This window comes from Dama dama, chromosome 19 (genome assembly GCF_033118175.1).
Source record: "Dama dama isolate Ldn47 chromosome 19, ASM3311817v1, whole genome shotgun sequence".
Classification (NCBI taxonomy): Eukaryota; Metazoa; Chordata; class Mammalia; order Artiodactyla; family Cervidae; genus Dama; species Dama dama.
The window spans coordinates 70,882,856-71,459,571 of NC_083699.1; the positions used below are offsets into that span (position 1 = coordinate 70,882,856).

General features: G+C 44.5%; 2 protein-coding genes and 1 non-coding gene across 5 annotated transcripts; 2 read left to right on the forward strand and 1 right to left on the reverse strand.

Moving 5' to 3' along the window:
• Nucleotides 1–71,801: 71,801 nt before the first annotated feature.
• Nucleotides 71,802–336,281, forward strand: RUNX1 (RUNX family transcription factor 1). Of its 3 annotated transcripts, XM_061167359.1 has the most exons (9): nt 71,802–72,010; nt 72,146–72,262; nt 232,954–232,992; nt 238,877–239,130; nt 245,711–245,867; nt 265,881–265,985; nt 292,425–292,616; nt 325,396–325,557; nt 331,448–336,280. In XM_061167359.1, exons 2-9 carry the CDS (start codon nt 72,205–72,207, stop codon nt 331,921–331,923), a joined length of 1,443 nt encoding a protein of 480 aa, XP_061023342.1. In that variant the 5' UTR covers nt 71,802–72,010; nt 72,146–72,204; the 3' UTR covers nt 331,924–336,280. The 3 variants fall into 3 exon arrangements, with proteins under 3 accessions (XP_061023342.1, XP_061023344.1, XP_061023343.1); XM_061167361.1 differs by lacking the exon at nt 292,425–292,616 and having other exon boundaries at nt 331,448–336,281; XM_061167360.1 differs by lacking the exon at nt 232,954–232,992.
• Nucleotides 336,282–404,119: 67,838 nt separating this feature from the next.
• Nucleotides 404,120–404,192, forward strand: TRNAG-UCC (transfer RNA glycine (anticodon UCC)). The gene has a single exon. It is a non-coding gene; the product is annotated as a tRNA-Gly (tRNA).
• Nucleotides 404,193–423,001: 18,809 nt separating this feature from the next.
• On the reverse strand, nt 423,002–436,451 carry LOC133074100 (chloride intracellular channel protein 6-like). The gene is given in 6 exon segments (XM_061168043.1): nt 423,002–423,163; nt 432,420–432,601; nt 433,778–433,884; nt 434,469–434,539; nt 434,542–434,596; nt 436,381–436,451. Coding segments are annotated over 6 exon segments (633 nt in total). The 5' UTR covers nt 436,437–436,451.
• Between the last annotated feature and the right edge of the window lie 140,265 nt (nt 436,452–576,716).

The window sequence follows — 576,716 nt, forward strand, 5'->3', positions numbered from 1 at the left end:
TCCCCCTCCCCTTTCCCCTTTGGTAATCATGAGTTTGCTTTCTATGTCTGTAGGTCTGTTTTGTTAATAACTTCATTTGTATCATTTTTTTAGATTCCGCATGTAAGCAATATCTTACGATCTTTGCCTTTCTCTTTCTGACTTACTTCGCTTAGCATGATCATCTCTAGGTCCATCAATGTTGCTGCAAATGGCATTCTTTCATTCTGCTTTATGACTGAATAGTATTTCATTGTACAAATATATGATCCTTACTTTTCTAAAGCATGGATTTGCTGATTATAATTATAAAGTGAGTTCTTACCATCCTTCACGGGGGAGCATGAAGGAGAGGTTAGAACATGAATCTTGAAAGCAGGCCATGTCTTTGTGACCCAGAACTGTCCCAGGGCAGTGGGTGACTGGTCTAGTCCCACTGGAGCCCATCTTTCCTCATCTTTAAATTGGGGTGAGTGTCTAACCACCAAGAGACTAGCAGAATGATCCTCATCTCACACAACAGCCAGGATTCAGTAAGGTTAGGATATGACAGCATTGACAAAAATGTTATTCATTAGTATTAAATTTGCAATGATGTAATTAAACAGAGTGGAGTCACAGAACACTCTATGGTTTGCTAAGGCTGCCAGAACAAGGTAGCACAGGCTGGGCGGCTGAAACAACAGAAATGTACGGGGTCACGGATCTGAAGGCCAGATGTCAGAAATCAAGCTGTCGTCGACAGCACTGGCTCCTTCTAAGGCCAGTATCCTTGGCTTGCAGGTGACTGTTTGCTCCCTGTATCTTCACATGCTATTCCTTCTTTGCACTTCTCTGTGTCCAAATATCCTCTTTTCATAGAGACGTGAGTCATATTGGATTTGGATCCAGCTTCATGTTTTCATTTTACCTTGATTGCCTCTGTAAAGATCCTATCTTCACAGATGATTACATTCTGAAGTTTTAGGGGTTAGGACTTCAATGTATGAGTTTTGAGGGGACACAATTCAGCCAACAACCATCTCTGTAGCTGGAAAAGAAACCTAGAGATTCTCCATCCTAATAATCTTGAATCTACCATAATAACTGGAGGACAGATTCAGAAGGGTGACATACTCCACCAGGGACCCCAAGGAGAGCGGTAGCAAATGCAAGAATCAATCTTCCTAGATGATAAAATGAATGATTAACTCATTTCCTCAGATTTCAGTTCACTTTTATTTCCTTGCACACTAGAGTACACAAAGTTTTCAAACATGGATTCAAACTTTTCTCTGGGAATCAAGGTGAGAAGGCTGAGTTCATGCCCTTCCTCACACACAAATTGCCAATAATCAGAGAAGGGAAGGAAGTTCACAGCAGCTCAGGAGAGGAGAAAATCATTTCTAGCTCAGACAATAGTGTCACATGACCACGTTTAAATGCCAGTGTGTGAAAGTTCTGCATCTAAATATTAATACAAAAATCTGCACTTACGTCATGATCGGGAAGTTGTTGTTCCGTCACTCAGTCGTGTCCAGCTCTTTGTGACCCTATGGACTGCAACACTCCAGGCTTCCCTGTCCTCCATCATCTCCTGGAGTTTGTTCAAACTCAAGTTCATTGAGTCAATGATGCCATCCAACCATCTCATCCTCTGTCACCCCCTTCTCCTCCTGCCCTCAATCTTTCCCAGCATCAGGGTCTTTTCCAATGAGTTGACACTTTGCATCAGGTGACCAAAGTATTGGAGTTTCAGCTTCAGCATCAGTCCTTCCAATGAATATTCAGGTCTGAGCTCCTTTAGGATGGACTGATTGGATCTCCTTGCAGTTCAAGGGACTCTCAATAATCTTCTCCAACACCACCATTCAAAAGCATCGATTGTTTGGTGCTCAGCCTTTTTTTATGTTCCAACTCTCACATCCATACCTGACTACTGGAAAAACCGTAGCTTTGACTACAGGGATTGGGAGGTAGAAAGTTAAATTTTATGGTAGCAATAGATCAAGTTCTACGTGGCAGATATGCATTCAGTGCTTTCAGATAACATTTAGGTTCAATGTATGTGCATTTTAAATCAGTTAACTTTTAAAAATAATTTTATTTATGCATTTATTTATTGTGCTGGGTCTTCCTTGCTGCCCATGGACTTTTCTCTAGTTGTGGTGCCCGACCTTCTCATTTCAGCGGTTTCTCTTGCTGTGAAGCCCCGGCTCTAGAGCACAGGTTCAGTAGCTGTGGTTCATGGGCTTAGTTGCTCAGAAGAATGTGGGATCTTCCTGGACCAAGGATCCAATTAACCCATGTCTCCAGCATTGGCAGGTGTATTCTTCACCACTGAGCCACCAGGGAAGCCCCTAAATTGGTTAACTTTTTGAATTCTCTTCCTCAAGGCTTATGTCCACCCACGGAAAGCTAAAGGATGTCCCTTCATCTCAGAGAGTGGAAGGATGGGTAAATTATCCCCTAGACTGCACACCAAAAATTGGACAACCCAGTCAAGTCTTCAGATTCCTATGTCTAAAATGCAGTCTTTGTATGTGAAAAATGGGATACTTGGCCCTGTGTCCTTTTATCTTCTACTGAGGTGGTGCTGGAGAAGGCTCTTGAGAGTTCCTTGGACTGCAAGGAGATCCAACCAGTCCATCCTAAAGGAAATCAGTCCTGAATATTCATTGGAAGGACTGATGCTGAAACTGAAGCTCCAATGCTTTGGCCACCTGATGACAAGAGCTGGCTCATTGGATAAGACCCCAATGCTGGGAAAGATTGAAGGCAGGAGGAGAAGGAGTGACAGAGGATGAGATGGTTGGAAGGCATCATCAACTCAGTGGACATGAGTTTGAGCAAACTCAGGGAGATATGTGCTCCCTTAGCAGCACATATACTAAAAAAGTTCCGGGAGATGGTGAAGGACAGAGAAGCCTGGCATGCTGCAGTCCATGGGGTTGCAAACAGTCAGACACAGCTTAGCAACTGAACAACAAGGACATAAGGCTACTAAGGCCTCTGGGTCAACTAGATAATTTCTGACATAAACAAGGCCAGTGAAATGAGTCAGGTCACCATCTATTGTTTCCTCCAGATCAAATCTCAAGAAAAACTTTGTTGAAAGTTTAGTGTGGATGAAACATGCAGAAAGAGAACCAGAAGTCAACAACAAAAAAAGAGAAGGAAATGGAGTTCTATAGACCATTTCTCAGTGCTAATATAAAATCTACAATATGTTTTAAATGAAAGACTTGGAAAGTTTTTCCATGAACTTCATATAAGCTGTCATAATGGGGACTTGAGAATGAAATAGATGAGGAACTAATTTACCCACCTTGACTTTCTGGAAATGAATGTGCTGGTTTCCAAGTGTGCAGATTCTGCAGCCAGGTTACCAGAATCCAAGGGATGACTTCAGCTTCCGAGATCGTCCTTACTCCTTCCAACTGGAGGCCAACCAAGTCAGTGACTAACAGAAAAACCCAGTGTGTACTTTTCATCCCAGCCACTCAGGTAGATGGAGATAGGGCCTTAGGAATGGTCAAAGTACTATGTCCAAATACAGTCAAGACGAGAACGCGGCAGTTCCCACCATTGTTTCTCAGGCACTCTTAATGTTCATCCCCCAAACAAAAGCAACACATCATTCAGAAGCCTTCCAGTCCCCATGCCATGTGCTGCGTATCTTCCTAAAGAGCTGCTCTTGCCAGGCATTTGTTGAAGCTGGAAATACACTTCCCACTTTGGGCTGGTGAGTGGGTATAGGGGACTGGAGATGGAGATTACAAATAAAAGGAAATAGGAGTTTGGCTTCACTGGTGCCCACATCTCTCCATAGCTTGGTTGAAAGACCTGGAAGTGAAAGTGTTAGTCACTCAGTTCTGTCCACTTTTTGTGACCCCATGGGCCGTAGCCTGCCAGGCTCCTCTGTCCATGGAAGTCTCCAGGCAAGAATACTGAAGCGGGTAACCATTAGCTTCTTCAGGGGGATCTTTCTGACCCAGGGATCGAACCCAGGTCTCCTGCATTGCAGGCAGATTCTTTATGGTCTGAGCCACCAGGGAAGCCTATAGCTTGGTTATTACTCACCTTTTCCAAATCACCCTCTACTCACTCACTTAATGTCAAGTTCACAGAGTCTGTTGTTTTCCAGAGTCTAGGTTGCCCTCATCCTTGCACATGGATTCTCTTGTGCTTGCAATTGTAGTTTCCAGGATGTATTAAATCCATCACTGTATATGTTGCTCATATATTATGCCTCTTTTTTAAGTTCAGTCCCTTGTCTCTCTTTATAGCTTCCCAACTTGTTTCCCTATATAATAGACCCTGGAAGGCCCACTTCTCTTCTCCTTTATTATTTTAATTCAGATTTTTATTAGGTATCAACCAGAAAGCTGTTGATATCCATAGAAGAAGTGTAGACCCCTGGTGAAGGATGGGTCTATGACTCAGAACTGGCCACAAGATGAAGAGTTGCCTGCTGGGCACTTCTGAGAAAAATATTTTGATCCCTGGATTATAGTGAGTTGAATTGTATCCCTAAAAAAAGTTATATTCAAGTCCTAATGTCAGTATGTGTGAATGTGACCTCATTTGGAGATACAGTCTTTGCAGATTATGAAGTTAAAATGAGGTCAGAGAGGGTCCTAAATCCTGTGATGGGTGTCTTTATAAAGAGAAAGGAGAGGGAGATTCTGACATACAGGCACAGAGGAGAGACACATAGGGAAGAAGGACACGTGATGACAGAGGCAGAGATTGGAGTGAGGTAGCTACAAGCCAAGGAGTGCAGAGGATTGCTGTGGACCTCCGGAAGTTAGGAAGAAGGAAGAAAGAATGCTCTCCAGAGCCTTCACAGGGAGTGTGGCTTTACCAAAGCCTTGTTTTCAGACTTCTCTGAACTATAAGAGAGTATGTTGCTGCTATTTTAAGCCACCAGTTTGTGGCACCCTGTTAGGGCAGCCCTGGCAAATTAATACACTGATTAAAGGTGAGAGCAACACAAGGAGAGGTTTTCCTTTGCCTTAATTACACCCCTGATCTCTGCCCTCATTTGAGGTTATGATACATGAAGCTGGCAGTCACGTTGTGGCTGTGAAGCTTAAAACCCAAAATGTGTGCTAAGCAGGGCAGAGCAAAGCAACAGAAAAGAGTTGGGGGTACTTTGTAGATATAATGATGGCTTCCCTGGTGGCTCAGCGGGTAAAGAATCTGCCTGCAATGCAGGAGACACAGGTTCAATCCCTGGGAAGGGAAGACTCACTGGAGAAGGATGAATATCTGACCCCAACCAGCACAGCTTGAGCTATGTGACAAACACAATCATGCTTTTGTCAGCTCCTTTGAGAAGTATCCTGACTTGCAGCTGAAAGCATTCCTAATATACCACACTAGTGTTCTCCCACTGACTCTGACTTCCACATTGCTCTAACTCAACTACAGATCTGATCAGAAACTTCTCAACCATCTTTTCAATGATGCCCAAACTCCACATCCTGTCATTCATATGCTGCCATGATAAGGTCCAGCCTTATCTACTGTTCCATGGACTGGTTCCAACATAATTCTAGACACAAAGCTTATACTACATTTCATTAATACTTCTCCCTGCCTCCACTTTCTCAACTCATCCAATTCCACCTCCATTTCATTATCAATTTTCTTTCTAAAGAACTCTTCATATTATAGTGCTCTACTGAGTTCAGTTCTCCTTTTCCTGCTACCTGTTTGGAAGATAGATATTCAATTTTTATACTTTCTTTTTTTAATTCCAAACTAATTAGAATTTTTAATAGCAATTACTTTTTAAAATATTAATCAATATTTCCTTCTCCTCCTGAATAATTAAGAGAAAATCAATATTGCTCTAATTCTTATCACCCTACATCCTGTCTTGTATATTATGGTTTTCCTGTACTGAGTTTTAATTCTGCAGTGTTCTTTATACTGTAAGTCATCACAATTACTCTTGTTGGTCTATACAGTCAAAGTATGTTTGATTTTATTCCCATAGTCCCCAGTTTTTCTTTGTTCACATTCCTACGCACATCTGAGATCCAAGATATTGCTTCTGTGTTGATGTTCTGTCTTTCTGAAGTACAGTCTGTCCTTGAACAACATAGGTCTGAATTGAACAGGTCCATTTATACACAGATTTTTTTCTCAGTAAATATATTGAGAAAAAAAACTTGGAGATTTACAGCAATTTGAAAAATCTCATGGATGAATCACATAGCCTAGAAAGATCAAGAAATTAAGAAAAATTAAGTATATTGGGAATGCATAAAACACATGTCTATCTTTACATAGGCATAAGATGAGTAATACTGCATATAAAATTAATAATGTGTTAGTTTTCTTATTATTTTATAACTTTGTCTTGAAAAGTACATTATTGTACAGAGCATGCATGTGTGTTAATTTACTTCAGTTGTTTCTGACTCTGTGCAACGCTATGAACTGTGGCCCACCAGGCTCCTCTGTCCAAGGGATTATCCAGGCAATACTGGAGTGAGTCATTATGCCCTCCTCCAGAGGACCTTCCCAACGCAGAGATCGAATCTGTGTTTCTTATGTCTCCTGCCTTGGCAGTCAGGTTCTTTACCACTAGTGCCATATGGGAGACCCTCTCAGTACACGAGTACCTGTAAATAAATATAAATTTCTTTTTCACACTGTATTTTCATGTTTTATTCCTAGTGTTAGTAATAATATGACATTTATTGTGTTTTGTATTGGTATAGGCACTGACAGAATTTTTCTTGTAGACAATGTAAACTTATGGTATCAATAAATACAGTTCAGTACTGTAAATGTATTTTCTCTTCTTTATGATTTTATAATAATATTTTCTTTTCTCAAGCTCACTGTAAGAACACAGTATATATAATGTCCAAAATTATATTGATTGTTTAGGTTATCAGCATGGCTTCGGGTCAACCATAGGTTGTGCTAAGTCGCTTCAGTTGTGTCTGATTCTTTGTGACCCTGTAGACTGTAGCCCACTAGGCTTCTCTGTCCCTGGGATTTTTCAGGCAAGAATACTGGAGTGGGCTGCCTTGCCCTCCTCCAGGGGTTCTTCCCAACCCAGAGATCAAACCCACATCTCTTATATCTTCTACATTGGCATACAGGTTCTTTACTCATAGTGCCTCCTGGGAAACCCAACAATAGACTATTAATGGTTAAGCTCTGGAGGAGTCAAAAATTATATGTAGATTTTTGACTGCATGGGGTTGATGACCATAACACCAGCTGGTCAAGTGTCAATCATACATCTTTTAAAAGCTCTTTATGTGAGGCTTCCTTAGAAGTAAGACTCCTTGTATCTTGTATGAAAATGTGCTTACCCTCATTATAGAAAGATAGTTTAGCTGGGTAATGTTCTCTTTGCATTTATTTCCCTGTCTTTGGATGTTCATTATTGTTGAGAATTCTGCTTTTGATCTGATTACTGCTGGTTGAAATAACTGTCTTCTCTCTATGGCATCTTTGAAATATTTGGGTCAAAGTTTCATTTTGAAATTCTATACTATCACTGTAATGTTGCCTAGATACCAATTTCCTTTTTTTAATTCTGCTTGCTCTTTAAATCTGAGAAGTTTATCTTTCATGATGTCTGAGAAATCATCAGCCTTGATATTTTCAAAATTTCTTCCCTCTCAAGTATCTCCTTGAAATTTTGATGAGTCCTTCTTATTTCAATTTCCCTGTCATATATTCCATCTTCTCTCTGTGGGCAGTTTTACACATTGCTTCAAATCTATATTCTAATTTGATATTTTGACAGTAACTACTCCAGGAAAGTAGGAACAATGTCTCTCTTCTTTTCTCTGTGCTGTGCATGGAACCTAGGAGGGGTCCCCAACCATCTCTTGACTTAATAAATTAATTTCACATTTTGTAGGACACTGAGCTTTAGTAATACCAGATACTTACCAACAGTACTCAGCAAGTGCATACTACAGTGAGTTTGCCCTGACCTGTCTAACTCCAAAGTCTTTGAATTAACTAATGAGTCAGGAAACACAGTGAAGAAAACTTGGTGCAGAGACTGAAAACAAAGGTTCTGACACTTCTCCACACCTTTCCCTGATTGTCAAAATGGAAGATTTATCTCAGAGCTTTTCTCTCCCTCCAGTCTCAACATTTATATATTTAGTCTCTCAAAATAGCTCTATAAATGTCTCCAGGACATCTATGGGAAATGCTATGAGATTACTTTCACATTTATCAGTGGATGACAAGAAGTGGCAGAATTTTGTATCTTCCATTCACTTTAACAGTTTTTTGTTTTTTATTTTTTTGAAATACTGACTGTACTGGGCATGCTGGCAACTTGGAGAGTTACAGAGAAATTGTGATGGGACCCATCTTTGCAGAGCTAAAAGTGCAAAGTGGAATACTTCATCTGGTTCAAATTAGGAATCTAACATACCAGAGTTAAAATGTCCTATATAACTTTAAGGCCCCTTCTAGATAGTGAAATGCCATTTATATATTGATGTTTTAAAATGGAAAAGCAGAAAATGGAGAAGAAGCAAACTACATGTTTTATTCTGCTTGGGGTTTTTTTTTTTTGGCTTTTTAAAAAATGATTGATTTTCAATCATTTTTTAAAACTGAAGTATAGTTAATTTACAAACTTGTGTTAGTTTCAGGTGTAAAGCAAAGTGATTCCATATGATATACATATATATATGTATATATATACATTTCCATTATAGGTTTTACAAGATACATATACATTGTATATGTATATATTTCCATATATGTATATATATATATATTTCCCATGTATATATATATTTCCATATATATGTGTATATATATATATATTTCCATGTATATATATATTTCCATATATATGTGTGTGTATATATATATATATTTCCATTATAGGTTTTTACAAGATACATATACATTGTATATGTATATATTTCCATGTGTGTGTGTATATATATATATATATTTCCATATATATATGTGTGTGTATATATATATATTTCCATTATAGGTCTTTACAAGATATTGAATATAGTTCCCTGTGCTGTACAATAAGTCCTTATTGTTTATGTATTTTACATACGGTAGTGTGTATATGTTAATTCCAAACTCCTAGTGTATCTCTCCCCCTACCTTCACTACCCCCTTGGTAACCTTGTTTTCCATGTCTGTGAATCTATCTCTGTTTCATAAATAAGTTTACTTGCACCTTTTTTTAAGATTCTACATATGTGTGTATGTGGGTTTCCCTGGTTGCTCAGATAGTGAAAAACCGCCCGCAATGCAGGAGACTGGGCTTCGATCCCTGGGTCAAGATCTTTGCGATCCTGTGGACTGTAGCCTGCCAGGCTCCTTTGTCCATGGAATTCCCCAGGCAAGAATGCTGGAGGGGGTAACCATTTCCTACTCTGGGGAATCTTCCCCACTCAGGGATCAAACCTGGGTCCCCTGCATGGCAAGAAAATTCTTTACCACCACCAAGGAAGCCCCAAAGTGAAAGTATTAGTGGCTCAGTTGTGTCTGACTCTTTGTGACCCCATGCACAGTAGCCCCCCAAGCTCCTCTGTCCATAGCATTCTCCGGATAAGTGATATTATATGATATTTGTCTTTCTCTGACTTAATATTTATTTTTTATTAAAGTATAGTTGATTTATAACATTATATGAGTTTCAGCCATATACATAGTGATTCAATGTTTTTGTAAGCTATACTCCATTTAGTATTACCATAAAATACTGACTATATGCCCTGTGCTATATGTTACATCTTTATATCTTACATATTTTATACCTAGCAGTTTATACCTCTTATTTTCTCCCTGTAGCATCCCACTAGACCTAACACACCTCTGAGAGGCTTGCTGTAGGCTTTTTCAAAAGCCTTGGCTGCTGCCCTTTGCCTGGCCCACTAGGCAGGGCTGGGCTGGCTCCAGGCAGTGGCTATCTAGGGACAGGCGCCTTCCTGCTGTGTTGACAACATTGGGAACTGCTTGGAGAGCCACGAGCCACACTAATCACTGCTAGTTGGTCTGGGGATGAGTTTCTTCCCCGGCAAATAATTCAAGGTTCAAAGAACCAACATGTTGAAAACTCCAAGGAAAGCTGTTAATATGTGTGAATGATGCTGATGATAACAGCGCTTTTTTTCTCAGAAGACCACTTAGAAAAGCATTGTTCATATTTGCACAAGGCTGCTGAGGTCTTATCTTGCACTCCCCATGTGATCCCACTTATCTGCCAGCACTTACTCCACTGAAGACTATGCTCAAGTCCGATTCAGCACAGATGACCAATAAATGAGGATCACGCGGTAGAAAAGAACTTTTTCTCTCCCATATGCATCCTCTGGAGAATTGCGTATTTCAGTTAACAACAGTAAGAAAAGTAGCTTTCTAAAATCATCACAGTTGGGTTTGGATTGAGATTTTTAGTGTCCTCGGGTATCAAAAATAGCATGAAGTTCCTGTTTACAGGAACAGCTGAAATTATGAGATGAGATATCACAGATTCCTTTGAAAACTGGGACCATGTAATCTGAATAGTCATGATCATCTGAATAACCTATGGCTGAAGTTAGTTTTTCAAGAGAAATTAAGTACAAACTGCTAAGCATAAAATAAATAAGATAGAAAGATATAGTGTAGTGTACAGGGAATGTAGCCAGCATTTAATAATAACTTTAAATGGAGTGTAATCAATTTCCCAATCTATGCATTTTTTTTTCCTTTTTCCATGAGCTTTTATTTATTTATTTTTTTCCAGTGGGTTTTGTCATACATTGATATGAATCAGCCATGGATTTACACGTCTTCCCCATCCCAATCCCCGCTCCCACCTCCCTCTCCACCCGATTCCTCTCGAAACATCCCACCCTTGCCTTCTCCCACAGAGTTCAAAAGTCTGTTCTGTATTTCTGTGTCTCTTTTTCTGTTTTGCATATAGGGTTATTGTTACCATCTTTCTAAATTCCATATATATGTGTTAGTATGCTGTAATGTTCTTTATCTTTCTGGCTTACTTCACTCTGTATAAGGGGCTCCAGCTTCATCCATCTCATTAGGACTGGTTCAAATGAATTCTTTTTAATGGCTGAGTAATATTCCATGGTGTATATGTACCACAGCTTCCTTATCCATTCATCTGCTGATGGGCATCTAGGTTGCTTCCATGTCCTGGCTATTATAAACAGTGCTGCGATGAACATTGGGGTGCACGTGTCTCTTTCAGATCTGGTTTCCTCAGTGTGTATGCCCAGAAGTGGGATTGCTGGGTCATATGGCAGTTCTATTTCCAGTTTTTTAAGAAATCTCCACACTGTTTTCCATAGCGGCTGTACTAGTTTGCATTCCCACCAACAGTGTAAGAGGGTTCCCTTTTCTCCACACCCTCTCCAGCATTTATTGCTTGTAGACTTTTGGATAGCAGCCATCCTGACTGGCGTGTAATGGTACCTCATTGTGGTTTTGATTTGCATTTCTCTAATAATGAGTGATGTTGAGCATCTTTTCATGTGTTTGTTAGCCATCTGTATGTCTTCTTTGGAGAAATGTCTGTTTAGTTCTTTGGCCCATTTTTTGATTGGGTCATTTATTTTTCTGGAATTGAGCTGCAGGAGTTGCTTGTATATTTTTGAGATTAATCCTTTGTCTGTTTCTTCATTTGCTATTATTTTCTCCCAATCTGAGGGCTGTCTTTTCACCTTACTTATAGTTTCCTTTGTAGTGCAAAAGCTTTTAAGTTTCATTAGGTCCCATTTGTTTAGTTTTGCTTTTATTTCCAATATTCTGGGAGGTGGGTCATAGAGCAATGCATTTTTGATCAACTGGTGTCTATAGCCAATAACTGAAGATGTCCACTGAGTTTATCCTATAGGATAAGGAGGAAGGATTGGATTTGCAGTATTAAGTTAAAGGACTGGCTTTGATCTAAGTGAGATAATGGACTTCTGCACACACACAGACACACATGGACACATAGACATACCCAGAGACACAAACACATATACACAGACACATACACTTTCAGGTTTGCATTTACACACATAGATGAGATGTACATCAGTTCAGTTCAGTTCAGTTGCTCAGTCGTGTCCGACTCTTTGCAACCTTATGAATCACAGCACGCCAGGGCTCCCTGTCCATCACAAACTCCCGGAGTTTACTCAAACTCAGGCCCATCAAGTCGGTGATGCCATCCAGCCATCTCATCCTCTGTCGTCCCCTTCTCCTCCTGCCCCCAATCCCTCCCAGCATCAGGGTCTTTTCCAACGAGTCAACTCTTTATATGAGGTGGCCAAAGAATTGGCGTTTCAGCTTCAGCATCAGTCCTTCCAATGAACACACACATGTACAATAATGGAGATCTTTATACAGAAACCCTAGAGCAGGATTAAAAACATTGACTCTGAAGCTAGACTGACCAGATTTGTAACCCAATTCTTCTCTTAAGAGGTACATCACCTTTAAATATTCAACAGTATAGGAGAATAATAGTCTGTACCCAAAAAGGGTTCAAAGTCAGCCTGTATGTGTAAGGGACTAGAAGAGCAGCTAGCACTCAGGGAGTGTTACACAAGTGCTTAGTAAATAGAAGACTCTCTTTCTGTATTAGAAGGAGGATGTGGTCTCCTGTCTCTGTCTGGGCACCCAAGAGTCTGGCTAACTCAGACATTCCACCACCAAAAGTCAAGAGAGAAGTTAGATGGTGGTTGGTGATCAGTAGTCCCTGTCATATGTGCACTTGGGGGCTGATTTTCATTTTTGTTTGTGTGAATATTTGGTTATCATTTGTAGACAGCAGTGCCCAGGGGCCAGGGACAGTTTGAGACTGTCCCATAATTTTCTTCTCATTTATAACATGCTGCTTGGCACATAGTAGGTGATTAATAAATACTTGTTGAATGAATGGTAACTGTTACTTCTACTCCTAGTATAACTACTAATACAATTATTGTCAGACTTTGGTTTTGGAATTGTTATAATGAAATATGACTTCTTGGCTAGAAATTGTATCTTAAGAAGATAAGTCCAAAACATTTTAAATCATAGTAGTAAAAAACAATGTTGTTCTATACAAATGAAATAGAAGCTAAAAATTTTTAAGTCAAAACTAAAAAAAAATTAAAGAAGAAAAATAATCAAGGCTTTGTTCTGCAAAAAGAGTTCAGTTCAGTTCAGTTACTCAGTCATGTCCAACTCTTTGCAACCCCATGGACTACAGCTTGCCAGGCTTCCCTGTCCATCACCAACTCCCAGAGCTTGCTCAAACTCATGTCCATCAAGTCAGTGATGCCATCCAACCATCTCATCCTCTGTCGTCCCCTTCTCCTCCTGCCTTCAATCTTTCCCAGAATCAGGGTCTTTTCCAATGAGTCAGTTCTTTGCAACAGATTGCCAAAGTATTGGAGTTTCAGCTTCAGAATGAGTCCTTCCAGTGAATATTCAGGACTAACTTCCCTTAGGATTGACTGGTTTGATCTCTTTAAAGTCAAGGGACTCTCAAAAGTCTTCTCCAACACCACAGTTTAAAAACATCAGTTCTCTGGCATTCAGCTTTCTTTATGGTCCAACTCTCACAACCATACATGACTACTAGAAAAACCATAGCTTTGACTAGATGGATCTTTGTCGGCAAAGTAATGTCTCTGCTTTTTAACATGATGCCTAGGTTTGTCAAAGCTTTTCTTTCAAGGAGCAAGTGTCCTTTAATTTCATGGCTGCAGTCACCACCTGCAGTGATTTTGGGGCCCCTAAAGATAAAGTCTTTCATTTTTTCCATTGTTTACCCATCTATTTGCCATGAAGTGATACAACTGGATGCCATGATCTTAGTTTTTTGAATGTTGAGTTTTAAGCCAGCTTTTTCACTCTCCTCTTTCACTTTCATCAAGAGGCTCTTTAGTTCTTCTTCACTCTCTGCCGTAAGGGTGGTATCATCTGCATATCTGAGGTTATTGATGTTTCTCCTGGCAATCTTGACTTCAGCTTTTGCTTCATCCAGCCCAGCATTTCACAAGATGTACTCTGCATATAAGTTAAATAAGCAGGGTAACAATATACAGCCTTGACATACTCCTTTCCCAATTTGGAACCAGTCCTTTGTTCCATGTCTGGTTCTAACGATGGCTTCCTGACCTGCATACAGATTTCTCAGGAGGCAGGTAAGGTGATCTGGTATTCCTACCTCTTGAAGAATTTTCCACAGTTTGCTGTTCCACAGTTTGCTGTGATCCACACAGTCAAAGGCTTTGGCATAGTCAACAGAATTTGAAATAGCTCACCTGGAATTATTGAGTAGTGATGCTTCCTAAGGCCCACTTGACTTCACCTTTCAGGATGTCTGGCTCTAGGTGAGTGATCACACCATTCTGGTTATCTGGGCACAAGAGTAACATCAGATAAATACTGGGAAAATTTATGTGGAAACAGGGAAAATAATATCATATATTAATATGACTGAGAGAGTAATAATTTCAAGAATCATTTGCAAGAAGCCTAGAATTAGTGCTTATGTCCACATACTAATTATGTAGGCATAAACTATAGTTTAAATAAAAAGGTAAAGTGGATTTGGGCAAGGGAAAATAAGCATCACTACTTGCTATCCCCAGAATGTAAAGAAGCAGACCCTTGACTGTCTGAAGACACTGTAGTTTATGAGATGTCTGTTCAAGAGAAATCAAGTTCAATGTTAAGCCACTCAGGGTCATGAACACCTGAGGTGAAACATGTGACTGGGATGATGGGATCGTGCAGGACAGAGTTTGGTTGAAGATTAAAGGAAAGAAGCAGAGTGGGAATATGCTGAGACCACCCACCCAGATGGCGGAAGCGATGATGTTTTCCAGGCATGGATCAAACAACAGACACAGATGCAGCGAAAGGAGTTGGGTGATGGCAGAGGGAGGGGACGGGGTAGGAGGAACCGTGGGGACATCTGCTAGAAATTGACTTGCCAGAAGAGGAAGCAGTGCAGAGCTGCTTCTCTGGGTCTCTTCTAACCAACAAGGAAGTGGAGGGGCCCTGGGGGGAAAAAGCAGATTACTCCAGAGACAGCCAACAATGAGTGAGCTGGGTATTGTCAGATGGACAGCCTGGTTTCAAGAAGGCAGGGTTCTAAAAGTTGAGAGCAAAGACCAGTGGGACTCCAAGCCTTGATGGAATAGCAGGTTGCTTTTGAAAGAATAGAAATCTCTTATTAATAGCATAATCCTGCCTGGGAAGAAATTGAGGAAGTAGTTAAAGATGAGACCAAACAAGAAATTGTTTGTAAAGTCAGATGTAAAAACACTTGTTTTAAAAAAATGAATATAAATGAGAGTAAAGAACAGTGTCAAGAAGTCTCATGCTTTGAAGAGGTTTGAAAAAATATGCTAAGTCTAAAATGAGGGTCAAGAAAAAGAACAAGGACAGGATAGACCTTCTGGAAGGGCGGCTGGTAATATAAACAGACAATAGAGAGGCAGGATAACAAATCAGTTCAATTAAACAAGTATTTACTGTTTTCTATGTAAAAAGCCACCACCAGGAGCTCACAGACTGGAAAAAGGAAGTATACAAATCACTAGATTATGCATCAGGATGGTAAGTTTCCATAGTGTTAAGGGCTTCAGTTAGGAAATACTTCACCAAGAAGAATGGAGGGGTGGGTTTTGAAGGATGCTGGTAGGGACTATGAGCTGAGAAATGCTAATACTTTAAGGGAAAGCAGAGGAGGAGGACTCTGAAGAGGACAGTGAGAAGAAATGGTCAGAAAAATACAGAGAGCCTGGATGGGACTATCAGAGCAATCTGGGCTGGAGAGAATTTCCAACCACAAAGTCCCAAGAGAGACTGAATGATGTGAAATAGTAGTGCTCACCGATGGGAAGGTCCTAGTGATTTAAGCATGCTTTAGGTGGCATGATGGGACAGAAGGAAGGTCCCTAGAAGGTCCACGAGGTGGCACAGAGGACGCCACTATTTCCAAGCGTTTGTCTGTTATGAACGTAAAAAAAGAAAGTGTTCACCATAGGAAGACATAAGATCAAAGATGAATTTATGCTTCATCCTCATTTCACATTTTCATCTGTTTATACATGGGGGAATACTTCAACATAACAACATGTTCAGAGAGAAGAGAAAGTAGAACAAAAGTCACTGGAAACTGAAGATAGAGAGAAGGTAATTGATAAGGAAAGACCCTGGAGGAAGCAGATAGGGTATAGGAGTTGAAGGCCATGTGAGGACATTAACTGTAAGATGAGGACATCAGCTTCTCCATGGAAATTTTGGGGCCCTAAAAGCAGATCCACTTACCTTCACTGCTTGCGGCAGAACACGAAGGTATTATATCTTGTGGTCTCCATTTTTAGAGAATTAAGAAAGACGGCACCCTCTTAGAGGGAGAAGGGAGATGATCCCAGGGTATGTAAACACCGGAGGGAAGTAGCGGTCTCCATTCCCTTAAGAGAATCAAAGAGAGAACTGTCACAGGATTTGTGGAAAGAGAATTTGGTAGAGTTGAGATCTCAGCTCAGGCTGGAGACTATGGGTGTATAGGACCCCAATCTACATGGTATCCAAGTTTTACCAATAGTCTGGGTGCAGAAAAGCAGATGGTCATATGGATCCAGGGATGGGGCTTGTCAAGCAAGTGTGTTGGAGGGATAGGGACACCTGGAAATGGAAGATGAAGACAAGAGAGGGGTTGAAGTGGTGGGTCATGAGACCTGGGTTGCTCAGTGCTCAAAGTGAGACTAGTAAGAGATGAAGAGCCAATAGATCAGCCAAGAGACAAAAGAACAAATGCAGTAGGTATATAGCAGTATGAAAGAAGGAATAATACAATATTATTCAATATTGTATTATTGTATTATTCAATACAATATTATACAATAATAATACAATATTGTGGGCTGAGGAAGGGAGGACTGGGTATAATCTTCACAGAAGAAAGAATTCTAGGTCATAAGAAGATCCAGGACATGGCCCTGGAAGTGTGCCTGGAGGGAGGGAAGGTGAAAATCAACAACATTGAGAATGTCAAGAAAAGAGTTGAATGGAAATTAAAAAAAAAAAAAAAACTCATTGCTATGTTGGTTTTCTCTTACACAAGGGAACAACTTAAGCATGTTTCTATGCTAAGGAGAAGGATCTGGAAGAGAGGGAGATGGAAGCATGCAGCTGAGAGGGGAGATGGTTGAGTGATCAAGGTCTGGAGGAAATGAGGCAGAGTACAAACCAGAGCCCAGCTGCTAGGATTGGCTGCAAAGAGCTGAAACTAGGGCCAGGAGTTAAAGGTGAGTCTGTGTACATGACACATTCCTCTAGGCCTTTGAGGCAAGAAGTTGAGGGGCTGGTTGTCCTCAGAGGCCAGGCCATCTGCTGTGATAGAGGAAGTTAGTCAGGCAAAGGCATGGAGAAAGGAGGTGACGGTTTGGAATACCCACACTAGCTTCCTGGTGTGACTGCCTGAAGAATCTTAGTGATTTTTCTCCATCTGTGTGCTGCCTTCCAGGCTGGAGAACAGAGAAAGTCAGTGATGGAGAGATAGTTGACATTTTGTCAGGTCTGGATGACAAGAAGGCAGAGCGAACAGGGGATTACCAGTGGAGTGAAAAGGTTGGCTTAGAGTTCAACATTCAGAAAACTAAGATCATGGCATCCGGTCCCATCACTTCATGGCAAATAGATGGGGAAACAGTGGAAACAGTGGCAGACTTTTTTTGGGGGGGGGGGCTCCAAAATCATAGCAGACGGTGACTACATCCATGAAATTAAAAGACACTTACTCCTTGGAAGAAACATTATGACCAATCTAGACAGCATATTAAAAAGTAGAGACATTACTTTGCCAACAAAGGTCTGTCTAGTCAAGGCTGTGGTTTTTCCAGTGGTCATGTATGGATGTGAGAGTTGGACTGTAGAGAAAGCTGAGTGCCGAAAAATTGATGCAGTCCCTTGGACTGCAAGGAGATCCAACCAGTCCATCCTAAAGGAGATCAGCCCTGAGAGTTCGTTGGAAGGACTGATGTTGAAGTTGAAACTCCAATACTTTGGCCACCTGATGCAAAGAACTGACTCATTTGAAAAGACCCTGATGCTGGGAAAGATTGAAGGCAGGAGAAGGGGACGACAGAGGATGAGATGGTTGGATGGCATCACCGACTCAATGGATATGAGTTTGAGTAAGCTCCGGGAGTTGGTGATGGACAGGGAGGCCTGGTGTGCTGTCCATGGGGTCACAAAGAGTCGGACATGACTGAGCAACTGAACTGAACTGAACTGACAACCATTCCCAGTAAACCAAGGAGCTTGAACTACAGAAGGAGAGAAGTCAAGTCTGGTAGATCCTGATGGATGGACGGAAAATGGAGGAACCAAGGTCTGGAGGGACTTTAGGAAATTGCGGGTGGGAAGATTGAGCATAAAACTTTGAGGGAGTATAAAGCACAATGGGGAGCTGTGGCTTAACGGGATTTGTGAAGATTGTTTGGGTATTGGGCTTGACAGGAAGCATCTATGAGTCAATACTGAGATGAGATATCTGTGATAAGAGGAGACTCATTGCACTCGAACCAAGACATTGTGAGCATCTTTCTCTTACTCAGCAAAGCTAGAGGACTGGATGAACACTTGGCTCCATGTCAACTCTGAGAATCTGTGTGAAACTCCAGCCAACACACAATGAAGCACAGAAACTTATTTTGTATCAATTTGCACATAACTCATTGACCCCTTGGGGACATAGGTCATAATTCTTTTCATACGCTGCATGCTATACATGTGTGTGATGCTCTTTTAGACACAAGTTGTGTTTGGGGAAAAGGAGGAGCTAGTCTACATCATCACTGCACTTAAGCTTTAAGATGTAGGGATTAAAGGGCATTGATGTGATCTCATTAAATTCTCCGCAACATTTCTGGGGCATGCCCTTTGCTAGGTCCAGAGACTCAAAGATGAGGGCTGCCCATGTGCGAGGGCTGCCAGTCTGACTGAAGATGCAAGTGGAATTCACTGAAATGCAAAGGGGGCAATCTCTGTCTCTTTCTGTCACTTTTAAGTAATGGTGTAAATAAAACTCGTGGGGACAGAGATGAGAGTGACTGAATCTGCCTAGAGAGTCATGTCAGGGAAACATTTAATAGAAGGGATCACACTGGTTCTACACCTTCACAAGAGAACATGAATCAGAAGAGAAAGAGGGTGAAGATGGAAATGAAGGAAGGATGTTAAGTGGGGAAACCATTCAGGGGGTGAAGTTTAGACCATATGAAAGTGCAGGGTGTTTCCAGAAAACTGTGAAACATGAGATGTGACTGATGCTTAAGACCCAGGGGTGTAAGTGAATAAACCTAGAAAGATCCCCTACGTGGTGGCCGGGGATGCGTTTGAATCCTATACTAAAGAATTTGGCTTTTATGTTATGTGGTTGTGGTCAAACTGTGTTGCCTTCTGTGTAAGAATCCAACCTTTGATTAGTTCTGTTCTTGTGATACCTAATAAAATTTAAAATGTCAACTATGGGCCTAGGCAGCATTTGTTATGGTGAAAGTGAGCTGATGCAGCTCACATCTGGACTGGAAGGAACCATCAATAAACCCAGTTAGGGTGCCTCATTTGGGGGTTTCCCTGAGCCTGGTAACTCTTATAATTAGCCATGGCCTTTAAGGGGAGCCTGGGAGCTCCACCTCTGCAATTGTTACAAGATACCCTCCGTCAGGAAGATCCCCTGGAGAAGGAAATGGCAACCCACTCCAATATACTTGCCTGGGAAATCCCATGGAGAGAGGAGCCTGGCCGGCTACAGTCCATAGGGTCGTGAAAGAGTCAGAGACGACTTAGCAACTAACACTTTCACGCTGGTGAAATTTGAGAGTAGGAGGCTTTGAAACCAGGGCAGCTTCCCTACTTGTCCAAGGTGGATTCATCTCCCCGCTGTGTAGACAACTATTGCAAGAACGCTTGTGAGTATTGGACGTTTGTTGGCAAACTCTGACTCCCGCCCCACATCCTCTGAATAAGTGGATGTCAAGGGTATCCTAGGATAACTTGTGACTCTGAGGATTTAGTTGAACCTAAAGAAGAACTCTTGATGGGTATTGCGGTGGGTAACAAAGACCCAAAGGAAGCAGTTAAGTGAAACTGTAAAAAAAGAAAAGTCTAATATTATTCAGAATGATTTTTATTGTAACTACGGGGAAGAATTTTCCAGAACATGGAATTTCTAAATTAAAGCAGTTTTGGATGACTACACAAACTTCTCAAAAAATTTTTCCTCAAAATAAAACTTGGAGGGCGGTGATCCCAACATGTAGATGGGTAAGGGTTGAGAAGGTTCATATGACTAATGGAAACAGTAGAGCAAGCCACAGACAGTTGGGAAATTATCTCCCTGGTCCAAAAGATGAGCTGAATTGGGGCACTGTGACCTGGTTAGCCTCACGCTTCCACTACAACTGGATAATTGCCAGCACAGAACGAAGTTCAGATGCTAATCTCTTATTTCTTTTTTGCACAACATCTCTATGTGAAAAGTATAGAAAACTGAAAGGAATTTCATTTACTGACTCAACAAGTGTGTGCTAAGAGTCCTCTGTGCCAGACTGAGGGCCCATCATGAATATGAAGAGGCCCTACTCCTAACGAAACTGACCATCTGTCTGGTGAGGGAGACAGACACACAAACACCTAATTACATTCAATGTGCTAAGGGCTTGTAAGAAATACGCCTATATTCTTAGAGGAACCCAGAAGAAGGACCCATTGATTTCGTTTGGTTGGACCTTCCAGAAAAAAAATAACCTAAAGACTGAATTTTTAGGAGTTTAAGTAGTATTTTCTAGGCAGAAAAGAGTGTGTGTGTGCGTGTGTGTGTAAAGGGTGAATGGAGAAATAGGGAGGAAGATGCTGAATAAAGCAAGAGTAGCAAAGAAGTTCCACATCTCATTCATATCAAATGCCCGATGCTCAGAGCACTGAAGCTCTTCATGATGTTTCTGCAAGCATCAGGATCCCTGTGCTCTGATGAGGCAAAAACTATTCTAACCTGCTTCTGGAAGAAACACTGGCTGCCTGAAGCCTCATCTCAGACTGGCCAGTCCTTGACCAGGCAGACCGATGTTTCTGATGTTGTCATCACCAAGTAGTCTTCTACTGCATGATCCAAATCCCATGTACGTGGCTTAGAGATGCTTTCTGGTGATAAAGTCTGTAAGCAGCATATGGCCCCTGCCCTCATGGAACCAACTCACAGTCTAGGAGAGGGGGGATGAGCATGTAGTCAAGTAACAGTGGGATATACACTAAAAGTACAAGTACCTCCAGTCAGAGGAAGTGAGCAAAATAGTGATCCCTCGGTTTATCTAGAGTTAGATTATTAAGAGCCCTTTATTCTTTTATTGTGGAGTCAATAAAAGATTTCAGACTGTGAAATAATAGAGAGGCACTACAAGTGTTTCAAGATGGCAAGTCTAATAGCAATGCTGTTTCAGCCAAGATTCAGTGAGAAAAATAGAGCCCACCATCAGGTAGTTTTAACAGGGGGACTTAGCTACAAAGACTTTGAAAGAGGTGAACATCCCAAGTGATGACAGGGCTACCCAGAGATGAGCGAAAAGAAGGGTTAGAGGAAGAATGGGAAGCAGTGGGGTTGCCAGAGCTGGGAGTGGGAATCACAGGGGAGATTCAGCCACTGCTAGAATTGCCACAGAATTTAGAGAGAGGAAGAAATACTCCGCGTTTCTCAGCTAGAATCCTCTCCTCCAAACAGAATTAAAAACATTCATGTTTATGTACCCCTGCTGCTGCTGCTGCTAAGTCGCTTCAGTCATGTCCGACTCTGTGCAACAGCATAGACGGCAGCCTACCAGGCTCCCCTGTCCCTGGAACACTGGAGTGGGTTGCCATTCCCTTCTCCAATGCATGAAAGTGAAAGTGAAGCCGCTCAGTCGTGTCCGACTCCTAGCGACCCCATAGACTGCAGCCTACCAGGCTCCTCCGTCCATGGGATTTTCCAGGCAAGAGTACTGGAGTGGGATGCCATTGCCTTCTCCTTATGTACCACTAGGAAACCATAATTGAAAAAGACACATGTACCCCAATGTTCATTGCAGCACCATTTTCAGTAGCTAGGACATGGAAGCAACCGAGATGTCCACTGACTGATGAATGGATAAAGAACTTGTGGTATATATATATATATATATAATGGAATATTATTCAGCCATGAAAAGGAATACATTTGAGTCAGTTCTAATGAAGTGGATGAATCCAGAGCCTATTGTACAGAGTGAAGTAAGCCAGAAAGAGAAAAACAAATACCATATATTAACACATATATATGGAATCTAGAAAGATGGTACTGATGATCCTGTTTCCAGAACAGCTTGGAGATGCAGACATATAGAACAGGCTTGTGGAAACAGTGTGGGAAGGAGAGGAAGGGACGAATTGAAAGAGTAGCATAGAAACATGTATATTACCATATGTAAAATAGATAGCCAGTGGGAGTTTGCTGTATGGCTCAGGGAGCTCAAATCCAGTGCTCTGTGACGACCCAGAGGGATGGGGTGGGGTGGGAGGTGGGAGGGAGGTTTGAGAGGGAGGGGGCATATGTATGCCTGTGGCTAATTCATGTTGATATATGGCAGAAACCAACACAATATTACAAAGCAATTCTCTTCCAATTAAAAGTAAATACATTTTAAAAAGAAATGCAAAAATCTTTCACACTTAAGATACTACAATGAAAACAGAAAGACATGCCACACAGGTTGCCTGAATATATTTGCAAATCACATAGGTAATAAAAGACTTGCATCCAAAATATATAACAAACTCATAAAAGTTATAACTTGAATGCTAAAAGCTCAGTTTGAAAATGGGCAAGAGATTTAAATAGACATTTCACCAAAGCTGATATACAAATGATTAACAAGTACATAAAAAGATGCGCGACATCATTAGAGAAATGCGAAACAAAGCCACAATAAAATAACATCTACTAGGATGCTTGTAGTAAAAAAGAAAGACAAATATAAATGTAAGCAAAAAGAAACTGGAATCCTCATGTTTTATGGTAGGAATGTAAATTAGACTCTCTAATTTTCAAACGGTTTGGCATTTTCTTATTTTTATTGGAGTATAGCAAATTGACAATGTGATAGTTTCAGGTGGCCAACAAAGGGACTCAGTCCCTTTGAATGGATACATGTATCCATTCTCCCCTAAAACAAACCATAACCTTACCAAATGACCCAGCATCATTACTAGTTATTAAGGGAGATGAAAATATTTGCCAACACAAAGATTTGTTCATAAATGTTCATAGCATTATTCATAACAGCCAAGAACTGGACACAATACAAATGTTTATCAGCTAGTGAATGGACAAATTGTGGTACATACATTGAAGCAAATACTATTCAACAGTAAAAAATACCTCCAAACTACTGATACATGCAATAACATGGATATATCTCACAAACACTAAAGAAAGTGGGAGAATACATTTGCTGAATTATTTCATTTACATGAAATTAAATGAAAGGCAAAACTATGGGAAGAGAAATCACACTGGTGGTTTCCAAGGGCGGGGGTATCTGGAGAGGACTGATTGCAAAGAAGCAAGATGGGGCAAAAGGAGACTGCTGAGTCTGATGAAAGTCAAAGTGTTAATTGCTCAGCTGTGTCTGACTCTGCAACCCCATGGACTGTAGCCCACAAGGCTGTTCCATCCATGGGATTTTCCAGACAAGAACACTGGAGTGGGTTGCCATTTCCTTTTCCAGGGTATCTTCCCAACCCAGGGATCAAACCCGGGTTTCCCACATTGCAGGAAAACTCTTACCATCTGAGTTACCAGGGAAACCACAATCTAGTTTGTGGTGGTGATTGCACAGTTTTTTGGCAAAACTCATTAAGTTGCACACCAAAAAAAATGGTGAATTCTAATACATTTGAATTATACGTCAACACACCTGACTTTTAAAAAATAAGAAATATTAGACTAGTGTCAGGGAGAACACAGCCAACAGGGAAGAGCAGTGAGGAAAGGGAAAGGATTTGATGAGGGGAAGCCTACTTAAGAAAAAGGAACATGATAGAGACAAGCTTCCTGGAAGTCAGAGAGTTAAGAATTATAAATAGAGAAGGCAGAATGACAAAATGCAAGACTAGTCATGACAATGGAACTCAAAGTAGCCTCTTTGTAGAGACAAATACTAGGATAAAGAGGAAGGTTCTGGTAAGTCTGCCATGAATAAGAAGAAAGGGATGCACACAATCACTCACTCATTTATTCACTACGTGTTCATTCATTTATGCATGATGCACACATGCTTTGTATTCATTTCATACTAGCTGTGGGCAGTGGTCAAGACAAAGGAGAAGACAGAGTTGAATTCACTCTCTAGCACCAGATGTCTGCATGCAAAGCCCAACTTCAGACTGGGTCCTGACTTTACCCAGTAGCTGCTTCCACCCAAATTTGTTTCAAAATGTTGAACAGAGGTAACTTCATCCCCGAGAAGTGAGGCCATTTCTCAATTTAGCATGAATCTATATTAGCCTAAACCAATCATGAGAATTCTAATCCCCTTCACCAGTGAACAACAAGAGATAGGAACATGCTTTTGTTCTTCACATTGAGACACAACGGTAAATACCCCGGAGTACCTTCATGTTCTGAATCAAAAGACAGCTTCTTAAGGAGAATACTTTTTGTGTTAATACCTTCCTTCCTGCTTGGCTAACTGGAACAACATTGCATCCTCTGGAGCTATAGCAGCCATCTTATGATCATAAGGTGATAAGTCTGAAGACAAAAAGTCAACTGGCCAAAGATCTCAGTGAAGGTAGGAGAGAAAGAATCTGAGTCCTTGAGGACACAAACCATTTGCTACACCAAAGATAAAATCATCTACCTCCAAACTTTATGGAATGTAATAAATTGACTGTATTTCTGAGCCACCATTCATTTCTTTCTGTTCCTTGCCATCACAATTCAGATAACACCAATTCCAATGGGAGGTCTCAGAGTAGGAACTTAGCAATGATCTATGTGGTTGTACATGTAGCCCTTACTCCTGGGGCTCATCAGAGAGGTAGTGAGAAGACAGGAAATCTCAAGAATGTGGAGGAAGGAACAAGCCTGCTGGGCTGTAGGAGCTATCCCATCTCTGAGACAGGAATTAGTAGGGAAATGGAAGCTTACAGAGATGGGATACAAGATCAGTTCTAGTCTCTGGAGTCAATGAGTGATGATGAGAATCAGAGATTAGAGACAGGAAGAACCCATTGGGGAGGGAGGGAGCAAAAGGAGGTCCAACTAGTCAAAATGTTTTCCTCACCCATGGAGAACGAACTCAGAGTATCTCAGCAATGATCCCAGAGTACCCCAGCTTGTTCATCTTGTGGTCATTAAGTCAGTGGATTCAAGGAAGATATGTGATTAACTGTCACGTTATTTCCTAGCCCAGCCCATTAAAGTGTAGGCAGAGGGCACTGAGATGGAGAGAGGAAATTATGAGTTCAGATCTGAGCAGTCAAGGCACTTTGAGGGTAGTCACCAGGATCAGGCAGTTGAAAGTCCGAGGGGTCTTCGCTGACTCTCTTGGATTTCAACGCAGAGTTGAAACTGCCTTCCCAGGATCCTTTTCCTCCTGCTACTGCACAAGGAAACACAAAATGTTCACAGTGCAGCTCTGCAAGTGATTTCCCAGAGAAACAGGGCTAGAAGGGAAGCAGGGAGATGTTAGAAGAGTATCAGTTTTGGTTTCATTAAACAGTAGAAATTTTAAGAAACAGATGTGTTCTCTTGAGACAGCATTTTCAATAGCTTGTTCTATATTTTCTTCATATTATGGTTTTTTAAAAATCAATAACAACTAAGGTACAGGGACTATCCTTTCTTAGTTTCTTGGCTTATAGTTTGGTTCTGGAAATTGAAGCCCAATCTTACCTCTATCCAGCTCTCCATCCATGTGTCAGCTCGACTTTGTCCCGTTACACAACTCTTTTTATTAGTGTTATTTCTCTGCCAGGCCTGACCTGAAATGGGTGATCCTAAGCTTTCTAAATCCAAATCAAGACAGAGAGGAAGAAGATGAAGCTAGTGGGAAATACCAGCATCAATCAATGTCACAGCTCTTGGTCTGTACTTTCCTAGATATGTGATAACCGACAAGTAGGTTAATGCCCCCTGCATCACAGTTTTCTCATCTCTTAACAGGAAGTAGAGTCAGTCTTTCCAGTCCTACTTTACAGAGTTATTGCAAGAACAGATCAACATTGAATTGCCTCATTTTTTTTTTAAATGTAGAGGGGCAAAATTAAACTGAGACTATGTGCTTTGAGCACTAATGTGTCATGGAATTGTAAGGAATTAGCATTATTGGTTACTGTTGTCATTATTATTATTTAGTATATAAAGTACATAACAAATATTGTATGGAAAATACATAATAAATATTATTTAATACAGAAATGTGCAATGAAAAAGCATTTCAAAAAATTGATTACATTGTTCAAACAAAAGTTTTTCTTTAAAGCCCCTAAATTTATCTTTTCTAGTTTCTATATTTATACTCAACAAAGAGACAAATCAAAATAAAGATATAAAAGTATCAGGAGTATTTTTTCTTACTTTACAGCTTACCACATTCTGACAGGTTATTCCACTGAATGTGCTTTGCTGTGTTTTTTTTATTTTTTTTTTTTTGCACTGATACACATTGTCTCAGTAACTGTAGCTTTATAGTAAGTTTTGAAATCTAGCCATATAAGTCCAATACTTCTGTTCTTCTTGAATATAAAACTTGGCTAATCTTGACCTTTTGCATTTGTACATACATTTTAATGTCAACCTGTCAATTTCTACACATCTAAATACAAATTTGCTGTGATTTTCATTTAGATTATATCAAACTAAAAGTTCAACTTGGGGAGAATTGTCTTTTTTTGTGATAGTGAGACTTCTACCTCCTGAACATAATCAGTTGTTTTGTATTTACTTTAATTTGTTTATGTTCATTTTAATTTATCACAAACCACTTGTTTATAGTCTTCTCCCTGCTCTAGTCTGGATATTTTCTGCCAACATATTCCTAATAACTAAACTGTCCTTCAGCTGTATAATGAATGTCAGATTCTCTTCAATTAGTGTCCTTTTCGACAAGATATTAGAATTACACTCTATGTGTGTGTGCGCACATGTGCACAAGCATGTACACAGGCCAAAATAATCCAGCTTTTCTTGGTTCTTGACGGTAGTACTGGTCTGTTTCAAGCTGTTCCTTCAGAGTAACTGGCTGAAGCCATTCTCCAAAGATTTAAAAAAAAAAAAAAAACTCAAATAACCTTTCCATTAAATCCATTAAATACTTTCCATTAAATACTTCTTTCCCTTTTAGGAGATCCTGGATGAAGGGATTTGAAGACAATTTTGAAATTACCAAATTTCTCAATAGAATTCCATGCCACTGATAAAGCAATGACACATGTCAGGCATAAAATGTTCTCTGGTTTTAAAGTCCTACCATATATTGGACTATGAATTCTTACATTACCGTAAATGTGGTAGTCATTAGTGCCAGTTTCCAAATTTTCTAATTCTTCCTCCTTCTCAGCAATTCTGCCTTCTGGAGGATTGCCCATCCTGGCCCCTCTGTGGTGAGATATGACTAGCTCTGGACAATACGCTGTGAATATATGTGTGTGTCACTTTCTGGCTGGAGCAATTGCTCAACCCAATGAGACCCTATAGAACTCTTGTTTTCTTCTTCCACAGTGACCATAAATGTTCTGGTGTGTCCCAAAGTGAAAATGATGACAACGTGGAACAGAGCCCTTACATCAGCCTCACGGGATGAAAGTGCAGAGCCAGCCAGTCAGCTGTGTCTGATTCTTTGCAACCCTATGGCCTGTAGACCGCCAGGCAAGAATACTGCAGTGGCTTGCCATTTCCTCCTCCAGGGGATGAACATCTTGGGTGATAAATTAACTTTGCTTTAAATCACTGATTTGTGGAATTATTTGTTACTGCAGCATAACCCAGACTATGCTGATTGATACATTAAGGAAGGTAAAAATAAAAAGTATATATTTATCTACAGTTCCATTTCACTGATAAAATTTAAAATGACTCAAATTCCTGTCCAGAAAATTCCTTATAAATGTGAAGAATGTCCTATTTATTTCTCCTGGCCTTTTACCTTATATGGTTTATATAAACTATTCAATACAGAAGATATCTGAGAAATGTTTGACATGACTGGATAGATGACCAAATTAATGCCTTTGAATGAATCAGTATATAAGAAGACAGGAAGGCAGGATATTATGATCTCATTGATTTGGAATCAGATAAATATGAACTCAAGCCCTGAGTTTATCACTGATGTGTGACCCTGAGCAAGTTTCTGAATTTTCCTAACTCTCTGCTTCCTGAACAGTAAAATGAGAAAAATAATATCAACCTTTCGGGGTTATTCCAAGAATTATATGAGATAACATGTTAACCTCATTAGTGTATTTTCTGGAATTAAGACTCAAAAATGGAAGCTATCATTATTATTTTCTTCCAAACACTGTCTATATATATATATATATATATATATATATATATATAGAAAGCAATGTAGATGAGAATGTCAATATTTTAGAATTTACTCATGTATTCCCTCCAGACTTACATTAAAGTCCGAGAAAATAAATCTAGAAGACAAAGCAAAGCTAGTCTCTAGGAAGGTAAATCAAAATCTAAAATAATTAAATTCATTAATCCATTCAAAGTACTATGAAATTAAAATATAAAGTGTTGGACAATAAGATGGTGGAGGAGTAGCTGGATGTGGAGTACATCTTTCTCCACCAATCAGAATACACCTTCAGACTCAGAAGTGCATGCAGAACACCAGCTGAGAGAGGACAGGAGTACCTGACCAGAGGAAAAGAATATATATAAGCAAGTAAAACTCGGTAGGATGAAGGAGCTAGTGGGGGAAACAGAAGTGCTAGTAGGACTGGACCTGCCCTCGGTGGGTGGGGGAACTGAAGCGGGGGTCCGATCCCCATATTGGGGCAATTGTCTAAGTCAGAGAAGAAACATTTAAGGCTGAGAGTGAAACACCTGATCTGTGGCAGCCTAAATGGAATGAGAATCAGACAGTCCTTGCCACAGCCATACACACCCTGGACAGGGACGAGGGTCCCCTGGAAGGTGCAGAAGCCAGGAGCTGGAGTTTGGGGAGTGTGGAGCGGTCCCAGGGTGAGGGCTGCTGTTGACTATGGAGAGACAGATCGAGGGGAGGTGAGGGAGGAGATCGTGGTGGGAAGTGCCAGTGGAGGAAAGCCAGGCAGCCATGGAAGCAAGGCGATACTGCTGAGTCATGTATAAGGGGTGGAGCCATCACCATAGCCTCTCTCTCCCCACACGCCAGCATTGGCAGCTTAACAATAGACAGACTGGCCCATCAAAAGCCTGACACAATGAACTACAGAGTAGGACCCCACCCAGGGTGCCCCCTTTAAGTGACTGATGTGCCCAGTTACAGAGCAGGACCCCACCCAGGGTTCCCCTTTAAGTGACTGATGTGCCCAGCTAGAGTAGGACCCCACCCAGGGTGCCCCTTTAAGTGACTGATGTGCCCAGTTATAGAGCAGGACCCCACCCAGGATGCCCCTTTAAGTGACTGATGTGCCCAGTTACAGAGCAGGACCCCACCCAGGGTGCCCCTTTAAGTGACTGATGTGCCCAGCTAGAGCAGGACCCCACCCAGGGTGCCCCTTTAAGTGACTGATGTGCCCAGCTAGAGTAGGACCCCACCCAGGGTGCCCCTTTAAGTGACTGATGTGCCCAGCTAGAGCAGGACCCCACCCAGGGTGCCCCTTTAAGTGACTGATGTGCCCAGCTAGAGCAGGACCCCACCCAGGGTTCCCCTTTAAGTGACTGATGTGCCCAGCTAGAGTAGGACCCCACCCAGGGTGCCCCTTTAAGTGACTGATGTGCCCAGCTAGAGTAGGACCCCACCCAGGGTGCCCCTTTAAGTGACTGATGCACCCAACTGCAGGGTATGGCCCCAGCCAGAGGGGCCCCTCTGTATGCCTGACACAGAGAAGGACCCCAGGTAAGGGAGCCCTCCAAGTGCCTGAACAGGTGGAGCTACAGAGAAAGACTGGCCAAAGAGGCCTTCTGATCGCCAGCTACAAGAGGCTCAGAACAAGACTCTCATAGGACCATGACTCCTGTGGCAGAGGCACTCCATGTCCCTGCACGCTTGGCACCACCAGGGTCCCTGCAAGTCAAGCAGCTGCACCGCCTTCACACTTAGCTCTCACTGGGCAGAGCTGCCACGGGCAAAAGAAGTCTTGCGTCTATGCGCACAGGGTCACTTCGATAGTGTCCAACTCTTTGCGACCCTGTAGACTGTGGACTGCCAGGCTTCTCTCTCGGGCAGGGGCGGGGGAGGGGGTGGTTCTTCAGGGAAGAATACTGTAGCATATTGGCCAGTACTGATTGCCATCCCCTTCTAGAACCCTATATTTCCTGCTGCCCGAGCCTCCAACTCCCCTGAGTACCTGGTGCTGCCAGAACCCCTGTGACCCAAGCAGATGCACCACCTCCACACCTGGCCCTCACAGGGGCAAACCTAAGCCCTCCAGGGCAGCCTCAGGAGCTAAACCCTAGTAGATGACCCACATGTAGAGGTGGTAATAAAACCACAACTGAAATCCAGGGGCAGTGTGGCTAAGGAAGAAGACCCAAAACCTTCCCACCAGCTTTACAAGCTGTGGATTAAACCACACGATCAACTAGGCAGACTCTTTGTCTATAGAATATATAAAAGGTCACTGAGGGCTCCCACAAAAGAAAACACACTAGTTCTGATAGCTGTGGACACTGGAGGCAAGAACACATAGGAGGACCAGGTTAGAATCTGAGCTGCCCCCACAGCAGGTCCAGAGACCAACACAGTGTTGGAGGACATCCTAGGGAGGTGAGGTGGACTGTGACTCCCAGAAAGGGAAAGGACTCTGACGGCAGTGACTTAAGAAAAACATTTATTATTCTCAGGTTTTGACTTGTTCTGTAGATTCTTTTGGATTTTTTTCCCCTTTTTTCCCCCTCTGTTATAGTTGTTGATTTTATTGGCACTATGAAATCTAATTAAGCTTTTGAACTTTTTTTTTCCCCTCAGTCACATTTTTTTAATTGCTGTTATAAACCTCTGCCTCTATGTTGGGCTTTTGCAGTTCTGTGGAGTTTCTCTTTTTTTCTCTCTCTCTTTTTTAACTTTAATTTTTAATTTTTTAAACCTATTATTATTTTTTCTACATTTATTCCTTTGTTTGCTTTTCCTACTGTTCTTTTCCCCTTGCAGTTAATCTTTAAAGTGTATAAATCTTCTTTCTCTACCTCTATTTAACTCTGCATATCTATTCTTTCTTTCTTTCTTTCCTTTCCTCTCAACATATTTGTTAGTTTTAATTTCATTGCTTTATTCTCCAATTGGCACCGTGCTCTAGCTTTGTTTTCCAGTTTTTGCTTTAGTTAGTTCTGTTCTGGTAGATATAATTTTTGGTTTCTTTTGTTCACCGGGATGATCCATTATACTTTATTTTTGTTGGACTATTTGACTATAAAAGATGATTGCTCCTTGGAAGAAAAGTTATGACCAATTTAGACAGCTTATTAAAAATCAGAGACATTACTTTGCCAACAAAGGTCCATCTAGTCAAAGCTATGGTTTTTCCAGTAATCATGTATGGATGTGAGAGTTAGACTATAAAGAAAGCTGAGTGCCAAAGAATTGATGCTTTTGAACTGTGGTGTTGGAGAAGTCTCTTGAGAGTCGCTTGGACAGCAAGGAGATCCAACCAGTCCATCATAAGGAAATCGGTCCTGAATATTCACTGGAAGGACTGATGTTGAAGCTGAAACTCCAATACTTTGGCCATCTGATGCAAAGAACTGACTCATTGGAAAAGACCCTGACGCTGGGAAAGATTGAAGACAGGAGGAGAAGGGGCCAACAGAGGATGAGATGGTTGGATGGCATCACTGACTCAATGGACATGAGTTTGAGTAAACTCCAGGAATTGGTGATGGACAGGGAGGCCTGGCATGCTGCAGTCCATGAGATCGCAGAGTCGGACGTAACTGAGTGACTGAACTGAACTGATGGGTGTATATGCATGTGTGTATTTTCAGTCACACTTTTTATTGTTGCTACAAACCTCTGCCTCTATGTTGGGTTTTGCAGTTCTGTGGAGTTTTCCTTTTTGTTCATTTTTTCTTTCTTCTTCCTTTTTTTTCCCCTTTCTCTTCTCATTTTTATAATTTTAATTTTTTGAAATGCCTATTATATTTTTTCTACATTTATTCCTTTGCCTTTGCTACTGTTTTCTCCCCCCTTGCAGTTAATCTTTAATGCATATGCATCTTCTTCATCTACATATATTTAACTTTGCATATCTAGTCTTTCTTTCTTTCCTTTCCTCTCAACATATTTGTTAATTTTGTTTTCATTGCTTTATTCCCCACTTGGTACCTTGCTTTAGTTTTGTTTTCCAGTTTATGCCTTAGTTAGTTTTGTTCTTAGCTGGTAAATATAATTTTTTATTTACTTTGTTCACCAGGGCAATCTACTGTACTTTTTTTTTGTTGGACTGTTTTCACTTTGCTCATGGGTGTATATGTATATGTGTATATTCCATTATTTTAATTATTATTTGCCTGATTTTGTAACTGCCATTTGTCTGGGGTTAATCTTTGGTTTCTCATTTTTGGATATTTGCTTTAATTTCACTTAATGCCATAACAAACCACTTGTGAAATCTTTGTTCCTGACAAGAGATCAAGCCCTGAGCCTTTGGAGTCAGAGCACTGAATCCAAGACCCTAGACTTCCAAAGAACTAACCCTAGGGAGTATCAAATAGTGAGAACTCACACAAAGGAAACCAGTTGAATACAAGACCCAGCATCACCCAACCACCAGTACACCTCATTTAAACAACAAACAAAACAAAAATACAAACCCAATCATCAGCAAACAGGATTACCACCTCACTCAGCCTTGCCCATCAAAGGAAAACCAAACAAACAAAAACTCAGCACAAATCTCACCCTATATGAAGCTTACACAAACCACTGGACCAACCTTAGGAGGGCAGAAAACAAAGGGAAGAAGGAATTCAACCTTGAAGCCTGGGATAAGAGACCTCAAACACAATAAGTTAAAAAAAAAATAATGAAAAGGCAGAGAAATACTACACAAATGAAGGCACAAACTAGAAACACAGAAGTCCAAATAAATGAAGAGGAAATAGGCAAATTACCTGGAAAGAAATTCAGAATAATGATAGTAAAGATGATCAAAAACCTTGAAAACAAAATGGAGAAAATGAAAGAATCAATTAACAAAGGCCTAGAAGAATTAAAGAAAAAAACATACAGAGACAAACAACACAATTACTGAAATTAAAAATACTCTAGAAGGGATCAATAGCAGAATATCTGAAGCAGAAAAACAAATCAGTGAGCTGGAAGATAAAATGATGGAAATAACTTTTGAAGAGCAGAATAAAGTAAAAAGAATGAAAAGAACTGAGGATAGTCTCATCAACCTCTAGGACAATATCAAATGCACCAACATTTGAATTATAGGAGTACCAGAAGAAGAGAAAAAGAAAGGGTATGAGAAAGTTTTTGAAGAGATTATAGCTGAAAATTTTCCCTACATGGAAAAGGAAATAATCAAGTCCATGAGACACAAAGAGTCCCATACAGGATAAACCCAAGGAGAAAAATGCCAAGACACATACTAATCAAACTACCAAAGACTAAACACAAAGAAAGAATATTAAAAGCATAAGGGAGAAGCAACAAGTAACATATTAGAGAAACCCCATTTGCTTAATAGCTGATCTTTCAACAGAAACTCTGCAGGCCAGGAGGAAACGGCAGGATATATTGAAAGCACTGAAAGGGAAAAATCTACAACCAAGATTACAGTACCCAGCAAGGATCTCATTCAAAATTAATGGAGAAATATAAAACTTTTCAGACAAACAAAAGTTAAGAGAATTCAGTACCACCAAACCAGCTTTACAACAAATGTTAAAGGGACTTTTATAGTCAAGAAATACAAGAGAAGAAAAAAGACCTACAAAGTCAACCCCAAACAATTAATAAAATGTCTATAGAAACATATATATATACCAATAATTACTTTAAATGTAAATGGATTAAATGCTCCAACCAAAAGACACAGACTGGCTGAATGGATACAAAAACAAGACTCCTATATATGCTCTCTACGAGAAATCCACTTAAGACCTAAAGACACATATGGACTGAAAGTGAGAGGATGGAAAAATATATTCCATGCAAATAGGAAGCAAAAGAAAGCTGGAGTAGCAGTCCTCATATCAGACAAAATAGACCTTAAAATAAAGAAGATTAGAAGAGATAAGGAAGGACACTACATAATTATCAAGGGATCAATCCAAGAGGAAGACATAACAATTGCAAATATCTATGCACCCAACATAGGAGCACCTCAATACATAAGACAAACACTAACAGACATAAAAGGAGAAATTGACAGTAACACAATAATAGTAGGACACCTCACTCACACCAATGGACAGATCATCAAAACAGAAAATTAGTAAGGAAACACAGGTCTTAAATGATACATTAGATGAGATGGATCTCATTGATACCTTCAGGACATTCCATCCAAATGCAGAAGAATACACCTTCTTCTCAAGTGCACATGGAACATTCTCCATGATAGACCACATCTTGGGTCACAAATCAAACCTCAGGAAATTTAAGAAAATTGAAATCGTATCAAGCATCTTCTCTGACCACAATTACAAGATAGATATCAATTACAAGAAAAAAACTGTAAGAAACACAAACACATGGATATTAAATAACATGTTTCTAATTAACCAACAAGTTACTGAAGAAATCAAAATGGAAATCAAAAAATTTCTCTAAACAATGACAATGAAAACACGACAACTCAAAACCTATGGGATGCAGCAAAAGCAGCTCTAAGAGGGAAGTTTATAGCAATACAATCCTACCTAAAAAAAACAAGAAAAACATCGAATAGACAACTTAACTTTACACCTAAAACAACTGGAAGAAGAAGAACAAAAAAACTCCAAAATTAGTAGAAGGAAAGAAATCATAAAGATCAGAGCAGAAAGAACTGAAAAAGATATGAAAGAAACATTAGTAAAGATTGATAAAAACAAAAAGCTTGTTCTTTGAGAAGATAAGCAAAATTGACAAGACTTTAGCCAGACTCATCAAGAAAAAAAGAGGGAAGAATAATATCAACAAAATTAGAAATAAAAGAGAGGTTGCAATAAACAATGCAGAAACACAAAGGATTATAAGAGACAATTATGAACAACTACATGGCAATAAAATGGATAGCCTGGAAGAAATGGAAGATTCTTAGAAAAGTTCAATTTTCCAAGACTGAGCCAGAAAGAAATAGAAATTATGAACAAGCACTGAAACTGAAGCTGTAACCAAAATTCTCCCAAAAAACAAAAGCCCAGGACCAGGTTAGCTTCACAGGAGAATTCCATCAGACATTTAGAGAACTAATGCATATCTTTCTAAAACTCTTTCAAAAAATTGCAGAGGAAGGAACACTTCCAAATTCATTCTACAAGGCCACCATCAACCTGATACAAATACCAGACAAAGGCAACACACAAAAAGAAAACTACAGGTCAATATCACTGATAAACAGATACAAAAATCTTCAACAAAATTTTAGCAAACAAAATTCAGCAACACATCAAAAAGCTCATACACCATGATCAAGTTGGGTTTATTCCAGGAATGCAAGAATTCTTCAATATATGCAAATCAATCAAAGTGATACGCTATATTAACAAATTGAAAGATTAAAAACTAGATGGTAATCTCAATAGATGCAGAAAAAGCCTTTGACAAAATTCAGCACCCATTTATGATTAAAGCTCTTCAAAAAAAATGGGCACAGAAGGAACCTACGTCAGCATAGTAAAGGCCATATGTGATAAGCCAAAGCAAACATTATTCTCAATGTTGAAAAACTGAAAGCATTGCCCCTAAGATCAGGAACAAGACAAGAGTGTCCACCTTTACCATTATTTTTCAACATAGTTCTGGAAGTCCTAGCTACAGCAATCAGAGAAGAAAAAGAAATAAAAGGAATCCAGATAGGAAAAGAAGAAGCAAAGCTCTCACTGTTTGCAGATTACAATGATATTGTACATAGAAAACCCTAAAGATACTATCAGAAAATTACTAGAGATAATCAGTAAATTTAGCAAAGTTGTAGGATACAAAATCAATACACAGAAATCACTTGCATTTCTATACACTAACAATGAAAAATCAGAAAGAGAAAGTAAGGAATCAATCACATTCACCATTGAAACAAAAAGAATTAAATATCTAGGAATAAACTTACCTAAGGAGACAAAAAAACTGTACACAGAAAATTATAAGACACTATTGAAAGAAATCAAAGACAACATAAACAGATGGAGAGATATTCCATGTTCCTGGGTAGGAAGAATCAATATTGTGAAAATGTCTACACTACCAAATGCAATCTACAGATTCAATGTGATCTCTATCAAATTGCCAATGGCATTTTTCATAGACCTAGAACAAAAAATTTCACAATTCATATGGAAACACAAAAGACCCTAAATAGCAAAAGCAGTCTTGAGAAAGAAGAATGGAGCTGGAGGAATCAACCCTCCTGATTTCAGATTATACTACAAAGCTACAGTCATCAAGGCAGTATGGTACTGGAACAAAAACAGAAATATAGACCAATGAAACAAGATAGAAAGCCCAGAAACAAACCCATGTGCCTATGGATACCTTATTTTTGACAAAGAGACAAGAATATACAACAGGGAAAAGAGAGCCTCTTTTATAAATGGGGATGGGAAAACTGGACAGCTACATGTAAAAGAATGAAATTAGAACACTTCCTAACACCATACACAAAGATAAACTTCAAATGGATTAAAGACCTAAATGTAAGACCAGAGACTATAAAACTCTTAGAGGAAAACATAGGCAGAACACTCAATGACATAAATCCAAGCAAGATCCTCTAGGACCCACCTCCTAGAGTAATGGAAATAAAAACAAAAGCAAACAAGTGGGACCTGATTAAACTTAAAAACTTTCACACAGCAAAGGAATCTATAAGCAAGGTGAAAAGACAACCCTCAGAATGAGAGAAAATAATAGCAAATGGAACAACTGACAAAGGATTAATTTCCAAAATACACAAGCAGCTCATACAACTCAGTGCCAGAAAAACAAACAACCCAATCAAAAAGTGGGGAAAAGACAGACAGACTTTTCTCCAAAGAAGACATACAGATGGCTAATAAACACATGAAAAGATGTTCAACATTGCTCATTATTAGAGAAATGCAAATCAAAACTACAATGAGATGTCACTTCACACTGGTCAGAATGGTCATCATCAAAAAGTCTACAAACAATAAATGCTGGAGAGGGTGGAGAAAATGGAACACTCTTGTGCTATTGGTGGGAATGTAAACTGACAGCCACTATGAAAGATGGTATGGAGATTCCTTAAAAAACTAGGAGTAAAACCACTATATGACCCAACAATCCCACTCCTAGACCTATACCTTGAGGAAACCAAAATTTAAAAAGACACATGAATCCCATTTTTCATTGCAGCACTAATTTGCAATAGCTAGAACATGGAAGCAACCTAGATGTCCATTGGCAGATGAATAGATAAAGAAGCTGTGGTACATATACACAATGGAATATTACTCAGCTATAAAAAGGAATGCATTTGGGTCAGTCCTAATGAGGTGGATGAGTCTAAAACCTATTACACAGAGTGAAGTAAGTCAAAAAGAGAAAGCTAAATATCGCATTCTAACACATATATACAGAATCTAGAAAATGGTACTGAGGAATTTATTTACAAGGCAGCAAGAGAGAAACAGACATGGAGAATAGACTTGTGGACATGTGGAGAGCAGAGGAGAGGGTGAGATCTATGTAAAGAGTTACATAGAAACTTACATTACCATATGCAAAATAGATAGCCCACAGGAATTGACTGTATGGCTCAGGAAATTCAAACAGGGGCTATGTGTCAATCTAGAGGGGTGGGATAGGGATGGATGTAGGAGGGAGGTTCAAAAGGGAGGGGATATATGTATACCTATGGCTGATTTATGTTGAGGTTTGACAGAAAACAACAAAATTCTGTAAAGCAATTATCCTTCAATAAAAAAATAAATTAAAAAATATAAAGTGTTAATATGTGTATATATATATTGTACATGTGAGACATATTTAGAATTTGACATTTAAGATGCCTGGGTAGATAGATAGATAGCAGCCAATACATAGTAACTAGATACTGAATACAAGGGTCTTACTCATAGAAACTGGCAAAGATCTCTTGAATAGAATCACTGTGGTGCAAATGGGAAAGGCTTCTAGGAAGGCGCTGATTATTACTTGGACATGAAGTCATTAAAAGGAAAACATTTATAACTTGGAAAAACATACATCATTTATTCATGCCAGTGATGGTATGAAATTTTTAAAGATTCATCTTAAAGACACCATATAGTATAAGTAAACACTCCTGACAGCTAGTGTTAACAAAAGTTTTTTTAGAAAAACAACTTTTTGGCTCCAAACATGGAGCTGATGAAATGGTGATGCTATCTTTATATCTGAAGGCTTGCAGGGGCTGGGAGTCCAAGATGGCACACTCGCAAAGCTCACAGTTGATGCTGGCTGTCACCTGAGAGCATATCTGGGGTTGTCCATTGGGTCTATACATATCTTCAGCCTGGTGGCTGAGTCCTAGAGGCCAAGGTAGCAGGTGTCAGTTCTCATAAAGGCTAGATCCAGGACTGCCTTGGCATCACTTTTGCCAAGTCGCATTGGTCAAAGAAGCTTCAGGCCACCTCGTCATCAGGTGGAGGAGCAATATGCCTGCCTCTTGATTGGGAGGTGCCAAAGAATGTGCACCATTTATTTTGCCACACTCCAGTTCATAGAAGACACTGCATATACAAATATCCTTTTAACAAGTGGATAACTGTGTAGTTGGCTGCCTTAACCTGTTCCTGTTATACATATTTTCTCTTCCTTTACCTCTGAATATATCGATTTTCCATATGTTCCAGAATTTTAAATTCTTCCCTTCCACGTTCCCTTTGTATCCTCCCTCCTTCTCCTCCTTATCAGTTTCTCTCTCAATCATTCTTCCTTCATCTACCTTCCTGCCCTCCTCCCACCACACACACACACACACACACACACACACACACACACACACACTTCACCCATGATGGGGACTACAGCAGTCATAAAAAATGGAGACTTATCCATTCTGTTGCTGTAAATGCTTCTGGAAGTCATGTGTTTGCAAGTTGGCAATGCCCCCTTTGAAATTTGGAAGAGGGAAGAAAGAAAACAGCAGACACACATATTTCTTCATTGTACAAATTTGTGGTTGCAAGTCTACACTTTGCAAAATATGATTTTCCCTCTTTTTCAAATTAAAAAAAAAAAAACTGAAAGGATCTGTAAATCACAGAAGCATCGTTGAGCAACATCTTGATGATTTAAGTGTAAATGGATAAGAAACATATGGATTCCATTGCGCACAAGCACACACATTGGAAATGAGTGGGGAAAGCAGCTGGCAAAATGTGCTTCTGGTTTGGTAGAATCTGGACCACTCAGGAGGTGTGGTTCAGGACATCAGCAACCCAAATGCCAGCTACAAGTTGAGTTCATTTCATCTTGCTGCCAAGGCAGAGCAGGGGTTTCATTCACATTCAAATGCACTTCACCTAGATTTTTTTTTTCTCCACATTATAAACTTGGCAAAATTTGAAGATTCCTTCCATTTTGGGTTCACATGAGCTCTATGTCCTGGCATGAGGAAAGTAATCTAATACAAAATGACATAAAGTTTGGGAAAAATGACAATTTGATCTCATGTTCACTTTAATATGGAAAGGTTGAATAACTTTCGATTACAATTCACTTCAATTTTCATCTTCTCAATGAAGGGCAAGGGGCTGCCAAAGAGAGGTAAACTGGGACCATTTCAGCATCTGGTGTGGAGGGGGAGGAGTTGGGAGGGGGTTCTGCTAAGGGTCTGCACAGTCCTGCAAAGATTTAAGGATGGAGCACTTTTCACATTGACATGATCTTCTGTTCCTTTGACGATAAGTTAATTCACAGCTTTAAAAAAAAAGCACGTTCCTCTGACTTAGACATCAAACATTTGAGAAATGAAGACAGTATCTGATTCTAATCTCAAGAATTAAGGCTGGGGAGAGGAGCGGAAAAGCTGGTAGAAAGATAATCAGAGATGAGATGATAAACTACTTGTAAGGCTGTCAAATTCCATCCCTAGGTGAGATAACAGAAAGTATATTTCTGCCTGATGAGCCACCCCAGCCCCAACAGCGATCTGTAAAGGTATCTGTAAATAACAAGTCAACCGATCCTCTTGTCAAAACTTTGTGCTGTCCACCCCCTATCCTGCCCTAACTGGCCATTATCACATCTCACTGGGATGCTTCAACCACCCAAACCCTGACCCCCACCTCCAATCCACTTGCACACAGCAGTCAGAGCTCTCTTCTCAAAAGGGATCTGGTCACACCACCCCCCGGCTCAGCACCCTTCAGTGGCTCCTCAGTGCTCTGAAGCTAAGCCGTGACTTCTGCAGCATCTCCGAGGAGGAACAGGATGTTCGGTCCCCATGCTCACTCACCCCTCTAACCTCATATCTCCAGGACTATGAATCTCATATTCTTTTCCTCTTAATGAATTTTTCTCAGTTTCTCAAACTCCTCATGCTTTTCTTTCACTCTGTTTTATCTCTGCTTGTGTTTTCTCCCCTTCTTTTACCTTCCTCATCCCTGGTGACTCACACCTATAGTCCTCCAAGTCAGGAGAAAATCTTTCCAGGCCCCACAGATGTCAATCAAGACCCCTTGAGGTGCTCTCTCGATGCCTCCAGATGCTGTAACCCCCGCCCAGTTTGACCTAGATTGATGGGTCGATGGTAACTCTGGCAGCAGAGGCCACAGCTGGCCTGACCACAATGCCTGACACTTACAGGTGCTCAGGAGTACTGAAGAACAAGTTGAAATTTCAAGTCCACTTGCTCCAATGTGTAAATATGATAGTTAATTTATGTGTCATCTTGACTAGGCTACAGCACAATGTCATTGAGTCAAACACCAGGCTAGATGTGGTTGTTGTTCAGTTGCTCAGTCGTGTCAGACGCTTTGTGACCCCATGGACTACAGCATGCCCGTCTTCCCTGACCTTCACCATCTCCAGGAGTTTGCTCAAACTCATGTCCATTCAGTCGATGATGCCATCCAACCATCTCATTCTCTGTCACCCCCTTCTCCTCCTGCCTTCAATCTTTCCCAGAATCAGAGTCTTTTCCAAAGAGTCAGCTCTTCACATCAGGTGCCCAAAGTATTGGAGTTTCGGCTTCAGCATCAGTCCTTCCAGTGAATATTCAGAGTTGATTGACTGGTCAATGGATATTTATCCTAAATTGATATTTAGGATAGACTGGTTTGGTCTCCTTGTTGTGTCAAGAATCCTCCTGTACCACAATTTGAAAGCATCAATTCTTTGCTAGATATAGTTGGAGAGGTATTTCTTAGAAGTGATTAACAAGCAGATTATCCTCCATAATGTACACGAGCCCCATTCAACAAGCTGATCTTAAGAGCTAGAACTGAGGTTCCCCAAAGAAAAAGGAGCTCTTAAGACTACAGCATAGAAACACTGCCTGAGTTTCTGGCCTGCTGACCTGTGGAATCAGAGGATTCAAGACAATCACCTCAACTTTCACCTGAATTTTCAGTCTGTTGGCCTGCCCTGTAGATTCCAGACATACCAGGTTCACAATCCCATAAGCTAATTCCTTAAAATAAATCTTCCTTCTCTAACAGTTCTGTTTTTCTAAAGAACCCTGACTAATACAGTAAGGAAGATACAACTTTGATTTCTATTTTGACTCTCCATTCAGTAGCTGGATCCAGACACTCATCTTCCCCAATTCAGTAGCATCCTGTTGGCCAAAGTCAAAGTTCTAGGCTCTGCTGTGTTCACTCAGGGTGGGAAAGTGGGCCTTGGGTCTTTGGTAATCTTCTGTCTCTAGGCTTGAATCTGATGAAGTGATCATTTCCCCGCCTGGTTGAACATTTCCTTTGCCACTCAGGTGGCTGGTGCCTTCAGGTATGGCTTCCTCTTTTTCAACTGTCTCCATGCCTGCCTGGGGTGCACAGACATGATTTTACTGAATCTAGAACTTGGGAGCTCAGAGACAGCCAGAGATCTGTCTGCCTGGGTAACCCAAATAACTCTTTGGCTCTGAGCATTTCCTTCCTTGCCAGAGCTGTGTCCAGGGAAGAAGGCCCTACCAAGAGCTCAGCAGCTCTCTCTTAGGGACACATCAACATCTAAGTTTTGGCACTGGAGAGAGATCAATGGGGGCTCCCAAAATGTACCTCCATGAGCTAACCTCCAGAATCGTGAACATGAGTTTATTTGGAAAACATGTTTTCCCAGGTGGCGCTAGTGGTAAAGAACCCTCCTGCCAATGCAGGAGATGTAAAAGATGAGAGTTTGATTCCTGGGCTGGGAAGATCACCTGGAGGAGGGCACGGCAACCCACTCCAGTATTCTTGCCTGGAGAATCCCATAGACAGAGGAGCCTGGAGGGATACAGTTCATAGTGTTGCATAGAGTCAGACAAGACTGAAGTTGACTTAGCACACATGCAGTCATTAAGGATCTCCAGATTAGATCATCCTGGATTATCCAGGCCCTGAAACCAATGACAAGTCTCCTTAAAAGAGCTCAAAGAGGAAAAGACATAGGGCAACTTCCCTGCTGGTCCAATAGTTAAGAATCTGCCTTTCAATGCAGCAAACACAGGTTCGATCCCTGGTCAGGGAACTAAGATCCCAAATCTCTGCAACCAAGAACCAACACCAGCCAAATAAATAATAATTTTTTTAAAAAGTGGAAAAGATACAGACAAGAAGAAGGCACAGACATGAGCAGGCCATGTAAGATGGAGGCAGAGACTGGAATGGTGTAGCCATGATCTGGGGGACACCTGGAGCTTCCAGAGGCCTGGAGAGGCAGGACGCATCTTCCCCTAGGACTGTCAGAGGGAATATGGCTCCATCAGCACCTTGATTTCAGATTCCCAGCCCCCAGAAGAGGAAGGAGAGGACATTTCTATTGTTATAACCCACTCTGTCTGTGGTACGTGGTTATAGAGAACACAGGGAGCTTTACCCACTAATCTCCTTCACTTTGTGGAGAGATTTTGTAGTCAAGGCAAGGTGGGTAATAGACTATTGGTTGTTGTTGCTTTTAGTCACCAAGTCTTGTCTGACTCTTTGCAACCCCCCTGGACTGTAGTGTGTGAGGCTCCTCTGTCCATAGGATTTCCCAGGCAAGAATACTGGAGTGGGTTGCCATTTCCTACCACAGGAGATCCTCCCCACCCAGGGATCAAACCCCAGACTCCTGCATTGGCAGGCAGATTCTTTACCACTGAGCCACCAGGGAAGCCCAGGCTATTCTTACTCATCATCAAGTTTTTTGAATCTCGTGTACGTGCTAAGAATCATTTCCATTCCCCTCTGGGAGTAAGGTCCTGGAACTAAGAACATCAGTGAGAAACTAGTTGACTAAGTCTGGCTGGGATGGGGGTGAGTGAGACAGGCAAACAATATTACATCAGGGAAATCACTTTCAAGTGATCTCTTCTGAGAACTTTAAGAACATAATTTTTTTTTTTTCTTTTCTGAAATTGTCCTGAATTCTCACTTAGAGGGTAAACACCCAGTCCAACAGGTACATGACTTGGAGATTAATTCTAAATGCCACTTTCTTAAGATGGGAACCCACCTCCCCCATCTCTATTCCTAGTTTTGTTCTTCACGAGCATACGACCTTCATTGCCAGGTTCTCCTAGTGTGTAAACATGACTGCCTTTTGACCCAAAGAATTTCCATTAATGAGCAAATAACTTCTGCAGTGATAGGTCTTTAGCCCAGAGATTGTTCCTGGTCATTATTTGTCTGTATCTCTATCTGGAGATACTCTCAGTTCCATGGACTTGTCTGGCATACTTTTCCAAATAGCAGAAGACCTCAAGCATCCTCAAGGCTCTAAATTTTAATGTGTTGACCCAGGGACCTTTCCTGAGAATAGAATAATAAATTATGTATCACTGTTATTGCAGAATGATTTGAACATAGGCTTATCTTCAGGCAGACCTGGGTCCAAATTTCAACTTTGCCCTAATAAATGTGTGACTTGTAGCTAGTTATTTAAATTCTTGGTGCCTTAGTTTATTTATCTGTGAAATACAGAGAGTAACGTCCAACTTATAAGACAGTTGTGAAGTGTAATAGCCATAATGTGAAAAAGAATTAGCACTAATTTTGTCATCTTTTCTGTTTGCCATTTCTCATTCATTCCTAAATGGATTCTTTACCAACCATGATGGAAAACTATTTAGTCATTAAAAATTATTCTTCCTAAGAGTGTTTAATAATGTGAGGAAGGCCTGGGTCATATTACTGAGTCAAAAAGGTTATTAGGCAGTAAAGATGATATGATCTCCTCTTGTATTGGAAAATGCACAAGAACCTCAAAAAATTCTGACATTAGAAATTATACAAAAATACAATTAATTATATATAAAAAATACAAAAAATTATACAAAAATATACACCAAAACTTTATTAGTGGCTATCTCCAATTGACTGTACATTATGAGTTTTAAATCCACACAGTTTTCAAATGTTCTCTAGAATACACTTATAATCAGAAAAGCTTACTGAGTGTGGCCTTGTGTAAGTGACTTTGCCTGTTTGTATATTGGCACATTGGGCATAGTAACTTCTGAAGATCGAAGGGAAAAATAGAGATAAATGTCCTAGAAATCTTAATGTAAGAAATCAAAGTTTTTGTTGCTCACATAACAGCTGAGTTTTGAGTAATTGGTGTTGAGCTGAAAGGAAAGCTTTAGCACAAAGTAAAAATTTGATTGTTGCATGCCTCTTCTTTGCTATGCACTTGTAAGGAGATGTGTGTGTATGAATGTTGGGGCTGGTGTCACAGGCAGGCAACCCACGTGGTCTTACAAGGACTCATCTCAAAAGGGCCTCCCCCACTCTTGGTTTAATGCTCTTGAAATTCTGTTGTCGCCATCTTAAAATTCTTAATAAGTCTGTGGCCATCTTGAAATTCTTTATAACAAAGGACCCACATTTTCACTTTGAACTGGGCCTCACAAATTATATAGCCTCTCCTGAATATGAGTGACAGTGTGTATGAGGCCTTGTGTATATTTAAAGAAATTGAGTCTTTTATAGTAAGAATGATTCCTGGTGAATGGGAAAAGGAGGTACATTTCGCCAAACCTGGAAGAAGCTACAGGCAGAAATGTAGGAACCAGAACCCATTGGGAACTAGCCACGTGGGGAGTGGTGGCAGCTGGTTGTCTTTGTGAAATCTGTAATCTGTTGGCAAACAAAACCAGTTAGTTAAATTCTGATTAAGGCGTTCTTTCCTCTCAGTTCGAGTAGAACATTTCCGGGTTTGTTCATACTTCGGATAAGATTCTAAGTAAAATGGAAAAAAACACCTATAAAAATAGAAAATGCTTATTCTAGAATAAATCAGCAGGCTCTGTCCAGGAAGGAAGCATATTACCTAAAAAAGACACCAAAGCTATACAGCCTATAGGATCCATTTCTGCCACAGAAATCCTTAACATGATCTATTCATCCAGAGATAAAGGCATCTCAGGGATTTGTTTAAGACTTGGCTGGATGCCCCTGGTTTTGCTCACTCTGATGCTTTCTGAAGGCTGAGGTCATGGGGCTGGACGATGAAAGATGAGCAATGTTGGTTGGCTGTGGCCGCTTCATCTCAGCCCATGTGATTGGCTATTTTGAAATTGTATTTAGCATATCCTCGGACCTTGGGGGTGATATCATTGCAACTCACTGGGAGGAAGTTGGTTGCTACCAGTTTCTGAATTAATCAGTTCCTCTCTTAGTGAAGTAACAGATTTCACATCAAGGAATTGAAGAGCTAAACATTTGAAATCAGGGTTAACACCCTATGCATTTTTCAAACCACCTCTTTTTGAGCCAGAGTCTCCTCACACCTTTTTTTATAACTATTACCAGGGTATTTTTTAACCATAGTGGTTAATTCTTAATTATGGAAAGATAGGATGAAACAGAAAACCTTCTGCCACTCCTGTATCTGTCTTTTTCAAACTGCTCCAGAATTCCAGAAGCAATTTTAAATATCTCCAATAATGCACTCTGTTATTTGAGATTTATGCTGGCTTACTTTTAGGAATTGGGCACCTCCAAAGTTTACACCTAAACATGGGAATGTAAGAAAACAATAGGAAGGAATACCGGTTATTCAGTGATCACTTTTTTCCCTTGCTCCCCACAGAAAAGATGTCTGCATATCAGATAGAGGAATTTTTTTTTTTTTAAATTTTTTGATGTGGACCTTTTTCAAAGTCTTTATTGACTTTGTTACAATATTGCTTCATTTTATGTTTTGGTTTTTTGGCCCTGAGTCATATGGGATTTTAGTTCCCCCAGGGATTGAACCCATCCCCCATGATTGGAAGGCAAATGCTTAACCACTGAACCCCCAGGGAAATTTTTAATTTTATAATTTTTCTTCAGATTTCATACTTTAAAATGCCAACTTTATGCCCTGGCACTGCACAAAGATAAAATCTTTGCTTCCTTGTAGGTCAAGTTTATCAAGTAATTATCCTCTCTAACATGAAGAATCTGGGAACTCCAATGTCAGAATTTTAAAAGTCCTAGGAGAGGTCACTAATTTCCTGTAGCTAACGACTACAGAATAAATGCAGTCTGTTTATCTAGGACAGTGGTTTCTACACTGTAACTGAAATCATAATTTTTTTAAAACTAGATATAGGCTTCCCAGGTGGGGCTAGTTTTAAAGAACCTGCCTGCCAATGCAGGAGAATCAAGTGGCACAGGTTCAATCCCTGGGTCAGGAAGATCCCCTGGAGGAAGGCATGGCAACCCACTCCAGTATTCTTGCCTGGAGAATTCTCATGGGCAGAAGAGCCTGGCAGGCTACAGTCCAAGGGTCGTAAAGAATCAGACATGACTGAAGCAACTTAGCACACACAGGTAAATTCTGAAAAAACCCTCTCCAAATCGTTCTTCATCTTGTTACTTTGGAGCCAAGAGGGTAAGAGCCATCCCTTTCTGAGCCTGCTTTGAAAGGATCACTCAGGACTCTGCCTGTTTTAATTATATAAAGAGATTCTTTTAATTCACTTTTAAAAATCCTCACATCTATTCAAGATGTGCTCTAGTATTCAAATGATTTCCTTGAAAGGTGATCATGATTTGAGACCAGGGAAATCGTGTTTTCTTTACCCACTGAGGATCTTAGCCCTCCTGCTTCTCAACTGGACTGTATCACAACCCATAAAGCAGAGAGATAGCCAGAAGTGAGCAAAACCTTTCTGTGGTTTAGGCTGGATGAGCTCACCGAAACAGTGGCCTTTCCACAGGAACGTCAGTTTTGCAAAACAAAGAACCAAGTTCCTTAGCTGTCCAAGGAGCCCCATCCAGAGAAGGAATCAGGCCTCTGCTTCCTGTGTTTTTTCTCCCTAGCAGGTCAACCCCGCTTCCCCACCTAATCCCCCTTGCCTGTCTTTGCAGGATCATTGCGAGCTTAGAATAGAAATCATTTTGTCTGCATGTAGTGGAAAACACCAGTTTAAACAGGATGTCGGAGATCAGGACGGCTGACCCAGAACACAGGCCAGGGCAGACTTGAAAGCACGAGAGTTTCATTCACAAAGGTTTCCTGGGACCAGCTCTTTCTCAGCCTAAACAGAGTCACGCACAGACTGGCCCTGGCGCTCCCACACGGCTCCCAGAGAGGAGGCGACGGCTTTGAATGTCCTGCAGAGCCGCAGCCTCTGTGGATGGCAGCCCTGAACGCAACTGGGAGTAATTACCAGTTGGAGAGGGTGCTCCTTGCGAAGCCGGTGCTTCTGCCAGCTACTGCCCTTGCAGAGCAGGAGGCAAGGAGCATGGGCTGTCCCACGCCTCCTTGTTTCTTTCCCTTCAGTGGGACAGTTTCAACTGATTTTGATTACCCTGGCGCCAAATAAATGAAAACATTTCATAGACATATAATCATCCATCACTGTGAAGAAAGGAAGAATGTTTCATGTTCGGTATGTTTATAAATACACTTAATGAAAAAAGGACAGTGCTGTCTTTCCTCCACAACTTCGCTGCTGCTGTTGGCCAGAGGGTCCAGCAGCTCTGGGATCCTCCCCCATCCATCCCCAGAGACCCCACCACCCTCCCCTCCTACGGTTCGCCTTGACAGCACAGCACGATGGCACTCAAAGGAAGTCAAGAGAATGACCTGTTCCTCCAAGGCCGTCTTCTGAACTCTAGCCCCTCTGCCAAGACAGCAAAGAGACAGAGAGCCAGGAAAAGGTAAGTGCTGGCTTGTGCACTAGGAAGTCAAAAGCCAGCCGGCTTTTTCTCCACATCTGCCTGAAGGCAGCCCCAGTGAAAGAAGCAGCTCCTTTTCAAAGGAAATTAACGATTGTCTGGGCAGAACTTGTACAGCCCTTGCCTTGGGTTTGGTTAATAAATGAATGGCAGGTTGAACTTTCTGGAGGGTGTGGGTTGTGTCAATGCCAAGAAGACCAGAGGGGAAAAAAGCAAACCCATATTGTGGGTTTGCATGTCCCATTGGTTTATGTACAATGTGTACTGCCGTTTAAGCTAATTTGGGATGTAGTATTTTTACAGAACGTGGTAAATCTTTCGGGGAATCCAGAGCGACAAATTCTCTCTCTAACCCCTCTTGCTGGCAAGGTCTTTTAATTTCGGGTCCCATAGGCACTTGGGCTTCCCAGGTGGCGCTAATGGTAAAGAACCTGCCTGCCAATGCAGGAGACATGAGAGTCGTTGGTTCGATCCCTAGGTTGGGAAAATCCCCTGGAGGAGAGCGTGGCAACACACTCCAGTATCCATGCCTGGAGAATCCTTCTGGACAGAGGAGCCTGGTGGACTACGGTCCATAGGGTCGCAAAGAATCGGACATGAGTGAAGCAACTTAGCGCACACACACACACATATGCTCTCGGAAGTTGGTGATGGACAGGGAAGCCTGGCATGCTGCAGTCCATGGGGTTGCAGAGTCGGACACAACTGAGCGACTGAACTGAATTGACACATGCTCTTGGGCACCATAAACACCCCCATGGAGCCTCTCAGAGGCCTCAGTTGCTGACTAGAGTTCTGAACGTGGGAAAAAACAGTGAGGGCAGTTCCCTACACATATGAAATCAGTGCTGGGCCTATTTCCCCTAAATGTCATTTCTAGCAATGTGTTAAATATTTGCATTCACAGTTGGCTCATAAACAGGGCCAGATTCCCCGGGGGGTGGTGGGGGGGTGGGTGCGGTGGCAGGCAGGGGGGGTATGTAAGAGATTCCCTAAGAGTCTTTCATGCAAAATGCATCTCAATTTTAATCACAAGGGCTATCACAAGAGGGGGAAATCCACCCATTCAAATCCAATCGGTAAATACAATTGACTCGCCCTCTGTATCTGTATCCTCAGATTTTGCATCCCGCGTATGGATGGCTGACCATATTCATTGAATTGGGCAATTAAATAAGAGACTTGAGCACCCATGGATTTTGGTATCTGTTGGAGGTTCTGACCCTGGGTCGGGAAGATCCCCTGATGAAGGAAATGGCAATCCACTCCAGGATTCTTGCCTGGGAAATCCCGTGGACAGAGGAGCCTGGAGGGCTACATTCCACGGAGTCGCACAGAGTCTGACATGACTTAGCGACTGGGTAATCACACACGGGGGCTCCTGGAACCAATCCTCTATGGATACCAAGGGAGAACTGTTTCCAATATCACCAGAGACTGTTTCTCACTTCAACAAGGGCCGTAAAAATCATCCTAGACAGCAGTAAAGAGGGACGTGGCCTCACAAAATCTGGAAGAGGAGAAGCTGTGACTTTTTTTTTTTTACAGAGCTTGTTAATCCTTCAAGCAGAAACAAATAGAGAAGTTGGATGTTCTGCGTGCCTCTGTCCTCTGGTGTGGGAGGCACCCAGGGCAGGAGCATATGTCTGTGCTCTGAGAGCTGAGCATGACAGCTTTCAGAAGGGCTCCTGTGACACCCGCTACACGAGGCACGACCATCCTTGATTCTGAGGAGGCAAGGGAGAAATAGGTGGCTTAAGGAGATTTACATATTCTTTGCGGGTGCTATTCAGCATCTGTCAATAATGAGGTTTTCGGGTTGTCGAAAGGCTGCTCAACCTTAAGTAAAACAACAGCACTGATGATCCACACATGCATTGAGATTTATAATTTGCAAAGCAATTCAGGATGCTTTATTCCGTTAGATTCCCCCAACAACCTTGAGGAGACGGGGGAATGACATGACATGACAAGATATGACATGTTCATGACCCAGCATTTATGGAAAGGGCAAGGATCTTGAACCAGCTGCTCCACCCTTTCTGTTTTCCCCCATTTCATGACACCATTCATTTTTGTTTATTTATTCCAGTAGTGGCAGATTGATTTCAAAGATGGCCACAGCTCTTCACCCCTCCTGGTGGACATGTCCTTTATAATGGGATTCTGCTGCTCTTCCCGTTGAGATATGCAGCTTACTCTACTACCCCTTCAACAGTGCTCGGCCTACTCACTTGCTTCAGCCAACAGAATGCAGTAGAAATGATAACTTGTCAGCTCCCAGCCAGGTGTGTTTCTGCTGGCTCTCTGTCACTGCCGTCTCCATGAGAATCTCCCTAGGTTGATGTCCTGGAGGACGGGGGACCACACGGAAGAGAGCCTGGCTATCCTAGCTGAGGCTCTCCTAGACTAGCCAACTTCCAACCAGAAAGAGAGTCCAGCCAAGATGTGTAAAGTTGCCCACTTTGCCTATTCAACCTGCTGCTGATAGAAGATGCATGAGTGAGCACCACTGACTCACAGACCCAAGAACAATGATAAATGTTCCTTGGTAAAGGCACTCTGGATGGGAGGATATTTTTAATTAAGCATGATTATGGCAATAGATAATGGATACATTGGTCAACAAAAAAGTGATGGAACCCTATGACTTTCTAAGACCTAAAGGTACTGTAACAATGATTGATACAGACCCTTTGCACGTCACATATTATAGTCTTTCAGGGAAGATAAGTTGTGGGTATGGGTAGCCAGGCTGGTACACAATATTCATTGCATGAGTGGTTAAAAAGTGCCCGCATAACTGGGAGGAAGGAAAGATTTCATTTTGAATTACTTCACAGACAATCTAGTTAACTGCTAAATCATCCTCTTTCCTTGTTGAACAAGATATAAAATGACCTGAATTCATCCTACATTTTATAAAGACAAGGACACATGCAAGCCTGTCCATGGTCAACTCATATTATCCCTGAAAAATGCAATTTAAATCTCCAAAGGGAACATATGACCCCTTTGTAGTATAATTGAACGTCTTGTAAATAATGCATATTGTGGAGACAAGAAAGACAATAAAATTTGGGAACTACCTTCTACTAACCCTCTGAACTTGGGTGAAAATATTTCTATTAACCTCAAGCAAATGATCCCAGCACTGATCCACAAAGCATGTGAAGTTTGAATTCCTGTTGAAACAAATCTTCTCTTTCCTAATCTTAGCTGATTCTTGGATTAAGAATAAAAACAGAGTAAGGATGAAGGCTTGGAATACTCTGAGCACTATTTTATAGTGAAGGCTTGCATGGAATTTGGAGCCAGACTACCTAGGTTGGCAACTCTGGCTCCCCCACTTTCTATCTGTGTGGTCTTATAAATTGCTTAGTCTCTTTATGCCTCAGTTTTCCCATCTATAAAATGGGGATAAATATGGGGTTGTGAGAATTAAATTAGTGTAAAGCACTTAGCAGGGGTCAAACAGTGATCGTTGCTATTATAGACTTTCCTGGTGGCTCAGATGGTAAAGAAACCACCTGCAATGCAGGACACTCCAGTCTGATCCCCGGGTCAGGTCTGGAAGATGCCCTGGATGAGGCATTGGCAACCCACTGCAGTATTCTTGCCTAGAGAATTCTATTAAAAGACCATGGTGTTCCAAAGAGTCAGACATGACTGAGTGACTTTCACTCACTCATTCAGTCTAATTATTAAACACAATGGATTCCATTGTTGATGAAATCAAGATGTCGCCTGTCACATGTCACATGTCATGATGTGTCAAAGACATATCAAGTGCTTTCCTATCATTTCACTTTTAATTTTTTATAAAGGAAGAGTTTTTAAATTATCAAAGGTTATTAATTTGACATTGGAAATAAACATGACCATTCTTCGCCTTCTCCGTTCATAGAAGAAAACATTCTTAGTGAAAATATGGCCACCAGAGGAAGAAAAATTACTTCTTGTCATCATCATATTTTTAGTCTAACTCCTTACTCTGATTGAGACACAAACTTCATTTGCCCATATTTACATGAAATATTACATATATTTGTTTTAGAGTTTTGTGTTAAGTCACTTCAGTTGTGTCTGACTCTTTATGACCTTATGGACTATAGCCTGCCAGGCTCCTCTGTCCATGGCATTCTCAATGTGAGAGTACTGGAGTGGGTTGCCATTTCCTTCTCCATTTTAAGAGTTTAGACTTCTAAAAACAGAGTCATTTGGCAATTAATATGTGATATACCCAGGTTCCTGGATATTTTACTTTTAAAAAATTTTACTTTAAAAATTAAGGAATTTTACTCCCCTACTTCTGGAACCCAGTGTGTATAACATCCCAAGTGCAAGTGGATGATGAGGGAAGAGAAATAGAAGACTGACGCTGTTATCTGGAAAGTTCTAGCCAGACGTTAATGGCAATCAGAAATATGTCTTCAGTGTTTATTACTTGGATGTTTTTTGGAAGGAAAATAGCAGGAAAAAAATTATCTTCTTTTCCAAAAAAAAATAATAATAATAGAGTGTCAAAACCTGGAAAGATTTTGGTTACTTTAGATATCTTCCCAGAAGAGAAAAGTTACTGAGGAGTGAATAGCCAATAGGAGGTAACTAACAGTATTGAGAAGATAGAGGGAACTCTGGGGAAAGATTATTTTAATTAAAGGCACCTGATTATCATGAAAAGCTAAGGAGGCAGGAATGTGATTTAAGTTGTAAGGCTTATAAAGGTTACTAGTTAGGGTAACCACTGAGTCAATGAAAGTGAAAGTGAAGTCGCTCAGTCGTGTCCAACTTTTTGCGACCCCATGGACTGTAGCCTACCAGGCTCCTCTGTCCACGGGATTTTCCAAGCAAGAGTACTGTAGTGGGTTGCCATTTCCTCCTCCAGGGGATCTTCCCAACCCATGGATCAAACCCGGGTCTCCTGCATTGTAGGCAGATGTTTTACCATCTGAGCAACCAAGGAAGTTAATATCACCCTTATAAAATATTATGTCAATAGCACCTTATGAAATATTATAACTAGGGGCCAGGGCTTGAAGTGGAGGGTGGACGGTAAAAGCTAAGCAAAATGTTACCTTAAACAGCAGATAATGAATGTCTAGAATTTTATGTGTCTTTTTTTTTTTCATTTATTTTTATTAGTTGGGGGCTAATTACTTTGCAATATTGTAGTGGTTTTTGCCATATATTGACATAAATCAGCCATGAATTTACATATGTTCCCCATCCCGATCCCCCCTCCTGCCTCCCTCCCCATCCCATCCCTTTGGGTCTTCCCAGTGCACCAGCCCTGAGCACTTGTCTCATGCATCCAACCTGGGCTGGTGATCTGTTTCACCATAGATAATATACACGTTTCAATGCTGTTCTCTCAAAACATCCCACCCTCGCCTTCTCCCACAGAGTCCAAAAGTCTGTTCTGTACATCTGTGTCTCTTTTTCTGTTTTGCATATTGGGTTATCGTTACCATCTTTTTAAATTCCATGTATATGCGTTAGTATACTGTATTGGTCTTTCTGGCTTACTTCATTCTGTATAATGGGCTCCAGTTTCATCCATCTCATTAGAACTGTTTTCTGCTCTCTTGATAAGCTTTGGAAGACGGGAACCCTGACTTATACGCATTTCTGAACTGCCTCTCTACTTCCCCCAGCACCCAGCCCGGAAAGTACCGTAGACTGGATGTCATTCAAAGGTCTGTCCAGTGAATAAGTGAAAGAATGGTGAACTTAGATCAATGCATGAGTGTTGGATCCATAATCATTTAGTAAGGGGACAAGGGTTGTTCTAGACACAACTCTTACTTTTTAGTACATGAAACTTACACTCTGTGTAATAACCAACTAACACAAAAGGAAGAGTTGACCTCAGAGAAAGAGAGAAAACCACGAGTTAGGTGGATATTGGTTGTAGCCACTATATCAGACAGGATGGGCTAGGTTATGGCCACAAACTACCCAAATCTCAAGGCTTATGACCACAGCTATTGAGTTCTTCCCCACATTGTTTGCCAGCTACACGTTGGCTGTGGTTATGCTCCTTGTCTGCTGAAAAGCAGCCCCATTGCTGCCAAGCTCAGGGCAGATCGCGCAATGAAGGATGTTACATGTGATTGTGAGGCCCAGAGGACCTCAGAGAATATTCTGGATAAGAATCCAGTCTAACCACCCAATAGGATATTTTTGATTTCTAATTCAGGGTGGTAAATGTGCTTTATACACACTCTGAAAGCTGGCTCGTATCATTGATGTCATTCTGATAATTTTTAAAGAATTACTTAAAGGAAGAACTTCTTTTTATTGTATAGCCCAGGAAGCTATCCTCACTATCTTGTAATAACCTGTAGTGGAAAAGAATCAGAAAAATGTGTGTGTGTGTGTGTGTGTGTGTGTGTGTGTGTGCATGTGTGTGTGTGTGCACATGCGTGCTCAGTCATGCCTGACTCTGCAACTCCATGGACCATACCCGCGCCCCCAGACTCTTCCATCCATGGGATTTCCCAGGCAAGACTACTGGAGTGGGTTGCCATTTCTTTCACTAGGGAAACTTCTCGACCCCAGGATAGAACCCACATCTCTTGCATCTCCTGCATTGGCAGGTGGATTCTTTACCACTGAGTCACTGGGAAACCATATGTACATACATACACACACATCTGTAACCTCTATTCTAGACTGCATTGCCCCAGAACGGGCAGTTTTGTCTATCTTGCTCACTACAGCAGGGCCAGACATACAGAATATGCTGAATAAATGCTTGTTGAATGCATGGAAATTTCAGTCCCTGAGCTGTGAAAAGGAGGTGATGTTTTCAAGTGTGTCTCCCCATCCCCCCTCCTTCCCCTCTACTTCCTAATGTCACTTTGGGATTTTTCTGTCAAAGCCATACCTGGGGAGAAAAAGAGATCTAGTTTTCCTTTTAACAATTTCTCAAGGAAGCATTTCATAGATGACAAACTAGTTACATCCTGCCTCTTCCCCTTTATTAAATCTTCTTTCCAGCTTCATGCATGATCTGTACTGGGTGTTTACCCAGAACAACTCAGGAGAGAAAGTTCCTAAATTCCCCGTCTTTGGGCAGCACGGAAGTCAGCTGTCCCAGGACAGAAGTGGGAGGGAGCCTCAGGCTCAGATCCGGAGCCTGGCCCCCGAGAGGGGCGCCGAACGCCACGGGGCAGGTCAGCAGCCAGCAGTGGCCCATCCTCCGGAGTCTTGTTGCCTGAGCGCTTGCCTCCTGCCCATAGTGGTTGGTAATTGCTGGGTTCATTGTGTGCCTTTGGTCTCTCAGGTGTATTTTCTAAACCAACATAAAAGGGAAATGATAAGGGCAAGCGCACGAGGGTGTTTATGTTTTCAGCGCTAGCCAATTGCTTGAGACCAAAAACAAAAGTTAGTGCAGATGGAAGGGTGCAAGATTATGACTTGACTACAATGGAAACCCAAGCCTCTCCTTCTAGAACGTGCCCCGCTCCCAGCTGTCGTCCACCTCCGCTTAGCGGAGCTGCCACCCGGCAATTACCACGCCTGGGTTCTCCTTTGGAAAAGGAGCACGGAAGAACAATGCCGCAGCCCGTCGTCCTGGACAAGGAGGCAGGTGAGTGCAGCGTGAAAAAAAAAATAAGGTAAATGATCCCTTTGGCCATTGTTTCTTTACCGATGGACAAACCGCTAGCAAGGTGAGCCTGGTTTTAAATGCTCCTCCCAGACCTTGAAAGGGCTGCAAGAAAAAGGGTAAACAACAACAACCAAAAAAACCCATGCCAGCCTGCTGAGATTGAAGTCCACTGGCGTATTCTATTATCTTCTATATGCTTAAATTTACTCCCAAGGTCTGTGCTTCTTGGGTGATTTGTGTATAGATCCATGTCTGACATCTTGACCATCAATGAGAACTGCAAGGTAAAATACAGGTCACTCAGTTAAATCTGAATGTGGGTTAAACAGTGAAGAGCCCTTTGCTAGAAGTATGTCCCATGCGGTATTTGAGACAAACTACTCATTTCTTGTCTAAAATTCAAAGATAACAATGCATCCTTTTTTGTTTGCTTATTTTGTTTTGCTAAGTCTATCAGCTCTACCAGATTGCATTATAGAAGCATAGAGGTAAACTTGAACTTGAAAGTAAGCGATATGTTACTCCAGTATGGTTAGACCTTTAAGAAATTACAGTGAAATTATTAATGCTTAATTGTTCCAAATGTTTCCAGTCCATCCTAAAAGGGAGAATGAGCTAGAGTTTATTTACTCGTTGGGTGAGGGATATGAATAATGATGGAAATCTTGGAGTTAAAAGATATGTATTTCGATAGGTGAGAGATTCTGAATAGGAAAGAAGTCATCACCTCCTTCTCATCACCTTAATAACCAGGTCCTTGGTAGTCCAGGGACAGCACGGGGGACACAATAGTCAGCACAGAGTCATCCCTCCATCCGACTGTCCGTTTCCATTGGCACCACTGCAAAAGTTTCACTGGGAGTCAGGTCAGTCCAAAAATGATAAAACAATTTAATCAGCATGTTTTCATGGGTTCATCTGATTGACCTGAGAGTTGGAAACTAGGGCGCTGATGGTGATCCATGAATCCTAGATCCATGGAAAAAATAGGTATTGTTAGGAATACAAGTGGAAATGTATTTCTATTTCAGGCTTCAAATAAGAAACTGTCTGCATGTTAAGATGATGCAGCAAAAGAATTAAGCACTGACTTATCATTAAAACAGCTATCTCCTCCAGGTCTACCCTCTGTGTGGTCTGCTAGCTACAGGAATGAGGAACACTGAAAGATAATGTGTGGGCTTGCTCCCACATTGGTGGCCAAGCGAGGGCAGATCATAAACTGAAATCAGTATCCTGAATTCAGGTGTGCGTGTGTATGTGTGTGCACATGTGTGTGCACTTGTATGCATCCAAGTGTGTGGATCTATCTATTTTATCTATCTAGTTTTTGAAGCAAAATTTAATACAAACTACCATATTCTGGAAAAAAATCTTAAATTTCATTTTTCTCAACCTAAGATAGAACTCTAGATTCTTCTAAGGGAAAAGTCTATACCATGTAAGATGCAGTCAAAGTCAGAAACTTTCTGAAGAAGCGTTTTTCTGGGAAGTCTTCTGATTTCTTCCAGTTATCAGAGAAATAATAAAAATTCAATAAGTGCCTATCAGATAATCAGTACTATGTCAACTGTGTTGCACATGGAGTTAAAGGAAACTTCTGAAGAGACTCAAGCCGTAAGATATACTGCACTGACAGACCCAACTGCCTAAAGGCGCTATCTATATAGGTAGAACTAGGAGGTTCTGTGGATTCAGCTCCTGACCATCATGATAAATCAAATACTGAATAAAGTGAGTCACATGACTTTTTTGGTTTCCCAGTGCATATATAAAAGGTATGCTTACACTATACTGTAGTCTATTAAGCATTACGTCCTTAAAAAAATGTACATACACTCAATAGAAATGCTTTATTCCTAAAAAATGCTAGCCATCATCTGAGCCTTCAGAGCACAGTAACTCTTTGTAACAGTAACATCAAGATCGCTAATCACAGATTCATATCACAAATATAATAATAATGAAAAGGTTTGAAAGATGGTGATAACTTGGTAATAATAATTACCAAAATATGACTCAGAGACACAAAGTGAGCAAATGCTTTTAGAAAGCTGGCATTGTTAGACTTGCTTGACATAGTCTCAAACCTTTGATTTTTAAAAAACTGAGATATCTGCTAAGTGTAATAAATGGGAGCACTGTGAAATGAGGTATGACTGTTCAGATCTGGGCTGTATCTGTTCTAAACTGGCTGAACCATCATTGCTAAGGGGAATGCTGCTGCTGCTGCTAAGTCGCTTCAGTCGTGTCCAGCTCTGTGCGACCCCAGAGATGGCAGCCCACCAGGCTGGTACCTGGTATTCTCCAGGCAAGAACACTGGAGTGGGTTGCCATCGCTAAGGGGAATAAACAATGATAAATAAATAAATCTCACTGCTACTTACCCTGGAGCTTTGTGAACAAATATACAAGAGTCCTGAGCTTTCCTGGTGGCTGAGTGGTGAAGAACCTGCCTGCCAATGCAGGAGATACAAGAGACGAGGGTTCAATCCCTGGGCTGGGAAGATCTCCTTGAGAAGGAAATGGCCAGCCACTTCGGTGTTCTTGCCTGGAAAATCCCATGGACAGAGGATCCTGGCAAGCTAAAATCCATAGGGTTGCAAAAGAGGCAGACACAGCTTAGTGCCTAAACAACAACCACCTTCCTCCTTAGGAAAAGCGATCACACCTCCCAGGCTTCCTTGTGGTAAGTTGAGGCCAGATGACTAGCCAGGGAATAACCACCACACACATACAAATGTCCCACCATGGATATAATAAAGTTGTTTTGGACACAAGGAATTCATTGGGTCCAATCATAAAAACCACTTGATTTTTCTTTATTGTGATAAAATATATGATTTTATTCTTTTTATTGAGGTATAGTTGATTTACAATATTGTGTTAGTTTCAGGTGTATAGCAAGGTGACTCGATTATACACCCACATACATCTACATATTATTTTTCAATCCTTTCCCATTAGAGTTTATTACAAGATATTGAATATAGTTCCCTATGCTATACAGTAAACCCTTGTTGTTTGTCTGTTTTATATGTAGTAACGTGTGTCTCTGAGTCTCATACTCTCAATTTATCCCTCTCACCCACTTTCCCTTTGGTAACCATAAGTTGTTCTCTATGTCTGTGAGTCTTTCTGTTTTGTAAATAAGTTCATTTCTACTGTCTTTTAGATTCCACATAAAAGGGATATCACATAATATTTGTCTTTTTGTGTCTGACTTACTTCACTTAGTATGATCATCTCTGTTTCCATCCATGTTGTTGCCATTGTATATATATACACCACATGTTGTTTATCTGTTCATCCTTGGAAGTATGTTTAGGTTGCTTTCAGGCCTTGGCTATTGTAAAGTACTGCTTTGAACACGGATGTAGGTATCTTTTCAAATTATGAGTTTTTGTCTTTTCAGGATCCATGCCCAGAAATAAGATTGCAGGATCATATGGTAACGCTATTTTCAGTTTTTTAAGGAACCTCCGTACTCTTTTTCCTTGGCAGCCATACCAACTTACATTCTGACCAACAGCATAGGCATATTCCCTTTCTCCACACCCTCTCTAGCATTTATTATTTGTAGACTTTTTGATGACGGCTCATGTGAGGTCGTACCTCACTGTAGTTTTTATTTGCATTTCTCTAATAGTTAACAATGTTGAACACTTTTTGTGAACCTGTTGTCCATGTGTATGTCTTCTTTGGAGAAATGTCTATTTAGTTCTATCCATTCTTTGATTGGGTTGTTTGTTTTTTTGTCACTGAGTTGTGTGAGCTCTTTTTCTATTCTAGAAATTAAGCCCTTGTCAGTTGCATCGTTTGCAAATATTTTCTCCCAGTCCGTGGGTCATCCTTTCATTTTGTTTACATAGTTATCATTTTAACCATAAGTGTATAATTCGATGGCATTTACAATTACAGTCAATATTGTGCAACCATCACCACTATCCATCTCCGGATTTTTCATTTTGCCAAACTGAAACTCTGTACCAATTAAACAATGACTCCCCAATCCCCGTTCCTTTCAGCTCCCCTTAACTAGTATTCTACCTGATATCTCTGAATCTGACTACTCCTAGTACTTCACATAAGTGAAATCACACAACGTATGTCTTTCTGTGTCTGGCTTAATTTCAGTTAGCATGATGTTTTCAAGGTCTGTACGTATCATAACACATATCAAAGGTCATTCCTTTCTTTGGCAGAATAATATTCCATTGTCTGGATAGTCCAGTTTATCCATTCATTCCTTGATGGACCCTTGGGATTGTTTCTACCTTTTGAAAAGCAACTTGAATTTTGTCACTCACTGTCCTTCTAAAGCTAGGGTGACTCCTTCCCTGCCACTTCCCTTCGTATAGATAAGGAAAGTCACAGCAACACTCTTCATTGTACACAGAGTCCCAAATAACCAAGACTGCAACTTGATTGGATGCCCATGGCTGCAGGTGGAGACTTTTGGGCTTGGGCTGACTGCTGGGGTGATTAACAGAGTGTGGTCCAGCAACTTTCTTGCTACAGCCTAGCATTTGTCTGTCTACCCCCAGCCTTTGATAACGGAGGCTCCTCACAGGTAAGTGCTGGAGAGGATGAAGGGAGAGAGGGAGAGCCATCAGGAGATGCTTACTTGTCAGTCACTCTTGTAAGTGGCTTGGCTCCCTGGTCCTAGTAGATGTTCCATGGAGGTGTTCCATTGGTCTCTCCCGTTCACCTTTGTGGGTTCTACATGGGCTCTCTCATCAGGTTCCTCAGGCTGTGCCCCTCTCTAGGCTCTTGGCCCCCAACCCCACCTCAATCCTTTGTCCCAGGGATGCACACCATAACCTCTTTGGGGTTGAAATTTTTTTACTTGGGCAGCCCACCTTCTAGTGCAGAATTCCTTTTCCTTTTTCTCTAGCCTCTTCCCCTTGCCACCTTCCTCTGGCTCCTGGCTCCTCCCACTCCCTTCTTGTATGGATGTCCCACCTTCTATTTTCTTTCACTTTGAACACTTACTGATTCTGCCTGATTGGCTCAGCCAGCAGCCCAGCACTGCTTTCTGCACCTCTCTTTCTTCTACAACAAAAACTATCACCACAAGGATGCAATGTTACAAACCATCCCAAAACTATGGCTTCTAACAACCACCATGCATTACTGCTCGTGTGTCTATGGGGAGGTTGGGCAGTTGTGCGGGTTGTGGCTAAGTTTGGTTGCTGTGTTCTTCGGCATTAGGCTGGAGCTCATTAAGCAGCTGATGGTCAGCTGGCCACTGGCTGATGTAGGATGACCTCAGCTGGGACAATGGCACTCTTCCATGTGTTTGACCTTGCAGTACATGAGTCCAGGTGTATTCGAACATGCAAGCACTTTCCCAAACCTGTGCTTCCTTCAAGTTTTGTTACTGTCCCATTGACCAAAGCAAGTTATAAGGTTGAGCTCAGGGTCAGAGTGGGAGGGACCACGTTTGTGGCATTCCCCAGCCTCTTGTCTTAATATAGTCTTATCTATCCATCTGTCTGTCCATCTGTCCATCCATCCATCCATCCATCCATTCATTCAAAAAGTTTCCACATATCAAGCATAGCGATAGATACTGGAGATATAATAATGATCAAAAATAGTTAAGACCCTACTCTCAAGAGTCAACAGATGAACCAAATAACCAGAGGTACCACCACCAGATCAATTTGCCAAAAGTGCCAACTGTGCTCTATCACTTTCCTAGCCCAAAGCTTTTTACAGACCCCCATTATTACAGAATAAAAGCAGATTTCCTTATCCTGGCCTTGAGCTTTTCCTTTATGTGTCCCAGGAATTTTCTTTCTATATGAGTCCTTCTCTGGTCTCTGTCATTATCCTCTCTCACTATCTCCCAAACAGGCTGAGTTTACTTCTGATCTGCCTTCAGCCTCATAACTCTGCTTCATTTGCCTTTTTACCTATCAAAAGTGGACATATCTAGTGAAACAAAATGAAACCCGTATCTGCCAATGTCCAGCTCAGGACTCTGCCATTCCATGGCTACGGGCTTTTCGGTCACACAGTTTCTTCCTGACTCAAACACCACCTTCTCCCCAGCCCACAGTCTCTGCTCAGTTTTCTGAGCCAGACCCAGGGTCCTGGCTGGGGTAAGGCAAATGAGGTGCCTAGGGGGCAGTATTAAGGAAGCGCCCACTCACGGGGTCATGCACCATCAGTTCAGAGTCAGCGCTACCACAGTACAGTCAGTGCTTCCTTAAACACTGCATCCTAGGAGCCTCATTCACCTCTCCCCAGTCCCCGCCTTGGCCATACCTGTCATTTTTATATCTTCTATTCATTTCCTTTCTTAAAGTCAATGGTTCATAAGACTAGAAATCTTTTTCTAACAGTACCAAGTCTGCCTCACACAAGGTTAAGAAATGCTCAGTAGAATATTATAACTAAAGTTGCAGGGAAAGTAGGGAGTTCCTGACATTTGGTAAGGGCTCCCCTGGTGGTCCAGACAGTAAACAATCTGCCTGTGATGCATAAAGCTCAGGGAAAAGACTGGAAGAGACAAAGAATGAAGGGATAAAGCGGGCATTGGATAATTCTGCTGAAGATGGAGACAAGTCAATTCATCTTGTCATATGAATTACAAAGGAAAGCAACCCTGCTATGTTATGTAGCATCCTTGAGAGGTGTGATGCTCGCTGGATGAAGAGAAGCATAAAAATCGTGAGCCTGAGCAGGGGAGAGGGAGGGCCCAGATGTAAATTCATATAGATGGAAAAAAACCCATAGACATAGGGAGACCTGAGTTTTCGAATGAGTAGCAGTAGCGTTAGTTGCTCGGTTATGCCCAACTCTGCGACCCCATGGACTGCAACCCACCAGGCTCCTCTGTCCATAGGATTCTTCAGGCATGAAGTGGGTTGCCATTCCCTTCTCCAGAGTATAAAGCTAAATACATTCATGACTATGGCCATAGCCAAGACAAGGGGTCAAGAGAAGGGAAGCCCATGACATCACGGAAATGTGATTCAGAAAGGACCAATCAGAAGGGCAATGATGGGTTCCTGTTTAACAAAGACAAAGGCACAGCAAGAAAACATCTGCAAAATTTGGTAAAGTGCCTGTTCCCTGTAAGACTTTTCATTGACAATGACACCAGTGTAGACATAAGAACTAATATTCTCAAGGAACTCAGGACTTTTTAAGAGCCCCAGATGATTTGGGTACAATTCCAGGCCTTTTCCTTGTGGCTCAGTGGGTAAAGAATCTGCCTGCAATGCGGGAGACTTGGGTTCAATCCCTGGATTGGGAAGATCCCCTGGAGAAGGGAAAGGCTACCCACTCCAGTATTCTGGCCTGGAGAATTCCATGAACTGTATAGTCTATGGGGTCACAAAGAGTTGGACATGACTGAGCAACTTTCACTTCACTTCCAGGCCTTCCAACATTCATTAGATTGATTTTCTGAAACCCCTTAACGTCCTTTGGACAACTACTTCAGTAAGTTCTGGAGTCACCATTCATACCATACAGACCACATGGGCAAAAGCTAATGTCTTGAGTCTTCATTTTCAACATTAATTTGAGAATTGTAAACAAGCATGAGTAAAATCTGAAAAAGCACAGGGAAACCAACCAAGGGTAATACCTCCATAATAATTGAAAGTCATTAAAGCTCTGATGTGTCCTGCAAGGAAAGATCGTTGATTGACCTCATGATGGAAACCCAGATGATCATGCCTCTGTTTTACCTCTCTGTAATACTTTAGTTCCACTAACACTTGCCAGTCCTGGAAATGTCCTTATCCTGAAAGGAATATTATCCCAGATATAAATCCTATGTGAGAAACAGTATCTTCAATAAGATCTCTGCATGTATATGTATCTCTAAAGACCCCAGGTTCCAGTAATGATGTAATATGACCCCTCTTTCACAGGCAGCCCCAGAGGCTGAGGGAGTCATGGTCTCTTAGTTGGATGTAGCTGGAATGGCATAAAGTGATACCTTGGTTTCTTCTTTCTGCTTTTGAATAAACTAAAAACTTAAGAAGAAGATGAAATGAGAACCAGAACATGAACAAGATTTTTCTTCCTGCCCTCCTCCCAGAAATCCAGCCAGTGTCTGAACTGGCAGCAGGAGGGGAAGGGAATTTAAGGAGGAGGAAATTAAAGCACACACCACAAATTGTAAGTGTGATATTCTGTTTTCTCAGCAGAGTTGATATTTTTTCATTTTGACATTTTGAGGTTCTGTAAGAATTTGCAGCCTGCATCTGTAAGTCTGAATGATACTCTTCCAAAAGAACATTGAATTCAATCATTAAGTGATGAACACCAAGGATTTCTTTCTGCAGAGGAGATTTGCGACTCATTCTTACCCAGACCTCTAATTTAGGGGCCCAATGCCATGTCTTTATGACACTGGCAAGTGCAAGTATTAAAATTCACATATTGCATTTTTCCATATTGAAACATCGACCACGGATCTCGCTTATTCCATTCAAAACCACTTTGCATAGTCCAAAAATTAGTGATCCTCACAGAACCCTAGTGAAAAAGGCAGTATTATGCTTCATGCTTCAAGAGGCATGTGGAAGTTTGTTAATTTGCCTATCACCAGGAAAACAAGTAGCAATTACAGTAAGAGTCCAAAGTTCCTGGAGCCAGGTGCTTTGCTCAGGCCGGGCACATGCATCATTCTTCGCCACCCAAACTGAATCACTGAATCCTCCATCTCACTAATGTGAATTCTGGCATCTCTCACTCAGAATAATTTTAGTTTGCTCATTCCCCTTAGCTTTCTCTGCCTGGATCTTATGCTAAAATTAACCTCAAGGTTGGAGGAGCTGGAAAGTTCAGGACCAACCCAAAATGTTTTCCATCTTTTGACCAAACCTCGAATACTGAACATTTCTAACATTCAAAGAGGGTTTGTTGAAGTTTCCCAACTTTACCCCTCCTGGTTTCAAATGGCACCCGAAGCAGAAGAGCCAAAATGCTGTAAGGAGAAGCTATTCCAAACAAGATTCTTGGCCCAAGGCAGGCCTGAAAGGCTCCAGATGGATCTGATTGAAGTTGCCAAACTCCTGGGTGCCTGTTTAAAAGGGGCCTCTGGATTCTGGAAGGTCTGGCTGTTACAAGCGGGTACAGTATAAGGCTGGGTCCCCTTTTCTGGAACAGAGCGTCGGGTGTGACACTGGCAAGGCTGTGGCTGGACGGCAGGGGCAGGTAAGCAGTGGGGAGGGGGCCAGCCCCTCCCGGGACCCCTGAAGCCACCTGCAGTGCCGTGGCTCTGTGAACTTGTGCTGCGTGGCTGTGCGGTCACAGGCAAGGCTTCCCTCAGAGCAGGAATGTGCTTCCAAAGTGTGAACAAGGTGAAAACTGACACTCTGATGCCCCTGGAGAGGAAAAAGAAAAAAAATACGCCTTCTGTTTACATGCATGTGACTACCAGTCTGGCAGAGGGAGCATACAGGAGTCTCCTACGCTGTGGGTCCAGCCTCAGAAACGTGACCCAAAGCCAGCACTTGAGAAGTTTGAGTAGCCATTCAAGAAAGCTCCATCTTGTAGGACACAAGCCACGCCTCTTCCTGCTGTCTAGAAACATCCGGGGCTTACCAAATTAGGCCAAGGTTGATGCTTCCCAACTGTGGTGCTGGAGAAGACTCTTGAGAGTCCTTTGGACAGCAAAGAGATCCAACCAGTCCATCCTAAAGGAAATCAACCCTGAATATTCATTGGAAGGACTGAGGCTGAAGCTGAAATTCCAATATTTTGGCCACCTGATGTGAAGAGCCAACTCCCTGGAAAAGACCCTGATGCTGAGAAAGATTGAAGGCAGGAGGAGAAGGGGACTACAGAGGATGGATGGCTGGATGGCATCATCAGCTCAATGGACTTGAGTTTGAACAAACCGCGGGAGATGGTGAAGAACAGGGAAGCCTGGTATGCTGCAGTCTGTGGGGTCACAAGGAGTCGGACACAACTGAGCAACTGAACAACAACAAACAAGGAAGAAAAGTCAGGCCTTTCAGAAAGTGCAAAGGAAAAACTGATCTCAAAGTATGTGAGAAATTAAAACATAATTTCTTTTTTTTTTTCATTTATTTTTATTAGTTGGAGGCTAATTACTTTACAATATTGTAGTGGTTTTTGCCATACATTGACATGAATCAGCCATGCATTTACATATGTTCCCCATCCTGAACCCCCCTCCCGCCTCCCTCCCCATCCCATCCCTCCAGGTCATCCCAGTGCACCAGCTCCGCCCGAGCACTTGTCTCATGCATCCAACCTGGACTGGCGATCTGTTTCTTTCTTTACTGAATTCCTACACAGGCAAGGCTTCCCTCTGAGCCATGCTTCTCCAACTTGACTGGGTGGAGGAATTCCCCATGGGATCTTATGAAACTCTGGACTCTGGCCCTGTTGGCCTGGGGGGTGAGGGAAACCCGAGTTTCTGATTCCTAGCAAATTCCTATGTGATGTTAGTGCTGCTGGTCCACAGGCCACTCTGAGTAGCTCAGAAGCTTAACATCTTGTATTTGAAACAAGAGTCATTAAATAGCTCTTTATACCATTAGACAGCTTTCATTTGATGGGTTGGTTTCAATGCCTTTTTTAAAAATTCCTATTTCCCCATTGAGCAATATGTCTTCATCTCGGGAAGGTTAAGAAATAAACACAAACTCTTGCCTGTCTATAAAACTAAGTCCCGGGACTTCCCTGGTGGTCCAGTAGCTGGGATGCTGTGCTCCGGACGTGGGGGACCTGGGTTCAGTCCCTGGTCGGGGAACTAGATCCCACATGCCACAGTGAGGACCCAGTGCAGCCAAATAAATAAAATAATTTTTAAAAAACTATCCTCTTAAATTTGAATTGTACATTTATCCTAAGGGCCTTGTGTGCAAGACCGATGTCTCCACTCTGGACCCCACTACGAGGTTCCAGGAGACGAAACCATTAATGTTCAGGCCTGCAGAACTCTCCAGTTGTTTTAAATTTTTGGATTTGCCAAAGAGCAGGTTATATTCCTTCCATGAAGCTCTGACGTCCATGTCCCAGTTTAAAAATCATCACTCATCCTTTATATGTGGAATCTAAAAAAAAAAAAAAAAAAAGATACAAATGAACTTACTTACAAAACAAAAAGAGACTCACAGACTTAGAAAATGAACTCAAGCTTGCTGAGGGTGCGGGGAGGGATAGTTAGGGACTTTGGGAAGGTCATGTACACACTGCTATATTTTAAGTGGATAACCAACAAAAACCTACTGTATAGCACAGGGAATTCTGCTCAATGTTATGTGCCAGCCTGGTTGGGAGCGGGGTTTAGGGGAGAATGGATACACATATATATATATGGCTGAGTCACTTCACTGTTCAACTGAAACTATTACAAGGTTGTTAATCGGCTATACCACAACACAAAATGTTTTTGCTGTTAAAAAAAATCAAATTTGATTTAATTAAAAAAAAATCATCACTGAAGTCATTGTCAGCACGGCATGGAAGTTTCTGGATAGCACCTCTGTTGGAACACAAAGACTTAGAAAATAATGGAAAATGTGTGCTGGAGAGAGCTCATTTGTCCTCCTGAGATTTTAGACTATATACATACTATATACAGACTATATGGAGACTATATACAGACTATACACAGACTACATAAAGACTATAGAAAGACTATATATAGACTTTATACAGACTACAACAGACTATATAAAGACCAGATATAGACTATATACCAACTACATAGAGATTATATACAGACTATACACAGACTATATATAGACTATATACAGACTATGTAGAGACTATATACAGACTACACACAGACCATATAAGACTATATACAGACTATATAAAGACTCTATACAGTTTTGGGGGATCTTCTTTGCCTCCATTTTCTGGCCAGAGAATCTTAACGAAAAGCATGTTCAGAGACAATGTACAGTAATCATGAAATGAAAAAGTCTCATAGGATGTTTGGATTGCATTGAGCTGCACACAGAAGTATATACATTAATTATAGGATTATGCAAACACACATCTTTCCACCGTTGCTATTATTTTTAGAGAGCCACTAAAAATAATACCTGAGCACATCTGTCCCCCAGTAGAAGCTATAGCCAATCTGAGCAGGATGAAAACTGCCATCCAATTACTTGGCAAAGCCACGTTCGCAGCAGCCACTTGGGTACAAGTCCCGAGCCAGCAGCCCAGAGCCTGAGTCACTTGGAGGAAGCAGGACAGAAGGTGTGGGTCAGTGCACAGACTTAAAGAATCCTGAACAGTGTTATCTGAGAGACGGTCAAAGGTGTCCCCCTAGGTGCGTCATGGATGGCACACATGTCCTTTCGTCTTGGGCTTCTAAGGAAGTGGTAAGGCCAAGTTCACCAGCAGCCGGCTGAGTCTTTATTATTGTCACGACTTGGAGGATACCCAGAAAAACTCCAACTGTGGCCTCGGGGAGTTATCTGCTGTTACGGCAGATAACCTGGAGCAAGGCAGCTCCAGGCCAGCCTGCAGGCCTTCAGACTCTGCCTGCTGTGGCTCCGTGGCAACTCTAGCCCCAAGGGTCACAGATGATTACAACAAACCGTGTGTGTGTGTGTATGTGTGTGTGTGTCTGTGTGCGTGCTCAGCCGTGTCTGACTCTTTGAGACCCCATGGACTGTAGCCCGCTAGGCTCCTCTAGTGGAATTCTCCAGGCAAGAATACTGGAGTGGCTTTGCCATTTCCTTCTCCAGGGGATCTTGATGGATTTTTCACCACTCAGCCACCTGGGAAGCCCACAACAAATCATGAGGCCTCTGCAAATTCCAGCCTTACTTTCATCTTTAAACATGACCTGCCCTAGAAGACCCCACTGGGAAAGATCCATACTCTACTCCAACAAGGCCCACAGAGAAAAGCCAAGAATGTGGGCATTTAACGGGCACGTCCAAACTCTCCTGTCGAGCATCTGGACACCTTAGGCTGAAATTTTCTGGGAAGTTTCTGGAATGGAATACCCTAAGGACTAGTTGCATCACCACTTGAATTTCTAAGTCATTATTAAGTCTCAACCGACTCTGACGTGGCAGCTGCATGTTACAGCGTTGAGCTCGTAGGGTCCGTTCGGGGAGTACTCAGTATAGCAGAGAGAAAAGACCCTGGTATGGGGTTTAACCAGCCTCGACTTTATCAGGGAACCCAGAAACACACTGGTAATTATCTTAACAGAGGATTTCCATGGAGAGCACTAGGCAACATGCATGACATTGAGATCTTCATAAATTTGAAGAAATGCACACACTGTTATCCTTCTAAGTACTAATAAGGTGTCAAGCTTTGGCAAGCTAACTTCACACCCGTCTGGGAGAAAGCAGTCTCTCTCTGGAGTTTCAATTCCTGCTTTAGTCAAAACAGGAGTAAGAAAGAATCATGTCTATTCCTTTTAAAAGCCCTGTGCCCTGATCTCTGACAGTGTTATCCCTGGTGTGGGGGGAGCGAAATTGAGAGAAGGGGAGGGGGAAACCCAGGGGGTTATTCTAATAGTACAGACTTTATTACAAAATGTCTTTGCTGGCTATCACTGACCATCTTGGAATCCACAAGTTAGCAGTTCAAAACCCCTTGTCTCAGGCTTCCCTGGTGGCTCAGTGGTAAAGAATCTGCCTGGCAAGGCAGGAGACTCGGGTTCGAGCCCTGATCTGGGAGGATCCCACATGCAGCGGAGCAACTAAGTCCATGTACCGTAACTGCTGCGCCTGCGCTCTAGAGAGTAGCCCCTGTTCTCCACAACTAGAGAGAAACCCGAGCAGCAACAAAGACCCAGCAGAGCACCAACCCCCACCCCCACCCCCCCCACACACAAAAAAACCCTTACCTCATAGTGTCTCTTAACCATGTGCAATGAAATTATGAACAGAGTGCCCTGGAGCAGCAATCCCCAAACATTTTGGCACCAGGGACCAGTTTGGTGGAAGACGATTTTTCCAAGGACTGGGGGCAGGGGATGGTTCAAGTGGTAATGTGAGTGATGGGGAGCGGTGGGAAGCAGGGCGGGGGGGGGGGGGGCCGGGCAGCAGGTGAAGCTTTTCTTGCTCACCTGCCTCTCACCTCCTGCTCTGCAGCCCAGGGGTAAGGTGTTGGGTGGGGCGGTGGGGATTGGCGATCCTGCCCTGGAGGATGTATGCAGAACAGAGGAAAAGAACTAAAGTCATCAATGGGGAAAGGAGATGTTTACTTTGGAACTTCCAAATGAACCACATTTGATTAGTGAGGTGGTAAAACCAGTGGGCTGGGGCTTCCCAGGTGGCTCAGTGGTAAAAAAATCTACCTGCCAATGCAGGAGTTGTGGGTTCGATCCCTGGGTCGGGAAGATCCCCTGAAGGAGGGAATGGCAACCCACTCCAGTACTCTTGCCTGGAGAATCCCATGGACAGAGGAGCCTGGTGGGCTACAGTTCATGGGGTCTCAAAAGAGTAGGACAGAACAACAACAACAAAACCAATGGGCAAGAAAAATAAATATGTGTGCCCCAATGGCTGGCCCATGTGCAAGATTAGCTTGTTTTCAGGACTTCCAAGCAGGCGTGTCTTCTTCCTAAGCTACAGAATGAGCTGTCTAGTATTATTTTGTCAGTTCTTGTTCTGGAGGACCATCACCTTTGCCCTCCCTATATTTTGTGAAGTCTTCTTAATGCTCTCAAAGTGCAATTGCCATAGTGCTGGGCTGAGTTTTACCTACAGGTGTGAATTAGCCTACTAATTTGAATTGTACTTGAGAAAGGCAATACAGGGATCGTTCATGGGTGAAAACAAAAAGTGAACAGTGTTAAGGCAGCCACTGCTTTGACCCCCAAGTACAGAATTTCGCTTTTCTTTGTTTTCCTTTAGCTTCCTGAGTTCAGTGTGTATGTATGTGTGTAAGAGATAAACATAATTTTACCCCTTTATTGAAAAGATGTCCACTTAGGAGGAAGAAAACCACATACTTTTGGTTTTATTAAAATGGTCTTTTAGTCACAAAATTAAAATGCTTTCTTCTTTGCAGGCTTTAAAATACCAGTAAGTTGTTAGACCCTCTTAGGGGTCATATTCTCATCCAAACATTTCCTTTTATTATTTTTTCCTTTTATAGTTTCGCTTATGCTGTGATCATCTTTACCAGGGGCTGAGTTCTGCTGATCTGATGCCCAGCATCTGAAATGATGGGCTCCATATCCTGTCTGCACAGCAGCCCGATGCCAGGGTTGAATTACTATTGAATAAGCAGCAGTTAAATCTTTATCAAAATAATCAGGGGTTCCCAAAACCACAAATAACAACAACAGGACTCAAGTTGTACTAAATCAGCAAAGATCATTGATATAATAAGATTCTGAGTCACTTTTTTTCTGCAGTCTCTCTCTCTCTCTCTTTCTCTTGCAAAGTCTCCTCGGCTATTTTCTTGCACCGCCTGGGGGAGGGCAGGTGGAGGGAAGGAAGGGCATTGCTCAGAAAGTAAAAAAAAAAAAAAATTTGACATCACTGAAGTCACATGATTGGCAAGAACCAATTAAGATGGGCTATGGAAAGGGGAACAGTTAAATTTGTAATTTGGGTTGTGTGAAAACTTCTTTGGGCCTCATAAACAACCACAGAACCACAAGTTGGGTAGCCTGGCAGTGTCAGAAGTCTGAGCCCAGCATAGTGGTCAGCAGGCAAGACGGATCACTCTGACTGCAAACCACAGGGTTTCGCAGAGTTCTGAACATCATCAACCCACAGCCAAGACGCCGCATTTTTTTTTTTTAATCTTTACCAATTTGAATATTTGTCTTTGCAAAGGTACATTTTTTTTTCCTTAGGGCTCAGGGAGCTCTAGAGGTGTCGAGGGAAAAAAAAAACCAAAAAGGACCTGTAGGGAACCATGGTTGGGAGTGAGGTTAAAACGGTGACCTTTCTTGGTTTCTCACTCTTAAGGTAAAAGAACTCATTGAATCCCCCGCCTTCAGAAGAGGGTGCCTTTTCAGGAGGAAGCGATGGCTTCAGACAGCATGTTTGAGTCATTTCCTTCATATCCACAGTGCTTCATGAGAGGTGAGTACACTCTGAGATTTTAATATCTACTTTTGCTCGGCTCTGTAGATAATAAAGTGGCTGCCTGTTGTAACTGGGTGCGGACAGCCCCTGCCGCTCTCCCGTTTGTTTAGAGGGGAGGAATTCAAACACCTCCTCAGGCGTAAGATTTCAAGGCTATTGGATTACTTATTCATCAGATGGCCGCTCTTGAGAAATGTTTTCATAAATACTTAGTTAAGCTGTCGAGGGGTTCCGTCGGTGGGTGAGAACTTTGTCTGGGGCAAGTCAGTTGGGCTGTTCCTGATTAAAATCCTAGAGATCATAAAGCTTGCAGGAAGCTCTCTGGGTTTTCTCTGGTTGCCCCCCTGGCCTGAGATGGCTGTGGCTGAGTTGTCCCGCGCTGGGCAGGCAGTGTGGCCCACATGCCAGCCTGCACCAGGCTTTAGCGGACTCCTGCATCGCCGGCCAAGAAGGCTGGTGCCAGCGTGGGGCGGAGGCAGAGGTCGGCTCACCGCCCGGGCGGGGACACCACAGGGACAAAGTAGCAAGTCAGTTGTTTCCGAAAAGCGGATAGTAGAGGAGCCGGACAGGCTGGTCTAGGTTGAAAGCCCCAGAATGGGGCCTTGCTGGGTTATTCCTTGCAGCCTCAATGCAAAAGAGGCTGCCGGCATCTTTTGAGAAAGAATGAAAGTGAAGCATACACAAGTCTCTCCCACCGCCAAGAGCAAGGAAGAAGTTGCCTAAGTCAAGCGTCTGAAGTGGCAGCTGAAGTCATTGAAATTGCGTGCTTCCTAATAGAAGCAGCTAGTGTGGGGTACCTGCCTGCATGTTGCCAACCAGCCTCCCGAAATGCGCCGAGCTGTGGTTGAGCTCTGAGTGTGTGAGTACGTGTGTGGTGTGCACGGGCGTCTGGGGTTATCTTTGCTGGGTAAAAAGAGGGCCGCGCCTAAACAAACACAAAGAAGAACACAGAAATGTCACTAAGATATTGCCGTGTGCGTCGGGGCGAGCCCTTTGACCAGCGCCTGCAGTGTGTGGCTTGATGGTTTGGCAGAGCTGAGATGGAGTGGGATGGATGGGGTGGGGGGGGTGGGGATCATTCATTTTCTAGCTACAAACGCTCGCGCACCCAAATAGTGTCTGTGACTCATTATTTATTCATCGAGCCAAGTGAGCCGAAGAATGCAGAGGGCTGCCAGCCACTTTGTCACAACAAACGCTATTGTGGATGCCACAGAGCCTCTGTGTTTCCGGGTCCCTGAAATTTAAACACTTGACAAAGATGTGTGTGTGTGTGTGTGTGTGTGTGTGTGTGTGTGTTGTAGGGAGAGTAGGATTTCAGGAGAAGGGGAAGAAAGCAAGTCATTAACTGATTCAAAGCTTCAAATTAAAGGGTTTTCAAGTGCTTCTTTACTGGCAGCTGAGGACATTTTAGTGAAGTTGAGTCATGCGCTGGGTATGAGTCACACATCCTCACGGCGCTGAGCTCCGGCGGCACAAACGCCGGCCGCTGGGGGTGAGAAGCTGTGAAGAGCCCTCTCGCTGCATTTCCTCTGGGCCTCTGACAAGCAAAGGAAGCAATATTTGTAGAATAACAAAAAAAAAAAAAAAAAAAAAAAATCTTCCTGCCTTGACTCTGCTTTCAATACTCTCTCCAAATGATGATTGTTTCCTATTCTATCAACTCAGGAAGGCAGATTCAGGAAATTTTTCAACATTCCACTGGGTAATAGATGGGATTTCGGTGTGCAGTGCTGGCCTGCCTTCCTGTCCTTACTGGTGAGACAGCCGAGCTAAGTGAGGGGGGTCCTGGTGACCTGCTCAGACGCCGGCAAAGACAAGACGCTCAGCCCCTAACCCAGCCCCCTAACCCAGTGTCCCCAGGATGGACACCAATCGGACCTGCCCCTCAGGTTTAGCACTTGCCCCCCCCATCAGGCAGCATAGCTTTCAAGAGGAACTGTGTGCAGGGGGCCCTAGGACCCCAACCAAGACTCAGAAGGGCTCCTGGGAAAAGGTCTTTCATTCCTTCTGGTCATTAAAAGGAACTCAGGGACGATTACAATCACTCACTCAAGAATATAATACAGAGGCTGAATATCAGAGACTCAAAGTGAAATCTGGGCCATTTTTCACAGCCCAGTTTATCAAGGTGGTGATTCGTCAGGCTGAGGGTTTGCATCGTCTGGGTTCGCGGTCCACACCACTTGTTTGAGTCTGGAGAGGTAGCAAAACATCACTGCATTTGGTACGATGTGGGCCCTGCCTTAGAGCGCGATCCTAGAAGAATTGCCCTGCTCTCTGTTAAAGTCCGTATTCTCCTCGTAGCCGGTACCCTGTTTCCCCAGCCTGGCCGAGAGCAGCGGCCCGCACTGTGGTCATTTCTTGTCGCCTGTAATTTATAGTGTGTGTGCCCTCCCCATCTGCAGCTCCAAGTGAGCAGGGAAAATATCTTGTTTTCTTCCTGGGATGGCCCTTTATCAGTGCATGCAATTCTCACAGGAGGAAACCCATAACTCATTTTTTGAGCAAGATACCCAAGTGGAAATGGAGGCGAAAGAGAGGTGTGGGACCAAGCCAACCATTGTTCCCTTCTGTGGGACAGGCAAGCGAGAGTCTGAGAGCCTGGCATGCAAAACAAATGTGGTCTACCACAGAGAAGGCTGCTGCTGCGCCTTCTCACTGAATGTGCTCAGGCAAGAAGATGAGGCGTGATTGAAATTCCCTGGCATGATCCCCCGTGGTTCACGGCACGCCGTCCCTGCAGGACCCAAACTCAGGTCCCCTGGCGGGGTACCGCGTGAGGTCCCGCAGAGTGGAGAAGGCATGCGGAGGAAGAACATCAGCATGTATGTGTTTTTGCAAAATGCCTCAGGTAGCCGTGTTCTTAGAAGTGGCTTAGTGGTCTATGCAAAGCCTGAATGCTAATATGCCTCCGAGTTCCTAGAACCACAGGTAAAAATCTCGGCGGGGCTGACGCACCGCTGTCTTCTCGAGGTTATCTCTCAAAGGGAATTGCAGGAGCGGAGGCTGAACGCGTGAAGCGTGTCTCTCCATGGGCCTCAGTTTGCCACTTCTTTGCAGAGAAATATTTATGAAGACATCTCTGGCTCTGCTGGAGGTTTAAGATCACACAAAGCCGTTGATTCAACTGGGTATCAGACACCGTGTGAATTCCGTGTCCGTTTGCCAAGGCTGCCATAACAAACAAGCATAGACTGAGTAGCTTAAACAACAGAAATCGGTTGTCTCGTGATTCTGGAGGCCAGAATCTCACGGAGTGTCCTGGTGTAGCTTTGGTCTTGGGAAGGCTTCAAGGCATCGGGAGGTTGGTTTCTTTTGAGGCCTCTTTCTTTGGCTTATAGATGGCTGTCCTCTCCCTGTGTCCTCTTGCAGTCCTCCTTTGTGATTATCTATGTCATAATTTCCTCTTCTTACAAGGATACTAATCATATTGCATTAGATCCCACTATGAGGACCTCTTAATGATCTCTGCAAAAACCGTTTACTCTTAATGATCGCTGCAAAAACCCAGTCTCCAAATACAACCACCTTCTGAAGTGCTGGGAGTTAGTACTTCAACGTATGAACTTGGGGAGGACACGGTTTAGTCCCTGACGGTGTGTCTTAGCCAGTCTGACTCCCCTGGACCCAAAGGGAACCTGTACTTCTCCTAAGTGCCCTCCTGGATGTGGAGGAATCAGATCCCAGCTCCCCCCATGTGAGATGCAACTCTGCGTTCTGAAACTGCCCACACATTTTGAAACTGAGAAAAGAAAAAAAAAAAGGTGTTAAAATCTATCTAAACTCACAATCATACCCTTTGCCATTTAGTTCCTTTGCATGCTGAGAGACCTGTGAAAATGACAAGGCAATTTTGAAATGTTAAGCTTTAAAAGAGCAAAAGAACAGTCCCCCAAGAGATGCCAACCTCCTTGGCTCTGCCTCCTCCCCAGGGATCGTCCCTGTAATTCCAGACTCTCCCAAAGGCACACCCCACCCCTGGGGTTGGGAGATAGGCCACAGGAGGCCCCACACCTGCTCAGACTCCAAGGGCTGGCCCAGTGAGCTGCCAGGAGCAAAAGCAACTTTAGAAGGAACAGCTGAGCCAGGGGCTAACCGGCAAGCAAACAGCCTGGGAGAGCTTTGGGAAGCAAATTCATCACCAGGAGGTTTCTTTCTTCTCTTGAAACAGGTCCGAATTGTGGACTTTGAAAAGATCCACCCTTTTCCTAAGAAAGCGAATGATGCTGGGCCACTGCACACACAGAATCTAAGAGAGACAGGCTTGGGGGGTGTTGGTCTAAAGCCCAGAGCCCGGGAGTTTGTATGAGCAGTCAGGACGAAAAAAGAGAAGGGGCCAGGGTTGAACAAGGACCAGGCAGACTTAGTACGGTGACGTACTTTTCCTTTCTTTTCGGTTTTTCCGGCTTTTTGCCAAAATAGCATGGGACAGCTTCTTTCTTGAGCTTCGGTTTCCTCATCTCTAAAGTGAGGATGGTATCAGATCAGGCAAAAAGTTCATTCGGGTTTTTCCGTACGGTAAAACCCGAATGAACTCTTTGGCCAACCCGATAGGAGGACCTGTCGTTAAAGTGGCTGCAAGGACTACATTAAACAACCCAAGCACAGGGCTCGGTGCAGTCATAAAAACCGGGCAGTTGATGTCGGCCACAGTGACTGCGGTTCAGCTTTCCAGATGATGCTTAGTCAAGGCCGTCTACTCTCAGAAAGGAGAGGTCACAGGGGACTCCGGGTGGGGTCCCGAAGACAGAGACTCAGGGTGGGGAGGAGACAGTGTGGAGGGTCAGAACCAAGACAGGAGGGAAGGGGGTCTGCCATGCGGGTCCAGCCTAGGCCGAGGCGGGGTGGCAGGACCCCAGTAGGGTGTGGAGTTTGGTGAGTAAATTAGCCGTCCCTTCAACACCACGTCTCTCTTGCTCTATGAGAAAGGGGACAGAGAAAGGGTGAGGGCATTTTGTGTCACTTGGCGGGGTTAGCTTTTCAACGTCGTAGCTAGTTGGGGCATGTTGAGACAGGAATCCCGATGGAAGTTTCTCCTCTCTGAGGCCCTGGCATCACTTGATTCTCCTGAAGGCCCTTCCTAATGAAACAGCTACCTCCTCGCCTGGAGACCCTCCACAGGTTCCCCCGGATCCATGCTTCTGGGGATATTTCCGTGTATTTGTCAAAGCCCTGGAGAATCCAGTGAACAAAGGAGCCTGGCAGGCTATATATGGGGTCGTAAGAGTCAGACACAGCTTAGCGACTTCATGAGCACCAGCACCACCTCCAGTGAAGGCACGTTGGTTGCTTGTCGGGTTGGGGGTGGGAGTGAAGGCCACACCGGAAACTCAAGTGAATTTTCTGTTTCTCAGGTAACTTCCTAGTGACCTAGATGAGTCATTAGATGTCTCCGTGTCTCATCTGAGTTCTGCAAAAGGGACTAATAATGTTCTAGATGAGCTTGCCTCCAAATGACCGAGTTCCTGTTCAAAATCTTTGAACGTGACAGAGAGAGGTACCATAAAACGCATCACAAATTGTCTCAGTGTAACAACATGAAGTAATTTTTTAATTTTATTTCCTAATGGAAAACAGTGATCCTACCATTTCACATATGGCAAGCATTTTCCCATATTCTCTTAAAAAAATTTTTTTTCCAACTCTCATTCTTCAGAGAGCTCCCCAGAAGCTGCTCTGGTACTTAAAAACAAAGTGTTAGTCTCTCAGTACTGTCTGACTCTTTGCAACCCCATGGATTGTAGCCCCCCAGACTCCTCTGTTCGTGGGATTCTCCAAACAAGAATACTGCAGTGGGTTGCCATTTCCTTCACCTAGACCTTAAAGTTTGCAAAATATTCTTTTTCCAAAAATTTTGTTCCTTGAGCTCCCCTGTCCCTTATTCTCAAGGCCACCAATCCCTTCCTTCAGCCTCTTTGCTGAGTAAAAAAGGCCCCAAGTAATGTGTCTTACTTGGCCTAGTTAGACCCCCCAAAACAAATCAGTATGATGCCCCGGGGTGGTAGAAAGGGAGTGTCTCCTTCAAGAGCTTTACAGACAGCGCACATAATCGGGGAGTGCTTTCAGAGAATTATGGGTGGTTCCTGGACACGAGTTCAGTTTAATTCAGTCGCTCAGTCATGTCAGACACTTTGCAACCTCATGGACTGCAGCATTCCAGGCTTCCTTGTCCATCACCAACTCCCAGAGCTTACTCAAACTCATGTCCATCGAGTCGGTGATGCCATCCAACCATTTCATCCTCTGTCGTCCCCTTCTCCTCCCACCTTCGATCTTTCCCAGGATCAGGGTCTTTTCCAATGAGTCATTTCTTCGCATCAGGTGGCCAAAGTATTGGAGTTTTAGCTTCAGCATCAGTCCTTCCAATGAACAACCAGGACTGATTTCCTTTAGGATGGACTGATTGGATCTCCTTGCAGCCCAAGGGACTCTCAAGAGTCTTCTCCAACACCACAGTTCAAAAGCATCAATTCTTCAGTGCTCAACTTTCTTTATAGTCCAACTCTCACATCCATACATGACTATTGGAGAAACCATAGCTTTGACTAGGTGGACCTTTGTTGGCAAAGTAATGTCTCCATTTTTTAATATACTGTCTAGTTTGGTCATAGCTTTTCTTCCAAGGAGCCAGTGTCTTTTGATTTCATGGCTGCAGTCAGCATCTGCAGTGATTTTGGAGCCCCCACAAATAAAATCTCTCACTCTTTCCATTGTTTCCCCATGTATTTGCCATGAAGTGATGGGACCAGATGCCATGATCTTAGTTTTCTGAATGTTGAGTTTTAAGCCAACTTTTTCACTCTCCTCTTTTACTTTCATCAAGAGGCTCTTTAGTTCATCTTCACTTTCTGCCATAAGAGTGGTATCATCTTCATATGAGGTTATTGATATTTCTCCCAGCAATCTTGATTCCAGCTTGAGCTTCATCCAGCCCAGCATTTCACATGACGTACTCTGCATATAAGTTAAATAAGCAGGGTAACAATATACAGCCTTGACATACTCCTTTCCCAGTTTGGAACCAGGACACGAAACAGAGTCCGAAGCCTCATATAAGCTTTCACCTGCTGGACAAGTAAGCTAGACACTCCCCAGGATCACACAGCCTTCTCTTTTCATCAAAGGGACATCCTTTCATCCTCTCGTAGCTCCTTGAATCTCTCCCTTCCTCCTCCCCTCTATTATCCTGACAACAATGAATGATGCCAAAGAAAGAAAAGAAGGAATTCAGGTGGAAAAACCATGCATCCCAAAGACGACTGAAATGATGCATTTTCTTACAGTGACATAAAGAGCTTGAAACTCTCACTAGGGTTTACTGGTGGGAAGTATGTTCAGGTGTACATTAAGGGAAACTTGACTACAGTGGCTCAAGCAGCCAGGCCTTGGTCCAGCACGGGCGACAGGTGGTTCAGGAGTAAGTGGTCCACGGCTGGTACAGCGGGATGCTCTGTGTTCTGGTTCCACCATGAGATGCCTGCCTCTCAGATCTGTCCAGGCAGGAAGGACATGGGGGCCTCAAACCCTTCCTCTTGGAGCTCTGTCTTTTTATTCAAGAAAGGAAGCCCCTCTCTGCCAGCTCCCTCTTATGTACCTCATAGGACCGAACCGGGTCACAGGGTCTCTGGCTGCAGGGTGCCCGGGGCAGCAGACGTGGCACTTATCAGCTCACAGGGCAGAGGAAGGCAGAGGGGAAGGTGGGTGGGAATGATATCAGGGAGCCCAGGGCAACATCTGCCAGGCCACATTGTTCCCTGGCAGGTACCCTGGCATTGCTGGTGACGTCTCTTCTCCTATGACCTCCATGTGGGCTGTGCTTTGAAAATACACACAGGGGTGGAGTGAACTGGGAGTCTGGGACTGAAATATATACACTACTGATACATGTCTGCTTTCTCAGTCATCTCCGACTCTGAGACCCCATGGACGGTAGCTCACCAGGCTCCTCTGTCCATGGGATTCTCTAAGGCAAGAATACTGGACTAGGTTACCATCTCCTTCTCTAGGGGATCTTCCTGACCCAGGGAACGAACCCATATCTCCTGAGTTTCCTGCATTGGCAGGCAGATCCTTTTCCACTGAGCCACCTATGTAGCCCCGATACTATGTCTGATATAATACCTAATGAGAACCTACTATAGCAGCTTAGGGGATTCCAGTCAGTGCTCTGCGGTGACCTAATTAGGAAGGAAATCCATAAAAGAGGGGATATGTGTACACGTATAGCTGATTCACTTTGCTGTACAGTAGAAATCACCAGCATTGTAAAGAAACTATACCCCAATAAAACTTTTTTAAAAAGAAAAGAAAATACACTCAGAGAAGCCCTGAGTTATTCCTTCAGTCCTTAGAGGTTGCCAGTGGATACGGGGGGTGGGGAGGATGGTGCTTTTTCTTTTTTTGCTTTATGAAAGAAAATGAAAGCACCTTCAAGGAAAGGTCTTGAATTTTTTTTTTTTACTGAAGTATAATTGACTTACAATGTTGTGTTGATTCCAGGTATACAACAAAGTGATTCAGTTATATACATACATATATACATATATATATATATATACATATATATATATCTCAGATATATAGAATATATACATATATCCTTTTCAGATTTTTCTCCATCATAGGGTATTACAGGGTATTGAATATAGCTCCCAGTGCTATACAATAGACACTCATTTTTTACCTGTTTCATATACAGTGGTGTCAATCTGTTAATCCAAGCTCCGAATCTATCCCTCCCCACTTTTAGTATTTTTTCGGGAGTATAATTTCTTTACACTGTTGTGTTAATTTCCTCTGTACAACAAAGTGGATCAGCTGTGTGTCTACATGTATCCCTATGCCCTCTCTCTCGAGGCTCCCTCTCACCATCCCTTCCCACTCCTCTAGGTCATCTAGCACAGAGCCGAGCTCCCTGGGGTACGGAGCAGCTTCCCCCTAGCTAGCTATTTCACACAGGATTGTGTCTATATGTAGTGCTACTCTTCCGGTTCGTCCCACGTTCTCCTTCCCCTCCATGTCCACAGCCCGTTCTCTACATCTGCATTTGCAGCCTGTCATACAGAGCAATGTAAGTCAGAGAGAAAAACAAATATTGTGTGTTAATGCAAATACACGGAATCTAGAAACATGGTACTGATGAATGCTCTTTCATATTTGATTTACTGAAAGCAAAATAGGCAGGAGATGGGATGGAGTGGGACAAGGAGCCTGTCAAAAGGGAGTCAGGGTCACACCTATTGTCAGGGTCGAAACCCAGAAGCACACTTGACTCTCACAGTGTTACAAAAAACAACCAGCTTTGTATAGACCAGAGTATTGCTTATATAAAAGCCACCACACCTGGCCCCGGGGTTGATGTATCTACTAGTAACTGGAAATAGTTTTCTTTTTTTCTCTTCCTTGCTCTTTTGAATTCTCAAAACCCCATGACCCAACCCTCTATACCTTTAGTTTTGGTTTTTTTTTTTTTAAGAGAATTCTTTTCTACAGAATTTCTGGAGGGAAATTTTCTTTTAAGTCACCCTCCTTAAATTTACCCAAGGATGTTTTATCTCTGATTGAAAGACAACAACCAGATAATACCCCTCTATCTGGGAGATAGAATACTTATTCATACCTTGTATTTCCGCAAGTTACAGATTATTTTTGCTTCGTAATTACTGGCCTGTCTACTTCCTGAGTCTGGATGCAAATCTACTTCCCTGAAAGTCAATACCTTTAAAAAAAAAAAAAAAAAAGCCTTTATTCAGTTTTTCCCTGAAATAAGAAATAGTGTAAATCTTTCATCTTGCTTTGCTGCAAGATCAGTGAACGTGCAGAATCGTTGATTTTGTGGAAGACACTGCCCTCCCAGCCCTTGGCCCTTCTGTGTCTACTTTGAGATGGACTTCTCTTTAAAGAGTGGGCTCTCCCAGACAATTCAGGGGCCCCAAGGTAGAAGGTCACCCAAAATAGAAATCACAGTTGGCTAGTTGGGCTTGTTCAATGGCCTCTACTGCTTTCAAGACTGATGCTTCTATGTGTAAATTTGCCTCCTGTGCTAAACTGATTCAAAGCTAAGGACTCAACGTGTTAAGTCTTGAAGCCATGTCCATTGAAAGAAATACGTCACTGACATTTTGCAAAACTTCTGCCCACCTTCCTTGCCAACCATCTGATTTTTACTCCTGGTCTTTTGGATGTCCTCTGTGCAGACTAGGACTCCTAAAATAAACCCTTTCTGATAGGGAACAAAATTATAAGATATGAACCATAAATCAAATATAGCCTCGGACCTCAAAGCAAGCCTCTATTTCCTCTTCTCCTTGACAGCCATATTGGTCCTGAAAAGCACGTGGATTTTTCTGAAAATGTATAAGAATTCAGACTTTTTTATTAGTAGGATGTCTTAAAGAAAGACATAGAAAATATTCCAGTGGTCAACTTGTCAGATAGGGATATAGTAAAAAGAGCAAATGAAAGTCAGAACCCCGGGATTAATAGATACACACTACTGTATATAACATAGATAAACAAGGGTGTACTGTATAGCACAGGAAACTATATTCACTGTCTTGTAATAACCTACGAAGAAGGGTCTGAAAGACCTATGATGGAAAAGAGTTTATGTACACACACACACACACACACACACACATATATACACATAGCTGAATCACTTTGCTGTACGCTTGAAACTACACAACATTGTAAAACAACGTACTTCAATAAAAATAAAGTTAGAACTTTGAGCACATGGCTCACTCTTAGGTGGCCACAGGCTGTTGTGAGTGGAGTTTTTTCAAGGAGGCTAACCACGGTGTTAGAAAATCTTTCATTGCTCGGTGAAGGAACAATTTCCATCTTCTACACACACACATAAAAAAGATCACATTTAACCTTTGATGTTCATTTTTATTACAGCTTCAAAATGTGCAAAAGAGAATGTAGACTAAAATACATTAGTTTGGGTGCCATTTTTCCAGGAGCAGTTTCAACACCAACCACAGTTTGCAGTTTTATTACACAGCTTCTGTTTGCACTTTGAACTACGTGCTTGAGGCCGCTCACTCCACACCATCTGCAAGCTGCATCTGTGCAGCCCCATCCACCTTGCTAACAGTCACAGCTGAACTTGACATTAACCCACTTTGAAAGTATACAATCTGTAAACTCTGAAACTGCATATAGATGTATACACACACGCACACGTGCACACTCACACACACACACACACACATATATGTAGCCCATGCAAAAGTCTGGAGGAATTAGGAAGAAGGGAAAAATTAGCTGTATCTTTTATGAGTTTGCTCTCTTGCCTCTGCCTTTTGCAGCCTGCGGCTGAGTAGCATAGAGGGATTGAGTGATGATGAAATGATCCAGGCATGGATGGGTATGAAGAGAAACTCACACTGCTGTTTTATTATTATTGACTGACTCCACCATTCAGAAAAATCAGGATGGCTAGGACTCCCAAAATCTGAGAGAAAAGAAACAATTACTGAACAATTTGAAACAAATATTAGGGCTGCGAAAGGGATGGGGTCGTATAAAGAAGTACAAACACCAACAATGGAAATTCTGTTCAACTGCCAATCATCCCGCATCATTACTTCATATTAAAAAAAAAAAAAACTATGCCTCCAACATGCTTCCCACTAGATTGTGTTTAAAACAAAGAAGTAATTGTATCCTAGAGGTGGATGAATCTGTTTAAATAACAAATGAACTATGAGACATATAAACTATGAGATATTGTCACATGTGATACATTCTAAGGTATGTGTGTGTGTTTTCTATATATAGTTCTATCTAGTTTCTACTGGCATCTGAAATTATATAACTGAAATTATATATAAAAGTACATAACTATAAAAATATAAAAATTACTATATTTTTTGGCTGGAATCATGTTAGACACCTCTGTGCCTTAGGGTACAAGAGACATTCCCTTGTCAGAGGTCCTACTCTTGGCTCAGTGCCTGAGTCAGAACTGGAAGTTGGGTCAGCTCTGCTCCTGATCCTAGAGTTTTGCAGACACTGGACTTTAGGGACTGATTCCACTCAGGAGCCTAAATAGTCAGCAGACTCTTCTGATCACCTCCATTCCATCACCTTGGTCAGACGCCACAGCTCTTGTCAGGCTAAACCCCTTGCTCTGTGTGGAAACATCAAATAGACAGTTTCTGTGGAGCCCACAGGCCCCAAGATCCACCACAGGTGCGTGCGGGAGGTGGAGCCGCCCCACCGGTGCAGCCTGGATGCTCTCTCCTGCCCAAGGGCTCCGGGTGCCATCTCTTACCCAGAAACCCAGCACCACCTGAGCCAAGCACCCCCCTGTGCCCACCACCCAGCCTGAGGCAACTTTACGGTCAACCAGGTTGGTTCTGATGAGCATCTCTTGTGAAATCTGGACGACCAGCAGAAAAGCAAGTGCATGTGTTCACACAGAGGGACAGAGGGTGTAGGATGGTGTCCCGCCGAGGCTGCCAGCCTCCGGTTCTCAAAGGGCCCCCTGGGAAGTGGGGAGTGCTCTCTTCTGACCAAATTTGAACCCGGCTACGATTCCCATCAAGGATGTATGTCCTCATGACACTCTGCATTCAAAGCTGTTACTCTCAAAGGTGGCCTCCCTCAGGAGAAATATCAGTCTCTCTGTCTCTCTCTGTCTCTCTGTCTCCCTCTCTCTGTCTCTGTCTCTCTGTCTGCCTCTGTCTCTCTCTCTCTCTCTCTGTCTCTATCTCTCTGTCTATCTCTTGTGCACACACACGCACGCACACACACACACACACACACACACACACACACACACTCACACACAGAAGAAGGTATTCAAGTCCCATGCTTTCAGGATTCTAGTGGCTCCTCTTCGCCTGAAGCACTCAATTCAGCAAAGCTGCCTCTGAGTGGACCAGTAACCACTGAACAGCAAGGCAGTCGTTTCCAAACACTTTTGATCACATCAAATAGAAGTAAAGCTTATTTTAGCATGCCCCCTAAGCCTATGCATATTTATTTATTTAGAAACTACATGCCTGTCCTACGGTACTCATACTACCGTACTGTATAATTATAGTATGCTCAGTGTACAACACATCCCCAAAATAGAAATTAAAATAAGATGAAAACTAAAAAGGCAAATTATGATGGTTTTCCTTCCCCTCCCTTGCTCCTGCATGAATACCTCAGTTTAAATCAGGAGGTCCCCAGGCAACTATACATTTCATGCTCACTGAGACTCAGCTTGTCTCAGCACCCTTGAGTCCTTCAGCTGGAAGTTCCAATAGGTGTGTTTGGTTTGGTCTTTTTATTGATGTACAGTTGGTTTACAATGCTAATTTCTGATGTACAGCAAAGTGATCCAGTTATACACACACACACACACACACACACACACACACACACACACGTGTGTGTGTGTGTATATATTCTTTTTTGTCTTCTTTTCCATTGTTTCATCATAGGATAATCAATATATATAGTTCTCTGTTCTCTACAGTCAGACTATGTAGTTTATCCCTTTTACATGTAATAGCTTATGTCTGTTAACCCCAATCTCCCGCTCCATCCCTCTCCCAACCTCCCACTGGTGTTGAAGTATCAACTCTACTCCAAAAGGAACTGTGTATTCTTGAGCCCCAGGCTCTTCTCTATAAAATATCATTGGTGCAGAAGCCACGAGGTGGACAGACCTGACCAGCCAGTAGGTCAGGAAGCTGGGAGCCCAGAGCTTGGGGCCAGGAGATTGGTTTCTATCCCCTATGTGAACTTGACCTGCTTCCCCAACCTTGCAGAGCCTGGGTTTCTCATCTGTAAGTGGGCGCAATGATCCAGATGGTTGTCAAAAGGATTGGAGATAATATATACAAAGTAATGGACACAGAGAAGAAGTCAATAAGGAAGGGTAACCGTGGGAAATGCCACTGAAGGTGTCTAGAATGGAGGCAGGGCAGGAGCCTCTGCTGAGCCCAAAACATGGCCTGGTAGCTGTGCCAGGAAGAGCAGCACACAGCGGAATGGAGAATTGGGTCTCTTCCTCTCTCCACGCAGCCATGCAGAAATGGTCTTAGTGCTCCGCGGCAGAGGGCTGAGCTTACAAATGTTAAAGCTGACCACGTGCTTGCTAAGTTGCTTTAGTCCTGTCTGACTCTTCGCGACCCGATGGACTGTAGCCCACCCGGCTGCTCTGTCTGTGGGCTTTCCCCCACAAGAATACCGGAGTGGGTGGCCATGCCCTCCTCCAGGGGATCTTCCCGACCCAGGGACGGAACCCGCGCCTCTTGTGTCTCCTCCATTGGCAGGCGGCTTCTTTACCACTAGCGTCACCTGGGAAGTCCTCTGCAAAGCTATCAACGGGTAATGTTTATTGAGCGTGTGCTCTGCGCCAGCCCCTGGCACTGTATCCAACTTTTCCTTGTGTCACCTCATTAAATCCTTCACAGAAACCTGTGAGTAGGTCGACTCATTGCTAATCCTCTTTTTATTCGGGGGGCGTGGCATGCAGAGATGAGGGAACCTGCGGTGAGGCTTCTGGTCAAGGAGGGAGCCAGGTTCAAATGGAGGGGTTCTCTCTGCAGGGCCTACAGGGAGAAGAGTGGCTCTTACCATTCTCAGTTTGACACACCAGAGAGCTGAGCTTTATGGAGCTAAAGACTTGCCGAAGCCCCTGGACAGAAGGTGATACTGTGAGGAGGTGGGGAGGGGGCGTTGAACTTCAGGGAGCCTCAAGCTGGGGCCACTGTCCACCGGCAAAGTCCACTCTCCTGGATGGCTGACATGCCTCTGGACACACAGGGTGGCTTTAGGTGCCCACCATTGGTATGAATGCCTCCCCTGCCCACTAGCTACATCCTCAGGGCCCCTCCCCATCAGAGCTGCCCCCCGAGAGAGAGAGAGAGACACCCTCTCTCTCTCTTGCTCATGAAGGATGCCACTCTAAGCCAGCAGTGCTCAAACAAGCGTACATCAGAATCACCCATTCTCAAGATGATGGTGATAGGCTGGTTGGGGGAAACCATGACTAAGCCTTTCTTCCCAACCAGATAGTTGTCAGTTTAGCAGTCTGGCCATTTGTCTGGAGTAAGACTAGTTTGATTCAAGGAGGCACTTCCTGAAAAAAAACCTTTAGGGGGCGATTGTTCTGGGGATCATGTAAAGCTGACCCTGAACTTGGAAGGCTTTGGAGAGATAGCACCTCTTTTAAATGCTGTGTCTAAGGTGCCCCTCTTGCCCCATCCACATCCTGGAACTCACGTATGGAAGAACCCGCCAAACGATGCTCCCTGACAATCAGGGACCTCAGACCCCAGTCCATCCTTCAGGAAGCCAGGGAGCCTCTGGGAGCCCACCTGTCAAAACCATCACCCTGGCCAGGGTTTTCAGTGATGCTCCCAGCAAGCATGCACATCCAGCTAGTCCCATTGTTGGGATAAAAACTCCACCCAGAAGCAGGTGATTAGCAAAAGTAGTCTCATACCACCACCCACCCATTCACCTCCACACCTCACATCACAAGCCCTCAGTTGCAAAGCCAGAGACCCACTCCCTGGTGGGCCTTTGGGAATCATCTCTCTGTCCTTCTGCAAATATCTGTCATTTCAAAAGTCCACATCTCCAGCCCTCTGACATCATTACAAATCCTTCTCTCAAGCAGGTGGGTTTGAGGTTTTCTTTTTTTTTTCCTCTCTGACCTTATTTGTTAAAAAAGCATGTCTCATTTGATTATTCTCCAGCAAGTTACCACAGGGTCGCACAAAGTTCCTTCCCTTTCTCCTTGGGCTCCACGTGGCAAAGGACACAATAATTAATTACATGCCCCCCCCCCACCCCTTCACCCAAGCCAGCTCCCAGCCAGTCAGCAGAGAGTCGCCTGCTTGCCTAGAAGCAGGGAGCCCGGCCAGCTTCTAATTGTTGTTATGCAAACATCGTAATGGGAACAAATTAAAAGGCGCTCAGGCTAATTATTCTTCACAATAAAAAATATAATAATAAACTAATAAAGCTCCTTTGGAAAGGTGACTCTGTGTTAGACTCAATTTCCTTATACAGAGTATTAAGGGAAATAAAAATTTCACGGTGTGAACTGAAAGATTATCGCTGGGGAATTCTTGTGACTCAGAAAACACCCTCAGCATGCTTAGAACCAGCTGCCTACACCCCAGGGCCTGGCCTGACCCCCAGCTCCACTTCCCTTCCTCCTTCTTCCATCTTCCCTCCATGAGTTCCACTTAACCTTTACTCAGGTTGAGTTCTTTCTGGGGAGTCTTGGCCTCAGGTCCAAGCTGACCCCCTTCCAGCCACAGTGGCCTCTGTCTGAGGTCCAGCACCCCACCCCACCCCCAACCACCACCACCGTTTCGTGTGACAGATTTTACCCCCTCCCACGTCAGTTTCCAGGTGGCTCAGCTGGTAAAGAATCTGCCTGCCCAATGCAGGAGACATGGGTTTGATCCCTGGGTCGGGAAGATCCCTTGGAGGAGGAAATAGCAACCTACTCCAGTAGTCTTGCTGGGAAAACCCCATGGGCAGAGAAGCCTGGTGGTCTATAGTCCACGGGGTCGCAAAGAATTGGACACGACTATGTGGCTGAGCATGCAAGCACAGACACACATTGGGTTAGAACCCAACAGGTCATTGACACAGAAGCAGTCGTTTCAACACAGCCTCTTCCCTCTAAGTCAGCTTTCCCATAAGCACCTCACAACCTGAAGGAGTGAAAATCTGAGGGACCTTGACCCCACAGCTTCACGTCAGCCTGGACCACCCCTGTGGCCTGGGCCTGAGGACAGGTTCTGGAAAAGTCCACAATGGGGGAGAGAAGAGAGGGAGTCCTCCGTCTCCTCAGGGAACCTGCCCACTCTCCCACCTCCCTACCTCCCCACACCCCCAACCCCGACTCCCCGCGGCCCCCAGGCTCAGTTCCACCCTGCTTCCGTCACACTCCTCTTGGGAAAGCTTCCAATCTTCACATGAGATAATTAAATGACACTGTTGCTTATAAATGATGACAAGCACAGCTAACATTCGCCAATGGTTTATAATGTGTCAGGCATGATCCCTCCTTCATCTCTTTTAATCAAAAACTTGGGTGTAAGTACAACTCTTTTTTTTTTTTTTTTTTGAAAGTGAATGTTGTGGGTTTTTAATTAATTGTTATTGGAATCCAGAAAAATAACATAGATGATCTTATTTGCCAACCAGAAATAGAGACCCAGATATAGAGATAAGCACAGCTCTTAATCCCCAGTTGATAAAGATTTTAAAAGGAGGATGTAGCAGAGATGGGTGAAGAAAGCCTCCCGGCCACACAGCTAGTAGGAGGCTGAGCCTGGTGGGGAGCATGGACTCCGTGCCTTACTCACTCGCTCCCACCTTACAACACGGGGCAGAGCCTCTGGGTGTAAAGCCAGCTCTGTTTCCTGCTGTGTTGCCTTGGGCAGATGGCCTCACCTCTCTGGGCCTCCCTTCGCTTCACCTGCACAGAGTAACGGTGATGATGCTCACCTCATAGACAGTCGTGAGACATGTGTTAGGAACGACATGGGACACCTCGCATTGATATTACCACTTGTAAAACACTTTTTCTTTCTATCTGAGTTGCCCTTGTGCGTTAGACACCATTCAGTTTGATGTTCCCCTTTCCCTCTTTACACAGTAAGGCCCCCCCAAACCCCCAAAGTGGACCCTGATCCCATCATTCATGTGACTGTGTGTGGGTGTCTAATGCCTCCTGGCTGCTGGCCATGAAGGACTGACGTGTGGGGTGAGGTCTGGGGTGAGAGGAGCCTGGGGCTGACATGGGGTCCCTCATGGGGCTGTGTGCACCCTTCCACCCTGGTCAGCCCCTCCCTGGAAAACTAAGAGGCAGCTGCCTGAGATCTCTCAGTCCTAGTATTCTTATTTTTGGGGGGGAAGTTTTTGTTTCATTTTTGGGTTTTTTTTTTAATTGCAGCATAGTTGTTTTACAGTGTTGTGTTAGTTTCTGATGCACAGCAAAGTGAATCAGCTATACATACACATGTATCCAGTCTTTGTCACCTTAGAGCACTGAGTTGAGTTCCCTATGCTACACCTTAGCTGCTCACTAGTTATCTATTTTATAGATAATATCAATAGTGTATATATGTCAATCCCATCTCCCAATTCATCCCACCCAGCCCCCTTCCTCCCTTGGTGTCCATACGGTTGTTCTCTATGTCTGTCTCTATTTCTGCTTTGCCAATAGGTTCATCTCTATGATTTTTCTGGATTCCACATATACGCATTAATATACAATATTTGTTTTTCTCTTTCTGACTTACTTCACTTTGTATGACAGTCTCTAGGTTCATCCACATCTCTGCAAAGGACACAGTTTTGTCCCTTTTCATGGCTGCATAATATTCCATGGTATATATCTGTCACATCTTCTTTATCCATCCCTCTGTTGATGGACCTTTAGGTTGCTTCCATGTCCTGACTACAGTAAATAGTTCAAAAGAAACATGCACCGCAATGTTCACTGCAGCTCTGGTTTTCTAAGGCATCCAGCATCATGCAGCCTGACACTTTGCCCTCTGTTAACTTCACCAGTGTTGACATAGGGGTGGGCTCTTTCTTTGTTGAGGGGACCTGTGTGTCACAGGAACTGTAGCTGTGACCTAGGTCCACACCCACTAGCAACCAGTAGCTCCACTTCTCCAAGATGTGACAACAAAAACTGCAAACAGGGGCCAATGTCCCTGAGGCCTACAGTTACCCTGTTTGAGAACTACTGTCCAGAGATTCCTTAGGAACCAGTGTACTATGGTCACTTCTTATTTATTTATGGGCCAAAGAAACAAAAAAAATGTAGAGGAGACTGAAAATGTTTTAACTCTACATTCAGAAAACTAAGATCATAGCATCCAGTCACATCACTTCATGGCAAATAGAGGAGGAAACAATGGAAACAGTAGCAGACTTTATTTTCTTGGGCTTCAATATCACTGAGGATGGTGACTGCAGCCATGAAATTAAAAGACATTTTTTCCTTGGAAGAAAAGCTATCACAAACCTAGACAGAGTATTAAAAAGCAAAGACATTACTTTGCCTACAAAGGTCTGTCTAATCAAAGCTATGGTTTTTCCAGTAATCATGTATGGATGTGAAAGTTGGACCATAAAGAAAGCTGAGCATTGAATAATTGATGCTTTTGAACTGTGGTGTTGGAGAAGACTCCTGAGAGTCCCTTGGACTGCAAGGAGGCCAAACCAGTCAACCCTAAAGAAAATCAAGCCTGAGTATTCATTGGAAGGACTGATGCTGAAGTTGAAGCTCCAATACTTTGGCCACCTGATGCGAAGAACTGACTCACTGGAAAAGACCCAGATGCTGGGAAAGATTGAAGGCAGGAGGAGAGGGGATGGCAGAGGATGAGATGGTTGGATCACCAACTCAATGGACATGAGTTTGACCAGGCTCTGGGAGATGGTGAAGGACAGGGAAGCCTGGCATGCTGCAGTCCATGGGGTCGTGAAAAGTCAAATATGCCTGAGTGACTGAACAATGAACCACAACAATGATTTGATCCTCCACGGCATGGTTGTACTCCTACACCAAGTTTGAACCCTGATCCCACCCCATCCCTTCTTATTGATTCAAGCTGTCTCTAACAGCTAGCGGTCCATGAGCAGGAAGCTTGAGAGCAGAGTGATCAGTCATATTCCCCATAATTAAAAGCAGAAACTAAAACCATCCATGATTCCAGTCTACTGAGGACAAACCAAAAAGAACTAATATGCCAGGATTACCTTCCAGCAGAAGCCGGGCTGGTTAACTCAATCCTTATTAGTTTTTCTACTGAAAAAACTAGGGCAAGGGAGAGAAAATTAGGTACTCCTAGAGCAATGCCTACCCCACTCCAGTACTCTTGCCCGGAGAATCCCATGGACGGAGGAACCTGGTAGGCTGCAGTCCACGGGGTCACATAGAGTCGGACACGACTGAAGTGACATCACAGCAGCAGAGCAAGGCCTCTAGTTTGCTTTGGTTGATGTGCATACATATGTATTCAGTCGTGTCCAACACTTAATGACACTATGGACTGTAACCCACCAGGCTCCTCTTTTTCATGGGATTCTCCAGGAGAGAATACTGGAGTGGGTTGCCATTTCCTCCTCTAGGGGAGCCTCCCAACCCAGTGATCAAACCCGAGTCTCCTGAGCCTCCTATATTGGCAGGCAGATTCTTTACAACTGAGCTACCAAAGTTTCACTTTTCTACATGCTATTTTCAAATCCTTCTAGAAGGATATTTCTCCATGCTTCTCGGCACAATTTCCATCACACCCAAAATTTCTGGTAGCAGGATCATTAAGAGTCACCTAAATGGGCTGTTGATTAGTGGAGAGAAATCACTGTGCGAGTTATTCTTTACAAATGAGCCTCCTATACTGGCAGGCAGACTCTACAACTGAGCCACCTGGGTTAATGTACATAATGATTAAATTCAGAAAACAGAAGTAAGCTGATAAGAAGTGCTAAGAAAGCACTGTTGGAACCTCAAGTTTTTACTGAACAAGCACTATTATGTAGCATTTTCCATGGGCTGGGCCCTGCTCTAAGTGCCTTACACACAGAAACTCGTGTCATCATTGTCTCCTAGACAGCAGAGACAATTAGCCTCCTTTTTTATACATGAGTGGCTAGGGCACTGACTGGTCAAGAGATTTGTCCAAGGTCACACAGCTGAGAAGTGGCAAGGCTGATTTCAACTCTAGTCTGGTTTTGGATCTTGAGCACTTAACTATTGAACTGTGCCTCTTTCCATGAGATAGTCTTCTAGAGAGGGTCTAACCTGGACACTCACATTGTCTGGAATAAATTCAAAGTGAGTAATCTGAGTCTCTAATTACAGACATCATGGGATGGTAGACTATGATTTGATGATGAAAGAGCTCTTAACTCTTGACACTGTACTTGAAACACATGGTACTGTCAGTCTGAATCTTTCCAGTGCCTGATTTTTTAATAATTCATTTTCCTTCCCTTTTTGTAAAGGGACTGTTAGCAGGTCTTTGATGAGGCTCTTGAAATCTAGAAAATAGGTAACCCAAAAGACCAGCTAATGACTGATTCAAGGACCTATAAATCACTGACGATTTGGTCAAAAGTTTCAAAACTCCCAAAGCACATTCAGTTTCACTTTTCTACATGCTATTTTCAAATCCCTTCTAGAAGGATATTTCTCCATGCTTCTCTGCACAATTTCCATCACACCCAAAATTTCTGGCAGCAGGATCATTAAGAGTCACCTAAATGGGCTGTTGATCAGTCACCTAAATGGGCTGTTGATCAGTGGGGAGAAATCACTGTGAAGGTTATGAATGCTGGGTACTAGAGCAGGTCTCCCCGTATCCCCACCACAGACATGGATGGACATGATCTGTGTTTGATTTCTGAAGCAAGAGGGCTACCAGAGTGATGCTCTGATGACCAAGTCTTCTAGGACACCCACTAGAGGATCATGCAAAAGACCACATTCTAGTTCTGGCTCGTGTTTATTCAGCCCATGAAGCTACTGTAGCACTCACTGAAATGTTATCAATAATTCAAGGTTTTCTGTTTATGGATGCATTCTCCTAGAGACTAAATTCTTCGAGAGAGAAGCTTTTCTCATTCTCATTTTTCTCTTTATTCCCAATACATGGCAGTGTGCAGACACTCAACAAATGTTGGATGGTTGGATAGATGAACTGAGGGGTGGGCCGATGGATGAATAGATGGACAGACAAATGAGTAGATAGAACGTTGGGGCTCCATCAGCCTTGTACTTAACTGCTGAGCTGTAGAAACCCTAGTGGATATGAGCAAAAGAGTCCACAGTGACAATTTAACCCTCCATAGCATATTTGTATTCCTTCGCCTGGTTTGTACCCTGGTCCCACCTATACAACCACGTCAGAGAACAAGTAACTAGGACCTCCACCCAGAGTTGGTTCCCCCTTAAGACTTGTGATTAGCTAAGAATAGGAAGGAATGTGTGGGCATAATGTAGCAAAGAAGTGCAGGTGTCAGGGGCCAGTTCCACTTCTGTCCAAAGAGTGTCAAGCTAGAAGTCCTATGGATGTTCCTTGTGGGAGGCTAGGCAAGTGTAAGAAGAAACATTGAAAAGTGCTCCATAGTCAAGGGGTTTCTTTCTGTTCCTGAGTTGATTGGTTTGTGCTTTAAATAAGGTACATAAGTGGAAAGAGGAATGCCCATGACCGAGCGAGTCATAATCACAGGACTGAAAATGAGGCCCAGTCCATTTCCCACTGGGTCACCTCTACAAGACCAAACAAAGGCCAGAAAAGATGCTCTGCATTCCTGTCATCTGCTCAAAGAAACTTTTTTAAATGGGAAATCTTAACTATGTCTTTTTCTGTTCGGAAAAGGAAAGTATTGGAACATCAGAAACAGCTGGTGGATAACACGCAGTAGATGTGCCTGAAGTTCTAGGTCTTGCCTGTCTTAGTGAAGTCAGGGACTGAGCATGCCTGTGGACTGTCCTGCTGGACCTCAGACCCACTGTGCCCAGCACCATGTCTGTATATCCTTCAATTTATTATTGTTGTGTAGTTGCTCAGTCACGTCCAACTCTTTGTGACCCACCAGAACTGTAGCCCACCAGGCTCCTCTCTTCATGAGATTTTCCAGGCAAGAATATGGAGTAGGTTGCCATTTCCTTCTTCAGGGGATCTTTGCGACTCAGGGATCAAACCAGCATCTCCTGCATTAGCAGGTGAATTCTTTACCATCTGAGCCACCAGGGAAACCCATCTTTCAATTTAGGGGAGCGTTATCTTCAGTGAAATGTTGGGCAGGTGATGTTGTATTATGTGACTTCCCCTTCCATTCCAAGACTTTGGGCATCTGTTGCATAATTGTAGGGTCTGATACTCCAAATCACCCCTAACCATTACCCAAAAGTCCCTCTGCACATAAATCCCCTTTAGCCAAGCCTGAACTTTGGGCATGTGGAAGTGCCCAACTTTGTCCATACGCCATGTCTGTGAAAGACAGGAATTCTCTGAAGGTTAGACCTCACTCTTTGCTCCATTCAAGAATGTTCCTTAGTGGATCTTCTGTTCAAATAAATGCCTTCTTATCTTTGTTATTGGCATACTTCTCCTTAACATTTGGTCTCCTGGTTCCTTCCTCATGAGTTTATTTGTTCAGATCCTTTCTTTTATTGAGATCATATGCAGGGAACTTCTTGTCAGAGTAGTCCCTCCTCCTTACTTTTCCTGTTTTCTTCTCTATGTCTGTCACTTTTGAATATCTGAAATCAATGGTTCTTAACTAGAGAAAGAGGGTGAAAGGTGCAGGGGTAGTTTAGTCCCCCGGACACGTTTGGCAATGTCTAGAGGCATTTTGGGGCTTTCCTGTTTGCTCAGCTGGTAAAGAATCTGCCTGCAATGCAGGAAACCTAAGTTCAATCCCTGGGTGGTCACAGCTGGTTGGGAGTAGCAGAAGTATGTTGGCATCCATGGGGTAGAGGCCAGAAGAGCTACTGAATGTCATTGAAGGCACAGGACATCCTCACCATCAACAAAGAACTTGCTTGTTGTTCAGTCGCTAAATTGTGTCCAACTCCGAAGCGACCCCACGGACTGCAACATACCAGGCTCCTCTATCTTCCACTGTCTCCCAAAGTTTGCTCAAATTTATGTCCATTGAGTCTGTGATGCTATGAACCATTTTATCCTCTGTCGCCCCCGTCTCTTACCTTCAATCTTTCCCAGCATCAGGGTCTTTTCCAATGAGTCAGCTCTTCACATCAGGTGGCCAAAATATTGGGTAATCAGGTCCCACATATGAATAATTGAGAAATCCAACCACCAAAATCATGGTTGTAAAGATGTATTTCTGCCCTTTATTCCCTCTTAGTATTTTACTTTCTAAAAAGTGCAACCTTCCTTGATTTTTGAAATTGGGAAAATGACTGTGCCTTTAGAACAAGTATGTGTCAAAGGGTAAATGGGGAACCTGCAAGGCCTTAGAAATTATGTCACTTTGGGATCTCCAAGGACTTACATGGTTCAGGATCTACTGCAGGCATCTTAATATTATAAAAGGGAATTCTAATCGGTTTTCTATGTGGAGGAAGGAGCTATTACTGTAAAGAGATGGTCTGAAGACTATCATAAGGCCTTTTAGTATCAGAGGAAAAGGAAGAAGACAGAAGAGAACTGAATATGAGGAGTCAAGACTGAAGGAAGCATTGAACGTGATAGTGTTAGTCGCCCAGTCATGTCCAACTCTTTGGGACCCCATGGACTGTATCCTGCCAAGCTCCTCTGTCCATAGGATTCTCCAGGCAAGAATACTGGAGTCAGTAGCCACTCCCTTCTCTGAGGGATCTTTCCAACCCAGGAATCGAACCCCGGTCTCCTGCACAGAAGGCAGATTCTTTGCCATCTGAGCCACCAGGAAAGAACCCCCAAAAATATAAACTGCCATTTGTGACAGCATAAGTGTTAGTCACTTAGACGTGTCTGACTCTTTGTGACCTCATGGATGGTAGCCCAACAGGCTCCTCTGTCCATGGGATTCTCCAGGCAAGAATACTGGAGTGGGTTGCCATTCCCTTCTCCAGGGGATCTTCCCAACCCAGGGATCAAACCCAGGTCTCCAGCACTGCAGGCAGATTCTTAACCATCCAAGCCACCAGGGAAGCACTGAGAGACTCCAGAGCAGAGGCTGGAAAGAGGAAACCAGGAGAAGGAATTCTTGGAGCAGAGGCAGGGGCACTACCACGCTGACCAGATGCCGACAGGGCTGTGTCCGAAGCCTGAGAAGGAAGGTTTTCCTACAGAGGTTAGCAGATTCCCTTAAGAGAGAAGCTATTAACTGGAGAGTAGCAGCAGGGTGGGCCTAGAAGAGCAGCGGGCCTGAGGCTAAGATGATAGTAAAGGTGTGGGAAGCAAGGAATGGCCTAGAACACGAGGAGACATTCACCCACACTTGGGCTAGGGAGCAGGGAACCAGGGCTTACTGGAAGCTGCTGGGGGCTCAAATCTCCCAGCAGTCTCTGCACATTGTTGCAGCGCCTTGTGAACTATTATTGTCAGGCTGACTTTGAAGATGAAAACACGGAGGTTCAGGATTTAGATAACGAAAACCAGCATTACGAAGCTTAGAAAGGTTAAGAAAGAAAAACCAGATTTCATGACCAGTAACAACCCTGGCCATGTCAGGATTAAAACAGAGGTGTGCTTACAGCTTTCAGCCAAATCATTAAATTACTACCATTCTTTCAATCTATATGTCACACACTAAAATCTCTTCCAGCTTGAGCTTGGAGTCAGGCTATTGCCCACCACCAACAGGGCAAAAAAAGAAGGAAGGAGGCCAGTCGGATCAAGAGACACTGGGCGGAGGCCACCCAAGAAATCTAGCAATGGGGAGTGGGAGTGAAAAGCAAACAGTCGTCCCTCGGATCATAGATTTAATAGTCTAGCTTTCAAGTAGAACGGAAGCTATATTAAGGAAACTATATTAACAAAAGGAAATTCCTTCCCCAAGTCACACAGCAGACAGATGAGTGAGGGTCCAACTCCCTTTTTCTCACTTCCTCTCTGTCTTTTGTGATCATAGAACCAGTCTCAAGGCTCTCACCTCCCTTTCCCTTCCCAGCTCCTTCTGATCCTGGGACCCAGGGTGCCAGGTTCATCACACATGGTAAAACATGTCAGTAACGACTCATCGGTAAATTTACTGAACATGTGATGGGTGTGGGTGACACCGTGTTGACAAAATGGTCTGGAATGCAAAGATCATACAGCATGAAACATCTCTCCAGAAGCTTACTGTCCAGTGACAGATGCAAAGGCAAGCATCAGAAATAGGCAGTGAACAAAAAGAGAAGGGAACAACAGCCCAGTCCATTCCAAGAGCCATCACAGAGCAGGAAAAGAACTGATTGCTGAATGAGAAATCGCAATCGAAGGAGGGCTCAGAGAGGAAGAAGTCATTTTATACAGAGCTGGGAAGATGGAGGAGATGAAAAGAAGGAGACAGCCATTCAGAGTGGGTCAAGTAGTGCTCACGGGCAATGAAGAGGCCGTTTCAGCTCACAGGTGAACAGGGAAACTGAAGGCAGAACTTTGAACGCTGCCATTAAGAATGTTGGACTTGAACTTGCAGACCAGGCAATAGGTCAGAATCCCCTGGAATGTCTTTTAAAAATGCAGATTCCTGGATGCCTTGAGAAATAAGACTCAAGGGCCCAAGAGTCTGCATTTTAACTGCCCTGTAATCTTAGTTGTACTGTGAGAAATACTCGGTAACAGGGAGCCCTTGACTAGTTTTGATGCAGTCAAAATGGAATCTTCGTGAAATTTCAGGGCTTAGCGAAATTTAGCAGAAATTTTTTCCACATCTGACAGCACCGCCTTTGGCAGGACTTCTAGATTGTGAGCCCTCTCTTGCCATCTTATTCACATGCTGTGGGCTTCCTAATCCATTCTCTCAAAATCTAAGTCTTAGTGTTAATTCAACGTGACTCAAAAATATATACTTTATAGAAATACTGCAAGATCCTAAAGGAGGTCTGAGATCAAGTTGGGTCCAGAATATTCAAATGTGGGCTCCAAATTCTTACTGCTACCCAAAACTATACTGCTTCTGGAAAATGTGGACATTCGTTGAATTCCAACTGTGAGATGTAAATGTTTCCATCAATAGGAAACCCTGACTCGGTTGGGTTTGGGAGGTTGTGTTTTTACATCTCACCCTTGGGCTTCCTCGATGGCTCAGCTGGTAAAGAATCTGCCTGCAATGTGGGAGGCCTGGGTTCGATCCCCTGGAGAAGGGAAAGGCTATCCACTCCAGTATTCTGGCCTGGAGAATTCCATAGACTGTATAGTCCATGGGGTCACAGAGTCAGACACGACTGAGCGACTTTCACTTCATTTTCATCCCCCCTCTAACTGTAGGCTCAGAACATCATCGCCCCTGAATCCCTGAAGGTGTTGCCTATTAGGACTGAAGAACTCTCTTGGTTCATTCAAGCTTCCCTTCCATCTGGAACACAAAGGAAATTTCTTCTCCATTAGCAAGGCGGCCGGTGTTAAACCCAAACCCCAGGAATAAATACAGCTGGGCCGAAACTGGATGGCCTGCATTAGGGTTCCTTCTAAATGCAGACTCCTGCACGTAGCTTGTAGCCTATACAGAGACTGGCGGCAAGAAATGCAGGGGGAGTGACAAGATAGCAATCTCCCAGAGGCTGGCCATTCGCAGTGTGGTCTTTGGACCAGCAGACCAGCATTACTGGGAGCGGGGTTTAAAGGTGCAGACTCTCAGATGCGGGTCCCAGACCTGCATTGACCAGAGTCTGCAGGTTTCACAAGAGCTGCAGGTGACTGGCGTGCACTTCCCAGTTGGCTTGCAAATGAAAAATTTCATGCAGATTACAGTTTAAGAAGCACCTTCTTCTGTCTCCAACCTGTGCGCCTCTCCACGATTTGGGCTTCTCTGCCTGGGGTGCTTGCAGAGCAAGACTGGGCAGTGGAATCAGTTGCAGGGAGGGGCGGGGTGGCGGAGGGAAGGCGGGTTGCACTCGCTCCAGCCTCCTGGTCCTCCTTGAAGTCCTCCCAGCCTCTGCACCTGCAAGGTTGTCGCTTCTCCGGGAAGCCCCTTAAAGCAGAGACCCCCCAGCCCCCACCCCGCAACCAGGCCTTGCCTGTAGGGTGGGGCTGCACTACCTCTTTTTCTCTCAAAGAGCCTGGGATGCTGACAGCCTCAGATGGAGGCATCCTGTTTGTCGAAAAATAAACCGGCAGTTAAAGCAGGGTTGCGAGAGCGAGAAAACCACAGGCCTGCGCGCCGCTGATAACGCGCGGGCGGGCAGCTTTTGCAGAAGTTCCGTCGCTGCAGCGCGCAGCGCGCCAGGGCCCGCGCCACCGCCTCCTTTCCTGTCTTTGCCGCTGGCGTCCTCGCCGTTTCTGGCTGTTACCTCTGCGCCCGCTCTTTCAGTTACTTCACTCGTTTTTTTTTTTTCTAAAGGATCCCCTCACTGCCGCGCGACGAGGGATGGAGGGACGACTCTCCCGGCGGAGAGGTGCGCAGATTCACACGGGGGCCCGAAATGCACAAGCTGTCGCGCAAAAGACAGTTTTAGGAGAGACGGAAGTTTCTCTTTCCCCTGCAGTGTGTCCTGCTTTGACCTGGCTTTTAAAAAGCAGGACAAAGAAAAGGCGATCCAGATAAGACCTGAAGATCTAAATATTGTATAAAAGCGGAATAACAGAAGCAAATTTGAAAATATCACCCAAGTCCAATATCCAGATTGTTCTCTTGCTTGGAGCAGGCTAACCTGGCCTGATTCCCTGCGGTGAATAGCTAATTACCAATCTTCCCCTTTTGGGGGATATTAAAAGCTCTTTCCCCCTTCGCCTGTTATCAGATAAGCAAAGCAGATGAGAAGTCGGTGGGTAACCACAGGTACAACCACAGGATTCGCTGGAAACCAAACGACTTGACCCTCCAAGGCAAGGGTGTAATTGAGAATTAACCTGAAAATAGGTTCGCACAAGCTGTAAAACTCACTGTTCTCAAGTCAGTCACTGGGACTTCTCTGAGCTTCAAAAGGACAACCCCTCCCCGCCTCCTCTCTCTCTCTTTCTCTCTCTCTCTCTCTCTCTCTCTCTCTCTCTCTCACACACACACACACACACACACACACACACACACACACACACACACACACACACACACACACACACACACACACACACGAACATTACCAGCCACAGAATACAGCTCCTACTGGGGCTAACTGAAAATCCAGCAGAAGGAGACCACCATGCTTTCAAGGGGTCCTGATTATCACTGGGGCCGCTAGCTACCCTGAAGTTTCAAATTTGCTTCTGCTATTCCTCTTGGTCCCAAAAGGCAGGCTAGAAACAGCCCACACCCGTTCATGAATGTTTTGGTGTTCATGATGAGCAGCTACACGGGGTGAATAAGAATCTACCTATATTTAAGGATTTCCAGAGAATTCTGTCGTTTTTCCACTTCCTCCAGTAGACACTTCTTCCGATTTTCTTCTGCTGAGCAGTTCTCCGCAGGAAATCACTCCTCTGACTCCTTATTAGGGAGCGCCTGTTCCCACTTCTGTGACCTTTCTTCTTTTGTCTCAGGTGTGGCCTCATGTGATTGAAGTTCTTTTATTTATTTTTGTTGTTGTTGTTTTTTAGTTTTCCTTATTTGTTTAGTTATTGACTATCAAAGAAGAAAACAATTTTTTTTGAGTCCCATTTACTTTTATCTTGGGGGGGGTGGGTTGGGGGAACTCACTCTTAATATATCTTTTTAAAAAATTGATCAAGTTTTAATTGCAGTATAATTGCCTTACAGTGTTGTGTTAATTTCTGCTGTATAACAATGTAGATCAGCTACATGTATGTATATCCCGTCCCTCGAGAGCCTCCCTCCCACCCCACTAGGTCTCCACAGAGCAGAGCTAAGCTCTTTGTGCTATATAGCAGCTTCCCACTAGCAGTTTTATCTTTTGTTTGATCCAGATAAATACATGGCCCTATACATTCTGGCCGATCTAGGTATAGACAATGTAACTCAACTGGTACAATAAAATAAAGGAGTGAAAACTCAAGTCAAAGGATGGTTGATTCTTAGGGATAAAGGAGTGGTTGAGATGGGCTGACGTGAGCCAGGTAAGATTGATGAGATACAGTCTGATGGGGAGCATTGGCTGTCTCCTAAGACCGATTTAGGTCATAGGAGGTACTGGGGGGAGGGGGTAATACTGCTGCTCAGGTGGGAATGTCCAATGGAGAGCTCTAAATACACTTAAAGAGGAACTTTCTTTTGTGGGCAATCACCCAAATTGATGCATGATTATTTTTGTTACTTACTCTGCAGACCTCATTGCGATGCCCTAAATGGGCTTTCTATCTCATTTAAAAATGATCATAAACAGATGAATACAAAGATGGTGACTAGAAAATAATATATCTGATTTTAACTATGTATTCTGGAGTTTACACATCTATAATTGCAGTGTCCTTCAGAGTAGTCCTCTGGGGAAGTATACCATCATTCCAACAGCTGCCTTATTATTTTAAGCCTTTTGGGAGCTACACTTTTGAAATAATTTTCAGGGCAGTTTATTGGTAAAAGCAAGTAAGATAATCTCATGACTTTTAGATCCACCTCATTTTTGACCCAGACAAGCATTACCAGGCTTCATTAGCTACCTGGTTTATCACTAGTTTCTGGATTTTATGGCTTCTGGATGTTTCTAAAGATCATATCCATTGCTGATGTTCCAGACATTGTGGTCATTCCAGAAAGTATGCTCCATCCTCCTCTGAAAAAAGAGTTCTACCGGATGCTGAGAATTTTAGCATCACCAAAATATAATGTAAAATTGAATGAGGCAATATTAAAAAGTCAGCTTTAACTTACAGCCACACCCAGTTAAAAAAGAAAACAGAAACCAAAAAACAACCAGCCTGACGCACTGATGTCATGCTGTAGGACCTTTACTCTTAGGTTTCTTGCACTGGTAAGAAACTTTACCGTATAACCAATCATCACTATTTTAAAACTTAATAAGATGCAGAAAGTGCATTGAAATTCTGTAGTCTTTGGGGGAATGCTAAGCGATCAACTATTACCCAAGACAAGCTCTAGTTATTCATAGCAGGCTGATGACTGCATTGTGCTGTATCAGGGTATTGGTTTGGCTGCTATAACAGAGATTCCAAATTATTGAGGCTTCAACAAGATAGACGTGTGCTTCTCTCTGCCTTATAGAAGTCTAGGTAGATTGGCACGGGGTCTTCATAATCAAAAGAAACCAGGTCTTCTCCCCTCTAACATGTGGTTCTCAACTTATGGCTCAAAATGGCTTCTCTAGTCCCCAATATCACATCCACATCCCAGCCAAAAGGAAGAAAGAGTATGGTAGGAGAAGAGCTATCCTTTCCCTTTAAGATCAGGTTCAGAAATTTGCCACAACACTCCTGCTCACAATCCACCTTCTAAACAAACACTTAGGGGCCACCTAGCTGTAAGGGAAGCTGGGAAACGTAGTCTTTTGCTGGGCCGCCATATGCCAAGCTAAATATATATGTTTATATCTATTCTTATCTAATATATTAACACATATTTATATTTAAATATAAGCATATACATATGTAAAACAGTTAATATAAGTATATGATATAATATATAATAATATAATAAAATATTTAACACACAGCCATATTACTATATTATTATATAAAATATAATTGTTTGTTGTTGTTTAGTCACTAAGTTGTGCTGGACTCTTTTGTGACCCGGTGGACTGTAGCCCAGCAGGTTCCTCTGTCCATGGGATTTCCCAGGCAAGAATTCTGGAGTGGGTTGCCATTTCCTTCTCCAGGGGATCTTCCCGACCCAGGGATGGAACCCATGTCTCCTGCATTGGCAGGAGGATTCTTTAAACTGCAGGAGCCGCCAGGGAAGCTATATAACTGTATTAACTCTATTAACTGTACTAACTATAGAGTCCATGGAATTCTTCAGGCCAGAATACTGGAGTGGGTAGCCTTTCCCTTCTGCAGGGGATCTTCCCAACCCAGGGATCGAACCTAGGTGGATTCTTTTGCTTTTCGGGTGGATTCTTTACCAGCTGAGCCACAAGGAAAGCCCAATAATATAATAGAAATAGTTTAATGCATAGATTTTAAATATGTTAACATGTGATTTTAATATGATCATAGTAATAATGTATGTCATTAATATAACATATTAACATAATAATATAATACATTTCAGTATCTACTATATAAAGATGTAGTTAGTATATTTGTGTTTTGGATGTCATCTATATATTATCTATATGTACAACAGTACATATATGTATATGCAGTCTGACATCCCAGAGCTTCTGACACCCACAGGTGCTCCCCGAGTTCTCTCTCCAGCACCCTCAGTCTTACACACCCGGGGTCCCCAGTAGTCCCCCACTGTGGACCAGGTGATTCTGGGCCTGATTCCGGAGCATCATCCCTCTACCTTTTCGCCATGCACAGGCTTCTGTCCCATTGACATCTAGATGAATTTACAAGTGGGGAGCACCCAAGAGAGAAAGTAGCGGTGCTCAACTGGGACACAGAATGCAGGAAAAGCCTGTCTGGCCCCCAAGACCCTCAGCCTCACTAAGGGAAAGCAAGCCAGGTCACTGGCAGCCCCCCGAGCCCGCCCCCCACTTGCCATGTAGCGGCAGGTTCAGCCCATCTGCCCGCCACGCTGGGCAGGGGCGGGGGGCGGGGTGGGGAGAGGGTACAGAGAATCCCAGAAGGAGAAGGGAAACCTCTGTGGGTGAAGACGGGCCTCTTCTTCCTACAGCAAGGACGGATGGGTTTCAAACCTGTCACGCCTGACTCATCTCACAAGAGTCGCTTGCAAATTTTCAGGAATTTTGCCTGCTGGGAGTGTAAACACAGCATTCAAAATGAACTTACATAAGCTTGGAGTTCAACCGCTTCTAGGACAACATATATAATAAAATACTCAAAATTGGTGGCTGCCAGATTATTTTACTATGGTTTACGGTCGTCTGCTTTTGAGGTCATTTACGTCTGTGACCTCTAAATGGTGGAAACACGATGTTGTGGAAGCTGCTACAGTGGGGAGATGGTGCTGGTGGGTGATCGCTGACATCTACAAAAACCCTACAGGCATTTTGTCCTGGGGAGCTGCTTGCTATATGTAAAATATAAATAATTTACCTATTGTATATGCATATATTTTTTATTTATAGTAAACCAGCTGCAGGCTGTGCTTGACACCAAATGCATTTCAGGCCATTCTGGGTGGGTTTGAGAGGACCACAGACTCCATCAAAAGCAAGGCCGAGAAGAAATCTCTTTGTCCCTAATTCTCCAATTCTCAACCATCTAATTCACAACCCTAATTCTCACCATCCCTTGATTTCACACACCCAATACAGACCCTTCCACTCCATTTATCCTGTTCAAAGACCAGCCACGCTTCTATCTTCAGTGCTGTCCGCAAACCACAGGACCACTAAACAGCTCCCTCAGGAAAGTTGCTGTTACCCACAGGTCACCTCAGCCACCCCTGAATCTGTGCCCAGTACAGATTAGACAAATGATGATCCCTCAGCAAATTGGTTTTGATACTTGACTTGTTGTTGTTCAGTTGCTCAGTCGTGTCTGACTCTTTGCAGCCCCATGGACTGCAGCACACCAGGCTTCCCTGTCCTTTACTATCTCCCAGAGTTTGCTCAAACTCATGGTCTTGGAGTCGATGATGCCATCCAACCATCTCCTCCTCTGTGGCCCCCTCTCCTACCCTCAGTCTTTCCCAGCATCAGGGTCTTTTTCAATGAGTTGGCTCTTCGATACTTAGGTAGAAGATATCCAAAAATAAAAACATGCATTTCTCACTGAGTCCCATGTTAGTGTTAGGGTTTTTTTTTTTGCTGTTGTTCAATCGCTAAGTCATGTCCTACTCTTTGTGACCCTCATGGACTGCAGCGTGCCAGATTCCTCTGTCCTCCACTGTCTGTTGGGATTTGCTCAGATTCATGTCCGTTGAGTTGGTGATGCCACCTAACCATCTTATCCTCTTCCACCACCTTTTCCTTTTGCCTTCAACCTTTCCCAGCATCAGGGTCTTTTCCAGGGAAAAAGGATGAAGAGACCATTTTTCACCTGCTCCTGGAGCTCTTGCCAGCCTCTAACATGAGCACTCCCATCCTCTTGGAAACATGAGATAATGGCTCTGACCTTCCTTTTCCCTCCATTCCCCCTCCCCTGTGGGAGGAGAGATGCATTGGATGAGAGCCCTTGGGACCAGGCTGCCTGGAATGGGTACTTGTCCTTCAGCTTTGGTCCTCTGGGATGCTGCCCCAAGCGGGCCAGCCTTTCAGAACACCTACTCCTTGTCTAACTACCACTCACTTCAGAGCTCAGCAGGAGTGAGAAATTCAGGCCTCCATGGCTGGCTTCCTGGGTCCTTAGGGGTGCTTTCCCATGATCCACACTCAGGCACAGACCGTAGGAAAGCCTGCTGGACTCCTGGTCTCAGCACCAAGCCCCATCCTCCAACCTATCTCCACAAGCAAAATGATGACACCCCTGATGTCTCCACTGGATTTTACAGTCTATTTCTCAGCAACTTTAGAGTTTGAAGTGGGGAGGGCAGTACTGACTGAGTTGACATATTTCTATCATATCCTGTGTGTTCAGTCACTTCAGTCGTGTCTGCCTCTTTGTGACCCACTGGACCATAGCCCTCCAGGCTCCTCTCTTCAAGGGATTCTCCAGGCAAGAATACTAGAGTGGGTTGCCATGCCCTCCTCCAGGGGATCTTTCTGACCCAGGGATCAAACTCTTGTCTCTTGCATCTCCTGCACTGCAGGTGGATTCTTTATCACTGAGCCACAAGGATGCACCCACAAATATACAGAACACCCCTTAGTACCCTATTTACGTGACTACGTTTTTGGGTTTCTGTGGTTGTTGCTTACCTCACAGATAGCAAACAAACAAAATTCCCCCAATATCACTGCCTAGAAGGTTAGGATCATCTCATTTATTTGGTTACTTCAGTTCCCAAACTTTATGTAGTGCTTGCGACATGCCAGGCCTCATTCCAATGATTGTAAAGGAGAACTCATGTCATCCTCAGAGCAATCTACATGGTAGATACTGTTGTGAACCCTGTTTTACAGATGAGAAAACTGAGGCACTGACTAGTGCCCAGGGTTCTGAGTTTCAATTCAGGCTGTCCCCTGGGTTCAAGTCCACCTTGCCTAAGTATAACCCAAACCCCAAGGACAAGGTACCCAGGGGGTTCTGCCAGCCATGAAGTTTTCTCTCAAGAAAAGCCACATACGTCCCCAACTCCTGAATGGTTATTTCCCAGGTGACAGAGACAGCCAGCATGGATGTAAGCTGGGAATAACATGATACCTCAAAGTCCTCTGTGCACCTCATTCCCCACCTCCATCCGGACCTAGGGAGGGTTTCTGATGAGTCACAAACCAGTCACAAACCCCCTTCAAATGGGGAAGAAATAGTGGCCTTCCCATCACCTTCTCAAAGACCATGACAGAACCTTCTGTGGGATTCCACAGAAGCAAAGTCCTCTTTTAAAAGTTGTAGATTGTACTACTATATATAAAATAGATGACTACTAAGGACTTGCTCTATATCACAAGGAACTCTACTCAATATTCTGTAATGGTCTATATGGGAAGAGAATCTAAAAAAGAGTTGACAGATGTGTGTATGTAACTGATTCGCTTTGCTGCTCACCTGAAACTGACACAGCATTGTAAACCAACCACTCAGTTCAGGTCAGTTCAGTCCCTCAGTCATGTCTGACTCTTTGAGACCCCACAGACTGCAGCACACCAGCCTTCCCTGTCCATCACCAGCTCCCAGAGTTTACTCAAACTCATGTCCATTGAGTCGGTGATGCCATCCAACCATCTCATCCTCTGTCATCCCCTTCTCCTCCTGCCTTCAATCTTTCCCAGCATAGGGTCTTTTCCAATGAGTCAGCTCTTCACACCAGGTGGCCAAAGTATTATAGCTTCAGCATCTGTCCTTCCAATGAATATTCAGGACTGATTTCCTTTAGGATTGACTGGTTGGATCTCCTTGCAGTCCAAGGGACCCTCAAGAGTCTTCTCCAGGACCACAGTTCAAAAGCATCAATTCTTTGGCACTCAGCTTTCTTTATAGTCCAACTCTCACATCCATACATGACTACTGGAAAAAAAAGTCAACCATACCCCAATACAAATTATAAACAATAAAATTAGAAGTGGTAGTTTAAGTGTATTTCTGCTACTATTGAAGGGCAGATTCAAGGCATTCTCAGTCTCAATTAATTTAGTTACTTATTTTTTTTAAATCAAGATTTCCACCTACACCTTGGCCTAGCCCACAGAGAATAAGTCCTGGCTTAATTCGAAAACAGAGACGGACATTTAGCTTCCTCTTCTTCATCATCAAGATGACAGTGAGACTAAGAAGGTATTTTTCTGGGGTACATGGAAATGCTCTTGCATAACCAAACCATTCAAGTCTCATCGCCTTTGACTTTCTCCTCCCAGTCCTCAACTCTGCAAAGAACTCGACAAAGCCCCTCGGGAACATCCCTCAGAAATCTAAATGAGGGCAAACCCAACCCAACCATGCAATTACTGTTTCCTACCAGGCACCGCCACAGCTCAGGGTTCCTGGGTGCTGGTAAATGGATACTTCTGTGATGACACATGAACAAGAGACCGTTCTGTGTGGTTCCAGGCTCTCTGGAGAATAAGGTATAGGAGAAAATGACAAAAACTTTCTATAGAGAGTTTGAAATAGAAATCACATTACTTCTGTTTCAAAACCACCTATGAAAGTGAAGGATTTAGGGAGTGACACTTTTTCAGTTCTCTCTTTGCCATATGTACGGGATTGAATCATTTAGGGGGCGGGTATGACTGTGTTGATGTTTTGTATGTTTGGCAAATCTAAGATTGGAAAACCCTGGGATCCTGGTATGCCCCAAAGTGTGCAAATGGCCCATTATCTGCTTACAGTGGCCTGCTTTGCCATGAAAATGACATCCGACTGATAAGCAGCCCTATGCTAGAACATTCCGGGTGTAGGAGAAAGTTGGTGCTCTGTGTCAGCCAAGCAGTAAATGGGTTTCCCAGTGAGTCCAAGGGCAATATTAACTGTCCTTTGTTCTGGTGATGACCTTGGCGTCTGTAGGTTTGGGTTTATGATTAACCAGGCGAGAGGCTGGCTGGGCAGGTTGTCTATCAATCCCGTTTCCTGGATGGTTGCTGAAAATAGCATCTTACTCATCTTTCTGGGGCAGGGGGTGTGCCATATGACCCCATATGACCTACAAAAGCCTGGAATCTCAAGGAATTTTACCTCAGTCACTGACTGCAATTCCAGAGCATTTTACCCAAGTGTAGGTGATCTCAATAATTTTCCAAAGAACTTTAGGAATTTTAAAAACACGTGCTAAATTATTTTTATTTGCTATGCATGAGCATTTTATCTCAATCTGTGGCTAACTTGCTGTGCATGTTGACAATAGTGTACCAAGTTTCTTGTAAATACACAGGAGGCCTGTGTAGCTTCTGCCTCCAGCAGTTACCCTGTCATTGGGGATGAAAGACACAGGCACGCGGAATAGCTGGGTGATGTCATAAAACTGCAAGGGATTGAACAGTACCCGCAATGATGCAAGGGCAGCTCAAAGAACGGGCAGGTCACAGTGTGGCTGGCACCATCACAGAGGCCTCCCGCCTCGTCAGGATTTAAACATTCAGAGGAGAGTAGGGAAAATTTTTCCAGGAAAGTGGAACAGCATAGGCAAGGCAGAAATTGCTGAGTGATGAGTCGATCACTTTGACTAAAGGGGAATGTGGTATAGAGAGGTCAGGACAGGTTGGTTGGACCAGGCTAAACTGGTTCAGGTCAGTCCAAACCAGGGGGTAGGACTTCATCCCCAAGACAGCGGAGAAAGCTATGGTATGGAAATGTGAGCTGAAGGTGTCCAGGTAAAATTAGTCCCTGTGTTCCTCCAAACCTGAAAGCCATTCAAACTACATTTTAATTTATTTTTTAATTGAAGTATAGTTGATTTTACAATGTTTCAGGTACACAGCAAAGCAACTCAGCTCTCTCTCTTTATGTGTATGTGTATATATACATGCAATTCAGCTATATATATAGAATAAAGAATATATATCTATATAGAATGAAGAATCTGGAAAAGAATATATTCATATGCATAATATAATAATATTTATTTTAAAATAAAATATTTATTGTATGATGTATAAACATTTAAATAAGTATGTGTTAATATGTACATATGTAAATATATATGTATATGTATATATTCTTTTCTGGGTTCTTTTCCATTATAGGTTATTACAAGATATTGAATATAGTTCACTGTGCTATATAGTAGGTCCTTGTTCATCTTTTTTAAAAATTTTTATTTTATATTGGACTATAGTTGATTTAAAACGTCATGTTAATTTCAGGTATACAGGCAAGTGATTCAGTTACAGCTATGCATATATCTATTCTTTTAAGCTGCCTTTATTCAAACTACAAAGTTGGCTAAGAGTTCTTGGAGGGCCAGCCCTGGGTTAACTCTGAGGGCTCCAGAAAGATGAAGATAAGCTTCTGTCCCCAATGGGCTCCAGGTCTCATGCGGGTTCACTACAGATAGTTGAGTAGGTTGAGCACTTGCTCAAGGCAACCAGTTGAGGAGCAGTGGAGGCTAAAACCCAGTCTGGGTTCCACTGCCTGATCAAGAGTACCTGTGTGCGGTGTGACTGCCCAGAGGAAGAGGCGCCTTCTTCAAACAGAGGGACCATCTGCTCACCAACACACCTGGGGACCTACTTATGCCTAGAGTGCCTTTGTCTAGTCCCCAGATTGAGCAGTCACCTGGAAAATATCAGCTCACCCTAATAGTCAGCTTACTCATGGACAATTCCACTATCCAGCTTCCATTCTTTAGTTGAAGACTTTAGTTCTGTCTCTGGAAGGGTTGTTGGTCATTGGGACCCAGAGTGAAGGGCTCGCAGATCCCTTCCTGAAAGCTGGTGATGACAAAAAGTGAATCGGAGACCCAGAACGATGAGAAAGATTGAGGACACAGGCTCCCCAGAGCTTGGGTAGTTCCCCAAGCAGAGATTCAGAGCAAGTCACAGCAAGACAGATTTTAAGAACCCACTTGTCCTCTGCTCCTTTCAGAGATCAGCCTCTCCTGGCTCAGAGAGGTCAAGTGACTTGTCCAAAATCACCCAGGGCAGATGACAACCTGACCTCAGATCTCTTCACTTCCAGTTAAGCATGCTTGCATCATTTCACAACTGTGCCTGGCTCCTTCTCAATTTTTCTGGCTTGGACTTTCTGGCTCAAACATAGAAGAAAAGGAGCCTAATTACCTACCCAAGGGTGATGCCCTGACCATCTGCAAAGTGATGATTTCTAGATCCTGAAATCCCTCCTCCCCTCCTTTTACCTGCTCTGTCACTCAGCCTTTTCTGAGCTTCTCTGCTCCCCACTCTGTCTCAAGGCCACAGAGATGCTGCATCCACCAACATCCCCCCAACCCGAGACACACATAGCGACCATCCACATGGCTTAAGCCCTAGGGAATCTGAGGTAAGAGCCCTGCAGGCTACTCACTTATAGCCCCTTGGGTTGGGAGACAAGAAAGCGATCTGGATGCATGGGCACTCTGGGGGTGGGGGCACTGGGAGGCCCCCAGGCTTCTGTTTGGGGCTTTTTATCGCTGGATCCTCCTGGCCCCAGAAATGAAGTTCTGAAATAAACACACTGACCCTTGATTCATGGGCCTGGAAGGACTGGGGCTGCTTTACTGAGACTCTCCACTCCACCCTTGGTAGAAAGAACTTGACCGTCTAACTGGTAATGAGATACACAGAGGCTAGTGGAGGTGGTGGTAGCCAGGTTTGAATGTCAAATATTGGAGCTCATAACAAGTGTGAGAAAGCTGATGGCAGGGTTTAACCAGACAGATGTCAACGGCCTACCAGCTGTGCCTGATGATCATACTGGAAGGAGGAAGCAAAGGAGCATCTGTTGGGCATTTACTGTATTCTAAGCCCTGGATGACAGGAGTGTTCTACTTGTATCATCTCCCATTCATCTCACTGGAACCTGATGGGGTGGGTGCTGTCCTCATTTTAGGGATGATGAAACCAAGGTTCAGAAAGGTGAAGAGATCACCCAAGGTTGAGAGCTGTTTCATGACCCAGCAGAAAGTTAAGCTTGGGTCTTTATGACTCCAACCCATTAGGTGCTTCACTCCACATCACACAGCCCAAGAGCAATCACAGAAACCATTGTGTATGTGTCCAACTGACTTTGTTGTGAGTTTTATTTGATGACTGAGAGTAACCTCAACGGTGGTTCAGGCTTCAGAACAGCTCGAGTAGCCTGATCCTCTGATCCCCTGATCCATCAGAAGCCTGCAAAGAGCCATTCAGTGGGAAGGAGACAACACTGGGGTGCTAGGCAAGTGGAAACAGTGTCTGTTTGGCGAGTTTGCAAGGGCAGGCCTGGCTGTAGTTAACTGTATCCCCTTCACTCTCAATGTGGCATTGTCTTCAAAGACCCCACCCCATTCATGTGGGGGATGGCCACAAGGTGAAGGGCTGATCTGGAGCAAAGGTTGCGGGATGTCCACCTCTCCTTGTAAACAGTCTCTTCTCTCCTAAAGAGCAGTGATGAGTCAGTCATTTGGAACTTGAGTCAGGTTTTCTATTAAAATAAGATTATACATGGGAATCAGGTTTATGGACTGGTCCCCAACATATACCAAGTGCAGAAATCCCTGAAGATCTGGGTCCTAAGATAAAAGTACCATGTGCTGGAGGAGGAAGGGGTGGCAACACCTCCTTTCTGGACAGGGGCTAAGTATACAATAGGGTGGTTTGTTTCTCTTCTCCTCTTTCTTCTCCTGTACTAGCCTCTCTGGCTCCCCTCCCTGGGGCCTTCTGAGTGTCCCAGTACCCATCCTGGGACAGACGTCTCAGGCCATACAAAGGATGCCGCCTCTCAAATGTCCTACCGCCTTCTCTGTTGTCCAATCAAGAGACTGCTTATAGCCTAGATAAACAGACAGGTAGGCACAAGCCTCCGTAAACACAGGGATATCTTCTCATTCAAAGTGAGCCTTTAGAAAAGGTGCACTTTCCTCCCAGGGACAAAATCTTTAGGGCAACAGGAAACACACCTCACAGTGGTTTTGCATCAATCCAGGTTTGGCAACTCACTTGCTCTGTGAGTCCGGCCAAGTCACCTTGCCTTCTTGGGCACGTTCCTCATCTACAGGATGAAAGGGGCATCACCAAAGGGACGTTTTCCAAAGAAGTGTGCTCAGAACCTTGGTCCTAGAGATGCTTATGGCAGACATGTCTCTGCTTCCTGCAAAGCCCTCTCTGGAAGAGTCGCAAGACCTAGTGGTACTAGGTTGGCCAAAAAGTTCGTTCGGATTTTCTGTACACTATTTTGGAAAAACTGAGTGATATTTTTGGTCAATCGAATACATTACAGACTTTCAGAAGGTCTGTGGGAATGAATGCTTTCTCTGTTTTAACTCTGTTCCCCGAACTGATATAACAACAAACCCTCCTTTTATTAGTACTCCAGGACACACATACACATGTTGGGATTAGGTGAACAGATCATGTGTAAGATCTGTTTTGTGGCCCTCTCATTTGAAAATAAATTCCTGGTGAACACCTCCCGAGAGATGGGGTAGAGAATCTACTTCCTTTGAATGGTGAATCTACTTTGAATGGTGAATGACTTCTAAACGGTATCACAATTTATGGGGATCTGTGCATGTGTGCGTGCATGCTAAGTCATTGCAGTCATGTTGGACTCTCTGCGACCCCTCAGACTGTTAGCCCACCAGGGTCTTCTGTCTGGGGGATTCTCCAGGCAAGAATACTGGAGTGGGTTGTCATTTCCTACTCCAGGGGATCTTCTCCACCCAGGGATCAAACCCGAATCTCCTGCATCTCCTGCGTTGGCAGGTGGGTTCTTTACCACTGGCGCCACCTGGGAAACCCTTCTGGGGATCTGTGAATGGATAAGACAATGTATTTTGTTTAAAAATGGAGTAATACCATTAATGATGCTGATTCCTGTGTAACAAACATGCTGCCTGTAAGAGAGGCTGATAGGGAAGTGTCTCAAAAGGTTTGAGTGGTAGTGATAAGGCTGGTTGCACGTGGAGCCTCGCTCCGTAACACCCCGCCCACCTACACACACGCAGGACTTCCCTGAAGGGAAACCATTCAGATGCTGGTGCATCTGAGCAGGTTCAAGCTCCTCAGTCAGCAGGTTTTAGAATCCACCCCAGAAGGAAACATGAAAGGCAATGAGGAAATTGAGACCCTGACCTCATATGTCCATCTGTTCAGAAAGAAGTAGAGGATGGAAGGCAGGGTCACTGGGGAAGGTCAAGGTCAGCTTGGGGGTCCTTGATTGAGTCTCTGCTCTGACCCACGCTCCCACATTTGCTTTCTCTCCTTCTCCAAAGCTGTGATGAGTTGCATCCTCTCTCAACCTCACTGTTCCTGCAGGTAGGTCAGCTATGTGGGTTGCCCACTGTCAGCTCTCCCACCCAGACCTGGAGAGAAGCTTGTAGGAAATCTCGGGGTGGAGGATCAGCCCAGCTCTGAGCAGAGGCAGCCCCATGTAGCCATGGAGACACACACAGTCATGTCCGACTCTTTGCAACCCCATGGCCTGCAGCACGCCAGGCCTCCCTATCCTTCACCATCACCCAGAGCTTGCTCAAACTCAATGTCCATAGAGTCAGTGATGCCCTCCAGCCATCTCATCCTCTACACACAGTATCCAAGGCAATGTAACATCCTAGGTGCTGTGAGGGTCCACAGAAGAAGCCAAGGGCCCTGCAGGTCCTGGCAGAGTGTTTCCTCCCCTCTGCACAGAGGTCTTGAGCCCACCCGTGGGCGGCGGGCAGAGTCCCAGGGTCGCTCTGGCTGGCTACAATGGATTGCTATTCAGCAAAGCAGGGATCCTCACAACTGCTAGGCACGCAGTTTCCTTCCCCAACTCTGGAGGAAACCCTGACCAACTATGGCTCTGGGCCTTCCACACCCTGATGAGCCTGCTTTGTCTTCAGTGTCCCTGGGATCATGAATACTCTTGGGCTGGGGGAGAACGCATGCACACACGCGATCTAGCGGACAGGTCAGGAAGTCGGTCAGGAAAAATACGAAAGGACGCACCCAGAGACCTGACTCCCTCAGACGTGTTTTGGAGAGCGGTGAGCTAGGCTGGCCACAATCCATCCCCTCCTCACCACGGCCAAGGCTCTCAGCCTGCAGGGTCTCCCCTCCCGCCCTCCCACTTGTCTTCACATTCTCTTGTGGTGAAATTTTAGGCAGGTTCTAATTAGCGAGCCTGGAATTTGACCATGAGATGGAGTTAAACATTTTCACCTCTGCAGATAGGTTTGAAGACAGTATAATGTTGGTTCCTGGAAGGGAGTTCTGGTTTCCCATTTTCCTCCACAGAGGAAAACCTCCATTAAGTAGAAACTTCAGGAAGAGGGAAGCAAATTGGATTGTATGTTTGATTTGAACTTGACCAGAAAACTTTTGTTTCTACCTTGTTACTACCATCTCTCTAGAATCTTTAACTTCGATTTCCTGCCTAAATGCTACCTATAGTATTGAGTAACTATTGGTTGAGGTAGAGGACACTGATCTTTTTTTTTCTATTTCTTTTTTTCATGTTTACATACCAACTCTTTGGAGATAAACTGAGCAAAGCTGATCAGCTCCTCTTTATAGGTGTAGAAGCTGAGATAATGATCTATCAAATGTGCCAAGGCTAAGACTTGATCCTGGACTAGAAGGAAAGTTGTCTGATTCCTAATCCAGTCTGTATGGCATCAGTGGAACAAGACTTACCACTATGTAATTCAGTAGCTGCAGGAGATTGAAATATTAGACTGATTCTGTGTGGTCCTCAATGTGAAAACTGTACTTTTAAATACCTGAAGAGGTGGTTCATTTCTTTTTTTAAAAATCCAGTTAAAAATTAGAATTCAGCTGAGTCTGGTTTTTTAATAAAGTTTATCTTCTTTTTTTATTTCAAAAGCTGATTGGAATCTAAAAAGAGTGGATATATGTATACATGTAACTGATTCACTTTGCTGTATACCTCAAACTAACACAACGTGGTAAATCAACCATACTTCAACTTAAAAAAATTTTTTTAGAGAGTTAATTGGAGAAACTGTGAAAAATCAGAAAAGTATAAAGGAGACGTTTGCTTTTGCTGTAAACCTAATAATTATTTGTGCCCCTTGTTGGCCATTTTGGTGTCCTTTAAAGTGCATTTTTAGCTGACATCACATATGAAGTATTACTTTATAAACTACCTTCTTAAAAATACATTTATTTTATATTGGAGTACACTTGGTTTACAATATTGTGTTAGTTTCAGGCGTACAGCAAAGTGATATATATATCAGATCCTTTGCCCATAGAGGTTACAGTGAGTTCCCTACATGTGAACCTTCAAGCTGCAAACTTTCAAAGATGCGCATGTGCATCCGATTCCAGCAAAGAGCCAGAACCTGTGCCATCGAAGTCAGACGTGAGTGACACTGCAGGTTGCCCTCCGTCTCCTATTGCTGACGACCCTTCAGCTCTGCCATCTCCCACCTCCTCTCCCTCCTCCAGTCAGTAACTCTTCTTGCCTGTTCACTCCATGCCAGCCCCTGTGTACCAGCTGTTGTACTCTCAGTTCAGTTCAGTCGCTCAGTCGTGTCTGACTCTTTGCGATCCCATGGACTGCAGCATGCCAGGCCTCCCTGTCCATCACCAACTCCTGGGGTTTACCCAAACTCATGTCCATCGAGTCGGTGATGCCATCCAACCATCTCATCCTCTGTCATCCCCTTCTCCTCCCACCTTCAATCTTTCCCAGCATCAAGGTCTTTTCCAATGAGGCAGTTCTTCGCATCAGGTGGTCAAAGGATTGGAGTTTCAGCTTCACCATCAGTCCTTCCAATGAACATTCAGGACTGATTTCCTTTAGGATGGACTGGTTGGATCTCCTTGAGGTCCAAGGGACTCTCAAGACTCTTCTCCAACGCCACAGTTCAAAAGCATCAATTCTTCGGTGCTCAGCTTTCTTTATAATCCAACTCTCACATCCATACATGACTACTGGAAAAACCATAGCTTTTACTAGACAGATTTTTGTTGGCAAAGTAATGTCTCTGCTTTTTAATATACTTTAATGTATTTTTCAAGGTACTGTAAGATTGAAATGTTTTCTTAATTTTTATATTTTTTATGTATTATTTGTTTTAAAACTATTATAAACCTATTACAGTACAGTACTATATAGCCAATTATGTTAGTCAGGTGCCTAAGCTAACTTTGTTGGATTTATGAACAAATTGGACCTATGAACGTGCTCTTGGAATGGAATTCATTTGAATGTAGGGTCCTTACTGTATTAATAGAATATTAAGTAGCTTTCTCTTTGCTATGCAATGGGGCCTTGTTATAAACTAACTTTTATCTCTTAAACAGTATTATGAGCATTTCCATGCCATTAAAAATGACAAAAAGTTATTGTATTTATTGCATGACACATAATCTATTTAACCAGCCTTAAATCTTTGGTAATTCAGATTGTTTCCAGTATGTCACTATAATGATTGATGCTAGAGTGAACATTTCTGAACAAAATCTTTGGGTACATGTCTGATTATTTCTTAGGATAAATTCCTAGAAATGGACATTGTTTCAGAGGCTACAAGCCCTTTTTAAGGGTTTTGATGCTGACATGTTACCCTCTGGAAAGGGTATACCAATGAACATTCCAACCCATTGTGCATTCCAATCCATTTACCATCACAATGGTAAATTATGGACCCATAAAGAGGAAGAAAAGGCTGCCACAATGAAAGAGCAACTCGGAGAAGCTTGGAATGAGAGGGAAAGAGTATCAGAGCTGAGTTATTAAAGGCCCTCAGCCCCAAGCTGGAGGTGGGCAATAATCAAAAAAGATCCATGAATAAGTATCTAATGAACAAAATATTTGATATTCAGTTAGAAGCTAGATTTATAGAAATACTTACAGATGTCTGTGAATTAATTCTATCTAGAGAAGACTTCATAACATGTAAGCATCAGCTCTCAAATGCTTTGCCTCAGCCTAGCTTTCTGCCCTAGAGCACCAAGGTGAAACTCCAACTGTACCTGTAGACTTCCGTTCAGTTTCATTTACTTACAAACACAGGTGGACAGAAAAGGGGCAGAACATCTTTAATGAGCAGAAATGATGTTGAAATGTACATTATGATTGGGATAATCCATTTGCAGACGTGCTATATTGTGGACATTTATGTTGTGCAGTCACAACAAGAATTATGATTTCTATCAGGGATTGGCAAACTATAACCCGTGGGGCACGTATGACCACCACTTTATTTTGTGAATAGGTGTTTATTTGCATGTTGTCTATGGCTGCTCCCTTGCTAAAATTTCACAGTTGAGTCATTTTGGTACAGACCTTATCCACAAAGATATATTTGTTGTCTGGCACTTTACCAAAAGAAAGTGTCCCACACCTGATTTATATTCTACCTAAAAGCATACAAAGAGTTTCACTCTTCATTCCTCACTGTCTCAGGACAGAGAGCTGGCATTATTACTCATCTCAGGGTATGGATGTGTAAATGGATCTCTTCAAGGTTAGATTTTTGTTCAAGGTCAGGCTTAGGTTCTGTGAGGAGGAGCTGAAGTTTGAATTCAGAACTTTAGATCTGCAATCTGGTGCTTTCTAGTTCCCAGAGGGAAGAAGCTTCTCTATTTTGCCCCTTCTATTGTGTCTCTTTACCAACCACTGTGTGTCATTTCCTTCCCAAATTCTCTTTATGAGATCCTTCCCTTGGGAAATTGAATGATGTGTTGGTGGTTGTGGCATATACAAGTAGATTCTAGCCTGAATCTTATATATATGCATATAAAATAAGTGATATAAAATCTGAGTCCTAAGTATATTGACAGAGTTGGCATGTAAGTTCATCTTTCTTCCATGATTCAGACACCCAGGCCACCTTCAGAAATACCTGAGAGTTATCATGTGAAACTTTATTAGTTTATCATGGCCCAGAATTATAAATGTGGGTGACTGAATCCCCACAGGTCTTATCATATCCCTTAAAAGTGACTTTAGCCTCTCCCCCACCCTGCACTGTAAATTCACTCATATTCCAGCTGATTTTCTCTCATTATGGCAGAAAGGAAAAATTATATGGATATTTGAGATTTGCGGATGCTTGGATCCTGATAAATAGAAATGTACTGGATATTTCATCACTAACGCTTTAACTCTTAGAGAAAAGCACAGAGATGGATACACAAATAATAGATGCATCCACCAACCAATATTTTTAAGCCTCACTATCAAATGTGAACCTCATGTTAGATACGTTAGATATGGGAGATTAAGCTAACGATCGTATTTACTTTAGTAAACTCTTTAAAAAAAAAAAAAAACCCTAATTCAGAGTTTGTTTCTGAGCAACTACCTCCTTAATCCCATAGCACCTGCCAGAAGACATCCAATAACCCACTCTTTAGGTCAGAGAGAAACATACAAAAGAGAAAGCCTTGGCTGGAATGACTCATGTTACAAGCCAGCTGCTTTCCAGAATTCGTTAAGCTGTAGGGTCCAGATCTCCTTTTGTGGCTTTCTACAGACTTTATTTGAACAGAGAAATTACAGCAACACTACCCACATAAAAGCCAAGGAAAGAAACTAGTTGGGGTAGCGAGAGTGCCCAAAATTTTACTATACTTTGAAACAAAATGGCAGGGGTGTTAGCAAGCCTTCGCTTTGTTTTCTGGTAATAAATGCTCCTTTGCTTTCATTCACTGTTAAAACGATTAAAATGTGAATGTGCTAGATTCCATTTGACAATCAGCAGAAATTTTTTTGACCATCACTGAGGCAGTGACTGTCAGAGGCACTAAAACCTCCTCTGGCATTTTGGTTAATGTAGGTTTATCACCAATCATCCTTTGATTCCTTTGACCAACATCAAGTTGTTCAGAGTTCTTTTCCATTTCAGCTCATTGAGAGATCTATCTTAACCCAAAACATGAACATATCCTGGGCCGGTGAGAAGCAATGTCTGGTCTATATATTGATTTTCTCCCAAGTGACAACTCATGAATGAGTAGCGGTCTTCCCTGTGCCTCGGAGCTGAGGAAGGAGACAGATTTTCAGCAGAGTTGCCAAGATCAATTGTTTCTTATGTAAAGCTCTCTGTGTGTGTATATGTATTTTCTACTCAGGATGGTACATTCATCTATTGATTCCTTTAACAAACTTTTGTTGACCATCCTTCTCTACCAGGAAGTATTCCAGAGACTAGGAATGGGAGGAAATCCAAGATACAAACAGATAAAAACATTCTCATAAACAAAGACTGTGCCTTTATATGATAAGTATAGTAGGAATGTTCTAAGTACAGGAATTGTTAGTGCTTTGGGCCTCTGCTTATTCAAACACTATGATGGAAAAGATAATGAAAAGGAGATGAATGAACAGATTACATTTCCAGCAGTGGTTATCAGTCTCCCCAAATCTATGGTATGGGGTGTTTTTTAAAAGTATTTTCCTGAAGTTTATGGAGCAATAATCCCTTGCTATTGGTCTAAATGTAGAGGGGAAAATAAAACCTTGAAACCAGACCATGCAATGTGGTTTTCATATGCCCTAAAGCCAGAGTTGAAAGAGACTCCAACTTCATATCACCAAGCAATATACAGGCTATTACAGATTAAAATGCTTTCCCTGAACTATTCTAATGTAGGCTCTCATGCTCAACATCAGCCCTTTATGAAACTCTGTGTGAACACTCAGGAGATTTTCATCTAGAATATTTATACATGGGTGTGGTTTGTCTAACAAACCACTGATAGTTCTTCAGCATCCACGGAAGAACTTTTATGTGTCGGAGCAGCATACGCTCAGATGCTCATTTTTTGCATATGAGGAAATGAAACATAGAAATGTTAAACTATTTGGCCATGGTTCACATTTAGTTAGTGTCAAGATTTTAATCCAACCTGGAAAATAGGAGCCTAGAAACAAGTCATTCTTGAAGCATTTAGCTTCCATTTTCTTCCTCAATAAGCTTCATTTCATCTACTTCAACAGAAGTTGTTGATTCAGGCTGGAAACAGAGTTGAACAAAAACCATCTCTAATCAGCTCAGGTGGCTCTGCATTAACGGAATGTCCATTACCCTCCAGCTGGCCTGGCTCAAGGGAAGGTTTGAACGACCCTGGTATCCCTTATTTTTTCAATGATATCTGTTCATTGCCTTGTGTGTTTGTAGGTCAATGTACCATTTCCCAGAAATATAATAATATGATGAAGTATGCTCTTGCTATTCAGTTGCTAAGTTGTGCCAGACTCTTTGCGGCCCCATGGACTGTAGCCTGCCAGGCTCCTCTGTCCATGGGATTCTCCAGGCAAGATGATGTATAATTAATACTAAAACTGCATTGACCAGAGTGTCATTTTCTTTGAAGCATCAGACCAAACTGCATGGTCTTGCACCCCAACTTCATGGTGGTGAGCAACACACAGTTGATTTATGCAAAAACGTTACTTCCTCCCTTGTGGATTGATTGCCGGATGGCAGAGAACACACGAAGCCGGATTAATTTCAGAATCACTCAGCAATGTCACAGACCCAGTTTGGATTGTTCAAACACATGATCTATGAGAGATATTTATCCTCACATTGCCTTTCACTAGCAACTATTTGTGAGACTTCAAGAACAAAATGAATCATGGAAATAAAATGCATCATCAAAAATAAAATACATCATCGACTCAGCAGAGCTGGCCCAGGGTTAAAAGGTGCAGTAGGATTTCGCTTCTGGTTGATCATGTTTCCCTTTGACGCTGTTAGAAATTCTTTTGGGCCACCGGGGTGACCACTGATAACTGCCTGTAATTCAACACACATACATGACCAGCTCTCCTGCAAGTCAAGCATCAGCTTCTCTACTACAGCGGGGGGAGGGGCCTCAAGTTTGCATTTGGTTTTGTTTTTGCTTTTCTTTATTTTTTTCCCTTTATTTTTTTTTTCATTTATTTTTATTAGTTGGAGGCTAATCACTTTACAATATTGTAGTGGGTCTTGTCATACATTGACATGAATCAGCCATGGATTTACATGTATTCCCCATGCATTCCTATTTTTTTCCCTTTAGATCCATGGCTCTTTTTAATCAAAGTTCAGTTTGACATCCTAATATAAGTGTAATTTCATCTTTCTCCAGAAGCCTTCCTTTTTCACAGCCTCTAATGACCGTCCCATCATCAGTGCAGTTAGAACTGAGTCCACCTCTAGGCACCTGTCATACCTGTAATGAAGGAAAAGAAGGTGTAAGTGATGGAAGAAATAGTGTTTGAAGCACATCCTTGGCTCACTACTCCTGAAAACTGACCCTGATAGTAAATAGTTTTGAAGTTCACATTCAGAAAATACTTTGGTATAGCATAATTAGAAAATCTACTTAGAAAGATGTACACAACATAATTTTCCCCCTTTTTCTCCTTAAATGTCACCTTGATCTGGCTCTTCCTCTTCTGTCCTCAAGGAATTCCCTCAGGGAAGAGCTGAGACAAACCTGGTCTCTGATCCCTGCAAAGAACATGCTAAGCACACACTTGTCATTGATTCAACTCACCCTAGGTTTTTGAGTACCTTTCAAATGATGTTTGGAAACTGGGGCTAGTTGTCATGGGGAAGGGAGGGTCAGAAGACGAATAAACTAAATATTAAAGAAGTACACCTCTAGTTGGTTGGGAAGGGGGAAAACTTACATATGTGATGCTAACATGGAACCAACTTGAATGTGCCATCATAGCACCATGATGAAAGGAGGAGGATACATCAATTCTTACTATGGGAGGAGCTGGGGAAGTTTTTGGTGAATGTGGGTTTTAACTGCACTCTTGAGTTACATAGAACTCGCCCAAGCAAATGAGGCCGTGACAAGGATATCAGACATAAGAAGAAGCACCAATTAAAGACGTAGAGGTGGAAGAGGATGTTCACATAAAATAGCGTGGTCTAGCAATGGTAGGGAGATGGTAGGCAGGAAAGGCAGGGAAAATAATAGGGAATTAAGCTGAATCCATAAAACAGGGTTGGGTTCTCAAGGGTTTTGAATGTTAGGATGAAGAACTTAGACACAATGAAAAGCCAAAAACATATTTTAAGTTGAGGTATGAAGTAGTTCTGGATTGTATAAAGATCTTGCTGACGTTGCTTGGAAAATGTTTGGGATGGTGGTTATGAGAGAGGCTAGAGGATCCTTTTGAAGAATATTGAAACAACATATTATTTATTATTATATTTTTATAAATAGTAACATTTATTATTAAAGAATACAGGTGCCTGACCATGGAGGGTAGTAGCAAGAACAGAGAGAGAGGTGTGACAGGGTTGTGACCCAGGAGATTGGCAGTTGACTTAGCCTGAGGGAGGAACTCAAGGTCAGAGAGATGGTGATGTGAAAGTCTGGAGTCTGGTGACCCAAAATGTAAGTCATCCAGGGTGCGAAGCAAGACCAAGGTAGAACATGGGACCCAATGGGGTCTGTTTTTGGACTTGCTGAATTTGGGTCCCTTTCAAATATCTGTGTGATGACACGTGACCAAGGAGCAAAGGAGAGAAGTCTGGTCTGGAGGCAAGGATTCAGGAGTGGACATGCAGCCAGCCGAGGGCATGAGGGCACAGTTCTGCACAGAGGGCAGTGGCCCCCAAAGCTCAAGAGAAAATTCAGGGGCAGGCACAGCGTATGTTCAAGGAGCACTGGACGTGTGTATGGTCACACATTACTCTAGAAGAACACTGTCCAGTAGAATATAACACAAGCCCACATATTCAGCTTTCTTTTTGTTGTTCAGTCACTCAGTAATGTCCAACTCTTTGTGACCCAGGGACTGTGGCACACCAGGCTTCCCTGTCCATCACCATCTCCCAGAGCTGGCTTAAGTGCAGAGTGGCAGAGAGGTAAAGAATCTGCCTGCCATTACAGGAGACACAGGTTTGATCCTTGGGTCAGGAAGATCCCTTGGAGTAGGAAATGGCAGCCTACTCCAGTATTCTTACCTGGAAAATTCCTTGGACAGAGGAACCTGGTGAGCTACAGTCCATGGGGTGGCAAAGAGTTGGACATGACTGAGCGACTGAGCGTGCACATACACACACACAGACACACAAAACTATAGACAGCATAGTTCTGGAAGCTACCTGAGATAGCTCGAGGATAGGGTGACCACATCGTTTGTCCTCCTAACTGAGGCACTTTCAGGAGCGGGAAGGGATGAGGCAGGAGATGGGGACCATCCTGGTGAACCAGGCAGGGCGGTATCCTACACAAGACTCCAGGTAAGACCTCTTGTTTTCTCCCCTGTTATCCCAGCACCTTCAGTTTGACAGAGAAAGGGAATGGTCTGTATCCAAGCATTGATTCAGATCTTGCGGCAGTCTGTCTGAAGCACCACGCTGAGCCCTGTCCTCAAAGCTTTGGCTGACATGACTCCTCCACTGTGCACCTTGTTCCCACCCTGCAAGAAGAAAATGTTAATATCACATTTTCACTAACACATACTGAACGTGTATGTGTCCTGTCCTGGGCTGAGCCCTTCATATGTGACATCCTTGGCATTGGTATCACTGTTATCTTTATGAGGTTCAGAGGGAATACCTAACTTATTGCTGGACAGGGACTCAGATTCAGGTCTGGCTGACTCTAGTTGCCACACTCTCAGCATCTGAGCCACATGGATAATTTTCTTCCCTATTGGCTAGAGAGAGGGGATTATATGAAAGATGCTGGAAGACTTGAAAGAGAGTAAGGTGGCTTTCTTTTGCTAACCAGATGGACTGTCCTTCTCGTGCTTTCTGAGAAAAATACCAAGTTTGGTTTGCCTACTTGAGCCTTGTATGGAAGTGAAGCAGATCTTCTCTAAAAATATTATATGTATGTGTGCATGTTAGTCACTCCAAAGTGTCCAACTCTTTGTGACCCCATGGACTGTAGTCCTCCAGGCTCCTCTGTCCATGGGATTCTCCAGGCAAGAATACTGGAATGAGTTGCCATTTCCCTCTCCAGGGGATCTTACCAACCCAGGGATTGAACCCACGTCTCTTACGTCTCCTGCATTGGCAGAGGAGTTCTTTACCACTAGCTCTACCTGGGAAGCCCGTAAAAATATTGAGGACCCTGAATTTGTAAATTTCCAATCTTCAGCATACGTGTGTGCTTTCACCTCCCCCAGTAATCCTGTCTCTCAGCTTCAACGCACCCGATCCCTGGCTGTGAAGCGACATGTTAGTTCCTCAGTCCCTGAAGAAGTCATGGCAATGATGGATCACACTTGTTGTCAGTTTTGTCTTGGAGGATGACTTATGCTTGGTTTGAGCCTGCCAAGGATGATGTGAGAAACTTACTCATTGTCGTAGACCCCGGGAAGATGTTCCCAGCTGTGAAGAGGCAGCTGCAGTCAAGTACAATCCCAGGCATTCCTGCTGGGGGTGGGAGAGCTGGCTGCCACGTGTCCCAGTTGGGCAGGGAGTAAACGTGTCAAGGCCCTGTAGCTATCCTGCCAGGGTGGCAGGAAATTCATAAAATAGTGCCATCCCACACTCCGGGTCCTGGCACGAAATTCAAAGGGAGCTTCAAAGATATGCGCTGGGGAAGAGGTCCTGGCTGAGCCGAATGCCAAAGTCTTCCTTGTGCAACGTCTTCCATGGTGAGAAAAAGTGCCCTGCTGATAAGTGCTGACAGAGGATTTAGAGACCCACCCACTAGTGGCTCAGATGGTAAAGAATACGCCTGCAGTGTGGGAGGCCTGGGTTCGATCCCTGGGTTGGGAAGATCCCCTGGAGGAAGTCATGGCAACCCACTCCAGTATTCTTGCCTGGAGAATCCCCATGGGGAGCCTGGCAGGCTATAGTCCGTGGAGTCGCGAAGAGTCAGACATGTCTGAGCGACTAAGCACATAACACATACCCACGAGAGACAGAGCTTCAGGAAGGAAGCTTGAGGGCCAGTAGGACCAATCTGTGTCCTTTATAGGAATGGAGCTTAGATGCCAGGGACAAGGGTGGAATTGTGGAGACAGTCTGTTAAGTAGTATAGCATGTTTGGAAAAGGGAGGGTTTCTAGGCATAAAAAGAGACTGTGTAATGTGGAGTTTCATAACATTTATTAATTAAATAATTGTTGAGGTCTGGTGGGGAGAGGGGAACAGAAGTCTAATCTGACTCCAATTAGACTCAAGTCTAGAATTTAAAATGTGGTGCTTTGGAGGGCAGAAGAGGCTATTTCCTGGGATAAAAAAATGAGTCACACAGAATCCAAATGGTGTTTATAGACTGTAGACAGCTTTGGGGCTGGAGGGGGGTCTTTAAAAAGCAAAATGTAATCTCTGTCCCTGTCTATCTGTCTGTTTCTCTTCCTCTGTCTCTCCCCAACCTGTCTCTGTCTCTCTCTCCTTCCTCCTCTCATTTCTGTTTGTCCTATTTCCCCAATTACTCTGTCAAAGGGGATGCGTATGTTGGTAAAAGTAAGAAGTGCTACTCTAATAAAGAATATGCTTTCTACCTCTGTGTAGATCAATAAAATCTGCCCAGGACTAAGAGACATCAGGTTTCGAGGTTTTTGCTATTAATGGAAAGAGGCAAGAATGAGATCGTCTTTTAAGACGTCTTTTAATCCTGAAGCACAGAAATTTTAACCAAAACTAAGGATTTCCCAATCCCATTTTAGAAAGAGGCAAATCAAAGTCCCTTGGTGATGAGCAAGTGATGTGAATTTGAATTATGGACATCATGGCCAAGTTGTGCCCTTGAAGGCCTCGGTCTTGACCCTAGCTGAGGATGAGCAAAGACAGTCACCCCTCCAGAAGGCAGGCAACCTACAAGGGCTGGGCTTCAAGCTGCCTCCCATTGTGAACCTGAAAGCTGAGTGTTTCCATTTCCCCGGGACACGACCCAATCTCATGGTGAGATCCACAGCTGTAGAAGCAATAGGATAAATTGGAGGTGGGGGGGCGGGGACCATGTCAGGCTCCATTTCAAAGAATCCCTGGTCCCTTCAGAAAAATTAAATGGCCATTTCTACAATGAACTAGGTGATAAGAGCAGGGTCAAAACTTCTGGGTTCTGGCCTGAATTTTATCTGACTTGACTCATGACACACCCTTAGCTGCGCCCTGTAATCGCTGTCTTATTCTTCAGGCAGCATAAAAAGAGAGCAGTTTTCACTCAGGGTCCTTTGAGATTTGCCCTGATGCTAAGGTCTGCATCTTACACGCTGTCTGTCACCAGAGCTGCCGTTGCAAAGCAAGGGAGGTTTTCGGTATTCATAATAAGGGGATGTCCTAGTTATAGTTTCTGGGCCTTTTGGTTCTTTAGAATCATTTGATACAACAAACATCTGCTGCAACCAAAGATGCCTGTGGAGTCTCACCCCCATGGGTGTGACTGATGCTGCATGATGGCTAGCAGAGCGCAGGATGAGCACAGTTCTGTATTTTCAAGTTCTTCTTTCTTTGACTCGACCATTTCCTGAAGGCGGCTGCTATGGCAACCTCGTACCTTCATTTTCTCAAAGGCAAATGGTAGTGAAAATGGTTTTCTACTTGAAAGAGTAGAAATGGTTTTCTACTTTAAAGATGGGTGAGATTCATGAGTGCAAATGGATTATTTTAGAAATCTGTAGATAAATACACAGATAAATGTAAAGTTGGAAGGTCCACACTTGTGCCCTACATAAAGAATATATTTAAAAGAAAATTTCTAAAACATATTTGTCCTATTTTCACTGATTTTACCTCACAAGTGTTCTAAACATTCTATTCCACTGATGGAATGATCGCTTCAGGAACATCAGGCCTGTCAATGTCAGGATAGGAAGAGCTCATCTGTGATCTCAGGGAGGCAGCAGGCTTCTCCTTCTCAGGACAGTAGCTGTCCCCCTGAGAATGGAATGCAGGAATTGAGCCTTGCAGGGAACAGGGGTTGTCCCAATGCATTGACCCTGTCGCTGAAACTGGAGTTCTGTGCTGTTCTATTGGAGATATCACGGATTCATTAGGTCAGTGATATCATTCAAGAGAATGCTCCCAAGATGGATGCAAAATAAGACATAGATGAGTCATCTCTTTTAACAGACAGATTTCCTCCTTCTTGTTCACTCATCATGATCAAAGTGAAAATCATAAGTTAAGTATGTGAAATTGCAAATTTGTTTGGCATGTAGTTGTGTCTACACGTACTAAGTTTCCCACTCATGGGAGTCTCTCATTACCATTCAGCTCTCTTTTACTCACTTGTGTCCATTCCCATTATTTTCCTACCAGCTGTCTGCCTGCTCCCTTGGTATCGAGATTTGCTCTCACCCAGCCAAAGTCAAGTTCTTGGCCTCTCACATATAGTCATAACTGAATCTCCATGCACTCAGGTCCTTTGCCATGGAAGATTAAGATGCATTAAGATACCCTGATGACTTTTTCAGACCAGGAAGTGATTTCAAATATATTGAGATTCTTGGAGCAGTACATTGGAAAGAGAACTGATGGTCTGAAAATGGCCCAAAGTGAACATGACATTCAGATAGGAGGAAATACATGAACTCACCACTTACTTGGCTGTTTAATGAAGCTGTATTGTTCTTTTACCAACGTGTTTCACTTTAATGCTAAATTCTGTTAAGGAGGACATGAGGCTGCTGCTGCTGCTGCTGCTAAGTCGCTTCAATCGTGTCCAGCTCTGTGCGACCCCATAGCCGGCAGCCCACCAGGCTTCCCCGTCCCTGGAATTCTCCAGGCAAGAACACTGGAGTGGGTTGCTGTTTCCTTCTCCAATGTATGAAAGTGAAAAGTGAAAGTGAAGTCACTCAGTCGTGTCCAACTCTTAGCGACCCCATGGACTGTGGCCTACCAGGCTCTTCCGTCCATGGAATTTTCCAGGCAAGAGTACTGGAGTGGGTTGCCATTTCCTTCTCCAGGACATGAGGCAAAAATCCCATTAGTAGTCACTTGTTGCTCTTGTTTCAAGACAAAAGCAATAGACTTGAAAGTATTTATTATTCTTGTGTGTTTTACATTCATTCCTGCATTCAATCTATCTTTAGTGCCTACTATGTGCCTGACGTATTCTAGGTGCTAGGAATGTAGCAGTGAACCAACTGAAAAAAAAAAAAAAAGTCCCTGACCTCGTGAAATTGATATGCAAAAAGGGAAGTCAAACAATGAGTAAAGTATACCATGTGGGCAGCTGGTATTAAGAAAAATGAAGAAAAGTAAGGCAAATAAGAGGTGATTGGGAGTGCAAGGGTGGGAAGAGAGAGCCTTGATAAGAAGATGGCTAATGACATGTGACCTGGGTGTTGACACCATCATACTTACCTGAAGGAGCTGAGACAGGGAGACAGGCAGATAACAGGTGCCAGAGCATGTCAAGCACAGGAAACAGAAAATGAAAGGTCAATCAGAGTTCTAGGATGCGATATTCTACTTCTCTGAAAAACACCATTGGGGTTTTGATAGATTGCCTTGAATCTCTAGTTTGCTTTGGGTAATATCATCATCATCTTAACATTATCAGGTCTTCTGGCCCATGAACATGGAATGTCTTTCCATTTATCTTAATCTCCTCTGATTTTTTTGAGTAATGCTTTGTAGTTTTCAGTGTACAAGTCTTTTGCCTTCTTGGTTAAATTTACCCTTAAGTATTTTGTTCTTTTTGATAGTTTTGTAAATGAAATTGATTTTTAATTTCCTTTCTGGATTGTTCATTGAACGTATGTAACAACACAACTAATTTGATATGTTGATTTTATATCCTGCAATTTTGCTGAAACCATTTATTAGATTTAGTAGGGGCTTTGTGGATTTTTTTAGGGTTATAGGGTCATCTAAGAGCAGAGATAATTTTTTCTTGTCTAATTGCTCTGACCAGAATTTCCAGTACTATGTTACATAGAAATGGCAAAAGTGGGCTTCCGTATCTTATTCCTGATTGCAGAGGGAAAGCTTTCAGTTTTTCATTGTTGAGTATGATATTAACTGTAGCTTTTTCATATATGGTCTTTATCATGTTGAAGAAGTTCCTTTCTATTCCTAGTTTACAGAATGTTTGTTTAGAGGTGATTAAACAATTTTGATGAGAGATAGTTATAATGGTTACACAATAACCATTGTGAATATAATTCATGACACTTAATTGTTTACTTAAAAACAGTTAAAATGGAAAATTTCATGTTGCATATATTTTACAACTCAAAAATAAAAATGTAGTATACAAAAATTGAAGTTTGCACTTTAATTGGGTGAATTTTATGTGTATTATATCTCAAATAAAGATTAAAACAAAAAAACTTTTAAAAAAGCCAAATAGGAGAATATTGCAAATGGAAGCAAGAAATTATGGTAATTTGTGGGAATGATAAAGTGGCTGATTTAAAGGTTAAAAACAGTATTTGATGATAGTTTGGATAGAGGGCACGAGTGAAGAAAAGAGGCATGGAAGAATCAAATGTTCTTCTAGACCATTTAGAAGTTACTGTTGGTGTGGAAGCAAGGAGGACTATGGGAGGACTAGATTTGGGAGGAAACGATCCAGAGTTTAGACTCAGATACACTGGAGGCTGCCCTTTGCTTTCTGCTGCCTTATCCCCAGTTCATCCTGGCACTAGAAGAAGTGGCTCCACCACTAGTAACTAACAATTGTTCCCTGTATGTGCAAGCCTCTCATCAAGAGTTGCCCCAAACTCCAGCTCCCCCAGAACAGAACTCGAGTTAGGAGGCCACTCCAGAAGATAGGGGTGTGAGACACAGTTAAGAAAAATAACAAAGAATTTCCAAACATTGAGAGTAATTATTGCCAATTATAGAAGAACAAAGAACAGGAACCACTGGATCATGGAAACCTGCATGAAATCTTTGTGCCCACAGAACCTTACACACAGTAGGCATATGGTAAATGTTTGCTGATTGGTTGGTAAGTACTAGTTTCCAGTGAAAATCTGGGCGCATCTTCCATACAGGTTTGACAAAGTCAGTAGATTTAAGTTGCCTTTTTTGGAATTGATTATGGCTCTGCCCTGAATAAAAGTCAGTTAGTCATGTCCAACTCTTTCCGACCCATGGACTGCCCAGGTGCCACAATACTAGAGAATCCTCCTGCCGATGCAGGAGACACAGGAGACTCGGGTTTGATCTCTTGGTCGGGAGGATCCCCTGGAGACAGGAAATGGCAACCCACTCCAGTATTCTTGCCTGGAAAATCCCATGGACAGAGGAGCCTGGCAGGCTGCAGTCCATAGAGTCTCAAAGAGTCAGGCACGACTGAGCACACACATAGCTAATTATACTGCCCTGAGTAAAGGTCCCTTAGACATCTTTCAACCTATTGGTTTGAGATGTCTCGGTGTCTTACCTTTTAGGTCCTAACTCTAATGATCACTTATATTTCAATGAAAGAATAATTTATGTAAGATTCAAATATTGTAAATATGGCTCTGAGGTCTTAGGGGAGAAGTTTGTCTCGTTTTGCCCAATGAAGATGAAGCTCCACGTGGGCAGAGACAGCTGAAATAGAACAGAGCCAGCTGGAAAATTTCACTTAATATTAGACTAGCAGGTTCCTCTTTCTGTTGACTGGTGTCAGTGGTGAGTTCCTAAGAAAATCTAGTTTGATGGGATGGTCATATTTTGCAAAAGGGCTTCCCAGGTGGCCCTAGAGGTAAAGAACCCACCTGCCTATGCAGGAGATTCAAGAGACATGGATTCAATCCCTGGGTCAGGAAGATCCCCTGGAGGAGGGCATGGCAACCCACTCCAGTATACTTGCCTGGAGAATCCCATGGCTAGAGGAGGCTGCAGTCCATAGCGTCACACAGAGTTGGACACCACGGAAATGACTTGATGCACACATTTTGCGAAGGAGAAAGACCAGAATCTGCATGGTCTTATGCTTCACAGGAAAGAAGGAGCCAGGCCTTCTGTTCATTTCCACGTGCTTCCTGGGGCATGAAGGCCTCACCACGTGTGGTCACAAACCCAGTACTGAAGCAGCCGACCCCTTTCATCCGGGTCCACACATGGCGAACACTGGCTTGAGTGTGTGTGTTTTTAATACCACTCTCTCTTCCAGGGAGTTTGGAACACACGTGTTCCTTTTAACTCCCACCAGCCCCTGAGATCTGCCAGCCAGGAAGACCATTCTGGAAGAAGTTTGGAGAGGGTGAAGGAGCTGTTTTTTCAACTGCCTGAGACTCAGGAAGCACAGGTCTCCCCAGGTCAGCCCCTCAGCACTCACCCTCACATAGCAGAGCTCAAAGGCCTTGCTGTATCTTGGTTTTGTTGCCCATAAAACACAGATAGTAACACTTGCAAAACAGACCCTAAATGGAATGCATTTTGTGATCTTTGGAGGAAAGGCAGCCTGTTAACATATGCTGACAGTGTGTTTTTCTGGGGCAGGCCTGGAGCCACGGCCCCACATTGCCACCAGAGTTGTTTCTGGAACCCGTGCCAAGAGCAGCCCAGAGCACTCCAGCCTCCCAGGCCTGTCTCTGGGTCCAGCTGGCAGAAGATTAAGGGCCGCTCTTGCCCAGCTGTGTGTGCCCTGCTCACCCACAGGCCTGAATTCAAGGCCCCCAATGCTTGACAGCCACCGCAAGTCACCAATTCAACCCTGTAATAGACCTGCTTACTACCATATGTCTGCCTCAGGGTCAAGTCTATTAAACCTGCCATTTGGAGGGCAGAAGCAGTAAAGGCTGGCCCCTTCAAAGAGAAAGGTTTTGCTTTGGAACACAGATCCCCTGTTTGTGCTTCATGGGTGGATATTTCGGGGGATAAGAGGGCTTGTGGTTTGTTTGGGTCTTGAGAAGAAAGAAATTGACAAGATGGGCTGCAGACTGGACTCACGAGGATCTGGCTCCATCCCCGCTTGGCAGAGTTGAGGTTCGTGGTGCCCCAAGCCAAAGAGAGATTCTCTGGGGAGGAAGACTGATGATGGAGGGGGGGAGGATGGAGCGGATGTTGCCAGGAACTGCTTTTGTTATCTCTACGAGTCACACAGTGGCCTCTGGACATTGTGTGGTCCTGCCGAGGAAGCCACAAGGGACATTCTCAGGGAAGTTAGCCTGATCTATGTGGTCCCCACTCAGGTCCCCTTTTCCTAAGTCCCTTTTCTCTCCTCCCCATCCCCTCTCCAAGCCCATGTTGCTGCCCTAAATATTTCCTAGAGAGGAAATCAGGGCAGCAAAGATATTAATTTTAAGGGACTTAACCCTTTCCTGGCAGACCCAAAGTTTTGAAGAGAAACATAGAAGGAGGGGCAGTGCTTACCCCTGAGCTTCAATCTCAAGTGACAGACATTTCAGATACTGTCACCGGGGCAAGGCAAGGCGGGTAGAGGGAGATAAGGGGGAGATAAAGATGCTGAGTGCCAAAGAATTGATGCTTTCTAATAGTGATGCTGGAGAAGACTCTTGAGAGTGCCTTGGACAGCAAAGCGATCAAGCCAGTCAGTCCTAAAGGAAATCAACCCTGAACTTTCATTGGAAGGACTGACACTGAAGCTGAAACTCTAATACTTTGGCCACCTGATGCAAAGAACTGACTCCTTGGAAAAGACCGTGATGCTGGGAAAGATTGAAGGCAGGAGGAGAAGGGGGTGACCGAGGATGAGATGGTTGGATGGCATCACCAATTCAATGGACATGAGTTTGAGCAAACTCCAGGAAATATTGAAGGACAGGGAAGCCTGGTGTTCTGCAGTCCATGGGGTCGGACAAGACTTAGAGAGAACAGCAACAACAAAGATGCTGCTGGACACGTGATCACTGGCTTACTCGGCCCCAGTGTGAGTCTGGCCCTGACCTTTCCAGTCGTCCTTGCAGGATTTCACGTGCATCACAAATGCACCCAGAAACCAAAACAAAGACTGTAGGACAGCATCCCAGATGAAGGGGGAGGGCCAAATGATGGTCTCAGATTATAAAGAAAAACCGTCTTAGAAAGCCCAGAGGAAAATGCAGGGCCTGGCTGCCCGCCATCTGCACTGAGCCCCGAAGCAAGAGGAAATTGACTTGAATATCAGCATAAAGAGCTTAAGATAGAGGGAGGGAAGAATCTCCAACAGAAAGGCATTCCTGCCGGTTGCATAAGCCCTTCTCTTTGAAGGTCTGGAAGGTCTGACGGGTTCTATCATCGATGGAAGCAGATGATCAGCAAGATGCCTTCCAGCACTGGGACTACCTCACCATCTAATTTTAGCAATTCCTCTTGGCAGAGGATGGGTCCTCCCCCTTCCCAGGGCTATCTGGGGTTCCACACACCAGCTCCTACAGCTTCCTTTGATGTTGACGGGGGGCTCTGTGGACTCAAGGCCAGATATGCTGCAGGAAGAGACAGGCTCAAAGCCATTACACTGCCCTATCTCACGGCAACCATAAGAGGCCTGCAATTTTTTTTTCTTTTTTTTTAAATTATGAAGTTGCATCACTTGATTTGAAGTTAAATGTGGGCTGTCAGCTTTGGGATCGATACTCAGAAACGATCGTTAGGTCAACTGCCATCCAATATCCTCTCTTTCTTTGCAGGAGAGGATGTTTAAGGCATGACGTTATTTTGACTAATTTAAAGATTTCATTCATATTTTTAACTCATTATAACTGAACGCAATTTAAGCCCATCACGTAATGACAGAAAGTGGCCAGAAGCCATGGGAATGTGTTTCTCATTGTGGAAACTACAAGTTAGTCATTTTCTTCTCCCAAGTAAATGTCTTCGGTTTGGTTAAGGGAATTTTTTTCAAAGAAATCATAAGTTCCAAATTAGTTTTTTGTCTCAAAAGTGAACCCTATGGAAAATGTAGCAATGTTTCTGTAATTTTGCAAAATGTTTTGATAGTATCTATGTCCTATTTCTCAAGATCTAAAATCTTACTTTTGGGGTCTTTTTATTTGTTGGTTTTTTTCCCCCCCTGTTTTTGTTTTTAACCTCCTGGCCTCGAAATGTAAAGACAAGTGATAAGTTCAGGCGAAAGCTGTAAAGCAGAAATGCTCAAGTTACTAGATAATTTACAGCCACACTTTCTATAACAAGTATCTTTGCGAAACTAGCTTTTTTTCCACTTACAGTTTTAATAGAGACGAGATGGGTCGTGAAGTCAAGTGGGGGAGGAGAGAAAGAGAGGAGGAGCTTGGTATTCTTTTTCAAGCCAATTGTTATTTGTGTCGATATTGTTCCGAGAAGTCTGCTTTTAGGCCAAAGTTTCGGTCTACAAGTTCCTTGCACACCCAGAAACTTCTAGAGGTGTGTGATGGGCTCACTTGATAGATTCATCTTTGGGGTCTGAGAAGGAGGAACCATGGGCCAGAGGCAGGTGAGGTAGCATCTGGGCAACCACCTCTCCAGCCTGCTTCTAGGCTAGGAGCCTTCCAGTCTCTGACTGCAGCCCTGCAGGCGAAACCTCTCCTAAGATCTCCTTTGATTTCATCTCCTCTCCTGCACCAGACTGTGGGCCATTCTCACTTTGCCCTCAGTTTAACTCCCTCCTCATCCCCTCTGCAGCAGAGTTCTGAGCTCCCCAGCTGGGCGGAAAGGCAGAAGCAGAGATGGAACCTGGTGAAGCGGGGTCAAACTCTGGGGGTGTGATACTCTGGGGTGAATCTCTGCCCTGTAAGATGGAGGGTCCCCTGGCTCCATGGTCCTACCGAGTCTGAGTTCCTGTTACTCTGCACTCCTGGGGGCAGGCTGAAGATATATCAGGTTCAAGGTGTTTAAAAAAAAAAAACAGACCAAGAGCTTCAAATAATTCTCTATGTTCAAGCCGACGCTGAAGGTGGGGCAGCAATATTCTAGAAGGGAGGAGTAATAGAAGAAACCAAGAATACAAAGACATACCTGCACTTGCATGCCGAGAGGCAGAGAAGAGATGGAAAGAACTAAGAGACACTTAGTTCTTGTAAGTCTTTTCTGGAAATCGTGCCCCGTGTCAGCACAGGGCAAAGAGTCAATTAGAGCATTTGCATATTTAAATCTCAAATTATCTCCCAGAAAGTTATCCTCTGTATTCCAAAGACATCAAGTCTCCAATAGAATTGTAATGCTTTTTAAAAAAAACTTTTTTTTTCAATTAGGAAAAAGATGATTTTAATGCATTACTCATTCTATCATTTTTAGTTTACCAAAACCAACAAGAAATTAGTTCCCAGGTCATTAAATTCCACCCTTTGTGGTCAGAACCGAAAGGGTTGGACCGGCTCTGCTGGGAAGGGTGGAGTGTGGTTGTGTGGGGATCGTGGGGACACACTGGCAGGCCCTCCCCAGCCCTTGCTCAGGAGCCAGCTGCCTGACCCCCGCCTCCCCGCATCTGCTCGGCTTGCTTGACGCCCTGTGTTGACTTCGGCTACTGGTCAAGTTTCCCCTGGAGCCCCAGTGCCAAGGGTGCCAAGGCTGAGCTGACTCATGCTTTCCCGGACTTCCTGACACCCTGTTCACGGGCTTGTCGGCAGCTACAAGACACTCTGCCCCATCGGTGTCGCAATTCCAGCCAGGAAACCAAACTAACCGCCCCAGAATTTGGCTGAAGTCTCTGAGGGTGGACAAGAACAGAGGTTCTCAGTCAATATTTAGGCTGGGAGTCAAGGCCATTTTTTGTTTGTTTCTTTTCTTCCATTCTTTTCGCCCCTGCTTTACTGAGATATAATTGATATACATCACTGTGTAAGTCTGAGATGTACAGCATAATGATTTACACATATTGTGAAATGATTATCACAATAAGATTAGCTAACATCCACCATCTCATATAGATACAAAACACCAATGCTGATTTTTTTTTAGGTCAACTTACATCTATTGAGCAATTTCTCTATGAGCATAAAAATGTTGATGTATATGTGTATGAGTTTAAAACAGGAAAACTTTCATCCTATGCTCACCAGTGGAAAAATATAAAGCATCATTTCATTTAGACAGTTTGCATCTTGAGTAAATATACTATCTCCAAGTTTGTAAAATTTCTTCAAAGATTTATTTTAATTGAACTTTGGTTAATTAACAGTATTATATTAGTTTCAGGTGTATGACATAGTGAGTCAATATTTTTACAGGTTATACTCCATTTAAAGTTATTTTAAAATATTGGCTATATTTTTAATTTAAGAAAAACTTGAATGCCAACAGTCAAGAAAGCCCTGTTCTTCCTGGTTGCTCTGGAAGCATTTAGTGATCCAATGATTGTCAAAACAAGTTCCATATTTATTCAGTTAGAATCACAGTCTTTATTTTCTCCTTCATTCCTAAAGGGAGCTTTCTTCTGTTGCTGAAGTGGCTCTTGAGGTAACCTGACATGTTAACAGCCACTTCAGAGGGAATGTTGAGTGTGTGTGTGTATGTGTGTGTGCGCACACGCATGCAGTCATGTTCAATTGTCTGCGACCTCACTGACTGTAGCCCACCAGGCTCCTCTGTCCATGGGATTCTCCAGACAGGAATACTGGAGGGGATTGTCATTTCCTTCTCCAGGAGATCTTCCCAGGGATTGAACTCGAGTCTCTTGTGTCTACTTCATTGGCAGGAGGATTCTTTACTACTGAGACACCTGGGAAGCCCCTCAGAGGGACTATGACTTTCTGCATATCCACTTGCCTGAATTCAAAGTATGAGAGAAAATCGGCTTTTAGGAAAATTAGATAGTGGGGAATTTCAATGAAGAAATTAGACTAGTGCCTTTATTCCACGTTTTTCCCGCTACATTCCTCAGTCATGTGTGTGTGTGTGTGTGTGTCTAGTAATAAGCAAACAGGCCAATTTTCTCCTCCAATCCCACACTGGTTCAGATGTTTGACCTGAGAAGACAAACTGGGTGAAAAGTCCCTGAGGATGCAGGAGCCCAGAAGAAGCTTTTGCACGCTCCTCTCTCCAAAACAGTTCTATGTCTCTCATTTCTTCTGTTACCCATGACCATAGGCCCCCTGTCTTTTCTACTGTCCTATTCTATAGCTACGTCACTATGCTTGCCTCTAAAATCATCCTTGTTCATGTTCACGATCATGTTCATTCAATTTGGAAAGTTTGCCTTCTGTTCTTCCTGAAGTTGGCTCCATGTGCCTTTCTCAAAGCGGCCACCCCACTGCACCCCCAGGGGGGTGAAATCTACAGACAAGAGGCGTGTCCAATACCAGCACCTCTCATAGGCGTGTCCCCAGGGCCTGCAGATGCTCTTCCTGGCAGGGAAGGAGCGTGGCCCTTTCGGGGAACAGTCAGCCTTTCTGCCAGTTCAGCCTGGAGAACTGGCCCAGGGTATGTACTCTCCCTCCTGCGAGGTCTGGGCAGGCTGCCTGCCCAGTCATCTCTTTTATTGCTGGCCCTGAAATGGAGAAACTAGACTTGGATGGGCCACATTCTGGCCACACCTTAGGTTGGCCTTTGGTGTAAGTCTAGTGCGGCCAGCCCAAGGCCCTTCTGAGTCAGAGCTCGCAGGCTCCTGCCTGGACCACCAGGCAGACATTTGTCCGATTGTTATCACAGGCAAACTATTCAACTCAGTTTTTTGTTTTTATTTAGAATGTTTAATTTTGTGAAGCCTCATTATCTTTTGAGATGGGAATTTTTCTTCTTCCTATCCCTTGTCATTCTCTGAAATCACTTGTTTACTGATTTAGTCATAGCCTGTCTCCCCTAGAATGTAAATTTCACGAGGAAAGCGCATACATGCTGAATTGCTTCAGTCGTTTTCCACACTGCAACCTCATGGACCATAGCCTGCCAGGTTCCCTTGTTCATGGGATTTCCCAGGCAAGAATACTGGAGTAGGTTGTCGTGCTCTCCTCCAGGGGATTTTCCCAGCCCAGGTATTGAACCCATGTCTCTTATGTCATCTCCTGCATTGGTAGGTAGGTTCTCCACCACTCGCACCACCTGGCCATAAAAAGTTAGCTAGAGAAGAATTTTAAAAGCATACTGCAAAGAGCCATTTTTATATTAATTCTCATTCAATGTCTCCTCTGGTCTGAGGAGCCTGAATAAATGGGGCAGCATGCTTAAAGTATAAAGACTCTGCATAAACTCTTATCATCGATTCCCTCAAAGATTGAGACCTGATCAAATTCACTGTCTATTGCAATCTCTCACTGCCTATAACCGTGCCTAACTCATGTTCACTCATGGGCTCCATTTTGTAAAACATAAAAATTGAGGCACCAGGTGGCTGCCTCCAATCCATCCGGAGTTCAGCTGCTGGGAATGTGCCCCCAGGATCCTGCCTTGTGCCCCAGGCCTGTGTCCCTCCCAAAATGCCATCTCATGAAAGGACAGGCAGGCCCACCCTCTCCCTTGTCCAGGGAAAGGGTAGGGATGTCACAGCACCCCCCACCCCCGCCCCGGTGAAACCTTTTGATTCTCTTTCTGAGAGGTAGTTTATTACTTTTCTGTGTCTGCCATAACAACTGATCATAGGGCAGAGGACTGGAAACAATGGAAGTGTTTTCTCTCATAGTTCCAGATGCCAGAAGTCTGAAATTGAGGCAGGGCCACCCTGCTTCTGAAGGCTTCCTTCCTGGCATCTTTCTCACTCCCGTTGGTTGCCAGCAATAGGTGTTCCCTGGGGTCTGGCCACATCACCTCAGTCTCTGTCTCCATCATCATCATCTTCATCTCTCTTTCCTATGTGGGATGCTGTTCTTCTTACAAGGATATCAGTCATTGGATTTAGGGGACGACAGAGGATGAGATGGTTGGATGGCATCACTGGCTCAGTGGACATGAGTGTGACCAAACTCCAGGAGACAGGGAAGGACAGGGAAGCCTGGCGTGCTGCAGTCCACGGGGTCCCAAAGATTCGGACATGACTGAGCAAATGAACAGCAACAGCAGCTAATCCAGTAACCTCATTTTAGCTAGTTACTTCTGCAAAGACCCTATATCCAAAGAAGGATATGCTCTGAGGCTATGGGTGGGCATGAATTTTGGAGACACTGTCCAGCTGAGATCAGGCAAGTGGACCCCACGCACTTACTTGTTGTAAGTCATATGCATGTGAGCTCTGTGTCCTCAGCTGTAAAATAGGAATGCCAGTCATCCCTGCCTGTCTGGGTTATCATCATGTGCTTAGAAGGGTGACTGGCACACCTGGAGAGCTGTGTAAGGTAAGATGAGGTCAGCCAAGTGCCTGTAGATGCTTCACAGAGGTCAACTGGTCAACTGGACATCCATGTCATCCAGGACCCCTCTGGGGATGACAGGTAAAGAAACAGACTCACAGGGCCAGCCAAGAAGCACAGGGCAGGACACCCAACCAAGTCGAGGCCATGGTACATGGGGATAATCTTTATCTAGAAGAACTGAGCCGAGGGAAGAGAAGAGAAAGGGGACCTCTCACCTGGAGGGAGGGGTGGTGGGAGTAGGGAGGGGGAGGAGGCAGGAGGGACCTGGCGTGTTCAGAAATCCCCTCAATGGTCAAGATGCTTAGCAAGAGAGGCAGAGGAGGTGAGTCAAGTGGGTAGGCTCCTGGAGTTCTCGAAGCTCGCTTCTGGCTTTCAGCCGTCTTAATCTGTTCAGGCTGCGTTATCGAAAATACCATACACTGGGCAACTTATAAGCAACAGACATTTACTTCTCACAGTCTTGGAAGCTGGGAAGTCCAAGACCAGGGTTCTGGAAGATTCAGTGGTAAGAGCTGGCTTCCTGGTTCACGGATGATTATCGTCTCCGTTGTGTCCTCACATGGTGGAAGGGTCAGGGGCTCTCTGGAAGGGTCAGGGTATCTCTGGGGTCTCTTTTGTGAGAACCCTAATCCTGTCCTTGACGGCTCCACCTTCTCACCTCCCAGTGACCCCACTTTCAAATGCCATCACCTGGGACATCAGGATTTAACGTGAGTTTGTGGGGGACACATCCTTTCAGTCTATAGCATCAATAGTTCTCTAAGCCCTGGGTTGGTCAGAATAAACCAGTATTCCCTTGAACTACCCAGCCCTCAGGACCGATATGCAGGTTGCCTATGGCTTTGTGATCACAAAGGAAGCCCAGAGGTGAGGTTTCCTATGAAAGAGTTGCTGAGCTTTCATCTAGTTTTATGAAAAACGTCAGCAAAAAGTTCAGTGTCTCCCAGTGTTGTATCTATTAAAGGAGGCATCCCAGATGTGTGTGTGTGTGTGTGGGTTTGTGTATGTTTGTGTGTGTGTGGTGTATGTCAGCCTGACTCATGATATGACCACAGTAGGGCAATGAGGCTCACTGTCTTGAAGTCTTGCAACTAAAACCTGTCCTTCTGATCTACCTTGTTAAAAAATAATTTTATTTATTTATTTATGACCGTGCTGGGTCTTCAGTGCTGCACAGGCTTTTCTCTGGTTGCAGCAAGCAAAGACTACTCTTCGTGGTAGTGCTCGGGCTTTTCATTGTGGTGGCTTCTCTTGTTGCGAAGCACTGACTCTAGGGCACGCAGGCTTCAGTAGTTGTAGCTCACGGGTTCAGTTGCTCTGAGGTGTGTGGGATCTTCCTGGACCAGGAATGGAACCCATGTCCCCTGCATTGGCAGGCAGATTCTTTACCACTCAGCCACCAGGGAAGCACCTCTGATCTACTTTTATGACCCATCACATCTGCTTATGTTCCCCGCTGAGGCAAAGATGCACACCTGATTCTCTGAAATGCGAGGTCTAGACACATGGGTACCACATGGTCACACATGCAGCTCTTCCATCTCAAAGACCCCAGCTTTGACATGGGGAACCTCCAGAAGCAATCACGATGGTTAGTAGGGTCCAGACCTTACTTGCATCACCAGCAAACTAGAAGTAAGGGTCCAGACCCTTCTGCCACATGAGGACACAAGCTTCCAAGTCTTTATGACTTGGCCAGGGCCACGTGGGCACTCAGGACGGGGGTCGTTCTTCGGCCAGGCTATCCTGGCATCACCTGGGACCCTTCTCCCCTGGAGTGAGCCTCCCCACCAAGGCAGCACCCTCCAGACCCACTGAAAAACACTTGTCTTTTTCTTTTCTCTTCCTGGGTGTCTTCTGGTTCCACTGAATCCCTGTTTCAGCAGAACCGGTAACCATTTCTCATTTCTCATCCCTGTATTCCTTGGTGTCTAGAGCACTCCTGGTCAGGATGAGGTGCTTTTATTTTTTTCTTTTTGGTTTTATGAGGATTGTGTTTGTGTGTATGTGTGTGTGATGTCAGACTTCAAAGGAAGCCTCCCACCGTAAAGATCATGACCAGACTCACATTAGTGATTCTTTCTCATTCCTGCGGGGGAAAGGACGGTGGTGCTAACACAGGTCTCATCTCCCCCTTGACATGCAGTCTCTTTCAAGTGATTTCACAAAGCCCCCTTACTTTCTCTTTCGGGTCCTAAAATAGTATGTCAGGAATCAACAGCTGCCTACGCAGCCAAGAAGCTGAGCTCCCAGTGACTTCATTCGTCACCGCACCACCACCCCCCAAGTCCCCTAATCTTTGTGTTCCCCGCCTCGTGTCAGCACTCGGCTCCCCTCTCATATCTGGCTTTCCTCAGTCAATCCCTAAGTGCCCCTGTTCTCACTAAGTCACCGAAACCCTGGCCACAAGGCGGGCAAAACGAGATTTAATTGAATCTCTTGGCGATGATTCACAGAAGAAAAGCCCGACCGTCTGACCTGGAAACCACACAGTGGGGAGTTTAGAAACCGTCAGCGTAGTCAAAACAATGTTCCTGGTTCAGCCATTGAGTTAAGTTCAAAGGAACAAAGACATCAGTGAGAACGGTATCATGGCAAGGGCGGTCTGAAGAAATACACTTACCTGGACATGAAGCCTTCCGGAGTGAGGTGTCCAGGACTTTCAATCATGTTAGTTACAGGAGGACTGGCTCCAGGGAGGAGCTTCCCAGATGGGCAGAGAGAAGTCAGCAGGGTGAGGGGATGTATCAGGGTCCAAAGCTGCTGTAACAGGTAACCACAAATGAGTTGGTTTAAAACTATAGAAATGTATTGTTTCACAGCTATAGAGGCTGGAAGTTCAAAATCAAGGTGTCAGCAAGGGCATGTTCCCTCCTAAGGCTCTAGGGAAGAATCCTTTCTTGCTCCTGGTGGCTCCCAGTAATCCCTGACATTCCTCAAATTGTACTTGCATCACCCAGCCTCTGCCTCTGTCTTCACAAACATTCTCTTGTGTATGTGTGTCTCCTCTTCTCACAAAGACACCCATCATTAGATTCAGAGCCTGCCCTAATCTGGCATAACCTCATCCTAACTTAAACCAGTCACATCTACAAAGATCTCATTTCCAAACAGAATCACATTCTAAGGTTCCAGATAGACATGCATATTCAGAAACAAAGACCGTGGCTCACTAGCTGCCTTCCCCACATCATCCCCTGCTCATCTTGCAGAGTTAACTGTTCCTGGCCTTGATTTTGGATCCTCCTGGACTAGAACCTGAGCTTACCTCACAGCTCAGTTGGTAAAGAATCCACCTGCAATGCAGGAGACCTCGGTTCAATTCCTGGGTCAGCAACATCTGCTGGAGAAGAGATAGGCTACCCACTCCAGTATTCTTGGGCTTCCCCTGTGGCTCAGCCAGTAAAGAATTCACCTGTAATGCGGGAGACTTGGGTTCAATCCCTGGGTTGGGAAGATCCCCTGGAGAAGGGAAAGGCTACCCACTCCAGTATTCTGGCCTGGAGAATTCCATGGACTGTATAGTCCATGGAGTCGCAAAGAGTTGGACACGACTGAATGACTTGGTGTATAATGTTGAATCCTGACCTTTTGACTCTCATGTTTGAGGGAACAGTGTCAGCCTGTGACACATGACTGGTGTGGTTTGATGGAAAGGGCACTGAGTGTTACTGTGGGGAAATCTAGAAGGTGGAAGAGTGGGCAGTGCCCAGTCTACAGAGTCTGTTCAAAGAGTCATGGCCTGATAGACCAGCAGACACATTTCCTTAGAACTGTTAGTTACATCTGATGAGCCCTCACTGAAGAAGGAAATGTTGACTGCAATAAAACAACAATTGTAATAGAGGATAGTAAAATGATTGAATAAGATACTCATCTACCCCATACATTATAGTCTTTGTCTAAATTTTGGATCAGGGAATCAGGATGGAGGTTAGTGAAACGATGGCTTTGGGATGTTTTAATGTTCACCACAGGCTATTAGCATTCAGAGCAAAAAATGGTACCATTTCCAAGATCTTATATTCTGGAATGTTCCTCCATCTGTAGCCTCCACTCTCCCATCTACCATGTTCACTCCTTCATGGTGACCCCAGAGGTCTCTGGCCAACCCTTTTCTCAAGCCAGTCAGCACCTTGATAATCACTGTCCAGACATGATGGTCTGGACCCTGCAGTCCATCATTCCCTGGAGGTCTCATCAGCGCCTACACTCCCATCAACACTACTGCAAGATACTGTGATTGGACCATGAGCACTTTCAACCCAACATTCAGATGAATTCCCTTCCACCTCTCAGCAGAGTTCTGAAGTCCTCACCCTCATTCTTCAGTCACAAAGAAGGGCTGTAGCAAACTTTATAAACTTTATGGAGTTGGAGTTTATAGAGCTCTGCCATGGTTGGGTGTGAAATGAAGGATGGGCATTCAAGTAAGTCAAGACTTGAATTGTAAAATTTGTAAATTTATTAAATTAAATTGTAAAATTGTAAAAATTCCACAATGTCCTTTATCTACTCTCACTCTTAAGTCTCCTAAGTATTAGTGGAATTACCAAACCACCTGGACACAAGTTTTTTAAAACTTTTTATTTTATATTAGGGTATAGGCAATAGGAGAGGGCAATGACAACCCACTCCAGTACTCTGGAAAATCCCATGGGCGGAGGAGCCTGGTAGGCTGCAGTCCATGGGGCTGATAAGAGTCGGACACGACTGAGTGACTTCACTTTCACTTTTCACTTTCATGCATTGGAGGAGGAAATGGCAACCCACTCCAGTGTTCTTGCCTGGAGAATCCCAGGGACGGGGGAGCCTGGTGGGCTGCCGTCTATGGGGTTGCACAGAGTCGGACACGACTGAAGTGACTTAGCCGCAGCAGCAGCAGCAGAGCCAATTAGCAAAGAATGTTGTGATGTTTTCAGGTGAACAGTGAAGGGACTCAGCCATGTGTTCATGTATCCATTCTTTCCCCCAAACTCTCCTTCCATCCAGGTTGCCACATAATATGGAGCAGAGTTCTCTGTGCTCTACAGTAGGTCCATTTTAAATGTAGCAGTGTGTACATGTCCATCCCAAACTCCCTAACTATTCCTCTCCACTGACCAGCCCCTGCCCCCCAGCAACCATAACTTGGTTCTCTAAGCCAGGGACACAACTTTATTATTATTATTCTAAACTGTGCATCATTTTCTCACACTTTCCAACTTCCCTCTTTCTAGAAAGTAGCCCTTAGTCACCAGGGCTGAAATTTCAGACTTGACTTACTTGAATGCCCATCCTTCACTCCATACCCAACCATGACAGAGCTCTATAAACTCCAGCTCCATAAAGTTTCTAAAACTCTTCCCTCCCATCCGAGAACTAAGTGTGCTGTAGGTCCAAAACACAAGAGAGAGACAGTGTGGGTAGGACAACACAGTAAGAAGACTGTATCATTACACTTATTGTAATTAACCTTTATGTTACTCCCAGAAGGCATGTGGCATGCTATCAGATGTGTGAATGAGCAAAGAATCCAACATGTTGATAACTTATCATAAGGTGAAGGCCATTTAGTAGTAGTCATAAATTTATTTTTAATAAATAAAAGTCAATTTATTTTAGCAAGTATTAGTAATAGTCATAATAAATAAAAGTCATTGTATTTTAGCATGTATTAGTAATGGTCACAATACTAAATTTAACTAGCTTTTATTTTACCCCGATTAATAAAAGTCTATCAAGAGTTTTAGAGAAATAAAGGCCATTGTTTCTGGAAAGAATGACTCACTCAGTATTTTAACTTCGCGCTTCCTGTGATTCACATTGCCTTTAGAGCTTCTAACGCTTAACCTTCCTAGAAGTCATACTGAAAGACAAGAGAGATGCTTGGGGCATAATTTGGGGTGTCCCATAAGGCCTAAATCTTCCAAAGATTCAACTTTGCAAACTTGCTGGTTGACAACATGTATGTTCAGTGCCTTTTCCCTGTGTGGTCTGCTGGGCGCGGAGAAGAGCTGCAAGATCAGAGAACTAGGTGTTTGGGACATTCCCCAAGATTCACTTGGTTCACAGCATGATGGAGTAGACACCAGAACCAGCCAATCTGGCTTCAAATCTGGGTTCTATTACCGCCTGGTTTTGAGATCTTGGGGGATGGCTTAAGTCCTGTGAGTTTATTTCCTTTTTTACAAAGTGGAGATAATATCACAGTTTTATTCATGAGGCTAAATTTTTAAATTATAAAGGAGAACAACTGACAATGAAGCTAAGAGTCTAGTGGATGACAGCTTTCCCAACCAATCCATCTGTCTCTCTCTCAGGCATACATGAGTGTGTGTGCACACGTGTGCACAAACACACACACGCACATTTATACTAGTATCTTCTGATTTCATAACTGAGTCTTGGGCTGACCCTGGGACCCTCATAAGAGCTACATGTTCACCAATAGCAAATCTTCCTTTTACTTAAGGTCTGGTATCAGTGGTAGTTGCATGGGTAGATTGGATTTAGAAATCTGTTCCAGGACTTCCCTGGTGGTAAAATGGATAAGAATCTGCCTGCCAATGCAAGGGAGTTCTATCCCTAGTCCAGGAAGATTCCACATGCTGTGGGGCAACTAAAGCCCATGCACCACTGCAAAGAGTAGCCACAATGAGAGAAAGCCCTTGAGCAGCAATGAAGACCCAGCACAACCAAGAACCAATCAGTTAATTACTTTTTTAAAAAAGAAGCTCTGAAAGAAGTTCTGTCCCTGAAAGAGCTCTCTATACATCGTACATGGCAAAAGAGACCTTAAATCTTCAACTGGAAGGAGAAGGGCAATGTATAGTTGCAGTGATTCCAGGAGATAAGCACTGATATACTTGGGACAGGGAAGTGGACCCAGGTGCTCAGTAAATGTTGGACAGAAGGAAGCCCCTTCTGTCTGCACACAGCCCTTAACCTCCACACGTCCAAATGAATGTGCCCAGCCAACTGCCGGCAAGGTGCACTGCAGTCTCCCTTTAGAGAAGCATCTTTAGCAGCTGTCCTAAGACCCATCCTTTCAGGTTTTTGTTCAAACAACAGCCCCATGTTAACAAGAGCAATCTGAAATGGGGGCTTGTACTGCAGTGATGGCAATGACCTACAAATAATGAGAAAACAGGTCTCGGGACATTTTCGCTAAGGAAATAGACACAGCCATTGTGAAACTTGAAGCTGTATCATCATGGTGAACGGAAACTTTAAAAACTAGGTCATTGTTTAATAGTTTGGAACATCTAAACGATCAAACTAAATGGATCAAATGCATGATCAAGTGAAACACACCAGGAAAACTCAGTTCTCAATGTAAGAGGAAATAATGTTCTTCTCAATTCCATGGCAATGTGGATCCAGATCTTTGTAGAGTCTAGCTATGACTAAACCACCCAATGATAGGTAGCAAATTAACTATTAAACCTTTATCAGACTCTCAGATAAACTTCCAGGAAAAAAAAAATCATTCTTGGATGAGCTACGACGATCCACACAGAATCTATTCTTGGTGCCAGATCAAAGAACCCCATATTTTTATTGGTTTATTGCTTTTTTAAAGATTTTCTTTGATGTGGACCATTTTTTTAAGTCTTTATGGAATCTTTGTCCATATTGCCTCTGTTTTATGCTTTGTTTTTTTGGCCAGGAGGTATGTAGGATCTTAGCCCCCCGACCAGGGATCAAACCCATACCACCTGCATTGGAAGGTGACGTCTTAACTCCTGGACTGCCAGGGAAGTCTCTATTGCTAATTTTTTTAGGAAGTTCGAATAGTACTGTTATAGACTTGTCATATCTAATTTTCAGTGGGAAATCAGAAGAGTATTACCACATCTCAGTTATCCTTAACAACCACAGATCGGTCATTTTATCATCACCAGAATTAAATGTGTGATTCCGGGGCTATGTGGCCACAACAGAGTCTTCAAGAGGAAGCACTTACGTTTCTTTCACATCAGACTAAAGTAGAAATTAAGAAGTTCAAAATTCACTTCCCAAGGAATGTTAGTAAAACAACTCTCTCCTATTTAGACCCTCAGCTGCTGTTGATCTTAACGGGGGCCTTTCCACAAACTTCATCTCCCTCTTTGATATTTTAGCCTCTTAATCATTTTAAGTCAACAATCCATAGCTGACAGTTCTGCTGATAAAGTACCTTTATAATGATAGACTTGGTGTTTAAATTTCCGCCTACGTTTTCTCTAAGTTGGTGACCTAATTGTAGCTGATGCTTCCAGTAGAAATACTCACTTGTTAACCTCAAGTTATTTCTGGGCACAGCTGAAATAAAATAAATTGCTTTTTAAGCTTACGGGTCCAGATTCTGTGTCTTATTTTCCATTTCTCCTTGTCCATTTTTCCATGTAGGTTTTATCTGCTACCTATAAACCATGAAAAACAAATTATTCCATTCAAATCTTTGGAAAGGGCTGTTCACTGGCACAAAATCACATTGTCTGGTACTTTTTCTCTCATTTTGAATTTCTGGAAGGGAAATCCTCCTTATGAGAAGACTTAACTTTCCATCAGTAATGGGGAAAATGGTTTCTCTTGGGATGGAAGAGGTAGATTTATAAGGGAAAACTCAGCAGAAATAAAAATCGGCACAGCTGATTTTTAATCTGCATCTGTTTTTTTTTTTTTTCTTTTCCTTTTCTTTTTTTTTTAGTGATGTTGATCCTTATTCTGCCAGTAAGCTGGAAATAAATGAAGAGGGAAATTGAAAAAAATGGGAGGCCAAACGGTACAACACTCTTTGGAAACTGTTGTGCTGTTTAAATGCCACCCTTACAACCTGAAACAGAAAATGCACTCTTCATATCTTCAAAGCAGAATCCCCTGTCCCCAGTTTATCTATGGCTCACAACGCCTGCTGTAGGAGGGGGACCACACTGGTCTGGCTGATACCCATTGTCCTAGAGTCTTGGGTTGGCCAAAAAAGTCATTAGGGTTTTTCCATATCATGTTATGGAAAAATCTGAACAAGCTTTTTGACCAATGCAATAGTTCTTAATTAGTAATAGCACCTCCTTCCCAGATGGCACAAGTGGTAAAGAACCTGTCTGCCAATGCAGGAGACACAAGAAACGCAGGTTCCATCCCTGGGTTGGGAAGATCTTCTGGAGGAGGGGAAGGCAATCCACTCCAGTATTCTTGCCTGGAGAATCCCATGGACAAAGGAGTCTGGCAGGTTATGGTCCATAGGGTAGAAAAGAGTTGGACATGACTGAAGCAACTTAGCACCGCACGCCTATCTCCAGTCAAGCTGAAAAATATTCAATTTTGATGATGAGTTTCCTGCCAGGCTCCTCTGTCCATGGGATTTCCGAGGCAAGGATACTGGAGTGGGTTGTCATGTCCTTCTCCAAGGAACTTTCCAAGACTTAGCCCTAGGTGTTTGCAAGATGCCTTATTTAGACAGAAAACAAGACGAAATGGTTTCAGGGAACTTAGTCCATTGTTCATACAGAGAGATGGAGACCCAGAGGGGTCTAAGCCCTGCTCCTCAGTGACAAAGCTAGGATCAGAGTAACAAGGGCAGATCTTTATATGGCGCCTTTTGTCAAGCCAGGTGCTGCTCTGAGCTCTCTGTGTACATTGACTCATTTAATCCTGACGAAAACCTGCAGGGTAGGTCCAATCATTATCCCATCTGACTACAAGCAGCTTGCCCCAGGCCGTGAACCAGTGGAGGGCAGGGCCCCGCTTGGAGCCAGGCCACCTGGTTCTAGCGTCTGGTGAGTTCCACACCTCACTCTTCCATCCAGAGCCAACACTTCTGACTCTTGCTCCTACCTTCTTCTCTGTATTATGTTGCTTTTGGACCAAGGAGAGAAAAGATTGTTAGTAAAAACTTAGCCTGATTTTTCCAAGCTGATATTTTTATATTACTCTGACCATCATCCAAGTACTACCAAAGTCACTTAAAAACAGAGAAGGCTTAAAAATAGATATGACATAGACTTACCAGACAACTTCCCCAGTAGCTCAGCTGGTAAAGAACCCGCCTGCAGTGCGGGAGACCTGGGTTCGATCCCTGGGTTGGGATGAACCCCTGGCGAAAGGAAAGGCTACCCACTCCAGTATTCTGGCCTGAAGAATTCCATGGACTGTTTAGTCCATGGGGTTGCAAAGAGTCGGACACGACTGAGCAACTTTCACTACCAGATGATAAATACGTTTTCAGAGAAAATAACCAAAATATTGAACCACAGGTACTGGTACAATCACTTGGAAGGAAGGCAGCAGTAAGATGACCAAGATCTTACTTGGCCGCCCCCAGAGAGACTGGCTAAATATCAGCCCTGTGATGTTTTTCTTTTTTAAGTACAACTTTATTTTGTTTTTTGACCATGCTGTGCAGCATGCAGGATCATAGTTCCCTGACCTGGGATCGAACTCATGCCCCCTGCAATGGAAGTGCAGAAGCTTAGCTGCTGGACTGCCAGGGAAGTCCTAGCTCCATGCTTTTCATGTTAGCATTTGGTTGTCAAGGTCTGCTGAATGATACCATAAGCCCCCCAACAAATCATGTACACACCTCTTTAATTCTCTTTGCAGAGCAGCTGGTAAAGCATCCATGGAAAGATTTCTGTTAATAAATACTGTGTGATGGTGATAATAGACAGTACTTGCCTCTGACTTGCCAACCTATGCAAAAAAAAAAAAAAGTATTGGCTATAGAACTTATAGGAAAAAATGAAGAGGGTTTACAGCATATAAAGCTTGGAGCATATGTTTAAGGTCATAGCCAAATCCAGAAAGCATCTTTCTCTCATCCCATGGACTGTGTGAGTCACAGCTGGTACCCTAGAACTTGGGCATGGGAATATGCAGAGCATCCTTGAGCCTTCATGGCTCCCTGTTAGCCCTGAAAGTGAAAATGAAAGTTGCTCAGTCATGTCCAACTCTTTGCAACCCCATAGACTGTAGACCACCAGGCTCTTCTGTCCATGGGATTCTCCAGGCAAGGATACTGGAGTGGGTCGCCATTTCCTTCTCCAGAGGATCTTCCTGACCCAGGAATCAAACTCAGGTCTCCTGCATTACAAGCAGATTCCTTATTGTCTGAGACACCCGTGGCTGAAAACTTCAGTGCTCACAGCCTACTGGTGAGAGTGGGAATCTCAATGGAATTTTACTCTTTTCAACTTGAGAAAGAACATCTGTCTCCTAAAAGACAGGAAGATCTTACCTGGTCCAGCATGAATAAAAGAGTTATTTTTGTCTGAGAACTCTGGCTGGGGAGACTCCATGGCCACCTAAAAACTCCTTTTTGAATCCAGGTGGTTTAGGAAAACATGTTTCAGTATCAGAAAAGGGAGACTTGAAGCATGTAGAGGTTTAAATGATAAGGCAGCCCACACTTTATCAGCAGAACTGGCAGAAACATCAGACAATCCCTTAATTACCCTCTACAGCTGTTCTTAAATATTGGAATTTCTTAGCACTGATCTGGTTCACAAAAGGAGCAGCAAATGTTGCAAAATTTAGTGCTTTTTAACCAATAAACACATAGCAATGAAATATGTGAAGCTGCAGTAGACAAGTATGATAAATAAATAAATAAAAACTTTCCAATAAAGTAATGTTCTCCCAGTGACATCTTGTTATTCCAGTAAAAATAGAATCCTCAAATTTGGCAATAGTTTTTTCTTTCTGTAAAAGTACAAATAACAACACAATAAGACTGGGCTTTTTGACGTATACTTGAAGGTGGTTTAAAAAGGAAGATGTATCCATTTCATTTTTTACTTTGTGAAATACTATTCCCATTGACTTCCCCCGGTGAGGACTGCTAAATTTTGAGTTCAGTAGAAAACTAACCTAGAAGCAGCACCTACATACTCATCCGTGTAAAGTAAGTCATTGTGGTAGACCTTTTGGACAGATCATTCACTGGGGGTAAAGCACACTTTGGTGTTTTCTTGGTGAAGATTCTGAACATTTCAAGTAGTCAAATAAAAGACAAACAAATAATTATATGCTCAACCTCTCTCAAACTTTACATTAACAATTTGGTTTTATTTAGTTATCTTTGTTTTTTAATTTGTGTTTTATGGAAATATTTTTTAATTTACTTTTTAGTGAAGTAAAGTTGCTTTGCAGTGTTGTGTTAGTTTGAGGTGTACAGCAAAGTGATTTGGTGATTCCTTTTCATATAGTTTTCCCTTACAGGTTATTACAAAATACTGAGTATAGTTCCCTTTGCTATACAGAAGGTCCTTGTCGGGGGCTTCGCCAGTGGCCCAGGAGTAAAGAATTCACCTGCAATGTGAGAAACTTGCAGGAGACACAGGTTCGATCCCTGGGTCAGGAAGATCCCCTGGAAGAGAGCATGGCAACCCACTCCAATATTCTTGCCTAGGAAATTCCATGGACAGAGGAACCCCATGGGGTTGCAAAGAGTTGGATACAACTAAATGACTAACACACACACACACACACACACACACACACACACACACACACACACACAGAGTAGGCAACATGGTGTCATGAAAAGAGCTAGAGAAAACTTGGTGGTGGTGGCTTAGCCACTAAGTCGTGTCCGACTCTTGCAACCCCATGGACTGTAGCCTGCCAGGCAAGAATCCTGGAGTGGGTTGCCATTTCCTTCTCCAGGGGATCTTCTCAACCCAGGAATCAAACCCAGATCACCTGCATTGCAGGTAGATACTTTACCGACTGAGCTATGAAGGAAGCCCATTAAGGAGGAACATTTCCTTCTACTGCTTGATGGTTGGGTCTACCTAGTGTTACACTTGCCCTATGGTCATGTTGTCCAATCACTCTGAGCCTTGTTTTCACTTCTATAAAATATTGTGATACGGTGTGAGAATTTAACAACTTAAGATATCCAACACAGACTGGAAACTTAAGGCATGACATGCGTATGTAATGTCACAATCTGTTGCTTAAAACGTTTTCTCCTAGAATTTCAATGGCTGACCCAAAATAACAAAATTTTTAATGGACTTATAGAAAAGACAGTGAGATAGGCTTTGCTATTTTTGCACAGTGTTGATAATTCTGCTCCTTAAAAGAAAATCCCAAGAAGCTAGATAGTGTGCAGATAATTCTTTTCAGGAAGAATGTTGAAACAAAACAGGAGCAGACAGTAACCCAGGAGAGTGGAGTGGCCCTTACTAAGCTGGTGCCGTCTTTATCTGCCCCAGACTTCATTCCACCTTCATGTTCTTATGTTTGCACCCCTCATCTGAACCCCAGATTTCAGGTTTGGGAAACAAAACCAAATGGCCCATGAAACATAAAACAAGATCCAACTAAACACAGTGAGCTCTCTCTGGCTTCAAGTCAAAACGTGGCTGAACCACAAAGCATCACCTGGTTTTGAGTAAAAACCACACTGAACCACCATTTTTTTTATGGTTTCGATTTGAAAACGGGGTTTCATGCAAAGCTTGCCCTAGTTTCAGAAGAGTTCCTTGGCAGAGTACAGGCAAGGCTTCAGCTAGTGTGGACTCTGTGACATTGGCAGCTTCGGTCAGCCTGGTGGAGGCAATTTCTTCTCATTCTGCCCTTCGAATATCGCCCAGGTTTTGCACAATCTCAATCACATGATCATTAAGATGACTGAAAATCATAAGATGTATCAATAAGAAATACAATCAATCAGTTCATCTCTTTGTACTTAGCTTTTACAAAAAAAAGAAGACAATTTTTAAAAAGCAATGAATCAAAAAGAATTGGGAAGGTCTAAAGATTTATCTATGTATGGAGGCAAAGAGGAGATTTGAAGAAATTCTTAGAGTAATCAGGGCCAAAATTCCACATTCATGGGAAATAGTAAGATAATCAATGCAAAGTGGCCTATAAGAGTATATGGAGCTATGAAACCACTCAGTGCTTTTTTCCTTGTGTGTGTGTGTGTGTGTGTGTGTGTGTGCGCACAAGCGTGCATGCACGCATGCACACAGGCACATGCTCAGTAGTGTCAGACACTTTGCAACCCCATGAACTGTAGACCACCAGGCTCCTCTGTCCATGGGATTTTCCAGGCAAGAATACTGGAGTGAGTTGCCATCTCCTACCCCAGGGGATCTTCCTGACCCAGAGATTGAACCTATATCTCCTATGTCCTGAATTGGCCAAAGAATTCTTTTCCACTGAGCCACCTGGGAAGCCCTTTCCTCTCCTTAGAAGGAGATTAAAGTCATTCTTAGAAGCCAAGAGTGTCAGATGAGCCATTTGCCCTGGGAGGTGATGACATTTGGAGAAGGATTCATATGAAGGAACTCAAAGCAGAGTGCTCCGTGACGTTAAAGGAGCCCACCATTGTTCTCTCTGTACTTAAACAAGTACTTGAGATTTATAAGAGGATTATAATAGTGAACACATGGAAGAATGGACTGAATCTATAAAAAAGCATTTTTACATCAAGAAATGCAAAATTTCAAAGATTAACAATAAGAGAAAATAAATGGCCTTGTTGAAAAAGAGCTTATATCTGTGTAATACTATAAGATTCACACACAAAACTTCCCACATTGACATACTGGATCCTTCACCCCCCTCTCCCCCTCAAAAAAATCCATGAGGTAATCAGTGCAGGCCCAGGAAAGATGAGGTATTTGCCCAATCCAGGTCAAGAGGTCAGTAAACTGTAGGAATTTGACCTTCTCTCATTTACCTCCATCCACAGACAATAATGGACTTCCCAGTTAGCTCAGTGCAAAAAAGAATCTTCCGGCCATGCAGGAGACGTGGGTTCGAACCCTGGGTCAGCAACATCCCCTGGAGGAGGGCATGGCAACCCACTCCAGTATTCTTGCCTGGAGAATCCCATGGATAGAGGAGCCCGGCGGGCTAGAGTCCAGAGTCGGACATGACTGAGGAGACTTAGCACGCATGAAGCATGCACAGGCAATAATACATCCTTGACAGGATTACTTTACAGCAAGAGGAGACAATCAGATGCACTAATCATTGCAATATAATGTCCCAGGAACCAGGGTGGGAATATCTTATAAGGAGTTAAGAGGCAGGAATTAAAGATCCCTGAACCTGCCTCCTCTCTTTCTGCATAATAGAATGCAGGACAGAAAACTAGATACTCTCTGGGAGACAGAGCTGTAGGGAAAGAGACTTGTAACATGGTGCCATTCTGTGAGCTGCAAAAAGCCATCCAAGTGCCAGATTTGGTTTTGAACATATTGGTTTTGAGGGTCTCGTGAAATATACAAGGTAAGCTCTCAAGATCCTCTAGAAAGTTAGGTGGAGGTGTTCAGGGAAAGAGTTCTGGGCTGGAGACATGGATTTGGGAATGGGCTTCCCAGGTGGCATAGTGGTAAAAAAATATAACAACTGGCTGCCGATGCTGGAGATTCAAGAGACGCAGGTTCAGTCCCTGGGTTGGGAAGATCCCCTGGAGAAGGAAATGGCAACCCACTCCAGTATGCTTTCTTTCATGGGAAATCGCATGGACAGAGGAGCCTGGTGGACCACAGTCTATTGGGTCACAAAGAGCCGGCCATGACTGACCATACCAGCACACGCACGATGTAGAGGTAGTAGGTCAGTGATACCCCCCAGGACAGTCTGTGGATGAAGGAAGCAGCGGGGGTTTTGACCCCCAAGTCCTATACATGCAACTGGATGACACAGGACATCTAAGAGAACAGCCTTAGCAAACGATGACTGCTAGCCAAGGCCACATGCCACCAACTGAAAGGGCCATTCTCATTATCGTCCTTCAGAGCTGACCATGCACAATCCCAGACCACTTCTGCCTTGCATGTAATAGGAAGTCACATCGCTCTGTCCACTACAGGAGGCGTGCCTGTGTGCATGCTCAGTCACTTCAGTCGTGTCCGATCCTTTGTGACCCCATGGACTGTAGCCCACCAACTCCTCTGTCCATGGGATTCTCCAGGCAAGAATACTGAGGTGGGTTGCCATACCCTCCTCCTCCAGGGGACCTTCCTGGCCCAGGGATCAAACCCAAGTCTCTGGCAACTCATGCTTTGCAGGCGGATTCTTTATCTGCTGAGCCACCAGGGAATCACATCCACTATAGGACCGTCCATCGTAAATACCAAACCTACCATATTCACATACAAGATCAATCAAACCTTATTCACATAAAAGATCAATCAAGGGTGATCATATATTTTATGATAGGGTTCACAGTGGAATTCTATCAAATGGCAAATGTCTTTGGTGATGGTAGCAGCTGCCTCACCTCTCAAGTTGCAAAATGAAAATTACATTTTGCCCACACTTTGGGGGAACAGGTTTGCTTTGGCTTATTTTCATATGTTTGCTCTTTTAAGACAATGCATGTTATAAATTTCTGAGTGGATAAATGGGGCCAACAGATGTCAATTTCTCCTTCCATAATTTCTTTGGCACAGAACCTAGTAAAGTCTTCTGTTTTTTTAATCACCATGGATTTGAAGACATTTTGCTATAGAATATTGATATGGAGGCAGAAAGCAAATGTACGTTTCTCTAGATGAAAAGTATTAATTCCAGAGATCACGGTTGGGCTCTTTAGTTCAATATTTCATTAATCACTTGGAAGCTGGAGCAGAGGGCAATGAAATTTCCAGTTTTTTTTCTAGTGAAAAATGAGCTTATCCTGGTGCCATATAAATGGAATAAAGTAAGTAAAGATCTGGGTAGTGGATATGAGAATATCACATCAACTTCAATGTTGGCCTGTTATTTCAGGAAAAAAATTTTTGAACCATGTTTAGAAAATTATGGTCTCTAAGTTACAACTCTACAAAAGATCATTAAAATTGCCCCAGAAAATGTTCTTCCAGTAGAGACATCAGTGCAATGTACTGTTCCATCCAGGCAGGCCACAGAAATCCTTTAAAAGGGGCTGGTGAACCACACAACATGTTGTTATGCTTGTTCTGTGCAATATGTGGTGCTTGAGGTTTGATTGTTGCAATTCTTGGGCCTCGTAGAAGAATCATTTCTCCCTCCTCTAAGCTACTGGAGTTTCCCTCACTCTCTGTGTCTTGTTGTACATGCATCTTCTTCAATTCGGTGAAGGCAAAATATGCACATTCCCTTTTACAAAGACCTTGTTCATAGTATATACACCATACATTCCATCATAATAGATGGTAGAATGATGGGTGGATAAGTGGTTGTTTGGATGGATGGCTGGATGAATGGATAAGTTGGTGGATGGATGAGTAGATGGATGAATAAGTTGGTGGATGGATAAGTGGATGGATGGATAAGTTGGTGAAAGGATGAGTGGATGAATGGATGGAAGGATAAATTGGTGGTGAATGATGATTGAATGGATGGATAGATGAATCGGTGGTAGGTAGAAGGAAGGAAGTATAACAAAAATTTTAAATGTGCCTAGAAAGCAATTAAGGCCATTAAGATGATAAAGTGTTTCTTAAAGGTTAAAAAATATATATCATTCTTTAAACTGTAATGAATAAAAGAAAGGATAAAATTAACAAAATTCCAAATGTTTAGCCTTTCCTGAAGTGACGTGTTAGTTGTGTCGTGTCTGACTTTTTGCAACCCCATGGACTGTAGCTCACCAAGCTCCTCTGTCCACAGAGTTCTCCAGGCAAGAATACTGGAGTGGGTTGCCATGCCCTTCTCCAGGGGATCTTCCCAACCCAGGGACTGAACCTGGGTCTCCCGTATTGCAGGCAGTTTCTTTGCCATCCAAGCCACCAGGGAAGCCTTTCCTGGATTCTCCTTATTGCTGTACTATCTAAAAATGAGCTAAGAAAAGGAATTTCAGTTACACACCCCATTTCTTAATGTCAGTCTTGACTGAAACCTATTATGTGTTCCATAAGATTTTTTTGGTGAAAGGAATTGACCCAAAATAGTATTTCTTTTTTTTCCCAGAGCTCTAGGGAGCTTAACACTGTGTTAATAAGTCAATTAAAACTGCACAACCAGCATGGTACACATAAGCACTGGCTTTTTTGACATGTTCTTCAGCCTCTAGGAGCCTCAGTTTCCTCATGTGTAGAGTTGGGATAAATATAAATGCTTACCTCACCTTCTAGGATTATGAAGATCAAGATGGGTTATCTATGTAAAACCCTAGTTTATAAACAGCTGGTAAGTGGTGGCGCCAGTGCTGAAATTCAGAATTGCCTAACTCCTGAGGCTTTTTTTTTTCTTTTTTACTTTTTATTTTGAAATGAGTTGAACATACAGGAAAGTTGCAAGAGTGATACAAAGAACTTCTGTATACTTTTCACCTAGATTGACCAATTGTTCACTTCTTGCTCCACGAGCTGATGTTTTCCATCAGGGTGCTATGGGGTCTAGAATAGTTTGTAAAGTCGGTGCTGATCATTGTGCTGACCTCAGAGCGCCATTGTTTGATTTGGCTGAGCTCACAGATGTAAAAAAGAAGACCCATAAGCATAAAAACTGCAGCAAAGCCTCAAGGGACCTCCAACCAATGGGCAGCCCACCGCATAAGCGGTGACCCCTAAGGTTAGTCTTTGAACACTCAGGCACCCAGGATCAGAACAAAAACAGTGATTTCCATGCGCCACTCCTTGTCTTCACCCAGAAAAAGGGTTGAATTGACAAAATCTCTAAAGCAGGGGTCTCCAACCTCAGAGCCGTGGACCAGAACCTCTGGTGAGACCAGCAATGGTATTAGATTAGAAATAAGGAGCCCAATCAATGTAATGGGCTCAAATCATCCTGAAACCATCCCTGCCCTCCAGTCTATGAGAAAATTGTCTTCCATGAAACTGGTTCCTGGTGAAAAAAGGTTGGAATCTGCTCCTTTCTAAAGAATATTGTGCTCAGTTGCTCAGTCATGTCTGACTCTTTGCAACCCCATGGACTATAGCCCGCCAGGCTCCTCTGTCCATGGAATTTTCCAGGCAAGAATACTGGAGCAGGTTGCCATTTCCTTCTGCAGGGGCTAAAGGCTATTCACGGAGTATTAATTTGGAGAAGTGAGTGCTGCTAAATCCACCTCATCCGTGGAGTAGAGGTCATCTGCGGCGCTTCCAAAGGGTTACTGTGAAGACTAGAACACCCTCTGGCCCATCTCCTTGCAAACCCCAGCCCTGGAATAGAATCACGATTTCCCAGTGCTTAACACCGTTCTCAGAAGTGAGACATGGCCTTTCCAAAGAGTCTATTCGTCTAGCTACACAGAGACAAATCCTTGTCCAAAGGCATGAAAACCACTTAAATACCATGCGCAGCCCACAGAAACCATCTCCATACACAACAAAGGATGTGCTTTGACAAATTCTCTAAAGAGGCAAAGCATGAGGGCTGGGAGACGTTAACGTCTGCCATCCAGGCCTTCATGGAGAATGCACACAGACAGCAGCAGCCATGTCCAAATACCCAGAAAAGATATGACCCCTACCTTCTAAAAAGTTCTGTATCGCATAAAAACAAGCCTGGAGATGATCAGTTTTGCAGAGTAAGCATGACCTTCTCCTTTTGTCTCTCTTCCATTCTCATTCTACTTTTGACTTATTTGTGGAAAGTTATAATTAGATCGTGATTTGCCTTTTTTTTCTTCTTTTCTTGAACTGATAAAGTGCCGTGAATCCTGGACAACATCCATGAGTGCAGTCACTTATGAATTTTGCTATTTTTTTGCACATCGCACCATATGCAGGCCCGGCAGAGAGGCATGGTTCCGTATTGCTGGCATGCAGGAGAGCCACTGAAAGATATCATATGGTCTCCTGGCAGAAGTACAAAGTGCCTCTTGCTGTTTGATCTACTGTCTTAAACTTAAATGCAAAATCTGATAATTGGGTCAGGCAGGAGAAGAGACTGAGCAGTAAAGTTCTTTTCATTTCCTTTTGCTATTTCATCTTTTCTTCCCTTTATTTATTTATTTATTTATTTTTTTGCCTGCTTTTTCTCCAGACTCCCTCTCCCTTTTTTTTCCTCAGCCCCTGAAGGAGACAGATTGCCTTGTGAATAGGCTGGATTCAAAGAGGAGGTGGGTTTATGGCCAGAAACCCGTCAGAGGGTCTCCAGGCACCTCCGTCAGGTCCTCGCTAGATGCGTGTTAGATTTTTGCTCCGTTAGCAACAGTCTGGATAACCATCTTGAGCTTTGCAGAAGCCAAAGTCATGGCTGGGTTTGCTTGTTTAGAAATATCACTGCCCTTCCAGACTTGGATTTGTTTAATGTAAAAGGAATTCATCGGAGTCTCACTGGCTTAGGGCATTAAGTAGACAGAGGCTTGTACTTCAAAGGGCACATAGGAGATAAATGAAAACTGAGCCTCATCCTCAGACAGGAGACTCTCATACAAAAGGCCTGACTTAGACCCCTCTGCTCAATTGTTCTAAAAAGGGAAAGAGAACTTTTTGTTCTTGATTTCGCCACTCCAAGACCTATTGCAGAATTGACTGTGCGGTTACGGAATTGTTTTAGCTGGATGTAAACCCAAATATGGCCTCTTCCTAATATATACAAATTTAGCCCTCACTAAGGAGGGGACAAATTTAGAAGTGACAAAAGTATCAGCCTTACTTTTTCAAATCACAAAGGGCAGCTTCTCTCCCTTGGGTGAGTCACTAAAGGTTTCCCCAGGTCAAGCACTCTCTCACTGAGGTACATGCTTCATGGACATCTTGCAGCAGTGTTAGAATGTTCCAGAAACCTCCTTTCTGTAAGACCACCTGGGATTTGGTGAGAGGGGAGCCTGCGAGCAAGTCATCTATCTCTCTTCATGTGTGTGTGTTCAGTTGTGTCTGTCTGAATCTGTGGCCCTATGGACTGTCACCTGCCATGCTCCTCTGTCCCTGGGATTCCCCAGGCAAGAATACTCGAGTGGGTTGCCAATGCCTACTGCCGGGGATCTTCCCAACAAGGGATTGAACCCATGTCTCCTGCGTTTCCCATGTCTCCTGAATTGGCAGGCAGATTCTTTACCACTCAGCCACTGGGGAAATGCGTCTGTCCTCATAAGCACCCCCATACCGATGCTGTCAGCTGGACTAAGCATGAAAGAACATTCTAGCAAAGAGCATCTTGACCTTGAATAGAAAATGGAGTCCCTGGGAGGCCACCTGAATGGATTTTGCATCTGTGAGGACGTGGAGTGTAAGCCCTCCTCCCACAGTGAGCCTGTCCACTAATGGCTCCACAAGCCACTGCCTTCAGAGGGCCCTATCCCAGGCTCAAACCCTTCAGAGGGTAAGGCGAAAGGGTCCTTTTAATCAGGACCTCAATTTCTAAAGCTTCCCAGGGTCCCTCCTGCTTGTCCCCTCCTGCCTGGGACTTAAGGGTCCCTGTGGAGGGTTGTGTTTTTGTAGAAGAGTGTCTAAAGCAGCAAGCCACCCAGAGTAGTGCCGAGAGCTTACAACCAACTTGCTTGCTCAGATATGACAGGCAGGCCAGGACACAGCCCTGGATGCCCCTGCAGCCTGCCTCCTGAGGCTGTCCGGGACCCGGAAAGATGGCACAGAGCTGCATCCAGGGTGTAGGAGAGGAGAGGGAAATTCAGCAGCCCACCAAGGTGGATCGGTATTTTTCACCCTGGACGTTCAGGCTCTGGGAAGAGAGGGCTTGGAGCAGAGGAGCAGTCCATTTGTTCTCTGGCTTGTTCAGACTCAGCAGCTGCATTTCGGAGGCCTCCTAATCGATTCTGATCTGAATGGAAAAGAGCCTGTTTCTCCAGAACAGGCGTGACACAGTGAGTTTGCAGCTCTCTTGAACGGAAGCTGCCTTAGAAACAAACGCCTGCAGTCCTAGGGCTTCCCTTGTGACTCAGTGGTAAAGAATCCACCTACCAATGCAGGAGGCGTGGGTTCAATCCCTGGGGAGGGAAGATCCCCTGGAGGAGGGCATGACAACCCACTCCAGTAATCTGGGCCTGGGAAAGCCCATGGGCAGAGGAGTCTGGCAGGCTGCAGTCCATGGGGTTGTAAAAGACTCAGACACAGCTTAGTGACTAACCAACAACAAACTGGGAGAACGCAGCCTGGTTCTGGCAGTCTCCAAGTGCAGCCTTTCAATCCAATATTTAGTTTGCTCCCAGGGTCTCAGAGGACAGCAGTCCTAGCGTCAGTTAGTCACCTTGCTATCACTAAGACATCACGCCCTGTCATTTTACTTAATGTGACTATGTGTCACTTCTCACCACGATGGGGCTGGAGAATCTTTTCATCTAAAACACTGAATTAGACCTGCTCAACGTAACACCAGAAATGACTGTTGTATGCCCCCATGCACGCCTGCAAGAGGGTGGACTTGCAACAACACGGATCCCCTGTGGTTCAGGGGCTTTTAGAGGGAGTCAGCCACCCCAGCTCATTCCAACACATTTATGGGAGAGACAGATGGGTTACTACACTCACAGTGGCCCAGTGAGAGGGGTCCACCAATCACTTCTTCCATCCAACCCAAAGCTCAATGCAAAAGCAAAACACAAATTAAAAAAAAAAAAATTGAGGATTTGTAAATTTGCTTTCATTACACCCGTAAGATTTTTTTTTCCAGTTACTGAAGAAATGAGATGGTTATCTGAATGTGTTTGTCAATGGGCCCCTGCTTTCTAGTCTCCTGCTCCTCCCCTTCCTCACCTCCTCCACGTGCTTCAGGGATGAGAACCATTTCCCGTAATCGCAGTTTTCTTGTTGGTAGCCTCCATCACGATGAAAAGCGAAAATCGAAAACTCTTAGGTGGAAATTAATTTAGAAACAACATTACCACAATCTTTGTATGGAGTGTGTAACCATAATAGCCATTTCAGCGGGGAAAGCAAAAATAAATAGAAGGTCAAATGACATTAATTTCCATTTGCAGCAAACCCATAATTGGATCAATTATCAGATCCTCGGGGAGAAAGTAGGTTGTCATTGATTGGTGGGTGACACCCACATGGAATAGAAGGAAACACATGTGATGATGTCCATTGAAACTGGAAGGAGTGGAGAACCCAGTGGGACTGGTGGTGACTGCCCCCCACCCACCCAGGGCTTCCTCTAGACTGCAGAATGGTCTTTAGACTGAGGCATCCACTTCTCCATTCATTGATAGATGGCTTTGGGCAAGTTTCTTGACCTTTTGGGGCTCAATTTTCTCATCTGCTCATTGGAGATTCTAAAAGTACCTACCTGGGTGGGTTGTAATGATTAAACAAGGATTAAATATGGTTGTAAGGATTAAATCTTAGGCAAAATCTGGGAGATGGTGAGGGACAGGGAGTCCTGGCATGCTGCAGAACGTGGGGTTGCAAGGAGTCAAACACGACTTGGCGACTGAACAACAATAAAATAAATACTACACTTAAAGTGGTGCATGGTACTTGGCAAACTGAAAATGTTAGCTAATTGCTATTATTATGTCTTTTTATTATTATTTATTATCCATGAATCAATGATAATAGGAGTAGGTTTGGGCTGAGAAAATGCAAATCCAAATTTAAGCTCTCCTGTTTTCTGACCATAATATTTTGGGCCAGTAAACTGAAGCCTCAGTTTCCTTATCTATAAAATGGGCCTCTATCAGTTTGCCTAGTGTGCTGACCAACGACAATGAATAAGAAATGGGAAAGCAGTGTGTCTCTGAACTCGAGTTCTCAGAATTCGCCTTTCTCCTGGGGACCCTGGAATTGCTGCAGAGGAGAGAGTTCCAGCAAGGCTTCCTGAGACGTGACTGGCCCACCCCTGCCCTGGTGTGCAGGAGCAGGTTTGCCCCATTTCTGCACGGATTTCCTGAGCTGCTACCCACAGGACACATGGGTGTCTCCAGGTGTGACCCTCCAAGGATGTTCTTCCACTTTGCTCTGCAGCCTGAGGTCAGGTCAGAAAGCGGTGAGGAGCAAGGTAGACACTTCATCCGGAAATGCCCCAGTTCTCAGAGAGGAGACCCAGACCCAGAGGACGCCCCTGCCCTACTGCGAGTATGCATTCTCGGTGTCTCGAGTTTTCATCCAAAGAGCCCCGTAGCTGGTGACTCTGACCACCAGGAGTTCTAGGGAGGAAATAGGGCTCCACAGAAAGTAAACAAGAACATTCAGTTCTTTATACAAATATTCTCAAAGAACACACCAAAAATCCTTCCTCCCCTCCCCCTGCAGAGGCGGGTGGAGAGCTTTTTCCTTTTGCGCCCTTATAAATATCTATGCCTTTGCTCTCTTCTCCTAATGTCTTGTTGCCCCAAAAGTGGAGCCTTCCTAAAAACCGAAGTACCCGGCCCTCTGCAGTGGAGAAAGTCTAAACCAGAGGAAGCAAGCACATTGGAAGCCGATGAAAACACACCAGATGATTTTTATTTTAGTTTCCTGATGGGTCTGTTACCATTTTCTGAAAATTTGGAGATGAAGCGTGGAATCTAGACTCAGATTGGCATGCACGGATGTGTTTGTGTGCACAAGAGAGTGTGTGCATGGGTCAAAGTACGTGTCAAGGATGTGCGTGTGTCTGTGTGTGTGTATGAGTATAGCGGTGTGAGTGTTGCATGTGAGTGGAAGTGTGCATATCTATAAGCCTGTGTGTGTGTGTGTGTATGCATGCGTGTGCATGTGAATGTGCATTGTTCAATCACTAAGTCGTATCTGACTCTTTGCGACCCCGTGGACTGCAGCACGCCAGGCCTCTCTATCCGTCACCATCTCCCAGAGTTCACCCAAGTTCATGTCCATTGAATTGGTGATGCCATTCAGTCATCTCATCCTCTGCTGCCCTCTTCTCCTTTTGCCTTCAATCTTTCCCAGCATGCATGCCCAGAAAAACTATGAGTGGGAGTATATCTGAGTGTGCATGTGTGTGTATGCTGTGAGAGCACTCTGGGTGTGGACTCTGTTCCATCCATCCATCATGCCTTCAGGAGAATCCAGAGACTCGAGACCTCTTGGCTTCGATCGTAGACAAGGGGCCTGAGGTCAGGAGAGGGGCGGAGATCGCCTGAAGGCAGAGCAGGTTTGAGGCAGAGGCCTGATCCGAGAGCAGTTGCCTCTTCCAGCTCCTTGCCCATTGCGCTCCTTTTCCTTCCTCCTTGCCAACCTCTGAGACGCCACCCCCTCTGGGCTATTTTCTCACCTCCCCGCATGTTAACAGTGTGTTTCTCCAGTCTGTAGTCCAGGGTGGGCAGTGAAACACCCTGAACACCATGAGGGCCACAGCCTCCCCACCTGGGTCTTCGCGGCTCCCAGGCTGCTCACGGTGGCCCCAGGACCCTGAGCCTCATCGTTGGCTCTTCTCTGTGTTTCCCCCCAGTCCAGGTGCAGAGACCCTCTGCCATCAGCCATGTGAGCACAGGATCTGGAGGGAATGAATGAACGAACAACAGCCCAGCCTTCCATCTTCGTAGCTAACCTTTATTGATTTGAGCTAGAGGAAAGCAGGCTCTGAGAATATTCAGAGATCCAGGGCACAGCTCGGGTGCCAGGCTCTGCAAGAATGTGGTGTGTCTTCAGTGCAGGTGCTTAGTGAGAGTTCCTGCCATGATGCTCTGGATCACGTGACTGAAATACTAATGCCATGAGACACAGCCCTGCCCTCAAGGGGTCCACAGTCTTACAGATGCCAAACACGCTGTCATCTGGACTCTCAGCCTCGACTCCACATAATCCTTTGTGGAGCTTTTCAAAAACACTGAGAGCCGAGTGCTGGTGTCAATAGGACCCTTTGTTTCTTTCCTCTGTTTGCAGGGGCCTCTCCTGAGGACCACAGGGCAGGCACAAGGTTTGACTGGCAAAGCACAAGAACCTATATTCAAATATCATCCCCACGGCCGCGCCATCCAAGGTTGTAGGGAGAGTGACAACTGTGGGTGAATTTCATTTGCTTCTCAAAAGAAACACCACACTCTCGACTCTTAATCACCCTCTTTTATATGGTTGCAGTAGGAATGTGTATGTCTGGGGCTGAGGACATGGAATGTTACCTAGTGCTTAAACCTGGATTGGGGCCATTTGGCCAAAATCCTTTGGCTTGGTTGTCCAAACTGAAGCATAGCCTCCAATCATAGCCACCGAGGCAATGGACATGAACTTGGGCAGACCCTGGGAGATGGTGAGGGACAAGAAGGGCTGGCGTGCTGCAGTCCATGCGGTCTTGAAGAGTCAGACACGACTGAGCGACTGAATGATGACAACATAGCCTCCAAGTGCCAGAGAAAAGCAGTAAAGAAATAGCACTAATAGAGCCATAGAGAGATGTCAACTCTTTGTAGTTAAAGGAACATGGGGGCAAGATATTTACCTCATTTGTGCAAATTTCTGTAAGCTCTCTCTTTACCGGCTGCCTGATGACATTTGTCTCAAATCTCATCAAAAAGGAAGAGCTAATCAGAGCATTAAAAGCAGAGAAAGAAATTTCTTTTGGTCAAACAGAACATCCTGTTTTGAGTCCCAAGCAAAAGCTCTTAAGTCAAAAACGGTGCTCAGCCTTTTGCCTTTGGCAAAACACAGGCTCTTCTTTCTAAATGTTTAAAAATGTTTAGTGGGAGCAGAAAGTGCAATGAACTTCTTAAGACATCAAAAAACTATAAATTAATAAAACACATAAACAGAACTTCCATTAAACTGGGCAAGAACTTTGAAACACAGAAAGAGGCTTACTTAGAGAAGGACACTGATTCAGAAAGATAATTTGCTGAGAAAAGACCAAATATGCCTGACCACCCCTTCCCCCATTTCTCACAGAAGGTTTACTTGGGAAGGATTATCATCTGTGTATCGTGACAAAAGTTATTGCTCACTGCAGAGACTGACATTAAAAGGTGATGTAGATTCACACCATTATCAATAAAACCCAAGAGTTACCTTGAAATCACCTATATCACCCACTAGTACCATTGTCAAGGAAAGTTTCACAGTCAGAGTTTCAGGATAGCTAAATATCAAGATGAATCACAGAAATGTCACCCAAATTTTTCATCACATATCATCATTTATGACTCTCTGGAGTGGGCAGTCAAAACATGGAAGAAGCATATGAATTTCCTTGTTTCTGTCTTTTTTTTTTACTTTATTGTAAAAATTGAATTCAATTGTGGTTGATCTATATTATTGTACTAGCTTCAGGTGTACAACATACTGATTCAATATTTTTATAGATTGTGTTCCATTTAAAGTTATTATAAAATATTGGCTATATTCCCTGTGCTATGTAATATATCCTTGTAGCTTACTTATTTTATACATAGTAGTTTGTAGCTCTTAATCTTCTACTCCATGCCCCTAGCTCCTTCCCTCTCCCCGCCGGTAACCACTGATTTGTTCTCTATATCTGTGAGTCTGTTTTTGTTTTGTTACATCCAATTGTTGTTTTTTAGATTCCATGTGTAAGTGGTAACAGACAGTATTTGTCTTTCTCTGTCTGACTTATTTTACTAAAGCATAATATGCTCTAAATTCATTCATGTTTTTGCAAATAGCAAACTTTTATTCTTTTTTATGGTGAATAATATTCCAGTATATGTATATGTATGTGTGTGTGCATGTGTGTGTGTGTGTGTGTGTGTGTGTGTATACATATATATATTACATCTTCTTTATTCATTCATTTGCTGATGGATACTTAGGTTGCTTCTGTATCTTGGCCATTGTAAATAAAGCTTCTATGAACATGGGAGTACATGTATCTTTTTGAATTAGTCTTTTTGTTTTCTTTGTATGTATACACAGAAGTGCAACTGCTGGATCATTTTAGTTTTCTCTGTAACCTCCATACTGTTTTCCAAACCCATTGCATCAACTTAAATTCCCACCAGCAATGTCCTGGGATTCCTTTCTCTCCACATCCTAACCAGAATCTGTGATCTTTTTGATGATAGCCATTCTGACAGGTTTGAGGTGATATCTTGTTGTGATTTTGATGTGCATTTCTCTGATGATTAGCAATGTTGAGCATCTTTTCATCCATACTTGGCCATCTGTATGTCTTCTTTGGAAAATATCTATTCAGGTCTTCTGCCCATTTTTTAATTGGGTCATTTGTTTGTTTGTTTTATGTTCCATTGTTTGCACTATTTATATATTTTAGATATTAACCCCTTATAAGTCATATCACTTGCAAATATTTTCTGTCATTGAATAGCTTGTCTTTTCATTTTGTTGGTGGTTTCCTTTGCAGTGAAAATGCTTTTGAGTTTAATTAGGTCCCATTTGTTTATTTTGGGCTTTGTTTCCTTTGCCTTAGAAAACAGATCCAAAAAAGTAAGGCTATGATTTATTTTTGTATTTGGTATGAAAATTTTTCTAATTCTATTCTTTTACATAAAGCCGTACAGTTTTCCTAACACCACTGAGATTGTTTTCTTCCATTATATATTCTTACCTCCTTTGTTGTAGATTAATTGCCCATAAGTACAAGGGTTCATTTCTAAGCTTTTGATTCTGTCCCATTGATCTATGTGTCCATTTTTTTGTGTCAAATCGTGCTGCTTTGATTACTATAGTTTTGTAGTACATTCTTAAGTTAGGGAGCATAATATTTCTAACTTTCTTCTTTTTCCTCAAGATTGCTTTTGCTTTTCAGGTCTTTTATGGTTCCATACAAATTTTAGCATTATTTGTTCTAGTTCTCTGAAAAATATCATGGATAATTAGATACATAGTGTTAGTCACTCGGTAATGCCCAACTCTTTACAACTCCATGGACCCATCAGATTCCTCTCTCCACTGAATTCTCCAGGCAAGAATACTGGAGTGGGATCTTCCCAACCCAGGGATTGAACCCAGGTCTCCTGCATTGCAGGCAGATTCTTTACTATCTGAGCCACCAGGGAAGTCATAGGAATTGCATTGTCTATAGATGGCTTGCTTTGGATGATACAGAAATTTTAACAATATTAATTTTTCCAATCCATGGATATGGACTATCTATCCTTATTTCTTAAAACTGATTAGGTTTGGGGCTTCCCTGGTAGCTCAGTTGGTAAAGAATCCACCTGCAATGAAGGAGACCCTGATTCGATTCCTGGGTTGGGAAGACCCGCTGATGAAGGGTTAGGCTACCCACTCCAGTATTCTTGGGCTTCCCTGGTCACTCAGCTGGTTAAGAATCTGCCTGCAACGTGGGAGACCTGGGTTCGATCCCTGGGTTGGGAAGATTCCCTGGAAAAGGGAAAGGCTACCCAGTCCAGTATTCTGGCCTGGAGAATTCCATGGCCTATATAGTCCATGGACATGACTGAGTGATTTCACTTTCACTTTCTTTCAATTTCTTGTGGCTGCTATGGCATCTTATGCCAAAAGGATATTTTTCCTTTACAGTTATCTGCTAATTTAGAAAGGATATGGTTCCTGAATCCTAGGGGAACTTTGCAGGACAGTTCCCCAACTTTCCCTTCTCTTCTCATCCTCCCTCACCCAAAGACATTTATGACACCCCTTTATTCATGCTTCACTCAGGACCAGTTCTCCCACCTTCTCCAGTGTGTCTACAGACACACTAGTCTTTTTTAGTATATCCAAAAGGGGAACTGGGCGAAGGTACCAACTTTCAGTGATAGAATAAATAAATTCAGGGGTGTAATGTACAGCTTGATGACTGTAGCTAATTATATTGTTCTGTATATTAGAAAGTAGCTAACAGAGTGGATCTTAAAAGTTCTTATGGCAAGGAAAAAATTTGTAACTATGTGAGGTGATGGTTGACTTATTAACCATGAGTTATTGACGTTATCATTTCAGAATATATACACATATCAAATCATTATGCTGTATGCTTTAAGCTTATACAGGGTTCAGTTCAGTTGCTCAGTTGTGTCCAACTCTGTGACCCCATGAACTGCAGCACACCAGGCTTCCCTATCCATCACCAACTCCCAGAGTCCACCCAAACTCATGTCTATTGAGTCAGTGATGCCATCCAACCATCTCATCCTCCATCGTTCCCTTCTCCTCCTGCCCTCAATCTTTCCCAGCATCAGGGTCTTTTCAAATGAGTCAACTCTGCATCAAGTGGCCAAAGTATTGGAGTTTCAGCTTCAACATCAGTCCTTCCAATGAACACCCAGGACTGATCTCCTTTGGGATGGACTATCGATTACATCTCAATAAAACTGAGAGAAATAAACTTTAGAGATGTTGTAAGACCGGCAAGGTCTTCTATCCATCATCTTGTTATAAAAAAAAGGGTTGAGGAGAAAGTGCAGGCCAAACTCTAAATAGGGTATTCCTTTCATAGCACCCAGGGGGAGGCGCCATGCTTAAGAGGTGCTTCCTCTCGGGAAATAAGAGGTGCAGGTAGGTACACAGTCAGCTCAGAATGCCTTGGGTGCCTCTTCTCTGAGCTCCCAATATTACTACTTCAGCTCAAGGAAGCGTTGACTCTCCAAAGACAAGTGAGTCCCTGGCTGACTCCAGGTAATGACACTGTGCTGAGTTTGTCCCATTTTACAAGCCACCCTGGCTCTAAGCTTCCTGTCACAAACATTTATATTTCCTGCCCATTCATCCCTAATTTTCCAGGGAGTTGTGTGAGGCTTTATAATTGATCATGATCATACTCAGTACCCCATAAGGCTTTTCGTCTTCAAAGCAAACGTGAGTCAACCCTTGTAACACCCATGTTGGCCAAGTCGGGGTTTTTCTCCCTGTTTGGCACCTGGAGGCTCACGACGTCACAAAATTCAGGTGCACAAAGTGCCAGCTTCTTTCTGGAGTCACTTCTTCTGGCATCCCCTTCCAGAACACCGTCTTTTCAAACAAGGAAAGGTGTGGAGACCTGTCCTGGTGCCCACCTGTGCTCTGAAACCTATTGTCCTGCCATGTGGGAATCATTTCTTCTTCACCGTAAGGCTGGTGGGCAAATTCACAGCTGGAGAAAAAGAGAACATTGACCTCATGAATGGAATTTCATCATCTGAGAGGGATGAGCTGTACGCGCTGTTGGTATGCCCTGCATGTTTCTGTCGTCAGTGGCAGAGAAAAAGAAGAAACTGGAGACCATGAGGTCAAAAGTTCTAGCAACTCAGACCCATCATGCTCAGCTTCCAGGGGCCTTGGAACCACAGCCCACGAGTGAGGTGGTCACCCATCCTGGTAGGAGAACACATAAACTCACAACATCACATCTGGCGTGTGTCATAAAAACAATACCCATCATCGTCAAGTGGGTGACAAAATGGCCAGGTGACTCCTTTCTTGCTTAGTAGCCATAGGTTTAAGAAAAGTGTAGACATAAAGGGGGTAAAGACTTGAATTTGCTTAATATCAGGTTCACCAAAAACTGGCTTCTTTCCTGGTCACTACCTTTACTGTTCTGTGTGCTTGTGATTTTGCCTCAGTTGATTTTTCAAATGAGAAACTTGTTGGACTTTGAATTTTCAGGAAAATGCTGCCAATGGAAACCATCCTAACTAGAAAATCTCTCTCTGCACTTGGGTCGCAGCAAAGTGTACAGTGACTCTCCCTGGTGTTCAGGCTCCTCCCAAAGCTGCCCCTTTTAAGTCACTGGAGATCCTTCTCACCCCAGCTCAGCAGCTGCTCTTTCCAGGGCTTTCTACTGTGTCCAAAATCACCCCTCATCTCCCCTCCAAATAGAAGGGAAGAAACACTTCTTTTGCTAAATTTCATTTCACAAACACGCAAGGACTTACTACAAATGTGCTGTTGTGTTTTGAGTATTAGTTCACTTCATTTTTCTATTTTTGTTTGCATAAGCACGAGGAAAAAAAATATGTTACTTGAACTAAAAGAAATTTGAGCCAAACTCCTCTTGACAGTTAACCTGGTTGAAGTGCAGTTGACTTCTTGCCTATTCCGGAAAAGCAACCCAATGTTCCCAGTAGCTCCTTAATGCAATTACTTGATGAGAGAAAGGCATTTCATTTCCTAACCACTACAGGAATAAGCAATATAGCTGTCAATAATTTCTCAACAGGGCTTCAGGCATGGTGGGCACCAGACAACCACATTTGTATATGCTCATTAACGCATTTCCATCAATGCTTTAAAATTCACCTTCCTAAAGCCTGGGGGTCTTCAGGGATTTTGCTGATAGGGGAATGACCTTCTCCTTCTGTTTTCAGGTTGTTGCTTTGTTTCTGAATATGCACCACATCACAGTAATTTGCCTCAACTCTCCATTTAAGTCAAATGGTGTTACATTCAGTGTTCCTGCCCTCCTGGCTTCCTTTGAGGCCAGAGTGATGAGCCTGAGAAAACACAAAGTCTGTTCCCTCTTTACTTTTCCTGTACTTGCCCACTTTCCTGAGAAGAGTTGTTTACCACTGTGATTTCTAATGATGAAAGTAATCGCTCCCATTTATGGAGCCCTTGCCATATGCCAGATACTGTGCTGTGCATTTGTTCACATGATCTCATCTAATCCTCAAAACCCCTGAGAACAGACATTTTTAAACTTTAGTAAGTATAGGAATATCACCTGGGAGAGCTTATTACAAACAAGACTTCCGGCTCTCCCCCTGCTGCAAATATTTGGGTTTAGTAGGGTCCAGATAGGTAGTCTGTGAGATTACATTTTGTAAAATATTGCCCTAGGAAGCAAGTTCAACTATTATTACCATTTTATTGGTAAAAATCTTGGGCTTGAAGACAGTAGCAAACTTGCTCAATCTGACTCAGGAATCAAACCGAGCCTATATGAAGCCAACTCCGAATTCCGAACTCCTACCCAAAGGTGCACCAGTCCTCACTCACTCTATGAAGGACTGATAGTGATTTCCGTAATGTCAGAGTAGTTAACTCTAGGTGGCGTTGCTAACAGTTCCAAGTTCCAATGTCTTCTCACAACCAAGGCTTATTTCTTGCTTTGGCAAAGGCTAATGTTTTGAGGGTAACTCATCCACAAGGATCTCCTCCAGCCAGTGACCCGGGGCTCCAGGCTGCTTCCATCTGGTAGCTATGCCACCTGGAATACAAGACCCAGTGTCATCCCAATGAAGCGAGAGAATGCTGGGTGATCACCCAGGATGCTAAAGGGTCCCACCTGCAAAGGGTTAGATCATTTCCACCTACATCACATTTGGTCATAATTCAGCCAGGTGGCCCCAGTCTAACTGTGAGAGAGGCTGAGGAAATGGTAGGATCACATGTACATTTAGTGAACACCCAAGTGAGAGACCTGAGACTAGATATCAGTGTCCAAACTCCCCAGGTTTCATTAACCACAGGGACTGGACCTTGTTGCTTCATCCTCTGCTTTCTGCTCCTTTTGCCTCCTGCCTTTCAGACTCACCTCCAGCATGACTCCTGCAATGAAACTGTCTGTAAAGTACTTCCCTCACAGGTAGTAAGGTATAAAAGACATCCGTATTAGCCATTTTAAGCTGTTACAACAAAATATCATAGACCGTGTTGCCTAAGAAACAGGCATTTTTCACTTACAGATCTGGAGGCTGAGACATTCAAGATCAGGGTGCTAGCATGATCAGATTCTGGTGAAGACTCTCCTCCTAGGTTGTAGACAGCTGTCTTCTTGCTGTGTCTTCATGTAGGCAAAGGGCTTCCCAAGTGGCACAGTAGTAAAGAACCCACCTGCCAATGCAGATGTGAGAGATGCAGATTCGATCCCTGTGTCCAGAAGATCCCCTGGAGGAGGGCATGGCAACCCATTCCAGAATTTTTGCCTGGAGAATCCCACGGCCAGAGGAGTCTGGCCAGCTACAGTCCATGTGATCTCATAGAGTCAGACACCGACTGAAGTGATTTAGCATGCATGCATGCAGGGGAGAGGACAAACTCTCGGGTCTATTCTTGTAAGGGCACTAATCCTATCATGAGTTCAGTCAGTTTAGTCCAGTCGCTCAGTCGTGTCCAACTCTTTGCGACCCCATGAATTGCAGCACGCCAGGCCTCCCTGTCCATCACCAACTCCCGGAGTTGACTCAAACTCATGTCCATCAAGTTGGTGATGCCATCCAGCCATCTCATCCTCTGTCGTCCCCTTCTCCTCCTGCCCCCAATCCCTCCCAGAATCAGGGTCTTTTCCAATGAGTCAACTCTTCACATGAGGTGGCCAAAGTATTGGGAGTTTCAGCTTCAACATCAGTCCTTCCAATGAACACCCAGGACTGATCTCCTTTAGGATGGACTGGTTGGATCTCCTTGCAGTCATCTAAACCTAAATAAAAAGACCCCACCTCCTACTATTTGCACACTAGGGCTTAGGACTTCAACATATGAATTTGGTAGGGGAGAGGGACACAGGCATCTAGTCCTACTCCTTAACATCATCCCAGATGGGATCTCCTATAAATGGCATTTCCTCTCTTATTTTCTCCTCCCACCTCAAAAACAGCTATTTAACTGAGACGTAAAAATGTGAACTGTGTCTTATGCTTCTAACTGACTTGGAGAATTCACTACTGTATGTCTTGAAACCATCTGAACCACCTGTATGAAGTCCCTTTGGGAAGATGAGTTGATGAAACAGACCTGCCTGTTAGGGGATACCTAATAGTTGGCAACACTGTAAAATGTAAATACCTGGTCAGTCAATAGGAGCTGTGGACAAATTTCTTCTAATGTCTTTTCTAGCGAACTTCATAATGAGCTGTTACAGAGCAGGGCAGCATGTAGTCCTGTAGTCACTGACTGAATGTCAATAAAGGATTCATAAACAGAAACTTACTTATACTTTCTAGACTTCAATAGGATGTCAGTGCTTCCCCTAAATCATGCTGGAAGTTAGCACAAAGAGGGACACCTGTGGGATTCGGGTGGAAAATCGTAGTGAAAGTGAAAGTCGCTCAGTCGTGTCTGACTCTTTGCGACCCCGTGGACTATACAGTCCATGGAATTCTCCAGGCCAGAATACTGGAGTGGGTAGCCGTTCCTTTCTCCTGGGGATCTTCCCAACCCAGGGATTAAACCCAGGTCTCCCACATTGTGAGCGGATTCTTTACCAGCTGAGCCACAAGGGAAATCTTAGGGGGCTGTCTTAAGATTCTGCCTACTATAGATACTCTATAAAATGGAACTAAATCTTTGCATAATTATATGCATAATCAATAATTACTTAAGCTCATACATATGTGTTTTGAATTTTTTGCAGAACAGAATTGCATTTCAGTTATTTCCTCAATGCAATTTTTTCCCATCATCTCTATGCACCTATGTATAATTTCTATTATTCATAGTATGAAAGTGTTAGTACTTCAGTCGTGTCTGACTCTTTGTGACCCCATGGACTGTAGCCCACCAGGCTCCTCTGTCCATGGAATTCTCCAGGCAAGAATACTGGAGTGGGTAGCCATTTCATTCTCCTGGGAATCTTCCTGACCCAGGGATTGAACCCAGGTTTCTTGCATTGCCGGCAGATTCTTCACCATCTGAGCCACCAGGTAAGCCCAATTCACAATATAGTTTTAAAAATAAGATACTGGTTTTGAATACTAAACAAGAAATAGAGTGTGAGTTGTGATTTTTAACTTCAGATGTAATGAGGTGGCTATAAGACCCTGGACAATCACTTAACTTTGTGCCCATCTTTCTCCTTCATAAACTGTGTGGCTTAGACCAGATAATGTTTGGTTCAGTTCAGTCGCTCAGTCATGTCTGACTCTTTGCGACCCCATGAACTGCAGCACGCCAGGCCTCCCTGTCCATCACCAACTCCCAGAGTCCACCCAAACCCATGTCCATTGAGTTGGTGATGCCATCCAGCCATCTCATCCTCTGTCGTCCCCTTCTCCTCCTGCCCTCAATCTTTCCCAGCATCAGTGTCGTTTCCAATGAGTCAGCTCTTCGCATCAGGTGGCCAAAGTATTGGAGTTTCAGCTTCAGCATCAGTCCTTCTGATGAACACCCAGGACTGATCTCCTTTAAATGTTTGTTTAGCTCTGGGTAGATTATAAGCAGCTATAATAATCATTTGATTTTGCCTCAATTAGCTACAAGATCTTTAAGATCCTTTAGACTCAGAACATTCTACAGTCCTACGATGGCTATTGAGCAGTGATTCTGTAATGCTGAGTGCAGTATGTCACAACATTCACTGGTGTCCAGCCCGTTCAGAAGCACCCTAACTTGGTTAGCCTGGAAGAACTCTAAGCTCCTTGAAGGAAGTCTTCATGTATTATTTATCTTTGTGCCCCCAGGGCCTAGCTCAATACTTGCCAGAAGGGATATGACCAATAAATATTAGCTACCGGTTGGCTGAACAGGGCTGGGTGACAGCCTGGAGATGTCCCCTCCTCACCCCCTGCAGGGCTGTGACTGAGTACACATCTCAGGATGGGCCTGACTGGCCTCTTTTCTCACTGGTGTGGTGGTCTTGTCCCCTGTGGTTGTCTCCAGCCTTGGGGCTGCCTTCCTGACCTTGCCCTTAATGGATGAACGCAACTGCGGAAGGGCAGCCTGATCCTCTTTCCTCATTGGCTTGTGACAATTTCACAATGTCCCCTTCCTCCGTCTCCGGCCAAAGCTTTCAACCTAGCCTCTTTGGGATGAAGATTACATGTCTGTTTTTATTATGGAATAAAAAACACACACCATTCCTTTCTAGAACGGAGTCTTCTAAAACTCTTCTTCTGACAGGAAACACTGAGAGGTATGTTCAGATGAATGAAATGAAAGTCTCTCTCAGATGAAGTGGAGCCTGACCTTTCGAGGGAAAAAGAGGTCACATCAGTTGTGTCTGAAGCCATTGGGGTCATAATGAACACAATTCAGTCTCCCATTCAAAAATCTCATATTCTCTTTGGAAAGATGTTGTTGTTCAATTGCTAAGTCACGTCTGACTCTTTGCAACCCCATGGACTGCAGCATGCTAGGCTTCCGTGTCCATCACCAACTCCCAGAGTTTACTCAAACTCATGTCCATTGAGCTGCTGATGCTATCCAACCATCTCATCCTCTGTCATCCCCTTCTCTCCTGCCTTCAATCTGTCCCAGCATCAGGGTCTTTTCAAATGAGTCAGCTCTTCTCATCAGGTGGCCAAAGCTTGGCCAAGATGGGAATAAATAATTGATTACAGACCACGATAGGACCAAGTGTAGTGCATATGGGTGAATCTGAAGGTGGAAGAGCTTGTCTCTCCTCTTAGCTCAGGAGACATGTAATACCTACACGTTAGAGTCCTATAGGGCTCACAGGTGCCTTTGAGATGATTAGCAGAGCCTGGAGACAGCTGGGATGTCACCGCTCAACCTCATTTCAGACTGCCATCAGCGTCTGCTCATCAGTCACCAGATGATCCTGGCCAGATGTGTTCTCACACTCTCTCTTTGCAGAGCTATAGGCTTTGCTAAACTAACCTCCGCTCTCCTCAACCACTTCCGATGTTGATTTGTCCTTGTGTCTTGCTGTGTGATGTGACACTTCCGACCAACTTGGTATCTGTAGAGCATTCAGCAAGCCCAGCTACGGAAAGGTGCAAAGCTTTATTCTAATTTTCAGAGCATCACCACAAGCTTTGTGGAAAGTGTGACGGGGACTGAAAGGATGACAAGGGTGGGAATGTGTGAAGGGGGTATTTCAAGCAGCTGAAACAGCAGAGACAAAGGGGCAGAGAGGGGAATGCCGTGGGTGATTCAAACCATCACCAAATCCACTGGATTTGAAGGACACGGTCACCTGTTTGAGGAAGAGCGGAAACAAGAGTTAAGGAGTCAGAACACAATGAAGCATTTGAGAAGAGAGCAGTGTCACAGTGATAAAATTTCTTTGGAAAGATTAGCTTAGAGACTTAGTGAGACAGGAGGACGTTGGAGGGTGGGAAGGCATTGGAACTGGAGAGACCAGTTCAGAGAGAGAATCCAGGAGGGACTGCATTGGTGGGGTTGTCAGGGCAACCCAGGAAGTGAAACACATCCCTAGACACATTGAGAGGAGGATTGACAGAACTGGACAAGCAGCAGATGGGGACGATGCCCTCCATGACTATGTGGGCAAGTGGGAGAAGAGGGTGCCATGTCCAAACCAGAAAAACCTGGAAAGGAGACTACCAGGAAGAAGGAGTCAATGGGTTTCTCATGGGATAAGTTGAGTTCCAAAGTTCATCAAGAGACAAGGTGTACACACTTAGACTTTTTTGCCTGGCTCAAAGCTGGGCATGGGAGTATCATAAGGCTCACAGTTGGAGGAACTTCTGAGTGGTCACTTGGTGGATTATAATCTTTTAATTTCGGTGTGTTTTCAATATTTGATTTGCAGTAAGAGAATAATTTGTTCCATGAAAACTTATGTATTTTTTAAACTAAAATAGCTCAAGGCAGTTTGGGTTTGTCAGTAACTAAAAGAAAAACATATGGTGGTCAGTTTTCTGGTCTTCTAAGTGTGCCAACAGTGCTTCTGTTAATATTCTTTCTGATGGGCTGAAAGCTAGGAAGTGGTATTACTATAACCTCAGAGCCTTACTACTTTTTATGCAGACCTCATGTTTTAAGGATTGCTAATAAAACTGTTAGTAGCATGTAGGGCTGAGTACATTTGTAAAAGGAGGAAAGGAATAAGCTCTATTTCTTCATATGTTGATACAAAAAAAGAGAGAAAGAGAGATGAGGTATTCAGCTAACAAATAGTGACAGAGGGCTGGAGTTGAAGAAGGCAAGTCTGGAGGCAAGGATTGAAAGGGCGTCCCTGGTGGCTCAGATGGTAAAGAATCTGCCTGCAGTGCAGGAGACCTGGATTCGATCCCTGAGTTGGGAAGGTCCTCTGGAGAAGGGAATGGCTACCCACTCCAGCATTCTTGCCTAGAGAATTCCATGGACAGAGGAGCCTGGGGGGATACTGTCCATGCGGCTGCAAAAAATCAGACACGACTGAGAAACAAACATTTTCACTTTCATCTATACAGTAGTCAGCATTCAGGAAACACCCAGGATCTACAGGAAAGGGTGTACAGACAGAGAAAAGAAAGCCTTAAAGAAGGCTTCCATCAGGGCATGAGAGCAAAGAAGATGGAAGGAGGTGTCAGAGGGGTGGAGAAACCCTCAACTGCTACAGCGTCAAGGACACACCAAGGGTAGAGGATGGGCATGGTCAAGGATGTTGCAGAGAAATCTAGAAGGGAAGGATTGAATCAGCAGCTGTTGACACTGGTGACATTTAAGAAAGCAATTTCAGGAGAGCAGTGGGAGTAAAAAGCAGGATGCTGGGCTGCATAATGAGGAGATGGTGAGAATGTGGAGGTGGAAGGTGGGAGCACTTTTGTGGGGGATCTAGCAGAGAAGCAGAGAAAAGAAAGTGCACTCAAAGGAGGGAGGATCAAGGTCAAGCAAAAGTGGGTGACATGCCCACCTGGCAAGCCCCAATTTGTTTCTTTGTTGTTATCGTTCAGTTGCTCAGTCCTGTCTGACTCTTTATGACCCCATGGACTAGCACGCCAGGCTTCCATGTCCTTCATCATCTCCCGGAGCTTGCTCAAACTCGTGTCCATTGAGTCGGTGATGCCATCCAACCATCTCATCCTCTGTGGTCCCCTTTTCCTCCTGCCTTCAGTCTTTCCCAGCATCAGGGTCTTTTCCAATGAGTCAGCTCTTTGCATCAGGTGGCCAGAGTATTGGAGCTTCAGCTTCAGCATCAGTCCTTCCAATGAATATGCAGGGTTGATTTCCTGTAGGATTGACTGGTTTCATCTCCTTGCAGGGAAACCACTTCAGCATTCTTGCCTTGAGAACCCCATGAATAGTAGGAAAGGCAAAAAAAAACCTTGCTTTTAATCACAGGGAAATGGACCTGCATCTGACCAACATGGAATCATTTTACTCTTGAAAAAGCAGTAAACTCTAAAAAAGCTTTTTCCTTTTATTTTATGTAATTAGGATATTTTAGTCCACCTGAAACTATAGATTATACAAATATCATAACCAATGGCCATGAATAATCAATAAACATTCACCACTATATGGCTGGCACATGGCTGACACTCAACCAGTATTTTTTAGCAAATTGCTTGCCTTGATGATATCTATATTTGCCTGCCTGTTCTCAACAAAATGATTTATTTAGCTGTACTCATTAATCTTGGGTTTCCCTAGTGGCTCAGCTGGTAAAGAATCTGACTGCCAGTGCAGGGGATGCAAAAGATGTGGGTCAATCCCTGAGGGGGGAAGATCCCCTGGAGAAGGAAATGGCAACCCACTCCAGTATTCTTGCCTGGAAAATTCCATGAACAGAGAAGACTGTGGGCTACAGTCCTCGGGGTCATAAAGAGTAGAACACAACTGAATGCACAGGTAAGCTCCCAGAGGCTCATTAATCTTAGGTGTCCAAAAAGGTAATTTAGAAATAACATTGGAAACAAAAGATTACTCTCAAAAACGAGGCATCTTTTGCCAAGCTTTATAACCCAGGCTTTGATGTTATAACAGTTCCCAAATAAGTCAGTTCAGTTCAGTTGCTCAGTCGTGTCCAGCTCTTTGCGACCTCACGGACTGCAGTACGCCAGGCTTCCCTGTCCATCACCAACTCCCGGAGCTTGCTCAAACTCTAGTCCATCTAGTCCATCCATCATCCAAATAAGTCAGAAGTCATCTGTTAAACAAACAATTAATTTGAGAGTGGAAGTGTTAACACTGAAATTATTTATTATATTGCTAATATAATTAGCTCTTAGCTGACTGATGAACATTAGCCAGGGAAGATATTAGAGTTATAGATTTATTCTCAAAATGCTTACTTAGCCACTGATACTACTGAAAATAAAATACTTCTCTTTACTCACAGACACAACCTAATAATGCTGGTTAGTATATTCTCTAGTCATGTAAATACAAACACAATTCTTCTTAATTCTAATATTCCCAATGCAACATGGACCTTCTAGCACTCTCCATCAATATAGGTCATTTGATTTGGAGTATCATGTTAACCAAATGAGCTTCACAATAGAAGAAGCACTCATCTTAGACGAAGCACCCGACACACCATAATATTTCACGTTTTCATGTACTGTGCATTTTCATGCATGCCTGTGCACCCCAATACTAACCAATCCAGAGGAATACTTGCCCCGCCTAAACTCTCAGAAGAACTGCTCAAGAAAAGAAGTATAATTTGATCTTGTTTTACACTTTTCCCCCATCACTATGTAGCTCAAGGAAACTTTATCCAATAAGACTGACACACTCAAAGAATAAGAAAATGGTTGGGGAATATAGTAAGCACATGAAATAATTTCCTAAATCTCCTATCTTTCCTCCTACCTGAATGCAAAAGGAAAGAAAAGAAAGTATTTGGGGAAAAGAGAAAAGTTATTATATAAGCAAATACTCTATTTAGGCAAATCTACCACCAGCATACTTATCAAGTGACTGTTATTGTTTAGTCGCTAAGTTGTGTCGGACTCTTCTGTGACCCCATGGACCACAGCCCGCCAGACTGCTCTGTCCACGGGATTTCCAGGCAGTAATACTGGAGTGGGTTGCCATTGGTTGCCTTCTCCAGGGGATCTTCCCGATCCAGGGATAGAGCCTGAATCTCCTGCATTGGCAGCCAGGTTCTATACCACTGAGCCACCAGGAAAGCCCCTCAAGGGAGTAGAAGTGAAAATACTTGGCTCAAACACATTTGTATACAATGGACTTGGGAAGGTCAGAGGTTTTACCACACCCAGTTGTTGATGTATGGGATTTTTACTTGAGTTCATTAGAACAAGCCCCAAAGCACAATCTTATAAATCTCTGAGCCTGCTTAGAGAAGTGGGAAAACACCATCATAAATAACATAAGGCAAATGATGCAATCTAATACTTGGACCAACACTGGGACTGCTTCTCTCCCCATAACCCCGCTGGCCTTCTACAATCCTTTTTCTCTTTTGTATTAAGTAAAATAGGTTTTGAATAGTTGGTCCCCTGATCACTCTTCGGTGTAACAACTGGCAAACTGGCAATTCAAGTGAAGTGCTCTGCCAAATAAATATTAAAGATGCTTTTCAGGCTTTAAGAATCTACATTTTTAGGCACTGTGTGCTGGACTGGACCTAAGATCCATTATCGGATTCCTTTTGGAACCCATGGAGTAAGTCTGGTCAATACAGCAGAGGAGTCAAGGGGGGAAATTGTCCTCAAAACAGATTCTTTTCTGTGTTTACTTCCTGGGCAGTTGTTGGTGTTTTTCCACCCTCTGTGAAAAACACGGTCATAAAACCAAGAACAGCAGAAGAGTCAGGGTGAAATTAGTTTATTTTCACTTGCACATTCACAGTTGTTTTCTTCAGAATCTGACCTTAACAACATGATTGATGGATCCTGTGGACCTTTTCCATTTTTGTTTCCCAATTTCTTGGAAGCTTAGAGTGTGCCAACACAGACTGAGGAAAGAGGGCTAAAAGCTGGCCAGACTCACCTGGGGCTCTGAACTCAGGGCAGCGGGCAGTCATGACAGCTTTGAGGAACTTCACGGTCCAAGCCTGACATGACCATCCATTCGGGGAGGAGGGAAACTTTCCTCCAACCTGACCTAAGGCTTCAAGCCCACTTGCTGTCCCACTATTTTAGTGCATCAACTCAAAGTTGTACCATTGATGAATGGAGCCTCTTGGGTCCAAAAGAATGTGATCTACAACACAGAAAAACCCAGACATAAGTGTATACTGAATGTCAGCAACAGAAAGTCATCCGCATCATCTCATCCCTGTAAAGGGGACATGAACCCCACTAATTAAAATGCTGCTTACCCTCCCATGTGGATGCAAAGGATGTCTTGTACTCAATTGGTGGCCGATTGCAGCATTTATCACCATCTGTCTTCATAAGACTACTGGAAATATCAGTTAAGCACAATCAAGAATAGCTCTTAGAGCCATAATGGAAATTTACCTGAACTTGAAGGAAGGAAGCTCCTTAAGGCATCTGTGGAGTAATGGTCAAGTGACTACGAAATCTGCACAGTGGGCCAATAGACTGTGAAAATTCTGCACAATGACGCTTGTAGACAATCTTAACCAGACAGTCATCAGTGTATAAGTAATTGAACCTGAAACTTTTACTTGATTTCATTAGTGCAAGTCCAAAGATGGTACAGTCTTACAAATCTTGGAAAACTGCAGTATAAGTAACCTATAGAAGATCACCTAGCCTAATGATTGAACCACTGGGGCCTGGTTCCACGTTCCATCCCCAGGAACCCAGGGGTTCAACCCAACATAGGTCAGTGCCTCAAGGGAATGACTTCTAAACAATCCATTATCATAACATCTCTGGTATTTGAATCTTATTAATTCAATCCTGGATTGGGTTACAAGGACCAGGGGAGTGACGAACTCATAAGCGTTGAAGGTACTTTTTCTTCAATGTTTTATCATTCTCCTTGAGAAATCAGACCCCATTTGCATGATTCAGAGTGCCCTCTGAAAGAAAATCCACCATTTAAGGAGTTTTATGCATTGCTGAGATGAAGTAAGCTTGCAAGCTTTAACTTGCTGCATATGTCTCTCATTAAATAATCCACTGAACTTCAAAAAAAGAAAAGAAAAAGAAAATCAAGTCATCATCTATAGCTAAACATCAAACAATAAAACTATTATTAGCCCTCCATACCATTAAGAAATTAGATTTTATACCTTCATCTTTCAGATGTCTAGCTTTAGTAAAATGACCTTCAAAAAGAATGTGGGTGAATAGAGGTAAAATATTTTCTGCAGAGTATCTGGGCTGACATTTAAGAGAGTTTTTTTAGTAAGAGTCTTAACATGTCATACATGAAAAGACAAGAGTTTTGAAAGATTGATTGGTAGATTATGCTAAGAATCACAAAGTAAAGCATGCGCCTTTGGACTTACGTTTGGGTCGATCTTGTTGTCTCATTCTCAGACACTTTCTGTGTAGTATCGTCAGATACTTCACTCAGGATGGGTTGAACCGAGCACAAATCTGAGCCCATATGGAAGAGGAGATAACTATTCACACAGAGTATTTGGGAGAAGCCCCAGGAGTTTCTGTAAGAACAGAGAGGCTGAAATTCCCAGATGAGGGGAAGGCAGATTGGTCCTGGTGTCTGAGAATACAGCCAGCATCAGAGAGAAACCTCCAGGAGCTCTTTCTCCCATGACAGGCACCATCCACAGTCAACCTCAATTTTCTCCCTCAAGACGTGCCATTGTGTTCCGTTTACCTGCTTCTCTAAAACACATAGGGATACAAAATACTGCATTATTTTAGAATAATACACAATGATTCTGAAAGTGTGCGTGCTTCGTCTCTCGGTCTTTGTGACCCCATGGACTGTAGCCCACCAGGCTCCTCTGTCCATGGGGACTCTCCAGGCAAGCATACTGGTGTGTGTTGTCATGCCCCTCTTCCAGGGGATCTTCCCGACCCAGGGATTGAACTCAGGTCTCCCACATTGCAGGCGATTTCTGAGCCACCAGGGGAGCCCAGAGAAGGGGTTCATACAGATGGTCCGCAGTTCCAGTTCGTGGACGTGACGGGATAGCCTCCATTTTAAAGACACAGAAACTGAGTCCCAAAGTGGAAACTTCCCCATATCTCAGGAGGAGAAAAGCGGCTCTTAACTCCCAGTTCAGCAGTCATTCTCTCTCTCCATCTTTACTTAGACCCATGCCCCATGAACAGACCCTTGCCTCCCTCAGAGGCAGAACAGTGCTAACTTGCCAGTCTTGCCTGGGGATCCCTGGAGGCGCAGAGGCTAAAGGGAGCCAGGCTGACTCCTGGACAGCAGAGCAAACATAGGCATTATCCTAATTCGGGATAAAGGTTTGTCAGAAGCATCCTTCGGTTGTTCATATGTTGATCAGATGATTAAGGTTAGAGAAAGGCACTGGAAAATCTGCAGCCAGGATCTTTAGGATAGAGAGAGCTGAGGAAGGACTACTTCTTGGCCTTTCCAGGGCACTGGTAAGCCACAGCCTTCCCTCCGGGGTACGATCCGACCTCTCCGTCTCTCTGCCAGAGAATAGCACTGGGTCACTGCTCTCATCAAGAAGGAAAGCTAGGTTTGCATTCATCTGATTTTGAGTTGAAGAAGGCAAATACATTTTGGAGGAGCCAAAAGCATAAATCAAGGATTTCTGACCCCAGTGTAAGAGATACCTACTCATTATCAGTCTTTAAAGCACCAGAAATTTCCTACACTTCCCTGTGAACGGTGTAGGTGAAGCATCGTCTTGCTTCATTTGAAAAGAACAGTTCAGGGCTAAGTGGGTTTGACTACTGGTGAGGCTTCTAAAGTGCTCACAAGCTTCTTCCTCCTAACACAAAACTAAATGTAGTCAACTCATCTTTCCCCCGCACTCGCCTCTATAGCAACATGCGCAGTATGCTATCAAAAGACTGAGTTTTAAAATCCTGAGGATAATTATTCCTTTCATGTGCCATTTATTATTTTCTGTGTGTTTATAACTTGGCTTGAGAAATTCCAGATTTTGATGACTAACAGAAACCATGTAACTGGGACACTAAAGAACCAATGAGTCCTTAACCACTTGAAGAACCACAAACAACACTTTACTTATGGCTCAAGAATTCTAGGCTGTGGCTTATGTGGGCACTGCCATTATTAATTTGCCTCATTAAGTCATTAGTGTCTCTCTATCCCATTGGCAATTTCCATTCCTGAGATTCTCAGGAGCCACTTTCTGGCGTTATTTCTCAAGTCATAGCACCCACTGGACATCCAAAGCAAAAGCAGTAAGGATTGACTGTGGACAGTCAGGAAAATTATAACAATGAAACATCCCAATCTCTCTGCTGCAGATCAATAAATGGGTGGTTGGCTGTTGATTCCCAACTTTAAATGAAAAACAAAAGCAGATATAAATGGGAGAGGCATACTTGGTTATAAATTGCACAATCCTTAGGCTAACCTAATCCTTTCCTACCTGTCCCAGAGGTAGGAAAAAAAAACAAAACCTGGAAACAAAGTGATACAAAGATCACAAAACTTGAAATGTACCAGAGTTCCCCCAACCCCTTAGGGCAGCAGCTGGTGGGTTCTAGCATCCCCACTAAGGGTGCAGCTGTGTCTCCACAGGTTCTCATTTTTGTAGATATGTTTAGATTCTTTGGGCAGGAAGATTTAGGTAGTCTCTAGTAGCCCATTTCTTAGAGGAATGATACTTGATACCTGCAGTAGATTCTTTCCTGGGAGGCTGGACCCTGGACCCCAAGTTCTGATGTTTGTTTAAGGTACTCAAGACCGAGACTAAGACACCCCTGTTTCTCCTCTCTTTCTGACTGTGGCTTGCCGGGGTCGATTCTTTCATATGTGTGTGAGTGTGTATCCTAGCTATAGACCACACTTGATCATATGTTCTTATCTTTTAGCAATAGACAAGCCCAATGATGGACAATATGGTAGCAAACAGATGCTATTGACAATTACCAATCCAACAAATGTGACCATTTCTGCTGTGAAATCACACCTGTTCATCTTTTATTGTTGCCCACAGAAGCAGATGTTGGAATAAGAAGATGTACCTATTGAGCCTAGCAAAGTATTAAATCATGTTTCTTAGATTTTTTTTTGTTCCCTGGGATAAATTTTGTAATGAAAAATCCATTAGAAATCTAATACAGAAAGCACCTGTCCATTTTATTAATTATTTTCTTGTACTTTAAAGTATCAAATGCTGACACAGTATGATCATTAATTAATCATCCAATTTGTTTACAAATTTCATCTATAAAACCTTTGTGAAGAAAACATTTAAAATATTAAATTTGCCTTTATGTGAACTGAATCTAGAAAAAGAGTGATAAATACAAAATTTATTTAGAATCATTTTGCCAGTAAAATGCTTAAGTCCCTTTGGTCTCAACACTTTGCCAAGTAAGTAACAAAACCAAGATTAAACTTTGTCATCAGAATGTTCTCAGGAACCTATCTGATGAAGAGTTTCATCAGAGGCTTATTCCATTTTATTACTCTTTATAACTAACATAGAAAAGACAAGCAAAGACATAACAAAATTTTATTACAAATGATAATATCAAATACAAAAAGGTATTGATAAATTGGGAGACTGGAATTGATATCTATGCACTACTATATGTAAAATAGATAACTATTAATAATAAGAACCTATTGTATAGCCCAAGGAGCTCCACTCAAATGGTCAGAGAAGTCCCAATGGTCTGTAAGAGAATAGAATCTAAAAAAAGAGTGTCTTTGTGTATATGTATAATGGATTCACTTTTTCATACAGCAGAAAGTAACACAACACTGTAAATCAGCTATATGCCAATAAAAATTAATTTAAAAAGTAAGTATTGCAAAAAAAGAGAATGGCATTTGTTACATAGACTTTAATGAAGGCCAAGTTTCTAGCCTTTTTTATTATTATTGGTTTATAATCATCTTCTTTCATTAAGACTCTTTTAGAGCCTTTGGGTTCACAGCAAAACTGAAGGGGAAGGTACAAGGTTTCCCCATATGCTGTCTGCCCACCCACATTCACAGCCTTCTGCATTATCAACATCTCCCACCAACAGTGAGGTACATTTGTTACAATTGATGAGACTACGCTGATAGTACATTATGACCCAAAGTCCATAGTTCACAATAAGGTTCACCTTGGTCTTGTATGGGTTTGGAAAAATGTATAATAATGTGTATCCACTATGGTATCATATAGAATATTTTTACTGCCTTGAAAATCCATGTGTCTTCCCTATTCAATCCCTCCTTTCTGCCCTCAACCCCTGGCAACCTCTGATCTTTTTACTCTGTCTATAGTTTTACATTTCATAGAATGAGAAAGAGTTGGAATCATACAGTATGTGGCCTTTTCAGACTGGCTTCCTTTCACTTAGTAAAATGCATTTAAGATTCTTTTTGTAGATCAATAGCTCACTTCTTTTTAGTATTGAATAATATTCCATTGTCTGAGGTACCACAGTTTATTTACCCACTGAAGGATATCTTGGTTGCTTTCAAGTTTAGGTCATTATGGGAAAAAAAAAAAAAAAAAACTTCTATAAGCATTATTGTGCGTGGTTTTGTGCAGACATAAGTTTTCACCTCTTTTGGGTAAATATCAAGGAGTGAGATGGCTGGATCATGTGGTAAGAGTGTGTTTAGCTTTGTAACAACAACAACAACAAAAAAATACTGCCAAACTGCCTTCCAAAGTTAGCTGTATCATTCTGCAATCTCACCAGCAGTGGATGAGAGTTCCTGTCGCTCTGCATTTGGTGTTATCAGTGTTCTGTGTTTTGACAGTTCTAATGGGAGTGTAGTGATATCTTACTGTTGTTTCAGTTTATATTTCCCTGATAATACATGATGTAGAGCATCTTATTTGCCACCTGTATCTTCTTTGGCGTGGTATCTGTTGAAGTCTTTGGCCCCTTTTTTAATTGGGCTGCTTCTTTTTTTTTGAGTTGTAAGAGTTCTTTTTTTCAGATAACAGTCCTTTGTCAGCTGTGCCTTTTGCAAAGATTTTTCCCACTTGGTAGTTTCTCTTCTCATTCTCACAGAAGCACACGTTTGTAATTTGAATGAAGGCCAGCATATCAATTATTTCTTTCCTGGATTGTGCCTTTGGCATTGTCGCTAAACCAACCCAAGCTCATCTGGATTTTCTACCGCATTATTTTCTAGGAGTGTTACAGTTCTGTGTTTGACATTTAGGCCTATGATTTATTTTGAGTTCATTTTTGTGATGGACGTAAGGTCTGTATCTAGATCGCCCCACCACCCTGCACAGACCCTTTTTTTGGCATGTGGATGTGCAGTTGCCCCAGCACCACTGGTCGAATCCATCCTTATTTTTAAACAATGTGTGTTCAGCACTTTGGCAGATGTGGCCAGAAGGATCCCACAGATAGACAAGCATGAAGTTCCAAGAGAAAAAGGAAGGGCAGATGCAGAGCCGGACAAAAACGGAAAGGAACAAGCAAACAAGCAAAACTTGTCTGCACAGACCCTCAGCAAGGTGTCAGACTAAGAGACTATGTCTAAACTTAAGAGACAAGATCATTCCAATGAGAACCAATTTAGTTGTAAATTAAAGACTGGAATAGTTTAGTTAAATATCAAGTACTGAGAGAATTCACTTCCTTTTGGCTTTGAAAGAGATTACTCCTCAGTGGAGAAAGAAGAATATGACAACTTTAGTTCTCCGGGAAATGCAATTGGCATGGGACTGCTTGATAGAATCCATGTATGATACATACAGGCATTTAATATCTCAGAATCTTCTTGGTCACAGAGGGTCTTTTCACTGTGAATATTATATAACTCATGGTTTATTAATTTCTCCAATTAATCAAAGTGTAAACTTAGAAGCCATAAATTAGCACTCTGTAGATGGGGGCTTGGGAGGAAGGCTCAAGAGGGAGGGGATATGTGTATACTTATAGTTGATTCATGTTGTTGGACAGCAGAAACCAACACAGCATTGTAAAGCAATTACCCTCCAATTAAAAATACATTTAAAAGAAAAAAATTAGCCCTATGCAAGTTCTGAAATGCAGAATTGCCTGCACAATAAAAGCCCTTAAAAGCTTGCATAATAAGGTGTGGCATCTTTGGGGAGAATTATGTTAAAAAAATAGTAAATTTAATGTCTCATTTCTTTGGGGCTCGGAGGACTTTTGCATTACCTGAGTTGAAGAGAAAACACTTATAGACACAGGAAGGTCAATCCCACCTGGCTTTTTTTTTTTTTAATTTAAAAAAGATTATCTTCACTTAAAAAAAATAAAGTTGACTGACTTTAAAAAATAGAAACTCCAAATATGGAAAGTAGGCTCACTGATGCAGAAGGGGATGCTCCCTTACCATCCCCATACCCAGGGGACAGAGTACTTTTTCTTTGTGTTTTTTCACTATGAGTCTGCATTACTTCATGGAATGAAGGATGACACAAAAGGTGAACCCCAGCCTCAAAGCATTTTAGGATCCAGTGTTTTAGATTTTTCCAACTGAAGAAAACCATTCCTGGAAGGTTTAGTCATGGTGGTGTAGTTGCTAAGTCAGTCCGACTCTTGTGACCCTATGGTCTGTAGCCCTCAAGAGCCTCAGTCTATGGAATTCTCCAGGCAAGAATACTGCAAATTCTTGGAAATGGGTTGCCATTTCCTTCTCCAGGGGATCTTCTGGATCCAGGGATCGAACCCTGTATTTCCTGCACTGCAGGCAGATTCTTTACCGACTAAACCACTAGGGAAGCCCCGTGGAATGTTTAGAGGGACCTCAAATTAAAAGTGGCTGTTAATGAGTGCATCTTACAAGGTGCTTATGGGTTATGTCATTTGTTTTAAATCTATTTCATATGTTATTAATGCATTTAAAATTAATTATTATTCACTTTATTTATTCATTTCAAAGGAGATAAAATGCAGAGACTGAGGAATATAAACAGAACTAGTCAATGAACTTGTTGGGATCATTGCAGACACATTACCCCAGAGCCTCTGCGAGTCACCCAAGGCACTCCAGTTCTCAACAATAGGTGACTGTAGTTTTTTGGCTCAGAGCCATCATGTCACAATGGCACTCTCCCAGGTCCATCAGCGTCTTAAAAATATTACAGTACCAACAATAATAATAATAACGATAATTGTTTGAGTATTAAGAAAAGACTGCATGAAAGAGAGAATGTTGCATTAGTCAGTCGGGCAGAATAAATGATAACCTGGCCTTTCATTTAATGAGTCTTTATTAGGTGACAAAGATTGGACCCATCTGTGCATAATCGTTTGTGCTTTGGGCCAAACCTTCTGTCTGTACATGGAGGAAAAAGACACAGCACGCCTAGGTCAGGGGTACAATAGAATCCTTTGTCTCTCTCTGCTCTACGGAGAATTTTTTAAATACCTTTTTTGAAGCCAAACAGAGAATCATTTTTAGCTTTTAAATCAAATTAACCCCTTTTCCCAGTGAACAGTCGTAAATAGTAGTCTGGATAGGGAGAAAAAAATGTGTTCAACTCACAAGTATTTACATAGAAATTACAGGAGATAGTATATGTTCTGCTAAAATCAGAGATGAATGCTTCCAGAGCCTTAAAATAGAGCGTGTGATCTTCCACATGGGCTGGCAATTATTAGCAGGCAAACAGTTACTAAGTGGGCAACCTGCTTGCCAAGGCTATCAGAGCATCTATCTACCGAGGTTTCTGACCACACTGAGATATTTTTTCCTCTGTCCACTCCAGTGTTCTTGAGAACCCATCTCTGGGCAATTAGAGCTGAAACACCACACTTGTACCGGACTCCTACGTGTATGCAGTTACCAGCTTTTTTATCACCAACGCCCTCTACACGGATGCCCATCCTGTTTCCATTTAAATTCGTGAACATCTGTTACACAGGAGATGGGTTAGCTACCAAACACTACTGTTAGATTTCTCGCCAGCAAGTCTCATGCCTTCATGTGGTTTTTGTTTTCTTCTTTAAACAGTTAATTATGTTTTATTCGTTCTTCTATAAAAGCTAAATTTAGCCAAGTTTTATACTAATTTAAAACATTTTCTGGAAATGACAGAGGGCTATTGTAAAAAAAAAAAGAAAAAAACCAGAGAGGCTGAATTTTCAATGGTTGTCAGAAATGAATCTAAGGGGGTGAATGAACACTATGGCTTGGGTCTTTAAGTCTCAGGTTTTATTTGATGGATGTAGACAAATAGTGTTTGGGTTATAAATCAATTCATAGTTGGTGCTCACATAGGCATTCTGATCTAGAAGGGGGCGCTTGTGGACCTCTTCTAAGTGTGGTCTCTTAAGTATTGGTCTCTTCTAAGTGTGGTTGTTGTTCAATTGCTCAGCTGTGTTTTACTCTTTGCGACCTCATGGACTGTAGCACTCCAGGTTTCCCTGTCCTTCACCATCTCCTGGAGATTGCTCAAACTCATGTCCACTGAATCAGTGATGCCATCCAACCATCTCATCCTCTGTCATCCCCTTCTTCTCCTGCCTTCAATCTTTCCCAGCATCAGGGTCTTTTCTAATGAGTTAGCTCTTCACATAAGGTGGCCAGAGTATTGGAGTTTCAGCTTCAGCATCAGTCCTTCCAATGATTATTCAATATTGATTTCCTTTAGGATGGACTGGTTTGATCTCCTTGCTATCCAAGGGACTCTCAAGAGTCTTCTCCAACACAACAGTTCAAAAGCATCAATTCTTCAGCACTCAGCTTTCTTTACAGTCCAACTCTCACATCCATATGATTACCACCAATACCAAATCCCTCAATCCAGAGTGCTATGAAAAATGTTCAAAATCACATTTACCAGATATTTGATTTATCTTTCTTAAACTTTCATATTGTGTATGTTTGTGAAGGTATTATCTGAGTAGCAAAGGAGAAGGTAAGAAAACATGTGCTTCACTCAAGGTCATATAATGTTGAATTTTTAGAGTCAGGATTTAAGCCCAGGTTTCAGTCCAACTTCCATCCTGATGAGAAATGACCCATGATATGATTCTGTAAAGAGAAAGGGTGGTATAGAAGGAGAGCCCACAGCTGTGGGATCCATTTCTTGGTTCTCTTTATGTTCCTCAAGAGCAGTCAACTAGAATCAGTGAACATGTGAGGAACACATTATTTTAATTATAGAAATATATTTTGGTTTCCTCTCTAATCCTTTTTATTAATTTCACTCTTTTAAATGTCATTGGGTTAAGAATTCATTAGCTGTAAAGAGATCATATTTTAAATCGTCAAATGTTGAACACAGAAACAAAAGTGTGAAAGAGGAAGGTAGTGAGAGAGACAACATGAATAAAGTCCAGGGTGGGGAGAGGAGAAAGGAAAGAGGGGGGAAATAGGCAAGGACTTCTGCTTCCTGGTGAGCGGCTGAAGGTCTTTGACACGTGAGACCTCCATGGAGCACTTGGGTCATGTGCCTGTTCTCCAACCCAGTTCCCTCCCCTGAATCACCCCTTTCCATGATTCACAGCCACACAGCCACCTTCTCTGAGTCCATCACACCCTCCACTCTCACTGCTAGACCTGCAGAGCCAGCAGCCACAAACCGTGGCCCTCCACACTGCCCTTCTGCTTCTCCGACATGGCTTTCGTGATCCCTAAAACATCAGCACATGAGTCAGCCTCTGCAGTCACATTCTGGAGTCCTTTTAATTCTTTTGTGCCTCCAGAGCCAAGGTTCCCAGCACCTGGCAAGACAAAGCAAGCCAGACCAAGATACAGGTAGCCAGTTGGGCATGACATGAAGGTCAAAACCAAGCTGAACAAAGACAGCCTTGCCCGCTTCGGTAAACTCCCTTTGGCATTGCATTGCATGCCCAGTCAGACCAAAGACTAAGGCAAGACATAGAAATTTTTTATTTAAATAGGAACCTAGTGTAAAGTAATTAGCCTCCAACTAATAAAAATAAATGGGGGAAAAAAAGAAACATTAAAAAAAAAAACAGACAGGGACAATGGCATTCTGAAATAAATCTTGTAATCTCAAATGTCACAAAAAAAAAAAAAAATAGGAACCTAGACCTTGACAATTTTCTACATTCACCTCGGTACACATTGAATCTAGTAAAACAATGGAATCAGTTTCCTTTTCTGGTAATAAATCTTAATGACTCCAACTTGTCAGAAGTTGATTTTCAAAAAAGCACACCAAAACTTGGTGACATCCCACCACTTCTAAAATATCCCATGTCAAGTGTATCATTAGTAACTTAACGTGTTAGAGTCACTGAAACAAATCAATGCAAACAGCATCACCTCATCACAGCTTAGCTCTGGATGTCCTCTGACCTAGTTTTGTGGGTTTGGGAAACATGGGCTCCTACCTGCAGGGCTATTTGTAGCATGTAGCAATCTTGTGTCTCATGGTACTGAGTGTAGAAGGCAAGTGGGCTATAGGTTAGAAAAGAGGTATTTCATTCTAAACAATTTCACCATCAAGATGGTCTCAGTCAATAATTTTCCAAAATAAACAGTTAACATCTTGTGCATAAGCCTCTCCAATCCTTGGTTAAAGCCAGCAGCTTTGAACCCATACCACAATGCACCCATGTTTGTTCCATATTTTCTTACACAGATTATCTTGGATTGCTCCAAAGACACGTGTTCACTATACATGATCAGTTGACATGAAATTAACAGCCTGGGATGAGCATTTTTTAGAACAGATCACCTGGTAATGAGAGGCAGCATGAGAAAGTGAAATAGGACTGGGGTCTAATTCTGGGCTCTGCTACTTGAGTTAGTAACCAACTCTTTGGAGCTTTGGCAGGTGGTTCAACCTCTCCAAGGCTTGGTCTCTACTTCTGCAGAAAGTGGAAATAAACTCTCCCCATCTGCTGGAGAAGGAAATGACAACCCACTCCAGTATTCTTGCCTGGAAAATTCCATGGACAGAGAAGCCTGGCAGTCTACAATCCATGGGGTCTGAAGAGTCAGATACGACTAAGCGACGGAGCATGCATGAAATACTAGGTAGTCAAAGGTTTAATGACATATTGGATCACACAGAATATGTAGTTTGAGTCCTCAATAAATAGTCATTGTTTTAGATGGGTAAAGACATCTGGCATGGTTTCCTAAAGGAGCATCTTGGCCCAGCTATAGGGGAAAGTGATACATCGAAAATAGTTGCTCAGAGAAAGGAATCTACAATCTTTCAATGGTGTCATGATTGGAGAAACTTGGAGGACTACATCTGGCCTGGGCACATTTCCTCCATAGAGGCTCTACCAATGCCCCAAACTCAGAATTTCTGTAGTAAAAAACTATCAAAACCAGCTCCTCCTCCTAAATTTCATTCACTGACTCATTCATTCCTTCATCCCTTCATATATATACTATTCATTATCCAGTTTTATAATGTCTATGGTATATAAAGCATTCTATTTGGGAAGTGATACAAAGAAGAGCAAGACTCTATGAATAAATCATCCAAAATGGAAATATCATGGTTTTCATTGGCTAATGGGAAGTTCTAATGTTTCTTACATCTGCCTTTTCCTTGTCTCTTTCTATGAACTCCTAGTCCTTTGGGTACACTGTCCCACATCAATTCATCTTACAGATAAGGCCAAGTTGGTTGCCTATAAACTCAAATCTGATCATATTTCTATCATGCTCAAGACTCTTCCATGACTCTCCACTGCCTACAGAAAGAGACACAAATTTCAGCATGAACCCAACCTTCCAGTACTGCCTTATCTTCCACTATCTTCTCCAAATTCCTTAGTCCAGAGATTGGAAGTATCTGGCATGTAACCTTCCCCCCACCCCTTGAGTACTGCAGACATCAATAATTGATCACAGCACCCTTTCCTCCTGAGTCTGAGTCATGGTCTCAGAATCCTCAGACAGTACCAGTTGATCAGAACTGAGACTCCAGCTGAACCTTATTTGGCCATCCCTGCTGTAGTTCCTCTGGTCAGAAAAAAAAAAAAAAAAAAAAAAAAAAAAATATATATATATATATATATATAGAATCTACCTTAGGTTCAGACTGTTTGATTGCTACTGTTAGTTGTTTTTTTTTTTTTTTTTAACAGCAAGATATGTTGATTAACCTGTTTTCAAATATAAAAAATCCCTAGTAAACAGTCTATATCTTCCAGACACTTAGAAAAATAATAATATTATTGGAGACATTTTTAAGGAGTTAGTCATCTCTTGGCATAGGTGTGCAAGAATAACTACCACAAACCACTTCAAAATCCCCTGTATACATTCATCAGGATTTTAGGCTCCAAGAATCACAAAGAAAAACTCAGAGATAAATTAGAAAATCCTTATGCTGTGCTGTGTTCTGCTTAGTCCATTAGCCGTGTTCAACTCTTTGCGACCCCATGGACCTCAGCCCGCCAGGTTTCTCTGTCCATGGGATTCTCCAAGCAAGAATACTGGAGTGGGTTGCCATGCCCTCCTCCAGTGGATCTTCCCAACCCAGGGATCAAACGCTGGTCTCCCACAGTGCAGGTGGATTTTTTACCAGCTGAGCTACCAGGGAAGCCTGAGTTTGTAGGTTAGTAAATATGAAATACCCAGCAGAACCAACCATGAAATTCCTGTGAGACAAACTATCATCATTTTTCTACAAATGGAGAAAGAAACGGGTATGACCTTAGAATTGAGTAACTGGCTCTAGATATCGTGCATCTTCTATCCGTAAAGAACAAAGACTTGTGATATGCTTCTTTGTATCTGCTACAGTATATATATGAATACTCAAATATTAGAAATTTTCCAAGACAGTTCAAAGAATACATATATAGCACCATTCAGAGCTCTCAGGAGGCCACTGTGAGGAATCTCCTACACACATGCTTGGGGGTGTGTGTGTGTGTGTGTGTGTGTGTGTGTTTGGTGACGGGGAATAGAAAAGGACAGCAGAAAAGTGACTTGAGTAAAAATTACTATAGTTGGACCCTACTGAAGGGTTCAAGATGGTTCTTAGTTTTATCTCTTGAAGAACCAACATTTTTGTTCATGTCACTTGTTTTCTTTACGTGAATCATATATTGAGTATTTTTTTTAAATTGTCCCCATCAGTATTTTATCAAATCCAGCACTAGTTTCTCCCTTGGTGATTACGTTGTTCAGCCAAAATCCTTTTCCACTGAAGGACTGATCTGGGCACCTTGGTAAGCTCCATAAAAAATCAAAAATTTGAGAATCTACCTTAGGTAAAGAGCAAAGGAATCAGCATCTTCCCTGGATGCCTTTTTTTCTGTTGTCTCCCATCCCTCTCCCCACAAAAAAAAAAAAAAAAAAAAAAAAAGAAAGAAAATTCTGGGGCTAAATCTACTTCCATTAGTTTAAATGGAGTGAATTTATCAAAGTGATGCTGTTTCCAAGTTGACTGTTGGACTCCACTTTGCTTTTTCCCCTAAGATCAATAGAGTTGCTATAGGGGTGTTTTGTTATCAAACCCCTAAATAAATACACCTTTCTTCTTGGGACTTCCCTGGTGGCTCAGTGGTAAAGAGTCCACCTGCAATTCTAGATACCCTGGTCCCTGAGTCAAGAAGATCCCCTGGAGAAGGAAATAGCAACCCACTGTTGAATTCAGGAGTTTGTTGAAAGTTCTGACTTATATATCTGATTTTTCCAAATAAGGACTGCATTTAATAAGTTGCATTACTAACTTTGAGAATAAATCTGCATCTAACCTTCTAGTTTTTGGTGGCAAGTTGCTTCAGGCTGATCCAGAGTTGTCATAAAGGGGGGCATGCCTAGATGCTTCCTTACAGATTTCATAATCCTCTTTGGGGCAGAATAAGAACAGTTCTAAAGAGGATTTTACCCACAAAAGTGAAATCCCAAAGAGATCTAGAGAAAGAAACTTACAAGGTTGTATGGACCTTTCTGGGCCCCAGAATTCATCAATGCATTCTGGAGGGAGTGCCCCTTCTACAGGGCTTGACAACCACCATGGACCCCAACCACTACTGTGATTCAAGAAAGCACACTACTGCTTTGGTCTGTACATCAGATGCCCTTCTCCCAAGAAGGATGTAGTTTTGTCCAGAAAATCTTAAATTGTTTTAATTACCTTTCTAATTGTAACTTGACCCTTTCAGAGATGGATGTCAAGATAGAGAAATGATAACAATACTCAAAAATATTTTGCTTAAAATTCTTATCAATTATATGGTTGGTTGGTATTCATTTAGGGTGAAGAACTAGACATAAATCTAAAACTTTAGACTGTAGAGTAATGCTGTCCAGTGGAAATTTCTGCCACAATGAACACTTTCTGCAATCTTCTCTGTCCATTATGGTAGCCACCATGTGGCTACTAGTTGCTTAAGAATTGGCTATTGCAACTGAGGAATTCATTTTAAATGATACCAAATTCAAATTACCACATAAGACTAGTAGCTACTTTTAGAAAGTCTAGCTCTCGTCTGGTGGAGAAGGAAATGGCAACCCACTCCAGTGTTCTTGCTTGGAGAATCCCAGGGACAGGGGAGCCTGGTGGGCTGCCATCTATGGGGTCACACAGGGTCGGACACGACTGAAGTGACTTAGTAACAGCTCTCATCTGGAGTAGTAAATAGTCCTCAAATGTGCTTCTTTTTTTTTTTCAAATGTGCTTCTTAATGAAATTGACTGGGGAGTTTTTCAAAAATTTCAATGACTGGGTCCCACCCCCAGGGATTCTGATTTCATTTGGTCTGGGCAGTAGCCTTGGCATCATAATTTTTAAAACCTCTTCAGATAATCAAAGTTGAGAATCACTGTTCTAGAAGAGACATTACATTACTAGAGTTATTGTAGCAGACTAGACAATACATTAACGGATGCATTCAAACCCTTGAGTATCATCAATGCAACAACAGGTGGTTTGATGGTGTCCCTAAAGCAAAGTCTTTTCAGACAACCTGTTTCAAATATATACTATGCAGCAGGCACTGTCTAATCTGTTTTACTACACAGGCTCTAACATAGCCTGTGTACGATGCTACAATGCTCAAATATGGTATTCCTGCAAATCACCAAGTCAATGCAAAGGAACGTACTGAATTCAGAGTCCAACTGTACAAGCAAGTCTTCTCTAAACAAAGGAAAAGCCTCGAGAGAAAGGGGTTGTCCCATCCACCCAAGGTACAGAAGAGAAGAGGGACCACCTTTGGAATAAGACCTTTGCTTACCACCCACTGACTTCTATCCCAAACAGAGCATCTCTGGAAAAGTAATTGCCTCACATATGAAAAGTGAAAGTGAAAGTCACTCAGTCGTGTCCGACTCTTTGCGACCCCATGGACTATACAGTCCATGGAATTCTCCAGGCCAGAATACTGGAGTGGGTATCCTTTCCCTTCTCCAGGGGATCTTCCCAATCCAGGGATCAAACCCAGGGTCTCCCACATTACAGGTGAATTCTTTACCAGCTGAGCCACCAGGAAAGCCCAAGAATACTGGAGTGGGTAGCCTATCCCTTCTCCAGCGGATCGTCCCAACCCAGGAATCGAACTGGGGTCTCCTGCATTGCAGGCAGATTCTTTACCAACTGAGCTATCCAGTCAGCAAATGATAAACTGATTCCTGATTGAATATCAAATTACCCTACAATCGTGCACCAGAAGAAACCACACACGTAGCTTAGAGTCCATGCATTCTGTGTTGCAGGGAGTGTGGCAAGGGAAAAGCAAGCTGAAGTTCAGGCTACTGTCGTTTGTTCTTGAGTGCTGCTCTCCAAGACTGAGTTCTCTCCCTGGGTCGGCACCCCATAAACGCTGTTCTTTAATGCACTCATTTTCTTCATGAATTTTCTCCCTGCTCCAAACTTTCTGAAATGTTTGAATTCACCATTTTTGCTTTTTTGTTTGTTCAGTCGTGTCTGACTCTTTGTGACCCCATGGACTGTAGCCCACCAGGCTCCTCTGTCTATGGGATTCTCCAGACAAGAATACTGGAGTGTGTGGCCATGCCCTTCTCCAGGGGATCTTCCCAGCCCAGGGATCAAACCCGCGTCTCCTACAATGCAGGAGGATTCTTTACCACTGAGCCACCTGGGAAGCCCTTGACAGCACTTTTGCCAAGTGGAAAAGACCAGGACATCTGGGGAAAGAGATGCAGGGGAAAGAAAAAAAAAAATCACAGGGCTACTGAGCCACCAATCATAGGCAGTGTCTGCTTCTCTCACTATCCTTGCATTTGTCTATTGAGTAATTTTTATTTTCTATGGAAGGTGTGATGTCTTCAAGGAATGTTTGTTTTATCTGTCTGCCCAAGAGAAAAACTGAAATGCTCCATGTACAGAATGATAAACAACTACCTGGTTCTTCCTGTGCTTAGGGGAAAAAAATCCCCCTACTAAATCTTCAGTTCTTATTGCATTATTAAAAAATCCCACTTGGAACGACTCTTTCACATACCTTAACCTGATCTGTTCAAAACGTTGCTTATGAGAAGCCCCAAAAAGCTTTAGAAAAACCCAAGTTTGTGTTTGCTGTGTATCCACACGCTGACAGATTTAATCAATCAAGAATAAAAATGTGCTGTCTTTTCATGTTGGGCATACAAGACATTTGCCTTAAAAAAGACAATACATGCCATTTATTATGAAAGTAATGCCTGTTCATTTTTTTAAAAACCTAGAAATTATAACCAAGCAAAAAGTGGATCAAAGTTACTCAGAGTTTCACCTTCTAGAACAATTTTATGTGCATGTTCTACCCTTAGCATTGCCTTTCATCACCATGGAAGAGGATAAATTTAGTGGGGAGAAACCCAGCTTTTCCATGGCTAAATGAAATGCCCCTGAAGGCCCACCACAGCGCTGGCACTTGGGTAACACTCAAAACTCTGTGCCCTTCCGAATATTGTAAACCCCACCCCTACTCCAAGCACTCAGGCAGTAAATGAGGTTTCCTGAACACCTTTCTGAGCGGCGCTGTAATGATGCTAAAATAGCCCATCTATTTTCAGCCTCTAAGGAACTTGTGATTTAGTTGGAATATTAGTTTCCTGCAGCTGCCTTAACAAAGTGCCACAAACGGCAAGGCTTAAAACAACAGAAATGTATTGTCTTGCGGTTCCCAAAGTCCAAAATCAAAGTGTCGGCAAGGCCACACTCCCTCTGAAATCTTTAGGGGACAGCTCTTCATCGTCATAGCTTCTGGTAGTTGCCGGCAATCCTTGGGGCTCCTTGACTTCTGGCTACATCACTCCAATCTCTATCCCTGACATCATGCAGCCTTTAGAGTATCTGTGTCATCTTATGGAATCTCCTCTTCTTATAAGGACCTTAGTCATATTGGATTAGGGCCCACACTAATGACCCTCCTCTTAACTTTACTATAACTGCAATGACCCTATTTCCAAAAAGGTCACCTTCACAGATAAACTAAGAGTTAGAACTTCAATATATTCGATCCAAAGCACTGAGGAAGCAAAAAGTCTCCCGGGATCCAGTTAGAGAACAATAAAAGACCTGTAAAATGAAGTGTTCAGCTACATGACCCAAACTGCCGATGCTATGGAAATTATAGAATTATTCTAGAAGGATGAGATAGTTTTGAAAGGGTTGATGGATTTCATTGCACTTGGGTGGATCTTGGTAGGAAAGCTGGATAGAGGGAGAAGCAGACACTCCAGGGAAGGGGACACAATTTTAACTTTAAAAATTTAATTTTAAATTAAGTTTTAATTTTAGCATAATAAACAAGGTACTTTTCCAGCTAGCTCTTGCCCTTCTCTTGAGTCTCAGGCCCCTCCAGGAGACTTGCTCAGCGATGCTAAACCACACAGGAGCCCCTCAGACACCTTCTTCTTTTGCACCATCACACCTGTTCACATATTGCTCATTCTAACTGGAATGTCTCCTCACCAGTTCTTACCATCACCACCACCCCCGTTCAATTTCCGATTCATCCTTCCACAAGCCCAACCTTGACATCATAGCTCCGGGAATCTGGACCCCCGGAGAGAATTAGTCACCACTCACTCAGGGCCACCAGCACACCTTGTGGATGTTGACTCATAGCCTGGTGTCCCTTAAGGATGAGAACCATACCCCAGGAGTCTCTGTATTCCCAACACAGAGCACAGAGCCTAGCACTGTCAGTGGTCACCAAAGGTTTACTGAAATCTAGTTGAACTGAATTCTTCGTGGGCAGGAAATGAGGGGATGAGCCTCATTGCAGCCTAGCCGTGGGCCAGGATCTGCAGATGGACTGATGACTTAGCCATGGTGAAGAGAAGCAAGTAAGTCATCACTGGGGAAGAATCAAAACATACCAAGGGTATTGGAGGGGGTCACTGTGTGAGTGAAGGCCTGATGTGCTAGGAAAAGACAGAAGAGTCAATATAACCAGAGCATGAGACTCAAAAGGAGGAAGGCAGGAGCCATAGAGGTCCAGTGAGCAGGGCCTCAGTGATGAGTGACTGCAGAACTTTTTCTGGCATGGAAATGCATTTGGGTCTGAATATAGGAGATGTTACAGTAGCAACATGAAAGGTGATGGCAAACGGGTCAAAGCCAGATGCAGGGAAAAGTACTAATCAACTCTAGAGAGAACAGGGCAGACCAAAGAAATACTGGGGGTAAGAAGGAGTCAAGGAATGTGAACCAACCATGAGGAGGTAAAACTGACAGGATCGCAATGTTGAGAGAGAAAGAAGTGAGAGTCTCCCTTGAGGGACGGGTGACAGAATTTCTGCTCAGAGAAATGGGGACGACAGGAAGGTGTGGGGTCGGCCCCAAGTTCCGTTTTGTTCATGAGTGCTTTAAATTCCCACGGGACATCTAGGGTTTATAAAGTTAGCAACTAAGTGGTAGGGGTTACAGAGGTCATGTGGGGTTTTTTTGTTTTTTTTTTTTTGTTTTTTTTTTTAGTAATAACTATAATTAGAATCGTGTTTGAGATCAAATTCTGACTCTGGAGAATTGTGCCTCAGGTTTTCATAACATCGTGACTTAAAAAATGAACCCAGCTGCCAGTTCAGGGCAAGAGGGACCCAGGTCATCCCCGCTGGGTTGTTTTCACGAGTCCAGTTGTAACCTGGAAAGAAGTGGAAACCACAAAGCTAACGGACAGTGACAGCCTGCCTCTTGAAGAGGTCCATTTAAACACAGACGGTTCGTCTCTGCTGCTGCATGGGATGAAAGGGGATCAACAGCCCTCAGGGGTCCAGTCTCTCCACTTGGCCTTCTGGGCTCCCTGAACTGTGCAGACACCTGTCCTAATGGCCGGGGGTCGGCAGTCTCAGAGAGGGTGGACCGAGAACCTCAGTGCATAACTCCAAGGAGAGAAAGTTGACCTTGAGAATCTGACACAGAAGGAGGATATCGGCAAAGTCCATCTGCAATTTGGGGGACCTCTGTATGCTCCAAATCATGGCCCTGCCCATTCCTTGCTGTGTTACCATAAGCAAGTGGCTTATCTTCCTTGGGATTTATTTTACTCTATAAAACTGAACCATCTTGGAACCTACATCTAAGGCTGTTTGTGAAGACTTAGAATGTTAATACATGAGAAGTACTTAGGAGAGTGTCTGGCTTAGAAAAAACCATCAATCCATGGTAGATACATATTTATTCAGTAAAAATGATTTTTATGTTTTCCATATGTTTACACCAGAAGCTTGCAAGTGGCAGGGACCCAAATCAGGCAGAAAATATCGTGTGGTTTCCTACTGTTGGGGTTCTCCAGAGGTCACAGTTGCGACCCTACCCAGAAGGAAAATGAGGGAGGGAAACAGAAACCAGAGGCTCCCCTCCAAGCCTAAACACTGAGGGTTTCAGGAGGCAGTTGTTTTTAATGGCTACAATTTATTTATTTTGTATTGGGGTTAGCCAATTAAGGCTTCCCTGGTGGCTCAAATGGTAAAGAATTCACCTGCCTTGCAGGAGACCTGAGTTTGATCCCTGGGTCGGGAAGATGGGTACAGAATGGCTACCCACTCCAGTATTCTTGCCTGGAGAATTCCATGGACAGAGGAACCTGGTGGGTTACAGTCCATGGGGTCACAAGAGTGGAACCTTGACTGAGAAAGTAACACCAACTAAGTAACTATAGCCAATTAACAATGCTGCGTTAGTTTCAGGTGAATAGCAAAGGGACTCAGCCACATATAAACATGTATCCATTCTCCCCCAAAACGCCCCTCCCATCCAGGCTGCCACAGGACATTACGCAGAGTTCCCTGCACTACACAGTAGGTCCTTGTTGGTTATCCATTTGAAATATAGCAGCGTGTCCGGGCAACCATAAGTTCATTCTCTAAGTCTGCGAGTCTCTTTCTGTTTTGTAAGTGCATTTGTATCATTTCTTTTTAGACTGCACATATAAGGGGTGTCATACAATACTTCTCCTTCTCTGTCTGACTTACTTCACTCAGGATGACAATCTCTAGGTCCATCCATATTGCTGAAGATGGCCATTGCTTTTTAAGTCACTTAGGATGCTTTGACATTCTCTAATTCCTCCATATGCCTTCCTGAGTCCATGCATCCAGCTTACTGTTTCCTCTTCCTCGAATGCCCTTCCTCCCACACTACCCTCCACATTACTTTATGAGTTCTGGTTTGGAACACCCATATAACAGAGTAGTTAAGAACTGTAAAGTGCTGTGCTTCTTACTAGGTGTGTGACATTGGATAAATTACTCTCTCCAAGCCTTGGTTCTTTATCTATATTGTAGGGGCAAATAAAGCACCTACTTCATAAAACTATTAAGAGAACTGCACCAAACAGTATACTTCAGGGACCACCTATCTCAGGGGCTTCTCCTTTAGATATGATATCACCACCATTCAGAATCTCCCCTGACCATTCAAAACAGGTGAAACACAGCTGCATTCTCCATCTTTTTAGCCAGCACACACCTTTCTGAAGGCACACAGATTGCCAGCCTAACCCCTCAGTTAGAGATCTGTCTCCTTTAAAAGCCAGAACCATGCCTACTGGAATTCCCCCAAATCTCGTAGAGTGCTTCGTACCTGGTGGGCACTCGTCTGTCCCACAGATGAATGAATCTATCTAAAGGGTACAAAGTGTCCTAGAAAAGTTAAGTTAACCTTATTCTGTTACAGATTTTCAGGAGTGTGTTCACAGTTGAGCCTACCACATTTTTAAAAATCCGTTTGTCAAGAGAGTGAATAAGAATATTTATATTTGTTTAAGCATGTTCAGAGCAGCATTAATAAAAGTTGGAAGCAGCCCCAGGGTCCATCGACCACTGAATAGGTAAAAAAAGAAAAAATACAGTCTAACCATACAATAGGATATTATTCAGTCTTAAAAAGGAAAGAAATTTTCTGACACAAGTTACAATACAGATGAACTTTGAAGATGTCATTCTATGGGAAATAAGCCCATCACAAAAGGGCAAATATTGCATGATTGCCCTTATATGAGATGCCTAGGTAGTCAAAGCCATAGACACAGAACACAGAATGTTGGTGACAGGGGTTAGGAGGAAGGAGGAATGGGAAGTTAGTGTTTAGTGAGTACAGAGTTTCAGTTTGGGAAGATGAAAACTTCCTGGAGATGGATGGCTGTACAACAAAGTAAGCGCACTTCATCACACGGAGTTGCACATTTAAAATGGTTTAAATGGTGAATTATGTAGTTTACTACAATACAAAAGAGGGAAAGCATGTTTAAGAACCTCCTAGTAGTTTCACAAAGGGCTTATTTAGAGCATATGTGATGTCTGTGTGGAAACGTCTATAACTGTTCCAACCTCTGCAGTATCATCAGAGGATCGGGGCAGCCTGAGAACCCAGGCTTTTAATTCTAGATTTTAGATGAAGAACAGGATATTGCCTTTACTCTGCCAAGAGTTAAGACCTTCTCTGGAGATTCACTCTGAAAGATGCTTTCCAGCATCCTCTGGAATGTAACTGTGTGTGGCATAAAAGACAGGAACAAAGGTGGGACTGCTCGTGTAGATTTATTACTCACTGTCCCATTTGCTCAGAAATTGGAAAAAGTCTTGGTGTGTTTCTGGTTGAGAGTTATCCCCTTATAGGTGGTACCAAGAGCTTCAAGTACTTTTATGTCTGCTTCATCTTCTTTGACCAGAAACTGGGGACTACCACCATCTATGATGACTTAGCCATAAATAGCTTGGAAAGGCGGGAAACCTGGGGTCTTGGGAAGCCTTTGGTTTTAGAATCAGAAATAGACATTTTGCTGAAAAAGTAACGGACAGTTTTGGAACGGGCTTTGGAGATGAGGACACAAAATGTGCTAAGATGCTAAAATATATCCTTGGAAGAAAATAGCTGGGAATCCCCAACAAAATGGGGCAAATAGTGTGAAGGTGAGGATGTAAAGATGAAGAGCATTTTTTATTTTGAAAGCTATTATTTGCTTTGTCCACATGCAAAACATGGACCTTGAATCTGTTCAGCTTTCCCCTTCTGAATCCAGAAGGTCAGCTTTCTGGAGGAAGAGGTTTTTGCTCTTTGGTTCAGGGCTCTTATCCAGGTTCCTAAAATAGTGCCTGGCCAGGAGGACTGGCTCAAAACAATGTATTCCCTGAATGATGCTTAAAGCTAATTCTCAAAGATATTTGAAAATTACAGCACTAATACAGAATAGGGTGTGCCTGTTCTGTTTACTATTTGATTCACCCCTAAAAATGTTCATCTGAAATAGTCTTTTCCTAAAAATCTCCAAAGTTTGTCTCGGGCAAAAACCTAAATCTAATAATACTCAAGTATCAGTTTCCAAAATACCTGCCACTTCCTGGATCTAATTTTGTTTCAGTTCTATAAGTAGACCACCCAATCAAAGAAGGAAGTATTTTTATCTCCACACTAATTTGGTCAATCATTTTTCCCCAGAAGAGTCAAGCTCTGCTGGGCACATGAAGATATGGGGTGGGGAAAAAGCCCCAGAGGAATGAGGGCAGACCACCAGACCCAATGAAGCAAAGGACAGATCATGGTGCTGGTGAAACTTTATACAGCAGGGGCTTCCAGGCAAAGCTGGTAAAATAGTGTGCTGGGTCAACAGGTCAAGAAGTCAAAAGAACTGGGGAGGTCCCTTATCTGGTCTCCAGCAAAAGAGTGCAGATGTTAAATACAGTCGTAAATAAATTTAGTCATCGGGGTTCTCAGTGGTTCCCCAAGAGAAGAAAATGGCAACCCACTCCAGTATCCTTGCCTGGGAAATTCCATGCACAGAGGAGCCTGGCAAGCTACAGGCCACGGGGTCTCAAAAGAGTCAGACACGACTGAGCACGCACATGTCATCTCATTGGTTGCTAGATCAGACCTTCTTTCTCCCCTCTAACTGTCTTGTCTCGGTGGTCATCACTTCTCAAAAACTGTACTTCCGAATCCACACCAAGGATTAAGTTTTGGTATCAAGAGTGGGCACTTTAAGAAACCGATTAACAGTGTGCATTCTGGAGCCAAAGTGAGTTCAATTCCCAGCCCTGCTGACTGTGTGACCTTAAGCAAGTTAATCAATACCCTGTGGCTCAGTTTCTTCGTCCGTAAAATATGTATAATGATAATAATACCTACCTCATAGCACTGATGTGAAAGGACTTGGTATATTAGTTTGTAATGAATTGATATATTGCCATAGCTTCTGGCATTAAATATTATGCTATATCTCAAAATATACTATATTATGATTTTACATCTATTTTATGAATTTTTACTGTATGCAGTTTATTAAATTTGTGAAAGATTGACAGTACAGCCCTCATGATTATGAAACCATGATATTTCTTCCCAGCAAAGAAAAAAATTAGAGCATCTATAAGAGAGCAGAGTACATAAAATAAGCAAAAAATTTGAAAATAATCTGATAAATGTAGATCTTTCCACATTCCTGTTGCATCTGGGGATAACTATTTCACTGAGTGAAATGTTAACCTCTCAGTGCTGGTGACTGGCCAGACTTTTTCAGCTCGTAGCCAGAGGACAATTGTCACAGACCTATGTTGAGAAATGTTCCCAGGAGGTTTTCAAGGTGAGAAGTGTCACCATCTACTGAGTGCCCATAAGGGAAAAACTCAGTTTATTGCAGAGTGATTCTTAGGTCAAGCTGATCTTACCACAGCTTCATAACTTGGGCAAGAGCCAAGGATTTATAGCCATCTCTTATTCTCCCGTTTATGTGTCTGGGGTTCTGTTGAGCCATCTTACACGTTGCTTCCAAGTTCCAGTGGGGATAATTGGCTTGCCTTCCATACCTGCCAGACTCCACATTCATTTCAGCACTTACATGAGAGCTAAACACAGCAGACTTTCTCTCTCATTTTCTCTGTGTCTGCCCACCTTTCCATCTGTCTATCACCTTTGACATATTTCTTCCAAGGAAACAATACTAAGGGATACCATTATTTCATTCTATTTCTCATCCAGTATAAAGGCACCCTAGGTTCGACTTAGCATTATGACTCTGCCCAACATCTTTTACTGCCTAAGAATCAAACACTCACGCATTCAGAAGTGGAAGGTAGAATGCTAATATAGTAATAGAATTCTAGTTCTTTGAGTTCAACCAAAAGCCACTTAGTGATTCGTTATATGGGTTTGTTCTGTCTCCCAGCCATCCAGGCTAAAATCCTGGACCTCTCTTCCTGGGCCCGAGCCCCACCCCAATGTTCCATTCCAAGTTCTGACTCTTCTTTACCCCCCTCTTCTCCATCTGCCTTCCCTATCCATGGCTGCCACAAGCCCCTCACCAAGTCCACCTTCTTATCTCCTAAATAGTCTATGGGCTTCCAATCCCAGCCCACTCAAACTTGTCCTTCCCATGGGTCCCTGATGCTCTCCCTGAAGCAAGGGTGTGCTTAGGACTATTTGTGGTTGTTGTTCTGTCTCTAAGTCGCCTTCAGCTCTTCATGACCCCATGAACTGCAGCCCTTCTGGCTTCCCTGTCCTTCACTGTCTGCCAGAGCTTGCTCAAACTCATGTCCATCGACTCAGTGATGCCATCCAACCATCTCATCCTCTGTCGTCCCCTTCTCCTCCTGCCTTCAGTCTTTCCCAGCATCAGGGTCTTTTCCGATGAGTCGGCTCTTCATGTCAGATGGCCAAAGTATTGGAGCTTCAGCTTCAGCATCAGTCCTGTGGTGCCTCCATCATGCCTGCCTGTTCTTGGGAAAGAAGTCTCCTGTGACATTGTGATTTATCATAAAAAATCATATATTTGGTCTTTGTCCCATTTCTAACACAGAGCACCCAAAACCATTGGAATTTCCTGTGATGAGAGTGATAAAGGGGTCTCTTGTGGTGTTAATAAGGTACCTATGGCTGATTCATGTTGACATATGGCAGAAACCAACACAATATTGTAAAGCATTTATCCTCCAATTAAAATAAATTTAAATAAAAAAAATTTTTAATTAAAAGAGAAAGAATCCCTTAAGTGTATAGGGAAGCCCGCCCCCCCCCCAGCCCCATACATACATACATACTTTGGAATTGGAGTCAGAACTTTAATCTCCAAACCCCTCAGGGACAGACTTGGTTATAGGACTTCATATTATACAGGGAACAGAATGCATTCAGGGCAGGGGCTTGGCCGATGGCAGACAGAATAGAGTCGAGGTTCTGTCTATGCACTTATGGTCTCAGTGGCATTTCTTTCTTTGAAAGAAAGTGAAAGTGAAAGCCGCTCAGTCGTATCCAACTCTTTGCGACCGCATGGACTGTATAGTCCATGGTATTCTCCAGGCCAGAACACTGGAGTTGTTAGCCTTTCCCTTCTCCAGGGGATCTTCCCAATCCAGGGATCGAACCCAAGGTCTCCGGCATTGCAGGCAGATTCTTTACCAGCTGAGCCACCAGGGAAGCCCAAGAATACTGGAGTGGGTAGCCTAACCCTTCTCCAGCGGATCTTCCTGACCCAGGAATCAAACCGGAGTCTCCTGAATTGCAGGCAGATTCTTTACCAGTCTTTATACAGACTCTATAAATCTGCTGTTTAACTGAAGGGTTATTATGAGCATCAAACTAGATAATATCCATACAGGACTGACTTAGTACCTGGCAGCCCATAGTAAGCGCCTAGTAGATGCGACCCCTTGATGTGGCTGGCCTCCCTGCAGCCTCCAGTCCCTCCTGGACCTTCTGTTCCCCAGGCCAGCATCTACTGCAGCCACGTCCTGCATCCATCACATCCCCTGTGCGTCCTTCCTCCCTTGCTCACGTCCTGAGAGCTATCTTAAACTCTCTTCCCAAAGCCTACACTCTCTCCAGCCTCACACCTCCCTCCATCTATTCCTCAAAGCGTCCCCAGCCCTCTTCCAGATGGAGCTCGTTTCTCCCCTTTCCTAAGCTCCCTTGACACTGTGTTTATTCCTCCATCATCACATTCATTATAATCTACATTAAACAGTATTTGGCGATCAAACAGCCACTCCTTCTGGACTGTGCATCGGATCAGGGTTGGGGCCGTGCCTTTAGTAGATATTACTCCTTGAGAATATCCAGGCCAGGTCTTTGTATATGGGTGCAAAGTGCTTGCATGACTATGGAATTCATATTTTATTGATTGCATCAAGAACTTTAAGGGTATTCATTTTCTGTTTTATTATCTGTCTATTTTATTATTTTTGGCTGTGGTGGATCTTCGTAGCTGCATGCGGGCTTTCTCTAGGTGCAGTAAGCATTGACTCCTCTCTAGCTGCTTCTCTTGTTGCAGCACACAGACCCTAGAGCATCAGCTCAGTAGTTGTGGCAGATGGGCTTAGTTGCTCCACGGCATGTGGAAACTTCTGGGACTAGGGATCGAACCCGTGTCCCCTGCATCGGCAGGCAGATTCTTAAACCACTGGACCCTCAGGGAAGTCTGGTTGTAACCACTTTAAGGCAGCAGAAATCACCACCCTTTCCCCTGCCCTGGGACACAAACTTCTAGAACACTGAACAGGGGGTGGTGTGTCAGACATGTAAAACCAACAAGCCACTAGAGTTTCATTTCCCTTGTTGGGTCAGAAAATCAATCAGTGACTTCAGCAAAATCTTGAGACCGTCTTCCGTCTCCAGGGCCATGGTAAATAATTGATGTCCCTTTCCCCACCCCCTCTACCCAAAAGTCTTCTATTCTTAAACCTGAGTAACTTTCAGAATATGCATTATTGAATCTGCTTGGATGTCCTATTATCATACTTAAAGAATAAAGAAGACATCTTCCATCTCAAGGTAAAAGCTTTTCACTTCTCAGACAAAGAACGTGAAGAGGCTCTTGATATTCAACACTTGGGACCCTTGAGAATACTTTTTTTTTTTCATATATTTAAAATGTTATGGTTTGTTCTCCAGGTCAGCAAAATAACGCTGACTTAGAAAAAAAGATGGAATTTGCCAAGCACTAAAATTTGAAGACAATACTGTAATGAGTCATCCAAACATTCTGGATCTCTTGCCCTTATTTCTTTAGTCTGACAACACCTTGCACTTTGCCAAGAAGCAACAAACTCGGTAACAGATGCCATCAAAATAGAGTGGCATATACATATCAATAAGAACCTTTTATATTTGCATATAACTCTTCTTCAATAAGTTTAAAATGTTTTTCTCCTTTGTGGTTCACCATGGGGCAACCCTTCTATGAAATCAAAGCAGGTGCTGTGAGAATGGGTCTTTACACCCACTTGGGTTGGGCTCAACAAGGAGGAAGGAAGGATAACTCAAATAATCACTAAAGGAATGTCAAGTCCAAGTCGGTTCTCAGCAGGATCAGACTGGTGACAGCTGAAACTTACCTGCGCGGTGTTTCTTACTGCTCTCCCACCTCTTAAAAGGTCCACTCCCTTTTTTTTCCACCTGGCTTTTCATTCTTCCATTAAATTTTCCTCCTCGTAAGACTCAATCAGAATTTAAGATGTTCTCACATTAGTAAAAAGTAAAGTAGCACAATTGGGAAAGATTGAAGGCAGCAGGAGAAAAGGGCAACAGAGGATGAGATGGTTGGATGGCATCACCGATGCAATGGACATGAATTTGGGCAAATTTCATGTGACGGTGAGAGACAGGGAAGCCTGGCATGCTGTGGGGTTGCGAAGAGTCAGACATGACTTTGCTACTAAACAGAAAGTAGCATGATGTAGAAATGTTTTAAGGTTTTTAAATACTTTTATATGTCCCTCTTCTGATAGTTTGCAATAGAAATGGTTCAAGTTCAATATGTCCAAGCCATAATAAGGCAACAGATTGGCTAAATATAGTCAAAGATTAGTCTTATAGGATATTTCATCGGATCCTCATAACAGGGATATAAGGGAAGAATTGTTCCCATTCCATGATTCAGGAAAGTGATGCACTGACCAATCCAAGAGAAGTAACAGAGCCCGGAAGCCAGACTCAGCTCTCTGAGTTGAGTATATCAAGTTCACATGGGCTCGTTCTTCTATGAGCCTGTATCCCAGCTTCATGTTCAGATGCTCTATACTCTGTGAATACTAAAGATTGAAGCACGTCCAATCAATGACAGTTGATTGAATCCTGAGTCAATAATGTGACAGACAGAAGGGAGTGGCATAGACGCAGGCCCAAAGGCCAGCTATACTGCGGCTCAAAGCCAGGCTGCAGAACGAAGCTTAGACCTGGGAGAGCAAAGCTAATGCCCACCCTCCCCCGCAACAAGGCACTCAGTATCCCATAGACTCACTCTCGGTCTCAGGCACCTTGCACCAGCGCTGAGCTTGCAAAACACACCACACGAAGACACAGGCCAGAGTGTATTCCTCCTGCAGTCACCAGCCCCCGGAGGAGAAATGCAGGGGATCAAGTTCCCACATGCATCACTTCCTTCTCCCAAACCCTCCAACTAACCAAGTGAGGGGAAGAGACGAGAGCCTGTCTCCCTCTGTGTGTGTGTGGTGGGGGGGGCCTCCATGTGGCAGCCGGCTTCAGGAATGGGGAAGAGACCCTGGTTCCTTGAAAGTTTATTCTAAGGAGTTTTACATCACAGGCATCATCAATGCTCAAATATATACGACAACTTCCTGGCAGGTATAACACTTTAATATCCCCCATATCCTCATTGCAAAATTCTGTCACATGAATCCCTACAAAGACTGCGATGTCAGAAGTCCTTGTCCTGACTCTGCATGACCCAGGGCAAGCCACTTAACTAGTCTGTGTCTTCATGTCCCCATTAATAAAGTCTGCACCGTGGATGGGAATCCTCTCTATGCAGAATGCCTCCATCATGGGCAGCCATGAAGGATCCTCCAAATGTAGCTACAGAAAGACCCGGTCTGCCAGGAGATGGACAACCACCCCCAGTAGAGAGTTGGTCTGCCTTCTTCCAAGAGTCCTGAGCAAACCGTGTTTTGATGGCGTTCCTCCTGTCAGACATTGACTGAGAGAGTGAATTCCCCCCGCAGACACCAGGCAAATGTTAGTCCAGAATGTTGACCGTATTGAGTAACAGTAGGTTATTTCATGCTTCTTGAATGTTCAACATCTGAGCAGCTACACACACTGGAACCTATATTTTAGCCCATTGACAGGCCCAGAAAGTACATATGGTTTAGATTTTTAGACAATACTCCATGTAAAAAAAGAAAAGAAAAGAAAAAACCTTTCCTTTTATAGACACATATTTTTAGTCTCTGAAGCTAAACTCTGGGCTGAATTTAAGCCACGTTATTCTTCAACCCAATCAAGAACCTCAATGCAATTTCGTGTCAGTGGAATACATGGTTAACTGATATGTCAGAAAATCAATTAATTACTTTTAAGAAGCAGTTAAGAGTATCCTTACAAAGCTGCCATGTGAATTATTAAAGAATATAACCTAAAGGTCCCCACTGCCCACCCCTACCTGAAGCCCTGTGTCATAGGGCGGTTCAAAAGATGCCCTGAATTCCAAATGAAAATCATGCAAAGTTGAAGGAACCAAAAAGAGGAGAGAGAGAGAGGGAGAGAAAAAGTGACAAAGCTTAGGAGGCATGGAGCAGAAAAGTTGGAATTTGCTAATGCTGCTAAAGGCTACCCCATGATGCTAGCCATCTCTGGGTTTGCCAACATGTGTCCCTAAGCCTTCAGATAAGACTGCAGAAGGTCTACTCCGATCTGCTCATCTCCATGCATCGGTAGATGGGCAGCTCTGTGCAAAGCCCTACAGGCTTCTTTCTTTGCTGGAGTCTCACTCGCCCCAGACAAGCTCCTGCAGTTCTAGGCCTGTCTCCAGCCTGGCCTCGGCCCATGGAGCCACCTGGGTGGAAAGGCCAGAGCTTCTCCCAGGCCCTAGTTTGTATCAACTCAGATTATTTAGCTCAGAATCAAAGATGCTCATCCATCTGAGTCCTGCATACCCAGGAACAATGCTGAGACTGGCCTGGCACATCAGAGGTTCCCAAATGTAGAGAGAATCCCTCCCACCTCAGTTGAGCCTGCACCCCAAAGATAAGGAAAACAGGGGAAAACAATGGTCTGTAGGTATAGGATGAGGGCCTAGGCTGAAGCACGGGGATGAGGCGGGGCTACACAGATGAGTCTCCCTTGCTGTGTTTCTTTGGTTTTGATTTAACCAGAAACCTTTACCATCCGAGTGAGAAAAAAAAGACCCATACATTTGCATAACCAAAGCATCCACTGCTCCTGTTAGTAGGATGCCTCCTCCTCCGGCTGCGGGCCAGCTGTGATTATCTATCGCTGTGTCTGAAACTCACAGACCATCTGAGGTGCTTCTTCGGGTTGCTGACCATGTCAACCTCCAAAACCCTCAAGGCAACAAGAGTCAGAGGCAGAGGGGCAGTTCCCCGGGCTCCCCGATGGAGACCTGGAGATTAAAAGAAGCAAGTCATAAAGAGAGATGCTTTTTCACCACTCCACACCTGCAATCAGTTCTCCCCTCAATATGAGACCTGGGTTGCCTCGGGGCACAGCGGGCCGGAGAGGAGGTGACTGCTGCTGGTCCTCATCATTCATTGGCCTATTCATTCATTCATTCATAAAAAGTACTTAATGAGAGTCCCTGGATCAGGAAAATCCCCTGGAGGAGGGCAAGGCAACCAATGTGCCAACGTGCTTATTAGGAGTCCCAACCGGTGTGTGATTCATGCACAAGCCCACCCATAGTGCCCAGCACTGGCAGGTGAGGATGACGCCCACTGGGAAGGGCTGTCCATTGTGCCCGGGGGTAGAGGGGAGGCTTCTGTCTGGTGCTGGGTTTCAGTGGAGGACGGGGAGCTTTAGTGCCACATTGAGGACTCGTGATGGACAGGACGATGCACAAGGGAGCTTTCCGCCTCCACGTGTTGCTTTCATTAAGTGGTTCTTGACTCCAGAAAGAACCAGTTCATTTGTTCTTAGTCCCCAGAAGCCCAAATGAATTCCCCACTAGAAAAAGTAGGTATGTCTTGAAAACTATCTCCGTCATTGACGATTGGATCAGGAAAGGAGAAAAACTAGGACCTGGGAGAGCCCAGAGTCTCCAGACAGGGGGGATGGGGGAAGGTGAGGGAGCAACAGAAGCTCCCTCAAAGAACAGAGTTCTTTGCTCACTTGCCAGACACCAGGGAGACATGAGGCATGACTCAGGACCCCACCCAGAAGCTTTGGTTTTCCAGGATGGCCGGCTTAGGATAAGAGAAGTCTGTGAGTCCCTGGGGAAGGGAGAGCTAAGCCAGGAGTCCAGCTGGTTGGTGGAAGCTGATTTCAGGGTCAGTTGGTGTTCATTTCTATTTCTTTAAAACTGAATCTGTTGGCTTGTTTCTCTGTCCATACTGGCCTGGTGGTGTTCTTTCCACCATAAAACACTGCAGAGTGGCCCAAGTACAAACCAGCAGGGAAGCTTTCAAAAGGAGGAGAAAAAAGAAAAAGGGAAAGAGGTGATGAGAAGTGAGGAAATTTGGTGAGAGGACCCAGAACTCAAAAGAGCAGGTCTGAATCTTGAAGAGGTGTATCTGCTTCTCTTTCCAACCCTGAGAGAAGCTCACCTTCCCGCCAGTGAAGGAAGGATGGTCTGGCTGGCACCAGAGAGCCACGATCAACCCTCCTGACTCATCTCAGCACTCACCATCCTCTGCATCTCCCTCCGGGGACATGCAAGACATAAGATACATCATCTATGTTTGTTTGTTTTTGCTGTTGTTGTTCAGTTGCTAAGTCATGTCTGACTCTTTGTGACCCCATGGCTTGCAGCACTCCAGACTTGCCTATCCTTCACTATCTTCCAGAGTTTGCTCAAACTCATGTCCATTGAATCAGTGATGCTGTCTAATCTCATCCTCCATCATCCCCTTCTTCTCCTCCTGCCTTCAATCTTTGCCAGCATCGGGGTCTTTTCCAATGAGTCGGCTCTTTGCATCAGGTGGCCAAAGTATTGGAGCTTCAGCATCAGCCCTTCCAATGAATATTCAGGCTTGATTTCCTTTAGAATTGACTGGTTTGATCTCCTTGCAGTCCAAGGAACTCTCAAGAGTCTTCTCCAACACTACAGTTCAAAAGCATCAATTCTTTGGTGCTCAGTCTTCTTTATGGTTCAACTCTCACAACTGTGCCTGACTACTGGAAAAACCATAGCTTTGACTAGATGGAATTTTGTTGGAATTTTGATGTCTCTGCTTTTTAATACACTGTCTAGGTTTGTCATAGGTTTTCTTCCAAGGAGCAAGTGTCTTAATTTTGTGGCTGCAGTTGCCATCCACAGTGATTTTGGAGCCCATGAAAATGAAATCTAACACCTTTTCCACTTTCCCCCATTGATTTGCCATGAAGTGATAGGACCGGATGCCATGATCTTCGTCTATTTTTTAAAGAAGTGTAATATTGTCCCCATAAGCACTCAACCTTCTCTGTGTTGGGTATAGCGTGTGAGCTGCCTGGCACAGACAAATAAATAAATAAACAAAAAAATATTTTTTAAAAAAAAGAAGTTGACTCTGTGTCCCAGAAGGGAACAGTGCACCCTCATGTGGCCCCACCTCTCCTTTTCTAGTTGATTTTCACAGAAGAGTATTGAGATTTTGAGTAAAAAAAAAAAAAAAAAAAAAAAATGAAAAGAGAGGGACGAAGTTATTAACCTCTCTGGTGTGATCCAAATGAACTCAATCTGCTTGCCATATAAAGGAGATAGAAATGATGTGATGGACTGTAGCCCGCCAGGCTCCTCTGTCCATGGGATTCTCCAGGCAAAGATACTGGAGTGGGTGGCGATGCCCTCCTCTAGGGCATCTTCCCAACCCAGGGATTGAACCCAGGTCTCCTGCATTGTAGGCCGAACCTTTACCATCTGAGCCACCAGGTAATCCCATAAATGATGTGAGAGAGCATCAGGCCCTCTTGTGAGGATGGGTGCTCATATCAAATGAGAGGAGAGCAAGAATCTTATTTTTTGTGTGCACAAACTACACAGAAAAAGGAACACGGAGTTGTTCTGGAGTGCTGTCCACATAGGGGGTCCTGTGAACAAGACCCTCGAGGTCAGCCCCACCCTTTAGCACCATCCAAAACAGGGGGATGGTTAGCAGTTGTTTTGCTCCCTTAATGTTCAGGCTTAATTTGTTCAGAAATCAAAAGACAAATGATTTGCTTAGAGTAATCTGTTGCATAATATCTAAAAAGATAGATAACAAGATTATACCTCCTGTCCCTCCAGCATCCACGCCCACTTGTGCAAACACACACACACACACTGGCCCCCCAAAAGTCTATTATAGCAGAAAGATCAATGACTCTCTTCCTCTTTCTTTGGAATTCTAAGATAAACCTTTACATATACTGCATCATTCGTCACATTCGACGTATATGCAAAAGAAGTTCAAAGGCTGACTTTGACAAAGGGCATTTGGAGAAGGATGATAAAATGTGTCTGATAAAACACACACAAAAGACTTTAGCAATAAAGACTTACAAATTGGGAAAGCAGGACTTGGGCAGCGGGTGTGAAACTGTGTTATCTACAGCCTCAGCACTGAAAGATAGTGGCCCAGAGCACAAGGCTTTATCTGGCCTCCACAAGAATAGATTGCACCGCCCCTGAACAACCCTGTCTGCAAAGCCCAGGAAACACCTTGCAGAGGAGTTGATGCAATATTTGCTATCCTGGCCCTCAGTGACAGTTAAAGTAGTGTTACAACATAGCATTGAGCAACGACCTTGCTGTATCATCCAAGTCTTTTGTTTTATAGCACATTTTCCCCCCACTGGAGAGACAAATGGGACATTTTGGGGTGACATGTTTTTGGTTCACTACTTTCAGTTTAGACGAGCAAAGAGAGAAAAGAGACGTTCTCTCTTCTGCCTTTCCAATACAATTTTAAAAATCCCTTCCTGATTGACATTTCAGGTAGGAGTTGAGTCATATTCTTTTTTGCATCTTATTTCATTATTTCTTGAGATTTCCCAAAGATTCTCAGTATCTCTCCTTTGAGATTTATTACTCAGTCCCTGCAATTTCTCCAGGGGCTGGAGTTTAGTTTATGTGATTGCAATCAGGAAACCACTTTGAAAGAGAAGAAATCAATTTACTTTTTCGTGAGCTGTAAATTTTCTGTAAATAAAATTTCACAAGACTATCCTTGTTTTAAAAGGAGTACCAGCAAGGTTATTGAAACAGTAGCAGCTTTGGGGACAAGACATTAATTCACAGGTCCAGAGGTCCGAGGTGGGTCACTATTAGGGGATTTGGGAAAAACCACTCATTGTTTGGAGCCTTCTTTCTCTATAGAAAATGAATTGTTCATTGTTGTTCAGTCACTGAGTTGTGTTGGCCTCTTTGAGACCCTATTAACTGTAGCACACGAAGCTTCCCTGTACTTCACTCTCTCCCTGAGTTGCTCAAACCCATATTCATTGTGTTGATGAGGCCATCCAACCGTCTCATCCTCTGTCGCCCCTTCTCCTTCTACCCTCAATCTTTCCCAGCATCAGGGTCTTTTCCAATGTGTCGGCTCTTTGCATCAGGTGACCAAGGTATTGGAGCTTCAGCTTCAGCCTCAGTCCTTCCAGTGAATAGCCAGGATTGATTTCCTCTAGGATTGACTAGTTGGATCTCCTTGCAGTCCAAGGGACGCTCAAGAGTCTTCTCCAGCACCACAGTTCAATGAATGGATTGTACAAAATGTTCGCTCAGACTCTCTTCACCTCTCAAAATGATCAGAGGCCATTCCATGGAAGAGTGGCCTTCAAAACAGTTTCACTCTGATTTGTTTTATAATAATCCTTGACTTTCGATTATTGTGTCTGGTTTTTCCAAGTGCTTCAGCGGTGATGGTTGAGAGGGAGCTTCTCTATAAACCTTCTGCTGGTGGCAGAGACTCTAGACTTGGCCAGGAGGTTACAGAGGCACAGTCAGGTTAGGGGACCCACAGAGACTCAGAGAGGCTCCCCCACCGAGTCACTTGAACAAAATAAGTATCAAGAATAAAGGACATTTTAGGCCAGAAGCTTTCAAACATTTTTGAATTGCCAGTGACCGTAGGAAGTAAGTTGCAGGTAAAAATTCCATGGACAGAGGAGCCTGGTGGGCTACACATTCTACAAAGAGCTGGACACGACTTAGCGACTAAACCACCCACACCATGACTCAGGAGATGGTTCTAGCAATCGAATAAAGGGCCAGGAAGCAATACTTGTTCTGACTACTTGTGAAGTGCTCTTTAATTTATCTCATTCTATTTTTTTGCTTCCCTTTCTTGCATATGTACAATAGTAATAGTAGTTATTAGAGTCGTGTCTGACTCTTTGTGACCCCATGGACTATAGCCGACCAGGCACCTCTGTCCATAAAATTCTCCAGGCAAGAATACTGGAGTGGGTAGTCATTTCTTTCTCCAGGGGATCTTCCTGACCCAAGGATTTTTCACCTTGCAGGCAGATTCCTGACCGTCTGAGGCACCAGGGAAGCCTGTTGTGGTTGTTATTATGATTGTTTCATTTGACATCATTGAATGGGTCACAGTCTTTGATTTTGAAGTCACTGTTAGTAAGCTTTTCACAAGGCAATGTCTTTCTGCTGCTTTCTAAATCAGAGACGGACAGCTGAGCTCCTGACCCCCCCCACGGGTGATGCTGCGTCTTTTCCTCCTGTTGTGATTTTCTTGCTCAGTCGAGAGTGCCACCACCCCCCAAGCCTGTACACTAGGGAAGCACTGTCCTTAGGGTCAAGCCTTCCACTGCAGGCAGTTCATGACCCTCCGGGCTATGAGTACACCATCAAGTCCTAATAAATAATGAATACTAATGATAACCCTGAGACACCTATTTGCTTTGTACTCCCAACAAAGTCAGAAGGAGAACCGGGGCTGCTCCCTAAAAATGGCATCCGGCTCTCTAAATAAAGGGCTTTAATGCATTTTATATTTAAACCGTAAGGCCCTGGGCTCAAACCCAAATTGAGATGGGCTCTCATCCTTAAGTACCATTCTGGAATAAGCCGCTGAAATATTAATCCATCTCTCTGAGTTCAGGGCTTCGGAAGCAGCTCAGTTCTTGGTGTCACATTCCTCGAGGGGACCTGCTTCCACATGCCCTTGAACTGGGGAGGCAGAAGCAAAGGCTGTCCTTCTGGAAAGTCAAATGTCTACAAAACTTTTTTGGTGAGAAACATGAAGACCACATAGTTATTAAAAATACACACAATTCAAAGACTGATTTCTCAGTGAAGCTAATCAAGTTCTTGCTTTCACTGCTCCATCTCTACGTGGCCGAGGGCAAGCTCTTTAACCTCTGTAGACTTAAAGGGATAAGAGTTCCAGACTTAATAAGATCATGGAGAGAATTAAATGAGATAACACATCACCTACTCAATGGACACGCATGTGTGCTAAGTCACTTCAGTCATATCCAGCTCTTTACGACTCTATGAACTGTAGCCCACCAGACTCCTCTGTCCATGGGGATTCTCCAGGCAAGAATACTGGAGTGGGTTGCCATGTCCTCCTCCAGGGGATCTTCCTGACCCGGGGATCGAACCTGCGTCTCTTATGTCTCCTGCAATGGCAGGCGGGTTCTTTACCACTATCACCACCAGGGAAGCCCCAAAGGATATGAGTTTGAGCAAACTCTAGGAGAAAGTGAGGGACAGGGAAGCCTGGTGTCCTGCATTAGTCCACGGGTCGCAAAGAGTCAGATATAACTTAGCAATGAACAACAGCAACAAGGCCTGTGTAGCCCTTGTCCCAGTGCCTGGGCCTCAGAGCAGCTCCAGCTCTGAATGAGTGTTACCGATCATTCTTATTTGTCCACTAGCGTAAAGAAAGCTTTCAGATTTGGTGAATCAATTCTATAGCTTTCTCTCTTCTCAGAGACAAGTAACACTTGAAGGATCCCCAGAGGTCAAGTGACCTAGTCTCTTGTCTTCGGGCAAATGAATCCCCCAAACCTGTTAAAACCTAGCATAGCCAAAATCCAATTGTGTGTCCTGAGCTACTGCAGGTTGTTCCGGTATGATCAATTATTTATTTGACCTACTAACTCAATAGAAGCACTTATATATTAGTTCTCCTTAAAAAAATAAGAAAAAAATTATATTTGCTTTTAAAGATCCAAAAATTTGTCCCATGGGGAGTTTCACTTTTTGAGGGGTTGCTGATTTATAACACACACCAGAAATGCTCCTTTCTCTTCTGTTCAAAGTGAAACAAACAGACCTTCAGCAGAGAAAAGACTTTTGTTTCACAAGTTTCTGCCGAGGAGTTATTTAAGGTCTATGTACTTTGGATTTCAACATGCTAAAATTTTAAAGATCAACAAAGAGAAGACATTTTTCTGTAGAAGTTTTTATTCTTAGATTTGTGGAGGGGAGAGCTTACTTAATAAGTTTCAGGTGTCTCAGATGCTTCTAGATATTTATCCACACTTCTCTTGTTTAGCTCCAGATATTTCAACCTTAGGATAAACAAACAAAAAAATTCCACTTTTACTGTATCTATTCTCTGTAATACAGGGAAGAAGTGTGTATTTATTGCTGTAACTTCTCAGGGTGTATCTAAATTTGTATCTAAGTTTATTCATAAGAATTCTAGAACACATAAAAATGATAAGTAACAATAACATTCTCATAAAAGAAGTTTGGGTTTTGTTTTGGGATCTTTTGTTTTGTTTGGGTTTTTTTTTCCTGCTTTACCTTAAGGCATTATCACATTTTTGCTAAAGGAGTGTCTTTGGGAGAGAGTATGATTAATCGAACCATCATTTACCATAATTAGAAAAATAAACCATATACAAAAGTGAAAAGAAAGCTTCCATGTGAGTTCCCATCTCATTCCTGGTAAGCAAGGGGTTAACCGGATGTCTTCATCCATTTCCACTCTAATTGGGAAGGATGGGGGAAAATCATTTCAGTAACAGAATAAAAATTGCTAGCCTATAGATGCCTGAGGCAAAAAGAAAAGAAATGAATTCTCTTGTGAGCTTGGTTAGTGAGGGGGAAAACCTGACTTCGTGTCATTGTTTAATGTGCCAGTATTGAATAGTGATCTCTAGAATGGTGTGTGGATCCAAACAAGGGGTCTGTCTGCCCAGGTCTCCTGCGCTGAGGTCACTAGGCATTTTCTGGACACTCTCCTTCCCGGTTGTGCTAAACCTGGAGTCAGCTCAGGTTGACAACTCATCGTGGTGTTTACAGGCACAAAGGAGAGCCCTCACTGGCACACTGGGTTAAGTTTTCTTCTTTTCCTCCTTAGAAGTCCATGTCATTATCTCACGTCTTCAGCAAAAGAGAGTTCTTAGCTAAATAAATATTTCCTATTTCATAACTGGTAAGGAAATAGACTTGTTTCTCAAACAAACAAAAAAAAAAAAAAAGTGAGATGCTTCCTAAATGGAGAACTTGACAATTAAAGAACTTCTTGTAAATGAATGCTTTTTAAAAATTATTGAAATCTACTTTTATATAAATACTTCCTACATGCCCGTTTTCAAAACTTACCCTGGAGTACTTTATTTCCCAATACTTGCGAAAAGGTGACAAGAGAAATAAGAATTAGTCGTTTTGTAGTTGTGAAACATTAGTGAACTTCCAAATCAGTAGTTCAACTAGAAAAGAACCTGAGTTCATTCAGAGGTTTACTTGTCATCATATTTGGACTCTCATCTGTTCTTTTGTTCTTGCTATTAAAAAAAAAAAAAAAAACTACTACCAATTCTGCAAAAATATATGACAAAAAGTCTTGGAGTTTATGTATTTAATCATTTCTAATAAGTTTTGGATGATCTCCGTAGATTGCTTTCATTGAACATAGTAGTAGAAATTGGCAATTCGCTAACAGATAATAGATATTTTTCAGCTGTAATTTCATTAAAGATTATTTCACTCTTCCACTCTACCTTTTAAGAAGAGGTGAACTCTCTGAATTAGCACCATTCTTCTTTCAAAAAAGATAGAAAAATTTGTTTCATTTTTTTGAGTAGGTTTAAATTATAGCATTTTTCAGGCTTCCCAGGTAGCTCAGTGGTAAAGAATCTGCCTGTCAATGCAGGGAACCCAGGGGACCCAAAAAACTTGGGTTCAATCCCTGGTTGAGACGATCCCCTGGAATAGGAGATGGCAACCCACTCCAGGAATCTTCCTGCGAAATCCCACGGACAGAGGAGCCTGGTGGGCTACAGTCCGTGGAGTCACAAAGAGTTGGACATGACTGAGCACACACGCATAGCATTTTTCTAAGGAAGTCCAAGACAATCCTATCCTTAAGTTTAAATCTGACTTGACCGTTGTTTGATTGAGAAATAGGCAATATGTTTCCTAAGAAATCTTCCCCAAAATTGTTTTCTTTAATTAAAACAGATATTTCATTGACATACAGTTGCTGTACAATATATATGTTACAGGTGTACAATCCAGTTACTTACAGTTTTTAAAATGTTATATTCCATTTATAGTTATTATAAAATATTGACTGTTCTGTGTGTCATACAATATGTCCCTATTAGTTGTTAACAGAATTGTTATTATCTTACTTCAATGACTGGAGCATTATCCGTAGAAATGTGATTATTACTGGAATATTGATTATATAATATTATTTAATAGTATTACCTTAATATAAAAATATGTAAACATTACAACGCAGATCTTAAGATTTTTATGAAACTTAGAAAATGTAATTTCATAGAATGATTGCTTCCATTGTTGCTTATTCTTTTAGGTCTTTTTTATTGCATACTACAACATGAAATTTTCAAGTTTTTGTGGCGTATAATTCCATGACCTCACAGCAAGTAGGATAATGATAGTTTTTTAATCCATTATTCCATTCAAAATTCTGTTTTTCAAATCTGAAGACAGAAGGATTCATTTTGAGTGCCTGGAAAAACACTCTAAGATCAACATTTGGCAATTTATAATTTAATTGATCAATAAAATGGATATATCTCAGCTATCTCAGCAATTCCTTCACTCTTTTTATAAATAATATTATTTATTTTTAATTGTAAAATGATATTTCATTGGGAAAACATAATTAAAAACAACTTTATACACCTGGAATTAATATAATAAATCAACTATGAAGTGAAAGTGACATGAAAGTCGCTCAGTCGTATCCAACTCTTTTCGACCCCAAATTCTTCAGAATACTGGAGTGGGCAGCCGTTCTCTTCTCCAAGGGATCTTCCCAACCCAGGGATCAACCCGGGGTCTGCTGCATCACAGGTAGATTCTTTACTAACTGAGCTATCAGGGAAGCCTCAAAAATCAACTATACTTCAATTTAAAACAAAACTTTATAAAGAAGGAAAAAAATTCTTAAACTTAAAAAAAAAAACTTTTATATTGGGGTATAGTTGATTAACAAACAATGTTGTGATAGTTTCAGGTGAACAATGAAGGGACTCAGCCATCCATATACATGTATCCTTTCCAGCCCCCCCCCCGCCCCCCGCAAACTCCCCTCCCATCCAGAATAGCACACAGCATTAGGCAAATTTTCCCATGCTATACAGTAGGTCCTTGTTGGTTATCCATTTTAAATATCAGTGCTTACTCTTGATTCTTAAGTAGATTTCCATGTTCAGGACAGACTGGGGAGTCAGAACCCAAGGTTTATCTCAGGCCTTTACATTCTCTTTCTAAAAAGTTCTGCTATATTTGGAGAAATTTCTCTACAATCTATATGGGATCATAAATAGAAATTTTTTTATTTCAATTGGAAAAAAAGCTCCAATTTGATGCACAGTTGTAATAATCACAATGAGGAACCTTGTAGCTATTTATTCTACAAGAATTAAAGTATGTTATATATGCATATTATTTTTTAGTCATCATTTCATAATACAGTATAGAGTGAAACCTCACTAATTGGGTTGACATAGAGAAAACAGAATTAGTAAAAAGGGTGAATTTTAATATTTTTAAATAATTGTGGTAATAAATTATAGGTACTATTTATGAGTAAATATCTATTTCTCTCTAATCTCATGCTGCATTATTTTAGTTGTATCCAATTCTTTGCAACCCCATGGACTGTAGCCCGCCAGGCTCCTTTTTCCATGGGGTTCTCCAGGCAAGAATCCTGAAGTGGGTTGCTGTGCCCTCTTCCAGGGGATCTTCTCAACCCAGGGATCGAATCCTTGTCTCTTATGCCTCCTGCGTTGGCAGGAGGGTTCTTTACTGCTAGCGCCTCTCTGATCTCAGCCCTATGTAAAATATAGTACAGAACAGCAATGTATTTCTGTTATTTTCTAGAAGGTGCAGAATCTCAAAGTTATTTGTGTGTGTATTTAAATTGCAGCTTCTCAAGCCTGCTTGCAGGACTAGAAATGACATATGTGCAGTTGGAGGAACCCTATGTACACTGGTAACATTCTTAAAATGTGTTGTCTTGAGTTGATCCTATGTTTTCCTTTTTCTTTTCTTTCCCCTTCCCACTCAAAATCCAAGTTCACTCCGGCCATATGCTGACCTCATTCAGTACCAGACCAGGTCAATTTCTCACAGTTCCAAGCGGCACTTAAATCCAAAACTGGAAAAGCTTGTCCATGGCTCTCATTTTTCAGAGGAGGAAACTGAGACCTGCACAAAGTGACTAATCAAACAGACCTACAGTTAACCTCCAACCCTCCTCCCTGTGTCTAGCAGTTCAAGAACCAGTTAAACTGACTCACCTAGCTATTTTTAAACAGAAGTGATGCAGAAGGAAAAGAGTCAGACCTTCCCTTGTCATAAGTGAGAGAGTAAAGATAAATTATATGCACAAAGAATAAAATAAAGTGTTTGCTGTGGGGAGGAGAGTTCCCTGTTGAAGGAACCCTGGGAAAGGACAACTGAAATTCCTAAATATTCATTCAGACATTCTCATTTATTGTTCTTTCCTCAACTTAGAAAACTTGTGTTTTGTTTCTTTTTAGTTTGTTTGGGGGTTCTTTTGTTTGTGTTTATGTTACTTTTATTGGAGTGTAGCTGATTTATAACATGTTAGTTTCAGGTATACTGCAAATTGAATCAGGTATAAACTCCACTTTTTTTTTCTTTTTAAATTCTTTTCCAGTGTAGGTCATTACAGAGTATTGAGTAGAGTTCCCTGTGCTATACAGCGGGTTATTTAATCTTTAGTAGTGCATATATGTCAATCCCAAACTCCAGTTTATTCCTCCTCCTACCCCATCCCCTAGTAACCATAAATTTGTAGAAAATCTGTGTTTTGTTTCTAATTCATAGTGGCAGAAATGCTTTTAAATATACTAATTAAAATGTCTAAACTAAAGCAGACTCTAGACGTAATGTTTTTTAAATAGAAGCTACTTCTGTGATCTGCTAGAAAACTTGACTGCTGTCACATTCCCCAGTTAGGGGACTCAAAGCCATAGAAAAGTGTATACACTCAAGTGTGTTTCTCAAGAGTAGTGGACTTTAAGAAGCTCCTAGACACTTGGGTACTTTCCATAGAGCTTGGATGGAGGAAATCACTCCGAGAACTAATTTTATGTGTCATAAGTGGTTTCTCAGCCTTCCATTTAAAGAGCAGAAAATGACAGCGAAGGACAGGGAAGCCTGGCGTGCTGCAGTCTACAGGGTCAACAAAGAGTGGAACACAACTGAGCAACTAAACAACAACAATAACAAAGAGAATGTGGGGGAGGTTTAGGTCCCATCCAACCCACAACACCAAGGGGTGGAAACCAGGGGTGCTGGTTCTTAAGAGATGCTTAGACCTTCAAAGATTCCAGTAGCCCCCAAGGAACCAAAGCAATGAGGCAGGGCCTGTAGTTTCTGTTAACAAACCTGGCTTCATATTTCTTCATTGTTGTTGCTTCTGAGAACTAGAAGAAAAACAGGTGGACCCACTCCATAACTGAGGCCAGAAGCTGACTCACCATTGATGTGAACTCATTATTTCAACTGGAAGATGGCTAGCAAATTGATATCTTAAGTGGTTTGGTTTTGTTTTAAAACCTATATGCAGTATTTCAAAATAAACCTGTTCATTTGCTGTTGTTCAGTCGCTAAGTGGTGTCTGACTCTTTGCAACCCCATGGACTATAGTACGCCAGGCTTTCCTGCCCTCCACTATCTCCCAGAGTTTGCTCAAACTAATGTCCATTGAGTTGGTGATGCCATCCAACCATCTCATCCTCTGCTGCCCCCTTCTTCTTTTGCCTTCAATCTTTCCCAGCATCAGGGTCTTTTCCAATGAGTCAGCTCTTCACATCAGGTGGCCAAAGCATTAGAGCTTCAGCTTCAGTGTCAGTCCTTCCAATGAATATTCAGGGTTGATTTCCTTTAGGATGGACTGGTTGGATCTTCTTGCAGTCCAAGGGACTCTCAAGAGTCTTCTCCAGCACTGTAATTCGAAAGCATCGATTTTTCAGCACTCAGCCACTATTTGAGAATATCCCTCAATCACTTTGCAATTCTGTTTTGAAGTCATGAGCTGGTAAACATAAAACCTTTTGTTCTAATACATGTTGCCTGTATGAATTTCATAGAACACAAGCATGTTGGAAAAGAAAGGGTCAAGAGATTCCTTAGTAGTGTTCTTTCAGAGTCGAAGAAACCAAAGCATATTATATAGGCTGTGCCATCAGCGGCTGGTAAACTTTAAGTGGAAACGAGCAATGCATGAGGCAGACCTGTAGCTCATCCATGGCTGTGAAAATGCATTAGTGGCAACGACAGTGGTCCCTAACCTTTGCAGCTTAGTTGTTTTCACCGTGTATGTGTGTGTCCTTACGACACAGCCAATCAAGTGATGCTGTAATAAAATTCTGAACTTTGCTTCAGGACAGCTCGGAGAGAAAATATGAGTCAAGAAAGATGCATTACTTAATGGCCTTTGCTAATAGCAGGTTATAAACAGGGCTCGTTTGAACACAAGCTGAATAGCAGCAAAACTGCTCTTCAGAGGGAATTGTGTTTTGAGTGGTCGCCCTTGAACTGCCCAGTCTAATACAGTAGCCACTAGCCTTGTGACATTTGAGGGCCTGAAACACAGCTAGACTGAACTGAGATACACTGTGAATACAAAATACATACAGGAATTTGAAAACTTACTAAAAGAAAAATAATGTAAGATACCTTATGAACGATGTTAATATTGATTACATGTTGAAATCGTTTGGGCTGTACTAAGTTAAATTTATTATTAAAATTAATTTCACCCATTTCTCTTTACTTTCTTCATGTGGTTATTAGAAAATTTTACATTACATATATGGCTCATATTACATTTCTAGTGGACAGTGCTGCTCTAGAATAAGAGAGATGCCCACAGGGTTTAAAGGCAAATGGTCAAGAACTAGTAAAGAAGTTTGAGTGACAATGACGTAATGATGTGAATCTTGCAAGGTGGTTGAGTTGGCTGGCTATGACTGGCAATCTAGAGGCAAACTGGCCAATAACTGCATCTCAGTTTCTTCATCTGTAAAATGAAGGGAATAATGGTGGGCTGTTTACTGCTAGAAGGCTAAATGGAATAATGCATGTAAAGACTTCAGTGTGAGGTTTGATGCACTCATCAAAGGGAGCTTCAGTAATCATGATTGCCTTGGGCAACTCCAGCTGCTGTAACAAAATACTATAGACTGGGTGGCTTACACAACAGAAAATTATTTCTTACAGTTCTGGCAGCTGCAAGTCCATGATCAGAATGCCAGCATGGTTGCGTTTTGGTGAGAACCTTCTTCCTGGCTTGTATTAATACTTGGCTGCCTTCTTGCTGTGTGCTTGCATGACAGGGAGAGGGAGAGGGAAAGGCTCCAGTCTCTTCCTACAAGGGCACTAAGTCTGTCGTGAGCACCCCACCCACATGACCTCATTTAAACCCGATGACCTCCTAAAGGCCTCACCTGTTAAGATCATCACATTAGGGTTTAGGGCTTCAACATGTGAGTTTGAGGGGGGGCAGACACAGACATTCAGTCCATCACATTCATTTCAAAAATCCAATGGGAGAGATATTTCATGTTGATTTGCAATTTGTTTACAAACACTTTTTCAATACTACAGTCTACTGGGTGCTGGGCACCATTTTTGCGGATACCAAGCAGCTGGCCTTGCCAACTCTGAGTGGGGCCCTTGAACCAGGAGCAGTGGCATCACAGGGAGCTTGCTGGGAATGCAGGACCTCAGTCCCCACCCCACCCCCAAACCTATTGAATCAGAGTCTGCCCTTGACCTGGTCCCCAGGGGCTTGGGGTACACATTGCTTACACAGGGCTGTCTAGGACTTGAAGAGGAGGGAACCTCCCTGGCAAAGTGTTCAGACCCTAGTGGTTATGTGTTTGTGTGGGGCTGAGGGTGAAATCAGAAGAGAATGGGACAGTTACAGGGGTGGCTTGACAGAGGCCAATACAAGACACCCTTGTCCTCCCGTGATCCAGAACCAACTGTGAGACCGGCAAACAAGCAGAGCAGACAGACGTCAAACTATCAGCCTTATCACAGATAGGACTCTTGGAGGACAGGGACTTAGAGGTGTGGCTTCCTGCCCCTGAACCCCAGAAACAGAGACTCATAAGGACACAGGCGGTGTCTCCCCAAAACAATAAGAGGAGGGGAAGGCGTCTTTGGTGTGCTACTTTTCTATTGCGGCCAAGCTAGCAAATGATCACCAACTTCACAGCTTACACAACACTGGTTCCTCTTGTTTATTCTACCAGCATCTTGTCCTGTCCATTCCAGGCTGATTGCTGGTGTCCACCTCCACCCCATCCTCACTGGTCTTGACTGCTCCTAATGGCACGTGGGCGGGAAATGGGGGAAGATCCCTCCCTCTCCCTCACTTCCCTCCCCCCTTTTCTGTCCCCATTTTTTTTCACCTAAATGCTCACAGTCTTGCTTGGCAAGGTTGTAGCTCATTTGCTCCTTCTCTACTCCGTCTAATTCACCTATCCACCTCTGATTGATTTAATTTCCTAAAATATGTGTCCATCATGTTATTTCCCAGATTTCCAGGCTCTGAGAGAACCCGCTGCCCTCACACTGAAGTTCAGGTTGCTTTAGATTGTGTAAGCTGCCTCTGACCTGTCTGTGTTTGTGTCTGCCAGCGCTGTCACCTACAAACTGCCACACCCCAACCTGATCCCCAACTTACACCCCAACTATGCTGTGGGCCTGTGTCATAACGTCATCTCTGCCTCTCTCATGCTCATCCTTCTGCTTGGAAAGCCTTCTCTCCCAACCCCCCAGGCCCCCCCAAGCCTTACTGACCACCTGGTGAAAATCTACATGGCCTCCAAGAGTCATATCAATATCACTTCTAACCAAGAATCAGGTCTTTCCAAAGCCCACCAGATGGTGTCAACCCCTGTGTGTCCTTCCTCCAGCTTCCTGGACTCTACACACGCGTCCATCAGAGGCTTGATACTCCACGGCTCTCACTTATTGGCCCAAAGGGACCTTGACCTGCTCTCAGACTTTGTAGATGGCCGGAAATAACCTCAGGATATGAATCCTGAATACTTGGCGATTCTGCTCAGTAAAGAATTTCAGGGCTATTTTCTGACAGAGACCTTGAGACGAGGGAGGATAAAAGTCAAAAGATGAGATCAGAGTTGAATCATTCAGAAGGCTCAAAAGACACTGATAAAAATACACAGTTGTGGTCAAAAAGAAACATAGCTCATCACGTGTGTAGACCCAGATGCAGGGATGAGAATGTGTGCGTGTCCAGAAATCAAGAGTGAAGTAACTTTGGGCAGATTTGCTAAATTCTCCAAGTGTAAGGTTCTGGTCTGTAAAATGGGAATGAGAATAGTGTTGTTGCCAGGAATAAATCGGGCAAGGTAGGCTTTTTGGCCATGGCCTGGCATACAGCAGCCGTGGAGAGACTGGAAGGGAGCGCTGGCCAAAGTCAGCTCTCACTGTTGTGATACCCAAGACCTGTCTTCTCTTACAGTTCAGGTTCTAGCATCATTAACAACTCCTTGGGCAAATCATTTCAAATTCCTACAGGTGTGACTTCAGGTACAGACACCCACCTCCTCTCTCTCCCTCTTACCCCCCAACTTAATGATGCATGCTGTCTCCTTGAAGCTACTGGCACAGGACAAATGAAAAAAGCTCTCAACAGACCGCTGCACACCTTTCAAAATCCTCTCACTTCTGCCTTTGTTTTTAGGTTAAAAAAAAAAAACTTGGCTCTTCTCTCAGAATCACTGAAATATTAGGTGTGTAGACAAAACACTTGCCTTTCCACTCTGCTTCTCCTATTTCTCAATCTCAGACATGGAAAGGCTTCTCAGGGTCTCAGGAGAGAATTTCCAGGGTGGTTAATTCTGTTAGGTCTCTTTAGCATAAACTCAGCTGTCTGGTCAATCTTAACGCTGTGAATTTCCCCCGGCCCCCACACCTATTAAAACTAAACTTACTAACTTCAGGGTGTATTTGTTATTTTCTGCCTTATCATTCACAATTAGTGCAAATAACTCTTTCTCTGCTCTGTTTTTAAAAAACTTTTATGGAGTCACTTTATGTACTTGTAAATGACAATCTTGTGTGTATGTGTCTTTAAGAAGGCTCTTTTGAGAATTTTGTTGTTTAGTTGCTAAGTCGTGTCCAGCTCTTTGCAACTCTAAGGACTCTGGCTGTCATGCTCTTCTGTCCGTGGGATTTCCCAGGCAAGAATACTTCAGTAGATTACAATTTCCTTCTCCAGGGTATCTTCCCAACGCAGGGATCGAACCCACGTCTCCTGCATTGGCAGGCGGATTCTTTAACGCTGAGCCACCAGGGAAGTCTCCTTTGAGACTATACATACTTAATTCTTTTCATTTTTCATCACAGGCAGTCCTTCAGAACCCCTTATTATTTCAGTTGCCCTTTTTGCTTAGCAAAAACATAAAACTAAGGAGCTGAAAATCTTGTTCTCCTGCCTATTTAAACAGCATCTGGAAATCTGAAATAATTACCTCCTTTCTTAAAGGTTTTATTTAAGCAATATTATACTAATATTGTGCAGTGGAGTTGAAAGCTCTAGGTCTGCAGTATTTGAAATGTTGAAATCTTAAGGCTTTGGAAAATGCTATTTCCTCCATGTTAATCATTCAGTTCTGACCATTATCCATAACAAGGCTGATGAAATCATTTCAAATTCAGAACATTATACATAGATATACAAGGGAAAGAGAAATAGCTTCATATGGCTTTGCTTAGTGGATTTACCTGTGACTTTACCTGTAACTGTACATGCAGGAGTATATAGTAAGTGATCCATATGTGGAAATTATCATGACAATTATTTTCAGTAACAATTGATATCGCTGTCACTTTAAGAATACAAGCTTTCAGTATAAGCAATCTGCCCTCCTAGCAAAGAGAAAGAAAGGAAACCAAGTGGGAAGAAAATATTTCTAAAATATGTTATTATTGGAAGTAAATGGTTATAATGTTTGTCTACTAGTTTCTTTTAGAAGATATATTCCAAATTGTTATTTTTATCACTTTGAAAACTATTCATATTTTTACTTTTTTGCATTTAGCTTCTAGTATGGCACAGATTTTTTTTTTTTTTTTTGGCACAGATTTTTTTAATGTTTTTGTATTAAGTTAGGGTTTGAGAGCTTTTGATGTTGTTTGTTTTTCCTTACCTATAAACAATAATTTTTTTAATTTAATTTTTATTCTACATTGGTGTATGGTTGATTTACAATGTTGTATTAATTTCAGGTGGACAGCAAAGTGATTCAGTTACACATTTGCATATATCCATTCTTTTTCAGGTTCTTTTCCCATATAGGTTATTACAGAATATTGACTAGAGTTCCATATGCTATACAGTAGGTCCCTATTGATTATCTATTTTGTGTTTTATAGAGTGTATATGTTAATCCCAAACTCCTAATTTATACCCCCCCCCACCTTTCCCCTTTGGGTTTGGTTTTCACTTTGAATTGTGATCCACCCCTACATTATCCAAATGTGTTTTTAAGGTTCATGAAATAAATCACATTTGCATCCCATATAGAGCTTAAAAGAGGTGATTCTGTGAATGATAAAGACTTCAGTATTAACTAGCAAGGGGAGACATTGGTAGAAGGCACGTAAAAACCATATGCATATGTAACAGTTCATTTTTTATATGATGATTTACTGTTTTAAGTTATTTTTGACACAAAGCTGGACAATATGCTATAAAAATCTCCAGTGCTAAAAAGTGTGAGAGGCAACAAGCTCCCAAAAAAATGAGAGAGGGGATTTAGTTTTCATACTGGCATTGGTTCCAATTACAATTAATCAGCTTCAGTAAATTTGGTGTTTGCTGTCAATGTATTCACACAATTATTTTTATTTTCCTATTTTCTACTCTTTCAGAATGTGTACATGGAATGAATCCATCTAGAGACGTTCACGGTATGTTAGATTCTAAATTATATTCTTTACATGCATATTCATATATGCATATATATTACATTTATCCATGTATCTCTATTAACCCCAATAATCAAGACATTTTTTTTTGCTGATTCAGAAATATTTAAAAGCTGTTTTCCATACTATAAATGTCAAACATATAAAACATTCCAATGAAACCTTAAATGATACCCTCGGTTCTACAGCGTTTACCACAGGTGCATTGTGCTGTTATTAAATGACTATATATGACTCTCTCTAAAAAAAAAAAAAAAGCTTGGCTTCTATGTGTTATAACCTTGTTTATTACTTTTGCTATAGCAGTGCTAATGCAAAATTTTTAAGAGCAAAATGCTTATTAAGCATCCCTAATTTTTAAAAAGATTAATTTAAATTCTTCCTCAGTTTGTTACTTGTGACTTGTAAATTGATTTATAAAGTTCGTGAAATAGTCATCAACCACAGGATCCCATGGAAACGTTCACACAGAGGAAGGATGTAGCAAAAACGAAGGAATCTGGTCCCCCAAAGTAATTATATTTCAAAAGTGAAATCATCTCAAATCCACTGGGAGAAAGGGATGTTTAATTATTTAAATTCCAATGTTGAAAACCGGATAATGTGTATTATACATACATTTACATGTATGTTAGTCTCCATCAAAATTGTTCTCATTCCCTGTGCTATTAGAACCAACTAATAGGTCCACCTCTAGCAAAATACATTCTCTGATTTTTATTTTCATTAACATGGTCACTGAAAACAGAAATAATTCTTTTAGAAATGTTACATTTTTAGGAATGTAATTTTAGAAATATATTACAGAGGGGATTTTAAGAGAATGGTTGAGATTCTTATTTTTGCGAGCGTTCTGAAAGAGTAAAAAATGTGTAATATTTAAATGTTTTCTGAGACCCCCCCATCATTATATATTTACCTAAAGTTGTAGGGGAAAAAAAGTCAATAAGCTGTTTTCAGTGAAATTGTTTTATTTTCCCCTTCCAGCTAAGCAAATACTGATTTTTCAATTCACTGTGAAAACTCACATTTCATTCAATCAACTAGGAGCCTTTTGGAAAATTTCCCCCATGCAGCAAATTTGGAAGAATCTGTCACACAGCATCCATCCGCCCAACATATTGCTTCGTTGTAAATTTTGTATTGTATTATGACAAAAGCAAATATTAGTATTATTCCAGGGGAACACTACACGAGTGTATACAGAAATGTTTCCTTTCCTTTTCTCTTAGAAAAGCAAGGGGAAGGGAGATTCTACATCGCCGCTTAAATGAGCGCTCCTGGTGGAAAATGAGTACATGGTGTTACTCAACTCCATACGCTCTAGGTACAAAGCCTTTTAGATTAAGGGATTCACGATACCCACTTAGTTGGGTCCCAGGCTGCCAGCTTTCCATTTATTTTAGTTCCTCGATAAGGAGGGGCGGTGTGTTTTGTTGCTGATTTTCAAAGCGTGCACCCCGTTAGCGCAGTTACAGCCTGTGCACGGTGCTGAGAACCCCCAATGGCCGGCGGCCCCACTCAAATATAATCAGCAGCAGCTTTTCCTTGCTGCCACCGTCGTTGTCGGAGTTCGAACTTGGGATTTGCTGGTTGAGATTCTGAGCTGAGCAGCGTCTGAACCGGGTGCATCTATCGCTAAGCCTCTTCTCTTACTAAGGAAAGCTGATCCCCACTGGAAGACCGCGTTGCGTGGGGCGCCCGCGGCCCCTCGCAGGGTTGAGGGTTTCAGGCAAACGGTCGCAGCCCCAGAGGAGCTTTCTCTGAGCTTTCCGAGCAGGCGGCTTACACCCCACCCCCCGACCGCTACATCTTCCGAGGCAGAGCCCATTTTTGCCTCCACCACACTCTTTTGAGTCCCCCCAGCCCCGGTCCTCGGGGGTCTATGGGGATGCACTTGATCGGCTCCTGAGGAAATACACTCGAGCCCAAGCAGAAAGATTTCACTCGGCCCGAACTCGTCTCTAGAGCGGGCAGCGTCGAGCCCGGGCGCAGAAGAGAGACTGTGTGGCCCCCGGAACTCCGGCGCAGACGGTGGGGGGGCTCTGGGGACTGCTCGGTATTTGGGATCGCTCGGCCCGGGTGGAGAGAATACACTTTGGGGTGGGGGTGGGGGTCTTTACACTTGCAATGTCTGAAATTAGGCTTCTTCAAAAATTACTTTTAAAGAAAAGTACAAAGGCGTTTTGACACCCCGCAACCCCCAGACCCATTAAACAAAATACAGCTGAGTGCTGGAAGTTCCGGAATGTCCCAGGTTTTCCCGAGCGAGAGGAGCGAGGGGACGGGCGCACCAGGCGAGATTCGGGGCCTGAAGGAGGGGGCCGGGCCACAGGGCGCCCGGGACGCCCGCAGCCCCTACGGCTGGGACCAGCCGACGGAGGGGAGGGCCAAGGGATTTCGGGAGAAAAGACCCCGATGCGCGCGAGTCGGGACAGTTGGGACCCCTGCCCGAAGGTTCCCCTGCTGCCCTCCGGGACGCTGGGATAGCGGGTGGGGAGACGGAATGGGGCCGTGCAGGCAGGACCCGGCCGCCGTTTCTCCTTTCGTTTCTTCCCCAGTTGAAGTTCCTACCGGAGACCCAAAGGCCGCCAGAAGGACGGCGCGACAGCCGCGCCGTCGGGGGCGTTCCCCGGCGCGCGGGCTGGCCGCCGGGCGCCTGCTGCCCCCTGGCGCCCGCGCCGAGCCGTCCGGCCTCTCCCGGCCTGGGGCGAGGGAAGCGGCCGCGGCGCCCGGAAAGGCCTCCGCGGGCTGGCCCGTCACGGCCCCCGCCTCTAGCAGGCCCCTTGGCGCTGGAACCCTGGGGAGGCCGGAGCGGCAGCGGCAGCGCTCCGGCACCCCCAAATCGCGCGTCGGCAGGGGGAACCAAGGCGGGGGGTAGGAAGGGAGGGTCCCTCACCCCCGGGGCGGGGGGAGCGAAGGACCCCCGCCCAGGGCGGAGTCGACGTGGAGGGCTCCGTGCCAGGAGATGGGGGAGAGTGGATGAGCGCCCTCCCCCCTAGGGAGGGACCCGGTGGGCTCCGCGAGGTTGGGGGAGCAGCCCCGCGGCCGGGTGGTTGGGGGGGGGGGCGGGGCCCCTCTAAGCTCCGCGAAAATGCCCGCGGCGCCGCGGGGACGGGAGCGGGGGGAATGTTCCCGCCCGCGCGCAGAGCCGGGGTGGCTTCAGCTCCCGGGGCGGCTGGCGCGCGCGCGCGCGGGGGCGGGAAGCGGAGCCGGGGAGCCGTTTCCGGGGAGCCGGAGGTGGGTGCGGGGCGCGAACGACCTGGGCCCTGCGGCGGAACTCCGCCCGGAGGCTTTCCACTTTCTTTCCAGTCGCTTGTTCTTTGGGGGTCTTTTCTGAACTACCGAACTCCTTCGCTGGCCGCTAAGCTCAACTCCACCTGAGCGAGGCGCGCCGCGTCAAGACGCACCAAAAAACAAACCCAGAGAGAAAACACACAAAAAGCAGGTCGTGGAGACCGACCACCGTCTGGCCTCAGTAAATGAATCAGCGTCACTTTGCCGCGGCTGCCAACTGGCGCCGAGCGGCTCCCCGGGCTGGGCCCTCGGCCCTTCCCGGCCCCCTCGCGGCCGAATCCCATCCACGCCGGGAAAGCGGAGGCCTTGGGGCCGCCAGGGCCGTCCGGCCCCCGGGTCTCGGGAGCCTAGCGGCGGCCGCTTCATCTATCTCCATGACTCGCGGGACGCTTCCCTCCGGCAGATCTCTGAACCCGGACCATTCGGGGCTCAGCGCGCGGCCCGACCTCCGGCAGATCTCTGAGCCCAGACCATTCGGGGCTCAGCGCGCGGCCCCAGTCCTCCCCAGGCCGACCGGCCCTCTGCTCCACCTCCTGGGTCTCCGAACCACGGCCGCCGCGCGGCCGCTCACGGCAGACCCCTGGGGCGGTCGGACTGCCGGCCGCGCAAGCCCGCGGGTGTGCAAAGCCGTAGAGCCGCCGTCCGCACCGGGATGGGGGTCTCGAGCGAGCGTGCGTGCGGGGATGTGGATGCGGGGAGCGCGGCGTGGCCACCGCAGCAGCGGTGGACTCTCCACCCCGGCCGCGTACAGTAGCGCGCGGCGGCGGCGGGGGCGCGCGGGCCAATTCCAGGAGCCCGCGGCACCGAGCCGCGCCCTGCCTGATACCGGAAAGGCCTGTGATTGGCCGGCGGCCGCCCCTATGCAAACGAGCTGAGGGAATGGAATTCCTCGGGCCGGGCTTACAGTAAAAGCACGTTCATTTCCAGGCACTCTCATTCATAGAGCCAGCGGGCGCAGGCGGGACGAGCGCCCCGCGGCCGGACCCAGCCAGGGCACCACGCTGCCCGGCCCTGCGCCGGCAGGCACCTCTTGCTGGGGATACTGGGGACGCCAGAAGAAAAGTCAATCTTTGCCGTTTTTCCTAGAACCGCGTTGGAACTTCAATTTTGATTTTTGTGTGTGGGGCTTTTGTTGTTGTTGTTGTTTGCCTTTTCCTACTTTTGAATGAACTGGTTTCTTGGCTGGATGGTTCCATTTCTTTCCTGGGTGTGAACTTTTCTCCGGTTGTGTCTTTTGACAACAGCAGGAGAGAGTGCGCCGGGCTTCGTGGCGAGTGGTGAAGTGGCGCGTGTGCGTGGCAGGGTGTGCGTGCTTGTGTAACTCGAGCCGCCCCGTCTGTTGCGATCTGCGCTGCGGAGCCTTTCTCGCCAGGGCTCGCTCCACCTGCTGCGGTTCCGCGGTGAGTGTGGGTAAATTGGCGCGTCCGGGCAGTTCACCCGGCCGGCGCTGGGGCGACGTTGGAGGAAGCTCGTCTCGCTACTGCCCGAGTCGGGGCTGACTCACCGCAGTCGATGTAGACGGCGGCTGGCTTCCGAAGAGTGCGTGCCTGCGTGTGTCTGACTCCGCTGCAGCTCACCTCCCACCAAACCACAGGATCAGCCACAAACTTAACCAACATCCCCAAACCCGAGTTCTCAGATGTGGAGAACTGAACCCTGTCATCGACTTGGACTTTTTTTTTTTTAATTAGCTTTTTCTTTGATAAAGCTTGAATTTTCTGAACTGAGCATTTTGCCAGAATTTATTGAAAACATGACAAGTCCTTCTCGCCCAGCCCTTCAACTACTGAAGCTGATTCTCAAGGCTACTTAGAGAAGAAGAAAAAAAAAAAAAACCCTGCAGCGAACATTAATGGGTTTCTGTTGTGTTTAAATTCTCTACAGATTGTATTGTAAATATTTTATGAAGTAGAGCATATGTATATGTTTATATATATGTGCACATACATTAGAAGCAGGACCTTTTGGAAGTCTCAGCTCTCGCTTTTGAGGACCGAAGCCAGTTTTGCATGAATAAAAAGTGGCGCCGTATTTGAAGACACTCGTGTATTTTCTCTTGTGTTTGGACTTTAGACAAAACTCACCTGGGGGGGGGAAAAAAAGAACTGACAGGCAATTAACTACTGGAACTTCCAAATCCCGTATTTGTGGTCCTTCTGCTCTCCGCATAAATAGTTTAGGAAGTGTATGGGAAATTTTGCCTCCGGGAACTTCTGTAACAGCCAAAGACTGAAACTTCAAACTCTCAAAGCAAGACTCGGAAGAAGATAGGGTCCCTTGGCACTTGACTTTGGATTCTGGTCGCCCACTTTTTAAAGCACTAAGCGGTCGGTGCCCGGGTCTGAGCTGAGGCCGATCGTCAGAACTAGAACTTTTTCCGCCTTCCTGGACTGTTCATAACTTAGTCTCCCCCTCTCCCCCAGCCACCTTGCATCAGTAAAGGCCCCTGATCTTGTATGTTGGTCTCCCGGGAGCTGCTTGCTGAAGATCCGCGCTCCTGTCGCCGTCTGATAGGAGCTGTTTGCAGGGTCCTAACTCAATCGGCTTGTTGTGATGCGTATCCCCGTAGATGCCAGCACGAGCCGCCGCTTCACGCCGCCTTCCACCGCGCTGAGCCCGGGCAAGATGAGCGAGGCGCTGCCGCTGGGCGCCCCGGACGCCGGCGCCGCCCTGGCCGGCAAGCTGAGGAGCGGCGACCGCAGCATGGTGGAGGTGCTGGCCGACCACCCGGGCGAGCTGGTTCGCACCGACAGCCCCAACTTCCTCTGCTCCGTGCTGCCCACGCACTGGCGCTGCAACAAGACCCTGCCCATCGCTTTCAAGGTAACTCGGGCCGGAGCGGGTGGCGGGAGGACACGCAGAGGCCGGTCGATCGCCGGGGCGGTCGGGGAGGGCCGCGGCCAGGCAGGCGGGGCCGGCTTCTAGAAAGGGGCCGGCGCGGAGGCCCGTGGTCCATCCCTCTGCGCTCCGCACAAGGGGGATGCTGCGTTGCCGTGGCGACCCTTGGTGGGTCCGGGCCGGGGAGGGGGGGGTGGAGGGGGGCGGAGGTGGAGGGGCCCGCCTCAGTCGGCCGCCGCGGCCTCCGGGGGATGGTTGAAAAAAATCAGGGTGCCCCCCACCCCAAAGAAGTCCACGGAGCCGGCGGGACCTCCTCCCCGGGCAGCGGTCCTTCGCTTTGATCCAAAGTAGGAAAAGTTATAACCCGGCCGGAACCCAGTCTGTCTGCTCCGTACTTGACAACCAAGCCCTTCTGAAGAAGGCTTCAGGAAATAAAATCGAGATACTCTGATATACCTTTGGGTCCAGGAGAAGAAACTAGACCAGGAAAACTCTCTGGGCTTTTCCCCACATCCACCCCCTCTTTAACAGTACTGTAGGAATTAGCAAGTTCAAAGTCCACGGCGGACTCTGTTAAGCTTGCAAAAGTTTTCGGAGGAGTGTTTTTTTTGTTTGTTTGTTTTGTTTTGAGCTTCTAGCCTATTCCTGCCAGAAGCCGCAAGTAGCGAATCCTGTTTCTTTTCCGGGAACCCTCCTGAACGTTATCGCCGGCTCTCCTAGCTTGAAGCCCCGGGTCAGCGAAAGGAGGCAAGGCGGGCTGCCGTGAGCCTGGGGGTCTCATCCGCCTGCTTTGCTGTTTGAGGGGAGGGGGGCGGCGACGTGGACCGGGAAACTTCAGCCTTTTAGCTTCAGAGGTCCGCGTTCACTTTTCACCCCTCATCTTGCGCTAGCTTTCAGCTGTTTTGAAAAACCTTGGCCTTCAAAGGGGCTATATAAACAACCCCGGGCGTTTTTAAACAACCGCCCCACCACCCCTGGCAGCAAACAGAAGACGTTTCATTTCGGCTGTAGGGATTCAGTTCTTCTGTCTTGGGTGGGTTGAAGAAGGGGCAGCTTTTTTAATACAATAAGTGCTGTCATTTCCTGTTCTTTTAAAGGGGCTAAGGCAGGCAAGGGGTGGGGGGTGGAAGCTATAAAGATCAACTACTCTTTTTTTTGTTGTTTTTTTAATCTGGCTACATAATTGTCCTCTTTAAGGGGAGATTAAAGTTTTTTATGGTTCCAAGCCTGGGATGGATTTTTACCTAGTTACAATGAATAAATGTTCACTTTTAAATACAAGTTAACTATCGGAGTTCTTTTTTTTTTAAGCTTTAGACGCCTTCCAAACTTAGATTATAGTTTTTAAAACAAACAAAAAGTGCAGTTGGCTGCCTGTATAGAATTGCTTCAATTTTCTGAAAGAAGAGTTTTTGAGGAGGATAGAAAGGAGGATGAGTCTGAGCAGCTGCTGGACTCTTTCCTGTCTCTTCCTCCACCTCTGTAGATTTGGGTTGGGAGCCCATTTCAATTTTAAATCACTCTAATCCCTGTATATAAACAGACTCAGCGGGCAGACCTCCTCAGCTCTGACAGGGATGGGCCCTGGGTCACTTGCAGATAAGTGCAGAGGGGAGGAGACAGGCTGATAATCAACCCGAGGGTCCTTTAAACCAGGTGCCCTGGACACACCAAGGGAGTGTGGGTTCTCAGAGATCTGTGGCTTCCTTTGGGCTAACTCATAGTCTCCTCTGCCTCTCTCCTCCTCGGCTAGGGAACCCACACCCCAAATACTAACTGATTAAGAAAGAATCTGAAGGAGGTAGAGCCAGGTCATTTCTCAAGCCACCCCATGAAAGTATTTCCTTCTAAAAGAATGGAAAAAAAGAAAAAAAAAATCACATAAATTGCTTTCCTGAGCCATCAGGGAATTCCCTTTAGCAGAAATCTTAAAAACCCTAGGGGTTTCCTTTTTAAAATGACTTTTGACAATTCACTGTTTTAAAAAGATCTGTTTTACTGAGTGATAGTTTCTAGGTTCAAGATCAAGGTACAAACCTCTTGAAAAAAAGTTCAAGTGGGTCTTGAGAACCTTGGAAAGGACGGTAGAGGAATCAGACCGCTTGGTGAACAATCTGTCGCCACTCCAGTCCCCAGGAAGAGGGGCCTCTTTCTAAAGGAGACCTGCTCACCGCCTAACGGAAGGAGCAGGCAAAACTACCAGTTAGGGAACAAGCACAAAGATTAGGAATAAAGCAAGCTAAACTTTTGTGCCCCTGACTCCACTCTGTATTCATCTTGCACTACCTGCCTCCCAAGCACTTTCTATAGAAATTACTACTTTAGAATTTGGATTTTACGTAAGCCCCAGACAACCTCTTTAAGAAGGTAAGCACTAAAGAATTACTAAGATCCCTCATACTAAGGAGGAGAAAATGTAAAACCATGATAAAGTCTTCCGGTATTGATGAGAAGGAGCGCTGAAATGATTCTTTAGGCATCTTCTGAATATGTGTAAATCCTCTGCTTTAATCTTTGAAACTAAAAGGAGATTTAAAGGTGTGCGTTTTCCTTAAAATAGATGAAAACCATCCTAATTGCTTATCCTGGGCCCTAAAATATCCCCAACGCCCCCGTGTCTCTGGTGAAATTGCCTTTATTTTTTAGCCTAGGAGAGATCCCTATTTTACCACAGAGAAAAGTCTTAAATTTGCTACCTGTTACTTATTAGTTATCGAAGCAGTCAAAAAGCTGTTTGGATGACTTAGGATATGTTTTGTAAGACTGTAATATTAAAGTTTATTTAGGCCCTGGTACACCAGAGTCCGAAGGCATAAACATGCCTTCAGCAAGTTGAGAGGCCTTGGCCGCTGATAGTAATATTCTTTTCATAAGAAAGAAAGAAGTAACGTTTCTGTCGGTGAGATCATGATCTCCTAGCTATGCAGTAAAAGTCATCTCAGCTGAATGCTAAGTTCCACCCCACAGCTTTCTTTAAAATACTGGAAATTTAAGGAATTTGAAATAAATGAATTGTGACTATAATTTCAGCCTAACTAGAGTTGGTTTAAAATGCCAGTTTCAGCCGTGAACAGGCTGACCAAGAGCAGTGTGGGGAGGTTCTGTAATATAGAAGAGGCTTGATATTTTGCCCAACTTCCTGATACTTTAAAAACAGAGAAGTTAAAAAAAAAAAAAAAGAGAGATATCCTTTGGCCAGCAAGTCTCTTCTTGTCTGTTTGGTCTGTGTTAAAATGTAAACGTTTGTGTTTCCTTACCTATTGTTTATAGCTTTTCATTCCAGTTGTTTCTTTTATTCTGTTTGAAGTTAGATTTTTTAAAAAAATTCTCTGCATATTGCCTATCAGTGATAAAATCTATATCAAATTAACAGAAATGTTAGTTTTTAAGTTAAAAATATTTTTCTAGCCTAAGAATGCTTGCTAACAATTAGATGATATTCTTTATTAATGTAATTTTCCTGGATTTAATTCTTTCCCTCCTCCTCACCAAGAAAAATCTATAAAAGGCCAAGTAAATGATCTTTGAGCCCCGAAATATCTTGGACTCCTGCTTCAGTTTGAAAAATGGGAAAGGGAGTTAAACTCCTAATTTCTTTAGTCTTAAATTCCAGCATCAACAACTTTTTCTTGTTTAGCCACCGTGATGATTTTACTCTCTATTTCTGTTTGGTGACTGCCTCATGAATTTGCCCCATTACTGATGAGGATCGTTTTGAAAAGATGAGTGAGGCACAGACATGGAGCACTGTGAGAGGGGCCAGTGGGAGGAAGGTGATTTAGAATACATTTTGGTAATTATAAAACAAGATTTATTTATTTTAAGCTCTTTAACCAACAATGAGTTATTCAGTTTGAAAACCATGCGGTTGATCCGGTCCCTGTATACTTACTTACTGAATGTGGAATTAAAACAGAGACGCCAGGTCATCACAGGGAGATGGGGATGAGGAAGTAAAAATATGTTTTCAAGGAGGACATTTCAACATTGTGAGCTAATTTTACAGAGGGAAGTGAAAACAGTTGGGGGTGGGGGACAGACTGGGGGTGGATTTTTAAGAGACTGAAAAGAGCAGAATAAAGCAAGTCTATTTCATGGCAACAGAAAAAATGATAACAATAACTACATAACTGATCAAGGAGATTTATTTCAATAATGGTTTTGAAACAAAGGGGAATTGTCATATTACTGCTCTTAATTTAAGAGCAACAAACATATTTATAATGGGCTCTAACTACCTAATTAGAGGGTGCTTGGGGAAGAAATAGCTGTGCTTTTAAATTTCCTTTATAGAAAACACGTCCAACATTTGGATGGAAAGGACTGGAAAGAAAGATAAGAGTGCAAGTTGGATAAATAGGTGAGGAACATGCCTGCCTATTGCTATAAGAATTGAGTCTCCTGGTACAGTCCTGGGGTCGGAAGGATGACTACCTCTTATAGTGAGTTGGTTCAATTTCCCCGTCATAGTCCTTAGATTCCAACAGCTGAAGCACCCTAGGAAATAAAAGGAATAAATGGTCAACTAGATGACACGAGAAAGGGTGATGACTAAGCAGGCAATGAAGATGAGAATTTAGAGAAACATGGCTTTTCTATCATACAAGGGGGCCATGGCAGCCTTATATGCAGACAGAAAAATAAGACTGAAAAATAGGTGTTACCCTGCAAAAATTATGTATCAAATATTAGGTTAAAATAGGGAAGTGGAAAACAGGAGGAGGAATAACCACTGTGGAATGCTTTATTAACACAACTCAAAAATAAAACCCTATACCCATGAGCAATTACTCCTAATTCCTCCCTCCCTCAGCCCCTGACAACCAGTCATCTATTTTCTATCTCTGTGGATGTGCATATTTTAGATTATTCATATAAATGGAATCATACAATGTGTGAACCTCTTGTGAATGGCTTCTTTCACTTAATATACTGTTTCAAAGGTTTATCTGTGTTGTAGAACTTTGTTGTTATCTGTGTTGTATCAGAACTTTATTCCCTTTTGTGATGAGATAATATCAATTGTATGCATCTATCACAGTTTTAAAGTCCATTATCATTTTATGGACATTGGGTTACGGAATACTTTATTTTTGTTATAAATTTATTGTAATAAGTTTAAAAAATATAAAATAAACCCACAAAACGATTATAAAGTTGGAATGATGAGCACACATTTCACTAGTGACTGAGAAAATACCTATCAGGGGTATTGCAAGTGATAGGAGATGGTGATCACGAGTAGAACTTGTTTTGATTTGAAATTCTACGACCACTTTAAAAAATCCAAACAGTGGAAATAGTTTTGACCAAGAAAATAGTTTTTAGAAGGATCAAATGATGACCAAGAAATGGACACTCCTACATGAAGCATCGTTGGCCATGCGTTTTGCCTTAGAATTCCCGCTTTTTAAAAAATCACCTAAGTGTCAAAATATTTACTTACTAGTTTACTTTAATAGTCCTGATAGGAAATCCATTTCCATTCAGGTACACTGAAGGAATTCTTCTTCACCATCTGGGTTTGGAAAAAAATCTCAGTCATCTATCAGGTCCACGTTAAGACATCTCTGGAACTCACAGAATAAAAATGTGTTGAAATTTTGCTCTGAAATCAGAGCAGCACATCAAAGTGAGCACCCCTCTTCTCTCAGGTCTAATGATTTTGTCGTTAGTATTAAGCCAAGGGTATGTTTCTGATTTTTTTCTCTTGCATACCGCAATTCAGTGCTAATGAAAAGCAAGATCATAGAATCAAGTAGGGACAATAAGGATGAACTAATTGTGAAGGGAGAGTGTAAGTCACTCACGAATAGTCAGCAATTCAGTGGTAGCAATCAGATTTAATTTTAGCAGAAGTTTAAACACCTCAAAGGCAAAATCAACCCTCTTAGGCCTATTGGTGGAGGTCTGGACAAATGAAAAATGGGTTAGGCTATAAACTTACAAAAAAACAAGACATCGTGTTTCTCAAATGTGAAGAATTAAGAAGAGATGATTGTATTCATGAGAAGCCATAGCTTTTCAAGTCCCTTGCTATAGTGAGCCTTATTCCAGCCGTGTCGTGTGACCTTATATGTGGCTTTATTAGGTGAATGTTTTATGATTTAAATATCTATAATTTTACACGTGTATGTGTGCACGCATGTGTACTTAGTCACGCAGTTGTGTCCAACTCTTTGCGACCCCATAGACTGTAGTCCGCCAGGCTCCTCTGTCTGTGGAATCCTGCAGGCAAGAATACTGGAGTGGGTTGCCATTCCCTTCTCCATGGGATCTTCCCCACTCGGAGATCAAACCTGGGTCTCCTGCATTGCAGGCAGATTCTTTACCGTCTGAGCCACAAAGGGAGCCCATAATTTTACATAGTGGAATTTAAAGTAAATCTTCCCATTAATAGCTTTTCTGTTGTTTTAATTTATGGTATAAGTTATGATTTAGTTTGCTATTCCTTTGCAAACTAAAAAGCATCACAATATCCATTCAGTTTTAGAACAGTTGCACAAATGACGTCAAACTTTCTAACATGCCTGATATCTGTGTTTGTCCCTTGATGGGTGTTTAGGTGGTGGCTCTGGGGGATGTTCCGGATGGCACTCTGGTGACCGTGATGGCAGGCAATGATGAAAACTACTCAGCCGAACTGAGAAATGCAACCGCGGCCATGAAAAATCAAGTTGCGAGATTCAATGACCTCAGGTTTGTCGGCCGGAGTGGAAGAGGTATGTATCTGTCAGAACTGAACTTGAAACACCCAGTATTTACATGGCAACAAACCTAGATTTCAAAACATCTAGAAGTTTCTGTGATGGGATTCCCTAGAAGCATAGTCATTTCTTCCCATTATTGTTGCTACATCAACCTTGTTGTTTAATATTTAATGTTTCTAACAGAATCTGGCTTTACATTATTGCTTTCTGTTATTGAATTGGTTTAAGACTGATTTGAAGCAGATAAGACATGAATCTCAAACTCCAAGAAAACCTCTCAGATCTTTACTAAAATATAAAAATATTAAACGTACCATCATGGAAGCTAAGATTATATGACTGGGGTTGTCTTATGCAACTCTGATGATTTTCAGAAATTTCTTTACTGGAAGCCTTTAACTTCTGGTCCAAGTGCTATAAGTGACCGAGTTTCAAATGATCACTTCTAGTAATTTTAAGGGTTATATAGTAGATCATTTTTGCAATATGTTTCAAGGAAGCACTTTTTATGGTGAAATATGAAGAAATAGTGTTAGTAACTTCTGATTCGATAACGTGACTTTCCTATATATAATTTGGATGGCTTATTATTGTTTGTAGGGAGGGACTGGGCCCAGTTAATATTTTAGGTACTAATAATACCAAAGATTGAACTCTCTCAAGAAATTGCTATATCAGTGCGTTTCTATGTGTAGTTTTCTTTCTCCATACATGTTATCAAAGTATTCAACCAGAAAGCGAAATCTTGGCTTGTTGCAATCTCCTCTGGTTTCCAATCATTTTCAAATATTGTGTTTTCTTTATATTGTAAGAATCTTGGTCCTGTTTTATAAATAGCAGTAAGTACTATTTGTTTACTTGAAGGAGGTAAGATAGTTTGTTTTGAAAATCACATTTTTGTGATGCAGTGTTGAATAAGCTTATGAATAAAAGTAATTTTGAGTATGATAAAAAAATGACATAGAAAATACCTAAATAACAGGAGATGACTCGTATTGAAAAAAAGTAAAAGTACAACCAACAGACATTAACAGAAGAGTAATCATTAGTCTTTATAAAGGCATTTGAAAATCTGTGTTCTTGGGGAATTTGATTAGTCAGAGAGGAAAGGGAGTAAAGGCAAGTTGCTTTCTTTGGCTGTTGTGTTTGTATTATCCTAGCTGTCTGGGGAATTTTCAAAACAGAATCATAGGTGGAGAAAAAATTTTTAAACTTATAACATGGTTGAAAATGTTTCTTTATAGCACTATGTTAATAGTAGGCTAAGGCCAAGAAAATTACATCCACTTATTGAAAGCATGAATGATGTTATAAGGTATAAAGGCACAAGTTAGTCTATGGGTTCACTTGTTATATTAAAAGTCCTCACCTTTCAGTAAATGGAATTCCCATTGTGATTCAGAGACACATGTTTAGAAAACATCTCGGAGGTTTCAGATGAGTAGCTGGCAGAGTAGGTGAGAAGCCAGTAAAAAACAAAGGCCCGACCGTCTGGTCCAGTAACCATCTCAATTCAGTTCCTATGGATTTCTGTTGCTAAGAAGCCATAGCTGAGGATCACTGGGTTGTGTTTCCAGAGGAGGTAGTATTACATCGTGTGCGTCTGTGTAGGTCTATGGGTCGAGTTTTGGTTACGGAAGTTCTGGGAACTCTTTAGTGGTCCATGACAGCTTCCCCTAAGAAACGCAGTAAGTGGCCTTCCAGCAAGGGCCAAGAGGTTGGTGATGATAAAGAAGGACATGCTGAAAACAGCCTGCTTTCTGTGCTGGCGTTTCTCATCCCTCACTGGCCGTGTCTGTTTTGAGTGGGTGACTAAGAGGTGCTTGTGTTGACTTGGGGAACAGTGAACTGTTTCCCCAAGGTGTGGATTGTTTGCGTTTGGGTGCCTGATTAGTGCCAGGATGCCTTTGTGTCTGCAGAGTGGAATAGCTGCAACCAAGGCTGGGCTGTCTTCTGATGGTGTGGAATGAGACACTTAATTGAAATGCTGCAAACATGAACAGTATCTGTTTTGACCAGGCTCTGCTTCCCATGTGTGCTAATAAGCAATCCAAAACAGAGGAACCCCAAAATAAATGTTGTACCCAATTAGTTACCGTGCATATTGTTGGTCTTGAGTGATTTTTTTTGGGGGGGTTAAGTACTGCGAGACAAAATGAGCTGTCAAAAGGCCCAGTTTGACTCTGACTGATAATTTCTCTCCATAGTCATAAAATACAACTTTATTTTACTCTTTCAAGTCTTGAGTGTCAACATCAGCGCCTGCCAGGTTTTTTCTTTTTCGTTTTTTGCAATTTGCTTCTCATTATGAAGGGAGCAGATGACTTTCCCTCATTTTAACAATTAGCCTTAATCTCCCTTGCGGAATCTTGTCCTTTTAAAAGTTTCATAATGTTTTATTAAGTGATCTTAAGACTATCCCCTATTTCGTTTTCTGGTTTTGAAAATGTGTCTGAAAATACGACACTGGCATCAACACCAGCACACTGGGGCCGGGAAGGTCCTGGCTGCTGGCTCATCCGAACGTTTCAATGCCAGTTTCCCATTCTGTCCAAAGCCAGTGGTCTGATGAGTTTTCTCAAAGTGGCCTGATACTCCATTCTAAATAAAGGGTAGAAAAAGAAACTCCCTTTTCTCTTCTTAGCCTTCAGTCCCTCGGGATTGTAAAAGCTCCTAGAAATTGTCAGAGGTGGAACGTGGAAGGGTTTTTCTCTGTTCCACAAAACCAATCTGCCTGGGCGCTGGCTCATGTCCAGGATCGCGGTTCCTAACCTCGGGTTCAGCCTGCAACTGGGAAAACCTGCCCATCCGGCTTTGAAGGCCTTGCTGACAACACTGGCCCCTAAAAAATACTGGTGAAGGCTGCAGCAGTCTGGGCCTTCCTCCTTCCTTTCTTTTCTGTCCCTGACAACTTAAATCTCTCCTTCAGGGCTATCTCACCCTGGGAATTTTCTCCCTTTGATTCAGTATCACCATATAGATCCACCATTCCTTTACAATGGAAGGCGAGATAGCAGATCCCATGAGAGGGGGTTGTTATTCAGAACCATTCACACCTAAACACATGTCCTGGGGACTATCCCTTACCTCCAGAAAAATCCAAGTTCAGGATCAGGGGGAACTCTTCTTTGGTGACGTTCATTAGCGGCAGCTGACAGAGCTTCCATCCACCGTTGAAGCGGGTGCTACGGATATTTTCAGTTATAAGAAATTGTATCAATGGCTGCAGTCGAGAGACGTTGGAGAAATTTTAGCAATGAAATCCATGAGTGCTTCCGCCCCTGTTGGAGTACTTAATCAGTTGGAAAGGAATCGATCAATCAGGGAATAGGGCCTTAGTTAATTCATTTTAGAACCAAAGAAGAAATCTACCAGACTGTATTATCTATCGTATCGTAAATGGGGGAAGAGAATCCACTGCAGATTTCCTTCTGATTTTTCTAAGACTGAGATTTTTAATTTTCGGCACATCAGGAATCATTTTGAAAATCCTTGAAAGCCTTCTCCCCAGGGTGGAAAAAAATGCATGTATGCACTTACACACCCAGTTTCTTGTACAGTTGCAGTTTCAGGGCTGCTGAAGCTCCTTTATGGAGCTTTTGGGGATCCCATGGACCCGCTCTCCCCCAAGGCAAGAATCTGTGAATCTGGAACTTTACCTCGACCGTGGAGGGCCAGCCTAGCATGGTGCTGCACATTATAGTAATGAGGAAATAAATGAACACATGAATTAGACATTCTTCTTGCACCCTGTGCTGTTTTGGTTACACCTGCTTTTATTGTATCCAGGGCCTAGTTTGCATAATTAGGAAAGGAGATCCCATTCAAACTGCTGGTCCAGACCTTTAAGATGCCAGCAGGTATACACACAGATGGTCCGTTGCAAAGGAGAAGGGCTTATTTTGTCATTAAAGGGGCAACCTCCTCTCTAGTGACTGCCTGGCCACCTGGCTACAAACCTGCAACTCGAATTCCCAACCAGCCCAGCAAGGCCACATGGTCCCCCACCGTCCATTAGGACCGGGTTTAATTTCTTGGTGGAAATTTCTGTTTATATTGACCTCCATGGCAACTTTAATCTTGCCCACTTTCCAAATAGTACCCTTCTCAACCCTTTTATAAAATGAAATTCCTTCCTCACGTTCTTGCTGTGGACGACTTCCCAGACATAATATTTACCCTACCACAATCAGGGTGATTGTACATTTGTGTAATGTTTGTTACTGAAGGCATTTTCATTCTTAAGGTATTTGACTATATTTGGAGAACAGGATGGGGAGACTGCCTTTTAGATGAGTGAAAGACTGGTTGAAGGAAAGGTATACGCAGAGAAGGATAGAGTGTACCCGTATTCTAAACAAAGCGAGATGTGTCTTTATGGAGTGGTTATTACTAAGAAATGGTCTGGATGACTCACGATATTATCATCGGATCCCAGTCATTCTCTGTTTTATCACAGACTCATATAATAGGGGGAGGAAAATTCATCTGACAATCCCAGCGTTGTTTTGTGGATAACATTCAAGATAATGAGTTGGCAGTCAGACCTCTTGGAGAGAATACAAGGAAAAGACATGGGTTGTATTAAAATCACCTTTCCCGTTACCACCCCCATCCCCTGGGTGTTTTTGGATTGCTATAGATCTACCTTTTAAAATGATAATATACACACTGAAATCTGTTTTCAGACTTCCAGGTGGGCAAACACGGATAGGAAAAGACTCAGCCTCTGATACGTGCAGCCTCAGGCAGCCCAAGCAAATAACGCCTTTTGATGGCAGGTTGAAAGCTGGTATCCATGATCTGATGCAGAGTTCACCTCTAGAGATCAGTTTTCTCATTCTGTTTCACATTTGCCCATAAAAGAATAACAACATTTCCTCAAAGCAAGTTGCTGCCCACAAGCCCCCCATGACCACCACCCAGCAGTTCCTGTCCTTCTTGGCGTCTTGGCAAAGGCCAAGGAGGAGAGCTTTCTTGAAAAATGCTTGTGCCTGGAACACGCAGCTTCGCAATTGATCTCTTCATGGTTTTCTTGCTGATTTTATGAAGTGCCAGGCATTGTGGATGGTGTTAAGACAGCTTTTTTAAGTTGAGGTTATTTGTATGAACGATATTTAAGACTTGATGGGCAGAAGCTGGACTCTGCCTCCCATCCCGCTCCTGCCAGCCCCTTCCTTGCCAGCCCTCTCGCTTTAGGTTGAAGCAGCTCTTTTTGGTGGGGACAGAAGACTATCAGTCAGAAAGTGCTTCCGAGAGAAATAATGGTTGAGTGATTTTTAGAGCTTCCTGTTTCAGCAGCAAGCATTATAGACATAAACAGCGATCCAGCCAATGGCTTCAGTGCTGCACTGGTTCTAATAAATCAGTTTTGTATTTTCTTTTGTGCTGGTTGGTGAGGGGTGAGAGAGGGTGGAGAAGACTGGTCATGGAAGAACATATTCTGTTTCCTTTCCTTTATTATTTTTAAAGAAAAATGACTTGCTGAAAAGAGAGATGGTATACTGCCTGATGACTCTTTTCTTTCTGTTGGTGATTATGAAACACTGTCAGATCAGAAAGGGGATGTGTATGAGTAACCGTGTACTGTTAGTATGGAAGGGTTATGTAGTTTTGAAGGATCTATCGGACTTGCAGTCACAAGGGGTGTGTGTGTGTGTGTGTGTGTACGTGTGTGTGTGTACACCATGTGTGTGTGTACACGTGTGTGTGTGCGTACTTCCACTGAAAAAGACTTCCTGGACCAAATTATCTTTGAGGACTAAATCCATACTAATAACATCCCATCTGAAGCCCCCAAAAAGCAATTAACAGAAATTAATAAGTGAGCAGTGTAGCTTTAATGAGCTGCCTATGAATGACTACTTTCAAAGGTTTCTGGTTTTATCAATTCCATCTCAGGGCGTGGGGGATGAATTGCTGCTCTTTAAGATTTTTATGTTTATGAACGTGCATTAGTGGGTTTCCAGCAACACTTACCCTCTGTCATTGGTCCTGATGCGAGTGCCATATTCAACAGAGATGTATTATTTAGTCCATGTTGAGAACAAAGCTTTCCATGGCATTCCTGTTGTTGGCACTGATTTGAGATTCTAGCACGTTCTGGTCTCTATTTGGCTATATTGGGCAGTGTATCCCATTTAGAAACTCTATTTTGTCACTGAACTTCCTCCACCACCAAGGGTTTCAGGTTGTTGAAGACCCATAAATCGTAAGGTGATCCCAACAACCTCCTTCAGGAGACCCTGTGGCCATCCTGTCAGTGGACTCAGAATGTGTTTCCTCTGGTTTCCTTGGTGAGTAAGCTTTCATGTAGGAGCCACTTACACTGGTTTTCTCAAAGATGGAGATACATTTCCTATCTATTTCTCAACTTTGATGAATCTCTACTTTTACTTTGAGATTTCAGACCATCATTAAGGATGTCAGTTCAATTCAGTCGCTCAGTCGTGTCCGACCCTTAAGTGACCCCTTGGACTGCAGCATGCCAGGCTTCCCTGCCCATCACCATCTCCCAGAGTTTGCTCAAACTCATGTCCATTGAGTCAGTGATGCCATCCAACCATCTCATCCTCTGTGGTCCCGTTCTCCTCCTGTCTTCAATCTTTCCCAGCATCAGGGTCTTTTCCAGTGAGTCAGTTCTTCGCATCAAGTGGCCAAAGTATTGGAGCTTCAGCTTCATCATCCAATGAATATTCAGGACTGATTTCCTTTAGGATGGACTGATTGGCTCTCCTGCAGTCCAAGGGACTCTCAAGAGTCTTCTCCAACACCCCAGTTCAAAAGAATGTAGGTGCAGCCTAGTCTGCAGAGCGGTACCTCCTCCACCCCCAGCCCCACCCCCAGCCTCCCATCCAAGGACTCTCCTGGGTCTGGTGAATGGGAGGTCTGGCCAGCACCCTCCTGCGGGTGGTGTGTGGCCTTAACTGAGTCACCTTATGCAAACAAAGGAGACTTCCTTGGCTCAAACAAAGGCAGTGCACAGGAATATGGGCGTTTGAGCACAGTTGGTGATCTGTGTGCTTATCAGATCTCAGCAGAGGAAAGGTGGGATGGGCCTGTTTGGAGGTGGAAATGCTCCAGGTTGCTCCAGGCATTGATTTGGGGTTTTTAGAGATTTTTTCCTTGATTTCATTTGAAATCATTGTACAGAGTATAGTCACTGTCTGTCCGTCTATCTGTCTATAATGAATGAGAAACAGTTTAAACTCATATCCTAACACAGCTTTCACCTCTTTAAATGGTGTGTTTCCAGTAACTACGACCCTGGGTCGGTCCAGAGATTTTTCTGCCTTCCGCATCTCTGTTTGAAACCTCAGGGCTGGTTAGAGCTGGTAGATCTTACCTGTGTATCTGCTTATCAGTTTTCATGGTGGTCTCCCACAGTGGGTCCCCACATTTGGCAATATCGTCAAACATTTTTGGTTGTTTCCCACCCCAGGGTGGGAGAGCAGAGGCCATTCCGCAGTGCATAGGACAGCCCTACTGTGCAAAGCATTAGTCACGCCGTCGAGACTGAGAAACCCTGATCATGATCAGTGGTAGAATGTCTCCTCTTTTTTCCCTAGCGCTTTCTGCCACTTTACAAAATTTATGAAAAACTTAAATCAGAAAGTTCTCATAGAATTTTAAAAAGTAGAGAACATCACTAAATATGAAAGTCTTTCTCTAAATATCAAAATATACCAGAGTTCTGTATACACAGAACCGCACCATCTCTGCATCTCCTGGGTCGGGGGGTATGTGGCTGCCGGAAAAAGAGACTGCAGGTGGAGGGGGCTCCTCAGCAGGAAAATCTCTTCCTGGAGGACTGCCCCCTCCTTTCAGCCTCTCCCTTAGGAATGTCACTCAGGTGCAGGGGGGGACCATCAAAAGCAATCAAAGTGCACAGCTGGCTTCTCAGTGCCTGCCCCTATCCATCAGGCGTCAGTCAGGGGCCATAGAGCCACTCATCCAGGAACATGAATTGATGTGAGTGGACAGTGTCCACCTGAACTACAGGGCGCTAAAAGCAAGGTCCTGGTGTGCCCCACTGACCGATACCTTACAGAGACCGAAAAGGAGTCGGTTTGCACACCTGAGGGAAATGCATGGGAGGGGCAGCGACAGACGGAGGCTGACTTGCCGTCCATTCCTGGGAAGCCCTGGTTAGAGCTTCGCAGGGAACACCCGCAGACAGAGAGCTGGGTTCTTCCGGAGCTTTCTCCTACCAGCTCCGTGTTGGTTCTGCCATCACTTGTTTGCTACAAGAAGATTCAGGGAAAGATGGCTTAAAAAAAGGTCTGGGGAAAAAAAAAAAGAGTCCTCTGGTGTTCTCATTGAATCATGGTGGTGTCTCCTACGGGTGGAATTTTCTTTTCTTTTTTTTAATTTCTTTTTAACTGGAGGATAATGGCTTTACAATGTTGTATTGGTCTCTGCTGCACAACCGTGAGAATCGGCCATAAACATGCATATGTCCCCTCTCTCTTGAACCTCCCTCCCACCCCCTTACCCTACCCCTCTAGGTTTTCCCCGGGCCCTGGATTGAGCTCCCTGTGTTATATAGCAGCTTCCTACTAGCTATCTGTTTCATTCATGGTAATGCATATGTTTCAGTGCTACTCTCTCAGTTCATCCCACCCTCTCCTTACCCCCACTGTGTCCACAAGGCCATTCTTTATGTCTGCATCTCTATTCTGCCCTGCAAATAAGATCATCAAGCACCGTTTTTCTCAATTCCATATGTGTGTGTTCACATGCACTGCTTTTCTGACTTGACTTCACTCCATGCAGCAAGCTCTAGGTTCATCCATACGGGTGGAATTTCTTGAATATGCTTTGCTGTGACTGTGGACTCTGGTTGGTTGGTTGCATTTACTCTGCCTGGGGACCCTCGCTCAGAACTTGCCTGCCCCATCCACTTCCCCTGCGTGTCCCTCAGTCAGGTTATCAGCTCCCACATCCGGCGTGGAGGTCGGCTGTGTGTCACATCCTCTGAGACTGGTAAGAGTTAACTCTCCATGTGGGAGTTCCTGGGCGGCTGCAGGTGTGAAGGACCAGCTATGGCAGGCAGGCACACACGGGGGGCACACTGATGCTGAGACCCCAGTACCCGAAAAAGGATGAACGTGGGCCCAAGAGTCCCCAGGAGGCTGCCTGCCATGAATTTTCAAAACACAAGAGATTCCACCCTGAACTAGAGAAGCCCTGTGTGATATCAGTGGACCGGTGCCTGATACAGAGTGAGGACTCATTAAATATCCAAATGAGTGACCACCCCAGGCAGTAGAGCCTAGTGGTTACTGTGTGGACGGTCCTAGATTTGCTGCTGGGAGCATAGCGTCTCATCCTGGGCACCAACAATGTTTAGGGTTGGTTATTCTTTGTGGTGGGGGCCATGCTTTGCATTTTGGGATGGTTAGTGGCATCTCTGGCCTCTACCCAGTAGCCTGGAGCATTCTCCCTCCCAGTCCTGGGTGCTCACAACAAGAAATGTCTGCAGACATTTGCCAAATGTCCCTCCCTGAGGGAGAGGAGGGGGCAAGGAGCACTGGCTCAGAGCTATGTGTCTGTGGGCAAGTTATTTGACCTATCAGAGCCCGATTCAAACTTTGTCCAAAGGTGATGGAGTGCAGTGAAGACTGCGTGAAATAAGACAGTCTTTAGGGGTTATTACTTGTCATGGCAAGGTCAGTTGCTATGACCCTAATTCTGCGGAGTCACTGATGGCAGCTCTGTGAGCTCCTAACAAACAATACAACTGGGACCTGCTTTTTTTATTTGTTTAAATGAGTGACTTTTCTGAGACATCAGGCCCTTATCCTGATCCCTTGGTCCCCGTAGAGCTAGCTCTTGGGTCACGAAAGAGTTATGCGTGGCAGGCACGGCGATTTCAGATCAGCAATGGAAGAGACGAAATTAAATATGTACTGTAATCCGAGGCACTGTTTTCCATGGGAAAAGAAGTCCTCCCAACTTAGCCCTTGCAACTCCTTTGTCCAGACATTAACGGCATGCAAATATTTATGATTCATACATGCCCCTTTAGTTCCTGATCGTATTTTAACAATAAACACTGCCATTTTCACAGTGAGGCAGAATAATCCCTTTGTCCTGTCGCCGGCTCCCCAGGCTGGCACCCAGCGGCATCGCATTCTTCCTGCTCCATAATTGCTAACTCCACCCAAGTGAAGGGGGGTTTATAGTTGCTCCACGGCGGCACCCTGGACCACACACTTAAGGACCTCCTGGCTGTTCCCCTGCAGGTCATCTTAAGGTTGTATCTCAGCGTGTTCAGAAAACACAAGCCAATATCCACGTGTGTTTTTCTTTTTTGGCCACATCTCAGCAGAGAATCGATTCACCTGGCTGGTGGCTTGAAGAGGTGTCTTGCATTCTGGCAAAATCCATGGACTCTCGAGGCCGCCATGGCCATCATGTCCCAGCTGATAGTCCTCCTATTTCTGATAACTACATATACATCTGTTTGTGCCGATTCTGCAGCTGTTTGGAAGGTAGTGTGACAAAGTACGAGCAGGTGGCCTGCTTGCTGGACTCACTTAGGTGTGCTGGCCTCACTCTCCTCATCTGTACAATAGGTATACCAGTGCCCTTCGTACGTACTGCAAAAGGTTTTTAGAGTGATTCAAAGGAGATGATGTGTGTGTAACAAGACTTAGGAAGAAAGAGGTACGACTCACCTCCGTGTCATCCTTCCTTCTACAGGAGACTCTCTAAGGGAGGAGGGCAGAGACCGGGCAGGTGTTAGCCCATGTCCCCCTGAATCAGCAAGGCAAGAACAATACCATTTCCACTTTCCACTCTTCATTGGCAAAGAATTTATGTTCCTTTATCTTCCAAGGAAGCTTGTAAAATGAGAATGCCTTTCAGACACAGCAGGAATTTCATTAATATTCATAAATAACACAGAAATAATAATAATAATCATCCCAGGCATTTGCTGTGTTTATCTGTACATAAACACAGGAATAATAATAATAATATAGTCATCTCAGGTATAGTCATACCCTGCAATTGACCTGGTATTCTCTGTTTTCACTGGTGAGTCTTTCACAGGCTTTGGACCGTCTTTGATCAAATAAGTATAGTGCCCATGGCTACTTTATTAGAACTGTCCTCCACCCGCAGAGGTCATTTCATGAGGGTATTTCATTCATTCATTCATCAGATGAACAGTGTGCATCTGCCATGTGCCAGGCACTGGGCTAGCCCCAGGGACACAAAGGTCAGCCAGAGAGAAGCCACAGCCTGCCGGGGTCAATGAGGGGCCACCAGTTAACAGATGTTGCTGTTCTGAGTGGCCAGTGCTAGGGTGAAAAGACAGGAGTGACCGAGGCAAAATGTACCACCAGGTGCCTCACCCACTACAAGCTTAGGGGTCTTTCTGGGCCACTTGTCATCTCAGTGGAGACATCTCAGCATGACGAGGCAGCTGTCCAGGTGAAGGCATCAGGAAGGATATCCAAGTAGAGAAAACACGGTGGGAGAGGAGCATCCAGCCAGCAGAGAGGGCCTTGACATCCAATGCTGGGAATCTGGTCTGATCCTGGAGAAACGAAGCGTCAGCAGGTTTTAAGCAGGGAATTGACATCACCATATACAAACGATGTGAAGAGGCTGGGGCTGCAGGCTGAAGAGCAGACAGGGCTTTGGGAGCGTAGCTGGGAGCTCAGAGGCAGGATCCAAGGTGGTTTTGGCGTTGAATTTGCAGGTGCTGAACCTGCGGATATGGAGGTAAATGTCACCGTGTCTAGAAATCAGCTCCTGCAGGCCCCGTCTACCAGGCCTGCAGTCTTGCCTGGAGTTTCCCTCTTCTTCCTGCTCAGCCTCCGCCCCCCTACCCGCCCTCCAAGCCTCCTGCAGCAGAGCTGAGGGTGCCAACAGGCTGGCGAGCAGGCCCTGAGGACCCTGATGCCAGTTTCCCTGCAGAATGCCCACCCCTGGGCCTCTCTGCTGCAGTGCTAGTTGGCCGTAGGCTGTGTGTTTCAGGCACTGGGCTGTGGGCACCATCGGGTCGGGGCCAGGACTAGGCCAGCTGCAGGAGGTCACCATGGTCACCTGTCCCATGTGGCATTTGGCCTGATGGGTAGAGAATAGGGAATTAGAGTGCACCAACCAGAGGGCTCCCCAGGGTGGAAATACAGGGCAGAAGGCGTGGCCTTGGCCTAAAGAAGCTATGAATTCAAGGCCCTGGAGGTGTTTGGGCTGCAAGGATTAACCTTGGTTGCTCTGGACACCAAAAGGAAGAAGGAAGATCAGAAAGGGACTGTGATATCTAGCGGGTATGCTGTGCTTAGTCGCTCAGTCTTGTCCAACTCTTGGCGATCCCATGAACTGTAGCCCGCCAGCCTCCTCTGGAAGAAATGCAAAAATCATGTGAGAGCATTATGGTTCTTTGGGGTTTGGTTAATGCTTCTCATGAAGAGAAGGGCTTGTCCAGCCATCCCCTTAATAAAGCAGAGCTCACACCCAGGCCAATGAAAAGGAGAGTCAGACCTTCCAAGTGAAGTCAGACATCATAAAGAACCAGCTGTCAAGCTGCAACTTTACAGAATAATTCACTGATCCAGTTATCAAACATTTTTCTATTGCCTCAGAACAGAAGATGCAAAGATTAATAAGACCATCCCTGTCCTCAAACAACTCGTTTTTCCAGAACAGCTCCAGAGAAAACACTTGGTATGTTTTGGGTTTTCTCCGAGCAAACTGCTATTTTTCAAATGCTCCATCACATCCAATGCATGCTGATTTTTCTGGAAAACTTATTTCTGTATTTTAAGCACTTGACTTTCAGGCAACTTTGTGGGGAGATTGTCCTTGTGCCAAAAAAGCTAGGGACGCCCCTCTGCATTCTTCCTGCATGGCTGAAGGTGCGATTGGAAAAGAACATCTTAAACATGGGCACTTTGCATCCAAGTGGACACACACTGACATCGTCACCTCAATTCAATTCAGAGAAACCAGGAAATTCTGCGCCACTTGAAGAATCTGTCCTCTATTCAGAAATCCCCAAATAAATAATTATACAGCCCCAGTGTAGAAAATAGTGGTATGTGTTTGGGCAAGGAAATGGTTGAGGAGCAAAAACATGCATTTTGGCCATTAGCTTGTTCCAGTGGAAAAGTGAAAAACATAAATTAAGATACTTCGTGAAAAACATCCCCAATTCAGATTTCTCCCAGAATCTCTGAGGATTTGTTCATTTTAATATTTAGTTTACTGGGTGATCAAAATTAGACCCGGCACAAACTACGTAGTAAGAGGAGAAATTTTCATGTCGCATCTCAAAATCTTCTGGCATTTCCAGAATTTGCAAAGGGCAAAACTTGAGCCTTCTCTGGCTTTCTTCATTTTCCAAAGTTGCACTTTTTTTTTTTTACTTTTCCTTTCTCGCTCTTTTGGGTGCTTAAAGTGTGTGAACTCAACCGGTCTCCCAGCAGAGATGCACAGATGAGTGGAAAATGTCGTGATTGTGTTTCCTTAGCTATGTGACCCCTTTCAGCAGACGGTCCTCGGTGCACATAGCCTGCCCTTGCGTGACAAAGGGCAAGTTTCACATCCCAACCGAAACTGGCCCCAGAAAGGAGAAGATGACTCACGGGGTCCAAACCTTCACCAGGGAGAGTGACCAAGACAGAGCCCAGTGGCTGAGGAGTCAACACGGGTGGCTTGGCTGCCCATGAACCAAATGATCACAAGAGTTCGGACAGAGGGAGACACGCCCATGGCCGTAGGAGCTCACTGCCATGACCTGTTGAACTTCTAAGGATGTGCTTCCACTCTCCGGCCCCAGATAATCTCGAGTCACCTTTTCACCTTCTGCTCCTCTTCCCACCCTCGCCCTTGGGGGTGGGGGGAGGCGGCAGGGCGCCTATTTGCAGCAATCCTGAGGTTTCACCACTTCCAGATGTGGTGAGGAAGTGGCGTGGTGCCCCGGGGCCCTGGCGGAACTGCAGTGTCCAGCCATGGCTTTATGAGACCACAGCCGGCTGCCCGAGTCCACAGCCCCATGGCTGGTAAACGTGGAGCTGGAGAAAGCAGAGACTTGGAGCCTCATCCCTGCCTCGCCTTGGAAAGCATGTCGTGGCAGCCGACATCCAGGAAGACGCGCCCCGTGACCTTCTTCCCAACTAAATAAAGCACTTAGTTATTTTGTGCTGGCATTTGGATGAACACACTGGCGTCGAGGGGAACGACACATGCTCTCGGTTGGAGTGGGGGGCGGCGAGCATTTGGCTGGCTGCTTGTCAAGCGGCTCAGCCAGTTGCAGTTGTGCCTTATGAAGGTGGCCAGCTGGCAGGACAGGAGTGACCTTGAAGTTCCAGTTGAATGTGCAGTTTTCCTGATGGGTCTTTAGGCCCCATTCCTTGCCTGCCTGTTGGTCCTGTGCACTCCACCTGTCTGCTGGAATTTTCTAGAGAAGAGAGGATGGGCCTGAAGGAGCTCCACTGGCACCACCTGCCAACCACTAAGGCTCCCCTCACTGCCCACCATCAGACCTCGATGCCGAATTGCCACCAGCCCCGCCTCACAGGACTGCCTCCAGCTGTGATCTTTGTGGAATCGTGTTTGTCACATCTTTAATGATAATTAAACTGATATTTGCTAATGCCTCATTTCACATAATTTGCATAAGAGCACTGTGAGATGGAAGGACCATGATCACCCCTGTTTTACAGATGATGAAGCCCCTCAGAGAGGTTAAGTCACTTGCCCAAGGTCACACAGCTAGCAAGGGGCAGAGCTGGCATTCGAATCCAGGCAGCCCTCATTGTTAACTAGCACCCCATGCCTTGGCACTACCACGGGGTTGTGTAATCAAGTTCTCATCTTGTGCTGCTTCCAGGCTTCATAAGTCAAGACAGCCCTTCTCTCCTTCGCGGTTTCTTCCACCTTCTTAATTCAGTCCGAGTGTGTGTGCTTCTAAATAGAATTCCTCCTGGACCGAACCACGGGCCAGAACTCAGGGTGCTATCTGGGTGAGGTTTGCGGGCAGGAGAAGGAAGGTCCGCGTGCTCCCCTTTCCTTGGCTCCCTCCGCTGCGAACCCACACAGGGCCACCCCCGTGAACCTGCAACTTGTCCCCATCGGGAGTCCGGGGCCGCAGTCTTTCAGCAACACAGCCAGGGGCACCTCGGGTCCCACTGTGGGCCAAGCCCAGAGCTGCAAGGAGCCGCCCAGCAGCTCCGTGAAAGAACCCGCACAGGCTACACATGGAAAGATCAGTTCTCTATGGCAGCCCCATCTCCCAGCCCCGTGTTTGACCCCGAAAAGCCGATTTCAGGGCGGTGGTTATGGAACTGAACTGTCTTTTCTTTGCTCTCCTCTGCGTTCCTACTAGTCTGCCCACAGCTTGCTGAGAAAAACACTTGAGAGGCTTTCACTCTCCACACCTACGCACTTAAAATACCAGGCCCATAGGTCATTTTGATGAGGGAATTTGGCTAATAACATATTAGGCCGTGGGCGCAGCTACCATCGCGGCAGGTGCTGGCCAAGAAGGACTGTGTCTCGGCAGGAATGAGCTGGGGCGTGGCCAGGTGTGGTGGGGGCGTGGTCAGGGTGTGGTGGGCGTGGTCATGGTGTGGTTGGGGCGTGGGCAGGGCAGAGGGCGGGGCTCCAAGGGTCTGACGTGCCCACTGGCAGGCCTGTCCCCAGGTGTCAAGTCCGGTGCCAGGTCTGCACAGAAGAATACAAGGAAGTGGAAGGCAGCGCTTTCCTAGAGTGGAAAAATGTCACACACACCTGTGAGCCAAATGTCATCACTTACTGCCGCTGTCTATGAGGTCATGAGCAGATGTCGTGGTGTTCAAAGTTGTACACAAGGGCTCCGTTGTGAGCCGGAATACCTCCGCCTTCATGAGCTACAGTTACTGGGGCCAAAACGCCCCACCTAGTAGCTTTTGCCGGACAGACACTTCTTGACTGCACATAAAATGATGGGCATAAAATAGTAGAATTTTAATTATAATTACAAGCCGTGATTTCGCAAATATTCACTTTGGTTGAATTTCCTTCCCGATTCAGTAGGCCAGTCTCTGTGGTTAACCAGGGGGGTGGCATTCAGTGCCAGAAGCCTAAATTCAGCTCAGGAGGAAAGTAGTTTTGAACTATAACCCAGGCTCTCAATTAGCTGTTGAGTAGGGTTTGGAGCCATTATCATCCCCAGGACTGTGTTCTCTTTTAAGGGCTGTGGCAGAGCATAGGGAAGGTACCACAAGTCTGGATTCTTGGTTCTGGTGCCGCTGAGTTTGAAGGTAGAGCTTGGGGACCTCATGGCAATAATATGAAACACAAAGCTGGGAGATCTGGGTTTTCTGTGTATCCAAGCTGTGTGACTTTGGACAAACCACTCACCCTCTCTGAGTCTTAGCTTTGTTGTCTGTTAACCAAAGGCAATGAAATCTGTCTTGTTTATTTCATGAGACTGCTGGAAGGACCAGATAAAATTGTATATAGGAAAGTGCTTGAAAACTTGTAAGTTCTACACAGTCCTGAAAATACCAACATTAGGAAGACAGTGGTCTTTGTTGTCATTTAGGAAATCAAGGATAAGATGGTTGTTAACTTGGTCGCTCAGCCATGTCCAACTCTTTGCAATCCCATGGACTATATAGTCCATGGAATTCTCCAGGTCAGAATACTGAGTGGGTAGCCTTTTCCTTCTCCAGGGGATCTTCCCAACCCAGGGATCGAACCCAGGTCTTCTGCATTGGAGGCAGATTCTTTACCAGCTGAGCCACCAGGGAAGCCCAAGAATACTGGAGTGGGTAGCTATCCCAGGAATTGAACCAGGGTCTCCTGCATTGCAGGCAAATTCTTTACAAACTGATCTATCAGTTCAGTTCAGTTCAGTTCAGTCGCTCAGTCGTGTCCAACTCTTTGCGATCCCATGAACCGCAGCATGCCAGGCCTCCCTGTCCATCACCAACTGAGCTATCAGGGAAGCCCAAACTTATGGTTAACAAAGGGGAAAGGGGCAGAGAGGGAGAAATAAGGAGTTTTCGATTAACAGATACATACTACTATGTATAAAATAGATAAACAACAAGGACCTACTGAATAGCACAGGAAACTATATTCAATATCCTGTAATAACCTATAATAGAAAAGAATCTGCAGAAGACTATATATATATATATCTCTGCAGAAGACTATATATATATATATATATATATATATATGTATATATGTATATGAATCACTTGGCTATGTACCTAAAACTAGCACAACATTGTAAAGCAGCTATACTTCAATAAAAATTTTTAGAAAGCAAAAAATAGGATGGTTATAGGAGGGCCACCACAGGAGTGAGACTGTTTCTTGGGGTAAAACCCACAGGTAAAAACCTAGAGAGCAGTGGCCACTTGTAGTGCTGCAACTGGAACTCATGACTTTTAGTGTTTGTACTGAGTTGAATGTTGTTGTTCAGTCACTCAGTCATGTCTGACTCTTTTGCCGCCCCATGGACTGGATCCCGTCAAGTTCCTCTGTCCAGGGATTGCCCAGGCAAGAATACTGGAGTGGGTTGCCATTTCCTTCTCCAGAGGATCTTCCCGACCCAGGGGTTGAACTCACATCTCTTGCATTGACAGGTGGATTCTTTACCACTGAGCGACCAGGGAAACCCACTGAGTTGAGTAGTGTTCCCTAAAAAGTCATGTCCATGAGTAACCTCAGAATGTGACTTTATCTAGAAATAGGGGCTTGCAGATATAGTCAAATTAAGGGAAAATGCCACTGGAGTAGGGTATACCCTAAATCCAGTGACAGGTGTCCTTATAAGGAGAGGGAGATTTGAAGACAGAGGACATGGAGGGAAGGAGGCCATGTGAGGAAGGAGGCAGAGATGGGAGTGATGCTGCCACAAGCCAAGGAGAGCCAAGGATTGCTAGTAACACCAGAAGCTGGGGCAAGACCAGGAAGAATTCTTTCCTGAAAGGGGACGGCCCACTCAACACCTCAGTTTTGGACTTCTGGCTTCCAGAACTAGGAGACTGTAAGTTTCAGTTGTTTTAAGCCACCTGCACGCATGCATGCTAAAGTTGCTTCAGTCGTGTCCAAGTCTTTGCAACTCTGTGAACTGTAGACTGTCAGGTTCCTTTGTCCATGGGATTCTCCAGGCAAGAATACTGCAGTAGCATTACTGGAGTTGCCATGTCTTCCTCCAGGGGATCTTTCTGACCCAGGGATCAAACCCACGTCTCTCGCATCTCCTGCATTGGCAGGTGGGTTCTTTACCACTAGTGCCCCCTGGGAAGCCCTTAAGCCATCCATGTTGTGCTTAGTCATGTTCAACTCTTTGCAGCCTCATGGACTGTAGCCTTCCAGGCTCTTCTGTTCATGGGGATTCTCCAGGCAAGTATACGGGAGTGGGTTGTCATGCCCTCCTCCAAAGGATCGTCCCAACCCAGGAATCGAACTGGGGTCTCCTGCATTGCAAGCAGGTTCTTTACCAGCTGAGCATCCGGGGAAGCCTTTAAGCCACCTACTTTGTGATAATTTGTTATAGCAGCCCTAGGAAGGAAGAAGTGTTTTAATGGAATCTGAAATGCTGGCGTTTCAGGCAGCAGGGGAAACACCCCGGGTGCAGGCACACGCCTACCTGTGGAGATGGATAATGGGATTTATCTCAAACATAAAACCAGAGTGAACAGTGACACTGTATGTATCCCACGAATGCCTTCATTTTGCAAACCAGGAAACTGAAATCTGGAGACGTTAAATATGTGTCCAGGAACCTAAATCTTCTGTCTTGCAGGAAGAGCTATGCCTCTCTCTATGTCTCTCTCTCTCTACACACACACACACACACACACACACCTTTGAATACCATATGCTAGATACTGTTTTAATGATTTTACTCATATTACCTCATTTAACCTCCTCCACAATTCTGTGGGCCTCCCAAATAGAACCCGCCTGCCAATGCAGGAGATAGCAGAGACACAGATTCGATCCCTGGGTCTGAAAGATCCCTTGGAGAAGGACACGGCAACCCACTCCAGTATTCTTGCCTGGAAAATCCCATGAACAGACGAACCTGGCAGGCTACAGTCCGTAATGTCACACAGAGTCGGACATGACTGCAGTGACTTAGCACGCACACAGGCACAGTTCTATAAGGTAGGAGAAGTTATGTGTACCCACCTTCAAGGTAAGAACACAGACACAGGGAAAACTAGTGACTTGTTTAAAGTCAGTTAGCCAGAATTCAAACCCAGAGGACATTCTCTGAACCACTTTGCCAAGAAGAAACACTTTTAAATAGCTAATATATTTATATATTAATATTTTATTATAAATTATGTTTTAAACAATTTTTTCTAATTATTAAAGTCACTGCATGACATGTATGCAATCAGTACATACTCACAAAATGTGAGTATGTATAAGACATTTAGATGGAAATCCATGTGCATATTTATGCTCAAAATTGTCATTGAATCTCAGTCTGTCAATTATATATCCTTCTGTCTTGTCAACCCGGTGAGTGCCTATGGCATAATCAAAATAATATTTTAAATCACCAACAATTAGTATTTTCAAAATACAGAGAGAATCATTCCAATTAAGCCTATCCTCAGAAATTCTATCTCTCCTAATCCTTGGAGGTACAAAGAACATTAGAGGGGAAAGACAAAAATGGGTTCTTTTACTCCTTTTGCCCTGAGCTTATTAAAAGGGAAGACATGGGGGTTTCTAGCTGCCAATCTGCCCCTATGTTCCTGGACTCTTGACCTAAAAGTAAACACATCTGAATCTCTCTTGGTCCTGTGTTATTAATGATCAAACAAAAGCCCTGTGACTACCGGATGTGCCATATCTAGACAACATAGTTGTACTTTCCAGAATTCCAGCAAAGCCAAACTAAAAGGAGTATTGGAAAGACCGATAACATGTGCTCAAGCCCTGCCTCATTTCAGTATGAGGGCTGGAAAGTATACATTAATTTTGAATTACCCAGCAAATATAGTCAGGCCATCACCTTATCCTTCTTTGCTCTCTTTTGTGTTCCAACAGGGAAAAGCTTCACTCTGACCATCACCGTCTTCACAAACCCACCACAAGTCGCCACCTACCACAGAGCCATCAAAATCACAGTGGATGGACCCCGAGAACCTCGAAGTAAGTGGGCCCCCTTCGGGGCTGGCATCCCCCTGCCCCCACCCCAGTTGGTACACTCAGGCACCAGGGACCATGTCTTCGAAGCCTTGCTTTCAATCAGCATCACCCAGATGTGGCTGAAACCTCTCCCAGAGGGAAATGTCAGGCCCCTGTAAAGAGGGAGAATTTTACTTTTGACGCTGTCACTTGTCAAAGGCTGTCTCTGGGCTCCGGGCTCTTTTTTCAAAGCATCCTTTTAGAGGGCAGAAGGAAATCAGACTGACTCAAGTACATGTTAGAATCATCTGGGGACAGCATGGGCCTAAGGACCAAATACGTGGTAGAGTTCCATGGAAGACTGGCCAGGCACAGAGGTGGCCCAAAAAAGGCCAGAGAGTCAGAGTGGACCACAAGGGCTGATTACCATCCATGCTGGCCTTTTATTCATTTGGAGGCTGGAGATGAAATCTACCCAAATGACCCTTTTCTTTCTGTGCCACAGATCAAAATCTTATGACAGGATTGTTTAAAATAGAGAATAGGAGGCGGGAGAAATGCCTGGGGGAAAACCAGCAAATATAGAAAGATGGTACCAGAAAAATAGCTCCTGTGAGAAAAGTTTTTTTAAAAAGGAGTGGGGTTGTTTAGTCTGCAGAAAAATGTCTTCACGGTGACTTAATGACTATCTTTGAGTAAACACAAGAGTAGCACTCTTTTCCAGAACCACACCCTTCCCTTGGATGGAGGCTGGGTTACACTTGCAGATCTGTGGAGCTGACTGGAGCCCCAGCCGGGCATCTGCATGCCTTCTAACCATGTCAGGCCCCCGGTGGAAAATTAATATCCTCTATTCTCAGGGTGGGGGTAAGGGGTGAAAAACTGGGCTTCCTGCTAGGCCAAGAAGTTGAGATGCAGGCGTGTCAGGTTGTAAAGAAGTGGTTAAGAATTTTGAGTGCTGGGCTGAACAAGTGGAGTGCAGGGCTGAGGTGCTTCAGCTTTCAAGAAGTTATGGAGGCTCTCTGAACCTCAGTTTCTTCATCTGTAAAATGGGGATATTAATGAGAGCTTCTCTATAACTTGAAGGAGACAGTGTTGTGTGCCTGGCACAGAGAATGGAATCAGGAAACGCCAGCGATCCCGAGCTGTGCCTCCCTGCCTGCGTCTCTGGGTGCCCCTCCACCCCCTGCCCCCCAGTCCACGAGGACCGGCCCTGTGGTGGTGGTGTTGGGGGCCCCCGCAGCAGGGCTGTCTGTAGGTCAAACTGTGAGCACTACAACTCGTGGCAGTCTTCCCTGGAGTCCTGGCCACAGCCTCATGGTACCGTGATCACCCCGGGGGCTGTGTCAGTCAGCCCTCCTGATACCCCCAAAGTGGGCGGAGCCCCACAGGGAACAGCACGCCCACCAGGGACCACCCCTCAGGACAGTCGGTTCACCATCTCTTTGCTGCCCTTTGCCTGTTTTCTTTCTGACCTTATTTCCCCCGGGCTGCAGATTGTTCTCTTTAAGTACCTGGAGATGTTCTGGCCACACCCAGACTCAGGAAACTCCAGGACTTGGTAACCACCCTTGATTCCCATTTCTGTGTGAAAAGAAAACCACAGGCACAGAACCACACAGTTCCAACCAAACCCAACTTGGGAGGTTTCCAAAGTAGGAACGGCAGATTAAAGACTCCTAGTGACCCTGCGTTAAACACACCAGACACACCACGCAGGCGCCCTGGTGCTCAGCGAGGACCGAAGAGGAAGCAGGCTCAGATCACAACAGGCGCGGGATGGGGCGCAGGCACTTGTGAGGTTTAAGGCAGTTGGCCTTGAGGATACTTAAACTTCCAGAAAGGCTCACTCAGGAGGCTATAGAATCCCTTTCTTGAAAAATAAAAGCAGGTGGATTTCCCTGGTGGTCCAGTGGTTAAGACTTTTCCTTCCAGAGCAGTGGGTGTGAGTTCCATCCTTGCTCATGGTGTTAAAATCCCACAGGCCTTGTGACCAAAACACTGAAACATAAAACAGAAACAATCTTGTAACACATTCAATAAAGACTTTAAAAAATAAATAAGCACACAAAATTTAAAAAATAAAAATGGAAGCAGGGAACTGGGGAGGGGTAACGTAGAAGTAGGAGGTTAAGAGATACAAATGATGATGCATAAAATAAATAAGATACAAGGATATATAGTTGGAGGAGGGAATGGCAACTCACTCCAATATTCTTGCCAATTCCATGAATAGAGGAGCCTGATGGACTACAGTCCATGGCATCACAAGTCATCGGAAACAACTGAGTGACCAACACACTCACACACACAAGGATATATAGTACAACAGGGAGTATGACCAATATTTTATAGTAACTGTAAATGGAATATAACCTTTAAAGCTTGCACATCACTATGTTGTACACCTGAAACTTATTAATATATAATATTGTACATCGGCTATGAAAAGTGAAAGTGAAAGTCGAAAGACCCCCATGGTCTATATAGTCCGTGGAATTCTCCAGGCCAGAATACTGGAGTGGATAGCCTTTCCCTTCTCCAGGGGATCTTCCCAACCCAGGGACTGATCCCAGGTCTCCTGCATTGCAGGCAGATTTCTTTACCAGCTGAGCCACACTGGAAGCTCAAGAATACTGGAGTGGGTAGCCTATCCCTTCTCCAGCAGATCTTTCCAACCCAGGAATCAAACCGGGGTCTCCTGCATTGCAGGCAGATTCTTTACTGACTGAGCTATCTGGGAAACCCTGTACCTCAGTTAAAAAGAACATTTCAGTAAAAGTAGAAGCAACAGCCATCTCTGGGAGAGTTCAAAGGCAAACCTACCAGGAGGGAAAAACCTAAATCAGGTGAGCCCTCCATATGCCTTCCACTGCCCTGCTTCACTGATGCATAAAAAAGGGCAGTTTTTGCTGTATAGCCAGTATTTTCCTGTAACAGTCAAAGAACTAACAGTGATTGAACTTTGAAAAATAAATGATGGGCGCTTGAATTTTTAAGAGCTGGCCGTCAGAGGGGAAAAATATGCGATTGTAATGGGCCGCCTGCATATACAGTGGACTCTGCTTCCTGCTGCTTTATGACTTAAGAAAACAGTCATTTTTGAGAACGGCTTTGGAGTAGGCAGAAGGGAATTGGCTCCAAAGAGGCACCCATTTTTACGGAGTCTTTCCTGCCAAATGGAATTTGGGGTCTGGGGAAAAATTAACTTAAAAACCAAATTAAATTAAATGAATATATACAAGTATGATATAAAGAGGTGTTGCAGGCTTAGGTAGAGACTGTCTATTTCACAAGGGACTTCTAGAAAAAAGTCAAATGCACACAGTCTCCCAGGGTGACCCAGGTAATGCTGCCTTTTCACTCCGGGAAGCAAGGCGGGCCTTTAGCATGCATTTTTCTTATTATCATTTGGATGTCTTGATTCAAGGTGGGAACTACTTTTTGATGAAACTGTGTTCACAGCCACTTATTTTTTTTTTTTTTAAGAGAAATTAACAGAATTCCCCCACCCCCGCAACTTTATTGAGATATCGTTGGCGTATTGTGTCAGTTTAAGGTTTACAACATGATTATTTGATATATGTCTACATTGAGAAATGATTATCGCAGTGAGATTAGCTAACACATTCTTCACATCATATAGTGACGGTTTGTTTGTGTCTGTTGAGGACTTTTAAGATCTACCCTCTTAGCAGTTTTCAAATATATAATGCGGTGCTGTTAACTATAGTTCATGCTATACATTAGGTCCCCAGAATTTTTTCATCTTATAACTGAAAGTTTGTACCCTTTGATCCCTTTCCCCCACCCTGACCCCTGGCCACCACCAATCTACTCTCTGTCTCTGTGAGTTTGTGGGGTTTTTTGTTTTTTTTTTATGAGACTCCACATATAAGTGAGATCATACAGTATTTGTCTTTCTCTGTGTGACTTATTTCAGTTAGCATAACACTCTCAAGGTTCATCCATGTTGCAAATGGTAAACGGCAAGGTATCTTTTATATGCCTGAATAATATTCCTCTGTGTGTGTGTGTGTGTGTGTGTGTGTGTAAAACACATCTTCTGATTGTTACTATGTTTTGAGTAGTGTGAAGTATTCTTTCCAATGCAGCTTTAGGGCTTCCCTGGTAGCTTAACTGGTAAAGAATCTACCTGCAACGCAGGAGACCCCAGTTTGATTCTTGGGTCGGGAAGATCCCCTGGAGAAGGGATAGGCTACCCACTCCAGTATTCTTGGACTTCCCTGGTGGCTCAGATGGTAAAGAGTCTGCCTGCAATCCAGGAGACCTGGGTTCAATCCCTGGCTTGGGAAGATCCCTGGAGAAGGGATTGGCTCTCCACTCCAGTATTTTGGCTGGAGAATTCCGTGGACAGAGGAGCCTGGCAAGCTAGTCCATGGGGTCTCCAAGAGTCGGACACGACTGAGCGACTTTCACTTTCAGTGCCGTTTTAAGAGAGGTCATTGCATGTAAATTAGAATGCCCAGGCAGTGTCAAATCTATGGGTTAGTAAGACCTCCCAAGTCCCTTCCGTCATTATGGTGCTATGAATTCTGGGTGATTCTGGCAACATGGTTCCAGCACAGCCAAGTTGAATCGTTTTGAAAAGTTCTTTTGTTTTGTGAAATTAATGACTATGAGAGCTCAAAGGGACCTGAGAGAGCCTTCAGGGCTAATTGCCTCATTGATAAGGGAAAGCAGCCCCAGAGAAATGAAATGATCTGCTTAGGCTGGAAAGAAAGAGTTGGTGATGAAGCCAGAATTACAATGAGGAGCTCCTGATGCCTCATACTAATCCACTGTATCCATCCATCTGTCTCTCCATTCATGCATTTACCTCCCCATCCCGGCATACCATCTGCACATGACCTATTCTAGACTCTCTGACCTGGCCCCAGTACTTTCATTTTTGAAATGAGTTGTTGGCTTGTATGACTTCTCACATTTGTTCCAGCTCTAAGATTGTCTAGAAAGGGCAATTCCCAGTGCCTGAGTGCACGCATGGAGCCTTCAACTTAAAGCATTTCTGCACAAACCGGAAGGAAAGCTTATCTCATTCAGCCTGCCAGTAAGGTAATTAAGAAAAGGACAAAGAATTAAGGAACATGCCGCTGCTAGTCTGCTGGCCAGGCTGATGGAATCACTTGGTGTTTCCCAACCAATTTCCTGGTTTTCAGTGGCGAAGTTGTAGCAAAAAGTGTCTTCCAAAGAGAAGTGAAAATGTCTGTCTTCCATTTCAGGTGATCGCTTGCTCTTTTCCGTAACTGACCTGCCCTTTAATAAGTCAAAAACTTGTTTTTCCCACATCTTGCGGGGTTATTTGTACATCTCAGGTGAATAGAGAAATGATTAATTGTTGAAAATTAAAATTATTATGGGGAAAGAACACCAGCAGAAGGTATCTTCTGCTGGAATAGTACTTGTAAGCCGCAAGGTAGGACCTGTCTTCAGTTTGTAAGTAGAACATTTAGAAGCTTGTCAACATATTAAAAAATGGTCTTCTCTTTAAGCATGAAAGATTGAGTGAAAGGAGTTTTCAAGGAAAGGATATTTGAGGTTGCTTTTATGTATTTTTTTAATATTTCGGGGAACCTAATGGAAAATTCCAGCACTCAGCCCATGTGTCTGTAATTTAGCCCATGTGTCTGTAATATGATAATGTTGAGATACCAAAGCGTATTCTCTACAGATATTTCACTAAATAATTTGAATGCGTGACTTACTGCCATAGAGGAAGATACTTTGCAAAGGAGGGGTTTAGGAGCAGGAAGTGGGTGGGGGTGTCCCAGTGGGGTGGACTCAGGATTGGACAGTCACTGTGAGGGCACAAGCCATCACCTGGCTGGCCAGATGTCCATTACATCTAGAACATTGAGTAACTAAAAATTTTAAAGGTTCATAAAACAAATATTCACCGTTTCTAGGACAACTTCTGCCCTCGAGTTAATGGAGCCCTTCATGGTACCTGCTGTGTTTGAACTCTTGAGATTCAGAGTAACAGGTTAGCCAGGGTGGAGCCATGACTTAAAAACTTTGGAATATGCTACTTTCTGGGGCATTAGCCTTCTTGCCAACTAACGACATTTTTCTGGAGAGTTATAGTTTAAATCGGTCAATTTAAAATAGACTTCATTCCCCATCATTCAGTTGCTTTTGTTAAAGACTTTACTGAGACTATATCACATGAATATAACTGTTTCTATGATGTTGAATGCAAATAGCAAAGCTATAAAATATATATATATATATATATATATATAGAGAGAGAGAGAGAGAGAGAGAGAGAGAAGATATATATGGAGAGAAGAAACAGAATGTTTGTTTATGGCGAGTAGATTTCAAGTGAAAAAGAAATGCATGAAAGATACCTATAAACTTATGGCGATATTGGACCTAAAAATGTTTGAAATCAAGTTTATCCAGAGAAGTGTGGGGTCTGCCTGCAATGCAGGAGACCTGGGGTCCATCCCCTGGAGAAGGGAATTGCTACCCACTCCAGTGTTCTTGCCTGGAGAATTCCATGGACAGAGGAGCCTGGCAGACTATACAGTCCATGGTGTCACAAAGAGTCAGACATGACTGAGTGACTAACATTTTCACTTTCGCTTTTCAATAATTAATAATACAAAACACTCCGATAGTGCTGACTGTTTGCTCAGCACTGTACAAAGAGCTGCACGTACCTTAATTGACATAATTTTTGCAAGATCAGGTGAGGATAGATCCTTACACAAAGAGAAATCCAGTCCCTTGCCCAAGGTCACACAGTTAGTTCGTAAGCCAGAACTGAAACACAGCCATCCAGACACTGCCATCCACAGATACCAAAGTCTTATTTTTAAGAACTACACCAACTGCTACTTGAGCTTTATTGTATTGAAATTTTCTATGTGGAAATTTTTTATTAGGAGAGTTTATCAATAAAATTCTGGTTCAGTTTTCTTCAAGGAAGCAGAGCCTCATAGTCTTGACATTCATCATTTTTGTACCAACGGGATGGAACCAGCATTTTCCCTGGGATGAGGATGCTATCAAATGTACCGCCTACACTGCCATAAAGGCTGATGACTGGTTCCATGTCTGTCACCACGGTCTGCTTAGGGACCTATCATCTGGGGACCTGAAGCAAGGGTGGTGCCCAACATAAACCTCTCCCTCCAGCAGAGGCAGGCAGGAAAAATGAGTAATGTGACAAAAATGACCACAAACAAGCTGTCCAAGTCCAGTTCCCCCTTCAGCAAAGAGATTCCTAGAGGGCCCACATGCACAGTGTGAAGCCTACTTCTTATTGTTTAGTCGCTCAATTGTGTCCGACTCTTTTGCAACCCCACGGACTGTAGCCTGCCAGACTTCTCCACCTGTGGGATTTCCCAGGCAAGAATACTGGAGCAGGTTGCCATTTCCTTCTCTAGGGGATCTTCCTGAGGCAGGGATTGAACCTGTGTCTCCCGCATTGGCAGGAGGACTCTTTACCACTGAGCCGCCAGGAAGCCCATGCAGCCTGCTGCTACTGTTAAGTCACTTCAGTCGTGTCTGACTCTGTGCGACCCCATAGACAGCAGCCCACTAGGCTACGCCATCCCTGGGATTCTCCAGGCAAGAACACTGAAGTGGGTTGACATTTCCTTCTCCAGTGCATGAAAGTGAGAAGTGAAAGTGAAGTCGCTCAGTTGTGTGCGACTCTTAGCGACCCCATGGACTGCAGCCTACCAGGCTCCTCCATCCATGGGATTTTCCAGGCAAGAGTGGTGTGGGTTGCCATTGCCTTCTCCAATACAGCCTGCTAGGAGGATGCAAATTTTTTGTTTTTTGCCCCTGACTGGTTAGTGGAATGCCAGATGGTTTTCCAGATCTGTGATCTCAGGATTGTAATTATCAATCCCTAATCACCTTGTTCTCTGGGAATTGCTTTAAGCATGTCCTCTAAGTAATGAACGATCATCTACTTAATCCCCCTTTCCCTGGATTCTTCAAATGTTGGATTTGGACTTTCATTCTTTCTAGATGAAATCATGATCCCCAAAAGAAAAGTAAAAAAAAAAAAGAATTCTTTCTTCCCTTTCACCCAAATATAAAGGAGAGAGACAGAAGGTCAGAGAGGTAGAATGTTCTACTTAGATTCCTCCTCCCTGCTGTGAATAGCGCTTCACTGTTAAGATGGACATTCTGGGGTGACTTCCACTGGAGCTATAATCCCCGCTGTGCTGAAGCTCCTCAATTATCTGGTGACTGGGCAAAAGCAGTTTTTAAAGCACTAATAATCCTGCCTAAATGTTTCCAATGAATTTTAGAATGTCTTTCTGTTTATTATGCTTAGTAGCATCAAACTAGACCAAGAAGTATTCTGTATAGATAAAGACTCCCACAAGCTTCCCAGATGGTTCAGTGGTAAAGAACCCGCCTCACAATGCCAAAGATGCGGGTTCAATCCCTGGGTCAGGAAGATCCCTTGGAGGAGGAACTGGAAACTCGCTGCTGTATTCTTGCCTAGAAAATTCCACAGACAGAGGAACCTGGTGGGCTACACAGTCCACAGGGTCTCAAAAGAGTGGAATATGACTTAGCAACTAAACAACAAAGACTTCCATGACTTGAGTTTTTAGTGGACTTATCAGGGCTTCCCTGATAGCTCAGGGAAACTCCTGCAATGCAGGAGACCCTGGTTTGATTCCTGGGTCGGGAGGATCCACTGGAGAAGGGATAGGCCTACCCACTCCAGTATATTCTTGGGCTTCCCTGGTGGCTCAGCTGGTAAAGAATCCGCCTGCAATGAGGAGACCTGGGTTCGATCCCTGGGTTGGAAAGATTCCCTGGAGAAGCAAAAGGCTAACCAGTCCAATATTCTGGCCTGGAGAATTCCATGGACTGTATAGTCCATGGGGTCACAAAGAGTCGGACACGACTGAGTGACTTCCCCTTTACATTCCCTTCACATCCAGGCTAAGATCTGAAAGAGCCCTTTGGATGAGAGAGCTATAAGAGGACCCTGGAGGGAGTAAGCTCCTGCCCCTGGAAGCAGTGATAAGCCACTTCATTAGCTTACCAGGACCTGGGCAGGCCTGTGACCTCTTGGTAACTAGCCCTGTCTTATACAGAAGTCACCAAGATGTTCAGTGTTGCTGCAGAAAGGAAAGAAGAAGTGGTTCCTTCCAGGTACCAATGAGAACATAAAGAAATGATCTAGGTAGCTTCTCAATCTAATGTAGCGGAGCAGGGGATAGAGAAGGAACATGGACTGAATCTTAAACCATGACTTTGAATATCTCTGTCCCCCTGGACCATTGGAAACCCACATCACTATTTTAAATGCCACCCTAGTGAAGTCGAAATATAAGCTAACATCCCAGTCCTTGTTAGAATTTAGTGTATGAAGTGTTAAAAGAAAAAAAAAAATCCTGTCTGCATTTAGGCTTTAGTTTCTTAATCTTAAAACATGTGAAAAGGTTTCTAGATCCTCAGCTGGGGGACCTGCATTTCAGACTGGCGCCACCAGGCCGGTGGGTGTGAACTAATGCAATTATCCTAAGTACTTTCTCTTCACTGTCCTCTTCTGTCCAACCAGGCAACAGGACCAGTGATAATCTCTAAATTAGTTCCCTCTGAAAGGATGACAGCAAAATATCATCAGAAACAGGAGCCCTGAGCTCCCCACAAACAGCGCCCCCTAGAGGTCGATTCTTGGCGGCCTCCTTCCGCCTTCATCACATCAGGCATATACTGTATACACCAGGTCCTACATTAGATGTTTTTTTTGCTGTAAATTTTTGAATGGCTTTTATCACTTGGTGTTGAAATTAATCTGGCTATGAGTAACGCATTTAATTTCCTGCAGCCCTGATGTCATTGCCATCAGCATAGTGATTACCCCTGGGTTGCAATCCCCCTCTTGGCATCTGCTGACTGTTGGTGACGGTGGGGTGGGCGGAAAGAGTGCCGGCCTGACCCAGCCTCCAGAAAACAAGGACAGTGGCCGTATGAACCTCACAGGGCAGGGAACCTGAATGTGACAGCCTCGGTCAAACATTTTGAACGGATGCCTGGCACACAGTCAGTGTTCTGAAGATGCAGCAGTTATTTGCATTGAATCTTGGTATCCTTTGGAAATGAGAGGACTCGAAACAAAAACGATTTGTGATTCCTAAGTTTAAAAATTCATGAAGTTGCCGTAATGTTTCATTTTGTTTAAGACACTTAATTAAACATTTATAAATTTTGATTTTTTTTCAGTTTTTTTTCCTTTTGTATTTAGACACAGTAAAATTTCTTTTCTTGCATTTTTATGGACCCTTGAAACATTCTGGGCACCATTCCTAAATCCCTCAATGGGCATGTGGGTTTGCCCCCAAAGGTTGAGATGGGTGGAAAAACTCAAGAGGAGCCTGGCAGGTTACAGTCCATAGAGTCTCAAAGACTTGGACGCAACTGAAGTGACTTAGCAGCAGGGGGAAAACTTCTGTCTGTCAAACAGTGGGTGTGTGAGGTCTCACCTGTGAGTCCTTTCAGATATATGCGTGACACAGCTTGGGAGAGCCTCCTCTGCTTTGTTGTTAGAAAACTGACATGAAATGTGCCAAACTCTTCTTGGGGTCTCAATTCTCACAGCAGATGCACAGAGCTCACCTCCTGGGGTGCCTGGAAACACGCCCCCCCCCCCCCCCCCCCCATTAGCCACAGCCAAGGTTCATGGGCATGACACTCAGCCACTCTCTGAGTTTCCTAAGCCAACGTGTCTCTCTACACTTGTCTTGGATTTTTCTCTTCTGGTTTATGTTTGGTAGGGGTTTCCTTCATTTCCCCCAAAGACACTCAGACATGCGTTTCAGTGACCACGCGTCCACCTCTAACCATCAGAGACCCTTCTGGGCATCGCGGTGCCTCCGTTAGCTGCCCAATGTACCTTGTGACCCGATGGAGCAATGCATTGCAGTTGGCACAGCATTTTATAATGCATCCTTCTGTCAGCTTTGGGATGGACTTAGAAATTTTTTATACTCTAACCACTTTCCATTTTTCATAAAAACTCTCCTTGAGCTTTTGTGAAGGCTTGGATTTTTTTTTTTTTCCTGTAAGCCACGTAGCTAAGAAAAGCATTAGTAAGAATTGGATCCAATGGGTCTGATAGAACTCACTGACACCACCAAAAAAATAAAGAGAGGTTCAGTTTAAGTAAAGTAGAATTAACCCCCCTTGGTCTAAATCTGTGTTTAAGTTCGTTTGAGCCAGCTTGCAGTTTCTGTGTTCTCCCATTCTTTCCATATTCTTTTCCTTTATAAACAATTTATTTTAAAGGTTTGCTTTTTTTGCCATGAACAGTTGACTGTCAAGAAGGGGTAAAATAATTAGGTATAGCCTATTACTGAGCATTATAGCTGTATTATCAGACATGTCACAAACACTGACATTGGCTGTGAAATGCCTTTTTCAGTTACCTGTGATATATTTACAGTGAGTTCTTTGTGCAAGTAAGTTATGCTTTGTCATTGGGAAATTTCCTGATAGCCAAGCCAAATATTCTGGCTATATATATGTAGATGAAAGCCAAGGTAACACTGAAGTACCCAAAGCAAAGTTCTTTTCTGTTTGCGTTTTTCTAAGGAATACAGTTGAATTAATCTGCCAACTCCCTAGACCCCTATAAAGTAAGTTAATGGCAATACATTACTTTGGTGCTTCCACGATTTACATATACTCAGGTTCCATTAAAGCAAGTATTGACTAAAACTCAGCCTGTTATTGAATCTTTCAGAGTACTTTCATACACTGAAATGGCGAACGTTTGAGATTCCGTTTGTTTGTTTTTGTTTTTGTTCACCATGGCTTAGAAGTCAGCCTTCTGGTCATTTGAGATAAAAAGCAAATATTTGAAATATCTAAGCTCTTAAGAACTATATACATTTATGGCCCTTTTTGGATGTGTTCCTGGTATCACCTTATTTTTACTTACCTCTGAAGTGGTTTTATGATATTTCTAATTCACTCATTTTAAAGTGCTCCAGAGAAATACCCATAGTCACGTCTTTCTGTTTCTGGCGTTGCTAAAGGGCACAGCCCCGAGCTTCAGAAATGAAGTTCTGAGTCGGGGGAGCGAGAGAGGAGTTTTGAGGTGGACTGACCTGGCTTCCTATCTGAGCCTTGCCACTTCCATACTGGTGCCTCAGTTTCCCCATCTGTAGAATGGGCGTGTGACGCCTTGCTAAGGGATGTGAGGATTAGAGGCGGTCTGAGCCACAGGCTGGAGCAGTGGTCGGCAGCCTGGCTGGAGAGCTGATGGCCTGATTCAAGATCACCTCTGCCCTGTGGTCAGGTCAGTGTCCCTGAGCATGGCCTCCTAACATGCAGCCCTGGGAAGATGATGTGTTCATCTCGGGGGACTCTGGTGCTCGTTGAAGAAAGGACCACGGGCTGACACATGGTGCCTGGCGCAGAGGTGCTCCTTAAATATTAGCTGTTACTCTTAAAGCACATGCCCTGGACACAGGGGGACCCCCTTCCCGCATCCCATGCCCCTCCCCAGGGAATCAACTAGAATTCTGCCTAAGTGGAGGCCAGATACTTGCCATTGCCAAGTTTTGTTGTTGTTTTTAATCATTGCAGATTGAACTTTCAGGATACAAGACAGTAAGGGCTTTTTTCTCTTTTTCCTTCCAGCCCAAATACTGCAATAAAATACTATTTTAACCCCAAATACTGCAGAAATACTGCATTACTTCACCAATTTTCTCCTCGCTGAAGCCAAACCAGGTTCACCATATTGCCCTGCTTCCTTTGTTTCTTTTCCCCAACAAAGATTTTATCAAAATGTAGTTGTTTCTTAACTGAACATGCTGCTGTGTGATCTGCCAAGACGCTTAGCATCTAGAAGCTTCCACTGAGTCATCTATAAGATGGAGATAATTATAATAGCTCTGATGCAGAAGATTGCTTTGCATGAATTGAGATGATAAATATCCAAGTGCTTTGTAAACAGTCTGTCAGGTAATCTATCAGTCTATCAGAAATCTATAAATACATAATTAGATAACAGAAAAGCATAGGAAATGTTATTATAGCTGTGTATATTATACAAAAATCTCAGGGATCTAAAATAAAACTTGGCTTCTTGAAGGTACATTTCCTCTCATCCTGTCTTCTAGGATTGATGAGAAGAAAAACCATAGGGGAAAAAATACAGGCATTTAAATCAGCCCAACTGAATCCATACTTTTAGAAGCTTTACTTTTTGCCATCAGGATATCTTAATATTTCCTTTCCTACTGTTAAACACCCCATAGGCATTTTGGAAACAAACAAAAGGCAAACTTCACAGTAAAGAGAACTGAGTTTAATTTTAATATCTATTTCTTTTCCAAAACCAAATGCAGTTCTTCCTCTCTGGCTGTGTTATTTTATTTTTTTTCCATGAAAGGCTTAGGAAGAGTTGCAGAGATTGCAGGACTCAGTTGCTTGCTGAGTCCTTGTTCCTTTTTTTTTTTTTTTCCCGTGGCTTTTTATATATGCTGCTCGCCTGAGATTTTGGGATTAGATTACAGGGAGGTGAAATATTACACCCTTGAGCCTTCCTGCCAGTTTCCCAGGAGGAGTCAAAACCTGCAGCTGCTCCAAGGTGAGAACCTTGCAAGGCTCCAGAGGCTGGCTTGCTGTCCTGTTCCTTCACTGACATGCTGTCGGAGCCTGTTGGGAGGAGAAACTCGCTCTATTCCGTGGGTGATTCAGCTGGTCTCAAAATAAATAAGTAGTTGAGGGCAGGGAGAAAGAAACTGGGAACTGCTGAAATTTGAGTCTCAAGAGCTGAGCCATTCTCAGAGCTGTTCTGTTGAGCCGTAAGAGCAATCCTGAGCTCTGGGCAAGGGAGAGGCGGCCACGTGGAAAGATCGCAGATCCCGGGCCCCAGGTGGCTTTGCAGAGCTCAGCCAGCCCCCATCGCCTCTCAGAGCCTCCGTTTCCTCACCTGTTGAACAAGAGAGAGAGGATCGGATGGTTTGAAGATCCTTATCAGCTTCTAAAAGCAAGAGTTGATGTCTGCAGGAGCAAGCGCATCCCCCTGGGGGGGTCACCTGGCCTGGAGGAGAGCCCAGGTTTGCAGCCAGGCCCCAACCTGGGCAGCCAGGTTCAGGGCTGAGAAGATGGGCAAGGACCAGGTGGAGTGCACAGCCCACTCACAGCCCAAGCAGGGGGAAGAAATGGACAGGCCCTAAGGAGGGCCTAAATTATCCTAACTCGATTTCCTATGACTTTGGCATCATTTAAAAAGAAAAAAAGAAAGAAAAGGAAAAAAAAATCATCCTTCTACCCACAAAGTGCTCAATTGTACAAGCTACAGAGCCCCAACCTGGCCAAATTCAGGAAGCTCCCCGGCCAGAGACCTTGGGGTTCATTCGTCAGCCAACTTTAAAAAAAAAAAAAGAAGATGGTTAGAGTCCTGTTGACCGAATTGTTGGATGTTTCTGAGTGAGGCTGCCTTCCCCTCCTTTGCCTCTTCGCAGCCTTATGGGCTGTTCTTCATTACCTGCCTTACCTATCTGCACCATCTAGCCGCAAACAGCTTGGGTTGACCACACCACTTCCCTATTGAAAGTTAATACTGTTTGACTCATTCTGTGTTACTAACCTGAAGCCAAAGAAAATAAGCCAGAGAATAACCGGCTTGTACGGGGCTTGGAAGGCTCTCAGAGGCCCTGCTTTCAAAATCCTATACAGTAGCTTTACTATATCTCTCCGCTGCAGCTGCAGAGAAAATGAAGGAAGCAGAAGTGGTTTCAGAAAAAGAAAAAAAAAAAAAAAGTTGGGGGTGGGGAAGAGACCCAGAAGGGAGTGAGGTGGGGGCTCCCCTCTGGCTGAGAAAAGACGGGGAGTAACCTGCCGTTTACGAGGACACCCTCACCCAGTGGAGGCTGCGCTTTCACACACCAGCGTGTTCGCACAGAAGAGGGGACTGTGGACGGAGTTAAAAGGAGAGAAGGTTCACACCGTCCGTCGCAAAGTCGGTTCTCCTGTTGGCGTTGGTAGCAGAGGCAAGCAGGGAAGCTGGTCCCACGAGAGTCAGCCTTGCAGAGACCGACCGAGTCCCCAGGTGAAGATGGAAGGAGGAAGACCTGTCGTTTGCTGCTGTCCAGTCTGCAAAGGATTCGGACGGCAGATCGGTGCAGGGGTTTTGGAGGGGAGTATCGACACCCTTCTTGTCCTTCCCTCTAGCACTGGCTCAGATGGGGTCATCAGGGTGAATAGGGGGCACTTATGTCTTGGGATAAATAGAACTTTCCCTCCCAAGATCACCTGGCAAGCACAGGACCACTGTTTCTGTCATCGTGCAGCGCCTCTTGGGGACTCCCGGATGAAGAGCCACTGCCCTTTCAAGTAGCTGAGGGGGGAGAACCCCCCCACTGTCCCCACCGATGCTGTTTCTCAGCTGTGTGTGGGCAACAGTGGATAATAACTTAGCCTGAGTGAGGCCAGTATCCCCAAAATAACCTGCCAGCTTTCTCTCTGGATGGCGTGAGGTAGGGATAAGGGCAGGTTGCAAAAGACTGCTGGTTACTACTAGCTTTCTTACGAGCATGTGCTCAGTGAGTGGTCAGAGGGCCACTGTCCTTTGGCGCCTGCTTGGCTATCTATTAAAGGACCTGGGCAAGGGCTTTGAGTTGGCCTTTTGGCCTCCTGCTGCCATGAGGCCAGCCCAGAAGTCAGTGGGCATTTGTGACGTGAGAGAAAACGGGAATCAGATGCTGTTCGCTCCCGCCCCTCCCCTGCTGCTGGGAAAGCCCCCCACCCACCCCACCCCCACCAGGGACCAACAGGAGAGCTTTTAGCAATGAGAGGGGCTTTTTTCTTACCCTTTGAAATTTCCTTACTGCTGTAGGATGTATGTACCTGAGTAGGTCTAGCCCAGGAAGGGGGCTTGACATCTATTTGTTTATTCTTGAATGCATTCACTTATTCATTCACCCAGCATTGTCTGGGGCACACCATCCAACCTCCAGGGCCCTCAGTTTACCGCCGCTCTGTCTGAACAGGCTGGGGCCCTCTGCCTTTTGTGCATAGTATGTGCAGGTCTTGGAGGGGAGTGGAGACCCACAAGGGTGTCAGAAGGCTTGCGGGGGACCAGCATCACCCAGGCAGCTGGAGGGAGCAGATGGAGCCTATGGACATCTGGGACGGTGTTCTCCTTCCTCCAAGCCTGCCTGCCTGTCTTTCCCGGGGCTAATACTACTGAGGCTTGGACTCCACAGCCAGGTTAACACCTCTCAACTCGACCCCCACCTCTCAACTTGATCCCCGCTTCACCACCAAAACACATCCTTCCAAAGCCACCTCCCACTCACAGAGCCTGTCCTTGTGGGGAGGAGCCCCTCAGATAAATGGATCCACAGACTCCCAGGTACCACCCTGGAGTTACTTTTTCTTACCCACTCACGGGGTTTTCTCAAGACTGTCCCTTCCCTGAGGACAGGCTGACAGGACTTGCAATCACAAACTGGCAGAGGAGAAAGAATCTCGAACTTGTGAGCTGTCTGCACCCGTCCATGGTGTTGCCTCCCCCGCCCCCGCAGAGGGGTACATCTGGTCAGGAGCACATGAAACCAGGCGGGTCCCCCGCCCTAAACTGCAGTTACCTCCTTAGTCACCAGACAGAAACAGGGGGTAACCATGGTGACCGATGACTACCCATCCTGACTCCTCTGCTTTCAGTGGGCCTTGGGTCTCCGAAAGCTCACAGGGATGAGCTCAGAACCCCGCTACCTGTCACCATGAGCCTGGCACTTCAGCGAACCCCATTTTGCTTCGTGTTTTTGTCCTGTGAATTTTGAGGGCACGGTTCAGCACGGTTCAGCCTGTGCGGCCCTTTGGCCTCAAGTCTGGGTTAGGTGTTGTTTTTGTCGTGGCCCCAGCCGGCTTCACTCTCCACTTTCTACACCTTTCCTTCCAGGCTTTGCCCTAGCAATTGTGTCTTAGCCTGTGTCTAGGGACATGAGACACTGTGTGTGTGTGTGAGTGTGTATGTGGGGCAGGGGGGGGTGGGATACTCTCTCCAAAAACACAAGGAAGCTCTAGCAGGGCCTTGCTTATGTGAGGGTACTACACTCAGCTCCACACAAAAGGGCGTTTATCCATTCTTTTTTATCTTTTTGTGTAAGGAAGGAAAAAAATAGAGAAGACAAGTTTTACAGACTGTTTAACGTCCCATAAGACAGCTCTCCACACAAAACTATGTTCCATGATGATATTTTTCCTCCCTAAGTAGTTTTTCTGAGCCCTCTTCAGTTCCATTTCAGGTAAAAACTGTCGTTCAAATTTCCTTTGCCCTGAGTAATCCTACTTTCCCGCAGTCTAATGGAGGACAGTTGGTTGGCACCAGCATTCAGCCAGTCAGTCAGTCAGTCAGTGAACGTTCAGTGAGCCTGCTATGTGCCAGGTACTCTTCTCTGCACTGGGGATACGGCTGTGAAGAAAAGGGACAAAGTCCCTGGCTCATAGAGCTTGCAGCCTTGTGGGCAGAGACAGACCATAAATAACATTAATAAGTGCTATGGAGAAAACCAACAATAAAGGGCTTGGGACTGGCCAGGTTGGAGAAAGTGCGGCTTAACCTAGGATGTTCAGGAATTCCTTGGGGAGAAGATGAAACTTAAGCATATCTGGAGACTAGGTGAGAAGCGGAAACAGCATGTGCAAAGGCCCTGAGGCAGGCATATAGGAGCAGTGACAAGGTAGCCAGTGTGGCCAGAGCTAAGCAGGGAATTCAGGCTGTCTGCCTCCTAGTCTAGAAAGTAGGCTAAGCAAAAGCCAGCCTGACCTCTAAAGCATGTGTTTATGCCATGTGAGGGGCCACTGTAGGACCATGGATGGAAAGACCCACACACACACGCAGACTCAAGGCTCACTCACTTACCTGGAAACAATGACATACTTTATTTTCTTGGGCCCCAAAATCACTGTGGAAGATGATTGCAGCCATATAATTAAAAAACACTTGTTCCTTGGAAGAAAAGCTATGACCAACCTAGACAGCATATTAAAAGGCAGAGACATCACTTTGCCGACAAAGGCCCGTCTAGTCAAGGTCATGGTTTTTGCAGTAGTACAGATGTGAGAGTTGGACCATAAAGAAGGCTGAGTGCCAAAGAATTGATGCTTTTGAACTGTGGTGTTGGAGAAGACTCTTGAGAGTGCCTTGGACTGCAAGGAGATCCAACCAGTCCATCCTAAAGGAGATCAACCCTGAGTATTCATTGGAAGGACGGATGCTGAAGCTGAAACTCCAATGTTTTGGCCACCTGATGCAAAGAACTGACTCACTGAAAAAGACCCTGATGCTGGGGAAGATTGAGGGCAAGAGGAAAAGGGGACGACAGAGGATGAGATGGCTGGATGGCATCATCGACTCCATGGACACAAGTTTAAGCAAACTCCGGGAGATGGTGATGGACAGGGAGGCCTGGCGTGCTGCAGGCCATGGGGTCACAAAGAGCCAGACACGACTGAGCAACTGAACAGCAACCTGTGAGAGAACCAAAGTTCCTCTCAACAATGGCCATCGCAGTCCCTGTTGGCGATTCTCCGGGGGTAAACGTCACATCTATAGAATCGGTCGGTAGAAACCCATGGCCTAGGACACGCTGGCACCCTGGTGGCTTCTCCCCACCGGCTCAATGTGCCAGGCGTGTGGGTGAGGGGGCTGGACAGCTGCACATGTGGGACGATGGGCGTTAATATCAGCCTTACATTCCTCTGACCGCTGACGGGAGGGAGTGGCCAGGGCACTGAAAAGTACCATTGTTTTCTAACCAGTGAGGGAAGCAGGAAGATGACACCCTGGATTAAGGTTCAGCAGAGTGGTTTTTATTCCCCCCCACCCCCCACCTGCAGCCCTTGACAACCTGCTAGCACGTTTTTAAGGTGACTTGAATGGCCCATTCCCTCCAGATGCAGCCTTTGGGCCATCGTGGGAAAGGGGCGGAAACAGAAGGGGACGTCCTGGCTGGTAGGTCCCAGGAAACACTCAGTGAAGGCTCCAGGGGAAAGGGGGAAAGGATCTGTGAAAACTGACATCCAAGGTCACTTGTAACTGTTCAGAGGGCCACGGCTGAGCCAGCAGGAGGCACGGGGCGGGCAGTGAGTTTCCAGGATGCCTTGTGCAAAGCTGCCAGCCATCAGCACACCCGGGAGTAGGGCAGGCCAGAGAGGTTCCCGTCTTTGAGTTAGAGTTCTGAATACCAGCCTGATGGCTCCCAAAGGCCAGGGATCTGCCCGAAACAGAGACAGCAAGCAAACTCTTGAGAGTCCTAACGTCACGTGAAGTTGTTCAAGAAAGCCCCTGCTTAGAGTTGTCGAACAGGAATCCGGTTGAGTCGAATCACTGCAGATGTAATTGCTGTGAATGCTTTCAGAGCCCCTTGCAGTAATCTGTCTTAGTCCTTTAATTCCAGGCTTCCAGATAAGGAGGCTGAGCGATGAAGAGACTTGCTCTTGTCCGCAGGAAAGTTGGGTGGAAAAGCAGATTTAGGATGGAGAGTTATTAACATCCAGACTGGCAGTCCCATTTCACTGGTGCCATGCTGTTTCTCTCAGGGAGAGGGATTAAAGCCTCAGTATGAACACCCCCGGGGTTCCCTGGTAGCTCAGCTGGTAAAAAAAAAAAAAAAAAAATCCGCCTGCAGTGCAGGAGATACTGGTTCAATTCCTGGGCTGGGAAGATCTTCTGGAGAAGGGATAGGCCACCCACTCCAGTGTTTTTGGCCTTCCCTGGTGGCTCAGAGAGTAAAGAATCTGCCTGCAATGCAGGAGACCTGGGTTCAGTCCCTGGATTGGGAAGATCCCCTGGAGGAGGGCACTGGCAACCCACTCCAATATTCTTGCCTAGAGAATCCCATGGACAGAGGAGCCTGGTGGGCTACAGCCCATGGGGTCACAAAGAGTTGGACATGACTGATCGACCAAGCAGAGCACAGCACATGTACACCCCCATCCTTGCAGGGGCTCCGAGGTCATAACCCCTGCATTTCTGGGAAGGACCCATAGGATCCATGTAACCCTTTTCTGCTATTCCCTGAAGCCTCTCCTTAGACGACAGGGCAGAAGTCATTTCCTATTTGCGAATTCTGGGTTCCGCTCCCAGACCCTCCTGATGATTGCAACAGCAACTCATGGGGTTCTCTCCAGGATGATGGGAGAGAAACAGTCACAGCTGTCTGCAGGCAGTTTTCCCATTTTCAGGCACTCTGTACAGCACGCTTAAGAATCTTTTAAAAGAAAAAAAATTTTAAAGACCACAAAATAGTTATCACCAAAACAAGGCCATCACTCAGTGTCCATGGACACGTAGTCTAAACACGGTTCTGGTAGATTTGGTGTTTTAGTTTCCAGCCCATGGCAGATGAGCCACAGGTTGGAAACACGTGCACGACGGGAAGGAGGGGCTGACAATCACCGTCACGCTCCCCGGGAACCCCAGCAGCCTCTGCATCACCTGGACCTTCTTCTGAAATTGCCAGGCCTGCCCCCAGACCTGCCAGGACATCAGGAGACTCTGATGCCCGTGCAGATGTGTTGAGACCCAGCTCTCTGGGAGGGGTCCCCCTCACAGCTCTGGCTGTCTTCTGTTCTAAGAACAAGCCGGGAACGGAAGTGGGATGGTCAAGGCAGAGGGTGCCCGTCGCACAAGTGCCCAGGGTCCCTGTGACGGACAGCCATGGGACACTGTGGCTCTGATCACGTGGGAGTCAGGGAAATGGGTATTACTAGGTGCATGGAGCGTGAGGTGGGGGAGCGGAGAGATTGAGGGGGTGGGTGTGTTTTCAGACCTGCTGTTTGTCTAGTTGGCTGTGTGAGATTGGGTAAATGACATAATCTCTCTTAACTGCACTTCCACGTAGGAGTTTAAAAATGAAGCTAATTCCTCTAGCCTTTCAGTTCAGGACTTCAGCCTTGTGCTGTTCTCTAAGCTCAGTGCTATGGGAGGAGGTGGAGGGAAAGTTGGGCTTGTTGTTCAGCCACTCAGTGGTGTCTGACTCCCTGCGACTGTGTGAAATGCAGCACGCCAAAATTAGGCTATCCATGTATATGTACCATTGGGTGATATATAAACATGTATTATAGTATGACTCATTTGAAAAGACCCTGATGCTGGGAAAGATTGAAGGCAAGAGGAGAAGGGGATGACAGAGGATGAGATGGTTGGATGGCATCACTAACTCAATGGACATGAGTTTGAGTAAGCTCCGGGAGTTGGCGATGGACAGGGAGGCCTGGCGTGCTGCAGTCCATGGGGTCTCAATGAGTCGGACACAACTGAGTGACTGAACTGACCTGATAGTATGTATTCTAATATAGTAACATGTCTCAGTATATGTCTTATATCACATTATGTATTGTGTATATAATGTATATAGAATCTATACATTATTATATAATTATGTGTATAAATCTGTGTATATATAACCTATACGCAATATGGGACAATATTTCCCAGCATTTCATTAGCCAGCAGATGGATAGGTTGGCAGTTAGAAAGCTTTACTTTACCACCTGCAAGATGCTTTAAGGAAGGATCACATCCACATTCAGAATCATTACTTTAAAGTCCCAATGACTTTGTTGACTCTGGAGCCCAGAAGTTAGAATATTATACCAGGAAAAATGAGCTGTCTTAGATACACGTGAGTTTCTTTCCCCTAGTCCATAAAGGATAGCATATTAAAGAAAGAAATATCAATGTTTTTATATCCAGATATTGTCATTAGCATCAGATTAATTGGCAAACATCTTTTGAAAAAGATGTACCCTTTTAGAAGAATCACAATGAGATAGATGGATGGATAGAGGGAGACAGATGTACATGGGTGGTTTTAGTCACTAAGTTGTGTCCTGCTCTTTTGACCCCATGGACTGTAGCCCACCATGCTCATCTGTCCATGGAATTTCTCAGGCAAGAATACTGAAGTAGGTTACCATTTGCTTTTCCAGGGGATCTTCCCAACCCAGGGATCAAACCCGCATCTCCTGCATTGTAGGAGATGTTGAGCTACCAGAGAAGACAGAGATGTGTATGCACACACGTGTATCGATAGATGTCTTTTTGGTCTTATCATTTTGCACCAGTTTTTCTCAGCTGCTCATGCTGGCAATGCTTTGAGTACACACCTTTTCTAATTTTTCTGCTGAGAATCTATCAAGAAAACCAGCAAACTCATATCAGAAACATGGACTTACATGTTTACTGTCAGAAAATGATTCTCTCTACACAGAACTTGACAAGAAAAGGTGACAACCTGGTCTTATCCGTTTTCTCCCATAGATGATTGTATACAGACTACCCCTGACTTAGAATGGTTCTACTTAGAATTTTTTTTACTTTACAGTGGTGTGATGCATACTCAGTAGAAACCATACTTTGAATTGTGAACTTTGATCTTTTCCTGGGCTCGCAATGCGTAGCGAGCTGCTTTTGTGATCAGCCATGACCTCTTAGGGATCAACAACAGATAAAGTTGCAAGTGCCTGTATTCAGACGACAGTTCTGTTTTTCAGTTTCATTATGCACAGTATTCAATAAATGACTTGAGATGGTCAACACTTGGTTATGAAATAGGGTTTGTGTTAGATGATTTTGCCCAACTCTAGGCTAATGTGCTAACGACGTTTAAGGTAGGCTAGGATGTTTGATAGGTTAGGTGTTTTAAATGCATTTTCAGTCTATGATATTTTCAGTGTAGGATGGATTTATTGGGACATTAGCCATCATAATTCAAGGATGATCTATATTATATTTCAGTTACTTTGAGCCACAGATCAACAATGGTTTCCTGAAAAGGGGACTTCAGTTGTCAGTGAAATATGCATACCCACTCAGCCTTGTTTTCAATAGCAGAAAACTAAAAGCTGCTCTCATTATCCATCACAAATATCCTAACATTTAGGGATGCCCAGTGGGCACCCGTTCCAGAAGACTATAGGATGTATGTCTTTGGAATGAAGAAGTAAAAATTAGCAGATGGGATAAATTAGTTTTCATTCATTTTGGTGGTGGTTCTTTTGGCTTTGTATAGTTTTGCATATATATAAAATTCTAATCAAGTACTTTTTTAAAAAAATGTGAGAATAGTAATAGAGAAACATAATTTAGGATCAGATGTCCCTGTATGACATCTTGAGGTTGTGACTGTGTTCAGGACCACCTTGTAAACATTCACAGTTGACTGCCAACGTGTCCAAAAAATCCAGGCTGCCAACATGCATGTGTTCGAGGCTTCACTTAATTTCTACCAGAAGGTTTGATCCAGGGTTGAATTCCCTGCTGCCCTCGATAGCCCAGTAGCCAGTAAGAAAGAAGAAAAGTGAATTTGATAGTGGACATTCTCCATACTCCTCTATTTAAAATTCAGGGAGCAAACACATCTTAATTGCACACAGATACAGGAAACTGGAGACAGAAAAAGCATTCATTTTCCCCAGCTTGAAAGTTTATATCGGAAGCTTCTATATTTCATGCAAAAAAAAAAATATATTGCTCTTTGGCGCACGAAATCTGATGGTTTCAGAAAAGAAGAATTAGGTCTTCCTTTGATCTAGCTTCTGAATGCATCAGAACCACACCTTTAATATAATGCTTTTTATCTCCCCCGTGTCTCAGTGTTCCAGCTCTCCAGCTCAAGTTGGGAGGAGGGTCTCAGGGACCCCAGGAGGGTAATACCGCTCTGACTTACTCCAGGATCACACGCAGGGAGGGTGTGGGGTGAACTCTCACCCCTCCTCCGGCATTAAACTCAGCCCTGAGACTCTCAGGGCTTAGAACAGAGCTTAGAGTGAAGAATTGTTCTCTCTGAGAGCTATGCCCAAACATTCCTGCTGAAGCAGACAGTCATCAGTTAATCTCTGTAAATGACTGCGATTTTGGCAGGTGTCAGCTGGTGCAAAAACTGCTCACACGTTGAAACTTTCTTTTTCAAGCATAGGGTGATGAGAAGGGGTCTCGTTAAAAAATACATATATATCTTGTGTTGTGCCCGGCCGCAGTAGTGGCTTCCCTGAAATGACTTATTCCTGTTTAGTTTCTTGGTGGCACATGTTCCCCAAGCTTGGGGACTGAGGTAGACACAACCAAAGGTCTCTCTTCAAAGGCTGGCCGGAGGCTCCAAAACACCAAATGCATGTGTTCGGAATGATCTGGTACACATCATTCTCCTGAATCACCTACTGTCCTTGACACGCTGTTCTTCAAAAACACCACTGGGTGCCCAAGGAATGTGCAGTTTTGAAATGGGTACAAAACCTGCTAGAAACCTCTGCAACACCCCTATGACAACTGGCATTAGACATATGACAACTGGCGGTAGAACTTTTCAGAAGTATGTGTCTTGCCTTCTTCTCACCTTGACGTCTAACTCCAGGCGCTAGGTGGTGCTAGGCATGGGAAGGACCATACTGATATGCTTGGGATGACCTTTGAGCTGGTATCGTTTGCTCCTCTGCAAGAAAGCTTCAGATTTTTTCAGTCTGACGGTCAGGAAGCCAAGAACGTGTCACAGAGATAAGAGGAGAGAGGAGTCAAGAGACGCTCCATCCGGAGGCCACGAACGACTCCATGATGGACTGACATAGAATGTTCTAGAAAAAGATTGTTTTTGTCCCTCTGAGGAAAAGGGGTGGCAGGGGTTTTTCCGGGAGCTGGCCCTGTGGCCTTTCACCGACAAGGCTGGTGCTTAAAATACTCAGCGGGTAAGAGGTCTTGCATGTGTGCTGGGCCCACGTGACTCGGGCTGCCTGGTTCAGGCCGAGGGCTGTGGGCTGCAGGGGCTGAATCAGAGACCAGATTTGCCTTGGTGACACATGAAAAGAGGGAGCATTGCATTTGAACTACACAAATATTATGCTTAAGTATTTTTCCTCATCTTGGAGCCAAACAGGTCTTGCTCGTGATAAAATCACTGCAGTATAGTGGGTCCTTTTTCTGGTCTGGAATTTGAGACAGCATCAGCTGTGCCAAGGGGCCTGGCAGCAGGAAGAAACGGCAAACCACGGAGATTTGGAACCATAATACAAGTTATAAAATTTAATTTTATAATTGTAGCCATTGGGAGCTGGGCTGAAATGTACTTCTCCCAATTCCACTCCCACCCTGGGCTGGGGCTGGGGGGTGGGGGGCTGGAATTCAGGGATCATCTTTCTCACTGAGGAGGGGGTCGGGCATGGGGAAGGCCGCTGGAGTGTGCCGGCAAGGAGGCTGCTTCCCCAGTCTTGTTTTGAGGTCCCTTGACGATGGAGGGGGGGATGTGAGCTGTGAAATTGGTCAGTGGCTCTTTCTTCCAATGAATTGGTCAAGCCCAGCCCCACCCCTCTAACCCTTGTGGCTACTTGGGTACCTGGGAGCCTCAGCTCTGCTCGACAAGCCTGAATCTCTGCTTTAAAGACATTGTGGAGACTCCCCTGGCCATCTGGCGGTGAAGACTCTGCCTTTCCACTGCAGGGGGCACGGGTTCAATCCCTGGTCAGGGAACTAGGATCCCACAAGCCCAGAAGTGCAGTCAGAAAGTAAAAATACATTTTTTAAAAAGACATTTTGATAAAGAACTAAGGGAGGAAAGAGGAAGCTTAGCCCTCCTCCTGGCCCTTCTCTAGTGAAGGGTTCTTGCTTGCATCTTGGTGACGGTGACTGACGAGGAGCTAGGCAGGCGAGGACACTTGCTGGCTCCTGTGGTGCTGAGGGTCCCCCTCCCCGCCTTGGATTTCCAGAGGCCCCCCGGGGAAGCATCTTCACTCTGCTGGCAGCCCGCTCTGGGCTCCAGGGGACCCGGGCTGCTGCGAATCTCAGACCCGTGGAGGCCGAGCCCGGGGAAGTCGGCTCCAGGGAAGAGAGGATGCTCTCGGAGAGCTGGCGAGGAATGGAGAAGGGGCCCTTGCCCCGCACTTAACAGGAAATCTGACCTCCCGGGGCTGTGGTTTGCAGCCACACCTTATTTCCTGTTGGCCGAGCTCGCTGCTAAGCTCCAGGGCCCACTTCGCTGCTCTGAAACCAGCCAGGCTTGGGTGTGTGCTGGGGGGCAAGCTGTTGGGGCTCCTTTTCCAGCCCACAGTGCAGGGCAAAGCAAGTGCCAACGTTCTGCCCCTTCCCCCCTTCTCCCGCCATGCATCACCACTGCCACCAAGCCCAGCGTGCCCTCTGCCTTCTGCCCCCTGCAGATGGGTGCGGAAGGTCGAGGTGGGCGCCCGGGGCCAGACCAAAGGAGTGCCCCCCCGAGCAATATGACGAAAGGGGTCCCCCATCTGCCGGCCCCGAATCCCCAGGGGTGCCTGTGAATGTGCAGGTCTCCAGCAGGTCCACGTGTGGGTGGGGAGGCAGTGAGGGAAGAGGGAGGGGAGACCCAGAAACACCCGACTTCTAGCCAATCCGCAGTGTACATTTTCTGATCTCTTGCCTCCCTCCTTCCTTGCCTCCCTCTCCCCCTCCCCACCCCCTCCCCGCAATAGGACATCGTCAGAAACTAGACGATCAGACCAAGCCCGGGAGCTTGTCCTTTTCCGAGCGGCTCAGTGAACTGGAGCAGTTGCGGCGAACGGCCATGAGGGTCAGCCCACACCACCCAGCCCCCACACCCAACCCTCGGGCCTCCTTGAACCACTCCACTGCTTTTAACCCTCAACCTCAGAGTCAAATGCAGGGTAAGTACCCGGATGGAGCCCACGTGCCGCCTCGCCCCTGGGCAGAACCCACCCAGACCCATTGTGGCTTCTCCTCCCCACTTCCCCGGACCAGCAGCCTGGGAGCTTGCTAAGAGCAGAGTGCACCCACCTGACCCAACCCAGAGCTGCTGAGTCATAGCTGCATTATAACAAGACCCCCAGACTGAAAGGCCCTGCTACAGAGGATATAGAGAGGGTGTTGCTGAGTCGCTCAGTCCTGTCTGTTTCTTTGCGACCCCCTGGACCGTCACCCACCAGGCTCCTTTGTCCATGAGGATTTCTTCAGGCAAGAATCCTGGAGTGGGGTGGCCATCTCCTTCTCCAGGGGATCTTCCCGACCCAGGGATTGAACCCATGTTTCCTGCATTGGCAGGCGGATCCTTTACCATTGTAAATCTAGATATGTTTATATCCCTATGTAGATCATGTCTGGAATTTCTTAAGCAGGAGCTCTGGCCATGCCATTTTCTCACTTGACTTGAAGACACACATGGCATGCATCAAGCCAGGTGAAGGTCAAGACGTTTCACGTCCTTCCCGATTATTTGTGGGGTTTGTATTTTATGCATGTCCTTTTGAAAATATAAGGAAATAGGAGTGTCTGGACACCGTCCTATTCAGGGTATTCATCGCAACTAATGAATTTGCAGTCAGTCCAGAGGGTGGGGACTCTCTGCTCCCACCACGGTGGGGGTTAGCTGGCAATGGCCAAAACACTGTAAAACACAGTAATTGCATAAAACCCACTGTACCAAACGAGATAATACCCAGAGTTCATTTACACTGCAGAAAGCACTGACGTCAGTGATTATTTGCTCTGTGATACCATTTCAAATTTCCGAAATGCAGTGGTTTTTCTCAGGGCGTGTAGAACACAGCTGTGTATGGTAGGGTCACAGTAAGATTCCTTTCTCAAAGGGGCAGGCTTGCTTGACTCACAGGAAAAGATAAGGGGCACATCTGGGCAGGTGGCCAGCAGGGGACGTGCACCTGCCCTGCTGGGACAGCGGAACTTAGATTTCCTGGGCCTTCTCTGTGTTCTGAGCTGTTATTGTGAGATGCGCAAGAATCCCAAGTCCTTGAGGGTTTCCAGCCCATAGCTTTCTTTTGGGATTAACACATGTGGGGCTTTCAAAAGGGAATTCCATCGTCTTCCCCAGAGCCTGATGGCCCATGCTGTTCGCTCACACTCACATCTCTGGGGAAGATTCTCTTATTTGCGTGAAAAATTCCCAGGGATCCCCCTCATGTAAGATCCTATGCAGACACAGGATCTTAAGGGGTCTTTCTGTAGATTACCCCTTTGGTGGACAGCAGAAACCCAAGCTTGACTTTGGGAGGGCTGCGTCTCATCTCCAGTTGCCTCTGAGATGTATTTAAGAAGAGGTCCCACGAAACCATTGGTTTCCTGGTGCCTCATCATCGCATACTCATTCAAAATACGCGTATTGATTTTTTGAAATTGCAAAATGCAAGCGTGTGTGAGAAATTAGATCAAATGGCACATTAAGTGAGATGGGCTTGGTGGGGCGGGGGAATTGCTGCTTTTCTTCTAAATAGAATAAAATTCTTTAGGAGATGGCCGGATCTTGTGTTCAGGGTCGTTTACATGCGTGTCATCTGCAGGATTCCGCTTGTAACATCCAAGGGGAGACTTCTGTTTTCTTATCCTCTCACGGCGTCACTGACCATTTCTACTCCTGGGCAGATAAAGGGATTTGCCCTTTTCTGCTGCTCTTAAAACCAAAATTATGAAGCATTTTGAAAGTCAGTGGAAACTTTAACCACATGGGGGCCGGTGGAAACCATCACCAGGAGTCTGGCTTGGTTTCGGTTTTGGTGAAGAGTGAACCAGATCTGATTTCTCTTCCTGGTCAGATACACTCTCTTTACCGAAAAGAAAATGGTGGGCCTGGGGGTGGGGTGTTGAATTCTTATCCTCAGCCATCAGCAGCTCTCGGTCGGAGGCATTGCCACTGACGGGCATTCCTCAGCTCATTGGAATACTGTATGCTTAGCACAGTATCAGGTTTAACCCCCTTTCTTGTTCCTTTTAAAAACTTTTTTACTGCTGCAACCTCTAAGTAATAATAACTTGCTTTGAGAGTGCCCTGGAGTCTTAGTTGCTACTCTATAGAGAATGTGTTAACTATGTCACCGATGTCCTTTCTTTCCAAAATATGATTTGCCGTTCAGGGCATCACTTGTAAAATTGTAGGAACAGCTTTTAAAAAATAAGTATCTGGGAGAGTTTTATGTAAAACGACTTTTCCTTTTCCTTTCTTTTTTCCCATTAGAAATCTAATGCTTTTTTACTTTCGTCCTGTTTCGAGTAGACCCTTGGGATTTTTTTTTTCCCCCTGAAATTAGAAAGTTAACAGGAATCACAGTAAAGTCTCTTTCAGCCAAAACCTTCATTTTGTTCTTGATGGGTATGAAAATGGTTATTTTCCCAGCTTAGCACTAGAGCTTCTATATTATATTTAAGAAGATGCTTTGTATAAAAATTCAGCATGTGTTTACGGCTCTCTTTGAAATGGCCGCAGTAGTTGGAAGAAAAACATCCCCATAGTATTAACAAGAGCAGTTTTACAGCCGTGCCGAACCAATGGGTGGATGTTTTCAGCGTGGCAGAATCGTCAGCAGTTAGGGGCTCCGAGAGATCCCAGGTCGATAGGCTGATGGACCCGGTCTTTCTCGGGCTTCATCGGAGGGTCGTGCCTGGCCCTTTAACTCCTTCAGTACGGAATCACAGATCTAAGATACTGCCTCTATTTATCTAGAATCAGATGTGCTTAAGAAGCACTCAAAATAGGCACCTCAAATGATCTGAAGCAGGGTACGGATGGAAAAGGGGGCTAGGTTGCCATGCCACCAAACCACTGTTTATTTGTTGAGGTTTCAGCTATAAAAGGGCTGAGGTTAATTTCAACTTCCTACTTTACCAGGTCTTAAAATCAAAGAGAAAGCCATTTGGTCATGGCTGCACATTTAAGCAAGTCAGGACATCATCACGCACTTGTGTGGCCGAGTTTTAGATTTCTTTCCCAGTCACAGGAAAGAAAACTCGACACACGTTCTTTTGAAAGATGGACCAGGCAGAGTCTAGACAAACAGAGAGCCGCTGCTACCGCGTCAGCCACACCTCCCCTGAGAGATGGCTTCAGGCAACCCGAGCAAGTAGTTTTAAGAATCTGACTCCTGATTTACCAAAAATGACGAACCACGTTTAAGCCATGTATGTAACTCCCTCCTTTCGGGGAAAACAGAGACAGAGTGAAATCTACTGGTGCAGAAAACTGTCAAAACCAGAGAAACTTAAGAAGCCAAGTTTTGTTTTTGGTCTGTCTTGCCGTCAGCATCAAGGAGGCACAAGGCTTAACTCTTTAATGGGAACAGTTATCTTTTGGTACAAGTCAGACCTTTTTTGTACATTGTGTTATTCCTACAATCCTGTAGGTGTGGTTTATAGGCAGAGAAACTGAACCTCAGAGGTTAACGATTGCCAGAATTCTCCAAGATGGGAAGTGAACTCAAACGGAGACCCTTTCTGGCTCCAAAACCAGTGCTAGTGGGTGGCAGTTTCTCCCAGCTCCCCACCCTTGGATCAAGGACTTAGACACAGGGCTGGTCTGTGTCAAGTAAAACTCCCATTGCCCACGGGGAGATGGGAGAGGTGCTGGGCTGGTCATTCCCTCGGCAGTCCTGATTAGACTGGGTTCTGTTATTGTGAGGTATTGATAATGAACCGTTAGGGCTGGACTCAGGGATGGTGGGCACCTGAATACACTTCCTGCTTTGGAGACATGTGTGTTTTTAAAGATGGGGAAAAGAAGGCTGAACTCAGAATAATGACACTCTGAGCATGCACACGTGAAGGAAAGATGTGTGGGTAGGCAGAGGGCTTCTTAGCTGTCCATTCACTTTATTGGGGCAACCCTTCCTGCGTGGAAGGCTCTCTTGTAGGTTCCAGTGGGACCAAGGCCTTCTTAACCTCCAGACCCCAGCAACGTCTGATCAGCCTGCAGGAGTGTGGGTGCTCTAAGACTTGCATATGGCTGGCGGGGCTTGACCTCTTAAATCATCTCCTAAATTTTAATATTCCAAGTTATTTTGTTCTGCTAGTGATTTACGCAAAATTACTTTGGAAACACCATTTTCTGGTACTTATTATCTGGGTAGCTTTTTGAGATACTGAGTCGACTTGGCTTCTCAGCTATACTGAGTTACTTATGTCAATCTTTGTCAGCTGGATTGACCAAAGAAAAAAGAAAAAGAAACCAAAACCTTTTCACTTTCTGTAGGAGGAGAGAGAAATTCCCTTTCCAACCTTGGGGGTAAAATAAAATGCACAGTGTCTCTTCCCTTCCCTGTCCTCTTTCTCTCTCTCTCTTTCTCTTCTAGCAATTCTAGAAGTTCAAAAACAAGGTAGGAAGCCGGGAACAGTTGCATTACCTTGGAGATTGCCACTCTCCTGTGTCAATCTACAAATGGTCATGGTTACGCAGAGCAAAATATTCAGGGTGCTAGAAATCAACTTACAAGACATGCTATGAACATGAAAAGGGAGTGATCTAAACATAGCTCTCTTATCTAGGTGTAGTAGAGTTTGAGAGCCTAGCAAGGTCTACAACAGCAGAATCTTACACGGAAAACAAGCCTGGATCAGGTGTTCCCATGAATAAATAAACATAAATAAATGTAAGAAGGCAGTGGGGAAAGAGGGGGAGGGAAGGAAGGAGAAACAGTGAAATGGACACAGAATGAAGAGCTCTGCTGGGCTCCTGGTGGGCGATGCTCGCCCCTCTTCTCATCTGTAGGCAGAGAGGTTACAAGGTGTTAGAACTAGATGACTGGAGAGAGAAGAACTGAGAACTCACAGTACTGTTTTCCATCTTCTTGACTGATACAATGTATCAGTATTAAGGCAAGCTTGAGAAGCTCATGCTATCAGTTGCATCATAGACATTTAGAAACTTTGGGGATGAAGGATGGAGAAAAAGTTAAGTTTTGGGGTTTTTTTTTTCCTTTAAAAAAGGCCCTCAGGCCTTGGCTTCCCAGTCTGCCTGTGGTTTCAGCAGTGTGGGCTGCCCTTGCTTTCCATCCGAGACCTGGGGCGAGTTACAGAGTGGTGCTCAGTGGTGGCCCACCTTGCTTTTCCTCCGCACTCTATTTATGGACTGTGTGGTCATCAACACAGAACTCCCTTGAAGAGTGCTGCTCCAATGCCTGTGATGTATTTACAAGCACCTCTCAGCTAAGTACTTAATAAACCAGCCCTTCAAAGGAGCCGCCAACCTGGCGAGCTGTCAGCACCCTAGTCATCATAAACCACATTTTAGCAGGACCACATTCTCAGACCGAGCGTTTTCATGGATGTCGTTCAAGGTGATCAGACCATGCTTTCCGGAACATGTTGTTAATGCCTGTGGACATCTTTCCTAATTAGAGGAAAGAAGGGTTCATTTTAGGTCTTGATCCTAATGATAAAGTATTCCTTCTGTGAATTTGATACATTCTGAAATGGGCCCTTATGCTTGTGATCTCTGGGCCAGTTCTCTCTCCTTATCACACACACCCCCAAAGGTTTTTGTTCAGAAAAGTAAGTTTTTAACACAGCTGTAGCTGGAACACTCATTTGCTATTGCTGATAAAACAGTAGGAAGGTTAAGCTGCAAATCTCATGGCCAAGAAACATAGCGGAGCCTGGTGGCTAAGAATGAGTTCAACAGGCAGACCACCTTGGCCCCAAATTGGCCTCCACCACGTTATCACTGCAGGACTTTTGGCAAGTTACCTAACCTCTTAAAGCCTCAGTTTCCCTATCTGCAAAATGGGAGTAGTAATTACTTTTGGCGATCCTAGAACCACTGCGAAAGGTCAAACAGCAGACATGAGGGCTAGCCCACAGGTAAGGCTTAGTAATTATGGGCTGTTCAGATCAGCATCACCAAACCAAGCATATTAATTTCCTACGGCTGGTATAACAGATTGCCACAAACTTAGTGTCTTAAAACAACAGACATTTATCCTCTTCTGTTTCTGGAGGCCAGGGTCCACCATCAAGGTGCCACACGCCCTTTGAAGTTCCTAGAGGAGGAACCTTTCTTGCCTCTTCCAACTTTCAGTGGCTTCTTGCATCCCTGAGCTTGTGGCCGCATCATTTTCCACCTCTGCCTCCTTCTTCACATGGCCTCCTATGTGTCACCCCCTCTTATGTCTCTAAAGACATTTGTGATGGGATTAGACACCCACCTTCCCCTAGATAACCCAGATGACCTCATCTCGAGATCCTCCACTTCATTACATCTGCAAAGACACTTTTTTTTTTTTCCCAAATAAGGTCATGTTCCTAGTCCTGTGGGTCAGAACATGGACACAGCTTTGCAGGGACACCATTCTACCCATTACACCAAGTAGAAGGGATGGGGGCATCAGCTTGAGTTCAGAAGCAATGTCCCCTTGTCTGTTTCCCCCAAAACAGATGTGATGGGCAGGTAGATGTGAACTCTGTGTCTTATGCCACACTTAGACATCATCCAGGTACTCTCATTCAGGCCCTGACTTGCTGGAACTCATATCAGGGTCCTTTTATTTCCAACCACAAAAAAAACATGATTTTTTTTTTTCCTAGATGAGATCAGATAGTTCTTAACATTTCCTAGCGCACCTATGTTGATGGGGTCAGAGGACCCAACAGTGGTAGAGAAAGGGCATCGTCCCTGGAACATGGAGGTGATGAAAAGCAGGAGACAGGAGGCCTGGGTGCCTTTCGCCCTGGCCCCCAAAAGCTCATGGCATAGTTAGTGGCTGGGAGTAAGCGTAGGGACAGAAGATGACATGGAGACCGCAGCCGGCCAGCTGGGATGGACTCAAGAATGTGACCGCCTGGAGCCCAGCATATCACTTGTTTTGAACAAGCTGCCTTGTTAAAAATGGCTTTAATGGCCAGGCGCTGTGGACCAGAAACCCATTGCGAAAGGCTTGTGATTCACTTTGCATATCTCATAATCCCACATTTACAAATCACCCGAAGATAGCCTTTCACATTTGGATATTTAAAAACAAAACTTTGACTGCGGCCATGAAGTAGTATCAGAGTTTACCAAAAGTCTGTACCCAGAGAGGGGCAAAGAGTAGAAGCCGATAGGAACAAAAAGGCTCTGGGGAGGGGAAAAAAAAACACCTGTGTTTTCTTATTGGCTGTAGTTCTCCGAACGGAGCTGGTCTTCCTCATTTGTATCATTTCCCTACCACCCCCCCCAACCCCCCCACCCCCATCATGGAAGAGAAATACAGGTCCACCATCATTCAGTTATTTTTGTACTCTTTAAAGTTCAACATGTATGATTTAAATAATGCTGAGGAACGGGCATTACTTCGGTCTTCCCCCACTTCCGTCTGGCCCTCTGAGCACCAGAGCTTGGGGAAAACGTACAGAGGCAGGGGGACGCTCAACTCTTCCCAGCCACTTCAGGGTGTATTTGTATTTTCACATTTTATTTGCAAAGCCTTTAGCCCCACATGAGCTTTCTTATTATTGAACAATTGCTCTCAAAGCCCTAGAGCAGCCCAGTTGTTAACAGAGATTAAAGATCCAGATTGCAAAACTCCTCCGGTAAATAAAATCTTGACTGATGAACCCAGTTTTTTACCTGTAGACTTCTTTTCTGTAATCTCTTTCTGGCAGAACATGTGATGTTTTGCTACTAGAGATTCAGTTACCAGCCACAGTAAATAAAACAAAATAATGATAATAATGGTATAGAACTCACCCTAAAAACAAACACTGGCCAATCATATTTATTTCCTGTTTCTTTGGGCACTTCTAATAATTTATGGGGGGTGGGGGATGGGGGATGGAATGTACCACTTCTTATCCAGTTGATTTTTGATGATCAAGCTTTGGAGCATCTTCAGATTGAGTATCTAATTCAGGCTCTTCCAAGCGGCATGGAATGTAACATGTACTGTTCAAAAGAAATAAGTGTTTTTCCAGGGAAAACAGAACCATGGCACCAGGCCCCTGAATGAGCCATGAGTAGGAAAGACAGTCCTTGGGCGGAAAAGACAGTCCTTCCCTCCAGACACAGGCTCAAGTACCAACACTTCGGGGCCCATCGTGATTTCACACCAGCTCAGGGTTAGCTTTGGGGTCAAGAACATTCCAAGTATCATTTCATGATGGTGGGAAAGAACCTCTAATTGTAAGCAGTAGCAAGGTCATCCTTCTAAAAATGGGACCCCCCCCCTCCCACTGCTGCTTTCGCACCTGGAGAAAATGTGGACAAACAGGCGGAGGAGGCAATGGGGGACTCTGGCCCGAGCATTTCCTCAGGTCACTTAGCGGCTCATGTAACTTGAGCGTTAAAACACACACCACCATGGGCTGCAACAGGACTTATTTCTGCACACCGCTGGTCCTCCCACCCAGCGTCGCTGGATCCGGGCCTCATAAGTCAGTGTCACCAGGTCTGGTTAATGACAGATTTGGGTCCTCGCAGTGGTGGGCTCAGTCCTTTGGGGATCTTGAAGGAGGATGCATTATGGTCCTTCAGATCTGACACTTGGGTGTGACCACGCAGGGGTCAGAAGAGCAGAGCATCCCTAGGGCAGGTGGGCGAGGAAGGTCCCTGAGGAGTCTGCACGACCCTGGGAGGAGGATACAGCTCACCTGTCTTAAGGCATGAAGTCTCCAGACCCCATTTCTCGCTGATTCCTACTGCGGACGAAGTTCTCTTTGTCCTTCAGCTTTGTGTGTTCGTTCCAAGGCCAGATCAAGACCCAGAGGGCTTATGCCGTGCATCTTGGGACGGGCTGCACACAAACACTTGCTGGGTAGGTATCTCAGGGTACAAAGGGAGAAAGAAATAACCTGACAAGTGATCGCACTTCTTGGAGTTGTAGGTCATCCGAGGAAGTGAACCTGATTGTTGTATTATGTCTCCTGGGGGTTATCCCACCGTTGTGGCCATTAGTGCATCTCTCTGTATGTATCAGATGGCAGATTATATAATGATAAAGTTATTAAAATATCTGCAAAAGTCAGCACAAGCTCAAGGGCTCAACTTGGCATTTCTGCCCATTAAGTGGTTTATTGGGATCGTTCCTCTCGGGGTCTGTTAATCTTCATCCGTACTTGGTTGTAAATCACCTGCCATGTGGATTGACTGGCGTTGCCTGAGTTTTAAGCTGTGCTTCAGTGGGCCACCCAGTGGGTCATCCAGTGGGACTGGGATCTTCAGGATGAACGTGGAAACTTTTGAAACATGCAGTTCTTTCCCCTGCCTGCCACTCAGGTTTGAAACTGCAGCCTGTGTCTGTGTTGGGGTCTGGGTCCCCGAAGAAAGACGAGGACATTGCCTGGTTCTCACGTTGACTGAAGGCAATCACAGAGTAACTGCGGTTCGCATATCTGGAATGATTGATGCTGTTGGCCACTGTAGTCCCCCCCACCAACCACCCACAGTGTGTATGGCATGGTCCTGGGGGTCTTGCCTGTTGTGTGGTTCAGGAGCTGTCAACCACGTGAGTCCCCACCCTCGCCCATCATGAAGGCCATTAACGAGGTGGCCCTAAACTCTAACAGGTTGTAATTCTGGGCAGATTCTGGGGCTCTCGAGGATTAACTCCCACTGTTCTCAGGAAGCCAGCAAAGATGGCCCAGAGCCCCCTTTCCCCAACTCTACTCCCCTGATTAAGAGGCTCTTTTCTTCATAATATTTTTGCTACATGATTGGACTTTCTAAGCCACCATATGTTGCTAAATGGGAAAAGCCATTGCCCAGACGTGGTTCTGTTTAATATGATTCTCCACGAATTACAAAGCTTGACTTTACAATTGAATTTGTGCAGAATTATGGACGGCCAGTTCAGGTGGAAGGGAGAGGAAATCTTGTTATTCTTATTCCAGAATCCCTTCCCGATTTCCTCATTTGATTCTTTCACGCCTTGGGGGAGGGCGGGGGTGTTGAAACGCCTTAGAGCGTCTGTAAGGAATTTCTCTTACTTTTCAAACTTCCTGCCTGGCTGTTCACGGGAGCACACAGTGGCCTGCGGATGTCAAAGTGGGATGCCAGTTCTGTCCATCCACCCCATCAGTCAGCTGTTCCTCCCACCCTTTCATCAGAGGGACTCCAAAAACACATGGAAACACCCAGAATGCAGTATATGAGGAAAGAAGAATCTGGGCTCATAGGTGTGGATATGGATAATGGAATTCAAATGCCAGGTTGGCCACTTCCTGATTAGGTAACCTGGCAAGAATTGCTTCAGTTCTCTGCCCTGTGATCCCCATCTGTGAAATGGGCACAGCAGTGATGGTGCTTAGATCACTGGAGAGTTGTGAGGATGAAATGAGTTAATATACACAAAGCACTGGATGCCTGGCGTGTGGCATTGACCCTCATTTCTTCGTGAACAGGGACTGAGATATATTTTTGTCATGTGTTTAGCATAGAGGCCGGTACACGTTAAACACTCCTGTGTGGTCAGTGATCTTTTTACTATGATTGCTATCATCATGCTTTTGTTGGTAGTGTTGCTGCGTGACCAGGGCGTTGCACATCTCTTCTCTCCTGTGAGCCACAAGCTGCTCTGTGATAATGACCTTGTGTGTCTCCTTACTTCCAGGAGCGATGAGAGCCCTGGGGTGGACAAGGGCAGGAGTGGTCCTAGCGTCATCTTTGTTCATGTTTGGTTTCCTTGGGTAAACTAACAGGAGGGCCCAGACCCACTGCTCCACAGGGTCAAATGGAATGGAAATGGTTACAGTTGAAAGTGAAAGTCGCTCAGTCGTGTCCGACTTTGTGACCCCTTGGAACTCTCCAGGCCAGAATACTGGAGTGGGTAGCCTTTCCCTTCTCCAGGGAATCTTCCTGACCTAGGAATCGAACTGGAGTCTCCTGCATTGCAGGTGGATTCTTTACCAATTGAGCTATCAGGTTACAATTGAAAGGGACCTTAAATGCCTTTCTGTGTGTGCGTGCTAAGTCACTCAGTTGTGTCCGACTCTTTGTGATGCCACAGACTGTAGTCCACCAGACTCCTCTGTCCATGGGATTCTCCAGGCTAGAATACTGGAGGGGGTTGCCATTCCATTCTCCAGGGGACCTGCCTGACCCAGGGATTGAACCCGCGTCATCTTAAGTCTCCTTCATTGGCAGGCGTGTTCTTCACCACTAGTGCCACCTGGGAAGCCCAAAAAATGTCTTTCTGGAAGTCCTTCATTTCATGCATGAGGCATCAAGGCCCAGGGAGTGTCAGTGAGTGGCCCGCTGGGAGACAGACTTGAACTCTTAAGTCTTAGGGCTTGGTCCACGGGCCATCCTGCTGGCCCCCGGTCCTTCTGTCTGGGTGGGGCAGGGGTGGGCACAGCTCGTGGACTCCTCTGTCAGTACAGAGGGTACCCCAGGACGTTTACTCCTGCTCTGCCCCTCACTGAGATGAGATGATGAGATGATGGATCCCCTAGTTCAATTCTGTATCATGGCTTCTCTTTTCTCCATCTTTTCTCCATCTTTTCAATACTAAATTTCCTACTGAGGGAGTAGGGATCTTGTTAAAAAGAACACCCATCTCAAGGCCACCCGCTGTCCTCCTCAGTCCCACCGAGCGTCCCCAAGCCCTGCTTTGGGACGCGGACATGGGTACAGCTGCAGGGACGCTTCTGACCACCGGTCCCATGTGGGCAGCGGCTGGTGGGGGGGGACCCCTGACCCGTCGCCTTACGTGCCTGTCCCCTTATGAATCGGACACATTCAGAGAATGTGAATGGTCAGCCTCTTCTGCATTTTGGATGAACCACCTACAAAAGGCTTTCTCTGAACCGCGTTTCACCTCCCTGTGCCGAGTCTGCCCACAAGCCTGGGCCTTGAAAGCCTGCTTGTGGCCTGTGCCGCCTCTGGGCCAGAAGCGGGTCAGGAAACAGGTGTGGAGGGTGACGGGCGGGGGTCGCAGCCGTGGGAGTGCATCGAGGGGGCGCCTGGGCAGGCTGGGGCTCAGACTGAGCAATGGTCCCCCCTCGTCCCCCGCCAGGACGCTGCCAAATCCCATGCCATTCGCTCCCTGAACGGTGTCCGGCAGGGACAGCCAGGCTGCCTGGCCAGGCCCCAGCATCCCTGCGGTGGCCACGCCCTTGGTGGTGAATTCAGGGTCAAGGGCATGGAATGGCTGGGCCAGTGCCACCCGGAATCGTCACAGGAATTCCACGAGTGAAGTCCAGATGCCTCTCTCCTTGAGGCGCTGTACCGAGGTGGGGCTTCCAGGCTCCTTCCTAGGTTGAGATGCTGTGATTCGGTAGTTGTCTTTCTTAAATGATGCTTCATTCAGAGGCGATGGGAAAAACAGGAGCTTGGAGGCTCTGCTCTAACTAGCAGCACAGACCTGCCATCTCCTCCTCACCTCCCACAGCCTGTCCTGACCACCTGCCCCAAGGCCTGGAGCTCTGGGCTCTGCAGATCCCAGGTTCCTAAGGACCAGATACGAGGAGGAGGCCAGTGATGGGTGTTTGCTTGCTCCAAGAATCCCATCCACTCAGAAACAGAGCATTCAGAGGGTTTGCAAGTTTTCTCCCAAAGATGATGATTTCCTCCTTTAGGCAGTTCTTACAGAGGTTTCCCTTATGGCTCAAATGGTTAAAGAATCTGCCTGCAATGCAGGAGACCCGGGTTCAATCCCTGGGTCGGGAAGATCCCCTGGAAAAGGGCATGGCAACCCACTCTGGTATTCTTGCCTGGAGAATCCCATGGACGGAGGAGCCTGGCAGGCTACAGTCCACACGGTCGCAAAGAGTCAGGCACGACTGAGCGACTAATGCTTTCACTTTCAGGCAGCTCTTATATAGTGACTTTGAACTTCTGACCACTGGAGATGAGTGTTCAGAGAAAGCTAAACCAGCATGAGATGGTTCCCCCACCTTATCAGATAGAGGAGATATTGGAAGCCCAGCGAGGTGGAATGACTACATGAAGGTCACATGGACAGCATCCGTATTGGAGCACTCGGCTTCCCTCTGTCTGTCCTGCCCAACTCAAACACAGCCTGAGTCTTTGGTTAAGAGTGAAAACGAAGCTTCCTGAGCAGTCCCTTCAAAACAGCACTTAGGAAGAAGCAGAGGCCGCTGGAACAAGAAAGGGCAAACACCAGTGTGCCTCTGCGCACTGCTCCACCCAGTTTCTCATCTTTATATTTCCAAAAAAAAAAGGTCTCAAATAACCCAAACAGGCAGGGTCTGATCTGCAGACAGTCTGCAGGCATCCGCCCAAGAAACTGCCAGTCGGCCGGTCCATCCTCCTCTGATTTATGTTGTGTGTGTTAAGCCTTAAATTGTTGAGACTCTGGCTGGCTGCAGTGGTATTACTGGAGGGTTGGTGCATGTTTTCGGCTCACAGAGCTGGCTCCGGGGACTGGAGGTGTTGGCCCCGAATCAAGTCCAATCTCACACCTGTCTGAGACAATGAGGGCCTTGTTAGACGCATCTCCAGCCCAGGCGGCTCGGCCTGCTTAATTCTCGACATTCAGAACAGGGGCGGGGGGGAGACCTGGGCAGGGGGTGGGGTGCCAGTAGAAGCCAAGCTGAGCCTGGGACATGCTGGGGTCACCACCTCCCTGGCCCTCTCCTCCCTCCCCACCCCCCACCCCATTTTATAAACCTTTCCTTATTTTTGGAAATTAAAAAAATACAAATAAACAATACCAACAGTAGCACCCTTATGAAGGAGAGTTTCCTACTGCAAAACAAGCAGCTCAGGGCCTGCTGGAGACTAAATTCAGTCGCAGCCCCGGGGTGGTGGCGGGGGTGGGTGGCGAGGAAGTGGGTTTGTGGGGTGCCTTAGCAGGGGTGGAACACCAGCCCCCCACCCAACCAGGGCTGATGCTTGAGCTCCTCCCGCGCTGATGGGGGTCTTTTCCTGGTTTTCCCTTCCATTGCTGACATGTCAGTGATGAGAGCGGAAGGGAGCTTCCTGCTCAGCTTTGTATCACGATACTCACAACACAGCAGATGGTGCCGTCGCGGTTCCACCTTCCTGTCCCTTGTCGTTGGCAGAGAGGACACGGCTGGCTGCCAACACTTTAGTCCACGGACCCTTTGCAAATCCGCTTTTTCCCCCGAGACCCCTGACTCCAGGCAGCCACTTGGGAGGGACCTTTTCTGGGTCCAGGCTCGCACCCCTCAAGGCCAGTGGCTCTGGGTGGTCGTTATTCAGTCAAAGCCATCCTGGGATGACTTTGTCTTCATAGGAATGGGTGGTGTGGAGGCCCGTGGGACAACTGTCCTGAAGGGAGTCCCCCAGAGTTAGAAAAACCGCCCCTTGGTGCTGGACTCCCTGGTGGGGCGCCCACCTCGGGGGTCCTCTCTGGCGGAGCTGCTGTGTCGTGGGGGCCGACACCTCCCAGCCCCCCTTCTCCATAAGCGAGGCTCTTATCCTGAGCTGGGAGGCGTCTGGGCACCGGCGGTCACTCCGTTCTGCAAGAAACAGGCGGCCCTATCCTACTCGCTGGCAGACGACTGCCTAAGCATTAAAGCGCCCGCGGGTCTCATGACCTCAGCCTTGGAGACACAGCACCGGACACCCAAGGCCTAGGACTTACCTGAGGGGCAGTGGGGCCTGGCATTTTCTTAGCACAAATCATCTTTTTTTAAAAAAAAAATATTTCTTTATTTATGGCTGCTGTTGCCTGGGCTTTTCTCTAGCTGTGCTGCTCGGGTTGCTCTCCGCGGCAGCTCTTCTCTTGTTGTAGATCACGGGCTCTGGGGCGTTCGGCCTTCAATAGCTGCGACACGTGGACTCCTGGGCTCGAGAGCGTGAGATCCATAGTCGTGGCGCTTGGGCTTAGTTGCTCCACGGCACGTGGGATCTTCCCAGATCCGGGGATGGCCCCTGTGTCCCTTGCACTGGCAGGTGGATTCTTTACCACCGAGCACAGCAGGGAAGCCCCACACAGATCGCCTGGAACAGGTACCTCTCTGTGAATATCAGCCAAAGTCCCCAAGGGACAAGAGGCTCACTCTTCAGGGGCAGCACATAAACAGCAAGGGACAGACTAACCTGGGGACTCTGGCTCCCCCCTCCACCCTGGCTGTGGTTCCCTTCTCTGTGACCTTGGGTGTGACCTTGACCAAACACGGTGAAGACCCCGTGCGGTGGGAGGTGGCATCGCCCGCCTCCACTGCAAGGCTCCTCCTTCTGTCTAGACACGTCACCCGGCAAGGATCTGATGACCACAGAAGGCTGGTCCGGAAATAACAGGGCACCTTCCCCACTGACCTCATGGCTCTCCATTCATCAGAGGCCTGGCCTGTATGGGCCATGAGCTGTTCCACGGTGAGCCCACCCATGCTCTGAAATGACTGAAGAGGCAAGCAGATAAGCCAGTGGGGCACTGAGGCTGCGAGCAGTTGTCTTTCTCCCTGCCTTCTCTTCTGGCCTCTGAACACCAATTGCCAGCCCTGCCTACCTGTTTTGGTCCATGCTGGGGCCCACCCAGAAAGCCCTGACCCCTCACCCCCTCCAGCTCCCCGTCCTGCCCCCTCTCCTTGAGGACATCTCTGTCCCCACCAACAACCGAACTTCCCTCCTCCTGGACCCATCGGTTGGGACCTCTCTCCCCGCCTTCTTCCCTCCGTCTACGCTGTCCGTTGAGACCCGGGGAGGGTACAGGTTGGCTGCTTTTCCAACAGTCCTGGGCTCCCAGGAGCGAGCACGTGAGGTTTCTCCCCCCATGCTGCAACCTCATCGAAACCTCAGAACGCACCCCAGGGCTGCCTCTCCGACGGTCCGCACAGGACCCCACCCACCTGTGCCCAGTCCTCCCCATCCGGAATCGTGGTTCTGAGAACGACAACAAGTTTTTTCCTAGAAGTCCCAGGCCAGGTGGGGAACTCTCTCTGGGATGTCTCCAGACCCCATGACCCTGGCCCGGATGCCCGGCGTTGCTGGGGGCGGGGGGCGGGTAGGGAAGGAGGTCAGTGAGCATCATCGAGCAAGCATTCTCCCTGCTTTCAAGAGTTGCGATGTTTAATCCCAGCTTCAGAATTTCCTGCCCCAAATGACTTCCTTCCTCCCCAGGCACCTGCTGCCTCGGTGCTTTAGTTCCTTGCTTTCGCGATCTGCCCTTTCTGTGATTCCCAGAGCCCATCTAGGAGCCTGGAGGGGGTGGGAACCTGCGGGGCCCACCTGGGTGACTCACTACCCCTCCCTGGGTCCTTTCCCTCCACTTTCGTGACAAGGAGGGAACCTGGAAGTCACTCTGCTTCTTCATCTGCCCCCATCACCTTGCACAGCTCCTGTTAACTCAAGCACTGCCCCTTTCCCTTGCCTGAGCCGCCCACCTAAGCCAGACTCTCTCGTGTCTTCCTTCCCTCCATCCAGCATCCCAGACAGCTCACCGGAGCCTGTCATTCAGATGCCTGAACCTGGCTTCCCATATTTAATGATGGCTCGGAACCCCAAAAGTCGAGACGAGGTTGTCTGTCCGTGGCTTCCTCCTAGCACCGTCCCCCTGACCTCACTGCCATCCCCTCGGCACCTGTGTCCTGTCCCCTCGCCCACCCCCTGTGTCCCCTCCTTCTCCAGCAGTGTCCATACATAGATCCCTCTGGGTTCCAGCACTTTGCAAATCCGTCCTTCCAAGTTTCACTTTTTATCTTGCTAGCCGATCTTACCTTCCCACCCCTGATCGCAGCCTCTTGCCCAAACTGACCCACTGACCGACCTCAGGGGCCCGGGTCCCCAAATGCTGAAACCTTTCACTGCCGTCCCCTGGAGGGCCTCCCTCTGTGTCTGATAGGACTACGGAAGTCCGGTTAACCCCCTGCTCCCAGACGCCCTTTTCACGGTCACATTATCGTTTTCAGCTGGTGGACGGAGGACCATTCCAACACATCTGTCTGGTCTCTGTCTGAAAAAAAGGTACTGAATTATGGACCAGCGGCTGAAAAGGTGTTTGCCACCTGCCTTATCAATCTTCCTTTTCACTTCTGTTTCCTCTCCTTCAGCCCCTCAGTTCCAATCAAGGGGAAAGCACTTTGGACATGCTGTTGAGACTGGTTTGCTGGGGTTTTGTTTTGTTTTATTCAGTGCCGGCAGGAAGTTCCTGTTTATTGCAAAGGTGGTTCATTTCCAAAGACATTACAGACCAAAGCAGCTAGCTCTAGGATGATTTCTTGCTGCCTTTTTTTCAGGGTGGTACACAATACCAAAAAATAAAATAAAATAAACCAATGGGAGAGAGTCAGCGAACACAAAGGGAGATGTTATAATAGGCTTTTGTTGGTACTTGCAATTTCTTGTTGAAAAACAGAGCAAAGACCCTGAGGTGCTGAGGTGCGGACAGAAGCCTGATGTTATCGGGCCCCTAGAAATCCTGCCTGGAGTCCAGTGGCAGGCAGGATCCAGAACTCAAAAAGACAGAGGCAACTGGTCTTGCTCAGTACAAACGGTGCTTTTAGTCTGTCGTAAACAGCCTGTGCCCCAGGGCTCAAATCCTTCAAAAGTTTGCCTAGGTAATTGCGTTTCATTGCCGTCTGGCATGTGCTCGTCTGTCTAATCTGGAGGTTCAGACAGCCAGGCCAAAGCTTGCGAGACTGCAGGAGAACGAGCCCGTGAATTTAATCTACTTGAAAGACAGACTAAGACAAGTGCGCCTAACTCATTATTTTAAGTGATGGCAGCAGAAGAGGGTATGGCACTTTCCATAAAGGGGTTTAAAGTCAGCACGTTGGTCGCGGCCACTTGGCAGTGGAAGGTTATTAGGAGAAAAGGCAGAACCCGGGTGACCGTGTGAGCCTTACTGCAGATTCCTTGCTTCTGGGAGCCTGCCTCTCCCACGACCACCCCCAAAACACCACAGGGGACGAGGGACAGGGTGGGGGGGACTTGGGAGGGGAATGGTATCCCCCCCTACCTCATTTTGAGTTGCATTATTCATGAATTCACAGCAGCAGCGACAGATTTCCACTTCCACTTGAGATCTGGGGCTGTCTAGGCTTCATTTCAGAATGGAAGGGAGACATAAGCGGAGTCAGGACTTCCCAACCAGCCCCACAAAGCTCAGATCTCAGATCTGTAAGCAGGAAAACCTACCGCTCCCCAGCATCCAAAGAGCACTGTACTTGGGGGCTACTTCTGTATGTGTGTATATATATTTGTTTGTCAAGCTTAGACCGGCTTCTTTGTTTTGTCAATATCTGGTAACTAGATGCAGGGTAGGGGTAGCTGGCTGCAACCATCATAGTAGAAACAGCCCTCCACCAGCATCCAGCAAGTCTGTCCCCACCCCGCCACAAACCTGCTGTGGGGGACAGAGGGAGCCATCTCACCTCGCCACGCTTCTGTTTTCTCCGACGGCAGAGGGTTGGGGGCTGGCTCACAAAGGCTCAAGGTTGCTTTCTGCTCTGTCACCCCCTGAGATGTTGGAATGAGACCTTAGACATGCAGACAGAGATCTGCATCGTTATCTGGTTACGTGTGACTCATGCCCGGGGAGCCCAGGGGAGGCAAGCGCCAGCCTGTCCCCTTTCCCAGGTGGCACAGCTGACTGTCAGCTCGGGAGGAGTGGTCTCATCAGTCGTGCACACCGGCGGCTCACCCAGGGCTTGGCACACCAGACACCCGAGACCGGGGGCCAGGCTGTGAGACTGTGGGCAAAGCGGCCATCCCCAGCCCTGGCACCCTGGCCACAGCGTGATGGCGGACGAATGGCCTCCAGCCACCCCTGGGTTCCCAGAAGGGCTCCAGAAGGTGCCTTGTTGCTTCAGCTGAGGGTTCCACTTGTACTCAGCCCAGGACTTGTGCTGCATTAAAATTCTCTATTGACTCTGGGGGCACTCTGGAAGTCACAGCGTTCGGGTCTGTCATCACGGTTGGACACTGGGGAGGTGCAGGCCTACCCTGGACTGGGTTTTCCTGAAGCACCTCTGGCATTTGGAGCCAGGTCATCCCCCTGCTGTGTGTGGGCGGGGTGGAGTGAGGGGCGTCCTGAGCCCTGGGGGATGTTAAATACAGTGCCCTGGCCTTCACCCATGCAATGCCAAGAGCATCCCCCTTACCCCAGTGGTAACAACCAAAAACATCTCCAGACGCTGTCCAGTGTCCGCTGGAGGAGACACCGCCCCTGTTGAGACCCCTCTGGGAAACTCACAAGAGTTCAGTTGTTCCACCAGGATGTCAAGGTCAGTGTCGACCACAGACAGCAGCCGCCTGGACCTCAGGAGTAAATCCACACTGACCCTTGACTTATGCAGGCCAGGGTCATCCCCGTTCTCTGGGGCCAACCCTGTACTCCAGGGTCATCCTTGTTGCTGAACAAGAACAGCTAATTGTCTGCTCTGTCAGACTTGGCTTTTAATTTTTTCTAAAAAAAAAATCTTCATTTTAGTCCAAGTCACTAAAAACCTGCTGCATCTCCGAGGAAGCCTTCCTTGACCTTGAAAATCAAAGCGGTTCTCTGGAGGGAGGTTCCCCACTGCCGGGCCCACAGTATCATCTTTCTCAGGGTGACCTCATCTATCAAAGTATGAAGGTTGTATTTGAAATGCCATTTACTTTCTCTAAGTCAATACGTGAAGCTGTGGCTCTTTAGATCATCAGAGGTCTGCTTATTGCCAAGAGTTTTTGTGCATGTGGATGTGTCAGTTTTTAAATCCAGGTCCGCGCCGCAGTTTAAAAGGAATTCCAGCAGATTTCTGTTTGCCTTTCTGAATCAGAGTTTGGGGTGATGGTCCTCTGTGAGCGCAGATTGCCCCCAGATGAGTCTGCCTTTATTAGTCTGCGTCCTTTGTTCAGAGCACCAGGGATGAGCCTGTGAAAGCACTGGCAGCTCTTATCTTCAAAGGCCTCCTCCCTGCCGCAGAACTCCACCTCGGCAACCTGTGCTATTCATCCGTTGCCGTCCCAGTTAGTTCACGTCAAGGTCAGTTCTTCGGGGTGTGCAGAAACTGCTGCAGGCTTAAGTGAGCTGAGCCGGTTCCTCTTGTGTGGATCTCCCGGCGGGTGGGGTGGGATGGGGAGACGGCGTGGGGGGAGTGGAGGCAGGGGGAGCCATGGGATCCCACAGGGGAAGCCGACAGGGATGCCCCCGGCTCACGAGCCAAAGACACCTAGTTATATTCTGGCTCACAGAACTGCCACCAAGTGACCTGGTGGCACAGCTCTGCTTCTTCCTTCCCATTTGCTGCTCTGCTGGAAAGTGTCTGAGTAGTGAGCGATTTTCAAAAAAGCACAAAAAGCGTAAAAGGAGCCATTTCTCGAGAGGGAGGGGGAGGTGGGGTTCTCTGTGTAGGGAGAAACCTCGTGTTTTAAGACGTCTAATAAAATGTTCCTCCTCCCGAAAGATGTTTACGGACGGGGAACCAGAGCTGGTGGGTCTGGAAGGGCATCCTGTTCCAGGGATGAAAGCGGGATGCTGGGGTCAGGACGGCCGGTCCTGCAGTCGCCCCGAGGTTAGCAACAGAAAAGGTGGGAGTCTGGGAATCGCAGCGCCTCGTATCTCCAGCATGGAGAGGACAGGCTGCCTCCACGTGCCATCACTGCAGGCGCAGCAGGGTGGAGAGAGGAGGGTCAGGCGTTGGCAATGCCCTGGAAGAGGGGAGATATGCATTGCTCTGTACATCCAGAGACTCTTCCAGCGTGTAGTGGACCGGTGGTGTTGGAGGAGATGGGACAGCCAGGAACCATACAGTGCTGGGCTGGTCCTCAGGCAGGCATGGAGTGTCCCCCGCGAAAGGATGCTAGAGAGGTGCAGATGGGGGGGGGGGTGTCCCAAGGGGTCCGAGCCCCCAGTCCTACGGCTGGCACTCCCAGGAGCCTGGGCTGATGTGTGGGAAAGGGGAAGGCTTGAGTGTGCAGGATTGCTGGCGCCAGCCAGCGAGGACAGGAGGGGAGGATGGGAGAACGCTGGGCGGGGGGGCTGCTGCTTTGGCCGGTGAGCGCACATAGGAGGGCTGAGCTCGCCGCCCCCCCACCCCCCCACTCGGGGGTTCCCACACTTCCCTTGTCTTCTGTGAGGATATTCTTCTGGCTGGGAGCTTGGAATGGAAGCTCTTAAAGAGCCATTGCCATGAACCTGAGTCCCAGCCCCCCGAAGGGGAAGAACCACGCATCCTTAATGTGCATCCTCCACTTTCTGGATTCTCTGCAGCGATGGGTACCCTCGGTGGGGAGGCCGGTGGGGAGGATGGTGCTCTGGGGGGAGGCAGCCCGTGTAGGTGAGCCCTGACTTCCCGGCGAAGGGGCTGGGGGTGTTTTGCACCAGGGACCTCGGGGCCAAGGCCCAGGCAGGTTTCAGCCCCCTCCTCCCTCCAGTGGGACCATGTGGGTCCTCTCTGGACATGGAATCTTCCTCTGAAGGGACAGGGAGTGAAGACTGCAGTACAGTCGCTCAGTCGTGTCTGACTCTTTGCGACCCCATGGACTGCAGCTCGCCAGGCCTCCCTGTCCATCACCAACTCCCAGAGTTTACCCAAACCCATGTCCATTGAGTCGGTGATGCCATCCAACCATCTCATCCTCTGTCATCCCCTTCTCCTCCTACCTTCAATCTTTCCTAGCATCAGGGTCTTTTCCATTGAGTCAATTCTTTGCATCAAGTGGCCAAAGTATTGGAGTTTCAGCTTGCTTACTGGGAGAGGGATATTGTGTGAGCAATGATGGGGTTGGAATCCCGTCTCCTCTTCCCGGGATGCACCCCCCCCACAGGTGGGGGGGGTGGGGCACTGAGTCTCCCGTGGCTTAAGCTGCTTGCCTCAGCACACGGGGAGCGAGGGGCAAGCCGGGGGCTCAGCCCTCATCTCTCAGAACCTCCCTCCAAGCCCTGCCCTTGTTGCAGGCCCTTCCTCCCAAGGGGTGGCTCAGAGACAGGTTCCCAAAACCCGGAAATGTCTGGAGCCACTCAGACCAAAGGCGAGTTCAGCATCTTTCGTGTTGTAGTTCGCCCTTCTCAAAATGGTCTTCATTGCACTCTGTTTCCCTATTCATGTGAGTTCTTCTGGTTTTATCGGGATGCTGTGCTACTGCTTCAAGTCAGAGTGTCTGGTGTCAAATTCATTCGGGATGCATCAGGGGCCACGTCACCTGAGAGCACAAAACGCAGAGGATGCCTGACGGGCTTCAAGCCACTCTTAGAATGTGTGTGAGGACAGCCCAGAGCAGGCGTGTGTGTGTGTGGTGAGATGGATTTTTATTGAGACTTTACAACAAATGGGCTTCCCTGGTGGCTCAGCTGGTAAAGAATCCGCCCGCCATGCGGGAGACCTTTGTTCGATCCCCGGGTTTGGGAAGATCCCCTGGAGAAGGGAAAGGATACCCACTCCAGTATTCTGGCCTGGAGAATCCCACGGACTCTCAGTCTACGGGGTTGCAAAGAGTCGGACACAGCTAAGCTGCTTTCACTTAGGACAAATACATAAATCTCATGATAATAGTAAAATTCGTCAAAAGGTTCTAAGTTTTTACAAAGCCGCAGGATGGGGTGGGACCTCAGAGGCAGCCAGCCTGCAAAGTGGCCTCCTGGGGACCTGCTGTGCACGTTTCCAGTGCCATAAGCGCGTCCTCCAGTACCGGCAATTCACAGTCACCTTCTGGCCCCCCAGGTCCCAGTGACATCATCACTCTTTTTCTTGCTTGCTGCCACCTTGAGGCATTTCAAGGACCCTGATCTGCCCAGGGGACACCTGTTACTGTATCTACTTCATGGGAGAGGTCCGGCTGCCTCCCTGAAAGTCCTGTAGGTCCCCTCTCCCACCCCCATCTGCAAGGGACTCTGACAGCCTCACGCCCTGGGCCACGGAACAAAAGACTGTCAAACCTGCACAGTCCTCTTAATAGCACGTGCTGCCCTCGGTGGAATGATCCCTCATCAAATTCCGTTTCTTTAGTGGTACTCGGGGTTCCCTAGGGGCCCAGTGGTGAAGAATCCACCTGCAGTGCAGCAAACATGGGTTCAATCCCTGGGTCCGGAAAGTTCTCTGGAGGAGGGCATGGCAACCCACTCCAGTATTCTTGCCTGGAGAATCCCATGGACAGAGGAGCCTGGCGGGCTACAGTCCATGGGGTTGCAAAGAGTTGGACACGACTGAGCGATTAAACAGTCCTGGGGGGTGGTGCTGTGTGTCTCCCACACATGGCTTCCCGCATGTTAGGTGTCAGGAATTTGGCTCCTATGAGGGAGGGTCCTCATTTACCCACCGGGGTGGGGGGTGCCGGGCACTCAGCCCCAAGCTAGAAGCTGCCTGAGATCTCCCAGCCTCCTCTCTGGCTCATCCCTTTCAGGACCAGTGAAGGGGGCGAAGTTGCTGGAGATCAGTGGTTGGGAGCAGAGAGATACCTTTACCCTCTACATTCTGAGATTTTTTTGTTGGAGGAGACAAGATGTGGAGGAGTGGACAGAAATTAGCAGGGCGGTTGTGGAGTAATTTGAATGTGCCTGTGATGGCCTGGCCTTACCGGAATTTACCAGCCCATCTGCACAATCAGTTCAGGCCTGGAAAGTGTGTTCGGGGAGGAGGGGGGCGGCAGAGGTTCAGAAAGTGAGGGTGCAGAAAAATCTTTACTGGTGAGATGTCTGCAACGGATGTTTGTCTGACAGTGTCCAGGGAAATAATTTGTCTGCAAGGCAGGGGACATAGCCGAGGGCAGAAGGTGCCTCCCTTTCCCTTGGGAGCAAGGTCCCTCTGGCCGTGTGACCTGAAGGCCAACATCCCTCCGATGCAGGGGACAGTGCTGGCAGAGAATCGGGTGTTATCCAGACCCTTGTCTCTTCTAGAAGCCAGTGACTTATCCCCCGAGCCCTGCCTCGGAGACGACGGTGCCTGTGTCCAGAGCCTTTTTCCAGACGTGGCTCAGACTCTGATCTGGCCGAGGGGAGCGGCCTCGTGGCAAGCGCTTGGACGGTTTCCCCTGGGAACTGTCTAGCAGGTCTAATGAGGAATGGCTCTTTGCGTTTATAGAGCGCCTTTCATCTGCGGCGCTCAAAGCTGCTCCACAAACAGTAATTAACTCTCAACACCTGTGAGGCAGGTGAGTCTGGTCACCCCCATTTGCAGAGATGAGGAAACAAGAGGTTTGAGAGGCTGTGCTGAGCCACGGGAGGAGCTGGGGGTAGCTCTGGGTAAGGACCAGCATGCTGGACTCCCAGCGCCCTGACCACAACGTCGGGAAGCCTCTCCCTGCCAGGGAGACCTCCCCCGCTGACAGTGTGGGTCCCCAAGACAATGAGGGGGTAGGGACGAGGCCACAGTAGGCAGCCTGCCACCTCCTGGGCCCTCCAGTCAGCTACGAGGATGGGATCCCTCAGGACCCCAACCGTCTTTAAAAAAACGCAGCATCCTCAGGCAGGTCTCTGCCCCTGCCTGGAGCCTCGTGCGTCCCTTCGGAGTAATTGCTGGAACCATGGATGCTGCTCGCTGTACATGACTAACCAAGGAGTCTGTGGCCAGAGGAGACAAATAAATGGTGGGCAGATCCCCGGAGCTCTTCCGTAGCTTCTTAGTCCGGCACCCAGGGCTGGCGGGGACCGACTCCCATTACCAGGGGCTTTCACTGATAGCAGCGCCAGGCCGATGGGTGTCTCTGCCTGGGCACACGTGTGAGGGGCCGCTGTGCCTGCTTGCTGCGTGGCTGTGCCACCTGCATTGCAGAGGCCGGACGAAACAGGGCTTCGGACGGACAGCTGGACATTTCAGGAAATGCCTCTTTTGTAGCAGAGCCTGACCCGGCTCTGAGGGGGGCACTGGAACCTCTGGGAGTACCCCCTTTTGTTCCCAGAGGAGCCTGCATCTACCGTCCGGGGGTCCCAGACAGGGAGATGCCAGTGAGCCGTCACCGGGGCTCGCCCTGACACATCGCCTTGGAAACTGACTCACATCTCTGAGTCCTGAGTCACATCCTGTTGTGTGTGCTGAGGCCCCCAGGAGGGCATTACACCAGCTGCCCGTGGCTGAGGTGAACTTGGAGGGCACCCTGGGAACTGCCCTTCTGCCTCCCAAGCTTGAAAAGGGGGTGCGGTGACGGGGGCGGGAATCCTCTAGGGAGAAAGCCGGCGCCGCCCTGAGGGTTTGTATGTTCAGCACGTTGGCTTGGCTCTTCTAAAAATAGACACTGGGCATGTATACAACTGTCTGGTCTTTTGTTTTCAAGTGGCTCTGAACGGTGACTGAAAGAGCACGTCTTTAAAGAGGCCAACAAGACAGCCAAGGAAAGGGCCTTCCAACTCGAACCAGCAACAGGGCCCCCATCAACTTTCTCCTGGCCCATGGGGGAGCCAGGTTTCTCAAAAACCTGGGGGTTAAAAAGTCCATAGACAGACATGAGTGTTCACAGACCCGGGAGGCATCTCTGGCCATAATCTCCTGTGGCCCTCCAGGAACATGAGGACAAAGTAGGGCTTTTTTCCTCTTCTTCTTCATGAGAGAATGCGTTTTATTTTTAACTGGAGTGTAGCTGCTTTACACTACTGTGTCAGTATCTCCTTACTGTTCGGCAAAGTGAATCAGCTGTACTGAAATCCCCACCCCGCTTCCCGTCTGACTGCAAGGAGATCAAAGCAGTCTAAAGGAACTCAGTCCTGAATATTCACTGGAAGGACTGATGCTGAAGCTGAAGCTCCAATACTTTGGCCACCTGATGGGAAGAGCTGACTCATTGGAAAAGACCCTGAAGCTGGGAAAGATCCAGGGCAGGGGGAGAGGGGGACGACAGAGGATGAGATGGTTGGACGGCACCACCAACTCAATGGACATGAGTTTGAGTAAAAACTCTGGGAGTTGGTGATGGACAGGGAGGCCTGGCGTGCTGCAGTCCACGGGGTCGCAGTCGGACACGACTGAGCGACTGAACTGAACTGAACTTCCCGTTTAGGTCACCACAGGGCACGGAGTAGAGTTCTCTACAGTAGGTCCTCATCAGCTAGCTTATACACAGTACCAATAGTGTCAATATACGCAGTATATATATGCCAACTCCAATCTCCCAGTTCATCCCAGCCAGCCTCCCCTCCCCCTTTGGTGTCCACACGGTTGTCCTCTACATCTGTGTCTCTATTTCTACCTCGCAAGTAAGATCATCTATACCATTTTCCTAGATTCCACATATATGCGTTAACATCCAATATTTGCTTTTCTCTTTCTGATGCACTTCGCTGTGTATGACAGCTTCTAGGTTTAAACTCTTCAAAGAGCAGCCTTTGGTTTCCTTCGTTTTCCCTCCCTTTCTTGTATCAGATTTCTTTGACTTCTATTCTAATTTGTATTATTTCTTCTCTTCTGCTTGCTTTAGGTTTATTTTGCATCTTCTCTACTTTCCAAAGGTGGAAGCTTATTGGTTCTGAATCATTCTTCTTTTCTAATAAATGCATTAAGATGCGATAAATTTCCCTCTAAGCACCGCTTTCTCTGCATCACAAATTGTGATGTTGGATTTTCATTTAGTTTGAAATATTTCTCTTGAGCCATATTTGACCCATGGGTTATTTAGAAGTGTGTTGTTGAGCCTCCAAGTATTTGGGGGATTTTCTAGCTGCCTTCCTGTCACTGACATTTTAGTTTAAATCTCTGTGACCTGAGAGTGGACCCTGTATGATTTCCATTCTTTTCTATTTGCTTAAGGTGTGTTTTATGGTATATCTTGTGGTGCATGTTCCCTGTGATCTTGAATGTGTATTCTGCTACTGTCAGATGGAGTTTTCAAAAGATGTTGATTGATAGCACTCTTTGCATCAACTGTACCCCAACTTTCTGCCTGCTTGATGTATCAGTTACTGAAAGAGGGCTGTGAGGATTTTGGCTGTAACTGTGTCTTTTTCTCTTTCTCGCTGTAGTCTTATCACTTTGAATCTCATGTCTTTGGACATTCTGTTGTTAGGCACATACATATTAAGGATTCTTATGTTTTCTTAGACATCACATTTTTTCATCATGTAATTCCCCTTTATTTTATTGAGGTATAGTTGATTTACAATGTTGTGTTAATTTCTGCTGTAGAGAAAAGTGATTCAGTGTATAACTTTTTTATGAAATTCCCCTTTATCTCTTGAAATTTTCCTTCTTCTGAGATCAATTTTATATAAGATTAATACAGCTGCTCTGGCTTTATTTTGATTAGTAGTAGCCCAGTCTTTTCTCTACCTCTTTACTTTCAACCTGAGGCTTTATATTTAGTTTCCTTGTAGACAACACATAGTTGAATTTTGTTTCTAATCCACTCTGACAATCTCCTTCAGTTGACACATGCATTAGACCATTCATATTTAAAGGGATCACTGGTATCACTGAATTAACATGGACCATGTTTGTAATTGTTTTATTATATTTATTGTACCTGTTCTTTTTTTGCCTCTTTTTCGGCCTTCTCTGGCTTTAACTGAGCATTTTATATGATTCCATTCCATTTTATCTCTGCTCTTGGCATATCAGTTATACTTTAAAAATGTTTTTAGTGATTGTCCTAGAGTCTGAAAAATACATGTGTAGTGAATGTAAGTCACCATCAAATAACACAAGACCACTTCTTCTTTCCCATTTCTGTCATTCATGTCACTTACCCATATCTTACAACCACCTGTCACATTACTGTTATCACTTTAAACAGTTGCCTTTTGGATCAGTTAAGAATACGAAGAGTAAGACTTCATCTTAATTCATTCTTCCATTCTTTATGTAAATCCAAGTTTCATGTATTATTTTCCTTTTCCCTGAAGAAATTTTTTTTTTAAAACATTTTCCACAAGGCAGTTCTGCTAGATAAATTAGCTCCGTTTTTGTCTGTCAGAGAATGGCTTTATTTCTCCTTCATTTTTGAAGGAAATTTTGTTGAATATAGAATTCTAGGTTGGTAGCTTTATCCTTTCAACACTTTATTTACGACACACTATTTTTGCTTGCATGGTTTCTGGAGCAAAATCTGGAGTAATTCTTACCAATGTTCAACTCTGGGTAAGGTGCTCCCACCCACCTTTTCCTTTTTTGGTTTCTTTCAAGATTTTCTCTTTGTCTTTGGGATTTTGTTTTTTTTTTTTTGTAGTTTTAATATATGCCTAGATGTAAATTATTTGGTATTTATTTTGCTTAGTCGGTGTTCCCTGGGTTACCTGCATCTGTGGCTTGCTGGCTGTCATTAATTCTGGGAGGTTCACAAATATCCCTTCCCCTCCGCTTTCTTCTCTTCCTCTTTTTCTTTCTGATATTTCTATTACACATATATTATACATATTTGAAAATTCTCCCAAAGTTCGTGGATATTCTGATTTTTGTTTCTGTTTTTCTTTTTTATCTTTACCTTATAGTTTGGCATATAGGGCTTCCCTTGTGGCTTAGTTGGTAAAGAATCCGCCTGCAATGCGGGAGACCTGGGTTCAATCCCTGGGTTGGGAAGATCCCCTGGAGAAGGGAAAGGCTACCCGACACCAGTATTCTGGTCTGGAGAATTCCATGAACTGTATAGTCCATGGGGTCGCAAACAGTCAGACAGGACTGAGCAACTTTCACACTTTCACTTTCCCAATAGTTTGGGAAATTTCTATTGACATATTTTCAATTTCATTGAAATTCTTTTCTCACTCATGTCCAATCTGTCAAAGAGCCCATCAATGATATTTCTCGTTTCTGTTACAGTGTTTTTCATTTCTGGAACTTCCTTTTGCATCTTAGAATTTCTTTCCTGCTTACATTACCCATCTGTTTTTGCATGCTGTCTTCTTCAATGAAACTGAAAATATGTCAATAAAAACAGTGGCCGTAACCAAACAAAAATGTTCGCTGGCGACATGAATGAATGAGGAAGTGAGGAACGTCATGAGCCTAAGAGTGAATGAATGAAGTAACTCAGCATGATGATTAATACGATAAGAAAACGACTCTCCAGACATCATACAGATCTGGGACCTTTACTAATATCAGACTCTAAGTTCCAATGGGGCAGTGACTTAACTGGTCTTACTCACAAATTTACACATGTATTAATAGTACATTTCAAGAAACTTCTTCATTTTGGTGGATTGACCCATGAGAGGCATTCCCTTCGAGAACAAGCAGCGCTCCTCTGAAAATTGACAGACAGTGGTTCTCTTCCTCAGCCTGTGACTTTCTTTTCTCTACAACCGCCATCTTACCCCCATCCCACCTCCCCTTCCTGGAATACGTATTTATTATCACAAGCACTGTTCTTCACCTCACATGCCCACCTTATCCTTCCCTAACTCTGATTAACATATAAGCAGAGAAGTATTGTATGCGTGTGTGCGTGCTAAGTTGTTTCAGTCATGTCCAGGACTCTCTGCGACCCTGTGGACTATGGACCACCAGGCTCCTGTCCATGGGATTCTCCAGGCAGAATTCTGAAGTGGGTTGCCATGCCCTCCTCCAGGGGATCTTCCCCAGCCAGGAATCAAACCTGTGTCTCTTGCGTCTCCTGCATTGGCAGGTGGGTTCTTTACCACTGGCAGTACCTGTGAAGCTCCAAGGAGTTATTGTTTGGGGCCTATTTGAATTAAGATCCTGCACTGTCACCATTGAAAGGGGCTTAGCAATCATCTCCTTTCAGAGATGAGAATAAGAAAGTGTAAGCACATGATCCAGGGCCATCACACAGACAGGCTAGAGGCCACTTCTCTTGCCTCCAGCCCAGCACTCAGGTGCCCAGAGCACTGTCGTTTCCATACTTGTCTTCATGTATTCATGTTGGCCCCATCACGGCAAGAATGTTAACTCAATGGTAAACTCACCATAAACCATATTATTGGCCCTTCGTTTTGCTTTGTTTTCATCAATAGTCCATGTAACATTTAGAAGAAAACACGCAAAACGCCTGACATGAGAAGCTCGCCATCACCACCTTCTGGCCCACTGCTGCCAATGAAGCCAAACACAGTTCACTGTGGTCGCAGATATGAAAACTGATCATGGGCCACTGGGCTTTTAGTACTGCCCATTCATTCCCCACTCCCACCCCACTCCCAGCACTGAAAGGCTGAGTTGTGGTGTGAACTCAGAAGATGTTGAATTTGAAACCCTGTGTTAAGAAAAAAAAAAAAAATCACAGAACCTGGACTTTAATCATAAAGATCATTTTACCAAAGCATATTTTTAAAAGGCTGTGAAACATTATGCAACGTTTGCATGGTTTAATTATGAGTTTAGAAAAGCCTAGCACAACTTTTTCACTACAGTAAAACATGACAGAGCATGAATCATGGCATAATACTTTATGCTTACTGTGGTTTTAGACGTGGGGTTAGGGGTGCTGGGCTGTCTACACAACAGGGCATGAATTACTGTACTGCAATTCACACCCAGAGGGCTTTATGACAATTATAAAACCTCTTTTGTTTGCTTTTTAAATGATTAAAATATTTGAGTACCATATATATTCACTTAGTAAATACATATATATCCAGGACATACACATGGCTTAATAGAAAATATCTGAGGGTGTAATTTTTATTTTCACTTAAAGCAAAATCCTTGTAGCAATATGGGAATATCAAACAATCTGCTGTTGCTATTTGCTTTCAATTACTGGAAGCACTGTTTGCTCTAAGATTATGCAGGATCTTCGACTGTGGTTGAGCACGTATTTTCCACTGAGTCTGGAGTGGACTGGTACTTTATTCCTTGCCATCCCCTCAGATTCTCTCAAATTCAGATGGAAATAAAGACCTTTCTTTAACATTGGGTTTCAAAGATTCTAAATTATTTCCCCAGGTTTTTCAACATTCAAAATTAAAAGGTCAGGATTTTTTTAAAATTTTAACTGGAGGATAATTGCCTTGCAGGGCTGTGTTGGTTTCTGCCACACGGCAGTGTGGATCAGCCCTAAGCATACTGTCTCCCACCCTCCGCCCCATCCTACCCAGCCCGGCTGTTAAGAGCACTCGGCTCAGCCCCTTGCGTTGCACAGCAGCTTCGCACGGGCTGTGTGTTTCACATGTGGTGATGGATGCGTTTCAACGCTACTTTCTCAGTCCATCCCACCCTCTCCTTCCCCCGCTGTGTCCACGGATCCGTTCTCTGTGTGTCTCTATTCCTGCCCTATAAATAGGGTCCATCAGTGCCATTTTTTTCTGGATCCCATATATACGCGTTACTAATATGATGCTTCTGACTTCCTTCACTCTGGCTCTAGCTCATCCACCTCACGAGAACTGATCAGATTCGTTCTAGGCCAGTTACTTCAAAGAAAAGAAAGAAGTCAATCAGTATGAGAGGAACTGGGGCGAGGGCTGTTAGGAGAAGAGTAAGGATAAGAAGGTAGACTCGAGTCCCCAGATGCCTGATTCTGTCCTCCACTGTGATGGTTTCAAAGGCATTCAAGACGAGGGAAAGCTAACTGCTGCAAGTGAAAAGCCCCAGCATTCTGCTCCCCCGGCAAGTGAGGGAGCCGAGATAGACACTGTTTAATGAGAAGGAATAACTCATTTCTTGATGTCACGACACACACAGAACTTAACAGCTGGTATTTCCCTCAGGAACTCTGCTCTTTCTGTATTCACTCCCAGCACCCTGAACCCGCGGCTGTGAAGACCCCTGGGAGCTAGTGTTGTTTGCTGTCACCTTTGTCCACAAAGAAGGTGGGATGCAATGAGAAAACTAATGTTTAATCCTAAGACAGAATGTAAAGCTCTCCTGTGGTGGGACAGTGGTCAGTTTTTTAATTTTCTTACACATTTGATCTAAGAATAGAAGGGATTTTTTTTTTCTCCTCCCTTTCATCTGCAAACAGTATGATGCTTTTGAAAACTAAGATGTCTATGAATGCTGGAGTCAAATTTACAAAATCCTTTTTACCTAAACCTTCTGAAGTCAGATTTTTGTCTCTTCTCTATCCCAGGCAGGACTCTTTTAATGGCAGTCTATAAAATACTTGCTCAACATTCTGCCCTTTAAAAGTTGCAAACTTGAGGTCTTAACAAAAAAAAAAAAAAAATACAAGACATCTGTGTTAGTCTGAGATGACAGAACCAGCTCTGCACTGCCGGGTTTGTGAACAGTGATCAAGCCTTGCTGCCAGTTTCCCAGCCAGACTTTCTTATCAATTATCCCTGGGACAGAGATCACCTGTACAGAAAACATTAAACAGCCATGGAATAGTCTTGTCTAAGGTACCAAAAAAGACCCAAACCCTTGCATTCTTTTCTGCTTACTGAGTACAGAGATGGGTGATGACCTGATAATGATAACTCTAATTACTGGTAAGCCTGGGCAGTCCGTATGTGCAGCAGGTCAACAGTTTGAATATTAACACTTCCACCTGGAAAGCATAACCAGCTCCTCTCATCATTGTGTGTGGGTGCTTAGTCACTCAGTCATGTCCGACTCTTAGTGACCCCGTGGACTGTAGCCCGCCAGGCTCCTCTGTCCGTGGGATTCTCCAGGCAAGAATACTGGAGTGGGTTGCCATGCCCTCCTCCAGGGGATCTTCCTGACTCAGGGATGGAACCCACATCTCCTGCATCTCCAGCACTGGCAGGCGGATTCTTTACCACTGAGCTACCTGGGATAGTGAGGTTACATAAAACCTTTGAATAGTTAGCAGAGGAAAATCTTCAAGAGTTAAACATAAATTATATATCAGTATCATTTGGGGGGGGGGTAAGTCATCACAAAAGCAAATACTTGGGACTTAAGAAAGTTTACTAAACACTGGTAAGTAGGCCATAAACATATCTAAGAGTTCAACAAAGGTAGCTGGGTATTTTTTACTAAATGCTTTCGTTTTTCAAATCCTGCCCACCTCCATGCATCACTGACCTCCCCGATTCTCTGCAGATACGAGGCAGATCCAGCCATCCCCACCATGGTCCTACGATCAGTCCTACCAGTACCTGGGATCCATCGCCTCTCCCTCTGTCCACCCAGCCACACCCATCTCACCTGGGCGGGCCAGCGGCATGACGACCCTCTCTGCCGAGCTTTCCAGTCGACTTTCAAGTAAGATGCTTGAAAATACACTCTTTGAAGTCTGGCTGCCGTGGAAGTTTCTGGAGGCCAGACAAGATGCATGAAGCGGGGGCAGGGAGGAGCAGTCATTTTTAATTGGACACAATGCGGTTAAAGACAACGCTGTCTGTCTCTTAAGTCTCACACCCATGCACTGATTTTCCTTGACACTCAGAGGCAGAGATTATGGATGTGGAGGTAGAAGTGGCTTGGAAAAAGTGGATTCCTTGGGTCTTTTGGGGTGCTCACCTTTATTTGGCAAGCAAGGGTGGGAGCTGAAGGGTCAATAATAGAAAAGGCACAAGTAGTCAGCTTCTGAAGTTCAGATGGGATGATCCATGCTGTGGTGGCAAGCTCACACAGGTCACGTGAATGGCACGCTGGGGCACACGTGCAACGGGATGCAGACCTACCCCAGTGGGACACTTCCAGCTACGAGCTGCTCACACCAGGCCAGAGGAACAGCCTGGAGAGCTCAGGTGTCATGGCTGGCATAACTGTTGTTAATACGAGCTCATTAAATATTAGTCATTTAACCTATGGGACCTTTGGGCTTGGCACTCACCTTTGCTCGTGGGCAGGGAAACTGGAGTTACAGAGAAAAATTCCTTTGTTGAAAGCAAAAAGAAGCAACTCCCTGTTTGGGGCTTTGAAATTGGAGATGGACCAAACTGTGAAAACACTTCAGAGAACTTCAGGTTTAGGAGGCCTGCGAACACACTTCCTGTGTGTTGGGGGGGAAGGGCGGCTGTTCTTGCTTTTCGATTCCTGGGATCAGATTATATCAGATTAAGGGGGCAGGCAAAGGGGCAAAGGCATCACATCTGTCATTTTCAAGTGCTGTGGGATGTTGTGTTCTGCGGACAACAGTGATTACCTAAGGTTTCCCCCAAATACTTGAGCTTCTTCTCAGAGCTTCACAGAATACCGCTCCAATTCTCAACAGCAGCACTGCTGACACTTGGGGCCAGATAATTCTTCTCCACTGTGGGGGGCAGTGCTGTGCAGTGTCAGGCCTTCATCAGTGTCTCTGGCCTCTAGATGCCAGCAGTAACCCCCCGGCCCCCCGTCATGACAACCAAAAATGACCAGATGTTGCCAGATGTCCCGAGGGCTGACACCGTCCCCCGGTTGAGAACTGTCTTCACTTGTTCTTGGGCGTGATAGTGAAATAGGGAAGCCAGCTTACTTGCCCAGTTTCCACATTATTTTCGGCCACTGGTGCCAAGAATTTCATGGCACCTGCTGGGCCCAGGAGTTAAGAGACTGGTGTAGGAATCATGAAGTCCGCTCAGCTTGCTGCTGCAGCAGCTCTGCTCCCTTGGGATTGGCTGTCTTTTATTGTTTCTTCTTCTTGGTGGCACTACTCTGCTGGCTATGGCCTGCATCTGAAGCAATGACTGTTTTCCTTGGAAGTGTCCCTGCTGCGGGTCTTGTCCCTTGGAACGTATGCCACAAGTCTTCTGACTTGGTCAGCACCCAGGATCTCCAGCACCTTATCCCTTGGGGCCAGCTGCTCTGCTGACCAGTTCAGAGGGGAGGGTGACTTCTTTTCTTCTTTTTTTATAGGAATGAGTTAACATGCGCCCTCCCCTGTCCTGTCTCACGGTTATACTTCTGAATAGCCTGGACTTCAATTAGCCAGGGAGCCGTGGAAGGGCGTTTTACTGCCCCAGGGTGTGAAGGAGATAAAAGCCAGGTCCCATTTCGGCACTCAAGCCTAACCCTGCGCTGTCCTGGAGGGTGGACCCAGGAGAATTCCAGGGGAGCTTTCACCAGTGGCAGCAGAGAACAGCATGGGAGGCTGCTCTTCAACTTGGCACATCTCCCTTTGAGAAATGGAGCCCGGAGTCCAGGCCTGAAGAGTGTCATCTTCCGCCTGGAGGCAGGAGGGGGTTGGGATAGTTACAAGAAGCTGCTTTTGCTTTTTTTTTTTTAATGCCAAATCAAGTGTTATTCTTTTCTTTTTTTGTTCATTTGTTTTGTCACTTTATTTTTTTAATTGAAGGATAATTGCTTTACCAAATTGTGTGGTTTTTCCGTCCTACATTAAGAATCAGCCATAGGTCTACCCATCAATGCTTCTGAGAGCCTGTCACAGTTCGGAGCCCACTTTCCTTGAACCCTGTCCCCAGCTAGCTTGGAGCGCCCCAGCCTCACCTGAGCTTCCTTCTGCAGGAGGGACCTGCGTTCTGTGTCTTTCTTTGCTTTGCAGACAGACTCCACACCTTGTCTGAAAAGAGTTGTCATCTGGAGGTTTTTTTCTTTTCTTTTCTTTTTAAATAATGTTTAGCTGCCAACCTGGGCGACAGACAGCAAGCATTAATCTGAGTCATGTGAAAGATCCTTTTAAGGCAGCCATTATCTGCTCAGGCTGTTTAATCCTTTGGGGGCAGTGGGAGGGGCCCGGCATAGGACTGCTTTCATCCACGTCAAGCTGCAGAAGGAAGACTTTTAGCTGTCATGACAAATATTTAGCCCCATCAGTGGGGCAACATTTCCAACTCAAATACCTATACCGCCTAATCCCCAGATACCCTCCTCTTTTAAAAGCTCCCTGTGAATGTCAGAGGTCCCCACTTCTGCCCACACTGCTCTTGAATAAGGGAGTGCCAGGCCAGCCGAAAGGACAAATAAGCTAAGGCCGGGGGCGCAGTGAACTGTCCGTGACTGGTGGGGCTTGCTTGGGTAGGGGGTGTCAGGCTGGACATAAAAATGAGAACAAGTATTTGAACAGGTCATTTGAATGAGCCTAACTCATGGGCCGAGGTTGTTTCATCATCACAGTGTGTTTGTAAAGGATAAACTGGCACGTTGGATGGTCTTTCGTAGTGTGACACTGGTACTCTGGGCAGAAGAAGAACCGCAAGCAGCATCTAAGAGCTTTTAGACATTCTGCCCACAAGTGAGAGAACTGTTTTCCCCTGACAGCTGAGACCGTAACATCATTCCATTACTTGCCTGTGACAAATCACGGGCTCACTCGGGATTCCGGTAACTTGCTGCCATCACCAGGTTACCACACAGTAGTTGGAACAGACTGGCAGAGCATGTCCAGACACCGTCGTGAAACAGGGTGACCTTTCATTCATTTTCCAGTGGATTCACCTTTTTGTCTCAGGGCAAATGAAGCAAAAGGAATCATGGGTGGAGTCATTTACTTGTGTCCGGAGTATTGCATCAGATGACAACAAATTGATTGTGTTTGCCTAATGCTTCTCCCTGACTATAGAAATCTAACTGGAAAAATGGAGTAAAGCTTCCTGTTAACTCTCAAGCATGTCACGGCTCTCTGTGTGAACACAAACAAGTGACACAGGGCTTGCTCACAGATGGCCCCAGCGGGCAGGGACAAACCCTGTGGAATGGGGTGCGGCCTGGCTTCAGGACGAGTGAGAGAGTGTCCATGGAAGGGCGGCCCCAGAGCCGCTGTCAGTTTACGGCCTTGTCCCTACCCACATGTCTGACTCGCTTTGAAAAGATTAACAGGACTGTTTGTTTGAAAGTCAGACTTCTGGTTTCCTCATTAGTGGAGAGATTTGCTGCAGACTTCGGTTGTTTCTATAAACTTTAATTACCTCTCTGATGAGGAGTATATCCCCTCATCACAGGCACCCCAAAGTTAGAGAGTGCATGGGGGGGGGGGGGGGAGAGGGGAGAGAGAGAACACTAGCTCTCCCTGCTGGAATAATAGGCTTGAAATATGAGGAAGTTGATCAACAGGCGAAGCTGTCCAAAAACAGATTAATCCACCCCGGTAGCTTTCCTTTCAGAGCAAGCTTTTGGCTCTGTCAGGCTTCTCTGTGGGCCTAAACACAAAAGGACCCAGGCCACATGCCATCTTGAGCCTGGAGTTATTTCATATGTTGATTTGAGAACTTATAAATTTTAAAACATTCAGTTCTTGCGTCTACTCTGTTTTGCTGATGCCTTTTGGGTTTGCTGACGTAAAGACTGCAGTCCTGGCCTGGTCATTTAATGAATAATTCTGAGGAACAGAAACTCCCCGAGGACACCATCCTACATCGACAGTAGGAATGTTGTCTCAGCGGAAGGGCACTTTGCCCCCACCCTCACCCCTACCCCCAGGACATCTGGAAGGTCAGGACCTTGTTGGTTGTCACAGTGAGGGGAGTGAGGGTACTAACATCTGATGGGCATTGTCCAAGGATGCTGCCAAACATGCTACCATGCACAGGACAGGCCCGCACCACCCCATAAGGCTGGCCCCCAATGTCAACAGTGCCACTGCTGGGAAACTGATCTATGGGATACAGGAAACCCATCTTGGCACCCAAACCCCACCCCAAAAGTTCCCAAGGGCAGCCTGTGATTAAGGGAAAGGCAGAAGGATGCAATGAAAGACTGCCAAAGCCCATCTGTGAAAGGGTAAATGCATAATCCTAACAAAATGAGTTTTATAGACCAAGCTTTGCCATTGCTGGTAGAATGTCAACATGTATAAAAATGGAGTAGGTAAGTCAAGGCCCTGTGGCCATTCCTGTTAACAAATAAACGGTGCATATTAGAGAAAAGCATGTGAAATCAAGGCTGTACTGTTTCTAAAAATGTAGAACTAGTCTGAAGGTAGATGTGGAGGAGAAAGAGATTGGTGGTTCATGAACATCCACTCCCAGCCACTACTCCGGCATGCATTAGCTTCAATAATAGGAAACTGCCTATTTTTATCTATTGCAGGCCTATAGAAACGGCAGATTTCTAGGAGTCAATCTGAAATTATGTATAACATATTAAAATGTTATTACGTATTATGACAGTATCATATTATGTATACGTGCATGGTAAGTCTCTTCAGCTGTGTCCGACTCTTTGTGACCCTACAGACTGTAGCCCTGCCAGGCTCCTCTGTCCATGGGATTTTCCAGGCAAGAATACTGGAATGGATTGCCAAGCCTATCCCCAGGGGATCTTCCCAGCCCAGGGATTGAACCCGTGTCTCATGTCTCCTGCATTGGCAGGCGGGTTCTTTACCACTAGCACCACCTGGGAAGCTCTCTTTGGGGGTTATATATATTTATATATATTCTATTAATATTAATCTATTAATGCATCTATTATATTAGTAGTTCTTCTAGTGTTATATTGTTTTGTCATATATTGTTATAAGACATTAATACTGACATATTAATATATTGATTATATAGAGAGGTAGCAAACTTTTTTTCTGCAAAGGGCCAGATACTAAATATTTCAGACTTTCTGAGCCCTCCAGTCTGGCCCTCCAGTCTCTGCCATGACCATTCTGAAGTGGTGACTTAAAAAGTAGTCATAGTTAATACATAAAAGAACAAGTGAGGCTCCTTTCAATAAAACTTTATTTATGAACACTGAAATTTAAAATTCATATCATTTTCAAGTCAGGAAAAAGTCTTTTGATTTTTTTTCCCCCAACCATTTAGAAAAGTAAAAAGTACACTCTTAGACTGTGGGCATACAAAAACTGGTAGCAGGTTAATCTGGCAGGTGGGTGTGCCAACCTCAGAATTATAGGAATATTTGTTTATATTAAGTCAGTTATATCTGTTATGTTAAGCAAGTATGACGACACATTATATTACAACCTTATTACATTGCATGAGATCACATATTACCTTGGAGAAGGAAATGACAGCCCACTCCAGTGTTCTTGCCTGGAGAATCCCATGGACGAAGGAGCCTGGAGGGCTGCAGTCCATGGGGTCACAAAGAGTAGGACACGACTAAGCGACTAACCCACTCACTCATATATCATCATCTTCAATATACCCGCTCCCTGGATGGCAGCAGCATTATGGGAAATTCTCCTGGGCCCGGTGGGGTGAGGGAAGGGGCGTGGCCTCCCTGAATCCTAATCTCACGATATTTCTCGCCCACCACACAGCTGCACCCGACCTGACGGCCTTCGGCGACCCGCGCCAGTTCCCGGCACTGCCCTCCATCTCCGACCCCCGCATGCACTACCCAGGCGCCTTCACGTACTCCCCAACGCCCGTCACGTCGGGCATCGGCATCGGCATGTCAGCCATGGGCTCGGCCACGCGCTACCACACGTACCTGCCACCGCCTTACCCTGGCTCGTCGCAGGCGCAGGGTGGCCCGTTCCAGGCCAGCTCGCCATCCTACCACCTGTACTATGGCGCGTCGGCCGGCTCCTACCAGTTCTCCATGGTGGGCGGCGAGCGGTCACCGCCACGCATCCTGCCGCCCTGCACCAACGCGTCCACCGGCTCGGCGCTGCTCAACCCCAGCCTGCCGAACCAGAGCGACGTGGTGGAGGCCGAGGGCAGCCACAGCAACTCCCCCACCAACATGGCGCCCGCCGCGCGCCTCGAGGAGGCCGTGTGGCGGCCCTACTGAGTGAGGCTGCGCACGCGCGCTCCGTGTGGCCGGACGTCGTCCCGGAAGCGCCCATCGGGGGCCCAGCGTCGCGTTGTGGAGAAGCCCACGCGGGCCCGGCGAGGGGTGCTCGCCCCCTGCCAACTGCCTGCGGTCGCCATCTCTCGCTTCTGAAGTCCGCGCAGTTCCCTGCCGCTGTGGGCCCGTCTCAGATTTTTTTTCTTCTAACCTGACGCAACTTGAGGGTGTCCGCTTCAGCGCCCTGTGGACACGTCGTTAAGGCAAACAGGAAGATTCCCAGAGGGAAACTGTGAATGCTTCTGATTTAGCAATGCTGTGAATAAAAGAAAGATTTTATAACCTTGACTTCACTTTTTAACCAAGTCGTTTATTCCAAAGAGTATGGAACTTGGGGTTTTCTTTGTTGGGGGAGGGCGGGGCGGGCAGAGATGCAACTCATTCTGTTTGGCATCTGATTCATATTTTTAATTTTCTTTTCCAGCACCTTATAAATTGCAAAATGTGTATTTGCATTTGGGGTGGTTTTTTTATTTTTATATATATATAAATTTGAGCTTTGCTTCTTTCTTGCTTTGACAAATGAAAGAAATATGATTCCTTTTTCTGTAAGTTTTATTTAACTTTTCTTTTGGACTTTTGGTGTAGTTGTTTTTTTGAGAAACAGCTGCAGCTTTGGGTCATTTTCAACTACTGTATTCCCACAAGGAATCCCTAGATATTTATGTATCTTGATGTTTAGACACTTACTTAATGTGTTGATACTTTTTTATTATTTAAATGTGCTTATATTAAGAAAAATATCAAGTACTACATTTTTTGTTTTTGATAGTAGCCAGAGTTAATTGTATCACATTGAAGAAGGTTGGGAAAAAAAAGGATGGGTAATGTGATCACTTGGTTATCTAAATATTGTTTACATTAAACTCCCTTTAATGTTAATCAAAGGAGTCAGTAGCTAATGCAGCCATGTTTTTATTAGGCTTTTTAGATACTGAGGGTCACTCCAAAGATCTGAAGTATGGAATTTTCTGCTAAGCTCAACAAAAGGTCTCATACCTGACTCCCTCCCTTCAAATCTGGTTCCAGAGGGTTGGGGTAGATGCCAATGATTGCACCTCTGGAGAGGATTTATTTTCTGCCTAGGGGGTTTGCTCACTCCATGGCCTCTTAATAATGTTAGGCATGCTTTATAACAGAATGAGTCCAAAGTAAGCTGTGTGGAGAAATGGTATCCACATGGAAACCAAATGAATGAATTTAGGGGTTCCTTAATTGCTCCATTCTGGGGTAGGAAGGAGATCATCTGAACCCAGAGTTCAGATGTTCGTTCAGCTCCAAGGAGATATTCCTCTTTGATACTATATCTGTTGGTTGATGCAGAAGAAAGCTTGTGGCTGTCCCCCAAGGCTGGGAGTGGAAGGGACGGGATGCCTTTAACAGCAAAGGTGTCCAGGTCAGTTTTCATAGGGTGGGCCCAGAAGCAGGCCCAAACAAGCCAAACTCCCTCCACCTGCCTCAGTGAAGTCATGTGGGGAGGGCGTCATCCGTCATCCCACCTGTGCAGGACCCATCCCATGCTGCTCCTTCTCCACCCAGCTTTGTGTTGCTCTCACCAGGCTGAGACCCTACCCTATAGGGTGTGTGCACTTTTGCCGGTGCATCAACATGACAGGAAAGATTCATGTCACTGCCCATGGCTACAATTCAAACATATCCAATGTCACTGTAAATTTTATGGCACTATTTTTATTGGAGGATTTGGTCACAAGGCAGTTGTTGTACAACTCATAAATACTAACTGCTGATTTTAACATATGTGTGCTCAAAATGATCTGGTGGTTATTTAATGTACCTCTTAAATTAGTTGAAATGATTTCAGGTCAACTCTGAAGAGTATTTGAAAGCAGGACTTCAGAACAGTGTTTGATTTTTTATTTTATAAATTTAAGGATTCAAATTAGAAAGATCTTTGGCTGCAGGCAGCAAAACAGCTGGTCTTATTTAAAACAACTTGTTTTTGAGTTTTCTTATATATATATATATGTATTGATTATTTGTTTTACACAGATGCAGTAGCACTTTGGTAAGAATTAAAGAGTAAAGCAGTTTGTGTTGTCAGATCGTTCTTATCTAGAAAAGAGCTAAAGCAGATCTTAGAGAAACTCAGAATATTCTATTTATTTTCATTTTAGACATAATTCTCCCTCCATAACTCATTTTCATGTTTTATTCTGTATTACATTTTTTGCAGCAAAATTACCCTTAAATGTCAGTAGATTTCAATTTTTTTAATATCTGAAAAGGACCATTAGCCCATTCACCCCAAATTGAACTTGTGTTCTTTTCAGCACATTGCCTTATCTGACCTGACAAAATGTTGATTAAAAAATGAAGGAAAAGTATATTTTTCAGTTCAGTTCTGGTACCTGAAGATATTCCAACTCAAAATCAACGTAATGCCCTACAAGGGAAATGATATAAATCTCTCACATTGAATCTTCACTTTCAAAGCCATGTGTGAGGAGAGCTTGTCACTTTGTTGTAGACCCAAGGGTTTGGCCATTCAGAGATTCACAGACCATTACCAACATATATAGTATTTAATCTCTCCAGAAAGAAAAAGTTAAACCTTCGTTGTTTTAGAGATAAGCCTCATACTTAATGCATTTTCTGCCCCTGAAGAATTCCATTCTACTGCCTTCAGGTAAATTAAGGTGGTCCTTTCATCAAGTAGACCCTTAAGCCAATAAAGTAATAACTGGATGTATCTGGGAGCATTGGTCCAGAAGAAGAAAGATTAAATAAGCCATCTCTACTGCTTGTAAATGCCCTTATTTATAAGTTCAACATAGACACATATTTCTGTTCTTTTTGTTTTTCTCTCTAAAAATACTTAACATTTTTCTTCCTCTCTGCCCCCACTAAACATCTCCGTCTTTCTCTCTCCTCGTACCTCCTCTGTTCTCCAACTTTATATAAGGAAACAGCACGCACACCCGTCCCGACACCAAATACAGGACTGGAGGAGCTGCCCTTTCCCTCTCTACATGAAAGAGCGTAGTGAGTCAGCCTTTCTCCTGCCGATGGGTTTCTTCCAGCAGAATGGAGAGCTTGCCAACATTTTGGATCTGCTTGCTGTCCGAGTGCAGCAATAGAAGCCTTTCTGGGCAAATTACAATCAGTGAGTTAAGAGACAGACTTTCTGCTGCCTAGGGTTTCTGTGCAGATAAACAGAAATGCTCTGATTAGAAAGGAAATGAATGGTTTCACTCGAATGTCCTGCAATTTAGGATTGCCGATTTCTCTCTTGAAATACCTGTTTCCTTGGGACATTCCGTCCTGGTAATTTTTGTTTTTTAATGTTTTTTGTTTTCTGGGGGATGACATGTTTGGAGTCTTTTATACATGAAAACTCGGTTTAACAATGATATCACAAAATATTTTTCACATCTGAACAAAATGATTTTTGTTTACCTGCAGTATACAATCTTTGGGGGTTTTTTTTTTTTTTTTTTTGGTCTATTTCTTTCTTTGGGGTTTTCCCCTCCCTTTAGCCAGATCAGTATTGACGCTGATCATTTGGCTTTTTTTTTCCTTCCAGAAGAGTTGCATCAACAAAGTTAATTGTATTTATGTATGTAAATAGATTTTAAGCTTTCATTATAAAATATTGTTAATACCTGTAATAATTTTTTTCCAATTTTTGTGTGTGTTTCTAAGGATATTTTCTTATGTTTGCTAAATACTGTAGACAAAAAAATGCTTCTTTCTTTGTTTATTTTAGACTTAAAAACGAGCTACTTTTTATTCACTTTTGTAAAGAGCTAATAGCATGGTTCCAATTTTTTTTTAAGAAGTTCATTTTCTGTTATGGGTAAATGAATGTGCAAAAAAAAAAACTTGGTTATTTGTGATATTCTGGATGTATAAAAATCAATGGAAAAAAAATAAACTTCCAAATTGAAATGACAGTATATAACACATCTGTTGAAAACGTCATGATGAGCAACAGTCACTGCCTGCCTCGGCCCCACCTTGTGTCTATTTGTGTAGCAGTTTCTGGATCCATTCACAAAGCATGCTGGAAATTGTGTGGTTTCTTTCTTCCTGGTACTGACCTATGAACACTTTCTGCAAGGGACCCATCAATCTTGAATTTTAAACGAGATGCATTATGAGCAAACACCCCAGAAGCCCTTCTCCAAGGTGTTTCTAGGTAGCACAGGAAAGCAGACACCCCATCGTGCATGGTCCATTCACTGAACGAAATCTGACTGGCCATCCCCTCTGCCAGGCTGCTGGCCCAGCCTGTGCAGGGCAGCCGGACTGCCGTTGCCTAGGAACCAATGGAGCCTTACTTTCTTTGCACCCCAGTTTATTGTGTAAGTCCAATATTATCATTGGCAAATGGCAAATAAACCATTTGGCAAGTATGCATACCATATCACATTGGTTTCATCTTTCTCTGAGAAAGAGAGTGGGGAAGGGAAGGCCCCTTGCAAGTCTGGAAGCCAAGGTCTGTACCTCCTCTCAGAGCATCCTACTCCTGAAAACACCATGGCCTTGGTACAGCCCAGGCTTCCAGGGCTGCTACTTTGGGTACCAAGGAACAGTGAAGCATGCAGAAATGCCTGTTCAAAAAAGAAGATACAAGATGAAAGGGCATATGTTCAACCTGAGACCAGGCACCCTTGCATGCCTGCATGCTAAGTCATTTAAGTCGTGTCCCATTCTGTGTGACCCTGTGGCCTGTAGCCCATCAGGCTCCTCTGTCCATGGGACTCTCCAAGCAAGGATAGTGGAGTGGGTCGCTGTGCCCTCCTCCAGGGGATCTTCCCAACCTAGGGGTCGAACCCATGTCTCATGTCTCCAGCATTGGCAGGCAGGTTCTTTACCACTAGCGCCACCTGGGAAGCTTCCCAGGTACCCTTACCTGCTCCCATTTCTGTAAATTATACAAGTCAGCCTTGATGACTGGGATGAGGAGTTGATTATAAGGATTCCACTTACCACCACCCCTGTGCAAAAAGGCATATTAGGATTTCAGTCTCTAGACTGTTCTCCAAGGTGCCCCCTGGCCAAGAACTGGGCCAAAGTTCGTTTCCAGTTCTCACCACTGCCGCCTCACCGTCTTACGTGAATTGCAAGATGGCCACAAAGAATGTCAGGAACCAAAGCAATTGGGATCAAAAGAAATGACAGGTGTAAAAGGTAAACGACTAATGAATAGGGGCGGGAAGTTGGTGGAAGAATCAGATTATATACATTCAGAAAGGGAGCCTAGAAAGTAGCGCCACCAGAATCACGTACTCAGGAGTCAGACTGCCTGGGTTTGAGTTCCAATTCTTTCTCACACGGAACAAGTTAACATGGCCTAGTTTTTCTCACCTGTAAGATAGAGTTAATACTGCTTTAAGTTATGTAATTTAAATAAGTTAATACATATCAGATGCTTTCAAGAGTGCTTGGCACATAATACATGTTCAATAAATGTTAAATACACAAAGTGACATCACACATTATTAAACATGTGTGTACATGCTAAGTCACTTCAGCCGTGGCCGACTTGCGACCCTATGCACTGTAGTCGACCAGGCTCCTCTGTCCATGGGATTATCCAGGCAAGAATACTGGACTGGGGTGCCTTTCCATTCTCCATTATTAAACATGTAAACCATATCAAATAAAACATTTAAATGTCTCCTACTTTGCCCAATCCATTCCTTGCTATTACTACTCACTGTTTTGTGTTCACTATTCCAGACTTTTTTCTGTACCCATAATATACACCACGTAGTTAATCTATACCTGTGCAGAAAGGCATCATATGATTAATATCATCTGATATTATGATATTATCCTCTGATAATATATGATATTAGTATCATCCGATGTCATCATCTCATATGCATATCACTGCATAGATTTTTCACTTTAGTATACAACATGCATCCTTCCACATCAGCCCGCTTAGATCTACATCATTCTTTGTAAAGACTGCTCTGCATAACATGTCATGGTTTTACTCAATTTACCCCTTTCTTTATTAATGGACATTTAGGTTGCTCCCAACGTCTTGCTATGACAACAGTTCCCTGTATATATCTTAGGACATTATGCAAGAATTAATTTTTGTGCATTGAAAAAAAAACAAAGCTGCCAATTCAAAACAATTTTACATTTTGGCATGTGTCTCCAGGTACCTCTTTCAGAAGGTATTATTAGATTTCTAGGGTCGGGGCCCTGTGCTAGGAAATAGAAAACAGAAACTTGCCAGATAGATGTTTGATTCCTGTCTGTAGCAAGTTTTTAATCCAAACCTTAGTGTCTGATCCTCCAAAGTGCTCAAAGCTTTCCAGAGGAGGAGTGTCAGCCTGAAGAAAAAAGTAGATTTTTCAGGGGCCTAATGCCACTCCAGTATCCTTGACTGAAGAGTTCCATGGACAGAGGAGCCTGGTGGGCTGCAATCCATGGGGGTCTCAAAGAGTCAGATATGACTGAGCAACTAACACTCACTGCAAGCCAGGCTCTGGTTTAACTGCTTCATGTATGCTAGCTTATGCAGTTCTGACAACGGCTGCATGGAAGATATCCTATTGTCCCCATTTTACAGACAAGGAGACTGAGGTCCATGAGGCTAAGCCATTCGCATGGTCCCATCGCTATTGGAGGAGCAGTGATAGAAATCCCAGCAATCCAGCTCAGGACCCCTTGCTCTTAACCAGTCTCCTCTACTGAAACTCTGAGCAACACTGGACACTCCCTGATGAAAAAGGAGCTGTCTAAACCTTCAAGGGTGGCCTGTCTCTTCAAATAATGCCTCCTTGCTACTGTGAAAAGCAGAAGGGGGAAAATTTCTGTGGGAGAGTTTCTAGTTAAAGAGGGTGGAGCTTAGAGTCAAAAGGACTTCCATGGAGATTGTTCATCTCTGCTTAGTGCTCGAGACAGAGGAGAGGCTTCAGGTTAAAAATTTCTTCTCTGTAGGACTGAGTGTGTCAGTCTTCTGAGGGGGAGTCTCATCTGGAGTCCTCCACACCTTCCTATAAATTGGTACAGGGCCTGTGGAGAATAATATAGAGCCTGCCCTCCATTTATCTATTTTTTTTTAATTGGAGGATAATTACTTTACAACGCTGCCCTAGTTTCTGCTGTACAATGAAATGAATTGGCTGTATGTACATGTATATCCCTTACCTCTTAAATCTCCCTTCCACCCCCATCACACCACTCTAGGTCATCAGAGAGCATGAGCTGGGCTCCCACTAGCTATTTTACACGTGATCATGTATATATGTCAATCGTAATCTCCCAATTTGTTGCACCCTCCCCTTTTCCCTCCGTGTCCTCATGCCCATTCTCTACATCTGTGTCTCTATTCCTGCCCTGCAAATAGGTTCATCTGTACCATTTTTCTAGATTCGACATATATGCGTTAATGTACAGTAATTTTTTTCATTTATTTTTATTAGTTGGAGGCTAATTACTTTACAATATTGTAGTGGGTTTTGTCATACATTGACATGAATCAGCCATGGATTTACATGTATTCCCCACCCCAATCCCCCTTCCCACCTCCCTCTCTACCCAACCCCTCTGGGTCTTCCCAGTGCACCAGGCCCGAGCACTTGTCTCATGCATCCCACCTGGGCTGGTGATCTGTTTCACCATAGATAATATACATGTTTCGATGCTGTTCTCTCGAAACATCCCACCCTCGCCTTCTCCCACAGAGTCCAAAAGTCTGTTCTGTACATCTGTGTCTCTTTTTCTATTTTGCATATAGGGTTATCATTACCATCTTTCTAAATTCCATAGATATGTGTTAGTATACTGTATTGGTCTTTATCTTTCTGGCTTACTTCACTCTGTATAATGGGCTCCAGTTTCATCCATCTCGTTAGAACTGATTCAAATGAATTCTTTTTAATGGCTGAGTAATATTCCATGGTGTATATGTACCACAGCTTCCTTATCCATTCATCTGCTGATGGGCATCTAGATTGCTTCCATGTCCTGGCTATTATAAACCGTGCTGTGATGAACATTGGGGTGCACGTGTGTCTTTCAGATCTGGTTTCCTTGGTGTGTATGCCCAGAAGTGGGATTGCTGGGTCATATGGCAGTTCTATTTCCAGTTTTTTAAGAAATCTCCACACTGTTTTCCATAGTGGCTATACTAGTTTGCATTCCCACCAACAGTGTAAGAGGGTTCCCTTTTCTCCACACCCTCACAGCATTTATTGCTTGTAGACTTTTGGATAGCAGCCATCCTGACTGGCGTGTAATGGTACCGCATTGTGGTTTTGATTTGCATTTCTCTGATGATGAGTGATGTTGAGCATCTTTTCATGTGTTTGTTAGCCATCTGTATGTCTTCTTTGGAGAAATGTCTGTTTAGTTCTTTGGCCCATTTTTTTGATTGGGTCATTTATTTTTCTGGAGTTGAGCTGCAGGAGTTGCTTGTATATTTTTGAGATTAATCCTTTGTCTGTTGCTTCGTTTGCTATTATTTTCATCAAGACAGTATGGTACTGGCACAAAGACAGAAATATAGATCAATGGAACAGAATAGAAAGCCCAGAGATAAATCCCCAAACCTATGGACACCTTATCTTCGACAAAGGAGGCAAGAATATACAATGGAAAAAAGACAACCTCTTTAACAAGTGGTGCTGGGATAACTGGTCAACCACTTGTAAAAGAATGAAACTAGAACACTTTCTAACACCATACACAACAATAAACTCAAAATGGATTAAAGATTTAAATGTAAGACCAGAAACTATAAAACTCCTAGAGGAGAACATAGGCAAAACACTCTTCGACATAAATCACAGCAGGATCCTCTATGACACACCTCCCAGAATATTGGAAATAAAAGCAAAAATAAACAAATGGGAACTAATGAAACTTAAAAGCTTTTGCACAACAAAGGAAACTATAAGCAAGGTGAAAAGACAGCCCTCAGATTGGGAGAAAATAATAGCAAATGAAGCAACAGTATTTGTTTTTATCCTTCTGACTTACTTGACTACGTATGGTAGACTCTAGGTCCATCCATGTCTCTATAAATGACCCAGTTTTGTTCCTTTTGATGACTCAGGAATATTCTGTTGTATATGTGTACCACATCTTCTTTATCCGTTCATCTATTGATCAACATTTAGGTTTAATTAATAAACTTGATTTGGGGGATGGTTTTAGATTCACAGAGACATTGAGCAGATAGCATAGAGAACCCCCATCCCCCCACCCCAACACATCCTCCTCCCCCAACACCAGCACACTGTTTCCCAGATTATTAACATTTTCAACATGAAGATGGTGCATTTGCAGCAGTGAACGAGTCAATGTTGATTCCTCATTATTAACTAAAGTCCATAGTTCATTCTGATGTCCTCAGGATTCACCTAATGTCTTTTTTGTGCTCCAGGATCTCACATTACATGTCCTTGTTGTGGTTTCTAGGCTCCTCTGGGCCAGGACATCTTCTCAGACTTCCCTCATTCATGAGGGTCTTGACCATTTTGAAAAGTACTAGTCAGGTATGTCATGGAATGCCCCTCTATCAGGATTTTCTGCTGTTCTCTCTCATGATTTGACTGGGGTTATGGGTCTGGGGAGGAAGACCACAGAGGTACCCTGCTATTTTTACCATATCATATCAAGGATATATGCTATCCACATGATTGATGACTGTTGATGTAGATAGACCTCAATTGGCTGGTGGGGGTGGTGTTTGCCAGGTTTTCCTCTTTAAAGTTACCCTTTAATGTCCCCACTTCCATACTGTACTCTGGAAAAAACTTGTTACACACAGGCCTCATTAAAGAAATGGGGAAACACGTTCTCTCTCCCTTGGCTGGGGCAGGCCCAACAGCAGGTGGCAGGCCCTGTGGGATACAGGGGCCACGTGGCCCCGCAGCATGGAACAGTGTGTCTGCTCCAGAGGGGATGGGCAGCCCTGGCTCTGGCTGAGTACATGTGACCCCACTGACCCCTCCAGTCTGGAGAATCCCAAGGTTCCAGGTTCTAGAAGCACATCATATTGCCTGTCTTTCTAGACCCATTTTGTTCACAGCCACATCTTCTCTTCATCCCCACCCCCAACCAGATGATGCTGATAAAATCCTCACCAAAGGGACTCCCCTGGTGGTCTGGTGGTTAAGACTTCACCTTCCAATACAGGGAGTGTGGGTTCATATTCCTGGTCAGAGAACTAAGATCCCACTTGTCTTGTGGCCAAAAAATCAAAACATAAAACAGACGCAATACTGTGACAAATTCAATAAAGACGTTCAAAATGGTCCACATCTAAGATAAACATCTTTTCAATCCTCACTGAAGTATCAAGGGTCCTAGTACGGTGAGAGGTCACGAGCAATTTTTCTTTTTTGTTCCTCTTTCTTTTTTTTTCCTTTTTCTTTTAGGCTGGTCATCATTGGCTGGGCTTCATCTGAGGCCTGATGGGATTCACCACATCTTTGTTCAAAACCAGCCCCCCTGTGTTCATGATGCTCTTAGGAAGGATCTCAGAATCCTAGATTCCAGGGTCCTGAGGGAACTCAGAACCCACCCCTCTCTTTGATGCACAAGTCCACCTCCCCATCCCTTGACATTTCTCAGGAAAAACTGCACCTCCATCCTGATGTATTACAGAACTAAGTTCATAGTTCAGTTGGTAAAGCATCTGCCTGCAATGCAGGAGACCCCGGTTCAATTCCTGGGTTGGGAAGATCCCCTGGAGAAGGGATAAGGCTACCCACTCCAATATTCTTGGTTTTCCCTTGAGGCTCAGCTGGTAAAGAATCCGCCTGCAATGCGGAGACCTAGGTTCGATCTCTGGGTTGGGACAATCCCCTGGAGAAGGGAAAGGCTACCCACTCCCGTATTCTGGCCTGGAGAATTCCATGGACTGTATAGTCCATGGGGTTGCAAAGAGTCAGACGTGACTGAGAGGCTTTCACTTTCACCTTTTTTTTCACTTTCAAGTTTCCTGTTCATTTTTCCAAAGGGAGAGGAGACGGCATGGGACGACGTGTTCACTGCCCAGCCAAGAAGAGTGTTAGTTGTGTGCCAAATGTTAGCATTAATAATTAAATTTTGCATGCTTTAAATTCTCCCTCATTTCCATTTCACTGATGCTGTGGTAAGGATTAATTAATGGTTTGAAAATGTTTTGAAGATAGAAAGTCTTACATGCATAGAAAGTGCGATTATTTGTTACTACAAATAACTGTACGTGAACACTTTCTTCCTTGATGACGTGAGGGTTTTGGCAGGCAGTTGAAAACAGGCAGTATCACTCCAAAGAATGGCTGCCTTGGACTTCCCTGGTGGTCCAGAGGTTAGGAGTCCACTTGCCAATGCAGGGAAGATCCCACATGCCATGGAGCAATTACACCCAGGTGCCACAACTTCAGAGCCGCATGTTCCACAGCAAAAAAAAAAAAAAAAAAAAAAAAAAAAAAACCACTGCAATGAGAAGCCCACACTCCTAAAAGAAGCCAAGCTCCCACTCACCAAAACTAAAGAGAGCCTGAGAGCGACAGCGAAGACCCAACACCCCCAAAATAAATAAATAGATAAAATTTTAAAAAAGAACAGCTTCCTTCATCAAAAATGTATTCTATTCTAGTGAAGCACAGAGTCCTTTCCTTCCTTCCATGCTGCACTCTATGGGGTCACAAAGAGTCGGACACGACTGAGCTGAGCGACTGAACCAAACTGAACTGATATGCCATGTACTACTTTTTCTCTTGCACTGGTTTAGAAGCTGATGTTTCTTTGCTGTATGTTCTCTATATTATTCTGTGGTCGATTTGTAACTGCATCTTGCGATCAAGTGAGAGGGGGCGGCCGATCCCAAACCAAGGAACGAGTAACATACTGTGTGTCAGAGGGCATAACCACTTCCGGGAGTTGCTGTAACCAAGTGCAAACTGGGTGGCTTCGAACAACAGACATGTGTTGTTTGAGCTAACACTTAGGGCACTGCTGTGGGACAGTGCAGACTTTTACTGTCCCACAGTTCAGGAAGCCAGGAGTCCAAGATCAAGATGTTGGTGAGGTTGATTCTGTCTCTAGACTCTGACGGAGAATCTGACGCTCACTCACCCTTTGATATTCCTTGCTGTACGTGTATCACTACCCTCTCTGCCTCCTTCATTAGGCATTCTCCACCATCTGTTCTGTGTGCAAAATTCCCTTTCTTTTTCAATTTTTTTATTTTGTACTAGGGTATATAGTTAATTCACAATGTTGTGATGGTTTCAGGTGCACAGAGAAGGGACTCAGCCATACATATACATGTATCCATTCTCCCCAGAACTCCCCTCCCATCCAGGCTGCCACATAACATGGAGCAGAGTTCCCTGTACTATGCAGTAGGTCCTTGTTGGTTATCCATTTTAAATATAGCAGTGGGTACAGGTTCATCCCAAACTCCCTTAACTATCCCTCCCCCAACTGTTCTCCCTTGGCAACCATAAGTTCATTCTCGAAGTCTGTGTCTCTTTCTATTTTGTAAGTAAATTCATTTGCATCATATCTTTCTAGATTCCTCATATAAGGGATGTCATATGATATTTCTCCTTCTCTGTCTGACTTAGTTCACTCAGTATGACAATCTTTAGGTCCATTCGTGTTGCTGCAAATGAATGGCATTATTTCATTCTTTTTAATGGCCGAGTAATATTCCATTGTATATGTGTACCGCATCTTCTTTATCCATTCCTCTGTCAATGGACATTTAGGTTGCTTCCATGTCTTGGCTGTTGTAAAGAGTGCTTCAGTGAACATTGGGGTGCATACCTTCTTTCTGATTATGTTTTTCTCCAGATATATGCCCAGGAGTGGGGTTGTAGGGTCATATGGTAGCTCTATTTTTAGTTTTTTAGGGAACCTCTATACTGTTTTCTATAGTGGCAGTACCAATTTACATTCCCACCAACTGTGTAGGACAAAGCTCCCTCTTCTTATATAGATTTCCCTCTTCTTATATATGGATCCACTGTGATCCAGTATGACCTCATCCAGTATGATCCAACTTGACCACATCTCCAAACACTCAATTTCCAAATAAGACCACATTCACAAGTGATGAGGGTTAGCACTTGAACGTATCTTCTGGGGGAGTAGAGTGCAGCCCACAACAAATGGGGATATGGCTACGGAGGGTGAGGAAGGTGGGGCACCCCAAGGATGGAACAGTAGGTGTCAGGGAAGGAGTCACTGTGAAGAGACCTGCAGGATGAGAAGGGAATGGGCCGTTTTAGGGACTTTACGCAAAGAGGACAGGAATTACAAAGGCCTTAAGGCAGGACCTTGCTGGGGGCATTTGAGATTCATCAAGAAGGCCAGTGGGGCCCAAGTAAAAGGAGGCAGCAGGGCAGAATCACAGAAGCAGCAGGGCCAGGTCATGCACAGCCCTCATTGTGGGATTTTGGCTTTTTTCTTGGAGTGTAGTGAGCTAATACATGAGGTGGCTGCCTATCTGCAGGCACATCTTGGTACAAATTGAAAAGGGTGCCCTTTATCCAAATGATGTAGCTTGGAGCAAAGCACGCCTTTCAGTGAGTGAAGTTGGGCTGGATTTCAGCTCCTGTTCACCTGTTCGGTCAGGCACTCCAGGCAGGAGATTGACTGCAGTAGAGGTGTCAGGGAATGGTTGGTTTCTGGATCCGTTTTCAAAGGACAGCCAACACGGTATGATGATGAATTGGATCTGGTGTGTGAGAAAGAAAGGATTTGAGGACACCTTAAGGGATGTGGGCTTGAGAAACTAGAAGAATGGAGTAGCCATTCCTGGAGATGGAAATTTAGGGAAAGTTGAGTTTGTCTAGAACCCCAGTCTCATTGTGGAGCAGGGGAAGGAGAGACTGGACAGTGTGCTCTTCACGATTTCTCCCAACAATGAAGCATCAGTCCAGGTGGAAACAAAAGCTATGAAAAAAAGTTGATCCACCTCGCTTGTTAGGAATGCCGCTTGAGTGTCACACACATAGGTGTGATAAGAAAGCAGTATTCCTCCGTTTTCTGATATGTTCTCCGTGATCTAGATCTGACTTTTTGCAAACCCTTGGACTCTCCTCTGCATGTTCTCATGGTCCACTTTGATAAGTGAGGAATTTCCTTTTCTTTTGGCCTTACTGCCCACGGGCAGGCAGCCCCACTGCAGGGCCCTAACTGTTAGCTCACCTTCCTCTCATACCAACCAGCTGGCACCCAAGGATGGAGGAGGATTTCACAAAATCTGTGTGTGCCTTGATTTTGGTGGCCAAACAGAATGACCTGCATGTTAAAACCTGCAAAAATAGGATTCATAGAGCTGAAATTCTCAAAATCTTTCTTGTGATATTGAAAAAACCCCAAACCACAATATAAGATGCTTTTCAAAAAAAAAAAAAAGAGAGAGAGACAGAGAGAAAGAAAGGAGCAAGGAAGGAAAAGGTTCATCCTGTTCTTCCCTCTAGAGTGGGGTCAGGTCAACCGATGGCTGAGTATAGGGGCAACAGCTTGGTTCTGTTTCCCTCCATGGTAGGTTCCAAGCTTGGGCTCTGGCAAAGTGGCGTGAACCTTTGGCATCTGATAGTGTCTTCCCTGCTGCTTCCCTGGTGTCTCCCTGGTGGTAAAGAATCTGCCTGTGATGCAGGAGATACAGATTCAGTCCCTGGGTGAGGAAGATCCCCTGGAGAAGGAAATGGCAACCCACTCCAGTATTCTTGCCTGAGAAATCCCATAGACAGAGGAACCTGATGGGCTGCAGTCCGTGCGTTAACAAAAGAGTTAGACATGACTTAGTTACTAAACAACAACAGAGCTGAAATATACCTGTATCATCCTTCCATTAATGAATTCAAGAGAGTGGAAACCTGATAGTTGCCTACCCTAGTATCCATTTTCCTTAGCAATAGATTCCCCTGGGTACATGATTGCCTGGATGAAAGACTACATCTCCCAGCCTCCCTTGCTGTTTGATGGCCCATGTGATGAATTTTGGGCCTAGGTTATGGAAATGGAGGCAGTATGTGGCAGTTTCTAGAAAATCTTCTTAAAAAAGAACTGGTGTGTGCCCCTTCTTTATCCCTTCCCCAGCCTTGCTTCCTAGAATAAGGAGATGATGCTCAGAGGGAGACAGCCACATCCCATTAGAAGGAGCCTGGTCCAATGCCTTTGTGGAGCCCTCATCCCAGCCCTGGGCTGCCTACATCTGATTGCACTGACATAAAAACAAAACAAAACAAAAAAAAAAAACACTGAATATTTATCTCTCACTTAAGCTACTCATCTGTGGGGGTTTCTGTCACTGGAGGCAAACTTATTCCTAATTGACACATACATGAATGGTTTCCATGGGGTCACCTCTGGCAGGAGCACTGGATAAGGGAAGAAGTGTTTTCTTTTCTCCCAAATTCTGGTTCCTTCCAGGTTATTCAGGGTCCTTCAGGGTGTTCAGAGACTACAAATTAATGAGGAAGATAGATGGTGGTATGGTGGTTCCAGAATCTACATAAGACGGGGAGCTTTGTGTCCTCACGGGTAGCTCAACCCCAACTCTGGCCTGGAGTTTGGAAAACTCAAAAATGTCTTCAGTTCAGTTCAGTTGCCCAGTCGTGTCCAACTCTTTGTGACCCCATGGACTGCAGCACGCCAGGCCTCCCTGTCCATCACCAACTCCCGGAGCTTGCTCAAACTCATGTCCATTGAGTCAGCGATGCCATCCAATCATCTCATCCTCTGTCTATGTCATTTAATTAAAAACTACTAAAGATGCCACAAAAAAAGAAAACTACAGGCCAATGTCACTGATGAACATAGATGCAAAAATACTTAACAAAATTTTAGCAAACAGAATCCAACAACATATTAAAAAGATCATACATCATGACCAAATGGGCTTTACCCCAGGAATGCAAGGATTCTTTAATATCCACAAATCAGTCAATGTAATACACCACATTAACAAGTTGAAAGATAAAAACCATATGATTATCTTAATAGATGCAGAAAAAGCCTTTGACAAAATTCAACATCCATTTATGATAAAAACTCTCCAGAAAGCAGGCATAGAAGGAGCATACCTCAACATAATAAAAGCTATATATGACAAACCCACAGCAAACATTATCCTCAATGGTGAAAAATTGAAAGCATTTCCCCTGAAATCAGGAACAAGACAAGGGTGCCCACTCTCCCCACTACTCTTCAGCATAGTTTTGGAAGTTTTGGCCACAGCAATCAGAGCAAAAAAAGAAATAAAAGGAATCCAGATAGGAAAAGAAGAAGTGAAACTCTCACTGTTTGCAGATGACATGATCCTCTACATAGAAAACCCTAAAGACTCTACTAGAAAATTACTAGAGCTAATCAATGAATATAGTAAACTTGCAGGATATAAAATTAACACACAGAAATCCCTTGCATTCCTATACACTAACCATGAGAAAACAGAAAGAGAAATTAAGGAAACAATACCATTCACGATTGCAACAAAAAGAATAATATACTTAGGAGTATATCTACCTAAAGAAACAAAAGACCTATACATAGAAAACTATAAAACACTGATGAAAGAAATCAAAGAGGACACAAATAGATGGAGAAATATACCACGTTCATGGATTGGAAGAATCAATATTGTCAAAATGACTATACTACTCAAAGCAATCTATAGATTCAATGCAATCCCTATCAAGCTACCAACGGTATTCTTCACAGAACTAAAACAAATAATTACACAATTTGTATGGAAATACAAAAAACCTCGAATAGCCAAAGCAATCTTGAGAAAGAAGAATGGAACTGGAGGAATCAACCTGCCTGACTTCAGACTCTACTACAAAGCCACAGTCATCAAGACAGTATGGTACTGGCACAAAGACAGAAATATAGATCAATGGAACAGAATAGAAAGTCCAGAGATAAATCCACAAACCTATAGACACCTTATCTTCAACAAAGGAGGCAAGAATATACAATGGAAAAAAGACAACCTCTTTAACAAGTGGTGCTGGGATAACTGGTCAACCACTTGTAAAAGAATGAAACTAGAACACTTTCTAACACCATACACAACAATAAACTCAAAATGGATTAAAGATTTAAATGTAAGACCAGAAACTATAAAACTCCTAGAGGAGAACATAGGCAAAACACTCTCCGACATAAATCACAGCAGGATCCTCTATGACCCACCGCCCAGAATATTGGAAATAAAAGCAAAAATAAACAAATGGGAACTAATGAAACTTAAAGGCTTTTGCACAACAAAGGAAACTATAAGCAAGGTGAAAAGACAGCCTTCAGAATGGGAGAAAAACTACTTGGCCTGTGATCCATTTGCCTGAGAGAGTGAAGTCACCCTAAAATTCAACCCAGTTTCAAAGGTTTTGGAATTTTTCCCTGATGTCCCATCCTCATTTGCCATCCTGGTTTTTAAACTCTTGAATATGTCTAACAACAATTCTGACTTTTTTTTTATCATCTTTGATAAGCAGTCTGCAAATCTGCAGTGTTTTACGGATAATGTTTGCTTTCCTGTATGTAACACATTTTCAGAGTCTGTGCTCCTTAAACCTAATCAAATGACTCGAAACCTCCAAGCCTTGGCTTCCACAAAGATGCAGTACAGATAAAAGTGTCCATTTAACTATTCTGAATAATAAACATGTTTGACAAAAAAAATCAAAAGGAAGATGATAGAAAATATTGGAGGGGATGAGGAGCAACCACAACTCTGACACTTCACCACTGGGAATATAAATTAACTTAATTGCTTTTGGAAAACAAGTTGATGTTAACTCTGAAAAACCTGAATGCATACTTACCCAAAGTCCCAATATTTCTACTACTAAAAAAAAAAAAAAAAATACTCTATAAATCCTCTTCACACACAACAGGAGATGTGTACAAATGCTAATACCAGCACCAACCGTGATAGCAGAAACTGGAAACACCCCAAATGTCCACTACAGAAGAATGGATAAACTGGATAAATAAGTTATGTTTTATTCTTACAATGGGATATTTGGATATGAAAGTGAATGGACTGTCATTGTATATAACAAGGTAAACCACAGGGGGAAAAATCAAAATAATATATAGAGTATAATTCCATTTTGGAGGAGGAAATGGCAACCCACTCCAGTATCCTTGCCTAGAGAATCCTGTGGACAGAGGAACCTGGTGGGCCACTGTCCATAGGGTCACACAAAGTCAGACACAACTGAAGTGACTTAGCATGCATGCATACATTGGAGAAGGAAAGGGCAACCCACTCCAGTGTTCTTGCCTGGAGAATCTCAGGGATAGGGGAGCCTGGTGGGCTGCCGTCTATGGGGTTGCACAGAGTCGGACACGACTGAAGCAACTTAGCAGCAGCAGCAGCATAATTCCATTTATATAAAGTTTCAAAACAAGAAAAACTAAATAATTTTTTTTAGAGACTCATACATAGGTGTTGTAAGGAAATTGTTGTTGTTGCTCAGTCACTAAGTCGCTTCCAACTCTTTGTGACCCCTCAAAATGTAGCACACCAGGCTCTTCTGGCCATGAGGATTTCCAGGCAAGAATACTGGAGTGAGCTGCCATTTCCCTTCTCCAGGGGATCTTCCCAGATCAGGGATCAAGCCCAGGTCTCCTACGTCTCCTGCACTGGCAGGCAGATTCTTTACCAGCTGAGCCACCAGGGAAGCCCTATAAGAAACTTAGGAAGTGATGAGTACAAAATTTAGGATACTGTTACATTTGGTAAGTAAGAGGAGAGACACTCAGAGAAGGCATGGCAACCCACTCCAGTACTCTTGCCTGGAAAATCCCATGGATGGAGGAGCCTGGTAGGCTGCAGTCCATGGGGTCGCTAAGAGTTGGACACGACTGAGTGACTTCACTTTCACTTTTCACTTTCATGCATTGGAGAAGGAAATGACAACCCACTCCAGTGTTCTTGCCTGGAGAATCCCAGGGAAGGGGGAGCCTGGTGGGCTGCCATCTATGGGGTCGCACAGAGTCGGACACCACTGAAGCGACTTAGCAGCAGCAGCAGCAGCGGGAGGGACATTTGGGAGATTCTAGGATGCAACTGTGTTCTCTTTCTTTGCTTAGGTGGTAAATATGTGCATTTATTTTATTATTATTCATAGAACTTCGTTCAAATAGACAGTTAACAAGCTCAAAACTCACTCAATAGAGTTTGCTCTGGCCCAAAGTCCCCTTGGATCTCAAGAACCAAACTGTCATCTGACAAATACATACCTCGGGTCACCAGGTAAGAGGAGTAAAAGGTAAAAGAGTTAACCACAACTCACATTCCCCTTTCCAGTGCCTGTTGCTGTTATATGCAAGGTAGAATTTATTGCTTCTCAGCGATGAACCATCTGGGTCAAGGGAAGAGAAAAAAACAGCATGCTCTTGGAAATGAAAGTAGTCATGAGTGTCGAGTTCCATAGTTATTTGACTTCCTTTGAATGTCTCCCAACAACCACCAGCCTCAACACCCTGACAATAGCCCTGCAGTTATTTATGAGCCCTCTCTAGTGGTTCCATGAAACAGAGGAAATAGGCCTGTTGTCCACAGACTAACTCTCCAGATGTGGTTAATGAGTTCAATACCAAAGAAGGTATACATATACATACACACATATAGGGGCGGCACTGAGGGTTAGGAGATACCTGGAGACCCTTCATTGAAGTAAAAGAAGGTGGCAAAAACAGATTTAATTCAGAAACAAAACATCCTTTCTTTTGGCTCTAATTGCCTCTTTCTTTCTTCACAAATACCTCATGTCTGGGTAATGATTGGTTCAAACCTCACTTAAAAAACAAGCCCTTAGCAAGATTCCAGTTCATTGGTTAATAAGGAAGGAAGAAAGCTTGTTCCATGCTGTAAAAAGTTTGATGTAATTGCCCTCCTCCTGGCCTCTTTTTGTCTAAACTGCAAACTCCTGCAGTCCTGAGACTCTGCTTGGATTTTCTCCCAATATTTGAATACATAAATATAGGTCTGCAAGTGTACTGCCCCTGTTTATGAGCCTTTTAAAGATCAAAGAGTCATTTTCGGCTCTTGGGCTTGTCACTTTAAAACATACTTTACCTTTCAATGGGTGGTTCTTTCAGAATGGCCCATTAGGCTCTTCCCATCTTGTCTTAACACTGAGTCCTACAGTTTGTGTAAAGAAATGCCTTTAATGGGCAATCCAACGCTATTCCTAATGTGTTAAAAGGCCCAGCACCTCCCTTTAATAAAGTTGAATTTTAAAAAGTGCAGGTCTGAGCCTCCATGTATATCATTCTGAAGATGCCATAATGCTGACTCAAAAGTTGCTGGTCACGCTGACAACAGAAACCATCACAAAGTCAGGAAAAAGATGAAACTTACAAAACACCATTTCACTAGGTGCTGTGAGAACTTGAAGTGTGAGAATGGCTCCAAAGTCATGTGCAGCCTGGGGACGTGGTCACATTGCTTAACAGCCATGGTCCTACACCTTTACCTTGTGCTTTATTGGCAACAGTTTTATATTCAACACTGAGTTCAGATCTGAACTTTGGAACTGCTGAAGTATTTCTTACACAGGCTAAAAGATGGTGGGCCAAAACTGAAGGATAAACAAATGCCAGAAACTTTTGAGTTTTGCGCATTTCATGACATCATAAACATAATTTAGGTTTTCAAAGACTTGATTCTCAGACATGTACCAAGCTGCCTGTCTTGATTTATGCATCTGGTAGGTGAAGAGTAGGTTTTGAAAGATTCCTGCCTCCAGTAATGACAGACTAGTGTGTTGCAAACACTCCTATAGATAAGAACTAAAAAAGACTTCAAAGGGTGTATGTATGTGTCTGAGGACATTAAACCAAGGGAGAAGAGACTTAAGGAACCAATATATTAAAAGCATACAGAGCCTCAGATTATCTCATAAAGTGTTTATACACGAGGCTTAGGGTTCAATTGGATATCACTTGGTGCACCAAAAGATATGACCAAATAACTGAAAACCAAGACAAATCACCACTAAGAGAAATAGTCCCACAGGAATTATTAGTTCTGAACTTCAAAACACATGGGATTAATAAATGCAAAAAGTTAGATGGCTATGACATTGATCCTTAGCAAAAGAAAAAGTGGACATTCTACAACTGAAAATAATTGAACTGAAATTAAGATGTTAACCAATGAATGTAATAGTAAATGAGAGACAGCTGAAGAGAGGATTAGTGAACTGGAACACAGGTCAAAAGCAATACCCAGACTGAAATACAGAGTTAAGAAAAAAAGCAGTATGTACAGACCAGAGCACAGGAGATATAAGGTGCATGGTAACAGGTCTGACACACATGTAATCAAAATTCCAGGGGAACTATAGCAGAAACTAACAACATTGTAAAGCAATTATATTCCAATTAAGTTTTAATTTTTTTTAATTCCAGGGGAACAAAAAGAAAATAGGTAGATACAATATTCAAAGAGATGATACCCAAGGAATTTTCACAACTAATGGCATCAAACCACAGATTTTAAAGTGTTTAAAAAAAAAAAAAAAAGCTTACAAGCAGTGTAAATACAAAGAAAAATACAGCTAGGTACATCCTAGTAAAATTCTTGAAAACCAAAAACAAAAGGTAAAAAAACTTACTATCAGCCAGAGAGAGAAGTAAAGACATATTACCTTCAAAAGAGCAACTATAAGACTGACAGATAATGTTTAAACAGAAAAACAAATGATAGGGAATAACGGAGTGGTGTTCCAAGTGCTGAAAGTTCCAAGTGCTGAGAGAAAATATGCAAGCTTAGAGCTCCTTACTCTTACACTCCTGGCTCCTACATGTCAAAATATTATTCTACATGATAGAATAAAGACAGTTTCAAACAAACAAAAACAGAAAATTTGTCACTAAATAACACTGTGGTACAAAGCAAGCACAAACATAATTCTCTGGGGAGAAGGAAAATGATTCCATATGGAAGCATACAATGGAATGCAAAGCAATGGAAATGGTAGAACATGTGGGTGTGAAACATCTTGTGATAATAATGTCTTGTGAAGCTTAAAAAATATAGAGAAGTTTAAAATATGTCGTGATAACACTTAATGCAGAAAGAAACAAGGTATCTTAGGATCCTTGCTGTGGATCACAACAAAATGTGGAAAATTCTTAAAGAGATGGGAATACCAGACCACCTTACCTGCCTCCTGAGAAATCTGTATGCAAGTCAAGAAGCAACAGTTAGAACCGGACATGGAACAACAGACTGGTTCCAAACTGGGAAAGCAGTACGTCAAGGCTATATATATTCACCCTGCTCATTTAACTTTTATGCAGAGTACATCATGCGAAATGCCGGGCTGGATGAAGCACAAGCTGGAATCAAGACTGCTGGGAGAAATATCAATAACCTCAGATATGCAGTTGGTACCACCCTAATGGCAGAAAACAAAGAGGAACTAAAGAGCCTCTTGATGAAAGTGAAAGAGGAGAGTGAAAAAGCTGGCTTAAAACTCAACATTCAAAAAACTAAGATCATGACATCCAGTCCCATCACTTCATGGCAAATAGATGGGGAAACAATGGAAACAGTGAGAGACTTTACTTTTTTGGGCTCCAAAATCACTGCAAATGGTGATTGCAGTCATGAAATTAAAAGATGCTTACTCCTTGGAAGGAAAGTTATGACCAACCTAGACAGCATATTAAAAAGCAGAGACATCACTTTGTCAACAAAGGTCTGTCTAGTCAAGGCTATGGTTTTTCTAGTAATCATGTATGGATGTGAGAGTTGGACTATAAAGAAAGCTGAGTGCTGAAAAATTGATGCTTTTGAACTGTGGTGTTGGAGAAGACTCTTGAGAATCCCTTGGACTGCAAGAAGATCCAGCCAGTCCATCCTAAGGAGATCAGTCCTGGGTGTTCATTGGAAGGACTGATGTTGTAGCTGAAACTCCAATACTTCGGCCACCTGATGCTGGGAGGGATTGAGGGCAGGAGGAGAAGGGGACGACAAAGGATGAGATGGTTGGATGGCATCACCGACTCAATGGACATGAGTTTGGGTAAACCCCAGGAGTTGGTGATGGACAGGGAGGCCTGGCATGTTGCGGTTCATGGGGTGGCAAAGAGTCAGACACGACTGAGTGACCTGAACTGAACTGAATGTCAAAGATGTATGTTGTAAGCTAGGATCCTCCAATGGCTCAGCAGGTAAAGAATCCACCTGCAACGCAAGAGACACAGGTTAGATCCCTGGGTTGGGAAGATCCCCTGGAGAAGAGTTTGGCAACCCACTCCCGTATCCTCTCCTGGAGAGTTCCATGGACAGAGGAGCCTAGAGGGCTACAGTCCAAAGGGTAGCAAAGAGTTGACAGGACTGAGCGACTAAGCACGCCTGCACACAACCACATAATATAAGTGCCTGACAGTTGGGGTTTTATTTTTTTACTATTGTCATGTGAGTTTCCTACGTAAGGTCTTGATTGTTGAGGCATCTACTTCAAAGATAGCTATCTCAAATAAACAAATTGCCAGCCAGGGACTAGGTAAACAGCCAGGCCGCCCTATCCCACCGGGAAGTTTCTTTTGTCTTCAAGATCTCTGGTTCACTTGGATAACTACTTGTTCTAATTGTTTTTCTCTTCCTATGCTTTAATTCTCACTCTTAGGTTTTGAATTCACCAATAAGGAATGAACCTGCAAAACCCTAAGCCCCCATTCTTGACTCCAATAAAAGCTAGGCCTGCTTGCTCATTCTCTCTCCTCCTCCCTCATACCCACCTCACTGTGCGGCCCCAGGCATGCCATGTACCCTCCAAGAGTTGGGACTGATAGATCTTATCTCTTTTTTCAAAGTTTCCAAATGGTTGCTGCTGAGGGCATCTTGCAGTCATGATGAAAAGGACTGGTCCAGCTACATCATTGGCTCTGAAAGGGAAGATGTCTGCGGGGGGCTGGACGTGGACCCAGGTGAGTGTCCTCAGGAATTTCTAGCTGATAGTATCACTCCCATAAGCTGTGCTGTGCTCAGTCGTGTCAGTTGTGTCAGACTCTTTGCAACCCCATGGACTATAGCCCTCAAGGCTCCTCTGTCCATGGGATTCTCCAAGCAAGAATACTAGAGTGGGTTGCCATGCCTTCCTTCAGGGGATCTTCCTGACCCAGGGATCAACTGCATATCTCTGTCATCTCCTGCATTGCAGGCAGTTTCTTTACCCACTGAGCCACCTGGAAAGCCTATCCATAAGCTGAGCCAGGTGCAAATAACCAGAGTAAAAAGAGCAAAAAAAATGTATAACCAACAGACAGAGTAAAAGAATAATAAATAATTATTCCAAATAAAGCAAGAAAAGTAACTGCTTAAGGAAAACTTAGCAGCTTAAAACAACAAAGCATTTGATGTTTCATAGTTGCTGTGGGTCAGGAATTTGGAAGCAGCTTAGCTAAATGGCTCTAGTTCAGAATCTCTCATGAGGTTGCCATCAGGATGTCAGCCAGAGATGCTTCAAGGTAACTCATGCCTAAGGCTATTGGCAGGAGGCCTGTTATTTAAAAGGGTAGAAGTATCAATACCACACGAAAACACTAACCAAAAGGAAGAATATGTGGCCATATTAACATCAGAATTTGTTTGATGGCAAGAAGCATTACCAGATAAAAAGGAGCATTTCATAATGATACTGGCATTTTGTAGTGGAAGGGTTTATCCTCCAAGAAATACATGCATGTGTGAGGTTAGTGGCTCAGTTGTATCCAACTCTTTGCAACCCCTTGGACTATAACCTGCCAGGCTCCTCTGTCCATGGGATTCTCCAGGCCAGAATACTGGAGTTGGTTGCCATTTCCTCCTCCAGGAAATCTTCCCGATCCAGGGATCAAACCAGCATTTCCCATGTCTACTGCATTGGCAGGTAGGTTCTTTTACACCTGGGATATTAAATAGATGAAAGATATTAAGAACAAATCTATGCTAATTAATGTGAAAATGTCAATGGATGTGAAAATTCCTAGAAAAATACAGCCTACCAAAACTGACATAAGAAAAAATGAAAACTCTAAATAGATCTCATGTCTAATTAAGTAATTGGCTCCATGATTTAAAACCTTCCCATAAACAAAACTCCAAGCCCATATATTTCATTGGTAAAAAAAAAATTGTACACAATGGTGCTATTAATTCCTTATGATTAATGGCACCAATTGTACACAGACTTTTTCAGAGGAAAAAGAAAACATGTTTCCCACCTCATTTTATGAAACCAGCATGACCTTGACACCAAAACCTGACAAGAACATTGCAAAAATAAAATAAAGGCAAAGTACAAACCAATTTCACTCACAAGCCCAGAGGCAGAAAAGTTGAGCAAATAGTATAAAATTGAATTCAGCAATATAGAAAAGGATAATACATCAGATAAAGTTGGGTTTGCTCCAAAAATTCAATCTGGCTTACCATTTAATAATCAGTCAATCTATTAGATTAGTATGAAGCATGGTTTATTTATACAATAGTATACTATGCAGTAGTGAAAATCAATAAACACCTGCTTCTTCCTCACAAACATAAGGTTAAGAAGCTAAAAAAACAAGAATAAAACATACTGTATGATTTCATCTACATAAAGTCCAAAAATAAGTAAAATGAATCTAAGGTTAGGTCAGATAACTATTACCCCGAGAGTGGGGTCCAGCTGCCCCAAAGCCAATAAAGAGCAAGTTTGGTGGAAAGGAAAGGTCGCTTTATTTTGGAGCCCAACAATGAGGGCTTCAGAGGTGGGTGGGAGCAAACTCTCATTCAAAGACCAACAAATCTCCCCAGACAATCAGTGGGCAAGAGCTTTTAAATGGGAATTTCCAGGGTAATTGTTGGAGGGAAGGAGCTACATGCAGAAACAACACAGTCGGCTCTGTCAGTCTTCTTGAAATTGGTCACTGGTGGTCTGACCAGCATCATCTTGATTGTTTTCAGTACAGTTAACCTTCAGTCTTACTGTCAATTTGTTCCCATATCTTTGAGTCCAGTTCTCAGAACTGTGGCAGCTTATGTTATGACTACTATCTTGTTATTACATAACTAACTTCTTCCACCTGGCAAAGGTTTCAGTATGTACAAAACAGTTCATGGGTTATGGCTCAGAATGTTATCTATAGCCTTTGAGAAGGAACTAAAAGTCCTTGACTTTGCTTAATGACTGAACTATTATTATTTTTTTCCTGTTTGACTGCCCTCCTTTGCTTCTGCATTTTCTCACTTCTCTGATTAAACTTATTCTGTAGGTAAAGGTTTTGCACAGACAAAAGGCAGGCTGAGGACATGGCCCACCATGTCCTCAGGAGTCAGGGGGAGGACCATAGCATCTAGATCTTGTTCATAGTGACTACCTCTAGGAAAAAAAGAAGGGTATAGTGACTGGGTGGGGACATAGGAGAGGCATCTTGAATATCAATAATGTTCAATTTCTGATATGGGTAATTACATAAAAATGTTTTATTTTGTAATAATTCATCAAGCTGATTCACCAATTATGATTTGTGTGTCTTTATCTATATCTGTGTGTGTGTATCCTCAGTCACTCCCAACTCTTTGCAACCCTATGGACTGTAGCCCACCAGGCTCCTCTGTCCATGGGGATTCTCCAGGCAAGAATACTGGAGTGGTTGTCATGCCCTCCTCCAGAGGATCTTCCTGACCCAGGGATCAAACCCATGTCTCTTATGTCTCCTGCATTGGCAGGCAGGTTCTTTACCACTAGCGCCACCCATGAAGCCTGTACTTCAATGTAAAAAAAAGTCTAAATGGATTTGAATGCCAGAACCAAAAGCTAACATTTGGATACCCAAGACCTAATAAAAAGTCAGACCCAACCAAAATTGCATAACAGTTTACAATTCAAAAACATGAATTTATACTTAGTTGATCTTCACTGAATTCAGTCATCAGAGGTAGTATAGGGTATGGAAGAGGATATTACTATTATCCCCGGTAGACAGATGAGGAAACTGAAATATTGAAAAGTTCAATGACTCATCCAAGATGATACAGCTGCAACCACTATGCCAAGTCATCTAATGACAGCAGAGCCATCCAAAATTGACCATATTTTCCCCAGGAGTCTAATTTAATGAAACTTATTTAATGATATTCATGAACATGGCTACACAAATCCCATTGCTTTTAAAAGCTAGATCATCCTGTGTGAAAGCATGAATAGTGTATATAGATCTTGAGTACCCTATTATAAATTAATTGTGTAAACTTCATTGCCCTAAGCACTGCTTTCCTAATCTACAAAATGGAATTAATAATATGCCTCTCAGTAGGATTTGGAGGAAGAGTAAATTTGTTGTCGTTGTTCAGTCACTCAGTCGTGTTAGACTCTTCTCGACCACATGGACTGCAGTACGTCAGGCTTCCTTGTCCTTCACTCTCTCCTGGAATTTGCTCAAACTCATGTCAGTTGGTGATATCATTCAACAGTCTCATCCTCTGTCTTCCCCTTCTCTTTCCGCCCTCAATCTTTCCCAGCACCAGAGTCTTTTCCAATGAGTCTGCTCTTTGCCTTAAGTGGCCAAAGTATTGGAGCTTCAGCTTCAGCAATTAGATGACACAGAAAATTGCCTAGCATGGTGCCTGAATGCAACTGGTTCACAGTCAGGGTGTTTCTACGCCTCCCTCCCCACCGCCAACTTTGTAAGGGGAGTGACTCATCTGCCTCAAGGAGATCAACCCAAAAAGCTTTCAAACAATTGTGGGATAAGGCACAGAGGGACACCCGAGTTTATCTAATCCCGCAGAAGCCCTTACAGATAAACTGGCTTATTCAAGGCCATTACTTAGTCAGGCACAAGCTAGCCTTAACAGCTAAGTCTAAAAGCTACCAAGGCTCCCCAAACTCAGATAAATCTATCCCCACCCCACCCCACCATTATGACCAACCTTTCTTTTCCTCAGTTTCTGCTTTTATCCCAGCTGAAGGCAAGGGTAAGACATGCAACCTCTATAGAAATCCCTCCAGAGCAGCCTGTGGGAATAGAGGGTCAATCCCAGGCCGAAGCAGTCCCTCCCTCCCTTTTTCTTCCATCGCCTCCTACCTTTAATCTTTCTGTATGCGCAGTCGCACGTCACGGTGCTCATTTGCTAGTTTACTCTTCGTAGTCTCTTGGGAGGGCGCCCCAGGTGGTTCAGTGGTAAAAGAATCTGCCTGCCCATGCAGTAGACACAGGAGATGCGGGTTCAACCTGGGTCAGGAAGATCTCCTGGAGGAGAAAATGGCAACCCCACTCTGCTATTCTTGCCTGGAGAATCCCATGGACAGAGGAGCCTGGTGGGCTACAGTCCATGGGGTCGCAGAGTTAGACAGGACTGAGCCACTGAGCGTACACACTTTTCTTGGGAACTGAGAGAGGGCAAGGTCTGTGTGGTATTTATTTTTACAGGCCTACTGCCAAAAACACACAGTAAGCCTCAAAAAAAAAAAAAATTATAGGAAGAAGAAAGGAAAGAAGGAAGGGAGGGAGGGAGAAAGGAATGTAAATTAATTTGGGGGCAAAGGAAGCAAGGTTTCTCTTTAAACACTCCAGCCTCTTTCCCTGCTACCCTGTCTTTCTCTTCTCACTGCCTCGCTCACCCCACTGTGGTTCCCAAGTTGGGCAGTACTTTTTCCATCTTTCCAATATTCTCTTATCCTATCTCACTCTCAGGAAAAGGCCCGAGGCCAGTGATTTAGCTGCTAGTGTATCAGAAATCATTCTGGTTTTATTTTTCCTGCTGTGGTGTGGGAGATGCATTTCAAGTATCCCGTGGGATTACTGGGGGCGTGTTCCCTGGCTAAGGAAAGGAAGGTGAAGAACATGTGGGGTTGGGGACCGGGACTCTTCCCAATGAACTTGACCCTTGTGTAAGTCACAAGGAAAACGAGACCCGAGGTGCTAACTTAACCTCAAAGTCCTCGAACTTCATTTCCTGTTTGTTTTCTCAGACCTTCCTCCTCCTCCCACCCAGTTTCCCCCAGGCCAGCTGTTCCTTGGAGACTCTGCTCAGATGCCTCCCTCTCTCCCCACAAGTATCAGTGTGTGTTGGGTGAGCAGTTAGCTCACTCAGGTTCTGCCGCTGAACACAGCCATGTGGTCCAGCCATCTCCAGCCTCCCAGTTGAGTCAGTCTGGATGGTATGATGATGCCATCATCGCTGCCCACATATGCTGCATGCGGGCTGCTCTGTGGTTTGTGTGGCATTGTCCTCTCAGTCTCTGCCACAGAGGCTGAGGCCAAGTAACTAGCTCAACTCTGGCTAGTCCTGGGCTTCACGATTGCTTCTTTGTCCTGTGCATGTCTGTGTCCTTGCCCTTCAGCAAAAGGTGGATGTTTTTAGAGGGCATCTGGAACCATCTTCTGGCATCCTACCATTGGGAGAGAGTCTAGGGGCACCTGCTAAGGCATGAAAGCAGCTGAAGTCCACCCAGCTGTGGCTTAGGGTCGCCCATGGTCACAGGGCTATTTGAGGTAGATGTTGAACTTCCATTCACTGCAGTGGGAAGGATTCAGGTAGAGGCTTTCCACGCATGGATCTACAGGGAAGTGATAAGCAGGGCTCACATTTTCCCTTCAAGGCTCAAGTCTACCCAGTGGACACTACTGCCCATGGGTTATTTAATTAAAAGGGACACACACACACATTTTTGGTAAAGGAATGGGCACTCACCAGAAAGAGGCACCAGAACTTCTCTGATCCAAGGGCAAGGTTATATTCATTCATGCATCCTTCTGGGCTCAGTCACTTCAACCGTGTCTGACTCTTTTTGCAGCCCCATAGACTGTAGCCCATCAAGCTCCTCTGTCCACGGAATTATCCAGGTAAGCATACTGGGGTGGGTTGCCATTCCCTTCTCCAGGGGATCTTTCCAACCCAGGGATCGAACACACATCTCCTGCACTGGCAGGAGGGTGTTTTTTTTTTTAACCACTGGACCACCTGGGAAGCCCTCTCTTTGTCTATCCCATATCTTACTTATACCAAGTGTAAGCTCCAAGAGAGCAAAGATTATGTCCTCTATGTCTTTGAGTTACAAGATAAAGACTTTGATATGTATTAATTTTTAGAGATGCATTGTTGGCACATTGACAATATGCCAACCAAAAAGACAACTGAGACAAAACAGACCAAAAATCCCTTCCATGGTGGATGCACTCTTCCCCCTTCGCTGCCTTGTCCTCCCCAGATTCTTCCTTTGTTCCCATAGAAACTAAAGAGAGACGTTACACCGAGTACAGAGATCAGAGTCCAGTGTTCTAAGGTAATCCCCAAAGAAGACCAAGTCCAAGTCAGGCATGATGGGTTGAGAAGAGCACAGATGAGAGCTAGATGACCATTTCCCTAGAGGCTGTCGAGGGGCCGTCCCCTGCCCTGGCTAGGGAATGAAAACTGTAAAGGAGAATGTTGTAGGTGTTAAGGGAGATCTCCTGTGGCCTACCCATGGTGAGCTTGGAACCCGCTCATTCCAGCAGCCAACTGTTGCATTTTCAGGAATTTTGTGAACTGCTTGACCGTTAGTAGCTTGAAATTGGTCAGGGTGGGAGTTTTCACACCTCTGAAAACAGAAAATGCTACAAGTGGGTTCCTCTCTATATACCCTCCCTGCCCAGATCAGAGCTAGTTGTTAGACATTTACCAACACAGCGGAGCCTGCAACCTCACGGGCTCCCACCACCCTCTAAAGCAGTTGAGTAGAAGAAGCAGCAGAGCAAACGTGGGGGGTAGAATGGGGGTAGCTGAGATAGCAGCCAAGAGGCTCAGAGAGCGTCAGAGGAGTGCCACAGGGCCTCAGTCAGGACAAGAGGAAACAGTCGTGTGCTGACGTCTAGAGACCTGAGTGGGGCCACAGGCTCATAAAATGACTAATCATTGTAATCATTATTAGAAATAACTTGCCCAAAAAAGTGGGCCATAATGCCTTCCCTGATGGCTCAGATAAAAGAATCTGCCTGCAATGCAGGAAGTGCAGGAGACACGGGTTCGATCCCGGGGCCAGGAAGATCCCCAAAGGAGGAAATAGCAACCCACTTCACTATCCTTGCCTGGAGAATCCCATGGACAGAGGTGCCTGACAGGTTATAGTCCATGGAGTCGCAAGAATCAGACACGACTTAATGACTAAACCACCACCACCACCAGTATCCTTGCCTGGAAAATCCATGGACAGAGGAGCCTGGTGGGCTACAGTCTACAGGGTCACAAAGAGTCAGACACGAATGAGCAACTGAGAGCAATGGTACTGCATGAACCAAGGCTAATGATTAATCCAATCCTGCACACCTGAGACCCAGAAGAAGAAAAAGGAGGCGAATAAAGACATGGCTTACGATGGTTGCCTGGAGGCAGCTGTGTGGGGCCCACAGACCTCTCAGTGGAAGCCAGGGAGGGCAGGGAAAGTGACAAGATGCTATGATTCTAGCCAGAGGCTGCCCCTGGAAGGAAAGGGAAGGGAAGGCAGACTTCCCAAGCACTGTCCCCAAACAATCAAGTTACAGCTTTTTAATATATTTTTTGCTTTGCTATATTATGATCATCTGCTCTATTGAAAAAGAAGAAAAAAAATACAGTTGCATTTCTGCACACCTGAGTTTGAGGCTTGTTAAAAGTTCCTACCTCCTTGACCTGTGTCCTCCACATTGAGATGCTCGGGGAGTGTTTTCCGATTGACTGATTCTGATCTACTGAGTCATAAGCATGACATTCTTCCATCTAATAAGAATGTGATGAGAATCTAAGCTGTGCCCGACCCTGCCTGAGAAGTATGAGCTGATCTGTTGATGAACACATGATGCAGGTAACCATCCCTTTGGTGGTGGCTTCAGTTCTTAAGTTAGAAAGCAAAGAATTATTTCAGCAAATACTTGTCGGGAAGGTGACTCCCAACCTGGAGACTCAAGGCTGCCTGAGATCCAGAGGCTGCCCTCGGGAGCCTTACGGACTGCTTGAATGAAGCAGCCAAGACAAGGATAAGGGCAACAGTGTGGCAAGAGACCACAACAGAGATGTGTCCAGGGGCACTCTGGAGCCCGGCAAAAGGCTGTCCTTCTCTGGTGTGGCCAGGGAAGACTTCCTGCAGGAGAGGGGTGATGGGGGAAGGCGTCCCAGGCAGAGAGGAGCTGGAGAGCAGGCAGATGGCTCAGAGAGGAGTGGCAGGTGGACTCATGTCCTTCCTCGGATCCCGGCCACACTTGATGCTCTGGGAGGCCATGGCCCTCCATGGGACTGTAGGGAAGATATCCTCAACCTTGATGATCTGGGCCCAGGCCAAGTCAGGGTTGGTGAAAGCAAAATGGGGATCCACCAGGACCAGGGCCAAAGAAAAGTCCCCTTGCACCCAGTAGGAGCCTAGACCAGGTAGGCAGGAACCCTCAACCCCAGGCCCAGCCAGTCTACCAAGCTCCCCAGGAGCTGCTGGTCCTGCTGCAGAGGTGTTGGGGAGATGGTCCCTGGCATCTGCAGACTCCCGCCCCCAGAGCCTCCTCTCCTTGATGCCCATGGGAAAAGTGCTCACCCTAGATCTCATCCCTCGCCCGATCCCCAGGGTCAACACCGCTTGTAGCCGCTGGCACGACCAGCTGCTCAGCTGGTGGGAACAGCCCCCAAGCTTATAATATTCGGCGTCCTTCTCATCTCATTTGAATCACCCGACAATCTGCAAGGTCGTCACCCTTTATTCTTTGCACAGATGAGACACTGAAACTCGAAGGAGTTAACTGGCTCCTGATCTCGGGGACACCGAGTGGCAGAGTCAGGGTTCAGTTCCAGGGCCTTTATTTCCAAGCCAGGGAACTCCGTCTAGAAAGGAAGGTCTGTTTGACCCTTCACTTGCCCAACAGGTGGGCCATCCAAGCTTCATCCCAACCACTTCGGGCGAGCTCCTCCCATGCCCTCGCGTCCCCCCTCCCCAATCCAAGGCCAGCCCCACCCCCTCCCCTGAGCTTGGCTGGATCAGATTAGCAAAAGCAACAGCCCTCACAAGATTGCCCCACTTGGCTCCAGCAATTAATTAAGAGCCGTCTGGGAGCCTCCAAAGGGCCTGCAAGCTCCAGCAAGACACAGCACACATAGCTGAATCCAAAATATTTGCTGTGTTTTTCCCCTTGCTGGGGAACCAGTCCTTACCTGTTACCTGAACCTGATTAAATTTTAAGCCGTTCATTCTCCGTGCCAACTGTGAACCAGCCAGTCGGTCATATTTAAGATGGGGGAGACGGCTGGAAACGTGACAGTGATAATACCTGATGGATCAATACATCGTTGTTCACTGGCTGTACCTTGAAGCACTCAGAACCCGCCCCAGGCACTGCCCATTCTGCACACTAGAGCCCCAGCCACAGGTCCCGCCCAGAGGGGTCTGCGGGCAGGGCCACTCTGTAGCCAGGATGGCAGTCCCCTTGATCCTACTGGCTGTTGACCCACTGGCCCCCCACTGTCTTAGAAAGTTCTCAGAAATCAGACAGCCCCATGCCCCTGCCTCATATTCTACGCCCTGCCAGCGTTAAAGCTCTTCCTCCAAAACTGATCTGAATCCACCCACTTTCTGTCCCTCGGTGCCAACAGCCACACCAGGGGTCAGCAAACCTTTTCTGTAAAGAGCCAGATTGTAAAGATTTTAGAGGCTGGAAACAAAAAGACCAAATGGACACCTTTATGCAGGTTTTCATATAACAAGAGAGAAAACATATTTGTACACATTTTTATGGAATGTGTTAGTCGCTCAGTTGTGTCCCACACTTTTGCCATTCCGTAAACTGTAGCCCACCAGGCTCCTCTGTCCATGGGATTCTCCAGGCAAGGATACTGGAGTGGGTTGCCAAGCCCTTCTCCAAGGGATCCTCCCGACCCAGGAATCAAACCCAGGTCTCCCGCATTGCAAGCAGATTCTTGACTGTCTGAGGCACCAGGGAAGCCCACAGATTTTTATTGATGAAGTTTAAAATAGACCCATATGAATCACTGAGCACAGTTCTAAAAATAGACGTCAACCAATGAGAAGAATGGAATTTCTTTCCCTTTAAAAATTTTTATTGTGTTTATTCATTGAACTCTTTTCTTGAAGGGGAGAACTTTTCCCTTCATTGGGATTCAAAGCTCGTGCTTTTTAATTATCAGATCAGTTGAGGACATTGGCCAGTCTTATTCACAGGACACGAGAAAAGAGGGGCCAGCCAGACTTGGTCCTTGGCTGCAGTTAGCAGATTCTACTCTCCATGAGGTCTCTCATCAAGATACTGGAACAGCCTCCCTTGGGACCTACACATCTCCTGCATCCATTCTTATTCCTGACAATCTCTCCCCCATAGCAACAGGCAGAGGTGCGTAAAGCCTTGGATCGTTACCCCTCTGCTTCGGCCCTCCCATCACCCTCCATGGCCATTTTGGCCGGGATGTTGGACTCGGATTCAGACATCAAGCCTCCTGGGAGGACAGTCTCTGGCACTATGATACCCCCGCCCCTGCCTTGGGGAAGCTCAGAGTGGGACCCAGGGGTGGGCCTGGGAGAGCCTGAGGGTGGGACCCTGGAGAAAGAGGACATGTCTATGGGCAGCATAGCTCCATCTGGTAGTCGGGGAGGCATGGAGGAGTCACAGGGGAACCAGTCTGGTGACCCAAATCCCTGCCTGTTGTGATGTTTTGGGGGACTCAGTTATGAGTGGGGGCTAAGCACAGGGTCCCCCGTGGCTGCATTGGAAGAGCCAGGCCTGGTTTTCTGCTCTGCCTCTAACCACAGTGACCTTAGCCCCATCTCCAGGTTCTTCATGAGTGAGAAGTGAGAGGGAGGTCATCCCAGAAACTGCTGATGATCAAAATTAACGTGGTACTTAAAAAAAATAGATTCCTGGGCTCCACCAAGATTTAGAATCAGAAGGTAGAAGTGTGTGTATATATGTATGTGTGTTTACAAAGACACATTTGTATTAATGTATACACATTAATATATATAATATCTATGCATTGGACACGACTTAACGACTAAACCACCACCATACATATATAACATATTTGAACATTTTCTATATTATATATGCATCTGAATGTGTATATGTGCATGTGTCTTTACAAATATGAATATGTATATATATAAATATATGGTCGATGCTGTTGTTTCCTTGCTAAGTTGTTTCCAACTCTTTTGTGACCCCAGGCTTCTCTGTCCATGGGATTTCCCAGGCAAGAACACTGGGGTGAGTTGCCATTTCCTTCTCCAGGGGATCTTTCTAGCTCAAGGATCAAACCATGGTCTCCTGCTTTGCAATCTTTACTGCTGAGCCACCAGGGAAGCCATATCCATGTAAATCAGGTACTATGTATGTTCCTATGTACTGTGTAGATTTTTATATATTCCTATATTTTGTGAATATATATGTGCCTGTATATGTATGTATGTGTGTACACAAACACATATACAAACGTACACATACATACATACACACAAAACTACATGTCATGTGTGTCCATGTCCCCTCAGTGATTTTGATGATTAAACACATTTTAAAGATATACTATGTGTTTTTGAAAAGGGGTGTGGGAAAGATTTCCCCTGATGCTGGGAAAGAGGAAAGGCGGGAGGAGAAGGGGATGACAGAGGATGAGATGGTTGGATGGCATCACCGACTCTATGGACATGAGTTTGAGTAAGCTCCAGGAGTTGGTGATGAACAGGGAAGCCTGGTGTACTGCAGTCCATGGGATCACAAAGAGTCAGACATGACTGAGTGACTGAACTGAACTGATGTTTTTTTGTGATAATAAAGGGATGCCTACAAATTCTGTATTTCATGCAACCTAATGGTAAGCATGTGTGCCTGCCTGCTCAGTTGCTCAGTCGTGTCTGACTCTTTGCCACCCCGTGGACTGTAGCCCACCAGATTCCTCTGCCCACGGGATTCTCTGGGCAAGAATACTCGAGTGGGTTGCCATGACCTTCTCCCAGGGGATCTTCCCGATCAAGGGATGGAACCTGCATCTCTTACATCTCCTGCATTGTAGGCAGGTTCTTTACAGCGAGCACCACTTGGGAAGCCCAGTGGTAAACATATTTGTAAATTATTGCTAAGCCCAGAAGTTGAAGCCCCGTGAAGGAATATGGTATCTCTTGAGTTTAAGAAAGCTATTCATGAACAACTAGATTTGCATGGTAAAAAAGACTAGACAAGTTATGAAGCACTCTACAGTTTGCCATATTGTTTCATCATGTTTAAGCTCATAACCAACTGGGGATTATTACTGGTTTTACAGAAGAGACCCACACCCTTTTCCAGTATTACTTGGCTAATAAGTTGCCGATCTAGGATTTTATCCTAGGTTTTCAAACTTTGAATTCAGTCAAAAGTTTAGCTGGTAAGTACAAGTGTTTTCCATGACAGAACAAAGTATTTTGAACATTTTTTCATGGTGATTTATATGGACAAGTATATTACTGCAGATTGCAAATTCACAGGATCCAAATCAATGATGTTACTGTTGTATCAGTGACTGGTACATGAGAAATTATAGTTCTTTAAAAGCTCCTGGTCCCTACAAATTTTTATTGAGAGAACTTTCCAACTTTCCACTTGCTCAGGGTTATAAGGTTCCTACTTATTTATACAAGCAAAGTAGAATTTTATAGCTAGGTTTCTTTTGACGATTACATTAGGAGGAAGAACAGCCCCTGGAGTCAATCAATTTCCCTTGATCCCCTATGGGCAGATAGAAATTCCATTCCCACATTGGGCTGTTCATTCATTCTGTAGACATCTGAGTGTTCGAAGCATTGCTCTCCCATGGATGCCTTTCATTCTGTCATCTCCCATGACCCTATCAAGCCGAGAAGTGAGGAGATTGGTAGGGCCCCTATCACTAAGGCAGCAACTGAGGGGACAGGAGGTTGAACTGCTCAGAAATTGTCAGTCCAGCTTGAATCTCTCTCTAGGACTTTGACTTCTGTGACGGATGCCTGTCCACACGTTTCCATTAATACTAAGCCCTGTCCAGAGAACTGACAACTGAAGACCATGGTCTCAGATGCTGATATGGGTAAGGCAGTTATTGGAACCACTTCCCAAGGCATCTTAGTTTTATTGCAAACATTGTTTTAGAAAAGACCCACATTTGTATTCTGAGCCTTTTTTTTTTGTTAATTGAAGTAAGGCTTCCCTGGTGACTCAGACAGAAAAGAATCCACTTGTGATGCAAGAGCCCCGGGTTTGATCCCTGGGTCTGGAAGATCCCTGGAGAAAGGAATGGCTACTCACTCCAGTACTCTTGCTTGAAGAATCCTATGGACAAAGGAGCCTGGCAGGCCTCAGTCCATGAGGTCACAAAGAGTCATACACGACTGAGTGACGAATACTTTTCATAGTTAATTTACAATGTCGTATTAGTTTCAAGTGTATAGTTGAGTGATTCAGTTATACTTTTTTAAGATTCTTTTCCCTTATAGGTTACTATAAGATATTGCGTATAGTTTCCAGTGCAAAACATGTACAGTAGATTTTTTATCTATTTTATATATAATGTGTTATCTCTTGATCCCAAACTTCTAGTTCATCTCTCCTACCCCCTACCCTGCCACTATCCCCATAAGATTGTTTTCCATGTCTATTTCTGTTTTGTAAATAAATTCATTTGTGTCATTATTTTTAGATTCCATATATCAGTTCACTTCAGTTCAGTCACTCAGTCATATCCCACTCCTTGCGACCCCATGAACTGCAGCACACCAAGACTCCCTGTCCATCACCAGCTCCCGGGGTTTACCCAAACTCACGTCCATTGAGTTGGTGATGCCATCCAACCATCTCATCCTCTGTCCTCCCCTTCTCCTCCTGCCCTCAATCTTTCCCAGCATCAGGGTCTTTTCAAATTAGTCAGCCCTTCGCATCAGATGGCCAAAGTATTGGAGTTTCAGTTTCAACATCAGTCCTTTCAATGAACACCCAGGACTGATCTCCCTTACGATGGACTGGCTGGATTTCCTTGCAGTCCAAGGGACTTTCAAGAGTTTTCTCCAATACCACAGTTCAAAAGCATCAATTTTTCGGTGCTCAACTTTCTTTATAGTCCAACTCTCACATCCATATATGACCACTGGAAAAACCATAGCCTTGACTAGATGGACCTTTGTTGACAAAGTAATGTCTCTGCTTTTTAATATGCTATCTAGGTTGGTCATAACTTTCCTTCCAAGGAGTAAGCGTATTTTAATTTCATGGCTGCAGTCACCATCTGCAGTGATTTTGGAACCCAGAAAAATAAAGTCAGAGACTGTTTCCACTGTTTCCCCATCTATTTGCCATGAAGTGATGGGACTGGATGCCATGATCTTAGCTTTCTGAATGTTGAGCTTTAAGCCAACTTTTTCACTCTCCTCTTTCACTTTCATCAAGAGGCTCTTTAGTTCTTCTTCACTTTCTGCCATAAGGGTGGTGTCATCTGCAAATCTGAGGTTATTCATAAGTGATATCATATGATATTTGTCTTTCTCTGTCTCATTTCACTTAATATGATAATCTCTAAGTCCATCCATGTTGCTGCAAATGGCATAATTCCATTCCTTTTTATGCCATTGAGTCTTGATTCACCCCCACATCTTCACTTTCCCCACTTCTGTGTCTACCTGTGCAGCCCGTGCAGAAGGCAGGCCTGCTCGATGCCCCCAGAGAGTCCTTGGGTCTGCTCCTTGGGTCCCTTGAAAGCATTAGTTCTTAATCTTGGCTGCACCAGAACCACTGGGGGAGCTGCACAAAATACTAATACCTACTGGCCCTCCCCCAAATTCTCACTTACATGCAGTCTGCCCATCAGGATTTCTAGAAGTTTCCTGGTGGTGCCAATAGGCAGGCAGGATCTAAACCTTCTCTTACTCAAAGACTTATGATTTTGGAGGCTCCAGCTCCACATAAAGGGAAAATTAAACTTTTATTGATGTGAAAGTATTCGTTGTTCAGTCATGCTCAACTCTTTGCGACCCTGTGGACTGTAATCCACTAGGTTACTGTGTCCCTGGAAATCTCCAGGCAACAAATGGGTTGCCATGCCTTTCTCCAGGAGATCTTCCCTACCCAGGGATTAAACCTGGGTCTTCACATTGCAGGCAGATTCTTTACTGTTTGAACCATTAGGGAAGAGGTCTCTATACTTCCAGCTCTCCACATGGTCACCAATTTTCATAGCTCTCTAGAGCTTAGGGGGCTTCCCTGGTGGCTCAGATGTTAGAGTCCACCTATAATGCAGGACACCCAGGTTTGATCCAGTGGAAACAGTGGCAGATTTTATTTTCTTGGGCTCCAAAATTACTGTGGATGGTAAATGCAGCCATGATATTAAAAGACACATACTCTTTGAAAGAAAAGCTATGACAAACCTAGGCAGCATATTAAAAAGCAGAGACATCACTTTGCCGACAAAGATGTGTCTAGTCAAAGCTTTGGCTTATCCAGTAGTCATGTATGGATGTGAGTATTGATCCATAAAAAAGGCTGAGTGCTGAAGAATTGATGCTTTTGAACTGTGGTGTTGGAGAAGACATTTGAGAGTCACTTGGACTGCAAGGAGATCAAACAAGTCAATCCTAAAGGAAATCAGTCCTGAATATTCATTGGAAGGACTGATGCTGAAGCTGAAGCTCCACTATTTTGGCCACCTGATGCGAAGAGCCAACTCATTAGAAAAGACCCTGATGCTGGGCAAAATTGAGGGCAGGAGCAGAAGAGGATGACAGAGGATGAGATGGTTGGATGGCATCACCAACTCAATGGATGTGAGTCTGAGCAAACTCCGGGAGATGGTGAAGGACAGGGAAGCCTCGTGTGCTGCAGTCCGTGGGGCTGCAAAGAGTCTGATATGACTTAGCAGCTGAACAACAACAGCAACTGAAGCTTAGGCTACTTCAAGTTTTCCTGTGTAATGTGGGTTTTGTGGTGATACACTCACACAAACATTCCAAACTAATTGTAAAATAATGAAAACTCCTCAACTGATTTCAAAGAATAGCTATTTTAAAAAAACCATAATAGTCATCTTGTTGACCCATAAGACAGATTATCAGGGTTGATGTTTTCAAATATACATGTAATACAGAGACTGCCTGAAAATGAAGTATTCATTGCATGCATACCAAAGAGTTTTAAGTCTTTTCAATAGATTTTCAAAAGCTGTCTGTTTATGTTTGGTTTGTAAGTCTGCTGTAACAAATGATCACAGACTTAGAAGTTTTAGAAAACATAAATTTATTCTCTTGCAGTTCTGTCAGTCAGAAGTCTGAACAGGTCTCATTGGGCTCAAATCAAGGTATCAGCAGGGCTGCATGCCTTTCTAGAGGTTTCAGGGGGAAATCCATTTTCTGGCTTTTTCTAGCTTCTAGAGGCACCCACATTCCAAGGCTCATGGCCCCTTTCGCCATCCTAACTCTAGCAATGGCAGTTGGAGTCTTTCTCTGGATGCTCTCTACTCCTAACTCTTCTGTGTCCTCATTCAAGAACCCTGTGGTTACACCAGGTCCCCCATACAACCCAGGGCTATCTCTTTATTTCACCAACAACCAATTAGCAACCTTGGTCCAATCTGTAACCTTAATTTCCCCTTAATGTGTAACAATCTAGTCACAGTTTCTGAAGATTAAGACCTGGACACCTTTCAGTTCAGTTCAGTCACTCAGTCGTGTCCAACTCCTAGCGACCCCATGGACTGCAGCATGCCAGGCCTCCCTGTCCATCACCAACTTCTGGAGTTTACTCAAACTCATGTCCATTGAGTCGGGGATGCCATCCAACCGTCTCATCCTCTGTCATCTCCTTCTCCTCCTGCCTTCAATCTTTCCCAGCATCAGGGTCTTTTCAAATGAGTCAGCTCTTTGCATCGGGTAGCTAAAGAATTGGTGTTTCAGCTTTAACATCAGTCCTTCCAATGAACACTCAGGACTGATCTCCTTTAGATGAACTGGTTGGATCTCCTTGCAGCCCAAGGGACTCTCAAGAGTCTTTTCCAACACCACAGCTCAAAAGCATCAATTTTTCGGTGCTCAGCTTTCTTTATAGTCCAACCCTTATATCCATACATGACCAATGGAAAAACCATAGCCTTGACTAGACGGACCTTTGTTGGACATCTTTAAGGGGCTATTATCCCCAATCTTATGTCCAAATGAATTGATGACAAATTATTCTAAGGGCACAAATGCTGCTTGAAAGTCTGTCTTCACTGAAAAGGAAAACTAGAGAAAAGCTCATCACCAAAAGGGGACCCATATGTCATCCAAGTTATTCAGGAGTAGCAATGGTCACTCTGATATCTGACCTCTAGCTTTATGCCATCTGGTCATGGTGGAAGCAATCTTCACCCGTGTTGCTGATGTGAAAAATAGCATGATTTTTTGTGTGTTTTAGGGACCACTGTAAAGACCCCAGCTTGAAACCATTTCTTCCTGATCCAGCCTTTGCACTCGCCTGTGTATGTAGGTGCACCCCCCCTCCATGGGTATCTTTTTCCTTTCGTCTCTGAGGGTCTCTCTCTGTGCATCTATGTGTTTTATACAGAATATTTGTCTCATTTTCCCACTCAGTTAATCATCTTTCTCTTTCTCTCTTCCTTCATTTTCCTTCTCTCCCTCATTTTTTTCTGTCTCTCTCCATCTTTCTTTCTTTTTAAAGAAAATATTTTTTTTTATTGGCTGCCTTGAGTCTTAGTTATGGCACACAGGATCTTCATTGCATCTTGTGGGGCAGATCTATGTTGTGGGGCGTGGGTTTAGTTGCCCCACCGTACGTGGATTCCTAGTCCCCCGACCAGGGATCAAACCCCCGTCCTCTGCATTGGAAGGTGGATTCTTAACCACTGGACCCCCAGGGAAGTCCCTCCATCTTTCTGATTTCCATCTATCCTCACTTTCCTCCTCTTTCTGTCTCCTTCTCTTAACTAGCTTCAACATTAAGCCAATGTATGTATGTATTATCTTTGCTAAAATCAAATAGAGTTTTCTGTCCTATGTTGTTTGCCAAAAAAGTAGATAACATTGTATGTATTCCCCTCTCTCAAAATAAAACCCATTATTAAATTGTTTCCTATTTTGAAGCCCACAAGTGATTTTTTTTTTTTTTTTCTCTTCGCAGCTCAAGGACCCTCCCTAGGAGAAACATGTTATAAGTCAAGAGAGGGCATTTGGAACTGGAGCACAGAGGGTTCGTTTCACCTCGTCCTCAAAAGTCTTATTGTCAATGACACAACAAGCCAGTTTAAGGAATTGGAGGAAAGGCCTTCTGGTGGACCTTTGCATCTGGTTTTTAGTCTTAATGTCTCTTTGCTTTTCAGAGCCTGGTGTATCTGAGGCAGGTATGCACCAGACCCTGATATAGATGTTCCAGGCCACACCCTGACGGCACTTAGGGATTTGAAAGCCTCCAGAACCTTCCATAGTCTTGCCTGACACTTGCTTCCTCCCACTCCAAGGATGGGCAGGACCACAACTCTAGGGAATTTGAGGGGATGATGCCCACTCAACTTCAGAGCAATACTTCGCCCTGGGAGGCTGTGACTTGAACCAGGCCCCGGAGGGGCACCTGCACCCCAAAGCCACAGAGAATGAGTGCTCTTGTCCTTACCCGCTCAGCTGGGTCAGCAAACAACTGGTGATGCTGTTAGAATTATAGCTCCTCATTCATTAAAAACACCTGCCCAAACCCTCTCCTTTTTTGAGTTAAATATTTATTTACAGTTTTTTCTTTTGGTGTAAGATTTACATGCAAGGAAATGTACAATCCTTAAATGTACATTTGTGATCATAAGTGTCTGCACACACTCATGTAATCTAACTGCTTATCAAAATACAGATCCGAACATTATCAAAACCCCATAAATTTCCCTCATTTCCCTTCTCAGCCAATCTTTGCCCCTTGGAGCATTTCTCTCATTTATTTTGAATAAACAATGCTATTGGATGTCTAGTATGAAGCTTGGAATTCATTTTATACTTTAAAAATATGCAATAAGGGACTTCCTTGGTGGTCCAGGGGCTAAGACTCCAAGCTCCCAATGCAGGGGGACCCAGGTTCCATCCCTGATCAAGGAGCTAGATCCTGCACGCTTCAACTAAAAATCCCACATGCTGCAACAAAATTTAAAGATCCCTGGTGCTACCACTAAGACCCAGCTCAGTCAAATAAGTAAATAAATAAACTTTTTTTTAAAATATGCAATAAAATTTAGTATGTTTGCCAAACACAAACTACTAGTTGAATGTCAAATGAAAGCTTGATCAAATGGGGCTCTATGGGGAGTTTTAAATAATTGTCTTTATTGTGGCACAATACAGACGACATAAAATTGACCATCTTAACCACTTGCCAAGTCCCTGGTGGCTCAGATGGTAAAGAATCTGCCTGCCATGCGGGAGACCTGGGTTCAGTCCCTGGGTTGGGAAGATCCCCTGGAGTAGGAAATGGCAACCCACTCCAGTATTCTTGCCTGGAGAATCCCATGGACAGAGGAGGCGGGTGGGCTGCAGTCCATGGGGTCGCAGAAGAATTGAACACGACTGAGTGACTGAACTGAACTGAACTGAGCAACTAACATTAACGACTTGTAGGTGGACAGCTCAGTGGTATTAAAGGCAAGTACGATGTTGTGCAACCATCACCACCACCCATCTGCATGATTCTTCTCATCTTGTAGAGTCAAAACTCTGTGCACCTTGGTCTCTTTTCGTCTAAGACAGGAATCCTGAATCATGATTCTCACTCTCTTGCCTTTACCCAGTCTCGTTTTCTGTTTTTTTCCCTCGGGAAAACATTTCTGGTCAAACTGGTAGAATTTTTTTTTCTTTTTCTTTTACTGCCCTTTTATCTATTTTCTCCTCTTCTTATTTTTCCTTTTCTCACCTCTTCCTTCCACTGTTTGCGTTTTTCTTTTTTCTCTCCCCCTTTGCCATCTGCTTTCCTCTCTGCATTTCTCTTCCTTCTCACCTCTCTCATCTCCCTTCCCTTCCATGCCTCTTCCTTTCCTCTCCTCCCCTATTCTCCTGTCTCCTCTCTTTGTTTCCACTTTCCTGCTAAGAATTCCTTAAGATGTTCCAAGCAACAGATGGGACCCACTTACTCAGGGATAATCCAAGGGGAAGGCAGAGCCGAGGAGGCTGGGAGGCCAGAGGAGGCGGGGAGGGGGAGGGGTCACCCACAAGTGGTTACAGAGAGAGGTGACGCCCTGCTCAGCCAGGGAGCAAATAGAGGGAAGCTGGGGCCACAGGTCTCTGTTCCAAGGCTTGGCACTGAGTTGGGGAGATAAAGATACACTCACATAGAAACGGGCTGAGCCAAGGCAGTATAGGAGGTGCTAATCCAAGGACAGGCAGAGTTCCAGAAGTTGTTTGTTGGTCAGTGGTGTAGAGCCTTATGTGATGTAATGTATTTTCCTGTAAAAACAACATTCTGAGTGGAAGCTAGGTTGTTTGGCTAGCCTTAGGAAAGTCTATGTCACTGTGTCTTTAAGCACAGCACACAAAACATTTGTTCAGGTGTACCTGCCTATATAGCATTGTTTACCTCAGCAGGAAAATTGGTTTCTGGTTCCAACATGTTACCAAAACATTCTGATTTCCTCACCACTACCACAGGCAGTCTGAAAGTAGAGGCTGTGGGAAAGGAAGCGTTGGGTATTCTGAGCCACCAGTAACTTGCTGGAGGTGGGGTGGGGGGCTTCTGTGGTAGCTCAGATGGTAAAGAATCCGCCTGCCATGCAGAAGACCCAAGTTTGATCCCTGGGTCAGGAAGATCCCCCGGAGGAGGGAATGGCAACCCACTCCAGTATTCTTGTCTGGAGAATCCCAAGGACAGAAGAGCCTGGTGGGCTACAGTCCATGGGGTCACAAAGAGTCAGACACGACTGAGTGACTAATACTTTTCCTTTCAGTAACTTGCTGATGTGCTAAGTGTTCTACTTCTGGGCAAGCATTTCTCCATGGTTTGAACTGGGAAAGCAACCTAGATATGGTGGGTTATTCATAAATTAAGCATCATGAAAGCAGAGCCCACTCTCCTGATCTAGGTGCCAGGTGTATTAGGCAGAAAACCAGAGAAGGGAATTGTGGTCAGGGACCCTTCAGGAAGGAGGCAGAATCTGAGCTGGGCTCACAGGACCAGCAGGATAAAGAAGAGAATGAGACACACCAAGACAGCCAGAGAAGAGGCTTGAGCATCAGGAACTGCCAACAATGAGCCAGTTTGGGGAAATAAAGCCAAGAGTTCCACATGGAATCCTGAAAAAAAAAAAAGCTAATAGGATGATAGCGGGTGGGTGGCAGGAGTGGTGGGTCAGGGGCTGGCCAGTTGGCAAAAACCTTGCAAAGAAGTCTAAAAATTTTGAACTTTCCCTCTGAGTCAAAGTGTGGGGACAACCCATAAAGGGGTCATGAAATAAAGGCACTGGGGCACCAGCAACATTAATTTTAATATAGTGGAATCAAATTAAAGGAATGGAATAGAATAAAATGGAATGGAATGGAATAGAAGATGCCAGAGAGGTTATCACATAGGAAATTCACATTTCATGAACCTTTTTTAAAATTAATTAATTAACTAGACTTCTTCAGGTTTTAGTTGAGGCACTCTCAGAATCTTCCTTGAGTCATTTGGGACCTTTTCAGGGCAGTTCAAGGGCTCTCTAGTTGTGGTGCATGAACTCAGAGTTTCGGCACGTAGGCATCGTTGTCCCACAGCATGTGGAATCTTAGTTCCCCAACCAGGGATCAAACCTGCATTCCCTGCATTGCAAGACAGATTCTTTACCACTGGGCACCAGGGAGGTTCCTCATGAATCTTGTCTTGAGTTTTTTCATGTGCTGCATGTGTTTATGTATGCATGAAAAGTGAAAGTGAAAGTCACTCAGTTGTGTCCAACTCTTTGCAACCCCATGGACTATACAGTCCATGGAATTCTCCAGGCCAGAACACTGGAGTGGGTAGCCTTTCCCTTCTCCAGGGGATCTTCCCAACCCAGGGATCAAACCCAGGTCTCCCTGACCTGGCAGGCGGATTCTTTACCAGCTGAGCCACAAGGGAAGTCCAAGAATACTGGAGTAGGTAGCCTTTCCCTTCTCCAGGGGATCTTCCCAACCCAGGGATCAAATTCAGGTCTCCCGCATTGCAGGCAGATTCTTTTCCAGCTGAGCTACAAGGGAAGCCCATATGTATGCATACAAACTCGTATATGCCCACACACATAGCTAGGGGGTTACATTCTAAAATGTATTTCTTTACTGTGGGCTTTTGAGAAATGACCTGTTGATATAGATGGTTTAAGATGAATCCAGAAATGCTTTGAGGATAGGTTTGGGGGAGAGTGTCTGGCAGGGAGTGGCTGAGAGGGGATGCCATCAGAGTCATTGAAAGGGGGAAGCCTGAGATTAGGGTGATGACAGCAGAAGTGGGATGAGTGGCCACCAGCCCCTCTTAGAGGAAGAGGACCTGCTTCACAGGGTCTAGATCATCAGAGACGAGAATTTCACAACTGCAAGGAATTTAGTAGCCAATGCCCAAGGCAGAGTTGGGGTGTCCAATGCCTAGCCCAGGCACTACCCCCCAGCCCACTGTAGTTCCCAAGACCAGGAAGTGTTCTTGTCTGTGTGTGTGTGTGTATGTGTTTTTCCAAAACCTTTATTTTTGCAAACTCCTACTGTTTTATGTTCCACCATAATTTCCTTTTTGGATTGTTGAACTTTCAGTTTTAAAAATATTTAAATTTTGAGTACCACATTTTAATAATTCATAGTTCCACTTTATATCCCTATGGGCAGGTAAGTGGTAGGTATGACTGTTATTCCAAGAAAACATTCAAGGATTAAACGACCTACTTATCTGTGCTATAAACAAAGTACTTGGAATGAACAGAACCAGAGTTGGCTACCACTGTTATTTCAAGAATCACTTCTCAATGTGGGAATATAGGTGTCTCAGGTGTGAGAGAACGATACTGAAAGAATTAACTGCACCTCTGTCTCGAATAGCAATTTAGCCCTGCACTCACAGGACTGAGCTAGACAGCCCTGAACCTAAGCAGTGGGCAGGAGACACCAAGAAGCATGGTCTGCCAGGGGCAAGGGTACCAGCAGGGACCAGGATGGGGGAGACAGAATCCCAGACTAATGGACCTCAGCTGCTTATTGCCCAATGGCTTCAGAAATCCTGATCTCACTACGTCTCTTCCAACGTGAATGAAGATGAGCACACAAACAGAATAAAACAGAATCAGTCACGTCATGGAATGAAATCATCACTCCAAGACGATTATAAAAGAAGACTCCACAGTTCCTGCCAGGAATTCTGACAATCAGTGCTCCACTTGAAAACTCATGAGATGGTAGACTATCGTGATCTGGTGTGCAACGGTGTATTACGAATCCTACGCCAGTGATTGTTCACAGTATGATTTTAGGCAAGTTCTTTAACCTTGCTGTGTCTTTCATTCTTCTATAAACTATAAGGATTGATATGTACATGCACGCTCAGTCGTATCTGACTCTTTGCTACCCTTTGGACTGTAGCCCACTAAGTTCTTCTGCCCATGGGATTTTCCACGCAAGAATACTGGAGTAGGTTGCCATTTCCTCCTCCAGGGAATCTTTCTGACCCAGGGATTGAACCCAAGTCTCCTGTATCTCCTACATTGCCGGCAGATTTCTTTTTGCATATAGGGTTATACAAAATGCTGAAATAGTCACTAACTTCAGGTACTATTACGGAAGATTTTTCTCTACCCAACTTAAGAAAACTCGATGTAATTACCGGCAGATTTCTTTTACCAGTTGCACCATCAGGGAAATCATAAGGATTGATAAGATTATTTATAAAACTCTGAGAGCAGTGCCTGGTCCATAGTAAGGCTTCAATACTTGTGTGCTTTCAACCCCATTTTATTTAAACAAAAGCATATATCTCTTGGCAACATATACTACCAAGTGTGACAATAATATGAATAATAATAAACAAAGGACTCAAATCAATAAGAAACAATCTCTCCAATACAAAAGAAGGGCAGAAGTCTTTTTGAACAAGCAATTCAAAAAGCAAGAAATCTGAATCATCAATACACACACACACCAAAAAAAAATCAACTTCATCTCTAATAATAAAAATATAGATTAAACCAGAATTCCTGAAATTAAAAGGACAAAAATATTCCGTGCTGGCAAGGATGTGGAGCAACTGGAACTCTCACTCATGTCTGGTGGGAAACTAAATTGATATAACCACCTAGAAATCTTTGGATCTACTAAAACTAAATATATGAATGCTGTCTGACTTGACATTTCACTCCTGGGCATATACTCGAGGGATGTGAGTGCTTAGGTTCAAAAGACATTATAATAAGAATGTTCACAGCAGAGTCAAAGAAGCCAGATCACTAAGAATCCATACTGTATGATCTATAAACTTCTAGAAAAGACAAGGTACAGCTGACCCTTGAACAACTCAAAGTTTAGGGGTGCCAACCCCCCTACACAGTTGAGTATCATATTAACAATCTGACCTTGGTTATCTAAAGTTCTGCATTCTCAGGTTTAGCTAACTGCAGATCATGAAGTACTCTCAGTATGCATTTACTAAAAAAATATCCTCCTATAAGTGGACCTCCACAGTTCAAACATGTGTTGTTCAAGGGTCAACTATAATAGTAATAAGAATGGGAAGGCAAGGGAATGCAAAGCATCAGAAGGAAATCTCCAAGGATGGTAGATATGGTCCCCATCTGGATTGTAGAGATGGTTTCATGAGTGTGTGTATATATTTCAAAATTTATCAGGTCTTGCATTTTAAATATGTGGTTTATTTTATGTCAATTGTATATCAATAAAACTTTTTTTATGAAAAAAAAGAATGAGCTTTACTCATTGTAGATCAAAACTGAAAACTGAGAGATGGATAAGTAAAATGTGGTTTATTCATATAATGGAATAGACTCAGTAGTGAGAACAAGCAAGCTCTAGGTGCAGAAATTGACATGGGTGAATTTCAGGAACAGGGTAGTTACTTATATTTCAATTTATATGAGGGTCACAAACAGACACACTGTTCTAAAGTGGAAAAGGCAGACTAGTGGTTATCTTCTAGCCAGGGGTGAGGTGGGGTGGGATGGAGGTGAGAGTTATCTAGGGGAGGCACAGAGGGCCTCCTGGAGTGGTGGAAATGTCTACACCCTGATCTGGACAGTGGAAACATGGACATTTCTATACATAAAAATTCATTGCATTGTCCTCTTAAGATGTGTGCATTTACATGTCACACTGCAATAATAATTATTTATAAAATATTAAAAAAATTAAGACACAATGAAATGTCACTGTCTCCTGTAAAATGGCTCAGTGGTACAGTAGTAAAGAACCCACCTGCCAATGCAAGAGCTACAGGAGGCACAGGTTTGATCCCTGGATCGAGAAGATCCCCTAGAGAGGGAAATGGCAACCCACTTTACTATTCTTGCCAGGATAATCCCATGGACAGAGGAGCCTGGTGGGCTACAGTCCACGGGGTCACAGAGTCGGACAGGACTGAGTGACTGAACACACACCTGTAAAATAGGAAACTATTTTGCAAATGAATAACACTCAGAGTCACTATCTTATTTAGCACAGAGGGGAGGACTTGGTACAACACTTCAGGAGGGCATTTGATCCTACTTATCAAAACACCTTAAAAATATCTTTAACCCGGCATTGGTACTCACAGAAATTTATCCTAAGGAAATAATCAGACCGGTGTACAAAGAAGCTTCTTCAATGATGTTTATCACTTCATTGCTTATAATGGGAAAGAATTGGAAGTACCTTAATGTCCAAAAATGGAGAAGTAAATTAACTAGATGAATGTGATAGTTACATCCACTTAAAATAATGAAATGGGCTATTTAATGGAATGGGAAATTCAGCAAATGAAGAGAAAGATCACCAAAAAATGTGCTCATTATATGCATAAACATTATAATACATGTACCTTTTTATTATACATGTTATATATGATATCTACCAAAGGAGACAATTGTTCTCTGTGAATGATAGGATCACTGTTGTCGTTGTTTCTGTTGTTCAGTTGCTAAGTTGTGTCTGATTCTTTGCAACCCCATGGACTGCAGCATGCCAGGCTTCCCTGTCCTTCACTGTCTCCTGGAGTTTGCTCAAACTCATGTCCATTGAGTCAATGATGCCATCCAACCATCTCATCCTCTGTCAACCCCTTTTCTTCTTGCCCTTAATCTTTCCCATCATCAGGGTCTTTTCTAATGAGTCAGCTCTTCACATCAGGTGGCCAAAGTATTGGAGCTTCAGCATCAGTCCTTCCAAAGAATATTCAGGGTCGATTTCCTATAGGGTTGACTAGTTTGATGTCCTTGCAGTCCAAGGGACGCTCAAGAGCTTCTCCAGCACCACAATTTTGAAAGCATCAATTCTTTAGCACTTGGCCTTCTTTATGGTCCAAATCTCACATCAATACGTGACTACTGGAAAAACCATAGCTTTGACTATATGGATGCTGCTGCTGCTAAGTTGCTTCAGTCGTGTCCGACTCTGTGCAACCCCATAGATGGCAGACCACCAGGCTCCCCCGTCCCTGGGATTCTCCAGGCAAGAACACTGGAGTGGGTTGTCATTTCCTTCTCCAATGCATGAAAGTAAAAAGTGAAAGTGAAGTCGCTCAATCATGTCTGACTCTTAGCAACCCCATGGACTGCAGCCTACCAGGCTCCTCTGTCTACAGGATTTTACAGGCAGGAGTACTGGAGTGGGGTGCCATTGCCTTCTCTGTGACTATATGGATATTTGTCAGCAAAGTGATGTCTCTAATTTTTAAAACACCATCTAAGTTTGTCATGGTTTCTTCCATGGAGCAAGTGTCTTTTAATTTCATGGCTGCAATCACTGTCCTCAGTGATTTTGAAGCCCAAGCAAAAAAGAATCTGTCACTGCTTCCACTTCTTTCCCCTCTATTTGCCATGAAGTGATGGGACTGGATGCCATTGTCTTAGCTTTTTTGAATTTTTAGTTTTAAGCTAGTTTTTTCACTCTCCTCTTTCACTTTCATCAAGAGGCTCTTTAGTTCCTCTTCACTTTCTGCCATAAAGGTGGTATCATCTGCATATCTGAGGTTGTTGATATTTCTCCTGGCAATCTTGATTCCATGTTGTGATTCATCCAGCCCAGCATTTCTCGTGATGTATTCTGCATATAAGTTAAATAAGCAGGCAACAATATAAAGCCTTGATGTACTCCTTTCCCAATTTTGAACCATTCAGTTGTTCCATGTCCAGTTCTGACTGTTGCTTCTTGACCTACATACAGTTTTCTCAGAAGACAAGCAAGGTGGTCTGGCATTCCCATCACTTTCTTTGCAATTGGAATGAAAACTGACCTTTTCCAGTCCTGTGGCCACTGCTGAGTTTTCCAAATTTGCTGACATGAGTGCAGCACTTTCACAGCATTATCTTTTTGGATTTGAAATAGCTCAGCTGGAATTCCATCACCTCCACTAACTTTGCCCACAGTAATGCTTCCTAAGGCCCACTTGACTTCATACTCCAGGATTTCTGGTTCTATGTGAGTGACCACACCATCATGGTTATCCAGGTAATTAAGACCTTATGAGATTATGAGCAATTTTGTTCTTGGTACTTTTCTCTGCTTTTTAAACTTTCTATCAGCAGAAAACTTGATAACCCCTAAAGAAAATATGCTATCTTGTAGGAAATATGCACAGAATTAAATGAAGAAAATTCTAGAGATCAGTGCGCTTTCATGCTGAGTTTAATGTTCCATATGAGAAAAATGGTCCTTCCCACTCCCCACCCCAGTAGGGTTATGGCAGGGTTTCACACAAAATAATGCATGAAAATATATTACATGAAATAAACAACCTTGAGAAGCTACTGGTTCCTTAAGGTCCCACACATGCACACATATACCCACATGCCTACACACATATGCTCCCCTCTACACACACACACACACACACACACACACACTGACCCACTAGCCACGCTCCACTAATCTAAGCAGATCAAGGCTCCTAGGAGTTGGAGGTTCAGCCAACAAGACCCAGACAGCAAAGTTGCAGGGGCTGTCAGTGGCATCACTATGCTCTCTTGGGAAGAGACAGTACAAGGAAGGGGCAACTTAGCAGGCTAATACACCCTCCGAACTGTGACACCCCAGTCTCCCTCCAGCACATCCCCAGTTTTAACTACACTTTGATTAAGCTGATAAGCCAGGAGCCACATCTGTGATCCAAGGACCTCATGGACCACAGGGATGCGTTGATGAACGGGTGCTTCTCCTCCGGTGTCCCCTCACCACCCCCCCCCCCCAGGGGCACCTCTGCACCCACAGCACACATGCGTGGAAGACCCGGGTAGGCGAACCTGTGCTGCGTGCTTCCCGCACTTGCAGAATAAAAGCAGCTCCAGGTCTTGCTCTTGAGGCCGCCGTGATCCAGCCAAGTTAGGGCTCCCCCCAAATTAAGTGAAGCACTGCCATGCGAGGCCCTGGGCTGCAATGAAAGGCCACCTGCACTGCGGAAGAAAACAAGGACCCCCCCGCTAGGGAAGAAAACACGCTTGCCCTGCAGGTGGAGGACCACGCCTGGGAGCCGGGGGCTTCTTTCCCCTCCAGTCCTGGGCAGTGATTCTGGACATTTTAGTTTCTTCAGTGTAGATGCAAAGGAGGACTATTTACAACATGCACAAGAATTACTTTACTAAGAGCCGCAGAGTGTTTCAGACGCCCCACTTTACCGGGATTAATTTTAATTCTGTTCCCACGAAGACTCCCATCTTAGCTGAGGTCAGAGTTTGGGGATAGTTAGTTGCCTTTAGGATTTCACTTTTTTTTTTTTTTTTTTATAAAAGTCACATAATACAAAACATACTATTTAAGCCATACTTAACTGTACATTTCAGTGTCAAGAAGTACACTCACACTGTTGTGCAACTCTCAGCATCTCCTTCCTCAACTGAAACTCTGTCCCCATTAAACACTACGTCCCCATTCCCCCTCCACTCCTAACTCCCCACCCCCAGTCCCAGCCTGGAGCATCTACCAATGTACTTTCTGACTCTATGAATTTGACTATTCTAGGCATCTCTTAGAAGTAGGGTTTCACCTTTCTAACCACATCAGTAGTCCCATCTAACTGGAAAGGGGAAGTGGAGGGGGGGAGGGTAGCAGGGCTTTCAAAGAAGAGATTCTGCACGTCGGCCTCCCCTCCCACCAGCATCTCTGCTCCTTCCGCTCCTCTGGGCTCCTCCCACGCACATCCTCAACTTCACAAAGCCTTCCCAGAATCTTCCCCTGACTCCCACGAGATAAGGTCGGCCGAGAAAGTTCTTTGTAAACTAAGCATCAGCTCCACGTTCGAGGGGTTCCATCGTTACCTGTGTCTTGGTTGCACCTCTGCAGGTGACGCCCTGGTCCCCCTCCTCCCTCCTCTCCCCACCCTCCTCCCCCTGGTGGCTGGCCTCAGGCCGAGCTGGTCCCGGCGCCTGGAGGCAGGGCCACAGTCACCAGGGCTCCAGCCCAGCAGAGAGTCAGCCAGGGGCCAGCACCCCCTGCAGCTTCTCAGCCACCCCTGGGGGCCGCGGGCTCCCCACAGGGCAGAGTGTGACTAAGCCCTCTGCTGGGACTCCGTGGGCAGCCTGCGGTGTGGCTCTGAGCTCAAGGAAGTGTTTGCAAGTGGCTTCACCCGGGAGGCGCTTCCTTGGCCCACAGGGTCTGGGGCAGGTGGTCCGTGTCACCGGAGAAGGTCACCGGAGTGAAGCTGGTAACTTGAAAGCGCTCCCCAGGCTGGAGACAGCAGAATTCGCCACTTACACAGCTTTTTCATCTTCAAAGCCCCAGAACCTCAATTAAGTAATTAATAGGTCTGGTCATGTTCGCCGTGCTCTAAAAATGAGACAAGGGGAGCTCTGGCTTTCCCCTCCAGGAGATGCGCTTTCCTGTCAAGCCCTGAGAAATGCCTGAGAAGGCGACCAGTAATCCAATAACCATCCCCCCGCCCCCCACCCCAGACCAGCTTGAAATGGGCTCTTGCCGGTTCAGGGGCTGCCAGGGCCCCGGAAACGCGGCCGGACCGTTGTGGTTTGCTGCCCCCTCGAGGATGCTCTGAGGATAGCGGGCGAGTGGAACATCCAGAACGGAAGAAAAGACCAAACAGCTGTTTTCCTCTGAGAAGGAATATCGGCATGCCCAAGTCTTCTTTAAGAGAGGGAAATATTAACCCAGAGCCCAGTACGTGCTCTCTCTTTTTATTCAAAATCTGGAAGAACTGTGTTGATACTAAGTTAACAAGTTCCACGGGCCAACATGGAACGAAATGAGAGGTTTCTTGAACTTACAGATCCTTCACACATGAGTGGGCCAAGGGATGGTAACTGCCCTCGGTATTTATTTTCGATTTGAAAAATCCAAAGCGAGAAGACTTTGAAGAAGTCAGGAACTGCTTATAATTCTAGGCTTGGTGCCAAGGGGATAAACTGTCTGGTGACTTTTTGCAGAGTTATTAACTCTGTTTGCATCTGATGCCAACGGCCCAGCATGGCATCATTCCCACATCACTGACAAGATGTATGGTGCGGGGGCTTTGGAACTGCCTCCCCTCCCAGCACGGATCATAACCCAGTCACCTCAGGGGGCTGCTGGCAGCTCAGTCCACTAGAAAATGATTGACTGGTTTAGTCCTGGAAGTCTTCGGTCTCTTTATGGTCTGAAGGCTGTCTAGCTTCTCATCATTCAGGACTCTGGGTTGGTATGTCTAAGGGCTTCTTGCCCTAGATAAAAAATTTTAAATAAATAGAAAGTCCCCTTTTGCACAGCAAGGATATCATTAAAAGCAAAAACAAACAAAAAGACAACCTACCCAATGGGAGCAAATATTTGCAAACGATGCGATTGACAAGGGCTGGGATGCAATCTCCAAAATATAACAACAGCTCATACAACTCATCAACAACATCAAAAAACAACAACCCAATTGAAAAATGGGCAGAAGACCATAATAGACATATCTCCAAAGAAGACACACAGATGGCCATTTCAGTTCAGTCCAGTCGGTAGGTCAGGTCCAGCTCTTTGCAACCCCATGGACCACATCACACCAGGCTTCCTTGTCCATCACCAACTCCCAGAGCTTGCTCAAACAGATGGCCTGTAGGCACATGAAAAGATGCTCATCACTAATTATTAGAGAAATGCAAATCAGAATGACATGAGGTATCATCCCACACTGGTCAGACATTAAAAAGTTTACAAGTAACAAATGCTGGAGAGAGTGTGGAGCAAAGGGAACCCGCCTACACTGTTGGTAGGAATGTAAGTTGGTGCAGCCGCTGTAGAAAACAGTATGAAAGTTCCTCAGAAAGCTAAAAATAGAGTTACTATATGATCCAGCAATCCCACTCCTGGGTATATATCCAGACAAAACTATAAAAGATACATGACCCTCTATGTTCACAGCAACACTGTTCACAACAGCCAAGACGTGGAAGCCACCTAAACGTCCATCAGCAGATGAATGGATAAAGAAAGATATGGTATGTATACACAATGGAATACTGCTCAGCCATAAACAGAACAAAACATCCACTATCTATCTGTCCATTAGCTATCCACTTGCAGCAACATGAATGCAACTAGAGATTATCTTTCTAAGTGAAGTAAGTCAGAAAGAGATAGACAAACACCGTATGATATCACTTATATGTAGAATCTAAAATATGACACAAATGAACCTGTCTACAAAACAGAAACATACTCACGACACAGAGAACAGACTGGTGGTTGCCAAGAGGAAGGGGCGGTGGGGGGGTGGGTGGGGAAGGACTAGGAGTTTGGGATTCATAGATGTAAACTATTATATACAGGATGGATAAACAACAAGTTCCTATGTACAGTACGGGGAAATATATTCAACAGCCTGTGATAAACCATAATGGAAAAGGAAAAAAAAGAAAGAAAAAAACAATAAAAAGCCCCCAACACGTATGCACAACTTTGTGCCCCAAGCTAAACAGTCTTATTCAAATGGGTTTTTTTAGTATTTATTTATTTGGCTGCATCAGGTCTTAGTTACGGCATGCGAGCTCTTTCGCTGTGGCTCCAGGGCTTCTCTCTGATTGCTGCACCCAGGCTCTGGAGTGCAGGTTCAGAAGTTGCCCCATGCAGGCTTAGTCATCCCTATGCATGTGGGCTCTTAGGTCCCCAACCAGGGATTGATCAAGCTTGCGTCTCCTGCTTTGGAAGGCGGATTCTTAATCACTGGACCAGCAGAGAAGTCACCTCATTGAAATTTTAGATTCACAGAATTTTCAGTGTTCAACCTAACCTGGTGTCATAGGCAGAGGGAACCATCTGGAGAGGTCATGAAGGGATGAATCCCCAGTCAGCCCACTTTTGGGATGGTGTTTGAGGGTAGCTCTCGGCTCCCCTGACAGATCAGTTGGTAAAGAATCCACCTGCAATGCAGGAGACCCTGGTTCAATTCCTGGGTTGGGAAGATCCGCTGGAGAAGGGACAGGCTACCCACTCCAGTATTCTTGGGCTTCCCTGGTAGCTCAGCTGGTAAAGAATCCGCCTGCCAGGTCAGGGAGACCTGGGTTTGACCCCTGGGTTGGGAAGATCCCCTGGAGAAGGGATACGGTACCCACTCCAGTATTCTGGCTTGGAGAATTCTGTGGACTGTATAGTCCATGGGGTCGCAAAGAGCTGGACACGACTGAGCAACATTCATTGCTGATGAAATCCCTCCAGGGGAAGATACCTCAAGGTGAGGGGTTGGCAGGAAATATGGTTGGGGCAGGGGCATGGCTGGCTGGGGTTCCCCACCTCTGCATTCTCCAGAGCTCTGGTGAGTGAGGTGTCAGGGAGCTGGAGAAGGGCCTTATGGCCAGGGAAGCACAGAGGACAGTCACAAAGGAGAAGTCCATGACTTCCGGATGGAAAAGTGAAAGTCACTCAGTCGTGTCTGACTCTTTGTGACCCCATGGACTGTAGCCCACCAGGCTCCTGTGTCCATGGGATTCTCCAGGCAGGAATACTGGAGTGGATTGCCATTCTCTTCTCCAGGGGATCTTCCCGGCCCAGGGATCGAACCCGGGTCTCTAGCATTGCAGGCAGATTCTTGACCATCTGAGCCACCAGGCTTTTGCTTGGATGGAAGGAGCAACCCCACACCACAGAGCAACAGTCGTTGGAGCAGGTGGTCACCCAGACTTGGAATGGCTGAGAGGTTACTGGTCAAAAAAAGGCAGCCCCTGCACAGCTGATGACCCAGTGTATCTGAGAGCAGGCCTTTCCAGCAACACCCAGAGTGACCCAAATGCCCTCCGGCAAAGTCCAGTCTTAAGGCCACTGCCTGTCACCGAGCAGACTGCCCAAAACCACAGGATGGGGGTAAAATATCCAACAGCCCAACCCCGGTGACCCCACCCTGTCTGCAGTTACTCAGAGCTAGCCGGCTGAGGTCCAGGGAGCAGACCAGTCAGGCTGAAGTCTATCCAAATTCAATTTTTCAATTGAAAATGGAAACAGGTCAGGCCAAGACAAACCCAGGGTCTGACTTTAGTAACTGCCGTGGCAAAGCCATTGTCATACGGGGCGGGGGGGGTCAAAGGTCGGCTTCCACCCATCACCTTTCATATGGAAACTCGCTGATGGGCGCAGCCACTCTGTGACTCAGTTGCTGTTAAGTTCCTCGTTGTACAGGCAAGGGAAACTGAGGCACAAGAGGTTGCCTCTGCTGGGGGGTGGAGGGGCAGAGCTGAACCCCTGGGTCTGGGTCCAGGCCAGCCTCCTGGGGCAGGGACTCCCCTGCTCCCCACCGGGCATCCTCTCCCAGTTGCAGACCCCCGGGGATGGCAAGTGGGAACTTGGAACCAGAGAGGCCCCAGGTCCCCATGTCTCCCTCGGAGACTGAGACGATCGCAGCCCACAGGCTCCTGAAGGTGAGGCCTCACTCCCAGCGTCCAGGTCCTGAAGACTTGAGGTGGTGTCTCAAGGGCGGCTCCTGTCCATTTCCTCAGGCTCACTTCCAACAAGAAGGCTCGAATCCCCCATGCCCACCCCACTCCCGACTCACTGCCCGAGGAAGCCACCCCTTCCCCAGAGCAGGTCTTGGGGACAGGTCAGCTCTCAGCCTCTGGGTGGAAGGCCCTGTGTGAGATGCTTGATTCCTCTGGGTATTTATTTCATCCTCTGGAGGAGGCCCTTGTGAGTCCGGGTGCCAGGGTGGAATTTTAAAAGACTGTTAGAAAAAAAAAATACGTAATAACATACACATAGCAAATTATACCTGTTTCCTGTGAGATTTCAGGCTTCTCTGGTGGCTCAGCTGGTGAAGAATCTGCCCACAATGCCGGAGACCTGGGTTCGATCCCTGGGTGGGGAAGATCCCCTGGAGAAGGGCATGGCAACCCACTTCAGTATTCTTGCCTGGAGAATCCCATGGACAGAGGAGTTGCAAGAGTCGGACACAACTTAGTGACTGTGAGATTTACCAGCCTGTTTCATCTACAGAGTATCTATGTGTCTATCTCCTATCTACCTATTATCATCCATCATTGATCTGTCTTCCTTCTTTCTGTCACTCTGTGTTACCTATTTATTAATCAATCATCTATCATCTCTTTATCATCTATTATTTATCTTTCTATATCTTCTTTCATCTATCTATTCAGTCATCTATCCTCTATCCATTTATCTACCTTTTTATCCTTCTTTCCATCAAGCAGTCTATATTATCTGAAAGCGAAAAGTGAAAGTCACACAGTCGTGTCTGACGCTTGGTGATCCCATGGACTGTAGCCTGCCCGGCTCCTCTGTCCATGGGATCTATATTATCTATCATCTAGTTATGTCATCTGTTATCTACCTATTAGCTATCATCTTTCTGTTTATCTAACATCTGTCTGTCATCCATCTACATGCCCACATGCTCACAGTTGCAAGCCTTCAAGCTGCTCTGTGAAGTTTTGACTATGAGCTCTCAGTAGCATCTGGGTCAGAGTCCAGTTTCTGAAAATTACTAGCTATGTGATCTTGGTTAAGTTACTTGACATCTCTGTGCCTCTTTTTTTTTATTGTATGCATCTGTAAAATGCAAAGCATAACAATGCTTATCTAACTGGATGCCTGTCAGGATGACATTAGCAAATCCCAGCCTGGAGCTTGCTGGGTCTGGCTAAATGAGAGGAGAGGTACCCTGGGTTGTGGTAGGTGCCTGGCTTTACCGTGCCCTAAAAGAGGAAGTGGTAAACTCGAAAGCTTTTAAAGCATCGTTTTGCAGAGAGCCCTGGCCTGGGCCTGCTGAGCTCAGCTGATTTTTACAATATTCCTGGAGGGAGGTATGACCCAGAGAAAAGTCAGATTTGGCTACCAGAGAAGAGAAACAGAATTGAGGTTGGCATGCTGTTCTGCAGAAAGATTAAATCCCGTAAACAGCATGGGAGGGCGCCTGGCAGAGGACCAGGGCCCGGGAGCTGTAAAGCCATCCTCAGTTGGTCAGCTGACCAACATGTCACGTGACCAACAGTGACATGACGTGGACTAAGGAGGAGCCCTTGCTGGGCCCCAGGACCCCGACAAGAGCCCCTCCATGTGACTCACAGTCACTGCCCCAGGCCAGACGATGAGGTCAGAATCTGGAATGTTTCTGGGAACACAGGCAGAAGCCGTAACCCCTACAAGTCCTTGAGGATTAGAGGACATCAGGTCCATCCAGCTTCCCCCAGCTGCAGTGGCCAACTTCGGACCACTGAGGGGGTCAGAATCCTCTGCAGAGTAGATAGGGACATCCATCCTGGGGTCTGAGTTGGGGCTGCCTCAGGGTTTTGGGGAGAGAGTGGGCTTTGGGGAATGTGTCACTCTTGAGGCATTAGGAGGGGACAGCTGGCAGAGCCCAGCTGTCCTAAAGCTTGGGCCCAGAGGTGCCCCTGAAAGTCTACAGAGCGTATGAAGCAGGTGGACGGATGGTCCACTTCTGCCTCTTGGACACCCACCTTGGCGGCTGGTGCTCATGGTATTTGCTGAGTTGTGTTACAGCTCAAGCTCCAGTGCTCTGGCCACCTGATGCCATGAGCCAACTCATTGGAAGAGCCCCTGACGCTGGGAAAGACTAAAGGCAGGAGGAGAAGGGGAGGGCAGAGGATGAGATGGTTGGATGGCATCATTGACTCAATTGACATGAGTTTGCACAAGCTCCGGGAGTTGGTGAAGGACAGGGAAGCCCGGCATGCTGAAGTCCATGGGATTGCAAAGAGTCAGACATGACTTATCGACTGGACAGCAGTAACAGATCAGACCCAGAGACAACAGGAGGGCCGGACATAGCAGAGAGCTGAGCATCCCCCAGTCTCAAGGGGAAGCCTTGCTTGGACCCCTACCAGCCTGGAAACTTCAGGCCAGTTTCCTCACTTCCCATCTGCAAAATAGGGACGAGGTTATGAATATCTTCCTCAGAAGCTTCTCACTGGCTTTGTTCTCTTTTGGAGAGCCCTGGCGTCAGGACTCTGAATGGACAGATGGTTGTTTGGGGAAGAGGAAGCATCCAGACCTGCAGGGGCACCCATCGCAGCCTCGTGGTCTGCAAGCTGGAGGGCACATGAGACTTCAGCTCAGTGGTTTTTAGGGTTTTTTTTGTTTGTTTGTTTGTTTGTTTGTTTTATTAGTTGGAGGCTAATTACTTCACAACATTTCAGTGGGTTTTGTCATACATTAATATGAATCAGCCATAGAGTTACACGTATTCCCCATCCTGATCCCCCCTCCCACCTCCCTCTCCACCCGATTCCTCTGGGTCTTCCCAGTGCACCAGGCCCGAGCATTTGTCTCATGCATCCCACCTGGGCTGGTGATCTGTTTCACCATAGATAATATACATGCTGTTCTTTTGAAACATCCCACCCTCACCTTCTCCCACAGAGTTCAAAAGTCTGTTCTGTACTTCTGTGTCTCTTTTTCTGTTTTGCATATAGGGTTATCGTTACCATCTTTCTAAATTCCATATATATGTGTTAGTATGCTGTAATTCCTAGGGTTGCAGTCTCGAAGTCACGCAAACTGGGTGGCTCAAAATAGCAGAAATGTGTTTTCTCACAGTCCTGGAGGCCAGATGTCAAAGACCAAGGTGTCAGCAGGATGGGTTCCTCTGAGACTCCATGGGGAATCCTTCTTTGCCTCTTCCCATTTTCCCAGAGTGACTGGCTGTCCTTGGCATCCCTTGGCTTGTGGGAGCATCCCTCCCGTCTTTCCTGTGCATCGCATGGTCTTCTCCCTGCATCTCTCCATTTTCACACAGTCATATTACCTGTGGGTCTGTGTCCCTTCTTTTCTTATAAGGACAATGGTAACACCTGATTGTGGCCCATGGAACTCCAGCATGACCTGGTCTTAGCCAGTTACATCTGCAACAGACCTATTTTATTCTGAGATGCTGGAGATTAAGACTTCAACATATATATAGAAACAGCACAATTCAGCCCACAACCTCTGCTAGGAAAAACAGATTCCTGGTTCTCATTTGTGGGTTTTTTTTTTTTTTTTTTTTTTTGAGTCATTGACAAAAGATTCCCATCATTTGTTTTTAGCAGCATTCAGAGCCACACAAACGAGGATGGCAACAATCAATGAATTTCAGAAATGGCACGTTTTCATTTTCTCTTCACCAAAGAAGCCAGTAGAGACTCAACAGATACTTTCTGATTGCAGTACATCTCTCAGGAAGCTTAGTCACTCAGTCGTGTCCAACTCTTTGTGACCCCATGCACTGAGCCCGTCAGTCTCCCCTGGCCATGGAATTCTCCAGGCAAAAATACTGGAGTGGGATAGATTGAACCAGGGCCTCCATACTGCAGGCACATTCTTTACTATCTGAGCTACCAGGGAAAATCCTTCTCGGGAAGTTTCCGTATGTAAATCAACACAAGAGAATTTCTGTCTATGTGCGAGCGTGACCTTGTATAGTTTAAGACACTATGTCTTGTCTCACTTGCGTTTTTAACAAGGCTCCATGCTGCCCCCTCCCCAACCCCCGCAACCTTTTCCCCCAAAGTGGTTCTGATAGAGGCCCAAGGACCACCCTCTGAGAAATTTTCACCTGTCAGGTTAGAGCTGCACAGGTCACATCTCTGAGTTCCCCATCTGGTGCTCCTGGGTATTTGAGGCCAGAGTCACCTTGAAATGAGCTTCCCCACTGGCTCAGTGGAAGAGAATTCACCTAAGATGCAGGAGGCGCGGGAGATGCAGGTTCTATCCCTGAGTCAGGAAGATCCCCTGGAGGAGGACATGGCAACCCACTCTAGTATTCTTGCCTGGAGAATCCCATGGACAGAGGAGCCTGGCAGGCTACAATCCATAGGGTCACAAAGAGTCAGACACGCTGAGCGACTGAGCATGCACAGGCACGCAACCTTGCAACAACTCTGCAAATGGACTCAGTCTCAGAAACTTTGGGCAAGATGCAAGATCCTCACCCATCATTTTACCCAAATAAAATGGCTATTTTGGCGATTTTTACCCAAAGTGAAAGTGAAGTTGCTCAGTCGTGTCCGACTCTTTGCGACCCCGTGGACTGTAGCTCATCAGGCTCCTCCGTCTATGGGATTCTCCAGGCAAGAATACTGGAGTGGGTTGCTATTTCCTTCTCCAATTTTTACCCAAAGCTGATGTCATAGGTTGAGTCTTATCAGCCACTCCCTCCTCGAAAAGATGTGTTGCAGTCCTAACACCCAGGACCTCAAATGTGAGCTTATTTGGAAGGAGAGTGACTCCAGATGTAATTAGTGAAGATGAGATCCTACTGAAATAGAGAGGACCCCTAACGTCACATGATTGATGCCCTTATTTTTTACAATACCACGTAAAGAGTCAGAGATAGGAAAAGTCCATGTGAAGATGGAAGCAAGGATAGGCATGATGCTGCCTCCAGCCAAGGAACACCCAGGACTACTGACCGCCCCAGAAGCTGGGAGAGAGACCTGGACCAGATTGTTTCTCATAGTCTTTGCGGGGGAACCAGCCCTGAGGATACCTCAAGATCAGATGTAAGCTTCCAGAACAGGGAGAGGGAGAATTTCTGTTGTTTTTGACCCTCTGTGTTACTAGGGCAAATTAGGGCAATTAGTTCAGTTACTCAGTCGTGTCTGACTCTTTGCAACCCCATGGACTGTAGCATGGCAGGCCTCCCTGTTCATCACCAACTCCTGGGGTTTACTCAAACTCATGTCCATTGAGTCAGTGATGCCATCCAACCATCTCATCCTCTGTCGTCTGCTTCTCCTCCTGCCTTCAATTCTTTCCAGCATCAGGGTCTTTTCCAATGAGTCAGTTCTTCCCATCAGGTGGCCAAAGTATTGGAGTTTCAGCTTTAGCATCAGTCCTTCTGATGAATATTCAGGACTGATTTCCTTTAGGATGGACTAGGGCAGCTGGCGACTAATTTGTCTGAGATGCCCAAGCGCAGACATGGGGCCTGGGGGAGATGCCAGGGCTGGGTGTGGGTGCTGCCTGAGCAGAGGGCAGGGGCCAGTGAGCCCTCAGCTTGTCCTTTCTGAAAGCTTGCAGGATGCCACAGGTGGGGATCAGCCGAGCACTGGGTGTTCTCTCTGGGGAACAAGCCAGCAGGGCAGGCTCTGTGGGCTGTTCCCTGGGCCACTTCCAGCACCCAACAGTTCCAACTGATGGTGGCTCAGAGCTGGGCAAGGACCACCAGCCAGGGTTCAAATTCTTGCTGTACCGACTCCGCTGCATCACTGGGACAAGTCCTTTCCAGTTTCTTCCTCTGTGAAACAAGGATTCCCATAGACCCACGTCCAGGGGTATGGAGAGGACTAAACCAGAGAGGACACGTCAGTTGCAGATGATACTGGGTGAGCAGGTGTCCACAGGTGGGGTCAACAGGGGAGCCCTGTTCCCAGGGCTCCTCCTAGGCTGCGACGTGGGACGGTAGGCTATCATCATCTTCTTGGTGTGGACCCCCAGGGAAGCATCGTGCCCCTCCATCCCCAGAGCAGAACCCCAGAATCCACTTTCACTGTTTGCTCCCTCTCCTAGGGAGTTGCCCTAACGACACTCTGTCATCATAAAGATAATGAATGTGCGTAAGACTCTCAATGAATCACTTCCACAGAAATGACCTTCTGCCATCCTGTGTGATTATAACCTTCGCTTTTCCAATTAGAAAACAGTCTTCTCAGTGACTTGCTGAGATCTCTTGGCAGATAGTTGAAGGACACCAGTGATCACCGTGTTTTTGGAGGCTGGAGGATTAAGAGGGGAGACGATGCTGGGGGTTGGGGGAGAGGGCAGCTGTGTCTGCAGGTTCCTGCACATGGGGATCGGGGATCCAGGGCCGACAACCTGCTGCTCTGCCAGGGTCCCCAGCCCAATCCTAAGTAAGTTCAAACTCTACAACCTCCCCCGGGGTCTGTGGGCTCCTGCTGGGGCACACCCACTGCTGGAAACAGGCTGTTGACACAAGAATGTTGGCGAGAGCCAGGACCTTGCTTGGCCAGTGTACCAGAGGGCACAGCATGTTTTCATGAGATAGCTTGGGGAACCCTTTGGGTCAGGAGATGCAGGATGGCCAACATCATCTTGGCATCTATCTCTCCTGATGTCCATGCTTTATAGCTCTAGAGTGCTCAGAGGCTGTAGGAGTTGTCCTCAAGCCTCATGATGGATATTACCCAGGGATCAGCCAGTTCTGCTCCTACTGGGATGTAAAGAAACTTGGGCCCCAGGCCAAGGAAGGGTTTTGCCTGAAGTCATGCAGAAGGTGAAGGGCAAAGCTGGGGGGTGGGCCCAGCCCTCCCAACTCTCATCCCGGATCCAATACTTCCCCACCCCACACCTCCAACATCCAGCCCCAGACCAAATGGCAAAGAAGAGTGGCAATGATTTTAGGAGAGACAGACAGATGAGAAGCTTCTCCTTTGGGACCCAGAGTCCCTGCCCAGGATGCTTGCCTTCTTCATCATTATCTGTAACATAGATACAGTCATTCTGAGTCACAGATTCCACAGAACTAGGTGCCTCCCATCTAGGGGTTGAGGGAGCTGTGTGCATGCATGGGTAAAAGAGAAGGAGGTGAAAGATGATAAATTCCAGCCATGGAGCCGCGTTTTCCCTGTTTACCCTCCATGCACCCTTGAAGCCGGGCCGTAATCAGCAAACACACAAGGATTCACCTTGCTCTCTCTCCTCTGTTGGGAACAAAATCAAGCAGAGCTCAGAGCTGCCAGTAGCTCATGGCCCCAAGATTGTTTTTTCGCCTTTCAACCATAGAGTGAGACCTTTACAGATTTGAAATCAGAGGTGACCCCCAAATCTTGAAAAGTGTGGATATCACAGCTTAGGGCAGGCCAGACCCCAGAGCACCAGCTCGACCTAGGGGCCGATCCCACATAAGCCAGCCTGAGAAGGTTCTATGGGTGCTGCATTCCTGCCTCTGTGGCAGAGCTTCTTAACCTGCATCCTTGGTGACACTTTCAGGGGTTAATGTGCGTTTGAGTGTGTGTGTGCGTATTTTTGAGGAAAGCCTTTCACGTCCTGAACCCTGAAGGGGGCTAAGCGTCACTTTTCTGAAAGCAGCTTGTCCCCCAAAGACCATCACAAACAGGGAAGTACCAACTACATTCTGGTAGCTGAGGGTGGTGGTGTTTGTGGTTTTGTGAGAACATGCCAAGGGCCACTTTTACTGGTGATACCCATAACAAGTTTCTCTGTGTCTTCAGCTCAGTCACTCATTCATGTCCAGTTCTTTGTGATCCCATGGACTGCAGCACTCCAGGCTTCCGTGTCCATTACCAACCCCTGGAGCTTGCTCAAACTCATGACCATTGAGTCAGTGATGCCATCCAACCATCTCATCCTCTTCCATCCCCTTCTCCTGCTGCCCTCAATCTTTCCCAGCATCAAGGGCTTTTCCAATGTGTCAGTTCTTCACATCAGGTGGCCAAAGTATTGGAGTTTTAGCTTCAGCATCAGTCTTTCCAATGAATATTCAGGACTGCTTTCCTTTAGGATGGACTGGTTGGATCTCCTTGCAGTCCAAGGGCCTCTCAAGAGTCTTCTCCAACACCACAGTTCAAAAGCATCAATTCCTTGGTGCTCAGCTTTCTTTATAGTCCAACTCTCATATCTGTACATGACTACTGGAAAAACCATAGCTTTGACTATATGGACCTTTGTCAGCAGTCATTATGTCTTACAGTATCCCTGCATGGGGTCATGCAGGAATTGCTATTGATCCCTGTTTTGCAGGTGAAAGTCCTGACATTCAAAGATTTTGTGACCTGTCCAAGACTGCTCAGCTGGTAGACTTGCTGGTGGATGTCAAGGACAGCCCTGGGGGATAACAATGAAGGACATATTTTCATGGCTGCCATTGTGCTTTCAATGGAGCTGGGCACTTTTTAAATGTCTCTTTTAATCCTCAGCCCTTGCTGTTGGAGTGCAGAATTGTCATCCCATTTTACAGATGGAAACACTGATTTAGGAAAGTACTCCCGGGTGCTTCCCAGGTGGCATTAGTGGTAAAGAATCCACCCACCAAGGCAGGAGATGCCAGAGTCACAGGTTTGATCCCTGGGTTTAGGAAGATTTCCTGGATGAGGAAATGGCAACCCACTCCAGTATTCTTGCCTGGAAAAATTCCATGGACAGAAGAGTCTGGAGGGCTACAGACCATGGGGCTGAAAACAGTGGGTTACACCCAAGCAAATGAGCACACATACAAAGTACTCCAGAACTGTCAATGACCAAGGCAGGATTTGACCCTCTGTCACTGATGCCCAAGGCCTTCCTGCAGCTTGGAGAGAATGGAGGAGTGAGGTTGGGGTATTGGATTTGGGGGAGAAGAGGCAGAAGGTATTATGGGAAATGGGGGTCAGGGGACTGAGTTGATACACCTACCAGCAGATGCAGGGAGCAGAGGGGTACATGCCTCACAGCCTGTGGGGGTAGAGCCTCCAGTTGGCTCCTGATTCAACACTTACCTAAGGAGCATTCAGCACTGGGAGGAACGTGGCAGGAAGAGGTGCTCCAAGGCGAGGTGTGTTGGGAAGCCTTGAGGGAATCCACCTGAGAACGCAAATCCACCTGAGGTCACTCTTTGCTTGGGCTGAATTTATTTCACTGCATTTGGAATGAAGGTTGGAGGCAAACCGCCCCTTCAGCTGTTCCCCCGCCCCAGGCAATGGGACGTAAGCATGACTGCAGGGCAGGGTCAGCATGCCCTCCCGGACATGGAGAAGGAAACAGGAAACACGCAACAGGAAGTGATCGTCCTCCACTTCCTTCATCCAGGCACGGGGATGTCCATGCTGAGGCCGGGACCTGTGAAACCCACACAATCTCAGTGGGATTCTCTGACTTCCCAACTAAGGAGAAACAAAACTCTTCAGAGACTGAAACAAGTTGAAAGACACTTTTCCCAGACACTTTAAAATAATTTTAAGGAACCATCAACAGTTATGAGCACTGTGCTTCTTGTCATTCACTGTCATGTTATCTCAAGGGTTAAACTCGGGGTGCCCCCCCAGCCACCTACCCTCACTCTTGTCCAGCCACTCAGTTGGGTCCAACCCCATGCACCCCATGCATGCCAGGCTTCCCGGTCCTTCACCATCTCCCAGAGCTAGCTCAAACTCATGTCCATTGAGTCAGTGATGCTATCCAACCATCTCATCCTCTGTTGTCCCCTTCTCCTCCTTCCCTCAATCTTTCCCAGCATCAGGGTCTTTTCCAACGGGTAGGCTCTTCGTGTCAGGTGGCCAAAGGAGTGGAGCTTCAGCTTCAGCATCAGTCCTTCCAATGAATATTCAGGACTAATTTCCTTTAGGATTGACTGTTTTGATCTCCTTGCAGCCCAAGGGACTCTCAAGAGTCTTCTCCAGCACCACAATTCAAAAGCCTCAGTTCTTCAATGCTCAACTTTCTTTATCATCCAACTCTCACATCCATACACTGCTACTCTACTGGGATGGAAAAGAGCCAAGAGGGGACCCCTTCATCAGAGCCCTATTCTGCATCCCACACGGCTTCCTTTCCATTATGGACATTCTTATCACATCTTTAAATAAATTCCTGGAGAGCTGGCTTGGTACTCAGAAAGCAGCTGACCAATGGGAAAAGCAGTTGGTAGCAACAAAGCCGTGATGGGACTGGCTGAACCTCAACACTCAGCCTGTGTGCAGCACACTCAAGCTAGAAAAGGGAGATATCTGTACTAAAAATACCCAATCATTTTGGAACAAATATGGGCTCAGATGACCAGTGGCCCAGGGAAGCGGAGACCTTCCATGGGAATTCTTTCCAGGTAGGACAGGTAGGGGTCTGCAGGCTTGGGCAAGACGCTGCCTTCATGGATCTCACTAGAGATGACAAGCAGCAAGGAGGTGCTGAATACATTTCTTTCCTTTAAGGAAGACCAAAACAGAATAATTGTTCTTTAAATCCTATTTCTTTTTTTTTAATTGAAGTATAGTTTATTTACAATATGATGTTAGTTTTAGATGTATGACATAGTGATTCAGTATTTTTATTAGACTTCCAAGGTGGCACTAGTGGTAAAAAAAATCTGCCTGCCAATGCAGGGGACACAAGAGATGTGGGTGATTACCAAAAAATGGCTGAATTCCCCTGTCCTGTTGCTTATTTCTTTCATACATAGTGGTCTGTGTCTCTTAATCCTATACCACTATCTTGCCACTCCCCTCTTCCCTCTCCCCATTGGTAAACACTAGTTTGTTCTCTATATCTCTGAATCTGCTCATGTTTTGCCATAAACATTTCTTTGTTCTACTTTTTAGATTCCACATGAAAGTGTTAACATAGAGTATTTGTCTTTCTCTATCTGACTTATTTCACTAAGCGTAATACTAGGTCCATCCACATTTTTGCAAATGGCAGAATTTCATTCTTTTTCTGACTGAGTAATATTCCATTGTGTATATTTCTCACATCTTTTGTTTAATCCATTCATCTGCTGATGGATACTTAGGTTGCTTCCATATCCTGGTTATTGTAAATAGTGCTTCTATGAACTTTGGGGTACAGGTACTTTTTGGAATTACTGTTTTCATTTTCTTTGGATATATAGCCCACAGTGGAATTGTTAGATTGAATGGTAGTTCTATTTTTAGCTTTTTAAGAAATAAACCCTATTTCCTATACATGTGAATAGATATGCAAATGAAAATTTGAGAATGAGAACATATAGAAGTTTGGTGACACGTGGTGGTAGGGGCCCTAGGGCTCTCCTGTGTTGCCAGGGTGAGTGTAGATCAATATAACCCTACAGAGGGCAGCTTGGTGATAGTGAACAGAAGTGTAAATTCACATACCCTTTTACCCAGCTTCATGTCTTCTGAGAATTTGTGCCACAGAGACACTTCAGAGATGACATGTGTCCAAGATGAATCACTGCTGCTTCATGGGTGATGGCAAACAACCAGAAACAAATCCAAAAGTCCATCAAGAAAGACTTAGCTAAATAAAGCGTGGGACCTCAGAACAACAAACTATGCAACTACAAAAAGGAACAAGGAAGCTCTCTGTGAACTGATAGGGGCAAAGTTCCAGGACATTTCATTAAGTGACTAAAAAACAAGTTAGAGAATGTTGTGTATAGAGCAATATCTTTTGTATGATAAAGGGTAGGGATAAAATACTGGCTTGTCTAGGGATATGCATTTTCTAGAAGGATACATAAAAATCTACAAAAAGGGACAGGGAGACAAGAGCTCCTGGGGGCCAAGACACAGAGAAGGAAAGTATTTCAGACTTTTATAAAAATTTTTTTTTATCAACAATTTCCCTGGTGGCTCGGTGGTAAAGAACCCACCTGCAATGCAGGAGACTTGAGTTTGACCTCCAGGTCAGCAAGATCCATTGGAGGAGGGCACGGCAACCCACTCCAGTATTCTTGCCTGGAAAATCCCACGGACAGAGGAATCTGGCAGGCTACCGTCCATGGGGTCGAAAACAGTTGGACATGACTGAGTGACTAAGCACCACACATCTGTCCTATATGAAAATATCCAAAATAGACAAAGACATGGAAATAGAAAGCAGGTTAGCAGTTTCCAGGGGCTGGGGGAGGGAAAAATGGATATGACTATTTACTGAGTACCAGGTCTCCTTTTGGGGTGGTGAAGCTGTTCCAGAATAGAGGTGATCATTACACAACGTTGTGAATATTTCAATACTTATTGTTATAGTAAATTTTGTGTGATGTCTATTTCATCACAATAAAAAAAAAAACCTATCTATCATTATAGCTACCTTTCCAGTTTCCAGTTTCACAGGCCTTCATTTGGTGATCTTTCCTTTGTGTAAAATGGAAGGCTTATTTTATTATTTTTCCCCAAACTTTTAACTTTTTATTTTGTATTGGAGTATAGCCTATAAACAATGTTGTGGTAGTTTCAGATGAACAGCGTATGTATATATATGTATGTATACGACTCAGTGATACATATATATGTATGGGGGATCATTTTTAATTCAAGAAATATTTCCAAAGTCCCACTCATTCTTGAAAGCTAGAGTGCAAATGTTTGTTTCTGTTCCGGGCAGAGAGGTTTTTTTCATGAGTTCTTGAGAGACACAAGCTCATAAGAACCCTTGTTTCACTAATTCATCAAGAGCACCCAGTTAGTGAAGCACAGCAGTGGGTGAGAGGGAGGTCCAGGGGATGGGGTGTAGGGGGTGGGGAAGGTTAATTAGCAGGTTCCTAAGGGCAAAGGAATGAAGGATGGATATAAAGGTCTACGTGCCACCCGGGGCCCTAAATCACCAGCTACAGGGGCTGCTGGGTGAAGCAAAGGAAAATGTGACTTACCCAGAGTGGAACAGTGCCTGGGCAACCAAACACACGGCCCACAGACAAGACATCTTTATTTTTAGAGATGCCGCCATCCACGCCATCCATCTGTCAGAGCGCTGAGCGAGTCCAAGTCTGTGTCAGCATCGCTGACTCTCCAAAAAGCTCCGTGTGCAACCCGTGGTTGATTGAAACTCCATCTCAGGTCACCTGGACAGACAGATGATGATGTAGATAGTGGACTGACAAGTTAGGGATGGAATCAGCCCATTTGACTTGGGATAGGGGAGTTGGATCAGGGGATCCTGAATGCATCCACGTCCATGACCAACCCCGGGAAACCTACTTTCTGGATGTGGTTGGCAAGCGAAAAGGGAGGTGGGGAGGCAGTTTATAGAGCAGAGTTTTTTCCACGTATTTTCTCATTTTTTTCCCTTGCAACAAATCTGTGAGGAAGGGATTCTTTATTGAAGTGTTATTGAATGGAAGATCCATACTCTAAGAGTTTGAAAGGTGGCTTCCCCTGGGGCTTCCCTGATGGCGTGGTGGTTAAGACTCCAACTATCTTTTTATTTTTTTGTCTGGCTATTGATTGTGAAATCTGACAAACATCTTTCACCACTGTGATTAAGTAACTGTTACTTAATACCACTGCATCATGATTGGTCAACAGAAAAATAATAGAATTCTATATTCACCAAAACTAAAAAAAAAAAAGACTTCATCTTCCAATACAAGGGCTGTAGGTTTGATATCTGATTGGTGTGGCCAATAAATAAATAAAGTGTCTTCCCCAAGGTCCTCCACCTGTCAGAACTCGATTACCAGATCTCAGCTTGATTTAAATCCTCACCACGTTCCCAGATGGGAGACCTTCTCTCAGCAGGATTTGAGTGTCAAGGGGCAGGGGTGTGTGTGATAGAAACTTCACACATTGCCGCAGGATGTTGACGATTTTGTATACTGTCTCTGTGACTTAGTTTGCTCACTTGTAAGCTAGAGACAATAAAAATGCTTGCTGCATAAGATAACTGTCAGTATGAGGCCAAATAATGAATTTAAAGCAGCAATACAATGCTTCTGTGTGTGTGTGTGTGTGTGTGCACGTGTGTCCGTGCATGCATGTGCGCTAAGCTGTGTCTGACTCTTTGCAACCCCATGGAGCCTGTACTAAATTAATGCTAGCCAGTGTTATTTTCCAAGATATCAGTGGTTGTAACTGCAGCAAATAAATTTGGTTGATAACAAAATTTTTCTGATTAATAAAAGTTATAGTTATATGATAACTAGATTTATCATATAGACCACAAATGTATGATTATGCTTCAAAAATTAAAGCACAGGCTATTCCCTGGTGGTCCAGTGGTCAGGACTCTGTGCTTCCACTGCAGGGGACGTGGGTTCAATCCCTGGTCAGGGAACTAAGATCCTACATGGCACGCAGCATGGCCAAAAAAAATGAAAGCACAATAATACATCCTGAAGCAACCAGATGTTTTCTCAGTCATTTCTCAGATGTTTCTTCAGCAGGTCTTTGGGAATCTAGTGGCCTTGTTATGAATGCCAATTTTATTTTCACGCAGATGTGCAGGTATATCGAGTGATCCAGGGAAGAGAAATGGATCACAGAGAACTTCCAGTTACAATTTGAAAATGCAAACGATTGAAGAAGCCAGTCTCATGTCAGTGCCGCTTCATGCTCGGAAGAAAAGACGGGCCTTGATGAGGCATGAACTCATGACTCAACCTTTTGTGTCCACTTGCTGTTTGCTGGACTCTCTTCCAAGTTCAGAATCAGCCCAAGGCTCTTTAAAAACAAAAACGCAGCTCAGCCCAGGGAGACTGCTCAAGGGATATGTGAGGCTACAGTTGTTTCCCAACACCTGAGTGATGCCAAATTGCTTGAGGCTTGTACTGTGGTGGAGTTGGAAAATATTTCTTCTTGTCCTCCTGGACAGAAAATTTCAGAGTCCGTCCCTGAGCCATGGACCTAAGGCCAACCATCCACTGCCCTCTGTCGTCAAGGCCAGAACCTGTAAGGTCCTCAAAGGAGTGGAGAAGTTCAGTCTAGAAATTTCCCAGCACAAGCTGTCTCCCCTAATCTGGCCAGCCTCCAGTTATGGTTGCTGTTTCTAGAACTCACCAGGCCTAATTCTGGTCTTCCCTGGTGGCTCAAATAGTAAAGAGTCTGCCTGCAACGCAGGAGACTCAAGTTTGATCTCTGAGTCAGGAAGATCCCCTGGAGAAGGGAATGGCCACCCATTCCAGTATTGTTACCTGGCAAATTCCACGGACAGAGAAGCCTGGCAGGCTACAGTCCATGGGGTCACAAAGAGTTGAACACGGCTGAGCAACTAACACTTTTCACTTTCAGGCCCAATCTGGCATCTGACTAATAATCCTGTCTTCCACAGACATGTCCAACCTCACTTCTGCAGCCCAAAGTGTTCCCAGACTCACACTGCTTTTGATGTCTGTATCTTTCAAGGATTTAATCATATTCTTCCTTACATCTCAATGTAAAAGTTTTGCCAGTGCCATGTTCCCACCAGCTAATTGAAGGAAAGACCTTGATCCAATGTCTTTCTGATTCACATGGTGCCTAATATGGGAATGGGTACTCAAGAATGAATATACAAGGACTTCCCTGGTGGTCCAGTGTTTAAGACTTTGGCTTCTAATGCAAGGGGCACAGATTCCTGGTCAGGGAACAAAGATCCCATGTGCAGAACAGTGCAGCCAAAAAAAAGAAAAAAATAGAATGTACAAATGAATAAAAGAAAGTGTTATACAAATCACTGTTTACCACAACTTTTCTACAGATAATAAACAATATTGAATTGACCCCCTAAAGGTTACCTAACCATAGAATAGCACTTCTCCAACTTTTTATGGTTCAGCCAATAGGTTGTGTCCAACTCTGTAACCCCAGGTACTGCAGCATGCCAGGCATATCTGTCCTTCACTATTTCTTGGGGGGTCAAACTCATGTCCATTGAGCTGGTGAGGCCATCCAACCATCTCATCCTCTGTCACCCCCTTTTCCTCCTGCCTTCAATCTTTCCCGGCATTGGGGTCTTTTTCAATGATTCAGTTAGTCGCATCAGGTGGCCAAAGTATTGGAGCTTCAGCTTCAACATTGGTCCTTCCAATGACTATTCAGGACTGATTTCCTTTAGGATTGACTGGTTGGATCTCCTTGCAGTCCAAGGGACTCTCAAGAGTCTTCTCCAGCACCACAGTTCAAAAGCATCAGAATTCCTTAGAGGGATTATTAAAATACAGACCCCAGATCTTCTAATGCAGTAGGTCCAGAGTGGGACCCAAGAGCATGCATTCCTGGCAAGTTCCCAGTGATGCAGATGCTGCTGGCCTGAGGACCACCCTTGAGGAGCACCTTCTTGGTTCTTGGTCCTCAGCTATGAATCAAGAGGTTTGGATATTTGTTCCAGCTCTGCCCTAGGTGGCTGAAGGTATGTGGCAAGTAATTTCTGGGATTCCTCATCTGAAATTTTCCCCATACAATTGTAATGTTACTTTCAGCTTTAATGTTATCTGAGTACAAAAGGTATAAATTACCCTCCAACAATGCTATAATTTTCACAAAATTTTAGTCAATAAAGGCTTTAGTTAGAAGAATGTTTATCAGATCTTGGACCCACAAGAGTTCAACCCCAAGTGATGTTAGTTCCACTGAGAACCCTTAAAGAAGGGGAAACTATGGCCAGCATCACAGAGACTTATAAATCTGACAGGGACATGAGCAAGCCCCACAATAGACAGAAACCCTTACCTGAGTTGGGTTGCTCTCCACAAGCTCCAGCATCGGCTTTCGGTAAATTGGTCTAAGGATGCTGACTTTCCAAGTGGTAGGTTCCACGGAGCCCAATGTTAACTCAGGTGCCAGTGTCCAGAGAGAGGATGACCAGCTGTCACAGCCACCTGGCTCTTTCCTGCCTTTAGGATGGGTCAGAACTTTCCTAGATAGGTGGGATCTATTTCATTTTTTGTCATTACCAACTAGGAACTCTCTCTCAAAAATGGGACTTCCACCCATGACTATGTGAAGAGGTATCAGTCCTTGGGTTTCTTCAAGGGGAGAGAATTACCGAAATTGGTTTCATATCCTCAAAGGGAAGGGCAAGTATAGAATACGGACCTGCAGAGATGTAGTTCAATTGATGAAAAATCATGTCCTCTGTGGTTATCTTCAGGAGGTAATGATGTAAAAATTAGAACAATTTTGTGATTGACCCTGATATTCAATGCATTTCTTGCAAGATTCATTTTTCACTTTAGTGTTGAGTTAGCATCTCCAGAGTTTCAGTCATTGGCTGTCCTCCCACCCCCCGGCTCAGACAGTGAAACTCAGCCATTCTGGGGACATTGGCCACTGAGGAGCTGGCCACTCTTGCTTCATAAGTAAAGTCAACTTCCTTCAGGCCTGGAACTCCTGCCACACTTTTGGAAAAGCATATCTTTGAAAAGACCATCCCTGGGAGGTGAACATGGTATCATTCTCAACCAGCAAGTTAAAAGTAGAATGTTTGATCTTTGGCCTTCAACATCTTCTCTTAGACACTGTTCATCTTGTCTCTGGCTCTTTAAAAATTTTCTTAATTAAAGTAAATTAAAAAGTTAGCGGCAGGACTTCCCTGGCAGTTGAGTGGTTAGGACTCTATAGTCCAATGCAGGGGACTCAGGGTTGATCCCTGTTTGGGGAATTAAGATTCTATATGCCACAGAGTACCGCCAAAAAGTTTTAAAAAAAATTAAAAATTAAAGTTAGTAGTTATGCATGCATGCTAAGTGGCTTCAGCCATGTCCAACTCTTGGCAACCCTATGAACCATGGTCCACCAGATTCCTCTGTCCATGGGATTCTCCAGGCAAGGATACTGGTATGGGTTGCCATTTCCTTCTCTAGAGGATCTTTCCAGTCCAGGGATCAAACGCATGTCTCTTGTGTCTCCTGCACTGGCAGGCAGATTCTTTACCACTCGTGCCACCTGGGAAGCCCCAATGCAAAATAGGAACATCAAAAAGAAAAAGACAGAAATATGGTCAATACTTTGCAAGGCCCTTCACCTGCCTCTTTGACCACAGGAAGTAATCAGACTGGATGAGGAGGCATTGGGTTTGTTATGGCTTCACAAGTAACCTGGACCCAGAGGGGACCATACTCCCAGATGCCCAGATCAAGGGATCTCTTGGAGGAGGTTCTTCAGGGACAATGGGCTCCTGGAACAGAGCTAGACAGTTCACATTCAACATGTTTTGGAGTGATATAGCTCTCCCACCAGGCTCAAATGGTAAAGAATCTGCCTACAGTGCAGGAGACCTGGGTTCAATCCCTGGGTTGAGAAGATCCGCTGGAGAAGGGCATGGCAACCCACTCCAGTATTCTTCCCTGGAGGACCCCATGGACGGAAGAGCCTGCAGGCTACAGTCCGCGGGGTCACAAAGAGTCAGACACGACTGAGTGACTAACACTAACATTGCCAAAATAATTTAATTTCTATTTCTTCTTGCAACCTCAAAAGGATGTGTGTGATCCCTATTGGCCTTAAAGAGAAAAAGTGGCTTGTTCAAGGCCTCCCAATCAGTAGGGTGACTTGACTCCATTCCAGCTCCCTGCTGGTGAGGTCACTCTGCCTTGTGAGGCCTCACCCATTAAAAGGTAAAAAAGCACGTCAATCTTTGCCTTTATCCAACTTTTCATACTTTTGCGACTTTTCCTATACTTTCTCATAACAGTTCCAAGAGCTGGGTAGGAAATCTTTTCCAGATGAGCAAACTGTGATTCAGCAAAATTAAAATGACTTGCCCAGGGCCAGATCACCTTAGATAACATTTGCCCAGTTACTGTAAGACCAGTTAAAGAAGGCAGAGGGGCCAGCATAGAAATTATAGACTGAGGATGTGCTGATTGGGAAATGAAAAAGGTATGAGACTTGTCTTCAGGGAACATCTACCAGGACTTTCCTAGTGGTTCAGTGGCTAAGACTCCAAGTTGCCAGTGCAGAGGGCCTGGGGTTCAATCCCTGTTCAGGAAACTAGATCCCACATGCTGCAACTAAAAGTTCGCATGCACAACTAGAAAAAAAAGATGCTGCTTGCCACAATTAAAAGATTCCATGTGCCACAACTGAAGATTTCACATGCAGAAACTAAAGATAGAAGATCCTGTGTGCCAAAACCAAGACCCAGTGCAGACAAATAAATAAATATATAAATAATTTTTTTAAAAAAGAAACATCTACCATTGGTTGATGGTCTCAATACCTATTCTGGACACACTTATGCTCCTCACCCAAGTAAACTGAGTCCCTTCTGAAAGCATTTTAGCAAGAGAGAACGCTATGCCCCTGCAACCTCAAAATTAAAAGACCCTTGCTCCTTGAAAGAAAAGGTATGATAAACTTAGACAGCTTATTAAAAAGTAGAGATATCACTTCACTGACAAATGTTTGTATAGTCAAAGCTATGGCTTTTCCAGTAGTCACATATGGATGTGAGAGCTGGACCATAAAGAAGGCTGAGTGCAGAAGAAGTGATGCTTTCAAACTGTGGTGTTGGAGTAGACTTCTTGAAAGTCCCTTGGACAGCAAGGAGATCAAACCAGTCCATCCTAAAGGAAATCAAGCCTGAATATTCATTTGAAGGACTGATGCTGAAGCTGAAGCTCCCATACTTTGGCCACCTGATGTGAAGAGCCAACTCATTGGAAAGATTTCCCTGAAGGTGGGAAAGATTGAGGGCAGGAAGAGAAAAGGGTGACAGGATGAGATGGTTGGATGGCATCACCGGGGTGATGGACATGAGTTTGAGCAAGCTCTGGGAGATGGTGAAGGACAGGGAAGCTGGTTTGCTGCAGTCCTTGAAGTATCAAAGACTTGAACATGACTGAGCGATCAAACAACACAGCAATGTCCCTGTATAATCTTTTGATTATCCTGAAAATTCACTGAAATCGTGAAATATTTAGGCCTACTGATTGTCATAATTAGTGTTCAATCTAACCCAAAGCTTCCTGCATTGACTTCTGCAGCAATTTTATGATCCTGCCAGAGGAGACCAACATTGACCATGACACCACAGTTCACCTCTACAGAGCTAAAGCAGTCATTGAGACGAGGCTCTCCTGGAAGTGCCCTGTTGATCTCTCTGTTTACTAAATCTCTACTGGCTTCTGTTTTGCATTTGTATTTTCTGCACAACAAAGAATATATTGTTCTTTCCTAAGATCCCTTGATTAAGAACCCAAGTGTTGAGTAATCTTGCTGCTCCCATCCATTCTAAACCCTTTTCCTGGTCCTTGACTCTCATCTACTCCAACTACCCTTTCCAAGCCACTTATGAAGATGGGAATCTGAAATCCTCATCTTTGTGATCTTGCGGTGCGCGCATGGATCTATATCACTGTGTGCGTGTGTGCTAAATCACTCCAGTGGTGTCAAACTCTTTGTGACCCCATGGATGGTAGCCTGCCAGGCCCCTCTGTCCATGGAATTCTCCAGGTGAGAGTACTGGAGTGGATTGCCATTTTCTCTTCCAGGGGTTCTTCCCAACTCAGGGATCAAACTTGTGTCTCTTACGTCTCCTACATTGGCAGGCAGGTTCTTTACCACTAGGGTCACCTGGGAAGCCCAAAGACCTCTACATCAGTGTTTTTAAGTTAGTGGTCCCTGCAAGGTAGCACTTCAAATTTTACCTGTAACAGTCATCACATTTCAAAAAATTTCCTCATTAAAAATGGAAATGGATCTTTAAACTTCTCAGAAATACCAAGTAGAAACTTTTGAATAGGAAAGGTGTATCCCTGAAATTTGGGGTGACTTTGATAGGTGATCTAACCCATCTTCACTGCCAGACAGGGCCACCTAAGACATCTTTGAGAGATGAGACGTCTCCTTTGTCGAGATCACCTGGTTGAGCTCTCACACCCCCTCCATGGCAATCATTGCCATTTCTAGAGATTGTTATTCTTGAAAGCGTTTGACACAGTGGAGGCAAATCTCTGCTGTGTTCATGAAGAGTATTTCTGCAGTCTGGTCCTGAGGACACAGTGGGAAGATGCTTTTCTTGAAAGATCACATTCTCAGGGAAGCTCAGAGCCCTCAAATGATGTGCTTATTAGTAAAGATAGAAATCATTTTGTCTATGCAGTCACATTGTGGTTGAAACTGTATATTCATCTCTTACCAGGGAAACTGCTTTTATCTCATTTGACACAACTGAATCAGATAACTGCTGAAAACAGAATCAGCATGCCTTGATGGTTTGTACTGAGTCTTTCTCCAAAGGAGAAAAAAAAGAAAATCATTCTGTTCCTAGAACACGAAAATACAAGAATGAATAGTTAAAAAAACTTTTAAATTTGTTATTTTTTTTTTAATTGTGACACTGTGTTATTTGACAGCTCTCATGAGGAGATGATCCCCCAGGGCGAACAAACAAACTAACCCAAATTTGGAAACTGTCACCTTCCAGCTCTTCCCACAGTGAGATAATCATGATTCAGTGGCTTCTTATGAATGCAGGAGACCCAAGTTTGATCCCTGGGTCGGGAAGACCCTCGGTAGAAGGCCATGACATCCCACTCCAGTGTTCTTGCCTGGAGAATCCCATGGACAGAGGAGACTGGCGGGCTACAGTCCATGGGGTCGAAAAGAGTCAGACACGACTGAGTGACTAACACTCTCACTTTTCTTTGTTATGAAAGTCGGAGAGTCGTGTCACAGCTACAGAGGCCAAATGAAGACTGCGTGCTGTAGAGAATCTGAGCATGTTACTGCTAAAAGCAGGTGACAGAGGCAAGATTCCTCTCTAGATCTGAGGACCAGGGTTCTAGTCCCACAAACTCTGGTCCATTACCTCCCAGTGGGCGAGGAGAACTCCTTTAATTCTGTGCGCACACAAACCCAGAGTTACACTTTTACCTCACTGCCCAACTCAGCATTCCTATCTTGTCAGAGATTTCACTTTCCTGGGACTTCAGGTCCATGGGCCCATGACCCCCAAATATCTTACAAAACGTGTGAGAGAAAGCAAACCATTTCCCCACATCTCTTGTCCCTGGAAAGTTAGCCTGTCTTGGAGAATCCCTGAGACACACAGACAATAACACCTGCATCAAGATGCAAAACCATCCAGCAGTCATTTGTGTCCAACAAATGACACAGAAAGAAACTCCAAGAGAGCAGAGAAGAATTGGCATCTTCTGTTCTGCTTTTCCAAACTCTGTTCAACTTCTCTCAGACCCTTCGCTTCTTTCTAAAGATAGCTTTTCCTACCACAGGAGAAACGGGGGCCTTTTTCTCCCCTTCCTTATTTTTCATCTTTATCACTGGCTTTTGGACTGAATGCAAGGTGGGGTGGGGAGGGAAGCTCTCTACCTTGTACGTGCAATGCTTGGTCACCTGTGCACCATGGAGCAAAACCGTAACAAAGCCCTGCATTGACCAGCAGCAGAGGACTCTTTTCCTTCTGCTCCACCCCGTCTCCCCACCCTTTGGCGAGAGCCTCAGTAAATAGGCACATTTGCTGCCAGGACTGAAAGTCAACAAACTCCTGCTTTGTCAGAGGAACCTGGGAATCAAGTCAGAGCACTTCACGGAAATGCCAAACCTCCTTGTTCCCCGGGTGCTGAAGACTAACAATCAGAAGTGAAAGTGTCTCAGGGCAGCCTGCCAAGAATACAGGCAGCAGACGCTTGGTGCTAAGGTGTGACACCCATACCGAGCCTCTCTGCCGACCTCAACCCATGGGTTGAGGCAGACTTCCTATGGAATGGCCATTACAGATGGCCCCAAACTCATCTGGGACTGGAGAGTCCAAAGATGACCCCGAGGATCCCCAGACCTTGGTGTTCCTGCCCAATGTAACCCCCCTGGTCTCCAGGGCTGGAGAGGACCTGTGATATGATGGAATATCACCCCTGTGGTTGGATTACATTAAGGCAATGACAAAGGGATTTTGTGTGTTTCATTGGAGCTTCTGGTCATTTTAACTAAGGACATATCCTCTGTGGACCTCACCTCATCAGTTGATTGTAATCCCAAAGGAGAGTATTCTGGGTGGGCCTGACCTAATCAGATGAGCCTTTTAAAAGAGGGACTGGAGGCCAGGGATGGAAGACATCAGAGAGACCTGAAGCCGCAGAGACATTCTTCTGTTGGCCGTGAAGCAAGGTGGCACCTTAAGGAGAAGGCATTGTGGCTGAAGGACTCACTCTTGTGACTACAAGGAACCAAATTCTGCCAACAGCCAGTAACTTAGACATGAACCCTGAGCCTCAGAGAAGAATCATAGCCCCAGCTGACACCTGGATTCCAACCTGTGAGACCCTGAGCCAAGAATCCAGCTATGCCTTGCCTGGACCCTTGATCCCTGGAACCAATGAGATGATAAATGTGTGCCATGTTAAACCCCTTGTGTGTGTGTGTTCTTAGTTGCTCAGTCGTGTCTGATTCTTTACAACCCTTTTGGCTGTAGCCCACCAGACTCCTCTGTCCATGGAATTTTTCAAGCAAGAATGCTGGAATGGGTTGCCATTTTCCTTCTCTAGGGGATCTTCCCAGTCCCAGGATTGAACCCACATCTCCTGTGTCTCCTGCCTTGCAGGCAGATTCTCTACACACTGAGCCATCAGTTAAGCCCCTAAGACTGTGCTAAATTGTTAGGTTGCCAAAAGACTGATACAGCAGGCCCTCCACATCTGTGGGTCCAATCCATGGTTGGTTGAATCTACTGATGTGAAACCTTCAGATGTGGAGGGACAACTCTACAATGCCTTTTTATATAAGGAACTTGAACATCTGACATTTCCACACCTGTGGGGGTTCTGGAACCCATCCCCCGCTCCACCCGTAGATACCAAAAGATGGGTATACATCATCCTAGGAATTGCAGAGAGAACATGTACTCACGTTTTCACCATCATTTCTCCATTTCCATGTTTCCTGTTCCTACTTTTCCCTGTCAAGGTGAGTGTTCAAAGTCAGGACTTGTTTTACATGCAAGCGAAGCAGAGTGATACATGTTGGGGACTGGTTGGGGAGCTGGAGAGTACTCCTTCAGTCTCTACACCTGGCTCTCTGGGTTATTGAAGGTCTGCTGGACCATGTGGAAGGCATTCTGAGAAAAGGAAGCTTATCAGATTCCTTGTGGGGATTAATCTTTCCCTCATATTATAGAAGCATATGATTGCTAATAAAAAAAAAAAAAAAGTGAAGTCGCTCAGTCATGTCCAACTCTTTGCGACCCTATGGGCTGTTGCCCCCCAGGCTCCTCTCTCCATGGGGATTCTCCAAGCAAGAATATTGGAGTGGGTTTCCATTTCCTCCTTCAGGGGATCCTCCCGATCCAAGGATCAAACCCGGGTCTCCCACATTGCAGACAGACTCTTTACCCTCTGAGCCACCAGGGAACCCTGATTGCTAATAGATACTTGAAATTGCTGTGTTCAAAAAAAAAAAAAAAGAAAGAAAGAAATTGCTGTGTTCAGTCACTCAGTCCTGTCCAACTCTTTATGACCCCATGAACTATAGCCCGCCAGGCTCCTCTGTCCATGGAATTTTCCAGGCAACAATACTGGAGTGGGTGGCCACTTCCTACTCTTGGGGATCTTCCTGATCCAGGAATAGAACCCGCATCTACTGTGCTGCAGGCAGATTCTTTACCAGCTGAGCTATTTGGGAAGCCAAATGCAATTGCTAGATATTGCTAATTCAGCCAGACCACACAGATATCTCAAATTTGGGGAATGGCTCCACCAGAAAGCAACTGTTCACCAAAAATCCCTATAAAGCAAGAAGCTAAATGGATATGAACTTGAAACCCAGATTTGAAGCAAGGGTTGTAGGGAGCATGACACTGGTCTGAGCTGGGGGCAGTTCCCAAGCATTATGACTGGTACTTAACCACCTTCCTGACTCAGGACTTACAAGTCAATAGTTGGAAAAGACCTGGAAGATTATGTCATCCAATCCCTGCCTTTGACTGATGAGGAAATGGAGGTGCGGGGAGGTTAAATGCCTTTCCCAAAGTCCCGCATCCAGAAGCAGCAGGGGTAGGACCAAAACTCAGGACTTTCAACAATTTCCCATCTTGTCACCTCTGCTGTAGAGCAAAACGACCATGGTGTTGCCTGTTGGTTAAATCGCCATCTCTCTCAAAATAGACCCAACTCTGTCTGCACAAAGGTCTGTCTAGTCAAAGCTATGGTTTTCCCAGTAGTCATGTATGGATGTGAGAGTTGGACCGTAAAGAAAGCTGAGCGCTGAAGAAGTGATGCTTTTAAACTGTGGTGTTGGAGAAGACTCTTGAGAGTCTCTTGGACTGCAAGGATATCAAACCAGCCCATCCTAAAGGAAATCAGTCCTGAATATTTATTGGAAGGACTGATGCTGAAGCTGAAGCTCCAATACTTTGGCCACCTGACGTGAAGAGCTGACTCATTGGAAAAGACCCTGGGAAAAGATTGAAGGCAAGAGGAGAAGGGGACAACGGATGATGAGATGGTTGTGTGGCATCACGGACTATGGACATGAGTTTGAGCAAGCTCTGGGAGTTGGCGATGGACAGAGAAGCCTGGTGTGCTGCAGTCCATGGGGTTACAAAGAGTTGGTCATGACTAAGTGACTGAACTGCACTGCACCATCTGTACCTGGCTCTCTTCCTCAGCGGGGAGAGTGACATCAGCTCTCCTGAGTAGCCCAACTGCCTCTCTGCTTAGCTTTGCCATCATCTCTAGAGTTGCTAAGCCATGACAACGTGGCTCAGCCATTCTGAGATCCAAAACTCACCAGGTGGATAGTTTTCCTCTCGCTGCAGTCAGAGTGCTGCCAAGTGGGTGGCTTAGAAGAGCAGATGGAAATTTACTCTTACTGCTCTGGAGGCTGAAAATCTGAGATCAAGGTGTGGGCAGAGCCACGCTCCCTCGGAAAGTTTTACAGGGAGACCCTTCCTTGCCTCTTCAGGCTTCTGGGGGTTTCCAGTCATCTTTGATGTCCCCTGGCTTCTTGTAAACACTCTACAGCATCTTCCTCCATCTTCACATGGCCTCTTCCCTCTGTGTATGTCTCTGCATCTTCTTCTCCTCTAAAAATAACATTAGCCACTTTGGATTTAGGGCCCTTCCTAGTCCAATATGACCTCATCATAATGTAAGTAATTATATCCACAAAGAATCTATTTCCAAGTAAGTTCGAGTAAGATTGGTCCTGAGTGGACCAGTTTGGAGAGGTCACCATTCAACTACTGGGTGAATAGTACACGGGGCTTCCCTTGTAGCTCAGCTGGTAGAGAATCCACCTGCAATGCAGGAGACCTGGGCTTGATCCCTGGGTTGGGAAGGTCCCCTGGAGAAGGGAAAGGCTACCCACAACTTAGCCATGTCTAAGCTACTGGCTGATGGCATTTATAAAGATCAAGTCCACTTAGTTGATTCTAATATGCCATCAAGGTCGAAAGCCAACAATCAAGCCCACTGCTTAGTTTTCAGATTGAGGCAGACAAACCTTAGCCACTGTCCCCCGCTTCCCATTTCCCATCCATTCATTGCTACCGCCCAGCTGCTGATTCTCTGACTGGAACTTCTCACTGTATCTAGATGGCACAAGGCCCCCAGAGTTGACAGAACAACGTCCCCATGGTGGTCACATGCTCCACTCATGAGAGTGCTTGTGTGCATGCTAAGTCTCTTCGGTCATGTCAGACTCTTTGTGATCCTATGGACTATAGTCCGCCAGACTCCTCTGTCCTTGGAATTCTCCAGGCAAGAATATTGGAGTGGGTTGCCATACCCTCCTCCAAGGGATCTTCCGGACCCAGGAATCGAACTCAGGTCTCTTATGTCTCCTACATTGGCAGGTGGGTTCTTTACCACTAGCGCCACCTGGAAGGGAAGCCAGTAAAGCCCCTCAAGGACCATGAGGCAAGATGGAAGCCACCTCGCTGTGGTCACCATATCCTCCTCAGTTTCCAATGCACACCCATGACCTATGGAGCCACAAATTGGCCTAGGCTTTGTAAAGCATTACCCAGATGCACCAGGTCACTCTATTACATCATTCATGGTGGCATAGCCTCAGGAACCTGGTAAAAGTGTGCACTTTGCCCATTTACCCATTTGGTTCCTATTACACGTGTTCTTAGGCATCTTTCTGGTGTGGTTCTATTTTGTCATTATTACTGCACTGTTTATAAAAGCAAGACACATTTTTTCTTACTTCTTTTTAATTTTTGTGTATTCTGGTATCACACTCAATACAACAAATTCTTTTTTCCCTAGCTTTGGTCATAAAAAAAAAAAAAAAAGCCAAAATATGCACCAAAATGGCCTGCTCTGAACCACCACCAAATAACCCTAAGATTTTCTTTCAAACAGCACTCTCTTCTGGGATCAGTGAGCTGCAAACAAATAAAAGTTGAACAATTATGATGGAGGCAAGACAGATCCTGCTGCTCTGTCTCTCCTAGAAGTCTAGGCGCCTCCCTAATCCATTTCTCCTGCCTCTTGGCTCCAATTTTGAAGGAGCCCAAGATCAGTAGGAAAAGGAACCCCACAAACAGGCCTCTACACCTCTGCTTTGTCAAAGGTTTAAAAAACAAGAAGCAAATAACCTTGGTAGAATAACCTGTGTGATTCTTTTGCTTCTTTTAAGTGTAGTCCACACTGTTGGGAAATTATGTGCAAGTGTTTCAGAGATTCCTATGTACCTTTCAAATACTTTGGCATATGGTATGACCAGAAACAGGACTTCCCAGTGGTAAAGAACATGCCTGCCAATGCAGGAGACGTAAGAGACACAGGTTTGATCCCAGGGTTGGGAAGATTCCCTGGAGGAGAGCATGGCAACCCACTCCAGTATCCTTGCCTAGAGAATTCCATGGACAGAGGAGCCTGGCAAGCTGCAGTCTTATGGACACAACTGAATCGACTTAGCACACATGCACACGACCAGAAACAGCTGGATCAGACAACACTGCCCAGGGCTCAGTGGCAGTTCTGAACTCTGTGCCTCTCCCCAAGGTCACAAACCTCAACCCTGGGCATTTTGTGTGTGTGAAATTCGCTCAGTCATGTCCGACTCTTTGTGACCCCATGGATTGTAGCCTGCCAGGCTCCTCTGTCCGTGGAATTATCCAGGCCAGAATATTAGAGTGGGTAGTCATTCCCTTCTCCAGGGGATCTTTCCAACCCAGGAATTGAACCCAGGTTTCCTGCACTGCAGGCAGATTCTTTACTGTCTGAACTACCAGTGAAGCACTAGCTGCAGCTAAACTCAGTTTTTGTGTCAGTTTCGTGGGCTCCCAGAAAGAATTCAGAACAATAAGGTGAACAAACATCCTCTAACTGATCCACCTTAAGTAGCCAGAGTTTTGTGAATTACATGTTCTTAGGACGACGCACACCTCGGTTCTCTTAACTATAAAAGAAAGATGGGGGTTTTTTTCCTCCCAAAGCCTAATAGTGAACCTCTGGAGGTGGGGAAGGAGACATGGGTGGAATGTTGCCAAGAGTGTGTTTCTGGTCAGTGATTGAAGGAGAAGAGGAAGAAGCCTGAACCTCACCTTACAGGTTATGTGTGTGTGTGTGTGTGTGTGTGTGTGTGTGTGTGCACGTGCACGTGCGTGCATGCACATATGTGGGTACATGAGTGGGTGTGTGTGACTGTATTGCATGAGTATGCTTGTGTGTCTCTATGGGGATGTGTGTGAATGTGTTCGTGTGTTTGTGTTGGAGGAAGGGGGATCCCTTCCAGGGCCCGAGAGTGGGCTCTTGTTTGCATTTCTGAGTCTAGCACTCAGAAATGAATTGTCCAAAGAGAACACATGTGCTGACTAAGCACGAGATTTTACTGGGAAGGGATGCTCCAGTGGAGAGCAGCAGGCTAAGGGGACCCAGGAAAACTGTTCTGCCATGTGGCTCTCAGTCTTGGATTTTATGGTGATGGGATTAGTTTCCGGGTTGTCTTTGGCCAATCATTCTGACTCAGAGTCCTTCCTGGTGGTGCACACATTGCTCAGCCAAGATGGACGACAGTGCAAAGGATTCTGGGAGGTGGTCAAACATGTGGCATCTCCTTTTGACCTTGCCTGAATTCTTGATGGTGGTTATTAGTTCTGTGTTCCTCACCAGGACCTCCTGTGATAAAATATCTCAAGCAGATGGTTGCTGTAGTACCTGGCCAAGGTGGGCAGTTTCAGTCAGTGTTTCTCCTAACATTTGAACATGTGTGAAAGAGTTCTGTGACCATGTTGTCAGTGTGTGTGTGTGAATGTATGTGAGTGTGTATGTATGTGAGTGTGCATGTATATAGTATGTGTGTTTGTGTCTGTCTGTCGGGGCTTGGGCATACACTAACCTGTTGAGACCTCTTGTCTCAGAAGGTTCATTCCTGGCCTAAATCCTATCGTTGCATCCCTGTTTGCTGGACCATGCCCAGAAAGTACACCTTTATGGCACTCATATTCTTTTTCAGCCTACACTTGGAGATTCTGTGTTCAGAAGTAAAGCTAATTTTTTCTGAATCATCCAGCCTCTTGGGCAACTAAAAGCAAGAACAGAATCTCCTTAGCCCAAGAACCTTCCCAGGATCAGCCTCAAAGGAGGGCTGCTCTCATGATTTATATTTGCATCCCTGGTGACTCAGATGATAGAGTCTACCTACAATTCAGGAGACCTGTGTTTGACCCCTGGGTGGGGAAGATCTCCTGGAGAAGGGAATTGCAACCCACTCCAGTATTCTTTTCTTTTTCTTTTAATTCTTGAGAGTCCTACCTGGAGAATTCCATGGACAGAGGAGCCTGGCAGCCTATAGTCCATGGGGTCACAGAGTTGCACATGACTGAGCAACTAACACACACATATGGTATGTTTGGAAGAACAAATGCATTTTGTTTCAAAAAAACATGCCTGGAGAAGACTTTAAGGCAGGTGAACAACCCTGGAATATTTCTCACCTGCCTGTACATGAACAGCTTTTGAAGGGCCTGTGAAGGGGATGTGGGGGTGGGGTCCCTGAGAGGGGAGAGTGCCAGGAACCAGATTTCCTACAACTACACTTAAAAATGGAGCCATCTGCAAGGCCTGTATTTCAGCCACTGGGAAAGGACGGGTCATTTGTGTTTTTTTCAGATCTCTTTAAGTCTCCATTAAAATGTCTTTGTGGGTCACAATTCTAATAAGATAATTTCTAATTTAACTACTGATAACCAGTCAATCCTAAAGGAAGTCAACCCTGACATTCATTGGAAGGACTGATACTGAAGCTCCAATATTTTGGCTACCTGATTTGAAGAGTTGACTCATTGGGAAAGACCCTGATGCTGGGAAAGACTGAAGGCAGGAGAAGGAGGGGATGACAGAGGATGAGATGGTTGGATGGCATCATCAACTCAATAGACATGAGCTTGAGCAAGCTCTGGGAGTTGGTGGACAGGGGAGCCTGGTGTGCTGTAGTCTGTGGGGTCATAGATTCAGACATGACTTAGTGACTGAACAACAGCAGCAATACTTTCTAGTTCAAAATTGCTCTTGCAATTTTACTATTATTTCTTTGACTGCACTGCATGGGGGATGCCAGTTCCCCAACCAGGGATGGAATCTGCACGCCCTGCAGTGAAAGCACAGAGTGTTAACCACTGGACCACCAGGGAAGTCACACTCTCATCATTTTAAAAGAAGCCCATTTCCATTCACTTTCTCAGTGGGGGTCCCCCTTCTAAAGTTCTGTTAAGTATTAAGTCCTATTCTATCTTATTATTATTACTTTGGCTGTGCTGTCTTTGTTCAGGTGCATGGGCTTCTCCAGTTGTGGCACTCAGGCTCGGCAGTTGTGGTGTGTGGGTCTAGTTGCCTGGCAACTTGTGGGATCTTAGCTTCCCAACCAGGGATCTAACCCATGACCCCTCTATTGGAAGGCAGATTTTAAACCACTGGACCACCAGGGAAATCCCAATCCCATCCTACCCTTCTATTTTAAAGAGAAGTGTGATGCAGGGTCATCCCTAGGATGATGTGCATCAGGGTCATTTTAGTGGTGTGTGTCCTAGGGCAAATCACATCTTGTGAGTTACTCCCCATCTTTTCCCATCAGGCAAAGGATCCAGTGAAGCAATACACACACACACACACACACACACACCATCTCAGTGGAGGATGCATAGTAAAATAAAGCAAAATTAAAGATATTGGTTCCAGATAAATATTTTCATAATTTGTTTAATTTGTAAGGCACACACTGTTTAGGTAGATCGCTTTAACCTCTAAAAATACAAACTTGGCACTAGTAACTTAGGTAGTCAATTCATTTACTAAGTTTAAATATAACATGGTAAAACTCATCTTCAGAATCTCACCCCTAAACAGATGTGAAACAGGAATCACTGCGACACATTCCAGACACAACTTCCTAAAATAAATGGCTAACTAAGCAAGTGGAGGACTGGGCTTCGGCTGCCCCGGGTTAAACCATAGCATCCAATAAGAGGAAAGAGAAAGTGGCCACCCTTTGAAGGGCTTTGTTCCTCTCAGTAGACATCTTTTTCTAAATCCCAGAAATCTCAGAATGTTAATGCATCTTCCTTTTTTTCCCAAATGAATCGCCCGATGAGCAGGTGTATATTTTTTTCCTAACGAGTTTTTAACATCAATCACAAGCTGCCTCCCATTCCACAAGCGAGTTTTCTGGAAGGTGTGTGCCAATGTCAAAAGGACACTGCCTGGCTGATGACGCTGGAACCCTGGGAATCTAGATGAGCGTGGAAGGAGTCTCCCACTTTGTCCTCCAAGCCTTGAGTAGGAACCCAGCCCCCCCACACAGCTGCCACTGCGAGGCTGGCTCAGGCGTGGGGGAGGGGAAATCACAGATGAACCAGAACCCCCTTTTGACTCAGTACTTTCCACTTCCTCCCCAGCTTGCCTATTTACCGGAACTGCCCAAGAGGAGTCACCAAGAATTTAATCTCCCTGGATTTTCCCTGCCCGACCTCGAAATGACGCTAGACAGAGCAGAGAAACAGCAGGATCTAGGCCAGCCCAACACGGCATCATGGCCGAAGACGTGCGGTGTGATGCCATCTTGAAGGATCGAGATGTGCTTGGTCCACGTTGCAACAGGGGGAAGGGAGATAATGTGACACAGGTGACGGTGACGTTAAGAGTCGTCCTGCAGACACCAGTCGTCCTGGTGTCTGAGAGGGAGGGAGCAAGAGAAGGCCCCCAAAAGGAAACCAGAAGGAGAAACACAGAGAGGCATCTCCTCCGTGCCTTCCCTGGAACCAGGCGCAGTGGCGTCATGGGGGCAGGAACACAGCTTCCGGTGGCGCTGGGGTCCTCCCACAGCTTCCGGTCCTGCTGGTCTTCACAGGTCCAGGCATCTCTGTAGACCCTGAGGTTCTCAATCCCTCTGAAACTTGGCTACAAGAGTCCTCTTGAGCTTTGTGGTGCCAAATCTTTCTGTTTTAGGTTCTCTAGGGCTGACCGACAAGGTATTACCAAGAGAGGTGGTGTGGGGGAGTGGTCCCTTCACCAGTCCTTGAAAATAAACTAACACAATACCACAGAGGCAGGAAATTCTATGTGGTGTGAATGCGTATGTGTGAAAGAGTCTGAAGATTTGGAAGATACTCACCAATACATTATCAGTAGTAATCTAAGTGTAGTGAAATTCTAGGTGACTTTTGTCTTTCTTTTTTATACCTTCTGACTCTGTTTCAAATATTAAAATAAGTATCACTTTGTAATTTTAAAAATTATTTTGTTTTAAAAAAGTTAAACTACCAATTTAGAGCAGAAAAATAAGCTATGCATGATTATGAAAACTGTCACAGAAAAACACATTTTTTAAAAAATAAAGGAGGTTAATAATAGACAAGGCTTGAATCCAGGCCTTATTTGCTTTGAAACTTAAACTGCAAAACTTATGCCCTAAATATCATGGATTACAAGGTCCCAGAATGCCAATGATATAAATGAACATAAACTAGACAATTGGAGTGTAGAACAACAGATACTGGTATTATTCAGATACAGAAGTGAGCTGACAAATTACAAGGCTAGGAATAATTTCCTGCTGAGTGGATCATGCTATGGTACCCACATTGCTAAAGTATGGGCATTATTTTGCTAAGGATGGTTACTGGGAGGGAAAGGCAAAGGAGACATTCTTTCCATAGTCTAGCTCACACAGCTGAGAAAGAAGACAGAAAACAGTCCGGCTTCACTTCATTCTTTTGGCAACATCTGAATATGCATGTTCAATCTGCTGGTCAGAGAGACGTGTGTTTGTGAATTCATCCCGAGCACACGCATTGTTCAAGTACCTCCAGATGCCAGTCATTTCAGAAGGAAATTCAAAATCTCTGTATCTCTTGGCCACAATCTGAAAATGAAGAGGAAACAGTCAGAAAGGGAAAACCCACAAACGTAAGCAGTTACATCAGACAATCCATTCTTCTGAGGCGTGTAATATATTCTTTCTCAAGTTCCCATGTCGTCCTACAGCCGTTCAAGCTGCCCAAGTTGTGATATGAGTTTGCAGGGGGGCACGTTGAGTGTGGGACTCAAAACAGAGGTGCTACACAACCATGCCCTCCCATTCATCACAGATAGTCCTCATGACACGCTGGCATGAATTTGCTCTATTGTCCAGTTGCTCAGTCATGTCCAACTCTTTTGTGACCCCATGGACTGTAGCCCACCAGGCTCCTCTGTCCATGAGATTTCCCTGGCAGGAATACTGGAGTGGGTCACTATTTCCTTCTCCAGGGGATCTTTCTGACCCAAGAATTGAACCCAAATCTCCTGTGTTAGTGGACAGATTCTTTACCATCTGAGCCACTGGGAAGCCCTGAGCTTGCTCTGTAATCTGGTGGATTTCTCTTTGTGTTTTAGTAGTTTTCTCTCCCTGTGTTCTGCTGCTGGGTTATTTGGTGCCTAAAGATTCAGATGGCTTAGATGGTAAAGTGTCTGCTTGCAGTTCAAGAGACCTGGGTTTGATCCCTGAGGCAGGAAGATCCCCGGAGAAGGACGTGGCAACTCACTCCAGTATTCTTGCCTAGAGAATCCCATGAACAGAGGAGACAATCCATGGGATCACATAGATTTGGACACGACCAAGCGACTAACTTTCACTTTCAAAGGTTCAGGGTGGATCTTAGCTTAGATTGTACCAGGATCACTTTGAAGTGCCCTCTCTTTTTTTCTACTTGCTAAGCCTCACTTCCTAAAACCGCAACTACCTGGATATGTTACACCTGTGGATTTCCATCATTCTGCCCCCAAGAGGATCATTTCACTGTGGGTCTACCGTGTGCAGAGGGCAGATTCATGAACTGAAAAATCCTTATTCTCAAGGAAACAGTGGATGTAAGGATGGAGTAGCTAAGAATGGATATCACGAAAACACAGCAGTGTGAGATGTCTGGCTGGAGGGTGTCACTGGGAATTCATCACAAAGGAGGGTGTATCCTCTTGCAGATGGTATGAGTTCCCTGGGGTTGCCTTAACAAAGCACTACAACCGTGGGTGGCTTGAAACAACAGAAATGTCTTCTCCCACACTCCTGGAGGCCCAGAGTCCAAGATCACAGTGTCAGCAGGGCCGGGCTCCCTCTGAAGCCTCCGGGGAAGGATCTGTTCCAGGTCTCTCCCTGTCTCTGGTTCATGGGAGCACAGCTCCAGCCTCCACCTGGCACTTTCCCTGTGTTGGTGTCTCTGGATCCAAATTCCCTTTTATAAGAACATCTGTCATGTTGGATTAGGGACCCATTATACTGCTCCTAATCAATTAACATGATCTCATCTTAACTAATTACATCTGCAAAAACTCTATTTCTAAATAAGATCAATTTTGAGATTTGAGGAGTTAGGACTTGGGTCTAACTTAGATACGAATTTGGGAGGTCAAATACTTGGAAAGCAATGACAAACCTAGATAGCTTATTAAAAAGCAGAGACATTACTTTGCCAACAAAGATCTGTCTAGTCAAGGCTATGGTTTTTCCAGTGGTCATGTATGGATGTAAGAGTTGGACCATAAAGAAGGGTGAGTGCCAAAGAACTGATGCTTTTGAACTGTGGTGCTGGAGAAGACTCTTTTGAGAGTCCCTTGGACTGCAAGGAGATCCAACCAGGCAATCCTAAAGGAAATCAACCCTGAATATTCATTGGGAGGACTAATGCTAAAGTTCCAATACTTTGGCCATGTGATGTGAAGAGCCAACTCATTGGACAAGACCCTGATGCTGGGAAAGATTGAAAGCAGGAGGAGAAGGGGATGACAGAGGATGAGATGGTTGGATGGCATCACCTACTCAATGAACATGAGTTTGAGCAAACTCCAGGAGATAGTGAAGGACAGGGAAGCCTGGCATGCTGTAGTCCATGGGGTCCCAAAGAGTTGGGCATGACTGGGCAACTGAACAACAATACTTGGAAGGACAATATTTCCCATTATATTGGCTCCTAGGATGTTTGGATGACACGAGTGTGGAATCTGTCACCAATTAGAAGATCTTCAGGACTTATTTCTCAGATTCTGGAAGCTGGGAGCTAATGATGCACCAAGACAGGACCACATAACTTTTCAGAGAGCCGCCTAAATAATTATCTTTTACTTAAATTCACTGTTACTAGAGATTAATGTCAAGACTCCTGCTTTTCTTTTGTTTGCGTTTTCCTGCTTTTGCTTTACCCAAACATTCTGAGTAAATTTATTACATATGTGCCTCTCATAAATGTAAGCTTGTTTTATATCATATCTTATTAATATAACACTTTGTTTTCCAACTTCCTGTAAATATTTTTGCATTTGTGTATGTGTGTGTTTCCCTCTCTGGTGGTTTGGAAGGTTTATGGTCTGTTTTAACTCTTCCAGTGGTGATTGCTGCTTAGTTGCTAAGTTGTGTCTGACTCTTTGTGACTGCATGGACTATAACCTGCCAGGCTCCTCTGTTCATGGGATTTCCTAGGTAAGAATACTGGAGTGGGTCCAGTGGTTTCCTATATAACTTTAACTAATAGGAATTCTTTATTTCTTGATTTATCAACTATTCTTTGATTGACCTCTACTTATTCCTGATAATAAGCAAGGAAATTAGTATACTTACACTTCTTTTCATTTCTGATCTATTATCCTCCTTCCAATGGGGTGAAAATCGAAGTTTACTATATCTGATTCAGTCCTGTAGCTATAACTCCCACAGCTGTTGAATCTTAGTTTTGGTTTCAGATCTACCACCAATCCTTTTATACCACACGCCTTCTCCCGGATTCTTATTTTATCATCCTTTTTTATTATGTCATCATATAGAAATTTTATTTTTACAAAATGGCTCAGGAGTGCTTATTCCACCACGACCAGAAGTCTAGGTAAAAGCAACAATTTACTTGGATATAAAATTCTTACATCACACATCCTTTCATTTAAACCTTTAACTATTGGCTGTGCTGGGTCTTCGCTGTAGCACACAGGCTTCTCTAGTTGCAGTGCATGGGCTTAGCTGCCCCAAAGCATGTGGGCTCTGAGTTCCCCGACCAGGCATCAAACCTGCGTCCCCTGCATTGGAAGGTGGATTCTTAACCACTGGGCCACCAGGGAAGTCCCCAATCCTTTAACTGTTAAAACACTGTTTTCTGGCTTTTAATGTGACCCTAGAATCCTGCAGAGAAGGGAATGGCAATCCACTCCAGTAGTTCTTTTTTTTAATTGAAGGTTAATTGCTTTACAGAATTTTGTTGTTTTATGTCAAACCTCAACATGAACCAGCCATAGGTATACATATATTCCCTCCTTTTTGAACCTCCCTCCCATGTCCCTCCCCACTCCACCCCTCTCGGTTGATACAGAGCCCCTCTTTGAGTTTCCTGGGCCACACAGCAAATTCCCGATGGTTATCTATTTTACATACGATAATGTAAGTTTCCATGTTACTCTTTCCATACATCTCACCCTCTCCTCCCCTCTCCCATGTCCATAAGTCTATTCACTATGTCTATTTCTCCATTGCTGCCCTGTAAATAAATTTTTCAGTACCATTTTTCTAGATTCTGTATATATGCATTAGAATATGATATTTATCTCTCTTCCTGACTTACTTTACTCTGTATAATAGGTTCATCTACCTCACCAGAACTGACTCAAATGCATTCCTTTAGATAGCTTAGTAATATTCTATTGTGTATATGTACCACAAGTTCTTTATCCATTAATCTGTCGATAGACATCTAGGTTGCTTCCATGTTCTAGCTATTGTAAACAGTGCTGCAATGAACAATGGGATACATGTGCCTTTTTCAATTTTGGCTTCCTCAGGGTATATGTCTAGGAGTGGGATTGCTGGATCATATGGTTTTATTCCCAATTTTTTAAGGAATCTCCATACCATCTTCCATAGTGGCTGGATCAATTCACATTCCCACCAACAGTGCAAGAGCATTCCCTTTTCTCCACACCCTCTCCAGCATTTATTGTTTGTAAGTTTTTTGATGATGGCCATTCTGACCCGTGTGAGGTGATATCTCATTGTGGTTTTGACTTGCATTTCTCTAATAATGAGTGGTATTGAGCATCTTTTCATGTGTTTATTAGACATCTGTATGTCTTCTTTGGAGAAATGTCTGTTTAGATCTTTTTCCCATTTTTTGATTGGGTTGTTTGTTTTTCTAGCATTGAGTTGTATGAGCTGCTTGTATATTTTGGAAATTAATCCCCTGTCAGTTGTTTCATTTGCTATTATTTTCTCCCATTCTGAGGGTTGTCTTTTCACCTTGCTTATACTTTCCTTTGCTGTGCAAAAGCTTTTAGGTTTAATCAGGTCCCACTTGTTTATTTTTGTTTTTATTTCCATTACTCTAGGAGGTGGATCATAGAAATTCTTGCTTTGATTTATGTCATCACCACTCCAGTATTCCTGCCTGGAGAATTCCATGGACAGAGGAGCCTGGCGGGCTATAGTCCAGGGGCTTTCAAAGAGTTAAACTCAACTGAACAACTAACACTTTCACCCCACGTTAGAGAAATATGAGGATAGTCTGAATGTCTCCTTTGTGTAGGTGGCCTTACCTTTTATTATTGTTACTATTATCATTATCATCTGAACACCCGAAGGGTTCTTTTTTATTGTCAAAGTTCAGTAACTTAACCAGTTATATCATAGCATGTTGACTATCCAGGACAATATTTTTCTAATCATGGATCACTATTTAAAGTACATGTTCAGATCATACTTTAGTTCAAAACACTTTACCTTTGAGTCTTCTTTTTCCTCTTTCTTTCTTTAATGTTCTCTTGTTCCTGATTATGTGCACCTGGATTCTCTCTAATCACCTTTACCTCTTCTTTTCCTTTTGATTTGAGATCATTTCCTCAGGCTGTATTCCAAATCCTTGATGAATTTCTGCAATGTCATTTTCCACCTCTTCCTACTCCTAATACAACGTCTAAACAATTTCTGAAATTGTTTTGTCTTTAAGGCTTTTTTCAGTTCTGCCAGTTTCATTTCCATCCTCTTTGTGAGATTATATTTTTTGACACTTTGTGACTTGTCTTTGAGTGCTTTCTCCAAAGGTTCATGTGCCATGCTGAGTAGTTCAGTCATGTCCAACTCTTTTGAGACCCCATGGACTGTAGCCCACCAGGCTCCTCTGGGAGTAAGGCCATGGGATTTTTCACACAAGAATACCAGAATGGGTTGCTATTTCCTACTCCAGGACATCTTCCCAACTCAGGGATCAAACCCACATCTCCTGTGTCTTCTGCATTGCAGGTGGGTTTTTTACCTACTAAGCCTCAGGGAAGGGTTTATGTTCTCTTTCATTTCTTTGAGGTTGTGGAAGTATCTGTCTGAAAAGTTTTTTGGTTTACTGGGCCAGTCTTAACCAGATAGGTGTTTCTCATCTGCCTTTTTCTCTTTTGTTCTGTTTAACCCTTCCTGCTCTTCTTTGTGATCATCTCTATCCACACAGAGGTCCCACTTGGATTCCTTTTGGTTACTAACCATCCTTTAGTGGCCAGACCCATTGGACCTACTATTTGCTTAAAAACAAGGTGGAGAGCAATGAAAGTAAGGCCAGGCAGCAGGCAGACCAATTGGGTATTTATCCTCAAACACCCACTCATCAAGGGGCTTCCCTGGTGGCTCAAATGGTGAAGAATCTTCCTGCAGTACAGAAGACCCAGGTTCAACCCCTGGTCAGGAAGAGCCCGTGGAGAAGGAAATGACAGCCCACTCCAGTATTCTTGCCTGGAGAATTCCATGGACAGAGGAGCCTGGTGGGCTACAGTTCATGGGTCGCAGAGTCAGACACAACTGAGCAACTAACACTCTACCTTTTTTCACCTGCTCATCAACCCTTGCTCTATACTCTGCCCAGGGGCACATGAGGGTCAAGATCAAAGTCAGGGTTAATGCCTCCTCCACTCTGAGGCTCACGGATTAGGAGGAGGTCGCCATGGCTAAAAGTGATGCTGAGGTCATCTACAGTCTCTCTTCTGAGTGATTCCAAGCTTATTTATTTTCTCTGCTCAGCAGTCACAAAGCAGAATACCACTTTCCTTCTCTCTTCCCCCCCATCTCCCTTCCTTGTTCCTTTGGGTCAGGGGACAGTGGCAGAACACACAGGTGGCACCTCTGAACAGTTTCACCTTCAGCTCTGCCTCCACAGATATCTCACCTCCATAGGGCTGGTCCCTGCCTCTCTTGGCCCACTCGGTGCTCTGTTCTCAAACAAAGAAGCTTGGGTTGGGCACTTCAGGGCTGAATTATTTACTTTTACAGACATCTGGACCTTGCTGAAGATCTAGAGAAGCTAGTGTCTGAGTCTTTGAGTTGGTGGTCCATCTTTTCTAATTTTACAAAAGGTGGAGAGGGACTTCCCTGGTGGCCTAGTGGCTAAGACTCTGAGCTTCCAATGCAGGGGGTGCAGATTCAATCCTTGGATGGGGAAGGTCCCAGGTGCTACGCGATGCAGCCAAAAAGAAATTAAAGGTGGAGATAATGCTTTATATTTTCAGAATGTTTTTGCTGGGTTTCAGGACAGGAATAGATTATGAAGTCCTCTTTTCTCTCATTGTCTTACCATAAATTCCTGTAGAATGATTCTCATTGCCTTTCAGAAATGCTCCATCCTGGAAGATTATTAAGCTGCTGGGTATTTTGAGTGCTAAGTGTCTTTGAAGATTTTGCAGTTAGGTCTTCTATTGGAGCCGTGGACTGCTTTATTTTACTCTGAAGTTTATCCCCTCTACTGACATTTTAAACAGTCTCTTTTTATAGGAGCTAAACAAGTGGCAACTGATCTGTGTGCGTATGTATGTATGTATGTATGTGTGTACATACATGTCTTTCTCTTGCCTTCCCTAAACTCCATGTGCTTCTGTGATGTTACACTAGTCATAGGAATGATGAAAATACATTTAATAAAGGGACTAAACCAGACACAATGACATAAATAACCTGTTGGAAAATGGCTCTCAAATGTCCAGTTTGGATAATCACCAGTGTGGCAGGTTTGAAGGGTTGAGATGCCGTCATGAAATTCTACACGTCAGAGTACTGGCAGAGTTATTAAAAAGAACATTCACTTGGAAGATCAGCAGCATCTTCAAGACTTAGCTTTCAGGTTGGTGCCCCTTGAACACATCAGGGAAGAGAGAAGAAAGAGGATGAATGGGACAAGGCTGGGAATGGAGTGGGGAAGGAAGAGAAAGGCAAAGAATGACTAGAGTAACGGGCTGGCCAGTCACCCACAGGACAGCCATGCCACAGACTGTGGGAACCTAATTTGTAAATTTCTAAATGCCAAATTAGTCATGTATGGATGTGAGAGTTGTACTATAAAGAAAGCTGAGCGCCAAAGAATTGATGCTTTTAACTGTGGTGTTGGAGAAGACTCTTGAGAGTCCCTTGGCCTGCAAGGTGATCCAATCAGTCCATCCTAAAGGAGATCAGTCCTGAATATTCATCGGAAGGACTGATGCTGAAGCTGAAACTCCAATACTTTTGACCACCTGATGCGAAGAACTGACTCATTGGAAAAGACCCTGATGCTGGGAAAGGTTGAAGGCGGGAGAAGAAGGGGATGATAGAGGATGAGATGGTTGGATGGCATCATTGACTCAATGGACACAAGTCTGAGTAAGCTCTAGGAGTTGGTGAAGGACAGGAAGCCTGGCATGCTGCAGTTCATGGGGTTGCGAAGAGTCGGACACAACCGAGCGACTGAACTGAACTAAAATGCCAAATAAATGCATTATTAGAACACAGGTTCCTTGATTTGTATTTCCCTATGTCTTCTCTCCCATGTCCCTATCCTTATACCAAGGACCTAGTTCTGGACCTTGTATGATCCAGATAAGGATGCCTCTAAACAAGGATTGGGCTTCTTCCTGGGAATCTAGGGACACTGAGGACTAAGGGCATACCAACAGTGATAATGATACAACAACTAACAGCTGTGAGTGACAGCCAGACTGGGGCACTTCAGAGAACACTCATAACTAAGGAGTCCAAGGGTGGGGTCATCTGCTTCTGAATTTCAGAGTCACCCCCAGAAGTTCTGATTTTAGTAAGTCAGGGGCTGAATTGAGGGGTTTACATTTCTAAAAGGGCTTCCCTGGTGGCTCAGCGGTAAAGAATACACCTGCAATGCAGGAGATGTGGGTTCAGTCCCCAGGTCAGGAAGACCCCTGGAGGAGGACATGGTAACCCACTCCAGTAAACTTGCTGGGAAAATCCCATGGACAGGGGAGTCTGAGGGGCTGTAGTCCATGGGGTCGCAAAGAGTCGGAGATGACTGGAGCCCCTGAGCAGGCCCTTTTCTAAATTAGTAGGCACAATTCTTATGCCTACTAATGTTGGAGAACCACTGGTCTAGGGAATCTTTAAACCCTCATTATACATGACCAGCGAATCTTATTTCATGTTTGATCACCTGGGAAAACAGGCTGCCACGTGTGGTCCAGCCGAGGAGCTGTCAGCTGCTCGCCAGCTGTAAGGGGTCTGTGTTAAAAGCCAACCTCCTCTCTTGTCTCAGGGTTAGGCTTACTCTTCCCACCACCAACAATTGACTGAGTTCATTTTGTTTTTCAAGGTTAGCTCAGTTTTTTGGTTGTTGTTTTTGTTTTTGGACTGCACTGCTCAGCTTGCAGGATCTTGGTTCCCCATCCAGGGATTGAACGCAGGCCACCCCAGCAAAAGTGCTGAGTCCCAACCATTGGACCACCACCAGGGAATTTCCTGAGTTCATATTTTATTCCTCGCAGATTCCACACACCACCTCCAAGCCTGGAGTGTGAAACACCAGTTATAATCAATGTATTCCCTCAAGTTGTTTTCACATAGCTTGTCTTTAGGTTGTGAGGGTTAAGTCTGGAAAACAGAAGCTTTGAGGATGGAGGGATGAGAGCCAAGCTCTCAGATGCTTTATGAGAACCCCTGAGGAACACCTGAGAACAGCATTCACAGATCTCAGACTTGGGGCTTGGCTGCCGCAACCAGCAACGAGCTAGACTTTAAACTCAAGAGCCTGTGTTTTAGATTGTCTTGGCAAAACACACACACACACACACAAGTCAAAACAAAATGAAACAAAGCCCCATTCGTTTATTCAGCACCCGAGGTACGAGGAAGGACAAACCTTAATAACGTGGAGCTTGGGTAAGAGGTTGCAGTCAGCCAGCGTGAGCTCACTGCCATCCAGGAACTTCCTTCCAGAAATAGCAGCTTCCTCGGTACTATAGGCATCTATCTCATCAGGCAGGGGGCTGTTCAGATAACTATCCAGCTTCTCCAGGGCCTTTAATAGGTTCCTTTCATAAACTAAAATAAGAAGGCAGAAAACAACTAAGATGAGCCATGGAAGTCCATGTCTCCTCTGTCTTCGTTGTTGTTCAGTCACCCAGTCATGTCTGACTCTTTTATGATCCCATGGACTGCAGCTCGCCAGGCTTCCCTGTCTTTCACCAACTCCCAGAGTTTGCTCAAACTCATGTCCATCAAGCTAGTAATGCCATCCAACCATCTCATCCTCTGTCATCCCTTTCTCCTCCTGCCCTCCTCTCTCTAGATATCAAAAAAAAAAAAAAAAAAAAAAAGGAATTTGTCCCTTCCCGCCTGAGACATGGCCAGTAAGTGTTAGAGAGTCAGGAAGGAGACAGGTGGGTTTATGAGATCTAAATAAAAAATTCCTCTTCTTGGAAAATAATTCTTCTCTCTACACAACACTGCTACTTCTATAACTCATTCATTTATTCAAAAATGTATGTGGAGAAACTTTCATGGTGGGCATCACCGACTCAATGGACATGAGTTTGGGTAAACTCCAGGAGTTGGTGATGGACAGGGAGGCCTGGCGTGCTGCAGTCCATGGGATCACAAAGAATTGGACACAACTGAGTGACTGAACTGAACTGAATGGTTAAGTCTCTGTGCTTTCCAGGTGGGATGGGGTGGGAGGTGGGAAGGAAGCTCCAGAGGGAGGGGATGGGTATATACCTATGGCTGATTCACGCTGAGGTATGGCAGAAACCAACACAATATGGTAAAGCAATTATATTCCAATTAAAAATAAATAAACTAAAAAAGACTCCACATTTCCAGTGCAGGGTCAGGGAACTAAGATCCCACATGCCACACCATGTGACCAAAACATTTTTTAAAAATTTAAAAATTAAAAAAAAAAAAACCTTTATGGAAATCATATAGTGAAGGAAGCACCAATAGAAGGTTCATTCACCCTGAATTCCACGGGAGAGCAAGGAATCACTGGTGGTGATGATTTTCTCCTAAAAATGTCCTTTCCTGGACAATCTCTAGAAAATCTCTGAAACCCATGTGCAGGCTCAGAGTGGGAGGTACTTTTTCTTTATTTCTATACACAGGTCCCTCCCCGCTGTGCAGTGAGTCAGAATTCCCCAGATCTTATAAGAAGCCATACCAGAGGTAGAATGGAAGTCCATGGAGAAAACAGAAAACAGGAAGATGCAAGGGACTCACTCTTGTTTGCATCCTTCTTGGTGTTTTTTATAAATGCTGAGAACTTGGCAAACACGTCATTTCCAGCAGAGTTAGGTTCAGGGTGTTGGGTCCCCAGCTTAGGGTACCTTGAAAAGTTCAAAGTGGGAGTATCACAGATCAGCAATGTTTGAGTTGGGAGAATACAAAGAAGGAGGGGAATAAAGGCCTTTCTCTGAGCAGATATAAAAATGAAAACTGCTCCTTAAATGTTTTCCTAATCTTTCCATCTTCAAAGTTGGGAGCAACACTGTCCAGGAGTAAAGCAGTGGACGGGCTGTTCTCATCCTGGGAGGGAGGGCCCCCTGGCCTTACTGGTCTGGGTTCTTTCCCTCCTGAAATAAAGATGATGAACTAGAGGGTTCCCTTGCAGGCCCAACCTGTTGTGATGCTGCGTGTAACACACACTCCCAACCGGCCAGCAGAAGCGGGCCCCCCACGTGACATCGGCCCACTTCCTCCCCACTTCCTGCCATCAAACCCTAATTGCCACATGGCAGGTACAGAGTAGAGAAATCCCAGCCACCTAGACTCAGGGCACACCAGGGTACAGCTCAGGAGGTAAGCGCCATGGCCACAGAAAACCAACACCCAGCGCCAAGAGCTTTAGAACTGTCTGTGAACGGGGAAAAGTGACAACCGAGTTGCCAACATTGGTTTTGATGAGACCCACCTTGCGGGAGCCAGTTTCTCCTCTAAGAACTCCTCGATCTTATTCACATCTGTCTTGACCTCACCCTCAAAAAAGTCATGAAAGGTGGGTTGGTGCTGGGAGCCAAGGTCTGCAGGTCCGCAGGCTTCCTGGGCAGGGCGGAAGGGCAGTGCCAGGGTTGGGATCATTGCCAAGGCTTAACCATGCCCCCCACCCACCCCCAACACACACACCAGTGGAAGAGAAACCACCCTTGAGAATTTCAAAGGCAACTGGGAGTTTACAAACTGTCCTACTGGCAAGGAAAGTGTGGTCTTTTATCTGGAGACGGGGCTGAAAAGTTAACCCTTCCCAGTGTTATCAGCCAGGAGAGGGGCTCAGGCAGGCTCCAGAGAGGGTCATGGCTGACCAGTCACTGGGCAGGCGGGCTCCTCCCGATCCCCCTCCTCCTACTCCTTCCGGGTTACCTCTGACCCCGTCCTGCAATGACTTCGTGGCCCACGTACACCCTCACCAATCCAGGGTCCTGACCCAAGGTGGACATGCCCAGGACAGGGCCCGTGGGTCCTAGGAGGGTGCATGCGTGTGCCTGTGTTTCTGTCTGTGTGTCCCTGTCTGTGTGTGTGTGTGTGTGTCTGTGTTTCTGTCTGTGTGTCCCCGTCTGTGTGTGTGTGTGTGTCTGTGTTTCTGTCTGTGTGTCCCTGTCTGTGGGTGTGTATGTGTGTGTCTGTGTGTTTGTGTCTGTATGTCTGTGTGTATGTGTGTCTCCATCTGTGTGTGTGTGTGTGTGTGCGCACATGCCTGTATGTCTGTGTCTCTGTGTGCCTCGGTGTGTGTCTGTCTCTGTGTGTCTCTGTCTGAGTGTGTCTATGTGTGTGTCTGTGTGTATGTGTCTGTATTTGGGTCTGTGTATGCGCCTGTGTCTATATGTCTCTGTGTGTGTGCGTGTGTGCCTGTGTTTCTGTCTGTGTGTCCTCATCTGTGCGTGTGTGTGTGTGCCTGTGTTTCTGTCTGTGTGTCCCCATCTGTGTGTGTGTGCCTGTGTTTCTGTCTGTATGTCCCCATCTGTGGGTGTGTATGTGTGTGTCTGTGTGTATGTGTGTCTCCATCTGTGTGTGCGTGTGTGTGCACACGCCTGTGTTTCTGTGTCTCTGTGTGCCTCTGTGCATGTCTGTCTCTGTCTGAGTGTGTGTATGTGTGTGTCTGTGTCTGTATTTGGGTCTGTGTATGTGCCTGTGTCTATATGCTGTGTATAGGTCTCCATCTCTGTGTGTGTATGCACCGACCTGTGTGTCTGTGTCTCTGGGTGTGTTTGTCTCTGTGTGTCTCCATCTGTGTGTGTGTGTGTCTATGTATGGGCCTGTGTCTGTACGTCTGTGTGTCTGTCTCTGTGTGTCTGTGTCTGAGTGTTTGTATGTGTGTGTCTGTGTCTGTATTTGGATCTGTGTATGCGTCTGTGTCTGTATGTCTGTGTGTATATGTGTCTCCATCTGTGTGTGTGTGTGTGTGTGTGCACACAGGCCTGTATGTCTGTGTCTCTGGGTGTGTCTGTCTCTGTTTGTCTCCATCTGTGTGTGTGTGTGTGTCTATGTATGGGCCTGTGTCTGTATGTCTGTGTGTCTGTGTGTCTGCATCTGTGTGTGTGCATGTGCACACCTGTGTGTCTGTGTCTCTGTGTGCCTCTGTGTGTGTCTGTCTCTGTGTGTCTCTGAGTGTGTCTGTGTGTGTGTCTGTGTTTGGCTCTGTGTATTTGCCTGTGTCTGTGTGTGTGTCTGTATTTGGCTCTATGTATTTGCCTGTGTCTGTGTGTATGCGTGTCTCCATCTCCGTGTGTATGCCTGTGCCTGTGTGTCTGTCTGGGTGTCTCTCTGTGTGCCTGTGTGCACAGGGAACTGGGGACAGTTATTTCAATACTGCAGAAACCTGGTCTTACCTTTTCAAGTCCACTGTTGTCACATTAAATAGAACACCCTTTAGCCAGAGAATCATAAAGAGATGCTGAGAAAATGGGCAATTTCCAATACTCTCACCATCACAGCCAGCCTGCAAATGGAAGAGATCTTTATCAGAGCCAGACTCACAATTACAAAAGCCAGACTCTGCTCTGCACACACACAAAATCATGGTGAATGTATGTTAAGAGTAACGATGCTGTAAGTACCCTTGTGAGGTCCCTTCCCCCAGCCTCCAAGTGGGAGGTGTGGGCGGGGAGGACACACACACACTCACTGAGCTTTCTACCTTCTTCCATCTCCTCACCACTTCCTGCCATTCGGGGCCTCTGAATAGCAGTTCTCAGAGGGAAAGAGCAGCCAGAGGGAACCGCCTTTATTACTGAAGGCAAAAAAGGAAAGACATACTCTTCCCCTCCCTCCATCTCTTGATCCTCTTTAGAAGAGACACACCTCTCTTGCCAGGATGATCATTTGCAAAAAAGACCAGCAGGCTCTCCCACCAGGAAACAATCCCCAGCATTCTCTACTGTTTCCATCTCTGGAATGAGGGCTGGTTCCTATGAGTTCTAGGACCCTGGAACACTATAAAATGTTTAGGTCTCCTCCTCCACTGGGGAGCATTTGTACTTAGATGGCAGATTGTTCACAGTTGATATGGAAGGTAGGAAGACAGGTGGAAACAATGTCTCCCTGATGACCCGAGCAGGTCACATCCACACACACGTGCCCGGGTGCTGGCACAGAACACTGAGCAGACATCCTCCCTTCCAGGGCTTCCAGGAGAAAAGAAAGGAAGATGTTAGAGAAGAGAGGGGAGCCATAGACTTCATCCTCCTGGGGCAGTTCCCAAACTCTTCTTTCTCCTCCCCTCTTTCTCCACCCAACAAGGTTATACTGCTAACAAAATGCTGCTGGAAAGACCAGGAGATTCAGCTGGGCTCTGAAGACAGAAATGGCCATATTTAGCCCAGGAAGTCCGTTTATGCCATCTGCAGTTCAAAGGGAGTTGAGAGGAAAGCACTGAATCTATAACCTGAATAACAGAAAGGGAGAGAGTCAACTGCTGGTTTGAGAATTGAAGAAAGGAGAAAAGATGCCTCAAGAAAATTGGACATCTTAAGAAATTCTTCAGAGGTGGTTCTCTGGCATGAAGTTATTAAGTCACTTGGAGAGGCTGTTCATAACAAGCTGTTCTTACAAATGAAGATTTGACAAGAGACCCCAAACTCAGTTTTAAAAAAGACTTGATCAGCCTCTTCACAAAGACAAAGACCAGATGGCCAACAAGTGCATGAAAAGGTTCTTAACATCATTAGCCAACAGGGCAATGCAAGTTACAACCACAAACAGATTCGACTACACACCTACCAGAATGGCTAAAATGAAAAGCTCAGACAATATCAAGTGTGGATGGGAATGTGGAGGAGTGGACTCCCCAACCACTGCTGGTGAGAGTGCAAATTGGTACAACTACTTCAGAAAACTGTTTGGCAATTATTTACCCAAAATAAACATGCATTTATGCTATGACATAGCAATTGTACTCCCAACAGAAATGAGTATTAGGGGCACAAAAAGCACTTAAATGAGTATTCTTAGCAGCTTTAGTGTCATAGCTAAAACCTGGAAACAACTCAGACACCACCGAGAGTAGAATGGATGAATAAATGGTAGTATACTCATATACAGGCTTCCCAGGTGGCACTAGTGGTAAAGAACCTGCCTGCCAATGCAGGAGACGTAAGAGACGTGGCTTCGATCCCTGGGTTGGGAAGATCCTCTGGAGAAGGGCACAGCAACCCACTGCAGTCTTCTTGCCTGGAGAATCCCATGGACAGAAGAGCCTGGCGGGCTACAGTCCATGGGATCACAAAGGGTCAGACACGACTGAAGAAACTTTGCACACAGACTCATATACTACCCCACGCTACCCCACACACACTACACCATACATTCACATACTACACCATACACTCATACCACAGTAGAAAAAAAAATAGCTATTACTACAAACCACAATGTGGATGAATCTCACACACGTAATGTGGAGGGAAAGAAACCAGACTCAAAAGAGTCCTTTAGGACAGTCCAGTGTAGGTGAAGTTCAAACACAGGAAAACTGTGTGATGGGAATCAGAAGAACAGTTGCCTTTGGAAGCTGGGTATTGTCTGGAAAGGGTGGGAGGAGACCTTAGGGTGGTGGAAATATTCTATAGCTTGAGTTGGGTGGTGGCTACGTGGTGGGTATACTCACTTTGACAAAGTCTTAATTAAAGTTTGTTTCCTTTGCTGCATGTTTTACTCCAATAAAAAAAAAAGAAGCAAAAGTATTAATTTAAAAAATAGAGTCAGATTCAGTGGGTCTTGTATGAGGTCCAGAAATCTGAATTTTTAACAAGTTTCTCAAGGTACCACAATGATGGCAGTCCAGGGCTTCAGTCCCACCTTGGATAAGAAATAAGGCTGGCCCAGTGTTATGGTTAATGCATAGGACAGAATGGTTTGAACCACACCCCAAAGGACAATCTGTTGATAAGAAGGTTCTTGCAAGAATTTCTAGCTGATAAATCCAGCTGCATACATGTCAAGATAATGGGTGAACTTAATACACATGAGGAGGCACCAATAGACTCAGATAAGTGACTTCAGAGTCTCCTAAGCTCAGGGCACTGGCTTCACCCGCTCCAACTCCTGCAGTTCTCTCTTCCCCCCTCTAGCATTTATGAGCAGGTCCACCTGGTGTTTCCAATAGTCATGCACAGATGTGAGAGTTGGACCATAAAGAAGGCTGAGCACCGAAGAACTGATGCTTTCAAACTGTAGTGCTAGAGAAGATGCTTGAGAGTCCCTTGGACAGCAAGGAGATCCAATCAGTCCATCCTAAAGGAAATCAACCCTGAATAGTCACTAGAAAGACTGATACTGAAGCTGAAGCTGCAATACTTTAGCCACCTGATGGGACGAACTGACTCATGGGAAAAGACCCTGATGCTGGGAAAGATGGAAGGTGGGAGTATGAGGATGACAGAGTATGAGATGGTTGGATGGCATCACTGACTCCCTGGACATGAGTTTGAGCAGACTCTGGGAGATGGTGAAGGACAGGGAAGCCTGGCGTGCTGCAGTCCTTGGAGTGGCAAAGAGTCGGACATGACTGAGTGACTGATCAGCTTGGTGCCTGTGACAGATTAGGGGTGTGACAGTTAGGACCCCTGCAGATGGCCCTCTGGCTGCCTGAGGCCACACCCCGCCTGGGGGACCCATAGCCTCATGGCCATTTTGAAGGCTGCCCAGTCTCCTCTTGGCTATGTCCTGGAACAAGGATCAGCGCAGAGCTCAGTTACATAAAACTCTGAGCAGCTTGTTGCTGGGAATCCCTCCTAAATCATGGTGCTGTCTTAACCACTGCAGGTTTGGGCAGAGTCACGCCAGAAAAGGGGGCGAAGGAGGAGATGAAAGTTCAGGGACACAAAGGCACGTATTTGGGCCAGTCCTGACTTGTTCCACAACTTCTAAACCTCTTTATTTTTATAGTGGTTACACTAAGCTCAGTCAAGCCTGAGATACGTTCTGCAGAGTCAGGCCATTGTGTTTTTCCTTCTCTCTTGTGTCTCTAACCTCGGGAATCCTCTAACAACTTTATGTTGAACAGGGCAAGAGCCCCGAGGAGCCGGGGCATCTTGGTGAAACGCACTTTGACCAAGAGCCCCATGCCTGGGACCCACCGCTTTCGACCTTGGCGTCTGGAGAACAGCTATCCTGCACAGGTCTCTCTGCTTCTCTGCTCTGTATCTTTCATGGTCTCAAACTCAAGCCAGTGTTTTCCCTTGAAATTGTTCTCAGCTTTTCCTGAACCCTGGCAGCTCCTTCTTAAGGAGAAACAAAAAGGGAGGGAGGAGCAACTCATCTTTTAAAACCTAAAAATGGCTTGTGTTATCCAGCCAGGTAAAAACTTCACTTTCTTAACAGGTTCCTTCCCAGAACTGGAACTGGGGCTTAACACAAGACCTGGAAGGTGGAATGATGGTCTGCAAGGCACAACGCCCACAGCACAGAAGGTAGTGATGAAAGCTGCCTTCGTACATTTCCCACCCATGTGACCATCAAACAGAATTGTTCCGACCAAGCTCAGGCGCTGGTCTGAAGGCTGTCAGGCATTTTAGAAGAAGAATCAGCCAGCTGCCATGACTGCCCATAAAAGAGGATTTACATATCCAGTGTTGCCTCATCTTAAATTGCTCTAAAAAAAAAAAAAATTTTTTTTTCTGTCTCAGTCTGTTGTAAATGAGGGGGTTACGGGAACATGGTGGGAGTGACTAGGACGCCTTGCTGCCTGATTTTATTACTTTAATGTGCTTCAATGCCAGGATGTGCCAGCAAAAATAAAGGCAAAGATACACCATCTCCACCGCCCATTATTGGGCAACACCGAGGGAGTATCGCCCTGGTCACGGTCATTACCAGACGAGATGATGGGATAAACACACAGGCATTAAGGGTGAATAACTGACACCGTTGCCATAATTAGGACGTTTTATCGTATGCAGTTTTATTTTCCGATGCTGATAATTCTCTCAGGCTAATTACACTCTGGGCTAAGTTTTCTCAGCAGAGTTCTCAGCCTACGGGGAAATTTTTGCATGTATAAATTTCTGATAAAATCAAATTAGGCAGTTTGAGAGATCAGTGAAGACCCAAGCACTTGGATAACCCAGATTCGTAGGTCTGCCTTTCGAAATGCAACATTTCTGAGCGCCTACGATGATGGTCCTTCTCAAAGAACAGCATTGGTGCCTCTGACATGTTCTGAGAAATTTCGTCTGCCCTGGAGCCCGTCTGCGGCATTGGAGGACGTTGGTAATTCTGCTGAGTCCTGGCCTGGGCCCACCTCCCACCTCACAGCCAGAGGTGTAAAGGTTCAAATGTCACTACAAAGGTCAGCAGATCTTCAGACCGGAACCTACTCCCACCTACTCTTTGCACACTTAACTCCATTTAGAAAATTTGCGGAGGAGCATTTTGTTAAATTTCCTTTCAGTGCTTTTTGCTTCCGGCCAATGACCTTTCCAAGGCTGGAGTGGAGGGACATGTAAGGAGCACCACTCACCCCCACCTGCCGCTAAAGTCACTCCTACTCCCCACGGCCTTTGAGGGACTGCCCCCCCCCCCAGCCCCACCTGAAAAACGGATGATGACCCTCCCACCAGAACAGGTCATGCACCCACCACCTGAATCCCCACCTTCAGGGTCACTACCCTCTTTCTAGAAAATTCCATGAGGGCCTAAAGGGTAAACACATTCTGCAAAGGAAGGATTTTCCCTTACTCCGTGTAAAGGTCATGAAAAAACAATTGGCGGGCGGGGCGGGGGGGACTTCCCTGGTAGGACAATGGATGAGAATCCACGTGCCAATGCTGGGGACATGGGTTCGATCCCTGATCCAGGAAGATCCCACATGCTTCAGAGCAACTAAGCGCGTGTGCTACAACTATTGAGCCCAAGGGCCGCAACTACTGAAGCCCATGGACCTAGGACCATGCTCCACAACAAAGAGTAGCCCCCACTGTCGCAGCTAGAGAAAGCCTGCCCACAGCAAGGAAGACCTAGTGCAGCCAAAATAAATTAATTATTTAAAAAAAAAAAACAGTTCAAGGGTGGAGGGAAGACAAAGGAAGAGGCAATAAACTGGAAGTACTCTGTCCCCTTCCTGACAACTGGCTTTCCACCAAGGAGATGAGAGTGAAAAGTGTTAGTTGCTCGATCATGTCCGACTCTCTGTGACTCCATGGACAGTAAAGCCTGCCTGGTTCCTCTGTCCATGGAGCTCTACAGGCAAGAATAGAATTTTTATCTCGTCTGCAGGAAAAGTGTTCCTGTCCTGGAGAAATGCGGGATGTATCCAGGGGGCAAACAGCTAATGTGGTTGACTCCATCCCAGGGATCCAGAGAAAAATCAGTGCGTAATGATGGATGTGAAGTGAAGTGAAGTCCCATCACTTCAAGGCAAATAGATGGGGAAACAGTGGAAACAGTGGCTGACTTAATTTTGGGGGGCTCCAAAATCACTGCAGATGGTGATTGCAGTCATGAAATTAAAAGATGCTTACTCCTTGGAAGGAAAGTTATGACCAACCTAGACAGCGTATTAAAAAGCAGAGACATTACTTTGTCAACAAAGGTCTGTCTAGTCAAGGCTATGGTTTTTCCAGTAGTCATGTATGGATGTCAGAGTTGGACGGTAAAGAAAGTTGAGCACAGAAGAACTGATGCTTTTGAACCGAGGTGTTGGAGAAGACTCTTGAGAGTCCCTTGGATTGCAAGGAGATCCAACCAGTCCATCCTAAAGGAAATCAGTCCTGAATATTCTTTGGAAGGACTGATGCTGAAGCTGAAACTCCAATACTTTGGCCACCTCATGCGAAGAGTTGACTCATTGGAAAAGACCCTGATGCTGGGAGGGATTGAGGGCAGGAGGAGAAGGGGACGACAGAGGATGAGATGGCTGTATGGCATCACCAACTCGATGGACATGAGTTTGAGTAAACTCCGGGAGTTGGTGATGGACTGGGAGGCCTGGCGAGCTGCGGTTCATGGGGTCACAAAGAGTTAGACACGACTGAGCGACTGAACTGAACTGACTGAATTATGGATGGTGTTCCCAACATTCTGGGGAGGACTTGCTGCTGTTTAGTTGCTCAGTTGTGCCCAACTCTTTGCACCCCGGGGACTATATAGCCCACCAGGCTGAATAAAATGAGTAGCTGATCTGAAGAGGCGAGAATCAGAACACTGTTTGATGTGGGAGGCCATGGGCAGCCTCTAAGAACAGTGCTCCCCCGAGAAGAATGATGTGGTCAAAGGGCTGGTCAGGACTCTCGTCTGTTGGCAGCTGGCCCAGCAGAAGCCTGGAGACAACACAGCCAGAGAGGAATAGCTGTGGCCAACCGGATGGGAGCCGACTCTCCACTCCAAGACCTGCCTGCACACTCCCATGAACTCCTCCAGAGTCCTCTGCAGGAAGCCCGATGGCCTCACGTGCTTTGGGGCCTGGCGATCGAACCTGCCTTGCAGGGCCAAGGGCAGAGATCCTGCCTCGGAGCTGGACAGGCAGCCCTCCCGTGACCTCGGTTCCCACACACACACCATCTTATGACTGATGCCAGGGATGGATGGGCACCCCTCCTGACAGGTGGGAGCTATAAACTCAACCCCAGGAGGGTGGGAGGCTGACTACCGTGAGCTCGGGGTGCTGGTAAAGAGAAACGTGGGTGCAGTGTCTGCACGTGCACCACTAGACCCCAGTCTAAACCCACCATGTCCACCTGCCATTAGGAGTGACAGCTGGGAGACGCTCCTCATAGGTCTTTTCTTGCTCCCAAGGAAGCAGGTGGGAGGGCCAGGATCTCCCTAACCATCCACACAGCCAGTGTCTGGAGCCAGACACCCGTCTTCCTTCAGCTGAGGGTCCCATAGGACATGGTGGAGTTCCAGGCCCACAGTAAACACTCCATGCATGAAACCCTAAGGGCCTGAATCCCATGGCTCCAGGCACAATCGGTTGATGACCCTCTGAAACGGAAGACCTTGAGTACTCAAGTATCTTCATAGCTTCCTAAGGGACATATTTTCTTATTAGGAATGGAGGAAATTTCTCCCATTTTTGAGCCATTCTTTTATGACAATTCTACAAAATTGCATGTAACTTTATATATTTAAAAGGCACAGTTTTGTAAATATTTATATATTTACATATATTACAAATATTCCACTTGTTTGATTTTGAATTGTAGATGTCAAGTATTCTGTTTTTTTTTGGGGGGGGGAGGTTATGTTTTATTATACTTTGTTAAAAAAGGAAAAATTGTACATTTTTGGAATGCTTGTATGAGTAAATTTAATGTACTGAAAATAAAAATTGGAAAAAGGAAAAGAAGGTCACAGTGTCTCACGACTAAGAGATTACCCAAGGAGAGTGGCAGCATGCAACAGCAGTGGAAGAGAAAAGGTGAGGTGGGAGGGGGAGGGGAGATAGAGAGGCAGGAGGGGTGGGGGAGAAAGAAGGAAAAGGAGAGGGGGTGGGTGGGAGGGGATCAGAACACGAAGCAGTCAGGTCATGGGCAGCAAAGTCTTCCCAAAGCCTCTTGGACGTGAGGTTTGACTTAAAAGGCAAAATTTAAATCAATCTGAAACTTCCTGGTTTTAAATAATCTGTACGTTTGAAAAATGTATATACAATTCTTTCTGTTTGTCAGACACCTTGAAGTTTCCGTTGTGAGCAACATGCCTCTCTCGGAGGCAACATGGTCCAGGAGGATGGGTGTGGGGCTGGGGGAGCCGGTATGAACTTGGGTCCCACTCCTTACTAATCCAGTGGCCTCGGGCAAACCATTTGTTCTCCCCAAGCCTCATTTTCTCCATTTAAAAGCCAGGGATGAGAATCCCTACGCCTCAGAGGATCTCTGGGTGATACACACTGGAGTCTCCTGGGCACCAATAAAGGCAGCTATTATTGTCATTAGCATCATCATTCCTCTTCTAAATCTGCACGGCCCAGAACAGACAGTTAGGAAATTTAGGGTACTTTTTAACAAGGCTCAATTAGTGTGATTTTCATGCCAAACTGTATAGGCAAACTGATTTTTTTTTTGTGCCCCCAAAACCTAACGCCTCCTATATCTATTCCAAGTGAAAATTAACAACTCAAGTCGTTTTCTTAATTGCAAAAGCAAACAGATCCTCAGCCAGGAGGCAAAACGGCAGAGCCCCGGCCTGGCATTCGTGTCTGGGAGTTACCCCAGCCTCTTGGGGAAAAGTCCAGAGGAAAGGGCATCTGGAGAGCTGGGGGCACTGGACCGACGGCAGGGCTGACGAGTCCAGGGAAACTGCTTCCTTTTCAAGAAACGATGCCGCAGGCCTCTGTCTTTTGTCTACCATCATCTGTGCTTCCCTGGTGGCTCAGAGGGTAAAGAATCAGCCTACCATGCAGGAGACCTGGGTTCGATTCCCTGGGTCCGGAAGATTCCCAGGAGAAGGAAATGGCAATCCACTCCAGTATTCTTGCCTGGAGAATTCCATGGACAGAGGAACCATGGTAGGCTACAGTCCATGGGGTCGCAAAGAGTCGGACAGGAATGAGCAACACTTTCAACTGAGGGAGGGTGAGTTTCATGTAACAAGGGAAGAAGGCAATCCCTCCCCCCATCAGGACATGGTGTTCAACACGCTGGAACTGCAGATCTATGTGGAGAAAGGCTATTTTAACCAAGCAGAAGAGAAACAAGGAAGCCCACCTCTTCCTTGTCAAACCAGAATGTTTTGGAAGCAAAAAGTAAGTAAGTAAATAAAGTCGCTCAGTCGTGTCTGACTCTTTGCGACCCCATGGACTGTAGCCTACCAGGTTCCTCTGTCCATGGGATTTTCCAGGCAAGAATACTGGAGTGGGTTGCCATTTCCTTCTCCAGGGGATCTTCCCAACCCAGGGATCGAACCCAGGTCTCCAGCATTGCAGGCAGACGCTTTACCATCTGAACCACCAGGGAAGCCCTTTGGAAGCAAATGTCCCCCCAGTCAGCAATTTTGAAGTTGATCTCTAAAAAGTAACACTTCTTAAAGCCCTATTCTGATTTTAAGTCCTTGCAGACTATTTATAGACATGGGCTTCAATCCTCTCAGTGGAAACAGTGACAGATTTTATTTTCTTGGGCTCTAAAATCACTGTGGATGGTGACTGCAGCCATGAAATTAGAAGATGCTTGCTTCTTGGAAGAAAAGCTATGACAAACCTAGATAAGCATATTAAAAAGCAGAGATGTCACTCTGCAGACAAAGGTCCATCTAGTCAAAGCTACGGTTTTTCCAGTAGTCATGTACGGATGTACGTGTTGGACCATAAAGAAGGCTGAGCACCGAAAAACTGATGCTTTCAAACTGTGGTACTGGAGAAGACTCTGAGAGTTCCTTGGACTGCAAGATCAAATCAGTCAGTGCTAAAGTAAATCTATTCATTGGAAGGACTGATGCTGAAGCTGAAGCTCCAATACTTTGGCCACCTGATACTAAGGGCTGACTCATTAGAAAAGATCCTGATGCTGGGAAAGATTGAGGGCAAGAGGAGAAGAGGGTGACAGAGGATGAGATGCTTGGATGGCATCACCGACTCGATGCACATGAGTTTGAGCAAATTCCAAGAGATGATGAAGGACAGGGAAGCCTGGTGTGTTGCAGTCCATGGGGTCACAAAGAGTCAGACACAACTGAGTGACTGAACAACAACAGATCCTCTCAAACTCCTGTAAGATGTCCTATTTCTACTCCCATTTCACAGATGAAGAAACTGAGGCACAGTAGGGACTAATAAACAACCTGCCCAAAGACCCAAACACGATTAAGTGAATAAAGATCACTCACGTTCTTGTAAACTGGATCCAGTTAATGATCCCAACTCCTCTCCAAGTCCTCAAGATGGAAACCAGACCCCCCACCACCACCCTTTTCCTCAATATCACTCAGACCCAAACACAGCTTTCTCCTTTGAAATCCTTTTCACCCAGGTCTCCTAGCCCTCCCACCCAGATTCCTGCAGCAGTCTCCAGCTGAGTCTCTCCTTCCTGGGATTTCTAGCCCCTCTGATCTTTCCTGTATCCTGGACAAGACGAACCCAGATAAAATGCCACTGTCCTGAGCTCATTCTGCTGGAATGTTCCCCAAGTGCAGATTCCAATTATGTTGTTCTCAGTAGTGCGTGACTTGGGCGAACTACCTGACCTCCCAGGGCGCTCTTTGCTCATTTACAATGTAAGGTTAATTGCGCCTGCCCCTGCGTGTCGGGTGAGAATGAATGAGATGTTATACAGAACACACAGGACACTGCTGAACATGAGGAAACACACGATAATCTGTTACGTCTTCCCTCCTTTCCTCCTTCGCCTTCATCCCATCTTCCCTCCTCCTCTCCACTGTCTAATAGATGCCGGCCAGCAGAGCCAATCACTCCCCTTAAATGCTGTCTTTCAACATCCCACGTCACCTTCCTGTCCACCCCGCTACCACCTCACTCCCACTCAAGTCAGGTCAGTAAGTTCTCCCAAGCTCTGGACCCTTTTCTATGACTCTCTGGTCAGCATTTCTTTTGCCTTTTCTGAGGTCTGCTGACCATACAGTCTTCGGCTATGCCTGCTGTTGCACCAAACTGTTTCTTGATTATTTCCTATTGGTTCCATTCCTTTCAGGGAAACCATACCAGACTCCACAGAACCCATGATTAACAACAGAGCCTGGGACAGGTTCTTCCCGCCCCCCCCGCTGACAGCATCCACCGCACACAGCCAGGCTACGGAACCATTCCAGGAAAACTCACGTTGAGGAGCCAATGATCACTGTGCTCAGTTCTAGGAAGCTTCTTATCACAAGGAGCTCCTTGAAATACAGGGGAACCAGTCTCACCCCCGGAAATGGTTATCAGCAAGTCCAGCCTCATCGCCCCCAGTTCTCTCCCCAGGCCGTCGGTCCCGGGGCTCCTGTCTCCTCCCACCCAAAAGGACAAGGGCTGGGTGATCTGGTTTGTTTGGGACTGTGATGATTTTAAAGTTGGAAATCCCTCATCAGCCTCTCACTAAGTCTCAGGCATGCTAGGGTGGCTGGTCCCCATGTTGACCACTCAGATAACAGCTTTTTTTTTTTTTTGAGAGGGTCAAAAAAGAGCATTATTAACAACTTCTGAGTAACCTAGAAGAAGGAAAAGGAGGAGACAGGGATGACAGAGGATGAGATGGTTGGACGGTAGCACTGACTCAATGGATATGACTTTGAGCAGGCTCTGAGAGTTGGTGATGGATGGGAAAGCCTGGTGTGCTGCAGCCCATGGGGTCACAAAGAGTCGGATACAACTGAACTGAGCAACCTAGAAGTGGGGCTTTGCTCCTCCCAAACCAGAAAAACATCAGCACAGGTGAACGTAACCCATTGATCAGATTACGTAGCTGATCCTTGAAAGCTGAGGAGCCAGGACTATAGGTCCCCAGAAAGGAGAACACATGAACAGAGGTTGAAGTCCTTGAGGGGCAGGGAAAGGAGCTGGGATTTAAGACAACCCCGGCAAGCTCCTCAGCAGCTCAGGGTCAGCTATTACAGAAACGGCCTTCCTCCTCCCGGCTGTCAGACCACCTTCGGGAAAGAGAAACAGTTAAAAATCAGTAGTGCAGTGCAGGTAACAAATGTTCCCCAGAACTGCCCATCTCTGAATGTGATCAGTGCAGAAACACTAACCAGAAAAAGATATATGCACCCCCATGTTCACAACCAAGATATAGAAACAACCAAGCACCCATTGGTGGATGAATGGATAAAGAAAATGTGGTGTGTATATATTGTGCTCAGTTGTGTCCAACTCTTTGCAACCCCATGGACTCCAGCCCACCAGTCTCCTTGTTCATGGGGTTTTCCAGGCAAGAATACTGTAGTGGGTTGCCATTTCCTTCTCTAGGCATACGTACCTAAAGATAGATAGATAGATAGACAGGTAGATAGATATATACACACACCTGAAGATATATGTATCTGGAGAAGGGAATGGCAACCCACTCCAGTATTCTTGCCTGGAAAATCCCATGGACAGAGGAGCCTGGTGGGCTACATGCAATCCATGGGGTCACAAGAGTCGGACATGACTGAGCAACTGAACCACTATATATATACATATATATATATATATATATATATATATATACACACACACACACACACACACACACACAATTGAATATTATTGATCTATAAAAAAGATTGAAATCTTGCCATTAGTGACAATGGAGATACTTGCCATTAGAGATAAAAGAGAGACCTTGAGGGCATTTGAGGACACAAGAAGACAAACACCATAAGATCTAATTTCTACGTGGAATCTAAAAAGAAAAACTTCATAGATACAGAGAACAGATTGGTGGTTGCCAGAGATGGGGAGGAAGGGAGGTGAAATGGGTGAAGGAGGTCGAAAGGTGCAAACTTCCATGTATTAAATAAGTCATGGGAATGTAATGAACAGCATGGCAATTATGGTTAATGATACTGTATCGATATTTGAAAGTTGTTAAAAGAGTAGATCTTAAAAGTTCTCACCACAAGAAAGAAAAAAAATGTTGTAACTCTGTGTGATGATTTATATTAACTACACTTATTGGGGTGATCACTTCAAAACAAACACAAATATCATATCATGATGTTGTATACCTGAAGCTATATAATGTATGTCAACTATATCTCAATTTTTAAACAATTTAAGAAATAAAGCTAAAAAGTAATTAAATCAACAGATCATTGGAAAAACTGCCCTCCATCATGGACACCCTGGATACTGAGTCAAACCACAGCCCCTGGAAGAGTTGTTCGTTCAGCATTTCAGTCAAGATCTTCCAGACACGCAGGTTTAGCCTCTGAAGTTCCAGGTAATTGAGGATAAGCAGACTGAAATGCAATCAGAGCACACCCACATGAGGATGCTAAGACTCACGTTTCCACCGCGTGACATATTACTTTGCGTCAACCTCCTATTTCCCTCTAACAGCGCTTGGTTCAGAAAATGGAGGGGAACATCCCTGGCAGTCCAGTGGTTAAGACTCAGCGCTTCAGCTTCAGGGGGCGTGGGTTCGACCCCTGGCTGATAGAGGAAGACCCTGCATGCCACTCGATGGGGCCAAAAATTAATAAAAAAATTATTAAAAAAAAAAAAGTGCCAGCAGGTCTTGGACCTAGTGAAGTACTTTAAAAAAAAGAAGAAGAAGAAGAAAACTGAGGGGGGTCTGAGAGACTGGACACCAGCAAAAGGTACTGTCTCTTCCTCTTAAATTAGTGGATGAAAACCCTGAATTATTTTCAATATTCTTGCTTGAGGGCTTATTTCTTTTCTTTTTTTTCCTTACAAGATGACGTACCTTATTTGAATATTGTCAGTAAAGAGTTGAGATTTTTAAAAAACTGTAGTGCAGATATACGTATATTTGCATAGTGGTTTCTTAAGATTAACAATCATAACCACCAGGTGCACAAAGAGAGGGAAGTGGGTGGAGTATCACCGAGATCTAAGAAATAAAATAATGGAAACCATTTTAAACAGGCAGCACAGTTTAGGGGGCAAACACCATCCCAGAATAGCCCATCTCTGGGTGTGACAGGCGCTCCAGGCTAAAGGGCACCACACAGAGGGGCCAGACACCATCACCCACTCATCCTTAAATCTTTAACCTGAGCTCAGCAAAGGCCACGATTTCGCTTTGATCCTCCATATGACCCTTTGGATCAAAAAGAACAGCAAAAACTTGTGTCCCAAGCAGGAAAGTTTTCCAGGTACCCCCCCAAGTCAGCAGCTGGAAGACACCCTGGCAAACCTGAGTGTCCACCTCCCCTGGGGAATTTGGGGCTGAAGTGTTTGTCACTCAGTCGTGTCTGACTCTTTGTGACCCCCTGGTCTGCCCAGGGGATTCTGCAGGCAAAATACCAGAGTGGGTTGATATTCCCTTCTCCGGGGGATCATCCCGACCCAGGGATCAAACCCGGGTCTCTTGCATTACAGGCAGATTCTTTACCTTCTGAGTTACCAGGGAAGCCCCTGGGGCTGAAAAGATCAGTGTAATCAGTAAGTGGCAGCTTGGAATTCAGCTCCCATCTCTCATTGTGAAAAAGAAGACATATAAGTAGAGGCATCTTCTCAAAATAGTTCATCCAAGGCCCTAAGAGATTCACAGATTCCCAATTTGTCTTTTAGCAATGTCATTACAAACAAAATAGCTATGATGATGTTGATGGTGATGATGGTGGTGTGATAAGATAGTGGTGATTGCGATGATGATAGCAGCTAACAGAGAGCCTTTATTCTTTGCAAGTCCTAGTTCTAAGCTCTCTACTGATATTAACTCAATACATCCTGATAACAACTCTATTAGATGCATACACTATTTCTATCTCTATTTGCTGGTGTGAAAACTGAGATACAGAGAGGTTAGTGTAACCTGTCCAAGGTCACACCGCAGGCCTTGAACCCAAGAGTCATCTACAGTCCATTCTCTTCATCCCATTCTGGCTCATGTCCAAATGGAGAGGCTCTAGCTCCCTGTGTTGGCAAGATCCCCTGGAGAAGGAAATGAAAACCCACTCCAGTATTCCTGCCTGGAGAATCCCATGGGCAGAGACTGGTGAGCTACAGTCCATGGGGTGGTAAAGAGTCGGACACAAATGAGCAACTAACACTTTCACTTTCTTTCCAGCTCCAGTAGGGCCCCTCCTCAGTATGAACATCTTAGGGCCCTGGCTGGGTTATCTGCTGGTTTATCTTACCCCACCTCCTCCCAGTAAGGTGATTTGCAGGAACCCATTAGAAAACACACAACAGAGGGCTTCCCTGGTAGCTCTTGGTACCTGCCTGCCAACGCAGGAATTCTATCCCCGGTCTGGGAAGATCCCCCATGCTTTAGGGCAACTAAGCCCATGTACCACAACTACTGAGTCCGAGCTCTAGAACCCAGGAGGGGACCCCAACCACTGAGCTCGGGGGCCACAATCACTGAAGCCTTCACACCCTAGAGCCCGTGCTCCACACCAAAAGAAGTCACCACAATGAGAAGCCCAGGGATCACAACCAGAGAAAAAGCCCGCGTGACAACAAAGACCCAGCACAGCCAAAGATTAAATAAACACATAAAATCTTAAAAACACACAGCAGAAGCAAGTGGAAAGTGCAAAGGGCAAATAGTGCTGGGACACTGGACAGTCCTAGGGGGACAACTTGGGTGGCCAAGTGGGCTGGGGTGTTGGAGAAACCTCTGGCTGTGTGCTACATACGCTGTTCCCTCTCCAGGAAACTTCCGCAAGAAGTCAACATGACCTTGGGTTTGACACCGCATGCTCTAGCCCCACACGTGGAGCACAAACCGTCTTTCTGCCCGAAGAACAACAGAGGTCTCCCTCTTCGGACACATACAGCTATGCAGGGCTGGCATCAACCTGCGAAAACTGAGGAGTCAAGTCCTGCAAAGCTGTGCTGCAAAGCCCTTCTTCCAGCAGGGCAGGCAGAGCCAAGGTGTTCCTTTGTAAGACCCCTGTTGAATCAACTCTAATCCAGCTCATCACGGTTCCTGTAGCATGTTTCATGTCAGGTGGCCAAAAGAGTTTGGGGCTGGGATTTTTAAGGCAAGTAAAACCAAATGCCTATTCTTGGTCATAAATAGCTTTCAGTAAACACACCAGTCCATCCTAAAGGAGATCAGTCCTGAGTGTTCATTGGAAGGACTGATGCTGAAGCTGAAACTCCAATACTTTGGCCACCTGACGCATAGAACTGACTCATTGGAAACGATCCTGATGCTGGGAAAGATTGAAGGTGGGAGAAGGGGACGACAGAGGATGAGATGGTTGGATGGCATCACCGACTCAATGGACATGAGTTTGGGTGGACTCTGGGAGTTAGCAATGGATAGGGAGGCCTAGTGTGCAGTCTATGGGGTTGCAAATAGTCAGACATGACTGAGTGACTGAACTGAACTGAAACACACCAGAAAGTGTTGAATACAAAGCATGACCACTGCCTACTATAGAGAAAGGATTTCTTAGACTTGCCTTTCTCATGTCAGAGTCCAAGAAGGCACTCGTTAAGGGCCAGTGGGCAATCATAGGAAAAGGCAGGAAAATAACCACCAATTGACTTTCCAAGTAGGTCTTTTGCTGTTGTCCCTGTTACTGTTGTTTAGTCACAAAGTTGTGTCTGACTCTTTTGCAGTCCCACGGACTGCAGTCTGCTAGGCTTCTCCATCCACAGGATTTCCCAGGCAAGAATACTGGAGTGAGTTGCCATTTCCTTCTCCAGGGGATCTTCCCAATTCAGAGATTGAGCCTGTGTCTCCTCCATTGGCAGGTGGATTCTTTATCACTGAGACACAAGGGAAGCCCAAGTAGGTCTATGCTTGACCACAAGTCATCCCAGCCGTGGCCTGTGGTGACAATGACAGAATGTGAAGGAACAAATTTAAAGACTATTTGCTGCTCCAGTAAGCTGGATAATGACCCCTCAAAGATGTCCACACCCTAACACTCAGAACCGGTGAATGGCAACAATGAATTTAAGATGGGGAGGTTACCCTGAGTTGTCAGGAAGGTAGGCAGGCCCACTCTGATCACATACATCCTTAAAAGTGAGAGCCTTTTCCAGCTGCCGTCAGGGAAGACTTGACTAGGGAACAGCGGTCAGAGAGATGAACCTTGCTGGCTTTGAAGACAGAGGAAGGGGGCCCTAAGTCGAGGAAGGCAGGTGACCTGCAGAAACTGGAAAAAGCAGATGTGGATTCTCCCCCGAGCCTCCAGAAAGGTCCAGAAGGCACCACCAGTGCCTTAGTTTTAGCCCAGGGAGATGTGTGTCACACTTTTGACCAATGGAACTGTCAAATAATACATCTGAATTGTTTAAAGCCACTGAGTGTGTGGTCATTTGTTACAGCAGCAATGGGAATCTAACACAGCTGATGATGATTCCATATGGGAATCCTGAACCTTTTCCTGACGATTCGGTGGATCAACCACACACCAGTCACACAGAAGGACCCTGAAGCAGGCAGCACGTGGCCTGTTTCTGGAAGCTTCTGCATGAGCCTCTCCTCAGTGCCAGGGATTTGCAAGGTTGTCACTTGAAGAAGCTCTGTAGTGAGCCCCCAAACAGCCGAGCTAAGACCACAGCCCTTCTGCGTGGGCTTGCGGATACAATGACCTCTTTTACCTGAAATATGGGGAGGCTTGCTCATTCCTTCACACCACCCTTTAGGGCCACAAGGTCTAGCAGACCAGCTCCTCACACAACTTTCTCCTTGACTCAGCAGGCTATATACTTTGCTCTACTTTCTTAATTTGATAAAACCGATCTGAGGATCCATCTGACCAAAACCTAATGAGGCACAGTCCCAGATCATCCTCTCAAGAGGATGAGGAGGTCCACTGTGATATTCTGCACTTTTTATTCTTGTTTCCTCCCAGTGGTTTTTCTAGAATCTGCCGTCTCAAAAGAGCTTAATGACTTCAAGCCGTGGAACGTGTTCAAGAGAGTTGGCGCTCCCTAGTGGTCCTGAGATGCACTTTCTGGCTCATCACCTTCCCTTTAAACACACCCATACTGTCCATCCTAAAGGAAATCAGTCCTGAATATTCATTGGAAGGACTGATGCTGAAGCTGAAACTCCAATCCAATGCGAAGAACTGACTCACTGAAAAAGACCCTGATGCTGGGAAAGATTGAAGGCAGGAGGAGAAGGGGACCGACTGAACTGAACTGAACTGACTGAAACACAGTTGTGACCTGAGCAGTAGAGGCTTTACTGATGCATCTCAAGCTGAGATCAGCAGCTGACTGCACACTTTGCTTGTGATAAGAAAATAGCAACTGAAGATTTGTAAACCGCTTAGGAGAGAGGAAGTGCGAAGAGTGGAAGAGTAGACTCACCCCATGTGCTAGGCAGAACCAATCATGAAAAAGAAATTCTGATTTTCTCTAAAAGTATTCAGATTTGATTGGTTCAGAAGTCTCTAGCTCTTTTGCATAATTATTTAGAAACAAGGGCTTCCCTGGTGGCTCAGTGGTAAATAATCCACCTGCCAGTGTAGGAGACATGAGTTCAATCTCTGGGTCGAAGATCTCCTGGAGGAAGAAATGGCAACCCACTCCAATATTCTTGCCTGGGAAATCCCATGGACAGAGGAGCCTGGTAGGCTACATACAGTTGTATGGGATTGCAAGAGTTGGACAGAACTTGGCCACCACACAACAACAACTTAGAAACATGCAACCTCCTGAAAAAAAAAACAAACAAAAAAACTCCCTCTCTATTTTTCTTTGTAATGTCTGTAAGTTTTAAAGAGGCCAAAGGTCTGAAACTGACTATTGACAAAGATGAAAGTCTATTGCCTTAAAGATACATTAGTTTCGATGACCAACTTATGAAAGTTGTTTGGATCGGAGTCAGGAAGGGAGGGGACTAGCAATTTCATATTTTTTGTTCTGACTGAAACTAGTCAGTTAATCAGAAACATCTTAAAGGTTACTGAGAGAATTCTTGTGACCAATGCTTTGTGACCTAGATTTTAGAATGTGTTCCTTTTAATGCTTAAAGATGGCTGAAATCAGAGACTTTATGATTAATGTTTTCAGGTAGAAAGGAGGAATCACCTGTGTGGTATATGTGAGTTCTGGAAGAATCCAGATGTTTAAAAATGCCCACACCAGCCTTCTGTGAAAGCCTGAATCTCAGAGAATTGTCTAGAAAAAGCCACTCTGTTAAGAAGTGGCAGTGGTTACTCTTGTCTTCCCCAGGACTAACCCAGGAAAAGACATCAGTCCCAGAAACCTTTAACCTTTCCACAAGCTGACACTGTTTGTCCATTTGCTTATACACAGAATGAAAGGGTCCATTCTGGTGATATTTTGTACACCTTCTTACAGGTGTTTGATGAAGTGGCAAAGCCATTAAATTCCTTTTGTAAAGGTATGCTTGTCAGATCTCATTCTAAAAGATTCAAGGCACTTTTGAGAAGCCACGTTAATTACTACAGCTGGTCACTATAGCGATGAAAGATATTCAAAATATAAAACTAAATCCCAAAGACTTTGAATAGCCAAAGCAATCTTAAGAAAGAAGATAAACATTGGATGCTCACACTCCCTGATTTCAAACTACATTACAAAGATAAAGTAATCAAATAGTATGGTATTGGCATAAAAATAGACACATAGATCAATGGAACCAAATAAAGGGCCCAGAAATAAACCAGGCATGTATTTATAGTCAATTAACTCACAACAGAGGAGCCAAGAATATACAGTTGGGGAAAGGACAGTCTCTTCAATAAATAGTGTTTCTTAAACTGGACAGCAACATACAAAAAGATGAAACCAGACCACTATTACATTATACAAAAAATTTATTCAAAATGAATTAAAGACTTGAATGCAAGACCTGAAACCACAAAACTCCCAGAAGAAAACATATGCAGTAAGCTCCTTGACATCAGTCTTAGTGACAGCTTTTTTCTACTTGACACCAAAAGGCAACCAATGCAAAAATAAACAAGTAGGATTACATCAAACTGAATAGCTTCTGCCCAGTGAAGGAAACCATCACCAAAATAAAGAAACAATTTACTGAACGGCAGAAAATATTTGTTAATCGTATATCTGATAAGGGGCTAATATCCAAAATGCATTAAAAAAAAACTTGTACAAACTAACAGCAAAAACCTAACAATCTAATTTTCAAATGAGCAGTGTCTGAACAGACCTTTTTCCACAGAAGGCATATAGATGGCCAATGGGCATATGAGAAGATGCTCAACATCCCTTATCAGAGACACACGAGACCAAAATGAGATATCACCTCACACCTGTTTTAGAACAGCTATTATCAAAAAGGGCTTCCCAGGTGGCTTGGTGGTAAAGGATCCACCTGTCAATGCATGAGACGTAAGAGACATAGGTTCGATCCCTGGGCGGGGAAGATCCCCTGGAGTAGGAAATAACAACCCACTCCAGTATTCTTGCCTGGAAAAGTTCATGGACAGAGGATCCTGGCAGTCTACAGTCCAAGGGGTCGCCAAGAGTCAGACACCACTGAGCAGCTAAGCCCATACATCACATTATCAAAAAGACAAAAATATAGCAAGTGTTGTAGAGGATGTGGAGAAAAGGGAACCCTAGTGTACTGTAGGTGAGAATGTAAGATGGAGCAGCCCTATGGAAAACAGTACTAACGTTCCTCAAAAAATTAAAAATAGAACTACCGTTAGATGCAGCAATTCCATTCTTGGTTATTTATCCAAAGAAAATGAAAAAAAACTATCTGCTGCTCACAGGTCAAAGACCAGTGGTTCCAGTTGTACCATACAGGTCTGCTCTTTAACTTTTCTGCAGGGCAGAGGGAGTGCTAATAAGACAGGAAACCACCCAGTCGGCCCCCTGGACGTTGGTCCCTTCTCGTCCCTTTTCTGCCCTCTAGTGGAGCAACAGAACCAAACTGTGGGGACAGCAACAACCAACAAAACACCTAGTGCCAGAAACAAGTTTTTTCTTTAAAGAAATAAACGCCTGCACAGTTGATAGCACTTTCTAGATGACTTTGTCTGTACACCCAACCAGTGGCTCGAGTCATCTATCCCCAGTGGAGGGGAAGGCTTTGCTCATGGTCTGACTGCATGTTATCAGCAAAATGTGTTCATCAGGGTCCTTGATCCACGTCATCAAGGGGATTGTGCTCTAATCTAAAGCATGGTCCTCCCTCCTCCATAATCCTAGAACGTAGGGAAGGTTTCATTCCTCTTCACACCTAGATTCTAAGGAATACAGTTTAGATTCTGAGACTTGAAAAGACATCTGAACCCTAAATGCATCCCCAAGTATCAGTTCAGGATTTTCCCTGAGGCAACAGAGACGTTCCCTGAGGTCCCTGTCGCCACTCGAGAGGAACCCCAAGCTTCCCACCGCAACTCGAGAAAAATCACAAGATTCCCCCATCAATGCGAGATGAGGCTCGATTCCCCGGAAGGGCCTCGAGAGCAATCACGAGTTCTCTCTCCCAACTTGAAAGGAGGCTTGACTCCCTTTATGTAATGCCAGATCTTCCCCGTGATACCTGTCGCAACTTGACAGGAACTCCGAATTTCCTGCTGCGACTCCAGACGAGGCCCTATTCCCCTACAGCGACTCAAGAGGAATCCCGAGGTAACCCTCGAAACTCGAAAGGAGGCCTGACTTCCCTGAGGCAACACGAGAGGTTCCCTGAGGTCCTCATGGAAACTCAAGAGGAACCCCAAGCTTCCCACCACAACTCAAGAAAAACCATGAGATTCCCCCCTCAACGCAAGATGAGGCCCGATTCCCCTGCAGTGACTCGAGACCAGTCCTGTGTTCCATCTCACAACTTGAAAGGAGGCTTATCTTCCTTTATTCAACTCCAGAGGATACCCGGGATACCCATCGCAAATCGACAGGAACCCCGAGTTTCCCATCGCAACTCGAGAGAGCCTCGTGTTCCTTACCTCATCTCAAGATGGGGGCCAATTCCCCTGCTTCCACTCGAGAGGAATCCTGACTTTCCCCTCAGTTCTCGAGAGGAGGCTTGTCTCACCTATTGCAACTCAAAAGGAACCCCGAGATTCCCACCCCAAGTTGAAAAGACACAGAGTTCCCCCTCAACTTGAGATAAGGAAGGCCTGAATCCCCTGCAGTGACTCGAATGGAACCTTGAGTTTCCCCTCACAACATGAAGGGAGGTCTGATTCCCCTGTTGCACCTCTAGAAAAAGCCCGAGTTCCCTATCTCAACTCGACAGGAGGCCTAACACCCCTTTTACAACTCAAGAGGAAAGTGGAGTTCCATGTCACAAGACAAGACGAGGCCTGACTCTCCTGTTGAAACTCAATAGGAACCCCCAGATCCCTGTCACAACTGGAGAGGTACCCTGAGTTTCCTGCTTCAACTCGAGATGAGGCCCTATTCCACTGCAGTGACTCGAGAGGAACCCCGAGTTTCCCGCCACAACTCAAGAAGTGCCCTGTGTCCCCACTTCATTTCGAGATGAGGGCCGATTCCCCTGCTTCAACTCGAGAGGAATCCTGACACTCCCCAAACACCTCAAGAGGAGGCCTCTCTCACCTATTGCAACTCGAGAGGATCCCCAAGTTTCCTGCCTGAAGTCGAAAGGACAATGAGTTCCCCCTCAACTCGAGATAAAGCCTGATTCCCTGCAGTGACTCGAATGGAGCCCCGAGTTTCCCCTCACAACACAAAGGGAAGTCTTATTCCCTTGCTGCACCTCTAGAAAAGCCTGAGTTCCCTGCCTCAACTTGACAGGAGGTCTGACACCCCTTTTACAACTTGAGAGTAAAGTGGAGTTCCATGCCTAACACTAGACAAGGCCTGATTCCCCTGTTGAGGGTCGAACGGAACTTCGAGATCCCTGTCACAACTGGAGAGGAACCCCAAATCTCCCGCCTCAACTCTAGATGAAGCCCTATTCCCCTGCAGTGACGCGAGAGGAATCCCGAGGTGCTCTGGCTACTCAAAAGGAGGCCTAACTTCCCTGAGGCAACACGAGAGGTTCCCTGAGGTCCCTGTTGCAACTCGAGAGGGACCTCGAGCTTCCAGTCACAACTCGAGAATAACCACGAGATTCCCCCCTGAACGCGAGATGAGGCTTGATTCCCCTGCAATGCCTTGAGATCAATCTCGATTCTCTCTCCCAACTTGAAAGGAGGCTTGACTCCCTTTATGCAATGTCAGTGGTTCCCCATGATACCCGTCACAACTCGAGAAGAGCCTCGTGTACCCCACCTCATCTCGAGATGAGGGCTGATCCCCCTGCTTCAACTCAAGAGGAATCCCGACTGTCCCCTCCCACCTCAAGAGGAGACCTTTCTTACCTATTGCAATTCCAAAGGAACCCCGAGTTTCCTGCTGCAAGTCAAAAGGACACTGAGTTCCCCTTCAACTCGAGATAAGGCCTGATTCCCCTGCAGCGACTCAAATGGAACCCCGAGTTTCCCCTCACAACATGAAGGGAGGTCTGACTCCCCTGTTTCACCTCTAGGAAAAGCCCGAGTTTCCCACTTCAACTCAACATGAGGCCTGCCACCCCTTTTAAAACTCAAGAGGAAAGTGGAGTTTCATGCCTCAACATGAAGCAAGGCCTACTTCCCTGTTGAAACTCAATAGGAACCCTGAGATCCCTGTCCCAACTGGAGAGGAACACCGAGTTTCCTGCCTCAAATGAAGATGAGGCCCTATTTCCCCTGCAGTGACTTGAGAGGAATCAAGGGGTACCCCCTTGCAACTCGAAAGGAGGTCTGACTCCACTGTGGCAACACGAGAGGTTCCCTGAGGTCCCTGATGCAGCTTGAGAGGAACCCCGAGCTTCTGGCAGCAACTCGAGAAAAACCAAGAGATTCCCCTCTCAACGCAAGATGAGGCTCAATTCCCCTGTAGTGACCCAAGAGCAGTCCCATGTTCCCCCTCATAACTCATAAGGAGGCTTGACTGCCTGTATGGAACTCCAGAGATTCTCTGAAATACCCGTTGCAACTCGAGAGGAATCCTGAGTTTCCCGCCACAACTCAAGAAGAGCCCCATGTTCCCCACCTCATTTCGAGATGAGTGCCGATTCCCCTGCTTCGACTCAAGAGGAATCCCGACTGTTCCCTCGCACCTCAAGAGTTCCATGCCACCTATTGCAACTCGAGAGGAACTCCAATTTCCTGCCACAAGTCAAAAGGACACCAAGTTCCCCCTCAACTCGAGATGAGGCCTGATACCCCTGCAGCGATGTGAGATGAATCCAGAGTTCCCCGTCACAACTCAAGAGGAATTCCGAGTTCCCCATCGCAATTCAAGAGAAACACCAAGTTTCCCACCACAGCTTGAAAGAAACCCCATTTCCCGCCACATCATGAGAGAAACCCTGAGTTCCACACTGCAACTCAAGATGAGGCTCAATTCCCCTGTAGCGTCTTGGGAGGACCCCTGAGTTCCCTCTCGCAACTCAAGAGGAGGCCCAACTCCCCTGTTTCATCTCGAAAGGAACTCCAATATCCCCTTTGCATTCAAGAGGAACCCCGACTTTTCTGCCACTACACGATAGAAGGCCTGACTCATCTGTTTCAACTCAAGAGGAACCCTGAGATCCCCGCCATAACTCGAGAGGAACTCCGAGTTGCCTGCTGCAAGTCGAGAGGAGATATGACTCATCAGCTGCAACTCAAGAAGCACTCCAAGTTCCCCCTCGCACCATCAGAGGAGGCCCTACTAGTCTGTGGTAACTCAAGAGGAACACTGAGGTTACTGGTGCAACTCAAGAGGAACCCCAAGTTTCCCACTGCAACTTTAGAATAAACCCAGTTTTCCTGCCTCAACTCGAGATGAGGCCCGATTCGCTTGCAACGACTCGAGAGGACCCTTGAGTTCCCCATCACAACTCGACAGGAACCCCGAGTTTCCCACTGCAACTCGAGAGAAACACGGAGTTCTCTGCCTCAACTCAAGATGAGGCCCATTTCCCCTGAAGCCAGTTGAGAGGAGCCCTGAGGTTCCACTCACAACACGAGAGGAGGGCCGACTCCCCTATTGCAACTAGAGAGGAACACCAAGATCCCTGTTGCAACTTGAAAGAAACCACGAGTTTCCCACCGAAGCTCTAGAAGTATCCCCAGGTTCCCTGCCTCAACTGGGGATGAGGTCTGATTCACATGCAGTGACTCAAGAGGAACCCCATTGAAAGTCAAGAAGAGCCCCAAGCCACCTGATGCAATTCCAAAAGATTCCCAAGAGGAGCATACCTCACCACAATTCTAGAGGAGAACTCTACCACAACAAGAGTGGAAGTCCCATACCATAACTAAAGAGGAGGCCCTGCCTTCCACAACTAGAGAGTATTCTCCTGCATGTCACAACTGAAAAAAGTGTGAATTCTCATCAAAACCAGAGAGGCATCACGCCCATCACAATTTGAGAAGAGCAATCTACCACATCTAAAGAGGAGCCCATGAGCACAAGTAAAGTGGAACCCCACTACCACAGCTGGAGAGGAGTCTGCAAATGACAACTAGCTGGGAGCAGACCCATGGCAAATAAACAGTGGTCCCTCAGTGCAATTAGATTGGAGCCCCATACTGCAACTAGAGAGAAGCCTCCTGCACATTGCAACAAGACAGGGTCAGCCTGCAGATCGCTACTATAGAGGGTCTGCCCCACTGCAGCTAGAGAGGAGGCTCCACAACAGTTCTAAAGAAGCCCCAACTCACCTGCTGCAACTCAAGAGGCACCGCAAGTTTGCCACTACAATTTGACAGGAGCACCAGGCTGTAACAAGAAAAGGCACCAATGGACAAAATGTCAGAGAGATTCCTCGGCCAAAACTGAAGTGGATTCCCCAGGCACAATGAAAGTGGAGGCCCCCAGGATATCACACCCAGAGAGAAGCCCTTCAACCACAAATAGAGATGACCTCCCTGAAGTAAGTCAGTGGAGGCCCTCACAACTAGAGAGAAGCAATCCATCTGATATTAGTAAGGAACTCTTAGTGCCAAAAGTAGAGAGGATCTCCACCATAGAACCACCCACACCCCAACCTCAGAGGACACAGCCCCGCACTTCAAGAAGAGTCCTCCACCACAACTCGAGAGGAGCCCACTGGACATCACACATAGAGAGGAGATGCTCTGCTGCTAACAGAGATGAACCTCACATCACAAGGAGAGATGAGATTGCACACCACCACTAAAGAGAATCGAACCCACCACAACTACAGAGTCGAATCCGACCACAAAGATAGAGAAGTCCTATGCCAAAAGAAATGAGTAGCCTCACAACATTGCAACAAGACAGGAGCCACCCTGCACATCCCCGCTAGAGACGAGTTGCCCCAAGACAACTCAAGATGAACACCCACCACAGGTGGAACACTGGGTACCACCCCAGCTCGAGAGGAACCCCAAGATCCCCATGGCAACTAGCATGGAAGCCCGAGTTTTCAGCTGCAACTTGAGAAGAATCCCGAGTTCCCCACTGCAACTCAAGAGGAGGTCCAACTTACCTGCTGCAACTTGAGAAGAACCCCGAGTTCTCACCTGTGTCTTGAGAGGAGGCCTGACTCCCCTGTTGCAAATCTAGAGGAAACCCAAGTTCCCCACCTTAAATCAATAAGAGGCCTGACTCCTCTGTTGCAACTTGAGAGGAAACCCTAGATCCCCATTGCAACTTGAGAGGAACACTAAGCTTCCTGTCACAAATCGAGAAGAACCCTGAGTTTCCTGCCTCAACTCTAGATGAAGCCCAATTCCCCTCGAGCGACATGAGATGAATCCTGAGTTCCAAGTCACAACTCGAGAGGAATCCCGAGTTTCCTGCCCCAATTTGAGAAAAACACCATGTCTCCACCTCATCTTGAGATGAGGCCCAATCCCCCTGCAACCACTCAAGAGAAACATCGAGGTCCTTGAGAGGAGGCCCAACTCACCTATTGCAACTCAATCGGAGACCCGAGATACCCGTCACCTCTTGAGAGGAAGGCCAACTTTCCTGCCGCAACTCGAGAGGAGGTCTGACTCCCCTGTTGAGAGAAACACAGATATCCCCGTAGCAACTCGAGAGGATCCCAGAGTTTCCTGCCCCAACTCTAGAGGAACTCCGACCTCCCTGCTGCAACTCGAGAGGAGGCCTAATTCCCCTGCTGCTACTCAAAAGGAACCCCTATTTACCCCCTGCAACTAAAAGGAGGCCCAACTCCTCTGTGGCAAATTGAGAGGAAACCCAAGTTCCCTGCCTCAACTCAAGAGGAGGCCTGATGACCCTGTTGCAATTTGAGAGGAACACCTAGGTCCCCATCACAACTAGAGAGAAACTCTGAGTTTCCCACCACAATTCAAGAATAACCCCAATTTTCCCACCTCCATTTGGATGAGGCCTGATTCCCCTGCAGCAACATGAGATGAATTCTGAGTTCCCTGTTGCAACTCAAGAGGAACCCAGAGGTTCCCACCACAGCTTGAAAGAAACTCTGTGTTTCCCACTGCATCAAGAGAGAAACACTGAGCTCCACTCTTCAACTCAAGATGAGACACAATTCCCCTGTAGCATCTTGAGAGGACCCCCAAGTTTCCCAATGCAGCTCGAGAGGAGGCCCAACTCCCCTGTTTTAACTCGAGAGGAACACCAAGTTTCCCACTGCAATTCGAGAAGAACTCTGAGTTCCCCACTGAAACACGAGATGACCCACAAGCCCTCTGATGCAACCAAAGAGGATTCCCAAGAGGAGACTCCCCCACCACAATTGGAGAGGAGAACTCTACCACAACAAAAGAGGAAACCCCATACCACAACTAAAGAGGAGGCCCCCTTCCACAACTAGAGAGTGTCCTCCTGCACATCACCACTAGAAAAAGCACCCCTTCTCATCACAACCAGACAGGAGTCACACCATCACCATTTGAGAAGAGCACTCTAACCCAACTAAAGAGGAACCCATCTACCACAAGTAAAGAGGAGCACCATGGCCACCGCTAGACAGGAGTCTGCAAATGACAACTAGAGGGGAGACAATGCATGAAAAATAAAGAGTGGATCCTCACTGCAATTAGAGTGGAGCCCCACACCACAACTAGAGAGTAGCCTCCTGCACATTGCAACTAGACCGGGCCAGCCTGCAGATCACCACTACAGAGGATCTGTCCAATTGCAGCTCTAGAAGAGGCTCCATAACAACTCTAAAGAAACCCTGAGTAACCTGCTGCAACTTAAAAGGCACCCTGAGTTCACTGCTGCAATCTGACAGGAGCCCTAGGCTGTAAGAAGAAAAGGCACCACTGGCCCAAAGGACAGAGAGGCATCCCAGCCAAAATTGAAGCAGATTCCCCAGGCACAGCTAGAGTGGAGGACCCTAGGATAGCACAACTAGAGAGAAGCCCTTCTGCCTCACATAGAGACGGGCTCTCTGCAGTAAGTTGAGTGGAGTCCCTCACTAGTAGAGAGAAGCAATACCACAAATTTTAGTGAGGAACTGCTAGCACCAAAAGTAGAAAAGACCTCCCCCATAGAGCCAGAGAGGATGCAGCCCCACACTTCGAGAGTAGCCCTCCACTTCAACTCCAGAGGAGCCCACCAGACATCACACATTGAGAGGAGCCCCTCTGCTGCTATCCGAGACGAACCTCACACGGCAAGTAGAAAGGAGATTGCATACCGCTACTAGAGAGAATCGAACACCCCACAACTACAGTGTTGAATCTGACCACAGAGTTAGAGAAGTTGCATGCCAAAGCTAGTAAGTAGCCTCCAGACATTGCAACAAGACAGGAGCTACACTGCACATCCCTGCTAGAGATGAGTCGCCCCAAGAAAACTCTAGAGGAGGCCCAACACCCCTGTTGCAACTTGAGAGGATCCACTAGATCCCCATTGCTTCTTGAGAGGAAGCCTGAGGTTCCCACCACAACTCAAGAGGAGACCCGATTGCCCTGTTGCAATGCCAGAGGAACCCCAAGTTCCCACCTGCAACTTCAGAGAAGGCCCTACTCCCTGTGGCAACTTGAGAGGAAACCCAAGTTCCTTGTTGCAACTGGAGAGGAACCCCAAGTTTCCCTCTGCAACTCAAGAAGAACACCACGTTCTCTGCCTCAACTCGAGAGGAGGCCCAACTCCCCTCTTGCAACTCTAGAGGAAACCTGAGATCCCTGTCACCTCTTGAGAGGAAGACTGAGTTCCCCTTCTCTACTCGATATGAGGCCCAATTCCCCTACAGTCACTCTAGAGGAACCCCAAGGTCCCCCTCGCAACTTGATAGGAACCTCAAGTTTCCCACCTCAGTGCAAGAGGAATCCCAAGTTTCCCGCCACATCTAGAGTCAAACCCTGAGTCCTGCCGTACAACTCGAGGGGAGTACTGAGATCCCGCTGAAATTCAAGAGAAGCTCTGAGTCCCCTGTTGAAACTCGAGAAGAACCCTGAGTTTCCCATCACAACTGGAGAGGAACCCGGAGCTCCCCACTGCAACTCGAGCGGAGGCCAGACTCTCCTGTTGCAACTCGAGAGGGATATCAGGTTCAGTCTCGCAACTCGAGAGAAGGTCCTTCTCCACTGTTGCAACTCATGAGAAAGCCCAAGATCCCCACCTCAACTCGAGTGGAAGACTGATTTCCCGCCACAACTCGAGAGGAATCCCGAGTTCCCTGCTGCAACTTGAGAAGGGGCCTGACTCCCATACTGCAACTCGAGAGGTAGGCCAAGTTCCCACCTGTAACTTGAGGGGAAGCCTGACTCCCCTGAGAGGAGGCCTGACTCCCCCCTAGAGGAGGCAACTAAAAGAACTCTAGTTGCCTCTAGAGGCAAATCTAGAGGAAACCTGAGTTCCCAACTCAACTAGAGAGGAGACCTGACTAACCTGTTGCAACTCGAGAGGAAAGCCTAGATCCCCATCGCACTTCGAGAGGAACACAGAATTTCCCACCACAACATAAGAACACAGAACCCTGAGTTACCTGCCTCCACTCTAGATAAGGCCCAATTCCCCTGCAGCAACATTAGATGAAGAGCAAGTTTCCCATCACAACTCAAGAGGAATTCCGAGTTTCCTCTCACAACTCTAGAGGAACACATTGTTCCCCGCTGCAACTCAAGAGGGCAAAATTCCCCCGATGGAACTCCACAGGATTCCCAAGGAGAGCATACCCCACCACAATTCAAGAGAAGCCCTCTACCAAAACAAGAGAGGAAGCCCCATATGACAACTAAATTCCAGAGTCAGGGCCATGTGTTTCCCTGCACTTTCTGAGACTTGCAAACACATTCCTAGGTAATACAGGCTGTGGGAGTGTGTCTGAGAATGCTGGGTGTAATACTGTGGTCACCTCATCAAGGTGACATTCAATTGCAAATGAGCCTGAGGTGAGGAATTGTGAGCCAGCCACTTGCTTCAGAAATCCCAAAGGGTGCAGCAAGGCTAGCTCTGGCAGAAGTAAGAAAACAGCAATTGGATGGATTTTCAAGCAGTTGCAAGGCAGAGCTGTGCTAAGGCACCCCGACAGAAAAATGAGAATTTTTCCCCCTAGGTCTGGTATCCAAGTTCATACAAGGGTGTGTCCCCCCAGGATCCAAGAATGCTCCAGACAGACCTAACCTCACTAGAACTCTCCTACAGAGAAAACATGATGGAACAGATGTTTGGAGGTTGCTTTGACTTTCCCTGTGAGTGTGGGACCCCTGACTGTGATCACAGCCTCAGGGGAACTTGCCTTGAAAAATGACCTCCAAACAAGTATTTCCAAGCAATCTGTGACTCTCAGCATGCAGAATATTGAGAAAGCCATTTTCCTTCGAGGAAGAAAAGACATCAACACAGAGTGTGTTTTCAAGCCTCTCTCTTGCAGGAACTGTTTTGCATCTAAGACGTGAGAACTCCAGGCCAGCTCCAAGGACCTAAATTTCAGAGTCAGGGCCATGTGTCTACCTGCAATTTCTGAGCCTTGCAAACACATTCCTATGTCACACCAGTACTGCCCATAATGAAGCTTGCAGTGGGAGTGTGTCTGAGAGTGCTGGGTGCCATACTGTGGTCACCTTGTCAAGATAACATTCCATAGCAAATAGGCCTGAGGTGAGGAGTTGCGAGCCACCTGTTTGCTTCAAAAATCCCAAAGGGTGGATCAAATCTAGCTCCGTCAGAAGAAAGAAAACAGCAACTGGATGGATTTTCAAGCAGTTGCTAGGATGCATTGTGCTTGGTCCCCAGAGGAAAAATTCTAATTTTGCCCCCTAGTCCCGGTATCCAGGTTGACACAGAGGGTGTGTCCCCGCAGGATCCAAGAATGTTCCAGACAGACCTAGGATCACTAGATCTCTCCTACAGAGAAAACGTGATGGAACAGATGTTTGGATGCTGCTTTGAATTTGCCTGTGAGTATGGGAACCCTCCCGATGGTCACAGACTCATGGGAACTTGGCACTGAAAAATGATCTACAAGCAAACACTTTCAAGCAGTGTGTGACTCTAAGCATGCAGGACTCCTGGAAAGCTATCTTCCATCATGGAAGGAAAGGCATCCAGTGAGAATATGTTTTTAGGCCTCTATCTTGCAGGAACTGTATCGCTTAAAAGATGTGAAACTTCCAGGCCTGCTCCAAGGGCCTAAATTCCAGAGTCAGGTTTGTGTGACTCCCTGCACTTTCTGAGACTTCCAAACACATTCCTTGTTCATACCAGTACTGCCCAAGAGGAAGCAGGCTGTGGGAGTGTGTCTGAGAGTGCTGGGTGCCATTGTGTGGTCACCTCATCGATATGAAATTTCAGTGCAAATGGGCCCAAGAGGAGGAGTTGTAAGCCACCTGCTTAGTTCAGAAATCCCAAAAGGTGGAGCAAAGCTAGCTGTGTCAGAAGTAAGAAAACAGCAATTGGATAGATTTTCAAGCATTGTGTGATGATCATCATGCAGGATGCTGGGACAGCTAACTTCCTCTAAGGAGGGAAAGGCATACACTCAGAGTGTGTTTTCAAGCCTCTATCTTGAAGGAAATGTTTTGCTTCTAAGACATGCGATCTCTGGGTCTGTTCTGAGGGCCTAATCACCAGAGTCATTGTTGTGTGTCTCCCTGCACTTTCTGAGCCTTGCAAACACATTCCTAGGTCATACTGGTACTACCCATGATGATGCAGGCTGCGGGAGTGTGTCTGAGAGTGTTGGGTGCCATAGTATGGTCAGCAGTTCGAGGTGACATTCCACTGCAAATGGGCCCAAGGCAAGGAGTTGCAAGCTGACTGCTTGCCTCAAAAATCACAAAGGATGGAGCAAAGCTAGCTCTGTCACAAGTAAGAAAACAGAGATTGGATGGATTTTCAAGCAGTTGCTTGCCAAACAGCTTTAGGGACACCTGAGAGAAAATTATGAATTTTGCCCCTTAGGCCCAGTATCCAGGTTAATACACAGGGTTTGTCCGCACAGGCTCCAAGAATACTCCAGACAGACTTAGGCTCACTTGATCTCTCCTACAGAGGAAACATGATGGGACAGACATTTGGATGCTGCTTTTAATTTCCCTGTGAGTGTGGGAAACCTGACGATGGTCACTGCCTCAGGGGAACTTGCCACTGAAAAATGACCTCCAAGGAATAGCTTTCAAATAGCGTGTGACTCTCAGCATGCAGGGTGTGGGGAAAGTTATCTTCATCCTAGGGAGGAAAGACATCCACATAGAGTGTGTTTTCAGGACTCTATTTTGCAGGAAATGTTTCATTTCTAAGACGTGAGAACGCCAGGCCAGTTCTGAGGGCCTAAATTCCAGAGTCAGGGCTGTGTGTCTCCCTGCACTTGATGAGTCCTGCAAACACAGGACTGCCTATTAGGAAGCAGGATGGGAGAGTGTCAGAGAGTTCTGAGTGTCATACTGTGGTCACTTTGTCGAAGTGATCTTTCACTGCAAATGGTCCCAAGGGGAGGAGTTGCGAGGTGCCCACTCACTTCAGTAATATCAAAGAGTGGAGAAAAGCTGTTTCTGTCAGAAGCAAGAAAAGAGTAATTGGATGGGTTTATCAAACACTTCCTAGGCTGTACCACATTTGGGCACTCCAACAGAAAATTTCGAATTTTGGACCTAGGATCGTTGTCCAGGTTAACACACCGGTTGTGTCCCCACAGGATCCAGGAATGTTTCAGACAGACCTAGGCTCACTAATCTCTCCTACAGAGAAAACATGATGGAACAGGCTTTCAGATGTTGCTTTGACTTTCTCTGTGAGTGTGAGGTCCTTCCCGAAGTCCATGGCCTCAGGTGATCTTACCACTGAAAAATTATCTCCAAGGAAGCACTTTCAAGCAGAGTGTGACTCTTAGCACACAGGATGCTGAGAAAGCTGTCTTCCTTCAAGGAAGGAAAGGCATCCACAGAAAGGGTGTCTTCAGGCCTCTCTCTTGCAGGAACTGTTTTGCTTCTAAGATGTGAGACCTCCAGGCCTGCTCCAAGAGCCAAATTCCAGAGTCAGGGCCTTGTGTCTCCCTGCACTTTCCAAGCCTTACAAACACATTCCTCTGTTATACTGCCCATGAGGAAGCAGGCTGCAAGAGTTTGTCTGAGAGTGCTGGGTGCCATACTGTGGTCAACTCATCGAAGTGACATTACACAGCAAATAGGCTCGAGGCAAGGAGTTTGGAGCTGCCTGCTTGCTTCAGAAATCCCAAAGTTTGGAGCAAATGTAGCTCTTTCAGGAGTAAGAAAACAGCAATTGGATGGATATTCAAGAAGTTGCCTGGCCACACCGCTTTATGGCCCCCCAAGAGCATTCTGCGAATTTTGCCCCCAGGCCTGCTATCCAGATTGATATGCAGGGTGTGTCCCCGCAGGATCCAAGAATGTTCCAGACAGACCTAGGTTCACTAGATCTCTCCTACAGAGAAAATGTGATGGATAGACTTTTACATGTTGCTTTGACTTTCCCTGGGAGTGTGGGAGCCCTCCCTGGGCGCAGAGCCTCAGGGGCCATTGCCACTGAAAAATGACCTCCAAGCCAGCGCTCTCTAGCCATGAATGTCTCTTACCAGCAGGTGGCTGGGAAGCTATCTTCCTTGGAGCAAGGAAGGGCAGACCCAGAGAGTGTGTTTTCAGGCCTCTGTTTTGCAGCAAGTGTTTCGCTTCTCAGACGGCAGACCTCCAGGCCTGCTCCGAAGGCCTCAATTCCAGAGTCAGGGCCATGTGTCTCTCTGCACTTTCTGAGCCTTGCAAACACTTTCCTAGGTCAGAGTGGTCCTGTCCATGAGGAAGCAGACTGTAGGAGTGTGCCACATGCCATGCTGTGGTCACCTGGTCGAGGGCACCTTGCACCTTCAATGGGCCCCAGGTGAGGAGTGGCGGGCTGCCCCCTTGCTTCAGAAATCCCAAAGTGGGGAGCAAAGCTCGCTCTGTCAGAAGGAAGAAAACAGCAACAGGATGCATTTTCAAGCAGTTGCTGGGCCACCCCATGTTAGGGCTCCCCGGAAGAAAAATAGAAATTTTGGCCCCTAGACCCAGTATCCAGTTGGATGCACAGGGTCTTTTCCCCATAGGATCTTAAATATACACTCTCTGTGGATGCCTTTCCTTCCTCCCACACTCCTAGGGATTTCTGAAGCAAGGGGGCGGCCCGCCACTCCTCGCTTGTGGCCCTTTGGAGGTGCAAGTTGCCCTCGACCAGATGACCACAGCATGGCACCCGACCCCCTCACACACACTCCCGCAGCCTGCTTCCTCATGGGCAGGACCATGCTGACCTAGGAATGTGTTCACAAGTCTCAGAAAGTACAGGGAGACACAAGGCCCTGACTCTGGAATCGAGGCCCTCTGAGCAGGCCTGGAGGTCTGACATCTGAAAATCCAAACACTTGCTGCCAAGTAGAGGCCTGAAAACACACTCTCTGTGGATGCCTTTCTTTCCTTTGAGGAAGATAGCTTTTCCAGCCTCCTGCGTGCGGGGAGTTGCACACGGCTTGCCAGCACTTGCCTGGAAGTCATTTTTCAGTGGCAATGGCCCTGAGGTCCTGAGCCCAGGGAGGGCTCCCATACCCCCAGGGAAAGTCAAAGCAACCTCCAAATGGCTGTTCCGTCATGTTTCCTCTGCAGAAGAGAGCTAGTGAGCGTAGGTCTGTCTGGAATGTTCTCGGATCCTGCGGGGACACAACCTGTGCGTCCACCTGAATACCAGGCCTAGGGGGCAAAATCTGCATTGTTCTCTTGGATGGCCATAAACTGGTGTGGCCTAGCAACTGCTTGAAAGTCCATTAAATCAGTGTTTTCTTACTTCTGACAGTGAGACCTTCCGTGCACCCTTTGGGGTTTCTCAAGCACGTAGACTGCTAGCAACTGCTTGCCATTGGCCCATTTAGAGTTGAATGTCACCTCTTCTGGGTAACCACAATATGGCAAGCAGCACTCTCAGACTCACTCCCAGAGTCTGTTTCCTCATGGGCAGTCCAGGTATGACATAGGAATGTGATTACAAGGCTCAGAAAATGCAGTGAAACACACTGCCCTGACTCTGGAAGTTAGGTCTTCTGGACAAACCTGGAAGAATTACATCTTAGAAGTTAGACAATTCTTAATAGATAAAGGCATGATAAAACACTGTTCCTTGATGCCTTACTTTTCTTGCAGTAGCATACCTTTCCCAGAATTCTGTGTGTTGACAGTCACACACTGCTTCAAAACACTTGCATGGAGGTCATTTTTCAGTAGCAATGCCCCCTGAATGTGTAACCATAGGGAAGGCCCCCACACTCACACGGAAAGCAAAACCAACATCCAAAGGTCCAATCCATCACGTTTTCTCTGTAAGAGATCCAGTGTGCCTAGGTCTTTTTGGAAAACTTCTTGGATACTGCGGGGACATACACTGAGCGTGAATTTGGATACTGACCATCAGTGGCCAAATTTGCATTTCTCTCTTGGTTAGCCCTAAAATGATGCGGCCTAGCAACTGCTTGAAAATCCATCCAATAGGTGTTTTCTTACGTCTGACAGTGAGAGATTTAGTCCATCCTTTGGGATTTACGAACCGAGGCAGCGGCTCTCAACTCTTAGCCACTTGCCCATTTCCAGCTGAATGTCATCTCATCTGGGTAAGCATAGCATGGAAATTAGCTCTCTCAGACACACTCCTGCAGAATATTTGCTCATGGGTCATCCCCATATGACATAGGAATGTGTTTACAAGGCACAGAAAGTGCAGGGAAGCACACTGCTCTGAGACTGGATGCTATGCGTCTGGGCAAAACTAGAGGTCTGACATCTTATGATCTAGACAGTTCTTGATAGATAGAGACCTGAAAATACACTCTCCACTGATGTCTTAACTTCCTCTAAGGAACAAAGCTTTCCCAGCATTCTGTGTGCTGAAATTCACACAATGCTTAAAAACGCTTGCTTGGAGGTTAATTTTCAGTAGCAATTTCCCCTGATGGTGTGACTGTATAGAAGTTCCCCACACTCATAGAGAAAGTCAAACTAACATTCAAATGTTGGTTCAATCACGTTTACTCAGTAGGAGAGACCCAGTGAGCCTAGGTCTTTTTGAAAAAGTCTTGGATAGTGTATGGGGACATCCTGAATGTGAAACTGGATTCCGTACCTTGGTAGCAAAATTCGCATTCTTCTCTAAATTGGCCCTTAAATGGTGCAGCCTAGCAACTGCTTAAAAATCCATCCAATAGTTTGTTTGTTTGTTTTTTAACTTCTGACCCAAAGAGCTTTGGTCCACCCTTTGGGATTTCTGAAGCAAGCAGGCCACTTGCAACTCCAAAGTGCTAGCTCATTTACAGTTGAATGACATCTCCTCTGGGAAACCACAGTACGGCAGCCAGCATGCTTAGACACACCACCGCAGCCTGTTTCCTCATTGGTGGTTCTGGTACGACATAGGAGTTTGTTTATAAGACTCAAAAGTGCAGGAAAAATCACTGCCCTGACTCTGGTAATTAGGTCCTCTGGGGAAACCTGGGGGTGTCACATCTTAGAATCTAGACTGTTCTTCATAAACAGAGGACTGAAAACATACTCACTGTGGATTCCTTACTGTCCTTGAAGGAACAAAATTTTCCCAGGATTATGTGTACTGAGGGTCACACGCTGCTTGAAAATGCTTGCTGGAGTTCCTTTTTCAGTAGCAATTTCCCCTGATGGTGTGACCATAGGGAAGGTCCCCACACTCACAGGGAATGCAAAACCAACATTGAAACATCCGATACATCACGTTTTCTCCCTAGGAGTGATCCAGTGAGCCTAGGTGTTTTCGGAAAGTTTTTGTGTACTGGGGGGACACATCCTGAATCTGAAGTTGAATACCATACCTTGGTGGCAGAATTTGGACTTTTCTCTTGGTTGGCCTTTAATAGGTGAGGACTAGCAACTGCCTGAAAAATCATCCAAGAGCTGTTTTCTTCCTTTTGACAGCGAGAACTTTGGACCACTATTTGGGACTTCTGAATCAAGCAGGCGGCTCACAATTCCTAGCCAATGGCCCATTTACAGTTGAATGTCATCTCTTCCAGGTAAGCACAGCATGGCAACCAGCCCTATCTGACACACTCCCACAGCCTGTCCCCTCGTGGTCAGTCCCGGTATGCCATAGGAATGTGTTTACAAGGCTCAGAAAGTGCAGGAAAACACACTTCTTGACTCTGGAATATAGGTTCTTTGGGCTATTCTGGAAGACTCACATCTTAGAATTCAGACAGTTCTTGATAGATAGAGGCCTGAAAGCACACTCTCTGTGGATACCTTACCTTTCTTTAAGGAACATAGCTTTCGAAGTGTCATGTGTGGGGAGAGTCACACACTGCTTGAAAACTCTTGCTTTGAGGTCAATTTTCAGTAGCAATTTCCCCTGATGGTGTGGCTGTAGGGAAGGCCTCCCCCGCCCCGCCCCCAATCACAGGGTAAGTAAGCGAACATCTAAAAGTCTGTTCCATCAAGTTTTCTTTGTAGGAGCCATCCTGTGTGACTAGGGCTGTCTGGAAAATACTTAGATACTGTGGAGACACATCCTGAGTGTGAAGTTTGTTAACAGACCTTGTTGGCAAGATTCACGTTTTTCTGTTAGTCCTAAAATGGGCTGTGGCTCAGCTGGTAAAGAATGTGCCAGCCATGTGAATGACCTTGGTGTGATTCCTCTGTTTGGAAGATCCACTGGAGAAGGAAAGGGTATCCACCCAAATATTTTGGCCTGATGAATTTAATGGACTGTATATTCCATGGGGTTGTAAAGAGTCAGACACAACTGAGTGACTTGCTCAGCAATAGCCCTAAAATGGTGTGGCCTAGCAACCGCTTGAAAATCCATCCAATAGCTGTTTCTTACTTCTGACACCGAGAGTTTTGGGCCACCCTTTGGAATTTCTAAAGCAAGTAGGCGGCTCGCATCTACCTAGCCACTGGCCTAGGTACAGTTGAATGTCACTTCATCAGGGTAACCACAGTATGGCAACCAGCGCTCTCAGACACACTTCTGCAACCTGTTTCCTCATGGGCAGTTCTGGTACACCATAGGGATGTGTTAATGAGGCTCAGAAAGTGGAAGAAACAAACTGCCCTCTGCCTCGAAGTTAGGCACACTGGGCAAACATGGAGGTCTCACATTACAGCATCTAGAAAGTTCTTGATAGATAGAGACCTGAAAATACACTCTCTGTTCATATGTACCTTCCTCGAAGGAGCATACCTTTCCCAGCGTTCTGTGTGTTGAGAGGCACACACTGCTTGAAACACCTACTTGGAGGTTATTTTTCAGTAGCAATTTCCTCTCATGATGTGACCATTGGGAAGGCCCCCACACTCAGAAGGAAAGCAAAACCAACATGCAAACATTTGTTCTATTAAGTTTTCTCTATAGGAGAGATCCTGTGTGTTTAAGTATATTTGCAAAATTATTGGATAATGTGGGGAACACCCTGAATGTGAGGTTGGATATCTGACTTTGGTGCAAACTTTGTAGTTTTGTCTCAGTACGCCCTGAAATGGTACGGCCTTTCGACTGCATGAAAATCCATCCAGTAGCTGTTACCTTACTTCTGACATTGAGAGCTTTGGTCTACCCTTTAGATTTTCTGAAGCAAGCAGGCAGACCACAACTGCTATCCACTGACCCATTTATAGTTGAATGTCTCCTCGTCTGGGTAACCACAGTAAGGCAACCAGCACTCTTAGAAACACTCCCTTCGACTGTTTCCTCTTTGGCAGTCCCAGCATGCCATAAGAATGTGTTTACAAGGCCCAGAAAGTGCAAGGAAACACATAGCCCTGACTCTGGAATTCAGGTCCTGTGGACAAACCTGGAGGTCCCACATCTTAGAATCAAGACAGATCTTTATAGATAGAGACTGAAAGCACACTCTCTGTTGATGCCTTACTTTTCTTGATGGAACATAGCATTCCCTGCATTCTGGGTGCTGAGTGTCCCACACTGCTTGAAAATGCTTGCTTGGTAGTCATTGTTCAGTAGCAATTTCCCATGATGGTGTGACCATTGGGAAGTTCCCCACACTTACAGTGAAAGACAAGCCAACATCCTAAAGTCCATTCCATCACCTTTTCTCTGTAAGAGAGATGCAGCCAGCGTAGGTCTTTCTGGATAATTCTTGGATACTGTGGTGAAATCTCTTGAGTGTGATGTTGAATACTGTACCTTGATTTCAAAATTTGCATTGTTCTCTCGGTTGTCCTTGAAACACTTCTGCCTAGCACCTGCTTGAATATCCACTCAATAGCTGTTTTCTTACATCAGACAGCAAGAGCTTTGGTCCACCCTTTGGGTTTTCTGAAACAAGCACGCAGCTTGCAGCCCCTAGATGCTGGCCCATTTACAGTTGAATGTCACCTCTTCTGGGTAAACACAGTATGGCAGTCAGCAGTCTCAGACAAAGTCCCACAGCCTGTTTCCTCTTAGGCCTTCCCAGAGAAATATAGGAATGTGTTTTCAAGCTGTAGAAGTTGGAGGGAAACACACTGCCCTGAGGCTGGATGTTAGGTCCTTGGGGGCAAACCTGGAGGTTTACCTGGAAGTCTCACATCTTAGAATCTAGACAGTTCTCGATCGATAGAATCCTGAATACACACTCTCCATTAAGGCCTTTCCTTCCTCGAAGGACCATAGCTTTCCCACCATACTGTGAGCTAAGGGTCACATACAGATTGAGAACGCTTGCTTAGAGGTCGTTTTTCAGTAGCAATTTCCCCGGAAGGTGTGACCACAGGGAAGACCCTCAAATGCACAGGGAAAGTAAAACCAACATCCAAACGTAGGTCCCATCACATTGTCTCTGCAGAAGAAATCCAGTGAGCCTAGGTCTTTTTGGAAAATTCTTGGATACTCTGGAGACACATCCTGAGTGTGAAGTTGAGCACTGGACCTTGCTGGCAAAATTTGCATGTTTCTCTCGGTTGCCCATAAGATGGTGCACCCTAGCAACCCCTTGAGAACCCATCCAGTACCTCCTTTGTTAGTTCTGACAGCAAGAGCCTTGTTCCACCCTTTGGGATTTCTGAAGCATGCAGGTCGCTCACAACTCCTAGCCGCTGGCACTTTTCCTGTTCCTATTCACCTCAACTGGTAATCACTGTCTAGCAACCAGCATGCTCAGACACACATACACAGCCGGTTTCCTCAGTGGAAGTCCTGGTATATTATAGGAATGTGCTTACAAGGCTCAGAAAGTACAGGGAAACACACTGCCCTGACTCTGGGAGTTAGGTCCTCTGGGCAAACCTGGAGATTTCACATCTTAGAATCTAGAGAATTCTTGATAGATAGAGGCCTGAAAACACACTCTACGTTGATGCCCTAACTTCCTCGAAGGAACAAAAATTTCCCAGCGTTCTGTGTGATGAGGGTCACACATGGCTTGAAACTGCTTGCTTGGAGGTCATTTTTCAATAGCAAAATCCCCTGATGGTGTGACCCTAGGGAAAGCCCCCACATGAATACAGAAAATTAAACCAACATGCAGATGTTTGCTGCATCACATTTCCTAGGCAGGAGAGATCCAGTGAGCCTAGGTCTTTTTGGAAATTTGTAGAATACTGCAGGGAAACTTCCTGAATGTGAAGTTGGATACCGCACACTGGGGGCAAGATTCCTATTTTTCTCTCAGTTAGTCCTAAAATGGGCTTCCCTTGTGGCTCAGCTGGTAAAGAATCTACCTGCAATGCAGGAGACCAGGGTGTGGTTCCTGGGTTTGGAAGATAGACTGGACAATTAAAGGGTAGTTACTGAAGTATTTTGGCCCCCACACTCACAGGGAAAGCAAAACCATCATCCAAGTTCTGATCCATCTTGTTTTCTCTGTAGCGCAGATCCAGGGTGCCTAGGTCTTTTTAGCAAATTCTTGGTTTCTGTGGGAATATATACTTAGTGTGAATTTGGATACCGGACCTTGGTGGCAAATTCATATTTTCACTCTGTGGTCCCGAAAAAGGTGCGGCCTAGCAACAGCTTGAAACTCCATCCAATAGCTGTTTTCTTACTTCTGACAATGAGAGCTTTGTTCCACCCTTTGGGATTTCTCAAACAAGCAAGCGACTCACAAGGACTATCTCCTGGCTCAATTCCAGTTGAATGTAACCTCTTCTGTATAACCACAGTAAGGCAATCAGCACTTTCAGACACACTCCCACAGCCTATTTTCACAAGGGCATTCCCAGTACGACATAGGAATGTGTTTTCAAGCCACAGAAAGTGTAGGGAAACACACTGCCCTGACTCTTGATGTTATGTCCTCGGGGCAAACTGGAGGTCTCACCTCTTAGAATCTAGAGAGTTCTTGATAGATAGAGGCCTGAAAACACACTCTCCATTGATGCCTTACCTTCCTTGAAGGAATATAGCTTTCTCTGCATTCTGTGTGCTTAGACACATACTGCTTAAAAAGACTTGCTTGGAGGTCATTTTTTGGTATCAATATTCCCTGTCAGTGTGAGCGTAGGGAAGGCCTCCACACTCACAGATAGCAAAACCACCATCCAAATGTCAGATCCATCACATTTTCTCTGTAGCAGAGATCAGGTGTGCCTAGGTCTTTTTTGCAAACTCTGGCTTTGGTGGGAATATATACTGAGTGTGAATTTGGATACTAGACCTTGGTGGCAAATTCACATTTTCATTTGGTGGGCCCTAAAAAGGCGTGGTGTATCAACTGCTTGAAACTCCACCCAATTGCTGTTTTCTTACTTATGACAGTAAGAGCTTTGTTCCACCCTTTAGGACTCCTGGAACATGCAGATGACTCGCAATGGCTAGCTGCTGGCTCATTTCTAGTTGAATGTCACCTCTTCTGGGTAACCACAGGATGGCAATCAGCACTTTCAGACACACTGCCACAGCCTGTTTCCTCATGGTCATTCCCGGTATGACATAGGAATGTGTTTTCAAGCCACAGAAAGTGTAGGGAAACACATTGTCCTGACTCTCGAAGTTAGGTCCTTGGGCCAAATCTGAAGGTCTCACCTCTTAGCATCTAGAGAGTTTTTGATAAATAGAGGCCTGAAAACACTCCATTAATGCTTCCCCTTCCTCGAAGGAACTTAGCTTTCTCTGCATACTGTGAGCTAAGAGTCACATACTGCATGAAAATATTTGCTTGGAGGCCATTTTTCACTATCATTTTACTCTGACAGTGTGAGCATGGGGAAGGTCCCGACACTCACAGGGAAAGCAAAACCAACATTCAAACGTGTGATCCATCTCATTTTCTCTGTAGGAGAGATCCAGTGTGCCTAGCTATTTTCCATACTGCAGATACACATACTGAGTGTGAATTTGGATACCAGACATTGGTGACAAAATTCGCATTTTTCTCTCTGTTAGTCCTAAAACAATGCGGCCTAGCAACTGCTTCAAACTCCATTAAATACCCGTTTTCTTACTTCTGACTCCTAGCATTTCGGTCCACCCTTTGGGATTTCTGAAGCAAGCAGGCGACTTGCAACAGCTGACTGCTGCCTCATTTCCAGTTGAATGTCACCTCTTCTGGGTAACCACAGTATGGCAGTCTGCACTTTCAGACACACTCCCACAGCCTGTTTCCTCACGGACTTTCATGGTACGACATAGGAATGTGTTTTCAAGCCCCAGAAACTGTGGGGAAACACACTGCCGTTACTCTCGAAGTTAGGTCCTGGGGGCAAACCTGGAGTCTCACCTCTTAGAATCTAGAGAGTTCTTGATAGATAGAAGCCTGAAAACAAACTCTCCATGGTAGCCTTACCTTCCTCGAAGGAACATAGCTTTCCCTGCATTCTGAAGCTGAGAGTCACATACTGCTGGAAAATGCTTGCTTGGAGGTAATTTTTCAGTATCAATTTGCCCTGACAGGGTGAGTATAGGGAAGGGCCACACAATCACAGGGAAAGCAAAACCACCTTCCCAACATCTGGTCCATCACGTTTTCTCTGTATGAGAGATCTAGTGTGCCTAGGTCTTTTTAGTAAATTCTTGGTTTTAGTGGGAACATATACTGAGTGTGAAGTTGAATACCGGACAATGGTGGCAAAATTAACATTTTCACTCAATTGCACCTAAACAGTGCAGCCAAGCAACAGCTTGAATCTCCATCCAAGAGCTCTCTTCTTACTTCTGAGAGCAGGTGTTAGTTCCACTCTTTGGGATTTCTAAAGCAAGCAGGAGGCTCCCATATGCTAGAGGCCGACCCATTTCCAGATAAATGTCACCTCTTCTGGGTAAGCATAGTATGGCAATCAGCACCCTCAGACACAGTCGTGCAGCCTGTTTCCTCATGGGCATTCCCGGTACAACATTGGGATGTGTTTTCAAGCTGCAGAAAGTGCAGGGAAACACATTGATCTGTTGCTGAATCTTAGGTCCTGGGGGGCAAACCTGGAGGTCTCACATCTTAGAATCAAGACAGTTCTTGACAGAGAGAGGCCTGAAATCACACTCTCTGGTGATGCCTTACCTTCTTCGAAGGAACAGAGCTTTCCCAGCGTCTGTGTGCTGAGAGTCACACACTGCTTGAAAACACTTGTGTGCAGGTCATTTTTCACTAACAATTTCCCCTGATGCTGTGACCGTAGGGAAGGCACCCACACTTAAAGGGAAAGAAAACCGACATCCAAACGTCTGATCCATCATGTTTTCTCTGTAGGGGGAAATCCAGTGTGCCTCGTTCCTATTGGAACATTCTTGGACAGTGCAGGGACACATAGTGAGTGTCAAGTTGGATATTGGACCTTGGGGGCAAAATTCGAATTTTCACTCGGTTGGTCCTAAAAAGATGCAGTCTAGAAACTGCTTGAAACTCCATCCAGTAGCAGTTTTCTTATTTCTGACAGTGAGAGTTTTGATCAACCCCTTGGGAATTCTGAAGCAAGCAGGCATTCACAATGGCTATTCACAATGACGGCCCATTTCCAGTTGAATGTCACCTCTTCTTTGTAAACACAGTATGGCAATTAGCACTTTGAGACACACTCCCTCCGCCTGCTTCCTCATGGGCATGCCTGGTACAACATAGTAGAGTGTTTTCAAGCCACAGAAAGTACAGGGAAACACACTACCCTGACTTTGGAAGTTTGGTCATTGGGGAAAAACTGGAGGTCTCACATCTTAGAATCTAGAGAGTTCTTGATAGATAGAGGCCTGAGAACACACTCTCTGTTGATGCCTTAGCCTCCTCAAAAGAACATAACTTTCTCCGTGTTCTGTTTAGTGAGCATCACATACAGCTTGAAGACACTTGCTTGGAGGTTATTTTTCAGTAGCAATATTGCTGATGGTGTTACTGTAGGGAAGGCCCCCACATTCACAGGAAAAGAAAAACCAACATCCAAATGTCCACTCCATCCCATTTTCTCTGTAGTAGAGATCCAGTGTGCCTAGGTCTTTTTATCAAATTCTTGGTTTCTTCAGGAACATATACTGAGTGAGAAGTTGGATACCAGACCTTAGTGGCAAATTCGCATTTTCACTCAGTTGGCGCTAAAACAGTGCGGCCTAGCAACTGCTTGAAACACCATCAAATAGCTGTTTTCTTACTTTTGACAGACAGAGCTTTGTTCCACCCTTTGGTATTGCTGAGGCAAGCAGGCGGCTCTCAATGGCTAGCTGCTGGCCCATTTCCAGTTGAATGTCACCTCTTCTGGCTGACCGCAGTATGGCAATCAGCACTTTCAGATACACTTCCGCAGGCCTCCCTGTCCAACACCAACTCCTGGAGTTTACTCAAACTCATGTGCATTGGGTCGGTGATGTCATCCAACCATCTCATCCTCTGTCGTCCCCTTCTCCTTCCACCTGCAGTCGAAACTATTATAGACAGACTTTTCTAAAGTATAATTATTTTTAATAGTTTATCTAAAAGCTCCTATCACATTTACATTTTTTAGGAGTTTTTTTTTTTTCCTAGAGGTACTTTCCTTGTTGACAAACTTGCAACAGATATAACAATATAGCAATATTTAATTTATAATAAACTTAGGCACAATGAAAATTTTATGCTTAATGTTAGTAACTCTTCAGTTCAGTTCAGTCGCTCAGTTGTGTCCGACTCTTTGTGACCCCATGAATAGTAGCACGCCAGGCATCCCTGTCCATCACCAACTCCTGGAGTTTACTCAAACTCATGTCCATTGAGTCGGTGATGCCATCCAGCCATCTCATCCTCTGTCATCCCCTTCTTCTTCCCCCAATCCCTCCCAGCATCAGGGTCTTTTCCAATGAGTCAACTCTTCGCATGAGGTGGCCAAAGTATTGGAGTTTCAGCTTCAGCATCAGTCCTTCCAATGAACACCCAGGACTGATCTCCTTTAGGATGGACTGGTTGGATCTCCTTGCAGTCCAAGGGACTCTCAAGAGTCTTCTCCAACTCCATAGTTCAAATGACTCTTAGATATGTCTATATTAGAGTTGCAAACAAACATTAATACTAGGTATTTAATATTGACTATTTCCCAGTTCACGTGAATCTGAAATTCATTTAGGTTAATTTTTTCTTGTGTTTAGAACTATTTGATTTGTAAGTACTTCCTTTTCTTTAGGTCAATTAATTAAGAATTCACTTAAAATTCAGCAATATTATAAAAAAAATAGAAGACACACAATGAGACATACATAAATCCGGACAGAGATCTCCTAGTTTTCCGCTAAGACTTTAAAAATTGACCCTTTTTTGTTTTTTGGCTTGAATTTCTCATTTGCCCAAGGCTGATGTCTCAGGCAAAGTGGGCAGTGTTTTTCAAGGCCACAGAAAGGGCTAACTTCAAGCTTTCCCCTAGGCAGGCCTTTTTTAACAAGCTAGTTGTTTTTAATTACATATGAAAAAAGAACCAGCTTTACAGTTTCCAGGAAAAAAGAATTTTATTTTAACCAGTTTTCTCTGGTTCTACAGAATATCATGGCCATCCTGCATCAAGTCATCTTTCCTTTCTGTAGTCATAGTTTTATCCCTAAATTATAGACCAAACAGTGTTCACATTGACTCTGATAAGAGGGCAGATGAGCTAATAAAAAGCTTGGATTGTCCCCATGGGGTGGCTTTGCTCGCCACTGGCTTTGTTTCCTCTGGCCGAAGTAGGGAGGCCCATTGGCCTCTGCAGGAAGTGGGTGTATGGGCAGAGCAGAGCGCATCTGACCTGGGCATTGGCTGCAGTTCACCTGGGTGCACCAGCGGCCTGCACACCTCTCTCCGAAGTGGGCATCGGAGTAGAGCGCACCTGGCCTGGGTCATGGGTGGAGCGCACGTGGGGGGCGCTTGTGCGCCTCTTCCCAGCTCCTAGCCTGTGGGCCCCAGGCAAGCTCTCAGGGGTCTCCACTGCAGCTGGGAATGCCCATCTCGTGGGCTTCTGGGTCCCCGATCGGCATCCAGTGAGGGGAGCGGAGAGAGGCTCGGTGGCGCAAGGTGGAACAGGGAACCACGTATTGCGCCTTTTCTGTTGCCACAGTCTCGGAGCCCCCTAACCTGGCGGTCACAGAAAGGCCTTGCTTTTGGGGTAAAAGCTTTGAGGACATTTCTGAGCCTTTACCCCTTCTCATAAAACTCAGTCCCGCATGGTTTCCCCATGTAGCCTGGTGCCCCCAGTGAGGTCCTCAGGAAGCCCAAGGGATTTATCCTGCCTGGTGATGTCACCTGCTGGGACCCTACAACCCCCACTCTGGCCAGCTGGCCCAGCCCTGCTGCCTGCACTTTTGCAGCCCAGCGGGCCCTTGACAACCTGCTGGGATGGGAAAGGGTAGGGTCTTGGGATTGCACCCCAGAAACTTAGTAGGGTGCATGGATTTAAAAACCTGGTGGCCACCCAGGCAGAAAAGAAGGGAAGAGGGCACCTTGCTGCCCTTTCATGGTGGAATCTGTGGCTCTCCTCCTGACAGGGGCCTTTCCATAGGGACCCTGTGCAATGAATTTGGTGTTTTGGAACTGAATAATTAGAAAGTGTAAAATTTTAAATTATTGTGGTGCTTTAATTTAAAAAGACAAAACAAAACAAAACCCTAGACCCTCTAAGTTTTTTGCAAATTGAGGTCTAAAAATTGAAGGTCTATTTTCCTTCCACTGTGGCATTCTATGAAGAAATGTGCATTTTTTTTTTAGAAAAGAGTCAAAAAAGTGAAGGAAACTGAAAATCCAGAGGTGCCCTGTAGTTTGGCGAAGGTCTTAGGAGGTCACTTGTAAGTGCTGCTGGCTGATGGGCACAGAGCTCTGCACATTATCTTTTGCATGGATACTCTTGTTAGTGGAAATCCAGCTCAGAGCCATCTCCTGATGTGTAAGAATTTTCCAGACTAGACCCTTGGCAAATCCCACGGGGCCAGGGGTTCCTTGTATTTGTCTGTTTGACTGAAAACCAACACTGACATATTTTTCTTTAAATGTGGTCTATCATCCAGGCCTTAGAGTAGGCCTGGGTGATATTTCCCCTCCCCCTAAATAGACTTGGGTTCCAGGAATGAATTATAGTCAGTTGCCATGTTTTTACAGATGAGGAAACTGAGACCCAGAGAGGGTGGAGGACTGTCCAAGGGAGAATGGGATATCCTTCCAGGAACCCTGGCTCCTGGGTTTTTAATGAGCTTCCTACCCAGCATGGTCATTAACTGGCAAGTATTGACATTGAGGATAAACTACTGGTGCAAGTGTAAAAGGCTTTTTTAATGAACGTGCTTATCAACTGTGCATATTATGGAGTATTTTCATTGTATTCCCCAGCACTGGGAAAGTGCTGGGCACAGGGCAGATGCTTCAACATTTTTACTGAATAAGTTCAATTTCACATAATTATATCCATAGTGTCAGCAACACTATGAAGTATATTAGAACAGTGGTCTTCACAGTTGGTACTTCACAGATCAGTAAAGAAAGACAACTGTTTTTATTAGGAAGACTATAATAGAGTTGCTAAATTTTAAGTTTGTCCCACAAAGGCTATTTTTAAAAAATGAAACAAATCTCTCCTATCATCACCAAGACTACTGGAGGTCTGTTGAGGACCCCATGCAAGGGCGTCTCTCTCTCTTGGGACACCCCTGCTTCTGTATCTCCCTAAGCCAGCAACCTGGGACAGCTAAGTACACTTGAAGTTCCTTCCTTGACCTCGGGGGGTTTTGTGGAAGACAATTTTCTGATGGACAGGGGTAGGGGGAGGTTTGGGGATGATTCAAGTGCAGTACATTTATTGTGCACTCTATTTCTATTTCTATGGTCTTCCCTAGTGGCTCAGTCAATAAAGAGTCTGCCTGCAATGCGGGAGACCCAGGTTCAATCCCTGGGTCAGAAGGATCTCCTGGAGAAGGAAATGACAACCCATTCCAGTATTCTTGCCTGAAGAATTCAATGGACTGAGGAGCCTGGTGGGCTACAGTCCATAGGGTCGCGAAGAGTTGGACACGACTGAGTGACTAACACTTATTTATATTATTATTATATCAGCTCCACCTCGGATCATCTGAGGCATCCAACCCAGATCCTAGAGGTTGGGGTCCCCTGCTTTAGTTCCCTCTTTCATCTTCTACACAGTTCCAGCCTGCTTTCTCTTCCTCTTCCACCTGCAGAAGTACCTGCTGGACTTCCTTGAATGTGATATGAGCCTCCTTTCCTCACTTCCCTTCCTGATCCTGAGTCCTTCTCTTAACTGGGTTTCACTGATCTCCATCTAGACACCTTTGCCCCAAGTGGCGCTAGTGGTGAAGAACCTACCTGCCAATGCAGGAGTTCGATCCCTGGGTGGGGAAGATCCCCTGGAAGAGGACACAGCAACCCACTCCAGTATTCTTGCCTGGAAAATTCCCATGGACAGAGGAGCCTGGTGGGCTATGACACATAGGGTTACAAACAGACATGACTGAAGCAACTTAGCACCCCATATCAGAGGACCTTTTAACTGCAGACTCATGTGATTGTTTTGGCTCTTTGGAGTCCCTTGTCATTGCACATGTATGTTAGGGTCAGCTTGTGTATGACCAAATTGTCCAAATGACATTCTGTTTTCCTGCTGACACCCACCTTCTCAAAGCTACAAGACCACCAGATTCCAGACTTCCAGTTACATGAGCAAAGGACTCAACTACAGGCTAAAAATTAACCATCCCTTCAGAGAATTTTTCATTGGTGGAGTATAAGAAAGAGCCCATTAGAAAAGAAGACACTGGTTCTCCTTAAGGGCCAGTCACCATCTCATTTCCCTGTAATAAATTTCCCTTTTCTTGCCTGACTGACCAGCTTGCTCTCTTTTTCTCTGCACTCGCCTTACATTCTGGTGCCAGAACCTGGAAGGGAAGAGCCACCCCAATTGGGTGGGCTGCTCTCCCGAGCCCATCTCTGGTGGTCCCCTCCCTTGGACCTTGCCAAGAAACTGAGATGAGCCCCAGGATAGGACTCTCCACTTGCCTTGCTGGACTAACATCCACACACCTGCCCACATTTCATCCATCATTTACAAGGGTGCGTGAAACCCCTTCCTCTTGGATCCTCTCTCTCTCGCCTCCTTTCCAAGTCCTAGGGCTAGTCAGGAGGATCTCCAAGGCCCTCGGGCCTTTATTCAGCCTTGTGCCCCAGCTGACTTTGAAATAGGGGATGCCCATTTCAAAGCAGACTATTATTACTCTCTGAGAAAGTCAGAAGAACAGGAATGCCTTTTCTCTCAGACCTTTCTCCTCGCTTTCTCTTGCCCTTTTCTCACCTCCCTATTTGGCCGCAATGGGAAATTCTCAATCCCAGCCCTCAAAATCTACTCTTCTAGGATGTCTTCTCTGAAACCAAAAAGCCATGGGCTTCCAAGGGGAGAAAAGACCAAAAAGACTTATTTACTATTCTAACACTGTCTGGCTGCAATACAGACTTGATAACAGGTCCCAATGGCCAGAAAATTGAACTCTCGATTATAATGCTCTATGGGACCTCCATAACTTCTGCCATAGCAACAGCAAGTGGTTAGAAATCCCTTATGTTCAGACTTTCTTCGCTCTTGACCCTCTCCTTGTGAATCCTGCTCCGCTTCTGAAATACTCTTAGCCCACTCTGGGCCACATCCTCCTGATACAATGTCTCCCGAGGGTCCCAAGGCTTTACCCAGACCTCCCTAGATCCCCTCCCCATACCCGATCCTGAACAACGTTGAACAAGAAACTTGACAGCAGGACCCCACTCCTTTCCCTGCCCCTCACTCCCTTTAGGGGACGCAGCTGGAGCAGAAGGCAATGTTGGGGTTCATGTCCCACTATCCCTCACCGATTTATCTCAGATTGAAAAGCAGCTTGGCTCTTTCTCTTCAGATCCTGAGAATTATCCAAAAGAATTCAAGTATCTTACTCAGTCTTACGACTTAACGTGGCATGATATTTACATCACACCTTGCTCCACTCTTCTCCCAGAAGAGAAGGAATGAGTGTGGCAAGCCTCTCGGGTGCGTGCTGATGAGGCACACAGTCCGGATGACTCTCAGCCCTAGGGGACACGGCCGTCCCCCGGGATGACCCCAACTGGGGTCATCAGGCAGGGAGACCTGCACGAGCAGCCTGTGATCACGTGGTTGCTTGCCTCATGGTGGGCCTTCAAAAGGCAGGGCATAAAGCGGTCAACTTTGAAAAGCTCCAGGAAGTAAAGACTAGATGAAAACCCAGCACAATGTAACAGAAGCCCTACAAAAATATGCAAAATCAGACCCCACTTCAGCAAAGGGCACCATAGCCCCTTTGGATGATACCCATTTTATCTCCCAGTCGTCCCCAGATATCCAAAAGAAACTAAAAAAGGCAGAAGAAGGCCCTCAAGCCCCTCGATGAGACCTTTTAAATTTAGCTTTTAAGATTTTTCAATAACTGGGAAGGACAGGCAAATCTAGAGAAGGCCCAGGGAGATCAGGCCAAATACCACCTTTGAGCCACTGCCCTACGTGGCTCCAAGCCTCCATCAACCAACAAAGAAGGAAGCCCCCTGGGCCCTGCTTCAAAGGCAGCAAAGAAGGCCACTGGGCTGCTAATGCCTAAACCAAGGCCCCCTCCAGGTCCGGGTCCAAGCTGTGGCATAAAGGGACACTGGAAGGTCCACTGCCCAAATCCCCCTCCAGGGATCCTGACATCCCCTCCTGGTCCCGAGCAGGAGTCCTCTGACCCAACTCTGCCCAGCCTCCTCAGACTCGCCGCTGAGGACTGAAGGTGCCCAGGGCCCCAGGCCCCGACTCTCACCACCTCTCTGGAGCACAAGGTAACTCTTCCAGTGGCAGGTAAGCCCATCTCCTTTCTCATTGACACAGGGGTCACTTACTCTGCTCTGCCTGCCTACTCCGGAAAAACCAAGGTCTCTCAGCTCTCTGCTATGGGGGTTGATGGTTTAAAATCTACACTATGAATAACCAAGCCTCTACCTTGCACACTTCAAGATACCCCATTTTCCCATTCTTTTCTCATACTCCCAAAACACCCCACTCCTATTCTTGGGAGAGAACTTCTCTCAAAATTCAAAGCCTCTATTACTATCCCAAGCCCACTTTCTGATCTAGCCTGACTACTGCTCCTCAACTCCACCTTCCCTTCCTCTGGTCCATTGCCCACCTCATCCATAAACCCCATAGTTTGGGATACAGACAACCCATCTGTCACCTCTCACCATGCTCCAATTCATATCCATCTCAAAGACCCCTCTAAATTTCCCAGTCAACCACAATACCCAGTCTCCCAAAAACATCAACAAGGGTTTAAGCCTATTGTCACTAAACTCCTATGTCAGGGCCTCTTGCACCCAACTTACTCTCCCTATAACACCCCATCCTACCTGTCAAAAAGTCAAATGGCTCCTATCCCCTGGTCCAGGACCTGAGACTTATCAATGCAGCTGTTATCCCCACACACCCAATAGTTCCAAATCCCTATACTCTTCTCTCTCTCATTGCCTCTTCTACTACCCACTTCACTGTTATAGACATCAAAGATGCCTTCTTTACTATCCCTTTATACCCAGACTCTCAAGACCTCTTTGCCTTTACCTGGACTGATCCATAAATCATGGCTCCCAACAGCTGACATCAACAGTCCTCCAACAAGGCTTTCGTGATAGCCCTCATTTCTTTGGCCAAGCTCTAGCATCAGACCTAACGTCTCTTGATCCTACTCCAAGTACTGTTCTCCAATATGTGGATGATCTCCTCCTTGGTAATCCTTCACTTACACACTCTCAGCAACACACTATACAACTCCTCAATTTTCTAGCCGATTGAGGCTATCTAGTATCTCCCACCAAGGTTCAGCTCTCTCTTCCTAGAGTCACATATCTTGGATTCCTTTTAACACCAACAAAAAGATATATTACTACCAATAGAAAGTCTCTGATATCCACCCTACCACTCCCAACATCAAAAACAGAGATCCTGTCCTTCTTGGGGTTAGCTGGATATTTACGCCTCTGAATTCCTAATTTCACTCTCTTGGCACAACCCCTATATCAAGCCACCCAAGAGATCTTTCAGAACCCCTATAGCTAAAATCAAATATCCGTTCAAACTTTAAGACCCTTAAGCAAGCCATTCTCTCAGTCCCAGCTCTAACACTTCTTGACCTTTCTTGTAGAGTAGTGTGCTCTACACTACTGAGAGACTTGCCCTAAGAGTTTTTTGACAAAATCAGGGTCCCAGCTTCACCCCTGTCATTTATCTATCAAAGCAATGAGATCCCACAGTTCAAGGTCGGCCAGCCTGCCTACGTGCTCTGGCAGCAGCTTCACTCCTTGCTCAGGAAAGTAAAAAACTGAGTTTTGGAGCACCCACTGTTATTCGTTCACCACATGGCTTTAAGGACTTACTTTCTCACAAATCCATGACCCTTCTATCTCCTTCATGCATCCAACTAATTCATGTCACCCTTCTTGAATCTCCTAAGTTCTCTTTTGAATGCTGCCCGACTCTCAACCTTGCCACTCTTATCCCTAATTCTTTTGAGCCCCCCATCCATACTTGCAAAGAGGCATTCATTAGAACACTGACGCTCCATTTCTCCCACGTTTCCTCAGCCCCTTTAAATAACCCTGACTTTCCTTGGTATGTTGATGGCAGCTCCTCTACGACATCAGAAGGAAAAATGTAACTGGATATGCAGTTGTCTCTGACACCAAAATTATTGAATCCCAACCTCTTTCCTCAGGAACCTCTTCACAAAAAGCAGAACTTATTGCACTAACTAGAGCCCTAACCCTTGCAGCTAACAAGAGAGCAAACATATGCACTGATTCTAAATATGCTTTCCACATCAAGCACTCACATGCTGCCATTTGGAAGTAACAAGGGCTCCTATCTACTAAAGGCTCTCTCATAACTAATGCCCCTTTTATACTCCAACTTTTAAAAGTAGCTAACATTCCAACTGAAGTAGGTATCATACACTGCTGAGATCACCAGGTGGCCTCAGATCCCATTTCACGGGACAACCATGCCACAGACAGAGACACAAAACAAGCCTCACTCTGATCATCAGCTCAATAACTTATGGTAACCCCCAATATAAAGCCCCTTTACCTCCCTGAAGAAAAAACACAATTATTACAAGAGGGAGAACAACCACCATGAGACTGGTTACAAAAACAGGGCCTCCATGTCCTTCCCCAATCTCAGGCCACACAGATTCTTACAGACATTCATCAGGCCCTACAGGTAGGCACTAAACCTCTTTATCATCTCTTAAGACCTCTTATCACCTAGCCTAACCTTCTTTCTTGGAGAAGGCAATGGCACCCCACTCCAGTACTCTTGCCTGGAAAATCCCGTGGATGGAGGAGCCTGATAGGCTGCAGTCCATGGGGTCACTAAGAGTCGGAAATGACTGAGCGACTTCACTTTCACTTTTCATTTTCATGCATTGGAGAAGGAAATGGCAACCCACTCCAGTGTTCTTGCCTGGAGAATCCCAGGGACAGGGAAGCCTGGTGGGCTGCCGTCTATGGGGTCGCACAGAGTCGGACACGACTGAAGTGACTTTACAGCAACCTTCTTTCACTCCTACAACAAATCACTCCCTCTTTCACTATCTGCTCCTCAGTCTCACTGCAGGGAGCCCTAAAGCCTATTCCCTCACACCAATACATCAGGCTTGAGGACATATCCCAGGAAAGGACTGGCCAGTTGGCTTCACTCCCATGCCTCCAACATGAAAAATAAAACTAATGCTCACTCTAGCAGACATTTTTTCAGGATGGATTGAGGCTTTTCCTATGAGATCAGAAACTTCCTCAGAGGTAACAATTTCTCATACAAGAAATCATCCCTCACTTCAGCCTCCCATTGTCTCTCCAATTCGATAATGGGCCAGCTTTCATCTCCCAAATCACTCAACAAATAGCCCAGTCCTTTGGCATAAACTGGAAATTACATATTCCTTACAGACCCCAATCCTTGGGAAAAGTAGAGGATTCTCAAAACTCACCTAACCAAGCTCTCTCTAGAACTACAAAGGCCATGAACCAAACTCCTTCCCATGGCTTTGGCTTGCATTAGGGCTACTGCATGGGCCTCATCTTTCCTCAGTCCGTTTGAGCTCATGTACATGAAGAGGAAAAGAGCAGGCTGCTATGACTAAACTGACTCCATTTTGAGAGAAAGGAAATTCCATTTTGAACTCTTAGCGAACTGTGGACCATATATCTGGTAGCCTTGGAAACAATATACCAGAATGACCAAATGAGCCTCCCTACTGGACAAATGGACCAGGCTGATCTCACACCTAGACTCCCTGGGGCCAAGAAGAATCATTTACTGCATAATCAATCACCTTCTGTAATCTAGCAATGCCTATTGATGTGGGCTGTACTGCATGACTAGTTGGGCTTTAGATTGTGAATCTTGACCATAACCTGATTGTATCTCCTTCTAATGTTTTCCTTAGCTAACTTGAGAAATCTGGGGATGTGGGTTAGGGTACATACATTTAAGGTATATAAGGTTGTCACAAAAGTCGGTCAGAGTCCCTGGCTAAAGAGGAAACTCCGCCTCCAACCCACCAGTGTGATAAACTGCACTCCACTATTCACGCTGTCCTTCTGAGTGCCTTTGTTTCCCAGAACGCTTGGCTATACCATTTGGTGCATTGACTGGGAGACTCCTCACTTTGAGGAGACAAGTCCCATTTAGGTCTACTCCATGGCCTTGCAACTTGGATCTCCTAGAGGGCGGAAGGCACCTCACCCTTCTGGGGAGATTCTGCTTCTCAATGCCTGGACCGTTCACATTAGCGGGTACTGAACAGCAACAGGGGGACTGAGCGCTCAGGTAAGGAATATTCCCACCCAGCAGGGTGGAAGAAGGGGCCTGATCAACCCCCTGGGAGGAAATAGGAGCATGCTGACCGTGAATGTCGAAAAGGAGGCAGTATCTGCACTGTCCTGGTGTAGATTATTACCAGGTGATCACGAGAGGGCTTTTTGCGGAAAGTTTGGTTGTGAACGTCACAAAGGAGGTGGTATCTTGGGGTAAACTATTACCAGGCAATTGCAAGAGGGCTTTTGGAGGAAAAAACGTGGTCCTTGTATGCTTGTATTCTACCCTCCCTGAGGAGGTGTCCCATCTGTTGTGAAATTCTTGATCCCCTCAGGCTTCTCAGGATAGAAGGAAGGAGATATGTGAGTGAATATGGATTGGCCTTTCTGGAGACGGCCTGGTTTGTGGGGTATCTAATTCATCTGTGTTTTCATCTGCACCCGATCAAGCCCACCAAGGAAGAACAGACTCTTAAAGTCAGAGGAGAAACAATCTTAGACAACGTGGTATTCTGGTTCAACCGTACCGACTAGCAGGTAAAGTCACACTGATCCCCCCTTTCTCTTTGGGATCTATCGGGTAAGGCTCTTCTCACCCCAGTTAGGAAGGAGGTGGAATGGCAATTCAAGTGTTTCATTGAGTGAAAATATCAGAAGTACTCAGGATGGATACCGGGAACTTTGTAGACAGAACGAAAAGGAGAAAGAGAAGATCTGAGAAGGTAAGCACGATGGGAGGAAGTGAGTCCAAGGCAACTGTATTGGAATGCATGATTAAGTGGAGAAGGCAACGGCAACCGACTCCAGTACTCTTGCCTGGAAAATCCCATGGATGGAGGAGCCTGGTAGGCTGCAGTCCATGGGGTCGCTAGGAGTCGGACATGACTGAGCGACTTCACTTTCACTTTTCACTTTCATGCATTGGAGAAGGAAATGGCAACCCACTCCAGTGTTCTTGCCTGGAGAATCCCAGGGACGAGGGAGCCTGGTGGGCTGCCGTCTATGGGGTCGCACAGAGTCGGACACAACTGAAGCAACTTAGCAGCAGCAGCATGATTAAGACTTTTAAGAAAGGATTTGGAGGAGATTATGGGGTGAGGATGATGCCTAACCACCTCTGCACGCTCTGAGGTGGAATTGCCCTCTATGGGAGTTGGATGGCCACCAGAGGGCACCATGGACTTAAATATAGTAAAAGCAGTCTATGCAATAGTCACAAGAGCAGGGACACCTGAATCAATTCCCGTATATTGACTCATGGCTAGGGTTGGCTCAAGACCCTCCCCGCGGGTGAGATTCTATATTCAGAAAGGCAAAGGAAAAATATTAATGGCAGAGAAATTGATGATAAAAAAGAGATCCTGCAGGATCCAGACAGGGATGAACTGCCTCCTCCCCCATACTAGATGACGTGCCTGCCGCCTAATGCTCCATCTGAACCAGAGGCTGCTTTGATGCCGGATCCTGAGCCTGCTGAGGCTTCGGCAGCCGCTCCCCCGCTAGCTCCCCCAGAGGTTGTGAAGCCACCATCCCGGCAGGCTCTGATCCCGGTGGCAGAAGCCTATGGCCAACACTTCCAGAATCCGGCTCCAGCCGAACTGCCCAAGCTATACCAGCCTCTCCCGGTGAGTACTGACAGAAAGGGGCAAGGAGACACTCTGCTATAGGAGCCAGAGGAAAGGGCCCTGCTACAAATGCCCCTCAGAGAGTTACAGCAGCCTCTGGTTCAGGGGGCAGACGGCCACTACCACCAGCCCCCTGTAGCCTATTATTACCAACCGTTCTCCTCTACAGATATATTAAATTGGCAAAGACATACTCCACCATACTCAGGGGAATCACAAGCCATGATTAGACTAACAGAGAGTATTTTTCAAACCCACTGCCCTACATGGGATGACATAATCCAACTACTAGTCACCCTTTTCAACATTGAAGAAAGACACAGGATCCTAACTGCGGCTAGAAAATGGCTAGGAGAAATGTCACCTGAGGGTCCGGTAAACCCACAGTGGTGGGCAGAACTAGCCACCCCTGATGAGAGGCCCAACTGGGACTATAACACAGTGGAAGGAAGGGGCCACTTGGAGAGATTTGGGGCGGCAAATCTACAAGGCCTCAATGGGGCAGGGGGCTGAAAACCTATAAATATGACAAAACCCTCCGAGTGATTCAAAGGGAGATTGAATCACCCTCTGAGTTCTATGAAAGACTGTGTGAGGCCAGTAGATCCAGAGGGCGCTGTATCTCAAATGGTGATAAATGCACTGTTTGTGTCTCAAGCCTACTCCCATATCAGATGCGAGCTTCAAAATGTGGACCGGGTATTGGCCATGACTGGCTTACAAACAATTGAGATCGCTGATAAGGTATTCAGGAATAGAGACATGGAGACAAGAAGGGAAGTTGAAAAAAGGCAGAGAGAAGATAATAAGAGGGCAGACCAGAGGGTCACAGTACTGGCCGCAGCCCTGGGAGGCTCCCTCTCTAGACCACTCCAGCCCTCTCTGAACCAGAACCAGCCTCACGGCAGGCCCTCTACAAGAAGGCCCAGGGCCGCCCTACAACCAAATCAATGTGCCCGATGCTGGGGCTTCGGCCACTGGAGAAAATGAATGTCCCCAAAATAGCAGGGAAAAGGATTTAGCATTGGCTGTTATAGGGCTGGCCAGACTAGAGACTGAATAGGAGTGCTGGGGTTCAAAGACACAAGGTCCCCGAGAACTCATGGTAAAATTAAAATTGGGGGACAAAATTATTGACTTCATGGTGGACACAGAAGTGGAAGTGTCAGTGGGGACTGAACTGGTGGCACCCCTCTCAAAAAAGGCCACTGCTATAGCAGGAGTAACTGGGGAAGAGCTGATCAGGCTGTTCTGCCTACCCCGAAAATGTCAGATGCGGGGACACCAAGTGACTCATGAATTTCTATACATCCCTGAATGCCCAGTACCTTTGTTGGGCAGAGACTTGCTGTCTAAATTGGGGGCACAAGTGACCCTTCCCCCCCCCCCCATGAAAGACCCACTCTTTGAGTGGGTTCAAGCACCTGTTTACTATCCCTCTTGGTAACCCCTCAAGATGAATGGACATTACATGATCCTCCAGGAGGGAATCCAGAGGGACTAAGCAATCAAGAGAGAGAGCTAATCCAGCAATTCCCCAGGGTTTGGGCGGAAGACAACCCCCTCCCCACTGGCTCACCAAACATCATGCTCCGGTGGTAACAGAATTCGAACCTGGTGCCACACCAGTCAGGAACCGTCAATACCTGCTACCGCTGGAGGCCTGAGTTGGCATTTTCCCACATATAAACAGGCTACGACAGGCGAGCATCCTAATTGAATACCAGGCGGCCTGGAACACACCAATTCTGCCAGTTAAGAAAGAAGGGGACAAGACTTAGACCTGTACAGGACCTCAGACTGGTCAACCAAACAACCATAACTCTACACCCCACTGTTCCTAACCCCTATACTTTACTCAGCCTCCTCCCACTGAGAGCTAAGATCTAGACTTGCTTAGATCTCAAAGACGCATTCTTTTGCATCCGCCTTGCAGAGGAACCAGAGATCAAATTGCCAATATCCGCTGGATCTTCAAAAAAGCAAGAGAGTTCCAGAAAAACATCTATTTCTGCTTTATTGACTATGCCAAAGCCTTCAACTGTGTGGATCACTATAAACTGTGGAAAATTCTGAAAGAGATGGGAATACCAGACCACCTTACCTGCCTTTTGAGAAACCTATATACAGGTCAGGAAGCAACAGTTAGAACTGGACATGGAACAACAGACTGGTTTCAAATAGGAAAAGGAGTACGTCAAGGCTGTATATTGTCACCCTGCTTATTTAACTTATATGCAGAGTACATCATGAGAAACGCTGGGCTGGAAGAAGCACAAGCTGGAATCAAGATTGCCGGGAGAAATATCAATAACCTCAGATACACAGATGACACCACCCTTATGGCAGAAAGTGAAGAGGAACTAAAAAGCCTCTTGATGAAAGTGAAAGAGGAGAGTGAAAAAGTTGGCTTAAAGCTCAACATTCAGAAAACTAAGATCATGGCATCTGGTCCCATCACCTCATGGGAAATAGATGGGGAGACAGTGGAAACAGTGTCAGACTTTATTTTGGGGGGCTCCAAAATCACTGCAGATGGTGACTGCAGCCATGAAATTAAAGAACGCTTACTCCTTGGAAGGAAAGTTATGACCAACCTAGATAGCATATTAAAAAGCAGAGACATTACTTTGCCAACAAAGGTCTGTCTGGTCAAGGCTATGGTTTTTCCAGTGGTCATGTATGGATGTGAGAGTTGGACTGTGGAGAAAGCTGAGCACTGAAAAATTGATGCTTTTGAACTGTGGTGTTGGAGAAGACTCTTGAGAGTCCCTTGGACTGCAAGAAGATCCAACCAGTCCATCCTGAAGGAGATCAGTCCTGGGTGTTCATTGGAAAGACTGATGCTGAGGCTGAAGCTCCAATACTTTGGCCACCTCTTGCAAAGAGTTGACTTATTGGAAAAGACCCTGATGCTCGGAGGGATTGGGGGCAGGAGGAGAATGGGACGACAGAGGATGAGATGTCTGGATGGTATCACTGACTCGGTGGGCTTGAGTCTGAGTAAACTCCCAGAGTTGGTGATGGACAGGGAGGCCTGGCGTGCTGCGATTCATGGGGTTGCAAAGAGTCGGACACGACTGAGCGACTGAACTGAACTGAACTTGCCCAGGTATCCCAACCCATTTTTGCCTTTGAGTGGGAAGATCCAGCAGAGGGCACCAAACAACTCACTTGGACTCGCCTCCCCCAAGGATTTAAAAACTCCCCATCTTCGGGGAAGCCTTGACTTCCAACCTGGACTCGTTCCAGCCAGAGAGGTTTAGGTGCTGGCTGTTACAATATGTGGATGACTTGCTCTTGGCTGCTGAGAACAAAGAAGACTGCTGGGAAGGGACCGAGACTTTGCTAGAACTGCTGATGGAAGTGGGCTACTGGGTTTCAAAGAAAAAGGCACAGGTCTGCAAGAAGGAGGTAAGATATATGGGGTTTGTTCTGAGAGAGGGCATGAGGCTGTAAGACCAGTCCAGGAAAGGAGTCATTTTGAGAATCCCACAACCGAAAACTCGATGAGAGGTCTGAGAGTTTTTGGGAGCTACCGGGTTTTGTAGGATTTGGATCCTAGGATATTCTCAGATGGCCCAGCCTTTATGTGAACTCCTAACAGGGCCAGAGGGGATTCATTAAATTGGACTAAAAGACAGCAAAAAAAAAAAAAAGACAGCAACAGGCCTGTGAAGAACTGAAGCTGGCATTTACATCGGCAACCATCTTGGGCCTGCCAGACCTTACTAAGCCATTTACTCTTTATGTAACTGAAAAGGATAAAATGGCTATGGGGGAATTAACTCAGACTATGGGGACATGGGACAGACCAGTGGCCTGTCTCTCCAAATGACTGGACAGTGGCTGGCCCAGATGTTTATGAGCAACTGTCTTATTTGGTTCAGGAGGCAACCAAGCTGACTTCGGGCCAAGACTTAACCTTAAAAGTCCCCCATGAGGTCAACGCTCTCCTCCGAGGGGACCCCTACAAGTGGCTGTTGTCAACGTCTCGGATTACTCAATACCAGGAGTTTTTATGTGAGAACCCCCATGTCACTATTGAGCCTTGCCAGGCCTTAAACCCAGCTACTCTCCTTCCTGTGGGAGAAGGTGGACACTCACATAACTGTAAAGAGATCTTGGAAGAAGCTTATGCTAGCAGGCCTGACCTGAGGGACCGACCAATCCTGGACCCAGACTGGGTCCTAGACATCAGTGGCACCAGCCTGGTGAAACGAGGACAATGGCTGTCGGGATACACGGTAGTCACAGAGGAAACCGTCGTTGAAGCTGGTTCCCTGCCATCTCACTGGTCTGCTTAGCGAGCCGAATTATATGCCGTGATTCGGGCTCTCCTGCTGTCAAAAGGTAAGAAGACAGACGTTTACACTGACTCTAGGTATGCTTTCACTACGTTGCACGTGCATGGGGCCCTACAAGGAGAGAGGTGTCTTGACAGCCACCAGAAAGGACATTAAAAACAAGGCGGAGACCTTGACCCTACTTGATGCTCTAAGGGAACCTGAACAAGCGGCAGTGATGCACTGCCGGGGTCACCAAAAGGAGGATGCCCCACAGGTGCAAGGAAACCGACTGGCAGATAAAATCGCAAAGGCGGCAGCTAAGGAAATTGGGGCTGGTGGCGGTGGTTTTATTAGAACCTTTGTACTCTGGAAAGTGCCTGAGTTAACTTCAACTCTCCCACAGTATACCCCAGCCCAAGATCAATTGGCTAAAACAGAGAGGGCCACCAAAAATGAAAAATGTTGGTGGGAACTGCCGGATGGCAGCTTGCTGGTTCCCAAGACTCTGGCCCCTCGCTAGTGTCTCAAATTCACCAGACAACCCATTTGGGGCATGACAAAATGGAAAAATTGATTCGGAAAATTTCTTAATTCCACGGATTTCTTCCCTATGTATAATGGAATCCCAGAATTGTTCTGCTTGTTCACAGGTCAACACTGCCCCCAAACATCAACAAAGGTCCCCAGGAATACAGTTAAAGGGCACTCTGCCCTTTGAGCATTTAGAGGTGGACTTTACTGAGATGAAAGTACCGGCATTATCGTTACTTACTAGTCATAGTGTGTACCTTCTCCAGTTGGGCAGAGGCCTTCCCCACCTGAACTGAAAAAGCAAATGAAGTAGCTCACTGTCTGATTCGAGAAGAAATTCCCAGATTTGGGTTCCCAACCAATATAGGATTAGACAATGGCCCTGCCTTTGTAGCCGATTTAATTCAACAGGTATGTAAAGCTCTAAATATCAAGTGGAAATTACATACAGCATATAGACCCCAGAGATCTGGAATGGAGGAATGAACCAACCGAACTCTTGAAGAGACACTTTCAAAATGGATCATAGAGACTGACTGTTCATTGTTGAACTTGCTTCCGGCAGCCTTACTCATATTAAGGGTAACCCCGCATTCCCACGGTTATTCTCCTTATGAAATTGTCTATGGGAGACCCCTCCCATAGTGAGGCAAATGTTAGCAGATTTACCACAGGTAAGGGGACGGGATTTTGCAGCAGATGGAACAATTAGGTAAGGTAATATACCAGGTAACTAAGTTTGTACAAGAAAGAGCACCATTCACCCTTGGGGAACAGATTCGTGAATTTGTGCTCAGGTGATCAGGTGTGGGTCAAGGACTGGAAACAATTCCTTGGCCCGACATTGGAAAGGTCCTTATACTGTTGTTTTAGCCACACCTACGGCAGTTAAAGTTGCAGGTATCACTCCCTGGATCCACCACATGGGAGTAAAGAAGGCATATCAATGCAGGCCCAGAGGATGCTGAGTAAACTATGCAGAAGGACCCTGCTGATCCTCGTTTGAAACCAAGGTCATCTTAAAAAAGAAGAAGAAATGAAGCTCTACAATCAACTTCTACTACCCAGGCTTGTCGGTATTATCCTGGGTCTAGCCATAGTTTCAGCACAAGATAACATTTTCATTTCATGGGCACATTCCTATGCCGACTTCCATAAGAAATCTAATTGCTAGGTGTGTGGAGCTATGCCCAGGTCCGTCATGGATGGACTCCCATGGTGCGTGTCATCCCTACGGAGGTATGACATGCCCAGTTTATGTGACTTCCTGATTCATAGAAAGCCACAAAAACCGAGTGCAGAAACTGTAATTACAACACCCACCAACCTCTGGTGTGATAGAAAGGCTGATAGTCTGGCAGAAAGTCAAAAGATTCGCTTTAATTATGCTCTTAGCTTAGAAAATGCTTATCAATATTATGTGACAGCCAGTAACTCCAAACAATCAAAAGCTAATAGATATTTTGACCAAATCTACCAAATATGGGATGATTACTTGTGGGTTACTCCAGAAAAGGGACAGCTTGTTATAATAGCTGACATTTGCTGGGAGCAGGATATACACACTATTGAATATAATAACCAGACGATGGCAAAAAGGACTTGAAACCGATGGGCTTTCTATGGACAGAACAGTGCTATAAAACTTATAAAGCTACTTATGACCCCAGTCAAACCCCCCAGTGGCCTGGGACAGACTGGAAATTCAACCCTGGAATCAGGTGGATTGCCCTTAAAGGCACCCACTGGCTATGTGGGACCAGTCTGTGGCCATGGCTACCCCCAGGATGGGTAGGAAGATATACTTTAGGTCTGGCCTTTGCTCATGGAAACATCAGGCCAACAATACAAGAGCCCTTAAATTTGCCTTCACTACAGGCCAAATGGTCACAGCCGGTTTTCCACTGGTATGATTATTTGGCTGCTATATTTGTTCCTTTGTTGGACACCACAGAGAAAATAATTAGGGTCTAGGCCCTCACTAATTTCACCCAGAGAGCCCTAAGCGACAGCCTGAGGGCAATTCAAGCATTAAATACTCAGCAAATACAAATGAGAAAGGCAGTAATTCAAAATCAGATGGCTTTATACTTACTTACAGCCGCTCAAGGAGGGACCTGTGCTATAATTAAGGTTGACTGCTGTGTATATATTCCTGACTTATCTGGCAATGTATCCACTGCTTTCATTTCAGTTCAGTTCTGTTCAGTCACTCAGTCGTGTCCGACTCTGCGACCCCATGAATCCCAGCACGCCAGGCCTCCCTGTCCATCACCAACTCCCGGAGTTTACTCAAACCCATGCCCATCAAGTCGGTGATGCCATCCAGCCATCTCATCCTCTGTTGTCCCCTTCTCCTCCTGCCTTCAATCTTTCCCGGCATCAGGGTCTTTTCCAATAAGTCAACTCTTCGCATGAGGTGGCCAAAGTATTGGAGTTTCAGCTTCAGCATCAGTCCTTCCAATGAACACCCAGGACTGATCTCCTTTAGGATGGACTGGTTGGATCTTCTTGCAGTCCAAGGGACTCTCAAGAGTCTTCTCCAACACCACAGTTCAAAAGCATCAATTCTTCGGTGCTCAGCTTTCTCCACAGTCCAACTCTCATATCCATACATGACTACTGGAAAAACCATAGCCTCGACTAGATGGACCTTTGTTAGCAAAGTAATGTCTGCTTTTTAATATGCTATCTAGGTTGGTCATAACTTTCCTTCCAAGGAGTAAGCGTTCTTTAATTTCATGGCTGCAGTCACCATCTGCAGTGATTTTGGAGACCCCCGAAATAAAATCTGACACTGTTTCCACTGTTTCCCCATCTATTTCCCATGAAGTGATGGGACTGGATGCCATGATCTTAGTTTTCTGAATGTTGAGCTTTAAGCCAACTTTTTCACTCTCCTCTTTCACTTTCATCAAGAGGCTTTTTAGTTCCTCTTCACTTTCTGCCATAAGGATGGTGTCATCCGCATATCTGAGGTTATTGACATTTCTCCTGGCAATCTTGATTCCAGCTTGTGCTTCTTCCAGCCCAGAGTTTCTCATGATGTACTCTGCATATAAGTTAAATAAGCAGGGTGACAATATACAGCCTTGACGTACTCCTTTTCCTATTTGGAACCAGTCTATTGTTCCATGTCCACAGTTTTAGGTGATATGAAAAGCCAAGTAAAAGCTATGTCTGATAATGATCTTCCTTTTTGGATTTCTGTTTTGTCCTGGATGAAGGGTGATTGATGGAAAACTCTACTAACCATTGTGATAGTTGCTCTGTTAATTTTGTTATGTGGGCCTTGTATTCTCCAATGTATTGTCAACTTTGTTTCATTAAGATTAACCTCATTCACCCAAGTATATGACAAAAGGCCTAAGGTACAATATATCCCAATGGGTGATGCTCACACTGGAAGTTGAGAGCATCAAGTGGGGGAAATGAAGGAGGAGAAGAGCAGGCTGCTATGACTACACTGGTTCCATTTTGAAAGAAAGGAAATTCCATTTTGAACTCTCAGTGAACTTTGAACCATAGATCTGGTAGTCATGGAAATGACATATTAGAATGACCAAATGAGCCTCCCTACTGGACAAATAAATGGACCAGGCTGATCTCACACCTAGACTCTCTGGAGCCAAGAAGAATGATTTACTGCATAATCAATCACCTTCTGTAATCTAGCAATGCCCATTGGTGTGGGCTGTACTGCATGGCTAGTTGGGCTTTAGATTGTGAATCTTGACTATAATCTGATTGTATCTCCTTCTAATGTTTTCCTTAGCTTACTTGAGAAATCTGGGGATGTGTGTTAGGGCACATACACTTAAGGTATATCAGGTTGTCACAAAAGTCAGTCGGGGTCCCTGGCTAAAGAGGAAACTCTGCCTCGGACCCACCAGTGTGATAAACTGCACTCTACTATTCACGTTGTCCTTCACATTGTGAGTTTGTTTCCTGGAACAGTTGGCTATAACATATGGGTGCACTTTTCTCTTAGGTCAGTTGCCTACTGCCAGCCCCTTGCTGGGATTATCTTCCCACCCTTAATCTCAAGACACTTCAAGAGAGAACATGCAGATCGCTATCTCCCAAAGCCTCATCAAACGAATTCAGCTGACTTAACCCTCATATCCAGGGATTGAGCCCTGTTTGAAACCTTACACCATAAGGATCTCCAGCCTTTATGGACTGGTCCATTTGAGGTCATTCTAACCACACCAACAGCTGCTAAACTGGCAGGTCATTCCTCTTGGTTTCATATCTCTAGATTAAAGCAGGCCCCAGGAGACTCTCCGTCTCTTCCAAGAAACATTCCCCACTCAGACACTCCTTGCTACACCAGCACTGTTCTGGGACCTACCAGGCTTTGACTGGATCAAATTCCACAAGAATCAGAACAGCCAAACACAACTGGGATTTCCCCTACTTACTCTATTCACAATAGGAGTTTATTGTGTCTCCCCCTGAGTGGACTATCATTCAAAAACTTTCCCTCTGTTTTACCTTCTTCTCCATAGTTCTTGTTTTTGGGGGCATGGGTCACCTCTTACTGTGATCAGCCTAGATGAATTCATTACCTACTTTCCTTCACATAGTAACACAAGCCCTTACTTTTCCTAGAAACACCATTGTTACTGATCTCCCCTTACTCCTTGACTTTATAATCGATCTTTGGCTCTAGGGAGATTTTATAGAGTTCACACCAACCCAAATTTATTTCTACACCTGGATTTTTATTTTTATCATTTTTTCCCCTTATACATGAGACATCACATCATGATTTTACTCTTACTCTCTTCTTTTACAGTCCAAACTTCACATTAATACCCTGCCCCCAAACCAGCCTACCTATTCAGAACACTAAATCTGACCCATTGTTTACTCAATACCTCAGACCTGACCCTGGCCAGTAATTGTTGAATTTGCTTATCTATCTCCTCACCCGGAGGATTGGCACTCCCCATTTCTAACTTTCAGCCCATGTTTAATACATCTTTTTTCAAAATTTCTTCAGGACCACTTACAAGCCTTCACCAACTGAACTACCCATGAGCTACTTCTAACTCACTCAGATTATCAAAAACTTCGACCCCACACAAATCCCCTTGACCCACATTTCAGCCTTTTCTTATCTCACCCCCATGACGCCCCTGTCCCACAAGAAGCAGTTACAGAAGATTGACCTTCGGCTCTTATCCTAAATCAAAAAGGCTAGGATGATAGGGCCCATATGGGGCCTCCTTGATAAGATGGCTCATTATGTCGACCTCACAAAGAAAGAATAAAATCACAGTGATCCAAAAGACTGACCAAATTGCCCAAATGGCATACTGTTTTCTCACTGGCGCCTATCTTTTCAAAGGTGCAAGACCCCCAGAAACCAGACCTCTGGCTACATGACCATCCCTTGAGAGAATTTTTCATTGGTGGGGTATAAGAAGGACCCGTCAGAAAGGGAGGACGCTGGTTCTCCTTAAGAGCCAGTCACCCTCTCTTTTCCCGCTAATAAATTTCCCTTTTCTTGCCAGGTGGCCCAGCTTGCTTCTCTTTCTCTCCACTTGCCTTACAAATATCACACAAAAATTATACAAAATATCATACTACTAGGGCACTACAGATTAAAATCATGAGATATCACACCACACCAATTTGGACTGCTTAACTCCATATATATAACAATATCAACTGCTACAGGGTGAAGAACAACAGGAACTTTCCCTCACTGCTGGTAGGATTATGTACAGCCACTTTGTAAGACAGTTGGGTACTTTTTTCCAAAGCTAAGAGGTCTCACCTTGGGGTCCAACAATCGTGCTTTCCGTATTTAGTCAACTGCTTTGAACATCTATCTCCCAATTCAAGCAGAGATGCAATCATGCACAGCAACACTATCCATAATTGCTGAAAACTTGAAGAAATCAGTATATCCTTCAAAAGATGAATGTATAAGCAAATTGGGTTACATCCATGTCAAGGCAAGTAGAATATGCTACCCCAAAATATACCTCTCTGATATAAAGATTCTCTCAGTCTGAGGATTATTTCACAAAAAAAGAAAAAGAATCTCAGAATTTCTGCTCAGAAAACTGAGCAGAGATTGCCCTTTTGTGATGGACTTTTACAATAGAGAAATCTCCATATTTAAGGGCTGTACCTCTTTGCACCAGAAACAGAAGGATGATTAAATCTCACATAGAGATTTGATGGTGGAGGAGTTCTGATTTCAATCTGCAAACAACCATACACTTCTTTTCTGTGTTTTGCATGATGACCTGCCCAAACAGACTTCCTCCATTCCCCAAGGTCTTTCTTTTGTTTGTATCCTAAAATGGTATTTGAAGTGATGGCTTTGGACATTTCAGGGAGTGATTCAGTTTCCCTGGGTAGCTCTTCTATATATAGGAGGTATACATGTTATTAAACTGTTTTTTCTCCTGGTAATCTATTTTTTTGTTTGTTTTCCTTTTTTTTTTTTTTTAACAGAAGAAGTCTCAACTAATAACCTACAAGAGTAGAGGAAAAATTGTTTTTCCTCCCATACACATGCAATGGGATACTGCTCAGCAATAGAAAGGAATGAGCCATGAATCAATGGAAAAACAAAGATAAATCATATCTGACATATTTATTGTTCACTCAGTCGTGTCTAACTCTTTGCAATTCCCCACACACCAGGCTTCCCTGTCCATCACCATTTCCCAGAGCTTGCTCAAGCTCATGTCTGTCAAGTTGGTGACACCATCTAACCATCTTGTCCTCTCTCGTCCCCTTCTTCTGCCTTCTATTTTCCCCAACATCAGAGTCTTTTCCAATGAGTCAGTCATTCACATCAGGTAGCCAAAGTACTGGAGCTTCAGCTTCATCATCAGGCCTTCCAATGGATATTTAAGGTTGACTTCCTTTAGGACTGACTGGTTTGATCTCCTTGCAGTCCAAGGGACTCTCAAGAGTCTTCTCCAACACCACAGTTCAAATGCATCAATTCTTCGGCACTCAGCTTTCTTTATGGTCCAACTCTCATATCCATACATGACTTCTGGAAAAACCATGGCTTTGGCTAGATGGACATTTGTCTGCAAAGTAATATCTCTGTTTTTTAATATGTTGTCTAGGTTGGTCATAGCTTTTCTTCCAAGGAGCAAGCATTTTTTTTTTAATTTCATGATTCCACTCACTGACCATACTGATTTTGGAGCCCAAGAATGTGAAGTCTGTCACTGTCTCCATTGTTTCCCCATCTATTTGCCATGAAGTGATGGGACCGGATGCCATGATCTTAGTTTTTTGAGTGTTGAGCTTTAGACCATTTTTTCACTCTTCTCTTTCACCTTCATCAAGACGCTCTTTAGTTCCTCTTCACTTTCTGCCATAAGGTTGGTGTCATCTGCATATCTGAGGTTATTGACATTTCTCCCGGCAGTATTGATTTCACTTTGTGCTTCATCCAGCCTGGCATTTTGCATGATGTTCTCTGCATATTGAGTTACATAAGCAGGGTGACAATATACAGCCTTGATGTACTCCTTTCTCAATTTGGAGCCAGTCTGTTGTTCCATGTCCGGTTCTAACTGTTGCTTCTTGACCTGCATATAGGTTTCTCAGGAGGCAGGTAAGGTGGTCTGGTATTCCCATCTCTTTAAGAATTCTCCAGTTTGTTGTGATCCACACAGTTAGCAACTTTAGCGTGGTCAATGAAGCAGATGTTTTTCTGGAGGTCTCTTGCTTTTTCTATGATTCAGTGGAAGTTGGCAATTTGATCTTTGGTTCCTCTGCCTTTTCTAAATCCAGCTTGAACATCTGGAAGTTCTCAGTTCATGTACTGTTGAAACCTAGCTTGAAGAATTTAGAGCCTTACTTTGCTAACTTGTGAAATCAGTGCAACTGTGTGATAGTTTGAACATTCTTTGCCCTTTTCTTTCTTTGAGATTGAAAAGAAAACTCACCTTTTCCAGTTCTGTAGCCACTGCTGAGTAAGATGGGATGAATTATCTCTCTATGAGCTGAACAAAGGTGCTTTTGGAAAAACAGTCAAGTTTACAGTCAAGCAGAAGGGCAGTGTCCATACTATTAAGTATGATTATAAAAACAAAAACAACAAAGAATAAATGAAAGAAACAGTTTCCAACATGTAGTCAGAATTGGCTTTCTCCCTGCAACAAACAGACTCTGTAGACTAAAGGCAAAATGGATCACACATAAACTATGGGCTTTATTTTGTGGAGCTCTTCCCAAGGTACAGTAGCTAGCAGTGCTGAAACCTCTGCACATGTCATCTGGAAAGGAGCGATAAATGGATAAATGGCAAATTGTGGGCACCAGGTTCCTCACTGTGGGAGCAGGAAGTTACAGATGAACAAGGGGAAAGGCCTCTGCCCTTGTAGTCCTGGATCTCAGCTTCCTGGGAGGATGATGTCGGGAGTTGACTGGCCTGGGGAACCACACAGATCTTTACACTGGGAAGGCCCTGCTGACATAGGAACAGGGCCATCTTTCCACCCACACCTGCTACAAACACTCATCCCTCCATGATCTGCCACATGCAGCTTTTAAGACATTCTCCCCTTAGGCAGATAAAGGACTGTGAGGGTCCAACTTACCCATAAGCTGACCCAGTGAGGTAGAAATTGTTAGGCAGTCAGTGTAGAAGTCAGAGCCTCGGTTCTTTTTCTAATTTCAATTTTCAATCTCTCACATAAACGTTTTTGGCTCCACTAGCCTAAAGCTGCATTTGTTCCAGTTTCCAGACATTCAGAGGGATGCCTCCCTGGTCTGGAGGGTCGTAAAACATTCAGACCCAGGACATGACAATCATTACCTGCTGTTCAGTTTAGCAAGGAGAAAAACTCCAGGTAGACAATTAGCTCATAAATGTACATCTAACCCCTACATAATGGTCTGAGGTCTTAAGAAATGGTTGAGGGATGGTGTTGCAATGTCTGGAAAAACTGAGAAACTGGAGGATCCAAGAAAGCCATAAAGATGACAAATTGGACGTTGCAACATTTAAACTGATTGGTCAGAAAATACACACATCTGGCCCAAGTCAGGATTGCCTCACTGACTCAATGGACATGAGTTTGAGCAAACTCTGGTAGATAGTGAAGAACAGGGAAATCTGGAGTGCTGCAGTCCGTGTGGTCGCAAACAGTCAGACACGACTGAGTGACTGAACAACACCAAAGCAAAAATACTAGGAATGTTCAGGCCTGCTCACTGTTCTCAGTATCTTCTTTGTTCTCAGAAAAAGGAAAGAAAAAAAAAACTCATTCCTCTTTTTGTTCCTTTTCACTGCAACACCCACACCCAGAGGCAGCCCCACCTTCCCTGGCAGCTGAGCCCAGACACCCAGGGCCTCCCACTTCCCTGTGCTCCAGTGACTGTCCGCTCCTCCCCCAGAGCCTTTGGCCAGTAAATTCCCCTCTATAGCCACAGCCCTGGCCCAAGCCTGACTCCTCCATCAGGACCTTCTAAACTCCCTGCCCCCATGGTGCGTCTCACACCCCATCTCAATGCGGTCTTTCTGAAGCATAAACCAGACCATGACTCTCTCCCACCTGTAATGCCCCATAGGTTTTCTCCCTTTGGTTGGGGTGTCTTGCCCTGTCCTCGTGAGGCCATTGGCTCCTGGGTTCCCGAACACTGAGCACCTCAGCAGGACGCAGCACAAAATCCCAGAATGGGGCTGGGACTGCTGCTGCCTGATCAAAGAGAGCAGAGAAGGGTTTGCCAGCTGGGACACAAACACTGCAAGAGTGGCCTCTCCCTCGGCCATTACATCACCCCCATGGGACTTGAGGGAAGGAGGGACCAAGGCATGTGTTAGCTCATTCCTAAGCAGGACAGTATAGGTTCATTTGTGTCTCCCAAAATTTACATGCTGAACCTCTAGCCCCCAGGATCCCAGGATGTGGCTGTATTTGAAGATGGAGTTTTCAAAGAGCCAAGCAAGGTAAAATGCTTTCACTATGGTGGACCCTAAAATCCTAAAAGATGGTGCATTAAAGTGCTGCATTTAATATGTCAGCAAGTTTGGAAAATTCAGTAGAGGCCACAGGAAAGAAAAAGTTCAGTTTTCTTTCCAATCCCAAAGAAGGGCAATGCCAGAGAACATTCAAAGTGAAAGTGTTAGTCTTTCAGCTGTGTCCTACTCATTGCAACTCCATGGACTGTACCTTGCCAGGCTTTTCTGTCCATGAAATTCTACAGGCAAGAATACTGGAGTGGATAGCCACGCCCTTCTCCAGGAGATCTTCCCTATCCAGGGATCAAACTCAGGTCTCCTGCATTGCAGGTGGATTCTTTACTATCTGAGCCATCAGGGAAGCCATGTGAATGTTCAAACTACCATACGATTGTGCTCATTTCACATGCTAGTAAGGTTATGCTCAAAATCCTTCAAGCTAGGCTTCAGCAGTACATGAACTGAGGAATTCCAGATGTACGAGCTGAGTTTAGGAAAGGCAGAGGAGCCAGAGATCAAATTTCCAACATCTGCTGGATCATAGAAAAACCAAGAGTATTCCAGAAAAATACCTACTTCTGTTTCAGTGACTATGAGAAAGCCTTTGACCATGTGGATCACAACAAACTGTGGAAAATTCTTAAAGAGATGGGAATACCAGACCACCTTTCCTGTCTCCTGAGAAACTTGTATGCAGGTCAGGAAGCAACAGAACAGGACGTGGAACAACAGACTGGTTACAAATTGGGAAAGGAGTTCGTCAAGGCTGTATACTGTCACCCAGCTTATTTAACTTAAATGCAGCACACATCTTGTGAAATACTGGATTGGATGAATCACAAGCTGGAATCAAGATTTCCAGAAGAAATATCAACAACTTCAGTCCACGGGGTTGCAAAAAGTTGAACATGACTTAGTGATTGAAACAACAACACTAACCCATTCTAAATCCTAACCTGCACCTATACCTTGACCCCTGCCATAACCCGTTAACCGAACACCTAATCCCTAACATCTTTTCCCTACAACCTAACACATGATCCCTAAAACCTAGTCATTAATCCCCAAAATCTAACCCCTAAAGTATACCATAAAACCTAACCTATAATCTTAACCCAAACACACAAACTTTTATCCATTAAAACCAAAACAAACAAACAAACCCAGAACTATAAAGCCATAACCATAATTCACACTGACTTTGTTGGTCTGAAAAACACCTGGCAACTCCCACTTAAGGATCTTGCATTTCTTAATCCCTCCTTCTGGATTTCTCCTTCCATAACTCTTCACAGTTTATTCTTCGCTCCCTTAGTGTAAATGTAAATGGCTTTCCTGGTGGCTCAGTTGGTAGAGAATCTACCTGCAATGCAGGAGACCCAGGTTCTATCCTTGGGTTGGGAAGATATCCTGGAGAACGGAATGGCTACCCACTCCAGTATTCTTGCCTGAAGAATTCCTTGGACAGAGGAGTCTGGAGGGCTACAGTCCATGGGATCGCAAAGAGTCGGACACAACTGAGCAACTAACTAATGTAAATGTAGCATTTCAACATGGACTAACACTGACACTCCTGCCCCTCCCTATCCTCTGCGTTCCTATCTTCCACTTTACCACATAGTATTTATGCATATTCTAGTGTAACTATAGACGTCACCTGCCGTACCTATGGTTTGCTGTCTGTCTCCCGCTGGTTGAATGTTGGCTCAGATAGACTTAGCCTAATTTGGTCACTGATTCATCCCAATCACCTAGGACAGTGCCTTGGGCATGAACACTCATTGATTACATCCCCTCTGACCACAGCCACCTCCCCTGCAGCACTCTTACCTCACCCCTTCCCCTCCATCAAGATCCTCAGGCCCCAGAGGCCCTCTTTCTTTAGAGGGTAATGTATTGCTTAGATTCTGAAGTCCATCTGAAGCCAAGCTCTACCAACCAGATACAGGAGTCAATATTTGTGAGCCTTAATTTCCTCCTCTGAGAAAGAAGGCTAATAACTGCACTTGAAAAACTTCAAATGGCTGTGATGATTGAATGAGTCACGCATGTAAACCACTTAGGAGAGTGTTGAGCATATGATAACAGATCAGTAAAGGCCAGCATTATTAGTCTTCTTTTCACATCATCTGCTTCAATATACAGCAAGGAGCTCACTGCACATTGGCCAGGATTTGCAGCTCTTCTTAGCCATTGTCTTTCCAGCCCTCTCACCTGTTACATGATAAAATACTCAACAGACTAGGGAGAAGGAACTTTCTCAAACTGATCAAAGGCATCTACAAAAACCTGCTGCTAACATCATACCTAATGACAAATGAATGGATGCTGTGCCCCTGAGATCAGGGACAAGAGAAGAATGTCCACTCTTGCCAGTTCTCTCAGTACTGCGCTGAAGACCCTAATGGAGCAATTAGGTAAGAAAGTTAAATAAAAGGACCACAGATTGGAACGGGAAACAGAAACTGTTTATTCACAGATGACATGATCTTATATATTGAAAATCCAAAGGAATCCACTAAAAAAAAGGGGGACTAAGAAATGAGTTCAGCAAGGTGGCAGAATAAAAAACTTTATTGTTTTTTCTGTGCTCTGAAGTGAATTGTGTTGCCCCAAAATCACATATCAACTCCCTAACTTCCAAATATGCTATCAAGCAAATAGGATGCTTTGTGAAGTGACTAAGGTTAATGAGATCATAAGAGTGGAACTCTGACCCAATATGAATAGAATTGCTGTCATTATAAAACAGAAAGAGATGCTAGAGACCCTGTCTCTCTCACTTCAAAATGTTTAGTACACAGTGAGAGAATGGCCATCTGCAAGCCAGGAAGAGAAATCTCACCAGGAACTGAACTCTGTCAGAACCTTAATCTTGGACTTTCCAACCTCCAGAATTGTGAGAAAATAAAAATTTCTGTTCTTTAAGTGGCCCAGTCTGCAGTATTTTGCTATGATGGCCCAAGCAGATAACTTGCAAAGAAAAATAAGAAAATAAAATTTTTAAAAATTGCATTCATAATAGCATCAAAAAAAGAATTAAGTGATTAGAAATAAATTTCAAAAAGGAGCAAAAACTATACTCTTAGAACTACAAAACTGTGTTGAAAGAAATTAAGTATGTAAATATGTGGAAAACATGTCCAGTGTTCACATATCAAAATGCTTAATATGCTAAGATAGCAATACTCCCCAAACATACTTCCAGATTTACATAATCCTATCAAAATCCCAAAATAATTCTTTGTAGAAATTGACAACCTGATTGTATAATCCCTGTGCAAATACAAAGGACAAGAATTGCCCAACATGAAAAGAGAAATGAAGTAGGAAGATTAGTACTTTCCAATATGAAGACGTACTACAAAGGGACACTAGTCAGACAGTGTGGCATGGCAGAAAATAGAAAACTTACTGATGGAATGGACTGGAAAGAAAAAAAATACACACACATATCTATCTATGCTGAACATTTTTTCACAAAGCTGCCAAAACAATTCAATGAGAAAAGTAGAGTGTATTTAAACATGCATGCTGTTTAAAGGGATAGCAAGTCACCAACCAAGAAAAAGAAGGAAGCGGGGAGGAAGGAAGGAGAGAAATAGAGGAAGGGAAGAGGAAAGGGAAGGGATGGAAAGGAAAGGAAAACAAAAGAAGAGAAAAGAAAAAAAGTTGGCACCTTACTCTGAATCACATACAATGAGTAATATATATAAAATATCTCACTGATCTAAATATAGGAGCAAAAACCAGAAAGCTACACAAGAAAACAGGGCTAAATATTCATGATAACAGTTTTGCAAAGAATTGTTATATGAAACCAAAAGCATAAGCAATTAAGCTGTAACCACTATTACAGCCCCAACTGTACCTTAACCCCAACCTCAACCAGAATATAAGCCAGAGCCCTACCACAAACCTGATGCTTAATCTCAACCCTAATCCTAACTGTAAACCTAACTTTAACCCAAAGCCAAACTGCAATCTGAATCTTAACTCTAGCCCCAAATCCAAACCCAAAGCTGAGCCCCTAACTCAAAACCCAAACCACCTACTTACATGAACACTTCCGCTATGCCGTCTGCTGAACGTGTAGCCCTTTAGAGCAAAGGTAACTGTGAGAAGCTCTCCTGTTTGTCTTTACCTTCAGGAGGTACCTAAATCTTGGGAACTTAATTTTGGCCCCCTTTATTTTTTAATCTGCAATTCAGAGCCCAAGTTCACTTGTATGCTCAACAGTCCTCAGGACCAAAACAAATCTGATAGGTGTTGTGAGATGCTGTTTATCTCTCTATTCCTATTGTATCTTAAGTAGTTATTGTAAGTAATTATTGTAAAATTTGAAGACATTTCTGAATTGATATGCAAATGTGAACTTTTATTTATTTTTATAACTAAATATGAAATGTTTCTAACATACCAAAGTATAAAGCACACATTATATCATAGCTTGTATTATATCATAACATATATTTCATATCTTAGTGTTGGGGTTAGCTTACAATCAAAAGTAACCAGTGTTTCTTTGTGAAATTATCAATTTCTGTAGTTTTATGATTTAATACTGTTTCCTATGTCACAAAACATTCTACATTACATATGTTACTGTTTTATAAAGTTTAAATCTTATATACATGACATCATAATCTAAACCTTCCTAGCTCACTTCAGTGGGAACTAACCTGCTTTAACTCAAGTCATTGAAAAACAAGCTACTCTGTACTCATGCACATTACTCCAGTAGTGCAGAATACCACAGAGTGGTCATATGATCATTTAATTTAGAAAGAGAAAATTCTGATCCTTGTTTTGATGTAATTTATCCTGGAAATTCTATTCTCATTTTTAATCAGTAAGAAAGGACAGATGCTCGGGTAACATGATGCAATATAGTTACCAAAGCTCTCAAGTTGCCAACTGTTCTTGCCCACAGGAAATAAATAAACAGTGAGAAAGGCGTTGATCCAGTAAAAGAAAACAAAGCAGCTCACCAGCATGAGAATAAGTTTGGTAGCTTTAATTTCAGGAGAGCCTTGTGAAGACTGGGTGGTACTGCGAACATGCTGAGCTGTTTTGCGATGTCTGAAGAGAATATTCACCATGTAGATACTACTACATGTCATGAGAGAGAGAAGGAACAAATCTCGAGTGAATGTTGCACTTAGAAATGTTGCTACTATGTAGTAATGAGGTGCATCAGTTTTACAATAAGCAGCATAATACCCAGATCTGGCATCAGTGATATTCCTGTTGGCCACATTTCTTAAGATGATCTCAGAATAAATGACCATGTTGATGATCCAGGAAAAAAGTAAAGAGGGTTGAATAAATGTAGAAATTTTTAACTTGAGCCAAACCCACTTACTATTACTCATAGTAATTGTCACAGCCTGAAAGATACTCTGGAGAGAGGTTGTATACAGGGAAATACTTCGAGTAACTCTCTGGATATAAAGCACTGCTTTACATCCAATATCACCCATCTCAGGACTAATTCCAAAGGACAACAGTATATTTGGAACCCCTCTGCATACAAGTGACAGGGTGTTAGCGAAAGTTAGGTGGGCAAGAATCATATCTGTGGGCTTCTTCTTATGGGGGAGGATTAAAAAGATGTACATATACAAAATAAATAACAAGGAATTCCCCATGAACCCAATACAAATTTGAAAAAAGAAGAAGATCCCAAAAATCTTGTCACTGGAAATCATTGTCTTTCAGTCTCTCTTAGATCTTCAAACCAAGGCCAGCACATCCTACAGGTAAATAATTTGATTATGAACATAAAGATTCAAAATAATTGAGATTGTGAATGTATCAAGCTTCCAGAAACCTTCCTGCAATGAGTAAGTGTTCAGCTACATCAGACCTCTTAAGGGACCATCAGGATTTGTAAACAGCAGAATTTAATGTTTATAAAGACAGAAAGTATTATATGTATTCACCATTTATTCCAGTCAGTTTCTCTTAGAAATGTTCTGCTGATTGTATACATCAAGAAACAGTTTAATTTAAAATTGTAACTCTTAACCTACATGATCTAATATTCATATCTTTCTATGCATATGAAAAACCAGTAGCATCTATACAATGATATTCTTCCCAAATGTTTATTGTATTAAATAGTTTATTTTGGAAATAATAGTTACTGAAGCATATATAAATGTCACACAAAAATTCTGCCAAGTGAAACATATCTGACACTAGTTATATTTTATTGTCATGTTTTTATAAGTTCGACTAATACAATAAAAATTAAAGTAGATATTATGATCGAACTCAAAATCAACAGCCACGTTAGAGATTACCTCCATCATATCCTAAATCTCTTACCTGATGCAATGGGATCCACTGATTTGCTGAAACAGAAAAATTCAGAATCACCCGTCTCACCACACAGTAAGTGCTGTGTCCTGCGGTATCTCACGACTCCTTTATCCTTCTACTTGACTATTTCCTTAAATCGTTAAGTCGAGACTGATGGCAGACCAAGGGATAGGAGGAGGCTTATTATTCATAGAATGAGGCTCTGTCTGGGAAAAGCAGGACAAGCCTCCCAAGATGATATGAAAATGGATAGAAAAATGAATATAAAGGAGATTAGGGTGGTTTTTTTTTTTTTTTTTTTTATCGTGTTGGAGTATGGTCTGGGTGAGGTTGCACACCTGTCAGCAGGGGGGTGCGTGCTTTGAGTCTCTTACCAGGGCAAAGGCAAGAGCCCTTGGAATTCCTTGTCAATCTGCACAGGCCTGAGTCACGGGGGAAAGGGTGAGCAGGCAGCCTAAAAGTTGACAGCAAGCATCCAAAACATAGAGTCAGACTTAGTACAACTATCCACCCATTGGAATAACTGAAATTTTAAAAGTGACAAGTGTGTGGGAAAACATACCACTCATACCACTCATGTATAACTAGTTGGAATATAAAATCATAGTCACTCTGCAAAAGAGTTTGGAAGCTTCTTCAAAAAAAAAAAAAAGCTTACCATGCAGTTGCCAATAACTCAGCAGCAGCACTCCTGGGAATTTATTTCCGAGAAGTGAAAACTTATTTTCACACAAAACCTGTACTCTGGTGTTAATAGCAGTGTCATTCATAATAGCCGCAAATTGGAAACCTAGACATCTTTATTTCAACAGATGAATGGTTTAAACAAACTGCAATACACTCATACAATGGGACAGTTTTCAGAAAGTTAAGAAGCAAACTATTGATAAATATAGTAGCTTGTATGAATCCACGGAAGAATGTTGGGTGAACAGACCAATCTGAAAGGCTACACACTCTATGATTATATCTATATATAACACTTTTGCATGACAAAATACAGAAATAGAGAACAGATTGGTGGTTGCTAGGGTTAAGTACAGGAAATGATGAAAGGAGAGATGGTGTGGCTATAGAGGACATCATGAGGCATCTTTGTTTAGGTAGGATGCTCTGTATCTTGCCCTGATGATTCCGTTGGTAAAGAATCTGCCTGCCATGCAGGAGACCCGGGTTTGAGCCCTGGGTTGGGAAGATCCCCTGGAGAAGGAAATGGCAACCCACTCAGTATTACTGCCTGGAAAATTCCATGGAGAGTCGGACACGACTAAATCACCACGTCTGTGTATCTTGACTGTATCTATGGAGTTTCCTTCCATTCCTAGTTGACAAACAGCTTTTTAAATAAATGGGCTTTGAATTTTGTCAAATATTTTCTGCATCTGGATAGTCATTTAATTTTCCTTATTTTGTATGTTAGTAAGTGATTTACCCTGATTGAAATTCAGACCAACCTTTCAGTTCTGGAGTGATTCCAACTTCAATATGATGTTTTTTCCACTTTTTATGTACTGCTGGATTCTATTTGCCAATATTTAGCTTGGACACAAAATCTTGTGTCTGTTTTCATGAGAGATAGTGACCTGTTGTTTTCTGGTCTAGTTTTGACATGAGAATAAAAGAAATCTTAAAGTGATTTGGGAAGTGTTCCTTCTCCTTACATTCTGTGGAAGAGCTTGTATAGAATTGGTATTATTCTGTAAACATTTGGTAGTATTTGCTACTGAAACCTTCTGGATCTGAATTGCTTTAGTAGGTATAGGGCTATTCAGGCTATCTAGTTCTGCTCTTATTGTTCTAGTATAGTTGCTAAGTCATGTCCAACTCCCCGCAACCCTATGGACTGCAGCACATCAGGCCTCCCTGTCCTACACTATCCCCTGGAGTTTGTTCAAACTCCTGTCCATTGAGTCAGTGATGCCATCCAACCATCTCATCCTCTGTCACCCCCTTCTCCTCTGGAGTGACTCCTGGTGGTTTGTCTTTAAAGGAATTAGTCTAGTTCATGCAAATTATCAAATTTACAAGCTTAGAGTTGATTGCAGAATCCCCTTGTGTGTGCATGCTAAGTCACTGCAGTTGTGTCTGACCTTTTGTGACATAGACTGCAGCACATCAGGCTCCTCTGTCCATGGGATTCTCCAGGAAAACAAGAATACTGGAGTGGGTTGCCATGCCCTCCTCCAGGGGGTCTTCCTGACCCAGGGATTGAACCCATGTCTTCTTCAGCTCCTGCATCACAGACAGATTCTTTACTGCTGAGCCACCAGGGAAGCTGGTGGAATTCCCTCACTAGTATTTAAGTGCTTTGGGAATCATTAATTATGCTCTCTTTCTGTCATTCCTCTAAAATAATTTGTGTCTTCTCTTTCTTTCTTGGTCAAACTGTCTAGAAGAATATTAATTTCTTAACGTTGATTTTCTCTTTTGTTTTCCTGTTTTAAATTCATTGATGTCTGCTCTAATACTTATTGTTTACTTGCTTATATTTGGTTTATGTTTAATTCCCTCTGCTCTTGGATTATATTCGGTGGATGGTTAGGCATGGACTCTGAGCTGAAACTAGAAGTTCTTACTGTATCTTAAATAGCTTGGGTCTGAAGTTCATTATCTTAGAGGATTTTGTCTCTGTTTAGAACACCTGTGGCTGAATGTCAACAGGGAGTGTTGGTTACCTTCACACATGACATCTAGCAAAATGAAGAAGGCTTCAAAAAGTGACATAAGAATACCTTCATGTCATTGTTATCGATGCTACTTCCACCTCAACCTTCAGCCCAGATACCCCAGGGACCCAGCCAGGCTATACCTATGGTAGCACCAAGCTGCCCCTATTACTGTTGTAGCCTATCTGGAATGGAGTCTGGCTGGTCTGTCCATTCCTACTTCTACTCTAGAGTGGAAATTACAGCATGAATCACAGTTTGAACAGGTTCAGAGCAAACTGAATCCAGTACCATACTAAAAGAATAACACACTGCGATCAGGTGGGATTTATTCTAGGAATGCCAGAGTAATTTAATGTATGAAAATAAATCAATATAATATAGCACATTAACGGAATGAGGGGAAAATCTACATTACCATTTCAATGATGCTTCAAAGGCATTTGAAAAAAATTCAGCATCCTTTCATGATAAAAAAAAACCACTCAATAATCCAGGAAGAAGAAAACTTTCTCATGGAATATATGAAAAACCCAAAGGTAGTTCAATCCTTGGATCAGGAAGGTCCCCTGGAGAAGGGAACAGCAACCCACTCCAGTATTCTTGCCTGGAGAATTCCATGGACAGAGGAGCCTGGCAGGCTACAGTCCATGGGGTTGCGAAGAGTCAGACACAGCTGAGTGACTAACACATACACACAGGACCATACTAAATGGTGAAAGACTGGAAGCTTTCATTCTCCTCAAATCAGGTACAAGACAAGGATGCCTGTTTCACCACTTCCATTCGACGCTGAGCTATAATTTTTTAGCCATAGCAATTAGTCAAGAAAAAAATGTCATCAATATTAGGAAGAAAAAGTAAAGCTAGCTCTATTCATAGAGAATATGATTCTATATATAGAAAATCCTAAAGGATCTACAAAAATACTTTTAACCAATACATACATTTACCAAAGTTGTAGGATACAAGATCAGCACACAAAATTCAGCTGTATTTCTATATGCTAGCAATGAACAATCCAAAAAAATTAAGAAAATGAAATTTACAATAGTGTTAGAAGGAATATAATACCTAGGGAAACATTTAATGAAAGAGGTAAAAGATTTATACACTAAATCTAAAAAATATAGTAACAAAGTATTAAAAAAGACATAAATGAATGGGAACACATCCATTTTGTCTGTGAATTAGAAGACTTAATATTGTTAAAATGGCATTACTCCCAAAGTGATCTACAGGTTCAATGTTGTCCTTTTCAAATCCCCAGTGGCCATCTTACAGAAATGGAAAAGCTAATCCTAAATTCCTATGGCATTTCAAAGGACCTCAAACCGCCAAAGCAACCTTAAAGAACAAAGTTGGAGGACTCACATTTCCTGATTTTCAAATTTTCTACAAAATGACAATAATCAAAACAGTGTGATACTGACATAAAGACAGAGATATTAGTGAATGGAATAGAACAGAACACCCAGATACCCATACATCAATGACCAGATGATTTTTGACAAGGATGCCAAGGAAATTCAGTAGGGAAGAGAACAGTGTCCAGTGCTGGACATCTTCATGCAAATGAGTAAGCTGACCCTTTATTTCACATCATATTCAAAAATTAACCCCAAACAAATCATAACTAAAATTCAGAACTATAAATCCCTTAGAAGAAAAAAAGGACAAACCTTTTCATGTCCTTGAATTTGGCAATGGTATCTTAAATATGGCACCTAAAGCACAAAACAATAAAATATAAAATGGGACTTTATAAATTAAAAAATTTTGTACATCAAAGGACATGATCAGGCAATTGAAGGGACTACCCATGAATTGGGAGAAAGTATTAGCAAATAATATATCTGATAAGGGTCTAGTAGCTGCAATATGTAAAAAAAAGAAAAGAAAAAAAAAACCTGTTACGACTCAACAACAAAAAGACAAATAACACAATTAATATATGGGCAAAGAACTTGAATAGAAACTTCTCCCAAAATGATAGGCATATGACCAAGAAGAACATGAAAATATGCTCAATATTTTATTCTTTAGAGAAATGCAAATCAAAGCCCCAATGAGATGCCAATTCAAATCCATTAGGTTTATAATAATCCAAAAGAAGGAAAATAATGACAGGTGTGTGGAGAAGTTGGAAGTCTCCAAACATTGCTGGTGGACATTTAAAGTGGTTCAGCCTTCACAAGAAATAATTTACTGGCTCTTCCATAAATAAAACAAAGAAGTACTACATGATTCAGCAATAGTACTCCTACGCATAGTCTCAAATAGATGGAAACAGGTATTCAAACAAAAACTCATACACAAATATTTGTAGTATATATAGTTGCAATGGCCAAAAGGCGGAAATAGTCTAAAGGCCCATCCATCAATGGAGGAGTAAATAAGCAAAATGCAGTTTTTAGCTATTGAAAGGAATGAAACACTGATACATGCTGCAACATAGATGAACCTGGCAAACATGCTCATAAAAGAAGTCAGATACAAAAGGCCCATATTTTATTGACATGAAATACCCAGAATAGGCAAGTTCACCATGACAGCAGATTAGCAGTTGCCAGAGACTGTGGGGAAGAGAGAATGGGGAATGACTGCTTTGATGAGCATGGGGTTTTCATTTGGAACAATGGAAAAGTTCTGGAACTTAGTAGTCTGGTGACGATCACCTACCATTGTGAATGTATATATGATCACTGAACTGTAGACTTAAAAAAGGTCCAAAAAGTGAATTGTATGTTGCGTGTATTTTGCTTGCATGCATGCATGCTCAGTCGAATGCAATTCTTTGTGATCCCATGGACTCTCACCCATCAGACTCCTCTGTTCATGAAATTCTCCAGACAAGAATACTAGAATGGGTTGCCATTTCTTACTCCAGGGAATCTTCCTGACATAGGGATTAAGTTCTCCTCTCCTGAATCTCCTGCATTGGCAGGAAGATTCTTTACCACTAAGCCACTTGGGAAAGTATGTGTATTTTGTGTATGTGGTGTGAAAAGTAGCTCAGTTGTGTCCTACTCTTTACGACGCCATGGACTGCAGCCTGCCAGGCTCCTCTGTCCATAGAATTCTCCAGGCCAGAATACTGGAGTGGGTAGCTATTCCCTTCTCCAGGGGATCCTCCCAATCCAGGGATTGAACCCAGGTCTCCCCCATTGCAGGCGAATTCTCTACCATCTGAGCCACCTTTACCACAGTTTAAAAGAAAGTTAAGAAATGAAAGAATTTAGCTCTAGGTAGACACAGACTATCATTCTTGAGAATGTTTTAACCATAACAGAAGTCACAAAGAACAGAATTATAGATTTGATGTGATAAACAGAAACAACTGGTGTCCTAGAAACTGAATATAGAGGAAAATATCACTATAAAGGTATAATAAAAATATTTTAAGACACACATGCACATACATGCACGCATATGCATACACTGCCCAAAACCATCCAAGTCACTACAAAAAAATTCTAAAGAATGCTTTCAATCACTTCTTCAGGTGAAAAAGTGACTGCTGACGGATTATGCCCTAAGTTGAATTCTTAAGAAGCAGCCCTTACAATGAGGTTGTCAGAAACCTTTCCACAAGTAACTGCTAGAACCAGAGAATGTCATAGTGAGTTCTATCAAAACATCATGGTACAAGTAATTCCAAAACTCATTTATTGCAGTAGTATAACATTGAAATAAAACAGAAGTCCGATGATATATAAAAATGAAAAGACATATCAATATTATCCATGAAGATGGAATCCTGAACAAATCAGTTAATTAATCCAATAATATATAAAAGATAGTTTCCAAAAATTAGTTAGCTTTGTCTCAAGAAAGCAAATTTACCTTAATATTAAAAAGAAATTACTCAATGAAATAACTATGTTCACAAGTTAAAGTATGACCATCCCAGTACTTGCATCAAAATTTCTTGGTAAAATCCAAAATGCATTCAAAAGCAAAACAACTTATAGAAAAGTAAGGATAAGCATTGTACCTGCTTAACCTAGTAAAAGTAATTATAACCCTTGGTCCACAATCATCCTGTATAATGGTTAAACCCTGTGAACTTACTTTTTCTGAGCAGGAAGAAAACAGGGTAACTTTTCATCATCTTTGTACCAGAGGAGATGATCCACAAAACAGGACAAGAAAAGACTAGCATGAGTTTGGGAAAGGAAGAGACATATTTTCCCCATTAGATGTCATTATTTTATGTATATAAAGTCCAAAGAACCTAGGGTTCAAAAAAATAAAAGTAAGAAAGCTTCACAAGTGGATAAAAATATCATTATATAAATTTATTGTCAGAAACAAGCTCTATTTCTATAGGATAAAGTTTAAGGTTGAAATACTCTCTAAATAGCATAGAAATATCAAGCCACTATAAATACAAAGACAAAAGGCATGAGAGCACTAAGAGAAAAAGTATATGACTCTATTAAGAAATACTAAAGCCCTAAATAAATGTTAAGGTACCTTATATTCAAAGACTCAAGGCTACAATATGATAGTGATGACAAGTTTTCAGAAATAATATACAAATGTTACAGAATCCAAACTATTTCTGAAAAATGATAATTCCAACTATAGAATGATATGCACAATATCAAGAATAGTCAAAGAAATTTGTTTGAAGAAGAATGTGTAAATATTTGCTCTAGGAGATATCAAAATAAATCATTATAAAGCTAAATCATTAAATACAATGATTTTGCTCCAAGAGGTCCCTAGGAAACACAGAAGAATTCCTGGAAGTCAATCTACACATCTTCCAGTCCTGATATATGATGGAGGCTGTAAAGTGGGAGAAGAGTCTTTCACAAAAATGATGTTCTTTTCCACAAATGATCTTAGATATTTCTGATATAATGCCATTACTTTATCAGAAAATGCATTTAACATCTATTTTATACAAACAAATCTATTAAATATTTTGGAATTAATATAGAGAATATCTTTAAGAGTTTAGGCCAGACACATTTTTCTCAAATGTTTAAAAAAAGGAATACAAATAAAAATATTCTTAAAATTTGACCATGTTACAATTACTATAAAGTGAATGTAATAACCAGTCCTATGGAGGAGGAAAGCCTGGCGTGCTGCAGTCCATGGGGTCACAAAGAGTCAGACATGACTTAGCAACTGAACAACAACAATGGAGGAGGAAGATATCTGCCACAACATGACTGCAAATTCTGGTATGCAGATGTATTAGGATAAGCAAAATTTAGTTAGGATAAAAGATAATAGAATTAAGTATAAACCAAAGGACAAGGGAAAGAGAAACAAAAGGACTCTTCTGAAACAGATGATGGTGGAGAAGATCATGAAAACAGCAGAAATACTGTAATTAGTAGCAGAAAGAAAAAAGAGTGATATACATTGCAGAAGTAGATAAGGGGAAGAATGAACAAAATGACTTGAAATATTAATTGGTAGGAAAAATCATTGAATAAATACTTTAAAAAAAAAAAACTCTAAAAAACGAACGCATGCAAGTTGAAGAGAAAATGCCACCAAGAAAAGAGACAAGGAATAAAAACAGAATAGGGGCTAAGACACACTCTTAAAGTGTTAAAGGACAAAGGAAAAAATAATAAAAGAAAAAGGGCAAAAAAGGTTACCCAATCAATAGATGACATATTTTGATCTATAATCAAGTATACATGGTTATCCTAATTATACAGAAGAGATTTTTTTTTAAATGAACAAAAATTAAAGAAGAGAAATGGAAATGACCAAAGAAGTCAAGGAAGAAATTTTAAGAGAAAAGAATTCAGTAAAAGGGGAATTACTAATAGAATAGAAAACAAAGATAAACTGAAGAAATGGTAAAAGTTGATGTAGTAAACCACAATACCATAAGAAGCTTTTTAATAAAACCAATACAAAGGAGAAACTGAAATGGGGGTGTAAGAGACGGGAGCATGAGCTCAGACTTGGAAAGAGGAGACTAGAATGAGCAGGAGAGATTCCAGAGAAGCCTGAGTACCTCCTGCAGCCCTGAGACCCCAGCCACACCCGCATCCTCACCAGAGCCGGTCTCAGTGGCCGGGCGCAGGCAGGTTAACTCGCACGCGCTGCGCTGAAAAGCAATGGCAGGCAGCCAGAGTTATGGGGAAGGGGCTGCATGACTTCATCTCCCACTGGGCACCAAGTTGTTTGTTATCCAAAGTGGAAGTGGCCTGAGCACCGGGACGCAGTCTGGCACGCCCAGGGGAGCCTAAGTTGCCCTCTCTGATGCCGTGTGTCTCCTATTAGTTATTAGATTCATCATTTTCAAGTGTGCAATTACCTCCTGAGGTAATAGATTCTTCCTGAATTGGTAATTATTCCTCAGGGTTCTGGAACTATGCCAGGAAGATAATCATAAGTTAATTCTCCAGCTGACAAAAATTATGTCAATATTCAGTGTTACACTGGTCACCATGTATCATCCTTGAGGCTGGAGCGGTGACTGTTCAGAGCTGAATTTCAGGTTTCTGAAATTTCCATATAAAGCGAATGTATTGCTTTATCTTGTTCAATGACCAAACTAATTTTTATTTGAATTTGCAGTATAAAACAGTGATATAATTTATACAGTTTCAAATCCATGAAAAATTTCCATTTTTTAAAATTAATTAATTTATTTATTTTACTTTACAACATTGTATTGGTTTTGTCACACATTGACTTGAATCCGCCATGGGTGTACATGTGTCCCCATCCTGAACCCCCCTCCCACCTCCCTCCCCATCCCATCCCTCTGGGTCATCCCAGTGCACCAGCCCCGAGCATCCTGTATCAGGCATTGAACCTGAACTGGAGATTCATTTCACATATGATAACATACATGTTTCAATGCCATTCTCCCATATCATCCCATCCTCGCCTTCTCCCACAGAGTCGAAAAGACTGTTCAATACATCTGTGTCTCTCTTGCTGTCTCACATACAGGGTTATCATTACCATCTTTCTAAATTCCATATATATGCGTTAGTATACTGTATTGGTGTTTTTCTTTCCGACTTACTTCACTCTGTATAATAGGCTCCAGTTTCATCCACCTCATTAGAACTGATTCATATGTATTCTTTTTAATGGCCGAGTAATATTCCATTGTGTATATGTACCACAACTTTCTTATCCATTCATCTACTGATGGACATCTAGGTTGCTTCCATGTCCTGGCTATTGTAAACAGTGCTGTGATGAACATTGGGGTGCACGTGTCTCTTTCAATTCTGGTTTCCTCGGTGTGTATGTCCAGCAGCAGGATTCCTGGGTCATATGGCAGTTCTATTTACAGTTTTTTAAGGAATCTCCACACTGTTCTCCATAGCGGCGGTACTCATTTGCATTCCCACCAACAGTGTAAGAGGGTTCCCTTTTCTCCACACCCTCTCCAGCATTTATTGCTTGTAGGCTTTTGGATGGCAGCCATCCTGACTGGCGTGTAATGGTACCTCATTGTGGTTTTGATTTGCATTTCTCTGATAATGAGTGATGTTGAGCATCTTTTCATGTGTTTGTTAGCCATCTGTATGTTTTCTTTGGAGAAATGTCTGTTTAGTTTTTTGGCCCACTTTTTGATTGGGTCTTTTGTTTTTCTGGAATTGAGCTGCAGGAGTTGCTTGTATATTTTTGAGATTAATTCTTTGTCCATTGCTTCATTTGCTATTATTTTCTCCCATTCTGAAGGCTGTCTTTTCACCTTGCTTATAATTTCCTTTGTTGTGCAGAAGCTTTTAATTTTAGTTAGGTCCCATTTGTTTGTTTTTGCTTTTATTTCCAATATTCTGGGAGGTGGGTCATAGAGGATCCTGCTGTGGTTTATGTCAGAGAGTGTTTTGCCTATGTTTTCCTCTAGGAGTTTTATAATTTCCAGTTTTACATGTAGATCTTTAATCCATTTTGAGTTTATTTTTGTGTGTGGTGTTAGAAAGTGTTCTAGTTTCATTCTTTTACAAGTGGTTGACCAGTTTTCCAGGCACCACTTGTTAAAGAGGTTGTCTTTTCTCCATTGTATATTCTTGCCTCCTTTGTCAAAGATAAGGTGTCCATAGGTGCATGGATTTATCTCTGGGCTTTCTATTTTGTTCCATTGATCTATATTTCTGTCTTTGTGCCAGTATCACATTTTAAAATGTAAGCTTTTTATTTTTAAATACATGTATTCACAGGAAGTTGTAAAAATAGTCCAGAGAAGTCCCATTAATCTTTCCCAAAGTTGCATCTTTTATAATTATAAAAATTTTTATTGATGTAATATGTATGTATAATCATATCATTTTGTCATCTGTGTAGTTTCATGTAACCATCATCTCCATCAAGATGCAAAGTTGCAGGTCCAGTGGTGAAGACGTGGGCTTTCACTGCCGTGGACCTGGATTCTCTACCTGGTCAGGAAACTAATATCCCACAAGCCGCAATGTAGCCAAGAAAGAAAATATGAAACTGTTCCATCCACACAAAGTTTTCCTTCATGCTACCTCTTATTCACTACAATTTAATTTTTTCAAGAACATTATCTAAATATAATCATATAATTTTGCCACAGATGATCTTTGGGGATCTGCTTTTATCACATAACATTATTCCCTCGATCCATCCAAGCTGTTGCATGTCTCAAGAGCTCAATCCTTCTGCTTCCTAGGGTTAAGTTCGTTCTTCTTTTTCTACACCTTTAAGGAGTAAAGTTATTTACTGGATAGGAAGCTTTCTTTTCTTAAAAAAAAAATTTACCCTTATAAATTTCTCTCTGAGACTTCTTTGCTGTTTTGCACAAGTTTTGGTGTTCTCTTTCTCATTCTTCTCTAAGTATTTTCTAGTTGTTGTTTTGTTTTTTTGTTTTTTTTGTTTTTTTGGTAAAAAATACCTCATACAAAATTTTCTACCTTGCTCATTTTTTAGTGTACATTTCAGTGGTATTGAATATATTCATAATGCTATGCTGCTATCACTAGCATCCACCTCTTGATGGATGGAACTTTTTTACCTTATGAAAAAACTCTATACCCATTACAGGCATTGTTGTTGTTTAGTCGTTCAGTTGTGTCCGACTCTTTGCAACCCCATGGACTGTGGCACACCAGGCTTCCCTGTCCTTCACCATCTCCCAGAGTTTGCTCAAACTCATGTCCATTGAGTCAGTGATGCCATCCAACCATATTGTCCTCTGTCATCCCCTTCTCCTCCTGTCTTCAATCCTTCCCAGCATCAGGGTCTTTTCCAATGGGTTGACTCACCACATCACGTGACCAAAATACTGGAGCTTCAGGTTCTGCAGCAGGCCTTCCAAAGAATATTCAGGGTTGATTTCCTTTAGGATTGACTGGTTTGATCTCCTTGCTGTCCAAGGGACTCTCAAGAGTCTTCTCCAACACCACAGTTTGAAAGCATCAGGTCTTTGGCACTCAGCCTTCTTTATGGTCCAACTCTCACACCCATCCATGACTACTGGAAAAACCATAGCTTTGACTATACAGAACTTTGAGGGCAAAGTAATGTCTCTTTTTAATACATTGTCTAGGTTTGTCATAGCTTTTCTTCTAAGGAGCAAGCATCTTTTAATTTTGTGACTGCAGTCACCAACCACGGTGATTTTGTAGCCCAAGAAAATAAAGTGTGTCAATTTATTTTATATCCAGCTTGTACATCTGGAAGTTCTCAGTTCACATTCTGTTGAAGCCTAGCTTGGAGGATTTCGAGCATTACTTTGCTAGCATGTGAAATGAGGGCACTGTGCACATGTTTAAGCTGGATTTAGGAAAGGCAGAGGAACCAGAGATCAACTAACCCTTTCTTTGGAATTGGAATGAAAACTGACTTTTTCCAGTCTTGTGGCCACTGCCACAAATTTTCCACATTTGCTGGCATAATGAGTATAGCACTTTAATGGCATCATCTTTTAGGATTTGAACTAGCTCAGCTGGAATTCCATCACCTCCACTAGCTTTATTGATAGTAATACTTCCTAAGACCCACCTGACTTCACACTCCAGGATGTCTGGCTCTAGGTGAGTGATCACACCATCGTGGTTATCTGGGTCGTTAAGAACAATTTTTGTACAGTCCTTCTGTGTATTCTTGCCACCTCTTCTTACTATCTTCTGCTTCTATAAAGTCCATATAATTTCTGTCCTTTATTGTGCCCATCTTTGCATGAGATGTTCCCTTAGTATCTCCAATTTTTTTGAAGATATCTCTAGTCTTTCCTCTTTCTTATCTCTCCTTAGGTGTCGTGCCTACTTTAGTCCAGTGGCCATTCCTGGTGGCATGCAGAGTTTGGCAGACCCAAACACTGTCCCTACTACTGAGAAAAGTAAGGACTGTAACAGATCTCCAAGCACTGTCCTCAGGAAAGTTTTTGTTGGTTTTGTTTGTTTGTTTGTTTGTTTATTTTTGGGTTAAGTAGGCTTCCCAGGTTGCTCGATGATAAATAATTCATCTACCAATGCAGGAGACACAGGAGATGTGGGTTTGACCCCTGGGTCAGGAAGATCCCCTGGAGAAGGAAATGGCAACCCATTCCAGTATTCTTCCCTGGAAAAATCCCATGGACCAAGAAGCCTGGAGGGCTACAGTCCATGGGGTTGCAAGGAGTTGGCCGGGACTGAGTGACTTAACATGGAGTTCAGAGCAGTTAAGTAAACTACAAAGCTCGCACAACAAGAAAGTGGTTATATGTCATTCTTTTCATGTATGAATTTGCTAATATTTTGTTGAGATTTTTTGTTCCATGTTCATGACAGACACTGTCTGCAGTTTTCTTTTCTTGTTATGTCCTTGTCTAGTTGGGTATCAGGGTTATGCTGGGCTCCAAAATGCCTTGGGAAGTATTCCTGCCTTTATTTTCTAAAAATGATCAGCCACACTCGGTGCAACTTCCAGCTCTGCAATAGTGAGTACTTTGAGGGGAAGGCAACAGGAATTGAGATTTGGGTCCCTCAGTTATTTGGGTCCCACAGTTACAACAAAGAAGCCAGAATGGGCAAATAATGGAGTTCACACAGTTCTAATGGTTGGTGTTGGTTGGTGTAGGAGGGAAAACAGCCATGCATGGACATAGGATCAGGAAGTTTCCCCAAGCCTCCAGACTGGACACTGTGTCCTTTTTGTGTGGAAAGGGGCCAGGTAGTAAAAGTCCTACACATTCTGACTTTGTTTCCTTCAGATGACCCTCTCTCTACTCCTCAGTTCTGTTACAGGTAGGTTCTGCCTCCCTCCCACCTGGGTCAGCTTCTCACCAAGATATCCAGGCTGGATTGCAGAAATAAAACACATTAATTCTTCCAGAGAAAGTGAAAAATGGAAACAATCCAAACTCAGCGTGTAAGACTGGCAAAACTTTGATATAAAATTTTACAAAGACATGAATGGAAAAGGAAAATAAAAATTTAAGGTCAAGTCTGTAATTCCTAAACAATTTAAAAATTAAATTTAACAATGTAAAACAATAAAAGATAGTACATTGCGATCAAATGGATTTATTCCTGAAAAGCAAATTGATTCAGTGTTCAAAAATCAACTTAAGCAATTAACCATATCAACAGAACAAACAAATAAGTCATAGTATTTCAATGCAAAAATATCACTGTAGGGATTTCCCTGGAGATCCAATGGTTAAGATTTCACCTTCCAGTGCAGAGAGTAGAGGTTCGATCCTTGGTCACGCAACTAAGATCCCACATGCATCTGGGCCAAAAACCAAAACAAAACAGTGTAGTAACAAATTCAACAGAAACTTTTTAAATGGTCCACATCAAAAAAATCTTTTACAAAGAAAAGAAATATCACTGTAAAAACTACACATCTATTTATGATTTAAAAAAGAGAAAAAGAAAAAGATTTGGGAAACTATGAACAGAAGGAAATGTACTTAATCTGATAGTGCATCTACATCACACTTACACCAACCACCACACTTGCTGGTGAAATCTTAAATTCTTTCTCCTTGAGATTGAGAACAAGATAGAAATCCCTGAATCATTTTATTGGGTTTTTTTGTTTGTTTGTTTCTGTTTACAGAGTAAACAGAAAAAGAGACATATTCACTACAGTCTACCCCTTGGTTCCAGAGTAGGCATGCACGTGTGCTTTCTCTCTCACGCACACACACACACACACACACACACACACACACACACACACACACACCACACGCTGGGGTAATAGCATCTCACCCGTCACCGGTGGGTGTGGATGATCCCAAGGCATTTCCAGTATTTATACAATACCTCGCTCCGAAAAACACCCACAGCCCCTCACACACATAGACGCATCCAGCAGAATTAAGTACAAAGGCTCCCAGGCAGACTTAGGTACCCACCACGCCTTCGCTTCCCGGAGATACGCGTTTGCTTCCTGGGTCCGATCTGGACTCTCCAGGCGGCTGGATAGCGGGCTGCGGGGCGCGTCAGTGGGCAGGGCGGGGCAGGGCAGGGCCGGGCGGGTCCTGTCAGCTCTTCCCTCCGCCCTCCTCCATCGCCGACACCTCACCGCGTTCCAAGGGCTCCTGTCCCGCGTTTGCGCCTTGGCGACCTGCTGCCCCGTAGAGCGCAGTTTCTGGACGCGATGCTGCCGGAAAAGGGAGTCAGTCTGGGGTCTGGATTCTTATTGATCCAAGAACACGCGTGGGGAGGGGCCGCGCAGGGACAAAGACTTCTCCCGGCTCCTTACTGGGATGTCTTCGTTCATAGACGCGCGGTTTCCAAATTAGCCTGGTGTCGAAGTGAGCTGCTACCTCCGACTATGGCGCACACCTCCGTATGAGAAAGCCTGGACAGAAAGCCCCCGGGGGAGCCCTCCCCTTCTGCGCTTGCTTCCTCATCTCTCGCCCGAGGCCAACCCTTGCAAGCCTGGCAGACGCCCCTCGGTCTCCGGCACCAAGGAGGGACTCCTGGAGATCCTTCTAGTCGCCCGCAGCAACGCGCTCTCCCGCCCTGGGACTGGCGAGTGCAGGTCCTTCCAAGGTGCACGCGGCTTCGGCGCTCGCGTCCTGCGCGGTCAGTCTGAAGGGGCGCGCCCAGACCTCGGCGCTGGCGACCCCCAGGAGTGACCAGCCAGGGGAGCCGACTAGTTTCCAGGCGCTGGGCGGCGTCCCCGCCCCGCGCCCCTTTGTGAGGCTGCCTGCGGGCCCCATGGTGTCCACCGGGGGCCAGTACGCCGTGAAGAAGAGGAAAAAACCCGTGCCCAAGAGGTATGTGCGTGGCAGAGGAGGTGGGTGGGAGGGCAGCGAAGACCCGGAAACCTGGTTGGGGATACGGAGGGGGTCTTAGTCCTCCCGCGGCCCTCAACCCAGCTCTCTGCAGGTCGGGAGTTCGATCGCCGACTTTATTGACTCCGGAAGGATAGATTTCGTTTTAGAGTCCCCTCCTCATCCCTGACTCCCCTGCTGGGTTCTTGACAAGCTCAAAGCCGAATTCGGCCTGGGGTCGGGCTGGTGACCCTAGTTCCGGGAATCACCGGGTTTCGGGATCTGTGACCTGTGCCTCGGGGGCCGGCGCCCGCGACTAAGGCTGGGTTTTCCGAGCGCGCACTCGTGCGGTGGGGGTGCCGAATCACAGTGCGGCTGGAAGGGACAGGTCTCCAGGTATGAGAGGCCCTTCCCCTTTACAGACTAGATGCCGAGGCCTGCTGGGAGCGGACCCCGAGGGGTGAGGACCCCTGCGGGTGTGGATCTGGCCCGAACTGACCCGGAAGGGTCCCCTCCAGGCCCTGTGGGGGTGGCGGGAGGGCGCTTCTGAGGAAAGTGGATCGGAAGACCAGTGGGGGAGAGGCTCCTTGGGCAGAGCCCCTGGCCAGAGCTCCGAGGGTCTTTGCGCGGCGCGGAGTGCTGGGGCGGCCCCCGAGGCTGCAAGAAGCCGCGCGGTCTTCCGAGCGCTTCCCAGGCCCTGGAGACCCGCGCTTCTCACTCAGGGGGCGCAGTGTTCCCAGCGCCAGAGGCGCGTCCATGTCTGAGAAATTTCCAAAAGCTCTCGATATAGCAATTCTAGTTACGTTTATTTTTTAAATACAACAAGAACAAAAAAATGCCTTGAGAGAAGCAAGATACAAAAGAGAAACTGTCCCATGATTCCATTTATATCGTGTCGCTCTACCCAAAGCAGCCAGGAAGTGGGACCGGGGGAGCGACTGATAATGATAGAAGGTAAGGGGTTTCCTTTGGGGGATGAAAAAGTCCTGGAACTAGACAATGGCTCTGGGCACCCAATGTCGTGCGTGTACTTAATGCCACCGAATGGCACACTTTAAAATTACTAAAATGGCAGCGTTTTTGTTATGTGGATTTCACCACATCCACACAAAAAGCTGCCGCGCAGCTTCTCCGAGGGAGTGCCTATATCCCAGGAGGAAGCCTGTCAGACGTTCTCTCTCCAGGTCAGCGACCCTGTAATCACTGGTTAATCGGAAAAGCCGCTTAAAATGGCGGGGATGAGAGTGTTTCCAACAACTTACACAGTTTATTTTAAGTGAACGCACCAGTGAAGGAGCCTTTTGGGCCTAGAAAAGAGAACAACAGTCTCAAAGGCCCCTTGCTGAATCATCTACCTTTGGAGAAAACAAAGCATAACTTTAGTTCCATCCTGATGCTCCAGGCCAGCTGCATCTATCTGGGACTTATCACCCCCTGTCCGGAAACCTACCACCCCCTACACCCGCCCAGAAGACTTATCACCCCCTGCCCAACTACAAGTGTCATCTCAACAAAAGAATACTCAAAATATCCCGCCTGATTGACGTTTCCCTTATCGCTTCCACAAACCTCCCTATAAGTATGAAGCCTCCCTGATCCCTTTCGGCACTCAGCCTGGTCATTAGGCCAACTGTCGCCCCTCCTTGCCTGAATAAAGGTAACCTACTTCTGTTGAGGTCGTCTTTCCTTTTCTGCCTCGCCGGAACCATGCCTTACAACCAGCGTATATGAACTTGCCAATCTCGTGACGCTGGTCCATTTTACTGCACAAATCGTTCCCATAATGTACTGTCTACAGTTTAAAAAGCTTGCATCACAATCCAGATATGAGACAGTTTTCTCCCGTGTTTCACAGGAACGCTTAATCCAACAGCAGCTGTTTTCTTCAGCCAGGCTTCCTTGACTCTTTCCAAAGTACCCAGCATTGTTTTCTTAGAAACTGTACTCTTGTTTCCTTAATGGTTATAAACAAGAGCTGACTTGAGATGGTCTGAGGACTTTGAACAAAGATTCTCGGTTAGCACACAGCTCCTTTTCTGCCATGTCAGAGTCATTTACTGGAGTAACATCCTTCTTTTTGCAAAAACCATACACTCTTGCTTTCAGAATGATTTCAAATGTATTACTGTACTTGATCCTCAGGCTGGATGGTAAGAAGGCTGCACCCTTGCCTGCCACCTCACTTGGACCCAGCCCATCTCTGAAGTTTGATGAAGAGTCTGGGATCCTACCTACAGACCAGGGCAGACCTTGTGGGACAAGTCACCTGGTGAGCAGACTCCGCTTTGGGAGGTAGAGGGCTGAGTACTGAATCCCCTCCCCACCCCCTTGGCTGGCTGGTCTTCCCCAGAAACCGGGTCACAGCTGATGGCGACATCCCTGCTCCAGCCACTCTCCTGTGGAGCCGAGAGGCAGAGCCTGCGCCTGCTTTGCGTGACTTGCTGATGACGTTAGTTCTGTCACTGTATTGTATGGAAATATGCATGGTTTAAGTTCATATTTGAAAGAACTAGGACCTTGGACTTTTGAGTCAGTTTGCTTGTTAAATGTGCATAAACTTTGAATAAGAGCCCTGAGGAGGTGTGTAGAGCAGAATGCAGCTGCCAACACCTGGTCCAATACTGTCTGTTCAGGATGCTGGCTCAGTGGGTAAAGAATCTGCCTGCAATGCTAGGAGCTGCAGGAGACAAGGGTTTAATCCGCGATGGGGAAAATCCTCTGGAGGAGGAAGTGGCAACCCACTCCAGTATTCTTGCCGGGATAATTCCAGGGACAGAGGAGCCTGGAGGGCTGCAGTCCATGGAGTCTCAAGAGTCGGACACGACTGAGCACGCATGACACACAGGATGCTCCAGAGACTTCTGTGGCACCGTTCTGTCAGTCTGGAAGTGTTGCTGACAACTCCTCCTCCATCTGCCCTTTAATCTATGAAATGACCCTGGGTCTGAGGATGGAAAGCCCCTCCCCCAGAGACATGTGTCCTCCCGTGAGAAGTGTTGTCAGCCTCAGCTCAGGAGCTACTGATTTTAATGCACGTCGTCCCTTCAGCTTGGGGACAGACTTCTCCAGTGATGCAGGGTGTGTGTGTTTGTGTGTGTGTGTGTGTGTGTGTGTGTGTGTGTGTGGTTGAACATAAACCTCAGTTTAAAGCCCTACATCTGTGAACAGTCGAATCTAGGTGCTCTGCACACCCAAACTTCCATACAAGGATTCACTGCTACAAGAGAACCAGGCTCTCCTGACTCTGGTTCCCAAGTGGCCTGAGCTGGAGCTTGTGAGCGGCACTGTTGCAGCCAAACATGTTCTCTGTGCAGTGTGGTGCAGCCACCATCTCTGTCTAGCTGCAGCACATTGTCATCACCCCAAAAGGAAACCCTGCACTCAGTAAGCCGTCACTCACCACTCCCCCTAAAAGGATTGAGACTCCATGCTGGCCCTGGACTCCACCCTTCTGCATTTATGTCCCATCCCTTAGAGCTCTCAGGAGGCCACACCGAGCACTTCTCACTGCAAGGCTTCCCTCCCCACCAGCCAGTATCCTGGGGCTCACCTTCACCTCCTCTTCTCCAGAGGGCCTTTCTGTGCCCTACCCTCTGTCAGAGTCATTTGCACCTTTCTCTTCTACTGCTAAGTCACTTCAGTCGTGTCCGACTCTGTGCAACCCCATCCCTGGGATTCCCCAGGCAAGAACACTGGAGTGGGTTGCCATTTCCTTCTCCAATGCATAAAGGTGAAAAGTGAAAGTGAAGTCGCTCAGTCATGTCTGACACCTCACAACCCCATGGACTGCAGCCTACCAGGCTCCTCCGTCCATGGGATTTTCCAGGCAAGAGTTCTAAGGACCCACTCTAATGACCTCATTTTAGCTTAATTACCCCCAAAATCATCCCCCAGTACAGTCACATTCTGAGGTGTTGAGGGTTAGGGCTTCAGTGTGTGAGTTTGGGGGAGAGGACACCATTCAGCCCATAACAACCTGCAGGATCTTCCCTGGAGAGCAGTGGTTCCCAAAGCGCGGTTTTCCAGAACAGCAGCACTGGATCCCCTGGGAGCTCTCCAGCGCCTCCCGGTGTGGAGATGGGGCCACTCGCCCAAAGGTGACATCTGGCTCTGCCCATGGGCACAAGAGATAATCTGCTCTAGTGGCTGCTTTTCCTTTTCCACGTCAGTCGTCATCGTCTGTTTTTCTTCTCCACTGAACTGGCTAGGTCCTTCAGTGCAGTGTTGAGACAGCGAGGGTGGCAGGCATTCTTGTGCTCTGGTGTCACAGGAAATGTTCTTAGTGTTGAACTGCTAACTGTGCTATTTGCTCTGTTTTTTGAAAGTGCCCTTTGTAGGCTGTTGGGGGGGGGTTCCCCTCAATTCCAACTTTTTAAAACTTTTGTATTATGAAAGGATATCACACTTTATCAAATACTTTCCTTCATCTCTTGAGATAATTATACTTTTTAACTTTTTAATGTAATGAACAACCTTTAATGTAATGAACTAACTTAATGATGTTGAACCAAATTGTATCCTGAGATAAGCTCAACCTGATCACAAGGCATTGTTTTTGCATATACTGGTGCATTTGGTTTGTTGTTTCTTATTTATTTATTTTTGGCTGTGCTGGGCCTTCGTTGCTGCACGAGGGCTTTCTCTAGCTGTTGCAACCAGGGGCTGATCTCCAACTGCCATGTGCGGACTTCTCATTGCAGTGGCTTCTCTTGTTGCAGAGCACAGGCTTCCATAGTTTTGGTGCACAGGCTTAGTGGTTCTGTGGCATGTGGAATCTTCTTGGGTCAGGGATCGAACCCGCATCCTCTGCATTGGCAGGCAGATTCTTAACCACTGTACCACTGTGCAAGTCCTGGTTTATTACTTTTAAACTTATGATTCAACATGTCTGCTTGTGAGTGAGATTTGCCTGTACTTTTTGTTTCTTGAACTGTTCTTGTTAAATTTAGAAATGAAGACCATGTGGGGATATTTGCCCTTTTCAATTCTCTGTGTTTTTGTGTAAATTTGGACCTTTATTCCTTAGGTAGTCATGGTAGCTCAGACAGTAAAGAGTCTGCCTGCAATGCAGGAGACCTGGGTGTGAACCCTGGGTTGGGAAGATCCTCTGGAGAAGGAAATGGCAATCCACTTCAGTACTCTTGCCTGGAAAATCCCATGGACCGAGGAGCCTGGTGGGCTACAGTCCATGGGGTGGCAAAGAGTCAGACATGACTAAGCAACTAACACACACATGAATTCCTTAGGTAGTTGATAGAAATCACCTTTGAGACATCCAAGCTTAGGAATTCTTTGTGGGAAGAATGTTTTGTGGGTAAACATTTTAAAATGTTTTCCTATTTATCATTTTTATTGATGTGATTTGCCTATAGAGAAATGGTCAGATCTGAGTTAACCATTCAGGCAGCTTAATGAAAAGATATCAAAATATAAAACATTTCCTTAACCCCAGAAAGTTCTTCCAGCTCCTCAGAGCAACCTGTGATTTGGCTCTTACCACAAGGGATTAGGTTTTTCCCAATCTAGAATTTCCTAGAAGTAGAATCATACAATGTGTACTTTCTGAGTCTGACTTCTTTTACAATTAAATTTCATCTATGTTGCTGTGAGTATAGGTAATTTGTTCCTTTCCATGGTCAATTATTTCATCAATGTCTTAGAGTTTTAAAATCCATTTTTTTATATTTGGACATCTGGACTGATTCCAGCTTGGGACCAATATGAATAAACTGCTATGAATAGTCTTATATAAGGCTTTTTGTGGAATATATTTTTATTTCATTCCAATAAGTGCCCAGGAGTATAATTGTTAGTTCATATTTAACACTTTAAGAAACCGTGAAATAGTTTTCCAATGAATGAGAATTCCAGTTGATTTAGGGAGTGGTAGAGATGGCAGAGTAGGAAGACCCTAAGCTCACCTTCTCCCACAGGAACACCAGAGTTACAACTGTTTACAGAGAAGCTATTGATGAGAAAGACCTGAAGGCTAGCAGAAAAGATCTTCTACAACTAAATATTTAAAGAAGGAACCACAACAAGATGTGAGGAGGCAGAGTCGGGGGTTAGTCAAGTCCAGTATCCCAGGTAGGCAACTCACCTATGGGAGGATAATTATGGTTGGAAGGGGTTCTCCCTAAGGAGTGAGGAGTCCTGGGGCTCCCACACTGGGCAGACAAGCCTCCAGAAGTTTGGCTCTAAAGGCCAGCAGGGTTTACTTTCAGGAGAGCCACAGGGCTATAGAAAATAGAGACCCCACTCTCAAAGGGCGCACAGAAAGTCTTGTGCACTCCAGGACCCTGGACAGAAGCAGTCATTCGAAAGGACACTGGGTCAGACCCGCCTGCTGATCTTAGAGAGTCTCCTGGAGAGACAGGAAGCAACTGCAGCTCACCCTGGGGACACAGACAGGGGGACAGCTCTACCACTGGTACTGACAAGTCCCACTGTGGAATTCTCCCTCTAGCTTATTAGTGCTAGGACCAATCCCACACACCAGCCTGTGGGAACCAATACTGGGAGCCTCAGGATAAGCCTGCTGCATTGGGAACTCAGGGTGGTTTGTATAAAATGGAACTATGTACCTTGTGGGGCCATGTTCTCTTTGTTTTTACAGATACAGGGAAATGGGGTTTGGAATTTATGGTTGGAAGGGACTCACCTTAGGTTTGTGGAACAGAGGACAAGGACAGAGAAAAGGTGACCCCCAAACCCTGAGGCCTGTCCGGGGAAGCTACTCCTTTGCTCGCCTGTGACCCCCGAAACCAAGTCCTGTTGCTTTCTTCATGCACAAACATAACAATGATCTCAGCCCTTGGCAGTGCCAGGATAAAGGCCCAGCATGTGACATCTGGCTGCCCCCTCACCTTGTGGAGCACGTGAAGGCATGTCACACTCTGGGCTCTTCTGCAGGTGCTGGGGCTCACGGGGAGCAAAGACCTGTCAGCACAGAGGTTAGATGGAGTGGAGGATGCAGACTGCGAATCCAGAGACAGATGCACAATATAACATCAGATGCAGGTTCAGAGGGGCTGCTGAGGGGGCCAGGGCTGAGTGACAGGTGCTGCTGATCAACACTGTGGAGGGGGCCCACTTGAGGACAGCTAACCCCATATAGCACGTGAAGGAGGAGCCCTCTGGTAGAGGGCAGTGCCTGCAGGGTTCCTGGCACAGAAGCAGCATGGACTGTTCTGGAAACAGTGAAAAGACCAGGGCTGAGAAGGGCAGAGGGTGAGCTCCAAGGAGCCAGTCCCAGGAAACCTCAAGGAACACAGCTGTGCACAGTCCTGACTGCAACCTCTGAGACTGTACAAGAGAAGCTGTTTCCTTGCTAACTCCAATTACTCAAAATCAAACTGATACATCATGGTCAGGATGATGACTTTGTCCTGTGATGTGAAGCTTTTCGATGCTTCTTAACATGGACGTCACCAGATGGTCGACACAGAAATCAGATTGATTATATTCTTTGCAGCCAAAGATGGAGAAGCTCTATACAATCAGCAAAAACAAGACCAGGAGCTGATTGTGGCTCAGATCATGAACTCCTTATTGCCAAATTCAGACTGAAATTGAAGAAAATGGAGAAAACAACTAGACCATTCAGGTATGACCTAAATCAAATCCCTTATGACTACACAGTGGAAGTGAGAAATAGATTTAAGGGACTAGATGTGATAGACAGAGTGCCTGATGAACTATGGATGGAAGTTTGTGACGTTGTAGAGGAATCAAGATCATTCCCAAGAAAAAGAAATGCAAAAAAGCAAAATGGCTGTCTGAGGAGGCCTTACAAATAGCTGTGAAAGGAAGGGAAGCAAAAAGCAAAGGAGAAAAGGAAAGATATACCCATTTGAATGCAGAGTTCCAAAGAATAGCAAGGAGAGATAAGAAAGCCTTCCTCAGTGATCAATGCAAAGAAATAGAGGAAAACAATAGAATGGGAAAGACCAGAGATCTCTTCAAGAAAATTAGAGATACCAAGAGAACATTTCATGCAAAGATGGGCTCAATTAAGGGCAGAAATGGTATGGACCTAACAGAAGCAGAAGATAATAAGAAGAGGTGGCAAGAATACACAGAAGAACTGTACAAAAAAGATCTTCACGACCCAGATAATCATGATGGGGTGATCACTCACCTAGAGCCAGACATCCTGGAATGTGAAGTCAAGTGGGCCTTAGGAAGCATCACTACAAACAAAGCTAATGGAGGTGATGGAATTCCAGTTGAGCTATTTCAAATCCTGAAAGATGACGTTGTGAAAGTGCTGCACTCAGTATGGCAGCAAATTTGGAAAACTCAGCAGTGGCCACAGGACTGGAAAAGGTCAGTTTTCATCCCAATTCCTAAGAAAGGCAATGCCAAAGAATGCTCAAACTACCATACAATTGCACTCATCTCACATGCTAGTAAAGTAATGCTCAAAATTCTCCAAGCCAGGCTTCAGCAATACGTGAACCGTGAACTTCCAGATATTCAAGTTGGTTTTAAAAAAGGCAGAGGAACCAGAGATCAAATTCCCAACATCTGTTGAATTATCGAAAAAGCAAGAAAGTTCTAGAAAAACATCTATTTCTGCTTTATTGACTGTGTCAAAGCTTTTGACTGTGTGGATCACAATAAACTGGGAAATTGTGAAAGAGATGGGCATACCAGATCACCTGACCTGCCTCTTGAGAAACCTGTATGCAGGTCAGAAAGCAACAGTTAGAACTGGACATGGAACAACAGACTGGTTCCAAATAGGAAAAGGAGTACATCAAGGCTGTATATTGTCACCCTGCTTATTTAACTTATATGCAGAGTACATCATGAGAAACGCTGGGCTGGAAGAGGAACAAGCTGGAAGCAAGATTGCCAGGAGAAATATCAATAACCTCAGATATGCAGATGACATCACCATTATGGCAGAAAGTGAAGAAGAACTAAAGAGCCTCTTGATGAAAGTGAAAGAGGAGAGTGAAAAAGTTGGCTTAAAGCTCAACATTCAGAAAACTAAGATCATGGCATCCAGTCCCATTACTTCATGGCAAATAGATGGGGAAACAGTGGAAACAGTGTGGCTGACTTTATTTTGGGGGGCTCCAAAATCATTGCAGATGGTGATTACAGCCATGAAATTAAAAGAAGCTTACTCCTTGGAAGAAAAGTTATGACCAACCTAAATAGCATACTAAAAAGGAGACATTACTTCACCAAAAAAGGTCCATCTAGTCAAAGCTGTGGTTTTTCCAGTAGTCATGGATGGATGTGAGAGTTGGACTTTAAAGAAAGCTAAGCACTGGAGAATTGATAGTTTTGAACTGTGGTATTGGAAATGAGTCTTGAGAGTCCCTTGGACTGCAAGGAGATCCAACTAGTCCATCCTAAAGGAAATCAGTCATGAATCTTCATTGGAAGGACTGATGCTGAAGCTGAAACTCCAATATTTTGGCCACCTGATGCAAAGAAGTGACTCATTGGAAAAGACTCCAATGTTGGGAAAGATTGAAGACAGGAGGAGAAGGGGACAACAGAGGATGAGATGGTTGGATGTAATCACCAACTCAATGGATATGAGTTTGAGCAAGCTCTGGGAGTTGGTGATGGACAGGGAAGACTGGTGTGCTGCAGTTCATGGGTTGCAAAGAGTCAGGTGTGACTGAACTGAACTGAACAAGAGGCTCTTTGGTTCACCTTCACTTTTGGCAGTTAGAGTGATATGATTTGCGTATCTGAAGTTGTTGATATTTCTCCCAGCAGTCTTGATTCTGGCTTGTGATTCATCCAGCCCAGCATTTTGAATGATGTACTCTGCATATAAGTTAAATAGCTTGGTCACAATATACAACCTTGTTGTACACCTTTTTCTTATTTGTTGTTGTTCAGTTGCTAAGTCATGTCTGACTCTTTGCATTGGATTCTTTGAGACCTCATGGACTATAGCATGCCAGGTTCCGCTGTCCTTCACTATTTCCCAGAGTTTGCTCAAATTCATGTCCAGTGAAGTTTCTCTTATAATTTCTTTCAAATATCTCATTGCAGCAGTGACCATCTGAGAAGCAATATATATGTGTATATGTGCGTGCTAAGTTTCTTCAGTCTTATCTGATTCTTTGTACCCTATGGACTGAGGCCACCAGTCTCCTCTGTCCGTAGGATTCTGTAGGTATGAATCCTGGAGTGAGTTGCCATGCCCTCCTCCACACTTCTTTCATTGTGGTAGTCACCATCTGAGACGCAGTATACATGTATATATGTGCGTGCTAAGTTGCTTCAGTCTTATCTGATTCTTTGTACCCTATGGACGGAGGCCACCAGTCTCCTCTGTCCATAGGATTCTCTAGGTATGAATCCTGGAGTGAGTTGTCATGCCCTCCTCCATGCCTTCCTGACCCAGTGAAGATCCCAACCGCTCTCTGTATATATATGTATATAAATTATATATATGCAAATTATATACATAATTTATTTTCTTCTTGACTACATTCTTACAACTTTAGTTTTTTAGACCCCTATACTCATTGCCTGTACTCGCCTGGAACAATGTCATCATTCAGTTTATAGTCCCCAAACGAATTGCGATTATTTCTCAGTAAATATATGGAATACATGGTATCCTGGAGAGAAAGCTAGAAGTTGGACAACTTTACAAGTATGAGATAACATAGGAAATTCCCTAAAGAGACAGTAAATACAAATAAAATATTGAAATTAGGCAATTACAATTAAATGTAATTAAGTAAAATATAAACAATACTTTTTCAACACTGTGAGCAATGTCTGTTTTTGTGAAAATAGTCATGCTATTATCTCCTTCCCTTGTAATCACACCCACCACATGGAACCAAGAAATCTAACAAATGTTTCAGAATTTTTTTCTTGTATTTTCAGAGAAACCAGTATGGCAGTCTCTCATATTTGGGCTTTTCCTCTCCATGTAACTGCTCACTTTGTTTGGAAACCTGCTCACTGTCTTGGCCGTCAGCTCGGACTTCTATCTCCACACGCCCATGTACTTCTTCCTCTCCAACCTGTCCTTTCTAGACATTAGTTTCACCTCCACCACCATCCCAAAGATGATGTGGAACATCCAAACTCAGAGAAAAGTTATAACCTATGAAGGCTGCATCACCTAGGTGTATTTTTTCACACTGTATGTTTGGATTACTTTCTCCTGACTGTGATGGCCTATGACCGCTTTGTGGCCACCTGCCTCCCCCTGCATTACAAGGTCATCTTGAACCCCAGTCTCTGTGGACTGCTGGTTCTGATTAGCTGGATCATCAGTGCCTTGGATTCATTCTTACAAATCTTAATGGCGTTGAGGCTGTCCTTTTGTAGAAAAGTAATAATCCTTCACTATTTCTGTGAACTCAAAGAGTTGGTCCAACTTGCTTGTTCTGACACATTTCTTAATAACATGGTGATGTGTTTTGCATCTGCCTTGTTGGGAGGTTCACCTTTGGTTGGTATTCTTTATTCTTTCTGTAGGATAGTTTTTTGCATATGTGGACTCTCATCAACTCAAGGGAAGTATAAAGCATTTTCTACCTGTGCATCTTACCTCTTGTTTTTTTTGTCTCCTTATTTTATTGTACCTGTTTATTTTACTGTACCTCCTTATTTTATTGGATCTGCTTAGGAGTATACCTTAGCTCTGCTGCTCCCTACAGCTCACACTCAAGTGCAATGGCCTCAGTGATGAACACTGTGGTCACACCCATATTGAACCCCTTCATCTACAGTCTGAGGAACAAGGATATAAAGAGGGCACTGAAAGTATTCTTTAGGATGACAACTATAAAAAGTCTGATTGCTCTGAACTGAAGAAAGAAGCACAATTGAAAGATTTCAAGCCTCACAGCCAGAAAATGAAAATTTTGATCAGATCGTGGAAGTAGATCTTGCTCTTCTTATTTCTTCATACAATTTATGTAACTCACTTGATTCAGCCTAGTGATTTCGCTCATATCCAAGAGTGGTTTCTCACTGTCTCAAATTTGTTCTCAAACTTGGATCTGAGCAGTTTGGGAATTAGTCAATAGAATTCTTAGGAACAATTTATTCTTGAATAATATTTATAGTACCAATTGTTTTTCTTATGTTTTAATAAAAAATGCATTCTTTATCATGTGTTATACTTCTCCTATGGGAAAACTAGTATAAACACTCATGGCTATGTATATGTTTATGACAAGGGAAGTCTCAGATCATTGACTTCATGTTTATATACAGCATCCCTTTGTATATCATCATCTCAGCTGCTCTCCCTGATATTCTCAACTTCAACATACATTGTGTTTTGTTAATTGTCACTGAATTTTTTTCTCTTTGTCAGGATTATATTCTCTTACTCTGTTTCCATAATACCTACCATAGTTACAGGAAAAAACAGAGTATCACATAAGTGTCCCCATGTGGAATTTCTAATGTAATCTAAATTTCAATAAATCATTTGACATAATAACTATGTGAAATATGTGGGGAAGGAATATGTTAAAATATAGTTCATATTACTAGGCAAAATATTTTACTTTCCTATACTACTCAAATTATGGAGATCAGTATTCACTTGAAGAGTGTTTTATCTTGGAGTCAAGTAGTTGATGACTTACTTTATGTGTTTTGTAAAGTTGAATTCTCATTGAAAACATCCGATTCTGCCTACAGGTGAATCTTCCATTGGTCTAAATGAAATATCTCCCTCTTTTATAAAATAGCTGGCATAATTTAAAGTGCTTTAAATATCCATTATAAATATTATCCATCATATGTCCTCTTTATGATCAGGAATCTTTTCATTCATTTGATCAAGAGTGACTTACAAGAGAAATTCAGTTCCTGCCTAGTACTTTGATTCAGGGTCATACATTTTTCTCCATAAACATCCATGTCCTTCCAAACTTCATTGGTTTCTTAGAAAGTCATATTTTAATACAGGTTTTTGAAATAAACTTGAGCAATGAAATTATCATTAGTTTTGTGTCAATATAAAATCAAATGTCAAGAATAAGAGTCAGTAAATGCTTATAATTGTCTTCATTTCTACTCCTTTTGGTTACTGTATCAGTAAGCTCTTGCTGCATAACAAGTCATCCTGAAAGCAAATGACTCGACACTATGTTTTACTAGACTGATACCATATGTAATGAGTTGTTTTGATTTCTGCTGGGATTCTCCTGTGTCTTTATCCACCTGTAAGTGAGCTAGGGTGGCTCTGTTGATCTTGGATGAGAGTTCTAACATACTGGGGCCTCGGTTAGCTGTAGACTGATCTACTATGGCTTTACTGGGACAGACAGGCCCTGCTCCACATGTCCTCTCATTCCCTGGGTGGCTCACCCAGATTTGTTTACATTTTTGAGGTATATTTCACATAGGGATCATCACAAATTCATGGAATCCTCTTAAGGCATGTCATCATTTTCTCCATATTCCATGGGCAAAATTAAAATCACACAAACAAGGATGAGTCCAGAATAGATACAGAGATAGAGAAATAAACTCCATGACATAATGGAAGGTGTTTAATGTCACTTTGTAAAATACATGGATACAGATAAATGTGGAGGACTGGGGCCATATCTGCAAATAGTCTAACATAGAATACATTTCAAGTCAGTAAAGTTTTATTGTCTTTAAAGCTGAGTCTCCTTGAGGTGGAATGTATTTGAATCTGGTTTTTTAATCCATCCGGGCACTTTGTGATGTTTAATTGGTGTGTTCAATCCATTTACATTTAGTGTGATCATTGGTAAGGACTTAGTACTTCCATTTCCTCTCTTGTATTCACGTTGCTCTGTTTCTCCACTGTTTCTTTCACCTTATGTTGCCATCTGCCATTTCAAGTTGGTGAATTTCTATGATGTGTTTTTCAGTTTCCTGTTTGTTGATGTCTTACGTCTTTACTCTAGATTTATAGTTACCATGAACTGCTATGAAATGTCTTATAGATGAAATAGTCCTCTTCCCACCCATAGCATCTTATTTTCATTTGTATATACCATTGTTTCATCTTCCCTTTTTGCATTTTAATTCCCTCAATTATCCCTTTTTATATTGTGAGTTTGTTACTTAATTAAAGTAACAGCAGTTATCATTTCTTTTTTCTGTCTCCTTTAAAATTTATGCTATAATGAAGTGTTTAAAAATTTATTCTGATAGTATTTTACAATTTTCTGATTCTATCTATTTAGCACCCTACCCAGTTTTGAATGCTTTTGCATTTTTGTTTTTGGGAGTGGATCACATTTTTAAAAAATTTTTATTGGAGTATAATTTATATACTTTATATTGGAGTTTTATTATATATATATATATATATAATTTATATTGGAGTACAGTTGATATATGGGTTTCCCTGGTGGCTCAGATGGTAAAGAATCTGCTTGCAATGCAGCAGACCTGAGTTCGATCTCTGGGTTGGGAAGATCCCCTGGAGGAGGATATGGCAACCCACTCCAGTAATCTTGCCTGGAGAATCCCATGGACAGAGGAGCCTGGCAGGCTACAGTCTATGGGGTCGCAATGAGTTGGACATGACTGAGTGACTAAGCGTACACAGTTGATTTATAACATTGTATTAGTTTCAGTTACATAGATACATTTATCTATTCTTTTCCAGATCCCTTTCCCATATAGATTACTATAGAATACTAAATAAAGTTCACTATGATACACACACACACACATATATAATATATTTATATGTTATATATATAAACTATAAGGCCCTTGTTGGTTATCTGTTTTATTTAATTAGTCATTCATTTATTCTTTTTTTTTTTTTTGGCTGTGCCAACAGCATGTGGGATCTTAGTTCCTGGCCAGGTATCAACCCCATGCCTCCTGCAAAGGAAGTGTGAAGTCTTAACCACTGCGCCACTAGGGAAACCCTCTATCTTTTATATACAATAGTGTGTATTTTTTAATTGCAACCTCCTAATTTATCCCTTCACCCCATGTTTCCCCTTTGGTAACCATAAGTTTGTTTTCTATATCTGTGAATATGTTTTATATTTTCTAAATAAGTTTACTTGTATCATTCTCTTGGATTCTACATATGAGTGACATCAAATGATATTTTTCTTTCTCTATCTGACTTACTTCACTTAATAAATAATCTCTATGTTGCTGAAAAAGGCGTTATTTCATTATTTGTATGGTTAACATACCATTGAATAGCACATAAAGATATCCTCAACATTACTAGTTATTCAGTTGAGTTCAGTTCAGTCGCTCAGTCATGTCCAACTCTGCGACCCCATGAATCGCAGCATGCCAGGCCTCCCTGTCCATCATAAACTCCCAGAGTTTACTCATACTCATGTCCATCTAGTCGGTGATGCCATCCAACCATCTCATCCTCTGTCGTCCCCTTCTCCTCCGGCCCCCAATCCCTCCCAGCATCAGGGTCTTTTCCAATGAGTCAACTCTTCGCATGTGGTGTCCAAAGTATTGGAGTTTCAGCTTCAGCATCAGTCCTTCCAATGAACACCCAGTAAGCGTCTTTTAATTTCATGGCTGCAATCACCATCTGCAGTGATTTTGGAGCCCCCCAAAATAAAGTCAGCCACTGTTTCCACTCCCCATCTAGTTATTAGGCAAATGCAAATCAAAACTACAATGAGGTATCACCTCACACCACTCAAAATGGCCATCATAAAATGTCAAGAAGCAATACTTAGAACCAGACATGGAATATTAAGAAGAGCAGAGATGTGAAAACTAGCTGGAAACATATATATAGGATAATTTATTACCACTAAGGATGTGGGAGAATTTCATTTTTGTTTTTAACAAAGATTGACACATGAAGAATATTAAAGCAGAAACTAAATGATTTTGGTAATAAAAAATTAAAAAGTTTTGGATGAGATACAATGTACATTACAATGACTATAGTTAATAATGCTTTATTGCATATTTGAAAGTTGCTAAGGGACAGTAGATCCCAAAAGCTGTCTTATCAAGAAAAAAAAACAGTAATGGTGTGGTGACAGATGCTGACTATATTTATTGAGGTGATCATTTAGCTATATAAACAGTGAATCATTATGCTGCACAACAGCAAAGAACATAATTTTATGTGGCAATTATACCTAAAATTCTTAAGAAAAAAAGCAATGAAGAGGACACTATATGACTGACCAGTAGATCTGACCAATAAAACTAATAAGCTCTTACACTATCCCTACAAATTTTTCAAAGAATTCAATAAAAAAGAAATAGCAATATTCTGACATCACGATATAAAACAAAGGATTTGTACAGACTTTTTAAAATAGAGAAACACTAAATGACTAACAAACCCACCAGCCTCATAGGTAATAAAACACCAATAATTGCAAAGTAAAGTTCATTAGCATACTCCAGTGAAATAAAGACTTTTTCATTGTGAATACCCATACTGACAGAAGATACTATGATATGCATGTTTCCTGCACAGCTATCATAACAGTGTATTTGCAAATAGCCCTTGGTCTAGATCTTTCTTATACATGTGGAAATATAGTCTAATATTCCCCATCTTGCAATAAAAAGACATGCCTTCACTTCACTGTATCTCCTTCCACAGATAATACCTTATTTGTCTATTACTCTTATTAAGAAATTTAGACTTATGTTTCCCTTTAATGGAAGCAATTTATGCCTCCCATTTCTTCTTCTAATTGAACTTCCATTCAGTTCAGTTCAGTTCAGTTCAGTCTTTCAGTTGTGTCCGACTCTTTACAACCCCATGGACTGCAGCACTCCAGGCCTCCCTGTCCGTCAGTTTCTCCCAGAGCTTGCTCAAACTCATGTGCATTGAGTTGATGATGCCATCCAACCATCTCATCCTCTGTCAGCCCCTTCTCCTCCCACCTTCAATCTTTCCCAGCATCAGGGTCCTTTCCAATGAGTCAATTCTTCTCATCAGGTGGCCAAAGTATTGGACTTTCAGTTTCAGCATCAATCCTTCCAATGAATATTCAGGACTGATTTCCTTTAGGATGGACTGGCTGGATCTCCTTGCTATCCAAGGGACTCTCAAGAGTCTTCTCCAACACTGCAGTTCAAAAGCATCAGTTCTTCAATGCTCAGCTTTCTTTAAAGTCCAACTCTCACATCCATACACAACTACTGGAAAAACCATAGCTTTGACTAGACTGACCTTTGTTGGCAAAGCAATGTTTCTGCTTTTTAATATGCTGTCTAGGTTAGTCATAACTTTCCTTCCAAGGAGTAAGTGTCCTTTAATTTCATGGCTGCAATCACCATCTGCAGTGATTTTGGAGCCCCCCAAAATAAAGTCAGCCACTGTTTCCACTGTTTCCCCATCTATTTGCCATGAAGTAATGGGACAGGGTGCCATGATCTTAGTTTTCTGAATGTTGGGTTTTAAGCCAACTTTTTCACTCTCTTCTTTCACTTTCATCAAGAGGCTCTTTAGTTCTTCTTCACTTTCTGCCATAATGGTGGTGTCATCTGCATATCTGAGGTTACTGATATTTCTCCCAGTAGTCTTGCTTCCAGCTTGTGCTTCATCCAGCCTGGCGTTTCTCATGATGTACTCTGCATATAAACTAAATAAGCAGGGTGACAATATACAGCCTTGACATACTACTTTCCCAATTTGGAACCAGTCTGTTGTTCCATGTCCAATTCTAACTGTTGCTTCTTGACCTGAATACAGATTTCTCAGGAGGCAGGTAAGGTGGTCTGGTATTCCCATCTCTTGAAGAATTTTCCACAGTGTTGTGATCCACACAGTCAAAGGCTTTGGTATAGTCAATAAAGCCTATTTCTGGAACTCTCTTGCTTTTTTGATGATCCAGCAGATGTTGGCAATTTGATCTCTGGTTCCTCTACCTTTTATAAATCCAGCTTGAACATCTGAAAGTTCACAGTTCATGTACTGTTGAAGCCTGTCTTGAAGCCTGAACTTCCATTATTTACTATTTAATTGACATTTGCATTTTGGAGTACAATGTTCAATTTTAGTCTTGATAATCATAAACATACTGATTATTAATAATCGGAAAGCCACCAAAAGACGGCAGTTATCTCTGGCCTCTGGACTAAGCTAGGATTGGTCCTCAGGTGACCTCAAGTACAAGTTTCTGGCTCCCATTTTCTCTGATCCTCTCCTACAGTTTCTGTGGAGCCCTCAGACTCACCTCTTTAGGAACTTTGAGACGAAGATCCCTGTTGAAGTCCCAATTCCCCCCTAAGTATTTGATAATGCAGATCCAAGTTCCTTCTCCATACAAGACAACAAGAAGAGATCAAGCATTAATCTCCCAGTCAGATTTTGTACTATAACTGAAAAGACTACATTCCATCAAAACTAAAGTAGCACAGGCTGAGGGATTGCAGCAGAGGAGGATTTACAGTGTCCTGTAGCTGGTTCATTAGATATGTTTTCCCCTTGTTGCTCCAATCTCTAAGTACATAATTTCCCTTGAGGACACTATACTGGACAGAATGGAATTATCTCTTTCTGATTCTCTCATCTTAGGAGACGGCATTATAAGTTAGGTGAATTCAGTTTTTACTACTCCTTTAACTCTCCTGCTTTCAAAGCTCTAAACCTCCCAGAACCTCATCACCCCACTGAGTTCAAATCTTCTCAAAAGTGCAATATTGATGATTTGTCTTAAACAGGTTCTTTGGGTCTTGAAAGCTTTGATTTGTGGTGGGAGGGAACACAACCATTGAACTTTGTAAAAATGACTATTCCCCTCTTCATAATGGGGGACAGTTTTGCTCCTTTAGTATAAAATCATAGGGCTATCATTTTTGATTTCATGAAAGTTTTGCAAATTCAGTTAGGATTGCCTACTTAGATTAGAAATTAATAGCTGTCATTTAGTCACTCATTATAAAACATTTATAAATATAAAAGACAAATAGATATTGTTATCTACCACTGGCTTAGCATATTATAGAAACTGTCAAATTTGGTTTTCTGGAGACTGACAATCTCCTATTATTAAAGTAGGATAACCTCAAGTTTTCTGAACTGAGAGAGATGTTTGCAATTTCTCACAAGGAGGTCATCTCAGAGTACATTTTCACCTATCCATGTTAGTTATAGCTAGAGAACTACCAAGTCACAGAACTCTCTGCTCAAACCAATGTACCCAGAGAAGAATCCAGAGTGCCCTGTGTGTGTCTTTCCTTTCTTGAGAATCATACTGTGTGGGAACCTATGAAACCACACTTTTGACTCAAGTCGTACGTTCCAAATCAGAAATCTAGTTGGGTTTATTCACCTTTGTTTTATTCAGATTGACAACTTCCTACTTTAATCCCTGAGCTTTCTGAAAGAAAGAAGCTGCTTGTCACACCTTGGTAGAAGTTATTCTCAGAGGTCAAGTCCACCTAAAAAGGTTCATTATAGTTAACTGCTCAAACAAAGTTCTCCCAGAAGGATCCACTCAGCCTTTTTGTGTCTCTTTTTTAATTAATTTATTTATTTTAATTGGAGGCTAATTACTTTACAATATTGTAGTGGTTTTTGCCATACATTGACATGACTCAGCCATGGCTGTACATGTGCCCCCATCTTGAACCCCCTGCCCCTCCCTCCCCATCCCATCCCTCAGGGTCATCCCAGTGCACCAGCTTTGAGTGCCCTGTTTCATGCATTGAACTTGGACTGGTCATCTATTTCACATATGGTAACATACATGTTTCGATGCTATTCTCTCAAATCATCCCATCATGGCCTTCTCCCACAGACTCCAAAAGTCTGTTCTTTGTATCTCTGTCTCTTGCTGTCTCATATATAGGGTCATCGTTACCACCTTTCTAAATTCCATATATATGCATTAATATACTGTATTGGTGTTTTTCTTTCTACTTACTTCACTCTGTATAATAGGCTCCAGTTTCATCCACCTCATTAGAACTTATTCAAATGTGTTCATTTTAATAGCTGAGTAATTCCGTTGTGTATATGTACCACAGCTTTCTTATCCATTCGTCTGCCAGTGGACATCTATGTTGCTTCCATGTCCTAGCTATTGTAAACAGTGCTGTGATGAACATTGGGGTATCCGTATCTCTTTCAATTCTGGTTTCTTTGGTATGTATGTCCAGCAGTGGGATTGCTGGGTCATATGTCAGTTCTATTTCCAGTTTTTTAAGGAATCTCCACACTGTTCTCCATAGTGGCTGTACTAGTTTGCATTCCCACCAAGAGTATAAGAGGGTTCCCTTTTCTCCAAACATTCTCCAGCATTTATTGCTTGTAGACTTTTGGATAGTAGCCATTCTGACCAGCATGAGATGGTATCTCATTGTGGTTTTGATTTGCATTTCTCTGATAATGAGTGATGTTGAGCATCTTTTCATGTGTTTGTTAGCCATCTGTATGTCTTCTTTGGAGAAATGTCTGAACCCCCCTGAACATAAGTTCTTTGGCCCATTTTTTGATTAAGTCATTTATTTTTCTGGAATTGAGCTGCATGAGCTGCTTGTGTATTTTTGAGATTAATTCTTTGTCAGTTGCTTCATGTGCTATTATTTTCTCCCATTCTGAAGGCTGTCTTTTCACCTTGCTTATAGTTTCCTTTGTTGTGCAAGAGCATTTAAGTTTAGTTAGGTCCCATTTGTTTATTTTTGCTTTTATTTCCATTACTCTGGGAGGTGGGTCATAGAGGATCCTGCTGTGATTTATGTCAGAGAGTGTTTTGCCTATTTTCCTCTAGGAATTTTATAATTTCCAGTCTTACATTTAGATCTTTAATCCATTTGAGTTTATTTTTGTGTATGGTGTTAGAAAGTATTCTAGTTTCATTCTTTTACAGGTGGTTGACCAGTTTTCCCAGTACCACTTGTTAAAGAGACTGTCTTGTCTCCATTGTATATTTTTGCCTTCTTTGTCAAAGATAACGTGTCCATAGGCGTGTGGATTTATCTCTGGGCTTTCTATTTTGTTCATTTAATCTATATTCCTATCTTTGTGCCAGAACCATACTGTCTTGATGACTGTAGCTTTGTAGTATAGTTTGAAGTCAGGTAGGTTGATTTCTCCAGTTCCATTCTTCTTTCTTGAGTGCTTTGGCTATTCGAGGTTTTTTGTATTTCCATACAAATTGTGAAATTATTTGTTCTAGTTCTGTGAAAACTTCCTTTGGTAGCTTGATAGGGATTGCATTGAATCTATAGATTGCTTTGGGTAGTATACTATTTTCACTATATTGATTCTTCCAATACATGAACATGGTATATTTCTCCATCTATTTCTGTCACCTTTGAGTTCTTTCATCAGTGTTTTATAGTTTTCTATATATAGGTCTTTTGTTTTTTTAGGTAGATTTATTCCTAAGTATTTTATTCTTTTCATCACAATGGTGAATTAAATTGTTTCCTTAATTTCTCTTTCTGTTTTCTCATTGTTAGTGTGTAGGAATGCAAGGGATTTCTGTGTATTAATTTCATATCCTGCAACTTTCCTATATTCATGGATTAGCTCTAGTAATTTTCTGGTGGAGTCTTTCAGGTTTTCTACGTAGAGGATCATGTCATCTGCAAACAGTGAGAGTTTCACTTCTTCATTTCCAATCTGGATTCCTTTTATTTCTTTTTCTTCTCTCATTGCTGTGGCTAAAACTTCCAAAACTATGTTGAATAATAGTGGTGAGAGTGGGCACCCTTGTCTTGTTCCTGACTTGAGGGAAAATGCTTTCCATTTTTCACCATTGAGGATAATGTTTGCTGTGGGTTTATCATATATGGGTTTTATTATGTTGAGGTATGTTCCTTCCTTCTATGCTTGCTTTCTGGAGGGTTTTTATCATAAATGGATGTTGAATTTTGTCAAAGGCTTTCTCTGCATCTATTGAGATAATCATATGGTTTTTATCTTTCAATTTGTTAATGTGGTGTATCACATTGGTTGGTTTGCAAATGTTGAAGAATCCTTGCATCCCTGGGATAAAGCCCACCTGGTCATGGTGTATGATCTTTTTAATATGTTGTTGGATTCTGTTTGCTAGAATTTTGATGAGGATTTTTGCACATATGTTCATCAGTGATATTGGCCTGTAGTTTTCTTTTTTTGTGAAATCTTTGTCTGGTTTTGGTATTAGGGTGATGGTGGCCTCATAGAATGAGTTTGGCAGTTTACCTTCCTCTGCAATTTTCTGGAAGAGTTTGAGTAGGATAGGTGTTAGCTCTTCTCTAAATTTTTGATAGAATTCACCTGTGAAGCCATCTGGTCCTGGGCTTTTGTTTGTTAGAAGATTTTTTATTACAGTTTTGATTTCTGTGCTTGTGATGGGTCTGTTAAGATTTTGTTTCTTGCTGGTTCAGTTTTGGAAGGTTATACTTTTCTAAGAATTCATCCATTTCTTCCACGTTGTCCATTTTGTTGTCATATAGTTGCTGATAATAGTCTCGTATGATCCTTTGTATTTCTGTGTTGTCTGTTGTGATTTCTCAATTTTCATTTCTAATTTTGTTGATTTGATTCTTCTCCCTTTTTTTCTTGATGAGTCTGGTTAATGGTTTGTCTATTTTATTTATCTTCACATGGAACCAGCTTTTAGTTTTGTTGATTTTTGTTATGGTCTCCCTTTTTTTTTTTTTTTTTAATTTCTGCCCTAATTTTTATTATTTCTTTCCTTCTACTCACCCCAGGATTCTTCATTTCTTCTTTTTCTAGTTGCTTTATGTGTAAAGTCAGGTTATTTATTGGATTTTTTTCTTGTTTCTTGAGGTAAACTTGTATTGCTATGAACCTTCCCTTTAGCACTGCTTTTACTGAAACCCACAGGTTTTGGGTCATCGTGTTTTCATTTTCATTTGTTTCTATGTGTATTTTGGTTTCTTCTTTGATTTTCTCTGTGATTTGTTGGTTATTCAGAAGCATGTTGTTTACCCTCCATATGTTTGTATTTTTAATAGTTTCTTCCCCTGTAATTGACATCTAATCTTAATTCACTGTGATCAGAAAAGATGCTTGAAATGATTTCAGTTTGTTTTTTTTTTTTTTTTTAATTTACCAAGGCTTGATTTATAGCCCAGGATGTGATCTATCCTGAAGAATTTTCTGTGTGCACTTGAGAAAAAGGTGAAATTCATTGTTGTGGGGTGAAATGTCCAGTAGATATCAATTAGGTCTAACTGGTCCATTGTAGCATTTAAAGTTTGTGTCTCCTTGCTAATTTTCTGTTTGGATGATCTATCCATGGGTGTGAGTGGGGTATTAAAGTTTCACACTATTATTGTGTTACTGTTAATTTCCCCTTTCATACTTGTTAGCATTTCCCTTACGTATTGTGCTCCTATGTTCGGTGCATATATATTTATAATTGTTACATCTTCTTGGATTGATCCTTTGATCATTATGTAGTGTTCTTCTTTGTCTCTTTTCACGGCTTTTATTTCAAAGTCTACTGTATCTGATATGAGTGTTACTACTCCCGCTTTCTTGTGGTCTCCATTTGCATGAAATACCTTTTTCCAGTCCTTCACTTTCAGTCCATATGTGTCCCTTGTTTTCAGATGGGTTTCTTGTAGACAGCATATATAGGGGTCTTGTTTTTGTATCCATTCAGCCAATCTTTGTCTTTTGGTTGGGGCATTCAACCCATTTACATTTAAGGTAATTATTGATAAGTATTATCCCATTGCCATTTACTTTGTTGTTTTGAGTTCGAGTTTATACACCTTTTCTGTGTTTCCTGTCTAGAGAAGATCCTTTGGCATTTGTTGAAGAGCTGGTTTGGTGGTGCTGAATTCTCTCGGCTTTTGCTTGTCTGTAAAGCTTTTGATTTCTCCTTCATTTTAAATGAGATCCTTGCTGGGTACAGTAATCTGGGTTGTAGGTTTTTCTCTTTCATCGCTTTAAGTATGTCCTGCTATTCCCTTCTGGCCTGAAGAGTTTCTATTGAAAGATCAGCTGTTATCCTTATGGGGATCCACTTGTGTTATTTGTTGCTTTTCCCGTGCTGCTTTTAATATTTGCTGTTTGTGTTTGATCTTCATTAATTTGATTAATATGTGTCTTGGGGTGTTTTACCTTGGGTTTATCCTGTTTGGGACTCTCTGGGTTTCTTGGACTTGGGTGGAGTCTCTTTCCTTCCTCATTTTAGGGAAGTTTTCAACTATTATCTCCTCAAGTATTTTCTCATGCCCTTTATTTTTGTCTTCTTCTTCTGGGACTCCTATGATTCAAATGTTGGGGCATTTAACATTGTCCCAGAGGTCTCTGAGGTTGTCCTCATTTCTTTTAATTCTTTTTTCTTTTTCCCTCTCTGCCTCATTTATTTCCACCATTTTATCTTCCACCTCACTTATCCTATCTTCTGCCTCAGTTATTCTATTGTTGGTTCCCTCCAGAGTGCTTTTTATCTCAGTTATTGCATTATTCATTATTGATTGACTCTTATTTCTTCTAGGTCCTTGTTAAACATCTCTTGCATCTTCTCAATCCTTGTCTCCAGGCTATTTATCTGTAACTCCATTTTGTGTTCAAGATTTTGGATCGTCTTTACTATCATTATTCTGAGTTCTTTTTCAGGTAGACTCTCTATCTCCTCATTTTTTGTTTGGATTGGTGGGCACTTATCATGTTCCTTTACCCGCTGAATATATTCTCTGCCTGTTCGTTTTGTTTAGTTTGCTGTGTTTGGGGTGGCTTTTCTATAAGCTGGAAGTTTGTGGTTCCTCTTTATTGTGGAGGTTGCTCCCTGTGGGTGGGGTTGGACTAGTGCCTTGCCAAGATTTCCTGGTTAGGGGAGCTTGCATCTGTGTTCTGGTGGGTGCAGCTGGATCTCTTCTTTCTGGAGTCCAGTGAAGTGTCCAACAGTGAGTTTTGAGGTGTCGATGGGTTTAGTGTGACTTTGGGCAGCCTGTATATTAAAGCTCCGGGTTATGTTCCTGCATTGCTGGAGAATTTTCATGGTATGTCTTGCTCTGGAACTTATTGGCTCTTGGGTGGAACTTGGTTTCAGTGCAGGTATGGAGACTTTTGGATGATCTCCTATCGATTAATGTTCCCTGGAGTCAGGAATTCTCTGGTGTTCTCAAGTTTTGGATTTAAGCCTCCTGCCTCTGGTTTTCAGTCTTAAGTTTTACAGTAGCCTCAAGATTTCTTCATCCATACAGCACAGATGATAAAACATCTAGGTTAATGGTGAAAAAATTCTCCACAGTTAGGGACACCCAGAGTGGTTCACAGAGTTACATGGAGAAGAGAAGAGGAGGAGGGAGATAGAGGTGACCAGGAGGAGAAGAGCGGGGTGTCAAAGCAGGGAGAACAATCTAGCCAGTAATCAATTCCCTATGTGCTCTCCACAGTCTGGAACACCCAGAGAGGTTCACAGAGTTACTTAAAGAGAAGAGGGAGGAGGGAGATAGAGGTGACCAGGAGGAGAGGAGGGGGACTCAAAAGGAGAGAGACCAGCCTAGCCAGTAATCAGTTCCTTAAGTGTTCTCCATAGCCAGGAACACCCAGAGAGATTCACAGAGTTAAGTAGAGAAGAGAAGGGGGAGGGAGGAGGTAGAGGTGACCCGGGGGAGAAAAGGGAGAGTCAAAAGTGGGGAGAGCAATCAAGCCAGTAATCACACCCCTAAGTGAAAATGGATACTGAAGATTAGATTCTCAAAGGTACAAAATTGATAACAAATACCAAAAAGCAAAGATTAAAAATCTAGAGTAGAGGTTAAACTCTCAAAAATACTATATTAAAAATACAAAAAAAAATCAATCACAAAAATTTCATATATATATGAAATTTGCCTTAAAAATAGGGTCCTCTTTTTTCAAAGTAATAGTAGGTTATAAAAATGAAAATTAAAGGATGAATAAAAAACTTAAAAATAAAAAATTTAAAACATGATAATAGTAAAAATATATTACTGGGAAAACTGGTCAACCACTTGTAAAAGAATGAAACTAGAACACTTTCTAACACCATACACAAAAATAAACTCAAAATGGATTAAAGATCTAAATGTAAGACCAGAAACTATAAAACTCCTAGAGGAGAACATAGGCAAAACACTCTCCGACATAAATCACAGCAAGATCCTCTATGACCCACCTCCCAGAATATTGGAAATAAAAGCAAAACTAAACAAATGGGACCTAATGAAACTTAAATGCTTTTGCACTACAAAGGAAACTATAAGTAAGGTGAAAAGACAGCCCTCAGATTGGGAGAAAATAATAGCAAATGAAGAAACAGACAAAGGATTAATCTCAAAAATATACAAGCAACTCCTGCAGCTCAATTCCAGAAAAATAAATGACCCAATCAAAAAATGGGCCAAAGAACTAAACAGACATTTCTCCAAAGAAGACATACAGATGGCTAACAAACACATGAAAAGATGCTCAACATCACTCATTATTAGAGAAATGCAAATCAAAACCACAATGAGGTACCATTACACGCCAGTCAGGATGGCTGCTATCCAAAAGTCTACAAGCAATAAATGCTGGAGAGGGTGTGGAGAAAAGGGAACCCTCTTACACTGTTGGTGGGAATGCAAACTAGTACAGCCGCTATGGAGAACAGTGTGGAGATTTCTTAAAAAACTGGAAATAGAACTGCCATATGACCCAGCAATCCCACTTCTGGGCATACACACTGAGGAAACCAGATCTGAAAGAGACACGTGCACCCCAATGTTCATCGCAGCACTGTTTATAATAGCCAGGACATGGAAGCAACCTAGATGCCCATCAGCAGATGAATGGATAAGGAAGCTGTGGTACATATACACCATGGAATATTACTCAGCCATTAAAAAGAATTCATTTGAACCAGTCCTAATGAGATGGATGAAGCTGGAGCCCATTATACAGAGTGAAGTAAGCCAGAAAGATAAAGAACATTACAGCATACTAACACATATATATGGAATTTAGAAAGGTGATAACGATAACCCTATATGCAAAACAGAAAAAGAGACACAGAAATACAGAACAGACTTTTTAACTTTGTGGGAGAATGTGAGGGTGGGATATTTCAAAAGAACAGCATGTATACTATCTGTGGTGAAACAGATCACCAGCCCAGGTGGGATGCATGAGACAAGTGCTCCGGCCTGGTGCACTGGGAAGACCCAGAGGAATCGGGTGGAGAGGGAGGTGGGAGGGGGGATCGGGATTGGGAATACGTGTAAATCCATGGCTGATTCATATCAATGTATGACAAAACCCACTGGAAAAAAAAAATAATAAAAAAAAATATATATATATCTAGGAATTTCTCTGGAGCTGTTGTGGGCAGTCAGTTCAGTTTCAGATAGTTCCTTGTTCCAGCTTGTACTTCTTCTCAAGGTCTGTAGGCCCCATTCAATGCTTAGTCATTGTTAACTACGGTGTTTTAGTCTGTTGCACCTATCATGTCCAGAGCAGTTCCCTCTTCTTTGTTTATTTTGGCTTCCTCTGTTTGCAAGTCTCTTCAGTGTCTAATTTCTGCCCTAACACAACGGGGCAAAGGTGGTCACTTATTTAGGCTCACTTGTTCAGTTGTGTTATGGAGAGGGAGGAACACTGCCAACAAATATCACTGGCGTGTGTGGGGAGAGGTTGTAGTATATGAACCACACTGGGTTTGCCCCCGCTCACTGCAGCCTATGCTTTCCAGGTCTACACTGCTCAGGCTCCAGGTTACTGTCCAAAGTGGACCCAGCGTTTCATGCACTTCCCAGGTCTAAGCTGCTCATGTTCAAGTTCTTGGGCACTCCGCATGGGCACAGACTTGGTTGGGCGTGTGTTTTTGTGCAGGTCCACGCAGCTCGGGCGACCAGGTGTTAGGTGAGAGCACTGTCCCAGGTGGGCCATGCATCTTAATCACCTCCCCAGTCCCGGCAGCTCAGTTTCCCAGGTGTGCCATGTGAGCACCGTCTCAGGTGTGCTGTGGGTCGGGGAGCTCAGGCTGTGACCCTCCTGGCAATTGTCAACCATACAGGATCCCAGGAAGATGTGGTTAGCAACTGGGAGCCTGCTCACAGTTTGGTGGAGGATGCTGGTCTCCAGGGCTGAGATTGCCCCTTGCATTCAGGCTCTGGGTGTCACGTGCATGCCTCTGCCTCCAGCAGCGAGGAGGGGCCTGTACACTGCGGCTAGCTCTCCTTTGGTATTCACTCAATCCTTTGTTTTGTGAGCCGGCCAGGCTGCAAGTTAGGTTAGAGCCTTTCACAGGAAGGTTCTCTTTTTTTCTCTCTCTGCTACCCAAAAGTTTGGGTTGCTATCCCAGGTTAGCTCCTTCAGATTGTCCTCAGGGCATTCAGGCCTGGTTCTTACCCTAAGCATGCAGACCTAGCCTCCCTGTCCAGCCCCAACTCCCTGGTGGCAGACACTAGCATCTGGGCTCTTATTCCGCTGGGGGTTGTGGTTAGGCACCTCTAATGTGGATTTTCTTTTTTTTCCTCCCAGTTATGTTGCCCGCTGAGATTCCAAAACTCCACACAGACCTGCCAGTGAGAGGGTTTCCTGCTGTTTGGAAACTACTTCTTCATGCCTCCCTCCCCAGGATGGGCCTCCATCCCTAATGCTTTTGTCTCCATCTTTGTCTTTTATATTTTGTCCTACAACCTTTCGAAAGGAATGGGCTGCCTTTCTGGGTGCCTGCTGTCCTCAGCGTTCAGAAGTTGTTTTGTGGAGATTGCTCAGCATCCAAGTGATCTTTTGATGAATTTGTGGGGGAGAAAATGGTCTCCCCATCCTAATCCTCTGCCATCTTGGGAATGCCCCCTTCTGTCCCCTTTTTGTGTCTTTACATTCTTCAGAAACATGCTGTGTGTGATCCTTGAACCCCAGCTTTGGGTTAAAGCTCTCTTTTCTCCATCTGAAACCTACTTTATTTTAGACTGAAAGTTACTTGGAAACCGGTTTGCTTGCTTGTGTGTTATTCAGTTAGACAACTTCCTTAGTCAAATCCTGTTGGTTTTGGAAACCAAAGCTAGCTGCTTGCAATGCCTTGTTAGAGGCTCACCTCAGAGTACATTTTCACCTAAGCAGGCTAGATAGACTTAGAGTACTCTCTGGTCACAGAACTCTCTGTTCCAAGCCAGTGTTCGCACAGCAGGATCCGAGTGCCCAGGTTGTGTCTGAACATTATTCCAAATCACACTGTGAACCAGGAAATCAAAGCTTGCTTTCTAAAGCTACTTTCTGCCTCAGAAAACTGCTTATATTTTTCCAGTGTAAGTTACCAACAAAACCTTTGGTGGCTTTGCTTTGCTTCTGATCGGTCATTTCCAGGTATAATTCTTGAGTTTTCTGAAAGAGAGAAGCTGCTTGCACCTCCTGTGAGGAATTCTCTCTGAGCAAAATTGCACCTCACCAGCTGAACTGTAGTGAGGGAAGTAACTCTGCACAGAAATCTCTGCTCAAAGCAGTGTTCTCCCAGGAAGATCCAGTGTGCCCTGTTTGTTTCTTTACATTCTGATTCGGAAACATGATATGTGTGAACATTGAAAACCAAGTTTTTGGTTCAAGCTGTATTTCCTGCCTAAGACAACTAGCGCCTTGCAACACGCTTTGCTTGCTCTGATTTTATGGAGATTGACAACTTCCTACTCTAGTCCTCAACTTTTCTGAACTGAAAGAGATGCTTGCAACTCCTCATTAGGAGGTGATCTCAGAGTACATGTTCACCTATCCAGGTTAGTTACATTTAGAGAACTACCAAGTCACAGAACTCTCTGCTCAAGCCATTGTACCCAGAGACGAATTCAGAGTACGCTGTGTGTGTCTTTCTTTTCTTGAGAATCATGCTGTATGGGAATCTAGCAAACCAAGCTTTTGACTCAAGCCATGAGTTCCATATTGAAAATCCAGTTGGTTTTATTCACCTTCATTTCATTCAGATTGACAACTTCCTACTTTAATCCCTGAGTTTTCTGAAGAAAGAAGCTGCTTGTCATGCCTTAGTAGGAGTTTTTCTCATAGGTCAAGTCCACCTAAAAGGTTAGATATAGTTAACTGTCTGCTCAAACATGGGTTCTCCCAGAAGGATCCACTCAGCCCTATTGTGTCTCTACGTTCTTCAGAATCATACTGTGTGTGACACTTGAACCCCAGCTTTGGCTTAAAGCTCTCTTTTCTGAATCCGAAACCTAGCTGATTTCAGACTGAAAGTTACTTGGAAAACATTATGCTTGCTTGAGTATTATTCAGTTCCACCAATTCCTTAGTCAAATCCTATTGGTTTTGCAAACAAGAAAGCTACTTGCAACTCCTTGTTAGAGGGTCATCTCAGAGTACATTTTCACCTAAGCAGGCTAGGTAGACTTAGAGTACTCTCTTCTGTTCAAAACCAGTGTTCAGACAGGAGGATCCGAGTTCCCAGATTGTGTCTTTACATTCTTCCGAATCATCCGTGAACCAGAAAATCACAGCTTGCTTTCTAAAGCCTCTTTTCTGCCTCAGAAAACTACTTAGATTTACACTGGAAGTATGAAGAAACTCTTGGGTGTATTTGCTTTGCTTCTGATCAATCAGTTCCAAGTCTGATTCTTGAGTTTTCCCAAGGAGAGAAGCGACTTGCACTTCCTGTGAGGAATTCATCTCAGAGCATATTTGCACCTCACCAGCTGAGTTGTAGTGAGAGAATTAAGTCTGCACAGAACTCTGCTCAAAGAAGTGTTCTCCCAGGGAGATTCAGTGTGCCCTGTTTGAGTCTTTACATTCTGATTTGGAAATGTGATGTGCGTGAATTTGCAAACCAAGTTTTTGGTTCAAGCTGTATTGCCTGCCTCAGGCAACTAGAATCTTGCAACACCCTTTGTTCCCTTAGGTTTTCTGGAGATGGACAACTTCCTATTCTGATCCTCAAGTTTCCTGAACTGAAAGAGATGCTTGCAACTCCTCACTAGGAGGTTATCTCAGAGTACATTTTCACCTATCCAGGTTAGTTATAGTTAGAGAACTAGCAAGTCACAGAATTCTCTTCTCAAACCAATGTACCCAGAGAGGAATCCAGGGTGCCCTGTGTGTATCTTTCCATTCTTCAGAAACATGATGTGTGGGAACCTAGCAAACCAAACTTTTAACTCAAGCCATATGTTGCAAATCAGAAATCTAGTTTGTTTTATTCACCTTCATTTTATTCAGATTGACAACTTGCTACTTTCAACCCTGAGATTTCTGAAAGAAGCTGAATGTCACGCCTTGGTAGAAGTTCTTCTCAGAAGTTCTTCTCAACAAGTCCACCTATAAATGTTGGTTATAGTTAACTGCTCAAACACCAAAAAACATTAGCTATAGTTAACTGTCTCCTCAAACAATGGTTCTCCCAGAAAGATCCCCTCAGCCCTTTTGTGTCTTTACATTCTTCAGAAACACATTGTGAGTGATCCTTGAACCCCAGCTTTGGGTTAAAGCTTTTTTCTGCATCCAAAACCTAGGTGATTTTACACTGAAAGTTACCTGGAAAACACTCTGCTTTCTTGTGTGTTATTCACTTCAACAACTTCCTTAATCAAATCCTGTTGGTTTTGGAAACCAAAGCAAGCTGCTTTCATCTCCTTGTTAGAGGGTCATCTCAGAGTACATTTTCACCTAGGCTGGCTAGTTAGAGTACTCTCTGGTACTATCCAGGATGGTGGCCCCTGGTTTGGTGACCACATGGTTCCTCTGTCCCTTCAGGAACAGCAGAGCCGGGAACCCCCGCAGCTGTGTCTCTGGAGGTTGTTGGCAGTGAGGCCAGGGCTGGATGACAGTGAGACGAGACCAAGGACACACAGGAGACTTTAGCCTCTGACGCCAGCATCTACAGCAAATGGCAAACACAGCCCAGCCCCTGGAAGATGAAAAGAGAACCTCACATAAAAGAACTGTTTACTTCAGTTCCTCTACCCAGTGTATCATGTCTGACATTCAACAAGAAATCACAAGCCACACTAAAAGTCAAAACGGCTTGAAGAAACAGAGCTATCATCAGAACCAGACTCAAAATATGGCAAAGATGTGGGAATGTACGAACATGCTCAGAGACTGAATTAAGGAAGAGGACAACATACACAAACAAATGGCAATATAATCAGGCAGGGAAGCACTAAGAAAGAATGAGAAGGAAATGCTGAAATCAAAAACACCATATCACAAGTGAAAAACACCTTTGGTGGGCTCAGCAATAGACTGGACAAAGCTGGGGAAAGAATCAGTGAGCTTGAAGAAAGGTCAATATAAACTTCCAAAATCAAGGTGCAAAAGACTTACCCAAAAATGAAAGCTCTGAAAACTAAAAATCAGTTAATATAATCTATCACATCAACAGGCTAAAGAAGAAAAGTCATATGATCATAACAATAGATGCAGAAGCATTAACAAAACCTACCATCTCACCACTGTTTTTCAATATCATCCTGGAAGTCCTAGCCAATGCAATAAGAAAAGGAAATAAGCCATTTGCAGATAGGGAATCAAGACTTAACACTGTCTGTTCACAGATGATGTAAACTTCTATGTAGAAAATCCCAGAGAATAAGTTTAAAAAGCTTGTGGAACTAATAAGTGGTTATAATAAGGTTTAAGGATGCAAAGTTATCATAAAAAAGTAAGTTGCTTTCCATACATCAGCAATGAACAAGGAGAATTTGGAATTACACAATACCATTCATGTACATTTTTACCCCCAAGATGAAATGCTTAGGAATAAATCTAAAAAATATGTGCCAGATATATATGAGGAAAACAACAAAATTCTAATGAAAGAAATCAAAGAAAAAATAAATGGAGAAATAATTTATGTACATGGATAGGAAGACTCAATAGCATCAAGATGTCAGTTCTTCAGAATTTAATCTATATATTTAATGCAATCTCAATCAAAAACCTGTTATTTTGTGGATTGATAGACTGGTTCTAAAGCATATATATGCTTATATATATAAACAGCTAAGGCCCAGAACAGCCAAAAAATATTGGAAGAGAAGAAAAAAATTAAATGACTGACACTCCCTGAATTCAAGGCTTCCTATAGTGCTACAGTGCGGTATTGACAAAAGAGTAGGCAAATAAGTCAGTGAGACAGAATAATAGCACAGAAATAGACCCACACAAATATGGTTAACAGATTTTTGATCAATAAGCAAAGTTAGTTCAATGGATAAAAGACAGTCATTTCAACAAGTGGTGCTAAGACAACTGGACTTCCACAGGAAAAAAAAAAAATCAATCTGGACCCAAACTTTACACCTTTTACAAAAATCAACTCAAAAATAGTTAACTCAAATCAGAGATCTAAATTTAAAATGCAAAACTATAAAACTCCTGGAAGATAACATAAGAAATAATCCAGAGGATTTTGGGTTTGGAATGACTATTTAGATATACCAAATGCATGATCCATGAAAGAAAAATTTGACAAGTTCAGTTTCATTAAAATTTAAAATTGCTCTGTGAAATGTACTATGCTTCCCAGGTGGTGCTCGTGGTAAAGAACCTACCTGCAAATGCAGGAGACATAAGAAACGCATGTTTGATCCCTGGGTCAAAAAGATCCCCTGGAGGAGGAAATGGCAACCTGTATTCTTGCCTGGAGAATCCCATGGACACAGAAGCCTGGAGGGTTATGGTCCATGTGGTCGCAAAGAGTCAGACACGACTGAAGTGACTTAGCATGCGTGCACATGAACTATATTGTTAAAAGAATGAAAAGATAAGCCACAGACAAGAAGAATAACTTTGCAAAGCATATATGTGATAAAAGACTTGTATCTAACATATACAAAGAACTCTTAAAACTCAACAATAAGAAAACAAGCAACCCAATTTAAAAATGGGCAAAAAATCAAACAGATGTTTCATCAAAGAAGATATTCAGATGGCAAATGAGCATATGAAAAGATGTTTACCTATCCTATGTCATTAAGGAATGGCAAACCGAAAAAACTACACACATGTTAACCTGGCTAAAGTTGAAAACACTGACAGCATCAAATGTTGGTGAGGATGCAGAACAACAGGAACTCACGTTCACCGCTTGTGTGCAAATGGTTCATCCACTATGAAAGACAGTTTGGATTTTCACAAAACCAAACACACTCTTACCCTATCATTCAGTAATCACATTTCCTGGTTTTTACTTAGAAAAATTGAAAACTTATGTCCACACAAAACTGCACACAGACTTTTAAAGCAGCTTTATCTATAGTTGCCAAAACTTGGAGGCAACCAAGATGTCCTTCAGTAGATGAGTGAATAAATAAACTGCTCTGCAGCCAGAAATGGAATATTATTCAGCTAAAAATTTCATGGACTGCTATCTCCAGTATAATGTTCTACAACAGTGCTAGGACTGGGAATCATTGCTTTTTCTTGATTTCAGTGAAAGTACTCTACTCCTAGGACTTCCCAGGTGGTGTTAGTGGAAAGAACATGCCTACCAGTGCAGGAGACATAAGAGACGCAACTTCAATCCCTGGGTCAGGAAGATTCCCTGGAGGAGGGCGTGGCAGCCAATTCCAGTATTCTTGCCTGGAGAATCCCATGGACAGAGGAGCCTGGTGGGCTGTAGTCCATGGGTTTGCAAACAGTCAGACCCAACCGAAGTGACTTAGCAAACATGAACGCATTCTCATATTAAGCATGAGAATGCATTTTATACTTAATATATTTCTTAATAGTAGGGAAATATCCATCTGTTTCATTTTATTCCATGTTATTGTAAAGAGTGTTTTTAGAAATACTTTTGTGGCAACTCCGAAGATGATCATGCAGTTTCTTCTTACGATTATTGATGTGATGATTATATGAATAGGTAAATTTTACAGACACATTCTAGCATTGCTAATCACCTTGCATTATTTCTAATGTGCTACTGACTTTGTTTCTAGACTTTTCTTACCATTTCTGGGTTGACATTTGCAGGCACGTTGTTGAAAACCTGTATTTTCCTTTGGAACAGTCTTTTCAGATCTTTGTCACTAGTGTTGTATTCATTTTCTAGAAAAAGTTGGAAGTTTACTTTCCTTCCCAATGCTCTAGAAATTTTTGTTTTGTCTTGTTTTTCTTGTTTGTTTTTTAATATGTGTCCAAGTCCTGACTCTTTTTTTAATAAATTAACTTATTTTATTTTGGGGGTCTTCATTGCTGCAAGCAGGCTTTCTCTAGTTGCAGAGAATGGGGGCTGGCTACTCTTTAGCTGCAGTGCACGGGCTTCTCAATGCAGTGGCTTCTGTTGATGCAGAGCATGGGCTATAGGTGCACGGGCTCCATAGTTGTGGTGCGTGGACAGCCTGTGGAATCTTCCTGGACCAGGGAGCAAACTCATGCCCCCCTGCATGGCCAGGCAGATTCTTATCCAGTGTACCACCAGGGAAGTCCTGGAAACATTTTCAAGTTGTTGGAGACAGCTCTGTTCTGTCACAGAAATAAGCTATGAAAAGAGAGTTCACCATCTGATTCCAGAATGAAATGTCTCTATACATTTAAAAACATGTGATCTAGGGGGAAATTTTAATGATGAGCCACAAGTTACACTAGGACTGGAGTTTATGACTTTCTGATTCTGCAAAAAGATTGAAGTAAAAATGAATATTCTTCTTGTCCAAACAGGAGTCAAGGCTAAGGATACAGGAGCCAATACAGAGGTGGGTGTGATGACTGAGCCATGAGAAAACAACTTCAGACCCACAGTCTTTAGAAATGTGGTTCCTTCCCGTCACTTGCGTGGTTTCTGCGTCTGCTTCAGGCGGCTGCTTCTGTTCAGGCCACCGGCAAGTGGCACCCACGGACTTTACGGCTGCAGGGACCACAGGCAGATTGTGTACACGTCAGGGACACACCCAATGTGTGCTGGTCTCACACCACGGCAGGCGTTCACCTCAGGTCAGTGGGTAACATCGTGTAGACTCCGGCACTGGACCAAGCTGATGGACGCACCCAGACCCGGAGGGATTCATGTGTTTCCACCCTGAAATCCTGGAAGCCAGTGGTCATGGCTTGAAATAAACACCAGGGCTATTTGATTGTGTGTGGAGACAGAGTCAGCCTGCAGGCAATTGGTGCACACGCAAGGCCATGCAGGGGCGGGAGCACCATGCCCCGACACCTGGGAGCCTGGGGCTCCCTGAGGCTCTGGCTGTGAGTCTTTTGTGTTCACTTAGTCCCCGGAGCAGAAAGCTGCACACAACGTTTCCACCCTGGTCCCGGCTTCTCCCCGCCTTTGTTTACTGATCGGTCCCCTTCACTTGGGCCCCTGCCCATCTCTGCTCCTCACGGCTCCACGGCCGAGGCCTTGAAATCCATCCTCAGACGTGTGTGTGGAGCGTGAGCGCCCAAGGGCGGGAATCTCCAGCCGCCCCGTTGCTGGCGTCCAGAGCACACTGCACACCTCAGGGTTTGTCACGTGGCTCTGTGGTGTGCACGTGTGTGTTAATTTCATGAATGGCGGGAAGGATCCTGCTGATGCTGCTCTTCTCTGATGCTTTCTTGTCTCCACCATGTCTGAGACATCTGTCCACGTGCTGTATCAACACTTCGGTGCCCCTTCAGCATGTCCCACCTGTGGGGATGCAGGTCCCTGCGTGCTCCTGGGCCGACACCCTGCAGTCACTGCCCACGACTCCGCCAGCCCCACTGTGGTCACCAGCTTCCCATGGGTACCTTCCCAGGGTGTTCAGAACACTGAATTGAGTTGCTCTTTGTCTCCAGGGACTCGGGAAATATGCACAGGGAGCGTCCATGCTCCCTCTTCTGTGCACTGTGGAGTCCTTTCCTACGGCCACGTCGACAAGTTCCCCCATCACTGCACTCTTATTCTGCTGCAGGTCTGAGGACGGCACCTAGGACTGGGTCAGTCAGGTTGGGTTCCTCTGGGGGTTCTGGGAGATCAGCTTCTCTGGCTTCTTCAGCCTCAGGAGCTCCACGTTCCCAGGCTCTGACTCTCTAACTGTTCCCGTCCTCCCAGCTACTTTGTGGCCCTGCCTCCCTGTTAGGTGGACTCACCCAGACAGCCCAGCAGAGTCACACCTGCACAGCTCCTCTGGTCAATGAGGTGGGTGGCCTCATCAGAAATTCTGGACTCAGAACCTGGACACCTCTGAGAGAGATATCCACATTCTGTCCACCACAAATGCTGTTCCAAGTCATTTGAAAATTTTTCTGTTGGATTTTTTTTGTCTTTTTCTGGATGATTTGAGGAAGCTCTTTATATATTTTAATGGAATATAATCCTGGTGGTACTGATTTAGTTGCTAAGTCATGTCCAACTCTTTGCAACCCCATGGACTGTAGACCACCAGGTTCCTCTGTCTGTGGGATTTCACAGGCAAGAATATTGGAGCAGGTTGCCATTTCCTTCTCCAGGGGTTCTTCCTGATCCAAGGATCAAACCTGGGTCTCCTGCATTGCAGGTGGATTCTTTACCAACTGAGCCACCAGGGAAGCCCCAATATAATCCTGGTTGTATGAAATATGCATGGTGTGAGTTTCTGAACTCTATGGTAAACTTCACTAAGATTGACATAAAATTCTTTTAACTTTATGAACTGTGTTTTGAGATCCTTGTTTAAAAATCTCTCCCTGGCTACTAAGATCCTTACTGTGATTGTCCTACTTTCATCTCTAACATTGGAGAATGAGTCTATCTGGAGTCTACCTCTGCACCAAGGCTGTGATGAGGCACTAGTTCTATTTTTACCCATGCAGTCCTTTTCTGCACACACAGACTAAATGACCTGCTACATCTGCATCATTTATCTGGGTCACTGTTTAAACTCTCCTTGTTCCATTCATCTGTGAAAATGTCCCTGTGTCAGTACTATACTGAACTTTTAAAAAAGATTTTCATCATTGAAAAAACAATTTCTAGAGGAGAAAGCAGTACACATCCCCACATGGTCCCTGCCTGGCTTCCACAACAATAGGTTCCCTGCTCACACTGTTTGTACTGTGACGTATCATTTTCCCTCCTGGGTTCCCTTTGTAACAGAAATCACATCTACTGACAGGCATCTCTGCTTTCATATTCGTTTAGAATAAATTTGAGGTCAACAAAAAATCCAACTGAAAGAGAAAATTTATAGTTTGAAACACTTGTAGAAATAAAAAAGAATAACTGAAAATAGATGAATTAAGCTTGTGACTCAAAAAGCTGGGGGAAGTATAAAAAATAACCTGGAGGGAAGGGATTATTGAAGATAAAAGCAGAGTTTCATGAGAGGAAGAGGGAGTGACAAATAATTCTTTGGAAAAGAAAGTAGATAAACCATTCGGTGATGTCATCAAGAAGCAAGGTGGGGAAGCACAGACATGAAGGAGGGGGCGAAAGTGAGGAGAAACGTGAGCCTTCAGTGCCCTCAGGGTCACATGCTCCATGAGCTTCAGCCTGATGGAACCTGCTGGGCTGCTCATGAATGCAGAGCTTGGGGTCCCTGGGGAGGCCTCTTCCTGGCCCGAGGACGGGCCCTCTTGCTGTTCCTCAGTGACCTCTTCCTCTCCTTACAGGTCACCGATCCCCACTGCAGGCCCCCATCATGACCTCATCCAACCCTCAGCAGCTCTGAAGGCCTCTCCAAACACCCACACACTTGGGGGACATTCCGTCCAGACCAGCAGGTTCCTGCACCCACCCCACCTTCTCTCCTTTCTGCTGAGGACACTTGAGGGGCCTGTCCTGTAGCTGGCAGCCACGTGGGGCCCCGGAGCTGTGGGACCAGCCAGGGTCTCAACCTCCCACAGCCTCGGGACGAGATGCTCCCGTACCATCTTAGCTGTCTGGGGGCACAGGTCCCCATGATGCCCAGAAAAGCCTCCTTCTGTACGAGGACAGACTGTTTACAGAGCCCAGCAGGGGCAGAGCATGGTCACGGCCTCTTCCCCATGCCCCGGCTCCCAGTCTGTCCATCCTTGGGGTGTCCAGAAGGGGCTTCAGGCTTGCTGGGTCTTTTAGGTGGCATTTGATACGGTTCTGGGAAGGTAAGCAGCTGAGCACAGGTGAAGGGCTATTCTCTGGGCAGGTGAGCACAGGTGAGGGGCGGTTTCCAAACTGGTGGTTGCAAAGGGCAGGCTGGTTTCCTGGGCTGGTTACTGCAGGCTGTGGTCAGGATTCCACTTTTGCACCTGATCTGGCTGTATCAGTGCACACGGCACTCACGCTTTCCTTCTGAAATGACAAGAGCTCCCTGTCTCAGGCTTGGCTGGAGCAGAGACCACTGCCTGAGGTCATGGTGGTAGTCTGCTGTCCCCTCACTGTGCTCAGAGCCCAGCTTTGCTCCTGGTCACCCTTCCTGGGTGATGCACAGGACTTATCCCCCCACCAAAAGTGACCACTGGCCATTCTGACCATTTCGTTCTCCTCTGAGTGGCCGCTTTATGCAAGGGCTTTGGCCACATCAGGTCAGCACCCTCAGGTGGACTTTGTGGGAAGGGGCCTTCAAACTTGCAGAAGGAGGGACATGTGAGGGGGTACTCTCACGTTTCTTCTGCAAGGTCGGCCCCCACCCTCCAATCATAGAGAGGGCCCAGGAGACGCCAGCACCCTAGTGACAAAACATGGGGAGAGAGACTGCCTTCTTCCTAACTTCCTTCTTCCTAACACCCCCAGACTTCGTGTTCCTTGGGACAATGAGAGTCCTAGGACTGTGTCATACTCCACTGCAGGCTCATCCTCTGCTCAGACAGGCTGGATGCTGGGCATTTACTAATGGGCATTTGTACCGAGTCTGTCCTGGGGAAACATTCAAGCCCAGTGTCGGAGCGGAAGGTTTTCCGGGGAAGCCTGGTGTCAGTCATGGCAGCGCATGGCCTTGACGGGTGCACAGCTTAGGGGAGTAGGGGGTCGGGCCCCCAGGTGAGGCCCCAACTTCAAGCTCTTTGACATCAGAGAGCTGAACAGTGGCTGTGTTCCCACATAACTCCTGTGCTCACAGAAAAGTAAAATCAAGTGGATTTGCAGCCGTTATTCTAAACATTCCCTTTGTGAGTTAAAAAATCCACCCATCGGTTTATGAAACTACCACAATCCTGTTATAGATCAAAGAGCCCTGCTTCCTGTGACCTGAAGGGAAAACAGGCTGGAATGTTCCCTGGGGAATGGATGGTAGGGGAGGGAAGCGAGGGGGAGGGAGAGCTGACCAAACCCAGCCTGCAGAGCCTACGGCCTCCACAGGGGATGTTGTTCAGGAGTCAAGTTCACGGTCCAGAGAAATGTCTTACTCATTCTGGTTGTGAACCAAACCATTTGAAAACTTTTAAAACCCCGTAACGTTTCACACTAAGTCAGCAATTCAGATAATTTTTTTTAAACGTTTCAAAGTTCTTCCTGTAGATGTTACACTCACTCAGAGGATACAAATATGCTTTCCACAGGCTCAGAACTCATCATGTCGTGTGTGTGTGTGTGTGTGTGTGTGTTTGTGTGTGTGTGTGTGTGTGTGTGTGTGTGTGTGTGTGGAGGGGCGATGTCACACAAGCCAGTAAAATAATAAAAGGTCAGAGTAGCAGCAGTAAAGGGGGACAGTCCTGGCCTGGAGGAGGGACACACAGGTGCTCCCCGGGAGCTCCCCACCAGATGAACGGTCCACACGGAGCCTGAAGGGCGGGAGGGACAGGCGGGGACACCAAAAACTGACTTCTGGAATAGGGGTAAAGCACCTTCGTTTCTGATCAAATGATTAAAACCAAGTGTGTTTGGCTGTTTGGCTCACATATGTGAGGGAAAATGAAAGAAGGAATTCTCAAAAAAAGGTGGAAACTTCCCGCACGCATGGGATGCACCAGGAGCCTCAGGAAGAAGGCAGTGTGGGACCTCCAACCGCGACCACGATGGCCTGGGCTGGAAACTGCTCCTGCTGCTCCCCAAGTGGCAACATTAGAAGCAGCTTAGGAAAATAATTAGAGGAATTGCAAGGGTTCAGAGGTGTGAATGGTATAAAGTAGAGTCTACCTGGTGAGAGCGATGCATCATCCCTCTGCCCCCAGGCGCTGAGACCCACCCCCCCCCCCACACACACACACACACACTCCCCCACCAGGTGTCCAGGTAGCTCCTTCCTTCCTCGGGGAACTGGGCCGATTCCGTCTGGGGAGGGGCCGGGTGATAAGCTTCCCGTTGAAGGAAGTGCAGCTATTACTGCACTCCTTGTGGCCGAGAATCTGCAGACAAAATGCTCTAGAAGAGACACAGAAGGAAGAGAAGAGGAGGAAGAGGAGCTTTCACTGCCCACACACGGGAAAGCCTTTGCCTTGGAGCAGGGGCCAGGGCTCCTCACAGGCCAGCTGTCTCCATCTGAGGGCAAGTGGGTGCTGCTCACAGGCCTCCCTCAGCTCCCATCTCCTGAATGAACACTGATCTCTGCACAGGCTGAGGTCTCAGGGTCCATGGAAAACATCTGGGCTCTAGCAACTTGTTTAAAGATAAGAAGAGAGAACTTGGCGGAAATTTAGACATGACTGAGTGGGCTCGGTGATCTCTTCTCTGAAGAAAACAGGCACATTTACAGGACAAGAAGCAGAGATGAACATGTTAAAGCATCCTGTGAAGACTGGTTTGTTTTATTTTCCAGTAGGAATGTCTTCTGCATCACCCCCAGATGTTTCTCTTACCTTGGCAGGTGACTTTTACCTGCAAAAGGTCAAATATTGTTTTCCTGCTTCCTTTTGTCGGGAGAGTGTGTGATTTCCCTGGTTCTGTCTCGCCGCAGCAAAAATTTGAAGCGACAGACGGACCAGTGTTACCGCTCAGTTTTATTGGCAAGCAAAAGAAAATACATCCTCGAGGCGTGAGGGTGGGCCAACCCAAAAGACTCGGAGAGAAGAGAAACCCAAAGCTCAGTTTTGGCTCCTCTTTTTTTTTTTTTTTTCTTCCCATTTATTTTTATTAGTTGGAGGCTAATTACTTTACAATATTGTAGTGGTTTTTGTCATACATTGACATGAATCAGCCATGGATTTACATGTATTCCCCATCCCGATACCCCTCCCACCTCCCTCTCCACCCCATCCCTCCAGGTCTTCCCAGTGCACCAGGCCCGGGCACTTGTCTCATGAATCCAGCCTGGGCTGGTGATCTGTTTCACCCTAGATAATATACATGTTTTGATGCTATTCTCTCGAAACATCCCACCCTCGCCTTCTCCCACAGAGCCCAAAATTCTATTCGGTACATCTGTGTCTCTTTTTCTGTTTTGCATATAGGATTATCGTTACCATCTTTCTAAATTCCATATATATGCGTTAGTATACTGTACTGGTCTTTATCTTTCTGGCTTACTTCACTCTGTATGATGGGCTCCAGTTTCATCCATCTAATTAGAACTGATTCAAATGAATTCTTTTTAATGGCTGAGTAATATTCCATGGTGTATATGTACCCCAGCTTCCTTATCCATTCGTCTGCTGATGGACATCTAGGTTGCTTCCATGTCCTGGCTATTATAAACAGTGCTGCGATGAACATTGGGGTGCACATGCCTCTTTCAGATCTGGTTTCCTCGGTGTGTATGCCCAGGAGTGGTATTGCTGGGTCATATGGCAGTTCTATTTCCAGTTTTTTAAGAAATCTCCACACTGTTCTCCATAGCGGCTGTACTCGTTTGCATTCCCACCAATAGTGTAAGAGGGTTCCCTTTTCTCCACACCCTCTCCAGCATTAATTGCTTGTAGACTTTTGGATAGCATTGGCTCCTCTTTTTATATGTTTCTTTCCCTCCCCCTGAGCCTGCCCTGTGTAAATTGGGCTAGCCAGCCAGGAGGGCTGTTTTACATGAAGTCCTCATTCCAGTCCTTGGACCTTCCTTTGTTCTGTTTTCGCAGGCTATTCCCTTCTTTGTCTTTTAGCCACCGCCATTCTGGACTCCCTTTTCCTATTCTAACTAGCTAACACTTTCCTCCTGTAAAAATCAAGAATTCTTTCTAACACATGTTCTTAATCATGCCTGATGCTCATCTTCCTCTAGTCATGTTCAGTATACAGTTGTGACAAAAGTGACATTTTTTTCCCCTTCCTTGTCGGGCCAAGAATGCTGCCACAGAAAAATAATTCCTGCCTGCTTTAAACTCTGTGGGCACCAAATTGAAATCATGGCTAATGGTTGAGCTCATCATTTGGAACCTCTGACTAATCTACCCAGAAGGTGGGAGCAGGGGTGTGGCTCTGAAGGTGATCCTGCAGGACGACCGAGGAAAATGAGGTCAGAAACCAGAGAGAGGAGAGAGGGAGACAGACAGAGAGAGGACAGGAGCTACTGCCTCTGATTAAAAATCGCTTTAAAATTACATGTAAATAGCGCCAGCCAAGTGGTCTGCCTGTTCTGGGCTGTACTTTCTGTGAGTCAATTAACTCATTTTTTTCCCCAGGACATCAATAAGACTTTCTCAAGGCCTTTTAAATCTAGGAAATACTGACTACCTCTGTGAGCTCTTTGTAGAACAGAACCCTTTCTACCAGCTTGTGTCTCTTTAACTGGAAGGGAAATTTACATTCTCCTCTTACCCAGTAGAGCAGCCCTTAGGGGAAGAAATCTCAGAATCTTGTTCCATTGGGGAGATAAGAGCATAAATATTATTCTGAAAGAAATTGTACCCATATTAGACTCCATGAATATGGGATTGGAAGTGGGAATTCGTGTGGTCCCCACTGAAACATGATGCAGTGCCATCAATTGAAAAGTCAGCCTTTGAGGGTCAGGTTCTTAATACATACAGTCATCCCCCATGTCCTCAGGGGTGTGTTCCAGAATCCCCAGTGGAAGAGCACTGGACCCTACATACACAACATGACTTCTGTCCACATACCCCAGAACAAATTTCACTTTACAAGCCAGGCACAGTCTGAGGGATCCCCAGCCTTGCTCCTCCTGGGCTGTGGGGTCATTAAGTAAAATCAGAGGCACTTGAACACAGGCTGTGACGCCTCAGCCACCAATCTGATAACCAAGATGGCTACTGGTGATGAATGAACAGGATGTTCTGGGCAAGGGTCAATCCACACCCTGGATGGGACAGAGCAAGGTTTTGAGAGGGTTAACAGGTAGGAAGGCTAGGGGCCCCCAAGTGGAGGTAATAAACGGCAAGTGGCAGACATTTTTTCCCTTCTCTATACAAAATTAAAAGGAGGTTTCTTTTAAAATTCTATGTTGCCATGACAACACCTGGTTTCACCTAAACTTAACTTTTCTCAAACCTTGAGCTAACCAATGCTTTTTTTTTTTTTTTTACTTGAAATGTTTTTCTTAAGATATCTTAATGAACTATGTGTTTACCTTAGACTCTGTCTTTCTTCAAGTGGGTTCCACCTAAGATCTAGAACCAATAATGGCTCAGCAAACCAGTATGTTTTACTCATGGAAATGTTCTCTTAAGCCATGTTAATGAAACTGTGTATTTGCTTGAAAATCTGCCTTTCTTCAAGATTCATATCAATTGTTTTACGGCCCAGGATGACTTACTTTGTGCCAATGCTATCTCAAAATGCAGACTGTGGGTGAAGGACCCGGTGCCACTCTCTGAGTGAGGCATTTCCTTTCTCTAATGAGCAGCTTGCTAATAGGTATATAACTTCTTGCTAAAAACTAGCAAGGGGGCATTCTTTCTGTCCCCTTTTGATGTCTATGTCAGAAGCTTTGCTATCTCTTTTATACTTTGATAAAACTTTGTTACACAAAAGCTCTGAGAGATCAAGCCTTGTCACTGGCCCCGGATCGAATTCCTCTCCTCCGGAGGCCAAGAATCCTAGCATCTGTCATGGCTTATAGCAACAACCTTTCAGTTTCATCTCTGTGCTCAGATGCCACACAATTTAAAACTTATGAAGTGCTTATTTCTGGAATTTTCCATTTAATATTTTCAAGTTGCAGATGACCACAGATAACTGGGTGGGAGCTACAATATTTATTTTATTTTATTTTATTTTTAAGAACTCTGAACGGTTTGTTTATTTGGCTGCACTGGGTCTTAGTTGCAGCACTCAAAAGCTTTTTTTTGTGGTACGTGGGCTCTCTGGATGCCCCATGGCATGTGGGATCTTCATTTCTTGATCAGGGATCAAACCCATGTCCCCTGCATTGGAAGATAGATTCTTAATCACTGGACCACCAGGGAAGTCCCAGAGCTACAGTTTTTAAAGGAACAATGGCCAAAACATATACAAAGGAGAAGCCTGGCCCACAGCCTGCAGTAGCCAACCCAGAGGGGCAGCTCCTCCTCTGCAGTGACAGTCCAGGGACCAGCCTTCTGAGGTCACACGTGTAGGAGGTCAGGCTCTGTTTCCTGCAACCAGTCCAGAAAGCCCAATAACCACCTAGAATAGTCGACCAAGCAGCTGGGACTGGATCATCACTGACTGCTGCCCTGAGTACAAGCCAGGGACCCCAGTCCAGAGGGAGCCCTTCTAGCCAACCCACTGGGAACAATGACAGACTATTTTCTTGGGCTCCAAATACACTGAGGATGGTGACTGTAGCCACAAACTTGAAAGATGCTTGCTCCCTGGAAGAAAAGCCAAGAGAAACCTAGACAGTGTGTTAAAAAGCAGAGACATCACTTTGCTGACAAAGGTTCATATAGTCAAAACTATGGTTTTTCCAGTAGTCATATATGGATGTGAGAGTTGGACTATAAAGAAAGCTGAGCACCGAAGAATTGATGCTTTTGAACTGTGGTGTTGGAGAAGACTCTTGAGAGTCCCTTGGACTGCAAGGAGATCAAACCAGTCAATCCTAAAGGAAATCAGTCCTGAATATTCATTGGAAGGACTGATGCTAAAGCTGAAGCTCCAATACTTTGGCCACCTGATGTGAAGAGATAACTCATTGGAAAAGACTCTGACGTTGGGAAAGATGAGGGCAGGGGGAGAAGGGGGAGACAGAATGAGATAGTTAGATGGCACCACTGACTCAATGGACATGAGTTTGACCCAACTCAGGGAGATAGTGAAGGACAGGGAGGCCAGCAGTCCATGGGGTCGAAAAGAGTCAGACACAACTGACCAACTGAAGAACAATGAGTGGGGGATTATTCCAGGTATTTTGGGGAAGGGGTAGAGATTTCCAGGAACTCGGCCCCCACCCACTTTCTGTCTTTGATGGCCAGCCTTGGAACTGCCA

What these genes read in the sequence shown, in the direction of transcription:
- RUNX1 (XM_061167359.1), top strand. Translation starts at nt 72,205, where the DNA reads ATGGCTTCAGACAGCATGTTTGAGTCATTTCCTTCATATCCACAGTGC. An exon ending in ACCTCAGAGTCAAATGCAGG is followed by an intron (nt 292,617 to 325,395) that starts GTAAGTACCCGG and finishes GATTCTCTGCAG; the next exon opens with ATACGAGGCAGATCCAGCCA. An exon ending in GCTTTCCAGTCGACTTTCAA is followed by an intron (nt 325,558 to 331,447) that starts GTAAGATGCTTG and finishes CCCACCACACAG; the next exon opens with CTGCACCCGACCTGACGGCC.